Here is a 545904-nt window from a genome sequence, read left to right as displayed (position 1 = left end):
TATCTCTGTAAAGATTTTCTTACATAGACAGATATTTCCAGGAAATTGGTATTTTTCCTTTCAATTTCTGTTTTCAGATTTTTGTATCTGTAAAGGGAAAGCTATAGGCAAATACAAGGTAGAAAATTGGGAAATGGCTGGGTTTCAAAATAAATGCCAAGGTAATGTCAGCTTTTATACTGACATTTGTCAGGATATAAAAAGGTGGTGAAGAGACAGTTCTGCCTGGGATATGAAGAACCACTTGGCAGGGGATGGAGATTGGAGGTTTTGTGGTTTTGATCTTTCTTTTTTGGGTTTGGGGTTTTTTTGGTTGTGTTTGTTTGGTTGTTTTATGTTTACCTAGGAAAACACATAGGGCCTTCACATTATCATTGAACAAGGTCATCCTTTCTGAAGCTTTGATCCTGCTTTAGCTTGCACACATAAAATGTTGTAAAATGGAGCCAAAAGTCAAAAGCAGGCTTTGCAATTAAATCCAAATAACATTTTCCAGACAGTGGTCAAGAGTAGGGAAAAAAAAGCAAGAACAATCCCAGAGGTCTTCATTGAGGCTCAAAGGGTGGATGGCTTTCTGCTCCTAGAGTATAGTATTTAAGAACTGAATGAGTTCTATTCTTAAAAACACCCAACTTTTCTATGAGCCTTTATGTTGCTGTTTCCAAAAATTAGTTTGCATCCCTTTCTCTACCCAGTCTTCCTGGAATCCAAGTCTGTCAGCTTTTAATGGTCAATTTTTTTATCAATCCTGAGTGTTGGCTACTGCAGTTAAATTCAAAGTTGTGGTCCAGACTGCAAAGCTGCCTCCTGCTGTAACTTGGAAATTAAGTCGATGTACCAAGTGGGTCTTTAAAGGGCAACCTAAATAAGAGCTGTTAATTCCACTGCTGGCACAACCAGTAGCTGTTTGGAAAAGGGTTGGTGGGTGAAAAAAGTGGTAGAAATCAGTTTTATTTTATTCTGCCATGATGGAACCCTTTTAGATGGCTCAGTCCCTGCCAAAGCTCACATCACTCAGTGTATGGGTCACCACACTCTGCTCTGGCCTCAGCTCCTGAGCCAGTGTTTCCATGCCATTTAATGCCACTGTGATGAACATTATAAGGCATAAACCTGGCATTAGGAAAGCAACAGGGACATAGGCTACCCCTTCTGGGGCTTTTGAAGAGCCAGAGCTGGAGGAGCTGCATGCTCTGGGACATGCCAAATGTGGCATAAAAGGGCCATAGCACAGCCACTTTGTCCCTGGGTGTACAGACTTAACTGCAAGACCAAACTGGTTTCTGTGCTCAGTGACAGGACCTGGGAAACCCCTCTAGGGGCTGATGCCACTTAGTTATTATTTTATTTTTAATTCAACACTTGTGCTCTGATCATTGCTGTTGGTCCAAACACAGCATGACAATTGTCCTGCAAAACCAGAGACAGTTAGATGAGAAGTTCCTTCCAAGTCAGCAGAGGGATTCCCAGGGGTGCTAAAGCAGATCAGAAGCAGATCTAGCATAAAGCAGCTGTAAGTAACAGAAGAGGAAAATATTGTAGGAAAAGAGTAAAGGAAACAGAAGGTTACACAGATACCTCAAAATATCCTTTCATTTCTGCCAGGTATTAATCAGTCTTGTCTCCAACCATAACATGTCTTCTCCTAAAGAAGCACCATTCTATATCCTCCTTCTCCAAATGTGATCCAATATCTTCTGCCTTGACACTGGAAGTGGGGAGCAAGCACCAGCTGTCCCATTTGCAGCTGCCAAGATGGAGACAAAATATCCAGGCAATCCTGATGCCCCCATGCCTGCCAGGGCTCAGCTGTCAGCAGTGCCTGGCTGTCCATGTGGTCCTGTCCCATGCATTCTCTGAAACCAGAGAGCTGCATGCACAAACGGACCTGGCCCACACCTTTAACAATTTTTTTTCCTTCTTCCTGCAGCTTCTCTTGTAACAAACCATCTCCCTGGATGGGTCACACGACAGCAATACTCCACTGCAGCAGCTCTTATGCAGGGTAAGAGCATAAGACTTTTGTCTTATGTACAACAAAAGTTTGAGAGATGCTACCACAGGACTGCTTAGAAGAAAAAAACACGTTGTAAACTCCATTCTCAGATGATAAAATGTGTCACATGAATCACCCCCATCCCAGCCCAAGAGCACTATTAGTGTCAAGGGCAACAATAAAGAAGATAAGGAGTGCAGAAGAGCACATGCAGCCCACTCTCATTACTCCCATCACTAACAAGTCAATGAATCAAAGCATGAAAGCGAATGCATGCAAAAATGTGTAGAGCTGAAGAAAGCATCCCTTATTCCCTGACAGGGAGGGAGAACGCCTGTGTCAGCAAAACAAAGCTTCAAAAGTAGTATGGAAAGCCTGAAGCTGTGCTGACAACACTGTGCCCTTGGGTTACTTTGGATAATGTCAGTGGTCATTCTACAAAATATGGATGGTGCCTCCTTTCCTGCACTGGTACTCATCTGGATTTGGTCTTTTTCTAAGTTCCCCTGCTAGGTGACCATTCTCTGCCCAGCACACTCCCACATTTAGGAAGAATCCTCAAAACCTAAGTAAAATCTTTACAAACTGTGCTTGGCTGCATTACACACAGAGGCAGTGAGGCAAGAGGCTCTGTAGGGCGCTGAAGACTGCTAGATGTCCTCTCTGGAATCAGGACAACCCTGTGAGGAGACTGCAAGTGCTCTATTTAGTACCCTTTCTCCAACACAATCGTCATTACTGGTCCAGTATTTATTACTGGTCTTTGTATTCCACTCTCTTTTCTCCACTTCAGAGGGCCTTGTGATATTGCAGCAAATTGGCAGAGAATGAGAGCATTCAGGCAGGTTTTAATCAAACCATGCAATCGTTTTCCTTCTTCTTCTGCCAGACAGGGACCGTCACCATCATGCTCTGTAAATGCCCTCTGCTCTGGAGCACGAGCATCAGCCTAGACCCTGACTCAGGTTCTCCATGTCTGGAAGGAAAGGATTCATTCAGGACCTGATTCAGAGCCTCCTGACACTCAGGAGAAGGGCTCATTGCAGTCCTGATTCACGCTGCTGTGATCTGATTCAAACCCTCCTGGCCCAGCAGCGAAGTGGGACCGTGACTCAGGTTTCCAGGTTCAGAGCAGGGTGACTCAGGACACACATGGACCACAGCTGGGACAACTTCTCCAAAAACACTTCTGCTCCTCTGCTACCTACTGGGGACATGCTGCCACCTGGGCACCTGGGATGAGCTGTTCCAAGACACACTTTGGACCAGGTCAGTACAACGAAGCCATACGTTCAGAGAACGGTGTGGCACCAGGACATTCAGGCTGAAGTTGTCCCCTGGGTAAACAGGTGCTGATCCACCTCTGGCAATGACTGCATTTCCAACCTGTTGCAAGAACCTGCCTGGCAGAGCCCCTCCTCCTGACACAGCACCAGCTCTTGTTCTGCAGGCGCTGTTGGACTGATGCCCTTTGCGTCCTGCCGTGAAGAATGCAAGGAGCTTTTTCAGCTTCAGCAGCTCAGGGCTGCTGGGTTTTGTACCTCGTGCTTACACTTATGGGACCTGACAGTGGCTCTTTAATTCCTAATCCTTCTGAGAAGCAGACTGTGTGTTCTTCCAGCTTGGATCCGTCTGGACCTCATTAGCTCCTCTCACTCGGCTGTGCCCAGAGGAGGTGGCAGATGAACAGACCCAGGAAAATCACAGTCCGTCACTCTGGTGTTGCTGTGATCCAGCCCTGTGAATTTTGTACTAAATTGGAACTGAACTCCTCTATAAAGCCCCTGAGGCTTTCCTGGTATTTCTGATTATCCTTGATATACTTTCCTTTTTTGCCTTCCAGTTTCCACTTGTGTTCAGAACAGGTGTTAGGCTGGACCATGGGATGCAAAGTGCTGATGTGGTCTGTCTGAGGGTCCTTACTCTCAGTAATGGTGGATGTTGGCTGGCCCCACATTTTTGAGGAAAATATGTGGGCATGTGTACATGGGGGAGGCTGGAAGCTTTAGAAAATCTTCCCTGACGTCATTGATGAGCAGTGAGAACAATTAAAGGCTTTAAAGTGTCCAGGGCATGATCCATAATGTTATCTTGTGAGCAGGAAATTCTACTGGTGCTCTTGGTAAGCACCCTCCTTGCATGAGGCCTGAACAGGTCAGCTTTCAGGGGGCTCAAGGCATCAGCACATCCCACTGGATCCCAGTGCTCTCCCCAGGAACAGAGATACAGTGACCATTACTGCATGCTTGGATCAGGTTGGACCAGCCTTCCCTTGGAATCTCAGATGTGCAAACCACACACAAAAAAAAGAGAAAACAAAAAAAAAAGTAAAAAAGAAAGGAGGAGAGGAGACTTGTATCTCTCAGCTGCAGAAAAAATTAGCTGGGAATGGAGGTGGACCATTAACTTTGTCAGCTGATTTGTATCTACAGGGACCAGCCTGGTACCAACAAACACCATGGCTACAGATTGGGCTTGTGGAAGCTGTTAGGTACTCCAAAAGGACCAATACTGATCAAAATCAAACACACATAAAATAACACTAAATTTAGCAACACTTGACCCCTCCCCACAGGCCTGGGAGTCAGGAACCAAAGAAGGAAGCCAGGATGTCTCCAACATCAGCTGCCTCTGGCTGTTAGCAGAGAGCAAGAGTGAGTGACCAAGCTCTCTGGCTCGAAGCCTTTACACTACTGAGGGTCCAACCTCCTGCAAGGAGAATTGAGGTTTCAAAAGCCCAGTTCATAGGAGACCCCAAGATGCAGTGAGACCAGTAAGAACTTTTACCATGGAATTTTATACCAAGAAAGGCAGAGATTCCTTCTGCTCTTTAAGTTTACTTCTGCAGACTAGTGTCTAGTTCAGAAAGGGAAAAAATGCCTGGCAGGCCTGAGTGCTGCTTGAGCACTCAGAATGGAAAGAGGCAGAGCTTCTCCTAGGCACCGCAGCCCTGGAATTGTTTGCCTTACTAAAAAAAAAATAGTGATCCTAACTTGTTTTAACCCTGAGATCCCCATCATTTTCCACAGTGCACATCAGACCAGTCACAGGGAGCTGAGGCTGAGGGCTTGGCATTGCAGATGGAATTGTCTCCAGCTCAAGAAAAGTCCATCTCTATGGGCAACAGAAAACAGGCAGGGCCCTTTGTCTAGGAGGGGCAGGATTATTGGATTGGCTTTGCAAAGAAGAAAGCAAGGACCAGAGCCAGGTACCAGCATCACTTCTGAAAAATCCACTTTTAAGAACTGAGAAAAGTTTCATTTTTATTTGCTGCTTTTGTCTTGGCCCTGTTACGTTAAGTGTGGCAGGGCCAGAGAGGAGGGGCAAAGTTTTGTTAAGGAGTTAAACCTTCACACTGGATCTCAGGGAAACTTTCTTTTCCTTATGTTTCTCGTACTGTGGGACTTCAAAATGCACCAGAGCCTTGACCACTAAGCATTAGCCTCCAACAGTTAATGCAAAACACACTGTAGCAACATTAAGTAATTCCTTCTCACATGATGCAGCTGCAATCTGTCCTTCATTGTCACTAAAACCAAAAAGAGCTGGGAGTAAACTGTTCTAGGGCAGAGCTAAGTGGCCAACAATTCTGCTACTCTGTTGACCCTGAATGTATTTTTTTTTTTTCCAGAGATTGATACAGGCTGAGATATTTGCATTTGCTCGCTCACTCTCACATGACCAGCAGTGTTCCACTCCCCGAATTTTCATCACGAGAGGTTTATTAGCAGATAAGTAATCTGTGCAGCCACGTTACCATTTTGTTCTCTGAAGAGCAGCATGTGCACTGCAACAAGTCACTGGCACAGCCAGAAAGCATCGCTCCAGGCAGCAGGAGCAGCAGAGGTGACAGCCTGGCTTTGCACTATCAGCTCCACTCCGTCACATCCAGCACCTTGGGCGACCCTGCTGACATTTCAAGCAACACAGACCATTTATCTGAGCCCTGTGTGAGCCAAATGTAATCCCACATATGATAAACTGAGCCACAGCTGCCTGAGTGAGAGCTGTGTGGCTGCAGGTTGTCCTTTTTCTAGGAAAATATTTCCTGTCCCCTTTTTCAATAGGGCCAAAACCGGTAAGTTGGGCAGAGCTGAGGTAAGCACAGTCCATCTGAACACATCAAACAAATGATTGGCCATGTGGTTGTGCTAATTAATAACCTGGGCCTCTACTGATTTCATGGTTGTAGCTCCACTGGTTTCACTTGCCTTTTCATGTGAACTTTCTTTTTGGCCCACTCAAGACCCCTTTGTTGAATGGATGCAGCAGCACATCTCTGTCACCACTGCCCCTGCCCCTGCCCTGTTCCCAGCCTCATCCTGAGCACAGGTCTGCTGATGCCAAGCATCTCTGCACACTGCAGAGGCCTGCTGGCATTCAAGTCACTCCCAAGATCTTTCTTTTCAATTAAGAAATCAGGAGGATGTAAAATCATCAGAGAAATTATGCTTTTCTATTATCTGCTGCCCATCTTTGGAAGGTGAAGATACAATAAAAATGCTGTTTGTGGACAAAAATAGCCCTTAGCTGAAAGAGGTTCAGGCTGCTGTTCCTCAGTCAGAGAAATCCCAGCTTAGTTATTAAAGTCACAATCATCTTTCTTTACTTCTGATTTTTTTGTCCAATATATGCACCTGCTCTTATCTGACCTTTACTGAAAGACCTTTCTTAGACCTGGCTGTTCTGTACCATGCTGCCGAACGTCTCCCACCTTCACCAGCTGCATGGGAGCTGATTTAATTGCTCTTTAAAAAACCATCTTCCCCTAGACATTTCTTCTTGTAATTACCCAAGCCTTTGTTTCCCTTTCACTGCCTGATAAGTGCTATTTATATCCACAGCTGCTGAAGTATCTTCTTCCCAATAGCAGGTGAAGACGATTCCTATCACAGCACATGCTCTAAAAATCCTAGTCTGTTTTCTCAAGCCATTTCATGCTACCTGTCTTTTTCCTGCTGGAAACTGCCTCTCTATATTTTGGTGGCACATACGAAATGTGCCAGGACTGTACAAAATGACAGGACTGTTCCTGGGAGGGGGGAAAGCAATAAAAAGTAAAGGAAAGCACCAGAACAATACAACTAAGCTGATTGCAGAGCTGAAAATGGTGGTCCCACCTTCCCTCACCTACAGTGAAGCACTGGGGTTTCTCCAGGTATGTGGAGGAACCAAACAGATATTCTCCTTTTCCTTATGGGATTAGTTTTTCAGGTTGTGCATCTGCTTAAACCTCCTCACTCTACTGGCACAAGAGGAAAAATGGAAGCAGCAAGGAGAGAAGATGATGGAAGAAAACAGTGATCCCATACATCCCTAGAAGTATGCTTGGAGATCTTTATCCTGGGGTAATTATTTTGATAAATAATTAGAGGAGACACGTGGAACCATACAGTAGTGATTAAATTAAAGTCCATCCCAGACAAATAGAAAACAACACTACAGAACTGGCTGAGAAGGGAGCCATGCATGAGGTCAGCTGCTCCTGGCCTTGTGTTGCAAACCTTATGCAATGCTGCAAACCACACTCAGACTATGCTGAAAGCCTCACCCAGGCCCATTCCACACAGCTACACCCAGGCAAACATTCCCAGGGTCAGCAACACCTGTGCTGCAAAGACCAGAGTCAGATTTTCAGCTGTGGTATCAAGAAAATCAAATTTCATTACACCTGGAGATGTTGAGCTCTGCCATTTGTTTGTTTGAATTCACATCTGAATTCAAACGGGCTTGGATCCCTTTTGTGTCTGTCAGTCTTCAAACCAATTGTGGTTAAAATTAAAGCTTGTGTTAAAACTGACCCTCATATTAGTAATTTCACTGTAATTATGGAGAAGCTTTTCCATTTAACCCTACACAACAGTCCCTTCAGGCTCTGCTGTGTGACCAGTGATTAAAATTAAAAAGTCCATCCTAGACAAATGAAGAACAACACTACAGAACTGGCTGAGGAAGGAGCACAAGTAAAACTCTCTGTAGCTTAAGGGCTGGTTTCTGCCACTTGTGAATTTGCAGACCAAAGCACAGAGGCTCTGGTAAGAGCATGGAAATACCCACTGCAGCTGTGTGCCAGGCAGCACAACTGATACAGGTTAGTCCCATCCATACCTCGATACCCACGGGAGCCATTGCAGGATTCATCCTTCAGAATCCATGCAAATTGCCTGGGCATACAAAAGGGTGAACCAGCGATCAGTGCTCAGTCTTTAGAAGTTTTGCAATTGCTCCTTGTACCAAAGGAGGAATGACCACTGTGGGTCCATCTGGAGAGAGATCAATGAGCTGCACCCCAGCAAATTGCTGATGGCGTCTGCTGGCTCCAGCTTTATCAGGTGCACTGCAGGCCCCAATGTGCTACACAAATTAATTCTGATTTAAGTCCCAGCACCTTGTGCTCAAGTTCAGTGTCCTGGCCTCTCATGTGAGACTGACAAGATGTATCACAGTTCTGAGAGCTCTCTTAACTCTCCATTGCCAAATACTTTAAAGGGGTGTTGATGCTAAAGGGATGCTCTGAGTTATTTGCACCAGAGGCAGCTGGATTGAGCCACTGTAATATCCATGGGGACAACTCCCCAAATAAATATAAAAAGTGCAGAACACGTAATGATGTGTCACATGAAAACAAAAAGCAGGCACTGCTGTGATCCCCGAGCTCCATGCCATGAAGAGAGGCAATAATTCCATATTTAAAAAACTACAAGGTTATCCAAGGAGGGGAAAGGGTAGGAAGTCATAACAGAGTCATGAGAAAAAGAGAAGAATCTTCCTGTTAGAAATTAAGAAAAAGCCTTCAGAGTGAGACGAGCCATGGGGAGCAGACCCACCCCTGGAAGGGATCTGAAATGGCACAGCAAGAGCCCTGATAGACCACAGTATAACCACGTGTCTGGACTCTGAAAGCAAAAGTGCCAGTTTTGTGCAAACACCTCTGCCAGGACACATTTATTGTGGTTTCTATCTACAGTGCCAGGCCAGCATGCCAGTCCCTGTGTGTCACTGAGAGCAGAGAGCCACTGTGAAACACTGTGTCCTGGGAAAGCTGTACACATGTGTGCACTGGGATGAGGAAATGTCTGGAGATACACTATGTGTCACTGGAACCTAATGACCTCTACTCACAAAAGTCACTCTGATTTTAGACCTCTCTGCCCTGGAGAGCCAAATCTAGCACACATGAAGATGTCTGGAGAAACTGCCAGGTAAAAAGCACAGTCCTTGGGAACAGAGGGGCCTGGATGCAGCAGCCACATCCCTCAGTAAGCACCATGGAGCCAGCAGGAGGGAGCAAGAAGGGACAGCCCTTCCTGCACCAGGACACAGCAAAGGCCCCTCCATGCCACAGGCTGACAAGGACAAGGTGAGCAAATGCCCTTTGCCTTCCTCAGGCTCTGTTGCCTCCCCTGGTGCACTCCCAGGGCCTTTATCCTTGAATACTTTGTAAACAGAGGTGTGTTGGCTGCAGCGTGTTCCCGACTGGGCCGGTTGGAGCTGCCTTGGCAGGGCAGAGGGTGAAGCATCCGCCCTTCAGGTGCTGCAGGACAGGTGCTGGTGGCACGGTGCCAACACAGCCGTGCCATGGCGTGGGAGGCTCTTTGCTGTTCTCAGAAAAGGTCCACATCCCCCACGGGGGTTGCAAGGCATCCCTGTCTGTCCCTGAAGCCCCATCCACATTTATATGTGGGCACAGAGGGGCTCCCACCACAAGGTGCCTTGAGCTCCCCTGGGCAAGTGCTGACCTTCACCCACCACATGCATCCCCTTCCTCCTCAAAGCACCCCCCCAGCTTTCATCAAAATGACCTGCCCTCATTCCTAGTGGCATCCCCAAAGGTGGCACACTTGGTGAAGACCTCTGGCTGTGCCCAGCCCTTGAGGATTGAGTCCCCCCTGCAGCAGCCCAGCGCTGGGTATGAGAAATCCCGTCTGCCCCATCCCCGCCCAGGACAGATTTGCATATTGGGTCAGGCAAGTGTTTCCAGCCACTTGATTTCCAGGGGATAGTATTATTCATGAAGCTGTTTGCAGTCCCCAAATCCTTGGTTGCTGTTTGTTGCTTTCTTTCTCACTCCCTCTTCCCTGCTTTTTACTCCCCCCTTGGCTGTTGGTCTGTTAAAAAAAAAAGTTTCCCTTGGCTGCACTTTCAGTAGGACATTCCAAAGTCAGGCTGAGATGTGTATTAAATGAGGATAGATGCCAGGCTCCTTTTCACTACATCCCAAACTACTAGAATAGCACTGAAAGCTGTAAATTGGGTCAGCTTTGCACAACAGCTTCCCGAGCCTTTTCTGGGAGCGACGCTGCGCAGCCTGCGGGTGGCTGTCGCTTTAAGCAGATCTGGTGCAGCTTGTCCTGGGGGACTGGTGTGATGCAGTGGCAGCTCTCCCAGGGCTGCCCCCTCCTCTATATAGACACAGTTTGGGACCCAGAACTGCCCCTCTGAGGGTGCACAGTCAAGGGGAGGCTCAGGAACCCCACAGCACCCCAAGGCTGCAGGCTGATGGTGATAATGAATATGGGGCAGGAGCCCAGCCTGCAGAGGGGACAGGGTGGGTGCAGGCAAGATGGGCAGCAGCAGCTCCTGGATGAACAGCAGCAGGCTGAGGAGCAGTGCTGTGGTCTGAGATTGACTGGGGGTGTTTCCCATCAAGTCCTGTGTGGACTTGTCACTGAAAAGCATGTCACATGTCAGCATGTCACTGAAAAGCCTTGTTTTGGATATCAAAAACTTCTGCCATCTGCATGAGCTCTCTTTTGCCAGATAAACCATTGCCACCTTGGTACACCGTTCACAAGGTGAAGCCAGTTCCCTGCTCCCTGTTGTGCATGATTAGCTCCCATATTTTGAAAATCTGGAAGCAAGCAAGTGGGAATATGGCAGGGGATATTTTGAGCAAAATTCCTGTGGAAGAGAATTTATGGTCTCATATGATTTTTCTGATTTTGCAGAGCACTTGCTGGTGCAACACTGAAAAGAGCTACCAACAGAGCAAAAATATGGGCTCCATTCCCAGAACACTCACCTGGCCCTGCAGCCCACAGCTCAGGGACGTTCTCATTTAGGGGTCATGTCTGTGTGTTTAGTAGCCCTGGGCATATTTGCCTTCAGTGAGTTCGTCTAATTGCTTCTTGAGCCTGTGTAACCTTGGGGTGACAAGTCCCACCCTTCACATTTGTGTTTGGGCAATGTGCAGGCTGTCTCCTCTCTGCTCACTTGGATTTCAGAGTCCTGCCCCATCCCATGTGGCCCCTCAGCCCCAGCTCTTTGCTTGGGACAGGACCATCTCTGGGCCAGGGACAGGTATGCTGGGAGGAGAGAAGGAAAGAGGAATGGGTCCAAGTCCTCAGCCATTAATGGAAACACAGGAGCACGAGGAATGTAATTAGCATCTTGGCATAGTGCTTGGGAAAGGCAGAGAGGCACGTCAGAGAGGGGAGGAGAAAGGGATCAGGGGATAAGCCAGGGAGCAGAGATCACAAAAACAAAAAGCAAAGCACAGGGCCAACATTGTGAGGCCCTGGAAGGCTTGGGCAGCTCCACCATGCCTCTCCTGCTGGCTTCAGGGACCTGTGGGACCTCTGGAGAGGAAGGAGACAAAGCCCTTGGTGTGAAAGGATTCTTCAAGGACCTACAATCCTTTCCAAACCCCTTCTACCCTGAATGCCAATTCTGTGGTTTCCACGGAAATGTCAGCAGCAGGAGAGGGAGCACAGGTCCCTGCATCCTGGGTGGGATGGGCAGGACCAGCAAGGGCAGTCTCACTCTCTTGCACATATTACAAGTGTAAGCAAGTACACAGATACAGATTAGATAGGAAAATCTTCTCACTGCCCTGACACTTGCAGGAAGCACTGTGAAGGTTCACACATGGTGTCCCCTGGAGACCTTTGCAAGCCAGAGAATGCCTAGAGGAGATGAAGAGGGGAACAGAGAGCTCCTTGCTACCCTCCAGCTGAGATCCCCATGGCAACATGGTTGAAAACAATGAGAAAACAACCACTTTCTACCCTAAATTGCAGCAGCAGACCTCCAGCAAAGCTTTGAGTTGGTTTAAATTGCAAGAGTGAGCTGCAACTTGGCTCACCAGGGCCACCTGTCCCTGCTCCCTCCTGGACAGTGACCTGTCATCCCACAGCACAGCCACTGCCTCCCGGGACGAGCACAAACGGTGCAAACAGGGAGGAGAAAAGGCTTGGAGTTCACTGCTGAGTGTTTATTTGCAACATGCTGTTGTGTTTGGAGAGAGTTCCAGGCAGGATGTGTCTGCAGTAAACACAGGAAAAGGGCTGACGCTGGAGGCCCGTGGAAAGGCTGGCAGAAGTCTCAAGTTTAATTAAAATGGCCCCTCTTGGGGTAGCATGTGACTCCTGAACAATGGCTGATAAAGCCAGGCCAGCTGCCAAGGGCCCATTTCTCTGGGTGCTCTGGAGGTGCCTTGGCCTCTTGAATTTTCTTTCTAGGAATGGCCCAAAGGGACACCAGCTACAAACACACACATGGATTTAAAAACTGAAACATCTGATAATGTTCTTCAACCTCAAAACCAAGTGTGTGTCTGAGATAGAGACAAAGCCTGAGTTGTGCAGAGAGAGTTGTGCACAAGCCTCTCTGGATTGCAATCATCCTGGACAGGGAGTAAGAGGGATGTTAGAGAAGAACCAGGCTGCTAGGCCAGGCCCTGAGATGTCACGGTTTCCATGCTCAAAATGGCTGAAGGACGGTGGATGGATTTTCCATAGAGCACTGCCCCCTGCTGTGGGCTCACCATTCCCACACGTTTCACTCCTCACAAAACCTCCGGGTAGGAAAAATCTGCAAAATCATGGTGGCCTCACGAAATTCTGGGTCATTCGCTGCCTGTGTGTCAGCTCGATGTCCTGAGTGTCTACCACAGAGCAGAGGCTTCCTCAGAACATGAGGAAGAAGTAATTCCGACAAAATTACTCAAAATGTTCATTAACAACTGGATGCAGGACTGGAAGGAATACTGAATTGGGAATACTAAATTGGGAGGAGCTGTTGACTCCCCCGAGGGCAGGGAGGCCCTGCAGAGAGACCTCGACAAGTTAGAGATGGGCAATCACCAACTGCACGAAGTTTAACAAGGGCAAGTGCTGGATTCTGCACCTGAGACAGAGCAACCCTGGCTGTGTCCAGACTGAGGTATGAGAGGCTGGAGAGCAGTGCCATGGAAAGGGATCTGGGGCTCCTGGTCGATGGCAGATTGGCCTGGCAGCCAAGAGGGCCAGCCCTGTCCTGGGAGGATCAGGGGGGGATCATGGCCAGCCAGGCAAGGGAGGGGATTGTCCCAGCCTCACCTCGAGTGCTGGGGGCAGTTTTGGGTGCCACAATATAAGAAAGACATAAAGCTGTTACAGAGCTTCCAAAGGAGGCCATGAGGATGGTGGAGGGTCTGGAGGGGAATCTTTATGAGGAATAGCTGAAGTCACTTGGTCTGTTCTGCTTGGAGAAGAGCAGAGAGTTCATTGTGGCCTTCAACATCCTCACAAGGGCAGCAAAGGGTCAGGTACCAATCTCTCCAGGACCTGAAGAAACAGCATGAAGCTGAGTTGGGTGGGTTTCCGTTGGGTATCAGGAAAGGGTTGTTCATGCAAAGGGTGGTTGGGCACCGGAATAAACTCCCCAGGGAATTGGTCACAGCACTATCCCTCACAGAGTTCAAGAAGCATCTGGACAATGCTCTCAGGCACATAATGAGATTCTTGGGATGTCCTGCTCAGGGTCAGGAGCTGGACTTGATGATCTTGAATGGTCCCTTCCAGTTCAGCATATTCTGTGCAAACAAAAGGAGGAGCGAGGGGCAAGGAATTCGGTCAATGTATCCCTTTACCTCCACAAAATCCCCAACTGATACCTGAGATTTGGGGGCATCTGGGTGTGCAGCAGCTGCAGCCCAGGCCCTTGACACCAGGACTCCCCTGCAGCGAGGCATGCTGCGTGTCTAACGCAGCTGGTGGTGACAGATGGCACCAGTAGAGCCCAGCTGCAGAAACACTGGGGCAAGCCCACATGCTTGATTTTACTGCTCTGCAGGGATGGAGAAAATACACACCTCTAAAGCATCACTCGCCCTAGTGGCAGTGAGGTGGTGGCACCAAGCTGAACCCTGAGCTGGGGTCCTGGGGAGTTACAGCCCTGCACAGCAGTGGGAGAAGCACCTGGGAATGTTACGACTGCTCACAGGGATCCACGCTGTAGGAGCTGTGTTCAGCAAAATGCTGCTGGCACAGAGCACATCCATTTGGAACAACAACATGATTTTCACTCTCTGATTCTTTTCTCAGCATTTGCCAGGAATAATGTGTAAAGCTCAGGGTAAGTGTGGTAGCTCACAAATGTGATTCCTGGTAACTTGATCTGCTGTTGAGTGAGTGGTCTGCCTGCAGCTGTGCTGCTGGATGGAGGGCTTTTTACGGTGGATAATGTGTTTCGAAGGAGAAAGAGAAGAAGGAGGAAGACCAGCATCACCCTATGGAGGTCTCATTTCTGGTAGATGAGCGTGGTAGCTAAAGACTCAGCCTTTCACCTGCTGAAGTCCATCACAGCTTTGCCCTTGTCTTCAGCAGAAGCTGGAAGCAACTTTCAGTTAAAGAACGAAGAGAACAGATAGAGGAATGAAATAAAATCCTGCTAGAATCCATGCTGCAGGAGGAAAAGCTGGTATTTTTATAAAGAGGATACAGGGAGCACAGGAAATTTTGGAAACTGCATGGATTTTAGATTAAATGAGCTTAGTGTACATTTCCTCTGAATAAACCATGAAATATCTTGTCAAAAGTCTACCCTACAGTAGATTGTAAAGTATTACATGGCAGATTATAAAATGACTAGTGGGAGAATACCTTGATTGGCAGATAAGAAGAGGTGGCTGCTGTAGTGAGATTCACAGAACGAAGCCCCGGGGCACTGCTACCTACAAAGAGCAATTCCACCCACACCACAAAGACAAGGCTGCAAGCAAAGGAAAGGGAGAGGAGAGTTTCTTACCTGGCTGTAATTGGGACCTTGGGGAAGCAGAGATGGAGATGGCTCTGAGAGAGATTTTTAATTTTTAGCCAGGAAGAAGGCTTTTTTGGTTGACATTCATACTTGGAAAACCCGTTGGTGTTGGTGAACTGCCAAATACCCAGAGAACCATTGCATCATTCCATGCTGGTTTGGGAGACACAAGGTTGGATTCTGCAACCAGGTGTCTTATTCCTTACGTCAGCAACTCCCAGCAAAAGGCTGAACATTTATCTTTGTAGTGACATCGGTGGCTGAGCTAGGAACTGAAATAGCAGCTACTGAGTAACTGCTCTGCTGGCCTGGAAAAGTCACCAAGGTAGTGCAGTGTAAGGTGTATTTCTGCATTCTTCATCCACTTTTCAGTCTGAGACAGCCAAAAGAAAAGATTTGGGACTTTTTTTTACCCCTCCCACTTCCGTTTGTTTTTGATGTGGCTCAATGTTGTCATTAAATTAAATGTATCCAGGCTATGGGAGAGTGAATTTATGCAGGGATTAAAATAGGCTAACATTATGCCATTGAAAAATTCCTTAGCTTGCTACTGAATGAAAGCTCAGTGCTGACCTGCACAAGTATTTCTGCCCAGGAACAAAAACAGGTCTAAAAGACAGAACTGAGAAGACAGCTGGCAGGATGAAATGAAGAAAGAGAATGTCAGCTGCCTCTCCAGGGACCAGGCCTCTTTGAAATGAGCCCTGCCAGACAAAATAGAAGTCTTGTTGCTGGGCTCTAGCAAAATGCTAGCAAAGGCCAGATCTGGTAAGCCCCAGGGCTGGGGTATATCAGTGTGTGATTAGTGGTAGGGGTGGAAATGTGAATGCTCCAATTCAGCATTAATGCTCACTGCTCTCTGCTCCTCAGCACACCCAAGAGAAAATAAATGAGTTTGCCCTGGCTCCAGGACTGGGACCCATCAATGCTGAGGGCAATTCCTGGTGTCTCCCTTGTGCCAACCTCCTGCAAAAGTACCAGGGGCAAGGAACTGTGCCCAGTGAGTCAGGAAGATGCACAGGGAGACCCAGCATGGCTGTTCTCCCAGTGCCAGGATCAGGTTTAAATAGGGTTTCACACTAAGAAGCCACTCCATCAGCTGGTCTAGGTGGACTTCACATGAGCTGAGGATCTTCTTGAAATGCCACCAAAGAAGAGAAAGGTTTTTGCTTTCTCATACTGGTATAACTGAAATCTCAAGGCCAGAAGGGTTTTGGACAGAAGGAAGGGCTGTAACCAACCTCTGGCCATAATTAATTCAAGACAGCTGTTCAGACAGGGCATTGGCACTTTTTGTCCTGCCATAATTATTTTTTGCAAGATGTTGTTTTGATGCATCCTGGAAACAAACTGTATAGGAAGTTCACTGTTATAAGATTCATGCTGCTAGCCATAAGGGTCCATACCGTGTCTGCTACACAGGACAGATTAATAATAAACCTGTACTTACTTCTGTATGGACAAGAATAAATATTCATCCCACTAGCTGGTAAATCCCATTTCAACTACTGTATATAGTTATATGACTAATTCCCTTAGTGCATAAATTGTTCTGGTATAACGAGTATATCTATTTTAGACAAGAAGATTCATTTAATTTATCTACATGAGTAGCTATCCCAATACAGATGTATTTATACCAGCACATCTGCAAGAGAGCAGACCTACCCCACTCAAAAGGAGTTTTGCCATGTTAATTGTGTGCACAGCTCAGCCTGAGGCACCTTCCAGTCAGCAGAAGCTGTCAGAGGAAATACAGTCTGCTATAACACGTGCTCCTCTGCAAGACCTGGTGAGTTCCTTTCCTCCAACAATACAGGGAGGCGAACAACAAATAGAGCCAGTGTTGGAAAAAAAGTGAAACAGATGACCTCTGACATCAAGAGAGCTTCAAAGAAATTGTGTCTTTCCTCCTGTGGGGGAAGTAGAGTTGTTGACTCCTCTTTTGGTCCAGCAGCAGTGGGTGTAATTAAAGGCATGGCCCAATTTGTTTGACTCATTGACAGCCTGAAAAGCCACCTCACATTTTGTTTGACCACACCAGAAGCCAGCCTGTTTTGCAGGCTGGGGTTTCATGGGTGAAGAGCCTCCATTCTCAGGAGCCTCTCTTTTCCCCTGAGCCACCAGGTTCTTTCAGCATTTGACACTTCCGTAGAGCTTTCCCCCCCGTGGGCATTCCACACTGCTATTTTTGGGAGATTTCAGACTTGCAGCACAACCTTCGCCTGTTCAGCTTCTCTCTGACTGCAATAAAGCCGCCCTGCACCCCTAATCATCTCAGTGTTTGGTATTAAATTATCCATCAGAGCTTCTTTGGTAGCAGAGGGAGTTGATTGTACTGTTTTTACAGAGGATAAAAATAGCAACCATTGCAGGCAAGGGCAGTGGGGAGGGCTGAGGCAAATGGAGACAGCATTTCTACTGTGACTGAAGTTGGTGTCTTCACCTGCAGATAGCAGGGATTGGTAATAAAGGATCTAATTTCTGAAATAGATTGAAATATAAACGGTGCTGTCTGAATTCATGCTGATAACTTTGATCTGTTAGGTGTGGAACAAGACACTGGATGCTGCATATTGCCCTGCAGTACTCTGAAAACTCCTAGTCACCAGCTCAAAACCTCTTCCTGTTTCTGCATCTGGCTCCCTAAGGCAGCCCTGCTTCCCTTTTCAGTGCCAGCGCTGCCCCAAGCTTGCACACCCCAGCCCTGCAGGAGGCACGACGAGCTCCTGGGCTCTGACAGGGGACAAAACAGCTCCCTGGAATTTCTGCAGCTGTTAAATAAGTGGGGCACCCTCCTGTAATGCTCTGATGAACCCCCAGCCCCTGCCAACGCCCTTCCAGCTGCTCTGCTCCCCATCCAGGCTCTGCCATCCCTTCTCCACACACCCATTGGCACCACCAATGCTCTGAGGCAGCTCTCTCTCCAGAGCTCGCTGACAAACCCACACTGCCTGTAGCCCAGAGGCAGGGCTGACATGCAGAGGCAGGAGTCATCTGCTGATGGCGTGTCCTGAAGCAGGGAGGAGGTGGGATTTGCCTCCTGAAGCAGGGAGGAGGTGGGATTTGCCTCCTTTGGCCCACACACCCGAGAGCCCACAGTCGCCAGAATATCGTGTGCCGCTTTCCTGCTCCCTCAATGGGCTGGCCTAGGAGAGCACAGCCATCTGGCAGCTCCCATGTGTGAATGATGCTGCTAAAAAAACGAGGATTTCACATTCAGATCCTTTTTTTTTTTTTTTTCAGAAGTGCCAATCAAGCATGTGCTACTTGGACTGGGAAAATGGTTTAAGAAGTTTGCCAGGATGAATGGAGCTTAATATCAGTTGAGTGAAAAGAAAATCAATAGGAGCCCATTTCCCTGCAAGGCCAGGTAATTTTGTGTCCATAATTCAGTTATTCTGGGGCTAAAGGCTAAAGAAAGACCCCAATTATCAGGAGTACTTCAGGAGACAGCAGAAGAATATAGTGCACCCAAGCGCAGATCAAAGTACACCTTTGGGTAGTGAGTTTATATCTGGAAAGGGATGTGCTCTGGTAGCAGACAAAAATCAGTTCTTCTTTTCACTAGGATGAGGTACTGGTGGTATAAATTAAAGGGATCTGAACCTACATCCTTTGGTACAATAAGAGCAAAAAAAAAGGTAGTGAATCCTTTACTGTTTCCTGCCACTTTTTAGGCCACTGTCAGAACTTTTGAACCCTCTCAGACACAAACCTGTTCATCAGGACCTCACAAGGGACATACCATTTATTGATCTGTGATCACCTTTTTTGCAGTATTAAGCTTTCATTAACCAATAACTGGATGGCTGTGTCTCAGAAATACTGATGCTGTGCTATTTCAGCACTGCACACACAGGCAAGGGCAATCCTTCCCCAAAAAGCACTGAGCCCTGTCCATCCCCACCCCAGGAGATTTCTGAGAGCACCTGTGCTCTGCTAACCCAAGCAATCTCTGAGAGCACATCTCACACTCACATGCAAAAAGCTGTGGATTCCATTGGAGGTGAGACACGGTACTAAATTCCCAAGAACTTGCTTGGAGTCACAGTGTCAAGCCACCAGTGTCAGTGCCTCAGGCCAGCTCCTGAGGCTGTGACTCATGGGGAGAGAGCTCAGTGGTCCTGCGTGGGTGGAAAGGAACACAACTCAACACGTGCAGACATCTGCAGCTTCAGAGGGGACCCAAACAAGGAAGATCTGCCAAGTCCCCCGTGCTTCCAGCAGCTCAGATGTTTCCAGGACGAGTGCTGAATTCAGGACACCCTGGGGTGGGGGGAGTGGGGGGCCACACTTGGGCTGAATTTGGTGCTCACCGACTGTGAGAATCTGCCTTTATGTGGCTAACCACAAGTTAGGTATCCAGCCTAGCAAAGTTTTTTAACTGATGGAGACACTAAGGCACAAAAGGAAAAACAGTCTGAGATGATCCTGCTTTGCTAAAACTTACATCTGCAACTTATAAAGCAAATTGCCATGGCAAATAGCGATCAGTGAGGCTGAATCATCTCCCCATCCTCTGCACATTTTCACTTTGACATTTGTTGTCCTTCTTCTGTTTAACGAGTGACTGAAAGATATTTGAAACTCGAGTCAGGGCGTCCTAGCAATTGAAAAAGTATTCTAAAGAAAATAAATGCATTTAAAAACAGTTTAAAGCTTCCCAGTGTAAACAGAGTAAATAGAATTATTTACCTGTTCTATTATGAATTTTATTCCAGTCTGCAGCAAGTCAGAAACAATAAATCTGAAAATCTAAAGCAATTAATACACTGCTTTCTCTCTGCCTTTCCTTGCCATCAACTCCATTAAATTTTACTTGGGTAAATTGAGCTTTGATACTTCAGCTTTACATATTATGCATAAGAGATGTGCATTGACATACAAATATATATAATCTAAATATCTTTATATATACATAAAAATTCTGAGATAAATAACGTATAAATAAGTATATAAATAATAATAATTATACTATTAACATATGTAAATTCTGAGATATATAATTTAGGAGAAAACTGAAGTCTCATGGCACCTTTAAAAAAGATGAGCATTTTATACAGATGAGTTTTGTGAAGATAGCAATGTGATGACTGGTCTCTGGGTTACTAACAATCCATTAGCTCTTTTTCCAGCCTATTACTCATGTCAGGAAAAATGTGTCTTTCTGAATAATCTTCATTTGAGTGCCATGTCACACAGAAATTCACGAGGCAAATATCAAATTCAAGGAGCAAGAGCCACTGGATAAGAGACTTTATACTCTCTGCGAATGTCCCAGTAGTGTGCAGACAATACCTTTGCTTTTTTAAATGGGAATAAATTGTTGCAGATTCAGGGCCAAAGTTATTGCTAGTGCAAACTAAGCAACTCTTCACTGACTTGCAATAATAACTTGCAATAAAATATGGCAGGAACAAATCAGACCTAAATCCAGCCTGGAAAATATGGAACAGTCAACACGGTTTTTTGCAAACCTGGTGATTGGGGTGGTTGGAGCAATGGCTTGCTCTGCAGAGAGGAGCTGAGACGTGATGCTTAGAGCTGTAGGCTCAGTTATTTATGAATCCTTAGGAGATTGGTGGGGATCCTTGTCAAAACCTGATAATGCATTGAAAACATGAGAAAGGAGCTCATTATACAAATAAGGAGCTGTGCTTATTCCCCAGTGCCAGCAGGACCTCACCTGTAAAAGCCTCTAAATGCTTTCCCTGCCTCCACGAGGTGATGATCATGGAGCAAGGCACGGATACTGAGCTGGGGACTAATGCCACCTGTGGAATTACCTGTGCCAGTGTGCAGTGCAGGTGCATGGACTGATTCCACGGCTGTGCAGCCCTGCCATGCCTGGCCTGCAAGAGTTAGTGAGACACTGAATGACAGCGAGCACAAGAGGGGCAGGGGACCCTGTGGGACAGAAATGCCATCCCTGTGACAGCTGTCTGTGGCAAGCAAGAGAGCTGCCCAGCCAGGCGTGTCAGCTCGAGGGAAACAAAGGTGAACACAAGCAGGAGGGGAGGAGGGATGTCGAGGCATGGTCTGACTGATCTAGCACTGCTATTAAAGTGCAAATTTAAACAGCAGATGGATATACGCATTTATAGACAGAGTGCATAGCTGGTAACTGCCTGGGTTTGGCTGGTACATCTCTGTGTGAGAAGCAGAAGATGAGCCCAGACAATTATACCTTGAAGAGAGCCCTCCAGGTAAGACTTTCAGTTATGCACTACTCAATTCCAGTCACAACTAGCATCCAGTTGCCTGAAATTCCAGCGGGACATCAAACTCCTCCTGACACATGCTCATCTTGCCCAAAGCTTCAGTGGTTGCCATGTCTTGCACTCCCAGTGACATTTCCTTGCCCAGAAGCACCCGCTGCCCAGTGAGGGACCAGAATTGCCAGCAGCACTACCTGAAGCTACCCGTTTTTCCATGACTGATTTTGTTCCTTATACTCAGAATGCCCTTTTATTTACAAAGGGAAGAAGAAAGAATGTTTGCTCCACAGCCCAGGGAAATGCTGCAGTCAGGTCATACATCACTGCATAAGAAAGTCAAATAATTATTCCCCTGACAGAGGTGTGACACTTTTTGCAGAAGTGTTCTACACTTAGTTATTATGCCCAAGGCATCACACTTTCCCAGGGATAACATATGGCAGCATATTTATCCCAGGGCTTGTAGGGCTCCATGTTATTCTTCATAACTCACAGGTATGAAATTTGTCCTTGTGACCTCGTGACATTTCAAGACAGCACAAAATCAATAAAGCACATTGAATCATCAGCCAGCTTCAAAAACTAACCCAGCTGCAAGCATCTTTGTAACAGCGACAGATGAGCATTGCTATTAAACAGTCAGAAGTGTCATTTGTCCCCAACCTGCTCCACTGCTTTGGTCTTTGGGGTATTTCGGAGCAATTCCTTTCCATCGTGTCATTTAAGCAGTAAAGGGGAATCTTTTATAAGCTGAGAAAGGGCTGCGGCAGCAGCTGACATGATTTATGTTTAATAAAGGCCCTTTTAGCGCCAGGAAAGAGGGGCCCTGCCAAATCTCAGGCGTCTCTCGAGCCGCTGCTATTGTCCCTGGGGCAGGAGCACTTTTGAGGTTCCCTCTCCATCCCTGTGAACAAAGGGACAGCTGTACGCTTGGCTGGCTCGGGACGGGGCGCTTTGTGCGCGATTAGCACCCCGCGCACATCATTCACGGCTCCTGAATAAAGATGACCTCTCGCAGGACGGGACGAGGGCAAAAAAGCCTCTTTATTCAGCAGGGCTTGAATTAGCATAAGGACAAGGAAACCGTTCCTTGGAAGTCACAGGATGAGCTAGATACATAAACAAGCAAACTACAGGTTCCCTGCAAACAGTCGGTGTGCAGGAGCTGGGCCGGGAGCTGTAAATCCATGGGGATTGTCCCCACTGGCTCCCTTCGTGTGCCACCCCTGGCTCACCTGCAGCTGGGGAACAGCTTCGCCACTGTGGCCCTAAGGAGGACAAATGAACGTGAGCTGATTTTCAGCACCTTGACCCCTCCGCGTCCCTCGGGCGGTGCTCCTGGGGCAGCCGCAATATTTGCCTTTATCCCCGCACCGCGCGCGGGCCAGCGGCGAGCACACAATGCCAGCCCGCATTTTTTCACAGGCCGGCTCTCCCGGCTTTTCACCGTGTGTGCCGCCGCAATTAAGAGCCGTGGGAGCAGCGGCACACGAAGCCCTCCTCCCCCAGCCCCTCGGAACGGGCTGCGCTCCCACCCACCGCCGCAGCACAATCGCATCCTTGTGCTCCGGGCTGCGCTCGGTGACCCAGCAGCCGGGCAGGGCCGAGAGCGCCGGGCTGTCCTCCGGACCCAGCCTTCGCCTCGGATTAGTTTTCAGCCGGAGTCCTGCTGTGTCAACTGGAATGGCCCTTGGAAACGCGAATTTCTCTCCTGGAAGTCTTGGCAACAGCAGAGTTAGCTCGGATTAAAAATTGGGTAAAGGCAGAAGACAAGGAGTGAAACAGGGTTTAAAGTGAAATTAAATTCCAAAACTCTTTTTAAAGCAGCATTGCCGCCTCATTTGGTTTTCAATGCTCGCAGTAGTTGCCCTTTTCCTACGTTTCACCTCTTGAAAATTATCCCCTTTTTTTTCCGTTTTAGTTGCACCCTTTTTGCTGAAAAACAATGTGGCACTGGCCATATGTAGTTGGAGGCTCCAAGTAGAGGAGAAAAACATGTGAAAAAATACATGTTGTTTCAGAATTTGTGATTTTCAAGTCAGCCTCATTACTTCTAGCCCTCTGCAGACGACAGCACAATGAACAAACCAGAGTCTTTACTGTCATTCTTGTGTTCTGTAAAAGTTTCATGACTCTCCAAAGAGTCTGTGGAAGAAACATGCTCAAAACCACAAAACAAGGCAAACGAATGAGATTGCATCAGCCTCCTCCAGTGGTCTGGGTTACTTTGGGGTGGAGATTGACACAGGCCAACTCCAGTGTAGGCAACGGAGTGATTTACACAGGTGGGAGTTCTCCTCCTAGCTCAAAAAAGGACCAGAAGCCAAGTGTTTTACCCCTAGGGTTTATCATTGGAAAACTAAGCAGTAGGACATTACCACTCCATGTGAAACATGCACATACATGGAAGGACATGGCACACTGCAGACTGCTGACAGTGGGTGGTCAAGAAATATTGCTGGAATAAAGACATTTCCTACTGTGCATTAGTCCTTGTGCTTTAAATGAGCATTTGAAAGATATTATGAGCCATTTGAAAGATATTAAACCACTTGCTTGTTTCCTCCCACTCTTTTCTTCTTCCAGCTCCTTACCCTGCACCTCAAATGTGTCTAGTTTGTTTCAGTTCATCTCATGGGGAAAACAACAGCCTGAGTGTGACTGGGGCTAAACTCAACATCTGCAGCACGAGCCACTCATGTGTGTGATGGCAGCACACCTGCACCACTGACAGCCCTGCTGGGGCTGCAGCAAGCAATGAATGAGTCCACAAAGGAGCTGAAAGACATAAACATTTCTGAATGAGGCTGTGAGAAAACTCAAGTGCATCAAGGGGGATGCACTAAACTGAATGAAGGAACTTCTGAGGAGAGTAGCTAGTGAGCAAAGATTATCCAAAGTGCTTGTTATTGAAGGATGTTATTAATACAAGGGAATTGCTGCCATCCTTGGAGGTTCTTTGCCTCTCTGTTTCATTATGGAAATGCTTCCCTCAGGCCCCATCTGCCTGGTTTCCTGCTGCAGATGAAGGTGACCCAGAGGGAATTGGTTACCACACATCTCCTACGGCACAGCCAGGCACAGGCTGCCGAGGGGGCTCTGACAAGCACAGGGCTGACAGGACTCCACTGTCAAAAAGATCCCCATGTGACAGTTTGTGCTTCCTCCTCATGCAGCTGGACGTCTTGGCAGCAGGCAGGAGTTTGGGAGAGCGATATGACTCATGTAGGGCTTCTTCAGGGAACATGCTCCAACAGGACATGAATTATAGCGTGTGCTTGGATCAGGCACTGTCCTGGATGCAGGCAAAGGAGATGTCTTACCAGAGAAATCAGGCAAAATGCTGCAGGTCCCAGTCAGGGAACATTTATATTTATCTCTCATCTTCCATTGCTCTTCTAGAATCATTCACAGATTAACCATGTACAGCTGGGAGTACTAAAGCAAGCTTCACTAGTCAGTGTTAGCAGAAAAAAAATGGGGCATAAAATGTGAAGTATTTTATTAAAGGCCAACAAGAAGTCATAAACAGACCTCCTGCCTGCTTTTCAGTACTCATGACCAAAAAAAAAAAAGAAAAGAAAAACCAAAACCCAAACAAACAGTGGAGTTAGGCTTTGCCAGCTTTAAAGGGAAAAATAAAATACATAGGGACAGACTTGGCACTAATAGAAAATTCCCAGGTGAGGCAGAGGGGTGAGACCCTCAGCTTATAAGTAAAGGCAGGGCCCACATGACAATCAGATTTTTAATAGATGGCACCTTTTACATATGTAAGTAAATAAGACAAAATTAATAATCTCATGGTTTATGTGTGTCATAAATCAGGGAGATGAGGGGTGGGAAGCTGTATCTCCGGCATTGACTTTATCATGGAGGACCAGGATTTTCTGACAACCTCTGTGCCAGGTGCAGTTCAGTTGGGTCAAGCAAGAAGTTGAAGGGAGCTCCTTGCCAAAAGGCTCAGTCTCATAAAAACTGCTGGTGGAGTTACACACCCATGTGACTCAGGCTCTCAGCTTGTTCAGCTTTATTCCACAATAAAAAGAAACACAGATAGACCCTCACAGCTTAAACCAACAGCATTTAGGGTGGCCTGTCACCCTGCAGGCTGTAGTGCCAGCCCAGCAGCTGACTGACATCTTTGCACTGGTTCTTGGAGCCCCAGATGGGATGGCTGGACACACACAAAGGAGATGCTCAGTGCCTCTGGGGGACTTTGCCCTGTGGTTCCTCTGCTGCTGCTGTGAGAGGGTGAGGGCCTGGCAGAGGAGACATGGCATGAGCCTGCAAGTTACCAGGAGTGTTCCCAGCAGAGGATGAGCTCAGCACCTTTTCCAGCAGGATGTGGCACAAACATCAGTTCAGGAGAGGTTTGGGAAGGAGATTCCCTCCTCCCTCAGGCATGCCTGCTCCCAGCTATGGAACACCACACCCTGTGCAAAGGTTACCCAAGGAAGGGCCATTGCCTCCTCCCCAATGTGCAAATAGTTAGACATGGGCAGTAGTTCATTTTTTCACATATCCATGGAGCTGACTCTCTGTCTTTCTGGCAGTTTTCCATCTTTACTAAGCCCCAGCAGCAGCTGAGGGATGCAGCCTTGTGGGGCACATATGGGAGCAGGAAGGGGACCAGCAGCATGTGCTGGAGACTCCACGTCACCAGTGGGACAGGCAGCCTGGAAAAAATGGGATTGCAAGTGTTGTTTTCTGCAGCCTGGCTTAAAAACCTCAAGATGTATAATCTGTTGCAGGAGAAAAAGTGGGGTGCTTTGTGTGTCTCTTGCCAGCTTTGTGTGGACTTTCTCCAGCTTCTTGAATTTCTAACCTAGTTCTTGCTTAAAAGCCTTGATTTCAGTGTGAGGCCATGAACTCAGCCTGGTCTGTGGTGTGAGCCACATGAAGAGCAATGGCAGAAACTTCTGTTTTCTGGTGGAATGGCATTTGTGTGCCCCTGGCTGGAAAGAGACATTCAGGAGGCTGTGCATCTCCCTCACTGCCCTTAGCTGTGGCCTGTTAGGGTGAAAACATGAAAACTCACACACCCAACCATTCTTTTTGGAGTATGAGTGGCCCTTAAATACCTCATTAAAAAGAGACTTATCTCAAGCCTGGCTTTAAAGTGCTGAATCCTAACCTTTGCTGTAGTATGGCAACTTGATGCAGTGTTTACAAACATTTGCAGGCATAGCATGATAAAACAAATTCCACCAGTCCTTCAGCAAAATGCATGACTTATTTCCTGCTTCACACACAAATATTTGTGCTGTTCTGTCTTTGGGAGCTGCTGAGTGAGAGCAGTGAAGCAGCTTCTGCAGCCAGCTGAGCTCAGCCTGCACACAGCTCCTCCAGCCCCACATGGGCACAGAGATAATGTGAGTGCTCAAACTGGGACCCAGCCTGGCTCCCACAGTGGCAAATAATCCTCTAAAAATTCATTTTGTACAGGCTGCTACCTTTCTGAAGGAGGAAAGATTATATTTATACTAAGTAAAACCCTATAGGAACTTTGGAATTTCTTTTTCTTTTTGCTAAGAACTAATAAGATACTGTTTATAGTTCACCCAGGCAGAATTAGTGGCAGATATATGAGGCAAATTTAATGAAAAGTGTGTAAGCTTCTAAGTCTATGTCAGACTATGAAAATTTCCCCAAACTGTCCGATCCATCCCATCCTTCTCCCACCTCCACTGCTGCCCTCAGTGTTGCCCAAAGGGCTGCCCAGGCAGAGGGGCAAAGGGGAGGGTGCCCAGTCCCTCTGTCCCCAGGGGGAAAACCAGCCAAGGAGCATTTTGTTCCTTCTCCCACCCTCCCAGCACTGAAGCAGCTCACAGAGGATTGCTGGGAAAGACAGATCCCACAAACCATCAAAGCACCAGCTGGAAAAAGTGCAGATAAATGCAAACATGGTTTCCTTCCTGTCCACAGCACTGGTAAGGGGTTTTTCACCACAAGCGGGTGGGAGGGGATATAAATACATTTACAGCTCAGGGGAATTTGCTGCATCGCCTCTGCCCCTGCAAGCCTCTCTGCAGGCTCCTGTTTTAGGGAGATTATTTCTCCCAGGTCCCAAAAGGGAGGCTGCCCTTGCCAAGGGAGGATTTATGTGAGGATGTGGCTGCACAGAGAGGTCAGCTTTGGGGCAGCCTGGCATCCTCACCCCAAAAAGGCGTCAGGGGAGAGTGGGCAGCAGGACACCAGTACAGCAGGGTTGAAGCAGGCCAATCCAGCATCCACAGGGAGACATGGCAAGCAGGGAGAGCTCAGCTTTCTCAGTCTGGGGCAGCCCCCAAAGCTTCTTTGGTTTCGTGCAGACGAGAACTTGGCCTCTATTTCTCCCCTAAAGCATGTTTCCACTCGTCATCACTTGTGTGTCCATGCTCCATTTGCTTGGACTGATGACATGAACCCTGTCTGGGCAGTAACCACTCACATTTACTGAGCAGGGCAGGCTCAGATGGGCAGGGGATGAATCCCTGCAGATCTCAGCTGCTCACTACGCACTTTGGTTCCCTTCCCCAGACAGACTGAGGCAGCTCATCCCTCCATCTGGGCATTGCTGGGAGGATTAGTTAGCATACATGACATGGTTACCTGAGATAGCCCAGGGCTGGATTCAGTGGCTGAGGAGCTCCCTCTGTTTCTAATGTTTGCACAGACTTTTAAGCCAGAAGCACTAAGCACTGCACACAAATGTGCAGTAAACTGTGTTTTGAGGGCCAGATGCTCACAGCAAACAGGGATGCAGCTGGGGATTGCTGCCAATGGATACAATGAGCACTTGGGAGGAAGGGGTTGGAGTCTGTCTGTTAGCAGGAATGACATTACACATATATATTTGATTTATTTTCCCTGGAAGAAGGTACACATGGTGGCGTATGTACCCCAGGCTCCCTCTGCAGCTGTGGTGGCAGCACCCTGGGATGCTCCAGCTCCATGCACCAGCACTTGACCTGGTGTTTCCCCTCCAGGGACCTTCCCCAGGCTGTCCACTCCTTGCCACCATTTCCATGACATTGCCATGGGCAATGAGCCACGGGGCCCCTCTGAGGGCAGCCAGGAGAAAAGGGGAGATGGCAGGGACAGTGGCAAGAGAAGGGGGGTGTCTGAGGGCTGTGGCAGCCTTGCACCCCTTTCACCAACTCTGGTCAGGGATTGCTTCCCATAAGGCATGGGTCACATTAGTCAGACTCAGTGGCATTGATTTCTTTTCCTGCCTGAGCTGTGTCTAAGTGCCTGCCCATATGTTGGCTCGCTGGCAGCTCTGGGCACCCGGGGTGTGCTGTGCCTGTGGTCAGATGGAGAGTGGCTTCACCCAGCAGGGAGCTGGCTCTGAGCTGCATCCTCAGGTGCTGGCTCTGCTTTCCCATCTCCCATGTCACCAGCTTTCACCACAAGCCAGCCCTGACTGTGGCATTGTGCCCTACCAAGTGTCACTGGGGGACCCTACTACAGCTTCCAACCCTGGCAGAAATCACATATTGGCCTCTTTGGGATGCTTAAAATGAGCAGAGCAGCCTGGCCTGTTTTACAGAGAGCTGCTGCTCCAAGTCCCAGTCCTGCTCTCACGCTTAACTGGGAATTTGCCTTGCCTATGATTGCTTCGTTTCTATTTCCCTGCTGTGCTCCCAGTATCCCTGCCCATAGATGTAAATATCTGTAAAAAGCAATCCCTGTGCAAGCATCATCTCCACCGTGTCCCACAGCTCTGAATAACCCTGAACATGGGACTGCTTTGTGGTCACTATCCAGCTGCGACTTTAAGGGGCCGAGAGGGACGCCATGCTAAAGGTCTTCCCACTGCTTCCCAGGAAGAAAGGAGAGAGAAAAGAGAACAACTAGTCCTGATTAAAAGCTTTTTTTTTTTTTCCCCCTCTTTTTCCCAAAGCGGTCTCCGCATGCAAAGATTTGGTTCAAGGAGCATTAAAATCACTGCTGTCAGTTGAGAAAGAAGGGCTGAAGGGAATCTGGGCCACTGGCATTGTGCGAGGGTTGCTATGGCAATCCTGCAGAAAGGCAGTTTAATAGGCTTTCTTCCCAGGAAACTCCAAACTGCAGCTCGCAGGCTGCAAAGCGGCGCGTGCAGAAATATTTTCATGAATAGCATCTCTGTGGAAAATTTTGTTGGCTGTTTACACCCTCCCTTTGGAAGCAGGACGGTGAGGAAGGTGGTGGCAGATCACCTAGCGGTGGCTGGTGACATGAGGAGGGGACAGGGACCCTGCCAGGCGAATCTCTGCACAGCACAGGCGCTGTGGGTGACTTAAAACACAGATCCGCCCTGGCACAGCGAGAGATGCTTTGGTAAACAGGCAGGACCAACAAGGGGCTGGTTGCCCTGAATTCTCTGTCTCCATTCACTGGTTTCCCCAAGACAAAGTTTGCTGCCTCTCCATTCTCCCCTGTAATATTTATTGTGTTAAAAAAATAATGGCATCGGCTGAAATATTCATGAGTGCTAGCTGAACACCCTGCTCTTTTCAGAGGAGGCTTCAGAGAATTCCAGTGATTCAGGGCTTACCTGAAAAAACCCTTAAGCATTGTGGATTAGGGAAACATATTTTATCTTAATGGAAGGAAAGAAAGAGTGGGGATTAAAACATGAGACTGCAAGAGAGGATATCTCTGTCTCTGGCAGACCTGCATTTCGTGACGTCTGGCGAGTCACATAAATCCCTCCGAGCTTCTGTCCCTCCCTACCACCTGTAAGCTGCTAATATTACAGGCAGTTATTTACTTTTCTGGGTACTCTAAGGTTTCATTGTTTTGGTGTTCTTGACTGCATGTTATATAATATATAATTTAACATAAAGAAATTACAATCAAATATGTATGTGTCCATCTTGCTGGGGAAAATATAAACGGCTCACCAGCCTGGCATATGGCAAGGAAGATTTTCCCTTTTCTTTGGCAGTAAATGCTCTGCACTTTGGAGCAAAGAGAGCTGAGTATCTTTGCTAAAGCCAGGAAATTCCACGTTATCACAATGTGTAGCACAGAGCTAACCCACAAGTCTTAAAAGGTCATGAGTTAGGTTTAAGCTACTGTACTTTTTGCTGTAGCTCTATTTTCCATTTCATCTGCAATTCCAGTGGATCTCTCTCAGGGCACCAATAATGAGTGCATCAGCTGAATAAAAACCTGCACTTATTATAAAAGACAGACGTGTGGCCAGGAGAAAAAAAAAATTAAATCAGAATTACTTTATATTTGAAAATCAGAAGAAACCATAGAAAAAATTACTTGGGATGAGTCAGGATAGAAAACAATAGATAATGGTCTGAAAGCTTTGCTCCCCACTGAGTTTGCAGCCGTCTGGCAGAATTATGCCATTTCCCCTGTTATGTAAAGGGATTACTGCCCTCACAACATTAAGAGGAGAGTCTGAGCTCCTAATTTTTAGATTCAAAGCCAGGCTCATGTAATAAAACAGAAATCAGAGAAGGGTGAAGACTCTGGCATCTGTGACTTTTTTGTGGGCTCGCCTCAGTTATAGGGAAGTTTAACAACTAATTACAAAGAAGGGGTAGAAATGGTCTGCATGCCTTTTACTTCTTTTTGTTAACAGAGAGAAATCAGATGTAGGAAATCCCAAACAAGCTACAGCAGCCCTTCCTCTGTCACTAGCAGACTGTGATGCCAAATTAATGTAATATACATTAATTTGTAATGGCTGGGGAAAATTATGTCTGGAGGAGCAAAGCAATGCCTCAAGGTCCCACAGCCTGTGAAGATTTCTTGAACTTCTTCTTGAGCTTCAACATTGAACTTCTCTCTTAACTTGATTATGTAACTTAATTAGATTATGTATTACTAAAAATTCAGAACTTGGTCTATTCTTTAACCTATGAGGTAATGAAGAGATGATATGGAGGCAGAGCTGCAGCTGCTTCATTGTACCCAGGTGTGCAGTGGGAAAACTCCTACAACCTTATCTCTGTTCTTTGTCGTGAATGACTACAGGACAGTGCCCTCTGTGTATCTTTCAAGCCCTTTCAGGTAGTTAATGCACAAAAGGTATGGGCTGATAGATTTTTCAGGTGCCAGGCAGCACATTAATAATTTTAGCAAAGTCTTCTTCCTTGGAGCCAAAGCTGGAGGAGAGGATATAGACCTTCAGGGACCTCTAAATTCAAAGCTACAGTGAATCCAAATGAAAAAAAAATGCAATTTACATGTGATTATAACTCATCTGCATAAAATGAAGTTGTTTCACTGCTATTTTTGGCAAGCTTACGCTTCAACAAGTCCTTTTCTTCGCACTTTCAAAATTACTTGCTTGCATTTCTCATTTTGTCACCTTTGTTTCCCTGAAGCCCTGAATGTCAGAGGATCAGAGGATTATCTGGCTGCGGGGGTGCCTGGAGCCAGCACTGGGACCTTGCTTCCCTGAGCCTCCGGGAGGTGCTTGGAGCTGAAACCCCACTGCATTATCTGAATAACCGGGGCTTCCCTGCATTCACAAAACCCATTCTTACAGCAGCTACGAGCACTTAATCCACTCAGTTTTGCTCCCTGAAGATTCAACCAAAGTTTATCCAGTGCTGGCTTGTCTGAAGGCATTCAGAAATTGCCATAAACCCTCCTTTGGAGCAGCAGCTAAAGCGGCCGGGTGATTACAATGGATGAGCTCATGCTTTTCCCTGTAACAAGCAGGGCTTTGTTCACGGCTCCGGGGATGAGAGCCATGAATGGCAGGGAATACACTAAATATCAGGGTCAGATGACTCAGGAGTAAGGAATTAAATTGTTTTCTGTGGTGAGTAGGTCAGAGAAGTTAAAAAATATGTTTTATAAATATGCTGGGCAGAAGGGGAGAATATTGTGCAAAAACCGTTCAGCCCTGCTGTCTTCTGCGTGTGAGTAGTATTTGCCATCTGCTGCAGAGCCTGATCTCTCTCCCATTGATGCCAGTTACAAAATCCTGCCTTCAAGCAGCAGAACAGCGATTTTATAGTCTGCAGTGCTGTTCTGCAGTGCTTACCACGAGTCCTTTCATTTCACCCTTCAATTGCTGTCACTGCAATTTTTTCCTGTAGAAGCACTAATGTAGAACCAGCACACTAATAATAAACTGCTGCTGGTATATCAAAGTTGAAAATGCTCTACTGCTAAAAAATGATCAAGGAACAAACCAGGAAGGCATTTGAAATATTATGTTTTTATCTAGATGTGTAATTCTAGAGAAAAAAAGCTCTCAAGTGAAATTCTTCTCAAGTGAAGCCTCATGCAGAACAATAGCAGAGACTGCAAATACCGTTAAATGGCTGAGAAGGTTAAGAAAGGATTTATGTAAAAAAACCTGGAGATCATTAATTCAGGTTCCTATTTTGAGATCAGCCTGATGATAGGAGATTAAGACAAAGACAGGCACAAACGCAGAACAGATGCCAAGATATGCTAGTTTACTACAGGAGAACAAATAGTGGAATTATTCTACTTTAACAAAAATATTAAGCCACATAGTAAATATTTAGATAAAGAAACATTAGGAAAAGATGTCATTTCTGTACTTCTCTTCTTGGACTCTAGTGCATTAAAACAATGCAGTAGCTACATGATTAATTTTGCAGGAATAAAGAAAGGGAGTTAACCTGAAATGAATCACGGCTCATGAAGCTTATGTCATATTCTTGAATTGAAGGAATTTCCTCCATCCCAGGAACATGGTGAGTGACAGTTCTGCTGAACAGCATGCTCAGAGTGCCACCTGATGGCTAAGCCCTGCTTTTTCCTCATCCAGCTGCCTCCAAAATGGAACAGGGCCATCCCTGGGCTCATCACTGTTTTCCTAAGTAATAAGAAAAGTATTCTGCTTAATTTGCAAATGCTCCTTTGCTCTGGAAGGTGTATCCTCGGTGTTACACTCCCTCCAGTCTGATAAAGCAGACTTTGGTGCACTCTGGATCTTCATTTCAGGGGGTGCATTTGGGGCACACACTGTGGCCATCAGTGGGGCTCAGTGGGCCAGGGATTGAGCTGAGGTGGGGGACACCCCACATCCAGGGAGGATCCTGGAGATCATTCACAGCTCCAGGTCACCTCCAGACTGGAAGGAGGCAGCTCCAAGTTTCAGAGAACCAGGGTCCTGTGGATTTCAAAAGACACCTCAAAATTCACATTTGTGGATTAAATAGAGACATTCTCAGCTAATACTTCATTCTGCCTTCTGAAATGTCCCCAGATTTGCAGTTGAGGACGACTTCTTCTGGAAGCATACACTGGGTGAGCCAGGTCACATCTACTGAGCTGCAGCCTGGATCTGATTCCTTTCTATTGACACTGGAGAGAAAACATGAGATTCTTGCCTGACCTCTGCCAAGTCAGCAGGAGCAGCCTCTTTCTTCCTTCAGCACTCCATACAGAAGTGAGATCTTGTCCTTGAATGCCTGGTGGAAACAGGGCCATGCTCCCACCTGCCCTTGCACTCATCTGCAGGTTTTGACAGAGGGAGGGAGAGCATTTGCTCTTCCCACTGAGGACAGAAGGCATGAACTTGCTTTCTGGGGAGGGGATGTCCACGTCCTCTTCCAGAGTGAGGCACAATCCCACCTGACTTCTATTAAAAAAATTATCTCATTCTGCTTGATATACCCAGTTTTAATGTAGAGAGATTCCACTTTGCCACCTGCATGGGCCAGCACCTGTCAAGTCATAATGCAGCCTGAGGTTTGACTTTGTACCTGAACAGCTGCAGAGGCTGCTGCCAGAATACAAAATAAGAATAATTGAAATATTGCTTTGTGCTCCTACATATCTCTGGTTCTCAGGAGAAACTGCAGGCAAGGCTTATACACAGTAAGCCATGGTTTTATCTTTCCCAGAAGGAAGCAAGAAAGAAGCTCATCATTGTTTTTTAAATAACTATATTTAGTCTTTAAAACAGTGTCTCTCACTCCTCTCCTAGGGCATGATCAGATAAGATTTCAAAATAAGCATTCATTATGCTACTGCTTGCAGGAAACCCACATCAAGGACAATCTTACTTTATTTTAAACCTTGGGGGGTAGAACACAAATCCCTCTAAAATCTCACACTCTACAGAAAAACAGAAGAGGCAGCATTCTTTATAACAGATGAAGATATCGATCCAAGCTGATTTATAACAGAACAATATTCACTACGACAATAGTGGGACACTAGAGCAGAGGAATGGAAACAGGTGGACTCTTCAGTCCTAGAGAAAACTCAATTGGAAATGCCTTGAGCACCTCAGTCTGAGTTCAGTCAGGCCTGTTTTGGGCAGGAGGTTGGGAGAAATGACCTCCAGGGGTCCCTTGCACTTAGATCATTCCCTGTTTCCATGATGCAGACAAGGAGACACCCTCTCCCTCTGACCAGCAGCCCATGAATTTAGCATTGCCTCTCTCTCCATGGGAAGGCTGCAGCCACTGAGTTGCTGATTCACCCAGTAGTCGTGTCACCAAGTCCTGCAGCATCACCCTTTGGGGAGCTCCTCTGGCTGAGGCTGACCAACGTTGTGTGTTTTCCCACATTACAGTAAACTCACAGGGGTCATTACCACTGAGCAAACACAGTGTTTCAAATCCAGCTGACAAAACAAAGTTTGGGCACCATACAGCACACCCTTTCCTTTTGAAAATCCCCATTAAATGTAGGCACACTTCTTACTCATCATGCTAGCTTTCCCACAAAAACCTTCCTCCAGTCCATACATCAGAAATTATCCCATTCTCAGCATCCAAAGGCAAAACTTTTTTATTAACTGCATCTGTCAGCTCATCCAGATGGGCCAAAATGCAGCTCTTCTGTGTGGGCCTTTCTTCTGCTCAGATGACTTTTGGTTTCGACTGCTCCCCTAAAGTCCCTCTGAGATGGACACAATACAAATTTTCAAGATACACCTTCTCTCCATTCTCTTACAGAAAGCACTCCCCAGTTTCTCTTCAGGTCAATTTTACATTTATTATCTAAGCTATTTCTGCTTTGTCATTGCAGCCTGTGAACACGTGGCCCTCTGAAAACAATTACTTTTGCACAGTGGATCTCTGCTGCATATTTTGACCAGTTTGGATTGGAAAATTCCTGACCTAACACCTTTTTCTGCTCAATTTTCACTTTACAGTTGCCTGATTTTACAGCTACCCAGAGTTAACTGCTTGCACTGCAAAGCCCTTCAAGGTCTGAAAACCTCAGAGATGGCCTGTGGAGGGGCACAGGGACATGCCTGAAAACACTCAGTGCTCCTTACAGATGATGGTTGACCCAAAGCAGGGAAGACTGGACCTCTCCCCAGCTCTGCTGCCACTGGGGTCCCCCAGGATCAGAGCAGATCTGGGCTAACAGCATCCACTGTCTGCCCTCATCACCCTATTTAAATTACTCCCGCGATGCCAGATATGATTCAGAGAGTGTGAGAACCAGAGGGAGTGTTGCAGCACTTTATAGTGTGACTCCTGAGTAACCCAAACCAAAGTCTCTGCCTCTCTGCCCCAGCAGCAGAGAATGATTCTTGACTTGTGATGTGGACAGGTATCTGCTGGGACTCAGGCTCATGATGTGCTGCCTCAAGTAGAGTTACCAGTAAGGAAAATAAATGGGCTGTGTGTCATGCCCAGAGCTTCATTAAATGGGTATTGAGTAGCCCAGATTCCTCAGTGAGCAAAAATCTTCAGGAGGTACTGGGTACTCCAGCTGATACCTCATGGTCACCATCCTGCCTCACCAAGGTCACCAAAGCATTTGACAATGCACCAGAGTTCCTACACATCTGAGAAGAGCATACCCAGCAGAGCCACCAGCTGACACCTTGTTTTTCTTCAAAAATCCTGAGATTTTAATAAGGAAAGGAAGGGAAGGGATGAGCCCACATGCCCTGACATCTCTGCTCACATGGACACAGACTGGCTGAGCGCTTGTGTTTGCTCCTCATAAATGCAATGTTGGAAACAAACCTGCCCAAGCTGAAACACCGTGTCCTTCCTGCAACCCAAACCAGTACCAGCCCTGCAAGCTCTGGCTTTATAACACTTCTTCCCATGAGCTCTTTACAACTGACTTGACTTCCTCCCATGGGCTCACACAAACAGCCACAAGCCATCTGCAATCACAGCCCTGATCCCACGGAGGTGAAACAGAAATGAGGGAGAGGCCTTCAGGAGCTGGTGGTGGCAGAGGCCATCCCTGGCTGCAGGAATGTTAATGCACACACAGAACATGCTCATAAACAACTTCAGCAAGCTCCCTGCTAATCCTCAATTCTGAGACATCTGTGGAAGAGCTGATAACCTGTACCAAGTGTACATGGGCTGAGGCATGGACAGTTTGTGCTCCTTCTTTCAAGCATCTCAAGGGCCCCATGGAGCCTCCTGGCCACCACGCCACCAAGGCAGGGTGAGTTCACCCAGTGCCTGGGACTCAGTCCCTCCGTTTGGGGCTGCTGGGGCACAGGTAACACCCCATGTTGCTCAAAAGGACTGTGGGAGGAGGTGGACAGAGGCAGATGGATGAGGGGCCCAGGGTTGCAGTGGGGTTCTGGCTTGCTCGTCTGTGAGTCTAATGGGCCTAAATACCTTGATTAAACACTGCTGAAAAGCATCTGGCATGTCTGCCACTGATTGGGCTGGTTAATTAAAGACTCCTGAACAGTTATAGTGCATTGTCTCAAAACCAGAGGAGATGTTACATTTGTTGCTTGCAGTACTAAGGAATTGCTGCAAAACTTTTCCTTAGGGGCTTCAGAGATAGAAAGTTCTTAGAGTGGAAAACACAGAGGATAAAAAAGTGAACTTAACCTCAAAGACAGAAGTGTGGACTGCCTCATGGGAAGCACAGTGCAGAAAATGCCAGCAGCAGGATTCGGGAAAACAAAAATTTTTTTGGTGCAGCTCAGGGCATGGAGGTAAATTTTACTTTGTACAGAGCTGGTGTTTCTGAGTCCCTTTCTCATTGCAGGGAACAACAGAAAAAGCCATCTGCAGTAGATAGCCCACTCCAGGAGAGATGGGGCTTGGATGTCCCAGGTCACTGGAAGGCCCTGGAACATCCCCCACCCTCTTTGGGCTGAAGGCTCATGGAGCCCCACCATGTCAGTTTGCATCCATCACTTCCTCTCCTTTTATTGTGGTTTCCGTCTTGGAAAAGAGAAGTGATGGCTGTGTCCTGTCTACAAAAATGCTTTGAGACCCTTGAATGCAGAAGTGCCAAGGGGAACAGGCATGTTTGCTGCTGTGGCTGCCACTGCTGCTGTCCTCAGGAAGGCAGGCAGGGCCGCCAGGCTGAGCCTTGGTGGTTTGTTAGCAGCTGAGTGTGCAAAAAATAATTAAATACATGTAAAGCAGAAGACAGGCACCAAATTACTTTAGTTTATTTCTCAGAATCACATAAAAAATGTGAATGCTTTCAGATTTCAGCCATGGGGAAAAAATCCAGGAAGAGCCTGTTTTTGTCTTCCTGGCTTTACCTGGTTGCTCATCCTCATTATTCTCCCCTGACAGATCTCCTCTTCTTCATATCCATCCCAACTACACAAACAATGCTCTGTTCTCTCTCCATTCAGCCAGTCTCCCTTACCTGGCACTCAAAAGCACAAATACTCAGCTGGCTGTGTGACTACAGATGGAGCCACAGCTTGCACAGTGAAAATCACTCAGAGAATTAAAGCCCAGGGCACAAGGACCATGACATCCCAGAAGGCACTCCTGGAAACAAGTGAAGCACTGGTTATCTGCCCTGCCATGCCTGCTCACTTCCAGACTGCTCTGATTATCTCACACCAGAGCTCTCAGAAGCTCCCTGGCTATGCAGGGAATGTGGATTTCCTTCTTGAGCCGAGAGCCACAAGCACGTGGAGCCCGCAGCAGTGCAGCCTCCCTCCTCACAGGTGGAGCTAATGTGTTAAATGACCTTCTACCATCCCATGTTGTTTGCAGACAGGCCTGTCAGGCCTGCCTGTCACTTGTCCTGCCAAGTCCCTGAGGCAGATCAGTGTTGGCAGAGATGCAAAATTGCTGCCTCCCTTCTTAGCTTTTATTCAGGGATGTTAAAAGAATTCTACTGCTTACTGGCAAAATTTGTGGAGTTAACTACAGGAGATCAATAACTACCAGATTTTTTACATTGTTTGAGACTACTCAGCACAAGGATAACAGCTGCTTTTTGCTTCTGAGAAAGGTCTAGAAGGAAACCATCATTCAGCTATTCATCCAGGTGCTTCTCATCGAATGAAAAGTCATTTGCTTCACAAGGCAATGCTTCTAAATTTGGATTCACCTCATCAGGAGGTACCAGGGATGTGCACTCTATGCTGTGAAGAAGGTCAGAAGAAAAATCCATGCTTCAAGCATTAAATACTGGGCTAGAGAGGTTGGACACTGCTGGGGTAAAAAATGAGGGAATGCAATATTAACAAAGGTAAATGAACATTAAGCAGTGCTGTGTGCTGGTACCAGTGTGACAGCAGTACAGCCTCTGTGGTAAGCCCTGTACAAGCCTATTTTTATCCCTTTTCTTTGAGTCAGAAACAGCAAGCACAACACTCTGGCGCCGTCTCCAGACAGTAGGGCTGGTTCTTGACAAAACATTCCTGTTAGAGCATCTGCACCTCTCACACCTACCCACTTAGATTCAGCATCCCCAGAGAAAGTGGGCAGTTTTCCAGCCTCCTGTGGAGGAGCAAGAGGATTTACCTTTCTCAGTGCCCTGGGCATTAGCTGTGTGCTGCCAGGTTGGTTTTGCAGAGGCAAGGCTGGGGCTCCCAGGGCAGTGGGGATGCAGTGGAGGGCAGGAACACCTCTGTGTGAGTGGCACTGTCTGGGTGTACTGTGACACAGCCTGAACTCACACAGATGGACCAGAGATCGCAGCAGGCAAAGTAGCCAGGAATGAATTAGTGCACAGAAAAAACTCTTTCTGGTGAGACATGAGAGACCTTTGGAGAAACAGTGAGAAAGTTGTTTATTGAGGAACGTGCAGGCTGGTGAAATGTGCCCACATGCCTGAAGACAAAGACCCCAAGGAAACCCTACACAGACTGTGCTGGGACAGGCACAAGCTGACCCAGGGAGGTTGTGATTTTGAATCTAAAGGACAAAGCCAGCACAAGGAGAAACTTGGTTGTCAGCAATCTTAGGTGGGACACTGCCACACTGCAGAGGCTTGAGATCAGGGTGATGGGAGTATTTTGGGAGGGGGCTTGATGAGTTAAAGGAGGGGATGTGAGAGAAGTGGTGTTTGCCAGCCAGGGTCAGCAGGCAGCAATCCCCACAGAGCTGTGCAGGTGTGTGAGTGTTGGCTCTGCTCCTTGGAAGGGCACAGCAGTGCCTGGCCAAGGCTGAGCTCTGTGCCTGGGCACCAGCCCGTGCCCCACTCTGGCTGATCTCATGTGGAGGGCTGTGCTCACAGCAAGAGCTCTGGAGCTGTTTGCCTGTGATAGAGCCCAGGAGCTGGAAGGGTGCCCTGGGCGTGTCCCACTGCCTATCACGCCACCAAGGGCCGCCGATTGCCTTCATTTGCTTACCCTGCTATACAAACAAGATGGACAGCAATTCCTGGAACTGCTGCCCTTCTCCATGTGCTAAACCAGCAGGAGTGGAAGAACGAAGCCCTGGGATCAGCACAGTGTGATTCACAAGTACACACCAAGCAGAAACCCAGGATCAAATTTTTGACAAAGACTTCCTATGGCCCATTTATCTTCTGGCCATGTTTATATTTATTTTGTGTTGTTGTTGTAAGGAAGTCTCCTATCATTTTATCACAAATTTTGGGTATTCTTGGTCAGTAAGAGCTGGCTTAGGTTGACCCTAAGGTAAAAGCTCATAGTCCCAGGCAGTGTTTGTTCTGCTGAGCAGGCCATAATGCTGTTACCATCTGGCCTTTCGTGCCATCTCCTGTGCATGGGTTTGCAGGTTCAAATGACTTTGCTGGCTGAAGTAACAGAGTTTGCATTTATAAGCCAGAAACAACAGAAATAAAAGCTAGCTAAGCACTAGTGTCATGATATTTCCTGAAAGGAGCTCTATTAACCTAAACCTCCTTCGGCTCACTGAGTTATTTAGTGCCTCTCCTAATACTTACATTTGTGAAGGGCTTTTAAAAAAATCCTTCATGACAGCATTTATGTTGTTGAGTTGTATTTTAGAAATATACTCAGTCTGAAAAATGCAGACACATGCATCTTCTTTCACTTTAATGTTTCAATTTTGGAAAATCACAATCTTTTCATGACTGGGCACATGATGAGACCAGCTGCAGTGCCCTGTCTGAGCCCTGTCAGACCCCTCACAGCCTCACCCCTTCAGGAATTTAACACCAGTGGCTGAAGACATATCTGCACCCTCTAAACATCTGCCAGTGCTTTCTTGGCACTGTGAGCAGACAGGTTCTCCTCTTCCTCTGCACAGGCCAGGCCACTTGAAGTTAGGAGAGGCTGAGGATTTTGCAAGATAACTTTGGAGAACCATGTGTTTAGAGATGAAAGTCAGGGTTCTTTAGACAAGTGAAGGAGTTGAATCTTGTTCCCTACAAATCCACATGCAATAATCCCTTTGACATCCTGTGCTGCCAAAATGCCATATTTGTTTTATTTCTTCTACGAGTTGTTTTGCAAAAAGGTGAAGCCAACAAAGAAATAAAAGCCCTGCTGCTTTCAGTTAGAAAAGTGACAAGTCAGGTTGGCAATAAAAGCCCTGATGGAAGCTGAGGAACTGCTTTTCCTGTTCTGCACCCTGTGACAGTGCAGGAGCCAGTAAGTACTGCAGCTTATTTTGAGAAGTGCGTCATGCACTCCAGTTATAGACAGAAAGCAGCAGGTTAGGTTGTGCCCTGTTTCTTTGAAGACTCTCGTGAAATTTAGGGGACCAGGCACAGGTTTAGTGCCCAAGCACAGGACCATGTCAGACAAAATGGGTAAGCAGAGAAGAAATGGAATTTGTCACACCCTGCAAGGCAGCAGCCACGCACAGCAGAGAGCAAGGATCTGGAGCGATGTACAGAAATAGAAAACTGGTGCTGTGCCTCCCCCTTCCTTCCCATACAAAACCTATTTCCACCAAACTGCAGTGACACCTCGACCGAGGGACCATGTGGCTTCAAAGTGGAGCCACCCTGGTGAGATTAAAAGGTCACAGCAAATACCAAATCAGGAGGAAAATCAAGGAACAGCACAAGACACTGCAAGGCGTTGTCAGGGTGGGTTTTCCACCTACAGGGAGGAGGAGAGATGAGATATCCTACAGCAGAGTGATGTGCTGCCTTGAAGAAAAGAACAATGGTCCAGGCAGACAAGAGACACTCCCAACACACCCAGGAGCTCATACAATGCCTGGAAGCATCCAAGTGCCTGTTGCAAAGAAGTGAAGTGTTTTAACTCTTTGATGTGAGGGAAGAGGTTGCTTTCATCCATAGTCAGAGGCTTTTGCCTGCACAAAGTCTCCTCAGTTTGAGTCTCAAAAAGAGCTGGGGGTCCTTTTTAGTCCTGTGTTTCTCCAGGTGGGCTGATGCCCTCTGCATCCACAGTGGGAGGAGGGAAGGAGCTTCTTCCTACGAGATGACTTCATGTGAGGGAGAGTCTGGGGTTAAGCTAAGGCTGGCAACCACAAGTGGGAATTGCAGTGCAAGTGTTTGAGCAGGAAGGTGAGAATCCCATGGAAAGGCCTTGCAGGGACCAAAGCTGACATCCCAATATTTACATTCAAAAACCATATTGGAAACAGGTTCAGTGGTCTGTGAACTGCTTGACCTGTGGGAAGAGGCTGCTCTGCTGTCAGTTGTGGTGGCTTATCTCTGCAATGGTGGCTTGTCCTTGCAGTGCCTCTATGCAGATGCAGCCAGGGTTGGAGCTGCAGCAGGACACTGAAGTCAGGCTGGAAACTCCAGGTCAGCCCATGGCTGAAGGTACTGAAGTCATGCACAGACATCTACCCTTCTCCCCAGGGTCACCAGTCTAACTCCTCACTGTGCTGGGTATTGAACAAATACAAAGATCTCATCACTAACTCAGGAATCAGCAACTCAGGGCCAAATATCAACAGATTATCCCATGCCTGTAATAATGATTGCCACCTACATTTATCGTCTTCCTTTTAAATATTGTTCCCTTCCAAGCTAGAGCACAGATCTGAAAAACAGAGTACACAGAGAAAGCTTCTCCTTAAAACACAGCCTGGCAATCACTAGTGCAAGTGATACAATACCCTGTCTGCCATAATCCAGACTATGTGGAACAGAATGTGTCCATTGCCAAAGAGCTGCACAAGCCTATAAAACCTCTGGATTGCAGGAGCAGAAGAGCATGCCAGAAAGAAGAAGGCACTCCTATTTTCAGCAGCTGAACATGAAACACTAAGGAAGGGTGTGGGAATAAGGAGAAGGCTTAGCAAAATGAAGATTCTAGTGACTATGGACATCAAATCTTTAAGTTCCCTGTTAGAGCTCTCTGAGCAGTTCTTTTTCTTCAAAAGATGTTTGGGAACTATCTCTGAATGAGACCTCATTTGGAGGTTTCAGATCAAAAGCTGAAATGTGCCCTTGCTGTGGGCAGGCCAGGGGCAGGAACCAGTGCCAGGAGTCCTGCACAGGATGGGTGAGATCAGACAGGTCCGGGCTTAGGCAGGATCCTGTGCTGAATGTGAGTCAACTCTGTGATGCAAGGAAGGGGTTCTTGGCTGTATTTATAGGTCTGTAATAGCTAAAATATGAAAGGCAATTATGCCATGCTACTAATTGTCAATGACTCCCAGCTGTAGTCCTGTGTCCATTTTTGGAAATAGTGCTTCAAGAAATAGTGAGCATATATGGGAGAGACACCTCAGCAATAGAAATGTAAATAATGTGGGGTTATTCTGTGATGGAATACTGAAGCTGTTTGGGTGCTTAGTCTATAAAAGTAATTGCTAAAAGGAGAGCTGAGGAAACAGCTATTTTCTGTGAATAATAAAGGATTAGTTATTTATTACTAACCATTACTTACTCTCCAGACTCACGAAGATAGAGTAAGAAGAAAAAAAACCAGCACTATTTAAATCTTTAGATGAAAAGAGTCAAGCTGTTAAGAAAAAACTTGCTAATTATAGAAGTAAAGAGCTAGAACAGGCTGCCAGCAGAGTATGTGGATTCTCTGAGAAGGTTACACAGATATTGGTCACTCATGAGCTGTTGATATAAGTCCTCTCTTAATGCAAATGTTTCCATTAAATGCTCTCCTTACATCCCTCCCAGGTTGCTAATTTTTTTTTGGTCTAAGTCACTAATTCCGTGATTTAATGTCTGCCAGACTTCTGCTTCCCAGCTTCCTATGAAAAAATGCCTTCATTTGGTGGCTGTGGGCTCCTGAAAAGTGCACTCCCACACAGACAGTGAAGGCATGTTAGAGATGATCATCTAAATTTTAACACCCTGCATACTGGGTATGGTGCAGCTTCTCCCACCAACTGTCTCCAAAGCCAATTAGGAACAAGGAATAATAACAACCTGAGCTCCCTGGGGGTGTTCTGAAATCAAACTCACCAAAGTCAGTGAAATCTGCTGAGACTGTGATGAAACTAGTCATGGTATACTCAGAGTAGGATTTACATTATTTGCAGGAAATTATATAAATGTGGAGCCAGATACTGAATAAGGACTTTCAAAAGAAATACTGAATAACTTTTTAAGCGTTGTTACTTAACCACATTACCATCATAGGATGGCTTCTTGTCTGTAAGAATTTAACAGAACCTTACAGCTACTCTGAAATGCACATTATTTCCAAAGCAAGGTAAGATAAATAGAAATATGTGGCATATACTAGCACATCCACAGAAGATTTAAGAAGGCAGATACTCGAGGACTCAAAGGTATCTTTGGGGTAATCAAGTCAATGCAACATCTCATACAGTGCAACATCTCATATAGCTTCCTTCAGAAACTGTCTTTTTTTCCCATTTTCAGCCAGGCTCATTTCCATCTATTTGTATTTTTGCCCACACCATCCATTAGCTTAAGTAATTGTTCTTTCATCTTTGATACTTGACCTAGTTAGAGAGAGCAATCTTACTTTTTTTTTTTCCCTTAGTTTTCATTTTCCTGGGCTACAAAACCCAGCTCTTTCACTGCCTTCCACTAAAGCAAGCCCTTCACTCTTCTGGTCTGTGTTGCATCTCTTGTGGTCGTTAATCTTCCCTGAGTGGGAATGACCAAGAGTATGATATCTCAAAGGATGTTCCTTACCTCCCTGTGCAATGACAGTAATGTTTCTGTAATGGAGATATTGTCTCTGGTGCATTCTAGGAACATCACCATCTTTATATCCATATCACAGGGATAGCTAGAAATACCTCAGAAAGCTCTCTGTGAGGTAGTGTCAAAACTGAAATGGGTACTAGAAGTGACCACTCAGATTTCCACATGAAGCTCAGCTTCAGTGAGTCAAGATGAACTGGCCTTGCATTAAATACAAATATTGCATGTGCTAGTCCTCAGTCATACAGCATCATCCTATAAATCATCATCCCAAGTAGCATCATCCCACAGTGAGGAAGTCAGAATGCAATTGCATCATGAGCTTTGGATGTACAGGTGTGTGGCTAAATTTGTATCATGTGATCAGGAATTGCACACTTGCTGAAGGTCCAGACCTTTTCCACACTCAGGTCCTTGAGGTATTCAGCAGCTGACTTTGCTCTCTGGATTTATAGGAATGCATCCTTATGACCTGAGACCAACACCAAATTTCCTGTGGTTTAACCTTATCCTGTGGTCCCCTAACTGCTTAGCAGAGTCTGTCCAAAACATTGGCACCTTTGACTGTTATCCTTCATTATTTGGAGCTGGGGCCCTGACCCCAACCCTCTGCCTGTGCTCCTGGCCTGCCTCAGACCTGTTTCAGCACCAGCCTTGCCTGGCGATCTGGGCTCCTGGCAGAGCCTGGATTTTGCCTCAGGACCTGCCCTGCTGCCTCCTGGAGCCCCATGCCATTCTCCATTTTGTCTCCTACCTTCCATCAGCTGAGTATATCAGCAATATTAGTATTTTCAGTCACCTTGTTGGCTGTTCTCCCTCCTCATGGTTTCTCATTTGTTGCTGCAACCTCCTAACATTCTCTTCTTCTGTACAAGGAATGAAGCTCATTAAAATCCTCCCAGCTGCCTTGTATCTCAAACAGCTTCTTCTCAACTACCAGGACCTGGGTCCCAGAGATCCATAACACAGTAACTCACGTGGAGAACGTGTATTTTTTCAGTGTCTCCAGGTCTGACCAAGTGGGGAAAATTTATCTTTTCCAAAGAAAAGCACCCTAAATGTCAGCTGTGAGGTTTGCACCAGGACAGAGAAAACTCAGCCATCAGTGAAGTGTTGGAAACAATGCCCACAAAATAATTAATAACTTGGGAGGAAACTCGTGCTTGGGAAGAACAAGATGGACCAGATATGATGAAATTTGCCACAAAACTGAATTAATGGTTATAAATGAAAAGACAGAGACAAATACAGCAGAAACACAATAGCTCTGTAGAAAAAAAGGAGACAATAAATTGGCTTCTGCTTTGAAAACAGGGATGCTGAGAAATGTTCCAAAGCACTGAGTTGAAATGAGGCTATTCTGAGGCTTTCTGAAACAGCCACTGGCTTTATTGCAAGACAGTAATCTTTCCAGCTAGTATTCTACAGTCTCTTAATGATCCCTAGCACTTTTAGAAGCTCCCAAAAGGCAACCGTGATTTTAATTAACCACATGTGTTTTTGGAGTTTATAACTTGAAGAAGGTTGAAAACCACAGTGCACAACTCATATGAATGTCCACTTGTGTATATATGCACAGTAAGATGTTTTTGAGTTTATTAGATATTTTTTCTTAAGACTCTAGTACTCTTAATAATGAAAATTTGAACATATCTATACATGAGAGCAATGTAAATCATTCTTCTACACTATGGTCACACTTAGTAAGCAGTCTCATGTTTTCACTGATGATTTCAAAGACCTTGCCCATGAATTGGAGTGGACTCTCCCCGAAGAACCTTTTAATCTATTTAATCTACTGCACTTGCCTAAGTAAACTCATAATTCCAGTCGTGTGAAATGGTCACAACACAGTGAGAGGTTCTGATATAAAAACCACTCACACATAGCTCCTTCAAACAACAACACACCTGCTATTGCAAAGCCACTCCAATACAGCAGAGGTTGAAAATGTTTCTAATCCTCTTTGGCACTCAAAACTATCAATTGCTAGAATATTCAATTGGCAAGGCAAGCTGGGCATGAAGATAATGCCATGAAGAAAGTGCTGAAAATAGGTAATTCACAATTGCAGGGCTACAGAGCTAATATTAAAATTTATTTTCTTTTTCCTCTGAAACAATACATCCAACAGTGTACATGTATGGACTCCAAATTGGAAGTTTTTGTCAGAACTGGAAAAACTCCTGAAAAAATTGCAAAGTGCTACTTATAATTTGTTTTGGATTCAGAGAATAGAGATTTTCAAAGGAGCTCAGCCTGTTTGGGTGTATTTGCTTGGTAGCCAAGCAAATCCAGAGCTGAGAGGCAATTCAGCTGTGGCCTATAAATATATTGCAGACTACACGCTAGGGGAGATGAAAAGCTTCTCATGAATATGTTTATGCTGGAAATTAGAAGGTTACTCAGTCCTCACAGCAATGATGCTTTGGAACAACCTTTCACTGGAGAAATGAGGCAAAGCCATTTTAAGTGGCTTCTTGATTAGCTGCAGGGATGATCCTGCGGTTGTCTGTGACAAGAAATGACAGTGTTTGGGTCTGTGGATGGGCTCCTTTTCAAAACATGCCCTTACTTGTCACGGTGGGAACTTTGGATGCTGAGTGTTTTGGAAAATCTGGGTTTTGCTGCATGTCTGAAAGTGAGCAGAGGCCATTCATAAATATCCATTGACGATGGAGCTCTTGAAACCTCCTTTTCATGTGGTACTAACATGGGGCATCTGGAAGGTAAGCAAGAGACACTTGATCACAGGCTCCAGGTTGATTTGAATAAAACGTTATGAAGAATTTTCTTTAAAAACCTAATAAATTCAGCATAAACATACAAAAGATATCTTACTCAGACTTGCTAGCAGTTATTACACAACCCCTTCCAATTACTAGTTTATTATAACCTTCATGTTGCACGCTGCCTTATGCAAGCCACGCTGATATTGTATGGGCCGGGAGTTGCCACGACCACACATTTCAGAGAGAATAAAGGTAATTATGGTATCCCTGGAGATGGGTGGCACCCTCTTGCCAGAGGGCACTCCAAGGCTAACCCCCATCAGCTACATCGTGCCCCGGAGGAGCACTTAGGGTGACATAGGCTGGAAAACAATGTGGAACTGCAGGGTGTAGACAAGGTACAACTGCACCAAGCCAAAAGGCAGCTTTGCTTTGCTTGCTTTTCTTGTCATAAAGCTAAATTAAGTTGGCCAAACCTGACAACTGCACTAGTTCTTCGTTTTGTTTTCCTCCAGCCTTTCTTGTCTCTCTGCTTTTTTGGTTTGGACTCTCAGTGGCCGATCACAGATTGGTTTGGGATACGTGTTCTGGACCTTGCTAAGGACGTTGCACTGCATCATGGTGTTTCCTCCCTCATGAGATGCTTTTGATTAGCTGCCTGAAATACAGGTTTCACAAGGAACTCCTGTGGCACAGAAGTTTGTCTGGCAAAACTAATTGAGGAGAAATGGCCCAATTAAGAAACTCATTGTAGTTTTCCATTTCTAATGGCAAACTCTGCAACAATTTATGTCCTGTAGGAAGAGTTTGCAGACTTAGAAAATATCCTCATTATTTTTGGAGCTGTCAAGCAGTGGAACTCATGCAATCATCTCTCTTTGGCAGTCCTCAGAACAAAACTGCTGTGTAGAGAATGGGTAAGTGTTGTGCAAAGCCTTCAACAAAAGCACAGCTCGTTCTCAGCTTCTTCAGTTAATGAACAGCTTTTAGCTGACTTGTACAGGCCCACCATATAACTGAAAGCATTGTGGGCATCATTGTTCCATGCAGCAAATCAGAATGATACCCAGGTCAGCCCCACCACAGCTCAGCAAATCTTTAAACATAATTTCTCAGTTTAATCTAAAACAGATAGCCCGAGAGTGTTTCAGGGAATATTCCCCTAAGAATCCTCCTTCTCAATGAAAGCTCAGCAGCAGCAGAGGAACAGACACACAGCTCTGAAAAACAATTGGTCATGTCTCTGCTAGCAGTTTCCTCTAGCAGGAATGTTTTGCTGGATCCTGCCATTTAAATGTCTCCTGCTGGCAGCCAGCTTGAACCCCCAGGCCTTCAATCCATGAGCTCAGTACTAATGTCCTTCCACTCCTTAAATTCTCAGCTGAGAATTCTCCAAAGGAGAGGATACACCTAAAATAAATATAATAATATAATAAAATATGGTGTTTTTCCAGTTGAACCATTTCAGGCACCAAAACACACACAAAAAATATTCTTACAAGGTGAATTCTCTTTGACAAGTACACAGGCAATCAAGACAAACTGGTCAGCAGCTGGCTGAGCAACATCTAGAGCCATGGCCCAGAGGATTTACTGGTCTTTGAAGAAGATATTTCCTTCAAATAAGCTCTGTTGTTAAAAGGGAAAGAAGATACAGTGAAGTTGTTACCCATGGGAACATTCAACCTTTATAAACCCTGTTCTTATCCAGTATTTTCTGGGTAAGGCTTTTCCAGAGCCAGTGTAGTACTTTGACATGATTGTACAAAGATACAAAACCAGACCTTGGCAGTCTTTTCCAACCTTACTGATTCTATAAGGATTCTGTGATCACTTGTGACATGCTCATGAAAGAGCAGTTGAAAGCTACTGGTTTATTTTCCATACATGATTCATTTGTATTGCCTTCATCATATCCCATTAGTGAAGCAGAAAATTCCTACTTCTTTGTAGGAGTCGATAGTTGACACCTTTCCTTCTTCCTCCTTCAGTTATTTAACGATGCAAGTTGATCTAATGACTTGCTGCTACCGAAATTCTTACAATTTGCTCCCTAGCCCTTGGCTGCACCACCCACCCCTTCATTTCGCAGCAGCTCTGGCCCCCATGCATTTCTAAAAGCCAGTTTGGCTCATTAAAGCCCCTCCTCCATTTTTGTTGTTTGTTTTCTCCCATTTTATTGGATTAAATCAGCTCACTGGAGTTGGCCAAGCAGCAGAAACTGCACAAAGCTTTCTGGGCAGAAAGAGAATTCCCAGTTTCCATCAGCAGCGAGCCGGTACCGTGGCTCACTGCATCTCCAAAAAGCACAGGGAGCCAACAGGGCAATCAGGGAACCTGCCTCATGTGCACAGCCCAAAACCAGCTCAGCTGAGCTCCTGCTAAAGGCTCTGGGATCCACACTGACTTTGCAGGAAGAGAATCACGCCATCAGTTTCGCCAGCTCATCTGCTCAGGCAGCATCCTCCAACAGCAAAGCGGCAAGATCTGCACGCTGCCACGAGCACTGCTGCAGTCATCAGCCAAGTGCAACCCCGGAGGGTGCAAAGCTGCTGCTGAGGAATGCAGAGAAAACCAACAGGCACCAGATTTAGCAAGTAGGAGTGGTATCCACACAAAGAACTTTATTTTAATCAATACAGCAGTGAAAAAGCAAACTTTTAAAGAAGAAGGGGGGGGAAAAAAAGAGCTTTATGTCTGTATGTTTAACAAAAACACTTGCTCTAAGACAAAAATAATTTACATTCTGATAACTCACATTCAAAAATAAATAGAGAAAGGCATCAGGGCGTAACATTCAAATGAATACCTAGTAAAAGCGGTAATGTATTTGTATTAATAATCAAGAATTTAACACTGCAATGTTTAATCTTGGATCTGTGAACACAAATGTCAACTCCTACACAGCAATAACTGAAGACAGGTACACCATTAGGAGCACAGACACTGACTTCTGTTAAGTTTAAAAGGTAAGAATTGTACTTAACAAAAATCTTCTACAAAGATTTGGATTTCTGTGATATAGAAATCCAGAAAGATCACAGAAAAACCACTCTGAGTTGCAAACAGCAAAAAATAAATACTGAAGTAACTAAAGAAAGCCAGTTTAAAAGGAAATTTGGTTAACAAATAGGAAACACGATGCAGGATTACCTCTCCCCCAGAATATCCACTCGATTATTTTGCTCTAAGGTACATAACGCAGCACACAGAAAAGTTATTCTATTTTAATATAGTACTAAAATGCAGGCTTTTGCCATTTGGTCCATTTACATTTTGTTGATTATTTTAGCCTGCTGTATTGGAAAGAAAAGTTGTGTCCCTCTCAATCTTTGGATATGAAAAACAGAGAAATTACATTCAGCATAAAAGCAAATTTTTGAGAAACCTGTGCATTTCTTTTTTTGGTTTTTTGGGATTTGTTTTGCCTTTTTTTTTTGTTAAGCACATATATTTTATTACTTTCATTCATGCAAAAACTGTGAATTAAACCCATTCCAGATGAGGATTTTACCACAAAATTTAAACAGTCAATTTATCAGAGTACAGAACAAAGGAAAAAAGCTTAATCCACATAATATCTTGCTACTGGACTCTATTCAGTCAAATTACACTATCCTTACACATTTGCATTCTTAGAGGTGCAGGCATAACAATCCATTCAGGAAAACTAAAAGACACATTTAAAATAGAACAGATCTGATAACTATACTTACTCATTTTTACATAAGAGGCTCAAACGCTTATAAAACTACACGTATCTGCCAGGGAACACAGACACTAAACTGTTTAAACAAACTACAAGTAACCACTGCAGACCTGACGGTAATACTAAAGAAAAATTGTTAATATCATTACAATATCAAATCCTTATCTCTCCTAAAAATGTAAGTGCAAATCACAAGTTGCAATTCAAACATGTAGAGAACTTGAAATGAGTAAAATAATTCAGGTGTATAACACTATTAATATTCTGCGTTAGCCACATAATATTCAAACAGAGACTGGAATTTTAATTAGGGGATTTTTTTTTTTAAGTGAAGGAGAGTTAAATTCCATGGGGTTGTGTCTCTGAAGGAGCAGGAAGAATCCTCCAACAAACATTCTGTCATTGCCAAATTGTGCCTTAGGCACTCTACTCAATTACGTCGGTTTTGGCAAGTACATTTGCAAAGCAATCACCTGCACAATCACAAACAAAATCTATTCACACTCTGAAGGTATGCAGCCTTCAATCAACATCTCATAGTACCTTATGAACAAACATATTATTCTTGTAGCAATAGGCACAGAAGACCTGCCCAAAGTCCCCCACCTCCACACCAATGCTTTAGTTTTTAAGCAGAATACGAATTTCCCAAGTTTGATACTCATTCTCAGGACTCTATAGGGCAACTGTCACCTATTGTATTATGTTAGCTTGACATATACTACAGTAGAATTAGATATATACCTGAAAAATCCAGTTTGCAAAGATTACAAATGTATCAAGCTGCCAGTAAAGAGTTCCTATATCTACATATGACGGTGCAAGTCAGCAGTGTCATAAAGGCACTTGTCTCTCACAGACAGTACTGTCTTCTCTAATCAGTCAAAAATAGATCTTAAAAATATTTATTGTAACATCTGAAACGGTTTTTACTCCTTAAAGTGGTGCAAATCATCGTCTATAGAACACTAATTCCTTAGTTCATCCTGAAAGAGCTGAGTGCAAATTATCCACAATTATATAGATCTGTATTCTTTTTATATATCTATATATACTCAAATCATTTTAATGCCATGCTCTCAAAAAAATGCCAAAAAAACATGCTATAGTAGAAATGTGATTGGCACTAGCAGCCACAAATAAAAAGGTAGGTGCATACAACAGTACGAGCAAGCTTGTTTACGAAGTTCCAAGTGAAAAACAAGTGAATGAGTTGCAAAGAGAGACGTTTGCCACAAGTCCTTCCAAGACGTGCTTGAAGCCACACCTGACCATGTAGCACACACTTACATCATTAGGGACATCTTTATAGCTGGCTACCTAATTTTACAAAAATAATTCCAAAATGCACATTTCACTTCGAAGTGAAGTCTGTTTATGTTTTCGCCAAATGTGAAAACCAGATGCAACAGCAGAGTTTAAAAAGACACCTAAGCAGACACTAAATAAAGTTCAGTGCAGTTTTCAAGGGTTTATGGATGGCAGTTTGAAATCCCCAAAATCCCCTTTATCTGTTTGGTATAAACATACAGATTTTCCTCTCCAAGTCTCAGTACCTTAAAGCAATAACTTGCAAGAATTTCCACCAACAAAAGACCTGGTTATGCAAATCAAAGGGCTCAGGTATTACAAAAATTGACATAATTGGCTTTGCCTATGTAAATGCTGATTTGCAGCTGGCATTATAGCTCCATTAACTGAGATATCTAGACAGTATGATGGATGGAATAAATCAAGTACAATCCAAAAGCCAGCAGGCTTTTTGTCCTTAGTACTTTATGTCATGACAGCACACTAACAGTACATCCAGACTGCTGTGAAGTCGCTGGATGGAGCCTCATGCCTGAATACTAATTTTCATGTTCATTCTCCTTAAATAGTTTTGCCAGTATTGTACCATAAGGAAGTTTCTGTGTCTTTGAAAAACCTGCATTTACTGAACACTGCACAAGGCTATTGAAATAAAAACAAGAAAGAAAAAAGAGAAGAAAAAAAAGAAGCTATTTGATCAAGTATTAAGCTATTCCTTCAGAGAATTGCACTTCTTTGCCTATATCAGTGACCAGAATTGCTGATGGTGTACTGACAGTTGCCATGGCAAGTGGGTGACTGCGTGGGATAGCAGACATATAGCCAAGTCAACTGCTTATGCAATTTCCATGATTTCAGCAGGCACAGAATACTTTATTATGTGCTGCCAATGATCTTCATAAAGTGCCAAAGGGAAAAATGTCCTTCTGTGTCAGGCCATGGCTGTTTCAGTATTCCCATTCATCTGTTTTCATGTCCAGATAGTAAAGAATATTCTGTGCAAGCTTTACTGCCTGCTTCCTGGCAGCCTTACACCGCTGGTCACCTTGTGGATCAACAGCATCCAGGGCTAGAAGCTGTTTTGTAAGGAGTTCTTCCAGTCTCATGTAATTTTTATCTGTTCTGTTTCCATCAAATGAAATCACCTCTTTCTGAATTTGAGACAAGTTTCCAAGTATAGTCCAAACTGCTTTATGGGACTGATGTTCAACAGCAGTTTGCTCTGGATACATTTGCCTTTTTTCCAGCGCTTCCTTCAAATCAATATATGTTATAAGAGTCTGAACTTCAATTACTGCTCTTCTCCTGGCCTCTCTAATACAGGGATTTTTTCCTGGACTCACTTCATCTAGGTGGGCAATTAGTCCCTGCAACTCTGCTTTGGATCCCAGATACAAATCAGATTCATTCTCTGCTTTTAGAAGTAAGGAACGAACCTCCTTCATCTTCTTACGGATCTCTTCTATTTTTAGAATAGACTGATTTTTTGCCAAATCATAAGCATGAGTAGAATTTGCTTCTTCATCCAAGTCCAGGTATTTCTGCAATTTATTGATCTCTTCTACTACTTCCTTTCTGTAGTTTCTTATTTCTGTGCGACCACAGACATCTAAAGCATCCAAATCAGCAATGAAGCCTGTGAGCACACAGGACAGATGCCTGCAGGTATCATTACTACTCACTCCCATTAGAAGGGCAATGAGAGTTCCTCTGGCTTTGTTCACCTCACACATTACAGAGTTAATTTTGGAGACAGAAGGATGAACATCATTAGAGAGTGGCAGGGACAGCTGTTTCTTTGCACCACTCTCTATAATCTCCTGGACAGCACATATCCTTGTCAGAGCGCGGTATCTTGCCTTGCGTAGAGAAACTTTCCCTCCAGTTTTCACCTGGGTAAGCCTCAGCACAATGTCCTGAATTCCTTCTTCAAATTCATCACTTATACAGTTTCCTCCTTCGTAAAAAGGTGTGATCTTGCGTTCCACAAGTGACTGTGCCTCCTTGAATAAAGCCTCTATTTCCAGTCTGCACGGATGGTTTGCATTTTGTTCCAGTTCCTTCAGCAGCCTCTCAGTTTCCTGGGCAGCTCGCTTTCTGGCTTGCTGAATATCCCCCTTCCCTTCGGTGTCTACAGAATCTATCTCAAAAAGCTGTTTTGTAAGGTTTCTTTCCAATTTCTTGTAATCTCGGTCGGTAGACAAGCCGCTGAAGACAGCCACTTGCTGTTCAATCTCTTTGACTTCTTTCTGTATTTCATGTAACCGTTTTACGGATGGGTGTTGGTTACCCATATCCATTCCTCTTCCCTGTTCCAGCTGCAGAAGAACTACAAGGAAAACGACAACAAGACTTGCTTAAGTGCTTCGCGAGCACACATTGCAACTTTCACATTCTGAGGCACTTCAGCATTACAGCTATTTTAAGTGTCCTCACCAACACGAATAAACCGCTTGGCTGATATTTCACAACCCTTTTATTTTTTTACACCTTTCTCCCGGTCGGGCCGCAGGGGCGACGCTTTAGCTGCCACACGCCCAGCCCTAGGCTGCTCACCCCCAGCCTTCCGCCCTGCCTTGCCCACCTGAAGCCGCCTCAGAGCAAACAGGGCGCAGGGGAGAACGGGGAGCGAGGGGCGAACAGCGGCCGAACCCGACGGCCCTCGGGCGCCACAGCCGCGGGGCAGCGCTCCGTCCCCGCACATACCTTGCTGCCTCTTAGGACGCGTCGCCCTCTCCATGGCCGCAACCTCCCGCCTCCCCCGCGGCGGGGCCCGGCGCAGCGCGAAGAGGAAATGACACCGGGCCACGGCCGAGGCACCTGCGGGAGGCCCGTCCCCACCGGCCCCGCAGCGGACCCGCGCGGCGCCCGCGACCCGCCGCAGTCACTCACTCACTCACCCGCCGCACGGCGAGGACCCGCTGCCCGGCCCGGCGCTGCGCTGCGCCACGGGCCGAGCGCCGCGAACCGCCCGAGCCCCGCCCGGCCCGGCCCGGCCGCGCACAGGGAGGCGGAGGCCGAGGCGGGCCCGGGCCCGGCCCCGACCTGGCCCCGCCCCGCCCGCAGCCCCGGCGCAGCAGCGCCGTAAAGCGCCGGGCCATGGCGGCCGCCCGGGTGCTGCGGGCCGGTGGCTGTTGCCGCCGCCGCCTCTCCTCCGCTTCCTCCTCCGGCAGCGGCCGCGCGGCTGAGCGCGGGGAGCGGCCGGACAGCGTGGTAAACCCGGCGGGGGGCGGCGCAGCTCCTGCGGGGGCCGCGGGGGAGCCCTGAGCGGGGAGCGCTCCGGCTGCCTCCCGGTAACGCCGGCGGGGCGGGGGCGGCCGGCAGCACACCGCGGTCCCCGCGGCCGCCGGTTCTTGATGTGTTTGTCGAGGCCCCCGGTGCTGGTTGTTGGAGGGGCGCTGAGGTCCGGGCTGCTGGTAACGCAGGTGTTCCGAACCCGGCTGGGGCAGGCACACGCCTCTGTGTGGGCACAGGGGTGCGGGAAGAACGCCGGGCTGAGGAAAACTTAGAATCACAGAATTATAAAATACGCTGAGTTTCAAGGCCCCTACAAGGATCACGGAAATCCAATTCCTGGCCCTGCACAGAGCAGCTCTAAGAATCACACCACGGAGAGAGTTGTCCAAAAGCTCCTTGAGCTTGTCGCGCCTGGGGCCGTGACCCCATCCTTGGGGAATCTGTTCCAGTGACCGTCACCTCAGGGTGAAGAGCCTTTAATATCCAGCCTAAACTTCCCCCGACACAGCTCCGTGCTGTTCCCTCGGCTGCTGTCACTGGTCACCAGAGGGCAGAGATCAGCGCCGCAAAAAACTTGGATACTTGCTGGTTCTCTAGAGTATCAGTGGTAGAAAAATGAAAGCAACAACAAAAAAATGGTTAAAAAAATACCTCATGATTCATGCCCATGGTAAAAGAGTTAAAGGTATCTTCTCTGTAGTGCATTTGTAAGTAAAAGTGAATTGTAAGTGTAGGCCATTGGTTTTGGTCATGTGCTTTATTTCTGAACTTGCTGTGCTTTCGTGCTTTAAGGTTCTGTAGTGTTTGGGAATGTATTCCAAATTGAGAGGTTCTTCAGAATTGTGTCTGTGTTTGGCAGGGCCCGGGTTTCCGCCCCCCCGCGCACTCGCACAGCGACTGGATCGGGCCCCCGGACAAGCACTCCAACCTGCGCCCCGTCATCTTCTACGTGCCCCCCGAGGAGTCGGCGCTGGAGCGGCGGCTGCGGGAGGCGCGCCAGGAGGCCCAGGCCAGCAACCAGCGCTTCTGGGCACGGCACAACCGCGCCTTCCGCCAGGTGAGCGCGGCCTTGTGCCCACTGCTGCTGCTCCACCTGCCTGCCCGGAACCGGGGGGCTCGGCCTCCCTGAGCTTCTGGGCATGGCTCCCCCAAAACCGGGGGGATCAGCCTCCCTGAGCTGGGGCTCAGTTCTGCCCAAAACCGGGGGGCTCGGCCTCCCTGAGCTTCTGGGCATGGCTCCCCCCAAAACCGGGGGGCTCGGCCTCCCTGAGCTGGGGCTCAGGGTCACAGAGGAAATGACGGTTTTGTTGTTCATTTATTTAAATGATGCACAAAACTAGAAATCCCACGTGTTTTTTTGCTGCCTGGTGGCATAGAGTATTTGCCTTTTTCCTGTCTTGCACTGAAAGGATAAAGGTGTAGCTGCTCTACATGCAGGACCTCTCTGTGATTAGAGCAGCTGTTGAAAATTATTTCATGGCTGGTTTTTCTCTTGTCATAAGTGAGAGAAATTTGGTGTAATTACCAAGACTAAATGAGGGTCAATGATATGTCCCATTTCACTGGCAGTGTATCCCAGCAAGGCTAAAGTGAGTCTCTTTCCTGATTTTAGCATCTCCCAACCGATGTGGCATTTTTTGGAAGAACAGTAGCAGTTCAGTAATTCACCATTGTTTTATGATGTTGAACATCATATCCTCTCAAAACTTGAAAAGATCCCAGAAAAAAATTAAGCTTGTTTTTTTTTAATTCAACAGAACTGTTGTTAAGTCTGTAAAACTCTCACACAGATGATTATTGTGCTTCCATCTAAATAAATTTAATTTTTTAGGCTGCATGTTTTCCTCTATGCTCAAAATCTCAGTCATACAGTAAGGCACATTTCCATAGTTTGTTTTATAAACTGAAAATTTGACTTCTGTCAAACAACACTGAAGTTTGGCTGTAGCTTTACTCCACAAATCAGTTTTATAAGTATCAGTAGGACACTTGCATTAATTAATTGATGCATGCAGGTAGCAGGATCTAGGTGACCAGTTTAACTAACTCACTGGCCTATGTAAAGTGTTTAGTTGACACTTCCAAGTATAACGAGTATTGCTAGTTGTTTCAAAGGGTGTTGAACACTGCATTGGTATGTAATTAAAAACAATGGTTAACTTCAAGGACTGACTACATCCCATTCTAATGTGGAAAAACATGTTTTAGGAAAAAGAAGAATTTATTTATTCAAGACTGAAAGCCAAGGGTCTGGAAGTGAGAGATGAATCAGGTTAGTGAGATCTTTGTTAATAGTTTAGGATGCATTCTTAATTCTGCTTAACTTTCAGTTTTGTTAGTTTATGCTCTTTGTGTTCTGTAAATCTTAGGGGTGGGATTTAGAAGTGTTTTCAGGAGTGTGATAATAAAAGAGGCAAGGAGCTTTCCAGAGATGTGTATGTGGGGGTCAGATCATCTGTTGTACTGTTCTCCCCTTAATTCCTTCCCCTCGGCCAGAGGGAATGTGCTGAAATCCTAGCCCAGTAATATAATAATTGTGTAGCCTGAGGAGGAAAGGACTTTTACTTTCACACCTCCTAAGCCAGTGAGCTGGCTGAGATAAACATGCAGAGCATTTGCCTCAAGTGCCTGCTATGGTTGGGTGGATAAATTCACAGTCTTTGGCTTCAGGTCTGTGGTGTGTCCAATGAATACAATATTTTTCCTTGAGGGAGAGTAAGGCAGCTGCTATCTGCCTGTCTCTGCCTGGGCACAGTTGCTGTAAAATAGTTGTCCCTCTAATTCATTGTGTGAAAATGAAAACAAAATGCCTTCATAATAATAGTGAATTGGGCATTGTAGTATGAGGTTGAACACTTTGTTCACAGAATAATGATCTGCTTCAGTTCAGTGAAGCATCTGCTCTGACGTTCTGTATGTCACAGACCATTATTTTTCTTTTCTGTTTGTATTCTGGTGATCAGTGTGTGCTTGAGAAGTAATTTTAATTAAGCTCTATGTTGTTTCAAAACCACTTATTTTATATTGCTGGTTTTTTTGGGTTTTTTGTTTTGCTTTTATACTCTAGAAGTAAAAGAGAGTGACCACATACTTCCATTAAAAATAAATCTATATCAACTGGATGCCTTTGGTCAGCTCTTCTGTAATACAGCTGTGAATGCTTGTAAAAATAAAAATATACATGAACAGTTGGAAGGAAACTTACTTTCCTATGTAATGAAAGTTTTGCTGAATCCAGTATGAAGAAACAAATTAACTAGAAGTATTAAGCTGGCAGCCTTCAAATGGTTTTATAGTTAATTTATTCCATAGTATGTTAATACATTGTGGTATATTAGTTTTTTCAATAATGGCAAATAGAACCAATCAATAATTTGCATTTCTGTGGTCAATCTCAAGAGCCTTAAAATGCATTTTGGAACAGTAACAAGTTGAATATTGCAATTCCATTTCCCTCATCATATCCATGTTCCCCGGGGCATTGAAATTTGACTGTCATTTTAGGGGCATTTTGTGCCAGAGGGTTTGTGTAGGAATTGTCTGGTAGAGTTGAGAATATTTGCTGGTTTTCAGGATTAGACATCTTGTGCTGTAGCCACAGGTCTTCCTGGACCTTTTATATTCTGGTTATGGGTGACATATTCAAAACAATCTTTTGTATTTGCTTCTTCTCAGAATAATTGCCTACTAGACTGTTTGGAAGTCTGACATCTCAGAACATAAACTTTTTGCCTGAAGTTACTTGAAATTTATTAACTGTAATAGAAGAAAAAGAATTACATCTGAAAATGCCATGTTGATTGTGGATAGTGTTCTTTTGAGATTTATGGACTTGCTTTAAGGGGGGGAAATTAAGTTATTAAATGCTCTTGTTGGTACTCTTTAGGCTTCAGCCCTGTGAGAAATTATTTTATTCAAAGGATAGATAGTCCTAGACCTATGAACATTTTCATAGGGGCTCATTGGTTCCCTAAATAGTCTAAGAGCTGATTAACTTTATTACTTACACAAGTAATAGGAGTTTAAGAACTATGCCAGCTTCAAGATGATCAGTATTTTTAATCTGCTGTGCTCTCTAGATAAGTTTTAAAAGGTTGAAAGATAAAGGCATAGTAACTTGGTCAGGTTTACACAGAAAGCTTGTAGGAGCAAGGAGTTAGACCTAGCATATGAACCCAGTGTTTTGATCCAAAGAATTGCCTTGACTTTGTTACACCAAACCTATTTTCAGGTCAGAAAGCAACGCTGAGTGCAGAAGAAATGGCTGACTTTTACAAGGACTTTCTAAGTAAAAATTTAAAAAAGCATTTGCAGTATAACAGGTATGTAAAAGATATTTATGTCTTTTTATATTAGAGTTTAAGTGAAAGGTATAAGGTCAAGTTTAAAATTTAAACTTTTTTTTCTCTAATTGGTAAAACGGCACAAACTCCTGTAATTTTGGAAAAAAAATTAATGCTGTTATTAGCATTTGACAGATCTGCATTATCATTTGAGTTCTGCTGCTGCTTATTGTTGTTTTAGTGGAAAGATAAGCTCAAGTCTGAGATTTAAAGAGACAAGATCAGGCACATTTTATTATCTTAGGGCATGGGTCTTTTCATGCTGCTAATTGAAACTGCTAAATATGCAAATAGACCACTTGAAAGTTCTGTATAACAGATTCTAGCTGACTGTTAAATAGGGACAAGTAAATGTGAATTATCTCAAAGGAAAATAATTTCATGGGAGTAATATTTAATAATCCTGTGTCTGTTATTTTGTAACTATCTAGTAAAAAAAGTGATCAGTTTTTGAGTTTGATGAGGCATAAATTGATCACCTGTCCTGGGTAGAACCTCAGCTACAGCTTGGTAAACCCACATCCAACTCTTCAGAGCATCTCCTGCCTTGCTTCAGTGTTACTGTGTGTACAACTCAATAAACTGGATTGGGGATCTGAAAGGGGTGAAAAATGACTTGCAAACACACATACCCCTGCAAGCAGCTGTGCACACTTGAAAAAGGGCTAGAAATGAGAGAGGAATGGGAAAGTGAAGGAAGACAGCACTGAATCCAGGAATGCTGACCACTGAATGTGAAAGCACAACTGCAGTTTCCTCTCTGTACTGGATTGGGAGATTATTGGGCTCAAAAGTGTCAGGTGTGACTGGGTTCCTCATGGTGTCATTCCAGTGAGAGTTCTGCCATCACTGCAACTGATCTGTAACCAATGGTAGCTTAAGTTTCCTTGTATATTGTGCATAAATCATAAAATACTGTCCTGTAAGAACAATTTAACTAACAAATATTTAAATGTATACATCTTATCTTGCCCATGGAGAGGCAGGGGGTGACCTCACCATAATCCAAAGCAACAGAATGAAAAGATGCAAAGTAAGAAATTGTTTTTAGTGAAAGGATTGTCAGAATATTGACTATAATTGATAAGTGACAATGCAAATAGTTTATCTTAGAACTGGTTACCAGTTGCCATTGTTGCAGTGACCTTAGGATAGCATCCCATCTTCAGGGGAAGATAATTCAGGCTTTGTGCTTAAACATGACCTTCCTTGCTGCTGACTTGTAAAATCAGGTTGTGTTTCCTGCGTTCTTGTAGTTTCAAAGAGGAACTGCACAGCCCTGAAAACAGCAGAGCTTTTTACAGGCAGTCTGATTTTGAGGGGTCATATTTATAAAAATCTGTTTATGCATTTAGCTGTGTGTTCTTTTGCAGTATTGCCAGCTGGCCTGAAAACTGGCAGCTGAAGTGTTGCAACTTCTAAAATGTAGTTAAAATTGAAGCAATGACTGTGCATAGATGCTTTGAATATTTGGTTCGGGGTACTTAGAATGGAAATACAATTTAGTTTTGGAAAAAAATTCTAGAAGGATATAGGAAATTAAATGTGAAAGGGAAAAAGAAACATTTGCACTGTTAGCATGATACTTTTATTGAACATGACAATTGAAGGGGTAGCTCAGTGCTGCCTGTCAGTGTGAATTTGGCTGCTGTCCTCACTGAGGGGTTGGTATCTCAGGCTTATGTTAGATCTGTGCATGCAAGGTTTGCCCCCGACATCTCAGGAGAAGACCTAAATCCCAGTGTTCTAGTCTAGAATTCTATGTATCCTATTGCTTCTTGTGGGCATTTTACAACATGGGAGTGAGATCCTTATTAGAAACTAGAAAAAATTTTGATACTATTTTAATTTGTAACAGGGGCAAAGAACTTGAAGCAAGTTTGCAGAGGTTAGAAAGGGCTGATGCAGACTATACTGTGAATAATTTTAATTGGTTCCAGAAGTCATGCATGATTCATAAAAATTAAATTAGTATATATCTTTATAAAGATATAAAGACTAACTTTGACAATATTAAAGGCATTATCTTTAAAAGATACTGCAGTAGAAGGGTGATGTTGGGTTATACAATTAGCCTTTGAAGTGTGATTTGATTTTATTTTTGCCACCCTTCTATGAGACCAACTCTGCCCTTTTTAACAGAGGCATCTTCATCCCCACAGAAACAAATCTTACCTGAAGCACAGCACTGGTGGGTAGTCCAGATAGCTTGGTGATCTGCTTTACTTCTGAAACATGAGACATGGTTTTAACTATTTTATCTCACCTGATTTCAAATGCAGTTGCAACCCTGTAATCCATGTGTAATCTGTTCCTGAATGTGGATATACACATAGACTTTTTCATAGATTTTTTAACTCTTATTAGGCTGGAAAAGGGTTGCCATGAAGAACAGAAAATGCAGGTCATCAATGAAATAGCATTTGTCAATGCCAAAGGATATTTTAATATAATTGTGTATGTTTTTCCTGTTCTTGCTCTGTGTGCTGATGATTTTCTTGGCTTTGGAATCCTAGAGATTGGTATAAACGTAACTTTAGGATCACATTCCTCATGGGACAAGTAGCACTGGTGAGAGCTCTGAGGTGGCTTCGTGGGAGAAAGAAAAATGTAGAACAATAATCACAGCTCCATGAAGAATGCAACACTGTATGCTATAAACTTGTAGTTTTTAGTAATGTTCAAAATCTGAATGATTGATACAACAATTACTTTAATTTGTTTGTTAAACTATGTAAATAAAAGTCAACACTGGTCTTAATTTATAATCACTATGTAGATTTTCTTTACCCTTTATTCCAAGAATATCTAAAATGTTTCTGCACTGAAACACAACAAAGAAAACTTTTAAAAGCTGTTCCTTGTTCATGTCAGATGGAATGAGTAATGAGTGTCCTGTTTTTACTATAGAGTTATGGCTGCTAAATAATATGAGATTCAGTGTGCTGCACCTGAACTCTGGTCTCAGAATGATGTCTCCACCAGCTATATTGGTACATAAAGACAATAATTCCTCATTTTGCAGCAGTTGCCTGGCTGGGGCAGTAGCTATCCATAAGTAATGCAATATAGGTGAAGGAACAAGTTTGATTTGAGAGTATCTATACAATCAGTTTAGAATAATCCTCTCTTCAGTGTGATTATCTGCTATTTTTGATAAATATGTAAGTTATTATTTTGTATAAACCACTAATACAACAGCATCTTCTTAGATTTTCTTTTTTTTAATTAAGACGAATGCGCCTCTCTTGGACAAGAGCTCCTCTGATCCATAATTGGTAAATGTTTTAGTTGCTGAGCAATTAACAAATGTGCTGCCTGTCATTTAATCTTGGTAGAAGACAAAACTGGTAACTCCTGTATGAAGAATGACATTACTACAAGCATGCACTGCTTTCTCCTGGTTCTTTTTCTTCCAAAAAAATGTGCTCTTCTCACCAGCTTCACCAAAGCACTGAAAATAACTTGCCTGAGGGTTGATTTTGTGGCCTCCAGGTAGGTAACAGCAATTGGAAGGAGCTTGGTTCAAGTGAAGTCTAAAATGCTATGCCATTTTTAAATTAAAAGAAGTCTCATTCCTCACTATCTTCTCTCTGTCCATTTATACAGTTAAATTACTTTTTTTATCCAGTACCTACTAAGAGGATTCTGTTAAAAAGAATGTATGCTGTCAGAGGAAGTGTTTTCCTAAAGCTGTGCTGTAGGGAAGGTTCTGCTTTTGGAAGCATCATCTCAGTAGCCATTGACCTATTTTTTGTATCTAAACATGACATGGTTTATTCATAGCCTTTTTCAACTGGAGCAAAAAGAGCTTTGTCCACATCAGCTATAATAATTTGTCTGCAAAATGAAATAAATGTTACTGATACAGTAGCAGATCAGTGTTTCATACAACTGTGATATTATCAGGCTGAAGTGGCCACTGAATTGTGATTTTTACATATTATTAGTAAATGAAAACAGTCATTAATGGTGTTTGCTGACATAATAGCCAACACTTTGAAAATATTTGTGAATGTTACACTGCATCAGTACTGTAAAGGGAATATATTAAAAATTTACAAAATGCCATGTTTAGGAAAATAAATTTTTGAAATAGATTACTGTGGATATGTCATAATTCTTCAGGGCTTTACAGTAAATCCTATCTTACAGTATGTAAGCTTTGACCACAATGTGAATGCACACTTTAATAGGTAGTTCTGATGTAAAACAATAATTGGATAATACAAGAAAATATCCCAGAAAGGGAGAGACCAGAGCCCCAGTGGACTGGTGGTTAATGGCCATGTGTTCTGACAGCCTGTGTATAACATCCCTGAGGTAGTTTCACATATGCTTTAAATGGATAGAGGTCAATCAAAAGCATTTTCATTTTCTGAGCTGCTCACTTCCATTAACACAGATGTTTTTGTGTCTGTGTGCTGAACCAGATCAGGATATTGATTTGCTACTCAAACTAATCCAAGGAAAAAACTGTTCGATGTCAGATGAGTTAATGTGCCTCATCATGCAGATATGTATTATTTGGCATGGGGGAGCTGTGGGAATTCAAATGGAAGGTTTCGATTGTGCTTCTGTAAATTCACAGTTAAAGCTGTTTTCTGAACATGTAATTTTAGTATTCATGCCCCAAAAACAATATCAGCATACACTGGACCGTGCTGGGATTAAGCTGTGAGCTGCTTTGTCTTTTAAAGACCTCCAGGGACAGTGACTCAACCACTTCCCTGAGCAGCCTGTTCAGCTGCCTGACAACCCTTCTGGTGAAGAAATTTTTCCTAATGTCTCAACTTCCCCTGGCACAACTTGCAGCCATTTCCTCTCCTGTTCCTTGTGACTTGGGAGAGCGACTCTCACCTCTCCAGAAGCCCCTCTGGGGTAGCTGCAGAGAGCAGTAACACTCCACAGCACCCTCCCTGTCCTTCCTGAATGGAGGGCCCAGAACTGGACACGGCAGCTGAGCTGTGGCCTCACCAGTGCTGAGTTCAGGGGAAGGGTCACTGACCCAGCTGACCACACTGCTGCTGACACAGGCCAGGCTGCCACTGGCCTTGGCCACCTGGGCACACACTTGCCTCATGGTCAGACACTACTGAGGGGACTTCTGCTTGTCCTTGTTGACCCTCACACCATTGGCCTTGGCCCATCCATCCAGCCTGTTCAGAGCCCTCCTGCCCTCCAGCAGATCACGCTCCTGCTCAGCTTGGTGTCTTCTGCAGACTGAGGGTGTCCTTGATCCCCTCATCCTGGTCATTGATAAAGAACTGCCCCGACACTGCTCCCTAGGGAACACTGCTTGGAACTGGGTGCTAAATGGATGCAGCACCATCCACCAGCACTCTGGGCTCAGCCATCCAGACAGTTTTTAACAGTGAAGAGTGCACCCATCCAAGCCATGAGCAGCCAGTTTCTGCAGGAGAATAGTGTGGAAAATACTGGAAAAGCTTTACTGAGTCTAGAAGGCAACATCCACAGCCTTCCCCTCGTCCTCTCTGCAGGTTGTCTTGTCACAGAAGGACATTGGGTCAGTCAAGCAGGACCTTCCATGTGATCATTCTCAGGCACTTCTGGGGTTTCCAGCTCATCAATATCCCTCGTGTCACTGCTGCCACATGGAAATCTATCCCCAGTCTCCATGAGACAACAGATGAAAGGACCTCCCCAGCACACCCTCCCTCAGACACTGGCGTGTTGCCCCCAGGCTATCTCCAGACCTGGTTTTATCCTTTTCCCCCTTCAAATTCATTAGGAGTCTGTGTGGAGTGCTGAGTCCCTTCATCTAAAACCTATTGAGGGAGTGAGGTATTTATCTATTAGATAAGTGTTGAGGTCTGATTTAAATAGATTTCAAATATCTAATAGAACCACTGTGAAAATATGTTATTAAAATTAATCTGTCTGAAATGTTGAATCTCATTACTAAAAACCACATACATTTACTGAGATAATTACATTTTCTGAACAGCCAAAAGCTGTATCATTTTCACCAGTGTTGCATTACTTTTGTTGGGTTTTATCCTTGACTCAGAACAATTGCAATAACACCAGCTGCTTTTAGATATTATTGATCATAAAACCTTTATACATCAAAGGAAAGCTAAGGAGATGCCAAAGACTACTAAAAATAAAATTTTTATATATACAAAAGCCTGCTACAGTAACTGAAGCTAGTGAAATAGATCAAAGAATGACTTTTCTGTGCACATTTTCTGAATATAGGAAAAATACAGGGGAGTGTTCTTATCATTTAAGTATTTAGCTAATCCTTTCAGAAGGAACAGCAGTAGTTCATATTCAGTAGTGTCAGCATATGCCTTTTTAGTCTCTCTCATGTGCTCAGTAAGTCCACAATAAAGGAACAGTATTTTGGTAATATTCAAAAAGCTTTAGTTTGTATTGACTTGAGGTGGTTTTGTTTTGATAGCCTGTGTGGTGTTTTGCTCTTCACTGAATTTCTCTATTGGACCATTAATTTTGATAGAATATAAGAGGAGAAAGAGGAAGGGTCAAATGGGAATTAAGCTTCAGACTGACTAAAAGCTGGGTTAAAGTGATTGCAGCATCTTTACATATGATTAATAAAGACTTAAAAAAGAAGAGCTTTTCTCAATTTCATTATGATATTTAAAAGCAATGATAGCAGCTATGGAGGAGACAGCTTCTGTGTTTAACTGAACATTCTTAGGCATACTATTAAACTGTAGTTCAAACCTCGGACTTGCTGTTTAGAAATTGACCCTTCCTGGCCCCCTTTCAAGTGGACTGTCCTGCTTGCAATTTTTAGCTTCCACTGTCACTAAGCAAGATTGGTACCCTACAGGGTAATGAGATTTAACCAAACAAGAACTTAATTTACATCCTGTGCAGAGCCCACGGGCCAATCTTTTGCATAAAGACCTGAAGATTGAAATGTTTTCATGAAAGGATAATATGTGCCTGGAACTGTAATATGCACGAATAACATTTTCATACTAAAAATTATATCCACTGATCACTGTAAACTGATTCACAGAATAATAAACCCATAATTGAATATTCAAGTTCATTTCTCAAAAAAAAATTAGTAAGGGAAACAAAGCTCATTTTATTTCTTAACAGTTTATGTCTTCAGAAGAGTTTATAAGTGCATGGAATGTAATCATCTTGAAGCACATACTCATTAGTATTCACAATTATATAAATCACTTCTTTGTGCCTTGGCTTTGCATTCATTAATGGATTAAGATTTACCCAAGTATTGTGAGATTTACTTGACTGATACATTCAAACAGCAGATGCTGTGGAAGTGCATGAGTAGTACATTGGGCTAGAAATAGTAAAGGCAAAAAAATACATAATCCCTTTTCAAGTCTGATCTTACTCAGTAGAAGTATTACTATGTAGTGACTTATCTACAGTCAAAATCAGTTTTAGAAGCCTTGTAAATGCTCTGAAGACATGGTCCATTTCACACTTGTGTTTGTGGCTTGTGGTTCAAACCAAATACCCACTCAATTGAGTTTCTTATATTTTGCAGGGAAAGGCACAGTGATTTTGGTGCTGGTGAATTCAGGTTCTCATCCTTAGGGTGGTCCCAGGTGTGTTGTGACTACTTGAGACAGCAGGAGGCAGCAAAAATGTCTGTATGGATCTCCTGAGGCTGCCAGGAGGCAATGAGGACCGGCCTGAGCCAGAGCAGCCCTGAAGCTGCTGTGATGGACCATGTGTGGCATGAGTTTCCAGCAGCCCCCTGCCAGCCAAGGCTTTCTGGCATTCAGCAGTGCTCTGCTCACACCGCTGCCTCCACTGATATGATTCAGCTGCAGACTTGGCTGTGATACTTCCATCAGCTGAGCCAAAACACATTAACAGGCAAAGCACAAGTTTCAGAATCATAAGAAATTCAGGTCACTATTCATATCTCATTGTAAAAGAACTTCCTGTTGACAAATTATAAGAAATCCTTGCCATGGAAAAATTCTCATATGATCGGGGTTTAGCATACATTGGCTGTTTTTAAAGTGTTCCAGAAAAGCTACAGACTTTAATTCCTGGAATGACTCAAATAATTAAAAGTCTAAGTTCTTGGGAGAGAGGAGAGGGGGTATATGTTGTTTTGCAAAACAGACTTTGTAGTTAAGGCTATTTAAGAAGACAAAATCCATGAATTTCAAATTTCCAAAGAGACTGCCTTGATTGCTTTCCAAGTGATTGCATTATCCTGGAGTGTCATATAGAAAATAGCTGGTATGACACAGCATAAATATCCTGCAACAAACCAAGTCAAGCCAGTTCTGACCTTAGTAGCTCTGCAATAAATACTTAGGAGAAAACACTTATTTGTTCAAAATTTTATAAGAATAGAAGACAAAATGGAAACTGAGCTCCAATGGGTATGTAAGAAAATGTCTTCTGAATTTATCAATCTTTTTCATGTTTACTGAAATAGCATTTCACTTTTACTGTCATGTCTGGAAAACCTCCAGTTTCCTCAGGCCTCATGAAAAATTCCATCATGGAAAACAGAACAAAATACTAAGCTGACATATGAGTAAATAGCCACAGGTGCCAATTTGTGCCAAGGAAGAAATCCAGCTCACTTCAAAGAAAAAAAAAATCAGTTCTGCAATAGGGTATTGCAGAGCAACTTGAATTGACAAGAGATGCTCAAAATTAATTTTGTTTGCTGCCTCTCCCCTGGTGCAGTTTCTGCTGCTGGGCAAAAAGGGGTCTATTCAGTGGGACACCTGAGGGCTTGCTGGGCTTGTCTAAGTTACCACAGTATCTCAGCCCTAAATCTGAGCACCACAGGACTGAGTAGAACAGGCTGCTGCTGGGACAATGTGGCTGAAGAGCTGCAATGTGCAGAGCACTTTTCCATCTCAGGAAGATTTTTCTCAGGCTTGTAAATTATGAGGTTCACAGTTTCTCTAAAAGGAACAAAGCAGCTTATTACTTACTGACTTGAGTCTACAATTATCAAACAGCCACCTAGCACTCAATGCTCAGTTTGGTATGTAATTAACAATGTCATTTCAGTATTTATAGCTACTATATGTTTACATGTTAATTAGAAAAACAATCTCACTTGTTTACAATATGGACTTTGGTTTTGGGCACTACCCAACAGAATTCATGACCAAAAATTCATAACCAAATTCATATGAGTGTTCATATGAATATTCATTCAGAATTCATAACTAAAAAGAGATAGAAAAGACGTGAAATTAATGAAAAAGATGGTTAACACAGCATTCCAGCCTCTTTTGGCTGCAAAATGAGTGGGATGGGAAATGACAAATGTGTGAACCATCCTTTAAAGAAATTTAGAGTGCTTTCTGCATTGGTGCACAATAAACCTGGCAGCACCATTTTACAGTTATGTAGTTAATTACAAGGATGTGGGGCACGTTCAGCTGCTGCCCACAATGGAACCATTTACAGGGTAGATTTCTGGTCAGTGTTATACACTGGGGAGGGAAGATACTGTCACTCATCAGCCTCTTCTGTGTGAGTCATGGCAGCTTTCAAACATATGGTGATGGTGTACTTTGTGGCCCTCCAGCATGTAAGATGAAGTGTAGCACTGTGTAGGCAGTACATTTCACTTTCATGGCTAATTTATATTTATCAGTTGTTCCCAGCTTTGTCTTAGTTTTAAGTGAGGCATGTGTCAGTTCCTGTTTGCAGCTACATTATCTTCAATAGGTAGACTTTGATAAAAAACTGCACTACATATGTCTTCAAAACAATTTCAATATATTCAACAATTTCAATATATTTCAATTTGAGCTTTCATTAAAATAATTATTTTAGATACTAAGGAATAATCTTATGTTAAAATACATGGATTCAAAATCTAAATGCCATGCATATGGCATGGTTCAGCAATTTCCCAGGACTTTCCCAGGAGGCTGTAGTTCATTGGTGTGGCAGAGTGAAATGCTCTCTGTAATCAAAACACCTCCAACAGTCCAGGTGTTTTAGGTGACAATGGTGTCACAGATAACCATGGCAGCATGGATTTTTTTCTTCAAAGAAATTACTACAAGCTCTACTCTGTGAATTTTCCTATGCCCAGCTGGCCACCAAAGTTGAAGGCCAAGGAGTCCTGCTTTAAATTCTTTTTGATAATTGTCCTCTCAAGTAAAACTGTAGTCTCAGAATATCTGTAGTGACCTACATACCAATGAGGTAACTGCCTTCTTAGCCAGTTGCTGCATAAATTACCTAAATTGAATCTAATCTTTGGCAGAAGGAAAACCTTCAGAACATGATGTGATGCAGCAGTGTCTGCCCAATTTGTCAAACTAATAGCATCCCCTCACTTGTTTTTTTAATACCTATACTGGTCAATAAGAAACCTCTACACATATGTAGGAGGAATTGCTTTCTTCAGAAATAGACACCTACAAGGCTATTAAGGCCTCCTTTCACATCCCCTAAATACAGGGGGCACTCTGAGTGGGTAGGCTGGGTTAGAGATGGGCCCCATGGAGGGAGATCATCTGTCCTTATCCTGCATCTGCTCTGTTTCCCAGGAGACAGGATGAGGAACAAAATATCTAGCACAGACTGTTTGCTATTGATTTTTAGAGTGACTCTGCCCTTCTCAGCCCCATGTCCTGCCTACCATCCATCTTGCCACAGGCACATTCAGAGAAGCCATTTTCTGTACATACATAATTGGTCATTGGCACAGAAACGACAGAAACTATTGTCACACAGCAGAAGCATTTCCATTTCCCTTTCCCCTGGGGCAAACTGTATTACCATGAAGTCCCCAGTCCAGAGCAGCTGGTAGTGCCCCTGAAATACCCTCTTAACACTAACTTAAGACAAACTCCAACAATGAAAGTGAATGTACAATGGCCTCCCATAAAAAATGAGAAATTCCAATCAACCTTGAATTCCGGGTGAATTTGGTATAATTCCATATACAGCATTAGCTAAGGAAGAGAGAAAAGCATTTAACAGAAGAAAGGGGTACAAAATATTGGCAATTACTGTGCCATGTGCAGAAAAGGAATACATCCACTGTAAGGGAGATCTACTGATAAATCTAACTTGGGAACAAGCATTTCAGATAGTGACCATGGCACAAACAATTGTAGCTCTTCAGGCTCAAAAAAGATGAAGCAAATAGGAGCAGAGAAGGGCAAATTGAATAATCAGGGAGATGTAGAATCTCTTTTAAAGAGATTAAGGGTTCGGTTTGTGTAGCCAAGCAAATTGATGGTCACGAGGGGAGGAAAATGTGCAGAATCTGCTACACAGGTGAGTGGAGGAAGAACCAGCTAAGAGAGTTAAGCAGAAAATAATCTTCTTTTTCTACAATAGTTTAATTAAACATATAAAAAATAAGTGCTACCTATGAGGACTTCCTTAGAAATGCAAGCGCATAGAGAAATGGGGCCAATGACTAGCCAGGGAAAGGAGCCAGGAAAAAATAACAACATTTGGCACAAAATCTGTATGTATATATTACCCTTGAGAATGCACAGTGAAGGAGTGATGTTCTTGGGCAGGAAGGGCAAGATGTCTGCTTGGTTTTCAATGGACTTTGATAATTACATTTAGAAAAAGACCAGATTAGATGGTTATCTGTAATGGCTTTTACACTTCGGAGATTTAGTTGTCTTTCATCAGTAGGTGCAAATTTCTACTTGGAAAAGGTCACATACAGCCATACACTGGCATTACCATTTCTTGTCATTAGCTTATGCATAAGCTTTAATAAAAGGCAGCACCTGAAAAATCACACCTTCCTTCTTCTCCAAATGTATGTAGGAACCTCAGTGAGAATAAAGAGAATAGATCTCCTATATCTGTGTAAGGAAGCACCAGTTTTCCTGGGGCTGAGGCAAGTTTATATTCTAGTCTGTGCCTCTGCTTGATGTTGATTAGAAAAAAATTAGTGCTTTTCCTACATTTTCAGAGTCACTTCTCAAAATAAGAGAAATCTCATAATGCCTAATGAAATAATCCCAGATTTACACTAGTGTGTCACTGAAATTACAGCCCTCACAGCGCTCACATATTGGTTGTTTTGTTTTGGGATTTTTTTTTTTAGGAAAAAGCATTTTTCATAATGAAACTCTGGAGGATTTAATGAAAAAAAAAGGTTATCTATAAGTCTTCTTTGCTAAGGATCCTAAAATGACTACTGAAATTAGCAAAGAAAGAGCCTCACCTAAACCAATTGCAAGTAATCTGGCAGCCAAACTGGATGAATTAGCAGATCTCTAAAGGAATGCTGACAAACCATACAGGCAATTAAGAGCTGGTGTTCTAAGAAAGGGAAGGGGATAATGGAAGCAGTAAGAAAGCAGACTCTTAGAAATCAGTAAAGGTGATCCTTTTTTCCCCTGCTTTTACCTGCATGTTCCTGGGTTTCAACAAAGACACCAGATATTGTGTTTGGAAAAGTCTGTTTGTTGTGTTTGTGGAATAAACTTTTTTTCCATCAATACTTTTCCCTTGTCCCAGTATAAAGGTAAAAAAGGGACCTGAGTCATAGTTGGGAAGTAAGGATATAGGAGGGTGAACAGGAAGTACTGTACCACAGACTGAATATTGTTATTCCAGTAGTGGCCAAGTGTGATATTCCATCAACAGCATGGTTTTTATTTCCTCTGGAGGATCTAATACACTTCTGCAATGGTTCAGTGGCTGAGGTAGGTGAATACAGAAATAAATGTAACTTCCTGTGACTCATATGCAGAGATTAATAATCCTCATAACCTTGAATGAGCAACTGAAACCCCAGGGGAGAATAAACTCACTGAAAAGTGAAAGTATGGAGGAAGGAAAGGAGGAACCCAAATGGAATGTTATCTTTCTTCATGCAGAAGCACCAAAAGTCATGCAGAGTGAATATGGAGAAGAGAATATTTCCAAGCTAGAAAGGTGCTGGTAGTCAACCATCAGCTGACTATGGAACATGGAGGCAAGTGAGGAAGAAAGTTGCTTCATCTTTCAATGAAATGAGAGGTAGGACAGAAGGCAGAACAGAAATTGCTGGTGGTGCATAGTGAGTGTAGTGGTGTAAACATTCCCTGGTAGAGGTGGCAACTTATTCCTTGAATGCAAGGAGTAAAAATACAAGCACTCCTCTGTGAATCCTTAACCTGTTCAGAATTTTGATGTTTGAAGTAGGATCTTGGAGAATACTGACAGTGTCTGTAAACTCAAATAGCACAGAGTATTAGAACTTGTCAAAGGGTGGAATCCTTAGCTCCTTGATCACTTACTACTTTGAAGATAACAGTGAAAGTTAGGATATATAAATATAGCTGTGTTGCTGAAATTGTCTAGTATTTTCCTCTATGTTCACATTAATATTGGCATGCAAATTCTCTAGCTTTACAGTGGTTATTTTAACTCTACTACCTGAGGTTTAGAAGTCTGTTTTTCATAACAGAACTGTTTTAAAGCTAAGTGAATGTGCTGCTTAAACCTTTCATTCAGTTTATGTTCTTTAGCAGCAGCACAGCTCTGTAACAGCTGAGTTAAAAAATATATTGTTAACAAAATGTCCAGTGCAAGTATCCTGCTCTGTTTTAAAAAATATAACAGAAATTAACTGTTAAGACTTGAATTAACACTGCACGCTTTATTTCCTTGTTATTTCTCTGTGGAGAGAAAACAGCAGGGAAAAGCAAACTGGCTTCCATTTGTTACAGCTTCCTAGAAATCCCTGTGACTCTGAAAAAGGATAATTCACTTGCATGTAAATAAAGCTTATTGACTTGGGAAGCAGGATCATGATCAGTGTTTATTTTACTTAGAATTAATGCCTGGCCTGACAGTGGGTTCCCAATGGTAAGTTCAGGCATTTGACAATGAGTCAAGCAAAGCAAAACACAAAACACTTTTACCCCAAAGTGCCTGAATTCTCTGACTAAAAGGTAGCTCTGCATGCAGTAATTGCACATATGAACAAAAGAGTTGGGCTAAAATTGTGCCTAGGACTGGGTACTTGACACTTCTGAGTCTGGTTTTTATGTTTCCTCTTTTCCATAAAGGAAGTTCTTGTAGGAAATACAAACTAAAACATATGCAACCATCAAGTGGTTGGGATGAAAAGCCAGACAGGTTGCTGAATCTGCCCTTTCAATATTTATTATTGCCAGGATACTTTTAAACAGCACTTTAGCAGCAGCTGAAATTACTCCAACGTAGTGTTTTATCGTGGCCATATTTCTAAAATGAAGTAATAGATTTTATAGACTATAAGATTAGATTGAAAAAAAAATTTCTCTTTTGGTGGGAAGATCCTCTAAGACAAAAGGATGTATTTTTTTAGTATGATGGTGTGGTGGTGGTGTTTGGCCAGTGTCAACCCATCACAAATAGTAAAATAAAATGACCCACACTTCTTAAATGAAGTGAACCTGAATTTCTTTAGAGGCTTGCCTCATTTGTGGCTGTCAGTTAAGCTGACCTCAGTTCGCTGTGTGTATTTCTCACACTGTTGCACTTCAAAAACCACAGAGCTTTGTGCTGCATTAGTTGAACTGTTTGCTTTTTGCTCTCCCACTGTGAATCACAAACCTCCCTCTCTCTTCCAGGGGAAGAGGAAAATTGGTATATTGAGACTAAAGAATCCAGCATTGTAAATATGTGTTATGGGGTTTTGTTTTGGTATGCACTCAGAAGTCTGCAGAAAACCATGGTGACCTTGCTGGTGATAGGCAAAGGATCACAGGAGTCACCACCCTTGGAGATGTTTAAGCAAGACTGGACATGGCACTTAGTGCCATGGTCTAGTTGACAGGGTGGTGTTAGGTCATAGGTTGGACTTGATCTCAGAGGTCTGTTCCAACAGATTCTGTGATTCTGTAATATACTAGAGACAGCATGTCTCGATAATTTAATCAAAAAATCAGGGCATGCAGCATAACTAGTTCCTTAAGAGAAAATGGAAATGTGGGCAGTGAATAGTTTTTACTGCTAGATGAACCTGGATAATTCTCTTTAGATGAGACAGGAAAAACAAGATCCAAATGAAGAGGAACTCTTTGGATATTTCAGGTCAGGCAGTAGCTTGAGGAAAAATCATCTTCACTAAGTCTCTCCTGTGTCTAACTTCTGCTGCATGCCATAAACAGAGAGGAGTAACACTGCACTATAGCTCCATTGAGCTCATCAACCTTCCTGCAGGAGGGAGCTTAGAGTGTGTGCTGTTTATGTGGGAAATTGCCAGGATGCAAATACTTGATTAGCCAGCATATTATGAATCAGGGTCATAGCTGGAGTAGTTGCTTTGTTCAGAGATGCTCACATCCCTGGGGTAAGCAGCTAATTGCAGGAAATCTTTTAAAGCAAATGTGCGATAGGAAGAAAGCAATGAATATTGTTTATTCAAAAGGCAGGAGTGGTTCCTTTGAATCAGTTCTCTTGCATAATTATGTAATTAGGGCATGTTCTATTTTTAATTAAATCTCTTGCATATTCATGAGAATACTCTGAACCTGTGAACCAATTGGCATAACTCTTTAATATGTAGTTTGTGTAAAGGAATGCCCTTCAATCTTTTTTCCCCTTTCATATTACTGTGCAAAGAGATATTTCACATTGTTATAATTAGGTTGTATTGCCTGTCAAAACTAGAATGTGGTTAATTAAACCATTAATATAAAATTGCCAGAGAAATGTCTTAAAGGAGATGAAGAATGCAAGAAACTGCTGCTTGTAAATAGTTGTATTAAAATTGGGTTTTGCTGGACAGCTTGATCTTTGTAAGATATCAACCAGAGAGTGGAATTCAGTAAGTATAATTTATTTCCTTCGGCTTTTCAAATCCAGCAATGATTTTCTGTATTTACAGTCTGAAGACAATCCATGGTCCCCTAACTTTGCTTTGTTTCTTGTGGGCTTCTGTGACTCTTCCTGTTCTTCAGCCTCTTTGACAAAAATATTAGCTTTGATTCCTCTTCCAGCTTCCTGCTTATTCTTAGGAGCCTTGCTTTCTCACCCAGCTCTTGTTCTCACATCTGCTGTTCTGTAGACTTGCTCAGCATTGTGCATCAGGGCAAACATACATAAGCTCTGCTTTCCTTGAATATTTTAAATATTACCACTTAGGTGAGGCTGCATATTTTGATTTACCACTATACTTCTATGTTCTTCTGTTAGGTTATGATTCATACCCTGTACATACTGCAGGATCATTGTAGGTCCCCTCCAACTGAACAATGCTGTTCTATTCTATGTGGAGCCCAGGTGATAATGAATATAACAATCACAATATAACTTTTTCATGAAGTTGTCATTAATCCCTGATGGTTTATAATGTACATTTTACTGCTTTGCAATATATAATGTTTTGGGTGTTTGGTTTTGGGGGTTTTTGCTGTGTTTTTTGGTTTTTGTTTGTTGGTTTTTTAAAAAAAAATGTTCTTTTTCATACTTCTTTTCCTATCTTATACCTCAATTCCTTCCATCTTTCCATTCTGGGCTTAACTTCTACCTAGTAGAACATGACTCAAAGAAAATACTGTGGCTGTTCCTTCCTCTCTAGCAAGAGTGGGAATGAAATTGGAAGCTGCAAAGAAATAGTTCTAGTGACAAATGTCACTGAGTTCTCAAGGAAGTCTTACTTTTCATGTGTAAACCTGTGTAAGAGCAGGGATCTTTCACTTACTTCCATGCAGAACAAAGACAAGAGCATTGAAATATATTAGCAACACACACTGAGCTCTATGTGGGGGCCCAGCCTTCAACACAGAACTCATCCTTCAGCCTCTGACTTGCTCCATGAGCTGCTGCACACTGTGAAGATTTCCAAGCACATTTCATGAAGTCATGGTTGAAAGAGACCTTCAAGATTATCCAGTCCAACCAAGCACCCAGCACTGTCCCTGTAACCCCATGACCACTAAACCACGTTGCCCAGTGCCACATCCAGGTGCCTCTTGAGCACCTCCGGGGTGGCTCCACCACCTCCCTGGGCAGCCTGTTCCAGAGAGTGATGAGGTTCTTCCTGAGCCTCCTTGTCTTGAAACTAAACCAACTCAGGCCACTCAGCCATTCCTCATAAGCCACGTTTTGTAGACCTTTCATGAGCCTTGCTGCCCTTGGCTGGACACACTCCAGCACCTCAATGTCCTTTTTAAAGGAAGATTTTCGCAGAGGCATCCAACTGAGTTGGGGTCCTACAGTCACCATAACGCTGAACTTCTTTCCACTACAGCAGGTCAAACCAGCGCCAAGAGCATCAGCCGTGGTGCCCCCTTGGAGCGAACCCGTCCCAGTGTCACCGAGGGCGCCCTGAGGAGCCGCCGGGATCTGCTCTCCACTGCCATCCCCTTGAGGCGGGCGAGGCAAATCTTAGCAAGGCTTAGCGTGGCCCGCACTGGCAGCCTCGGGGATGCACCTGAAGCCCTGAGCTCCCTCAGAGCATCCAGCCGGCGCTGCCCCGCTCCCGGGGAGGGATGACGCCATGAGGGGGGAGAAGGGCGCGCGGGCGCTTGTGGGAGAAGGGGGGCGCCGCCATGTCAGGCGGGGCGGGAGGGAAGGAGGGAGGGGAGCGCGGGGCGGGACAGGGGCGGCGGCCGCAGCCGCAGCAGCAGCAGCCGGGGTGGTGGCGGCGGCTGCCGGCAGCTGTCAGCGCCCGCTCCGCCGGCGCCGACCACCGCGGCCCTGCCAGCGCCTAGCGGGAAGCGCTGGGTGCGCCGTGGTGCTGACTCGCTTCTTTCTCGCTTTCCCTCCCTCTCTCCGGTCCTCTCTCCCCCCCAAAAACCCTTTTCCTTCCTCCCTTTCGCCCGCCCATCGCTGACATCCTCCTCCGGCCGCCTCCCCGCCCCGGGCTGCGCGGCCCCCGCCGCCTCAGCGAGCGCTGCGCACATCGCCCGAGCTGCAGCACCGAGCGGTGAGCGGGGGGCGCCGGCCGGGCCGGGGCCGGCGGGCCGGGACCGGGGTGTGTGCGTTTGGGTGTGGGTGCGTGGGGTGTTCAGTTCCTCTCCCTTTGCATCCGCCGCTGCGCAAACAACAAAAGGCTGCGCGGGCCGCCCGGTCCCCCCGCAGCGCCGCCGCTGACAGCCGGCCCCGTCCTTTCCGCGCCCAGGGCGGGGTGGCTGTTCGGGCAGGCTGTTGTTGGGCGTTTTGTCAGTTGCGCTCGGCTGCGGGCAGGGGTACGTGCCTCGGGATGGGCATCGGCTCGGCTTTGTCGCCGTTTCCTCCGCCGGCTCCCCTCGGTGCTGCGGCGGGCGCCGCCCTGGGAGGGAGCGGGCAGAGAGGGCTGGGGAGGCTTCGGCCTGCGGCTCCGGGCGTGCGGCGCTTTGTCTGCGCTCCCCGGCCTGGGGCTGCGCCGCTGCCAGGGCGGAACTGGCGGAAGGCGAGGCTGGGACAGGTCTTCTTTGGGCTTTGTACATAGTGACCGCGTTTATACATTGTAGGTCACCTGCCGTGCTGTAGTCGGAGGCGATTCATAGACTCAGGTCTTGTCCGGATTTCTGCACCTCCAAAATAAGGAAAGCGTTGGTTAGAAACACGTTCTTCTAGCAAAAATATAGAATTGATTTAATTGATAACTGTGTCTTTAGAGCAGAGATTGATTAGAAGGACACTTTAAAGCCTTACTCATTTTCCTTCCGTCTTTTGGATATTTCTGAGTAACGAGATGCCAGATTTGTAGATCTGCACAGCAGTTGTATGTAATCAGAATAAGGAAACTTCTTGACACTTTATTGAATTCTGTGTTCTAGGCATATTGAAGCACATTTTAATGGCCAAGGTGGTGTCACCTATTGTAATACTCTTGTGTGGCTTTTGAAGGTGACTAAATCAATGATGGTGCTCTTAATACCTTTTTTTTTTTTTTTGGTGATAGTCATTTCCATTAGTGGATATGATGTAAAAGTAGTATCAGTACTCAAGATACTGGTCATGAAGTCAGACTATAGACTCAGAAAACAAAACTGGCTAGGAAAAAGCAAAAGTCAGTTTTTACAGTTTGCTTTGAACAGCAAAATTATGAGCCAGTGTCATTCATTTTGAGCTGTGTTGTGCTTGACAGAAGGTTTAAAAACAATTGCGAAGTAATTGTCTCTTTCACTTCCACTTTTGCATTTGCTCATCACTTAAAAAGGAAACTTATGCACAAAGGGTGTCCATTGGAAGCTGAAGGAACTGTTGAGATTTTAGACAGCTTAGCATTTTGATGAAAAAAAGAAAAACCCAACAAAACTGAAGGCAACACCTTTTAGAATGCACAGTTGATTTGAAACTCTTTTGGAAAATAGCTTTATTTTAATTGAATATGAATTCCAAAGCTTCAGTGAAACACGATAGAGGATGTTATAACCCTAGGATTACAGATACAATTGGAAGTTACACATTCAGCATTTACTGGCAGCAGAGAGAAAGCTGATCCATCTGGTGAGGCTGAGCAGAAGACCTTAAAAGTCACTTGCGCAATTATTTTTGTGACCACATGGTTTAGGAGGACCTTTTCCATGAAATTAGAACAGCTATGGAGAACTCTAACAGTTCCATTTAGGTAGACTTTTCACATAATGGAGAAGCATGTGGGTAAATGCAGGGAATTTAAATTGTCCATTCCTGAAGCTCACTCACCGATGCAGTATCACTTCTGCATCATGTTGCAGTTAAAGTTTGGCAGCCTTCATATTTCTGAAGGATGATGATGGAGCTGGACAATTCCAGTAATCAGAAATTCTAACAGCAATTTGAGCATAGATTCTCTTTACTTGCTACCATATATAACTAAAAAAAAAAAAAATAAAGTTACCCCCCAAAGGTCCTGTGAAGTAGCCTCATGAATTGTTTGTCAAATTCCTATGATACGGTTAGTAATGCCTTATAAATGGAAATGGATTCTTTTAAAAGGTCTGTGTTTGACAATAGAGAACTCACATACATAATTTGTAATTAAATATGCAGGAGTCAATCTGAATGTTTTTGACATAGAACAAAATACACTGTACAGGTGTTTAAGGCATATAAGGACAATTGCTGCTTCCTGTGTTTACGGAGAACTTGCCATGCTAATATCAGAAACCTCTCACTCTTGTGCTGCTCATACAGTACACATATCTCTCTCTCTGTATCTTTTTGTGTATATACACATACCTACAGATGTCTCTTATTTAATTGTGAGTTTGGGGAAATACTGTAGCCTTATATTCAGTTCTGAGTCCATTTAATGCAGCTTCTGTTTCTCTTGAAATGTGGGCTTGTGCAGTTACTCTTTCATCTCTTCTGTTTGACTTCTCTGGCAGACGTGCAATTGAATTTACTCTGGGATTAATAGCATCTCTCCAGTTGCATAGCTCATGATTATTTTAAAATTCAATTCAGTATACAAACACTTGTAAAATAAAGTTTTTATAAGAGGAGTAAAAAATACAGAAATTTGGGTAAATTCGTAAATAAGCAAAGTGTACTCAGTGTACAAAGCAAAGTGTGTTCAGTGTTGAAGAGCAGAGTCACAGACAGTGATGGAGACAAGCGTGCTAGGTCTAGTTAAATAAACATTTTTTGTAGTCAGTATGCCTCCAGGGTGTTGCTCAGTATGACACAACTGTTGTAAAAATGGACCAATTCCATCATCATTGTAATAAAGTGGGTAGCCACAGGCTTTCTCTTAATTCAGCCTTCATAATATTTCATGTTTCCAAAGTATTTCTAATTGTTTTACAAGAACACAGTATTTACCTTGACCAAAGTTTAGAAAAACATTTCTTTTCAATGTTAACTCTGATTTTCCTTCCAGCAAAAGCATGACAAACATAATGTCTAAGATGTATTTGTTGTACCCAAGTACCAGTCAGAGACACCTTGTTCTCTCTAAAAAGAATCCTGTTTGACTTCAAAATGGAACTGGTTGTAGCTGTTACCCTGAGTCAGTGTCAGCTTCAGGTGTTTTTGAGGTAATAAAGCCTTCCCAGTGTTTTATTTAATGAAACATTTTCCTTTCTGAAAGTAAGATGTAGAAGGAAGTGTGGTTCCTTTGAAAAGTTACTGAATAAATGCCTGACCAGAGAAAGGTGCCCTTTTTCTGACTTGGATTTGCTGAGATATTTGTTGTCGTCATCTTCCGGGATTTAAATTGGGCACTTCGTTATGAGGATTAGAGCCAGAATTGCAGATGCTTTCAGTGATACAGGAATTACTTCCAGAGGATTCTGTGTGAGGTGTTTTGTATCATCAGACATGAGATGACTCTATACATGGGGCTTTTTTGTGCTAGACAATTAACATACTTAATAATAAGAGGCCATACTGAAAGGGCAAGCACACGGACTGAAGGTTGTATGTATGCTTCTAGTATCTATAATATATTTGGGGATGTGAACAAAGGATGAACACTAAAGCACAGTTAACATTACAGATGCCAATTTCTTTAAATATATAAAGACAGTCTCTGACAGTTTCTTCAGATTCAGTCAGCTAAGAAAACAGATGCAAGTAATAGTATCTGTCTATTGATTTAATCACTGTTTGTTTCTTTGAATCCAGCTTATCTCCCAGGAATGCTGCTATTTAACTGCAGTAAGAAATCTTTAATCTGGAAGTTGTATATTGGCATTTGGCATGTATGTAGAATTAAAATGAATTTCGTTTATCAAATAATTATTGTTGGTCGTGTTTCTTGCTGAAAATGAGGAAACGTGAGATCATGCCATCTTATATTTCCAATATGGATATATTTTGTACATGATTTCTCAATATCAAGTCTTCCTTACAAGTGAAAGCAGTAGAATATCTTTTGTGGGTAGATTTAAAAATGAGCAGTTTCATATTTTGATTATTTTGTAAATACCCACCATAAACCTGATTTATCATGTTTAGATTTTCCTTTCTGGGATTATGTTGGAAACCTAGATGATTTTATTAAATTTTAGAGTGACTAGAACAAAGGATGTCACTAATCTAGTGGGTAGTACTGGCTTCCTTACATATCTGTAGGGTTGGGGTGGTGGCTAATTATATTATATTTACTATGGAATGTACCCCAGCAAACAATTAGAAAAGTTAACACTGCACTTAGTAATTTTCAGAAGTTCAAGAAATGTCTGACATAATCCAACTTCTTGATACTGCTTAAAATGTTATATCTACAAGTTAGTCTTTTTAAAGGTCAATACATACATTTTTCAGGATTACCAGATAAATTATTATCATCATTCTTATCTGAGTTTGTATGTAGTAGTTAAGTAGTTAATGTTAACAAAAAAATAAGATTACTGGCAGTGTGCTATGGTTCAAACTTGAGAGCCATTCCTCAGTGCAGAGGGTGGTGGTTTTAAGCTTTGTAAAGGATTGCAGTAATTGCATTGCTGCACTGTATTTGAGTTTGCTCCTTCCAGCTGACAGTAGCTGAATGATTTGCAAACCATGTCCTACAGATTAGGGACTGGCAAGGGAGGAGCAGGGTGTGTGTTGGTGTGGTTCTGCTGCCTTAATTTTGTTTTTCTAAATAGAATATTGTTTTGGGATTAAGTGTTTTTATGGGTGTTCCTTTATCAAACAGTGTCAGTCTGAATAGTGTGGCAAAGCCGTAGTTTCATCTTCTGGCTTGAGCAGCTTCCATTTCAGAGGCTGCTGTTACTCTGTCATCCCTCCTGTCTTTGCCCTGAGTGGATTTTAGTATATCCCCACCTTTAATGTTTCATTTGTTCGTGTGCTTAAACTGGATGTTCCACCCTGCTCTCCCCCAGCTCCCTGTTGCATTTAGTGTGTATTTAAAGGGAGGGTTGATGAAAGAAGTGGATTCATCTCTCCCTCACAGTGGCAGAGTGTAGTCAGGTTAATCCAACTAGTGGGATGGTAATATGTGAGGACATAGGGGAGGTTATAATTTTGAGCTAGGACGGGGACTACAACTTCCTATATTGTTTCTGTTGATGGAATAGGAACATATAATTGATCTCTAAGGATGTAGATGAAATGTTCTTCAATCTCAGTGCTGGTTTACGTAGTTCCACAGCCCTGCTGCTTGTTCCCTTGTCCTCGTTTTATCAACACAGCTTGCTGCATGGCAGCCTGGGGAAATAAATGTATTTTGGTTGGCCTGAACCTTTTTTCTTTTCTGTCCACTCACTTCTGACAGTAAAATAATCCAGTAAAAGGCACATACCTTTATTTTGATTTATTATGGACAGGGATGTGAATGAAATGTGTGGCTGGGTGAGGAGCATTGCCAGGTTACGATGCTAGCCATAGCCTTGGTGAGTAAAAGAGTGCTCATGGTCTGGTGTTTGCAGGAAGCCAGACCAGATGATTCAGTTTCTAAATTCCTCTGGACATAGAAGGCAATAAAGTGTGGAAAATAAAAGAATGTGCTATCGTTTATATTTACCATTTCCTTAGATGTAGTGGCCCAATTCAGTATAGTAGCATTCAGTGTAATGAATATTACTGTATTGAAATGTGGAGGGGTGCAGAAGTCATGATGATAATTGGAAGTGTGTTATCTTACATGATAGTGACCTAGGAGTCTTACTAGAGGTATCGGGGAATGAATCCCCAGAAAGACATGTTAATTTTGAGGAATGTTGTATTTTGGCAAGATCAGATGTGTGAACCTGAGGACTATGGCTGTGGTAAGGTGGAATTGTGTTTAACAGAGATGATGTAATAAAACTGCTTAATAAGATGCTGGTCTGGGAGCATTCTGGAACACATGATACTGGTCCTTGGTAGACACTCCCAAGGGCTTAAGAAATCATACAGAGATTATATGTAATGTTTTCTTGTGGTACTTACAGGTGTCATAGCCAGATGTCCTAATTTTTAAAGAATTGTTATCCATTCTATATTTTGAAAAAGACAAGAGGCACCACAGGGTGACTTTGTCTCAAGAGTCTCAGTAATTTGCTGTTACTTAAATAAATCTCCTTTCCATTGTTCAGAAAACAGATAAAGGCAGATTAATGAATCAATTACTTTGCTTTTAAGTACTTTTTATTCATTTAGTATAAATTTCTCTCCCTGGAGTTTTAAGAAAAAAAAATCATATTCTGCATATTGATTTTAGCCCATACTTTAGAAGATTGCTCTTGGAATACATTGTTTAACCAAACAAAAATATCTTAGGTTTGGAATTTGTGCTGAATGCAGGTGGAGAGCGAAGATGCAGAGCCCATTTTTGAAGGCAGCGGTTGGTGGGGTTTGAATTACAGTGACTGTTTGTACTTTGTGTGGCCATTGAATCCACACCCATTTGTTAGGATAACAAATAGCTTAAAAATATGTTTGCTGACTTCTGTTTTTTCTTTTCCTTTTTTGCATTGCAGCCTGTAGTGTGGCTGCACATGGAGCAGTGCTTGCAAGCGCATGATACGGTGCTTCTAATGGGGTGGTTGTTTTAGGAGGCCACTGTTCTGCCATCCTCGGGAGGGGGATGCTTTCAAAACAGATTATCCAAGTGAGATGGTTTAAAAAACAATATTCAAATGAAACTCCTAGCTTCTGTGTTTGTTTTCCAGTTAGTGTGCTCTTGTTCTGTGTCAGTCCACCAGAAGAGCAGTGTCCTGCAGCAGGTGGGGGGAGCTGTCACACGAGTGGTGTGACCACAGCGAGGATTTCAGTGTCCCAAAGGGACACTCTGTGCCCAGCACTGGTTAAGGTAAATTAGGAATGTGAAAGATCACTAGAGAAGGGTTGGAACTATGGTTTGGTCCTCAGGTGTGAGTGCACAGAATGTTAAGGTGCCTTTGTGAAGTGTTGGGTTAGAGCCTGCTTTATTGCACAGTACGTCCTGACCCAGGAGAGTTCAGAACATCAGAATAAAGCCTCCAGATTATGGAGTACTTGACAAGGAAATTATTTCCAGCCTTACAGCTAAATCAGCTTTCTACAGTTGCAGGTAAGAATCTGTGAGTGATATGCAGTTGTTTTTCTAGATGGTTGTATCATTTGCTCTGCTTTCTATGAGCTCAAATATGTAAGCTATAAAACAAATTATTCTCATAACTGGTAGTTGCCATTGAAAGTATTGATTTTAATCTAATATCAAATGGGTTAGCATTAATTCTTTTTCAATATTAAGGATTATGACTGAACAGTTTAATTGTGAAACTTTTTCTGTGGTCTTCTTAGTGGTTTTGCATTTCTTTTTTTAATTATTGAAGGATAAGCTGGAGGAAGATACTTTCCCTAAAGCTTGAAGAGACACTGCACCGTTTGTGCATCTTAATGTAAACTATTAAACAGCTTCAAAATCCAGTGTAAGGATTTGTTGAACCTAAAGGCTGCTGTGTGCTGAAACAATGTTAGTGGATGTTCCTTTTATGTCTGCAGAAGAAACTGCTTTTTTTTCTTGTTTCAGTCTAAGTAACCCTTTTCTTCAATGTCATCAAGCATGTCAGAGAATTGTAGTCAGTACTCACAGCAAATTGTCAGCAGAGCTTCCCACATGGATCCAGTGATATGAGGCAAGCTGTGGCCTTCTCTGTCCTTCCTGGATGCATTTTCTAGATCTTTATGGGTATGCTATAAAAAGTAGATTTGGTTAAGATAATAGAATTGATGTTAGTAAGTGGAAGCTGATAGCAGTTCTAATGTATTCTGGAAGACTGATTTGATGGGAACATTCTTGTGCTTCTACTTAAGTGCTGTTTAGAGATTAGATAAATAGATAACATAAATGGATGCTTACTTTGATTAGTCAATAAAGCAGTTCTTGTCCAAAAATAACAATGCAAAATGAAAGAACTGGAGTTAAGCTGAAAAAATATTTTCTCTATACTATTGACAGCTTCGAATTGCAAGGCAGGTAGCTTCTGATTTTGCTGCATTTCCTCTTATGCTATATGCCCTAACCCTATTCCAGTGTCAAAGGCTCTCACACCAACAAGAACCAGCCTTATCGAAACATTTACCAAAATTCACTGGAGACCTGTTTTCGCAAGTTGGCCAGTCCATGAAGAGCCAAGTGCTATTTTCACACAAAAATCAATGCAGGTTCTTGGGATATTGAGGGGAAAAACTGTGTAATTTGATAGTGATGATGGATCTGTTACTCAGACTTTCTTGACAGTGTTTATTTTAAAATGCAGTCAAAATTTCCTTTCAATCCACATAAAGTAGATAATTTATGAAGCATGTCCTTGTAACTATAAAATACTAAACTACAATACAATTCTTGAACAATTAGCCTAGATTTCTCCTGATGTATCTTTGATTCTTGTGACAAGACTTTGTAGTAATTAAAGGTAATTATAACTACTTTTTAAGTTGTTACACCTCTGCCTTCTGATTCATTTAAGTAAGTTTATTCTGTCTTTATGTAACTGCTCTTAATACAGTCATGATCTTTTTGTTAAAGTGATCCACTGAGGTGGGTTTTGTTGTCGTATCTCACAGGAGAAGGCAAATCACCTGTGGCCTAAACTGGTATATTGTGTCAGTGTTTTAGGGAGGGAAGAAGCCTTCCTTTCTCCACATCCATTGGTGGCTGCTTGGAAGTGTTTATTAGTGCTCACAGAAGCTAAGAAGTGCTGGCTTTGCAGGAGACCAACAGACGCTGCTGCTGTTGACACAACAGTGGTGCAGAAGGGAGACAACTCCCTTGCTCCAAGGGGTAGGAGACTTGGAGATTTGAAGCCTGCCTGCCCTCAGAGGTTCCGTGGGCATACCTAAAATTAAAAAGAAAATCAGCATTAGATTTCACCCAGCGCTACCAAACAGCAGAAGAGGGTTGTGTTCAGTTTCATTATTCTGGATAATAATGGGGTTTGGATCTTGCCACAGGGCGGTTTCAGATTTTGAGTAAGGAAGTTTTGTACCACCAGCATGTAACAGATGATAGCAGCCTTGATTAACAAAGAGTTTATAAGCTGTACCTTCTTGAAAGTCTGGCTTTTAGTGTAGCTCCTCTGGACTCCTGACTGGGTCTGTGGGACTGCCTTAGACACACAGGCCTGTCAGATTTTTTTGCACTTGATTCAGCTTTGGCAAAGAGTAATCTTTGATGTGATACCAAATGTATAGAAGGGTCTTAACATCCATCCAGTTTCATTTGAAATCTGATATTAGAAGGGCTTGGGAATGTGTACAGAGAATGAATTTTTCTCTTACATGCTTATAATACATCCAGACCAATTGTAGTGTCTAACACTTCTCAGAGAATCTACAGTGATTTTAGAATATGTCTGTATTTCAATCACTATGTTTTTAGGCCTTTGGAAAGGTAAAATGCAGTTGATGAGATATGCAAAAAAAGGGGATACTTTCCCTTGATTCCTTTCACACAAATAATTGTAATAGGTATAATAATGTGTAAGGTGTAGTCACATCATCTGAGGGTCTCAGTCTGCTGCAGTATCTGAACAGGAAAAGCAGGATGGGATTTGGCCTGCAGCATTATGGAATTCCAGATATGTTTGAGTCTAAAAGAGATTTAGGAATTAGATGGGCAGGTCATCTGGATTGTCTGCAGTTAAAAGGATACAGATTTGCTGTATCATGATAATTGAAATGCTAGCTAGTAGCCAGTGTTTATTCAGTGCAGCACAGTCAAGGGATTGACACCATAATCTTTTCTTTAAGAGGAAGAATAATCCGTGTAGTTAAAAAAAGCTTTATGTCACTGAATACTTGTATACGGTATACAGGTTTTTAACTCAACTATTTCAGCAGGAAGTAATAAATTTAATGAAATCAGTTTGCTTGCTACAGGGGAAAAAGACTGAGGGCTGAAATAACTCTCAAGGTATTTTGCCAGCTGTCTTTAAATGTGCAAAAGTATTTTTTTCAAAATAATATTAAATTTATTACCTTTAAGAATCCAGGTATGATTGCTAAGAAAGTGTTCATTAGTGTTGACGTAGCATACTACAGAAATCTAAATCAAAGGACTCTGCAGCAGAGCAAATCTTCCTAGCTTGTACTTTCTCAGCAGTGCAAATCATCTTAGCTTGTGCTTTCTCAAAGAGAATTGTCAGCATCACCCTTGCTAAGGGTTTTATAGAAGCTATTTTTGCTATCATCTCTTTTTTTTAGCAAATATGGTTTGTTAGTCTGTGTTTCTTCATAATAATTTTTTCAAAGAATTGAAAATTTTCCAAAGAATCTGAAGATTTCCCTGGAAAGGTATGATTTTAATTTTTTTTAATAGCAGGTCCCAACATGAAAACATTCCAAGATTTATCAAGGTAGATGTACAGTGGCTAAACAAGTACATAATCCTCTTCACTTAAACATAGTTTAATACACTGCATGGTCTTATTGGTAGCCACTGGGGTTTTCTAGAGGCTGGCAGTGTTTTTCAGAGGTGGATGCTGCTGTGGTGCAGGGGTGGAACGTGAGGCCACACAGCCTCCTCCCACTGCTGCCATGTGGAGAGTAGGCTGCTCCTGGCAGTCATGAGAGAAAAGCAACAGCCTTGTTGGAGATGTGGAAATTTCTGCCAGTATTGAAGAGGTTTTTTGTTTTACTCCTTTTAGTCAATCTGTCCTTTATTTATTATTAATGTCCCATGCATTTCTTCAGAAACCTCTGGGCTTGCCTTTAGAAGTGCCAAAATTGCAAGGGTTGAGTGTTTGTCCAGTTTACTTACCAACACAGACATTTTGTGATGTTAAGGCTGTAGTTAAATTCCAGATGTGATTCTGAGCTTTTCTTGGGATATGTGCCTTTGACATTGAAGAACTACAAATGTCCTTTTTACAGTATTTACCTAGCATACCTTCACTTTAAACCAAGTGGTAGGGCAGACTTCTGCATTCAGGGCTAGCTCTGAATTGAAGGAGGAGCACAGAAAGATGTTTTAAAATTCAGATGCTTACTAGCTGGAAATCGGTAGAAAAAAGTGACTCCTCTTGGAGAGGGCGAGTTTCTCTGTAGCTTAATACTGGTTGCTAGGTCATGTGCAGCTCCATCCTCTTACCTGCTTCTGGTCAGTGATTTACAGCCTCCAGAATGTGCTGCTGATTGTCCTCACCGAGTTATTTTTAAGGTAGCTCTGTACCTGTGTGTTAAATGCTGAAGGTGCTTTCTGAGCTCACGCATTTGGAAACCCGAGGCAGTGCAGAAGTGCAGCAGTGTTCTGTTTATAGAACTGGGTCAGCCAGCGTGCCTTAAGTCTGACCTCCACCAGGACACTGTTTGCAGGTGCAGTTCCAGATTTTCTATTTTATGCAGATTCAAATATAGATGATGGGAAGAGTGATGATTAGTACTGGCAGGAAAGCTGCAGTCCTGAATATGTCAAGAGGGAAAAGTTACTTTCCTCTGGGAGTTTAGAGATCATGTAATGGAACAAAATTCCTAACTATAGGGGATCATTTTAAGTAAAAGGAAGGCAAATCAGACAAAAAGGGAAAGATCATAAATATTCCTTATGGGAATATGACTTGTGACAGCAGAAGTAGTCTCACAGGTAAAGAAAAATTTAACATCTTAAATTTGAAAAAAACAACCACAGGTAATCATTGTTCTTTCAGGCTTGGAGACTCTGACTGAAAACCATAACAGCAATGTAGTCTAAATTGGATGTTTATTATCCTAGTGCTTTTACAAATACCTTTCTCAGCTTATGAAAGGCATCCATGAGTGATTCATCCTTGTCATTTCTGCTGTTACTGAGCTGCTTGCAGGAGAGGTGTGGCTAATGCAGTGTTTGACACACTACTAAGTCCTTCCCAAACTGTTTTTCATCTCTTGCCTTTGTTGTTCGGGTTTGTTTTTTTTTGTTTTGGTGTTTTTTTTCTTTTTTTGTTTTGTTTTGGTTTTTTTGGGTTTTTTTTGTGCTTGGAACACCCTGTAATGTTTTGATGGTTGCTTGAGAAGGCAGTTTTCCACATTATGAAGATTAGCAGTTAAAGCAGCTGGTAGTATTTGAAGATGGTGTCTTCCGTGATGTAATGAGACATTTCTTGCTCTTAGCAGGGAATTAATGACTTGGAATTTGCAGCTCATATAAAATTGAAACAAGGACATGGCAGATGTAGGATGCTGAACCTTGCCATTTAATTAGGAGGGACTAAGAGTGAAATTAGGGTTAAAAGCCTTGAATAGACTGATTATTGTTAGGAAACAGTGAACTGTTAGGTCCCTATTACAGATACAAAAAGCTCAAAATTAGTTTAACTTTTCACTGTAACTCTGTGGAATTTGCAGTGCATGTAGGTGACAGAGCCCCTAGGTATGGCTTGAGCCAGTCTTGCAGCAGCTTTTACTGTTGGGAAGATGATTTACTCTTTTATATGCAAACACATTATTGTTCATTTTCAGCTATGTTTCCTATTACCTGTGCATTCAGAGAAAAAATTTAGGGAGAATTTTGCTTGCCAAAGCATTTTAGACTTGGGAGGGTTTATAATTTATTTATTTTAAATTGTATTTTACAACAATTGTGATCAGACACTAAGTACATTAAAAATTTATCTTCCAGGCTTTTAGTACTTGAAACCCATTAAATAATAAAAATATCAATACAGAGAGGGGAAGTCCTTAGGGATTCATAACAAGGAACAAAAATTAGGATGGTTCTGTTTATTTGCTTTTAGGATCCATGCAAATCTTTAGTCAAGGAAAAAAAAATCTTGTGGGTTTTTAGAATGAAATTCTTTCTTGATAAGTTTTCTTATGCAAAGAGGGATTCATACTTGTTTTGGCATAAGAATATTTTGAGATGATCTGCAGGAAAATGACTCTTCTTTAAAAGCAGTTGGGTAGGAAAAGCTCTGTAAGAGATGTTTAAATATGAGCTGGAGACCTTTGGAACTGGCTGTGATATGTGTAAGTCTGTGGAAGAATTTAGGCAGAAATCTGTGATGTCAGCATTTCTAGTGTAGTTGGTTTGAAAGTTTTATGAATAACAAAATACTTAAACTGATTAAAGATAACAGCCACTTAAGTTGTTTGTGTATGATGAGATTATCCCAGTGGTTACACGACTGAAAGGCTTGGCTTTGCTTTCTTTGTGCTTTCTTTGGTTCAGACTCTTGCTATTCTCAGTCCATGTCTTTGTTTTGAGTTTATTTTACAAAATGTTGTGGAAACCTCTTTAGTTGCAGGGCTTTTTATGTTGATCTGTCAAAATTAACTAATTTTTGTGTGTTTTAAGGCAGTGACTTGATTTTTCTAGAAGTTGGAAAGCATTAAGTGACTTTTGGATTTCAGCATAGTCAATATTATCACAAACAAAGAAGGAGGATAATATTCAAGATCTACACAGACACATACTTAATATAATGGTTAAATTTCTTAAGCCAGCTAGTGAGTCTGTAACTCTGGCTGCATTGCATATTTTTTCCTCATCCAAAATTCTGTTTTATAAAGCTTTGTACATCTTAATTCTTTGATTTGTTTTCAGTTGTACACTGAGCTAAAAACTAGTATTTGAATCTAAAATTCCTGCCCAGGTAAAATTTGCAGTGCAGTGGAGTGCAGGACAAAATTTACAGGAGCTTGAGAAGCTTTGCCTACACCATTTTTTTCCCTGTAGGGAAAATGTATAGGAAGAAAGAGTTAACATTTTTTGAGAAGTGGCAGTAGAAAGGCTGGCTAGGTTATGTCTCCTTTCCTCTGTATACATCCTGCATACAAACTTCATTTGTTTGCTTCCTGTGTGGCGTTTGCTGCCTCAGGATATTCAAATCTAATTTACAGAATCACAGAATATGCTGAGTTGGAAGGAACTCACAGGGATCATTGAATCCAAGTCCTTGCCCTTTACAAAACCCTCTGCAGTTATATGATTATGTATTCAAATATGGGCATATTTGGTGAGCAGGCAGTGATCTTTTGTAAAATATATTTTAAAAAAAATCATGATAGCACTACACCTTCACCCTTAAAGGCTATTAGATATTTATTAATAATATTACTCCTACAAACAGTCAGATTTGATAGCAGGACAAATTATATGTTTGTTATCTTCCTGTTTTCTAAATTATTCTCCCAAACACAATCTATAAAACTGAACACCAATAGACATCCCTCAAAACTTACCCCAAAATATTTATTCCTTTCTTGTCAGTGGGAGAGACTGGGATTCTAACAGTTCATAGTCTGTGTCTTGATGCAGCCTTTGGCTTGGCTCCAGCTCCAGTGGATTCCTTGTACTGGTAGTGCAGAGGCAATGGAAGCTTTTAGCTGCATTTGGGTTGGAATGAGGCAGCTAAAAAATCTGGCACACTGGATTGAGACAGGAGGAGTGTATTCGTAAAGCAGGTCTGCTGCTGGGATGGTTTTAGTGTGGTTTTGCCCCATCATGTTTCAACCTGCTTCTCCTCTTTCCAAAAGCTGCTGTGCTGGCTTAGCCATCTTTATTTGCAGCTTCAGTGTATTCAGCCAGTACTATGGACCTTTTAATTTATCTCTTAATTCATGGGTGTTAATTTATCTGTATTCATGACTTATTATTAATTTTATTTCTACTGAGGTGTTTAAAATGTGTAATTTTTTTAAAGGCAGCACCTATGTATGCATTACATATCTGTATGCAAACATCTGCTTTTCATTTTTGCTGTAGAATGACAGAATATTGAGGCATGCAGAAGGAACTGCTGCTATCTCTGTTCATATAAGATACACAAATAATCACTTTATTAGATGTCTCTGCATGTTTTACTTCCTTATAATCCAGGGTTCAGTTCTGTGCATTCAGGACGGAAATTGTTAATTGAGGCTGTGAAAGTGTGCCAAGGCTAATTAGGGTTGAGTTGTGTGCTCAAGTTAGCATAATCTGTAACAATTTCCAATATGACTGTGTGTTAGAAGAATTTATTTGCAAATTTGGTCCACATTAAATTGCACTTCATTTTTCTACAGAACTTCAGAGAGTCTGTACTTTAAAACTGTCTTTTTAAGCATAGTTTTCAAATTAGAAATGGGAAATGTGTAAATATCATTCTCCTCATCATGTCTTCATGGGTTAATTTCTTATGCTGTGCTAGTTTAGTTAATTTATACAGATTTATATGTTTCATATTGATTTATTTGTGAATATGGAGTTACTGTATTAAATCTGGGTAAAACCAAGTTCACGCTTCCCCAAATTCAGTGTTTTCAGACAATAGATTATTTTAAAAAAACACCTATTGTCATCTACAGCTTTTGTTTGGTATCCAGTGACTATGCCTCTTGGGTATTGTATTGCAGGAGATCACCATAGAGAGGGTAATTTCAGCACACAGAAACAGAAAGAGCAGCCTTTTATTTTTAATATAATACAAAAGCATAAGCATCCTTTGGCTGTTGTCATGATGTGCACATATGCATCTTCTTACAGCAGTTTTAATTCAAGACTTAAGTGGTTCTAATTTTTTTTTGCTTTCTCCTAAAATTAGACTAGCTTTTGTAATACAAAGTTTTAATACAGTTTTAATGAATTTTAAACGTTGGTTTGTCAATGCTTACCCAGGTGTCTTCATATAAATGGGATAACTTATTGCTTTTGAAAAATCTTTCCTATTTTATTTTAATTTATACTTTTTGGTTCACTCAAAGATTTAAATAACTGAAATATAGGGGAGTAATTTCTCAAGTCTTTATTTTCATTATAGAACATTTCTCTGGTGACATTTAAAAAGGGTCAAATGGTTTGTGTGTCTTCTCTTTACATTTTTACATTTATAAGCTTGTTTGTCAGTTCAGTAACAGCGTATGTGATAGAGTATGTGAGTTTTTAAACGTTTTTGAGTCTTCATTTGCATTTGGTAGAGGTGTTGACAAACATCCAGAAATTTACTATCTTTAGTGTAATGTATTAGATACTGATAAAATAGCACAGTGGAATGTTTCTTGCTGCAAGGATTGTATTATACAAACTGTTTTTTCTGGCATCAGACAGGTGTTGCATCTTCATCAAAATAGCTGCCTCTAGACCTGTAGGCAATTGAATATCTATCTGTTAAGTGCAGAGTTAAAATAATGAATTAAAGTTGTCCTAGGGGGTACTTTGTGATGTTCCAAATACATGGTGGTAAGAGCTTTTGTAGTCCTTGGGAAAGGATGAGGCTGGTGTTACGTTTTTACAGGAGAAAGATGACTTTTCTCATGACTGACTGATGAACTCTTTCAGAAGGCTGCGTGGTATTTCTTCAAATTCTTCAAGCTCCATTTTGTGGGTTTTTTTTTAAGAGAACTACAGAACAGTGGGATCTGCAAATAGCTATATTTATTGTAGTGTGTATTTTATACACCACCCACTTTGCTTTTTCACAAACCAGAATCCTGGATATGCAGCCCTGTTCTTCAGTAGTTGCTACAAATTCTAATGCCATGTCACATTTGTGTTTCATTATATGTTGTTTTTTGGTTTATCAATGAGTGTTAATATTAAACCTGGAAATAGAAACTGGGGAAGTTGAAACTGTTCAAACTCAGGACATGAAACATTGTAAAAGTTGTGCACAAATATAATTGTATTCTGGATATACCTTTCAGCCTTTATTCACTTATATACATACATGCTTATTTTATTTTTCCTTTTGTATTAACTAGCATACTCTTCCATTTCAGAATGTATGAAAACATGTCCACAATGGTGTATTTAAAGGAAGAGAAGTTGGAGAAGCTTACTCAAGATGAAATCATTGCCAAAACTAAGCAAGTTATAAATGGACTAGAGGCACTGAAGAATGAACACAATTCAATTTTACAGAGCTTACTTGAAACGTTGAAATGTTTGAAGAAAGATGATGAAACTAATCTGGTTGAAGAAAAATCAAACATGATTCGAAAGTCACTGGAGATGCTGGAGCTTGGCCTTAGTGAAGCACAGGTAAAGTTGTGGTAGAAATGAAGCATTTCAGACATTTCTCCCCAGATATTAGTAAAATGCTGGGACATTTGCATTATTCTTGGATATAATGGACAAAAGCTGCTGTAATTAATAGAGGTAGTTGCTGTGCACCTTGCTGTGTTACAGAACTAATTATGTGGTTAGTGTTAAAGCACTGAAACTCATGACTGAGCTCCACTTGACGTCAGGGAGACAGTAACATTTTCTGTTTAGACTTTCCACATCAGGCATTAGGCAGGTAATGTTCAAGCAGCTCAAGAACTGAGCAGTGGCATTTTAACTCTAAAAGATGGCATAGAAAGGTCTCAGACAAGCACACATATAATAAATATATTTGCTTCAGCCTTTGAACTTTGGTGTAGCCTTAAATTCATGTTTATATTCCCTTGACTCAGATTTTTTTTTATAGTAGCACATAATGCTTTTAGAACTTAAGAATCTCTAATTTTTATTGAACATTTTACTAAACCAAAATTGAAACTAAAAGCATTTTAAACTTTAAGACCTGAGTACAGTATCTGAACATCTTTGACTAATGCATTAAGGAGAGGAGTCTGAGCTATGGACTCAGTCAATGAAGATACCATGTGCAGAAGATAAGTGAAAAGTTGTGTGTTTATTGGATTGTCAGGACTTATATTTACAGTACAACTTTATGATATTTGGTACTAAGTCAAAAACCTGAAATGATGTGATACGACTGTCATTAGTGTAAAATGGAGGGGTGTTTGCAGATGAGTTGAAATGCCAATGAGTTAGTTCTACATTAACAGGCTTTCTGTTGGTCTGTAACTGTGCTCAGACTTCTCTTCTGCACTGAGCTATTATTGTGTGGTGATCTGGAAGTTGTGTGCATTGGATCATGGTGAATTGAGACTGAGAGAATGAAATGTGGGTTATCAGACAGGAGAATGCAGAAGCTCTGGACAAACTGTCAGGCTTTAGTGTATATATTGTACACTCTTTGATGGCAGGAAAATGCTGGAAGATACATGGAGTAAAATTGCAATAGTTGAATTACCTTTAATGGTTGTTTGTGCAAGTGAATGAGTAACTTCTGTTAGTATAGTTAGTAGTATTAGGACTCTGAGAAGCCAGTTCTGATTCTTGACTCTCTCAGGAGCCTCAGCTGCAGATGTTCCTGCCTTGTTTGCCTCCCATGGTACTTTGTGAACTGCAATGGTGAGGAGCCAAGAAGTCTGCACTTGCTTCCTTTGTTAGGAAGCCAATTACACTTCAAACTGCTGCTCTCAGACCTGATAAGGTTACTCTTCCTGAATGCTTCAAGTTGTAACAATGTAGTATTTTTTTTTAATTTTTAAATATAAGATACGGAAATAGAAGTTTTTTGTGGCATGCATGCAGGTCTGGTGATGTGTTATTTCCATGGAAATGAAACTAACTTTGCTAAAGAAGTAATCGGACTTTTCTTTCAGTTAATTTTTGTGAGTAAGACTACAAAATATTTCAGTTTGCCATTGTAGCTTCTTCAGTGTTTGAATGCGTTGACCCTATTATCACAACTTTCTAAATATGCTTTCTCATTTTATAAATGCCACCATTTGAATTGACCAACTAATTAAAAATATTAGAACAATTTTTAATATGTAAATAGGTAGGTGCTGGAGTCTGGAGTTTTGGACTGGTATTAGGAAATTAGGAAATTATAGCTGGAGTTTTCCTTACCTTCATAGGAAAAATTAGTTTCTAAAGGCTTAGTGAGTATTTTGACACCTGAAATTTCAGCCAAGGACACCATCTGTTTCACATGAAATACTTAGTTTAAAACCACTTAAAGATAACTTTGTTTTTAAAAAACCCATGAACTTGAGGAGATGAAATACTGGTAACTTGGATGTCTACCAGATCTGAAAGATTTGTACTCTCACCAGTGGTCCATTCTTGCAAGGTGTGCATCCTGGGACTGCTGCCAGCTGTTCTACATGTGTCAGTGGGAGATTGCATAAACAGTGAAGGCAGAATATCTTCTGCTGGTAGTGTTTGGCTTTCACTTAATAAGCTCCTTTTTCATTTAACTTTGCTCAGCAAAAAACACCCAGTCCAAGTAAGCTGCTTTTATGGGTGTTCTATTTTTGCCCTTATTGTGACTGTGTTTGAAAGTCTGCACACTCAAGCTTATAAAAGTGTATAAAGTGCATCTATAAATTGTGTGTTAAGTTGCACATGCAGATCTCAAATAAATATCCCTTTCAAGTGTTACCATTATGCTGAGGTGTTCATCTTTAGGAGCTATAAGCATGTGTACAAATCCCTTTTTTGTCTGGAAGGTGCTAAATTAGAACTCTCTGTTAGTTCTTAGGTTATTTTTGTGATCCTGCAAGTTGAAAGTATTACTGCTCCATTTTATGTTAGTGGAACAAAGATTTCCAGTTCAGTAATCTAGTTCAAATTTTTCATGTATTTTATGATTATATTTCATGTTCAGGGAATTCTGAAATAATTTTAACTTCTGATAGTGTCATGGAAAACAGTTATTTAGTAAAGAGTTCCTCTAGGTTGGGACCCAGCAAGGGAAGGACATGGACCTGTTGGAGCAAGTGCAGAGGAGGCACATGGTGACAATGGGGGCTGGAGCACTCTGCTCTGGAGACAGGCTGAGAGAGGTGGAGAAGAGAAGAAGGGGTTACTCTTGTAACTCTCTTGAGCTGGAGAGGGACTTTCAAAGGTCATGTAGTGGTAGGACAAGGCAGAATGGCTTCAAACTGATAGAAAGTAGGTTTAGATTGGATTTAGGAAGAAGTTCTTCCCTGTCAGGGTGGTGAGGTAGGGGAATGTGCCCTGTCCCTGGAAGTGTTCAGGGCCTGGTTGAGTGGGGCTTTGAGCAGCCTGGTCTAGTGGAAAGGTGTCCCTGCACATGGCAGGGGGCTGGAAAGAGGTGATCTTAGAGGCCCCTTCCAACCCAAAGCATTCTAAGTGGTAAAAAGGTTTAGTGGACAAGTAAGAACTGTATGTAAAATGAAGAGAAATAGGAATGTTTACCAGATTTCACAGCTGACATAGGTTTAAATAACAAAAGCCTTGTATATTATGAAGAGGAGTGCATTCCAGGGGAAGTATGCCATGTGACACATTCTGCTTTTCAGGTAATGATGGCTTTGTCAAATCACTTAAATGCAGTGGAATCAGAGAAGCAGAAATTGCGGGCTCAGGTTCGCCGGCTGTGCCAGGAGAATCAGTGGCTACGGGATGAGCTCGCCAATACACAGCAGAAACTACAGAAGAGTGAGCAGTCTGTGGCTCAGCTGGAGGAGGAGAAGAAACATCTAGAATTCATGAATCAATTAAAAAAATATGACGATGATATTTCACCATCAGTAAGTACCTCCATGATAAAACAGTAAAAGCACCTTACATTTACATGTGTTGTAATCTTAGCCTGTTTAACAAGAAATAACAGATAGGTTTTATTTGTCCCTTAGATATATTTGTCATTAAAATACTACCTTGTACTATTGTCACATAGTTTGCAGAATGATTCTGAGAGCTCATTCTTGTTTTAAGAGAATTATTATTCTCTTAAAATATTTTAAGAGAGTATATATTTTACTGTCTGCAGATAATAAAATACATGAGGAACAAAATTGATAAATGCTCATTTAGTAGATTAAAAATGTGAAGAACTGGACCAAAGCAAAAATCTCACTTCTATAAACTGAGCAGTAAAAATAAGTGAGAAATCTAAGCTGTGAGGCATTTTACATACCTAGAGGACTTGGCTGTTTTTGGCTGCAGGAAAAATACTTAATTTTTGTCTTGTGAAATCACTGTATACCTTTTGTATCTGTTGAGAATTTAAACAAGGATAAGATGTTATTGAATCCCCTTTCAGGATCATCTGCATGTATACAAGCACATTGTGTTACATATTATTAGGTTCAGAGAGAAAATGGACACAACTTTAATTTACAGAAGGAACTTACTACTTAAAAAGATTTCTGATTTATTTGCCATTAATTTTCTAATTTTATTTTACTTCCTTAGGTTAGGTGGCACTCTAGAGAAGGATCTAATTTTCTGTGTTCAGACCTTCTCAGTGGTGTCTTGGAAAATGCAGTTTTTCATAACTAATTATTTCAGCAACTTCAGTGGTTGAAAATGGGTGTGATTTAGTCATGCTTAACTGACTGCTTGACTAAATCATTTTAACATATTGTATGTGGTGAGAGTTGTTCTGGTCAGTTGCCCCTGAAATTTTTCAGTGCTGTTCCATGACTTGGTATTTGTAGATGGATTTGCCAGTGAAGCCGGTTCAGAAAAGGGGCAGAGGAGGGAATATTGGGATTGTGATGTGCTGTATTGTCAGACAGTACTCTGCAAATGAACTAAATAGCTCCATTATTTGAAGTTTAATTAACAAATAGAGTCCAAGTAAGCCAAGCATCTTCATAGTTTTGCTAACCATATGGACAGTCTCTATTTCTAGCCTTTGTAATAGTTGTATAGACCCTGAGGTTGGAATCAACACTTAAAATTATGCACGTATCACCTGAGATGTAGTCCCATCAGTTTGCTGGTTTTACAGTGCCCTTACTCTTCCATCACTGAATTTGAATGCCAGCAGCAGCAGTTGGCTTTTTCTCATCTGTGGAAAAAGTTGTTGAATGGAGAGCCAGAAAAATAAGAATGTGTTCTGCCTCTGGGTTTTCTCCTTACTGAGCCCATGATTTCTGAGAACTTGAACTATTTTATTATTGTGTACACTCAGCATTTAGGAAACAGGACTGAAGGATGGTCTGTGTCTTCGTTTTGCATTTCAAATGATCTTTGGATGCTTAAAATAATTTTAAACTGATGGATTGTGTAGAAATCAATATGGTTCCAGATGGAGACTAATGGAAATGAACTTCATTTCAAGTGTTCTTGTTTTGTTTTATTTTGTTTTTTGATTTTTGAACCATCCAGACTATAATTGCAAAATCTTATTATTTGTACAGAAATTGAGGTCTCCTTATTCCTCTCCCTTGCCCAACTATAACTGTTTATGACTAAGAAAGGTACCATGGACAGTTCTGTACTGAGCAGTGCTTACTCTTCAGTGGGTGCTTTCATAAGACCTAGTGCCTCTGTGAGAATGGCAAATGTGTTCTTGTGTGCTTAAATTGAGACTGAAATCTAGGAGACCTCATTTCTATTTCTGGCCCTTCTGAAGGTGTCCTGTATTGTTTTGGGACAGAGTGTGTAAATACATTAAAATACAAGACCTTTATAAAACTTCAGTGAGAAATGTTATTCTTGTCAATACTGAATGTGGGGTTTTCCTTTAACATTGCTGGTTAACTGGCCTGTGCTCTCATGCCTTAGATTTAATTTGTTGGGTTTGGGATTGTTCTGTAGGAGGATAAAGATACGGATTCCACCAAAGAGCCTTTGGATGATCTATTTCCCAATGATGAAGATGACCAAGGACAAGGAAGTAAGTGTACTTCAGGTTACATTGTTGGTGTGTTTCTGCAGTGCAGATTATAAAGATGCACTTTACAAAAATGTATCCATGCATGAGGATCTCTGCAACACAGCTGGAGTGGTGAATGGCTCTGCTAGAATCAGGAATCCAGTCATTAATATACATCCTGTACATTGGTGTGTACAGAACTGGGGCCTAGGTTTTTTAGAATTTACTAGCTACTGTAAAGTTTACACTGATTTAAATTAAGAATTTCTCCTCTTATCCTTCTTTGGGGCCTCAGCATGGTTAGTTGTAAGTGACTGAGGCAGATTCTGACTAGAGAGTGAATTCTGTGACCTTTTTAATGATCTGATTTTAGATTTTTGTGGCAGGTTTCAGTATCTTTTTCTTATAGTCTTTTGTCCTTCACCAAGATTGTCTGCATTGGTTTTAATACTAATTGTGGAAGCATTGTTTGTCTTCAGGTGAGCAGGACTGAGGGATGTGCTGTGGAACTTGAAGTAGATATTTGGTAGTGTGATTGAAAAAAGCTCTTGGTAGATAAGTAAGCTCTGCTTAGTGGAATATGGTTTTTGTATGTTTGTAAACATAGAACATACTGATGTTGTGGAGTCAGTGCAGTGTGGTGGGAGCAGAATGGTTTTTACCAGACAAATGACCTGAGGGAAAATGAAGGGACTCACCTTTGCTATCAGCAAATTTGAAATTTCCTTTATGAGCATGCGTACAAGGCGCACTGCATTCTTGTCTGCATAGTAAAGCTAACCATAGCCAGCACTGAAGGGAAGGCTTGAAGAGTTTGCAGTAGGTCAGTGTTGATCATGAGCTCCTTCCCAGCTCATCCTTGCTTCCCTCGAATTTTGTAGTTGGAAGGTTGAGAGGCAAAGCTCCCTTACTTCACTTTACAAAAGACAAAGTTGACATGTCAGTGATTTCTCTGACCTTCAAAAAAAAAGCTGGAATTCTTCAGTGCTTTGGCAGGCAGTGATTTTGGATATAGGCTTGGACTTGTGTGATTCCACTGACATAAAAGTGCTTCCACATTCTGTGAGAGTGGTTTTTGCTTAATAGAAAGGAAAAAATAAAAACCAGGCTCAAAGAACGATAAACTCATTCTCTAGAGTTTAATGAAAATTAACAAGACAGAATATTCTGAATCTTGGAAATTGGTCAGGTGAAGAGAAGAGGAGTAGTACATTTTTGGGGGCAGTGGGAGAGTGAGAGTTGCAACAACCAAAGGTTAGGAGCTACTCGAAAATAAGTGGCTAAGCTTGAGGGTTAGTTCGTAAAACTTAAAGGTTGACTTTGACTCAGGGCCTTTGTCTTGCAGCTGTTATTTCTGACATCCAAGGTGTTTCAGTCCTTTGTGTGCTAGCCTTAAGTGATCCTTGGCATAGCAGACAAAGGGAAACAAAAAAAATTGTATGTTTAGAGAAGAAGAATAAAGGAAAAAGCTTTTCTGCAGGTATTTAGCTTATGTATGTTAGTGTTCCTTTCCATATGAAAACAGCAGTAGTTTTATGTGCAAAATTGTGATATAATCTTGAGAATGTTAATGGTTTGCTGAGCTGAAATACTGGTTTCTTCATTTGTTTATTACATTTAGCTCTTTGAGCTACGAGAATTGTAAAAATAATAGTAATACAATACTGGACAGGATATGAAGAATAAAACAGTCATACTTCAGCTGTGTGAAGTATGTTCTAATGCTGTGAAGTATGTTCTAATGCTAATTCTGTGTATTGAAGAAATAAAATTCAGTTAGTCTCATTTTGTGCTACTGAGCACTCATGTGAGATGTTTTATTTAGAGTCATCTTTTATCCATGTTAAAATGTTGTGGATTTCTTTCAGTTCAACAGCAGCACAGCAGTGCAGCAGCTGCTGCCCAACAAGGTGGCTATGAAATTCCAGCAAGATTACGGACCCTACATAATCTTGTTATCCAGTATGCTTCCCAAGGTAGATATGAGGTTGCTGTACCTCTCTGTAAACAAGCTCTTGAAGATCTGGAGAAGACTTCAGGTCATGACCATCCTGATGTTGCCACTATGTTGAACATACTTGCTTTGGTGTACAGGTGGGTATACTGACAATTACCAGTGAAATAAATAATTAGTATTTGACTGCAACATTTTAACATTCAGACTAGAATTTTTTTTCCGTGTTTTTCTTTTAAAATTATTATTAAAACTCCCAAGAAGTTCCTAAAATATTTGTATGTCTCCCTATACTTAAAAGTCAAACAAGTTGCTGTATTTTTGCCTATACCTTTGCTTTGGGAATGAAGCTGTGTTTGATTTTTGGGTTTTTTTGTCTACTGAGGGGGCATGTCTTGCTTACCCATTTCAAGGTAATCTAGAGGTAGAAATTGGGCATCAGTGTAGAAATGGTACATGCTCAGTATAGTCCTCAACTACTGAACTATTTACAGTTACAGGCTTCAGGGTTCTACTTCCTAATTCATGATATATTCTCATTTAGTCTTCTTTTGTAGTAGCATCTTAAGGTCAATAGCGAACCCAGCTTAATTTTTATAATTTTTCATTCCTGAACCCCCAGTGTTAATTACATCTCTTTACAATTCAGAGACCAGAACAAATACAAAGATGCAGCAAACCTCCTGAACGATGCCTTGGCCATCCGTGAAAAGACTTTGGGCAAAGATCATCCAGCGGTTTGTATACATGCAATATCATCATTTTAGTTGGGTTTTCACCCAACTTTTTTTCAACTAATTCTAATGTCAAACTCAACAGGGAAAGGTTTTAAGACCTGGCTTGTCTTTAAACAGTACAGGAAGGAGGCCACATTCTATTCAGTGCTGTTTCACCATAAATAATTTGCCCATACTTGATTTTGGATTGCCTGGATTTTTTGTGGAAAATCAATTTGTGAAGAAAAATTTTTGTTTACTCAAATCTCTTTACTATACTCAGATTGAAGGGGCACTTCTGGTTTCATTTACTGCTGCTTGTAAATGAAATGCAAATCAAGCATTTGGAAAATTCATGTGATACTTTTGTGGCCTGTGGGACGAAGGGCAGCTCAAAGTGTAGATGTGAGAGGTACCTTTGTAAGAAAAAACCATGAAGGTGTGTGCACTAAATGACATTTCCACAAAGGAAGCAAAATTATTTTTTCTTTCCTCTGTTGTGTATGTATGCATTTAATAATAATAATTTCTTCACTATTTCGAGAGGTCTGTCCTGTGCATGGAAAAATTTAATAATATCAATGCCTTGCAGATGTGCTCATTTGTTAAGTATTTGTATCAGCAGATTTCAGTGCACTTAAGGTTTCTCTGCTGTTGACAGGTGGCAGCAACTCTTAACAATCTTGCAGTACTCTATGGTAAACGGGGAAAGTACAAAGAAGCAGAACCGCTGTGTAAGCGAGCTCTGGAAATCAGAGAAAAGGTATGAGTGACAAATACAGAGCCTCTAAAGGGACTTGGTGAAGGGGAAAGCCAAGTTAAATGCTTACTATTTTATGCTTTGGTTGGGTAGATCTATCAGATAAACCCCAGAATTAACAATGCCTAGTAGTTAGGAGTGTCTGAAATTCAAAACAATAGGAAATTCCAGTAGTGCTACGGAATTGCTGGAGCACTCAGGATATGTGCTGAATTCTGTACTTTGTGAGAAACCTTCTTTACCTTTTCCTTCCCCTTTGATAGCTAAATAGTCTTTGATTTGACAAGAGCATTGGAATTAAAAAATGAAACTTAGCTAAAATTTGTAAGTTGATTATTCTCTATGTGGATGTTTATTTTAGTCCATGAGATTGCATCTTCTGGCTTCTATAAATAATAATTACCCTATAATGTTGTTTTAATACTTAATCTTATGGATTGTTATGCATCATTCTCAGTTTGCAATAGAATTGAGTAATTTTCATATTTTTTAAATGCAGCTTTTGCTTTTGTTGAATTGAGGAGGAATAAAACTAACAGGATGTTTCTAAATGATTTATTTTTGGACTGTGATGTGATGATTAGAGAATATTTTAATACAGTGTATTTCATTTCCAGGTCCTGGGGAAAGATCACCCTGATGTTGCCAAGCAGTTAAATAACTTGGCTTTGCTATGCCAGAACCAGGGTAAATATGAGGAGGTTGAATATTACTATCAGAGGGCACTTGAAATCTACCAGACTAAGCTGGGACCAGATGATCCAAATGTTGCAAAAACAAAGAACAATCTGGTAAGCCTTTCCCAAAGTAGACCTAAGACAAAATTTCTCATTAATTGAAATGCACTTCTATCCACAATGTATTGTATTTCTTGTTGATAAAGACAAATAAAGCAATGTGCTGATACCTTTTGGGGGGTATTTTGTTTTTAGGCATCCTGCTATCTAAAACAGGGCAAGTTTAAGCAAGCGGAAACTTTATACAAAGAGATTCTTACTCGTGCTCATGAACGGGAGTTTGGCTCTGTAGATGGTAAGAAACTGACTCCCTAGATTTCAATTTATGTTTTACTTTTGTAATTATGGAATAAAATTTTTCAAGAAGTCAATAGTGTCCTGATTAAAATTGTTGTCTGCTTTAGGTGGACTTAAAAGATAAGCTGATAGATCTGTTGGAGGTAACATTCATCATAAGAAGGCTTTTAGATACAGCAGCAAACATTTGATTCAAAAACATGAGGTGGGCTTAGTGGGTTTATGTTTTATGGATTTTGTTTCTGGCCTAATTTATCTTACCATACTAAAACCAACTTTGGTATTTTTATAGAGGCAGAAAAATGTACATCACTTTCCAGTCACAGGGAAAAGTCCATGCAGGATTTTAGTGACATAAATAAAGACGTTGTTAATGCAAGTTCTCCATTAACATATTTAAAGAATGGGGAAAATACCTTTAAATTAAGAATTACACTGTACAGTGGAGTCATGTGCACTTTGTAAACTAAAAATCCCACTAAAGCATTTTCACTGCATTCCATGACAGTAGCATATGCACCACTTAGTAGATGACAAAGTAGTTGTTAGGATAAAAGACATAAATTCATGTTTTCTAGCACAGAACTAGACACATGACAAATGGGTGGCAGTATATACTGACTTCAAAGCTTCTCAGAAGTAACTGTTTCTAAGTTCAGATAAGAAAAGGAGACAGAATTGTAAAACTGTAAAAAAGCTGTGTGTTTTATTTATCTCCTGCTTGTAGCATGGACACTAAGGCTTTTTTGCAGCAATAGTATGATTCCCTGGTTCTCAGCTTCATTTCAGAGTAGTGAAAATCCAACAATCAATACCTTGTAGTTTTGTTCTTCTATATAATACTTTTCTTGTCTCACCAGATGAAAATAAGCCTATCTGGATGCATGCAGAAGAGAGGGAAGAATGCAAGGTAAGATTGTAAATCTTTTTTGGAGCTTATATTTCTTTAGGTTGCAAATCAGATATTTTTTTCAACTATACCTTTGTTCTAGGGAAAGCAAAAAGATGGCACATCTTTTGGAGAGTATGGAGGCTGGTACAAAGCTTGCAAAGTTGATAGGTGAGTAACTTCTTTACAGGACACACAACTCATTAATACTCAGTGTCTCAGATTGAAGCATTTTTAAAAATGGAACTAAAGCAACTCCTCGGTTAGGACTATAAAAATGAAAGTATTACAAATTTCAGGCTCAAAGTGGTTTTCAGGAATACAGCAGCAGTTTTCGAGTCCTGAGGCTGCTTTTACTCGAGGCTGGTTAGATCCAGTGACATGAAATTGCACCACTTGTGTTCTTGGCAGTCCTTCAGTGGCAGCGTGGGTCACCTTTCCCTCTATTCCACTCCGTGGCACGTCTGCCCTCCCTGCCCCTGCAGGGCCTCTGGAGAGGGCCAGAAATGAGACTGCAAATAACTGCACCTCTAGTTACCTAGCTGGCACAAGAAATCAAAGCTAAACTGCCACAACTAAGCATTACTTGAGTTTCTAAATTTTCAAGATTATAGTTGTGTGAATGACAATGTAATTCTTTGAAGTGAAAGGAGAGAAACGAGGATTTCAACTTGGATTATAGTTGGTGAATTTTTTTTGTTGTTTCCTTGAATTTTGTTCCACTGCAGCTTTTTTAACATGTAGGTGGTGCAATGTATGAAAAAATCTGCAACTAGTACTGATAGTCAGTGAGAATTTTTTGTTTATTGAGTATTCAAATGCTCATGTTTCACAAGAATCAGCAAGCTTGCACTGTTGAAATCTCTTTTTTTCCTCTGTCCTGAGTTCTGTGTACAATATATTTTATTGGTTTTTCATTGGTACTTGTTCATTCTAATGCATAAGATCTTTTCTCTGTTGTTAGTGGAGCAAAACTTCACTCAAAAATACTATGATTGAGCTAATTTTGTGCCATTGAAACAAAAATGTCTCTTTTGTGAGACTTGTTAATGAAATGGGCAATTTTTTTGCTTTTGTTCAAGCACATTAGAATGCATAGAAACTTCAAATAGGTGTTAAGTAAAAGCTGATGAAAGAAGCTGTTAATTACTTTTGTGACTAACACATGCTACATGTGGTCTCTCTAATGGTCTCTCTATGCATGAATAAGCATTTTTTTGGAAGCTGCACAATTATTCAGTTGGATACACTCATCTAGAGCTAAATTTTCACCTTGAGGAGCACAAGGTTTTGGCATTCCAGTTTCAGGGGTGTTGGCTAGGCACAGAGACATTGATGGACTTTGAGAGGGGTCAGCAGGTTATTCTGTGTACATGAAGTACAGTATCGTGCATTTCAAGTGAGAATAAATTACTACAAAAATATGATAAACACTGTCTTAATTTAAGCTTTTATTAGTGAATTGAGAGGAGTTTACTGTATGAGTATATACTTTACATCAAGTTATTTTTCTTTTCTTTCAATAGTCCAACAGTAACAACTACTTTAAAGAACCTTGGGGCACTTTACAGACGACAGGGCAAATTTGAAGCTGCTGAAACATTAGAAGAGGCAGCAATGAGATCTCGTAAACAGGCAAGTATTCAAATTCACCTGAATGATGTTTCTGCATCGTGGTCATGCAGATTTTCAACTTCTGTATGCAGAATATAGAAGCTTTCAGTGCCTGGTCACCCTCTAATTTCAGACTGAACTGGTGATAAACTGATACATCTTAACACTTGCAGTTTGGTTAATTGTTAGGGCAGTGGCACCATGTACTGGGGACATGATTCTAACTGGGGGTGAAATTATGTGGAAAATGAAAGAGCAGAAAACATTGTGTTGGCCAGCAGTCCTCAATTAATTGGCTGCTTGTCCTGGGAAACAGACTGTAGCTGGGGGAAAATGGGGAGGTTCTGCTGGAGATCTCCTTTGCCAGTCATGCTGTTCTATTTTTAATAAGGAGCTGTCAGAATTAAAAATGTTCAGTTGCTTTATACAACTGACTAACAGAAACCTTTTGTTATTCTGTAAACTAATGGGATAGATATTACAGTTTCAGTGGGGACTTTCTTGTGATGTACTCTCTTTGTGCTCTCAGATCTACTGTTCAAGTAATCTTTCTTCTCTTAAAAGGTAGAAGAGAGGTGGGGTTTGTTGTGGGTTGATTGGCTTTTTTTTCTATTTTGGATAGTTTGATAAGTGACATTTATAAGACACTTTTAAGTCTAAGACTGGGCAAAAAAACATGGGTTGTCAGTTGGTGTTAAAATGGAAAGAAAAGTAGGAAAATACAAGTAAACAAGCATCATGAATGTTCAATTTTAATTTCATTTTTTAAATATGAGAATAAATAAGACTTGTATTTTTTCTAGAAGCTTGCTGCTGACTCTTTATTTTTAAGGATGCTTCAGAATTTCACTGTGCATCATCTACCACCTATTCCATTAATCCACAATATATGGCAGTATATATACTCCTAGATTTAGATGTGTAGGAGACAATGCTGTGTTGCAGAGGCATTTAACACTACCTTTTTATTCTGGGTCATTCAAGTAATGCTCTTCACTTAGGGAGAAACAGCTACATGGGAACAAGAACCTGACATGTCCATGCCACTAAAACATCTTTCATGCTTATTCATGCACTTTTAAGAACTTGGGCATCCTTTTCACTTTCTGTATTGTGGTTGGCTTTATGGATTTGCCACACATATCCCTGCTGCATTTGCTGCTAGTGCTGTAGTGTAGAAGATGCTGAATATTTTGTAAAGTATAAGGCATTCATCTGGGATCTCTTCCTGTCAGCAAATACCGGTTATGATGTGGAGTAGATTTATTATAAAGAAGACAAAACTGAAAATAAAGATTATTTGAGTTTTGATATTATCTAGTTTCTGTGTTAAAGATCTTGCCTTTAGTGCTGTGTTTTTGTAGAAGATACTTTAGCACTTCTAAGATACTTAAAAGATCATTTTATAATTAATAGGCATACTTTAACACAAATTAAATATATTGAGCATATATTTAGTATATTCATCACAAGTTTCTAGTCTATGTCATTTCTTTCTGAAGGAAAATTACATTAATGCCAGGTGTTCTATGTCAGTATTTTTAAATAACACAACCTGTTTCTGAAGTATTAGATATCCAGACACCTCTCCAAAGGCAGGTGAAAACTGCACCATTTGATGGGTGGAAAACTTTAGAATTATATTGATGGTTGATGATCTGCAAATTGCTTAAATATTTAGCTGATTGACAGATTGCTTCGGGTAAGTGACATGAACACCACAAGGCCTGGACAAGTGATAGGAAAGGCAAGTCAGTGAATTCTCAAACTGCTAAACTGTTCACTGCATGCTGTGTTGGTCCTTGCAACTTAGGGAAACTCAGCTGCTCTCTGAAAGCAGAACTGGGCTGATGGAACTGTGGGTTGGTTTTACTCCTTGCTCAGCGCCTTTGTCGTGTGTAAGCTGTAGCTTAGCAGAGCTTGTAACAAGGTAAAGCCTCCTCCCATTCTGTCCAATTCTCAGGGTCTTGACAATGCTCACAAACAGAGGGTGGCCGAGGTGCTGAATGACCCTGAGAGCATGGAGAAGCGGCGGAGCAGGGAGAGCCTCAACGTGGATGTGGTAAAGTACGAGAGTGGCCCTGATGGCGGCGAGGAAGTGAGTATGAGCGTAGAGTGGAACGGGGTAAGTACAGTACACAGTTGCACAGAATAGCCTAGGAGCTCATCACCTAACAGCTCACCAGCCTGCTGTGCTCCCAGGAGTCTCCTGCTTCATCCACCTTGTATTTTTTAATTTTGCAGAATCAATTAAGAAACGAAGAGTAACATTTTGTCTATCATAATGCTAAAAAACTCATAGTATTTTAAAACAATATTTTAAGACATCCTTTGTGTTGCAGTCCTGAATGGTGACATTTCTGCAAGAATCCCAAGCAGTTGTATCTAAGGCCAAGTTGTGTAATGCTGATTGAGTGTCCTGGTTGTGGTCTGGTGTACAATTGCTTGTCAGTGGTTTGTTTTTACTGGTAGAAATATTCTTGCAATTAACTCACTTTTGCTTTTCCTTTTGGTGCCGTATTTGCTTGTAATTTAAGTGTTTATTTTAAAAATACTCCATCAGTTGGAATCGCAAAAAACATTTGCTGTGGAAATATACTGAGTGTTAGCAGTTTCAGAGTTAATTAAAATGACCAGTCCAACACCAAAATAATTTAAATTTCCTCCTTACCCTGCTTGCTGGAGGATGGAACACAGCTTTCCAAACTGCTGTAAAGTCCATTTTAAGAGGCAGTGCCATCACATAACAATGTGATGGTGACTTCATGACTTTCCCATATTAAAATTTGCCTGGAGCCAGGGCTTGTTCCTATTTGTTTCCCATATATTGGCTTCCCTGTGTTACACTGATTGTCATAAAGTAAAAACATAACATATATTATATATATATATATATATAATGTGATTACATGTACATTTTTCTAACCATTGTTTTCCTTTAATTTGAAGGACAGTGCAAGCTTTCAGTCATTACCTGGCTAATGTAGTTTGCTTCTGTCACCAGCTTTCCCATGCTTTATCCCATTGCTGGCAATGGGATACATTGTGCACTCTTAACTAACTCCCAGCTGCAGTTCTGCTGAAAATACTCTCTTAGATGATAAAAGTGGTGTTGCTTTTGCTGTATGGGAGGGGAAGTAGCCTACTTTGCAATATTGAGTGTTCTGGAGCTTCAGTTCTCTTACAATAGCAATCTTTTTCTCCCCATCTTTTTGTAAGCCACATCAGACAAAGCTTAGCATTCCTAAGCAACCTTGAGAAAACATGTAGTGCTTTAGTCTTAAAGGAGAATGTTCTTTCCATCTTTGCTTTTGTCTCTTTATTACTGTTTTCTTGGCATTGGTGTTCTCAGTGCCAAGACAATCAATCAGCATCTATTGTGAATTAATACTGCATCATTAATAAAGCCATAGTCAGGTTGAATAACTCTCTTTTTAATTCTCATTTTGCCCATTCAGCATTAGAACTGTGTACTGTACTCCTCCCTTAATTTTCACTATACTTTGCATGACTGTATATTCTAAATGAATTAAACTTTTTTCTGTTGTAGACATTAATGCATGCAGGGTTTGGATGGAAAGGGACTCCTGGGGAAAAGCAATAGACAGTATTTCTAGGTCAATATTTGAATCAAACTCAGTGGTAAAATTTGCTGGTCTGAAAACCTAAATTTTGACATCTGAGGGTAAGCAAACTTCATATTTAGTGTGCTGAAGTGGCATTGCTTCATTCTCATCTTCGTTATTTCCTTTTTTGCCCCTCTTAAGAGAAGGTATTTTGCATTACATGTTCTACGTGAAGTGGGCCACTCTCTCTCCCTCCCCCTGCAAGTGTTTCTATCTCAGTGATGTTCTTTCCTCTTCTTTATATTGTGTAGTTTTTTTACCCTTGTGTGTTCCCTCCAGACAAAATACTCTGATTCATAGTGGTGTAGGAGCTTTTATTTGTGTCTGCAGAACCTGAAGAGAGGCCTTTTCCATTTAAATTCTTTTGAAGTGGTCAAGCTGACTCTGAGAGAATAGGTGGAGTATGCAGAGGGACAAACTCAAACAAAATTCTCTCAGAAAATGTAATTAAGGGCCTTCCATATATAATGTAATCCATAATAAGCATTGCAGGCTTTGATGTAATATCTTACACTCTTACAAAAGAACAGAAATATCTATTGAAGTAAATCAGCTAGTAACTATTAAAACAGACACATTTAAGTGAGGTGTTAATAGTGCACCTTTACATGTCAGTTTTCAAGTTCATGATTAAAGTGAACAGAATGTACTTGAAAATGCAAGGAAGTACTTGTTCTTAAAAATGTAAGGTGGGAAGGCCAAGATTTGGATCTCTGTACTACACTTTTATATAAAAAATAACAGTGAGTACCTGTAACTGGCATTTTTTTAACTGATCTGGCAGCCTGCTGTGGGACAGATGAAAATCCTTGTGCTACTTATTATAATGTTTGTAGTGTGAGGAATTATCTTTTCCTAACTCCAAGCCATATGCTTCAGAGAGACAGGCTTTTGGGCATGTAATGCACTTCCAGGTGTGAAGGGAGAACTATGGATTTCACTGCCACAGAGGAGAGTTACTCCTGTTCAAATAAGTGCCAGACAGAGGGGTGTTGTGGCAGACAAAGTACAGGAGATGGTGGGGAGGTGTAAGCAGCAGTAATAAGGTGATTCTCATTCTGAATGACATAAAAATTGGCAATTAAACTTGGCCATAAAAACAGCATGTGAGTTTGGTTTTTGTTTCCTCTGTAATCAGGAATGTGTTTTTTTTTTTTAATCCTTTAACACTTTTTTAGAAGTGTTTTGTTAATCAAGCAGTCAGTGTTTAACTTAGGAGTTTGATATTTTTGTTTTAGATTTGAAGTACCCAAAAGCTTGTCTGCTTATTCCTACTTTTCTAGTTAGGTTTACTATATAGAGTTACACTCCATACTTACTAAATTTGCTTTGCCTTTGGATCATTTTGACTGCTCCAGTATTGCTGACTGCAAACCACAGGAATAATTAGCCTTTTCACTGATCTAATACTCCTAGCTGGAATTTAGACTTCAGTTTATTCAATCTTGCAAAGCTGAAGTCTGTCTTTAAGTGTGAACAACATATGCAATTAATTTGAAACATAAATTTATGTTTCAGAACATTAGAAGATTTAGATCTTCTAATCCCTTGGTAGCAGGGCATTTTGCCATTTCCAAGGATAATTTTAATTACTGTTCATTCCAGTTGTTATAAGTAAAGGCTCTCATGAACCTGTCAGTAATGGTCTCTGTACTTGCACAAAGAATGAAAAGTGTGCAAGTTGAACCACAGTTTATTTTAAAGGTGCATTGTTTCAGCTGCCCCTCACTACATTAGGGACAGTAGAGAAAATTCCACTCAGATTATATATATAGACACAAACACAGGTATGTTCTAAAAATACTTGTGAAAGTGAACTGACCCAAGCCAGTTGGATTCTAGTTCCTTAAGGGAATGATGAGAATTTTGTCTGGAGGTTAGGTGAAGACCTCTTTCTTCTTGCACTTTTGTTTCAAGGCAAATTCCTGACAGAAGTTAAAGCTGAAATGAATGCACTTTGCTCTTATTATTTTTTCTTTTTTATTTTTTTTCCTTTTTTTGTTGTGTTAATGTCAGCTGAAAAAAAATCTCTTTTTTTTTTTTGTTTATGAAATGTAATAGCGAAGTTATTTCTTGTTAAAGGTGTTTTGTATTTGATACAAATTCTAACTTGAATGCACAGCATCAGTCATGCTCATTTGTCAGTCCCATCTCAGTGATGTAGGTGAAACTGCAACAAGATGTAGGTTCTGGTAATTGCAAGGGCCTGCACTTCATACTTAAGGGCTGTCCAAATAGTTACTGTAAAAAAAAAAGTTTTGAACATGACCTAGAAATACTGTAAACTAACTGTTCAAAATTGAAAACTGTTGAATTTTTCCCAACAGTTTCATTCAGTTTTTCTCTCTCCGTTTCTGACAGGCCTAGATGCCTTTTGTGATTCTTATACTGTCTCCTGCATGACGGGCGTGCACCATCTTCAAGCTTTAACTTCTCTCTTCAGTACTGACTGCTGTGTTTTAGCAAACCCCTTAAGATTCTTGTCAGAGCTACACTTCCCTGTAAACTGGCCATTCCTTCAGTGCTGGTGTCGTTTTTGGTTTTCTATTTCTGTACCTGTGTAGCTTTGCCAGATATGTATCTAGTCATACCAAATGTTATTACAACCATTTGCTGTGTAATACATTAGTAAAAAAACCAAACAAGTAACAATGACCTTTATAAGTAGCTGTTCACTATGGAATAAAGGTAGTTAAAAGTATCACACAAGGCATTATTGAAATGGCATGATGGTGATCTTTACAGGAGAAAAACCAAACCCGTAAAAGTAAAGCATGTTCTCCAAGTGCTTTAAAATGTATTTAGAGACCTATTATATGGTTAACATCAATATGGAACTCTGGATGTCTTCACTTACAATTATTCTAAAGTAGCATTGCTGTTTAGTCTTTGTGTGAGATTTTGGCAATTATGCTTTTCTCTACTAATCTTGGTGTTCAGTGATCTGTGTATTTGTCTTTCTAACTTCTAATAAACTCACTCCAACTCAGGTGTCTGTCTTTGCTTAGTAGTGCTTTTTTCTTTTTCAACTCTTCTTTCATAATCACATAGGTTTTCTGTGGAATAGGAAGTGGTCACTTCTAATATTACTAAACTGTTGGGGTTTTTTAAGAGCAAAAACATTTAAAAATAGAATTGTGGTCACTCTTGCGAGTTCCTCTGGGTCAGCACAGCAGTGTAAAACATGAATGCAATATATGAAAAATTAATTTCATTGTAGTGTACTTTTTTTTGGTAAAAATTAAAAACGAAACACAGGAACTTGGCTATAAGTATTTCTGATCAGAAATATTTTTGTTTAGGAATTTCAGGCTTAATTAAACATGTTTGCAAGTAATGCAGATATTTAGAAAGAACAAAACATGGTTTTTTTCTTAGACTGATGGAATGCTTTTGCTTGGGGTTTATACTCTGTTAACCATGGTGTGCTCATATGAAGTGGTGGTGGTGAATTGTTGGGCTACTGTGGTGGGGCTTTATTAATGAAGAATTGTGGCTTGGGCATGTCTTCATCTTTGTTACACTTTGGAAGGATCCTTTGCTTTGATAAAGTTGTAGCTATACGGTATTACATGTATAAATGTATATAGTATAAGCATATATTAATAGCAATTAAAAAGTAATAATTCATCACTGCAATGCTTTCAAGCCAGGCTTGGGGAGGGCAGCAGCTCCTGCAGTTTCACATGTGTTCGATTTCTTGCAGGATGGCACTGGATCGCTAAAGCGCAGTGGGTCCTTTAGCAAGCTCCGCGCCTCCCTGCGGCGCAGCAGTGAGAAGCTGGTTAGGAAGCTGAAGGGAGGCAATGCCCGGGACAGTGAACCAAAGAACCCAGGGTAATTCATTGTCTGCTCTTGGCTGTGCTGCTGTCCTTGCTCTGTGCCCCTCTGGAGCCTGGGGTAGCTCCCAGGGCACTGTCCCTTCCCTGCTTAGCTGACTGCATATCACACACAGCTATAGCTTGAAGAAAAATAAAATAGGAAATAACTTCTTAAACTTCCATTGTAAGTTCTGTGACATCTGAGGATTTATATTTGCTTATAATAATTAACTCTATTAATTTTTTTTTCTTTTTGCTGCTTTACCTACTTGAAGATTAGAAAAGCTTCTTAGAACTACTGATAAATGTTAGTTACCTGCAAAACTATTCTTTTCACATAGCAGTGGAGAACAATAAATATTACTGGTTTCTACAGTAAAAGCCTGAATACACTAAACCTGCAACTAACATTCTTGATATTGCTTAGTATCTTGATATATTCTTGATATAACTTTATATGTCACTGTGAGCATAGAGAATTACCAACTGAAGCCCCCCTTAGTTTGTGTTTTTGGAAGACTCAGATGTCAGAGAGCAGAGGAGAGTGTTGAAAAACTTGAGCCTAGTTGTGCATCTGACATTTTGGCTCCAATGAAATCTGGTGAAAATCCACATTTACTGAGTCTGACTGCTCACTCTTCCCAGCTTACCCATATGATGAGGGATTTGAATATAATATTTCTAATAAATCCATAAAATCATTCATCACTTCTTGGCTGCTGCAGAGAAGTTGAAATGTTAAAATGCACCTACTACTTTTCATAGTGGCACTTCTGGGTGTTCCCCTCACCCCCAACACAATTGCAGTCAGTTTTACAGGGCTTTTTGCCCTTGTTGTGAAAAACTAGAATTCATTTAGTTGTCAGAAAACTGGCAGTGTGAACTTGTGCTTTAAAACAGTCATTTTGGAGAACTTGGGGTAGCTTCTGGTGGAGCAGCTGAATCTGAGTAATGTAGTAGATGATGATGATGATGATGGTATTACTTAAGACAGTGACCTGGAGGCAGGGTCTCACTGTGTTTCTGGAAGTGCTCCAGTGAAGTTTTGTCTTACTGTTTTCATGGCTGTAAAACATTAACTACAGCAGCACTACATGTAGAATTAGCTTCCTTGCATATCTATTGAGATTCAGCCTCATCTGAATTTAAGAGTTGGTACTTAAAATTTCACTGCTAAACACTTGATGTTCAAGGCATTGAATAGAATTGAAAGTCAAAATTCCTTCGCGTTTATTGATGCATCATTAAGAACTACCTCTGAGATAAGAGATTGGGAGAGCACATGATTAGAAGAAGGAAATGAGTAAATGTAAAATGCTTTAGGGAAAACAAAGGCAAGCTGAAATAGAATAAAAGGGAGATTTCCTTATTTTTGTTCAGTATTAGCATTTTTATACATCACTTTTCTCTTTCTATTAAATTCTGTCCAGAGTTCATACATCGTAGTTCAGGTGTATTGTTGTATGGATAGATACATTGCTGCATAGCTAAACTTGCATTTTCTCCTCATTTTTGTGAGATGTGGAAAGGCTTTCAGTTTCACAGGAGCCAGGAGGCTTATTCCTTATTCTCGGTAGTATTTATAGCTAGTTCTTTCTGCAGGTAAAGTAACTCCATGCTTATAGGTGAAGAAAATGATGCTTACATAACTAAAGATATTTGGCTTTGCAGTGCCTGTGAGAGCTCAGCTGCCTTGTTACTGTCTGCACCTGAGTTGTGTTCCCTGACCAGAGTCCTCTGCCCTGCTAACATGAGTTACACTCTGGGGTCTGTAGCACCAGATGAGGTTTCCTCAGGTGAAGGCATTAATGTGAAACAAAGCTGAAAGCAAAGCAGCATCTTCTTTGCTTTCCCTTTCTGACAAAATCATCTTGTTTTTACATGTCACCACAGTTCTCAAGGAATAATTTATTCTTGGAACTTGCAGTAAGTGTATTGCATTGACAGGCTGTTCTGTAGATAGGCACTTTCAGTGTATAGAACAATAAGTACTATAATTTCTGTTCTTGTAATAAATAAGAGTTTTAAAATCCTGATTTATATTAGCTGGTTTTAATAACAAATGCAGAAGTTTCTGGTATTAAACACCAGCTTTGTAGGTCATAAAGCATAGCTTACATATTGATATTCCAAGAAATCATTTTGATTTCATTTTATGAAGAAACTTTAGTGAATAGAATTTTTTTTTCTTCCTCTAGGTGTAGCAGAAGGCATGTTCAGTTGTTACCATGCAGACCTTTGGGTTTTATTGTGTTTGACAGCTGAATATTTCAATACAGACATTGCACACATATAAATCATCTTGCTGTGAAGGCAGCCACTTTAGCTAGGACACTTCTGTGCCTCCCTCCTTAGCAGTGCATTCCCTGCCTGTGTCTTGAGGAAGGCTTTAATTTGAACTTGATTTACACCTCTTGTTTATACTCTGCTCCTCTAAATAGGAATTGACAGTGCTGGTGTGAGCACTGACTGAGAAATACTTGAGTATACTTGAGAAGTACTTGACTCACAGGATGAAAAAAGGACTTAGAGTCCATGTTGTTACTTGATACACAAGGTTGAAGAGAATGAAATGGAAAACTCATCAGGGAAATTGTTTCTTTACAATCCTGCAAATGCCTTTCTGACAAATAAGTATTTTAAAACTGGTCTTTGAAACATGAAATACCTGAAGCAAGGTATCAGTTCTTTATCAGATTTCAGAATTCAATTCTGTAATAATTTAACTTTGATTAATTAGTGTTCTTTATTTTTTCACTTCAAAAATATTGACCACACAGCGGAAGGGTTAAGATTTCTAATCTAAAAGGGAAAAAACAAGCTTTCATTATTGCTGTTATTTATGCACCAAAAAAATTCCTGCATACTCTTTGTGGAGTCATCTTTGTAACATGGAGGGAACTAAAAGTGCAGTTGCCAGACTTAAAAGTTCTTAAAAGTGTTGATTTAAACAAACCCAAACAAATAATAGACCAACCCACAAACAAAGTAGTATCTCAGGTGTTAATATTTTTTTTTTTAAATTGGCAAATTCTTCAACAAGAACCTAAAATATCCATGTGAACTTTTACTGGTGGATTTTCTGTTTCCCTGGAAAGGTTTTCCATGAACCTTTGTGTTCTTTTGGAGAGTTTTCTGTAACATTTTGTTTGTTTTACAGATTAACTTTGACTTCCATACATAACCCCTGTTGTACCTGTTTCCTTGAATAAATGAGAGGTGTACACCATGCATGAGTCCTTGCTTTGTTGTTGCTAACACTCATGTCAAATATTTGAAATTGTGCTTCTGGCTTTGGAAACACCCAGATTCAGTGCTGGGGGAACCAGCCAGGCTGTGTTGTGTGGCAGCTGCTGCCTCCTGTTTTGGTTCATTGTCCTGCTAAGCTTTTGCTTTACCAAAGCATTTAAAACTTGTGCTTTGACTGTTAGCAGTGTTGCTTCAGTAGAAAGAAAATCTGGTTAATGTCTAAGTGATCTGCATGGATAAACCTTTCCATGTTACTGGAAGGCATTGGAAAGTTTGCTTGTCCCAAGCTGCAGGCAGCACTGCAGGGTTAGGGCTCATTGTCTTGTGACCCGTTCATCAAATATGTATTCAGAGCCCTCATTTAGTTCTGAAAGAGTTAAAGAGCTCATGAAATATTAGAGCAAATGCAGAATATTCTGAGGAATGGACAGGCACTGGTGTAAAGGGCATCAGACATTCCATGACAGGAATCTTTGGGCTGATCAGGAATTTCATGGTGCACACTTCAAAATATTTTTTGTTAAGTTTTGTGTATATTTGAGAAATGTAGGTAAATTATTAATCCTCATTTGAAACTGCAGCAGAGATTGCAGTAAATGCTGTGATATTTTGACTGTCAGTAGCTCCTGGGCAGGTGATGAATTTTTCCCCCTCTTCCATTGCTTTCCATACTGTATTCCAGAGTGCTTGCTACCACTGTTTGGAGTGTTGTAAAGCCAAAAGCACAACCAAAGTTAACAGCAGCAACCATCTTATTTCCTTTCACTTTGAAGTAATTAAAATAAAACATTTTAAAATGCTTTTAAAAATTTATTCTGAAGACTTAGCTAAATGAGGCAGAAAGTACCAAACTAACTTGTGTTGTAGCTTTTTCAAGGTAAATGCTGCCTACACAACAAACTCGTGTTTCAGATGTTTTTTCCTAAACTGTTTGAATGTTTTGATGCTTTTATAAGAAGCCACACAAAATTGAAACTGATAATTAATTAATTAAAACTCAGTGTATGTTAATTTGATGCACTTTAAAAATTGAGATTTTGAGTTAAATCAGTTGCCTGAAATGTTTAAGCTCCGAGGAGCTTGTAATTTTGGGGGGGTTCATATGTAACTAGAAGTGAGTGCAAATATATTTGAACTTGTGTAGTTGTTACCTTAAAGGGTTGTGCCTCGGGTCAGTGTTGAGGCATTGTTCCCACTCCCTTCTCTGTGCATTGCTTGTTGTTGTACTTGTGTTTTAGAGCTGTAGTTTTCAGCCATTCTGATCAGTTTATCCTTGCATGTTCACTGTCCTGGTTGCAGCATGAAGCGTGCCAGTTCTCTGAATGTTCTTAACATGGGTGGCAAGGCTACTGAAGATCATTTTCAAGTAAGAAGCCCTACAATACTCTTACAAAAATAAATACTGTTAGTAGGGTTTGGGATAAAAAGAGTGTGATAAATAATAAACCAACAACCTCACAGTGATTGTAAGATCCTACTTCAGTAAGGTGTTGGAAGGCTGTGCTTAAGGCATCATTCTGTGACACTTTTGTGAATTATGATTCATTTTAAGAAAGGGTTCAAGTCTAGCCAGAAAAGAGCATTGGCTTTTAATGATACCAAGCAGTCTCTGACTTTGGACTTCTATTGCAGTGGATATAAAACTTATGGAATATTACATTCTTGTAAAAGCAACTTAAAAATGCAAGAACTGTTAAAGCCCAATATTTTTTACTTCAGCCTGTTTATTGCATAGAGCCCTGTCATTGTAATTGCTGTATGTTACCAGGTGCCCTTAAACACTTCAGCTGTTTCTGAGGTAGCACAGGAGCAGTCTCAAAAGTTTGTCTGATCTGTGTTGTGCTTCTGCTAATATAAAACCTTATTTTGCTTAACTGTTCATGGTGTGCCCAAGTGCTACTCCTCATTGCCTGTTTTTACCTAACAAATCACTGTTTAAATTGTCAAATGAGTGAGCAATGTTCTTCTAAACACTGCTGTGTGTTTTACTAACACAGTAACTACTACTAATTTTAGGAAGATAAAATTGCTTCCCTACTAACAAGACTGTAGGTGAGGATCTTGATCACCATGTGTCCTAAAGTAGCAGCAGGAAAGCCTCAGCTGTGGCTCTTGTTGCACTCCCCAGTGGTGTAAAGGTGTTGGAGCTGTGTGATCCCTGATGAATGTGCTGCAGAGTTCTCTGTCATTGGAAGTGTGAGCAAAACTTTGCTCAGGGTGAAGTTCAGCCAAAACAAGTCCAGGGTTAAGCACAATTCTCTGCAGCAACAGTGCCAAGGGTGTCAGAGCCGTGTCCCAGGTGCCCCTGACTGGATGGATCCCCAGGGTGTGTTTAATTGTTTAATTGGTGTGACTTCCAGAGGAGGGGCTCTTTGTTGGTGTGTACAACCCAGTAGTAAAATCAGTTTTTTCTTGTGAACTTCTGTAGTCCCTTCACTATTGATACCCATGGCAATTCCCATAAATGGGCTCTTGCATTTCTGGGAAGGCTTAGGCTGGACTGTAAGGGTGTGTATACTTCATACTATTGCTAGTTAAAAACTGGGGGAGAAGGTGTTTATTGGACTCTGGAAAGCATCCCCCTATCCAGCATGAATGGTTCTCAGTAGTTCCCTATGTTTGTTCCCATGTGTTAAAACTGCTACTTTGTTTGTTTGCTTGAACTATCTGGACATCTGCTTAATTTCTTTGTTTGTTTTTTCCCCCTTCACACAGGAACGAAATAATTGTCTGACAGACTCGCGAGCTCTGAGTGTCAGTCACTCTGATCTGGCGCATTGAGATCTGGGACAGAAGCTAGCTAATGTTCCTGTGTGAATAAAGAAGCACTGAGACCTTCAAAGCTTTGGTTCCTCATCCTTGTCTATAAGAACACCTAGTTTGTAGATGTTGGTTTTTTTCCAATGGACTGCTGTTTTTACTTTTTAAATAGGGACAATTTTAAACACAGCATTAGTGAGTGTTTTCTTCTAAGGGAAAACTACAGATACATACTGCTCATTGCACTGCCCCTGGTTCATGCTACTTACATACATTTCTTTAATAGATCTGACTGTTACAGCAGCCAAAAAAAAAAAAAAAGAGTAAAACAACAAACACATTCAATGCATACCAGAACATTGCATGGTGTTGGAAAATATAAACCAACTGTGTGGCAGTAAATCCATACAGTGCTGGAATGAGAAATGGATACATTTATGTGCATTACTGTAGAAATTCCAGTTCAGCATTCTGTATGGTGCGGTTTGCCCTTGCACTGCTGATTCTTGTAATGGTAGAAGCCCTGGCTAGCAAAACAGCACTTAGACATGACTGACTTAACCACTAGGCTGAGCTATTAAATCTTACAAAGTGATGGCTGGGGTGAGTTAATTTAGATAGAATGAATAGCAACACCCGTGACTGTAACTTCTGATATTGTAAATCTTAGGGCACAATAGTCAACGGATATAGGATGGTTTGTGTACATCAGGAGAAATGGACAAAAACCTTTACTTTGTGTGATTGAAGAATACTCAAGTTTTGGACTGCAACTGTCCCAGAGCAGCTGCTGCTGCTTTCAGGGGAACATCGAGCCTCAGGTTCCTTCTCGCTTGTCCACTGGAATTCACAATCCCACTGTTTGCTGAAAGTGCCCAACATTTCCTTATGCTGATCCCAAATCCTGCCTTTTCCCACACCAGCTGGTGACAGCAGGAGCAGGCACTGCACGCCGGGATGTCACAGTGTGGAGTGGCTGCTCTGCAGGGACCACTCCGGGCTGAGGGCCCTCGTGGCAGCACCCGATGGCCGTAAGTGACCTGTGTGATCACATATCCATGTCATAGGATAATTTATATATATGCTGTCTGTATACAGGACTGCTGCTGGAACAAAGTATGTACGTATGTTTTAAGGATTTATAGACATTAGGATTTCCTTTTGCTTTTTTGTAAAGCTTGTAATTTTGTTCATCTTTTGTAAAAATTCTTATTCGTGTGAAGTTGGATGAGAAAGTAAAAAAAAACAAACAAGCAGTGTGTGTAAAAATGTATTTGTGGTCGTAGTTGTGAGTTGGAAAATGTCAAACAAAATTGACTTTGGGAAAAGCTGGAAAATTCATTCAAAATCAGCACCAACTGAAAAAGGTGAAATATAGGAACATAGGAAAGTTTTAGTATTTGAACAGGCTGTGAAAAGTAATCAGAATTAGTACTTAGTAGTTTTTGACTGGGTTTGCACCTGGTTTTAAGTTGGTTACAGTAACTGATGCAGAAGTTGTCTGTGTAATGCACTTAACAATGTTTACCAGGAGGTACCGTCTGAGCATCTCTGCAAAGGAAGCTGTGCATGGTGCACCTGCTTTAGAGACAGTGTAGGAATGGTGAGAGACAATGCTGCTAATAATTTTGTAGAAGTTCTAGCACATAGTGCAATTCATTAATGAACTCGAGCAGGAACAGGTTGTTGCTCGATTATCTTAACAATAGATACTCATATAATGTTGACTCTTGAGGTTTAATCTTTTTATTAAGAGCTTTTTATATTAAAAAAATATGTAATATATATACTTATTTTTTTTCCCCTAAAGTAAAAAGTGCTCTGTGCCCCTGCTGGCTAACTGGGCTCTCTGCACAAAGGCAGGCTGAGCTGGCTTTGCTGAAAGAACAGTGTCAGGCTGCCAGGCCAGGGGAGCCCATGTCCAGCCGCACCCCACTGGAGTGTGGCTTCCAAAAAAACCCCACAGAACTATTCAGGCACAAAACTGTTTTTGAAGGATGCGATTCCCACATTCATCTTTGAAGCAGAATGATTTTTTGCAACCTCTCAAACCCCCCACCCTGTGTAAATAAGCAATAAATTATGCAACCATGCCAAATGACAATGTACAGTAAGTTTCAGAGTGTACGACTGTGGTGTGTAGAGGGTGATCGTGAGGGAAGTTGCCTGGTCAAGATCTTGCTGGTGGTGGCATTACTAATACTGTGCTTCTAAATGTTTTAATCCTTTATATAGTATTTTAAAGTGTGATGGAAGTTGTTGAGCTAATGCATATTAAATAACTTTTACATTTAAGAGGTTCATATTGTTTTCTGAGAAGAAGCAAATTTCAAGACTTCTTTAATCCATAATCCCTGAGAATAGTAGCCAAGTCCTTACTGCTAGGAGCCAGTTACCTGTTAGCAGTTTGAGAACATCTAAAAATCACAAACCAAATCAAAGTCAGCATTCCCTGTGTTTGAAGCATGGATGGGTTACTGTCAGGACATGGTTTATGTACATTTATATTTCAGATGGGCTTCTCAGTTCACTTTTATGCAAGATTTTCTTTCTGGATTTCCTTTTGTGAGGTTGTAGTTATAGCTAAGAGGTAAAAAACATATCCAGAATATCCAGTTGTGTAATTCTGGGATGTCTTCAGCACCAAACTAAATCAACAGCTCTTGATGAAACAAAAAACAGGAAAAGACCTTAAAAATTAACAGGCACCTTGTTAGGAAAACTGCAACCTTGGTAGTGCAGTTGTGTTTTTAATCTGGCATTTTTGGCCTTGACTAACATTTTAAGGGCGAAGTTGAATAAAAATGTAACGAGGAGTCCACATTAAGGCTCAGATTCTCCCACAAACAGTGGTGAGCCTGGGTGTACAGCAGGATGTGGGATGAATTGTACACGGAATTGTTCCTGATGGAAAGGTGCCTATTGCCCTTCTGTCTTTGGCTGTGTGCTATATTGGCAATGTTTGGTTTTGAGTTTAGATCTTAGTAAATAGTCTTGTAAAATGTAATTGTTTCATGATTTGCTCCTCTTCTGGAGGAGTAAGTGACCTGTTGCTGTGGTGTGTCTGCACTTACACAATGCAGAAAGAGTCAGTTATCTACACTTTGTACTTAGAGTAAATGACACCTTTATCCCCCAAGCACTCCTGAATCGTAAATTAAAATGGTTTTGAGTTTGAGAAGCATTTGTACTTAAATTGTATCATTTGAATCCAGAGATTTTACAAATGGTATGGTTCTGTTGTAAATATCTAATAAAAAGTGTGTGCAGTGCTGCATTGACAGTTGTGTTTACAGTAATTGATGATAGTTGGTTTTTGTTATGTAGGTCACATGCTGTGTCTGAAGGCTGCTAAGAGAGTGGCATTTTTGGTCATGTTAGTCTGTACTGAGAGAATAAATGTTAACAGATGTGATGCTGACAAGTTTAGTTTCATTGTCATCGACTTACAGAAGTTCACGGGGGGGGGTGTGTGTGTGTAAATGTTTAGAAGTGAGGAGTATCTCAAACATCTGCTTTGGATTATTTTTCCCCCCAAAACCATTCACAATTGTGCCAGTACACTGAATAGTTAAGGTCACTTGTTAAAAAACCTGAAACAACAAAGCAAGAAGCCAAACAGAGTGTGGGGGCCTGGTAGAAGTCCAAAGGCCCATGCTGGGAGGGTGCTTGTGTTCACAGTGAAGTTGCAACACTTCCTTGGTTACATCTGCTTGTAAATGAGAAATATTTAGGCAACCATAGTTTCTCAAGTGTCATTTAACATTTCTTTTCAAAGTGTAGAAGAATATTTAAGTAGTCTTGCAGGGTAAAGACTTAATACATTCTAGACTGTAAATCTTCTTTGTAAAAATTACTTAAATTTTTTCTTGTATAAAATACAAATCTCAGTTGTGAAACCCAAAGATGAATAAAGTTCTATAAAGGGAAGGTTCTTAACTTGCATTTATTAAAACTTAAGCACATTTCAACACTTCTGACACAAGGCTTCAATAGACAGGTGCTGTGTTGGGTTCCTGTGAGGGTTTGCAGCCCCAAAGGGGCCCTTGGGTCAATGGGCAGCCTGGGCTGTGCTGGGGCTGGGGGTGGGGCAGGAGCTGCAGTGATTGAGTGTTGGCTGTGGGCCTCAGTGGGGCTCAGCTGCATTTGAGATTTCAGGGTTTGTGTGTGTTCCTGAGCCAGGTGACAAACTGAAATGTACCCTGACTCAGCTGGAGAGAAATAACCAACAAACCAACGGGGTAATGACAGAACACTTGAGCAGGCAAAATGTTACTTCTGTTTGTTGGTAAAAGTGTTTTTCACCAGGTAAACCAGAACTTTGATTACAGACCCATCTGCGACTTTTCACACTTCAGGGCTGTTCAGCAAGCAGCTGCAAGTTGCAAAAAAGTGATTAAAATATGACAGACTGAGCTTTTGGAGGTTTCACCCTGTTCTGGACGTGGCTCACAGCAAAGCAAACTCCTGGGATTGGAGCCCAGCATTTGATGAGGCTCTTCTGTAAATGAATATTTAGGTAGGGTTTGGTGACTCCATTAATCAGCTGCAGCTCTCTGTGGCTGCTTTTCCCAGTCAGCACAAGAGGATGAACATTACCTTGGCTGCAGTTGCAGCCCAGATGCACAGGCAGGAGCAGAGCTGGAGTGTTACCTGTGCTGCATTAGTTGATCTTCATTGAAGTTGTTAGGCAGGAGGCATGGAAGGTAAGGGTTCAGAGGAGGAGGTGGCCCTGCCTCTGAGCTGTGGCATTCTCACTTTTTCCTTAAAAGACACAAAGGCTTCTAAGCTTCATGGTTGGCTTTTATTAAAAGAAGCTGTGTGGTCATTTCCAAATACAGAGAATGAAGACATTTTAGGAAAATGATTGAGACACAACTTGTGCTATTTGCACAAGGGCCCCTGAGACATCTGAAGGGGTTGCAGAAGGCACTGAAAGCAGCTCATCCTTTCTGCTTGCTTATGGTCTCCTTCCTTCAGCTTCAAGCTGTGCCTGTTCTCCTCTGGAACTTCCCCAGGCAGTCACACAGGCTCTCTTTTCCTTCAGTCATATACTCATCTGTCCCTTGAGAAATCTTCTGCCATAGTTCCAGCTGAGGCAGTTCACAGCCAGACAAAACTTTCCCTTTCAGCTATCCAGCTGCTTGCTTCCACATGGAAAGAGGATGAATGTCCTGAAGGAGTGTGACGGGGGAAAGGCAGAGGAGGGAGGCAGCTTTACACAAACACAGGGTTCCTGGCCAAGAGACCTGAGCAATGTCACCCCACAGAAACACGTGGAGTTCTTGTCTGGGCCAGCAGCAGAAGGAGGAGAAATGTGAGAGCTTGGTGAGTGTGTGAGCATCACTCACTGCTGAGAGCAGGCACGCACAGAACAGAGGCCTCTGGACAGTGTAACTTCAGCTGGATTGCTTTCACATGGACAGAGCAAAGGAAAAATTCAGCCATAAGGAAGAGTGGATGTCATGGCAGTGGTCTGAGGACAGCAGAAAAATGTGACAAATAGCAAAAAGGCAGGAAGAAAACCCATGTGAAGCTGTAACTGAACAACAAAAATCACCTCAGAAGAGCAATAGAATCTGACTGGATGAAAAGAGCTGAAGGTGCCCTTCAGGATCATGGCTGAGCTGAGAGCCCAGCAGCAGGGACAGGACATGAGAGGCAGCAATCCAAAAGCCCATGAGGAATGCTGATCCAGCAAAGCACAGAGCAGGGCAGAGCATCAGGGAGAACAGAGACCTTGCCCTGAGGCTACAAAGCTTCAGCAATGGGCAAAGAGAACAAGAGGATGGGGGATGTGATTTGCTGTCCTTCAAATAAAATAGACTAAAGAGGCTTTTGCTATGAAGGGAAGGGACTGGAAAGCAGGAAAAAAGTGGAAATGAACCATTAAAAATCTTTAAAGAGTGCTATGAAGCTAGATACACTCATCTAGTACAAAGGCAGTGCAATTTTTATTCTTACAGTAAGATGGTAAAATAAAGTAACTTTATGGGATTGTTTTCTTTAAAATCTTGGTAGCAAATTGTTTTAAAATAGGACAGCTGCTTTGTGACAAAGAATGGCTATCCTTAATTGGCAGCATGAGACCCAGAACGACCAGCAGGCAACATAAACTGGTTGAATTTCAAGTCCTGTTGGGTCTGGAAACAGGGTACAAAACTGCAGTAAATGCTGTTTCTAGACAAGCATGCTATTAAAATAAAATTAGACATCACATCTCCCCCCTCATGGGGATTGCTAAAGCCCACTCCACTGTGCAGCCTCCACCTACCCACAGCTTCCCTTTCCTTCAGAACCTCCAGGACACTCATCTCACAAGGAAAAGCTGAACATCCAGGTGTAAAAAGATAATCTTGCACAATGCAGACAAGGCTAAATGTAGCCATACCATTGTTCATATACTTCACCATCAATTTCTCTCATCTAGCAAGAATTGCATTTCACCGGTAATTCTTCCTAAAGCAAAGTCCTGGAACATTTTTGGAGCAGGAGGCTTTACCATACAAAAGCATTACTTTATTCCTTTTACACCTTCCAACTGTACTGTATAGTAGCAGAAGGATGGAGGGAGATGAGGAGCAAAAACAACACTCAGAGTCCTGGTGCTGGCAGCACAGCGCGGCGCTGCGGGCGCGGGGCCGGGCTCCCGCCTGGCCATCAGCCTCATCAGCAGCTGGTTGGACCAGGTTATCCCCAGGGCTGGAGTGACTCTGCTACCCACTGCCCTGTAAGGGAAGTGTGACACGTTTCTGCATGCATGGATTTCATCTGAGATACCTCCTGTTGTAACAAAACTGCACTAAAAGGCATCATTTACTGTTTCTCTAACATACATTGAAAACTGTGGGTCTATGAAGACAGAGGTGACAGGGTTTACTCACAAAACACAAAACAGCTTCTCCCTGTGGCAAGGAAACAGCTGGAGGAGAAGTGCTTCTGTACAGAACAGCTGTCATTCTTTCAACTACAGCTAGGGGGAATACCTACCTCCCTCTGGAGAGGCCTCCCTTGCAACAGGAAAACCACAAGAGAAAAATGGTTGAACTTTTAATATTTGAAGTGTGTAACTGTTGGCCTTGAGTTCCATTTGCAGGTATATTTAGAAATGTTGAGTAAACAGAACACTGCATATGTGTGACTTTCAACTCAAGGTTTAAAACAATTTTTTTTCCTGGAAAAAGTGCAATTTCTCCAGTAAAAGAAATACAAGATAACCAGGCAAAAATAGTAATTGAACCTTATCCTTGTTCTGTGTCAGTTCCAGAATCTGAAGGACAACACATATATACATTCAAATCCTCTTGTATCTTGGTGTCAGAAGATACTATTTTGGGTTTTTTCCCAGCTCACTAACAAAGCCAGCTGCTAGGGTTTGGCTGCTATATTTTTTAAGCAGACAGAAGGTGCATGCAGTTCCATCAGACACAAGACAAGATGCAGAAATAGTCTGGTGTCAGTAGGTACTGAAGCCATTAAGTCCAGGAAATTTTTCCTGCTAACGTGTGATTAGGATTAGGATGTAAATGTATATGACAGTTTCTTCCTCTTCACAGCACGAGCTAGTGCTGATCTCCAGCAAATCCAGCATTGCTGGGTAAATGCCCCAGTGCTCCTCACATGATCTTGTAGCCTACCCTGGAGTGACAAAGAGCAGAATGGCTCAGAGCTGTGTGTTTGACACTGTCACTCTGTGTGGGTGACTCACCTGCAACTGCACTGAGCAGCCTCCGACTCACTCACTGCATCCGTCACCTGCAGCACAAGAACAGGTTTGCAGCTGACCTGGGGTTCTGGGTGTGTATTCAGCAAGCAGGAGGGCAGGGAAGGGAACCAAGGCAAGAAAGTCCAAGTTATCAGAGCATATATTAAGCCAAGTTAGGAAACACTCATACTTTCAAGGCAAACTAAAAGGGATTTGGAAATTACAAGCTGAGTTCACAGTGTTAGAACTACTTAGCAAGCTACAGCTTACATAAAACTACTACTAGATGCCTTATTTGTTAAAAAATAAACCCAAACCACAAACAAACCCCCAGAGTGACAAAACTGTTTGAGTGCTGTAGCTGGAGATAAAAAGTACAAAAGCCCAGATCTCCCAAAAGTGCCCTGTTCTCAATGATTTCACTACCTTTGAAGTTTCTCAGTGGCCTGCCTGCACATTCCCTTCCCAAGGCCACACTGGAGTGTGAGTGCTTCACCTCTGGCATTCAGATGCTCCTTCAGTTTGTGAGCAGACTAAGAGCAGTGTCTTGCCTTGTTTTCTCAAAAGAATACTCTTTGTGACCAGTATCATTGTGGGCTTGTTTTGGTCCAGCACAAGTCAGTGCATGCACTTTAGTGCCTCAGTAATCTCAGCAGTCACACAAAAGTGCTGAGCTCCACAGAAAGGCAGCAAAGTCCCTGTCTCCTGGAATATAACTGCCTGCAGTGCTCCCAGAGCAATCCTCCTGACAATGGCATTTGAAGCCAGTGATAAGAAAGAACTCTGTTATTTTGCTTTGATGCTCTGTGTAGTTGCTATACATACCTATTTCTGTTAGCTTTAGTGGACAACTTTTGAGAACATTAACAGTCTACAAAAGCTTAAATAATAAACTTTGAGTAGGTAACATTTACTAAAGCACATCAGTTTAAGGAAGCTTCAGTTTCCATCAGTCATTAATAGTCAGCTGATGGTGGTAAATACACCACCATGAAATCTGCATTTCCACAGATTGCTCCATCACCCTCCAGCCATTTATTAAACAGAGTAAGAAGCAATTTGATATCCCACCTGGTTGATGCACATGATGGGAGTCCTGAACCTCGTGCTCAAGCTGTGCAGCTGTGCCCCAAAGCTCTGCAGGTAGCGAGCCTTGAGAGGCGCCTCGGCGGCGCCGAACTCGCAGCGGAACAGGGCGGCCATGGAGTCGATGACCACGAGGCGCGCCATGCCCCGCGCCAGCAGCAGGGACAGCCTCCTCGTGATGCACTGCTGGAACGTGTCCTGCCACACACACAGTGACAAAGGGCAGAGAACCCTGCTGCGACATCAAGGCACTGAACGGCAGCAGTCGCCGCTGCAGCACGAGCTCAGGGAGTTTTGAATCATGTGGGATCATGGTGGATCTCTGAGTCCCACCAGTAACCACATTTGGTGGTTTTACTGAGGAGAAAATGGGAGAGACAAAACTGCAACCTGCATTTACCTGCAGCTCTGACTTCACTGATACTTTCAAATCTCAAGGGTGTAGTACTACACTCCTAAACTGTTCTGTTTTCATAGAGGTATATAATATTAAGGGGTTGGGATGGACCTTCAACATCATGAAGTCCCAGCCCCCTGCCATGGGCAGGGACACCTCCCACCAGACCAGGTTGCTCAGAGCCACATCCAGCCTGGCCCTAAACACTGTCAGGGATGGGGCATCCACAGTTTCTCTGAGCAACCTCTTCCAGTATCTCAGCACCCTCACAGTAAAGAATTTTTTCCTAATATCTAAATTTCCCCTCTTTCAATTTGTACCCTTGCTCTGTCAACATGTTCTGACAGAAAGTCCCTCTCCAGTTTCCCTGCAGCTCCTTCAGACCCTGGAAGGCTCCTATGAGGTCCCCACACAACCTTTTCTTCTCCAGGCTGAACAGCCCCAACTTTCTCAGCCTGCCTGGGGAAGGAGTGGTTCTCACTGGAACACTCAGGACGTGAGACTATCGCTAAGTGTTCCAAACCACTTACAAACTGTGCTGCTTTTCCACTAATGACCCCTCAACAGTATAATACTGCCTCAAATCCACATTGATCAAGAGTCTTAGAAACATTCTTTGTGCTACTACTTACCAGGTCTGCTGCCTGCTCAACAAAAATACTGTTTCCAAATCTGATCTTCTGTATGATTTCAGCTGGAACATCTGCACGCAGCTTATGCTGTTGGTCTATGAGCTGCTGCAAGCGTTTGCTTGGGAACACATCTTCTGTACAAATGTAGACAGCTCCTGTAGCCAAGGAAACCACAGGGCTCTTACACAGTTTTCTTAACAGCACACAAATTACATCAGACATTCTGCATTTAAAAGTTACACATACAGACCTGGAAGTTCATATTTGTTTGGTTTTTGTGCAGCCACGTTGAATGAGTGATGAACAAAAACCCCACTTCTGTGACTTTCCTCCAGCTGCCTGGTCCTTTCTTCAGCACCAGCTGGGACAACTGGATTTTGTACTCTCCACTGGGTGACACTCACTGTGCACAACTGTGGAGCACCTGATCACCTGCCCTTCGGGATCAGGAGTATCCCAATTTATCCAACCCACAGAGTGACACTGCACAGTCTGCCTGCTTCGGTCAGAAATCCAAACCACAGCACCATGAATTTCATGCTAAAAAACCTGTGCTAACTTGTGTTGAGACCACACTCCTAAGTAAAACATTCGGTCCTTCTCAGCTACCATGCTTATTTAAGCTGACTGCCTTTGCACAATGTTGCTTTAATGCTGAAAGACAGGGATTTCCCTACCATGAATTCTGGGCTCACAGAGAATTATCTGCTTTCTGAAAACCAGACCTGCCTTAAGCAGGAGGTCCCTTGTTCTCTCCTTTTACTTAAAAGGGTGGAATGGGCATTTCTTCAGATTTCAGAGTCACTGGGGTTCTTCCAGATGCACATTTGCCTTTCTAGATAGATTGATGCTCCATTGATTAAATAATTGTATTTTGATCCACAGTTATTGCAACATTCAGAACACTGAAAACACAGTCACAAGTCCAACAAAACCCAAACAGAAATCAGCAATTTCATCAAATCTGTTATTCAGACCAATAAATGTGTTATTCTGGTTGTTGACAAAAAATACCACCAAAAAATCAACCACAGGAGTAAAACCCACTAAAACCCATCAACCTCAGAAAGAACAAATTTTGATTCCTATGATCATAATCTGTCAGGCACCAAACCAGTTTGTTACCAAGAATCAGTTGCAAACATTATTTTCTAATCCAGAATTCTAATGTGGATATTAATTTGTTCCATTATATTCACATATTACTTATGAGTATGGGCATATAAAATAAAATAAAATGTCAGCCAACACAGCTGACATTCCTGGAACAGCAGAAAGATATCCTGGAGGCAAAGGAGGCCTTTGTTTGCTTTCAGCATTTCTTTGCTGCCAACCTCCTTGAACTGAGAATTACAAACAAGAGTAGCACTAAATTTAATGAAGTAACTGTTTAAAGAAATGTATTTCAACATCACCACTTATGAGAAGGGAAGTTTCTAATCAGTAAAAAAATACAATGCATTATGTATTTTTAAATAATTTTAAATCAGTAGCAAAATCTTCCACTGGTAGTGCAGAGTCCTGTGAGAGTTTCTGAGCACTGCTGTTCTCCTCAAGTTTGCTAAAGGATAAAACTCCTCACATTTAACCTAAGCTTTAATTGCTGTATTTCTCATGGGAGGCTCCACATGAGAGTGCCAAGAGAGTGTTGGGCACCTTCCTCTGTTCCTTGATTTCAACACAAACAGGGAGAAGTGCTGGAATAGGGATAAAAATGTATTTAAACTATGTGCAGCAGTTAGCAGCAGCACACAAAGGAACAGAACAAATATAATTGCTTCTGCTCTGATTAATGACATCATGTAATGTAAGCCACGGGCTACTCACAGCCCTTTAAGCAAGATCTCAATTTGTACAGTCCATGATTTTTCCACGTGGGTGGACAGAGTTCAAGAAATGAGTGAGTTTCCCCACGAGGAGCCACTGAGCTGCCAGATAAAGCCAGTGCTGTGTGGAAGGAGCAGCAAGGTCACAGGCAAAACACACCTAAGGCAGAATTCTCAGAAGTGACACAGGCTTCCTCCCTTTCTACAGCAGCAATAGTAAAAAAAAAAAAAAAAAAAATTTGCCAACAGCAGTTTTGAATTAAGTTATGTTGTGCTGCAGGATGTGCACAGCAAGCTTTTCTCTCTGTAAACACACATCAGTCACTAACTGGCTTCCTACTGAAGTTAGACATGCACTGAACAAGCACCTGCTTTAATGAGGTTCCTAAGGCAGTGTATTCCCCCAAATGGGACATGAATCCAAGTTTACAGTTCAGCACTTACCAGACTCCAAGCCCCCATACTTGTAAGGATACTGCACACACAGGCACAGCTGTAAACTGATCTGAGTCTTCCCAGCAGAGCTCTCCCCAGCAAGCTCCGTGATTCCCACTACAGGAATGCCTCCTTTTAGCAAGTTGTCCAGCACTGGACAGCCCAGGCTCAGCCTCTGGTGCTGGGAGGTGAAATGATCTTTATCTTGGTAGAGCTGAAGTGCTGCAGGGTTTGGGAGTGTTTTTTAATGATTAAAAAGAAAAAAAAAAAAGGTAGTTTCATTTATTATTTTTCCAACACACAATGATACAGAATAGATGCTGTATACAAGGTTTATCCCTACAAAAGATGCTTTCTTTGTTGATGGAGAATTTACCTAATTCAGCCTGGTCTTCCCCACCTCTCTCTCCCCATTAAACCTCTGCTGAATATCTGTACAAAGATTGATAATTTATGCTGAGTTCCTTCCCCCTCTCAAACTCTTTTAGGTGTCCCTGAGGAAAGTTACATTTGGAGAGGATTTTGACAGGAAAGTTCAAGTACAACCATTATGGAAATAGAAAGCTATAGCAGAGTACAAAGCAGCACAGCAGGCATCTGGTCAGCCTGAAGACACATGCAATCACAAGAAAATATGTTTTAAATACAGAGTTGTCATTAAGAATTTGTACAGGAGGAGCTATGAGGTCCTGCTTGTTTTGGAATGAGGTGTTTATGACAAATCAGTTTATGAAACTTTTAATATATGATATACATTTTTCAACTAGTCTTAGTCCAAAAGGAGAACAGTGAGAGGGAGGAAGAGAGTGTGAAAGAAAAAGGAAATATTTTGTTCCTGTATTTAAGTGTTTCAGACTGGAGAAGCATTTTGTCCTGTTTCAATCAGGCTGGATCCTGAAAAACGACACCCATTCACTTCCATTTACCCCCAGGGGGGCTGTCCTTAGGATAGCTTTTTTTTTTTTTAAACACTTCCATTCTCATTTTAAACCCACATTTCTGTGCCATTGAGGAGCCAGAACTGTATTTTCTCCCAGTGACAGTTATTCTGAGTTCCAGATAGAAGCCCTTCCATGCCCTGAGTGCCTTACCTGTGAGCATGCTGTTCCTCCTCAGGGCGTGGGAGACTGTTCTCAGCAGGCACTGGATGTCTGCACTGGAGAGCTTCATCAGCCTCTGCAAGTCTGCTCCAGACAGGTTTAAAATCTCTTTTACTGATTTTATGTCAGCTGAAACAAGAGGAATTTTTAGAAATACTTTTGGCTGTCTGACACAGCAAAGTTTTTCCCAATTTGTAATTCTCATTTACTTGAGGTTTATCTATGCTGCATTCTTGTGTGGTGGGCAGGCAACACTCACGTGGACTGTACCACCACAAGCTGTAAAATTGTTTGGAAATGTATAATTGAACCATGGGCAAAACCCAACACTTTTAATTACTCAGAAAACTTCTTTATGAAATACTTAATTACAGTTCTAAAATGTTAGTGTCCATCTGCCTGCTTATACCCACAAGCACACAATTATGTCAAGGATGTCCCTGTGGTGACAGGTCTGTTAGTGAGACAGTGGCAGATTAAATTACCTTTTTTCAGGGCAGCAATTGTTTTAGGGTTCAAGTCAAACTGGTCCCAGTCCATCTCCTGACACAGCAGAGCAATGAGCAGCACATCCCATAATTATCTGTGATTAAAGAGACTTTTATCACAAACACAGGCATGAAAAAATAGGCATCAATCAGTGTCAAAAGGATCCAGATCTTTATCCTATTAAAGAATTCAACCAATAATCCTGCAGTTCAGAGCTCCTGGTAGTTTTAATTGTCTGTAATTCTGCATAGTGCTTTTGCTGTGGAGTGCAGCTCACAAGCAAGCTGGACAGGGATTTATTCCCACCCTGCCAGTCTTCACACGGGGCTTTCAGTTTCAAACAGAAAAAAAATCTCACACATGACCAGTTTAGGATGACCCAGGATTATTCATGCACTGGACAGTCATTTATTTAGCATATACATTTATTATCTAAAAGCAAATTTAATATTAAATCGTTAAAATCTGTTTGTTTCTTGTAACATTAAACAGCTCTTTTAATACTTTGGTCGGAAACACAAGAGTTTAGCCCCATGGCTGCCTAGAAGAGGTTCTTAGCATTATTCTGATGAATTTATGAAGGATTGCAGCAGACAGCCGGGAGTTATATGAGCACACACGACTTTATGAACAATCCTTTTTCAACATGGGGGGAGAGGTTGCGATGGCTGCTAAAAACAGAATAAATCTAAGAGAGGCGACTTACTTTAAAGTAACACCCATTTAAATCAACATTCTGAGAAGGTTTAGAAGCCGCAACTTACTGAAATCAGTCACGATCACGCCGGCCCTTGACCGACGGGCTCCGAACCATTGCGCGCTCCGCTCACGGGAAGCCGCTCCGCGGGTGAGGCCCGGGGCACAGCGAAACTCCGGGAGCGGTCACGCTGCAGCCAGGGGGTCCCACGGACCGGCAGCGGCCGGGGGCACCGAGGAGCGGACACACGGACGGACACAGGGACGGACACAGGCACACACGGACGGACAGCGCGCGGCGCCGCCACAGCGCCCTCACGAATCCCGCGCCGCCCGCGCAGCCAATCAGCGAGCAGCCTGCCCGCCGCTGGCCAATCAAAGCTCCCGTCAGTGACTGCCCCGCGGGACAGCCAATGGCAGGGCGGGTCCTTCCCCTCCCGCTGGGCCGGCCGGGAGCGGCGGGGCCGGGCTGGGTCAGGGCTCCGGGGCGGGGCTGGGTCGGAGCCTCGGGCGGGCGCTACGGCAGCGACCGCGGGTTCTCTGCGGAGCCGCCCCTCGCGGCCGCCCGCGGCTCGGTGCGCCGCTTCCTGCAACTCAGCGACGCGGCCGTGGCGCCCTTCACTTCCGGGTTGCGGGGCACGAAGGAGGCGGGATTAGCACGCCAAGCGGCACGGGATTGGCTGGCACGCCCTGAGGGCGTGGGCGGGGCCGGAGAGCCGCTGCTTCCCATTGGTTGGGCGCCGTGTCCGTCGCGCAGCGCGGCGCGGCCATTGGGCGGCGGCGCGGCCGTCCCGCGGCGGCGGCGGCGCGCGGGGGAAGATGTCGGGCGGCGACGCGAAGAAGCTGGTGCGCTCGCCCAGCGGGCTGCGCATGGTGCCCGAGCACCGCGCCGCCCGCAGCCCCTTCGGCCTGGACGAGCCGCCCTGGGTGCCCGACAAGGAGGTACCGCCGCGGCAGGGCACCGCCCTTTGCCCGCTTCCTTTCCCTCCGCCTTTCCCCGTTCCCTTCGCTGTCTCCCTTCCCGTGGGTCAAAGGACGCGGGCACGGGGCTGTCACTCGTTCTTCTGCGGCCCCGCCGCGAAGATTGCGAGCGATTGGCGATTAGAAGTGTAGCGAGCTGTGCGGTTTTGCTTTCAGTGCTTCTAGAGGTGGTTCTGGAGGCCCTGTAGGTGTGAAACTAATTGCATAAATACTGAAGCAATGAGGCTGGGGTGGGACAGCCCTTCTGGCTCCTGGTGTGAGTGTTAAACCGAACAGCTCCGGCTGTTTCAGCCAGCTTTGCTTTTAAATACTCGCCGAGCGAACAGCGTCGTGGTGATAATTTTGATTTCACGTAACCAGAGTTAATTGCACGTACAACACAGAACCCGTTGTTTGTTCCTTTATTTATTTGTCGCCGCGGCGTTCTGTGGCGCGGAGCCGCGCCAGTGCATGTGGATGTGCCCGAGTGGAGATGCACTGCGGAGGAGGAATTCCAGCCGGGATGATCCTTGGCACACCGGGGCTGCTCTGTGCGGAGCACCGGCTCCTCCTCCGCACTGAAAAGTTTCCTTTCTGTGAAAAGGAAAGCTTCTCCCTCTGCCTGGGGTCTCTTGAGGCAGAAAGTTCTGTGAAATTCAGCTAAAGATTGTCTGGGGATTGTGGTGGGATCTGTTTAGACTTGTTAGATACACAGGGAGAATTAAGTCTGTGTGTTTTAGATGCATCAGTCTGATGTGTGCTGTTAGTTTGAATTTTATATTACAGTTCTGTTGTAGCTATTCGTTCTCCTTAAAATTCCACTTTTCCCCTGCAGTCTGCTGAGCTGTAGGCTGAGGGTGTTGAATTGTGACTGAATGTGCTCAGTGATATTTGCTGTTGAGAGGAAGTGTGATAGAGATAAATATTTCAAATGCATTTATTAACACAAGATTAAGAGTATGAATTCTTATTTTGTGGTTAGTTATTTTACTCGATCTCTGGAAGTATGTTAGAGTTCTGACATCCCTTTGGTTAACAATTGCCAAATATGTTACAAACTTTTTCCTTAAATGAAGCAGGTATGTGATACACAGGGAAGCTTATAAATTCCATGTTTTTGTTAAGAACAATTAAATTAAAGACACAGGGTTACCTAGGCAATGAATTAGTTGAGAATGCTTGCTCTTGTTACCATGTCAGACAAAATTAAAAATGAAGTGTCTATGTCCAAGACAACACCTTGAGTGGTATTAGCAAATTCTGATCTGGCTTTTCAAATCTACTGGCTTTTGCTGGGCAGCCAGTAACACTCACAAATCCAGTAGTTTTATTTTTCTTATGCAAGAGAGTCAACTGGCTTATTTTTTAAAATTAAGGCCACCTAAGAATTATGGCAGTTAGTACTTTTGTGCAGCTTATACAGCATTGAAATATAATAAAGTTTTAAATTTTTTTTAATCACAAGATTATACAGTCTTAAAATCAGTAACTATGAGGAATTTGAAATGTAAGCCTGGAGCAGGACTACTGAAAACTTTACTTTTTGAAGCAATCTTATTTGTAATGTAGGTAGTGAGTGGAGGGGGATTTATGAAAGTCTGTGCAGAGCATCATTAAACTCAGGACAGAGCTTAGAATGTTGGTCTCTGCATGTGCCTTGTGTGAATCAGAATTTCTTTGTTAATCACCAGCAGAGCTTAATTGATGACATTTCTGTTAAGGAAAGCTTGGAGTAGAAGCTGAGTGAAATGTGTCAGTTTGCCTTGCGGTACCCAGCTGTGCACCAGATGTTTCCTGGCTGAGGACACCCTGTGCTGCAGGGGAGCTGCCAGCTGTGGTGGAGGCGTTCCCTGGGCTCCTCCCTGGCTGCAGGAGGGAGCTGAGCTCTCCTGGCCCCGGCTCTGGGAGGGACACTGGCTGTGTGGCAGGGCTCCCTTGGACCCCTGGCAAGTCCAGGCTCGGGCAGTGGCAGAGAGCTGAGCTCTGTCTGCCCTGGGCTTGCATCCTGCCCTTCCCCCTTTGTCCAGGGGCGCTCCAGCTGGGATTCCCTGAGCTTCTCTTTGCAAAGGTTCACGGTGTTGAGGAGCCCAGCCAGGGGTTCCCATGCAGCACTTCTTGAACCACTCTGTTATTATTTATGCAAATAAAGCACGTGAAGTGTAACTACAGATTCCTGGCCATCGATGGGATTCTCACCTCTGGCTGGATCAGTGGGATTATGGAAATATTCTCTCACTTGAGCAAACCACAAGAAGTTTGCAATGAACCAGCTCTTGGTATTTTTAAATTAATGCCCAGATCTGTTCTTCCATTTTCCTCTTTCTAGGTGATACTGGTATTGACTGCATATGAAATTAATTTACTTCTGACATGAATTCTTATTTAATTTCTTGCTTCACATCTTTTTGTTTGAAGACACGAGAAGTAACTTGGGCATGGTGCTTCCTTCTCTGTTAATGTGATAAAACCCCTCCAAGCAATTAAACTTAATTCAAATCTAGTCGCTCTCTAATTATGTCGGTGTATGGATGAATAGGAAGAATTCACCTTTCAAGATGTTCTCCATAAATGTCTTGTCCCAGGCAAAGCAGAAGTTGACATTATGCAAATGGTTCACTCCGTTCTGGTTACTTAAAGCAGAAATACCTCGAAGGAACAGTATCTTGAGCTTGCTTGTGTCAGAACATTTTCCTAGGAAAATCCCATTTTGCAATGCCAGCTACCATGTGCTGCTTGACTTGTGATTTATTTAGGACTGCTGTTTGTATCAGGCAGGGCAGTCATCATGGGTCTGGAATTCAGAAACGTTTTTCTATAGTTTGTGTTAAATAAGGGGATGGATAATTTTGTTCCTTCCTAAAAACCACTTCTGTGTTTAGTATAGATTCTGTATGAAATCTATGTAGAACAGTATTTAGAAGAGTTTGGATTTGATTTTTTTTCCCCCTCTAGCTCATGACTTGTGCTTTCTGAATTTTAGCAAAAAACAAATAAACAAAAAACCTCAAACTTCAACCCCCCCTAAAACCCCAATTCAGGCAAACTGAAAAAACTCCACTGCCACCAAAACACAACCAAAAAACTCCCAAATATTTTCATTAAGAAAATTAATTAGAACTCAGGTAAATTGAAGGCATACCAAAATTATTGTGAGGTCCAGCTCCCAGGCAAGCTATTAAACGACATGTCAAAAATTAAAACAAGGTAGAGCAGAACATGGCATTAGCTGTGGAGTTCTGCTTGTTACAGAGGTGAAACCTGGTGCATGCTGAAATTGCTTCATGCTGAGTTATTTATCAGTGAGTGTTGAAATATCCTTTTCTGCAGCCATTGTGAAAAGATGTGTTTGGATGCCTGAGTTCAGTGTTAGTTAAAACAATTCAGGAACACTTCCAGTGCTCTTCTGTGTGGGATTTAGGAACAGCTTGTTGTAACAAATTCTGCAAGTAGGTGTTTATGTTCCACTGCAGTGACTGCCATTACCTTCTAATGTGTTAAACGTCTGTTCAGACAGCAGAGCCTTTCATATAAACTGTCACCAATTATTAACAAGCTTGCACTTCAAAAGGACATGAAAAATTCCTGGAGAATTTTTAATTCAGCTGCTGTAATATTGTCTTGGCTGCAGCTGTTGAACTTGTGGCAGTGATTGAGTATCTGCTGGAGCAAAAGTCCCTGAATAGAAGTTGTTATAACCTGAGGGGATTTATAGAAGAAAAAGGGTTCAGCATTGAAATATGTTAATTAAAGGCAAAGGGTGATTACTGTGTGCTTAGCAAATAGCACCTGCTCAGCTTAGGGCATGTGGTTGAGAGGACATTCTGCTGTAGGCTGAGATGGTCTGGTGTGAGGACTTTGGGTTTCTAGAGTTATAAAACCTAGTACAGGATCTAACCGTGTTCTCCTGAGTAAGATGTCAGGCATAATTTTGCATTCCTATTTGCAAGTAAGTATAGCAAAAATTGCATTATAAGGCTCAGACCTTGGGGTTTGATATGGTAGATAAAAATATGTAAAGTTTAGTTGAAAATCCAGTGACCTAAGGGTATCAACCCTTCAGTAGGTGACTTTCTATACTGAAAATTTTGATTGTCCAACAGTCACTGATCACTTGTGGTTGTTAACACAGAGTCAAAACTGTCATTGCTTAAACTCTACTTAGTTGGTAGGGAGAAACTCCTTCAATTTTTTTCTGTCATTTTTTTGAAAGGAGTGTGGGTGTAAGTTTGTTTTAGGAAAGAGATATTTCAGGAAGTGACTTTTTGTAGCTGGAATAAGCATTAGGTCTTGGTGGCTTGGAAGAAAACCAAGTATCTCTTAGCATGTTTCAAAAATGTGTGAGTATTGAGAGCATTAAATTGTGTAAACAATGTTTCAGCGAGTCAGCAGAGCACCATAGTGGAGTAAAGTGAGGACAACTTACAGAAAACCAGTTGACTCTGGAATATTGGGACTGTCTGGATAGCCAAACATTATCAAGAATGGTAAATAATTCTGAGATGTAGTTTTGCCTGCTGGCAGGATGCACTGTTCATTAGGGGAAGTTTGGCGGCTTTTTTTTTTTTTGTCTTGCAAATGGAGATGACATTATTTTGCTACATCAATATTAAATGAAAGCTATTCATGGTGAAAAGATGAGGGATAGAAATTTGTTGGAGGTGCTTTTTTATGGGGCATAATATAAAGCTCATTTTTTGTATATTAAAGGTTTAAAAAGATTGTAGACTAATCTTAATTTGTACTGTTTTCTAGTGCCCAAGATGTATGCAGTGTGATACAAAATTTGACTTCATAACTAGAAAGGTAAGATAAATTAATGAAATATGAAGCAGTAAATGTTGCAAAATACTAAAATTGACATATTTTGAAAAGTAAACCAGGATTTGTCTTTAGTTTGGAAGAGAGAAATTCCAATTAAAGTAGGAAGTGTAAACTACATAATTAGGCTCACTGGATGAAGATAAAACACTAACATTAAATTCTGTTTAATAATGGTAAGAGGTCACTGTGGAATGCAGACTGGTGTGCAGAGTATGACATGGAGAATTCTGCAAAGCACCCTCCCAAAGAAGGCCAGCAGTGATTTTTAGGAGGGAACATCATTCCTTTGTATAATTACATTGACACTTTGTTAGCACAGGCTAACAAAAGTGAAGAAGGATGTGAAAGTGTGACTTGTAGTGCAGTGACACAGTTCATGTTTTTTTTATTTAATTGTTTGGAAGGAGAGGGAGGCAGAAATTTTAAATGAGACACACTCATATGTTATACCAGATGACAAGCTGCTGTGTTTCCCTTGTGTTAGCTGTGGGAAGCAATTGGAGGTAGCCCTGGGAAATAGATGCTCCAGAGAATTTTGCAGAACATTTGGAAGGAAAGCCTAACACTGACCAAAAGTGCAGTGTTATCCGTTCCTTGTATCAAACTTTCAGGCTTGCTTTGAGCCACATATGAGTTCCTGCTTGCCTGGGAGTACTTGTTGTGTCATGAGAGCTTGCATCAGGAAGATCTGCTGGCACTGTCACACCCCTGATCTGGAGCACAGGCCACTGGTTGCAGATTTAGGGGCTGTGAAACACACTGCAATACTCGTTCTGGTTTCACAACTTCACTGGATTTGTGCTGTGTTGCCTGATACTTCTGATAAAAGGAATAGCTTTAGGTTCTAAGTATGAAGATTCTTATATTCTTCCCATGGGAGAAAGTTGAGAATAAGTTTTAAAAGAGAAGAATAGTATTTTCAGTTGAAGAAGAATAGAAACTTCAGTTGAAGTTCTCCAAGATCTTTTCTCAGAAGTAGGAAGGGATCTGGAAACCACTCTTGTCACGGGTTTTTATTGACAGGGAGGCGAAGGATTTACTGGAAACCAGAGAAGCCCTTTCCTGTCTTTCTGCTCCAGAAGCATCTTTACAGAGTGCCAGCAAAGGCTTAGAGTGCTGCTGATCATATTATACTCAGTTCTTTGTGTCCAGCCTTCAGAGATTCCTGTCTGCCACTGTGGCAGTTAATTTCTTCTACCTGTCCCTCAGCTTGCACGTTTCACACCTGAGAAAATTGTTAAAAAAAGCTGTTAGTTTCCTTGGTAAATAAATAAAGGAAGTGTTCTCTCGTGCTTAGCATCACTGCCGAAGGTGTGGGAAGTGTTTCTGTGACAAGTGCTGCAGTAAAAAAGTGCCTCTGCCTCGCATGTGCTTCGTGGACCCGGTGCGGCAGTGCGCGGAGTGCGCCCTGGTCTCGCAGAAGGAGACCGAGTTCTACGACAAACAGCTCAAAGTGCTCATGAATGGTAAGCACCCAGGGCTCCTCTTTCTGCTTATTCCAATTCCAGTGAACAGCAAGAGCAGTGCTTCTTGTCCAGCAGGCTGTGGTTTTTGTCTGCTCTTTGTCACGCCTCTTGTTTTGCAGTTAATGGTTTTGTGTTACTGGTTTATTTAGAGGGAGGTTTACACTTTGTAGTCAATGCTTGCACCTCTCAGTTTGTACTTCTTGGTCTTGACAAAGAGTGAGTTAATTAAAGACAAATTTTTAATACCTGTGAGAACAGATGAGTGTGCAATTGGCATTTTCCTTGAAATAATGCATCTTTTAGCCATATTCCTGTTACATTAAATAAGGTTGAAAATATTTTAGAGAATATTTTAACATTTTCAAACAAGATACAGTGCTTGTTTCAAGCTTCATCTGAGAGCTTTGATCTTGTCCATGGCCTACAGCTGTGGTTGATGGCAGATCATCATGAGTACTCAATTTTCCATGGTTTAAACCTTCACGCAATACAGTAATTCATGTTCAATTACATTAAGAAAGCTGAAACTTCAGTTTTTAAATTAGTCTGTGATCCTTCAGTGCCTGTTGATGATCTCTCAGCATGATGCCAGTGTGCATAATGGGTAAGCTAAGCCCCACGTGTGATGGACACGGATGTTCCTGGGGAGGTCCTGGCCTCAGAAGGGAGTGTGCTCATCCTGGAGCATGTAAATCATTCTTCACTCTGCTTTGCCATGAGGGCGTAGACGCGTTTTTAAATCACACCTTTTAAACTGAAGACTTTTTTTTAAAGCTTGTCTTGTTTGCTTTCATGTTCTGAAGTTGTTCCTGACTTGCTGTAGAGCCACAGATCGTGGTCAGAGAGGTGGTGATGGTGGCTGTAATGTCCCTCTCCAGCCTTGGTGCTGCTGTCTGTGTCTCCCTTCAGCAGCACGGGGTCAGCGCTGGGGTCAGTGAGTCTGGGTGAGCTGGGAAGTGAGGAGGTGAAACTCCAGGGCTGCATGGTTCAGATTATGGGCATGGATTGCAGACCATTGGGCAGGGCTGGATGTTATTTCCTTTGTTTCCCAGGCCAGCAGTATTGGGATTAGGTAATAGAGGGAGCATGAGGCATGGAGGAAGCAAAGGGGTCGGGCGTGTAGGGCTCCTTGGAGTTCTGAGTCACTTCTCCCATGCAGCAACAGTGACTTTCCCCTTGCCAAAGCAGTTTTGAGGGGGAAGAATCAACACGAAGGCTGAAGTTCATTGACCTCACAATAAGACTGAGCCAGCCTTCAGTAATGAAAAAGAGATGTCTTTACAGTTTCTTAAGCATAGAACTGAAGGTCACATCCTGCTATTAATTTTTTTTTTTTTTAAATACAGAAACAATAATTTGTGTTACAGTGATGATAGAGGGTCTTTAATTGCCTGTCTTTGCCACCTCCAAATCTCTTCTCATTTTTAAAAGATTCCTCTTGGATATCATCTGCATTTCTATACATAGGAGAAATTGCATAGCATGTGTGAAAGGTCCTGTAAGTCAGAACATGATAATTAAAGATCAGCTTTTTATACTTGAGTGTTTTGCTGATGTTAATCAGTTTAATATTTCAGTTATTCCTCATTTCACTCAATTCAGTGTATTAGTAAGTAAAAATTAGCTGTACTTTCTGATACTTGAATGTTGCTTCTTGAATTCTGTATTAGAATACTAAACCATTTCTTTCCAGGTGCTACATTCTTTGTAACTCTGGGAACATCTGATAAATCTGAGCTCATGGTTTGTCGACTTTCCAACAACCAGAGGTGAGAAAGATTGATAGAAACTGCACTTGTAAACTATAGTATTGTTGTACTTACAGCTCTATTCTTACATAACGTAAAAAAATATGAGAGTAACATGCCCTGAGGATATTGGAGAGTAATCAGACTGAAAGGGTAGATCCAACAATACTGGAATGTTTGCCTGAGTGTGGATCAGAATGTCTTGGAAGGGTGAAATTTCAATAAAAAGTAGTATTTTCTTCTTGATTTCTATCCCTCCTCACCCCAAAGAACACATAAACAGTGTTACTGAGAGATTGTTTTATTTTTCTCCTTTGATTTGAACTTGATATTGTAGGAAAAAAAGTGAAAAAACCCTTTTTCTTCTATTATGTAGATACCTGGTTTTGGATGGAGACAGCCATTATGAAATTGAAATTATACAGATTTCAACTGTTCAGATACTTACAGAGGGATTTACTCCTGGAGGTAAATTTTTCTTTTAATATAAATGAACTATTAAAAAAAAAGAAGGAAGGTGCAGTTATTGAGCTAGACAGTGCATTCAGTGTGTAACTGTGTTGGCTACAACTGCTCAGAGTAGAGCACAGTCTGTGAGACCCCGTCTCATGTGGCTGCTGGGACTTGGGGGAACACCTAAAGATGGAGAAGTTCCCCTACAGCCTTAATGTGGCACAGCCTGTTGATGAACCTGAGTTAGGGTGGTTGTCACCTGTGTGCTTGGGTGTGTACAAATATTTACTGACTTAAAGAGCTCAACGGAGGGAACTGTTAGTCTTTGGTAGCTTCCATTTCAGAATCCAGCTGGGATTTTGCCTTGACTGGTTCAAACATTGTTAAAAGAATGAAATGGGGGAGGGGGAGTAAATAATTCAACGATTCTTTCTTAATTTCATTCAAGACAAAGGGGTGGCCAAATGAAACTGGTAATATCTAAATTGGAGTGCAGCAACTTACTGCCCCATCTCTTACCAGATTTTAGAGTATTTCAGGATGAAACTGAATATGAATTGACTGAAATGAGAACAAACAAGGTCAGGAATTTCAATAATTGTTCTTTATCAACACTTCTGTCACTGCTGGGTTTTTCTAATTGCACAGCCCATCTGTGCATTATTCAGTCAGTACAGCATGTTAACTTGAATAAACTTACCTTGGTATTTAAATCAACCAGGTGTATTGCTGAGTCACTTAATGCTCCTGTAATTCCTTGTTCACTACTCTTCTGACTGCTTTATCTCTTTTCTGCCTGCCTTCCTTCTTGATGGTAGAAAAAGATATTCACACTTACACCAGCCTTCTGGAGAGCCAGCCTGTTACTGAAGGTATCTGCAGTGCCTTTCAGCATGACTCACCCAAGCATGTCATGACCCCTTCACTTTTCTTCTCTGCAGTGCTGATTATTTGCTTGATCCATAATTGCTGTTCAACTTGAGTTATGTTCAAGTCTGACATGTATCTGTTCCTTCCCATATGTCTGTTTAATAAACCAAGAGTGAATGTTTTGTAACACTCTGGAGGAGAACTAAGGTACTCAAGGCCTTCTTTAGACCAAAGTGCTGTTGTCTGTGCTGGGAGAAGGGAAGATGAGAAATGGTATCTGCAGCAGTACACAGTGTTACAGATCACAGCTTAGCTGTTTGCTGAATTGGGCATACTAGAAATGAATATACTCCCTGTGTGCTGTCTGGAAAGGCTTTGCACTGGAACTGTTAATTAATGGTTTGCTTTTACACAACTTTAAAAGAAAGGCCTCTTTATTATGCAAGGTGTGTTCTGTCTTATTAATGCCAGACATGGGCAAACTGGTCAAGGTTGTAGGTGTGTGATTTCCACTGGTTTATCTTTCAGTAGACCCTTAATCTATTGTTCTGACCAGAAGGTGCAGAGAAGCAATTGATGAAGTTGAATTTCCATTTATCCTAGGAGAGTAGAAAATAGCTCTTTTATAAACCCTGCTGAGGGCTCCTGATTGGGCTAGGTGCATTAACAGCACTAACTAGATTGAGTTTGGCTTAGATTGTGATTTGTTTAGGCTCCTCAGATATTGCAGTAATAGCCTCCAGGAGCCCTCTCATGCAGACACTTCTAAAAAGAGCTTTGTAAGAAGTGTCCTGTGTATGCTAGTGCTGTTCCTAGGGCTTAGTTTATACTCCACTGCTGCAGGAAGTAATGACAGCAATGTCTCATTCTAAAAGTTCTTGTTAAATATCTGTATTTTTGCTTTGGTTTATCTTCATCTCTGCAGCCTCAGTAAGAGAGATGCAAACACCTTGCTTTACTGCACTGTTGGCAGAGCAGAGTCTTTGGCAGCAATTTCCTTCAGGAAGTAAGTGATGCTGCCAGCTGTTCTCTAGCCTTATGTAAGCCTCATTCCAACCTGTGCCAGGTTTGGAGGGACTGCTGCCTGCTGTGCCAGACTGCATCCAGCAGGACCCTGCTTTGCCATCAGTTTGATTGGACCCTAAGCCTACAGACTGCAGGCCCATGTGAAACTGTGGTATCAATGTTTGAACATGGTGACAGTAAATCATGAGGGTGTTCCAGGTGTGTGGCTTTACCTGAAGGCTGATGCAGGTTCTGCCTTGGTGCTTGGCAGAGAGAATGAAACAACATGAGGCTGCAGGTTCCACTGCCTGGCATTACGAGCCATGGTCGTGAGCTCCTCAGATCCAGCAGCTGCTTGGATGAGCAATGAGCACATTTCTCCAAACATACTCATGAGCAGGAAAATGTGTTACTTAGTTGGTAAAACCTGCTGCTGTTCCAGATGTTATTTCTCTTTTCAGGAGGCAACACTCGTGCCATAGGAATGATCCTGCAGTACAAGGTACCGGGGTCGGAGGAGGTGACACAGATGAAGTTTACTGCTGGTGAAGACTTCAGCTGTAACAAGAAGCTGTCAGCAGCGTGGCTGGCAGCTATGCATAAGGTAAGCAAAGCAGCCAAAACTTAGACAAGGCTGAAGAAACTCTTTACATAGGGTGTTCAGCAGCACCAGAGAGAACATTCAGCCTCAGGAGTATTTCTATTATTTTTTTATTAAGGATTTCAGGGTGATGTTGCTTAGAAAACAGAAGGTATGGCCGGGTGTAATGAACATGACTTTAGCTTTCTGCTCAGAGACCTGACGAATTTATGCACTCTGAAGGGTTTGCCAAGATCTTACATATGTTATTAGATAAAAAGAACTAAGAATTTGTCTTTAAACTTCCTTGGATTTTGTTACGGGCTGAAGAGTGTGCACTATGAAATACTCATTTGACCCTAAGTTCAGCTAATTGTTTTTACTGCTTCATGAAGGTTCAAAGAAGCTGTTGATTTTTGGAAATGGAAGACTTTAATTTCTTTGGTGCTAGGCCCTGCATGGGTAATGAACTGAAGGTTCATATTTCCTAAATTCAAGTTATGGTGGGAAAAAACCAAAGCCACACTCCAATCAGTCACCTGAGCGATTGCTGATCAGAACTGTCATTTGTAATGTGTATGGGCTCTTTGTGGCTCTTTGCTGCTTTATTGCCATTTTAGAACTCCCCAGGTGCCCCTACCCCAGCCTCTACTCTGCTCAGCACAGTGTGCTCAAACTTCCTGTCACCATGCACTTCCCAAATGCTAGTACAGGCCTCAGATGGAGAAAAGCAGAGAAAGAATTTAAAGCCAGCCCTGGATTTAAAGGAGGTTTTTGGAGGGGTACAAAGCAGATAAGGTGGCTGCAAGTGAAACTTCAGTTCACACTGACATTTTCCCTTTCTGTTAGGCAACAAAACTTCTCTATGAGTCTCGGGACCAGTGAGAACTGCAGCTGTGGCCTCCTGAGGGCACACACAGACACCAGCCTCCACAGACCTGCCTCTCACTTTGTGCTGATTTGACAGCTGGAAATATTTGCTGTTCTTGACTCTCTCTCTCATTCCAGCGTGGTTCATTATGTAAGAACTGGCAAATGCAATGTGAGTATTTTTTTGAACCATGAGTATTCACGGTAGTGTGCAATATGTATACAGTTAATGCTTTAAACAGCCTCACCTTTTAAGACTTTGTATATTTTGTTAAGCCTTTACTGGCACTTAATATGAAAGTGACCTGCACTACAGCTAATGTACAGCACAACTTTTATAGTAACCATTATATATACTGTTTGCTACAGGAAGCAAACAAATGTATATGTCTCTTCTGCAGAGAATAGCTTTTGGGTATAGATCTCAGGTTTTTCCCTCTATCCAAATGTTTAAAATCAATGTACAAAAAATCTGCCTTAGATATGATTTTATAGAGAGCACGTGGGTTTTTTTAAACATTTAATTTTAAGTATCTAAATTTTTCACCAAATACCACCAAATTTGACTTACATGAACTTGACCTTGAAACTTCATTTCTGTAATAAGCTTCCAGAATAATTTTTAGTTTTGTATTTTCTTTTTTGGTAACGAGCTTTTGTTAATCTAACTGTAATGCTATCTGAAATTGTATACAATTTAATGTACAAATATGAATAAATTAATTCACTTATTTAAAAAAGAGGTGCTGTTTAATTTTTTAATATACAGCTTCTATAGTAATGGCTACCATGGTCTCTGAACTCTGAAAATTTTCACTTTTTCTAAAGAAAACACTAATTTTAGTTCTAAGTTAACTTTTCCCCGTTGGAATACTGGGCTACTAGTGTGTAAGCACATCTCCAGTGAAGCTGATAAAACAAAGAGGAAAGGTGGATTGACAGCTGTAACCTTGGCAAGCTATAATGAATGTTTTCATGCAGACTCTGACCAAAGACACATCTGCTGTCGAGACCTCTATAAAGAGAGTGGAGAATGCAGCCATGCCTTAGCAGTACTTTATTGTGCACATTTACATGTTCTCTGAATTAGTGTATCATAGGCTCTTGAAATCATCACATTCATGTAGCAAATTCTTCAACAATAATACCCTTTCACTTTTCACCACAATATATACAGTTAATGCTGACCTGTGGTAAAAGCAAGTTACAGCACTGCAGAAATGGATATATAAATTATACACAGAACTTGTACATGAAGAGTTAATCAAATTGCATACTGTTAAATGGGAGAGAATTACAAGAAATATGGCTAAAACTTATAATGGGAAGTTCAAAATATACTTCTGGTATATAAAATCATGTACATTTAAAATTCCAGTGAAGTGCCTGTTTGTGGGGTTTTTCTTTTTTGCTTGAAACTACAATGTAGTGGAACAGGTTATTGCATAACTTGCCTTGGCAGCAGTTGTAGGCTGCCAAGAACCACAGAAACTGTCCTCAAATAAGCTATTGCCTTTCTTAAATCCTTCTCTAAACCTTGTTTCTTTCTTCTCCTCCACTTGGCATCTACACGACCGTCGTTCTCTACTTCTATCCAGTCCTTCATATTTTCTTCTAGACTGATTCAGGCAGACTTCAGGTGACACAATATAACTCTTACCAGACTCTTACCCTTTTCAACTATTGCACTTTCATCCCTGCAGACATACAAATCCCTTAAGCTGCTGCAACTTCTGTACTAACTGTTGTGTCCAGGCTGGATGAGCTCAGGGGGTTAGTAGGGGAACCTTTACATTCGTAGAGGTAACACCGGTGCTGTAGGCTGAATAATAAGAAAATAAAACACCAAGTGAAATATTGTGTAGGGACTTTGAGAAGTGTACAAATACTGTTGGTTTTTGTTAGTTCTCTAGCTTGATTCTAAATGCAAATACTGCAAGATGCTAGACTAGGTAAAGCTTTCGTTGGGGTTGTCCAGACTAGGATTTAAGTGTTTACCGTGTTGCCACCTAAAATCCTAGCCTTCACCAAGCTTTGGTAACTACTTAATTATGCATGTAACAAGTGAAGATCTTGTGTCCTAGAACCCAAAGAGTTGATGGGTAATGAGAACTCAACATTCACTGGTATGGAACAGGAATACCCAAAACTGACATGGGACAGTTGCTGTGGGGGGTTGGAGCAAACTGGACAGTGCATCTGCACTCTGCAAATGACACCTCTGAACACGGAACACAAGGAAGCTCCTACCACGGAACTCTGACTGAAAACACCGCGTTAGACGAGAGCTGGCGCAGCACTGGCTACGGCGGCGGAGGCATCGCTCTCCTCGTCAGTGCTGGTCACACAAACAATCCTCATTTACAAACCGCAGATCTTGGAAATCCTGGATGCTGTCCATTTAACAAGAGAAAGCACCATTAAAACTAAATATCATAGTTTTATTTCTCTGTGTGAAATGACCAAAAATGATGGCTCCAGTGTATGTTCTAAGTTTCCAGTTACCAGCATGGTGCTGCACTGTCGTACAACTGAATTCAAGCAAGGGTTCGCTGTCGAGGTTTTATTCGTGGATATAACTAAAAAAACAGAATAACAGTATTAGGCTTTGCATGGTTAACACCAGCTTAAATACTTTATAAGTAAGGGGTACTTATTAGGCAGAACTGGGTGATGAAGTGTTTTGGGGGGGGTGGGGTTTTGTAAGTTTGGGGGTGTTCTTAGGACACTCCTGAAAAACAAGAAGCAGGAGGAAAAGAGCTGATTTACTCCTGCCAATGGCAGCAACATGGCTGCTCTGAAAATGACATGGTGCATTTAGTTCAAGTTGCAGAACAGAAAAAGAATGCTTTTACATAAGTACAAAAATTCCCTGTTGAGCACTCCAGAGAGCTTATTTCCTGCTCTGCAAGGTTCTCTTATGCATTTTGTCCTCAGTAGCTCTCTACTTAGTCACCTTACATTCCTGGCCTCTCCTGACAGTGTTCCATCTGTCTGAGCAGAATAAACAATGTGCCCACAGTTGTCATCTTCAAGGCTCTTTCCTGTTTTAAACTCACACACACCTATGTTCTTATCTTGCACCAGGTATTAAAAACCTTCCCCAAGAACTTTTTGAACCAAGGCTTCAAGCTGCCTAATAAAGCCACCATACTTTCCTTAAGGGCTCTATATTTTAGCCAAGGAGGAGAAAAAAGTCTCATTAAAGCATAAACTATATTCAATATACTAACTTGCTCAATGACAACCAGCATCAAACAGTAGCCCCTCCTGTTTGTTTACAATGGCAGAGAGGCTAGAGAGAATAATCTGCTTTACACCACTTCATAGTGCTGTGCATGGTGCACAGAGGAATTCTGACTAAAGATCAATCTTTTGTTTCTACTTCAGGTGCATTTGAAATAGGAGGGAGAGGGTGAAAGAACTTACCCCGAGGAGGTTTTTAGGCACATAGCCTTCCTTGTCATTGAGGCGGGCCCACCACCACTCCGTTTCATTGTCATCCTTGCGCCTCAGGATAGTGATGGCATCGCCCTCGTGGAATGACAGCTCGTCATTGTTCTGGGCTTCATAATCCCACAGAGCATACACCACCCCTTTATTCATCACTCCCAGCTTCTCCTGCACTCCTGTTAACAACACCAGATGGTAAAATAGCCTCTTTTTTCCCTCTGAGATTTTTACTATTGACACGATGGCCTAAATATTAGTCTCCTGTTAATAACATTTCATGAACAGTTTTTAACACTTCCATGATGAAATGCTGTCAGAAATTTAACTGCATGATAAAAATCTTACAGAATGATTTAGAGAATGAGGTTTTTCTCTTTTATTGTACATGCAGTGGAAACTGCTTCCTACAGCAGGCCTTGTACAGGGACGCTTGCGGCTTTCAGAACTCACAATGCCAGATCTGACAGAGCCTTATTGAAGCTTAAATTCTCTGATGGAAATGAAAAATTTGTCTGCTCCATTGAAATACTTTTCTTGCAAAATATATTTTAGTAACTAAGCACTCCTGTGAATTAATTATTCATAAAGTGTATTTCTTTCTTTGTGTGATCTGATAGAAATGTGGGTATAGATCTCAGATGCCCAGATAATACAATAGCTGCCCAGGTAACAGAATAGGTCTGAATTTCAGCATAGAGATGAAAATACACTACACAGAACATGCTGCCTTGTCAAAATGCCTTGGAAACACCAACTCTTAATATCATTTTATGGGAAACAAAAGGCTGTTCCTGCTATTAGAATTCAGTCGACAGCCTGTGCATCTGGAAGTTAGGAGTCTCTCTGTCAAAATACTTGACAACTCACTGTTATGGTCAAAACCTCCCTGTAGAAACATTTCCTTGAAATGAAGCCAAATTAAAACTTTAAAAATCTTAATATTTGAAGTAGCCTGTGAAGTAATTCAAAACCCAGAAGGACTAAGACAAACATCACAGTGAAAACATGATGATGGTTTGAGCACTTAGAAAGCACAGGGACGTGATGGGCCATATCATCCAGTCTGGGGCCTAAGCAGATGTTTCACACAGATCAGAGGGACAAATCATGATGAATCTTAGAAAAGGGTTGGTGTCACAGCTTACCATACAAAAACTGGGAACACTGAATATAACCTTCTTCCATCTCCTCACACTTGTCTGCAGCAGTTTCTATATCACTTATAGTTGAAGCAAAAATAGCTGCCCCAGATTCAACCAGTAGTTTACAGAGATGAACACTATTGCAAGAAGCTGCACAATGCAAGGGTGTCCTAAAATAAATAAAAAAAATGTACATGTGAAAAAAGAAGCTTCCATGAATCTTAAGTCTCATCTTGCCATTTACAGCCTGTCTGTTTTAAAAGGAAATTTTTATTTATGTTTATAGTATGTGTATGCATTGTCTAAAACCTGTCAAGCAGCTAGGGTGGATTTCAGGATTTACCTGACTCCAGTAAAGCCAAACATTATGAAACAGATGATAGCAAAACTAATAATTTTCACAGTTTACAAAGCTGTTGGGCGTGAGAGGGCATTTTACAATACAAGGAATCCTGAAAGGTAAAACAAAGTTGAGGATTCACATTCCCTCCCACCCTGAAATACTTCAGGAATGCTACAGCTACCCGAAAGGTGAGATTCTCCAAGAACACCAACATCTGTAGTGGCATCTATGATGAAGAAACTTAAGCAAAATGACTTTCGTAATTTGTTATTTATAGTTTAATTATTTCAGCATCTGAACAAGAAATGCAACTCTACCACTAATTATCACAAACTGTAATCTAATTTATGGTTTAAGTGTGCTTGCTTGGGGGCTGAACACGCTGTTACCTTGCATTTGAGTTCATCTCCATCTACAGCTTAGAGAGTACTCATTTGATGGGGATAAAGAGGAAGGAAATTGTTCCCAGAACAGGTTTGAATTAAATTTTGAATGTGCATCTAAATGGTGCTTCTCCCAGATACTAGGTTAAAAATCTTGACACTTACCAGCCATCACTATCTGCTGCATTTACATTTACACCAAAATCGAGCAGGAACTTCACAATGTGGTGGTGACCAGCACAGACTGCATTATGCAAAGGTGTAATGCCTTCATCATTTGGTTTACTGGGATCATCAACCTGTTGAAAACATAAAATAGTTTAGCACTTTCTTTTTCCTGAATACTGCATGGGGTTGCCATTGTTTAAAAGCTTACCTCATATATGATTCGTTGTACCAGATCAAATTCACCCTCCAAAGAAGCATCTAGGAGGAGAGCCAAGGGGTTGAACTTCACTCTCAAACCATGGCCTGTTCTTTCTGAGTTGGGTTTCTTCAAGTTGGTACGTTTTGTCTGAGTAAAGATGAAGGGTGGAAGGCATCATTTCAGGTTGCACAAGTAGAAAAAATGATTCATTTATGAATCTTGTCTTCCTTAAATTATATTTAGAGCAATGAAATCATTTTTATTTAAGTCTCTAAATAAAAGGCTTGATACGTTACTACATTTTATGCAGTTAAAAAATGAAAAAGCAAGCCAATATAGTTTCAAAGCTTCTAATTAAAGATAGTACAAGGCATGAAGTACTTAAGTCAGTGTTTTAAGCATCATCATCTTAATTGTATCTAATATAAGCTGTGCATATTACTGGTGGATTATCTAAGACACTGAAAACTTTTGCTTAGTCTGGAAAGCACCACACAATTAAGCCAGAGTCTGTACTTAGAGGAATCAATGCCTTGAATTAGCAGGAATCTCTGTTGTAGGTCAGACTTGGGAGTTTTGTTGAAGGAACAAAAAGTACAGAACATGAAGCTATTTTATGTGGCATTCTAGAAGGTGTTATCAGATGCAGCATTTTCAAGATCTGAAGCACATTTAAATGTGTATTGAGAATATTCTGAATCCCTTACATGCATCTTTGTCACTTGCTGTGGAAAAAATACTCTATTATTAACTACAGCTTTTACAGAATGCTTTTCGTCTCTAGCTCTGTAGGATCTGTTTTCACTTAGGGTCCTATATAGGATGGCTATTTCAGTTTGGAAAATAAACCCTTGACATTATGAATAATATTAGTTGCTGGCATATCCCATTCTCCCAGAAGTCTCCTGGCCCTTATGCTCATGGAAAACCATACAAAGCCTTGTGCAGACTGCAGTTGAATTCTCAGAAGAGTGCAAGGTTCCCACCTGAATTTAAAAGTGAGGATAAACCTTGGTTTCAAAGAGTGAGTGATATCACAACAACAAAGAATGAAATCAATTTTTTTTCTGTATTTTTCAATTCTCCAAATGTGGTAGATTTTGGTAATGGCAAGTATTTAAAAGATTTTAGTGCAGCTGGAGGATGGACTTTGAAAGCAATTTGAAGTATGTGACAAGCCCATTAGAAGAACATTTCTGCTATCACAAGCCAGCTGTGCTGCTGCTGAAGTTAGTCGTGTTCCATCTCCTTTGAGAGGGGAAAAGGAGTGCAGTTTCCCCAGAAGAGCAATTTCAGCTTGCCTGCAAATTAAAAGGCTTCCCACTGACATAGCTTACTCTTACTTTCATACAAACAGTTATCTTTGAAGGCCTGAACAAATTAAAAAAAAATAAAAATTGGAATCTCCCAGAATAAGTTCTACAACAAGAACCTCCAAAAAGTTGAAAAACACATACACAACGTCCTATTACCTGTTTGCATGTTTTCCTTTTAAGCAGCTAGAGTAGTAAAGAAACTAATCCATCAGAATCCTCCCTGAAACTCCCCTCGTTTTCTTTCCTTTTAATATCACGAGACTTCAAGTGCAAAGATACCACTGAGCAGAAGCTTACCATGTTCCAGTTATGCTTAAGCACAAAGGTTATTCTGTAGTTCACAAAGTTGGTTTTTTGCTTTGTTACTTACTGGAGGAAGTGGAGGAGGAAGAGCAGGTGGCAAAGGAGCTTCATCTTCTACTGGAGAACTGACCTCTGGCGTGGGACTGGGTGACTGCTCAGTAGAAGGAACTATAGAAATGTTGTTGTTGTTGTCTTCATTTGTTTCAGGTGTTTGATTTGTGGTTTCAGTGCTTATCAACTCCTCAGTAGCAGGAGAAGGTAACTCATTGTCATTGGCATCTGATGAAGGGGGTGGCTCATCAGGGACAGGAACTGTAGGTTGCACAGGGATTGGTTCTTCAATATTGCCATTGGTGCTGGCGTTCCCGTTATCAACGTCAGCTAAGTTGCCTATGAAGTCCTGTGGATTGCTTGGCTGATAAAAAGGAGCACTTTCTATCCCTCCAGCCAGGGTATTAAAGCGCTGGTACAATAACTTTTGTATATTTGGTCCACTCGGGCCCTCTGGCTCGGTGATGGAGCTGCGTTTCTTTAACGGCCTCGGAGCGTTGGCCAATTTTCTCCTCAGAGCCTCCAGGTCAGCATCACTCTGATACCGTAGGGGCGAGTGCACAATGGGGGTGAGCTTAGTAGGACTGAGAGGACGGGGAATGTTTTCCACATTGCTGTTTTCACTGGGTGGTGGAGCATTTTCCAGCTCTTGCTCTTTTTCAATGACCTCAGTCTGAGGCTGAGATTGTGGCTGTGAGGGAGACTGGGCAGGCAAAGAGCCATGAAGGAATGGCAAGGGTGAGGGAGAGGTTGAACCAGACTGTAATACAGGCTTTCCATAAACTGCAGGAAAGAAAGATGGAAAACAGTGTTCTTAAATTACATAATAAAATTATGTTCTTAAATTACATAATAAAATATATTTAAATAAACTATTGCTACTTGTTTGACACCAATACAGAAAGAAAAAAAAATTGTTCTGGGGACTGTCAAAATAGAAATAAATACTTACCTGTTGGTGATGTTGATGCTTACAGTTATAAGCTACAAGTAGCATCTGGAATGTTTTTCCTCTTTCACAAGGAAACAGTAAGAGGAGCAAAACTCTCTTATCTAGACACTGTTTTTTCAACTAATTTATCAAAGTATTGATAAAGTATCCAAGCTATATTGTTCCAATTGCATATTGTTTTAAAATAAAAGGTAAATCAATACATACTTATTGATAATAAAATATAAAATATAATATATATAATATATAAAATACAATATAAATATAATAAAATATATAAAATATAAAAATATAAAGAATTTTTTTTTCTATGCTGCATACACAAAAATTACTTTCCTCACAGACTTAGACAAGTTTTCCAAACCAGTATGGAAAGTCAACTAAGCCAAACAAGCAAACAAGTAGATCTTAATGTATTTCAAATAATAAAAAAAGCAAAATATATTCTACCTGCTTTTACTGACTTATTTAAAGTATTGTACACAGCTTGTTGGTAATTCTTTGGTGGTGTTGCTTGCTGCAGATACACTGAGTAGATGGAACTGGAGTTCACTGTCTGTGGCCCTTTCCTGGGAGACTGAGGTCTGGATCCTTTATCAGCGAGAAAAGGTCTGATTGCCACAGTCAAAGGCAGTTCTGGCCTGCCCTCTCCTCCTGGGAACAAGGGGGGACCAGAGGGTTGATACGTGGGGCTGGGAGGGACAGAAATTCTCTGCTGGATCTGCTGAGAAGAGCTGGGCTGGTGCACGTTGCTGGGTGGCGGGAGCGGAACCGGCCTCTGCCGGTTTGCTATACTGGTGCCAGGTCTGGGCAGGCTGCCATCCTTCCTTCTTTCTAGAGAGTTTGTAGAACCTGTTCCTAAGGGAACTGGGCTTGGATAGGTCCCATAGTTCTGAGGCAACTGCTTGCTTACACCAGGAACTGTTGGTGGCACCTTCCCCAGGTCAAGACCCTGTGTAAGAACAATAAATAATATATACCATTTAATGAAATAAAGTACTTCTGAGCAAGAACATTCCTTTTTCAACATACCATACTAGCAATCTTGTGGGACAGAAAAGGAGCCAACATAAACAATTTCTGTTCCTTTATCACTAGATATGATTCTGCCTGAGTTTATCTGAGGATCTCATCATAACTCAGACAAAGGCCACTGTTGAAAGGTACTTTCAGCTGTAACACATTCATATAAATTTAAAACTATTTACATACATGTAAAGCCTGATGAACTTGTTCTAGGTTCCAGATCTCAATGTCTAGTTGATCTTGACAACACACACTGTCAGAGTTTACCAGAACAACTTAAAGATCAAGTCTTTGTTCTTGAAATATTATAGTCTTAAAGAATTCATAAAGTACTATCACAGTGAAGACAGATACCACTAGTAGTCTCACTTAAGGATGGATTTAATGACTTCTTTTGTGAGATTTTTGAGAAAAAGAGTACACTGAAAAAGTAATAATCTATACAAAGAAAAAAGACTAAAAAAGATATGAACTAGAAAAACATGAAGGGGGGGAAGAGGATTAGGAGAAGCAAAGAGGGAAATGGGGAGACTAGATATATGAAAGAACAGGAAGGAATACAAAGTACTGAAGTTAAAACAAACCCACACATTTTAATGTGATAAGAACGGAAAGGAACAGAAAAATATAATTTTCTTTTTAAATAAACAGCAGCAGGGAAATGGAATGTGTATCTAATTGAAGTGAGTTCAGCTATGAGAGCCGAAGGTTCATAATTTCAGCAAAGCAGATCTATAAATATATCACAGATGAAACCCACCAGCTTATCAGTACTTCCTAATACTGAAGTTGGCAAAGGTTGGCTGGATATAGTTCCTTGTTTTAAAGCAGTATCCATGCTTGATTCTTTCCAGTCTGTGTTGGAGATCTGAGGAGGTTTTACCACGGGGGCTGAGCTCTGTTTAAGTATCGGCCAATTTCCATCATTAGCTTGAAAACAGACAAAAATACTAGATTTAAGATAATCCATACTAGCATTGCAAACAAGCAAAACAACATGTGAAATAAAATATCTTAATTACAGTGGGATTAGTTTTATTCTAGAAGTGAGACAAATCATTAATATTTGATTCAGAAATCAATACTGAAAGCCAAATCACCGCATAGAATGTGTGTTCACTACCCTTTAACATTCAAATTGCACTGAAAATTTCTATAGAAAAATGTGATTGAAATTTTGGCTTGAGTGTTGCATATTCTGCTATTAGAAGGTAAACAAATTCAGAGTAACAATCCGTACAGAAACACTTCATCAACACAATCCTTTGGGTACTATCCAGAGACAAAGTCAAACTACAGTAAATGTTAAGTCTATGTAAGCCCTGAGTGGACTTACTCCAAATTTAAACTATGGTTACCAGATTCATTCACCCATAACAGGATGTAAAAACTCCCTTCGACAGCAGGGTGGAACAAAAGCACACATTCCTTTGCTGGAAGCGGTGGTTAACTCACCTTTTGTTTTTCCTCAACATACTCACCCATTTAGAATTGCCCCAGAGATTTAATATTAAATAAATTCATAAAATCAGCTGACAACTTTAACTCACAGCATCAAGATGCAAGTCATGGGCTTTTATCTTCATCATATGCAAAAAAAGCATGCATAGCTGCACATAAACTGAAGCAACAAATCCTTAATGAAGTCCTAGATGCATGGATGTTACTTCATTAACTGTACGAGACTATTTAGTTTCAATTCTCTAAGTAAGCAAAAGAGTTTAAGTAGCCTAATAATTAAATATGGTTTACAGTAACTAAATAAATCCTATGTTAGATCCTAAGGATTTGATTTGCCTTTAAAAGATTAAACTTCAGGCATGTGTTCCTCTAAGGAGACTGGAGATCATTCCTCCACCCCTATGGCTTGTAATTGTTGTAGTGGAGCACTTCAATGTAAAGGTGACTTGTAACATGTAATTGACTGTACTATGTGATAGGAGCTAAAATGGAGGGGGATTGTGCATTTGTGGAGATTCAATGGGATTTCTGGACCCCACAGTAATATAATATCACATGAAAATCAGGTATTTAGAGGCCAAGTTTCCTATTTCAGTTTTAAGCCTCTAGAAAACAGAATCAGCAGGACTATTTCTAGAATTCTCTGTCTGGTATAATAGACAGTGTCAAAATAAGCTGCATAGGAACATTCTGATGAGAGCGAATTTTCCATCCCCACTCTACTTTCTATCCATGAGCCTTATCCTCTTTTTTGAGTATCTCTAAAAGAGGATTAACACTTGTATATTTTTACACTGAGAATACAGTAGATATATTCCAGAAATCACTTTTCACACTTGCAAACTGCCAGGAAGTAAAATAATGAAGCCCAGCTTTCATATTGGCACTGCCAGTTGTAATACTGGCATTATCCAAGAGCTGAAAATGTTGTGGGTTTTATTTGTTATTGTTTCTGATCATCTGCTTATCAAGAGCGACACCAAAAAGGTGTCTAAACACTTAGGCCCTAAATAATGGAAAATTTTCCAACTATGCACTGAATTAATGCTTACTGTACAAAATACACAAGACATTCTATACCTCCAGTAAGGTTACAATTCAGTAAAACCTTTGTTTTGAAGGTCAGTGAAAGGTGTTATAATTGATTCATGCTAAACATGAAAGCATCTGGATCTGTAAGTTTAGTTATGAAGAAAGCACTTGCAGAAACAACAGCAAAAGACATGACACATTTAAACATCTTACCTGCAAATTAAACACTTTTCTATTTGAAAGACAGATACGCAAAAACTTATTGTAAGCAGCATGTTTATCCCCAGATTCTGAGGTAACAGACTAGAAGTAAATTCAGACTCTCTCTTCTCTCTCTGACCTACACTGAGGATGGGGAGTCAGTGGCACAAGTTGTCCAGAGAAGTTGTGGATGTCCCATCCCTGGAGGTGGTGTTCAAGGCCAAGCTGGATGAGGCTTTGAGCAACCTGGTCTCGGGGGGATCTGCTGCCAACACTGTCCTGCTCTCAGCCACCCCACAGCAACTGGCTCCATCTACCCCTCCAAATGCACCCTCTTGCCTGTGCCTGTAAACGTAACACCCAGTGCATTTTAGCTCTCACCAGGCCATTGTGCATTTACAGAAATAAGACAGTGACACACAGACACAAAAGGTTTTGTGCATTTTCTCTGACTTTCCCTAAAATTTTTGTAGGTCTGGATCCAGGTTACTTACTACAGCAATTGAAGTATGCTCCAAGTCAAATGGAAGGCAGCAAGACTCCAGGTATTGACTTGGGCAGAGTGAGCTTTTATCCCAACTCTGGGGTCAGTGCAACACGGAAACTTGAGGTTTCCCACAAAGTAACTCAAACTAAGCCTCAAATTAAGTAACTCAATTAAGATGTATTTTATACATCTATCCAATCCAAAATATACTAAAATGCTTTAGCGATTGCCAGAAATTTCTAACACTGAGAAAATGTTGAGGTTTTTCAGAGAAGAAAACTCATCCCTGGTACACTACTCCAGTACTCCTGGGATGAATTTGCTGCAAATCTATTTCCTTCAGAGATGAAAAGCAACTTGTCAACCAATTTACATTTCAACAGCATCATCTACACGCCAGACCACAACACAGGTTCTAAAGATGCTGTTTAATATGCATCTGTGTGCAAGAGCTCAGATGACCATATTAAAAACTGAGTTCTTAGCTAGCCAGAGATCTTCTACGGACTCACAGTGCTGGGTGTCAAACAGAGTAGGTGCCAGGCGGATGACATTGTGAACAGCAGACTGAAGAGAAGTGGGAGGTGACAGAATAGGATCCACTATTATGTCTAAATCAGAAACCTTCCAGGTGTCTGGAGATTTTTTCACACACCCACAGTCTGTCTCTACCGGACGCACCAAGGCAGATCCAGTTACACAGAAAAAGAAAGAAAAAAAGTGGTGGACAAATTATAACAATGACAATGGAGAACATTAGAACAGGAACACTCAGAGAATGAGAAATAAAAGCATGACTGTTGAAATAAATTCTCAATTTCCTTTCTTCCTGGGAGCATGTACGCTTCTCCTTACAGAAATCTATTTTACAGAACTTCATTCAAGTCTCTTAAAAATAATAAATACAAAGCCAGTCCTAAGGCAGAATAATTACTTTTACAATATTAAAAATCCTGAGGTAGGTCTAGAAGTGGGTATATATATTTTGGGAGGTTGATATTACAGAATTGTGGTTTTTAGTTGGTAAACTTAAAAGTTGTAACTGTCCTTTTCCATACGTGGAAGGAGGACCCACAAATTGAAAAACAAAACTGTTGCAAATCCGTACCTTCACCCCCACAATTAAGTCATTCCATCTTCTTGAGAGTTTTCCATAAAACCACAGTGACGGGGTTTGCACAGATTTTCAATACTTTTAGCTGACAAAGGTATTGCTAAATCAGTAATATCAATGGGAAATACTGGAGTCTTTTTTTTAAGTTTTGTTTGGCCAGTTTTACTTTCTGACTTGGGGCTTTTTGGGGGATGTGGCAGGGTGGGGGGGCATTTCTGACATTCTTTCCTGCAGAGAGGTTCAGATTGTCTTCTCCCATCTCCTCCTCCCCATCTGGAAATCATGATGTGAATTTTGCTGGAATATTCAGTTTTAAGTCCTTGAATGTATGTAAATATTGCAACAGCTTTTGTCTCCTAGTTGATCCTTATGTCCTTTCTGATCTTTCCAAGGAGACCAGGTAAAATAAGTCTTATGGTTAGACCAATGGGATCATGCATTTTTATTTGTATTATGTATATTTTCCTAGCTTATAATTTCTTAAAAATTCTGATTTTTCTAAGGCATGAGCAGACAGGTGAAATTTGCTGGAATTGAGAAGTTAAGGCACAAATATGACCTGCTTCCTTCAGCCTCCAACACAAATTAAATAATAATTCTATTTGAAAATTTTAGATGGAATTATTAATGATGGGAGACATGGGAGGCAATTTCAAACCAAAGTTCTGGGGAGTTCTGGAGGGGCAGCTTCTTCACTAAATAGGGCAGAAACAAGTAAACAGCATCAATGTTATAGTTAGTCCATTTCAGAAATGCTTCAAAGACCATAAATTCCCACATCCCAGATGGAGCAAAAACCTCTCGTAGTTTTATTCTATTTTCCTATTTAGTCTCCTTCTGAAAAGTATTATTCTTATTATTTACTCATTAGCTTTGTTTTACTTGATAAAAAGCAACATACTGTAAATAGTTATTTATAATACAGTTTTTCACAGAGTTCACTATCATATTCAAACACACAAACTAATTGAAAAAGCTATTAAAGACACAATATAGAATCTGTGAAGAAAACATGCCCCTTTTAGGGATGTATCAGCCAGTAAAATTTCAAAGAAAACGCTCAATTTCCTAAGAAAAATTAATGGAAAGAAGCAAAAATGCCACAGATCAAATGACCGATGTCCAATTCATGGAACAGTATTAACACATCTGAAACTTGCCTCCTCCCTTACTCCAATTATGCCAACACTGGGTTCTCTTAAAATTACTCCTTTTCTTTATTGCCCCTTTTCAAACCATATGTATTGATAAACATCACACAAGCACTTACCAGATTTTGATCTTCCATGTGTTGAGTTGGGAGCAATGGTGAGAGACTGTGGCTTAACTGGATCTACTGGTACAGCATAAGTGCCAGCACTTGGAACTTGGATGTAAGGTCCTACTGCTGCCACCCTTCCTGAAGCACTCAGGGATGACTGGGGTGATGAAGTTCCATTAATACGATTCAACTGAAAACGATTAGACAAATTAACACGTGAATGTCCATTTAATCCACACCTTTCTGCATGAACAGGGAGGTCTAAACTTAATGATCTAGAACCATGCACTGTAGCTAGGACACCTTACAATTAAGTTATCATATGCTATGCTTCTACAATAATCTGTATAATAATATGTCATACATATGGAAATCCAGAATTCAACTTTTCAGATATTTCTGAAGTTTCAGACAACTGTTAAGCCTAACTTTATCAAACTGTTTATATTTTTATTCATTTTTCATACTGGAAAGTAAGTATTTTATAAAACCCAGTTTTTTAATACACTCATACTTTTAAACATGTAGCACATAGTCATACTTTCCTTCCTAATAGAAACTTTTCTAATTTCTAATATAGTATTGTCTGTGCCATAAAGAAAAATAAAAGGAAACATTCTGTCTTACAGTTTTTGGATATCTATGAGAAACCTTAGAATAGTTTTAAGAGACCTGCTACTTTTATCATAGGTAACTGTATTACTTGAGTGGGAAAAAAGGAGATTCTATGTAGTTTTTATAGGCCCTTGATAAACTGAAGTGTGGCCCTTTTAACAGTTTATCTTACAGGAATGTTTTCTTTTTGACGTGCCTCAACTTTTTTCTTGTACAGTCGTTCGCGCAGCTCGTTGATTCTCTTGTCCATCATGGCCACCTCCATATTGCGTTTGTTCAGGAGTTCTTTCTGCTGCTGGAGCTTGGAGTTCTGCTCCTGGTTAAGCCTGTTACGGATCTTCAAAACCAAAAAACAAACAACCCCATTTGTTAGAACAGTTCTCGTTCTGTCTCTTACCAAGATGGTTTGTAATGCAGTGTTAAAAAAACCCAAAGGAATTTGGATCAACAACTTGTTCTGCTGTCTCTACGGTTCCACACATCCTGTCAAGTTAGCATTTGCAATCATGAACAACTCTGAGAAGAAAACAGTGAAAAAGTATCCTAAAAAACCTAGTGGATGCCTATTAAATACATACAGACTGCATCCCATTTATAGAAAATGGATTGAGGAACTAGGCAGAAAGACATTTCAGAAAATTCTACTGTGAAGAATTAAATCACAGAAAATGTTTGTTTTAAGTTATCCTTACCCAAGACAGTTTGTCTATCACAAAAACTAAGTGATACAAAACTTGTAACAGAATTTATGCTATTGATTTTGTTTCCAGATCCACATGAGACTTTGTGTTGTCTGGAGGGGGTGTTAACTGAACTGCTAGGGCAGGGGCTCGGCAAAGATTTTCCTCTCTGCATGGGGATTAAACTGAAACCTTCACAGCAGTTTTCCACTACGTTATGAGGTGGATTACTTTTATGGTTTAAATCAACCATGACACTCTTTATAATTATTTCTCCTGCTTTGCTGTTGGCATTTTTTCACACCTTTAATAACTCAGACATTGTCTCAGTGTTCCGATTTTCATGGTAATGTTACAAGCAAAAAACACCTGAGGCAAATTTAAGTCTTGATAAACACATATGGGATCACTGCAAAGCACAAGAGAGAAATCTTCATCTATTGAGCATCTTTGCACTTAGAAATACTTAAAGGCAGATATGCCTTGTAGAAATGGGGAAGGGGTAAAAAGAGAAAAAATGGACACTTACTCCTAATGCATGAAAATGGGATTGATTAAATTCTGCTGTACGAGTTTGCTCATCAAAATAAATGAGCCTAATTTTGAAATTTAAATTAATTTTAAAATATTGAATATTTTACCTGTTACCAAGCTGTTACTTTGATCACAATAAAGCACATGAGTAAATAAAAGAAGCCTTCAAATTCCTGATACATAAGCACACAATTTGACAAAATTTCAATGTAAACTGGACACTTAACTGCTCATGTGAGAACTACACTCAAGTTATAACAATCTTCTTGCAGGGGATATACAATATTGATGCAGGGAATACTGTGTGGATATACTACAACTATGTTGCACTATCCAGTGCAGGGAATATAGTGCAGCTTGCATTTTTGATTACTCTATTAAAATGTGCTATTTAATTCCTATGTGTTTTGTTTATTCACACCAGACAATACAGGTCTATCTTTACAATACACTTTTAAAATTACAGTCATGTCTCCAAGTTAAGATGACATATAAGTGAGCTTGCTATACCCAGATCAGTGCAAAATAGAAAAGTATCAAAATTAGTTTCACAAACATTTTTTGAGCGAGATTAAAATAAATAAATTATTTGGACTTTCAGTATTTCAGTATTAGAGCCTGAAATACTCCCTTCAAAACACCTGCAGACGTTGTATCATTACATGTATAAGAAACAAAATAGTTTTCAAAGCTAATGAAGTTCTTTCTGAAAAAAGGTTGTATGCCAACTACAACCTCACACATTAACAACATTCCAACACACTTCTTTTATAAGGCGTAACAGAACCAAACTGCTACACATAAGAGCAGAAATAAAACTTCTAAAATCTACAGTTATAATTCAAATAGCATCTTTTTGTTACTTACCTGTAGCTCTTGATACAACTTTTTTAATTCTATTGCTGCAGGCCCCGTCATTTGTCCATTGTAAGACTGAAACCCATTCAGTTTTCCTTTCCTTAAATCCTCCAGTTGCTGAGTGAGTTGATCCACTTTTAACACTGCAGCCTGCAGCTCCTGCTGCTTTTCCTGGAACATGGCACTTATATGCTCAATTTCAGTTGCTAAAATTAACAAGATAAAAATAACAAAAACCAATTAAATAAAGCAGAAGTTGTTAATTTTTAATTCTACAAGTACTAATAAATACACCAACAAGACCTACATCTAAAATACATATAAAATATTTGTATTGCAAATTTGCTAACAGTCATAAGATTTCCTAATGGTTAGAGAATAGACTTAACTCTGACTTTATGTTTGACTATATAAAACTAGCAAAAAGTTCTGTTGCATACAAATGTCCTCGAAACACAGAACCTCCATAAAACAAAAAACATTGTACCTGAAAACCTGTTCCAATGCTGTAGTGACTTAAAATATAGCATTATTTGTTAGTCATGCAGTGAACAGTAAATAAATTAAGAATTCCACATACACAAATTGCCATTCATCATCTTGCTGTAGTCCACTTGTCCTCTCATGGCACGGATTTTTTTCAGCTTTGTCTCTTGGGTTTCAACACGTTCTTTAAGTTTTTGGAGCTTTTCACTCTCAGAAACAGACTGCTGCTGGCGACGTTCTTGCTGCTTCAGGTAACGCAAACGTTGCTCCTGACAAAAGGAGGTTTGAAACAAGAGACATCTGTTACCCATTTATTAAAAAAAACCCCCAACACATTAACTTAGAAAACCCGATCGTTTTGATCAGGTTTTCTACTTCCACAAATCAGAAAATTTCATAGAAATATGTACCAGCCCTAGAAAAAACTCTTTACCATCAATTAACAAATCTTGTTTAGAGTAGAGATTCAAGATTTTTTTTAGAGAAAAAATAACATATTTACATAGATATGTGAATACAGCTCTAGTCTGAATGCTCATTTAAATACATCTGTTATGCTTCCTCTGGCATTTGTTTTCTGCCACTATTAACAGTTTTCTTGCTGTTGGCAAAATAAATTTCCAGTGCTGTTACCCAGCTTCCCAAAGATGACAAAGTATGTCCAACAGACCATTTTAAGCAAGATGACCTGCTGTAAGAAAATGTTCCAGTTCTAAATAATAATTCTTCTGCTGAGTGCACACGGAAAAATATTTTTTTAGTATTATTTCCATCAAGAAAGAACAACGGAATCAGTAGGTTGACTCTTAGGTATTTCAAGCATCAAAGGCATGCTGAGTAATACTCAAACAACATCAACAACGATGTCAAAACCATTAAATCCCTTCCCCACTCTGCAAACATACTTAGGTTCTTCTGTCTCTGAGACCTGAAAATGCAATACATGAATTTTTATGCATTTGGCATATTCTCACCCCACCCCACTATTACTCTACTGAATAAGCCACTAAAGATGAGCATGGAGTCAAGCCTGTTCTGCCACAGATCATGAAGGGGGCCACACAAGAGAGATAAACAAACCCTAGCAATATTTTTATAATGACACATCACATAGGTTGTTCTAGCAGTATTTATGCCAAAAGACTGTGCACTGCCTAGGCTAAGATTATTCTGGTAAAATGATGGATTGATTTCTCAAGCTATTTCTCTAGCTTAGCTGAAATGACTTAGCATGTTTTTCTCTATCTACAAAACTTATGCTTGCATATACTGAAAAAAATTGGTCTGTATATAATTATTACCTTAGCAACCAACATTTGCTGTTGATTTTCAATCTGTTGCTGTTGTCGGGCAGCCATATCTTGCAGTTCAGAAAGAGTGAGCTCAACACGTGGATTCCCAACCTGCAGAACAGAAAATGATCCATGAATGTGTCGATGTGTATCAGGGCATTCTGACCAGACAACCTAAACCCCCACTCATCAGAGGAAGGTTAAAGGCTCCTCCCAGGTCCTCAGAGAAAGAGGCATGATGGGCACCTGTGAAGAGTGAGGAACATCAGAGCAGAAGGCAGGGACACAGACCATGCAGAGGGGCAGAAAAAGCGAAAAGTGGAAGGACATGAGGACACTAAGAGACAAACAAAGAAGAGGAGAACAAAAGAGCATTTATCCTACATTTAACTCCTCTCTGTTCGGATGTTTGGTAGCACTGGCATGTGCCAGTCCTGGTAAGGCACACATGCTAACACACATGCAAACAGGATTTCTAGGCAGTAGGAGAATATGAAGCTGCTTTCCTTTCCTAATATTTTATAACTGCCTTGGCAGCTTAAAATGCTGGTTCTCGTTACTGACCTAGCACAGGACAAGACCACATGAGAACCCTTAGAGAAAGGGTCACTAAGATGACATTCAAAGATGGTGAAAATTCTGATATATTGGGCTCATTCGCAGTAAGGATCTGTGAAAAGCAGTCTGTACAAATTAAGAAAAGTAAAGGTGATCCCCTTCAGATAAGTAAGTGGCTTTTATTTTGAATGAAATGTGAAGTATTAGCAAGGCTGTCTTACCCCTTTTGCCTTTCAAAACTAACAGAAGCTACAAAATTAGGACAGAGACACAAATGATGAAAATTCTTTAAAATTCATACCATGTATGTGACCAAATTTCATGTTTTAAAACATGAACACATTGTTTCAATATATCCATAATTCTATCAAGAAATACGATTTACATTTATAGACCAAATTACTTCAACCACACTTTTTGTATACAATCTCAAGAAAGAGAGTGCAATGTATCACGAAAAATTCCAGAAGCTGACGTTTGGTATTCAGAAAACCAAAACTCATAACCTTAGAATTGCAGGGTTTAACCACAACTTCAGAATTTCCACAGAAAGAAAATACCAGTCTTTGAAAAATCATGCTGCAAAGTTCAGAATAGCCCAACATCTGTTTCAAAGTATTTACACATAATTCAGTTAATTTATTGGATCAATGTAAAAACTGGACTACTCTTAATAATGCAGTAAACAATGTAATTTTGTCACAAAATTACATGACTACACTATTAGTAAACCAAACAAAAACTACATTACTTGTTACCCACAATACAGTCAACACTGCAGAAAAAGAAAAGATAACTAAATATTTTGGATATATTGATTAATAATAGTTTCAAATGCTTATAAAATGGAATGAGGTTTGAACATTTTACAGACACACAGAAAAAAAATCCCAATCCAAAACAACCCCCTAGTGCCCAAAATAGATCACACGTCAGATAATTGATCTGATCACACCTGATCACATAGGAAAACTGACTCAACTGCTCTGCTTTTCTGGCCCACCCTACTGATACCCAGCATGTATAGCCTGCTGTACTTGTATTTTGCTCTCAGAAACTTCTTTTTGAGACCACATTATCTCAGTCACTTTGAATGGCTTTTTCGTATTTCTACATCAAACTCCAACGTAAGTATCAATTCTCCAACCAATGCACAATACAGAAGTGTTTCTTTAAGCTTCATTTAGGAAATTAAAATGCCGTTTGTTATAAAGAATCTGAATTATTTCTTGCTACCTGAATTAGTATTTCATGTTGCTGCATATAACTCTTCAAATAAGACAAACACCAATCATTAAAATAAGCGAGATTTGGTTCACTAACTTTTAAAGTTAGGGAACTTTTGCTCCATCTTGGACACATGATACAGACATGTCAGCTAAAATGTTTAGATAAAATTATTGTCCCTGTTTGAACACAAACGAGTAAGTTAGGAAGCGAAATTATAATGCTTACTGGAAATGACAACTGAAATTCCTCTTACTAGTCAACACTGATGAAAAAGTTTTAGAGTAGAGCAGTAATTAAGAGAGATGAAGTCCACTCAAGATAATAATTTTCTATTTCAACACAAGGAAAAATTAGAACTTACTAGTGAGTACTTTTTTTATTAGCATGACTTATGCACAGAAGAGCCCTTCCCAATATTCTTTCAGGGCAAGTAACTTGTACTCTCTTGTGGCCACAGAGATATTTTATTATTAATTACTGACTGAAAGGCACTAATTGGCTAAGAAAGTAAGGAAACTTCTCCAAGTGCCATTCACAAACATGCTTAACTTGAGAAAAGGAAACAAAACAGAAAACCAGATGCTGCTCCCAAAACACTTTCAGGCTCTGCTGACTTCAGTTGGCATGACTGACTGCCAGAAAACCACAAACTTCTACATCTGCTTCTGCTGGGCTCTGCAGGCAATTCAAGGGTCTCAGAATGGCATGATGGCTTCTCAGGATCACTGATTTTAAAAGTTAAAAGGAATGTGTGTGTGAATTAATAGTATTTTCTCAATACACATAGGTGCTTCTTCAGAAATATGCAACTTGCATCCGACTATGCATAGTTTTCCCAATGCTTCCTTTCTGCTTTAAGTACCAGTTGAAGTTAAAAATATTGATAGCTCATTGTATTTCCTGTAGAAATTTTGAGTATAATATTGTCCAAGAAACACAGAGATGTTTTATTCCACTAAGTAATCTTGTTAAAAATATATCCAGACTCAGAAAGTGGTATCTGTATAGAGACTGTGAGCATTTCAAAGTAAAAAAGGCATTTCACCACATGAAAATTAAATATTTTCTAAATGGATCATGTAACGTGGAAAGCACAGTGACAATAAGAAACTGCTTGGTAAAAGCATCAGAAACTAAAAAAAAAAAAAAATCCCAACCCAGTTTAATCCAAGAGCTCAGAATTTTTACTGCTCTAAACAGGCATATTTGGAAGTCTCCCTAATAATGCCTGGCAAAAGTACTGTATTACTTTGTATCAAGTAAAATACAGAAGATTAATTATAAAATTAATGCAGATATTAGCATCTCCTTAAAGAAGCTATTAACTACTGTAAAGTGCTCCATTTAGAAAGTCTAATGTCTAAAAACCTTTTATAAATGGCAAAGCACAAGAACATGGGAAACAGTGATAATTAACCATTTAAATATAAACACCCTATGAGAAATCTTTTAATGTTCACCTCACTGAATACCAATAGGTATCCCTTTCACTTCAAGAGCTACACTACACTTAGGGAAAAAAATAGACAGATGAGGAAACACAGCCTTGAACCTGTAACTTCACTCGCAGTTTTCTCCTTTTCATCCACATGGCAAAAGCAGCAAAAAGTGTGAGCAGAAGTCCTCTTCAACATCAAATCAGTTCTTTTCAGATAGACTGTTGCTGGTTTCAGGTCTCCAAATCAGCACAGCTTCATTTTTGAAACAGCATGAAAAACACTGAATCCTTCTCTTGTTGGGATCTAGTTAAATTGATTACTTCAGACCACTTCATATTAGTTGAGTCTGCTTGTAATAATGTGTATGCAAACACCACCACAGAAAAAATCCTGTCTCAGTCCTTCTCCAGAACCTCAGGCTACGCCAGGCAAAGACAGCGCTGCGCTGTCAGTTCTTTAATGAGGCTGCTGGCTTCTCAGATTTTTGTGCTGTTCCTAGCAGTTATTAACAGTTCCATCCACGAAGTCAAGACACTCACCTCTCATAACAAACATGAGCCTGTCACATTTAAGGTCCAGACCTCCTCCTTCCTCCTGCAGCAAGGGAACCAGACCTCCTACAGAACCGAATTCTAAAGGAGGTACTAAAAAGCCACTACAAATACCTACTCCTCCAGATTCCACAGATTCATTTGCTACATGGTGATACATCAAAGCAAGACAGTTTTGCTGAATTGTACATTTCTTTTCATTGATTCACAGCAGCATTTACACAGGGATGAGCTCCTAAATGAAATGCCATAGAGCAAACACTGCATTATTAGGCACAGAGGAAGTATTGTGTATGTCTCACATAGGCAAGAATAATTTACACCTATATTCACCAATTTCTTAATATTGACAGGGATCTTAAAGAAATGATACTTATGTTATTTAACATGCACTTTAAGAGGGCATGATGAAAGATAGCATTTGCAATGAACTCGAGTTTCAGCTTCTGACATCACCCTCCTACTACAAGCTAATATTTTACCATTTGATGATTAATATTTTTGAGACAGGTGAGATGAATATACAGTAGTAATTAAACAGTTTGGGAACCAGTTTACAAGCAGCCTCAAAACAAATCATACCTTAGGCTTTAATTAAGGAAACAAAACTCCTTCAACATTTATTTCTACATATTAGTCTTGTCACTCTGAAAATTTATTTTCTTATTCCTCCTTCCTTTCTATGCTGTTTAATATCACAAAAGCCTCAGTCTACATACCTGGGCTATTATGAATTGCTTACTCATTGGCAACTCACAATGGTAAATGAAAAATTGCACCTGAATTTAAAATATTTCTTTGACAAGCAGGATGGACTGTAGTCAAGGGATGGAAGCAATAAGGCAGATTCCAGTGGTTTTTTGGCTTTACTCCCAACAGAAAACTCTCTTTTAAGAGGAATCTAATTATGTCAGTATTAAAATAAAAACCCCATGAGACCAACCTTTTGAATAGATTATTTTTCAAAAGATGACAACTGGGATGCGGTCTGATTTTATGCATCTTTTTGCCTCCATGCTTAACCCATGAAGATACTTATTTCTGATAATTTCTAGATTTGCACTAGTAAGAACAGTTACTTAGAAAAAGCAAATATTCAAAAGCTTTACAGGCCACCATAAGGAATGGTGGTCTCATGCTTTGGTTCAGCAACACCCAGCCACTCAAGCATAATGTAACCAACTAATTGAAAAAGAAAAGCAGAGTAATACAAGAACTTACTAATCATTTCCTGCATAGTATCTCTTCAGATCTTTTTTGAGTTTGCAAGAACCACCATGTCATTAACGTCCCTTATCTATTTCTTCCTTCTTTTTAGTTCACACCCATCTCCCACACAAATCTTCTGAAGTTCCCTTCCCAAAACCCTGCATGAGGAACCACAGATTCAAGTAACTGAAGCTTCCTGAAACTGGCCAAGCTCCACCTTCTCCTGTGCATATTCCTGTACTCTCAGTCATGTCCTATTAACTCTCACATATTTTCTAGTCTCCTTCCTATCATTCTCCCCCACCACCTCTATCCTTTCTCCCTCATTTAGAGTACTCCTCTTCTTGTACTTCGTTCCCTCACTCTGTTCCTCTCTTGTCGCAGTCAGAAATTAATCTGAGGTTAAACCACCAATTGCCAAGGTCAATGTCACTTAAAATGTGAACAACCAGCACACAGTTTAAAAAGTCTGTGCCTTAGCTTCTACTGTGGAGCCTAGAAGAGCTGGTTCTGGCTTTGGCCATCAAAATGGCGACCCAGAAAGTCTTTGCTTGTGTTGTACTACTTTCAACCATCTTTATTAAGCCAATATTGTCATTCTGTCAGTATTCAACCCCTTTATTAAAGAGTCAATACAGAGCAGCTACTGAAGCTAAAGCAGCAGATACCCCATCTTCAGCCCAGTTCCACTGTTTATTCTTTACATAGGCTGCCACTCTAGAACTGTTGTACAGTTTTGGCCAAATGACCTTTATAGCAAAAAACAAAAAAAACCCCAAAAACTGAACCGAAAAAGCCCCAACAAAACCAATCCAAAAGGGCAATCCTTCTCTGAAGTCCTCCATGCCTTCCTTCTTGACCTAGTAAAGGTAACCATATCCTCAAGGAGAAAAAATGTGAAAGAAATACTCTTTACCCAAATGAGGACCACACTAGCATATCAAAGACTGAGGGGGTGGGGACACACACCCATCCCCAAACCAAAACCACAGTACTATAATAGAGGCAGAAACTGCAAGAGAGAGAAATTCCAAGAAGCAACAACTTTGAGCTCGTGAAAGAATTTACATCCCCCATGTGGGCTTCATTGAGGAGACATAAAATTCTGCCATGACAAAAAGAAAACGCCTCATCACCCTAACAAAAGAGCACAGCACAGGCAAGAAAGATGCTGCGAGCTGCTCCTGAGAAGGCTTAAAATGGCTACATGGAAATGCACAGTAAATAGTTGGGTTTTACTGCATTCAGTGAAAGACCCAGCTTTCCATAATCCACAGCAGTTTCAAGTTGCACTTCCTTCCTAGGGCACAGGAGGGAATACAAAATTTATCTCCAGACTAGGGATTTACCTTTGCAGAGCTGTCACATCTGGAACTAGGTATGTGGGCAAAAAGGGAGTGAAGTGTACTACATAAATTAGCATTTTCCCAGAATGAAGCAGAATGACACCTATAAAATGAAAAGGGGTAGGTTGGAGTGCTCTCCAGCCACTGAATTCCAGATAGGGATCAGTGCTCTGACAATTCTCAGCCTCTCCAAACCAGGGAGCTGTCACCCCTGTGGGCCATCCCTGCATTTCCTCCCCTGTGTGGCATTTACAGCCAAGGAATAGCAGCTCTGGCTGAAGAACTCCAAACTGCCAGAGTAGGAGAGAAAGGAACAACTTGCTTTGCCTGCTGAATCTACCAAAAGACTTCCTAATTCTCCAATGCTAACTTGGACCTGAGCAGCAGAAGCCCAGACATGTTCCATCTTTGCCTTAAGCTGCACTCAAAATAACAAAGTTTGGGGGATGCTCTAAAAAGCCCACTTGGCAACAAAGCTTTAAGGGTTGCTGGTGAGAATATCCAACACATGCCTTGGGTAGCTGTACTTGGGACAACAGTAGTGATGAGGAAAACAGATGGAAGATATCAGAGTTTATTAAATCACTCCAGCATCAGATAGGTCTTATATGAAAAGTAGGTGGCCTCCTTTTGCTCTCTGGAGCTCTATAGGAGGAGATGGAGCAGAGTAATAGAGAGTAATAATCTACTGAAGATTAGTGATTCAGACCTCTGTAAATTTCTGAAATAGGACCCTATATATCACCAAATTCAAGGATTTTAATAGATTTTTGACCACATTTTCCATAAAACCTGATCTTAGTGACACACACAACAAATTTGAAAATCCTTTGTCTAAACTCATGTGTAATGCTATAAAAAGACAAAAGAAAGTATTTGTTTCTATTTAAATTGAGTTCCTGCTGATCTCGACATGGATGATGTTTTTTCCAGTTTAGTGGCTTTATCCACAGTTCAGCCTTGCATTTTTTTTAATTGGGTCAGAAACATGCCGATAGCAGAAATCCATTTTAAAGAATCCAATGACAATAGCACGTGCCTTTTTTTAGCTTAATGGAAATGAACAAGCTAATTAAACCCAGAAAAAATACTCAGAATATTGGGAATTAAAGAAAACCTACCTCATGATAATAAAATAATCTTGCAATTAACATCACAAACAGAATTGGGTAATTTTACCCCAAAATCCTATTATAAAATATCATTGCATCATGCAAATAAATACACTAAAAGTTTCTTAAAATAAAGTTGCTTCACCTGCATCACAGTTTGCTGAAAAATGTCACATTATCTATAGTTGATAAAAATCTTAACCTCTCTCAGTCTACACTGTCTTGTTAGTAATTCCTCCAATTTGCTGATGCTTGTGAGTCATTCCATAAGAAAATGTTAAAAGTCTATTCAGTATAAGCTACAGACTCCAGATTTCCTGTTTTCCCATATTACTTTCTTAGCGAGGCTGCTATTTTAAGCAGAATAGCTATGAAAAGACAGAACTTAACAAAAATGAAAACAATGTTAGAATAGATTTTCAAAATTAGAAATGGATTTAAGCGTATATTGAACATCTGCTACATCTGAAATAGACTGCTTATAAATTACTTCTAGGAAAGCAGCATCTGAAACTTGTTTATTTAAAGCACTACTTTCTTCCTTGTCCTTGCAGCCACTTTTAAACAGCCACAGAAATCTTAAGTATGTTTATATTAATTTTAGTCTTGGCTAGAACACCCAGTAGCTGATTTTTAATTAAACAACAACCTCATACTCCTAAAAAAAAGCATCTTAAAAGAGATTATGCATTCTTGTTGAAATATCAGTTGTGCATAAAATCTCAGACCTTTTTACAACACCAATCCTTTTACTCATAGTGATTTTGAGTCATAGACAAGTTACAATACACATTGAAAATACACTGTCTAGATCCTTTAGAAATGGTCTTGGAGCTATATTTTTCTGGGTCTTTTCTAAAAGCAACAGTTTATTCTGATATGATTGCCAAGGCTGCTCAAGATGCAGTTATTAGTCTGAATAACATGTTTAACACCAATTCTGTGTTTACTCTGCCCTTAATTGTTTCAATACAAAGTTCTTCTGTGATGTAATACTGTTCATATGAGAATAGTATAATAAAACCTTTAAAAAACATAAAAGCACTGAAAATAAGTATCCTGTAACTGAAAGATGTGTTGTGACCATAGCGTACAACTTCCACTTCCCACAAAACCAAACTGTCGAAAGCAAAAGTTGACCATTTGAAGTAATGAGCTTTTGATAAAGTAAGAAAGATAGTAAATGCATGTTAGAAAATCTGATAAAGAATTTCAATTCAGAGATAAAATGTTACAAAACCCAAGCTGGTCTGCCTTCTGGTCATGTGACAACTAAACCCACAATCATTTAAATTGAAGTGCAAAAGCTACACATCACTTAAATAATATACCCACCAAAGTGCAAAACAAACAAATTTTGAAAAGTAATTAATTACCTGTTCACTGTTTTCCCATCTAACTGCAAGAGAGCACATCTTTATTTCGCAGCACTGCCCGTCAGCTGTAAACATTTCCGATGCTTCAACACGCTTCAGCTCCATCTTTCTGCTCTTTTCTGTCTACACTACTGGTTTAACAGTTTGTTGTGAACAAGCCAAAACAACAACCCTGCACATCTTACGAGTTCCTGCATGGCTTTTTTGCTCAGTTCAATCAATAGTAGGTAGGATGCCTTTTAATCTTATTCCATATGGGATGCAGGTTTCCCCAAACTCTTTATCGATATGAAAAGCTGTCTCTCTGCATTCATCAGCAATCAGCTAACGGAAAAGGCTAGTGGATTTTGCCAGCAGTAAAAGACCTAATCACGGCAAGATCAAGCCAGCTGTCAACTATAATCAGCTTGATTCATTGCACTTTTCATATTCAATGGAAAATGTTGAGCAATATACAGTTCCTTCACAGTTATCAGGTTAAACTGAAAGTGTAAGACTATAGACAATTTAGCTTTAAAACACATGGATTATTTGCTCCTTTGTATTTTTGTAGTATTATCAATGCTGGGCCAAAACTGAATACCAAAGAAATCACAAAAATCATTGCTTTTTGTATGCAATTTTAGTGTTTAAAGTGACTGCAAACCCTACTACCCGAAACTTAACAAAGAGTTTCTTTATTAACAGAGACTGCCTAAGATAAAATGCAAACAGTAGAGTCGGAATAGATACCACAATCTTATGCAAATAACCTTTCCAGTGTTTGTTATTTGCTTTTCCCTACATAATTCAGCTTTTTCTTAAATCTTGCATGCAACAAGATGAATATATGAGCCAGCAATAAAGCTAAAGCATGTGTGCAATAGCATAAATCAAGAATCTGCAAGCCAGAAAAGACTGAAACAAGGCAAAAGAATTTTTAAATATTAAACATCACAGAAAATACTAAACCTCATTAACAATTTCTTATGTATTACAAATCAGGACACTGTAGAAGATAAAGCCCCAAAACATTAAAAGCTGTAATTTACCTTGTCAAACTCACGAATGCCATGCAAGTTCACCCTCTCTTCCTTTTTTCAAGATAGTAATTCAAGCATGATTCACTGCACTTATACAAGAGATCCAGTCAAATGGGTCTCCATAAGAACAGTGAAGAACTCTATGTCCAAGCACAATACAGTGACTATTCCAGCTGAATAAAGAACAGGCTTATTTTTAGCAAGCAAGTAAAGGTATGAGATGTAGAGTACGATCATCCACTAGGAATACGAGAAGAAGAACAAGTTTAACTCCCTTGCTCCTAAATTAGCCAGAGGGACTTTCATTTTTCTCGGCTTTGATCTGAGGAAGACTGCAGGGGGAACAAACTTAGCAACCATTAGATCTGGAGGCAGCTGAAGAAACAACAGAGAAATAGAAAGGTTCACTCCCCTGGGAAAAACATGCAGGTGGGAAATAGGTATGCCTGGTGTCCAGAGGCAAGATGGACAGGAAACTAAATGAGCAAGTCAGTGAATATGGAAAGGTGTGTCAGAGAAAGGAGGCCAGAGCAGCACTGCATGAGAAACACCACAGAGACCATGGAAAAGATGAGAGAAAACACTGATCTGCAAATGACACAGCTACATAAAAGATAGAACTTTAAATCTGGGCTGAAAATGAATAGCTGGCCTTGCATGGACCAGTAGAGTCTCCTTTTCTGAGCTGAAAGCTGTTCAGAGTCAGAGCAACAGTCCAAACTCTCAAACTTTCATATTTAAGCTCCCAGAGCCATGCAGTGAATTTCATAACCAGTCTTCTACAGAAATAAAGGAAAGGACAAGTCCCAACTTCCTTAAAATAACTTGATAATAAAATATTTGGTTTAACTAAAAAATTATACTAATGTGACTGCAAAAGGATACAGCTGTAACAAAGGGCACTGAAGGGTACAGCATAGGTGTAAGGGCTGCACAGCAACACTTCAGAAAAATAAGAAGTCTTTAAGCAACATTTACTTTGAGTTAATGCGTATAACGTTATACATCAGCTGAAACACTCATTCTCAATTGTTCTAACTTTATATAAAGAGCCAAGCAGCTCATGATCTCTAGTGCAGTGACAACTGGAAGCAATTCTTCACATGCTTCATTTATTTAGAAATCCAGGGAAAAGAGTGAATTGTATTGCTCCACATCCACAACACAAACATAGGAAAATAAATACCATAGTTAGAGATTAAACAAACATGCAGACTTCTCCTCCCCCTCCCATGCATATCTGCAGCTAAGTATTGCTGTAAAACTGCAAAGCCATGAGTGAAGAAAAGAAAAGCTAAATCTGCAAAAACAGGAACTAGAGGTAGAGATTCAATAAGTGGTGCAATTTAGGTATTTTCTCCTCTGTAAAATGGGAACACATCTGTTGGTTGTTCTGAACTAGAAAACCACATATTCAGTTCCTGTAACTCGTTGAACTGAACTCTCTTTGACGCCCAGAGGAGCAGCAGAACTACAGAATCTGTACACTGCAAATAAGTGTGTGCAAATGTCTGGATGATGCAGGTCTATATACTGTGACTCTCATATTCACAGCTATCTAGATAGATATCTGGTATCTGGAGTGACAGAGATCAAAAATTACGTAACTACATGGAGAAGACATGGAGGAAAACAGTCCTTTCACAATGTTCCAAGTGGATTCCAAGAATGATCCCTAGTCCCAAGTAGTCAAATAACCCTTAGATTCCTCAAACCAACTAAGTCACTTGTTAAAAGTAAGTATTAGTAATAAACTAATCCTAACATAATGAAAATTCTAACAGGAAAATAATCACAAAGTAAGTGCAATGAAACAAATGAAATTATTCTCATAAAATCTAAATATACAGTAACTTTGTCCATTATGGACTGACTGCAATATATTTGAGACTGCACAGGACAAGTCAAAACACTGTTATGACATTCCAAATCCAAGAAAGATGTGATACTGCCCAAAAGGTTTAAAAAAGGCCTCAGAGAGAGGTATCAGGTCAAGAGCATTTGAATTCCCTACAGCTTCACAGAAATACTTTCTACAGGATCACACAATTATTAGTCTTTTAGAGATGCTCTGTACATAACTATCCTTTACTGAGGTGTGAAAAGACTCAGCTTTCTACTCTATAAAGAATTTAAAAGCTATTTGTATGCATTAAAATTAGCTTTAGACTTTAATTTTTTTTTCTGCTTCCTAATTTAATTTTTTCCCTTAAATCCTTTAGTTGGATTAGTTTTTCTATTTTTTTTTTTTTTGAAGAGCAACATACTGCCAGCTGTCTGGAAAATGCTTCAGACAGACTTAAAGAACACTATCAGTTTGTGGAGAATCCAAACTCTATTAACTCTGAGCTAGGAACTGAACTAGGAATTTGATGGTGCAAAGAGTTGCTGTAGGGGCAGCAATGCTTCCCTCTCTAACAGATAAACAATTTTCAGAATTCATACCTTATAAAAGGGAACATCTCTGACAGCCGAAGACCAGTTTTTGTCTCTTTTACAAAAGCAACAGAGGAATTTGCAGCAGAAAACTGGGAAAACTTGAATCTGATTTAGTTACCCTTTTATTAGAAGGTCAAAAGGTTCCAAGAAGCTTACATCAATATTTCTTCAGATAACAATACATTCCTGCAAACTGTTAGGATTGTTTGTGCCTAAATTGTTAAAAATCATCTTTTAATGCAATTATTTGCTTTGACTTTGCTATGAGACCCCTGAATCTAAATTTTAAGCATGACATAGTTTTCTGTTTGTTCTAAACAAATTTGATTAAAACCTGTCTTATGTGAATGGCAGCCCCTTCCAAGCACACTGTTAAATGTTATAAACAGAGTGCTTAATACTTACAAGCTTATATTAAATTGAATTTGCAGCTCAGCTTTGAAGAACAACTTCTATCCAGACTAAGCTCTTTATCCTTCCATAGTTCAAATGAGAAACTTCAAGCAAATACATATAATGTATTTCTCATCTGAGTTTATTACTGCTATTAAAAATGTGGCTTGTTTGCCTTTTTCCTCAATTACATTTGTTATATCTTCACCTGACAGGTTAAGGAAATTTTTCTTATTTTCTATGTGCAAGAATACTTGTAAATGCCTCCCCACCAACAAAATGTACATTAGATGTTTAATGCCTTTTTATCTGCTCACACTCATATGGATGAAATGGTTAAAACTAATGAACAACATATAATTCTATTCAGGGATTTTGGCCCCACTTGTAAATCTGTCTAATCTCTAAGCATAGAATGGGTCAAGTCACACCACAGACACTCAAAAGCAGTGTACCTTTCCTGCTGTCATAGTGGAGTGGAATACACAGACTGCATTAGAGGGTATCCACCCTCCATCAGCAACCATACACTCTCTGAAATTAAATCAATGCCTTGTGGATGGATACATGATGTTTTAACACATCTGTTAATGGAATTTCCTTAACAATTCCCTCAGTATAAGAATCTCCTGTTACTAAAACACCCGAACTACCTGTTGTAATTTTTGCTAAAAGCTTGATTTGAGACACTTTAACAGAAAGAGAGAGCATGAGTTCTGTTATCTAATCAGCACAAAACTTTTAACACTCAACTTCATCTACTGGTCACAGCTTCAATACTAAGAACATTTACAGGAGTGTGTCTCTGGTTTGGGATCATGGTCAAGTTTTCTTTCTCTACACAAATTTCCTCTATACTAATGCTAACACACAATGAGATAAAATGAGGTTCCACTTTGGTTTTTTTTTGCAAAAACTTCAGTCAACGTCCATTAAGAAAAAGGCTTACTGATATCATTCTCTCTAAATCAGGGGAGCAATTTTAGACACAGCAAAAATAAGCTTTAAAAATTGGCACCAGAGACCACAAACTGAGATTTTATGCTCCCCAAGTAAATTACAATGTCTAAAATAGTTTAAATTTAAAATATATTATTATTTGTATATAAGCAACTACAACAAATTAGTATTTCTTCATATACAGACTATTTTCATTACATTACTCTACATTTATTCAGTCCAATACATTTGACTTCTGTCATGTAGTTCTGAAAAAAAGAATGTGGTACAGGAACATCTGTTTTCTCATCTCCAAGAAATTTCGGGGTTATCTGATTAGCTTTTCACCTGGACAACTGTCCTCATCCAGTCAGTGCTCTTTGTGGGAGAGCAGCATCTGATCCACACCTCCCGCTGAGGGCCGGCAGCTCAGCCAGGATGGGGCTCCCCAGTCCCTCTCCTGTCTGCCACTGACCCCCAGTGGTTTCACCTATATTTGCTCTGCCTCACTGTTCACAGACTGCTGCTGCTACTATGGAATGATGCTTGGATCATGCTAGCACATCTGAAAGCAAACAAGACCCAGCATTTGGATGACCACTGTTTCACCGCCACCAATCACAGAATCAAAGAATGATTTAGGTAGAAAGGAGCCTCTGGAAGTCATCTGCTTCAATAAGCCCTGATTGGAGCAATTCAGACTGCTCAGGACTTTATTCAGCTAGATCAAAATTCCACAGACTGAACAGTCTGTTCCAATGTCTGTTACTCTCAATGATAAAACGTTTTTTTCCCTTATTTGTTTAGAATTCCCCTTGTTACAACTTGTGTTCAGCTCCAATTGGCTCAGTTACACAAGCTAAAGAAAGGAAGCAGAGGAAGAGGCAGCTGTTCCCAGAGAAGAGAATCCCTCCTGAGACACTGTCCAACCTCCCTGGCAAAAGGAAATGTTTAGTTATGTAAGTCTGATCTTCACTCATCTGTACCTTTGAGTACTGGCAGAAAGATCAGGTCCCAACTACAGCATAATTCTACTTCTAAGAAAGAAAGTTGTAAACAAAAAAAGCAAACCCCAAAAGGTCACCTCTGGAATAAGAGCACTTGTCAGTTCACAAAACCCCACTGAGTTTTCCTTTAGACTTTGTTATACAGAATGCAAAATTCCCAGATGAATACTTACAGGTAAGTATTCTTTTACAACAAATGTTTCACAGCTGGAAGAGACTTAGCCTATTCTATTTTTAACTTGAAAAATAATCTAATGAAATTTAAGCATTTACATAATGTGATTTTAAGATAACCATTATTTAAGTAATTGCTGATCATGCACAAATAGTTTTAAAGAACAACAACAAAAAAATCTTACTGCATATAAGAAAATGCCCATTAATAGAATCATCTAAATTTAACTGGATAGATTGTCCATAATTTTTTCCAAGACTACTGGCTCAATCAATGAAACTAACATTCATCTTAAAGTTTTCCATACATATCATACTTGCAGCTCTACCCAATATTAAGCAAGAAATCAACAATTTCATCCTTAAAGCAAGTACATGTAATAAAAATATACCTGAATGCAGAGTATTTGGTAAAATCTGAGCTGTCTTCAATGTTCCATTGGTTTGTGTTGATTTTAGGGCCAGTCTAACATTCAGCATGCCAACAACAATGAATAAGCCTAATGCATTACGTAAGTGTAAGCTGATTAAATCCTTGATCCTGAAGCCACCTCTTTTCCCCCTCCCCCTCTGATTTAAAACTTAGCACAATTGAAAATCTTAGTTTTAAACATTTCCAAAACCCAATTTGTACCATTTTTAGCATAAAACCCATTACAATTTTACATTACTATAACACCCCCAGGTTTTAGTTTTTCTTCTATTTTCATAAACCTGGTATTTAATACACTTTATTTCCTAAACCTGATAAAAGCCCTTTTTAAAGTGATCAGTTCCCCAACAAATTTTAATTTTGTGGTCAACTTTTGGGATTTAAAAAAAAAAAAAAAAAAAAAGAAAAATAAGTGTCCTGAATGGAATGAAGATAGAAGGGTTATTTAAGTTATCAGGTCTGAGCTTTACCCACAAAACTCACAGCAAATTCAAATCAATAGAGAGCCATAAAGCTTAGCCCTGGCAAGAAGTGAGACTGTAAGGCATTCTGCACATGCCAGTCCTAATTTCCAAATATACTATATCCCAAATGTAGTATCTGAGCTACAACCCACACAGAGGAGTAGATCAGGGGAGGTCATGAAAGAGTTATGTTCCCCCAGCACTTTAGAGCACCATGATCTCACTACATTGTCAATATGACAATGGCAGCAGGATAAACGGATCCATGCAACAGAGGGTATCAGCCAGTGTTCTCTACAGAAAAGGAACGTAGAAAGCAATACATGATTAACTGCTGTGAATAGGGAAAAAATTCTTTCCCCTAGGTCCACAAAACAAGCTGCAAAGAGCTGCAAACTGACTGAACAACTCTATTGCTACATGGGAGAGTGTGTGATTTTTAAATGTTAATTATCAGGCAATATACAAGCATAGAACTGTTGAATCTGCACAGCTGGTTTTAAGATTCTCAGCTTGAAAAAACTGATTTGTCTGCTTTTAAACTTGAAGTATTATTTTACTCTGAGAAAGACCCATACGCACATTTGTAAAGTGACAGTGCTTTATTGAGATAATATAACTATGTATTGGTGAGTTCAAAAGTATTTACTGAAACTTTAAGCTGACTATAGCTGGAGTGTCTTGGTAAAGGCAGCAGAATGGCCCTGAACAAACAAGACCAGACTATGCTTTGCAGAATCTTCATTAGTCTTGAAGATAAGACAAGAGAGAAGAAAGTAAGAAGAGTTTCAGCTCAGAAGTAGAAGGATTTTAAGCCATGTTAATTTTGAAAGAGATATACTATGTTTTATGTATTAAAAAAAAATGTTGAAGCCAGGAATCACAGGTTGCCTCTGGTATGTAAGCTGTATTTTAAATTAGAAACCTAGTCATATATTAGTCAAAAAACCTCCATGTGTAGAAATGAATCAAGCGCATAAAAACAGTATAAAGTGATGGCTCTGAGGGGTATGCAAGCTCTTCTACCAGCATCTGAAAAATCCCAATTCATAGATACATCCTCATATTTCAACATATAACAGTATGTCATGAATCAGTACCAGTGAGATAAATCAAGGAAAAGATATGTGGACAGGCAATATAAGTGTGAAAGAATAATGTAGCTTGTTTTTACTTCACACAGAATGAATACAACAGATTAGAACATGAATTAATAAGACTCCAGAGCTTCTCACATCACACAAGTTCTTTCTAGACAGAAAGTTCAGAGTAGCTGATGAAAAAGACACATTGTCCCATTCACTTTCTAACAAAATCAAAGCTAAGATCAATATATTTTTCCCCAGTTTCCATCATTACACACCTTGAAAAGTAGTAATTTTTAAAACACAAAATATTTATCCAAACCTTTAAGATTGATTACATACCCCGTTCTCTGTTCGTTTCTCCACAGGTATATTTATACCATTTCTTTGATTTTGGACTTGACGTACACCTAAAAGTAAATCATCACTCTTAGTGCAAAGTTCAGTTTTCAACACAAATACATTTTACTCTCCAGTCTGTTCTCATATGTTCTGAGAATTCTGTTCAAGAATTTGTATCAAACTTTACCTGTGAATTTTCATTCTGCCAGTTCCAACTCTTTCTTAGTAAAGTTACTTTTTGTAAGCAGTGAATCAGCAGAAATAAAGCCTTCACTTCACAGAATTCATCAGATAAAAGTACAGATATGCAGCTCTATTTTCCTGGCTTCTCTTTAGGCAAAATGTCATGAAGGGCAATGTACTCAAGTTTTGTATTTTGTGTCCATAAGAAGCAGTAGCTTCAACTGAAAACATCATAAATTAATATAGTAGAGGAAGTTTTTCTAATGTCTAACTATTAAACAACTTTAATCTAGAAATCTATCCATAGCTCAATGATGAATTCAAAAGCCTTGCAAGCATGGTTCAGGAGCAATGCTTTCCTTGTACATTGAAATTCTTTGGCTTTAAGTGTATTTTAAATTTCTTAACTTAATACTTTATATGTGTATTGCCCAAAGGATAACAGACTATTGTACAAAGTACCTAATTAATACAAAATTCCCTCACACATTTTTGGGTCTGCTATTTCTGCATTCAAAACAAGCACAAACCACTTAAAAATAAAAAGCCTCAGCTGAAAGCAATAAGGACTCAGCAAAGACTTGAAATCCTGTTGTTAAAAGTAGTCAGATTAGTTGAATGAGTCAGGATAATCTGGGCATGCAAACACACCTCACTGAGACACCTTTCCTGTCCTTCAAACAGTCTGACAGCCAGTAAGTCTACAATGCACAGCCTCAAAACTCTTCTCATAGATTAAGCACAGTCTACACCAGTAAGTTCAGAATGCTCAAACACTTGCATTTTTTTTATTCTAGTCTTTTAAGAAACCCCACTTCATAGTGGGGTACTGTTCCATATAGACACTTATCCTATAGAACCAAGCAGACCAGCAATTTTTCAAGATACAAATTTTCACGACTATTAAATATACCTCCATGAAAAACTGAGAAAGCAAAGGTACTGAAACCTCTGCCAGTGATGTTTGTAAAATAGATCTGAGTTTTTAAAGGAGGCAAAGAAGAAAAAGGAACCATTCTACCCTCTCAAAATGTAGGGACTTTCAACAAGAAAAAAACTACATCAAGTCTCTAAATATCCACTAACTTTTTTAGATCCAAATTAAGCAGAATACAAACAGATCTTGCTGTTACTCAACAGACTGGTAAAAATTATTTTAAAGAAGAGAACTGGTGCACAAGAACAAGAAAAAGTGCCCCTGGGAAGGTTCAAAACAGCTTTGGTACAAGAAAGTTTTATTACATATAACCACTGAGGTTCACTGAACGAACTGAAAACCAAACTCCCTTCAGAAATCTTTTAAAATCTGTCTCAGTGACAACACTACAGGATAAATGCACTTACTCTGTTCATTGCTTTCAGCTGGTGACTCTTCATGACGAAGAAAAAATTTCACCTCTTCCCTGCGGGGCCCCCACTTCTGCAGGTGGTCATACATCATGTGATCAAAGGGTATGGGGCGCTCTGCAAGCACACGACCAAAAAAACCTCATCACAACTCCTTAAAACCAAGCAGGATTATACAGAACTCTTATTAATAGTCAGAATGTCCTTTTTGGTAGCAATTCAATCCATCTGATGTATTTTGTCTTACATGAAGTCTAAGCAACAGGCACCCACTGAACGTATGGTATTAAAAGCTGGCCTGTTCCTGTAACACAGCTCACTGCTCCACAGGACTACAGAACCAGCTTGCAAACCCATACCAGCGTTTAGGAACCCTAATTTAGGAAATAGCAACTTTGCTCCCCATCAACACCAAATGGGCCATTTGTTCTATTATTAAAATGATTCATTCGATTTGAACCTCTGGGTTTCCACACAGACACAAACCCTTAACATTATATTGACATTTCATCTCCTAAGAACTTGAGCAGGTATTCCCTCTCTAACACACTTTGCTACACATTAACTTCCAGTATATGTGAATTACAGGCAACTCTTTGAACAAATAAAGACCAAGTTCTTTGCAACAGTCAGTCTCTGTGCTTCTCCCCAAGAAAACATTTGCATATAGTAATTATTTCTTCTAAATTGATCATATATATTGTTATTAAGAGACTGCACACGATGTATTTAGTATTTCAAAATGAAGATACATTTAAGACAAGTTTTTCACTGCTTCCATAATTACACTTGCATTTTTTACCAGGTGTTTTTATTAAGATAATAAAATACCCATTTTAAGATCTAATACTAGCTAAGGTACCAAAATATATCTTCTAACCAGAATAAAATTTTATTATACTATATACTCTACTTTGTTGTTAAAAGCAAAGTACTTTTGGCTTCCAAAATCCAAACCACACTATCTCCTACCAGGAAAAGTACCTCTAAAATATGTTATCCATTTCATACTTCACTCATTTGACATGAGAAGACAAAACTATTCAAATATATAAGAGAAATTTTGGGAAAAGCTTGGGAAAACCAATTCACAAATATACCCTTATGTAATGAAATTTACTTAAATTTATATTCATGACGAACTACATAGATGTACATGTCTTGATACTCCTAGGATACTTAATTGTTAAAAACCAATGCATTTTAATCAATTGTTTTACAATGAATTTAGTACAATAAACTTTTGTCGAATATGTCATGTCAAGTAGATGTGTGATTAACAAAATTTAGCCACAGTTAAATCTAGCTGCCTGCAGTGAGGAAGGGTCATTCAAACCACAAGCTAATCACATTCATCAGGTGACTGGTTATTTATCTTTCTTTAAAAAAAAACCTGCCCCCCCAAAAAACTCAACCCCCCCAAACCAAACCAACAACTAAATTTAAAAAATTGATTATTTGTTTCACTTCTTCCTGTTCCTCACTCAAGTGGTGTTGTAGAAACATTGTCAATAATGTTTAAGCACATGAGAATAAGGTCAGTGGCTTATTACTACTCAGTTCTTGAAAAGGAATTTTAAAAGCATGATTTTCAGGTTTTTCAACTCCTAAAGTAAAGTAAGGTTTCAAGTGCTTTGAAGCATATCCACTAAAATTGCAGCATGAGTCTTCTAAAGATCACTGAATGTAAAAATATTTAAGTGGTTTAGTTCAGAGACTTCAGAACACAAGATATGAATCTTTAAGAATTTCTCCCAAACAGAAAAATTGCTAGGCAAACCCAACTGCAACAGGGCTGGACTAATTATGGAATGGTGAGGAGTAGCTGCAGCTTCACTCCTGGTTGAGCTGGTCTCCCAAAGAAAGTAAGGCCTGATCCCAGGAGCTAGTCAAAGAAAGGGGTGTCATTTACATAATGCACCTTCGATAATTAAGACTAATATCTTTCAAAGAGAGACAGTGGAAAGAAATGGCAAAGATGTTTTCTACTAGTTTAGCAGTTCATTCACAAAACCAGTTTGGGGTGTTATCCTAAGGTAGAGAGAAAACAGGTTAAAGTAGTAACAGCATCATCAACATCAGTGAAAGAATGAAAAGAAAGATGGACCAGCACCAATCATTCTGTGCAACCTAGCTACACTAAACAAATTCAGGAAACAAAGAGGAAGAAGAAATGGACATTAACACTTAACACAAGACATGGTAAGAATTGAAATCCCCATTCCTTCCTACAGTTTGAATCCCTTAAATCTATAAGAAGTGTGAGAAGAAAGCATGATTTTATATTTGTAGTATAATAGTACAAGAGATATTTTCTGAAAACCCCTGTTAAGAACCAAAATCAAATCAAAACAAAGATAAACACTACAGTTAAATTTTTCCTGGTTGTTATAGCTTCAGAAATATTTGTCAGTAACTGTTTTTTCAAAACTATTTTAAACTTTAATTTTAATTAAAGAAAAAAAAAAGTAGAGAGCATTCTGAGAGTGTGAAGAAAACATTAAATAGGAAAATGTGTGTAATAAGCTGGATTCCTATACTTTAGCAACACATCAAAAATTATTTAGAGAACATTTGTTTTCATGCACAACAAAGCAGAAAACCATGCTAAATGCATACATCCATACTTACCTGAAAAAACTGCATTAGATTTTAAATTGGATGAAGATTCTACAATATTTTTGAGAAATGAGCTGTACTACTTTCCTTTTAGCAAAAGTTTTGAGGATGGGCTAGTTTTAAGTATTCCAAAACAAAACACCCTGTAAATCTGACACACAGACACTGCACCAATGTTTCAGAAAAGAGTTGCAAAATTCTTCCAGTGGAGCTACAAATCCACCACTTAAAAGTAAGTTTCAGTCTTCAAAATCTGTTTCCATCCTGATTTCAAGGATCCTGCTATGTGAAATAAACATGTTTATGCCTCCTCGACTTGAAACCAGAATAAAATATAATGGATTTGCTCCATAGGGGAGTTTGCTGCGATATCTGAAATTAGTTTTTCCCTGCTCAGGTTTGCAGAAGTACACTCAGAGTAAAAAACTATTTCTTTCACACTCTCTTGCCTCCTATGTTACCACGACACTGAGGAATCCCTGTTATGACCAGTTGCTGAAGGGCACTCCAGGTGTAAACGAACTGAAAAATTCAGTACTGGGTGGATTTAAAGGTTGTAATCAATTCTCTTGTAACATACATAATTCCAAGTTCCTGGCCTCACACCTGTCTTTGACCCTCCTTACCAATTACTATTTGCAATAACAGGGGAATGAGGAAGAACATTCTGGTTTAGTCTCCTGTTACAGCATCAGAAATCCTTGCAAAAAGAGTAAGCTCCAAACTGACAAAACCTGATATATGAGGCACAAACGCTACTGACTTTTTCAACTACTGCTCATCTCAAGAAACTGGAAAGGAGAGGGAACAGAGAATGAAACACCAAAATTAAATGGGAATAAATTAAATGCTTAGTCCATGCAGGTCTGAGAATAATCAGTTTCTTGACTCTAATGCAAACAACACCTAAATTATTTTACAACTCTTGTGAAGCCCTCAACCATTTCTTTGCCACACAAAAGCAAAGAAATGAAAGCTACAATAATAACTAAACCAATGTTTTCCAACAGCTAAACTACTGTAATCTTCCTCTGCACTGTAGAAATCTTACATAATTTTTGGATTTAGTAACATTTTTCGGGAAGAAAATTAGTCTCTCATCCTCTAAAAATAAAATCAAGTGTTTATCATCTACATGTACATACACATTCAAAACAGGAGGACTATTAAAATAGACAGTATATTGTTAGAGCAATACAGTTGAGAAAGGCTTTTGGGCATGCAAACTCTTATTTGTACCTGATGATAAGATTACAGTCCGCAAGCCCCAGTGCTTTGAATTTGAATAGAGATGCATTATTCAGCTGGGCTACCTAAAAGAAGCTGTGGCTACCTGTAGAGCAGAGGAGTTAAGCACAGACTCTCTCTTATGGAGGGAGTTGTCATTTGTCATTTGTGCCACAGGGAGAGACTGCCAGGAAAACAGACCACTTACAGTGTGTGACTAAATCTATAGTGTTTTTTTCAGCCCATGATTTGCTGTATTAACTTCTGTTTTGAATTTTAGTTTTCAAAATGTCCTCTGAAAGAACACTTGCAGATCTCTTGAGGATAAGGGTGAGGGATCAGAGACAGTGTAATAAAAGAGATAAAATATGCTTTTCCACTGGCACAACATGCAGCAGTTTTACTGCAAATTGCCTCACACTTCCCACTCAGAACCATAGTTTAAAGTTGGTTGTTGTAACTGTCACATTTAACTGTTCAGATTCTTGTTTTCTACATCAGATCTCCGCTCCAGGCAAAATTATTTTTACAAATTTCTGTTGAAAGACTTCAATTTAGCTCTCAGAAGAAGCAGACAGAAAAATTATCATATATATACGCCCAGGTCATCCCACTGAGAAATCTATGTACCCTAGACTTTGGGTCAAGAAGCTGAGGTCACAGATTATCTAACAGCATCCTACATTTAAGAACAATGAAATAAACATTTGTGCTGAAAGTTCCATCAGAGAGCCTTAAAACAAATGTGTAGGATATCATTTTTGCTGACACTACAGGTCAAAGACCCAGAAACATAAGTGAGTGTTTCATTTTTTTCTTTCATTCTCTCCAGTATTTTCTACTCTACACTTCAAGTGAAATAGATCTATACAGTTATCACCTTGGGGATTTAGCAAGTAAAGCTACCTTTGTGAAAGCACCTTCATGTCAGTTTTACCAGAAGCTCAGGTAGAAGCTCTGGGCAGGCCTCTGCTCCCTCACCTAAGTGTCTGTATGTAGATATCCCCTTCAGAAAACTGGGTGAGATTAAAAGGAATTAAACAGAATTAACAGAAAACAACCAGCTAAAACAGACATCTCCTTATTCTATTCACAGTAATATCCAGATCTCCACTGACTTTAATGGGATCAAAGACAGATAATTCTCAGAGCAGATACACAAAATTTAGTTTTAGTCTCTCCATTGCAATTTCATGGATAAACTCTATTTCCCACTTTATAGAAGTTTGTAGCTTTTGATATCTAACACTGAGAAATAAAATATTACATCCACAGATGAAATATTTTCTCAATCTTAAAAGTTATCATAGAAAACCCGTGCTTCTAAGGTCCAAGGTTTGCAAGGTTTAAGTGTTCCAGGAAGATGCTCTCGATCACTTTTCTAGTTTCCAGTCACTCTTTAAAGCTAGTTGACAACATTCTTCCCTACATTTTTAAAGAAGTATACCTTCAAAGTATTGTGAAAGCAAAAAAATAAATAATACCACATATGACACTCACTGACAAGAGACTGGAAAATATTAGGAATATCTGAGTGCAGTTGAAGTCTGCAGATCCATTTTAGAAATCTGTGATGCACTTGGTATCATAGACTCCATAACCTAAATTTCCAATTTGAAGAAGTCTTAACCATTTTTCAAGTTTTATGCTTAAACATAAGTCTTCTAACTCAGTGTGTACTGAGTTTGTATTCCTAGAATTACAGGCACACAATTCTTAACCCTTCTCTGGTTCACTCTTGCCTAAACTCCATGTTTCCACTCAGGTAGGAAATGACATGTTCAGGTACCTTTTCCTTTTACAAAGTCTTAGAACAGTTTAGAAAAAGAAGAGGAGGAAAATATTCTGGACTGCCATTATGTAAAAGCTCCAAAGGCATCAGAATAATGCCTGTTGTGTTTGTCTGGCCAAACAGGCCCCAATCAAAATAAAACACCTTTATACAAAATTTAGGAATTCAGTATCAAGTTATGACCTCATCAGCCCTTATACAAAACAAATTACATTAAATAGAGGTCATTTAAAAACTAAGATATAAGAATGGGGGATTGGAACTAGATTAACTGTAAGGTCCCTCCCTATCCCAACCCTTCCATGCTCCTATTCTATGATTCTATGAACATGTTTTGTTATCCCATCCACCAACTCTGCTTCCATCCATACATTGATAAACAATAACCTGGAGGTTTGTACTACATGCAACTACAAGAATCCATTTAAAAACAGAATCTGCTGTGCATGGATTTTGACACATTCCTGAAAATAACTGCCTGCCTCATGATTCTGTGAAATAATAATTGCAACACAAATAGGATAGGGACACTACTGCTCCTAGAGAGGCTGGCAGATCTTTGAGAGCAAATATTCACAAATAAGTGAGAGATACTAACTATGTCCCATTCTGCCATGGCTCTGTCCGTAGAGCATTTGCTATTCATGATACAGAAGGAAAAAATAATCTATACCCTTTCTTAAATTTCAGCTAGTGCTCACATGCTAGAAGTGAGGAAATAGGACTGGAAAGAATGCAGGTGGTGATCTGCACCCACTGACTGAAAAAATATCATCATGAGATTCCCTACTGTCATTTAAATACCCTCCATCCTATTAGAAAAACAAATACAGAACACTAACAGGCCTTACACATGCATTTCATCAAATACTTCATGCTGAGGAAGAAAAACAGAGCAGAGTCAAGAATTACATTAATCTCTACAATTATTTGAATTACCATCCTTTGCATAAAGGCTAATAGACTGGAAGAAAAAAGATTACAATACGTAATTGAAATAATTAGTATTATGAAGTCACTCCTTTTTTATAATTGGTGCACATATTAAAATCCATTTCCAGTGAACATTTCACTTACCATTTCCACGCCATACTTCAGCCAGATGGCAGCTTCCCTCTCCAGGCTCTTTGCAGAACTCCACTACATCGCGACAGGTTGTTTCTGGTGTAATTGGAACTTCTGTCAGAATCTGTTCATTGTTGCTCAGAAACACAGTTAATATCATCTGAAAGAAATAAAAAGAAGAGTGGCAGAATATTAAAAAAAGACAAGAGAGACATAAACAAGCTTATGGGTAATTTTTTCCCCCTCTGTAAATGGAAATGTATGCCTAGGATTAGCTACCACATTCCAAAATTGTTTCAAGTTTCCTGTAACTTTGACAAAGATTTAGTCCTTTGTGTTCATTTTTTTTTGACAGTACATTGAATTGACCCTTTTTTTTAATAAAAGTTGAGTTGAAATCCTTTAGTGCTGTCTGAAAATAAGGTTGGGAAGAAAGGAACAAGTTTCAGTTGTGTTAGTTGCTTGAAATCATAGCATTTAAATATTGAAAATAAATTCACACTTTGGCAAAGTAATCAGAAGCTTCAGGATGTACTCAAAGACAAGTATTCCTAAAATGCATTAAATACTTTGAAAGACACCGTACCCTAAGATCCTACTTAAAATTAAATGAATAATTTTATACATTCTCTCTGTACCTTAATTCCCATCTGTAGTGACAACACTGTTCTGTAAACAGTAGATGGAAAAGAGAGAAGAACATCATGTTTTAGAAGGCAAAAAATACTGTAATAGTAAGTGTCCCTAAAGAACACGACATAGTTAGTAACTTTACCTGCGATGGAAGTTCTGCCAGACCTTTCCCATAAATAAAATGTGGCGTCACATATAGAACCTAATAACAGCTCTTCATTAAATGAGCACTCTCCAGGTAAATAAAAGTTGTGCTCCAATTTGCATAGGCAACTCCTAAAAACATTCATAATACTTTTATCTGTGGGACACATACATCAGCCAGACTGGAGACTGACATTAATAACAGCTAGATACTGAGTAAGAGCAGTCTGTCTACTTTAGAAATAGACACAGGACAGATTCCAAGAAAGCCCAGGCTTCAAGCTCTCAGTCTCGTCAGTCCTCCAGGCTATTTCAGTCCAGGTTTCTACTCTCCCTCAGCCTGCCAAGTTTGCATGCTGTGTCCTGAAGTTTTCAAGTACCTACACTTCAACACAAGAAGCAGTCAACCAGAACTGAAAATACACCAGAATTCAGCCCCGAGTTTTTCCAATAGCAGCATAGAGGAAGCCATGGTAAAAGCTACAATACGAGCCAGAGGAAGCTACAGGATGCAGCCAACAGATAATACTGGAAGTGTCTGTAACCACCTACTGTAAACAGCTCAAAACATTATTGTTCCCCCAAAAGAAGATTCAGACAGTCTCAATATTCAGTGACTGTGGTTATGTAACAAGTGACTGATGGTGAATCTATTAGTGGAATTTGACCTCGTATTTAAGAAGAAAGAGTCACACACATGAACATAAACCAACAGGCTTAGAAGAAACCTTAAGAGGTCATCTAACGCAGTCTCTTGGCCTCAGGCAGGAAAAACTATACCTGCATTATTCTGCAGAGATGCTTGTCTAACCTGTTCTGAAAAGCCTTTCATGATGAAAATTCCACCACTTCCCTAAGCCATCCACCCCAGAAATCCAGGATTCCTGTTGCAAGAGGAAGTTTCTTAAAGCCTAGTTAAAGTTTTCCTTAGCACCATTTAAACCCCATAGTTCTTTTAGCCACAGGGGAAATAGAAAACACATTTTTCCTCCACAGTTAAATTTAAAGAACATGTAATATGTAAGTAAATTAAGTAACTTAAATAATACCAGTTCAACAAAGTTATTACTGCCAGTATTTCAAACATTTTCCCCATAGCTCTTGATAGCAGTTTCAGAACAAAATCCAAACTTCTGAAACTTTTTGAGAATATCAGGTGACCCTGGCTTTACTGCCTCATAATCATGTGTGGAAGACCTGTTTTCCTGGTTTGAAAAGATATACAGAATGTCTTAACATCACATGACTTTACATGGCATCCAGGTTTTGATTTCCTTATTGCTGTAAGAGTAACACCAGCCCAGAAAACTTGTTTTATATCTTCAAGATTATCTATCTGCTTCTGTAGACAAACTGAAAGAGGAGCCCTGTAGATGTGAGTTATCCTATTAATCTCAGTCACTTCTCCATAAATTCCAATCTCAAGCACTACATGAACTCACAGTCCCCTTGGCAACACCAGGACAAAGTTTGCTGTACCTCAGTCACACCACTTGACTCCCTCAGCTCACAGGGCATCAGTATTGTCCTCTGCAAAGCTGGGTGGCACAGTTTCATTCCAGGGAAAGGTATCTCACTAATGAGGAAGCGAGGTGCTGCAGCCAACAACTGTCATAACACTTCTCAAAGAAACTTGATTAAGTAAGGATTTGTTTTTAACAGGTTGAGTAATACTAAAGGAACTGCAACACTGTGCTGCAAAACAAATATCCTGAAACATACACAGCAAGACTCGAAATATTAAACATTATTACAATGCTAATTATATATATATATTGCAATATTAATTACAATTTCAAGTCAATGTTATACCTGTGCCTGTTTGTGGTGGGAAAGGGTAAGAATCAGAGGTACTACATGGTGATAAAATAGAAATAAGCATTGATGGAGCCTGAAAATTTGCTGCTGAGGAACAAAAGTGAAGCATACACATGAAATACCCAAGTATACCCACTGAAGTAAACCAGTTACATGAAAAAAACATTCTTCACCAAAGATTAGGACACAAAACAACTAATAAAGTCTTTGATTTCTCATTTTAAATTGTTTTCTAAACAGGAGCAGCTGAATAAAACCTCTCTTGTAAAATTGTGACCACAACCATTGTAGCATTTCTTTGATCATCTCTCAAGTCACAGTTTTTAATACATGAACACAATGTCACACAACAGGATCAACCTAACACTCATAAGAAAATCATCTCAGGGATTCTAAATCATTACTTTTTTCCACAATAAACATCAAGCTCCAAACTTGACACTTCTTCCTTCTTACCACACACATGGGTATTGCCTGTTACTCCCCTCTATGGTTCCTGCTACCCAACCAATGGTTTGATTCCAAATTTCACAAATTCTCATTTATTTTCACTCAGTTTTTCTTTTTTTTAACCTTCATGCAAACTCCAGTGTATGCCATCACATTACAGGTCTTTTTCATACCAAAGAAGCTACAGCAAACCTCCCAAGCTGGCTTCTAAACTACTGTCATCTCACTTCCCAGGTGACAGATGACCTCCTCCTAGGACTTGGAATCAGTCCTCCACCCGAATCTTCTCTGTCCAACAGATCCCTGTCTAATACTTGCACGCATTGCTCTTAGCATGGTCTCTCCCCTTCATCCATTCCCTCTTCAAACCTTACTTCATGTATTATTTAAAGGATACATTTCATCATTCCTGCAGTTTCTCTAGGAGATAGAGACAGGGATAAACCTACAAGAACATTTTCCTTGCTTATTATCTCACCTCTTTCTACAGTTGAATAATGTCACCTACAAAACTTTCAATAGGCATCACTCACACTGACGACAGTTTTATCTACCTAGACCTGATCTCTTGCTAAGGAAACTGAAATGTTAGCAATCTTCAATTGACTCTTATGAATGCCTAGCTGTCAATTCAAGTTCTACAAGGCTCTAACACAGTCCTTAGCCATGTTTCTCCAATGATTCCCTAGATTTCATTCATCATAACACGCAGGTACCTAATCACCCTGAGCTGCAGTGTAGACATCTCTGACATAAACCATTTTCTCAGTCTTCTGTCTCAGATCTAGCTCTACTTTTCCTGTACCATATGTAAAACAGAGAAAGGTGTTTTTTTCCATAAAGTGGTCCAGCTAATGCTCTCAGTTTGCAAACTTGTAAAAAACATTTTCCAACATTTTGCTGGTGTGCCTTTTTCACTCATGATAACTGTCAAAATAAAAATCACTGTTCATGCCTATAGCCTTTACCCAGCTGCCTTTCTGTGTCAGTCTTGATAAGCATAATTTGTTTTCACTTTCAATCTTCTTTCTTATCCCTTTTCACTTTCTATCAAGAAATTTATGTCAAATTGGCCCTTTACACCTGTTTCTACTCTCCATGTGTTTTTAACATTAACAGGTGTTTTTATGGTTTTTTTCAGTGCTGTCCACCATGCCTTATGTGCACCTGCAAAGCAACCTCATTATTTTCCTTGGAGATCCTCCTTTGCTGTTCTGGCTAAAAGAACACATCAGACACAAGTCTAAGTCACTAATATGCTGCACAGTGCTGCCAACGAGGTGATAAATATTGTTTTGTCTCCTTAGACTTCTGTAAACATCCAGTTCATCGCTTTCTTCATCACTAACCAAGATTCCAAGAGCTGTGCCAAGGAGATACATGCAATTTATCTACCACAGCAGAGATCCCACTAGTGACAACTAAATGCCTTACACACAACTATACAAAAACAAATCATCTTTCAAATGGGTCTAATGGCCTTTCTTCTAAATGAGCTTGGTCTGGCTGTCCTAGAATCCACCTTGACCCCACTACTTGTGTTTTGCTATTTAAGTTACACTCCCTTAGTACAGTGTGCAATTATTTATGACTGCAATAAAACTAAACTGCCACCCCAAAGACAGCCAATGTAGCATGTTGATTCTTAGCTATGGTCTAGAAAGCCAAAATTCCAACTGCTGAACAAAGTCTTTGCCTCTGCCATTTTTCTACGTTTTTCTTACTGAAAAACCCAACCTTTTCTTTATCTTCAGCTAGTGAATTAAAAAAGTATACAGTTAACTAAATCCTCTTTAACAATTTTTATGGAGACAAGAACTACATCTCTCTCAGCTATTACCTCATGCTACCAAGACCCAAAACACGGCAGCTTGAGAAGAAAAGTTGTACACCCACACCTTCATTGCTTTATGCCCAAGCCAATTTACTAAGTCAGGCAGCTGATAATATTTATTGTAAAAACAACAAAGTCCATGGAAGTAGGCATTTCCTGATATCCTACTCACACCAAAATGAGGTATTTAAGCTATCAGAAAGGAACCAGACAAGTATTATTTCAGAACATGCTGAAACATTAGAAGTAAAAACAGGTTTAAGATTATGTTCTTACAGTAATATTGGCATATTCTACTACAAAAAAAGGAAGTGAGTTCTGTGGTTAAAGATGGCGAATATTCAGTTGGGCTTTTATTTTCCATCTAACCATTTTTTAACTTAAACCCACATTTCCAAACAAAACCAGAGTTCCTGGCAAAATCTGATGTGAAGATCATTACTTTTTCTACATGTAATTTTATGTCCATAATTTAAAAAAGAAAGACATATAGCAAAGTTTAAAAGCAAGATCACTCCAGCAAAACCCAAATTTAAAAAAAAACTCGCCTACATCCCAAGAAAATGAAAAACATGAATTTTTCTCTTTGTGCTATTATTCTTATGACTCAAATTTAGAATGCTTATATGATATTAAAGGTAGAGTGGATAAGAGAGAATTTTTTGAAAAACTTTTGTCAATTCAAGAATTATCCAACATATGACTGCAATTTAAAAATATACCAGATATTTAATATGGCTAAAGTCACTTGCTACTGTTTAGTCATATTAGACTCTCTCTTTACCTTTTTTTTTCATCTTTAAACCACCTAGAAATTTCACTGTGTAAATGAACAAGAAAAAAAACAAACAAAACCCCTTCTCTCCTAGCAGATCACTGAACAGACATTTCAAATACAAGGCTGACACACAATGAACTTAAAGTACAAAACAATTTCTGATAGAAATGCCAACTTCAATCCTTCTGTTGCACAGGAACTGGAAGGCATTATCTTCTCACCATGCATTTTCCCCTAACAAAGAGTTCCAAAACATTCATTCATGATCTTGCACTGCTTTGCCATGTCAGAGCTTTTAGCGGTGCCTAAAACTCCGAGATGAGAACAATCAGTGAAGACAAAACTTGTTCAAAGTGAATCTCTCTAGAATTGCTGAGACCTCAGCATGCCCCAAGAATTTTAACAACTTTTGTCCTGGATTTTGCTAACTCAGGAGTCCCAGGAGTTTGCTACTACAATAGAGTTTTAAGTGGAAATTCCAAACCCATATCTTACTGAAATGTCCTAGTCCTACCAACCAAATAAGAACTTTGAGTAAGACTAAGGATTTCTGCTACTAGAAAAATTATAGAATGAGAGGCAAGCAAAATGTGAATACTTACAAAAATCATCCCTTTGGTGATGAGATATATTAATATACACAACTTTGTATGCAGAATGGTCAGAAAAAAAGTTACAAGTTATCAATTACCTCATGCAAGTTTGCTTGCCTGGGATTCATGCTATTATATAAAACTTCCATCAGCTACACTTGTAGAAATTGTACATTTAAGCATTAAAGCAGTTTTCATTTTTGCTGCAGCAGGAACACAGCCCTTTTTATGATTATAGACTTAATTAGGTAAAACTTGAAGCAATTACATTAAAAAACCCACAGACTATGAAATTATAACCACAGAGCTGTTTGAATTAAAGCCATCTGAAGATCCTGTCTTGACTCAAGTCACGAGTATTTCTTTATACTACTGGGACTTCAGAAGAAATAAATCCAAGTTATTCACCAGCATGTTTTTCTCCAACAATGATTTATCTTCAGAATGAAGCTGTTACTTTAAAAAATAAATCTCTTGAAGAATTTCTTGCAGTATGTTTATGAGACTTAATTCAAATTAAAACATCAGGACATACAGCAAATGTATTATCAATTACTGTGGTTTTTACCAGAAGATTTCTTTACTCTAACATCTTCTTGTATCATTCCCCATATATGGTGTGAGAAATTACTGCAATCAATTTTCATATTTCTGAACAGCTTTCCTCACATCCTACTTATATTCAAGCTGTGTAAACTTAGAGTTCAGGACAAAATTTAAAGCCCAGTGATGTTTTTGACTGTATTAGTAAAATTCACGAAGGCAGTGCAACCAACAGACTTCAGCTTGCACAGAATAAAAAAATGAGCAAAATTTTCTGCCAAAATGTAGGCTTGTGAAACCAATAGTTCCTTAATACACTTTAAAATTTGAAGCCAACTGCCTCCATATGGCCTGCAAAAGAATCCACTAAACTGGGAGTGAATCTCAGACACAAAAATGTATTCAGCTATGGGCTACTAACAAACATTAAAACCTTAAATTTTACTATTGGTAAACTCAAGCATTCATGCAGTTACTCAAAAATATGAACAAGGTCATATTATTTATGGTCAACACTTTTGATTTTGATCAAATCTGAAAAGTTCATGCTGCCTAAATGTACTTCAATACACGTATCTCACAAAAGTTTTTTTTGCATCAGTTCATATGCTAGTTACATTAACTTGCTATTTTGCTATCACTGGGGAAAAAAAAAGGGATCCATGTTGAGATCCACCTTCACCATGCTCTGCAATAGACAACCTGCCCACAGAAAGCACAGCCAGGAACTTGTCAGACAATAGTTGTGCATAAAATTACTTCTCTTGCTGAAGCGCAGGAATAATTTAATTAAATATTTAACTCCTCTTACAGAGGAGTTTAACTCCTCTTTTAGAAATGCAGAAGTACAGATTTAAAACAAAATCTTATAAAAATGTAGGAAAATTTTGTTTAAGGCCTACATGTTGTGAAGGCTTAAAGAACTGACAGAACCAGAGATTTCCTCTCAGGATTTCCAGGATTGTTGCCTCTGCCCCTTTCATGAGCTGTCATGTGCAATAGCAGGTGTTCAACAGGACTCAGGCTGTTTCAAATACCTACACCTACCTGGTACTTATTTGCTGAGGGGATAGTTAGGACACTTTCTTTTCTTTGACAGAAAGAGAGCTACAGCATCATTGTAGATCTGCAATCTGAAGCCCCTTACACCTGCAGGGAAATCAGCCAGCATTTTTGCCAAAGGAAGGAGACAGCAACTATCATCAGCAAGACAGATCCACAAACTGTTAAATGAAAGGTTCACTGCAGTTCACTGAAAGACTTCAGAGCTCCAGGAAAACAACACCTACTGAAAATAATAGCAACTAAGAGTCCACTTGTGTAAACAACAAAAACAACCCACAAACTACAGGCTGTGAGAAGCAAGATATCAACAGGACTAAAAAAACAACTGACCTAACAAATGTTAAGTTTCTAGCATCTGCCTAGGACACAAGAGTGACATCACTTAGGCATTATAATCCTACATCAGATTTTAGACTACATTTTGCTATATAAGAAGTCAGAGTCAATCCACGGGAGTGAACCACTGCCAGATCTCCAGACATTATCTTTAGGGAAGCTGTTTGTTATTTATTAAAACATTTAAATGTCTTGTTTTAGATTCAGATAGTTCTGCTAAAATCAAGCAGGAGCTGAGATTTACATAAAATTTAAAAGGCGGGCAGTAAACTTATGGCTACAGCAGGGGAAAATGAGTATAGTTTAAAAGGGACAAGCGAAAAAAACAAAGATTGCATTACATATAAAACTGCTATTTTAGAAGAATATCTGTCCAAGTGCAATATTTATCATCATCAGCTAAAGCAACACAGCCTGAAGTTAGAGAAATCTATAAAAGATGCCTCTTGTGATGTTTTCTAGTGGAAAATATAATTTGGCACTTGCTACAGAATGAGTTCAACATCCCTGCATCATATTATCTTTTGGCTTGATTCCTAAATTGCTACATCTGGAGGAACAGCAAGAGATCTTGTTGTTGCTCCTTGACGCAAATAATTCTACCAAAGGACTGTCAAGACACCGGTTACCATGTAAGAGACTTTGGAACACAGGGATAATTCTAGGTACACTAACAAGTTCTGGCTGATAATATTTCTTCATCAGACAACACAGACTAAAAATGGACTTTTATTCTCCCCAAAACAAGGCTCTGAAATTTTGCTTTCTTTCACTGTTTAAAAGCCAGTGGGCCATATGCTATCTTTTCAAAATATACACAATTATCATTAAAAGGTGGAAACTGGAGATTCTTCCTGAAAGATTTTCTGCTCTGATCAGCTGATGCTTACAATGTTCATGACGATTCAATACTTAAGTTCTCACCTTGCAAATCAGCATTATATGATTTCTTATGGGATCATTGCAAATTATCTACCAAGAACAGAAGACTGATCTTCAAATCAATCAGCTCTGAAGAAGTTCCAGAGGGTTTTTTTGATACTTGCTGTCTTCATTAAGGATACCCTTTCTTATATTCTGGAATATTTTTTTTCTGTTAATTTTCAAATTACAAACCTCATCTAGTACTACCTGCCTAATTTCAATAAGATTTATCTAAAGCAGCTTGAAACAAACCAATAAAATCAGCTATCAAAATTTTATACTGGTTAATTATAAAGTAAAAAAAATTTCTAATTTATTTAAGAAACTAGCAAATAGCCCAGCTGTAACAAAGGATTTTGGAAGTTGATAAGGCCTAGAAATATGAGGATTCCTTAAACAATGGATTCCTACTAAACTCTCAGAAACCTGCAGCAGTTGCTGCAAAGGCACAAAATATTACTAATACACAGGAAAGGTCAGAAGGTTGGAGGACAGCAAGACTCCAGATCAAAACAAGGCTGCACTGGTGCAGTCATCTTTCCAATTGTCCATAAACTCCACCAGCTCTCTTTGATAAAATATGAACATGATGCTCATAGTTCACTATTCTTCACATCTTCAGGTCAGGGTCCTCCAAATGAAATGGTTCAGTGTTTTGTGGGGACCCCCAGTACAAGGTGAGGTGTGGCCTCACAGCACCTCGGGAAAGGGAGGGAGGAACCACTGTGGCACTACAACTGCATCTCATTGTACAACATCCCACACATCACTTAGTTCTAATGTTCAGAGATCAGAATGTTTCATATCTGACAGGGTAACCAGTATGCTCCACCTCAAATGCATCACACTGTTTTAGTAACCAGTCCTGAAGTATAAGCTGCCCATTCCATTTCATCAACTGATGAGATATGAATAACGTGTTAAAAATACTCTTAAATATTTTATTCTCCAAATCATTAAGGAAGGTGTGATTGAAGAACAACATAACTGTAGTGCTGTAAAATTCGCAGTACACACGGGTGAACTGGTAATAAATTAAAACCAAAACTAAATGAATTCAAGATGACTCAGCTTCAGAGATCCTTTTATTACATAATAATCTCAGCTGGAAAATCAGGGGGAAAAAAAAAAAAAGTTGTGTTCACTAAAATGAAAGGTTTAAAAAAAAAAACTCACCCAAACCAAAGAACCACACACAAACAAACAAAAAAAACCCCACTTGCAAACCCAAACCAGAAAAAACCACACACAAAAAACCCCCTGAACCTCAAACTCTACACAAAAGGACACCCTCCACCAAGATTCCAGAACCAGATGATAGATAAGAACAACAAAAAAATTTCATATTTTATTTTTATTAGGTGGGGATATGAAGCAAAATCCCATTCAAGTTTTTTTGTATACTGGAATTGGCAACACTGCAATTTACTTGGAAACAAAGCTCAGTCTGACAACACCAGGCAAAGGGGAAGAGCAGAGCTCAGTGTGAGGGTTTGAGTCAATTTTCCTGAAAGAAAACAATTTAAAATCTGCACGTAACAGAAGTGTCCCACTGAATTTGTACCATAGAACCAAATGTTCTCAAATTATTAAAAATATTTTGGCCAAGGTTAAGGACAGGGAGGTGCTGATGTTTCTACAGTCTTGTGTTCGACCTTGTCAACAGCTACAGCAAAGTCATCCAAAATCCACTGAATTCCAGAAAAGCCTGACCTATCTACTGCATTGAAAAATCACCCCATGGAAAAAGCACAGGATACAAAGACAGGCATTTGTATCTTTTCTTTTACAAACATTTCAACAAAATATGAAAAAGACACTCCATCAAACAAAAAAATCGAAACCACAAACCCAAACAAAACAAATCAACATGGTATTTTTACTAAAGATCATGCTTTTTGTCAAATAATAAAGGTGATTTGCATCACTGATCATAGCTTTATCATTTTACAAACAAGGAACAATTTCTACAAATTCTATAGACACACAACCGTATGTAGTGTTGTAAATGGAACAAGCACTATTCTTTCTTCTTTAGTTTCAATAGTGTGAATGCAGAAAGTACTACCATAGCTTTCTTCCACTAAGCAGGAAGTATTAACAAAATACTGATTGTTTAGTGCATTTCTTTCAGGGAATACCAGCAATTCAATCTTAGATGTAAAGATGTTATCTGGCTTGGTAAAAAAATAGTAAATGAAAATTGAATACATCCTTGGGGATTCAACAGACAAACCAGCAGAATTTTCCTTCCATCAGGGTGGAATAACTCTTTTCAAAACATTTCTTTAGTTTTAAGGTGGCAGATTTAAAAATTGAAAGCTACTGTTTTATACTCAGAAGTCCACTTTGGTTGAATCAGAAACTAATAATAATGAATCAAGATATGCAAGGTAAAACTAAAAATTTCAGGCATTTTATATACAGAAGAAACTCATAAGGCAAAAAACCCTGCTGTTCAAGTAAAAATCTCACACACACACACACACACACACACACTCTAATCCATTATAAAGAGTCACTGTTTGGTTTTACTAAAAGAAATCCAAAACTGCTTAAGATTACAGCAAATAAACAAAAACCAGTGTTGTCCCACCTTCTTTTTTATAATTCTGTCCTTGGTCCATTGTTTAGATTTAAGTCCAGTCTTTTTTGGTAGCCAAGATTTCCCTTTTGATGCTTTTACAATATTCTGAAGAACCATCCTTAAAATATTCTTCATGTGGACAGTTGTAAATAGCAGTGAATATAAAAACGTTGTGTAAAGCTAAAACCTAATAACAGTGCAACAACTACAGTGAAAAACTACTTAAATGGAGTATTTTTGGTCCACTGGCACATGAATTCAGGCAGTAATGACGAGCAGTGATAAGATGTTCTAAAGAAACAAGACAGGCCACAGTTGTGACAGGAACAAGATAGGCTAGATCAAGTTTCACCTAATTAGGCAAGGTTGCAGTACAGGAGTTCTGCTATCCTCTCCTTGTGCAATAGTAGTCTTTGTTGCTATTATAATAATGACAAGCAGTAAGTATTTATCTTAAATAAATTCACATGTAAGTCTCTGACTGACTCAAAAAGACACTGAAGTGATTTTCCTGTTGAAGGGGCAATGACAGGACCAGAAGTCCTAAGAGCAAAGGATCCTAACAATTGTCAAAAGACATTTCCATGACAAAATTTTTTTCATTTAAGAAAATTTAAGTGGAACAACCAGCTAAAAAGCACCACCACCATATATTTATACCTAGAAATTCTGTAGTTCAGGCACTACTCCGTTCTTGTCAAAGTCTGTCTTCTTGTTTAACATAATTCAAGGGAATATAAACTGTAAACTATGTTTCTGACTGTCTCATCATGTCAAGGGACAGCAAATGTTTATCATCTTTCCTGTCAGCACTACACAGGACTCGGGTGTGGGGAACAGGCAGTGCCACAGCACCAACAGGGCATTTAGCCTTTACTCTACAACTGCAGGAGCAAAGCATAATTCTGCAGCCTGATCCATTCCCTTCCCAGAGCAAAAGGGAGAGAGGAGGGTAAGGGTAAAAACAAAACAAAAAAAAACCCAAACGAACTGATCCACACTATGAAATATCAGCAGAATCAGACAACTCACCTCTCTCAGAGCTATGAGCCACATTTTGTGTAGCACATTGCGCATTAACAGCAAGAACGGAAAAGTATGGAGCTCTCAACTTTGCCTGTGAGCCACAGCATTTTTACTTTACCCTTCCCTACCAGCAGCAGCAGAGCAGACAAAGCTAACGAGATACTTTATGTGCTTTGACATTCAGAATCAGAACTGTCCCTCCATAACACATTGTGTCACTAACAAAAACATTCTGATCCCATGCAGTATTCTTCCTTCCTGCACAGCAAACATGTACCATGTTGAGAGATTTATTGAGAATATCATTGGTAGAATAGTGTCAGATGTTTAAAATACTGCAACTTTAAAAAAATTAACCTGTTAGCACTAAGAACATTTTAAAGAAATGAGAAACTCAAGGTTATTTCTTAAAAGGGAAGGGTTGTTTTGCTTTAGGAAGGATGGAAAAAATCTAATCTGGTTGTTCTCCAAAACCAGATTGTATCTTGATCTGCCAGAAAAACAAACTATCACATGAATAAATATTTGAGAGGAAAAGCTGGGCCTGTTTTAACACACACTGTGCCACTTTCAACCACAGCTATGGTCTGAATTCCTCTAAACTGTCCCCCAAAATTAAAAGCCTTCCTTAGGAAGGCAAGGCCGACATGCACGCCAGCAGTATATGGGAGGATCAAACACTAAAGCCTGTCCTATCTATTGGATAACTGGGTTCTTTCAAAAGAAGAATAGGAACTAAAATAAACATGTGTCACTGAATTTCCCTTTCATCCTGTCATTCCCTCCTGAAATAATTGAAAACATCTGTGTGTAATTTGTTAAATCAGATAAATAATAAAACCAATACAAACACAGAGTAGCCCCTTATGTTCTATGAAAGAATCATCTCCACACTGAGTACCTGATCCACTGCAGGCATTTGGCTGCTTTAGAACTGTTACTGTCAGATAGGTAAATACAAATCTAGGCTATACGTAGAGAGATAATACCAGTCTCTCTGGTTGCTTAATGTATCAGCCTCAAAATCCTAAATTAAAGAAAGAAGGGGATTTTTCTCACTAAAATGTCAGGAAGTTTTGAATGTTCTAAATGAAGGAGGTAAGATACATGCACTATTTCACTGACATAAGCTGTTTTCCTACATTAAATGCAAAAAAAAAAAAATCCCAACAATCTTGCTCTGTATGACAAGGCTCATATGTAGCAAATCTATACACCTGCAGACTATGTAAATCACTCAGCAGGAAAGTAATTGCAGCCTGTGATCCCACTAAAGTACTTCAATATTAATACACTCATGATCTCTGAAAACTACATGGAATGATGTAGGAAAAAAGAATATAAAGGAAAATTCAAAAGTCTAATTCTCTAAAATGTATACAACTTTGCATCAAATGCCTATACAAAATGGAAAACTACTGAATATAATAAAGCTAGAGATCAAAACTAGTAGGTGTGAGCAGCTAAGAACACTTAGAGAAGTAATGAACAAGAAAAAAAGCAAGAGTTCAGAAGGAATGTAACACCATACTGCATGCAGAGTAGCAATAACTTCAAATTAATTGTTTGCTTATTTGTTTTAATAACTTTTGTGTCACTTTGCCACCCTATTTTACTCTTTCACTATTGTCACTTCTCTGCTCTTGCTATATAAGCCATATTATAAATGCTGAATGTGCAAATGTACAATTTATTTAAACATGCTTAACTACAAATATGCATGATTGCACAGAGGCTCTCTAAGCTAAGCTTCTCCATATTTGTGGAAAATGAATCTAAACAGACACCTTAATATTATGACCAGATGAAAATTAACTTCTTATAACTTGCATCCAAGACTTTTAAAAATGTAAACACCTTGGAGTTTTTTGTATGTATTGTCTTTCTGTTTCTACAGTAGGATCAAGCAAAAATCCATGCATCATACTGGGAAAACAAACATAAAAACAAAACCCTATCAACAATAACAACAAAATCAATATTTTCACAGATCATTATAAATTAATAACACTTAATGAGACAGGTACCTTACATATCCCTTCCACTTCAGTACACTGACAAGCAAGATTTATGCATTTTTAAGCCTACTGCATGAGGTAAAAACATGATGTTCCATTACACTAACAACTGTACATGCAATAACCTACACAGAAAATGAGTTTTGGGGTTTTTCCTTTTTCCCATATGAGGCTGGAATGAATGGAAGGGATTTTACAGTCTGCTCTCCCAATGATGTTAGAAACACAGTGGCACCCCAAAGCCCACGGGAAACCAGACTGTTTTCATGTAGATTTGTATGGTTTTATATATCAGTATCTGTAGTCATAATGGAATAAACATTCTTATTTTTGCTTTCTTTCACATATTTGAACACATCTCGTCTCACAAGAAAAGTGCACTACTTAACAAGAAGAATCACTGAAAGACTTTGGTCCCCATTCAGGTGTGGTGGGGGAGGAAGACAAATTCAGACACATCAGAACACTCACCCCTGAGCACTGGAATAAAAGAGGCTGTTGAAACCTCAGTGCTTGAAAAATTTCTAAATCATTAGAGAGATAATAAGAAAAAGCTGACCAAAAGCTTTTTCCTGCTCAGAAAAGATAAGGGCAACTACATGCACGCTCTAGATCAAGCTTCCTTGTAATTTTGTGTCAAAGCTTCTCAGTTCTTCAGAACTGAGCAGTATTTGGTAATTTCAGATGGCTGGGGGAAGGGAGCAGCAGCAAATGGGGGTAATCCAGTAACGCCTTGAAGACTCAAATCACAAAGATTTTTCTGGTTGAATGTTACAAAACATCTAGAAACACAAAAATACCATATTAGAAACACTGTACAGTAAATCCTCTGATGTCGTGTGTCCTTTATGTCCCTTAAAGTGCTTTTTCAGTTTATAATTTTGAGCCATAAACACAAAAATTCCTCTATCAAAATATCCTAGAGGTTGGTACTCAGAAAAGTGGATCCAATTCAAAAGTATTTTATGTTTAGCTAAAAATAAGCAAAACTAAAATACCTGATATATAAATAAAATTATTCCAATGTAAGTATTGAACTGGATTTCAAAATCACACTGAAGTAAACAGAACAGTTTATCAGAATTTAAACGGATTTAACCTCCTTCACAACTTTACCTGCTATCACTTTGACAAAAACAAATACTATTGCTCTCCACCATCTAGGGGTGAGGGGAAAAGGTAAAAATAAAGTACTGCAGCCAGGAGTTTGGCAGGAAGAGAGCACTGCAAACAAGACTTGAAATTTATTTGTTTGAGTGTAAAGCCTGGCTATGTATAGCACCTTCCCATATCTAACAAGCCCTTGCTGAAGTGTTAATAAATAACAATAAAATGACAGCTACACTGTACTATTAGTAGACCAAAAAAACTATTCAGAAGAAGCACTGAAAAGATTTCCAAGTGGCATGGGCTAGAATAGACTCAAATCCATGTGATACAGTTTTAAAATGATTGCATTGAACCTGACAAGATTTAGAAGTGTAAAGGAGGTCAACCATTACAGATCTTTTTTCCACAATCAGAAGTATGTGATTCAGACTTGCAGCTAAAATGGACTGAAACTTAGATGACTTGGGACAATAAAACAGTACATTAGGAAATTAAGCATCAGGCATGCTGAGACATTCAGGGCTGCATGCAGAGATGAGGCTGCACACAGAGAACAGTTTCATAGTTTATTTTTACAAGACACTGTTTCAAGAACTCAGCCATCTCCCAAAACATACCTACAGTCCAACTGTTTGGTTCCTGAATAGTAATTAACCCGTTCACTAGCCTGAAAAATCATTCAAAATTTCAATTCCAAGAACTTGCATTTTAAATACACAGCAGTAAAATCTAACCACTCCTCTGTGGACAGATCTGAATAGCAACTTTAACACTAAGAACTAGGTTTGACTACTTTGACAATATATATTTGAGTAAATTAGGTATCTAACATACCCATGTAGTATAAAAATTATCTTGTAGGATTTGTAAGCAATGGCTTCACAGATGCTTTCTCAGATGCCCAAACAAGTTAGTTAAGCTGTCAGCGTGTTACAGTTTCTGTCAAATAACCACTGGTTGAACTGTTTAAACTTGTTAGGGATACTAGTTTCCTATGCTGTCCACACCATGACATGGTTTATGCTCTGGCTATCACATTGTTCTCTCTATGAAACACTAACAGCCTACCAACCATTTTACAGATATCCATTATACCACAACAATGTGAAAATATCCTCTCCTTACATTTATCTTTCCAAAGGAAGTGACTGAGATATCAGTAACATTTATTAAAGACATATTATGACAATGTTTGGGATTTAAGTCATTTGAAAAACCCTCTGCCTAGATAGAATAAATTCAGGATAGATTTTGACCACCACCTTGGTTAAGATTTCAGAAAATAGTCAGATATGCTTTCTAAAGTGTGTTTATTTATGAAGTAGTAAGCATGGGGGAAGGAGGAGGAGGTAAGAAAATAAAAAGTTGAATTATGTTGAAAGTACCATTAGTATGTTGAAAGTATCATCTGCAGAGCAGCAGTAAGAATACCAACAGGTGCAGCACTGTCTTGAAATATAAATTAGACAAATTGCATTAGGAAACAGGATTAGAAAAGGATTTTCTCATGCAAAAATGCATTCAAAATATGTCTTCTCAACTTAAACTGTACCTGTTACTATAAACTAAGACTTTGTCCAGCTTCTTAGAGAAACTCAAAAAAAAAAATCAAGCAGGTAAGCCTGTACTTAACGGCTGTGGTAAACTTTGCCAGTCTCAAACCATTCTGTTTCCTTTCCTTTAAACACCAGAGAGCAACGCAGGCAAGACTTTTGTCCACATATTAATGTAGCTCTGTCTACTTTTTCATCTAATACAGGAACTCTGAATAATTCTTAGCTATTCACCTTAGTGGGTCTGGACTAACACATTGTGGATTTAAGGACAACAAGGCTTACTGGTCTCCCAGTGTCCAACTGGCTCCCATGAGATTAGAACACAGAATTAATTCAGATGCTAGTCAATGCACTGTGCTTATGAGCATGGGATTTGGGACTGGAGAGACTCTAGATTAGCCTGGCAGAGACCTTAGAAACTCATTGTTTACTTGTTCTGACTTCAGAGAGCAGGGAAGTTAGGTTCTTTGCCATTTTGGACATAGATCTAGATGCTTTTGGTATGAATCCATCTCCCCATCCATATTCATTCACCACCATGGAATCGTTTCAGGCTACAAGATCCAAACTTAAACTGATAAAACTGATTACATCCTTCCTGCAATCTACACACTTCTGCCCTTTCTTGGGCTGGTTCCAGTGCTTATCTGACCCTGCACTGAGTCATTTTCAGTGTGCTCAGATGGCAGAGAAGTATCCTGGCAGGGAAAAAAAAAAAACAACAAAAGGAACAAAGGAATAAAAAAAAGTAAAGGCAAACAACTTCCTGCTGAGTTTGCAAACAGCTCAGCACAGAACAGATAAATACCAGAGAGACCCAATACAAGAGAGGGGGCAGCAGGGATGCAGGACACCAGCCACCCCTGCAGTTACACCCATTTCATCTACGCAAAATTGAAGCCTCCATTTCTTCCCCCATTCTCAATTTATAAACAAAAGTTTAATCGTGCGAACACTGAAATCCTTTTGTCAAACAGACATAAGGACACATGGGTTAAATACAGTGTCTGCAACATATGCAAGTTTAGATGAAATTGCTTCCTGCTGGAGTTGAAATTCCTTAAATAAAGTATTTTATAGCTACACTCTTCACACATAAATAGAATTCTGCTGCTAAGCAAAGCAGTGAACTGGAAACTAAAAAATCTTAATTGTACTTCCACTAGCAAAGAACTAAGCTAGAATACACTATGAATCTAGAGAATAAGGAAATATTGGGCAGAAATCAGAAGGAATGCACTACTGCAAAGTGAGGGATGGGAAATGATGATAGACTAGCAAATGCCAGTTAAATTTTATTGGTTTATCCATTTTTTTTGTGTCCCAATTTTATATTTGTTTCTCAAGATTTCCTCAAAGACCACATATTTTACCAAAAAACCAATATCCCTTACTTTTTCCCATTTCAGAGAAAATGTGCAGTGTTACTGGGGACGCGATAAAGATGTGGAAACTGGAGAAGCCATAACTTATCTCTGAAGTAACAACGTTACCGCACTGCAGAGACTTTAGTTTCACCTCACTGCTCCACTCACCTGTCCAAAATACATTGCCTGGGGCAGAGCTCCACAATAACCTAAACTGAATAAACAAAAATACTTGAAGAAAGAGATTCCACTTGCCCATCCCTTCTCTGTTATCAATCTTAGCCAAGCAGTCTGCTCCCTCCTGTACCAACATGGACAAGACAACAGTCCATGCAATACACACACACGTACATGTATACACACACATAGACACACGTGTACATCAAACTCTGCAAATCTCTTTGCATACAGCTACTGTTACATGTTTAGTGAGCTGGATGGGTTTGCTGAGACAAGCAGTGCAGTCCATTCACAGCCAGTGGTGGGAGTGGGCAGCAAGGAAGAGGAAGCAGCCCTCTTGCAGAGCTGCAGGAAATGGTTAACCCAGCTCATCCCTATTGTGAAACCTCAGCCCAGAAAGGAATTCAGCCGCTCCAACATCCTACTGCACCACAGTGATAAACCTGCTCTCCAGTACAGCACATGTACTTGTTCCAAGCATGATCTAAGAAAAATAACAGGGTGACCTAAAATCCAAGTAAAGTGACTGAAATTTGAAGTTCAAAACATTTTTTGTTCCTCCACTAGGCAGTTCATATTCTTGCTGGTCCTTTGAGTTATTACAGAATTTATGCTTTGTCCTCCAGGTCCCATTGTTGCTTTTGACACACAAATCTGCTTCTGAAGGATGGTGTCTATTATTGCACAATATAATTCTATTATTGTCTGTCATAAAAAAATTGCTTCCAGAACCTCAAAACATTGAGCACACTCCACTGATAAATTGCCTCACACAGTCAAGATTATTACATGCTTTCAAGTTTAATAGATGATAATGGCAGATTTCCCAACTCCCAGAAAAATGTACCAGCCTGAAGTGTTAAAATTCCTATCTTAGAATATTTGTTTACTTAAAAATCTTACCACAATTTAAGAACAAATGAGACACCACATTCAAGGCTGACAGAAAAACTGTTCATAAATGCAGAAAGATTTCAAAGATGTTTTGGATCATATAATGATATCATTTTTCAATTTAAGAAAAAAAAAATTAAAATCTCCTTTTGTTGGGGTCTTATACAAACCCAGAAATGAACCTCCTGTATCCCAGGCTGACATATTCATTTAAGAGGTTAAGTATTTTGAGCTATCTTGTACTAGTAATTAATGTATGGTAATACTAAGCTTTTAATTTAGACAAACACATAAGACTTGTAAATTCCAGCAGTGAGTCATGAGGGAAAGGGAGCAAGACGCCTTCCCCCACTCCTCGAATCAGGCAATAATTTATTTCCTTCTTCAAATTTCTATCCTCAGTAAAGATTTTTTTCTTTTTAAAGATGCCTATAGTTTACAAAGACAAAAAAAAAAATTGAACCCCCTGGACACTTAAAAAGATAATAAACATGAGCACTGATTTTAATACCAAGCATTAGACTTCAAATTCTTTACAAAAAAACACTGCCTTTTTTCTGTCCATGGGCAACTCTTGGCATTATGGGGGCTGCTCCACAGCTGTATGCATCTGAATATAAATATGTGAGTAAGCAAGGGTTTTTTAAAACAATGTATTTCATATGAAACTTGGCTTTGAAAAATCAGTCTGGTGGAATGGAATTTTGTTGTCAAACAAACAATTATTTTCTCTGAAATATGAGAGAGCATCCTTTCCCTCAACTTCTCATACATTTCACAGACCCACACATATCTAATAAATATATTCAAATATTCTATTATCAGACTAGCATGTGTATAGTACATTTGTTGACATGGTGAAGCTGATGAACTTATTTTTACCACAGAATAGGCCATATTCTGTCAACCTAAAAAAATAGTGACATGATCCAAAAAAACATGAAATGGCCTTTAAGCTTTGTTGCAATAAATAACTCCATTAATAATGGCTGATAAACATGCAAATTATTCTCTGCAGTCAGTTCAGATTTATTCAGCAAACAAGGATATCAGTATTGCTGAGAACTATACAGTTCTGAATTAATCACAATATATTTTATCTCCTTATCACTGAAAATTGCTCATATTAATATAATGAAAATTCATAATATTAAGTGTATTAAAGCGACACATCTTCCTTTACAATGTTTAATTATATCAGTAGCAACCCTCTTATAGAAAGAGAACAGGGAACACTGATTTAAGAATATTTTGGTTTTAAATTATAAGCAATATAATAAACAATGCCCACTTTGGACTTTTTGGGAAATGTTTTAGACCGAACACAGGACAAATGTATACTCATTTTAAAACAAACCAAAAACCCAACCAAACAACAAAAAGTTCAGCAAACCCCCCACTTTTTCTTAATTCACCAGCTTAATTGAAAAATAACTCCTGCAGATATTCATCTTTGCTTTGTATTTTATCAGTCACATTATTCATCTTCATAGGTCGGGAGCTTCTGTATAAATTCTCTAGTCTAACATAAAATATATTTTAGTCATGGACATCTTCAGAGAAGACTTACAGTGTCCCACAAAATTAATTAGGAAAAAAACCCCACCAAACACTCCAAACTTTTCACTCTCCCTTCTGTGAAAACAACCATCACAGCTACCTGGTCCTACACACAGACGTGTCCAGCACCTCTCACCTCACACAAAGATCATAAGGTTCCTCAGATGCTGTCAGAAATGTGAATGATGGCTGCAACCTCACTGATATTCACATGTAAAAGGTAAAACCAGAAAAGCTTTGCTAGGAGAACATGAAATACCAACTTTTCCTCCTAAAAGATTCAATGCATCACAATTTCTTACACAGTACCCACCCATCACCTCTGTTACCACGTTATTGATATTACACAAACTACACACAGGTCTTTAGTGTGGTGTTACCTCACATACTGGGAAAGAATTAGATCCAAAATTAAGGCAAAAAAAAGGAAAGTGTTACACGCTTTTCCAACATATCAGTTCCTTATTGCATTGTATTTCTTTATAAGTGGGAAAACTGTGCTCCTCATAAGTGAGTTTTTTCTTGTGCGCAAGTATGATAATACTTGACAAAAGAGGTAATTCTGAAACTACCATCCAAGAAAAAAAGCATTATTTGCATTATTTAAGGAGAATTTTCCAATACTCTTTCAAACACAAACTCTACAGTACCACAAAAAAAGTCTCTCTACTGGGGCAAATAGACAAAAATATACACAACTAGGTTCCTCCAATCATGCTCTAGATTTTGTGGCTGAAAAAGGAACTTTATCCACAATAATGTTGCAAACAAATATAACTCTGGTTGTTTTAACCCAAAAGATTTCCTCTTTGAAGGAATACCACATAGATATTTGCACACTTTATTCCAAGAATGCAAGAAAGACTAACCTTTACTTTTCAGTGAAAAAAAAGAAATAAAAAAAAATCAAGGCATACTTATAGGAACAGTTAGCAGAGGTGATATTCAGTGTAGCATCATGAGCTCATCATACACACAGTCCTTATCTCTGTAGTCTAAATCATTAATTCTTCTTCAAGCCCAACTGCATTCAGGACCAAGAAGAGTTAGTTATTCTGTATTTTTTAGAACAAGAATATGCAATATGAAAAAAGATAATGAATAAAATCCTTCTAAGAAAAGGATGCTGAAGAACAGAGTGGGAAGTATCCCACTCACAAAAGAAACTGTAATTGATAAAAGCCTCTGAGAAGTAACACTGTTCCCCATGTGAGGGGAGGAAAAAGAAAATCACAACAAACACCAAAGGAAAAAAACAGGGACTTCAGATACCTCTTCACTCTTAAAAATGTTTGTACAAATGCCAAAAAAAAACTACCAATGCAAAAGTGGCCCCAATCAATTACTACAAGTCTAATAAATGTGAATCTTAAGAAACTACAAAAGTTTAACACTTAGTTTTAACTATGGTGATGAACTGTTGTAACAAGTAGGTAAGTCTAGCAGGTATTAAAATCTCTCCTCTTGCTAGTTTATGCTTTTGCTAATTACACAAAAAACACCCAAAGCCCAAAATACCCACAAACAAAAATCCAACAAGTTTAGGGGGGAAAAAAAAGCTTCCATGAATATAAAGTCAAGGAATTCTCTAAGGTAAAAAGTTAGATCACTAACTTTTCCATTCTCAAAATACAAAAAAATTAGTAAAAACCTAAAACACTTGGTCCAGTTCTACAGCCATATGTTCACATTATTTGGATATTATATATTGATGAGTCCAGTAAATGGAGTTCGGTTTTTTCACCCTTGTTGTCTAGCTGGGAAGAAAAGCTGGAAGACTGAAGGCACTGTCATGAGTCCATTTAAATATACATATTTATTTAAATATACATATTCCTGACTGATAGACGGTCCATAACAGCATCTAAAATGGCTTTAGAAAAATGAAATATTTATTATTTTAGGACTTGGACTCAGTAAGCTCTAATCTGCAACACTACTACTCCTGTAGCAAGGTAATTTGTTTTTATTAAAATTCACCCGTCAGTTAAAAATGCTTTGAAGTGCATTTCAAAAACACAGCAAAAAGTCTGAATCTTCAACCACCTTCCAACAAATATAAACAACCACCACATTTGAACAAGCAAGAAGGTAACACAAGACACTGGCAGAAACACTCAAATAGGTAAAAAGAAACTTTCTAAGAAGTCAATCACTGTACTACCCAAGTTCTGACGTTAACCTGAAACCCACACAGGGGTTAGTAATGGGAAGCAAATACATTTGTCCTGACTTAGCATGTCATTGGCATGCTGGTTTTTCAAGAGGAATTTCATGAATGTAAAGCATAACCCAAGCTGAGATGGAAGATGAAGCTGTCACCTTGTTTTTGTTTCTACACGCTAACATCCATAAGGTCATGGCACAAGTCTAACTCCATGAACTTTGCTGCTGGTTTCTAACACGCCCAGTGCACTGCAATTCTCATCCGTATCAATAGAGTATTTTGGCACCCAGCAGCTGGAAGTTGAAGTGCACATGATGTTATACCTGGCTTTTAAACACTACCTGCACTCTTCAATCTGAAATTTTACACCCAGTTTGAGCTATTTATTTTCTCCTCTCAGTCATGAAACAAATTCAGAGCAATAAAATCTTGTAAAAGATGTCTTTAATGTTCTCACACAGAAACATTCTGCTGCAGTGCTTCAGCTGCAAACACTGCAGAGGAACTGTAAATAAAACGCTAATTTCTACTAGAATTAGAGAAAACATGGCAAATGGCCCCTTATATTGGAGTATCTCATAAAGGCACATTTGAGATCAAATAGAGTTTGAAAGAAATCAACAAAAGGAATGTGATTGTTTATTACTCCGTCCCAGAGGATCCTGTCATAAAACGAACAGTCATCAGGAACAACTCTCTTCTGACCACTGCATCAGCCCACAGCGGCAAGGGAGGGAAGCGGGGGGCAGGAAACGGACAGGGATTCTGCCACAGAAGACAATCAAGGTTGTTTGCAGGAAAATGAAAGGGTTTGTCTTCGATAAATAAGCGACGACTTCAAAAAAGCGGTGACAGGAACCGAGGAAGGAGCCAGGCTGACACGGTGCCGCTGCCTGCGCTCGCTTGACCCCGGCAGGAGGGCCGGAGCCGCCTGCCGCGGGACGGTTCAGCCCTTCCCCGCACCGGGGCGGCGAGGGATCGAGATTTGGGTGGAAAACCCCGAAACAAGCAGACACACCGCCCGCACACCCACTCACCCAAACACAACGCACCCCCCACGCCTCACGGCGGGCCTCGGCGGCCGGCAGCGACCCGGAGGCGACCCCCGCGCTCCCCGCCGGGCTGCGTGAGGCGCCGCTCCGCCACAGCCCAGGGGGACGCGGCCCCCGACCTGTCACGGCCGGTGCAGCCCCCGCGGCTGGAGGGGCGGGGGCAGGTCGTGCTCCCCCACAGCCGGGGACGCCGGTGACCCGCGGCCCCACCCCCGGTACGGAGCCCGCCGATGTCTCCGCAGCCCCGCAGCCCTCCGTCCCGGCTGGCCCGGGGATGACGGCGGCGCCGCGCACTCAATCCGCCGCCGGCAGCCCCGCAGGAAACGGCGAGGCGTCCCAGCGCCCGGCAGCGCGGCGCCAGGCCGGGGAGCGACGACGCGAACTCTCCCCGTTCTCACTCACCGGCATCATCTCCGCAGCCTTCTCCGCGCCGGGCCCGCTGAGCTGTGCCGGGCCTCTCCTGCTGCTGCCGCCGCCTCTCACCGCGGAGGACGCCGCGCTCGCCCTGGCGGCTGTGACAGGTGCCTCCCGCGCGCCTCGCTCCGCGCAGCGGGCGGAAGGAAGAGGCGAAGGCGGCGACGGCGGCCGGGCTCCCGGGCTCCCAACCCCCTTCCTCCTCCTCGGAGCGCGGCCGCCTCTCCCGCCTCCCTCCCCGGGCGCTTCCTGCTCTGCTGCGCTCGGCTCCGCTCCGCCCGCGCCGCCCCGCCACGGGTTAACCCCCGCCGCCGCCTCCTGCCGGGGCGGGGCCGCGCGGCGAGGCGCTGCGGGGCCGCACGTGACCGCGGGACCGGCACCCGCGCCCGCCTCCCGTTCCCGCCGGGACACCCTCGCTCCCGCAGCGCCGTGCCGAGCGTGAGCCTTGCCACGCCGGTTCTCCCCCGCCCGGCCTCCTCCTCCTCCTGCCGCCGCCCTGCCCCCGGGCCGGGCCCCGGCGGGCGCCGCCTCCTCTGGGCGGGCTGCCCGCGGCCCATTGCTGCCGGGCCCGGGCGGTGGAGGAAGGGGCAGCGGCCGCGGGCGCTCTGTGCCCCCGGAATGCGGGGAATGCGGGGCGGCCCCGCCGCTGTAGCTCGCCGGGCGGGAGGGCGGGGGGAGCTGGGCGGTAACACGGGGGTCTGCCCTGCCTCTGAGCTGAGGTGGCTTCCCCACAGCGTGTCCTGGTCCGAAACACACCTTGGATAGCGTCATGCCTTCCTTCCCCCGTCCCTTCCTTGTTTGATGTACAAAACTGCGCTCAGCAGCAGGAGGGAAAGGTGTTTTTGTCCTGATGTCAGACTCATGAGATCTGGTCTCGTGTTTGAAAGTAAGGTTCAGGTTCCTTCATTTTATAGTCTCTCATTCTGTAGAGTTACAACAGCAAAATGAAAGTTAACAGCTTGGAAGAAGCCAAGCTCATCTAGAAGTCAAAACATCACCATATGTTAGTACTGCAACACATGCGATGTAGACAAATTTCATATTGCTGTGAGTCTTAAATCCTAATCTCCAGCATACATGGACCTACCCAGCACTCCAACTGCTTCTGAAAAATGGCTGGTTTCCAGTCTTTGTTACTTTATTTGCAGAACACCGTGACAGATCTCAGCTAGGAGTGGAAAAAAAATGTTAACTTGGCAAGTTTTTGAGGAGCTTAGATAACGTTTGTGTAAGTCTTTGAAGGTAAGTGGTAATAGCATAATAATCTCACATTAATGTATGAGCCTGTATGGTAAGCATAACCCATTCATGTAAGATTCTGTAACAGATAATAGTGTAAATTATCTTAATATATACATGCTTAAGATTTCACTGTGTATCCTTCTCAGTGCATTTGCAGGCTCTGGTGTCAGCTTTTTGACAGGTCAAAGCCTCTGCCACTTTTACTAAAATAGTCCTACAAGGAAAAATCTATTCACATCACAAGAATAGTTCTTTGCCAGTTTAATGTTATTTTGCAAGTACCAGTTGGAGTGCTACTTGCTGGCAATCACACCAATATCAAACTCAGGTTCCTGTAGACTGTGATTCCACCTCACACACGGAGCTTTGGAAATAGGTTACTCAAACCCCATACAGAACTCCCAAGATGTACTCAGATGAGTATTAACCCTGCAACTAGGCTGGCTTGAATAAAACAGGCTCTAAAATGCTATAGTAATCTATCTTAAAAAAAGGAGGGGAGTGATTTGTCTTCATCAAATTCATATTGAACTTTAATCAACAAAATAATAGGAGTGAATAGAAGTTTATTTGTCCTCTTACTACTTACAGTAATTCTAATTTTAAAATTAGAAATTCTAAAATTCTCACACCAAGGGATTTGTACATTTCTATCACACTTGTTCTATAAAAATTAGTCTTTCTCACTGACTAGGTTAATTTCTATTGCCAGCAATTCTCAAACAATAGTCTACAATTTTTTTCCAGGTATGCTTGATAGCTGACATTTCCCTGCATTCAATGAATAATAATAAAAAATTTAATACTGTAAATACTATCCCACTATTACTTTTCCCACTATTACTGTAACAGCAGGAATACCTACAAAATGAAAAGTGGGATGTAGACACTCCCCCACGCAATTCCTCTGTTGGAATAATGACCTGTAGTATAAAAGTTTGTCATTGTGTTGCTTTTGGCAGATGAAGGTTCAGCCAGTGCAGCAACCAGACAGACTGGATACTGAGGGCGAGGAGGAAATGTCTTCAAAAGGTAGAGTATGTACTTTATATGCAAGTCTGCTCCTACTCCTACTTCTACTTCCCTTGAAAACATCACTTGTCTCAATTCTTCCCATGTCAATTTTTCTAGAGAAATGCAGAAAGAAAAAAAAAATTAACCAATATTTACCAAGTATAATACTTAAAATTCTACCTGCAGCATGGGAAGTTATTTAACACTTCTCCCACATAAAAATCTTTTTGGGAACCACTCTCTTAGCAGTCAAGAGACAAAACAGCCTTTATAAAATTTTCTGATTCCAACTTATAACTAGAAATCTGTTTACTGTGAGCAGGAAAATGATCACTTATAATAATGTAGAATTTTTTTCCCCATTTCCCATGCATTTTCAATCCAAATGATCCAGTTTTGTAGAAATTATGGTGCTTGGCCCAAAGGGCCAGTGATATCTACAACTCAGTTGCCTTTCTGGGATAACTGAGGTTGCATGAAAGCGGTCAGGATTTGGGGAATGCTTAAGAAGATAAGGGAAGAGAATTTGGTTATGGAAGCAGATAAAGCCAGAGGTACTAAACCCAAATTCCTTGCTTCAAAATCTGCTTCTTTTGTGAAAGGTGTTCTAGTTTTGTCAATGTCTTTCTAAAGGAAAGGGTTTGTGCTTATTTTTTGGTGTAAACACTAAAACATGCTATACAAATATCTTTTATTCTCCTCTTGGTTCTTAAAAAACCTCAGCCATTCTATTTAACTTTACAAATTGAAACCACTGTAGCTTAACACACATTTCTTTTTTACTCATAATACATTAAAAAAAAGAAGAATTACTGCTTATTGGTTATGGTATGGTGAGTTTTTCAGATGTGCAGAAGTCGTATTTACCTAGAAACTGAAATTTGATTGAAATGCATAAACTGTCATTTAGTGTTTTGCTAAACATTGGCATTTATGGGTACATATAAAAAAAATGATCAAAACATGGTGTGTATTTAAGCTAGGTTTATTGAAAAAAGGGGTTTTAACTTCTGTTAATAAATTGCCAGGCCTCTTATTTGATCATTATTTTTCTTAGGACAAGCAGAGAGTCCCAAAGATAAAGGTGGCAGACTAATAAAATTTTCAGGAGCACTCCTGCAGAAATTCTGAATGCTACTTGTGTTTTCTAAGTATCTTCTAGCAAGATTTTCAGATGTACATGTTTTTAAAAATTTAAAAACTAACATGTCTGAATCTCTCCTACTTGTTTTCTATGCATAGACAAAAGGAGGAAAATGAGCTTTCCTACCTTTTGAGATCCAAGTGTTCTCCAGTTTTGCATTCACTTGTTAAGATGCTTTTCCAGAGCATAGGAAAATATTTTCACGCTTTGGAGGTGTCACAGGAAAATAATTTTGAATTAATGTAACACTTTTTTCTTTTCATGTGGTATTATTTTAAATAACAGATACTGCTATTTATAGCCAGCAACGGTGTCAGAGGTCAAACACTCAGGGTGGGATCCAGCTTTACTAAGGTAGGAGTTAGGTGTGTCATTTCAATCACTCATTGAGGCTGCTTCTACAGATAAATCAGGATGGGGAGGGGAGAGAGGCAGTTCTGCAGGTAATTCATTCACCTCGAGATACTCATCCCACTATCTAAATCTCTTGGTCTTTGAAGGTGCCTATCTCTGTATTGATTTAGGATGGAGCCTGGATGACTAGCTCTGATTGAGGAGCAGACTTTTGGATGGCTACAGTTCAGATGGGTTCCCTCATAAATGGCACATTAAAATCTCTAAAAGTGAGTATGGGTAGAAGCACTGTGGTTTTTTGCATGTATTTAAAGAAAATGATGTTTCTTTGCTAAATGATTAAGTAGACTATTACAGAATACAACTCTCTCTTCAAAAATTGCATTTTCCATTTGCTGTAATGCAGGAGGAACTCACTCTGAGTAGGTAAGCAATTTAAGAAGCTGAATGACAGAAGTACTTCTAACTTGCCAGGCAGTTCATGGGGTGGCTACAGTGCAGTGCTGTGTAACAGATGATACAAACAAAAAGACTGAATGTTTCACGGGGAGTTTCACAGCAGGAGCCTAAAATCTTTACTGAATTACAGTGGAAAGGAGTGTATATGTAAAGGTAAGGTATATTAATTTGTTACTGTGGCCTTAAGTAGCCTTTCATTCCAGAATCACATTGACTTGCTAAGGCTGCAGCCATAAAGTGTTCCTAGTGAACAATAGTCATATGCTGCCATGCTTGAATTCACATACAGCCAAGGCAGTTCAAACCCCACCAAACCTGTTCAGAGATAAATAAACTACAAATAATAACCTAAAGGAAACACTTTGATGTCTGTTTGGTATACAGTATTTAAGACACGTGAACAGGAGAAAGATGCTTTTTCATCACTGCCTTGTAATATTCTAAAGTAATGTATGCTGGACTAGGTGACTCATGATCTGAAGTCTCCATAGCCCAGCACTCAGTGCATCAGTCTGAGAAGTGTACCAATTAAAGCAGGAGTGAAGCATTATGTGTGTGTAGCATAGCTGTGTGCGCTTCCTGGGATTTGGGTGTCTGGTATGTCATGAGTTTCAGCCCTGCATTTGGTGGATTAGAGGTAATTTCTTTAAACAATAACAGAAATTGTATACTTAATCCAATACACATGATGCAAAAGCACGTACTTAAGTGGAAAATGCTGTGGTCTCATTAGGACTGTGTGCTGTCAACTCTCATAAAATGATTGCACTAAAAGGTATTGGTTTATATTGTAGCTACAGAAGACACAGTCCTGTAAGATGACATGCCACCAACTTTATAGATGGAAAATCTCGTTCTGCTCCTCTGTAATTTATAACAAGGAAGCCATTAACATATGCAAAGAGGTGAAGAAAACAAAAACTTCCATGTCCTGGGAGATTTCTCTCTGCTTGTACTTTAGGCTTTATAGCCATTTGAGCTGTGAGGATGTTTCTTTATAAAAATCCTTTTTCTTGAAATTTTCAATATGCCTATGATGAGTGCAAGTATCTGAGATGAGCCAGATGATGGGTCATTAGTTGAAACATTAATTATGGACAGTCAATCCTTCACTCTTTAGTCCTCTTTTATTTATGTGCTACTGTGTTTTGGGTGTAGCACTTGGTTAATGTGAGGAGAAAATGACAGGCCATGTTTTAAGATTGAGCCCAGCTTTTTAGTTTGTTACTGGAAGACTAAAATTGTTGTCACGTATCTCTTCTATGGCTTAGTTAAATGGTTTTATATTTTAAAAAACACTTAAGTGTTTTTTACAGTTTCTGTGTGAAGGGATTTCAAATACTTTCTCTTTCAGCTAAAAGGCTAATACAGAATTCTGTGATACATGATTAGTTTTTCCCTCATGCTGCAAAAGTTTTAGGTTTTTAGTCTTCAACTTCTTTATGAACCACATCATTCTTTTGTTTTAAATGGCCAACTACTTATTTAATATAATTGAAAACAATCTTCTTTCTTATGTTTACTGCTGTATCAAATGCAGGTTTGTTTTCATATTAGATTTGTATTACTGCAATATTCAAACCCAGTAATTGCTAGTTTGAAATGTGCATCTCCTACTAGAATTTGTCCTTTTCTTAGTCACCTTTCTTGAGGTAAACAGATCTAGTAAGAGCAAACATGAAGAGGGTATCATGTAATGAATCTCCTGCTTCCTGTTGTTGAACCTGGACATGGGTGAACTTGAAGGACTGAAGCTTAGAAGGGCAGATTGGCAAAGTCCTCTGCTCAGTTCTGAAGTCTGGGATGTACTGAAAGGTATTTTCTAGCAATTACTGACAAAGTGATGTGCAAAAGAGGCTTAAAGAGGAAAACATGCTTCTGAGCAGAAGAATGTTCATACAGGAGAAAAAAATTATAAATCAAATTAAATGTGTATTTAAAAAAACCAAAACCTTATCTGTTTCTACTTAGTATTTAAACAACTACATTATTAAGACTACACTACTGGAAATAACATTCTTTACCTTTTTTTTGTATGTACTTATCACAGATTTTACAGATTAGAATATACAAGATAAATCTCCCCTTAGGAGACTAAGAATATTAAATCTGTTAAATAAAACACCATTGCAGATGTGAAACAGGTTCTGATTTAACATGCATCTCTATGGAAAACATTTAAACATTTCTGTACTCTCTCTCTCTCATATATATCTATATAGATAGAGATACACATATAGATATGTGTTTATATATATAAACACCACCTTAAATCACCACTTTTGGGCTTTCTGATTACCAAAAATTCTCAAAGCATGGCTGTATATACAGGTATATACAATTTATTGTGAATCTGAGTTTTTCAGTCACAAACACTATTTTAGTAGTGCATTTTAATAGAAGAACATCTGCACTCAGGTAATCTGACCAGCAGATGTAATCTAACATTTGCAATTATGATTTTTGCATGTTATGAAAATAATGGGTTTATGCCTTATTAATGCTTAAGGTTCATCCCTTCTGTTTCTGTAAATATTCCTTTTCCACATAAAGCAACAATATTCTAGTCCAGGGAACATTATTGAGACAAGTTGATTCTGTTTCCAAGTGCCCTGATTTGTAATCTTGCAGAAATACATTTCTGAATATATATATATATATATATTTTTTTTTTTTTTTACTACTGTGATCCTACAACAAGGTTTACTACAGTTCTTAGCGGCATAAACAGAAGAACATCAACAGCAGAAGCAGATGAATTGTGTAGGGCATTGATGGAACCTTATTGAAAATATTCAGTGAAAAAGCTCTAGAAATAGTGACAGTAGAAAATGTATCACTGGTACGTGTTTAGAATCTATTTTAGGCTGGCTTATTCAAAGAAGATACCATAATATGCAGCTGAACCTGAGAATATTTAGAAGGCTGGAAAGGAGTGTGTTCATCACGGAGGAGTACACCCAATAATAACCTACTTGCTGGGGGATGATTAGATACTACTTTAAAGTTTGTCTACTGTTTATGTCTCAAATTCAAAACCAGTATTTCTGTTCTGTAAATAGACAAGCTACAGCACAAGGTACTGTAATAATTTTTCTATTTCTCCCAGTTCCTATGGGAATAATTTTTTTCTTGCCTTCTGCCTTTCTTCCTTCTAGAAAGGTCTGAGTACATGTTTAATGCACTAGCCTTAATTTAAAAAGAGATGTGATAGTTAGCATTAATAAGAATACATAATTTGAAAGCAAAGTAAAAACATTTTTTGCAAGATTCCTTTTCTAGTTGCATTACTCCAAAAGAATTACTTAAATCAAAGAACGTATTATGTCTTGGTGTTTACTTAAACCAAGAGTCAGGTCCTTTGTTAAAATTGGTATGACTCAAATTCTTAACTTGCTGAAAGAAATGCAGAATTTAAATTTTAGCTAATTATTTTAAGGAAGTGCCTAGACATCCTAAATGAGACCAGAAGAATTTTCTTTTCAAGCTGTATGTGATACGTGGAATACGACATCAGGGGTATAAGGACAGAATTGTAAAGTCAGGTTTAAGAGAATTTAAACAAAGCTATTTCTCTGTACAACTGCACTAAATTAAAATGTGTATCTGAAGCATCATGAGTAAGGAGACAATAATAGTGCTGAAAAAAGCATTGCTTGAGACATATATATGTACAAAATAAAAAATAAGAATTAATTATAAAAGTGGAAATGCTTTTGGTTAGACTTCCCCCAAAAGGGTATCACTCCATGTATTCTTGGTCCTCTATCAAATGCCTGTTCACATTCTAGTCCACTTTATTAATCCTTCCTTTTTCCTCCCATAATACTCTGCTTCTTTTCTGTTTAGTTGTTGCCAGTTTGCTTGTTTACATAGCATTCCATACGAAATACCTCACAACATTTTGTACTTCATGCCTAAAGAATTCCCCCTTAAATGGAGCAATTCTTTAATATTATCAAAAGCATGCTAAACACAACAGGTTAAGACAAGAAATGAAGACTACAACTAATACTGCAGAAAAAAAATCTGTGTAGGCAGCAGTCACCACAGATGGGATTCATTCAGTATACAGCTCTTAGTTCTACCACCCACATAATCCCCATTATCATTTCCTACCAAACACACTTCATTAGCTCTGAAGAAATCTCTATTGTCTCTCCCAGCAGATCACTGAAGGTACTGTCATGATATGGATATAAAAGTTAAAGGTCATATCAATTAAAAAGCATTCCTTTATAATCCTTTAGAAGGTCATAATAATTAAACATATTTTCATTTGATGACAACCAGTAATATTTGATGAGCCCCAACCAATTTTATCCTTTATAAGTAAAAGTATTCTTCCTGCTAGTACTGAGCATTAGGATATCATCATTGTGGTTCTCCCTGTTCCCTATTTGTTTGTCCATTTGTCCCAATTAATTAAGTGATAGCATAAACTCAAACAAGTGATATGCTGTCCCAGAGGAAGGAAGCAAGGCTCTGCCTTTGCTGGAGCACAAGCTGTCATTCCTGATTTCTGTACAGGGTGGAGTTGTGCATTCTTTTTATTGCTCCAGCTGTTGACACTGATGACAGTTCTTCCAGGAGAGACAGTGCTTTGATCATGTGCAAGGAGGAACCTTGCACTGCCCTGTTATAAGGGACACAACGACTTAGGGAACTTGACTGAGTAAATGGGAGGGTAGAAATTCTGATTCTTCTGCCCTTTTTCTGCAACCCCCCTTCCCTCTCAACTGCTGTGCTATCATCTAGTTATAAAGCAGCTTTGCTGTAAACAGAATCAGATGGGTCCAAATTAAAATGGCAGAAAAATCCAACAAGTGCTTGTTGTGTTATTTTAGAGGGGGGGAAACCCATAAAATTATGCAAAATCACCTGATCTGATTCACAAATAACTGTATCAACACAACTTTGAGGAGCAAGGCACTGCAGTGTAAGGGTGCAAACTCTGCAAGCTGGTGTAGCTGCCAGAATACTCATACTGTTAAACCACAACCAAAGACAGAATTTAATTAAAACATCTAAATCATCCATTCTTGTGGTGGTCAGTTCATTTTGGATTAGGACAGAATAATTGTTTCCAAGTACTTTGCCTGCAGCAGTGGAGTAGACTACATAAGACTGTCTTATTTATGAGATTTTAATAAATTACCAAATCAGCCATGTGGCTTTATGTTCTTAAAAATAGTAGCTGCTAAATGTTAGTTGCTAAAGGTCATGGAATTATAGTTTGAAGAGTTTGCTGTTCAAGCACTATCGTGTCACTTCTTGTTCCTCCATTTAATGAATTGTTAACTAACATATTTAATGCCTCGGGGACTCTCCATCTCACTATTCTTTCCTTCCCAGTAACTTCACAGATTTCTTTGAATGAAACAATGCAAGTTTCACACATTGATTTCCTCTGTTTCAGTTCAGCCAGCTGGTGATGATGTCACACACAAGCACCTGTGTCTAACAAGCACCTGATTCTGTTCCTTCCTTAAGGACTGAAAGCACAAGACACACCAACATACCAGCTCTGAATCTACCAGCTCTTTGTACTACAAACACTGGATTGCTATCATGATTCAGATAAACAGGAGACTTGTTCAGCTGTTTTAGTTACTTTGGATCATTTCCTGCAGCTTTACTCATCCTCCCAATTAACATGAATACACATTTGGGTTTTTTCCAAGTTAGCCATTAAGGAGGTTAAGTAGGTTGGGCCTTGTGACTAATGTTTCCTTGGCTCTGACTTTATTTTGCTGCTCCCCTAGAGTATTCTATCATACTTTATTAGCAGGCAGGAGAAATTCTGAGATTCCTAATTGTAGGACAGAACTTGAAATGTTCTAGAAATTTCCAAGCTCCAAAATGTAATACCAGTTGCAACCAAGACCCAGCATGGAGGGCCAAAACCAGAAGTACTTGTACTATAAAAAGACATGTTGCATTAGCATTGTCATCATGAATAAAGTTATCTACTGCTGAGCTTTCATGTTCTGTATTGATTATAAAAAAAAGTTACAAGTGCCACAACAAAACTTAGTGAAAAGGATGCTGCAGTAATTGGATGAGGTTCTTCAACACCTAAAGATGTTTGTTGTTTCACTAACATAGTAAAGGTAGTGAACAGGTTTTGTCACTGCCTCATCACAGGCAACAAATTAAGAATGCAGTTGCTTAACTATTTTACTCCATAAAGTTTAAATGCAATCCTGTTTTAGAAATGTCAGCAATATAAAGAGGCAGCAGCTGAAGGAAAGCAACATGATCCATCAATGTGCAGTAAGCATATCCCTCACCACAGTTTAGTTGTGAATCACGATGAGTATTACATCCATGGATTAATGTCCTGATCTTACATAGTCATTTGCATAGCAAATGAGTTTGTTCAAGAGCTGAGTATGTCTGTTTAGACACTTACCTGTAACAAGAAAATATTTTTGTTTTAAGTTAGCTTTGGAAATCAACTTAGCAAAATTACTAAAAAAAGAAGAAAGGCACATATTCTAAAATAAAGAGTATTCACTTCAAGGGTGGGTACTCCTTGAAATGTCTGTGTACCTAGGGCTATGCTCCAGGTCTAGTGCTGCAATGAAAATTGATTACTCTTTCCACACCTCATTGTAGATATGAAATGGCTCTTACAATGCCTTAGTTTGCTTTCCTCTATTGTGTTTTACATTACTTCAGCACAGAGAAGCAGGAAGTATAGATAGTACTACAGTTTACATGTTATGGGTGTGTTGATTTCTGCTTTCGAGTCAAGCCACTGACTGAATTTCTTCCTTCTGTATGCTACTCAATTAAAAAACCAAAACAAAACATCTATTCAAACATAAACACCAGTCTTACTTCCTCTTGTCTTTTGCAGATGTTTGTGTTAAGGATCACAAAGGAACTAATATTCTGTAGCTTTCATAGACATTCCTGACAGAGAAGCACCAATGGAAGAACCAGTTGCATGTGGCATTTTTTTCAGTAGAAATTTTAATTTTTGTAACCCAGACACTGCTGCCCATATGTACTTTCTTTCCCTACTAGAAAATAAAGCAATCACATAGAAATGTTAAGACTTGAAGTGAGTGAGGTTTACCTAGAAGTGCAGTGAAGTGTGCTCCAAGGGCAGGTCAGCAGTTCTTCTTGCCTTCCAACCCAGGAGATCAGAAGAGCATGTTGATGTACCTCAGTGACAATGGTCTGGCTAAGGTGAAGCAAATCCTGCAGTGATTAATATGTTTTTCCTGATATGTTTGCCTGAGCTCTGTAATTGAAAATTCCTAAAGCAGGTCATTTGAAGTATGTGTAGTATCTTAGGAACTATAACTTGGTGATCATAAATTTGCATTACAAATGCTCTTATAGCTCCTTACTTGGCATAAATTTTCAATCTGAACTGCTTATTAAGTATACCACAACTCATTCACCCTGTAATTACTACTGGCTTAATATCTGTTCATTTAAGTTCCATTTTCTTCTAGTTTTTATTCTCTATTCCTTTCTGTTGGATATTTTTGATTTTATGTAAAAAAAATAAATCTAGGAGTTCTTTAGATTTCTCATTCATTTTTCTGTGGTGAGGAAACAGAAAAACCCATATAGAAATTATTAAAGAAATCAGCTAAAACAGATCAAGGAAAGGTGTAACAAAGAAAACTGTGGGAGGTGGAATAAATATCAAAAATACATGAAGGACAGCTGTCACTTTTTCAAATCAGTGATGTTAACCTGTCTTTTGTAAAAAAAAGCTTTCAAATAAGACTGCAGATTTGACTCAGTAGGTACAGCTATTAAGCATAAGTATAAATTTTGAAGAAATTAAAGGCAACAGTGTTTGGAATGTTTACTATCAGCAGGTAAGGTTATCAAGTTCCTGAGTGTTTGAATACAAAACATTTAAGCTATGGCCAGATACTGCAGTCAGGAGATTGAAAAGCAAAACTTTAATCAAGCTGAAAGATTTAAGATGTTTCAGTGAAGTAGTTAAAAAGATGTACGTAAGCATTAAGTCATTAAAATGACTTAAGCCTCTTAATCTTCTCAAAGGCAGATTAGGCTAAATTTAAACAAAACATGACATGAAGTCCAGTTTTGGTTTTACACACTATGTACCCTTGGAACAGAGTTCAGTATGCACAGTTCTGAACACTGATTTTCACAGGACAGCATATGTTCCTACAGCCTCCAAAATACACTTGCTATGGAGTTCTAACAGCTATCTGCAAAAAACACTAATATCCATCCTAATAACACAAGTATTACTTCTACCTTTTCAGGAAAAAGGAAAACTCTTTGAAGCCAGTTAAATGTTTGTGCTCACACCAACTGCTGCCAGTGTGTGGTTTCATTATTCCCTTTAAATTCTGAGATTTTCTGAGGTAAGCTCCAATGGCAAATGACATCCATGTAATATCAATTTTCTTATACAATATTGGCATGTTATTACTTATTCCTTTGCAAAATTTGTGACTAAAGGAAAAGCCTTTCAGAATAATTCCTTAGCTCTACTGTATATGAAGGACAAAAAAATAAAGTTGTGAATCATGTACTTTAAAAAAAATCTGTAAACGTTTTGCATGGTGTTTTCATAACAATGCAACTTTTGCTTTTAAACGCTGCAGAACTAAGATCTCTTCAAAAAATGTAAGAGTTAAAATATAATTTTTGGTACCCTTGATTACTGCACCACAAGTTGACAAAAGGCCTCATACTTGGCATCCCATTAAATGACATTTTTAAAGTAAATAGCCAAAAAAGCTATTATTAGTGGGAGAGGGAAAGGAATCTAATTCTATTAAGAAGTTTAGCTATAAAGATTCAGTCTCTCTTAAAGTACTGTTGAAAAAGTTACATGGTACTTAGAATTGTAGACGCTTATTCTAAAAAAATTAGGTTAGCACTGCACTCCAGCATTTATTGTCCAACATCTTTAATTACTTTTTGCTCAATGGATTTATTCTTTTTCCAATTACAGCAGATGGATCAGGTACAGTTCTAGTCCTACAACCATTTCCCTATGGTTGTAACTCCCTTCATTTGCAGCAGAAATGATGAACCACCAAATTCATATTCCAAGAAGAGAAGAGATCTTTAATGATGGCCAGAACCAGAGGACTCTGAAACAAAGACACAATTTAGGCTGTTCAAACAGTAAAGCAAATCAATTCAGGAATGTAGTGCAGGTCCTAGAACTGACAACTGTACTTACATCTGAGCACAAGAATTGGCTATTCAAATGAAACAATACCCTCAGAATATGTACATAAGTAAATTTAGCAAATATTAAAATTTCTCTTTTGCAAGTTTTAAAGCCCTATTACAGTCAAAAACCCATTCTTCCTTGGTTTTATTATGGTTCTTCCAGAACTGAAGTTTATTTACACTATTATTCTAAGTCTAGTACTAGGCAGTATTTTCTCTTATAGCACATTTCAAAATGTAAATAATGTTTGCATGTACAAATTCAACTGTGAGCAAATGGGTTCTCTCTCATGGTGCACAAAGTGAACTGAGATACAGTAGGTCATGAAAAAATAAATTCCAGTGTGATGTCAGAACAAACTGTCCATAAATATCTAAACACTCCTTTATAAAGATACAAATTCAAAACACAAGTTTATACTTTCTAGTTTCTTGGTAGCTAAAATAGCAGGTACTCTTGAAACTGTGCCTATTTAAGTAATTCCATTAAATGGTTGTTGCTATTATTTGAAAAAAATTCTTTGCCCACACAGTCAAGGTACAGAATTTTCATTTTACTCCTAAAAACTACACAGAAGATTATTTATGTGCAGATCCACAGTTGTTTCTAGGTTATAAAATGATCAATACAACCAACATTACTTATTTTGAAGTAGTCTTTAAACATTTGCTAAATCTATAACTTAAGCCCCGCACTTATCTAATGTAAAATATTCTGAACTAATTTTTACTGTACTTATTTAAAAATTTTATCAAGGTATTAGATATCTAATACTTACTACTTCCTGATGACTTTTTGCCTGGGGAAAAAAAGGAGAAAAAAAAATAAGCTGAACAATGACAGTTAAAAATGTATTTCCTAATTACTTTTTACATATAAATTTTAATTAGCTTATTATTAGCTTAAACAAAAATTGAAGGTGTACAACGTGTACTTTCCATGGTATGTTACTACAAACTTTATATTGATTTTTAAAAGTTGTTTGTTTTTAATTAACCAACACTCCATGCATTTAGAAATTATAGTCATCAAGATTTATATTATAATTCAAAAGAAACTTTCATGGAATGTTACTATTTTACATAATATATGAGTATATTGTAATTGTTCTCCTAAACACTGGGTCACAATGATGAAAAAAAATTCTTCATATGGAAGACTTTTATAAAAGAATGTACACTCTGCATCCTTGGAAATACTCACTTAAATTATGAATAAGGTAATAAGCAACCTGATCTAACTGGGATCTAAGTGCTTCAAGCACTGGATTGATCCCTTCCAATCTGATGTCTCCTACAACATTCTCTTCTGCAATTCCATATAGTATTTGCAAAATTATCCCCCAAAGTGCAGAAAGGGCTACAGCTATTAAAAACTATTTTCCCTTTCAAATAAAGCTTAGCATACAGTTGCCATTTTTCCAGGTTTTTTGGCCCTTGAAAATCTACACCAGGTCATGAATTAATATAGCATAACATGAAGACAAGTTTAAAACAGTCTGCCCATTTTGTACACTTCTTGAAATAAAAGGTTAAATTAAAAGTAAAAATTTATTTTTTTCTTCCTATCTCAACTACTCATATTTACTTAACAGTCATTAAATACCCATTAAGATCAACTACTTCTATTTACTTAAACTTTTAAGTGCAGTGTATCAGCTTTGGAATGCTACACATGATTTGGACAAAGCTAGAGAAATACTGAGGTAGTATCTCCCAGCTGCTCCCACAGGGGTTCCTTTATCTGACTTGCAACACTTCACTCACAACACCCAGTAAAGGGTTTGACTTGGGATTTATTGAGCAAACTGACAAAAAGGACCTTTAAAACCCTATAATCTCTTGTACCCTTCTGCTTTAAGGAACCTGGCCCATTCAAATCTATTATTTTTACTTTAGATATGCTGTTTCTTTCTCTGAGAAAGTTATCAGTGTCACCAAGTAACACACAGTCTCATGTTCAGTGATGTTGCTCTCATTTTGAGAAGCCATCAGCCCAAAACACACTTCCACATGTTCATGTGAGAAAACCTTTTTTAAACAACTTTTTTTTTCAAAATCTCGAGCAAGTAAGTTGGATCTGCATTTTAAAAACCAACACTACATTACCTAATCTTCATAATGTAAGCACAGTTACATTGACATTTGAGTATTTTTGTTAGTGGAACCATCTACAATCAGCATTTAAAACACCTAAATTTTTATAGCAAAGACCTAACCCTAAGGAAGAATGTTAATTTCTTACTTGCTGGCTATTTTCAATGACTGATTCCTGTTGTGGGTATTATTTTGTATAAAAAAAGACTATAATGTGTGACTTACCCCCATAGGAAATCTTGTAGTAGGCATAAGCTGTTAATGCTACACCAACCCATATTTCTTGATACACAGTAGAGAAGTAGAATTTCATGGGTTTCAATGCCTTTGGAATCATAGCCTGCACCATCTGAAATTTATAAAAAGTGTTGTCATTTTAACTTTTGCAGCTGTATTCTTACCTGTTGGATTTAACACACATAAAGTCACACATACATATATTCATCTATCTTTATGTATACACACACACTCATAATGCATATTAGCAGCAGTTTACAAGTTAAAAAAAATCCCCAAGCATGCAGATGTATTATTCCAAAGCAAAGAAATGAAAATTCAAAGTTAAGGTGTACAATTTATGGGCTATCACACAAAAAAATTAAAATCACTACTGATGAAAGGGTTAAAAGATGAGCGAACAGAACATTTACAGAGCAGCAACAGATAAACTTCTCTCTGCCTATCAGTAACAGCTTTTTCCTAAAGTTTCCAGATTCCCTCAGGAGGAAGTCTCATTCCAGACAAGCCAGAGAGGCTCCTTCCTTGCACTACCAATTTAGCTTCCCACCCTCGCAGCTGTCTCTTCCAGCATGGTAATTTCTACTCAAAATAGCAACATAAATGATGTTAAGCTAATAAATTCATGTTTTATCATCACTATTTGACTTTCAAAATATGCCCCATGAGCAAGAAGCCTGTCAGTGTTGGCAGTTTTTTCCCCTTCCATGCAGCTTTGTAAGACAAAGAGAAAATTGTAGGAGGTTTTAAAATAAAGCTTAGAATACTAACTCACATAAAGGTTAGATCACATTTGCACCACACTGCACTAAGATACCCCATGTCCTATGCACACTCAATAGTCACTATTGGTGCTTATTACAACCCAATAAAATCAGCTATACACACATACAGACAGCATATGGTAAACCAGAGACCCAGGGAAGAAAAGCGGAGTTAAAGTTCTCCGAGGTAATGCTCACTTATCTTTAAATGTAAAGCATTGTCTGGTAAAGCATCTCCTCTCTTAGAGGAGAGGGTGCAAGAGCAAACACTGTCAAGACAACTGGAAAAATCCAGGCGTTTCTTAAAGAATGAAAGCAACTTTGAGGCAATTCATATATAATTACAGACAAACCCACATTTATTATATTTTTTTTTATGGACAGTCATTTCAATAATTTATTTTTGTGGCAAAAGTTCCTGAAACACCTTTCACCAACATTATTAATGACACTGCATTAAGGACACTGCTCACCTGTACTTCCAGCGTTTGTAGTTTCAGATGAACAGTGGAATACAAACAGTTACTCTGCTACAGCAGAATATCAGGCCATACTAACAAACAAGGAGGCTGAACAGAGCAGGAAGGAAAGGTTTCCCAGCGCTACAGAACACAGGGAACACGCAGGGCTGTTCCACTAACACCGTGCCACAGCCCGGCAGGACCTCTCCCCAGGGCCTGCGCGGGCGCGACGTCGTTCTGAGGTTTTTTTTCCTGATATCTACCCGGAACAACGCTGTGTTTGCTGTCTCCTTGACCTCCCCGCCACAACCCGGGGCACTGCCCGAGCCCGAGCGGCTGCACGGCGGGGCAGGGCAACGGCAGAGCTCCAGCGCCGCGGGCCGCGCTCCCTTTCGCCCTTCTTCCCTTCCCAGCTGAACCAGCGCTGCCCCCACCCGAGACACCCCCGAGCGGTGCCCGCCAGGACCCAGCCGGGGCTCGCCGGGCCCAGACGCACCGTGCCCAGACCCACCGTGCCAGGGGAGCGGCGAAGGTCACACTCGGGAACGGGGACGGCTCCGCTGCCGCCGCGGGGTGCGCCGGGAAAGGACGCGCGGCGGGCGGGGACAGCAGCGCCCCCTGTGGCCCTGGAGGACCGGAGCGCCCTGGCACCGCGGCGGTGCCGGCCCCACTTCCCTGGGAATGACGGAATGGGTCAGGGAAGGAACCGCCGTGAGGCACCTGGAACAACCTCCCTGCTGGAGCAGGGTCACCCCAGAGGACGTGGCACAGGATGGCATCCAGATAGTTCTTTGATATCTCCAGTGAGGGAGACTCCACACCCTCTCCGGGCAGCCAGTGCCCGTGTGTGGTCTGTGCACAGTGAAGTTCTTCCTCATGTTCGGGTGGAACTTCCTGTGCATCAGTTCCTGCCCATTGCCTCTTTTCTATCGCTCAACACCACCGAGAAGAGCCTGGTTCCATCCTCTTGCCACTCTCCCTTCAGATATTTACACACCGATGAGGTCTCCTCTCTTGAAGCTGGACAGGCCCAGTTCTTTCAGACTTTTCTCATAAGGGAGATGCTCCAGGCTCCCAGTCATTATCTGTTGTCCTCCACTGGACCTGCTCCAGGAGCTCCACATTCCTCTTGCACTGAGGAGAACAGAAGGACACAAAACTCCATATTCACCTCCCCTAGGTTGAGCAGAGGGGCAAGACCACCTCCTTTGATTTACTGGCAATGCTCTTCCAGTGTCGATCTTCCCCTCAGTCCTGCTTCCCAAGAACAAGCGCAGCCGGTCCCGGTCCTATGCCAGGACAATGCCGGGAAGGGCCTGTCACAGTCCATGCAGTTCCCTGTGTCCCTTAGGGAACAGCTTGTCCTGCAGGAGAGGGAGGCACCCGCTGGGCCATATTTATGAAGTCTGAAGCACTATGTGCTCTGCAGGCCGTTTCCTCCAGGTGCGGGAGGACAGGGTGGCTGGAATTCCAGAGCTGTGCTCAGGCATTGTTCTGTGGGGTGAGGGGGGAATGACCGCCCAGGCCTCCCGAGGCTGTGGAAGGAAAGCAGAGCTCAGACCTTTATTGTGTGTCAAAATGCTTTAGTGGGATCACAGACTGCATTTACTTTCCCTGTGAGTGATTTACATAATCTGCAGGTGTATAGATTTCCTACATATGAGCTTTGTCACACAGGGCAAAAAAGACTGTTTGGATCTTACATGGGCGTTTTTTGCATTTCATATAGAACCATAACTTATTTCAAAATATTGCATGTACATCGCCTCTTTCATTTAAAACTTAAAAAACCTCTTGAAAATTTAGTGAGGAAAATCCCATTCTTTCTTTAATTTAGGATTTTGAGGCTGATACATTAAGCAACCAGAGGTGGTGTGTACATATAGCCTAGATTTGTATTTACGTGACAGTAACAATTCTAAAGCAGCCAAGTGTCTGCACTGAGTCAGGTAGTCAGTGTGGAGATGATAAATCCTATTAGAGAAAGTAAGGGTCTACCCTGTGTTCATATTGGTTTTCATTATTTATCTGATTTAACAAATTACACGCAGATGTTTGCAGTTATTTCGGAAGAGAGGATGACAGGATGAAAGGGAAGTTTAACAGACTCATTTATCTTCGTTCCTATTCTTTTGAAGTTTACTCAGTAGTGATGACACAAAGCTTGGTGTTAGACCCTCCCGTATACTTCTGGTCTGCGTCTGTATGTCCTGCCTTTCTAAGGAAGGCGTTAATAAATTTTAGGCGTCGGTTTAGAGGAACGGGGCTGGCATCTCCAGGTGACTGGTGTGAAGGGAAGGCCGGCCGCCGCCGGGAGCGCTCCCGCCGGGGCGGGGCGGGAGGGCGTGCCCGTGCCGGGAAGGGCGGCGGCGCCGGACCGCGTGCCGGGCCCGCCATCCGCGCCATGCTGCGGAAACTCACCGAGGGCCAGAGCCGGGACTGGTTCACCGTCGGCGGGGCCGTCACTGCCGTCGAGCTCCTGGGCGAGGAGGCGCGGGTCGGCCGCCCTGGCGCTTCTTCCCGCCCTCCCACGCAGCAGCCGCTGACGGGGTGAGTGCGGGCGCTGGGCCGCTGCTCTTGATGGCCTCCCTCCCTCCCCTCTGCTGTGTGCCCTGGGCATTCCCCAGAGCCAGGGCAGCCTCCTCTGGCTCCCCTGCTCTGGAGAGCCCAGGCTGTGCAGTTGTGGGGTTCCAGCCTAACACCCCCGGTAGCGTTTGTGGCTGATGAGTTTTTGTGCTTTTAATATTTAATGTTTTCTGATTTGCTGCTTAGGTCCGTTGTCTCCATCATCACTAGATGTGTTGCGTGTAGGGTTTGCTTTCTCTCCATTAGCACTGGTGTGCAACTGTACCTAGTCCTGTTGAAAAACTGTAGAACTGTACTAGAAAAGACTCAGTTTTTTCTGATTCAGGTGCATTTACTTCACATTTTATCAGTGGCAAGTGATAAATGAGGTTCATGAGTTCATTGCTGTCGTGACCGAAGGAGGCATTTAAGTTACCAGAATAAAGCGAGTCAGAGGTATATTGACATATTGTTCTTAGGCATTATTCTCAGATGGCAGAGTTTACAGGCAACAAGAAGTGTTTGTGTGTTTGCATAGTAGCCAGGTACATTTGCTTTTCACTGGAGTCTGCAATTTTTGGATTGAAATCCAAAAACTACTTTCCCCTGGATGCTGCCTGGGCTGTGGCAGTGCATACTAATCTTGGTGTTTAGACAGGGTGTGGTGGTGTATCTGTGGTTGCTGTAGAAAAGTATTTTGTATACACTTCTACGTAGTATTTTTCAAGATGAGCTGGGAAACACTACACGCCAGAGTGAGTGTTTCGAGTTTTATTTTTCCCTGTTTGTTGCACAGCAATAGAGGCTGCTGTATTTCAGGGAGGAGTTTTTATCTTAAAAGGTGTACATTGGCACCTGAGAAAGAATGAACTTTTTGTGTAACAGCTTGCTATCAGGTAGTCTGATATTTCAGCAGAGACTGTTCAGGCTATCAGTGTTTCTGTCTTTGCTTCAAATGAAGGACAAAACTGGCACCTCAAAATATCTATTCCTTTTTTATCTTTCAGTGCTCTGAATCGCTGACCAAGAGCTACTGGGCTTTTTGCAAGTGGTTAAAATTTTCCACAAGTGACCAGACAAGATTTTACACTTCTTTTAAGTTATTTCTGTAAATGTGATGCCTCAACCCAGTATGAACAAGATGTTTGTGACTTCTCAGTCTTTATTTAGGTGATAGTAACATATCTATAGTATTTATGAAGTGTTTGACTCTTTAACCCAAGTGAGTACTAAGCCACAAGATCTATTTTGTGTATTCCTGTACACAGGAGAAATGAGCAAGATTGATCAAGCCTTATGTGAGTAGGCAGAAACATGTCTTTATTTTTGGTTGGACGGAAAGCTCTTTGCACTCACAAGTCTTAGCAGATAACCTGATTGTGAGTTTGACAGCTGTGTTAGCAGGGAAAAAGTTATTTTTACAGGTTTGGTTTTATAATTTTTTTTTCCCCCATGTCCGAGGGTGACAGAAGCAATATGCATCTTAAATGACCATTTAAGTAATCGTGGACAGAATTTCTTAACAATAGCTGTAAAACCTTTGAGCATAGATGGTAGGTGCATGTCTGTCCTGCCACAAAATGGAAGGAATCTGTATGAGAAGCTGTGTTTGCTTAGGTGTGTTTTGTTTCCATGCATACTTCTGTTTCACAGCTCTGGGAGTGTGCTTACATTTGGAGTGTTTTTTACAAAACTTAAAGTCTCTATAAGAGGTTTAGATTCAAGCATTTCCAATGAAATGCTTGTATTTTATTCACTGACTTCTTCAGAAAGAGTTTGAGGCGCTGAAAACAAAATAATTTCTCCTCATTTGTTGAGGCTGCTTCTAGCATAATTGTCTTATTTCCTTCAAAATTATTTTTTTGTTTCTTGGGAAAGTCAGAGCCAAAGTTATTCAGATTTCTGAAATGCTTGTTTATGTTTCTTTGAAGGTGGATATACAGTTACTGGTGGGCGCTTGTCTGCCTACCACTTTTGTCTAAATTTATATGTAAGAACATGTGGGTTTGATACCAAATTGGTAATAACAGGTGTGTTATTGCACACAGCTGTGTGTAATAATACTTTACAAAAACGTTAATGGGATCTAAAGGTCTCATGTTTCCCTTGAAAAGAGATAGGGAATGTGTTTGCTTTCTTTACCAGTGCCGCCTCATTTTCCAAGGCTTTTAAGATTCTTTTGCTTCCTGAATTACCTTTAGAATAGCAGGATTAGTAATTGAGGTTGTTGGGGAAAAGTAGTTAGAAGTAGAAACTGCATAAAATCTGGCTGGAATTTCTGTCCTTAAACAGCTCATTGATTAACTTTTTAATTCCTTTAATTATGTTTAACTGAAAGAAAGTAAATTTAGACCTTTAAATCCTTCCTTGGTATAAACAAAATTGTGTTCACATTAAGACAGTTAAAGGCTTAAGTGTGTAAAAGGTGCTTATTATCTCTTTTATTTCCTGCATTTCATAGAAGTGCCTTTCACCAAGTTAGCACCTTTTTGAAGCTGACTTACTGGCTGGAAATATTGCATGTTGTTTGCTTTGCTGGATGCTTGTGCAGGTGGGAGACACTGCTGTCCTTTGGAATTACTGCCACTCACCTTTCTGTCACCAGAGTGGTTTGTGTTGGCTGCCTGCCCGTTGCAGCAATACCTGTCCCTTACCAGTGTAAGGGACAATGTAGTTTTAGAGCACCTCATGTAAACTGTGTAGGGCATAAATATAAAATACTTAAAGAAGCAGTTGCTTGAACAGTGATCTGCCACAGGGTAGTGGTGACTGGTCTTCCAGCAGTCTTACTCCTGTCTGAGGTAGCTGAATTCTAAGCAAACAACTCTGGCAAATGGCTTGTGTCAGCTGGTGAGTTGGAGAACAAATTTTCTTGGCAGCATGTTGCGGTAAATCTAACAAATTTCTTTGAAATATATTTAACATTTTTAGTTTGGCTTCTTGCCCTTACCCCATTGCTTTTCCTATGCTTTTCTCTGCTTTTTAACTAAAGAGAGTATGTAAAAATTTAGTCAGGAGGAAGTGCTTGTACTCCATAAAGTTACCCCACATTTCAGCATTTGAAAAAATGGCCAAAGTGAGTCCTTAGAGGATGGCATTTTCTCAGCCTTTGGATAGTTTTTTATCTCTACCTTCTACAGTTCTTCTTTGCTTTCTCCTTCTCCCTTCCCCCAGATGTGGACAGTAGAACTGGATGCAGCAATCTGATTAAAACATGCATATCAAAGTAGGTGAGCCTTTCTGTGCATTTCCCTGGTACTGTATAGAGATTTAACACTGAGTTGGCTACGATGCCTGCCTATATTTTTAAACTATTGAGCAGCAACTGCCTTTTAGAATATGGCATAGTTGATGGTCTCTCTTTCTAAACTTGGAAAAATGCATTTGCTCATATTAAAATGAAATTGAAGTGAAGTTTGCAAAGCGTGGGAAAGTTGTATCTGGGGTTATCTTGTGTTTGTTTGTTTTCCCTACTCATTTTTGGTGATTGTTAAGGAAGCGGATCTTCCGTGTTACTGGCCTTCCATTTTCCATAAGTGAAAATTTGGAAGCTGCATTTTTAGAGGTTTTTTTACCTGAAATTATTTTTCAGATGGCACGCTGTGAGAATACCATTTTTAGAAATAAAGTTACATGAATTGCCATTGCAGGTATCTTGCACATTGGACCACTTCAAAGCTATCTGAAACCAGCATTATGAATGTTAATTCTCAGACTAATATTAATCCAGCCAATGCCTTTTGAATACTCAGTCCCCTCCTTCCTGTAGGAAAGGTACTTGATATTTAACACTTGTGAGAGTTTTATCACTATGGAAAAATCTTTCTTTGAATCTCGTGCTGCCCTCATGTAGGGATTAGATTAGAACTGCAGAAGAATCTCCAACTCCATGTGCTGCATCAGTAGGGCAGTGTAAGTTCAGAACATTAATCCACAAACTGACAAGAAGAGGGCAAAGAGTTTATAGCAGCTCTGAGTGCAGATATAAGAAGCTTGCATGTCCTTGGAAGCATTGTGTATTTAGTTTATGGGAGGTGGAGGGACTACTTACTTTTGGTATTGAGCTACAGCTTTTATTACTTTAAACCTGTTGGAAATTTTTTGCTGTAGTCCTCCAGTGCTTTGTCCTTTGTGTGGATATAGGAGTTCTCATTGATTTGTCTTCTGTGACTATTATGCTTTATTTTTTCTACGTGAAATGTTCTCTATATCATAAGCTTTTCAAAGACTTTAAAAAGCCATTTTTAGAAAGACTTAAAAGTGTTTAGTAAATTACTGTGCCATTTGTTCCTCCAATTTGTGTTGCATTATTAGTAAATTTTTTCTGGAATGGGGGATACAGCTATGGAGCATAAGATGCCTTAAAGCTGTGTTACCAACTTGATGAAATCTCATTGGCTTCTTCACTATGTTTGAAGAAAATACCAGAGGAAGCAGTTTTGTTTATGAAGTAGTGTATTCTGTGAATTGGGCCATATGAGTCTTGCCTATTTTTTTCCTGATCCAGCAGACAGATAAAAGCAAACACAGAGATGACATGTTATATGAAATGTTATATGTTATATGAAACATGTAAAAACTTGTTACAGTGATGGGAGCACAATTGGAAATGTAGCCAACTGAGTTCTGGCATATGTTTTCATTGATTTTCTGCTCTAATTGCCTGCTGTGACCGTGACTGCTATGCATGTGATTAATCTTGTAAAACTTTGTGAACCCACAGTGATAGATCATGGTGGCTGAGAAACATTAGATTTTGTTGTGTGTAAATTTAGAATGAACACCTTGTGTGTTGGAAATGATCTGTTGACTCCTTGGCTATTCTAGAGAGGTACCATCTGATTTGATCAAAATGATAAAGGTTTAATGCAGAATTTGGGTTTCAGAGCAAGTAAGTCAAATGAAAAACAGCTATTTAAAATTAAACAATTCAATATTTTTTAAAGAATAGAAAGCTAGTGTTAAATGCCGTTAAATATCTAGTGGTTTTGCTTAGCTGTCCACTTTCACATACTTCAGCATGTGCAGAGTATAGTTCAGAGAAAAACAAAAATAGTACGTGCAGCTAGGTCCTGTCAGTATTTTCATGCAATTGTTCTTGAAGTTAAGAAATAATTATTGAGCTCCAAAAGTATTTACCAGTTTATTTAGCTGCTGTTATATTAAACCATTTATTTTACACAGTATAAAGTTCCCATAGAGCCTAAAAGCTATGTGATAAACACAGAAGTTTTTGTCTAACACTCTGGATTGATGCTGTTTCAAAATAAGCAAAGCAATCTTTTTTTTGTTTAAATACTTATAGCTCTATATGGCTGAAAATTAAACTGCCTCAGAGTTTTTTTCAAAAACATCTACATTTTTGAATAAAAGATGGCTTCAAACACAACAGTTCTAAGAAACTATAAAGATAAAAGGTGAGTTGATACCTAAGTTACTGCATACTAGCTATTACAAAGGATTTTAATTTCTAATCTTGGAATAAAAAGGGGAGCATGTCACATTTCTTACTCCTGTGTGTCTGGATGGCAATTACAAGAAAGGAATGCAGATGGCTACATAACTTTTTGAAAGTAACACAAACCAATTTAACTTGATGGGTAGTAATAGGGTAGATTCCAGATTCTGTGAGAGAAGGTGGGAAACATGCTTTGTGTGTTTTTGTCGACATAACTTGAAACCGTGGGGATTTCATCTTTGTCCAGCTTGTTGGAGCTGTCACCACGCAGACTAAAATGTTCAGGGCAATTTGTATTCCATGCATCTACCAGCTGCTCTGCTTGGTTTTCTCTCTCAATGGTGGTAAGAAAATCTTTTAAAACTTGCTTGAATATGTAGACTATTTCCCACGGTAAAACATCATTTTCTGCCAAAACTTCCCGAAATCTAGAAAAAAAACAAAAATCGAAATCTAATCATTGGCGGAGAAAACTTTTCTCTTTCCTCTGTGGTCATTTGGGGCTGGGGGAGGAGGAAATTACTTGAGTTCTAGTGTCATTTTTTCCTTGTTGCCGCATTTCCCCACTCACCTCCCCCAGAAGATTGTAAGAGGAAAAGAGCTCTAACAATGCACTGGATGTGCTCCAGCTATTGTGGATTGAAAGCAGTTGTAATTGGGTAGGCTTTTTTTTTTTCTTTTTTTTTTTTTTTTTTTTTTTATTTGGCCCATCTGGGTAACTTGATTTAAACTGACTTTGCCCTTAGGTGTATTCTGGGCTTTAAAAGGCAAATGGGCTTGTTCTGTCGTTTCTGAGTCCCTAGAAAATGTACTTAAAATGCAGGCATAGGAGAATTTTTCTTCATAAAATGCACGGAGGGATTTTTAAAATTTTTTTTTTTAATTTACACTGATTTTCAAGTTTTTAGGAGCTTTCTGGTATTGTAGACAGTAAGGCTGGATTTCTGCATAATAGTGCATTACATTAGTCCTTTTATTTGATTTTTAGTTACTGGGTTGCTATTTAATAAATAGTAGGGATAAATAACAGGAAAAATGGGAAGTATTGAAAGGTCATCTGAGATTTCCTTTGTTTGGATTAGACCAGGAAAATCCTGATTCAAAACTTCCTTCAAGTGCAGCATATTAAAGTGAAGATGTAATTTCTAAAACAACTGTAAAAATGCTCTCCAGTTGGTGGTCATTGCTACTTTGGAAGAGCAGAGCCAAATGCAAACTTTGGTTAGGTAGGGAAAATCTTACTTGTGATAGAGAACTCGGAGTCAGGGAAATACAAAACAATTACCTGCTGAGAACAGTTCCTGTTTGGCAAGGCTGGATTTGAGAGCACAGAACTTCAAGCTGCCGTTGCTCGGTAGCTGGAATTGTTGCTTGAGGGTTTTGGTAGTTCTTGAGCCAGTTGTAATCCATGCCAGTTTTCTGGACTTTTTGTTCATTTTCAATCTCTTGCACTAATCTTTCACGCTCTTTCAGGTGCCATTTCAACTCCCTCAGCAGGGTTTTTGTAACTACTTCTGATCCAGGACATCTTGCGGATTTGTAGGAATCAGTTTTTGACCATTTCATCCAGCCAAAAAGTGGCATTTTCAAGCTGGGGAGAGGAAGAATATTAATTATGCTTGTGTCTGTCTAACTAGTTAGTTCTTTTTACCTGTAGACTTCATTCTTATGAACTGAATGTTTGAGTGAAACTTTATTAATGATTAGAATAGTTTGCTGTACAAAATCACCAGGCCATAATGAAATATGATAAGTCTTGCACCTTACAATATTTCCTGTCCCTTTTCTTAGTTAACATCCTCTGTGAAATTTACAGGATTTGAAAGTACATATCTGTCACCTTGGAAATATTTCATATTTTATCCATAGTATACATGATTTAAAAGACAAGGAGGGAGGAAACCCCTAAACCTTATCACGCAAGCTAACAAAAAACCCCTCAAACCCCACAAAAAACCCAACTAAAAAAGAGTACTTCTCCCAACAAAACACAAACCCCCAAACCTCAGAAATTTGAACTTACACATATATTTAAAAATGAAATTAAGTAATTAGTATTAAGTGCTGGAACTTTGCTTGATCTGGTTTTACAACTTATGTATCAATTTTTATTTTAAATACTTTAATTATTATTCACATAATCTAGAGACAGAAATCTGGTAGAATAGACTTCTAATTTGCAGTTTGAAACAAATAATGCACACACAAGCATGCAAATTGGAGTAAAATAACATAAATTACCTTTGCAGTTGTCTGTGAACAGTGTTGTTTCAGGTGAGTTTGCTTGAAGGTCTCTTATTCTAGCATATCCCGTTTGCAGGTTCTTAGTACTGCTGGAAGAAAACAAGGGTTTTTTTTTTCTCTTTATCCTATTTTCTTTTTTTTTTTCATTTACTCAAACTGTGCCCAGAAAAAATGACTTTCTGTACTGAATATGACAGTTTAAGTTTTTCTGCTTTTAAGGTTCTTTTTCATCCTCTGTACTGGAGAGAAGCAGTAATCCATTTAACCTAACATAGTCTCTCAAATACTTTCTACCAAGTCCATTAAGATCTCCTACCTTTGAATTGAGTTCTGCCGATGGCAGCAATTTTGAAAAAAAGATGGTAACAATTTCAAATGCTTGTTGCTAAATCCATCCAAATGTATTGTTGGTAGTGAGATGAATAATGGTAGTCTGAAGCAACTACAGACGTGCTTGTAGCTAAAGTTAAGGCTGTCGTATGATGTGATGCTTGGCTGTGCATAGCTGTAGGTCACAGTTTAGAGCTGTATTTTTATGCCCGTAGAGTGCTAAAAATAACTATGTTGCTTTTATCATCAAACTAAACTTTCAGGCCATTGAGATGCTGGAAGACTTATCTCCCATTAGAGGGGGATCAGGCTGTTCTGCTGTCATTTTTAAACAGCTAAGAATAGTTTTTCTCTAGTAAAGATCATCTAAAGCTTTTGTTAAGTGAGTGTTGACAGAAAAGAGGTATTTGACAGTTGCTCAGGATTTTGTCGCTACATTAAATGTTTCTTCCAGATGAATTTCATCAATCTCATGGTTCTATACGTTTTCATTACTGTGCATAGCTCTTAGCATTTTTAATTAACATTTCAAATGTGTTTAAAGAAGCCAGACTGTAACACCTACAGTGTGCCATGAAAGACACTTTAATCTAATTAAAGGAATAGAATGATAAGGAGATGCAAATTGAGGTCAAACTGATCTAAAAAGCCCAGAATTGTAAGTCTTACCATAGACATTGCTTCTCTCTCAAGTGGCTGTCAGCCGCCTGCTCCCTGTTTCCTTGATGAATATTTTGAGCATATCCATTTTCAAGGTTCATTCTCGGGGATGGCTCTGTGCACACTAAAGGTCGCTGAAGGAGCCATTTTCCGTTCCAGTTATCCGGTCCCTTCTTATTAATCTAAACAGTAGCCATGGTTTAAGAAACGCTGCCTTTCTTCTTGCCCTTGTTCTAACGACTCTCTGTGCTCCTCTTAAGTATTTTGCATCCCTACTTTTCTCCCTCCACGGGTGTGTTGAACAGTTGGGAGAACAAAGGTTCTCTAAATTTGTTCTAGATGTCATACAACATAAAGGATGACGTGTATGGCTGTTATTAAAGCTGATACTACTTATACATTGGAAAAATTCAAATGTCAGTATTAATCCTCTTCAGCTGGAAGGTTTTCACATTGCATTGAATGCAGTACTATGAAAAAGGAGGGGAGCTAGGTTTATGATGACAGAACTGTCCTGACAGATTTTCAGATAAAATTAAAATGCTCCTTGCCACCTCCTTTACAGCACAGTTAACATGTCACCACTTTTTTCCACTGTATCAATCTGCAAGTAAACTGCTGTACAGTGCAAAACCATTATAATGTCTTTGCAAATTAGAGATGCATACTGGAAGGTGTGCAGAGTAATTAAATGAGAAATGTACAACTTTTATTTTTCAACCTAATCTTTGGTTGCATCATTGAAGATTCAAGGCAGGATCCTGAGGATCATGTCTATCTTTCCATTGGTAGGAGAGCATTGAAGCTGAACATTTATATTGCTTCTCCTTTTGTATGCAGCTCAGGTGTGAGAAGAGATAGATGACTGCTTATGTGGGGCTGGCTGTGGAAACTGGACCTCAAAAGTAGAGCAGTAGTTTGTGCAGTTTCTAGCCCGTGGTTAATCCTGGAAACTTTTAAGAGTCAAGATTTTACCCAGCTGTCTCTCTTAAGTGTACTCATGGATCTGAAGTGCTGTGTCAGGGTGGAGATTTTGGCTTGACTTAGGCTGATAGTGGGTCTGTTCCCTGAAGGCACTGTGAAGTTTGTCTTTATTAGTAACTACTTAATTATGTGTCAGTGGTCAACCCTGTGCATCCCCAGTCAGAACAAGGAGCATTCCCTGGTGTGTGTAGCAGAACAGCTCCTGTAGTAAGGTGCTGGCTATATTCTGTTACTTTATTTTACTCTGAATATAAATTATACACAGTTCTATTTACTTCTTGATTTTCAAAGGTGTAGAGTCTGTTATTAGTTCTTATTTGTCTGAGGTGAAAGGATTGTCAGTAGGGTCAGTACCTGTCATGTTAAAAGAATTCCTCCTAAGGTAATGTGTGCACCCATGGTGATGGGTGTGTTCTGGGTATGGTTTGTACTGAAGAGCTGCAACTAAACCCAGCATTCTTGGAAGAATCCTCATTTTCGGAGTGGTTTTGTTCTGCCATGTAGGTGGCTTGGTGTAAAGGAGTGGAAATATGGTTCATAGCTTTAACTATTAACCTGAAAATATCTGGTACTATAAATCTCATATGTTTGGGGAATTTCTCTTTTGTCTCCTCCTGTTTGACATCACAAATGTGAGGGAGAACTTGAAAATTATGATGTAACTTAGAAGTATTGCTTTTAATTTTTTTTATTTTTGAGAAAGCCAGTTTGAGTAGACGTTGGTGCTGAAGAGCAGTTTGTTCAAAACCAGCTCCATTTAACCAAATATTACACTGACGTGGGTGTCATCCAGGCATGATAAATGGTCAGAATGGTTGGAGGAGAAGCTTCTTGTTCTTTTCCTTGGAAAGTTTTATGGCATCTGTACCATGTGAGATGCTGTTGACTATGGTAGTTGAAATAAGTAAGAAGTACAGCTCTCTTTATGAATGAGACTCAGTGTGACACTGAGAAGTTCGTAGTTGGCTGGAAGTGCTGATAGCAGATCATGAGCATTGCTGCCTAGCTAACATTGTGATACCTTGGGGTAGTGTTGCATGTTCCATAATTCTTCCCAGTATCTGTTGATAATAATGATATAGTGTGGTTTGCTGCCATAGATTGTGTGTGAAGGGCTGGTGATTGCTGGGGCTTAAGCCCAGTAGACACCTAAGCACCTCACAGGCCCTTCCTTACCTGCTGTTCCCCCTCAGGGGAATAGGGAATGAGGGGTGGAACAATAAAAAAAAAGGAGAAACTTGGGTTCAAAATAAAAGCTGTTTTAAGAAGTGGAACAAGAGAGAAAGAAACCAAAAAAAGTGATGCAGAGGCAGCCCCACATCACCTGTCATGGGCAGACCAATCCCCAGCCAAGTTCTGAACAACAGATGGCAAACTGAACTGAAACCCCACTCTTCTCCTTTTTTTGTTGCTGAGCATGACACTAAATGGCATCTCTTGTGTTGCCTCCCTGGTTGTGCCCCCTCCCAAACCCTTGTGCACCCGCCAGCCTGTTTATGGGGAGCAGGGGAGGATGTAGTGTGAGAAACAGAAAGGTCCTGGATGCTGTGCAAATGCTGTTCAGGAGTAACTAAAACATTTATTTTCAGAAGTACTGATTTGGTCACAATTTAAAACAGCACGATAGTGCTGCTATGAAGAAAAGAACCCTATCCCAGCCAGGTCCAGAACAGTTAGAAAGAAAGTTTGCCAATGCTCCCATCATCTGAGCAGAGAGAGATTCCATAAAATAATTTATCCACGGTTAACAGGTTGGATGGTTGCCTTTCATTTATAAGTGCAGTGCTACTCTATGGGTTTAATCAACTTTGTAGTGTATTTTCCTTTATATTTGACAGAATAACTCACTCTGGCTGTTTTGGGCAGCAGACAGATGGTCAGTCTACCTTTTCTGATCACGTCAGACAGCATTTGACTACTGCTTTTGGTTTTTTAACAATTACGAGCAAAATTTGCCATGAGCCTGCTCAAGAGGCCTCTTGGTAAGACTCTTTGTTTGGTCTTTTGCTGTGAGAGTGAGTAACAGAATGATTTTCTTTTAGTGTTAACTGACAGAAGTTTGTGTAAGCTATCATTGCATCCTGGTACTGAGATGAATAAAAACAGGACATGTTTGAAGCTGATTTCTTCCACTTGGACTGTCTGTAGCATTAATGTCTCTGGGCTGATGACACAACACTAACAGGCAGGGGAGTTACAGCCATCAATTTGAAATTGAGGCAATCCTGCTTTTAATACTAATCTTCAAGAGCATTCTTCTAAATTCAGAGCAGTCTCTTACTTGCAGTTTATTTTTCTCAGAGATTTGTTTAATCTGGATTTTACCAAGTTGGTAACCAAATGCAGGAAGAGAAGCTCATCAGCAGCTCATCTCCTAGAAGAGTCCAGTTCTTTGAAGCCCAATAGTTCATCCCACTGACATAAAATCCCAGGGCAGAAGACAGTAAATTGAAGGATTTGGGCTGTTTTATCCTGGCATTTATGCTTTTTATGTTTCTTGGATTTTAACTGTGGATAAGGTGCAGAGCTATTAGTTTGACATATATGAAGTGTTTCTGAGTTATTGAGTTTCCATAGTCTATCCAAATACTAGCAGTCGAGTTTTTCGGGATTAAAAAAAGTTGTTTTAGTGCTCTCCCTCCCTCTTTCCCCCCCCTCCCCAGCTAGTTAAGGTTTTAAAACGGGCAATCTGAATTACACCTGAGGAAGAGCAGTACAAGCCTTTTGAAATGCTTAAATATGAAGACTATCACCAAATATAGCAAATTACATTTTAGAACAGCTCTCTTACTGGGGAAAAAAGCATGTACCTAACTGATTCTTAGATTCTTGAAATAGTATGTACTGACTTTGTGATATCTGTATTTTAGTTTTTAATATTTTAATTTTAGTTTTAATATTTATTTACATTTATTCTGAATTCTGTTAGTAGTCTATTTTGCAGCTGAAGTGTAGATTTTGAATGACAGTACGTAATGTCATTGAAGTTAGTGTATTTCTGCAGGTAGAACTAATCTATTGTATAGAAAGCCAGCTTCCAGTTGAAAGAAAAGTAATTTTTAGTATGTCCTTCAGTAAACCCAGTGGAAGGTTATTTACTGTCATGGCAAATGTTCAGTTATGTAAAGTGTCACATTACTTTAGTTTCAGAAGAGAAGCTTTGAAACAGTCTACTGTATATATCTTACTAAAATTGTACAGCAAAATATTGTTCTGTATATTATGAGGCTAAGTGTTTTTTTTCAAGTGGTTTCCTCCTCCCCAAAGATCTGTAAATAGGTGAATAGCTTGTGTGCGTGACAGAAGCCATGACTTGGGGCAGTCCTTCTCTTGTGATCTGTGAAATGGGTGACACTAGCTCTATGTTCAACTTCTAGTCCCATGTGCACAGGATTTTTTGTGTTAAATGAGGCAGAACATAAATAAGCAGAAAGTACATCTAGAAGAATTTTTAAAAACTCAATCGCAGGAGACTTTGATGTTTCATTTTTGTCTCTAAGGTGGACATGTTCTTGGAAGTTACATGGCCTTGAATAGAAGCTTCTACCTCAAAATTAAGTGGTTAATAGAATTTTTTTTTGAAGTTGGATAAGCAAGCATCTTAATCCTTCATTGCATGCTTGGATATTTTCTTTATACAGTCAAATATGCTGCATAAGCAATTTTTAAAACATTTTTCAGGGGATAAGACTGCATGTGTCTGTTAGCTTAATAAAGCCTTTTTTAAGCATTTATTCTAGAAGTGTTAACTGTGTTCAGTGTAGGCACTGGCATCACAGTTAATGTATGTCATTGGAAAAGGCCAAACAAATTACCTGCCACAGTTACGGTGAGATTGGGCAATTCTATTTTTGGCAGCTAAGTGTATGCAAAAATGCTTTAGTTATTATTTCAAGTGCTCAAATACAAATATTTACTTAGTATACTTTGTTATGGTGCCTTGTTGACTTACTAGAGGTCATAGCTTGAAAAAAGACCTTTCTCTAGCTTGATTTTTGTAAATAAATGCACCCTCAGTGTATTTGAAAGCATTTACAATTGAATGTGACAACAATTTTGATGTTTAACTGCCTTTTCCTTCTATTAATTCCCCTGAAGTGGCAGCTGTATTTAATTTTATGTTAAAAGTACCTTGTTTCAATCAATTGCTCAAAATTAGTTTCACTGGGCATATGTACCAAGATCACTCATATTTCAGAAAAGCGTTACAGTAGTTAAACCACATAATAAAGAATGAAGAAAAAATCCTGTTAACTCATAAGGCAGTGTTAATTCTTTTCCAAGAGGAGTCGTGTACCTCTTTGCCTTGATGGAAGGGGTCCTGCTGGCCACTGCTTGTCAGGCTCGAAGTCCTGTCTGCTACTTCTGAGAGTGTTTCTGAAATAGGTGTGTCTTGAAATGTGCACACCTACATGGGTAGATCTGAGGATGTAGCAGGAATTACTTGTTGAGTGAAGTCAGTGATTGATTGTGTTCTCAGTGCTTTATAATTCTGTCTGCATTTTTCCACTGGGGGTGAACAGAATGTCACATATTTGCAGGTTCTGCCATAGAAATCTGGCTGCTTTTGAGGATGAAATATGCCCTTGATATGAGTAAGATCAAGTTCACCTACTTTTTAAAATGAGGGGCAAGGAAGAAAACCCAGAATATTTAAAATCTCCTACATTTCCTTCAGTTGGTGATTTCAAGTTTCAGTGATTGTGTTAGTCACAAAAATGCTTTTACTGCTTCTTAATTTGGTGGAGTTTTGACTGGTTTGGATGTGCAGTTGAAAAGTCTGGACTCTGGAAATCATGAGGAATATGTATTATAACATGACAGGTGTACCAGAGATGGGTTTTGACTGTCAGGAGGAATAGAAATGGGCAAGAAATAACTGGTGTATGGGACAGACAGGTAGAATTCTACTTATGTCTGTATGGGACAGACATAAGTAGAATTCAGAAAAGTCCCTTCATTTGCATTGCTGTTTTCTGGCCTGGAATGGATTTGAATTTCTGAATCTTGTTATTCTTCTGCTGTCAGCAAATTTTGCTGAAAATCATTAGATTTCCACCTAAGGGAAATTTCTTTGTTTATCCAGGTAGTGAGGATGATACCTCCCACTAATGGTGAATTAATGATTGTTTGGAAGGACTGTATCATTCTGGAGATTTTGGAGAGCTCCAGGGGCTTTATAGTAATTTTTTTCCATTTTGCTTAAAACCGCCCATTATTCTGTAAGCTCTTAATTTTATTAATTCAGAAAAATACAGCATTAAAACATCCATAAATGATATAGAGAAACTTATTTGTTCATTTCATATTCCCATATGTAATTTTCCAGTTGCATATGATTTTCCTCAAGACTGGAGCCTGATTTGGTACATCAAGTGCACAATGTTTATTCCTAATGACTGGCTATTAAATATCTTGTTTATTCATTGTGTAGCCTGAGGTTCATTTACTGCGTGCTGTTTTCTGAAGACAGAAACCCTAATTCTTGAAATAAAATATTCAGCTGTCCAAACAAAAAAAAATATTAATCTTTTCTCGCAAATGACTGAGGTCATGCTGTCCTTATTTTCCTCAAGCTGTACGTCAAAGGTTGAAAGCTCACACATACATATGTATCCATAAACATTTCTGGGAGCCTGTTTTGAAATGCTTGACTCTTAAAACTCCAAGTGATATAATTAATAAGTTTATTTGTTTATGTATTGAGGTATTACTGTTCCTTATCTTTTCCTTAACTGATTTCAGCAACTGCTTAGATACTGATGCATCTGCAAGGTTTTAACTGCAAGCAAGGAGCACAGTCCTGCCTTTCCCAGCCTTAGCCCCTCAGTGGGAGTTTGCTGGTGGTGATTTGCTTGCTGTTGCTCCAGGCTCTGACAGTCAAGCAATACCTGCTCCTCTGTGACAGCACTGACTGCTTGCCCTGGATGTCTTTTCTCCTCCTGGAGAACCTAAGAACAAGTTGTATTTACTGCATAATCAGGTTTTCTTTCCAGAATATGTGTGTCCATTGTACTCAGCGAGGCTTTAGGTTTATGGAAGTGAAAAAATAATTGGTTATATCAATAAAAATCTGTGTAGTATGTGCATACAATGCTGCCCAAGTGAGATTGTTCAGCCAAGCTTCATTATGGTATTTTCAGCTACTGAATACTTGACATCATGGAATTTTTGGGTTTTATTTGTGTTTAATATACACTCAGTGGAATAACCTACAAGCAGTCAGACATCCTGTGTATGAATATTTTACATATTTTTACAGATTCAGGCCTTTTGAGGAGCGTTTTAGAAGGGTTTGAGTGATGGAAGTTGGATGTAGGCAGCAGTTGCTCATGTAGCCATTTTGCAGATGGGTGCAGTCCTGCTGAACCTTACATTAAGAAATACTTGAGGTCTGGGGGACATTGCTGTAGCTCTACACTAAAATATTGTTAAAATTGGATCAGAAGCTCTCCTAGTTTGTTGGCAGCAGTAGGTGATAAATACTTGGTGTTCTGTTCTGAACTGGGCTGAGTGAATGGTCTGTAGCAGAATCAAGCTGGCACAGAGTTTGCCTTGGCAGAGAAGGTGCTCAGTGGCATCAGAATCTTGGGAATTTCCCTTTGTTGAGGGTTGTGTGATGTACTGCCATGTTAAAAATCTCATGTAGTTTTCAGTGTCACTGTTTCTGGGGTCAGCGTTGCCTGTTTTTTGGGCCAAGAAATAAGCACTTCCACAGCACTATCCTTTCATAAAACTTAGAAACAGGTTAGCTGTGCCTTCATGAATTGTTGCATAGGTAAGGCTTGCACAGGGCCCAGAGTTGAAGGTAATGTGCAAAATGGTTTTAACCTTTAGTTTCTATTTTATTTTAAAAAAATCACTTTTTATGTTTTAAAAACATTTGTGTTTTAAGTTCACTTATGATTAAATAACCATGCAGTTATTGTTCACATGCTACTTTATTCTCTAGTGAATTTCATGTGAATTTCTTCTCACTGTTTATGTAGAAGAGACTTCTAAAAATCTCATTTCATTACATTTATATCATAATTAACATTTCTTGTGTGTAATAGATTTTCATAAAATTCAATGATCAGGTGATAGTGTTAATTTTTTCTCTGACTACCATAATTTCTTAGTCTACAGTCTTAAAAGCAGTGAGATGTTTGTTTCCTCCTGTCCACTTCCCCTGTCTCCAGGGAATCATGCAAGAATTACGTGCACTTTCCTAATAGTAATGTGTCAAGAATGGAAGAAGCAGAGCTATTTCATCTTTGTTCAGAAGAAATGGTAGTGTTTCATCAGAAGAGAAATTCCTAGATATTGAAGCCTTACAGGATGATATTTTGGGAGCTCAGTCTTCTTGGGTCTAAACAGAAAGATGTAATGTGGCATTTTCCTCTGGCTGGTATCTAAATGCAGAGACTAATTTTTTTTCTGAAGTTTGGTCATGGAAGTAGTAGTGTGATGTGGAGAACTTCCTGTGTAATGCTGTTATTTCCAGAGATGCCAAAGACTTGTATTAGGAAGCATTTATTGATTTATCATTTCTTTCCTCTTCAGACTGCCTACCTCAGAGAACATTGGAATTGAATATGCTAAAAAATACAGACAAACAGAGGACCAAGAGCTGAATGTAGCTGGGAATTATCAGCTTGTCTATAAACCAGGTAAAAAAAGAAATAAAACTATTTAGTTCCTATTATGAACTCGGATATACCTGCCCTGTTTTCTTTACACTATCTCCCTCTCTAAACTGAATGTAGTTGTTTTTTTATTGATGTATGTGCATTAGTTTGTTATAGATAAAGCACGGTATTAAAAAGTCAACTCCTAATTTTCTGGAAACTACAATGTATAATGCTGTTGCATAGGTAAGTGTTCATGCATTTGGCTTTTTGTAGTGATAAATGTAGATATAGGGTTAAAATGAATCTGCAAGGACAAGATAGCATTCATTAGATTCATGCCTTTGTTCTGTTTTCCCATTTTCTATTCATATTTCTCTGTGTACTTGATTGTTGCTTTGAGCTGCCTTTAGAGAGAAATTCGATTGCACTTCTTTCCTAGGAGCTCTGGTAAAAGCACTGTGAGGCTGACTCACTTGTCAGGGCAGCTCAGCTTCAAACTCTTACTGTGCTTCTTAATTTCCAGATTTGTTAATGTAGCTGATTTCCTGAGGAAAGGACATTTGTGTTTTATCTGTTCTGTGTGTCATTCTGTTAATACTTTCTGTATGCCTTTGCTGGCATACCAAAATATGACAAATTTAGTAATTTTGTAGAAATTGGTGTCTTTCAGTGGATCTTCAAATTCTCTGGCCTCTGGAGCTCGGGCTAATGAAGCCACTTGTGGGATTTGTCATCAGCTGAGATGCAGTAGGGGCACTTGGCCAGTTCACCATGTGCAGTGCACCTCCCAACCACAAAATACTGTCTCTTGTTCCCTTGATGTTACATAAAGTTTGTGGGAGAGAAAGTATTAAAAGGTAGAAATGGGAGACTAAAGAGACTGGAAGGAGCTTCCAGTGTTGTCATTCAGGAAAGACATTTCCCTAGTTCTTCATGTGCTTTACTAGCAAAGGAGAGACAGCAACAAGTGAGTAAGATTTAGCTCTGTAGATGTTTCTTTAATAACACAGTGGTGTTGATTAATGCAAGGAAATACCGTAGCTCATTCAGTGTCTTGTACCTACTAAATTGGAATATTGTATAAAACAGATTAGCAACTTCAGCAGCACTGTTGGCCTGCATGACTTTGATTAGGACTGATGCTAGCAGTGTTCTTTCTGCAAAAGAAACAGGATTATAACTTAAGCTTTTTGGAAATATTCTGTGTAGTCATCCTGGTACTTTATTTTATAAATACCTGTTTTCTCTTGGTCTATCCTAAAATATTTGTCCTTGAAAATTTGCCTTCTAATATTTACTCTTGCCTTCCAGCTATCACTTACTGAAACAGCATCTAGTTAGCAAACAACCATAAAACATTACTAAAGCATTCACATATAACATAATCAGTTGTTATTAATGTATTAGATATTTTCCTCAGTTTCTTGCCCTTCTTCATTCCCCCCTGTTCTGTTCTTTGTCTGTCTCATTGTCTGGAGTCTCAGTTGCTTCAGGAGCTGTTCTGTGCAGTGTTGATGCCTGCCTGCTCTCATCAGTGCTCTGCTGCCAGCAGTGTGTGATCCAGTGGCAGACTCCAAGCAAACTGGAGAGTGACAGGACTGGAACATTCCTACGGCATTCTGAGGCTGAGCTGCCAAATCCCACCTAGATGTAGAATAACATGAAAGCTTCAGCAAATCCTGCTTCTTACTGCCCTTAACTTTGACTTACAGACAGACACAGAAGTACTGTGTTAGGATAGTAGAATAAAAAAGCTCAGTAAGTGAGCATAAGAATTGTACTGTTAATTTTATAGCTTATAAATGTTAATGTTCTACATTTCAGACTGCTTTAATGTAGTGTGCTCATCATTCAGAGTTTGAACTTCGAGATGTATTTGTAACTATCAGCTATACTGATCTGAAAGTTTGTTTTCCTCAAGAACATGGGAACTGTCATAAATGATCAAGGACTTACGTAGGCTAGGACCTGTGCATTGAGCTGTGTTGAATACAAATGTAGTCAAGAAATAACCTTCACAACATGGAAATGAGAAACTGATTTTTTTCTGAAAGTTCTGAATTGGTACCCCTTTTGTAGTTTCTTTCTCTCAGAGTTGCTGTTCTGACTATAGGCAATATTTTCTGTGCAAATTGATAGCCTGTTTTAAATCTTGCAGTTACTGAAACTGCTTACTGAAACTGCTTGTGTTTCTACTGCTTATGCCTTGTTATTTGATGAAGTTCTATTGAGTTCAAGTTGTGTGCTTTCCAATTTCTTTGAAAGAGCATATGCTTTCATACTGATATGGCAAACAGAAATGCCTGATCTGCTTCTGTGTTGGGGAAACAGATCATCAGGGAACTGCATTTAGAATTCTGGCTTCTGCAGAGCATTGTAGAAATGACACTGCTGTGCAAAGGAAGTTGAAGTGATTAAATAAAAGCAGAAGAAAATTCTTTTTCATAATTGTTACGAGCGAGTAACAAAGCGAGTAGAGCATTAGCAGTTCTTGCCTGCCCCACCAGACTTGTTTCACATTTGGTGCTGGCTCTTCCAGGCTTCACACACTTTTGATTCAGTGAGGTCGTGGGGTGTTGTGCAGAAGGAAACCTTCCAGAGCTGGGTGTAGGGGACACTTAGCACTTTACTTGTCTTGTAAAAAATATTTTTTTCCAAATTTGGGAATTCTGAACTGTACAGGTTAGAGCTTTGAACTTTAGAAAGCTTCTGAAATGCTTATTTTCATGAAACTTTGTGGATGGCAGCTTTTTTTTTCCCCTCCTTCTTCATGATTTTCGCACCTATAAATTGATATCTTTTGGAGGTCTTCCAGATCCCACCTGATGCAATGTCTTTCAGAGAAGAAGAAATTTAAACATTGTTTCTGATCTATAAGAAGCTAAATTTTAGATACCTTATATATTGTGAATTCAGAATGGATCCATGCCAGGAAAATTAATCATAGCACAGATCCTCACCCCAGAAACTATATATAAGATATATAGTTAGCACGTATATAAGATATGTGCAAATCGAAGAGGATTGCAGTGAAGAAGTCTCCCCAGACAAGTAGTTTCTTAGGAATTCTCTGAATTAAGCTTATCAAGGATCAATCAACAGCACCTTTGTGTATTTGGTGTTTGACTGAGGTAGCACCATGTTTGGGAAGTCCTTTTGCTTTTTGGCTCAGTGTAGGAGCCAGTTGTTACCTGTGGCTTTCCTTTCTTATGAGCTTCCTTGCAAACTGTAATTACTTTATAGCTCAGCAGAAGAATGATCAGTGATTTAATAAGCCTCTCATTTGATTCATCTAACCAGTACTTTCAAGTATGTTTCGTTTTAAGCATCTCATTTTAATTGCTTAGTGGCAGATAGCAAGATACACCTGAACAAACTCTTCTCCCAGAACTGGTGAATATAAAAATCTAATCTTATGTTAAAGGATCTCTTCAAATTCAGTCCAGGAAACAGGTACCAGAGGGAGTACATCTGCTGTATGGGCTGTAATAACTGAGATACTGAAAAATTGCTCTTTCCATGGGCACTGGACTGTTTTAGTCATTGTCATTTTTACAGGACTTGCATAATAATTGAAAGGGAAGTGAGCAGGCAAATTAATCTTTCCCATAACCGAGGGAAAGATTTTTTGCACCAGCTCTGAATAGAGAGATGAATTATTCTGGACTGGCATTAATGCTTCTTATACACTGAAATATTTTGCTTGTCCTAAACCAGCATGGGGGCAATTGTCTGCTTCCTCAATATACTATTTTCAGGTTGGAAGCATCCTGCATTCTATGGCAGAATCCAAGGTGCAGGTTAGAGCATGATGTCTGACACAGGTGTGCACTGGTTGGATCAGTTGTCCCAATCCTAATAATGTTTTTCAGAAAGTAAAAGCAAAAGTTCGTGCCTCTTTTGCTGATAGTTCTGTAGACCTGTAGCTGAATTTTTAGGTGAGTCTGTATTGGCAGGAATGACCAGTTTTTGTGAAAACTTTGTTATCATTGGAGGATTTATTGAATATTATATATGAAAAATAATAAAGAAAAACCCCAAGCAAAATCTTAAAGGTAATTACACTATGTGATATAGAGTCCCTAGCTGGTTATTTAAATTAGTAGAATAGCCTCTCATTGAGGTGTGCACATTGAACTGTTCTCTTCTGCAGCAGGTCTTCATTGTTCAGAACAACTTTCATGTTTAAAAAATAAAGGTCTTTTAAGATGGTTGTTCAATTTCCCCATCTCAATTTTATTTTGTTTTTTACTAAGGATCATAATAGATTTCAGATGGAGTTTATCCTCAGTTTGCTAGGATGGGGTATTTCCATTGCTTCTTGGGTCATGTCAAGTTTCCAGTTTGCTGAGGTCCAAAACTGTTCTCTCTCTGCAGGCAGAAGTCTGAGTTGTTGTGTTATTAGTTCCCCAGGCAAACTCAGTAATGTTTCTTTCAGTTTAAACACAGAAGTCATGTCTTGAAGAGAAAAAAACCCAAACCATACAGTGTTCAGTACTTGCAGCATCTGTTAAATGGTTGTATGACTGTCAGTTCTTAAATTTTGGGCGGTGATTGTGGCTAACATTGGATGGCCATTTTCTTCTGTTATACTTTTTGTCCCAGACAACTGTGCTTAGGAGAGAGTAAGATGTTGCTGTCCTAGAAATGTTACATAAAAAGCAGTATTAAAAAAGTTATGTTTTATTAGTGAAAGAAATGATGCATACAAAATTAATTAAATTGTTTTTCAGCAGGTATGTGAATACTGGTAGCTGTTTCTTTGCTTCTGTTTTGTTTTGGTGGTTTTTGGGTTTTTTTTGTTTTTTTTTTAAATAAAATTTTTTATTGGATTTCAGGTTAATGATTTCTTACTAATACACTGGGGTTTCTACTGCATTATAGATGGTTATGATATGAATTCTACCTTTTGAATTGTTTGTGCCTCCCTCCTTATTTATAAGCACTATTAAAAATTGCTTTTTTCTTCTAACATTTTAACTTTTCAGAATTGCAGTTGTTTCTTTGAAAACTTGATAGAGGTGGGAAGGTGATGTTGCTTTAGCAGGAATCTGCTGCTACTGGGATCTGTTCCCTAGCAGCTTGAGGTACCTTCCAGCATTGGTCAAGTCACACACAGCTATGGATGTCTCAGCTGTGACATGTTTGTGCCAGAGGGAAGCCAGGCAGCCTTTGTGCAGTGCTGCTGTGGCAGAATGCTATATATATGCATTTTCCTGGGGAATATATTTAGAACCTTGACCAAAAGTACTTTTTAAAAAGGACAGTTAATGTTTCAGAGGGGTGCTGCTATCAAGTTCTGCTTTTGTTTGTGTTTAGTGGTGCTAAGTAGATCTTTGTGCAGTGATCACTTTTCATTGTTGCATTACAGAGTCCAGGTAAATGAATTTTTTCTGCTGCAGAATGTGGCTTTAGGAGAACTGTTTTTTAGTGCCTTCTGAAACTGTCATAGTGAGCTGTCCAGCTTTTGGGGCTTTTTTTTTAGTGTTAGAATAACTTAATTTATGTTCTTTGACACTGAGACAATTCAGGGCCATGGAACAAGCTGAGGTATGGCACAGAGCTAAGATGTGTTCTGCCTGCTTCTGCTTCACTGCTGTGTGAGATTGTTACACTTTCCAAAGAAAGGGAGCTGTAACTGCAGTCAAATATTTAGGATGTAGCCTTTATTTTTAAAGTAATTATTGCCTTTGTAGAAAGATGAATAGAATTCTGTCTCACTACTCTATTTCTTAGAGAAAAGATGACATAAAAAGAAGTACAGGGTTTTTATTATCTGTATGTAAGTACCCATTTTGCCATAATACTTGGTGAAACCCATTTGAAATGGAAAGCATTTCTATTTTTGATTTCATTATGCAATGGGTATTTTAGCTGTTTGTTTAATTGTAACTTGCAAAATTACTGTTTACCACAGTCTTGTCCAAGTTTTCCCCTTCTGCACCTCCAGACTTGTTCTTTTGTTTTGCATGGTCAAACTGACTGGAGACCTCTGAGCAGAAACTTAGGCTGGCACTGAAAGATTTTTGTTCTGTATTACCCAGAGCTAATGGAGACTAACTTCTGCCAAGAGACTGCAAAGTGTAGTATCATCATTGAAAGGTCATCATGGTGCTTAGCAGATTTTAATGGCCAAGTGGTAGAAATATAATGGTATTCAAATCAAATACAGGTTATTACAGGTTATTTTGTACTGTGGATCCAGTAGATTTTAAGGGAAGCAACATGGATAAATGAATAAGGCATCGTTTTTTCATTATTGTAAAAAATTCTTGGGTATACAGGTAAAATTGGCAGTTGGAACACAAACTGCAAAAATCCAGTTTCTTAAATTAAGAGATATACAGAGTTGTATACATCCTTTCCACTGATGGTGGTTTAAACATAGAAGCTATGTTTTTCAGAGTTGCTTCCAGTAAAACAGCAATTGCATAAATACAGAAAATCTCTTCAGTCTACTAATACTAAAAAAATATTTATTCTGTTAATACTTACAGTATGTGGTTCACCTTTTAGAGAAGTTAGGCTTCCAAATACTGTCATCGTAATCTCCTGCTGGTCTTTTCCTTTCTCTATTGAAATGTTACTCTAGTTTATTTTTATGCCTAGGTACTTCATTGTCTCAGTGTGAACCAAGTGATTCAATTTCTGTACCAATAAGTAAGTGTAAATATTTGGATATGCCTACAGCCAAACACAGGGAAAAGGTAATGTCAGTTTACTTTCTCTCATGGAATAAAGCTGAAAATAATGTTCTGTTTTGGGTGGTTTTTTTTTTGTTACTTTGTTTCTGTTGTTTTTTGTAAGGTAATTTCTGTTCCTGTTTTAAACACAGTACAAAACTTCTGGGTTTTTTTACAAAACTATTGCATAAAATTTCTTAGAGGAGGAAATGTTGCTGTTACACTTTATAGGTATTTGTGTAAAATATATACATTAATACTCTTTTCTGTGATCTTCTAATGCCCTGTAGGACTCCAGTTATCTCTCATAGAAAAGATGGCACAGTTTTTTAAAGAAACTTGCTCTGTGGCTTGGAAGCTGTTGATATTTCAAATCTGTTTGAAACCTGTTTCGAGTTCTTTTGCGTACTTACAAGTTTTCTTGAAAAATTATTTCAGATAGTGTCTCTCATACAAAACAACTCAGTTGTGGTTGTAGAAGGAGCGACTGGCAGTGGAAAGAGCACCCAGATTCCCCAGTATATTTTGGATTATTGCATGAGCCGCTCTCTGCCCTGCAACATTGCTGTGACCCAGCCTCGGAAGATCAGCGCCAGCAGCCTTGCCAGGTGGATTAGCAAGGAAAGGTCATGGAAGCTTGGTGGAGTTGTAGGATACCAGGTATGGGGAAATCCAAATTGTATTGAGAATTGCATTAAAAAGTACTGTATAATATTCCTTGATTACTTTTAAGCATATCTAGCGTACTGAAGAAATGTTAAAGAGTCTGCATTTAAAGTGAAATTGCTGGTTTTTATCTGTCTCCTGCTAAATGTTTGTAATTAAATCAACTGGTAAATTTGAACAACTGTAAATCCTGGTGGGACTCCAACAGAAAATATGTGTCTGCATCAGACAAGTCTACATTATTAATCACTGAAATTGTTGCAGGAGAACTACATTCTGTCATTTTTCCTTTCAGCTCCTTAAGTAATACACTATCTGTTTGATTTCACTACATTTACTTGTCAACTCTGTAGAACTTTAATGCATGTATGACCAGATTTTTTGTAAACAATCTGTTATTCTTTTGTAACATGCGAAAAACTCAAACTAGCTTTTCCTCTTAAATCTGTCTCCTCCTTTTATTTGGTTCAACTCAGCTTGAAGCTCAGTTCTGTCCCTCTGTTTGAACTTTTTCACATTGCTCTTTTGACACAGGTCCTGGTGCTCTGATCAGCCCCTTGTCAGTACCCCACTAAGCTGCTGTGATGGTGGTTTCATTGTTGGTTGGGCCACAGCTGTCTCTGGATGAGCTGCTCTGGTTCCTCAGGCCAGAGGGTTCACACTGGTGTTGACCCTGGGAGGGATGTTGGAGAATTGTCTGCTGCTGGAGTCCTTTCCTCTGAGCAAAATTTACTGGGCTCTCCTTCCCCTCTGCTTCATTCTATTTCTTGTTTCTTTCTTTCTTCCACTTAGAGTGATATGTATGTGTTTGCTAGCATGCATTTAGAGCTTTCTGTTTCTTCATAGGTCTACAGCTTCACATTGCTTTCTAATATGCTACATATGGTGCCATTTATGTGTGTCAGGTGTTTGTTACCGTTAAATCTAATTTTGTACAGTTGTCAGGTCTGGAGGGTTTTGATTTTTAACTGAGAGTGACAGACATGTTCATAGCATGGACTCTTACATGTCAGGCTTCTGCTTCATCTGTTACCTGTTTTATTCTGTGCCACATCATAAACATGACAGCAATAATCAAAACACAGTGTTATCAGCATTATTCTCATACTAAATCCCAAAAACACAGCAGTGTACCGGCTACTAAGAAGAAATGTCCCAGCCAAAACCAAGACAGTTATGTATGTTGTTTGTTTCAAAGTACTTTATAAGTAAACCTTTGTGATTTTTGATACTTTAAATTATTAGTTATTAAGCTGCTAAATTGATTCTTTGAGTCTCAAAGACTTAGAATGATACTGTGCTTCCAGACTGTCTTCAGGACAGTGTATGTGGATGTGCTGTGCTTGTTTCACCAGCACTTGTGTGAGCTGAGCAAAAACAGAGGGAAATGGTGGAGTGCACATGTGTCTGCTCTGGGCTGATTTAAAGCTGCACATGGTCACAGCTCTGCCTGCCTGGGTAGGCTACACCTGAGATAGCTAAAGGTACACAAGTCTGTTAGAAATCAAAAATCTGTTTCATTCTGGGTTCTAGAACCTTTCTCTCAGGAGTAAGTTGCCTCGTCTTGGTGATAACTTAACTTAAACCTCTTTCATTTCTTGTCCTGCAAACTACATTTTGGCAAAATCTTCTTCTTGCTCTTTATATCAGAGGAAAGCATGGTGTGTACATATACCTTTAGATGTCTTCGAAGAATTCTTAGTCTGAGATCCTCAGCAAGGAATTGTGTTACTTGATAAAACATTGGAGTTTTACAGTTTTTGGGAATTTCTCCCAAAGAAAAAACAGTTAATTGGTTCTGGTAAGAACACTTGTGTATGGAGACTTGTACAAGTTGGAGTAAATAATTTTGGTGGGTTTACACTGTGTTTGATTTTTGGAGTTCTTTCACATGCATGCTTCTCTAACTACAATAAATAAGTTTCCAGCTAGTATGTATTTTTCTTACTGTTGTTAGTTAAGTTTAGAGAACGTTTCAACAAAGGAGACAAGGTTGCTGTATATGACAACTGGAGTTCTTCTTCAGAAAATCGTTTCTGCCAAGAGCCTAACTCCGTTCACGCACATTTTCATTGATGAAGTAAGTTGCTGGATGTAAGTTTAATTTTCATATTAGTGAAACCTTCTCTTTTGTCTCTTGCCATGCAAGAGAAGAGAAATGCAGACATCTACTTTTAAAGATATTTTATATAAGTTGTTCAAGGTAACACGTACTGAAATAGGCTTGTTAACATTCCTTTGAGCAACAAGTTGAGAATTGAGAGTGTGGGGAGAGTTTTTGGGAGTCTTTAATTTTGTTTCCTCAGCCAGGGTTCTGGTGCCTCCTCTTGCCCATATGCCCCCTTTTCCCCCATACCTACTACAGAGATTGTGATCTTGAGTCCACGAGTCACTGTTTTTAACAACTGAATGTTCTCCACAACATTTTTAATTGCAGGTCTCATCCCTCTCAGTGTACTGCACACATTTAGGGCCGTACTTAAACTAGGACCAAAAATCTTGGTTCTCACAGCAAGACCTTACTGTCAGCCTGAAAACTACCTTAGCTAATTTTTATATTTTTTTTGTAATGGGATGGCATTGAATACAAATCTTATCTTTACATTATATTAGAATATGCTAATTAGCTTCCAGGACATTAATATTGACTTGTGAAGGCTGAACTCCAAAAAAAGCTGCTGCAATTGAAATATTAAAAGTGTAATTCAAGAAAGGGATGTGGTCATCATGGATAATGTTGGGAAGAAGTATTTGCTGAACTGTAATGAGCAGGCAGAAGGCTTGGGTGCTGGGATATACAAAGAATTGGGTGTAAATTAATGTTTTAGAAAGCAGTTGTGTATTGGATCGTAGCTGGAAGCCATTGGGAATGAGGCACATGTATTTGATTTGCTTATTTTCAGACAAACCAAAACAGTCCCTGGATCATTTGGGTTCTTACCAGTATAGTTGATTTACCCAGCATCAGTATCACAGACTTCATTTGGTGCTGTCAGCTCTAGTACAACCAGTGGTTAGAGTTCAAGATTGATTTTTCTAGTCATTATTCTAGATTTTCTTAGCTTTAGAGTGACATGATTTTCACAAAGGGTTCTGAAGACTCTTGTTGGGATTTTAAAGTGTTCTTAGCATGCCTAGGCTCAAAAGGTGTGTGCTTTCTTCTATGAGAATGTATTGTTATCTAAGTTACAAAAATAAAGCATAAAATTGAGTAGGAAAGTAAGATTGTCAAAAAGAAGAGGATGAATTAATGAAAATTAAATTGTGGATAATGTCTTCCAGGTGCATGAGCGTACAGAAGAAATTGATTTCTTGCTCTTGGTGACCCGTAAACTGTTGTGTACAAATTCACAGTCTGTAAAGGTGGGTTCAGACTGAATTCTTCTTTTTATTCTTGCCAGAAAATTTTTGCATTACTATGTTGTTACTTTTTACTAAAATATTTTTTAGTTTGCAGCTCCTCATAAGTAAGCAAGCTAAGGGGCATTCTTTTCCTGGCTGCTGTAATGTGTTCTGAGAGACTACTTTTTTTTCCCCCTCATGTTAAAATGCATTAGTTTCTAAAGCCTGCTTAAGGCTAAACAATGCACGATGGATATTTGACTAGAATTACGTATTGGGTATTGAGGGCAGTGCTTATTCTTGGTTAAAATGGTAGCATTAACTCCTGGAAATACTGAGCCTTCTTGTTTAAGTGGGATGACATATTTGAAGAAATAACAAAACACCAGAAATGCTGTACTGTGATTTCTGGGCAGAACTGGTATCAGAATTTGGCTGAGGTTTTTTCTCTGGATGTTGGGCAATTCTGCTTTGTACTAAAGCAGAGTTCACAGACATTTAGCATGACGTGTTTAGTCTTTAGGGTCTCAAAGTATTGAACTCTTGAAGTGTTAGAGATTAAATACAAGTGATGGAGTTAGGCTAACTCAGTATCTTTCTGTGCAGCTATTTGGGACTGCAGATCCTTTGTGGGGCTGCATGTCTCTTAAGTGCTTCAAGGTAATGGTTTAATGTGATTTTTTCCTGATCTAAATAAAGTCTAGGTTGGCTGTTTCTGTTACCCTTGGAAGGAATGATGTGTTCTTATGTGCAGTCCATCACATTGATTCAGGCTTGGTCTTTAGGTCCTCCAAATGTTCTGTCACTGAAAGTGCCCTTTCATTTGGTGTAGGACATGGCTGTGCACTTTACATCTTTCACTTTTCATCCCTTTTCATGCTGATAGAGATTTTAGAGAAAATTCTTGTCTTTAGATTTAGAGACAGTTATGTGAAACTATTCAGCCTTTTTTAGCACTTGGTTCTGCCTACAGAGAAGAGCAATAATTTGATCAAACTGAGTTTGTGAGAAGTTTGTCCTTTATTCTGATTATTGGGTTGGTTTCAGTGGCAGGAATCCCTACAGGCTCTGTCATCTTTTCTGTAAAAACATTTTTCTGTAAGAGGTTCCTGACAAATTTTTCATTTTTCTCTATAATTCCATTTCAGTCTCTTGAAATTGTCACTGAAAAATTTTATCCCCTTTATATCATTCTCTGCAGTTGTTTCTTCAGATGACAGTTTTTTAATATTGTACAAATCTGAGAGAGACCTATATTTGAGAGAGTGGAGGGCTGTCCCTTTGAATTTCTTTATGAAGAAAGGGGAACTCTTGATCTCACTTGCAGGCCTTGAGCAGAGTACAATGGGCTATTCAGTTTGAATTTGTATAGCAAGCCCAGTGTCTCATACTTCATCCTTTTTCAACCCCTTCTGAAAAACTGCAAAGAAAGGCAGCTTTGATGTGGCAAATTCATTTAGAAAATGTAAGGTTCTCCTCCCATCCTCCCTGGATTCATGAAACAAAAGGGTGCAAGGATCCCTATTTAAGAGAGGAAATGAAACATTTTTAACTCAGGGTGGTATGAAATGTGTGTGAGCTGTTCGTTTCCTAGTTTGGAAGTTGCAGATCTCAGAAGCAGCAGGTAATTCAGTATTGCATCAACTAACAGGAGTTAGTTGAGTGATTCTGGAGTACTGAGGACAAGACCTACCTGCTGAACTAACTAATTTAAATTATGCTGGATTTTCTGGCAGATTGCTGCTACAGATTGTTATTTTTATATCAGAAGCAAAGCAGAAGCTGGATTGTTTGGAGATTGATCTTGCTGGGATAGGGCTGTTGAAAGAAAACCTGAGATTAAGAGTGTCTCTGTTGGGTCAAACCAATCAGTGCAGTTTCCATAGTGAGTAGTAACAGTTCTTGGTATCATCTACTGGGTCTTTGGACATATCTGTGTTCTACAAGTGGTTTTGGACTGCTTGATCTTGAACTGCCTTCTTTGATTACCATCTGTTCTGATGTGTTCATCTGCCACATTGGTGATTTGTGCTTGTTGAACTTTTGCTTCAGGAGTGCCTCAAACTCTTGGTTTAGTTATGTGACCCTTCAGGCACTGTGCTAAGAATCTGTCACTTCCTTCCACTTTGGAAGGATTCCCTACAGATTAGAGTCCAGATTACAGAGATTGTCTAGAAGGGATAGTTTAATATTCCTTGCCTGTAACTGCAGGTTTAGATTGGATTTTGTTTTGACAGTCTTCAGAGAAGGCTATATTTAGCCTATTGCCCTGGCATAGGTGAGTCACTATGTGTTGAGCCATGAGGCAATCCACGCTGTAGTGGGACAGATTTCATATATTTGCAGAATTAAGTCCTTTCAAATTTCTCCTTTCAGGATCATGTTGGAAAACTTCATGGTTTAGCCCGCCCTTTCCATGTGTTCCTTATGCCTGAGCACAGTGGTACAGTGCTGTTTTCATTAGTTTGTCTTCCTGTCATTTTGTAAGGGGAATGCTTTTCTGTTCTACAGCATTTCTGTTTTGGGTTGTGGTGAGATCTTTATCAAGAGTATTGTATGTTTTTGGTTGAATTTTCACCATGTTGTCTACCCTAGGCATTCTGGCCTGAGCCATTCTCTTACAGGTGCTTGCCTCTGTCCACATGCTGACTACAGTATCTGAAGCATTTAGTTTGATTGTCTTAAATATACTTAAGTTACATACTTGTAGTAATCAGAATTAGATCATTTAACATGAGGAGGAAATGGAGAGTCCCATGTAACAGGACAATTTGTGTTAAAATTAATGCTTTACATCTGCTGTACATTTTTTTAACAGATAATATTGATGTCTGCTTCCATCAACTCTAAAGAATTAGCTGATTACTTTGCACTTCCAGTTCATAATGGTTTGAATCCAGTCTGCATATTTAAGGTGGAAGGCAGACCTTTTGCAATTGAAGAATACTATCTTGATGATTTGAAGGACATTTTTGATTTACAGGTATTGTAAATATGATTTCATTTATTTTGACATAATAAGAAATTGGAGTAGTCAATTGAAAACTGTGTAATCAAATGACATATAGCCACTTTCATATTGCAATTCTAGCTAAGAATTAATAGATGATGATAAAACAGGAATCTTATGAGCAGACTAGTTTCTTTCATGAAACAGAAACGTTTCAATAGGATGAGGCATTTTGTTTGATAGTTGCATTCAAAATGAACAGTGTAAAAGTGTGTGGAAAGTAACATAAATAGATCTACAGATCTGTTTGAATATAGCTGACAAAATCAGGGAATATTTCCTGGGTTGGTTCACATTGTTGTTATATATCAAAGGCAGAAAGTGCTATGAAATGAAGAGAAAACAATCATTTTTGATTAGAACTTTGATGTTACCAAGTTGGCTTCTCTATCAGCTGAGGCTTTACTATTTTTCTGTCCTGGTTATTTTCTTTTTTTTTTTTTTTAATAGTGCCAGAGATGTTATGCAGTAGTTTTGAGCCTTTTTCTGTTGTAACCACATAAGCCTGGTTAATGGTTACACATGGCAAATGTGTAATTTTGAGTAATGAAAACATATTAAGATAACTGATGCCTCTCAGATCCCTGGAGGGCTGTGCTGGAGAACTGCTTCTCTGCTGCTTAAGGAGAGTAGGTGCTGGCTGAAGATATGTTTGCTTTATCAATCTAGCTCATAAGCTGCACAGAACGTATTTTGTATATTTTGTTGTTTTAGAATTTCTGACATTATAGCAGGTATCTGTGTAAACATCAGATAATGAAGGAATGAATGTAAATATGTGATCTGTTTTCTGTGGTTTTATAATAGGAGTTTGTTTTACATTTGAAAAACAGCTATGTAGGAATTCACTTGAGTGAGCTCTTTCACTGGTATGGTTCAAGGCAAAATAAACAGGTTAAAGCAGAATACAACAAATGCACTCAGGCCTGTATTATGATACCCAGTCTAAAAATAACTGGGATGTGGGTGTAATTATTAGTCAGCTTTGATAAGGCAAAACACTATTAGAATGTTATTACAATGAAGGAGTTGGGACATGCACTTAAAAAGTACCAGTGGGGAGAACACACTGTTACTGTTCAGGTTTCATCCACCACTTGTGCAGAAAATAAAATGGCAAAATAAAATAGGAAGCCCAGAAGAAAATAATTGCTCATGCTGTACCACATAAGCAATATGTGTTCATGTTGGCATTGGTTATGCTTCAGCACAGGCAAGGTAAAATAAAAGGCTGTCAACTGTTGAAGTTCAAATGCAAACAAAGAAACAAACTCACTGCTTGTAGCCATTGGCCCATCAGCATTTTTACATTAGTATCACAGCCAGATAATAGGGAGGAGGTTATGTAATACATGGGGCTTTGTAAAAGATTTTTGATGATGACAACAGAAAGATAACCAGGAAATTGAGTAAGAAGTTTCCTTCAGTCAAATTTGATTTGTCATAGCTGCACTTGGAGCTGAATGTCAGCTTGCACACCTTTCACCTCAGAGATCACAAACAAAGGAACTGCTTTCAGTGCTTAGCCCTTTTTATACTTTTTTTCCCTGTGTTTTTTATTTAAAGTTTTCATCTGATTCTTTATCTTGTGTTGTCCTATGTATAGCCATTCTGTTTTTCAGCAGGATGGGGAGAGTATGTTTGTCCAGGATGTGGACTTAGGGCAACAATAGAAGCACTTAAGTGTTATTGATTCTTTGCTTTTATATCTATATTAAAAAAGGGTGACATTGAATTCTAAAGCACTTGGTTCGGATCTTGTTCCTTATGGTGATGTGTGTGAAGATTTTTCTCCCAGTACTAGTTATAATTAAAAAATTAAAATGTGGAAGGTCTAAGATGGCTTGTGTAATATCCTAATGAAATGAAAGTGGAATGTATTAAGACAGTTAATGAGTTAATGCTGCCATATGGAGGCTGAGGCACATCTTTCATCATGCTAACATATAAATCAGATAACTGCCTGAGGTACAGGCTTCAGGCTTTAATTCTTGATGTTTTATTTTCACCTATAAAAGCCTGTAAAATTTACATAAAGAAACACAGCACTTAAAAGTAAATGCAATCATTGCTCTTTAGATAAACAGAATTTTTCGAAGTTTACTTTTGATTTTAAAATTAATAACTGTAAAACTACATTACATAAATCTTCAATAATTTCTTAAAGCATCTCAGTCAAAATCATTTTAGTTCTTTGTAATTGTCTCTTGGCTGTGAAGTGTGAATCTTCATCCCTTCTCAAAAATCTTAAAATAATTGGATGTTACTGTAGAGATGTAGAATTCTTCCATGAATCCTGCAGGGCTCTTGGCTTTAATACATCACTCATTTCTGCATGTGATTATGTAAAACATAATAAAATTTTTAGAGCTAGTTTTGACTTGAATAATTTGTCAGTTCATAGATGCTGTTGTAATTTGGAAGATGAACAGAAATGCCAGTCATTATTTTTTCTTCTTCTGTATGCATGTTTGTATAAACTCTGCTGTGGCTAGACAGACATCCAGCTGAACCAAAGATAAAGCTTTTTACTTGTATTACTTCATTTGTAGGAAAGAATAAAAATAAGGGAGAAACATCTCTCAGTGTAGCACTGGCTTACTCTTGGGTCATTTATAGGTGTGCTTCTTAATTTGTGAGCATAGGTTCACAAAAAACTAGTTTATTTTTCTTGTGGCATAATGGGCTTGGTAAACAAGTTGTTCTGGATGTTTAACAGAATAATGATTTTGTCATACCAGCAACCACTAAGCCCCAAGGAATCGTTGAAACACAGGTTTAATGCAACATGCATGAAGGTTGTATCTGTAGGTAATTTTAAAGCTAGTTGTGTAAATATTTGCCTTTTGTTCTGTATAGTGTTTGAAATATGAAATGCAAATTTAAGAAATGAAGCAAAATGCATTTTTGGCCTACAAAGGTAAAAACTCCTTCATGTCCATGGCGCTAGAGTCAGAGTCCTGATGGAAGGTAGTGAGCTGCTGTCAAAAGCTCTTCTGATTATGTTGTATTATTTCAGTCAGGGCTGACTGGGTTTGGATTTGCTATTTGTCACGTTGTTACCTTTTATTAGGAGTGATGTGGAAGCCTTGTCGTGTTAGAGAATACTAAAGGTACAATCAGTAGCAAAATTGAAAAGACAAATTTGACAGTTATTTAAGCTGGGATAATATAAACCAAAAAATCATAAATTGCAGCAGCCCAGAAGAGAACTTGCTGAGATTTTTCACATATATTGGAGCAAAAATCACTTTGAAGAAAACAATCAAGTATTTTTAAAGTTTCTGCTGGGTTAATCAACCTGAGGACTGAAGTTGTAGTAGCAAATGCTGATCTAAATCAGTGTTTCCAGATTGGTGATAGGAGCTGGGCTTTTGTGATTGTTATGAGCTCCTTTACAATGGGAAACTGGTAGAAAAATTACTAATTTAATTTGAATAGTTTAGATGGTTAAGTGGTCTGTGATTTTAGCTCTCTGAAACACTTGGTTCAGTAAAGAGTTCACACTAGACTGAGGATAAACTCTGAGAGTGAAAGGTGAGCAATGATCAAAAGCTATTTTCCCTACAAGAGAAAAACCTGTAATGCTATAGACCTTTTTCATAGCAGGTCTAGTTCATTAAGCATAAAACTGAAAAGTGATTAAGTTACTGTCTTTGCTCTGAAGACTTGATGGTTTTTGTTCTTAAATACTAAAGCCTTGAGTTTGTACAGAATGCTGGAAAACAGTGTAGACAGATCACCATGGTTCCATTGAGTTCAGCAGAACAGTAATTCTTTGGCAGGGTGTGACCAAAACCCATTAAATGCAAAATCAATTTAAAGGAGAATGAGGTACATGGTTTATGTGCAGGCAGGTAGAGAGATCTGTGTAATAGCACCTGTGAGAAGCACTCTGCCTTCCCTACACAAATTCATCCTGTTCCCATGAGTTCTGCTCAGTTCCCGTGTGCTTGACACTTCAGGATAAGGAGCATGTTCTGCAAATTAATGGAGGGTGGGCTGGTGCTTAAGTAGGTAAATATCAGAAGTATTTCTTCAGCATTAAAATTGTAGGATGCTTGAAGAAAAATTTCTATTTAGAAATTTTTTCTATTTAGAAGGTAATAAGTTCATCAGATGAAGTTACTTCTTCTGTACTGGATCAGTTTGAATTAAAAACACTTGAGAAATTGAAATACATATGTGAACTACAGTCTTTTAGCCAGTTATGCTGTGTTAACCTCATTGCCTCCTTCTCCAAACAGTTTCATCGTGACAGCCTTGGGGAACCAGTGATAGAACAGAAAATGTACCAAGTGGCAGTGTCTCTGATTCAGTCATTTGATGAGTTGGAAAAGAGGAGCAATGGGTAAGATGCAGTTCAAGATCTGGAATAAGTGTCTCTTGGGGAAATGAGAATCTAATTAGGCAGCAGCAGAGTCCCTAGTTATCAGTGGAAACTTAATTTTTACTTGCATCTCTGCCTTTATTTTACATATTTGTTTGATTTGTACCCAGTGTTCCTAAAGTGCACGTCATGCCCTGAAGCATGAGTGACTATTCGAGGCAGCCATGTCATATGGAAGATGCATTCTTTACTGCAGAACAGAGCTGAGAATTATTTATATCAAGAATTATATAAATATAAATGATACTATTTTATATTCTAGCCTAAAACATAAGTTATCTCATGGGAAAAAAAGGATAAAAGCTAGGCATTAATTTTCACTGGCTGTTTAATGCCTTAATGACATGTGAAATAAGTAAATAATGGATTTTGCTGCTCTGTGTTTTGTAAATTGATGTTTAGTAGCTGAAGATGTAATATTGCATGTGATATTCAGATGTGATATCTGAAAATGTAATAAAGTTACTTCTACCACTTCTGTCTAACACTGTGTGTTATGTAACCTAATTCTGGTTATTTTCATTGTAGAATGAGACTCTTTCTGTTTTGTCATAGTTTTGAAGAAAAACACTAAACCTATTGCTCTGGTTCTAGTGTTTATATCTTGCATTTTTCAGAAAGCAAAGTTGCAAATAATGGTTGAGATTTCATTTCTTCGAGAAGTTTGAATAATACATATTACAAAAAATGTGCACTTCTGCTTGTTCTTCCAGAATAAAATAACTTGGGGTAATGAGGTAGATTGAGACTGTAAAACTAATGAAGCTGTGTTTTCTTGTTAGGGAGAAAAAGAGCTGGAGTGGTACATTGGAACGTGGCAGCGTGCTTGTGTTTTTGCCAGGCGAGTATATGTCTTAACTTTCTTTTTTGTTATTTGTCATCTAATGAGCTTTCTTCTGGCGCTTCTTCCAGGGATTCATTAAACACATACTTAAATGAGGTCTCTTTGGGCATTTTTTCTTGGAAACTGGTTTAATTGTGGCAGTAATTGGAAAAGCTGTGAGTCAAAAATTAAGATGTTATGTATTTTAAAAATAATGAAGTTAATTCTGTAGTTAAACTGCAGAAAAGCAGTTGCTAATTTTTTTGGTGCAATTATTAATGATTGTATGAAGCTCCTAGGATTCTTTTAGACATGTTTCCTTATCTGCATATAGTGTGGTCTTCATTTAAATTGTTGTAAAAGCTCAAATTCATGTTTTTCGTTCCATGTACATTGGTTGGTGTGGTTGGCATGCTCAAAAGTACACATGATGACATTAGAGGTTATTGATCAGAAAACTGCCTGTACCTGTGGTCTTCTTTAAGGAATGAAACCTAAGGTGTTTTGCACAGAAATTACTGTAGGCTTTTGTGTTGACTGCCATTTTTATTTAAACTCGTTAGCTGGATTTTAGAGGCAGTGTAACTAGCCTGCAGAGTAGTTTTCCTGAACATCATAAATCTGTTAACCTGGTGGTTTCAAATATTCTTTTACTTTATGTGCTGAACATTTGTTAATTTAAAACTTGGAAAAGATTTGGTTGTGTTCAAGGGGAGAGTCACCTGCCTGTCCAGGGCAGCTGTCCCTTGGACACAGTGAAGTCTGCCCCTACCAGGACTTCCTAACTCTGTAAAATGTTTATGAATGTCATCTCCCTGCTGTGTTGAGCTTAGGAATAGGCATGCCAGGACTGGGGCTGGAATCCCAGCACACCAGCTGAAAGATACACTGCATGTGCAGAGCAGCTTTCCTTGGAGAGTGCTCCCCACTAGCTAAAAGGCATTAGAGCTGCCTTTCTTGGAAAGACATTCACTATAAAATTAATGGGTAGAAGGAATGACTTCATTGTGTCAATGTAATGCCCATTCCAGTTTGTGATTAATAAGGTTGGGGAGACCATATCTGTTGCCTCTGGCTTCTGATATTGGTGTTTGTCTGGTGAGTTTTCAGATTGTCTCAGCCCCTCTGAGGCTTCATTTCAGTCTGAAATTACTCCTTAGCATTTTCAAATCCTAAATCTTCATCTTTCATCTTGAGTTGGTTTTTTGTTTGTTTTGGTTTTTTAAGTTTGTTTTGGATTTTTTTTTGTTTAAGTACATTTGGTAAATTTGTGGAAACCTGTGTGGTAATAATCTGGTACACTCAGGTTTGTATTTTATTTGTTCAGTGTTTGACCTTGTCTGGTTTTAAACTGGATGCTCATGACTGATCCTGACCACAGAATTAGCAAACACCCCTTGAAATTTCCCTCACAAATGTTTTATACAGAACTGGAGAAGAGGGGAGGCGAGCCCTCCGTTTACACTGAGGCAGAGCTTTGGGTTATTTTTACACATTTAACATCCACATTTAGGAAGTTGATTTGAGATGCTGCTTTTTTGAGGGCTAACGATTACACAGCATTTTGAACATTAAAAATAACTCTCCCACTGGCTTGTCAAGTTGAGTGTGCAGCAGCAGCCAGAAAGAGCAGTGCTGTGCTGAGGATGCTGTTAAGGGATATTTGCCCACTGTCTTTGTGGAATTCAGTGATGGGGTGGAGTCTGATTCCAAAAGGAGCTGCAGCTGTCTCAAGTAGGATGCCTAGGATGCCATGTTTTCCCTTCTAATTGCCTGTCTTGATCACTGCTTAATTTTTTTTTTTTTTTTTTTTTTTTTTTTTTTTTTGGTAATGCTAAGTCTGATTCTTTATAGATAAGTATTCTTCAGTACTCAACTCTCCTTTGGTTCCAGAACTTGCCTCTTTGTAGGTAACGGGTGGTGCAAAGTACTGTGTTAAACCGTAATTTTCTTAATGTACATGCATGAAGATGTTCCAAATGATCTAATTTTATCTGTTCTGCTGGTGTTGGTCTCAGTTTTTGTCTGTTCCATATTTTCTTCTGCACTTCTCTATGCCCTGCTCTCCTTACTGTTGTTGTATGTTTGCCAAATAGGTTATGTTACTAGTTCCCATTTCATTCTGAGACCTTTGTCTCCTGGTGGGATCCTTGTGTTCTGTAGGTGTCATGGTCAGTCAACTCTTGTCACTTCTGAAACTCATCAGCAGATACTGCCTGCTGTGTCTAGTCAGTAATTACAGACTGACTAATTAATTTCTGTTAACAGTGATGATGCAGAGTCTGCTCTGCCAAACATGAATCAAACTTTTTAATTGTAAAAACAGCCTCCATGGAAGGCCGCTGTGGGACAGGCTTTTGAAAATGGGGCATTTGGAATTGAAGTCTCAATAAGAAGCAAACTAAACTTCTCAGAAAGGTTTTATGTCTGTGGAGGTATTTAGGAAAACAGAAAACATCCCTTAGTCATAAGATTTCCCCCGGCAGATGTGAAATGCATGCCCCAGAAAATGGGCACTGGAATGGCCACAGGTGAGATGGCTGAGACAGAAATAGCTGTTTTTTTTCCCTTGGCCCTGTTCATTGAAAGAACTTGTTTTGGCAGAAATACCCAATTTTAGCCTAAACCAGACAGATATTCAGCATGTGTTGTCAGTTATAAGAAACTGAAATGAGGACTAATAATGGAATGTTGTCAAATTGCCTTTATATCTTTATTAAGTGTAAAATTAATGCCAAATGGTTCTTCAAAAATTGACTGACTGGTTTTCAGAGTTTTATTATATTTGCTGTTTAATTCTTCTACCATTTTATTATATGGTAAAAAAGAGGTAATAATGACAGGCAGTTAATAGGTGAAGTAGATGTGTTTGAATTGTTCCTGATGACTAAAATGAAAAATTAAACTCATGATTACTTTTTCCGTAGGTTTAGGTGAAATAAGATACATGCACTCATGCCTCTCAGATAAATACCAAAGGTAAGTTAGACCACATTTGTTTCAATTCAGTTAAACCTGAATATGAGTCTTTCAGCTGCATGAGTTTTAAGTGCGTAATAGGGTTTAGCACAGAAGCGTAATCAACTTTAATATTCTTGCATCAGTAAATATTTCACTAATATATTTTTTTAGGTGGCAAGTGTACCCACTTCATGCATGTGCAACATTGGAGGAACAAAGTAAAGTATTTTCAGCTACGGTTCCTGGCTACAGAAAAGTAAATATTTTTAAATCATGACTTTTTTAAGCATGTGAAATCTTTTGCTAGAGTACTAATAGCAAATAATAATGTATTTAAGTAATATTAGCTGGTCTAACTCAAACCATTTTATGAGGACAAAGAACTTCAGTTTTTCAGTGTGTAAACTGATGGCCTTTCTTACCAAGCTGTTGTTTTAACTGGTGTGCAGACCTCAAGAGAGGTGCATTAGCCTTGGGGAAGTTACCCTCAAACTATTGCCTGTTCTTATCCTTCAGAATGGTTTGTGCATGTTGATTCTTGCACCTCCATGACAGGGGGATGCTGCTGGTGGCACTGAACAGCAAAGTAGAGCCCCAGTGTGGGGGACTGTCCCACTGTGTGCCCCACATTGTCACTGCTGCCTCGGTTTTCTTCATCTGCTGTTACTAAGAGAGTATTGCTGCCAATAGTGTGATGTTTCCTTATGGCAAAGGCACAAGGAAATATTGCCATTCTTCCTGTACACTAATGCTACACTGCATTATTATGCTTTTTTAGCTCAGAACAAGAAAATACAAGGGGTTTTGTATTGTTCTTGCGTGGTATTGCTTTTTTTAGTATGCAGAGCAGAAATGCTGTGTTGCCATTACAATTATATTTCTTCATAGCAAGTTGGATTTTTCATGTAGAAACATTAATGGAAGTAATTTTTTGTTTATGCATTCCTTGTTCTTTTTTTGCTTCAAAACTCAGGTTATTCTAGCTACCAATGTAGCTGAGAGCTCTGTAACAGTTCCTGATGTTAAGTATGGTAAGTTGTCTAAATCTTCTAATTCTCTATACATTGTGTTTGAAATATTTTCCATACTTGTGCTAGGTTTGGTCTCCAGGATATGTCACTGTTCAAAGCACTGCTGTTGGCGTGTTGAATTATTACTTTCACAACAGAGAAATCTGAATATATGAGCAAATAGAGCTACTGAGTGGGAGGTTGGTTTGAGTCTTCACTAAGGGGTAATTTTAAATGCAGTAACAAGCAGAGCCAGACCTCATGTCACAAGTTAAGATTTTTAATCACATTCTGACTATGTTTTGAAATAATCGCATCAGTTTAAGCATATTTTCATCCAGAGTTTCTAAATGCAGAAATGATTGCCTTTTAAGGATTAGCATCTACAGTGATTTATTATTTTTACAGTAAGATCTATTAGGAGTTTGATTAGTATTCAGAATATCTTGGGTCTGATTATTTATAAATCTGATGTTCTTTTTATTGCTATTCAAGTTACTCAGATGTTTCTGATAATACAGATTATTCTCATGTATTTCTTTCCACTGCCATGAGGATTTTTTTTTTCTTACTTGCAGTGATAGATTTCTGCTTAACTAAAATTTTGTTTTGCGATAAGGAAACTAATTACCAAAGTTTGAGGCTTTGTTGGGCATCTAAGACAAACTGTAATCAAAGAAAAGGTAAGATGACAACAGGTAATGCAAAGGAATTTTAGAAGCTGACCTTCATGAGCAATTCTTTGTTGCTTTTTCTTGTATTAATAGTAAAAAAACCAGATTATTTTGGCCATTAATACTTGATAAGTCTTTACCATGTTGGGATATAAAAATGGGAATAAACAACTCTGTGTGAATAATTTTTTTTCTCAAGTATATTTGCAGAGGAGTGTTTTGTATCTTAGCGAAAAGTTTTAAAATTCACAGACCATGGATTCTTTGGTATTGATTAGCAATTTTATCACAGACTATTTTTGAAAAGGGGTGATATGTACTGCTAGGTATTTATGAACTGCTTGTGAGCTGCAGCAGATAAAGGAGCTTTCATGTGTATATGTTACTGTTAATGAGTTGAAATATCCACAGCAGTGTTTCTAGTCTACACCAGTGTTCATAGCACAAGGATAAATAAGATTCCATATTGTCTCTTCTGGTAAGACAGTCCTCTTAAATATCAATCTCTTTTTAATGTCAGTCAAAAATAATACTAAATAAATTAATAGCAGTGATATCTTCAGATCTAAAAAGACTGTAATTTTTAATTATTATGGGGTCTTTACAATTACAGCTGGGTGCCAGATACCCACCAAAGCTGCTCTGTCACTCCCCTCTCCTCATCTGGACAGGAAGGAAAATGGTGATAGAAGGCTCAGGGTTTGAGATGAAGACAGGGAGATCACTCAGCAATTACCATCACAGGCAAAACAGACTCAGCTTGGGGAAATTAATTTAATTTTCTTACCAAACAAATCAGTCCTGAGTGGTGAAAAATAAAGCCAAATCTTAAACAGCTTCCCTCCATTCCTTCCCAGGCTTGGACTCACTCCCAGTTTCTCTGCCTTCTCTGCCCTAGTGGAACACAGGGATGGAAATTGGGGATTGTGGTTAGTTCATCATGCATTCTCTCTGCTGCTGCTGCTTCCTCACACTCTTGCACTGTCAGATATGGGGGAAGTTTCCAGCAGCTTCTCACAGAAGCCACCACAATAGCCACCCCTTTTCAAGACCGCACTGTGAGCCCATGAGCCCCAATATACAGATTTATTTCCATTTGGTTCCTGGTCAGCAGAGGTCTCAACAATCAGCCAATGTACAACCAGCAGAAGTAACATTCTGTGTAGAAGACTTGGGCTTGTGCATGTGGCTTAAAAACGTGGCCTGATTGTCTAGTGGAGTATCCCACAGAGAAGGAGTACCTTTTACTTGGTTAAAGTAAATGGTGTTTGGATTTATAAAGACAGACTTCTGAGTCATTGTGTTTTCTGTAAATAGTAGATCATAAAGATGTTTTGCTGTTTATCATTGTAGCTTAGAAGTTGTTTATATTGAAGATTTATTTTCTAGCTGTAGAGTCAAATAGGAAATGCCTGTTCAACTGAGAAAAATGGCTGTTGATTTGAGGGCAGTTATGTGAAAGAGGTATTTGAGTGAAGTAGTTATGTAATTCTTTTGTTAGTTACTGCTCCTATGAAAGTAAAATTTTTTTGTCCTACCCTTCTGTGTCCTCTGGGCTTGTCTGCTGAGAGAGAGCAGAACACTGCTCAGCCTGCAGCATCAGCTGTCGTGTGCTGCTCAGCTGCCCAGAGGGTTTGTAGATGGATGGGTTTGGAAAAAACTTGTGCAATTTAAAATTGGTGATTTGTTCTTTTATGTGAAGGTCGTGCTGGACGTGTTTCCAAAGGCTATTGTTACAGGCTCATACGCAAGGACTTCTGGGCAGACTGTATTCCAGAGAAGTCAGAACCTGAGATGCTGGTAAGGCTTTTGGGTTTAGGATTAGGTTTCCTTTAATGCCTGTAGTCATAGCAGAGAAGCTTTGCTTTACTTTCTCTGAAGATGATTGGAAGAGTTACTAATAACTAATAGTATTGACTAGAATTCAATTTGATAACTATTTGACAAAGATCATTCCACAAAGTTTCCTTATAGGAGGAGTTACATTATGGCAGTAAAATTGATGTGGATTAGAAATAAGCAATCTACTCAAAAGAAAGTAAACCCTTGTTGTACACAATTAACTTCAGATTTTGCTGAATTGTAAACTTAGTTTTTCATATAAAACACTTTGCCACACTTCCCATGAGGGGAGAGTAACAATAATCTTGTCTTCCCTTCAGCATTGTCCATTAGGATCTGCAGTCTTAAAGTTAAAGAAGCTTGATATGGGGGAACCAAAAGCCTTGCTGGCAACAGCTCTTTCTCCACCCAGTGTAGCTGACATTGAACGTACAATACTTCAGCTGAAAGAGGTAGGCTTCCTTTTACTGTTGTCACAATCAAGGTAATAGGAATGTACTGCAGAAGTGGTTTTGTTTGTATTTAAGGCAGCAGTAGTCTTAACTGGAACCTCAGATATGAACTGTGTCTAGAAAGTCTTTCACACCTTGCTCTGTTGTTGGGTTTCCATCCTTTTGAGCATAATTTCTGTAGTTGCATCTTTAAATCACTATTGTAATTTCATCAGGAAGTAATGATACTCTCTGAGGACTAGAATCTATGGAGAGAAAGAATAGAGAAATAAAAAAGACCTTGGTAAGCGACATTGTTTATGAATAAGTAAAAAATCAGACTCTTAAAATGTATGATTTATAGAGGTCAGCCTGAAGATATCCTTCTCACCTGTACAAGGAGGATAGTGATTTTGATTTTCAATTATAAAGATGGTAAGGGAGAATCTTCATTGCGTTAAACTTTGTTATTTTCCAAAGTGCATAAGAAATTATATTTGCATCATTTGTAGCTTGCTTTTATATCCAGTATATGTAGTAGCTTTGGTTTCAAAAGTACCAGGCTTTAAAATTTGTTTTAGGTTTTCTTAGTCAGCTTTTACAAGTGAATACATTTTAATTTCTCTAGCTTGGAGCACTTACAACCTCTGTGCAAACAGAAGATGATCTGCATGATGGTGAGCTGACTTTCTTAGGAACGGTGTTGACACAGTTGCCAGTGGACCTGCATCTTGGAAAATTGATAGTCCTTGGGCATGTCTTTGGTTGCTTAGAGGAATGCCTCATTATAGGTAACTGAAAGAAGAACATGTGAGAACATTTCTCTAGAACCACATGATTTGCAGGTTTTAATTTTGATTTGTTTTTGTTGTAGCTGCAGCACTGTCTTCACGGAATTTTTTTGCAGTACCTTTCAAAAAGCACGTTGATGCATACAGGTAGTGCCCCAGATGTTTTATAACTTCCTAACTGCATTTGAGAGCAGAAGGCAGAGTTGACTGCTCAATATAATTTTCTGTGTCATGAGTCTTATTTTCTGTTGAAATGCCAAGCAGTGCAAAAAGAAGCTTTTTTGAGTAGCTGATACTGGAATTTATTTATTTGGGAACATAAATCACAGAGCTAACTCATTGTTTCCTGAGCACAAGTCTGGTTCTTCAGCTTTGCCTTCCTCATGTGGCAGTGTGTCTATTAAAATGCTTCTTTAAATAGCAAGGACAATTACTTATTATCCTGCTCATACAGAGCATCTCCTTCAGCAAGGAGACGTGAATTACAATAAGTGTATTGATCATGTTTATTAAAGACATGGAGGGTGTTACTGAGCTGTGTAATACATGCAGTATTTGAAAAACATTGTTGCTAATAGTTTATGTTTGTATTGACAGGAAAAAAATGTTTTTTGCTGGGAATAGTAGGAGTGACTGTATTGCAATTCTGAATGCATTTAGGGTAAGTCTTTTGTTCCAGCTTAGATTACAGTGAAGTCTGATAGACCAGCATGAAGGTTCTCACTTCTGTAGGATCAGTGCAGCATATTTACTTAGCAGTTGTTAAAGACTTCACATTACTGATAGCTGTATATTGATGTTTTTGCAGTCTTGGTTCAGCTGTGTAAAGTTTCAATTGTCTCTACTCTAATAGCCAAAAATGAAATGCCAGAGATGTGGTCATGTTTGTAGATTGTTTTTAACCAAGAGCAGTTTGGACTGGTAAATTCTAGTATAAAATGAGTTTGGTGACCTGTCTCCAAACTTCTTAGCTTTGGCTTTGGGATGGTTTTGTGCAAATGTTATTTTTTTGATACTCTTGGCTGTTTTCTGGCTCAGTACCATGGACAGAGGTCAATTCTTCCAGGCAGAGCCAGAGCTGGTACAGCACAGCAAAGGCTTCTGCTAGAGGAACTTGCTATTCAAATTCCAACATTTTCTATAATCCATGCTCTGGTGTGTTTTGTAATCTTCTGGAGAGTCCAAAATCTTCAGCTACTGATTTAATTTATTCTCTCTTTTTTGAGCATGTTGCCTTCGGTCAAAACGGACTTGTTTTTTTTTCTTTTTTCTACTCTGCTATTAGAATTTTTTGAAGCACACATGGGCATGTATGGCACTTGTATCCACTAATCCCGAGGCTCAAAAATAACGTTTTCGTAATTCCCTATGTCCTGTTACATATTTCCATTTCCCTTGTGTCATCTGGTAATTATCACCTGTTCATCTGAAGATGGTGTTTCTATAGAACCTTATGTTGTCCTGGAAAATAAACACGAACATTCAGACAGAACTTCCAGTGAAGTATCTCTTTGTGTGAGTGATGTGAAAGCTTTGTTTTGAATGGCTGAGTATCAGAAAAGAACAGGTAAGTTCAGGAAAGTTTGTTTCCAAACTCCTTGGTTCAGGTTGGATTCCTTCTTTTCTGTCAAGGTGGGGAAATGCAGTCTGGCTGTTCAACCTTGCATGTAGTCAGTGTCCCCAGTAAACTGGATTCTTGTATTATGAGGTGACTTGCTGTCAAACTAGAAATGGATTCTGCAGGCATCTGTCATAAGCTGCCTAATAATGAAGAAATTTTCATTAATATGCTTGGTCTTTTAATTTCTCTACCAGCCTATTTTCTGGGAGCCATTTGCATCAGAACTTACCTGAATCAGTCATTTCACTGCTTTTGTCCCAAAGCAAGGAGGAAAAAGAGAGTAGTTTTGAAAGTAATCTACTTTATTACAGCGTAAAATTAAGCATCCAAATTGTTCTAATAATTTGTGGATGTTTGCATATGCTTTAAAACTCCCTCCATTTCCTCTCATACAGCCAGGTGGACAGCCTGTTGTTAAAAAACTAACCTTATAATTTTAAATGTCATGTTAATGCTTGTAATGATTATTACTGAAGCATTACATTTTGTATCTGAATACTATCCTATTTTTTCTTAGGCATGGCAGGCCTGCAAGGAAAAAGGCAAACTGAGAAATCCCAAGGTTAGTTAAAATTTTTCTTCTTCTCTTTTCAAGGTTGGTGACTTAAGTGCTGGAGTATTTTATTTTTATAGTAAATATGAAAAGTAAGAAGTTTTTGCTAGCAATGTTTATTTATAATAATTATGACTTTTTGTACTTAAATAGGCTAGGCTTTGAGAGAAAGTGAGCATTTGAATCCAGTGCAAAGTTACTTGAAGATGATCCCCTATGTTAGCTCCTTCCACAGATGAATCAACAGTGGCCAGAGGGTTTGAAATCCAGTCTAAAAAGGGAAATTGAGCTGTAGTTGAAAGAAACACTTTTATTGTGCATAAGTATCTCTTTTTAAATACACAGATTTCTGTGCCCTCAGAAAACCCTGAAAGATGGAAGATGTTTAAGTGCATCAGTCACAAAAACCAGTAGCATGCCCCCAGTCCTTCTTTCATGTGTATGAGATAAAACCTTTTTTATTTCCCTTGTTCTTTCAGAGTGTAGTATCTTTTATGATCACCAATGCATAACATACACTGAGTTACAAGTAGCCAGGGTGGCCAGACTCTCTGATAAAGATGTGCATGCAAAGAAAGATGTTCTGAGTTTTTTGTAAGTGTTCCCAGATTGCCAAGAAGTCCAGTGCCATCCTGGCTTGTATCAGCAGTAATGTGGCCAGCAGGACCAGGGCAATGATTTTTTCCCTCCCCTCCTGTACTTGGCACTGGTGAGGCCACACCTTGAGTCCTGTGTAGAAAATACTGGAGGACACTGAGGTGCTGGAACATGTCCAGAGAAGGGCAGTGGAGCTGTTGAGGGACCTGGGAGCTTTTAGTCTGGAGAAAGAGGGCTCAGGGGAGACTTTATTGCTCTACAACCGCCTGAAAAGAGGTTATGTTGAGCTGGGGGTTGGCCCCTGCTCCCAGGTGATAGAAGCAGAGAAAATGGCCTCAGGTTGCACCAGGAGAGATTTAAATTTGAATTAGGAAATATTTTTTCACTGAAAACGTTTCAGCAGACTGTGTGGAGAAGTGGTGGATTTCTTGAGATGCTGTGTGGGTATGGCACTTCGGGACATGGTTTAGTTCTGGACACAGCAGTGCTGGGTTAGTGGTTGGACTTGAGGATCTTGGAGGTCTTTCCAAACCATAGCATTCCTGTGATTCTCTAGGTGTGAATGTTAAAGTAGGCTTTTTAGTAGCAGCACAGAGCAGTTGGACTTGTGGGTTGATAATGGAAAGGTTAGATGACCCACAGCTGCATTGGTGATAACCAAAGTATGATTTTAGTCAAATACATAACTGTCTTACATGTTCATGCATGTCACAATACTTAGTATGAATGCAAAGCTGTGAAATGTGATTAAATTCTTCTGTTGCTATATGTAACTACTATTTGTGTCCATGCAGAAGAATGTGAGATAAGGTTTACTAGCAGAAGAAAAAACATTGTAACTTTCTTTTCCAGGAAGAGCTTGAGTGGGGTCGATCTAATTGTGTTCATATAAACAAGATCAAAGAGGTAAGATTAGATAGGTAGTAGTTTTTATAAGCAGAAGGATTTAACTTTCCTCATTCTCTGTACATGTTAAAATCTTGGGTAAACCTACTGTGTCACATATCTATCAATATATGTAGATGTTCATTTTCTTAAAATGAACTATGAATTTAGTTGAAAGGAATTTTGTTATGATAAATAGAGTGGTTAAATTATTAACTGCTTAACATATTTTTAATAAACCTGCAGTATTGTTTGCTAATTTTATAGGTTCCTCAGATCACTAGTTGTGATGTGACTGCTATCTGTCGTTAAATGACTTCTGTTGTTAAATAACTTCTGTTCTTTGGTTGGGAAGACTCTAAGCAAATACAGTCATTTAGTGAGGTCTGGACTTGAGAAGCCCTGGGGCTTTGTTGCTAACATAACTGTAGCAGTTAATGAAAACTCAGCATCACAATGGGCTTCCAGCTTAATTTGATATATTGAGGAGAAAATAAGTCAGATTGCTGAGTAACTGATTGGCAGAATGGCCTTGGTCATTATTTCACCAGTTCATACCTTTGGTATGAGCAATGCAGGGCCTGTGTTCAAAAAGCACAGGAAATAAAAACAGAATTTGATAGTGAGCAGCCATCTGGATAAGAAATGACCATAATTTTATGACTTGGAGATGTGATAACAAAAAAAAAGAGAAAAGCAAATTTTGTAAAACTGTACAGTGGAATGATCAGTCTCACATGGCAGCCTCTCTTGGCTCAGTTTCAGATAATGCTGGAAGAGGTTGTGCATGACATAACATGAGTTTAGAATGGTCACCTTCACTTAACACTTAGTGAGATTTGGGGGCTTTGATTTGCTGCACCTAAAGATCCTAATTTCCTAATCCCTTGTGTGGAAGTGAGTTTGCAGAACTGAGTCTGTCACAGGGTTCCTTTCTGGCAGTGGTTGTTCTGGTAGTGTGCTAAAACTGCCAGCAGCTGGAAGGAAAGGAAAATGTAGCTACAGAAAAGTTGTGTGGACAGTGCTTTGTACATCTGCTCCAGAATCGTTTGGGAGAGTGAAAGCATTTACTCTGTCTGGTTGGAGGACCAGTGGGAGTTTCTTGGAAATGCTGAAGATGGAAAGCTGGAATATGTTCTGCTGGAGGGCATAAGTTTGGTCTCTCTCACAGTAACCAGAGTTGTCTGCTAAATTGAGGGTACAGCATGGTCACTGCTGCAGTTGGATGCAGAATTCCAGTTGCTAGCAAGGTTTTTTACCTCCTAAGTTACAAACCTAAAATGATTTAAATAGAGAATATAATCTTGTAAAAGGTTAATTCAGTTCTTTTCCTAATTTTGTCCTGTATCATATTTGCATAATATGCTTTGTGACTACAGAGAAGTTCTTTATAAGGAGATTTTGGGAAAACTGCTTGAGTCACAGTACTGAAATTATTTTCCAACATAAAGGTGCTGAGCAGTATATTGGTGAAATGCTTACCAGTCACCTGAAAAGGGAAGGGAGTTTGCCCAATTTTTTCAGACTTTAACGAACATTTTATTTCAGTTTGTGACTGAGTTTGATTCCTTTAAAATGTAACTTGGAGATCAAATTTCAGGTGGCAGAGTTATTTCACAACTTGAAAAGAAGAGTCAGTGCATTTAACATGCATGTTAAAGCTCAGCCATCTCCTGTGGACCAGGAATATGTGTGCAAACAACGCTTCATCTTGCAGGTAATGCTTTACTGTCATAAAGAGATGCTATTTGCAAAAATTGCAGTTGAATCTTCAGCTCAGTTTTCATAATTTTCAATTCATAATATTGATTAACTACTATTAAACTTGTTTTCCAAAATTCTCTGTGGATGTAGCAAGTTTGGATAGGAAAAAAACCCAACAATTTTTGGCAGTGTATTAGCAATGTAGAAGGACAGCTAATGTTAGTTAATTGAAAATTATATTATCCCTTGTTTGAGGTGTTTTATTTGAACACTGGCTTGGCTAGTTAGTGGGGAGGGGATGCAGAGAATTTCATGTCTAACTATTTCAACTTTGTCTTATTTCCAGTTAAATTACTTGTCTTATTTGGGCTGGTTAGCAGTGCTTTTATTTTTCACAGACCTATTTATCATTTCAGTGGCAGTTGGTTTAACTGTGTAAGCAGTGAGCTTCTTGGAAATGAGTTGTTGAACATTTTAAGATACAGCCTGGAAACAGAACAATTTACCTGTAGCTATTTTGTGTGAATTTGTTTAAATTTAGTGTCTTAAAATCAGAACAATTGCAGTTTTCAACCAATAGAATAGAGCAAATCCACATAAAAAACATTAATGTTGTAGAATTGTTCCAGAAATTGAACTCTTTTCACGAAAATATATTTTTCACAATTTATGTGAATTTGTGTTTAGTCTCCAGTTCTGGTAATTCCTGAACAGAGACAGGAAAAAAATATTCATATGAAGACCTGTTGGTGTCTCTCTATGTTGCCAGTGGTATTTCATTTCTAGAAACTGAAGACAATCTACTGGGTATCACAAAGTATTTTCTTCATTTCAGGTGGTGATAGCTGGTGCTTTCTATCCAAACTACTGTACTTTTGGAAAATATAATGAAGAAATTGCCATGAAAGACCTTGCTGGCAAGGATCCAAAAACCACTGTAATGGTATGTTAAGAAGTTGAATGGCTTTATTAAGAATCAAGTAACAGAAATATGAAGTGTTTGGGTGCTGTTTTCAAGTTCTGTTCTGACTTGGGCAAGGGGAGAAACAATTACCTACTCTGATCCTTGCTTGGTCTGTCCCACCTTCCTTTCTTTCAATACAATAAACATTGTGTAGGTGGGCAATTTTAAAAGAATTCCTGAGAACTGCCTCTGTGCATTTGATTGCTAATCTTGCACAGGCAGACAGCTTTCATCAAACTAAAAAAATATTTGGAAAAATAGAACAGAACTATCAAGGGTACTTTTTACTGAGTGCTTAATATAGTGTTGCAACTTCAGTGTTACTCTTTTGGTAATCTCCTGCTTGTTAGTGCATGGCATAATGTTGCTTTAAGGCTCCTCAGGTGTTCACTGGATTTTGTTATCTTCTAAAATTGCTCTTCAGCTGATTGCATGTGCAAGTTTAAAATGGCTGTGTTGATTTTGCAAAATTGTGCAGTCTAAACTAAGAAAATGTTTGGTGTATCTGAAGTAGGTATTGCACTGTAAAACAGCTATGACCTGTGCTTAAAGAAACCAAATCTACCAACAAGCCTCAAAGAATAGACTTTACTGTCACAAGAGACAGTAGACCAAAAAAAGGAGAGAGAGTCAGAAAATCTTGATGATAAGGGATCCCTTGTTGATAAGGGATTTTTTGTGCTCCATACTATTTAAGGATATTGAAGCAAAATATCACACTAGACTCAGTCTTGTGGAGTAAAGACTAGTCTTGCCAGAGCCTTGATTAATATTAAATTCGTAGATTTAAAGAGCTGCTTACTACTAATGTATTTAACTCTTGATCTGCTCTTACGTGAACTGCTTGTTACCTTGGAAGAAGTAGCTGCTGTGTCTTCATCAGTGTAAATGATTATCTTGGGCACAAATGCTGCAAGTGCCTCAAGCTCTCACTTGGAGACATTCTTACAGCCAGCCATATGCTGCTCCTAATGATGTGCTGAAGATATAAAAGACACTTAAACCTCCTACTCCCTGGTCTCTCTAAATTATCTTCCCTTGAGGCAGTTTCTGCAGTCTGACCTAGACCATGGTATTGACCAGCAGCTGATCTTAGTGCTGCAGCTTCAAGGCATGGGAACATTGTGAAAAAATAATCTGGTTTTCCTGTCTAAAGTTGTAAGAGCCAGAGAAAAGAATAGACATAAGCTCTGAAAAATAGTTCCAAGTCTCAGTGTTTGAACTTGCTGATTAGGAGTTCATGATTCTTTATTAAATCAAGATCTCAGGAGATACTATTAAGAAAAAGTTGGCAAAATGGACAGTGACTGTAGTTGTATCTTAATAGTTGTGAAACCTTACACTGGAGTTACACCTCTGCAAAAGGAAGATGAGGAGATTGCTCTTTGCCATCCCTAAGAGGGGTTATATCCATGTGAGGGAGCTTTCCCACTTGTGCAGGCTGTCCCACCACAGCTCAGTAATTCAGTATGTGATCAGTCTGCCAGGATATGCAGGAGCTGTAGGTCCTTCAGCTTCCCAGACTGTGCATACTCTACAGGATGTAGTTCCCCACTGTGGAAAAAGAATCATAGCAGTCCAGTGTTTTCTATTAAAAGCAAAATCAAGAGACAGCTTTTTGTAACAAATACCAGTTTAATATATATACTTATAAATTATTTTGCTTCATTTATGGTTTATCTATTGGTTTGAAGTAGTAGGGCATTATTAGCAGCAAAATATTGCTTTTTATTGTCTTTTGAGATTCTTGAATGTACTGTAGTGTCTGGAACTTTTGGAATTTGTTGGAGTTTAGATTGCAGATATTTTTTGCAGCTTAGGTGGAGGAGAAAGCTAACTCTTTAGGTGAACTTGAAAATGCATTAAAGCAATTGAAGGTATCCAAATTTAAAATCTTTTTCTTTACAGCTGAAGAACATTCCTCCCTATGGATATATATACCATAAACAGTTGCAGTCAATGCTTAGACAGTGTGGGCAGGTAAAATCTATTTCATACAATGGATCAAGGTGAGTGTAAAATAAACTATCCTGCCTCATGTTCTCAGTTACAAATCCAGAAATCAATTTCTTTTGCAGTGATGTACTGAAAAATTAGTTAATTTCTTATATCTTTGGAATCAGTAACTTACTTTTAATTTATTGCTTAGAGTTAAAAAGGTGGTTTTGAAGTCTGATTTACATTGGTTGGAATAACATTAGGTAAGTTAGCCGAGATAGAGCCTTCTGGTTTGTCTCTTCTGTTCCCTAACAGTGGGCCTTAATTGCAGCTCATCTGTCTGTATTTATTTCTGTCTGTTATGCTGAATTTAGCTCATTTGTACAGTCTGATGGCTTTTTTGAGCTGATAATGTGACTAATTTCAGCCTGTGACAGCCTAAAGTTGAATTCATGTAACCCTTCTTACTCCTTTTCCAACCTTTAATGCCTTCCTTATTCACATGTATTTTCACATCCTATTTGCATTAAATTTGTCATGTGCTGGTGACAATGTTACAAAGTTTTCTTATCACCATCATGAAAATTAAAGTTACATAAAAGCAGTAGGCAGAGCCTGTGAGGAACCTACCTTTTATTGTTTGCTGGCCTGCTAAGATAGACAGGGAGAAAAACAATATTTTCTTTTTAATTTTTTTTTTTTTGTAAACAGGGCTTTTGTGGAGTTCTCCCGTAATCCAAAGGAGGTTTTTAAGGTTCTTCCCGAAGTGTACCTGGCAGTCAAGATGTCACAGCTGAAGATTCCTTTTGAGCTGTGTGTTCATCATCCAGAGGATATCAGAAGACAAGTGCAAGGTGCAGGAGCTGCAGGTTTGGAATTTCTAAGGTAATTGTATTGCATATATAAAATATGTTTCTTTGCAGTAAAATAAGGTTTGCTGAATTCAGTGGGAATTTCCTTGGAAGTATCAACAAGGAAAAAAAGTTAGGTTCAAAAAACAGATGTAAACTGTGTCTAAGCAGAGTGTTTTTGCAGGGCTAGAAATAAGTTGATTGTTTTAAATATTTCTTTAGAGTTGAAGGTATTTTGCTGTTCAAGGGAATTCCAGGTATGCAGTCATCTTTTCCTCCCCACCCCCCAAGGTTCTAGCTCACTTTCCTTTGGCATGTGAAAATATGGATGTACACAGTTATTTCTGTTCCTGACAGAGACAATGTGGGGATAGCAATAACCAAAGTAAATAAGGAGTAGCATTTGGGGACAAAAAAGAAAGGGAGAGAAACAGAGCTTAACAAAAGAAACAGTGGGGGAACATAAGGGCATAAGGTGTTACAACATAATGGGAAATAATGCTGAGATATGCCATGTATTGAGTCTCTTTGGTCCACACCTGCTTTTACTCAAAAAATCTGGTGTGTTTGTTTCAGTGTTATTCTGTGCTGTGCTTCTGAGCTTCAGGTCATACAAATAACCTGATAAAATGGCATTCTGCCTAGCTTCTGATAAGTCTGTAGCCATTTCAGTATTTTAAAATAAGAAATCTAGATTAGGAAGGCAGGAATGAACTGAGAAGGTTAAAGTACAGGTGAGTATTTTACTTCCAGTTGATTGTACTTAGCTTTTAATAAAATATTTTAGCACCTTTACTCTGCCCAAAACAGCACTTAAAATCTTTGTGAAAATGGGCTCTTGAGGAACTGAAGTCTCCTAGGCTGAAAGACTTAGTTCTTATCTTTCATCAAGTAAAAGGAATATTTATATATATATATATATATATAATCTTGATAAAAATTTGCTGAATTTGTTTGTGTTTTTATATATCATGTTTTAAAAAAATAAGCTTAGAAGAAAATGCCATCATGAAAAGCCTCACTCCTTACCCTTGATTTTTTTCAATTTCTAATAAAGTGATGGCAGAGTTGTGCCCTGGTATGTATCTTTCTGTGTTTGGTTATATTGCTGTTGAAACAATGTCTCTGCAGTAATTTGGTTCTGTGTGGTCATTTTGCGTTCTAATTGAATTAATGTATTTCTAAATAAAAGTCATTAAGTACATAAATGTGCCCTAGGGATACCTTGGGAAGCAGATAAAAGCAAAAAAATCATCTTCTTGAGTTTTCCCTTGTGAGTGAAGTATTTAGCATCTTCATTCCATTTTAGAGTAAATGTGGATTGTCAGAAGCAGACAGTGGAGCCTGTGAAAATCTTATTTGGTGATTTACAAATGTCAAAGATGATCCCAAGTCGTTTTCTGTCCATCAGGGTAACAGAGGTAGGAATGTTATGTACAAGTAGGTCATATCTAATAATTAGTACCTAGATAGCTTAGCAGAGATTAGTACCTGACAAGCTTATGTTAAAAAATTGGGTACTGATAATGTTTTTAGTGCAGGGGTGTCTGTAAGAAGCATGGGGAATATTCTTGGTCTTATTTTTAGTAGTTCTTTGTTAAACAGTACTCACATGTTTGCACTTCACAAAATTGTGGGATTTTCTGGCAGTAAATGTTAGCTGGAAGTAGACGTAAAAGTAAAGAGGATTAATGGAAGAGGTTAAATACTTGTGTAAACTATAGAAATGGACCTATAAAACTTTATTTGGACCATTTACCTGGTTATTAACTGGCAGTTTTCTTCAGAAAATGCACGTATGAGAAATGAGATGAATTAATGGTAGTATATACTCATTCAGAAAAAATATTTCATACATACAAGTGTATTAGGGGGAAATTCTATGTATATACAAATATTTCTGAAATCTGAAGCTGACATTTTTAAATATTGTGTTAGCTATCATCTTCATTAGTATTGCTAATCATCTTCATTAGTATTGCTAGACTAATAGCAATATATATGCTGCTGAAATAGAAATAATAAAAACATTCAAACCACTGAGCTAGGGGGAGTGATCAGATAAAGTATTAAACCAGCTCTTGTTAGTAGTGGCATGTTTTGCAAGTGGAGAAAAGCATATTTTCCTCCTGTCAGCTAAATCTCTTGGATGAAAAATGCGAATGAATTTGATCAGACCCATTGCAATCATTTGGCTGTCTGCTACTTCTATTGTTATATATGAGCTTTAAGGATTGTAAGTTAAGTTTGTCTATTCAGACTTTTTTATCACAAGCATTCAATATAAACATTTCAAAAGATGACTTGCTTTATTTAATTAGCTTTAAATATGTGTCTGTTCTCCCCAGTTCTCTAATGTATGGCTCATCATAACAATGACACTGCTGATGTGCTGGCACACGTAGCTGACTGGTATTCTGTCACTAATAAAAATAGCTGCACCAAATCTGTGCACCTGTCTAGTCAACTGTCTTGTGTTTTCTATATGTTAACTTGGTTTAGCAAAATGAAACCAGTCCCTGTGTTTTAGTAATGCTTGTCTCAGAATCTGTTTAGATGAAAAGTGTGTTGCAGCAGTGCAGAAAATAAACGTTTTCCAAGAAAAATGAATTATGAGACAGAAATTCTTCACTACAGTGTTGCAGTGTTTGTGAACTGTTGTGTCAGGAGTGTTTTCATGTATTTTGCACAGATGTGGTTTGTATTTGATGCAGAAGAATAATGTGCAATTTGTTACTATCTAATTTTTATACTTGCAGGTAGTAGAAGTTGGACACTTCTGGGGTTACAGGACAGATGAAAAGAACACAGCTGTACTCCGGGCTCTGAGTGCTGAGATTGACTACCAGAACCTGATGGATTTAGCAGTGCCTCCATGTGTAGATGTGCTTTGTCTGGCACCATTCACTTATCTGGGAAAGAGAGGATACTACAGAGCTCACGTCCTGTATGTTCATGGGGATCTTGCTGAGGTAACGTGCTGTGTCATATTGAATTGGTAGCATGTAATTGGGTTAACAATCTTGGAGCTTTGCTGCCTGGTTTTTTTATTTATTTTTTCTACAAATCACTCTGGAATAGATTAATTTGTTTCTTTTCCAGAACACGGGGATTTTTAGTAATAAATTGAGAAGCTCTTGCAGATTGAAGTAAAATGAAAACTAAAACCTCCCGTGAATCAGAAAACATGGGGTTTTATTGAACGGTGTTTATGCTGCTTGAGCTCTATATCATCAACAAATTAATGTAGATATTTTGGCTCTTTGTGCTGATACGAGTAGTGAAAAGTAGTGTCCCAATTCAAGATTGGTATTGATTTTTCAGGCCAATTTGTTTTGGCGTTTTTAGGACAGATTTAAATTTTTTTTTAAGATTGGCTTTTGAATCCCTTTTATTTTTTAAGCTGTCTGGGAGTCACCACTATGGAGTTAATACTGAATATTGTCATGGTTGAAAGTGATGAAAAATGAGCAAATTGTGGTGCTAATCTCATCACTTTCTCAGTTGAATTTATAAATAGTCACTGAATACATGTTCACATTTGCTTAGCTAAAAGCAGTTGTTGGTAGTATCTCTCACTGAAGAAGTAAGGGTTACACAGATATTAGTGTGGGGAGAGAATTTAGGGTCTTTCAGAGAAACTTGTCTTTTCTAGATTTAGTGGGCTGTTTGCATTACAAGCAGATATTTATGCCAAGGGATCAGATAATAGATGTGATAAAATTTGATGTATTCTTTTTGACATGACTTCATTTGCATGCTTTCTAGACTTTGAATTTACTTCCATGTGACTTGATAAGATTTGTGTTGTACTACAATTTTTAAACTCAAGTCGTGACTTTTCTTGCCACTAAAGGTAGCACTTTTAAGGTTGTGCAGTCATTGCAGATACTCTTGATTCTTTTTCCAGGTTTTTTTTGTGGATTATGGCAATAGATCAGAAGTGCCTTTAAATAAATTAAAAGAGATTCCAAGATGTCTTCAGGGGCTTCCTTTCCAGGTAGGGGTGATGCTGTTGGCTGTGACTTGCTGGATATTTTTGTGTCTGGCCTGGCAAACAGGAGTGAACTTCAAGTCAGGATGCTTTTCAGAATAATACTTAAATAATACATATTTTGATGATGGAAGTACTTTCCAATCACCTTCACTAATAAAATTCCAGAGGTGTGTGTATTTACAGAGCAGAAATTCTTGTGTGTAATTGAACTATGTTGTATTTTGTAGAGAATTGCAGAGAAATTCTAATTTTGCAAAGCTGTGGGGTTTTTTCATGCTGCTTTGCTGTTCTCTGAACTGCTGGCTTTCCTGGGATCTTTTCAGACAGAATTCTCTTGATGATTAACATATGAGCATTATAGATCTAGTGATCTTTTGACACAAACTAGAGGGATTTTATAGCTAGTTTTTCAGATAAATAATTCTCTTGAGCTATATTTACAAATAAAGTACCTATACATTAATTGTAATTCAGTTTTTCAGTGCTCACTCAGGTATTTTTAAGCTAATGGAAGCAATTGTGTCATACTAATTGTATTTTCAGAAGTATTTAATGATGAAAATGAGACATGGACCAGCAGAAATAAGATTAGATCTTGACAGGGCTAATTTTGTTTGGTTTTCTCTAGTAATTGGTGTAAAAAATAATTTTGGCAAGAAGCATCCTTTTTTATATTTTCTGTACACATACTAAATGGAAACGTATTTCTGTTTCAGGCCTGATCTTTTAATGACCAGTTTTAATGACTGGCAAGAAAAAAACCCCAGGGTTTCTGCTGTAAATTCTTTCAAAGACATAATTACAGATAGTGATTGTGTGGACATGGGAACTTAATTATTCTTTCCAGCCAGGGACAGAAGAGCTGTAGTGGTCTTACCAAATTTTCTGTTAGCTTAGTTGAAAACAGTTGTAGACTAAAGTTTTTTCCAGAGAAGACATCTCTGTGCTCCTAAGATTTTATTGTGAATAGTGAACTGCTACCAAATTATCCTTTATGCACTGTTTGCTCTGATTCCTTAGCAACTATGTACTATATTGAAGAGATGTGAGCTGTCGTGTGGTGGAGCAGGAATTATGCCAGTAGCTTTACAGGAGCTGTAGGAGTTAACATAAGTTTTTGAGTGTCACCGTGCTATTTTCTGAGAAATCCTCTTTGCCCAGGATTCTTCTCCTGGGAAGCTGAGAAGCCTCAGAGTGTGTTTTGCTGCTTTGGAATGTGACTGGAGGTTGTTTATCCAATATATGAATTGTTTTTACTTAATGACCAACCACTGTCCAGCTGTGTCAGACTCTGAAGAGGAGTCACAAGTTTTTATTATCATTCTTGTTAAGCCTTCTGTCTCTATCCTTTCTCTATTCTTTAGTATAGTTTAGTATAGCATTCTTTAATATCATAATAGAATAAATTAGCCTTCTAAGAACATGGAGGTGGATTCAATCATTACTCTTTTGTCCTGGGGACCCCAGAAACTGCCACAGTTGAGAGTGTGAAATATTTCCTTGCTGGTTCTCTAGTCAGGCAAGCACTGTTCCAATGCTTCTGCTCTAGGCTTTAGAGTTCAAGATCTGCAAGATGTGTCCCTCTGCCAGATCCCTGGTGTGCGGGGAGCCGTGGAGCTGCAGTGCCAGCCAGAGATTTGCCTCTCTGGTGAGCGGCTGCACTCTGCTGGTGGAGGTTTATTCCCTGGTGCACGGCGTGCTGCACGTGGACGTGTTCCGGCACTCGGGCCGCCGGGGCCTGGTGAACATTCGGGACGTGCTCATCGAGGAGTGCCACGCTGAGCTGGCAGAGGAGTCACACGAGTCACAGGTAGGGCCTGACTGAGCTGCTGCTGCTGCTGGTCTTGCTCTGGTTTATGTCACTCCTGGCTGTCCTGAGAAGCTGAGCTGCAGCTTGACTGGTGGCAAGGTTAATACTTGAATAGGGCAGTGTATTTTTAGATGCGTGCGTAATGCAGATTGAGCTGTTGGCCAAAAGCTTTGCTGCTTTGAGACCCCTTCTGCAAAAGATGTTTTCTCGGAAATTATTTCCTCAATTGAACTGCTCCAGTCTTACTTCAAACTCTGAAAAACTGTAACTGATTCATAGTTTTAACTCTCTTCCTTTTTGGTATGTTATATCATCTGAAAGGTCATCAGAACATTGTTTTTTGTGTTTGTATGTGAGTATTTCTTTGTGTAGGCCTTTCTTGATAAAATTTTGAAGAAATAATTTTTCAAGGCTTTTAACATGTCCATTATTTTGTAGCAAAGCCATGATTTGCTCAAGGAATTATTTTTGGATGGAGCAAAGAAAGAAGAGCAAGTGCCCGTATCTGCAAGACAGGAAGAGAAATGTCTCATTGAAAGATTGTTGAACTGCTTTTCTGAAAAAAAATCTGATGCGCCAACCCATAAGGTAACTTGAGTGGTGGTTTTGGCCTGTCATCACATGAGCTTGCTTCTCCCATTGTTACAATGGAGATGAGGATGAAAGTACCATAAATAACAAAGCTCTATTTGATGCATTTCATTCACTCTTCTTTCTGTTGGTAGAAAGCCATAGTGTCACCACTGTTTCAGACTGGGCTGCTGCAGCTTTGAACAGAGTTCTGAAGTACAGCCTGAGAGCTAAGTGATCCTGCTCTTCTAATAAGGCAGCACCTGGAACTCAGGCAGAACAGAGATAAAACTGAACAGCTGAAGGCAATGTTTCCCTACGTAGTCTTCATTATATAGCAAAAGAGCAAGTTTACAACCCTATCAGTTTTTCAGAAAATCTAAACATGGTTTTTACTGTACACAGTGTTTGATTCTTCATCAGCTGGTGATGGGTGCATCAGTGAACACTCCAGTAACTGATGGTAATGATGCTTTGCCTCTGCCAGTGCCAAACTCAGAAATGTGTTTTGAGCTATCTAGTCATTACTAAATTGGAATATAAAACAGGAAGATGTATGTCCTATTCTGCATTGTGATTACTAGTTAGACCTCATATACATTCTGATTTTTTTTCCATTTCAGTTGTGACAAAATTTCAGGCTTTCAAGCACCTATTCATTCTCCATTTATCCACAGGAGTAATCCTCTTTAACTGCCCACTTCATAAAGTGAGATATTTTCAAGGTTAAAGACCTCATAATGTAAATAAAATTACCTGATTTTCTTCAGTGATCTGTGAAGTCTGAACTTTTGTTTTTAAGCAAGAGGAAAATCATGAATCTGCAGCACCTGTGAAAATAGATAATTTTAGTTAGGTGCCTCAACAAGTGAAGTTTGGTTTAGATGAGTGAAGTGGAAGTGCCATATTACCAATTTAGCAGCTCAGTATGTGCTGAAATGGGTTTGGCTTTAATTTATAAAGCATTTAGATTTGAAGAGATCCAGGTGCTGGCCAACTCTAATGTGTCTCTCTCCCTTTTTTTGAAGGTACCAGTTTTTGGTCCGTTCAGTCCTTACCAGTTGAAATGCTACAGTCTGACCAAAATATCCCAATTCAGGTATGAGAAGACTTTTATTGGGAAGTATAATCATGTTCTTATCTTTTATTTTCAATAAAAACTAGGCAAAGAACACCTAGTTACTCTTACAGATTTTTAAAGAATTTTTATTCATTGAAAAGACTGAAGGAGTGAAGCTTGAATTGCATTAATACACATGCTATTGCTTTTTAAAATCTTAGAGTAGTCTTGAAGTGCTTATTGTCTTACAGAGAGATTATTTATTAACTGTCATTTTAATCTGCTAACAGTAAGCAGCTGTTCTGTTGTTGTGAATTTAAAATATGTTTTTATTGACTTGTTTTTATGAGTTTCGGAGTTTTTTATTGTTGAAATATTTCTTCCCCAGAGATGTTTTCATACATAAGGACAGCATAAACTCCATTGTTGTCCATGATGGTGCAGAAGATCCCTTTCAGCAGCTCTTGGTCGCCACTGATGTATCAGTAAATGCATCTGGTAATGCCTAATAAAAACATTTTGATGGTTTCTCTAGATGGTTGGTTTTATATGAGTAGTTCTAGGAGTAAATGTGTCACTGGAGTTCTGTGTTACATCATTTTGAGGTGTCATTTTCATTAAATGCTCCTTAGAGTTATGTGAATTTTTTTTTTCTTTTCATGCCAGGGTGTGTGATTTTAGGTGAAACATCTTTGATGCCTCCTATTCATGGCCTGCTTGCACTCCTCAGTATGCTGTTTGCTCCTGCAATAGAACTCAGGTATTTGTGCATTTCAAAGTGGTGGTTCTTTTATTATTTTCTTTAGGATCCTCACAGATTTTTGACAGATATTATTTATTTGCTGTTAGCATTTTATGTATTCTCTTCCTGGTATTTTTTAATGAGTTTTAGTATAGTATGTAGGTAAAATAACTTGTTCATGTACTTAGGAATTGGTGCTGCAGTCTCCTCTGAAGATAAGGTGTTACAGCTCCTGACAGTTGTGCTGGGAGCCTGGGAAGATGGAATGGTAAACTGGGAGTGTTAAATCTACATGAGGAGAGGAACTTGCATAATTTCTTGGAAAAGCTGAGCTCTGGCAGTGGCATCACTGTTGTGTTTTCTTGAATTTCTGGTATTTGCAGACTTTCATTTCAAAATAGTGAAGCTTGCTTTCCTTTATTTTGCTTATGTATGATTTTTTGGTAAGTTTTGTGAGTATATGTTTTTATAACCAGAGATTCAGTTTTATATCATCACTGTATATTTTAAAAACCAGTATGACCGAGTGTGGATGCCTCTCAATTGTTTCAGCTTCTTTCAAACACATATCTTGCTTTGTGTGGCTTGGACAAATTCGTTTAAGTCTGTCTTCCTAAGAGTTTTGTTTCTTCATCTCTTGATGAGACTGTTTTCTTTCTTTCTCATGTAGAGTTGATAAAAGTGGGAAGTATTTTACTGGTGTTCTGTGTGGTTTGGGTTGGAGTCAGACATCTGGGACTCCACTGTTTCCAGCAAATGATATGGAGGTGACATTTGGTGTGCATTTTGGACTGGAAGACATAACAGAGGTAAAACTTGAGTAAGAATTTTCACTACAGTAGGAATTCAGTAGAAGTCAGTGCTTCTGAGCTTGTTACTCTTAGTGTTAATAGAAAAGCTGATTTGGACTGTTGGGTTTGGGTTTTTTGTAGTTGTGTTTGTTTGTTGGGCTTTTCTTTGGTTTTGTTTGTTTGGGTTTTTCAGTGTGCTCCCTTTTTATGATCTTGGATTTTTATCAGGAGCAGCAGTTGTCCCCTCCCTACACTTGGAACAAATAAGATACTATAGAATGTTACATACTTTTCAAAATATAATCATCAATTTTGCACTGGAAGTCAATGCTTACTAGTTTTGTTCTTGACTTTTACTGACAGGCAGAGCACTGCTGCTTTGCGGGCTTCAGTTTGATTTTACAGCTCTGGTAATTCATTTGTGTTGAGATGCATCTCAGAGCAGATCAGCCAAACAAACAATAAAGCCCCTGCATTCCTCATTACTGCCTTCTGCAGCTCAGAGAGTGAGGTCTGTCAGGACAGTGGCTGTGTTTGACATGTGCCTGGGACAGTGAAGGACGTGCCCTGGTTAGGTCTGTGTGCAAAGCAGATGCTTGGGGTGGTTCCTGAAGGTTTTCCAAGGACACAGTGGATATGCTGGTGCACACATCTGTGAGCTGTTATTTTCTGAAAGCACTGATTTGGGTGTGCTGGCTGTATTCATGATGCCTTAGCCAGAATGGTACCACCAAGCTGCTGTATATGTGAAAAATTACACAGAGAGACAGAGAGAAAATGCTTAAAACTTTCACAGAAGGAATTCTGCTTTGGAAAAAGTCCAGGCAAGTGGTATGTTTTATGGCATACCTGAATAACCTTAAATATTGTGATACCAGGTGGCTGAAATATTGACATCACTGACCACCAGAGGTCCAGCTGCAGGAAGTAGCATTTCTGAAACTTCAGCTGTTTTTACTTATGGAAATACTATTCCAGTTGAAGTTCAGTGATGTGGATGCCATGGCCACCTTCATGTCAGTGTAATATGATACAGACCTTGTGCTGGTTTATATTTTGTAACTGGTGTTTTACAGATAAACAGTCTGAGGACAGCCATGAATAAGCTGCTCTGTGAGCAAGCATTGCATTCTGGACAAGAGCAAGTGGCACAGCTGCAGGAGGATATTCGTCAGAAGCTTCTATGGTAATCATTTTGTAGAAATAAGATCTTCTGTTTCACAGTCTCAGCAAAATTGAGTGATTGCTTGAAGCATAGCTCAAGTTAGGCTTTGGAAGAATAATATATGCTCTCATTTAATGATGCATTTCATTTATTTTGTTTATTTATAAAGCAGTGTACTAAACAACCTTAGACTTCTTGTGGAAGCACTGGTTCTTCAGGGAAGCTAAATCACTTAAGAGCAGTAAAACCTAGACTGTAAAACCTGTTCTACAGGATATCAGCTCTTATGTATCCCAGAACAAAGCTAATGGAGTCCTATGGCATAACAGTGCAGAAAGAATTCTAAATCTTTCTTCCTCTGCATTGAATTTGAATCATGTATGCTGCTTTTCCTCCCTCAGCAGACCTGTGCAGAATAGGTGTTGGCCAAGTGAATTGGAAGTCCCAGGCAAATTTAGGAACTGAAGTAGGGCCACATGCCTTTTTGCCCTGCCAGCCTCCCTTCTTTTTGGAAGTGAAGCAGGTTGTGAAAGACCATTGTGATTCAGTGCAGCCAGCCTGAAGGATTTTTCAGCTTGTAGTTTGGGAGAAGGAGTGCAGCGATATATCCCAGAACAGCTCATTCTGTCTGGCCCTGCTGAGCATAACGTGAAAAATCTTCCTTTGTTTGTACACTCAGCATGAATTTTAGTGCTGTCTGTATCATCAGGAGAATTTTCTCATCCTGACCTGGCTCTCTACTAAACTATCTTCAAAAGAACTCTGGTCCAGAGGCCGCAACAAAACTTTTACCAGCTTAATCTCTAAGAAATAATACCTTTTTTTGCCAGTAGAGCTTTGCTGAAGTAACTGCATGATGAGTTAGGCAGTTCATTGTGCTGATAAATATCAGAACCCTGCTCTTACCCAGGGTTATCAGAATTATTATCAGAGCAGCTGTTCATGCTGATTTTTCAGGTGTTCCTTGGTTTTGAAAGTACCTGCTCTCTTATCTGTGAAAAAAACATATTAAATTGCCTTAAGTTGAAAGCAAACACCCATACTTCCTATTTCCAAAACTCCAAATAAAATTTGGGTGCATTCCATAGTAAATTAACAAGTCAGCCTTACCTTTTGAGGCACTAGAAATAAAATTAAAAGAGCACAATCAATGGAGAAGTCAAGGATAGGCAGACAGAGGCAAAGCCACGACCCCTGTCTGGAGGTGACTGTGACAGTAACAGCTCACGCTGGGACATCAACACTACACATTAAATTGAAGGCACTAAAATGTCACTGCTATTTGTTCAGACATGTGAATACCCGCTACAGTTTGGGCACCTATTTTGGGCTGATTGTTCAGACATCTCCAGCCAGCTGGGAGGGGAAGGGTCAGAGCTTGGCACAGGTCCTGGGCACTGACACGTTCCCAGCTCAGTCAGTGCTGACTGCCTGACTCGGTCACTCTCATCAGCCCCGGGCTTTTTGTCTGCAGGATTTTCTACCTTTCTGTGGTAGCCTTTTCTCTCCTAGGATTTTTGTACATTTATTGGTTGTCTTCCAAACATTCTACAGATAATTTTATTTAAATTTTTATATTATTTTTGTGTGTTTTTATTTGCAGTAGTAAACGGTCTGATTATTGTAATGATTTCTTCTTTTCCCTTGTGTAAAATCTTTCTTGGTTTTCAGTATTTTTTTTCCAATTGTACTTTCTGTGTTTTGGAAAAAAACATTTATTAATTCAATTACATAGGTAAAAATTTAGCCTGAGCAATATTTCATTACTGTTTTCCATTTTTCAAAAGCTAATTGTATTTACAACATGTCACCACTACTTATGACTAAAATCAGTTTTTGAAAAACACATCTAGACAGAATTAATTAATGTCTACTGCTGTTGTACTTTGCACAGCTTGAGGAAATAACTGGAGCAGACAGACAATCTATAGTAATTGAGTTGTCATGCAAAACAAAATACCCTAAAAATAGCTGTATTATACATTCTAGTGAGTAAGCATACATAAAATGTAAGGAATAAATTACAGTTGCAAATTCTAGTGCTTTGTGAAAAAAGAATCTCATTACGTTCTTTAGAAGAGCATACATTCTGATACCTGATACGTCCCTGTGAAAATTTCTATTTTGACTTATTGCACTGGATAGGCAAAGTACAGAGAAGTGAAAAATCAGACTAGATTAAGAGGGAAATTTAAGATTCCATTTAGCACAGACACCTTGTAAATACCTGGTTGTATCTCATATAAAAAATCCTTTTGTCTTTGTAATGAACCAAATACAATTGTATTTCTCAAGGCTGTATTTATGTAATTTCAGTTTAATCTGCAAATCAAAGCCTCGAGACATAATTGATCCTATCTGGTATGAGAAGCCATATGCATGGAATCAGGTAGGGGTATAAATTTTAAAGTTTTGTGGGGTGGGGTTTTTTTGGGGTTTTTTTTTTTGTTTGGTTTGATTTATTCATTTGTTTGTTTTTGGTTTTGTTTTTGGTGTTTTGTTTTGTTTTTGTGGTTTTTTTGTTGGTTGGTTAGTTTTTGAGTACTCCAGTACAGTTAATTAAGAGTGTTGAAAGGGTTATTAAATTTGAAAATACCGAAAGCACTGTAGGGTTAAATTTAAAGCATAAGAACCTTTATTTATGTAATCACTTATGGCTGTTTATACCTTGTTTTTGTAGAGTCTGTTTAGTTGTTGGGTGGTTTGGTTTTTTTTATTTTTGTGTATGTAAATATTTAGTATTTTTAAACAGAACTCTCCATGGTTTTAAGGTGAGAAGATTGTTTAACTTCACATTTGTGGGAAGCTAAAATTTTCTGGTTTTCCTATTAAGCAGCTGTAGCTACATTTTCCTGAATGCAGTGCATTTTAGTTTTGTTTTGGGTTGCTGTGGTTTGAGGTGGCTTTTCCTTTCTAGGCAGACAGGTGGCTTGTTTTAGAACAAATGTGGTGTGGTCAGGCAGGAGGGCAGTTTTCTCAAGACCCAGGAGGGTTTCATGAGAAAACTCTCCTAGCTTCCTACTCTGTTAGAAATCTCACCTTTCTTTCTGTAAGGGCCTCTGCAGGCCACTGGATTTCCTGGAGAACAAGTAGAGTTTCTTAATTAAAAAGGGGGTGAGGAATTAGTAAGTGCAGGAGTAAAAGTGCTACACACACCCTGCCTGTGCCTCTCCCACCCTGCAGCCCATTAAGGAGGGGTTTAGGTCACCCTTGAAAAGAGGGACAACAGAGAACAAACCAAGGGCACTTATTTCTAAAAGGCATGTTTTTAGAGTGTGTTGTGATATACTGCCTTAGGCCAAAGTGTTTCTAATTTTCATATTTCAAATTCAGTTATCCTTGGATTTATGAAGATAATATACTCATTTCTGCTGGTATTTATCTTTTAAAATAAGCTAATGTGTAGGCCTTGCATCAGGATTTTCTCCACTGCATCTGAAGAATCCCAGGACATCTTAGATCATAAAATACTGCCTGTAATGCATTGGAATTGATTGTGGAATAGTGTTCTAAAATCATGGCAAACCATGAGATGAAGCATTTTGTAGCCTTGGCTCTTCTGTTGCAGTGTGTGCATGGAACTGAAATTCCTGTGTGATTTAAAACTCGGAACTCTTGAAGACTTTTTCTTGTTAATTTTTTTTCTTATTTAATTTCTCAAATTAAATAGAAAAGCATAAAAAAACAGTAGAAAAACATGAAGAATGCTTTCTGACTTTCATCTTGCTTCTTTTGGCTAGGTGGATTCTCAGTGTATTATTGACGAGTCTGAAATGCAGCATGAAAGAGGAAATCTTGTTTACCAGCTCCACAAGCTTGTTTTGTTGAATGATTAAGTATTTCTAGAAGTCTTTCAGAGGATGAGGTATTATTAGTCTCAAAATTAGTTGTCTTGTATGCATGTTTTGCAAGACTGTTCCTTAATGTGAGCACAAGTGTACTTAAATAGAGTTTGGAAAATGTTCCTGTGTTTCTGAAAAAGCTGAGGTTTGCTAGCCTAGAGAAGACAAGTTCAGTCATAAAAGAAACTGATGTAAATCAGGATGCAATTTTCTTTTTAATAGTACTTCCAAACAGGTTTATCAAAAGGTACTCAAAAGATTAAGCAAATCTAGGCTTAGTTGTTCATTTTCTGTCTAAAAACTCATAAATTAAGGGGTGTTACTTTTTTTTTGTCCGTAATTGCAAGTTGCATTTTCCTGTTTTCTTTTTTATTAGTTCTTAAAAAAAAATATGCAACAGAGGAAATTGGGGTTTTCCTTAACCAAGAAATAGAATTCAGAAGAAACTGATGATCTAAATTATGCTCTGATCCAAACTATATCTTCATTTACTGGATACCATTTTTTTGTTAATTTTTTTGTATAGCAAAACATAACATGATTTATTTTCCTGTATGGCAGAAGAATGCTTTTGAATTACTGATTTATGGCACTTTGTTTCATCCTTTCAACTTACTTTTACCTGGGAGATCTTTAGCCCTAAAAATGAGGTCAGTGGTTTCAGAATAAAATGCAGAAATTAAATAAAATGTTTTTGTCTCTTCCTTTGTGTGGTCATGCTTAATAAAAACTAAATTTAATTATTAAAGGTATGTGATTGCAGTAATGAAATACATCAGTACAGAAACAGTATATGGAAGAGTATTCATTTTCACTGTTCACTCAGTGATTTGAAGGTTATGTAACAGCCAGTTATCCTCTGAAGGCTAGAGAATCACTAGTCACCATAAAATGTGGCAGATTTTTGGAAAATAAGGGGATGCTCAGGATAAGAGGTTATTTTAAGCTATAATTAAACAGAGGGGTGACTGTCTAGCAGGCAATTTCAGTGGTTTATTAGAGTATTACTTTCTTAGACCCATTTTAGTGATCCTTGGGAATTAGAATTTTAGTGAAAGAGGTCTCACAGAAAAATTGCATCTCAAGTGGGTTAGACAAGAGTGCTTCTCAGCCAAGTGTTGTACATCAATTAAGTGTTCCTGTTAAACACCTTCAGGGGCAAGTGGAACAGGCAGGATTTCAAATCTTGCTTTTATCTATTAACGATGGGAGTTTCCGTAGGAAAAGGAAACTTGGCAGCACACAAAGGCATGAGAAAAATAAAGGAATTCATTCCACATAAGCAACAGGCAAATTATTTTTTTTTAATTTAAAGCTCTGTTTCTCCCATGTATGGGTCTGTGTGTGTGACTGTGCTGCCACCAGGTGGGGGCTGCTGTGATTCAGGACAGAGCAGCCCTGAAGGAAGCTCAGCATCCTTCAAGTCAGCCTTGCTGGGTGATGTTTATTGGCAGATGGATATATACAGTACTAACATTTAAAAAGGAGCTGCTGTATTTTATTGTTTGATTTAGGCTTCAACAGCATTGCAAAGTCACTTGAACAAGTTTAAGGATTTCCTCTCAAAAGGTAATAGTATGTCATACTGGAGAAAGAAGTATTGTAAAGTAGCAGCATCGTTGTGGCTGTGAACCTGATCCCACTCAGATTTGTGCCTTTTGGGGGCTGCTTCCATAAGAAAAAAGGCCACGACTGCTTGTCAAGATTTGCTTTATCACCAGGTGCTCACCAGCATTGAGCAGAATGAGACTTCAGTTACCATAATTTACTGTATTTCTTCATTGAGCTTAAGGTGGAAATACTTAAACCTATAAATTACCAGATTAATGCTCTTAAATTCCTCCAATAGTAATGATTAAGTGACAAACTCTACTGACAGGTGAATCTGAAACAATGTGCACTGACTATTACTTATAATTCCCTCCACAGGTGCAATGATACCTGATAGCAGTTTTAAATCAAAAGGAGATTTTTTGCCATTTCCATGTAATTAATTTTGGAATTTACTGCCATGGGCTCTGGTGGAAACAAATATTTAAACAAATAAAAGAATTAACTGGAACTGCAAGGAAGGCAGATGCTTTAATAACTGTTAAAATTTAGGAACTTGAACTCCTTATCTTACTGAATTCTAGAACCTCAGAAAATATAATGAAAGAATGTTTATTTTTGTCCTTGCCAAAGTGTTTCCTTATGACAGGTGGAAAATATTGTTACAGAATATTTTTCAGAGAAGGTCACCTGTGGTTCCTTAACTGATTCTTGGTAGTGCTGCAGAGCACTTGCTCTCTTCTTCCAGGAGAATCACCTTGTCAGGATGTGTCAGCAAAAGGGAAAAGGATATAATACAGTTGGGATTTTCACAATTCCTTCCCCAAAAGTGTGTGTGTAGGGATTAGGGTGCTTTCAATGAACCCTGCTGAGCCTCTGGCCACTTGCCCTGTGGTTGCCGTGCTCTCTGCAGGGAGTGCAAGCGGGGAAATCAGGGTGAGAGTGCATGTCAGTGTGAAGTGATCCATTTCCAGAGAAAACACAACTGTCCTCCTTTAGCTGGGTGGAATTTTAGGAGGTACAGATGCGTGCATGTAGATACTGCTTTGACCTTTCCTAGCAGTGTTGTGCTGTTTTTGAGCTACCTGTTCTGGAACCTTACCCCAATGCATTTTACAGTGCAAAGAGAATTGAATTACCAGGAAAAGGAAGGCCAGAGCTGGAATTTGAGTAATGAAGGGATGGTGACGTTATAGGCCACAGTGACTGCAGTCTCAACAGGTTAAATTCAATGCCAGACTACATGGAGGTGTTAGAAAAACAGCCACATGAATCAGGATAAATTATGGATCATGGTTTAAACTGGGATACAGGTGTTGGCATAGACTGTGCAGGAGTTACACTGATCTTGCCAAGTTGTTGGCATTTTTGTCAAGGACAAGAGTAAAACAGAGCAGGGTTTATCTACCTAGAAAGGGATAGAACTGAACAGAAAAATTAAAAACTCACCATCAGTGTATAGTTTGATTTGGAGTTTCTTTCTGTAGAAGAACCTTGAGAAAAGCAGATGAAACTCCAAAGAGGTAAATAAATTAAAGAAGCCTGAGGCAAAGATGAGATATACATTAATCCTCCAAAGGATAGTTGAGAGAAGAGGCAAGCTCTGAGCTGATCTGGTGAGTCTGTAGGAAGATAAATTGCTCTTTTCTTAGTCACTGAGCTACATGGGTAGGTGTATTTGTCATCCCTGTCTGATGCTCCTATATTTAGCTTTCACTCAAGCTCCAGGAGTGTCTGTCTAATCTCCCAGATCTATGACTTAAATGCCTTGGGGAACAGAGGTGACTGTTCCCTCTGCTGAGAGAGCTGCAGGATGAGGACAGGACCTTCCTAGAGATCCCCCTTCAAGGGAGGGGAGTCACCCCCTTAGCATGGCTGTGAGTGATGGGGAAATCCTGGCAGTTGTTTCTTGGCACATGGATGAGTTTGTGGATGTTTCTTGATCCCAAGGCAAGGGGCCAGAGGGCTGAGCTTGGGTGCTGGTGCTCAGTGAGGGGTTACTGATGCTCACTGCTGGCTCTGCCATCAGACTGGTGAGAGGGCAGGGGGTTGAGGTGAGCTGCACACACCATGAGCTGTCCTGAGGGGTCATGGCTTCACTGCTTCACCCCTGCAATTCCCTCCCTCACAGGGAGGCACCCTTGGGAAAGAAGGAAGTGGGGTTGCTCCTTGGTTCAGGGGAAGGAGGGAGGTGAAGTGTGTGGTTGAAATGCTGGCATTCGTTTCATTCTGTGCTCCAAAAAGTGCAGAGGCTGCTTTTTCCTCTGAAAAACTGTAATCAAAATTTCTTCACTCATGGTGAGATGAGTTCATGACTTTGTCACATCATGCTTATGAAACTTGTTTTCTCTCTGGGCCACTCAGGGTGGTGGTTTTTTCTTTGCCCCTCCTGTATTTGTTCTTCATGCCATGTGGAGAACCATGGAGGAGTTTTAAGTATTTCTCTTTTCTCGTTTTGTTTTCTTCCTACACAGAGCATACAGCACCCAGGGGTGCCTTTCTCCATCTGCTTGAAGAAGGAAGGGTACAGCTGTTGGCAGTATTTCAACATTTACAAAGCTAGCTCTTCTCTTTTGGTCTGTTAATAGCAAAAATCTAGGGTGTATAATCAGGACCAGCACAGAGGATACATATGTATCTGGGGTTTTCTTCATCTGTCTTTAATAAGGACAGAAAGGCCACATTAAAAGACAGGAAAGTAGATAAGATTTTATTAAAATTCTTGATACAGACAGTATCTTCCACATATTTCAAGAGATCACAGAACATAGCTGCAGGGAGTTCCTCTCCAGTTGAAGATGTTAGCTCTGTCTTGAACTTTCACTTGGTCTTGACAACGGTTGTGCAAACACCCTCCTCCTGCCCAACTGCCAGGTAAGATGGGAATTGAACAGACACACTTTATATCTGATTATTTTACATGTTCTCTAAGGAATAGATACTGCTTGAATTTTATTTATGAAGGAGAAGGAGGTAGAAAATGCTCTGGGAAAAACACGGGGATTGCTGTTGATGGCAATTCCTAAAATTGGAGTGGTTTCTGAAGCTAATGCATTTGTAGTGATGCTCCATAGGATGTCGGTGCTGCAGGACGAGGAAGGGAAGCACAGTCTGTGGTATCTTGGGAGCTTCCAGAGGGTATGTGAGTGCTTCTGGAAGGAACATTTCATATTTCAAATGGATGCTTTCAGCTGAAGGACAGAGACAACAGCAGAGCAATCCATCTAGATAGAGATGGGTGTGCAGTAACAATGTTGTAAAGCATCATGTCCCAGACTGGAATCAGAAGGGAGAAGACTTCTTTCTTGTATACTTCTGCTGTGCTTATGTGTGAAAAAACATTTCCTCATGTTATTATCTTTATTTTCATATTAAAATGCAAATTGTTGTCTTAATTTTACTGCAGCCAGTTTTCAAGTTACTCTTTTTCAATTTATTTGAACTGAGACAGTTCTTAAATTTTTCCCTCTTTCTCTGCCATAACAATATAGTCTCATGTGATTATTTGACAATTATAAATACAATTACATTTAATTTAGCTCTTCTAGGGCAGTTTCACACAGCTCCTGTATTTATTTCATGCAAGTATTGACCTACAGTCAGCTTGAGTTGGCTCCCTTTTGATGAAAGCTTTCCCAGGTCAGGATTATTTCAATAACTAGTTTTAATATAATCTGAACTAGTTTTTGTCTGAAGTAATTGAAAAAACTACCACAAAGTTTTTTGAAACATGGGAAGATAATGATTTAGGGCCACATTACCTACTCCAAAAAGCAGTTAAATGTCTATAGTTGGCAATAAAATACTTATATAAATTTTTCTTTACAGTCTCTCTAAACACAAGAAGGATTACCTGTGCAATCCCACCATATGCATTACTGTTTGATGCATGTAATGTGATCTGATAGTAGCAGACTTGGTCAGAATGGTCAAGTATTTGAGGTACTGGACATGGTCTTCAGTTATCTTGTTCTTTTTTATTTAGTGATGGAGATTAAAAGGAGATGTTCTACATTTTAGCTTTTTGTGGATTAGTGGTTTATAGGATTGGATAAAAAGGAACCTTTGGGCTGGAGAGGCTTTTGGCACTAGTGGGCATTTACAGAAAAATTACCTTTGGCTTGTTCGGTTTTCTCGTGGATATTCAAAGAATGTTAGAGGCTGAGGGAAATTTGTCTATGACTACACTACAAAGGTGGCTGCCATGTGATTTTCTATCATTTAGTGTCAGGAAAAATTGATGTGAGGTAGGAGAGAACTTGAAATTAGCAATTCTGCTTTTATTGCAGTTCGTAGGAAGGTTCTTATCATTCCCTTGGATATAGCAAAGAAGCCACATTTGACAATGCACACCTTCTGTTTCAGAGAATTTGTGAGATACAAGATGGTTTAAAAATTACTTGCTAAACAAGCGAGGAGATCTCAGAGCAGCAAAACAACTTTCTGGCTCCCTGCTTCTTCATAGTTCTTAACAGCTTGGTGTGATGGCTGTCATATTGTTCTAATAATTGTTATTGTAACTTAAGCTCAGCCAGTACATTGAGTTATTTAGGTTGGTATTTTGACTGAGTTTGAACAGCATGCAGAATTGATGAGCTAAGAAACTCATGAACCAGCATGATGAACACCACACAGGGAAGAATAAAAAGTGTGATTAAGACAGCTATGAATAGAAGAAAAGGAACACTGCCTCCCAGTCTGTTCATTGGGTGTGATTTCCCCAGAGCAGGGAGGAAGAACATCAGCAAGGTGAGATCATTGTGCCCAAGGGCACAGCAGCCAGTTAGTTGTGGAGTTGATGAGTGAATTGTGAGCTAAGCAGGCTGCAGAACCAAGGAAAGAGGCCAGGAGCTACAGCATTCTTATTTTTTGGGGGAGTGGTGTTGAATAAAAGACAATCCCAAAAATCATCCAGGTGGGGTCAGCACCGGTGGGTCAGTGATGTAGACCTGAGTGGATGGAAACTCTTCCCCTGTGGAGAGCAGTGTCTACTCCAAACCACCTCACTGCAGGTAAGTTTGCTAGTGCAGCTTGGCCAACAGACTGCTAGGAAAACTCTAAGAAATATATTTCTGACCTGCTGTTCAAAATCTATTGCAAGTTTCACACATGTGGACCTTCCTCTTGGGCTAGAAGTACTGCAGGTGCACTGTTTTGACTCATCAGTCTGCAGGTTTCTGTCCTCCACCCTTGCTTCCTGTTGATAAGCTGGTGTGTGGCTCACAGCAGTCTTGTTTCCTACTTGTATGCCAGGATGGGTTTTATAAGTTTTGTTTCATTTTCTAAAGCCTTAAACTGTATTCCAAGTTTATCTTGCCTGCAGTCTCCATGTGGCCTGAGGCTCCTGCGCTTTGGTGCTCATGTACACTGCCTTCTTCCAGTGGTGTTTTCCCTTGGTGCCAGATCACTTCTCTTACTTTGCCTGAGGCCATCCTCAGCCTGCCCTTGCCAGTGCCTACAGCCTGGTGTCACACTGTGCTCCTGAGCACCGGGTGCAGGGTCTGTTGCCAGCTCACACCCCAGAGGTGAAGGAGAGGTGACTGGAAATTTCTCCTTGCTGAGTCACTTCACTGCTGCTCTTGGCTTGCCTGGTCTGCAGTGGCATGTTTTGTTTCATCTCAATGGCATGTTTTGTGTCATGGGTGGTTTCTCTAGAGCTACAATTCCAAGGCTGAGATGGGATCATTTTTTGGTCACATGGTCACAAGGCCTCCACAACCAACACAGCCAGCTTTGAGATGTGATTTCCCTGTTCCAGAATGGTCATCAGGGCTGCACAGTGCCCAACCCTCAGTTTCCTGGCAGAACTAGAAAATGGCAAGGATTAACAATCTGAAGCCTGAAGAAAAGCAGGGGTGGCCAGCCTCTCTTGTGAAATGGCCCATCTCCTAATTCTGGTACCACTTCATGTCCTGTTAGCATTTGTCTCAGCATTTGCACTGGTGTTTCAGCAATTGAATGTTTCTGTGAAATTTGACACCTGTGTCAGAAATGCAATTTCAGTGGATTCACTGCCTCCTTTTAACACAGAAATACCTCCATGCCATTGCCATCTCTGAGATGGCTGAGAAACTTTTGGCACAGCATGAACTCTCACCTGTATTCTCTGCCAGCAGATCAAACCAGAAGAACTAGAAAAACCCCTAAAATCAAACAAAAACATAAGTACTTTTTTAGCTCATGGTCAGCTGTTCTGCATGCTGGATGTGCACCATGCCTGTCAGGAAACTCTGATTGTTATTACATTATTATTATTAACCACTAATTACTAAACTAATTTTTTGCAACTAGATATCTGTCTTCTAGGTAACTGAATTCAGTAAAAAGATTAATCTTTCCTCTGAGGCATGTAACTGCCAAAAAAAAAAAATTACAAATTAGCCATTTTAGTTGAGTGTATCAAGTAAAATGTTGCTTGGCTATCTTTCCAGTCCAAAGACCTAATATCTTGATTAGATATTAACACTGCTCTCTCCTCACCACTGAGCCAGTTGCATAGTCAGAGAAGGCTGGCAGGTTGATCAAGTGTGATAAATCAGTGGTGACTATTCCTGACTTCCTGTTTGACCTTCGTATGGAAATAGCTTCCAAATCTATTTGTTCCACTACCTCCAGGGACTGAGGTGAGGCTGACCAGCCTCTAGTTTTCCATCTCCTCATCCTTCTTCCTATTCTTGAAGCTAGAAGTGACATTTGCTTTCTTCCTCTCCTCTGATTGCCATAACCTTTCAAAGGTTATCAAGTGTCCTCAAATTCCACCAACCGCTTCCCTCAGCTCTTGTGAGTGCCACCCATCAGGTTCCAGGGATTTGTCAGGGTCTGGTTTATTTAAATATTCCCTAACCTGATCCTTCTCCAGTGACAGGAAGTCTTCATTGCCTTGCATCCTACCATGGCCTCAAGTGCCTGGGATTCCTAAAGGCAAATACAACCAGTAAAGACTGAGACCAAGGCGGCATTGTCAGCCTTCCCATGTCCTTTGTCACCAAGTGTCCTGCCTTGGCCCCGCCTTTTCCCTAGCCACCCTTTGGCTGCTTATTTACCTTAGAAACCTTTCTTGTTGAACCTTCATATCCCTCTGTAAATTCAATTTCAGGTGGGCCTTGCCTTTCATAACAACATACCTGCATATTCTGACTATCTCTAAATTCCTCCTGGGACACCTGTCCTTTCTTCCACCTCTTGAACACTTTTTATGCTTAATTCTTACCTGGACTTCCTTGTTCATCCATGCAGGCCTCCTACCTCTGCTTGATCTCTTCCTTGTTGGAAGGGACAGTTTTTGAGATCAGAGAAGGTGATCCTCAAAAATGGGTGAAAAAATACATGGAGGTTTCTTAAGAGGTTCATTATTTTTGATGGATGATCTAGCTAGGCAGTCACCTCAGCTGTTGTGAAAAAACGTAAGTAACAGTTCACCAGTTTCCAGAATGCATGCAGGAAGACTGTGTGTTGGACTTGATTTTGAGATAGCAGCTAGTTGTGAGAGATCTCACAATTGGTCACACACAACAGTGTTTTCCTTTCTCAAGATCAAACAAATTCCATAAATCCTGGAGAAGACTTGTTTTAGAGAAACAAGAGGGAAGATTTTGGTTTTAGAGAAGAGGGTCTCACCTCTGGTTAGCAAGCTGCAGCTTTGCTGTAGTTTCTCCAAGACAGTTCTGTTCATTCAGTCAGTTCTGTGTGACTCTTTAAGAGCCCTTTGTCTCACCCAGTCCTCACTCTGGGCATGTCAGAGTTCAGCAGCAGGAGGTGGTCACTGTAAATAAGCCTGGGACACCTGACCAGAGGTCAAGCAAGGCAGAGCCTGCTGGGACTGCTCTCTCTGTGGCCCATCAAGTCACCATCCCTTCATTACTCAAATTCCAGCTCTGGCCTTCCTTTTCCTGGTAATTCTTTGCACTCTAAACAAAAGCTCTTGTAAAATCTACGGGCAAGTTTTGGAATAGATCCAACAGCAACACAACACTGCTAGGAAAGGTCAAAGCAGTATCTACATGCACTCATCTGTACCTCCTGAAATTCCACCCAGCTCAAGGAGGACAGTTGTGTTTTCTCTGGAAATGGATCACTTCACACTGACATGCACTCTCACCCTGATTTCCCCGCTTGCACTCCCTGCAGAGAGCACGGCAGCCATAAGGCAAGTGGCCACAGCTCAGCAGGGTTCGTTGAAAGCACCCTAATCCCTACACACACACTTTTTGGGGAAGGAATTGTGAATTTCCCAACTGTATTATATCCTTTTCCCTTTTGCTGACACATCCTGACAATGTGATTCTCCTGGAAGAAGAGAGCAAGTGCTCTGCAGCACTACCAAGAATCAGTCGAGGAACTGGGGTTGACATTCTCCTCATCTTTTGGCAACCTCTGTGCACAGGGGCTGTCAGCTGGCACAGCTCACAGACACTGGGTGTAGGTTGCTGGCACTCTGAAAAGGAGAGACAGAGGCTGAAGGTCCAAAGGAGTCTGGGCACTCCAGGCACTGTGTGCCTTGGAACAGCCTCCCTCTCCTGAGATGCTCAACAGTTTCATTTCTGTTCCCCAGCTCCTCTCTCAGCCTCATCCATAATGCTTTGTGGGTGGCCCTTAATGATGAAGGCCATAAGCAGAGCCTTGAAGCTTTGCTACATGGTCAGTCTCTGCCCAATCCTGACCTTCCTCTGCCCTTCACCTCTTTCAAGCACCAGCTCAGGAACCAAGTGATACTTTCTTACAGCTTTCTTTGTTTTTCATCATCTTCCCCATCTTCAACACTCCTCTGTATTCAAACATTATCTTCTACCACCATCTACCTACAGCACATCCAAAAACCATTCCAGCTCCCAGATGCTCTCCCAGGTAGATGATATTCCCTCCCATCTTGATGTATGTACATGATTTATCTTGTTTAAAGCAGAATTATTCTACCTGCAGCAGGCAGAGGAAAAGAGGAAACAGGTTTTCTTCTGCCTTGCTCTACTGCTTTCTTGCTGCTCTTTCCACTGGTCTAGAAATTCACACTGAATTCTTTAAAGGAGGCCTAAGCTCATTCAGCAGATGTGGAGAATCCATTGCCTTCATGAACATCAGTTAAATACATCAGAAACATCATGCTGACAGACTGTAGGGCTGGTATCCAGGTGTGAAGACCTGAGCAAACCAGCTGTGAGGGCAGAAACTCTTTCCAATGAGTGCCATCAATGTTCCTTCTCATGTATGGGATGCTGTGAGGTACAGAATGTTGAATACCACCTTGCTCTGTTAAATGCCACTTTGCTATTCTCGTTCCAAAACTTCCTGCTTTAAAATTGCAGCAAGTCCAGAACTCATGTCCATTAAGTCATCCAAGGCCACCATTCTTCTCTGCTTGCAAGGAAATAATTTATTTGGATGTATCTTTGCCAGTTACATTTTCAGAAGTACTTTTGTTGCTTCCCAGCTGATGTTCTGAGATGCACAGCCTGGCTCTGTTGTTGAGCAGTTAGAAACAATTTAATCAGTTCTTCTCTGGAAATGAATTCTAAGCTTGAATTCCCTGCCCTTGGGTGATGTTGCCTGTTGCATCATTCCAGGGAAGTGCATGTGTTGCTCTCTGGGCGTCTCCACTGTTTCTTTTTTTATTGTTAGTATCTCTTATTCAAGTGTTATTCCTATTAATTCTGTTACTGGTTTCTCTGGAAGTGGTACCACTTGGTCTTTTGTTCTTCACCCTTCTGTTTGTGCAATGAGTAATTTCTGGACATCATTGTGTAATTTACTTGGCATCACTTCTCTAATCCAAGGAGGCCATTCAGAATTCTGTATTCTAACATACAATGTGATTATTAGGTGTATGCAGTTAATAGCATACAGTTTTGATTTTTTAAAATGAAAAAATATTTTTTATTGAAAAAAACTAAAATAAATCAACAGTGTGTAATGTTTAAAAGAAAGGAAAATAACTTTTTTTGGTCAGAAACATTTTCAAAAGCTGATTATTCTGTGAAAGAAAGTGTTAAATTTCTGAACAACTCTAGTAATCCTACTCAAATAGAACTTCAGTTTTGTTCTTTCTGGAGGGAGTCCTGCAGAACCTAAAATGACCTTTCTGTAGAGTTTAAAACTCTTCATCACATTCTTTTCATGTGATCTTGATTACTTTTTTTACTCTGAGTAGCACAGGGAAAAGAGTACAATGAATGAAGATCTGAGCTTTGAGATCTGTGCTAGAAATGTATGAAGTGGAATGTCTTTCTTTGATACATAACAGGAATTAGATGTAATTTTTTATTCTTTTGAAAAAAGTGTTTCCCTGCAGCAGATCCACAGTATTTGTTTACTTAGAAAATTTTGTTGTGGATGTGTCAATAACACACAGTGTACTCGAGCTGCTGGAGTTACTGCACAGATTGTTTCTTCCTTCAGACACTGCTGGGTTTTGTTCAATAGCCTACAGTATAGATAAAAAAAATGTAAGTAGCAGCTGTGCAAAAAGGGTTTGGGGGTCCTATGGACAAGTCATGTATGAGGCAGCCAAGGGTCCTTGCAGTGATGGAAGCGAAGGCTGGGCTGCACTAGCAGGACAATTACAGCCAGCAGACAACAGGGGAATGATTACTGCCCTCTACTCGGCACTTGTGGGACCACATCTGGAGTTCTGTGCCACGTTTTGGGCCACTCAGACCAAGAGAGAGATTGACAGTTTGGGGGGAGAACATAAAATTTATTTCTGCTGGAGTCATAGAAATTGAAAATAGAAGAAATTGCTTGGATCATCCCGCAATCCCTATTTTTACCTTGAAAGCGAGTTACATTTCATTTAGAAGGTGCAGTGCAGGGTACAAATTAAGTTCGTATGAGCAGGAGCCAAAACAACTCTAGCACGTTCCCACAGGAAGTATGCTCTTCCTCTGTCGTCCCGAGTAACTCAGTGACACGTTTGGCCTCAAGGTGCTCGTGCAGCAGCTGCTTCTCAGCTCCTGCAGCTTCTGAGCAGGAACTGGCTCATTGCGTTTTAGCCCGTTGCTTTGCTGATTTTACTTTACAGATAGCCAGTAATAACCAATCTTATGACGACAGACCTAAAGATTCATCAGATTTCCTTGAAAACAACTTCAGCCCCCTCACAGCTGATCTCCTGCCCGATCCTCAAAAGAATCCGTCTGGATGGAAGCTGAGGGTGCAGATTAGAACGCTGGAATGGAGGGGGCCGGGGTGCTGCCCGTGCCACGCTGCCTGTTCTGGGAGACGCTGGGTAGGCAGGAGTCGCCTCTGAGGCCAGGCAAGCAGGAGCAGTTCCCACCTTCTTCCCCATGAAGGGAAAAGATGAAATAAAAAGATGTGTTCTCGCCGGGCTGACCCTGAGCCCTGTGTCCCCCCTCTCCTCCCCGGGCCCAGAACGCGCCGCTGCTCTGGGCTTCTCCCTCAAGCATGAAGGGCTTTGGCGTGCGCCCGGGCGGGCGCTGCCCGCAGCGCAAAGTGCAGGGGGCGGTGCCGGGGCTGCCCGGCCGCGGCCCCGCTCCCCTCACGGCCGCTGCCCCTCACGGCGCTCCCCGCGCTCGGGCGGGCAGGCACGGCGGCTCTCCCCGCCCCCGGGGCAGCGGGAAGGGGCGGCCCCGCCGCCGCCCTCCCGCCCCTTAAAACTCCCCGTTGTCCGGGCGGCCAGGAGGTAGCGGATCCTGCGGCGCGGGATGGAGGTGGCGGCGGGACAGCCGCGCTCCCTGCTCAGAGCCCTGGCCGGGGCCCGGCCCCAGGAGCGCCCCGGCTGCCCCCCGGCCTCCTCCGCCAAGGCCGAGGCGCGGGTGCTGGTCATCAACACGGGCGGCACCATCGGCATGGTGCAGGACGTCAAGGGTGAGGGCCGGCGGCGGGGGTGTCGCGGTGGCCGCGGGGAGCGGGGCTGGCCGCGGGTTTCGGCCGGGGCTGCCGCGGCTGGGCGCGACCGCGGGGAGCCGGCGCGGTTTGCGCTGCGGCGTCGCTGCCGTGAGCGGCTCCCTGTAATCCCCGGCTCCCGTCAGCTGGTCCACCCGGTAGCTCAGCTGATGGGCATCCTTGTGAGCGTCACGGCGAGCGGCAGCGGCTTTTGGCAGGGGACAACGTGTTTCCTGCAGCGCCAGTCCTTTCTGCCCTACCTCGCGCACTGAAAACGAAACCAACGTAGCTGCGCTAGTCATGCTGGCTGTTTTTAGCCTAAATGAGCCACTGTCACCGGCTCCCCAGGGAGCGTGTGCCTGGCATTCCTGCTGGGAAGAGCGTGGGCCGCTGGGGCTGGCGGCCGTGACGAGGATTTTCCAGTGGTGACCTGGCAGGCGCCGCGGATGCGAGTGTGGCAGCTGCCAGGTGTCGGGATGAGCGAGATCGGATGCGGTGGCAGTCTTGGGACAGGTTGCTGCTCCTCTCCCACCAGCTCTTGCCTTCTTTCATGAAATCACTGAAGAGTTCTGCCTTGCCTTACCTTACCGAGGGAGACTGGATAGATATCCCAAACTAGATACTAACTAGATATGCCAAACTCTCTCCCTCCCAGCAGTTTACATCCAAAACTGAGCACTGAGGTGTGTTAGTATAAAGTCTGCATTTTATCTGAAGGCTTCTTAGGTACCTACAGGTGTATGTTTTTAGGTGCCCCTAAATGTCAGCAGATGGGTTCCCAAACTCACCTGACACCTCCATAGGCCCCCAGTCCAGCAGTGGGTTGGAGTGGCACCTAAGCACCCCTCGATCATCACTCAGTGGGCACAGATCCCAAGGGATACGAAAAATATCAACCCATTAGTGTGTCTGGGGAAAAAATGGATTTCAGTCAGGTCTGACTTGCTGTAGGGCTGTGTGCTTGCCAGCGTTGGATTAAAGGGAAACAAAAAGGTAACGTAAGGAGTGGGAGTGAGAGGGAAACAGTCCAATTTTGATGAGTACATGTTTAGTTTCTTTCCTCGTTGGAAGGCAGTGGAGCATCCCAGAACTTCCACAGCTTGGAAGTGTCTGTCTAGATTCAAAAGCATGGGTACTTGTGATCCCAACTACAGAATTTTGTGCTGCTGCCTGAAACACTGTCTCAGCTTCTTATGGTAGGATTAAAACACTTGGGGCTTCACCTTGGAGCTTCCTAGACTTGATTTTTTTCAAAGACATGTCCTTTCTCCTCAGGAGACGGTGATGGCTAATCCCTATTATTTAGTAAAGATGCTATAAGGTGTTCTTTGTTTTTTATGGCTGTCATCTTTGTTTTCAATCTGTCAAAGTTGTAAAAAAAGTCCGTATTTCAAAGCCGTGTGCTGACTTGCCTTTCTCAGTTTGCATTGTTTATACTAAAACAATTTCCTACTTTTATTGCCTCAGCTTTCTAAATGCCTCTTTTAATTGAAGAAATTATAAACACGTTCTTTTATGAATGAACTTTATAAACTCTTCTCATCTTGTTTTTTTTTCTTTTGCTTAACAAGTGTCAATCATTACAGCATGTGCAAACAATCTAACAGTTATAATCCAATGATGCTGACTTGCTGCATCCTGTGGGGGGGTTTGACCTGCTTTTCATACCCACATCTAGCTGCAGAGCAGCCAAAGTACCTCTTTCAGAATATTTGGCAGTCTTTAGTGTTCAGACAGAAGCTAGTGAAAGGGCATGGGAAAGGCAGCATGCTTCAAGGGAAGATACAATACATGCTCATTTCTTTTATTTATCAGTGGATGGAAAGTGCCTGTTTACAACCCTTCCTAGAACTACAAGTGTTTTACTTCAAGCATGGTGAAGAGGAGTAGCTAATCTGGCAACTCCAGCATGTCTTGGAAATTTTTGCTGGAGTTTCTGCACACCTACATTACCTGTGCAGGAGTCAGTTTCACAGGAGGAATAGACTGTTTCAGTTTATGTGACTTGGATGACAACCAGACTTAGGTGCAGACTCTGAGTATTCATGTTTCTGCTGTCAAGCCACTTCAGTGCATTTTTAAAGTTTCTTACTCCTACTTATTTCCTCCTACATTAGTTTCTTTTGGCTTATCAGTAGCTCATTTCAGAAAAAGAACCTTACTGCACTCCAGAGTGAGGTGATAATGATCTTTCCATCAAGTTTGTGCTGGTGCCTTCTGGAAGATCTTTTCCTTGGGCACATGGGCTAGGTCTCTTTCCTAACTTTTACCTGTAATAAGAAAAAAAACCCCAAAAAATCCAAGTAGAACTAAGGTAAACACCCTTAGAAAGATTACCCATCTTGGAATAGTCAGGTATCTTAGTTTATTTATGTGCCTTTTTAGACATTCTAGATTGCCAAAGGACTGGCTGCTGTAGTCCAAACCTTTTCCTGTTTGAAATCTTTGTACCTCCCTTCTGAAAGCTCCAGGTAACATAGCTGCTCCAGTTAATATTTTTGCTCCCTGTTCTTTGCAGCAGCACAGGTTGCAGGATATCTTGTTTGGCAGGTAGCTGTAACTGTGTTATCTGTAGCAGCAGAGTGAAAAGCAGAGTCCTGTGTAGGTGAGACAAAACCATGATTGTACTCCCTGGCCACAGGTGCCTGTTTGCCATTCTGCCTTTGTCCACCTGCTCTGTGCTGCCAGGGCTGGCCAGCTGACAAGGGACAGGACAGCAGTTGATGACAGCTATTTGGACAAGTCACACAGCCTGCCTCTTCTCTGCAGGGGTATGTTTCACATACTTGGTCAACAAGCCTGGCTCACAAAAGCTGTTTTCCATGTGTAGTAAAGTAGAAGCGTTCTTAAAACCATTGCAGTTGAGTTCCCCCATTTTGGCCTCTGAAGCTGTAAAGCAGAAATCACTGCTGGATGTGGATGCTGTCTAGGTTGTAAGTGGGTCATCTTGGATACATCTGCAGAATGCCTTAAAAAAAGGCTTACATTCAGTGCAAGCAATTACAGAAAAATCCTGACAGATTTGTGATTAAGAGATGAGGAACTGCTGTTTATAGAGAAAGGATTAAAGAACATTAATGTACATCAGCTCTCCAGTTCCTGTGGCACCTACAAAAAATAAGCAGTCGACTCCACTGTCAATATTCAGAGCAAGATGAGCACTGGACAAGCAGAAGAATAATCAGAAAACACCCAGGAAACACTTGAAACTGGGGCTACATTTCTGAGCCAAAATGACTCAATGCCCAGGCACGGCAGAAGTGGCCATTTGTGACTAAGCTAGGAACATCCTTAATAGGAGAAGCAGGGATTATAGCTGAATGAATGAAACATCCAAGGCTTGAAAGTGTTTTAAGTATATTTTGTAAAACAAAGTATTCTGGCAGTAGTCCAAAGAAATCCACTCAAATGCTGTTGCTGTCCTGTGAGGAAGTTGGCTATGAAGAGGCCTCCCTCTTAATTTAAGGCAAGCCAGGAGGGAGATCAGGGAGTTCTTAAGGATTTTTCCATCAGCTTGGAAAGTAAATGGAAAAAGCTAGGAATACTATTGAAAATATTCTCTGGGTTTTGAGTATTTGAAATAAACCTTGCTGTTTTAAGGTGAACCAAAAATAATTAGAGGTGCTAACTTGGATGAGAATCATGTTTAAATAAACAGAAGTAGGAAATAGAATAGAATTTCCTGGCTTCAAATTAGAAATAACTAGAACTAACAGAAGTAGAATAATGAGGTTTAATGGTTTGTTTGCCATATAAACAGGTGATATGAAACACTGAGATTAAACTGAACTTGACAGTAAAATCTTGAAGTCCAGAAGGAAGTTCCTTGTAAGAAAACTGTCTCAAGAAGTCAGACTTCAGGAAACCAGGGAGGCTTCTGATTCTGGATGGCAGAACTGTCACTATCATTCCTGAAGCAGGGTATTGGGAGATGAGTTGCAGGTTGGGTTCACAGGTGAACTCAGTTCTGTGATGCTGAGGACTGTAACATCACAGCATTGGGTGCCTTTCTGGCTAACAGAGAACAACATGTGGATTCCCTTTGAAATACCTGGTTGCAACCAGGACACCTGCAGGTCCACCAAACACTAAACATGTTCTTAAGCTAGTTTAAACAGCAGCTGTTTTAAGGTCCCTGCCACAGACAGACCCCATCACGGGCAGGGAGAGGGAGAGCAGAATTTGAGATGCATGCATGCTTTCAATGTTTTCTATTCAGAGGTTTAGGCAACTTTTAAGCTTTTGTCAGTTCAGATGTTCAGTCCTAAACCTGCTAGTGGAAAGTACCTAGTATATATCACAACTGGGTGCTTTTTAAGTCTTCTACTACTATTACTAAGTAGTAGTAGTAGTAGTAGTAATAGCTTTGGCAAATGTGAAAGAGAATGGTAGCTTTCTGCTACAGTTACAAATTGGCTTCCTGTCTCTGCTTCTGATAAGTATTTGCAGACAAGCAACAATGAAAAATAGATAAAAGGCACAAATGTTTGATGTGGAGGAGATTTGAAACATTATTTCTCTTAAATAAAAGATTTATTTCAAGTCAAGAAAAGAATAACTGGATGAGTATTTATTAGGTATGTTCATGTTTCATGGTTTTAAACTGGCAATAGACGGTTTAATTTGGAAGGATGGGCAAACTGCTGTGTAACTTGTCTATTTCCCTCCTTACCATGCCACTCCTTTCCATCCCTGCTCCTTTAGTTACTTCCTTCATCCTTTGTTTTTAAGGGCTTGCTCCTGAGGCCAATAAATTAGTAAGCAGTTTGAAAACGATGCCGATGCTGCACGATGAGGCGTATGCCCGGGAAACAAAACTGAACAACTGCCATGAATTCCCAGAGAACACACTGGTGCTCCCGTAAGTACAGAAGGGCTAGGAAGTGTCTTGTTCTTTTTCAGGTAATTACATCTCTAGACATTTGACATGAAGGATCTATAATGAGATTAGCAAAAATGCTTATATTAGTTTAAAAGAAAAAAAGTCCACCATGTTTGATGTGATAGAAAATATGTGTTTGGATATATTTGCAATGAAGTTCCTTAGAACTGCCTGAGAAATAACTTTTAAATTAGGCAAGTAAACATTCTGGGCAGTCTATTCCTGGATTTTTTTTTTTGTATATTAATTTGCTGCTGTGCAAACATACAAGTATTCTACACAAACTTTGAAAACTATATACAGCTCTATGTGAATTTTCTTCAGCGTATGTCTGAAAAAGTAGCATGTAATTAATGCATCTCTGAATAGGCCTTATGTTTTAATTCTGCAGGCCTTCTGTTTTTAAAAGCCCTAAAAGCTGATTGTTTTCCCAAATTTATGCAACATTATGATAATAAGCAATGGGCTTATAATTAATCTGCATTGCTTCTTAACTGCTGGGCAATGGTTAATAAGCTTATAGGTTTTATTTAGAGGGCAGTATGATAATATGAAATATTCCCTAACTGTGATGAATAACTGTACCACTGTAAATGTGCTAACTTTGCACAAAGGATGATTTTACACAGTTGTTCAAAAATAAATGGGACCATAGCTGGTTTTCTATATGAGTGAAAAAGGATATCCAGTAATCCTTAAGGAGAAAACTAGTATATTCAAAGAAAATAAAAGGTTTATGAATTTTTTTCTGCTTTGTATTGAGGTCTCTATAAAACTTTTAAAAGTAACCACTTGAAAGGCAGATAGCAGGAAAAGAAGTAAAGGGCAAAACTAATGGACACCTGGTGCAGTAGTATTTATATGAATATACAGTTTGTGTTAAATATGATGCTTACCCTAAGAAAAATGGAGCTCTATTATGACACAGTGCTTGAATTACTTTTAAATACTTAAGGGATTATAAACATAACAAAACTACACTAATACACCCATATGATTCCTAAATATACTTCTCCTAGCACATTCCCTGAAAACCAGAAAAGCTTAAAACAATCATTCACATCAAAAAAACCTGAGGTTTAAAAACTAAACTTGTCTTGTTTTCTGGCACTGCTGGGTGCTGTTTCTGGAAGTTAGTTGTGGCAATTTGCCATCTTGTCTTTTGTGCTAGCCAAGTGATATTTTAACTAGGTGGTTGAGAAATATTGTGAGTTTCTGAGGGGAGAAAATTATGTGAACTTTGTATATCAGTGTGTAACATCAATGTAAGAGGAATGACATGATCTCTTTTTACAGAGAGGCATCAGAAGTTGAAGACAGGGCTGGTTTCTGGTATCAGGATGTCATGTTTTATTTAAACAGCACATTCTCAGGAGAGCTTTCTTGTCACAGATTTTCAGCTGACTTCCAAAGTTACTCTTAGCATGTGCAAATGTGATATCCAGCAAGGCAGTTTTTCATGTGAAGTCTGACTTCTTATGTACAGGATGTCAGTGTAAACACGTTGTTTAAATGCTCTCTCTGCTGTACCCAGCAGTTTTAGAGGCTTCATAAGGGGAATGAGTCTACAGATTTTGTTAGAAGTCTCAGGTGACTTGAAAAAGGGAAATACTGTACCCAGCTTCAAAAAGGATAGAAAAGAAGATTATGGGATTCATTGATCTGTCAACCTCCCCTCCGTGCCTGGGAAAGTCATGAAACAGATCTTTCTAGAAGCTCTGCTAAGGCACATGGAGGACAGGAAGGTGATTTCAGCTAGCACAGCTTTACTGGGAGTTCTGTGAAACTTTTGACATGGTCCCCTACAACATCCTTCTCTCTAAATTAGAGAGGGATGGATTTGATGGGTGGGACTGTTCAGTGCATGAGGAATTGATTGGATGGTTACAGCCAGAAGGTGGTGGTCAATGATTCAGAATCATGATGGACATCAGGGACAAGTGGTGTTTCTCAGGGGTCTATACTGGGACCAGTGGTATTTAATATCTCCATTAATGACATGGATGGAGGGATTGAGAGCAGCCTCAGCAAATTGTAGATGACATCAAGATAAGTGGTGCTGTTGACACACCTGAAGAGTGGGATGCCATCCAGAGGGACCTGGGCAAGCTCCAGAACTGGACCATGTGAATCTCATGAGGTTTGACAAGACCATGTGCTGGTGCTGCACCTGGGTCAGGGCAACCCTGGCATCCATCCAGGCTGGGGATGAACAGATAGAGAACAGCCCTGCCCAGAAGGACTTGGGGGTGCTGGTGGATGAGAGGCTGCACATGAACCAGCAATGTGCACTCACTGCCCAGAAACCACCCATGTCTGCCTCCCAAGTTGTATTTGTTATTAAATTAAATTTAGGTATTTATGCTTTAAACCACATCAAGTGATGAACTTCTAAACTTGGAATTTAATTTCCAGATTTAAGATATTTTTCACCTAGATTTGGGGGATGGGGAGGAAAAGTGTGAAAACTAATGATTTAAAGAAAAAAATCAGAAGTGATGAGTTGATATTAATGCTAAGATTTTTTTTTTTCCAATTCTCTTTCTTCATAGTCTCTCCAAGCAAAACAAGAGAATTTTTTACACAATCCTTGAGCTCTCGCCACTGCTTGACTCTTCCAACATGACACCAGATGACTGGGCCAAAATTGCAAAGAAACTTGAGGTACAGTGATGTGGGATAAGAATTCATTTTTCACTTAGACAAAACCAGCAGTATATCTGGTATACTTAGGAAGATAAAACAATTCAGTAGCACTATACATATGTATTTGTTTCTTTAAATGTAAAGTACCTTATTTAGTGGCTTGCAAAGTTTGCAGAATTTCTATTTCATTTGAAAATGTTGTAAACTCCTTAAAGTTACATCATTCTTCCAACGATGAGCCATGCCATAATTCCATACAATAAAATAAATTTGCAGCTGTGATTGAATAAGGTATGTTATATGTAGGTTGAAATGTCCTAAAACATTGACTTAAATTCACTGTCCAAAAATGTTGAATAAAATCCTCAGGTGTGGGTAACTTAGCTGAAGGTTGCTTAGTTACACATCATTTGAATGTTCAAATAGCTTAATAGTTGGCTGTTGACATAGAAAATAATTTAATGTCTTTATGCATTTCTTACTCTGAGCATACATGCACTGGACTAGCTTTAGCTTTGCAACCAGTAGAAAAAAATACTGCCATGGTTATGTTTCCCACAGTGGAAAATGTTTAAAGCCCTAGATATTTCTGCATAAATAGATAAACTCATTACATCCTTCTCTAGAATTAAGAAAAAAAATCAGCATTTCTGTGCTCCTGTCCCTTGTCTGAACCTAGCTGTGTGCTTTTTAAAAAACTGCAAAACTGCAAAACACTTCAAATGCTTCACACCAGGAATTCATACATAGCTGACAGAAAAAAATAACTGTGGGGCTAGGAAGATACTGCTCTTCCACTCTGTGATAGTGGGCTTTATAGTGTAAATTCCCTTCTTCCACCACACTCTAGCAATGCAAGTGAACATTTCAATGCAGGGAATGATGCTGAAGGTTCAGCATCCTGAAACCACCAAACTTGGGAGGTTGCTTGTCCTATTAAATGCATCTTGCCCAGGCAAAGAAGAGATGGGGCTGGTGTGTACATGGGAAGTCTCTAGGGTGGAGCAGGGGTGCAGCTGGGAAAAGCCCAGGGCCAAAAGAAGGCAGCAATCCCATGCTGAAAAGGAGAGAATTTACTTTTTCCCCTTTATTAGCATATTAGTTTTTATTACAAAAAAAGGTGGGGTTTTTTCCTTGTACGCAGGTTCTCTGTATGCCCAGTTTGTGTAATCCAAATGAAGATTGCTGAGAAGGCAAAAAAAGGAATGCTTTTCAACTCTTCAGGTTGTGTGCAGACACTGCCACTTTGTGTTCATCTTGGACACTTGACTGCCACAGCTGTTACATGATGATTTTCCAGACTAAAACATTCCAAGATGTTTCTGTGGGATATCTCCTTAATTTGCAACCTGATCTTTTCCATTATGAACCTAAACCAAACTATGTTCTTTTGCATCTGATAAGGTTCATAAGTCTGAAAGTACTTGTGAGTGTACTGATTTAGAGAGGACAAGTGGCTGTTTCTTGGCCATTCTTGTAACCTTGTTGCTGCCTTGGCGAATTGCTGCAGCACAGTTTTTGCATCACATTGTGTTTGGCCTGCAGAAAGACCTTGCAACACTGGCAGTTGTGTTGGCTCACTTGTTAGAGGTAAGCAGAAACCCCCTGAAACTTCCAGTAAGTAGCAACAGGTAGACAGATATGAGTATCAGTGAAGAAATAGCAAAAGGACAAGTAGGAACCTACAAATGAGTTTGGACATGACCTTATTATCAGGAGGTGCCAAGTGTATGTGCCTAGTGTAACATGAGGAGTGTAATGAAAAAGAAATATTGTTTAAACCTCTTTTTTCCTCCCCATGCTGGCACTTCATATATCTGCTTAGAGTTCTGTGTAATCCTTTCTGTGTTACCAAGTTACATCAGAGACATTAGTGTCTCTCCCTGCAGTGTTTGCTATGTCCATCATTCTTAAAGTAGCTAAACCGATTCCTTTTTCTTCCAAAAGCCAGCAGATAACTATTCTCACAGGATAAGGAGTGTGATTCATAGCTTTGCATTAAAAAAAAAACCCCACCTCTTGTGTGGAATTGTATTAAGATTAAGATTTTTATAAAATTCATTTTGATAGTGCATGTGCCTGATAGTGTAAGGGCATTCTCAAAAATCATCAGATGAATGTCCATTAATGAACAAGAAGCCTCTCCCCCAGGTTCTGCTGTGGAAAGGATGCCTTTCCATCAGAAGAGGGCACTCTGACACTGGAAGTTTGCCTGTCTGCCATGGATTAAAGGGATTGTTTTTTCCCCTATATTATGCTAGCCCTGGTTTGCCTAATCTGTTCCTCTAAATGGTGTAATCCCTAAAGTAAAAGCGGCAACAAGACATCAGACTATACGACTAATTTGCATATGTTAACATTCCTGTTTAAAGCCATTGCTAAGCTTTTCTTAATTAGGAGTCTTCTGGTTTAAAAACGCTGCATTAATATGTATACACAGAAGAATCTCTTTGCCTGTTCCATAATCAGAATTACTGGCTCTAGAGCCCAGTGTCCGATTAACCCTTAATTGTATTTAAACTGGAAACAGGGTAAGTTTAGGAGGAGTTGTGTGTGCAGTACCCTACAAGGCATTGTGCTATTGCCTGCATCAGTGAAAGTAATGCCCTGTGTACCTCACCTGCTGGTGCCAGCATTTCCTTAACAGTGTGAAAACTGTCTCTGTACCTGCAGGAGCACTATGAGAAGTACGATGGTTTTGTGATCCTGCACGGTACTGATACTATGGCGTACACAGCTTCAGCCCTGTCCTTCATGTGTGAGAACCTGGGCAAAACTATTGTTCTGACAGGATCTCAGGTAAGGAAATTAATTTGAACTTGAAGCAGGAATCCTCATTTTTGTTTTTTATATGCAGAACGTGGCTGTATCCTGATTATCACTGTACAGCTTAGCAGTGCAGGACAGGCCCCTGGCCAGGATGAATGGTCACAGCACTAACAGAAATGAGTGAGAAATGATGGCTCACTGGCTGAGGATCTGCCCCATAATTTTATCATTAATGACTTCACAACTCTACCAAATCAGACCAGGAGTTCATTATGGCTGGTGCCAGATGCTTCAGAGAAAGACATAAGAGCCTGTCATTGGCCATTGTGTATTAATCGGTTTATATGAGAAGCATTTTTCCAGCCTCAGGTGGCCACTGGTTGTCAGCTGTCTTCTTTTCTTTAAAAGCCCTGAAGCTTAGTATTTTTTAATTCATCAGCTGTTATCTCAACTTACATTACTCATTGTTGCATTCTTTATAATTAAAAAAAGTAAATCATTGGATGCATTTTTGATAATTTCTGTTCCATAAAACATCTAATATGGTCTGGTTTTTTTCCTCTAAAGACTACATTTATTAATTTTCATTCTCTTAGCTGGAGATCAGCCCTTTGCATATTGTCTGAGGGGGAGGGGCTGTCTTACTAGAATAGCTTGCTTGAGTGTAAAATACTGCTCTAATCACAAAGGAAAGATGAAACATCACATTGTAAAATTCCCCTCCCCAATCTCATAACTTCCCTTTCACATGTGGTCTATTTGAAGTCAAAATACAAAAGTCTAGGAAGGAGTAGGCTCCCACTTGCTGTCTTGACATGGAGCAGCCTAGTTGTGATACATCAGTCAAGGTTTTGCTTTCTTTTTGGTTTTATTGCTTGGAGATCTATCTGACATATGATCCAGCAAGGGAGCATGTGATTTTCTTTTTTAATAATTGCTGAAAGAAGCACTCTCTTTTAATAAAGTAGCAGTCTGAAAAGGCATGGAAATGATCACTCAGCAGACTAAATTTCTGTTTTTAATCTTGCCCTTTTCTGTCTGTAATAACCTGCTGGCTCAGTTTTACTATGCTGTGAGGAAAGATGGTGCAAGAGAGCTGTTTTGAAGCCCGTAGTGACAGTTCTGTATGTTCTGGGGGTGTTGCTTTTTCTCTCTATCATCACTTCTCCTATGCTCAGTCACTTTTAACTATGCCTAGTTGCTAGTTTTTATATTTTTGAACCAGTGTTAATATTCTTAATGACATTAGAAAAATCTCTGTATTAGTTTTTAAGCACTTACATTACAAAATTCTGTTAAGCAGAGAGAGAAGTCTTGCCATCTGCTGCAGTCTAAAATAGTTTGGGTGAAGAAGGAAAACTTTTTTGCCATAAATCATTGTTGCATAAATTATTCATGTATTTGTATTGCATAAGCTGGACTCAATTTTTCTGCTGTGTAGGCTCTACATAAGGGCCAGGGTGTAATTCCAGTCTCTGCTCTTCAGGTGCCCATTTATGAGCTGCAGAATGACGGCCGAGATAACCTTCTGGGGGCACTGCTGATGGCTGGGCAGTTCGTGATTCCCGAGGTCTGTTTGCCTGGCAAGACCATCTGAGAAGCTGCATTTCTCCCTCTAGCCAGGACACAAACACTCACTAAATATCCGGTAGGCAGTAAGGAATTGCACTTAATCAGGAAGATGAATGGATTCCGACTGAGGTAACAGTGCTTGCATGGCAAAGCACGTGCTGTTCTCACATTGGTCATCTTCCATTGGCCCGTACACAATCTAGAAAGACTCTCAAGTCTGAAATGTATGCTGCAGCAGACATGAAACTGGAGGTTCTCTTGCAAGTATGTGGGATCTGAAACACTTGTAAGTCTGTTTTTTAACTGAATGTTACTTTGAACTTCTCCAGTCACTATAGAACTGGTAGTAGTGTCTTCTAGCTGTGCTCCTGAAGACTGAAGTGTTGAGAGTGATACACCTAGTGATCATGCAGGTACCTCCATAGTCTCAGTACGCTGCTGTTTGTGCTGTGCAGCTCAAAACTCAGAGAAAAAATGGGTCAGGTTACACCTTATTTTACTTCTGCCATGCTTCCAAAGCCAGTTCTTGTAAGACAACAGCAACAACTGACTGGCCAAGATCTTCATAACTGATAACAGCTTTGAGGTATCTCTTTTCCTTCAAATTGACAAACTTTAATAGATTTGAGAAGGAATATAATTATTTATGTGTGGTAACTCTTGGAAGTTATCCTCATTTTCACCAGGCCTTTTTTTATGTTTTGGACTCTGAATTTATACATAACTGATGAATTTATTAAAAAGTTCAGACTGTTTCTTTCCTCCATCTCTGAAGTGAACTCAGGCAAATTTGCTGTCTCCTAGAGTAAGCCTCATCAGAGGATTATGAAACTAGTTAGGTCTTAACTTGAACTTAATTTTGTTCTTAAATTCTTAAACCAATGTGTGACAGAAATGCCAACACTTTTTGAAAGGGTTAGACTTGTAAACATCTACTAGCCTCTGAGCTGCTTTAAAGATTTAGAAAACACTTTATAAAGGACGGACTACAGTATTTATCTACTGCATCTTTTAATTACTGGCTTATTCATAGACCTGTTTCTTTACTTGTCTTGCAGGTGTGCCTGTATTTTTATAATAAACTGTACAGGGGAAATAGGGTGACTAAGGTGGATGCTGGGAGTTTCAATGCCTTTTCCTCACCTAACCTGCCTCCACTTGCAAATGCTGAGGTTGATATTACAAGTAAGCAACATCATCTCTTAAGCCATGTAATTTATGCTGCCTGTAATAGAACTGTAGCTGAAAAGAATCTGTGCTTGTGTAGTTGAAATGTCGTTTTTAAAGTCAAATATCTTTGAAAGTCCTGTAGCTTGACTTTGCTTCATCTGCTCTGAATCTGTTTAAATATTAGTAAGGATGAGACTTTGTGACTCAACTGCATTTATCTGAATATAGATGTGAGCTAGGCTGACTTTGACTAAAGACCCAGACTAACCAGAGGGAAGGTTGCCCCTGTGTCAGAAAAAAGCTTGCTCCAAAGATAAAATGAGGGAGTTTGTACTGAAAGAACAAAGAGTTTCATCTCATTAATGACCATGCTGGGCTCTGAAATCAGGGAAAAAAGTCGTTGCAGAGTACTTGTAGCTTCAACAGATTCTCTGTTGCATGTCATTGTGTAAGGTGTTTTACTGGATATTTAGGATCTGCCTGAACTGCAAACACACTGATAGCAGCAGACCTCAAAAGTGGTTTTTTCCCCAAACTTACTCAGGCTCCTGTAATTTTTGTGTCTGTTTCTTAAGATGGGGGAAAACTACCTGAGGGTTTCAGTACCCATTTGCAAAGTCTTTAAATGTTCTTGGATAAATGTTCTTGGATAAATGACACCTTTCTGTGGAGAACAGAGACATGTGGAATCTAGCCAAATGAGGAGCTGCCAGAAAACATACTAAAGTACAGTTTTAAAAAACATGTGAGCTGCTTTTGTATAGAATAGGTATTAAAAAGGAGTAGATTTGGTGACAGTCTTCAGTATTAGAAAAAAAATGGGAACAGTTCCTGAATTGTTCAGCCAAGTGCCATTAGTGGCAGTAGGAGACCTAGCCCTGTGCCATGCAATGTGCCATTCTGGATGGATTCTACTTCTAGAGAAAGGCACTCTGCAATCTGGAAAAATAAACTTCTTCCCTTCCACCTAAATGACTGGGAGTCATTTACAAAGTTTCAGGATCAAAGTTTGTAGCAGCCAGATATAAACTGAGGAAGCCTGTGAAATACTGTAGCTGCCTGTAAGACATGTCTCAGGTAGAGAGTCTGCCACTGTTGTGCTGTGGCAAATAGGATGTCTATGAAATCAGCAGAAATGCTGCCCGTTGATTGTTGCAGTAAACTGGGGAGAATCTTCTTTTATGAACTGCATCAAACAGGGTATGAATAAATTCCGTTTACTGACCAATCAATAATGAAATCAAGCTGCAAATCGCATGCTATTCCTCTCTTGATTTGAATGAATTGTTTTGTGATTCCTTGTCTAGAGTAGAAAAATGAGAACGTTATTAAGCACTTCCCTTGGCCCATATTGGGACCCATTATCTTTTCAGTAAATGCCTCATTGGGATCAGTGGGGATTTCTGATTTAAAAACTGATGGTGTGATAGGCTCTGTTTTTATTTGCTTCAGTTGATTACCCAGTTAGGGTAGCATCATTTATCCAAGATGACGGTGTCACTATTGAAGGATTGTTTCATTTTGAAAGAACATAGTTTATAGTAAGGGCAATCTACTGGTGCTGCTTTATTTTGTCCAAAGTAATTGTTTGAAACATCTCTGTCTCCCTTGAGTTTGCTTACACAGTCCTTCTATAAAGCTTTCATGGAGACAAGGAACCACTTGGGCTTTTAGAAACAAACCAAACAAATCTAGCATATTTTAACTTTTTTTTTTTCCAAATGACTTTATATAATGTGTCTTAATCCTCCTGTAGACAGGGCTGACTCTGGCTGATTCAGCATTATAGAGAGCAGCCTGAAGATGCCAGGAGGGGTAGGCTGAAACTCTTCCTCAGGCTCCCTGGTTCTAACAAAGCTGGGAATGAAAATTCCAGGGAAGCAGAAGGGGAGAGGAGGCAGGATGGAGGAAGTGGGGAGCATGGTGGGATTGTGGGTTGGTGCACAGGAATAAGATATGCTGTTCAGGGCTCAGCAAAGCATATAACAGCCTACCTCGGAGCTAGAGAGGAGAGGGAGAAGCTTAGTCCTCTTCCCTCCCTTACCCTTCCAGTTCTCTGCTTCATTCATGATATCCATTTCTTATCCTGTTCCCTTTTTAGATGAGACTCCCAGTGGATTTCTAATTCCGTAACTGGCTGTGTGCTCAGCCACATCCTTAGCTGTGTTAGCTCTGCCTTGGAGTTGTGTTACCCAGTTTTAGATGAGCAAGTGTATCAACTTCCTTAGGCCTTTCAACTTAGCACAAGAAAATCCTATAAGAAATGAAAAAATTCTCGCCCACTCCTCACTAAGAAACCCAGTGCTCATGGGAAATACTTTTGCAGCAGAATCAGAAATCTCTGTATGAAATGGACAGTATGGAAATAATAAGAAATATTCCTAAAATCTCAAAGCTTATCAGGTAAAATACATTACCTGATTTCTCCCATATTTTGAAAACAGAAGAGACAAGGAAGACTATTTCTCTTGAGATCTGTAAAAATTCTCAGTATACTTTGTAATTGATTGCTTCATTCTTGATTGCTCTAATGAAGCACACATGAAACTTGCTTTGTTACTGTGGCTGGAATTTCTGCATCACATGTTGAATGTAACTTCTGGAGTGGTGCACATGTACAGGACCATGCGATGAGAGACAGCCTGTGCAGGGGACAGAGCTTGTGTGATTGTGTGAGCAGATGTGGCACAGCAGCAGGCAGTTAGAAGGCCCTTTTGGGCTCATCTACCCACAAATCTCATTAGAGAGAAGCTATTAGTCACTGGCCAAGTGTGCATCTTGGTTGGTTATTTATATAGAAAGCCCAGGTCATTTCTGTATGAAGGCATATACCAGCTCTCTTCACTGGAGTGCTTTTGGTCCCCATCCCTGCTCCCTTCTAAGCAGGCATCTTGGTTGTTGCAATGACACCAATCAGTTGAAATATTAATTCCCAAAGACTGTTTTATAGCAAACTGCCAAGAAAGGGGGTCTGTGCTTGTTTGCCTCCTGCAGGAGTTGGCAGCCACAGGTTGGCCTGTGCTCCCCACCCCTCAGCTGCTGCTGCCATGAATCACAGTGAACTCTGGGACAGTTTATATAATGGTAGGGCTCACCTGTAGCTCTGCAGAGAGAGATGAGAGCAGAGCACTGCTGTTTGTCTGCAGCTCTGCAATCAAGAAAAGCTGTATTTCTTGTTTGATTTCATAACTCAGAATTCAGCCACCACTCCTAAGGGAGGTGTCGCTCTGAGTTGCTGCTCCCCTGTTATAAGTTGAAACCTGTGCTGTGTTAACACCAGGGGGATCTTCTGCTTTCTGATCTGTGTAGAGTTATTTTTATTTTAAGTCAGGTTGGGTTTTTTTGCACTAACCCAATCACCATATTTTGTGTATGTGTGTGAATAAAGCTACATAAGATAAGGATGTGATTTTTTGTCAGTAATTTGACAGTATGATACAACCATCATAAAGTTACCCCAGGATAAGAGGCTATAGTGTTTGATATGGAGGGGGAAGATTGGAAATACCAGACTATTGTTCATGTGATGGTTTGGTTTGGAAGAGTAAACAAAAGGCCTTAATATCTTGAATGCAGTCTCCCTGAATAGAGCAATCTATCCCAAGCCATTATGAGTACAGAATGTAAATAGCCATTTCTTTTTTATTTTATGTACACTGCTTTAGAAATGTTCTTTCTGCTGTGCCACACCAGTAGGTAGCTTGTGTTTGTTCCTCACTTTTGCATCCACATTTACATGATGCATTGTGCTGTATCAGTTAAACTCTTCACAAGCACAGGCCACCCAAGTCAGAGCAGGTTACTGTTTTCTGTGCTGTGCCAAAACCGAGTATCCCTAATTAATCACTCTTATCCATAAGATAAAAAAAGAGTTGTGAACACCAAGAGATGCAGTTTTTTGCACCCCACTTGCTTGTATATGAGTTTCTTACTTAAGAACTGTTAGTTATTCTTATGTTCTTGGGCTCTTAAAAAAAAAGAAGATTTATGAGTGTGACATGACACAGCAAGACAGCTGGTTTATTCAGTACAGTGAAGATGCTTGACCTTAATAAATACTGTTCCCTTTTGGGGATGTTCCTTTGAGAGGGAGGATGCAAAGGGTGTGTTCTAATTTTTTTTTCCCCTCTGTGGTGTCCTGCCTCACTTTCAGCAGTTCTGAGTAAATCTGAGATGAAGTCGGTCTTCTATGTATATTTGTTTGTCTTTGGCTCTTGCATCACATTTGCCTTTTGTTCTTCCTTTTAGACTTGTTTGGCAAATGGAAAACTGACATCTGTGGAGTCTGCAGCACCAAACACGTTATGTAGGCTGAGGAGGTTCATGACCAAGCGAATGTTAACTCAGGGGCAGGGCAATCTTTATCTTCTTTTTAATATAATTTGGAATTACATCACTATACTATGTCTGCATGCATTAAATTTATCTTGGAGATGTTATTTGGTAGAGCATACTCCAAGAGTGCAGGTATAGGCCTGGTGTAGGTCTGACTTCTGAACCTGTCGTCTGATCTCTTTCCTTGGTCTTCTGTTTTTGGCAGTGTGTTTGTGCTCCATGCCAAGGCAGGTTTCCTCAGTTCATTCTTCAAGTTGGTTGCAGGCATCAGGGATGCTCACAGTTGCCAAACGTAGTAGAATGCATTTGTGAAGTTTTGGCAGGGACTCCTACCTTATGGAGGATAAAAGAAAAGCAAGCTGTGATACAATTTTATTGCCATCCCTTCTTATAGAGGAGGCTGCTTTTAAAGAGTTAACCTAGATTTAGAAGGCTTAGAGGAATGGATTTATTGCTAAACAGTGCTGCTTCTTAAAGCTCAGTGCTTATGTTCAATGTGGTTAGCCAGGCCCACGAACCTCATGCAGAACAAATGCACAGGCTCTGCACTTCCTGGGCTCCTCCTGCGGGTCTCTAAATGGCCCTGGAAAGCTCTTGGAGGTCTTTGAGAGCTACTTGGATAGCTACTAAGATCAGCCAGGTGGTTTCAGAATCATGCTGGACAGCTTATCAGAAAGAAAGAAGGTGCAGAAATGGTTTATATTTCTATTCTCCCACTCCCAGGGCAGTAGGAATCCATGTGCTGAAGTGTAACTGGATGGATAAAAAAATGCCAAGCCAACTGCTTGTGACCTGGTTAATGGTGTATGGCAGTTTTTAAAAAGAAGAGACTCTAGTTGCTGACAGGGAAGAAAAGTTCATAGAGTCTAATAGGAGAATGCTATTTTTTGTCCTGACTTAATGGATTGTGTAGTTTTTACTATCTCTGGTAGTGTGGCAATAGAGCAGGCTTCAATGGAGGCATTTACATTTATTCTTGATTTTATTTCTTTTTTGGAAGTGGCTGTCTGCTGATTGCAAGAAATTGCAACAGTAATTGGTGTGAGTAACTCTCTGCATGGCTGAGAGCAAGTCGGTATTATGCATGCAGATCTTTTATCTGTCTTGCTGCTTGGGAGTTTCTCCAAAATCTCAAAATCTTAACTCATGAAGGGAAAGCAGGCAGCTTTACAGCATGATCTATCTTCATGGAGGCACAATGCTCTGAGCTGTTGGCTGCTGTTTGTTAAACCTCTTCCACTGCCTTGGAGGAGCCGTCAGCGTTACCAATGCTGCACTCCTACACTGAAGTAGTAAAATTTTGAAATCAATAATGCATGACTTGGTTTCTAATAATGCAACACAAACAAACTATTAGTTAAACAGCTGGCTTCTGGCTCTAAATGTATAATCAGAGTTAATTGAATCCTTGCTATTTTATTTAATCGTTAATAACTACCTAATAAACTCTGGAGGTGATTAGCAGCAACAGTAAATGCATTTGTCATCTCTTACATCTGAGAAGATCAAAGTCTGTTTTCCAAACATGAATCCAGGCTCGTATCAGGCCAGCTACATAACAGTGAAGTTCAGGTCAGTGTATGACAAGTAAATACCTCACCTATGCCAGACCAGCTGCTAATTCTTCTGTCTTAAACGGGCCTTCATTTCCTCTTTAAAAAGTGCATTGCCTTTCATGACTTCTCTGCCCAAGAACAACTTTTAAAAACAGAGTTGTAAGAATCAAGTACTACAAGTGTACTTAATGTCATGTCTTAATATTAGATTAAAAAGGCCATTTCTCTTGACAGTAAACTGGGAAACGGTTTGGAGAGCCAATACCAAAAAGAAATTCCGAGTTCACACCAATATGAACAGGAATGTTGGACTGCTGCGGATCTTCCCAGGAATCACTGCTGCTGCTGTGAGTGTCCTCACTTCACTTTGGAAATGGGTGAAGTGCTGCTGAAACACTTGTAGGAAAGCTGCATTGTTTGGAGCAGTGGTTGGGGTTTGGAGGGAAGGGAAAGAATCTGTCTTTGTCTGATAATAATTTTTTGGAAATATCAGGGCATTCAAAGACTATTTTCATATGCCATAAATGATAAAAGCTTTTCAAATGTCTTTTGTATAAACTGCCTGGGCTCTGGAACTTAAAATTAATTTCTTATCAGGACTCATAAATAGGTCAAGTGTGGTTTTCTAGACAGGTGCAAGCTACAATGACTAGGAAAATATTATCCTGGTGCATATTGAGGCCTATTAATAGATATCTTGTCAAAGAATAGACAGTATGGTGGGTGGAGTGTGATTATGTCTACAATTCTTTTTTTTTTCAAGCTTCATTTTGTCTCACACTGATGGTTCACATGACCCTCAGCATTCATACAGAGCTGAAAATGAAAAGGGGGATTTTGCTGCTGACAATGAGAAGTGCAGTTTTTTGCCTTTAGAGATTATTTTGCAGACTGTGATTTTAGGCAAATTAATATTTAAGTTTTTGTCTAATATTATTTCCATTAAATTGACAGGTCTTTTGTGGCTCTTGCCTTCTTAAATTGAATCCAGTAGTTTAAGCAGCACTCCCCAATTATATCACTATTCTTTTTAGGTGAATATGAACAGATGGAAAGACAGAGGGGTGGTATATTTGCAATAAAACACCAACTGCATAGTTAGCCTCATGGGGGTTTACAGTGTATTGCATTTAGCATATGTGATCAGCAAGGAAACGTCTAGGTTGTTGAAAATACATCTTTCTAGGAAGGGACTTTGCTAGGCATTCTCTTGACAGTATTCTCTTACAGTGAGGCACAATATCCAATTCAGTGTCAACTGTCCCAGAATGTATAAGTGTCTCCAATTTGAATCAGTTTGTTTTAGGTTTAAAAACTTCATGCTTCGTTAGAATGCTCTTTCCTGAAAGGTGAAACACTCTGTCTCTTAGGCAGTCATTGGTTAACTAAACTCTTTGCTAAAGCAAAAAAAATCTGGGCAAGGGTGTGGAGTTCTAAACTTAGTTAATAACTCAACATTTATTTCTTAAGTGTAACTGTACCTTTTTGTTGCACCAAACAGTGGTGCAATAGTACAGCCTGTTAATGGCACTTGATCAATAGCATCCTTTCTCACATCAGCTAATGACTGTACAAAACAGTTTATTTTAAATTCTAACCCTCCAGAAATTTTAAAGGAAGCCAGAGAAGAAAAGTCTCATTTTTAAAAGCTTGCTGTACAGTCTCAGTTATTGCAATAGGGAAGCACAGAAGGGTGTATGGCATGAGAGCCTGTAAGACTATAGCAGGGATAGTCCACTTTTAAAAATGGTGTTCCATATGTGAAAATTTTAAGGATGACCTAACCTACCTTTTATTTCTGTTCCCTGTCTTGTTTTTAACCAGGTAAAAGCATTTCTTCAGCCTCCAATTGAGGGCATAGTACTTGAAACGTATGGAAGTGGCAATGCCCCAGACAAGAGAGAAGATTTGCTGGAAGAACTGAGGAAAGCAGCTGAACGCAAAGTGGTGATTCTGAACTGCACACAGTGCCTGCGTGGGTCTGTTAAAACAGTCTATGCAACAGGGCAGGTGAGGGGTGTGCAACCACTTCATTCCCCACTGCTGTGGAAAACAAACATCCCACTGATACTTGCTTTAAACTTCCAGCAGTCCCAGCATATAAAACCACGTTTATTAACTGTAAAGTTGTTGCTCATAAAATAACTACATCTGTAAAAATCTTAAGCTGGAAGCATTGAAACGCATATCTACAAACAATATCCTGTTACTCCTGGTCTGAATAGTCAAAACAGGCAGCTCAAATTCCAGATCAGTGATTGCTCACTCCTGTCATGTGCAGCACTCCAGGATACTTTGCATTAGATCCGTAGTATCTCTCTCAGAGGGATTCCATTCAGCTAAAAGCTAGCTGAGGGGTCAGATGATCAGACAGAGTAGTATTTGATAGGATAACAGTTGCTTAGCTACAGCGTAGGAGCATGAAGAAAGCCAGTAGATGCAAGCAATATTCCAAATCCTAGTTCTTTATTTGACTGGAAGTACAACTGAATTCAGGGTGAGATTGGAGAACAGTATCTAAGGAATTGTCTGTATTGGAGAATGGAAATCAGTTTAGTTTAACCCACAAGGGTTGGCTTCAAGTAGGTTTTGTGTACATACTGTTAATATTCAGGGAACTTTGTAGTGTGTTTCTACCACAAGTTGTGTACCAAAACACGACATCACTGGGACTAATAAGAGCACAAAGCTGTATAAGAATATGTGCTGCATGTATTTGTGTGAGGGAAGCTGGTTTAACTGGCCTTTAGAAAAGGACCAGATATTAAATAGCCAAGAAGCACTACCAGAGGGTGACTCATCCCTCTGCCTTGGACACCTGGTTTTGTTGGGAGCAACCACGCATCTGGCAGAGCCAGCCTCTCCTTTGACTGCATGGCAAACCTAAATAGCCTGGTCTGGTGCTGAAACCTGCCTCTTTTAGCTTTGGTTTTGACTCAGCTTTAGATAATATTTGCACAAGGACTGTTTTGAGGAGAAATAAATGGATATTGTAAGACTTTCTTTATACCTCCTTAGTATCCAAACTTGGTATATTCTGATATGGGCTATTATTTGGATGTTGGTAAAACTTTTGCATAACTTTATGGAGATGTTTTGAGAATTAGGGACTTTTGCAAAGATCCCATGCTTTATAGCAAATACTCTAGTAATATGCAGATTATATAGAACAGCTCACTCGGAAGAGAAAAAGCAGTTAAGTCAATAAAAGACACCAAATTTATATTTGAAAAACAACATAAAAATGAACCCTAGGTTTTATGTGCTCATCTGCTTGAAATGAATTGCTAAAATTTATGGAAAGAAGAAGAAAACCCCTTTCCTATGCTTTGGTTAAAAGATTCTCCAAGTAGACGCCTAAAATGGCTTTCTGCACTCTGATCCAGACCGTTGATATGCTGAATTAAAAGATTCTGCTTAGGTCTTACTGAACCAATTTAAGGCTGTGTAGAAATGTGTTCCCTTTTAGCTTCCATTTTTTATATGGAGTTTGTACTATGTTGCTTCAGCCTCAGTTGGAGGCTGCCCTGTTTTCTTGGCATCTTTTGAGGAGAACACTGACCAAGGCAAGTCCTACAAAATTACTTCACACTTGTTCTTTCACTGCCTTCTCCTTTTCATGAGGAGCTGCTCAGTGGAGGAAGCATCATGAGTGAATGCTGTGAAGTTGCTGTGATGTTAATTTTACTTTGATTTTTCTTTAAATGAAATATTTCAAAGGTCTTTGCACATGGCTGGGCCAGTTTTTACTCATTTGAGTTAGTCAGGTAGGTCAGCTGAGTCCCTGGCTTCCCTTGAAGTGTTTGTTTTAATTAAATGAATGTCTGGCCTCTGATCCATCTACACAGTAGAAACTTGTAACTGTGGGGACTTTAGCTATAGGAAGGAAGCTGGGAAATCCCTTCCTCCTCCTCTCACAAACCCATTGAAAAAGCCCTAACTGTTCTTTGGTTAGCTCTGCAGGACAGGAAGTATTTCTCACCTTCTCTGTATATGGTTTCCCATGGGACTTCAAAAATTGTTACTCTGGGTCTTCTGGAGGTGGTTAATGAGCTAGTTAAGGCTCTGTATCCTGCTGAAAATATTAGTTAAGCCACAAAGTTTTGAAGCTGAAGCTTGTATACAAGGTATTTAAAAGTAAAATTCAGTGCAAAGAACCTAGTTCAAGATGCTTTAATGTGAGGCATCACATTATGGCAAAGAAGGTGGTCTGTGATTTGCCCAGGTACAGTTTAATGACAAAAGGTCTGAAATCTCCTTTGTCTTTGCTGCCTTGTACGCTTACAAGGCTTGCTGATCATAGCAAAGATCCTTCTTCTTTTTGCTTTTGTTCAGACATTTTATTTTTTAACTACCAGAAAGATAAGTTAAAAAGGTCATTTTTTCAGTTGTTCTTGTCAGAACTGTGTAAATTACATATTTTAGTTCTATCTTCTAAATCATACACTGCTAGCACAGCCTGCAAGAATCTGAAAGCACTCCTGCTGTGAGCACGCTGTAGTGCTGGAATTCATCCAAAGTAATGCCCCATAAAAGAATGGTAAATATGTCTGTGTGAGAACAGCCTACTTGGCAGTGTTCAAAATGCCACTGGGTTAAAACAGAATAACTGCAGCTTTTCAATAAAGGGAATCTGACAACTCTGCAGATAGCTGATACAGACCTGTAACCTTTCCCTTTCAGCATAGTAAGCGACCGTGGCAAGCATTTGGTGGAATTCTTCAGTGCTATTGCAGGAAAAGGAATTTAAAGTAAAAGTCATCTTTATTCACATTGCTCTAGTATTTGCTTGGTATTTGATAACTGAAAGTACAAGAATTACAGTGGCAGTAGGAGGAGCAAGAGAGTGGAGGCTTGGCTGCACACTGCATTCTGTGTAGCTACTCATCTTCCAAACACCTTTTCTGTATGTGCAGGTATTTCTGAATGCTATGCTAATTAGAATCATTGTTCCCTTTTATTCAGATTCTCGCTGATGTTGGAGTAATTCCTGGAGGTGATATGACACCAGAGGCAGCCCTAACTAAACTGTCATACACGCTCAGCAAGAGAAACCTTAGCTGGGAGGAGAAGAGGCAGGTAAATATTTCAGTGACCTTGAAAGACTTCAAGTATCACATCTACTATGCTAACTTCTGCTTAGCTTCATGCCTTGAGCTTCTCTTGCATTTAAAAGCAGTTGGTTCCAGAACTGTAATGTGAACAGCCCCATGTTTTTGTTTTTTTTTCTTATGGAAAATACTATTAAGCAAACAAATGTATGAAGACAGGGAGAGAAAAGAATTCTCTGCATAAGTCAGGTGAAGACTATGACTGAGCCATAAAAATGCCATCTTTAAATGTTAGTAGTCTAGCTAGGACACTTCTGCACTGAAAATTCTGTGTGGAAATTCTTATGGGAGACAGAATCCCAACCTTACTGAAGTCAGCAAAGATCTTGTCACTGATCTTAGTGTGGTGAAGATTTCATCCCAGACTCATTCACACAAAGCTTATTCTGAAAATAAATATTGCCTACAGCCTCTTCCTTTACAGCATTACTCATAACAGTGTTAGATTTTATTTCTCTATGAGGATATACACTTTATAACACATAAAAGTAGAGGATTATTCTAGAACCCGTTGTAACTGTTTTTAAAATCAAGAGTCTCTTTAACAATGTTCTTGGTGTTCATTGGTTGCTTAATTAATGCTTTTTTTCCTGCAGGTTACATAGCTGTTTATTATGTTCCTTTTATACAACGAGCATATAGCCATGAATTAGATAAGGGAGCAGCATTCTGCAGGAATGCATGAATTTCTGTGCTTGTGTGTAGTGAAATCTTAATCCTGACACTTTGGGAAATGACATCATGATGAGTCACTCTCCAGACTTAACACTGCAGGCACATGTGTATCTCATGATGGTGCTTTGTTTTTATTAACACCATAACAAACCTGATCATTATTTCATGCTCCCCATCTTCCCACCAGTAGCAGCTCTTGAGACAAACACGTTTGGATACCTGTGATGCTAAGTGTAGTGGCTGAAAGTATCACTTACTGTGCTTAGACACAGTTTCAGCCTCTGAGCTTGCAGTTGTTTGCTAAAGCTGAGAAATGGGAGGAGGGGAGGAACTGTGTGTGTGTTTGGTGAGGATGCCTAGAACATACTCTGTGCAAGGACATGCCTGGCAGGTGACAGAGTGCTGTGAGGAGCAGGGGTATTGGATGTGTTTGTGCATTTGTGATGGAGCTGAGAGGGCCATAACCACAGAGTAACACCATACAATTTCAGAAAGCTTTAAGCAGCCACCCTTCTTGTTCTTTAGCCCAGCCTTTTATCCCCCTCATGTTCATGCATGCACCTGTGTGCCCTCTGTTCCCTTTGGGTCAGTGCCCCTGGGCACTCCATGGCTCATTGCTGTCAGTGCTGCTCACCTGCTTTTCACACCTGTAGCCCACTGGGGATGAGGCTCAGCCCCAGCCCCACTCCCATACACCACAAACTGTGTACCTACACATTTGCACCTCAGAAACCCCAGCTCTTCACTGAGACCCCTTTGGCATACTCACTGACCCTGGAACATACATGCACTAGCCTGGGTTTTTTTTAATGTTCACTTTAATCTTCTTGCACAGTGGATTATTTGACCTGGGACAGGAGAAACCTTCCCAGTCTTGCCTGGGTGTGTGAGTTAAAACTTAATTTGAGATCCAGTTTGCTGAGGTGAGATAGCTGACTTACTTCAGGTGAGGATTTGATGATAAGGTGGTTTAGGTACCGTGCCACAAGATAATTCTGCATTTTCATGTGCTGCCCTTTGGATTGTGCTACATGGTTTTTGTATGGTGGTGTGCTGGACCTCCTTTATATGGTATGAAAAACAAAATAACTTTTGCAATTTCTTTGAGTTATGCAGGATTGGTTTCCTCATTTGACTCATTTTACAGACCCAAAAACAATTGTGCTGGCACAACTAAGAGACCAGCATGCTGCATTGCCTGGGCAGGAATGAGTTATAGAGACCAGGAGAAGAAGAAAGCCTGGAAATATGTTGTCTGTGGCAATATCTTCAGCTAAACATATCACCAAACAATAGTCTCCCAAGAGACAGAAGCTCTCCTGAAGCTGGCGTGGTTATTTTGGGATTCTTTTTCAACATGAAGAGCAAGGAATGTGCCCCCAGACACATACAAATGTCTGAAGAGCTGGTAGGACTGAATGAGGCACACAGGGTTTTGCACTGGTTGCATTTAACACAGGTGCCAATTGCTAAGGTTACCTGTGTAAAGCAATGATCTCAACCTGTCAAATTCTCAAAGTGTGCCAAAGCAGTTGGTATCCTCTGAGTTACATGTACATGGGACTCTTCCAGCAGACAGCTATGGTGTTGTCAGCTCTTGAAGGGTTTTTTTTTTAAATCAAGGGCATGCCTAGACATAAGTAAACCTGGGGCATTCCTCCTGCCAACATCACATCTGTTTCTTGCAAACTTTCACAATCCTGCTTTTTAAAATTCTAATTGAAATAACTATGTGCTTTATAGCTGCATCAGCAACCTTTCCTGAAAGAGTGCCAGTGAGTAAAATTGTCAGAATTGAGGAAACTAGTTGCTTTTTCTTGATGACTGTCTTCTATCTGTGTTCTCCAAGTTTCCCAGAGTTTGTTGTTTAGAGTATTTTAATTTCTTTATTGCCCTATTCAAGTACTTTCTACACATGAATTGGCTGACCTTTTTACATTTTGATTTGGGTTTTTTTTTCCCAGTTATATTGGAGGCACCCATCCTGCAAACTGTTACATGCCTGTTTGGATACTGAATGACTGCTACCACTGTAAATTCTCTGCATTCAAAGCTGGATCTATGTCCAAATTGTAACAAAATCAGGGCTAATGGAGCTGTTTGAAAACCCATGGAAATACATGACTGTCTACAGGCAGCACTGGGCTTTGTTTTGAGGTCTATGTACACAGTCTGTGTAGGAGTCCTGAGGTTTGTGAATGCTGGCAAGAGGCAGCAGCATTTCAGAATATTCTGGTCGTAAGCCTCACTCTGCTCATTACTCATTATCTTTGTGTTGTTAAGTAGGCTGCAGCTTACCCCACTAGGGAACTTTTGTCCGCATATTCTAAAATTTGGAGTATTTTGTTATGTGCTTATTTTGGTTTTCTTTGCTTTGGAAGAAAGTTTTGTTTGCCTGTCTCTCTCCCTCCTTTGTCTTTTTAAACGTGCAGTCTGCATGGGACAGTAACTATTTCTTTAATCTTTTGTCTGCATTCAATTAGTTTCCATAATTCCTCCAAACAGTTTTCTAACTTGATTCTAAGGTTTTTTTTATTAGACTACCACCATTTTTTTCTTCTGCTAACAAAGGGTTTGATTGCTTGCTTTTCAGATGCTGAGTGAGAATCTAAGAGGAGAAATGACTGTTGTACCCACAGGAGCCAAGATCTCTTTGAGAGATAGCAAGTTTATTCAAGTGATTGCCAAATCTCTAAGTATCAGCAGCAAGGAGGTATATACTTAAATATTTAAAATTAGTATCATGTAAAGCTGTAAACTGAGTTAAATAAGCCTAGATTAAAGATGAACAGCAAAGCTGAAAGAAATTTGGAATATGGAGTTAGGGAGAAAGGACATAATGACAATTCTATAACTAAAATGTTTTTAATTAAAAACATATTAATGTTTTCCCACTCCTCCTTTGTAGCCCTCTCTTGGGATTACTTTCTTGGCTGGCTGGTTGCAATAACAAGCCTCAGACAGATGCTGTAATTCAGGGTATCAATGATATGAAGAATTGCTTTATATTTTTGTGGTCAAATGTATTGACAGTTTGGAGCAATCCAAATAATAATGGGTAAAACAGCTTAATTGTACATGCAGTCATAGAAGGCTGATACTAAGGAAGAATTACACAAGTGCAATTTGTGGTGTTTAGTCCCTCCCAATTATAAAATATAAATATAAATCAGATAATATAGTAGTTGTTATACAAATACTCACTTTTCTCTTGACTTGGGTTCAGGGAAGATGGGATTTTTATGAACTGATGAATGCTGAATGTATTCTTTAGTTCTTCTTTAGTAAGCATAAGAAATGGGAGAATATTCAGGGGGCCTAGGAGGCTTGTCAGTGTTGGTTTGAAAGTACAGGTTACACAAATATCTGAGGAATAACATTAATAAAATTGATCCAGTCCTGAGGATATGGTCTTTTCCAACTCCCACCAGCACTGTTTCTCCTACTGTACTGATGTGTAGCTGTGGCAGTACAGAGATGGCAATTAGTGTGTGCACCTTAAATGGTTTATAAAGATATCAGGTACTTGTAGTGTTGCCAGAGAGGAGTCTAAATCTTATGAATGTGAGAGTGACAAAATGTAAAATAAACACAAGACTTCTTTCCTTCCAAGAACTAAATGCTACCATTTCAAAATATACAAATGACTAATTTGGAAACTTTACATGAGAGCTAGGGCAGTGTTTTTACGATTTGGGTGTCAGTTGAATTAGAGGTGAGGCTGATATTAAATGTTTAATTTTATTTGTTTCTCAGGAGTTAGAAGCTGTACGAGATGCATTAATTCCACCTTTGGCTTGTGCTGCTGCTAAACTGGGTGACATAGATGCACTAAGAGCCATAGCAGAAATGGTAATGTAGAATGAACAGTGTGTACAAACCATTAATTTAAAAATAGAACTGTAATTGATGATAGGAAGCCATACTCATGGAAAGTGACAACCTAAGTTTTAGAGCCAAAGTGCTATGACAGTTACAAATGGTTTCTAGACTTCTTGGTCTTTTCCTTTTAGAACTGGTATGTTCTTGTCCCTCTCTTTTTTTCAGCTGTTTACATTTTCTTTTGAACTGTGAAAATACAGGTAGATTAAAATGCAAGTTCTTATCTGCTAACTTTGGAACATTTTGAAATTATTTGTGCAGCTTTCTTTTCACTTAACTTTATGCATATTCATAGTATCCACCTTTTGGATGTAAATCTGTCAGGAATAAAAAAAAGAACTTCAAAATTATATTTAAGCAAAACACAGTGCAATGCTAATTCAGGATTTCTGTCTCTCCAGAGCTCTGATCTGGGTTATACCCAAAGAAGAAACAGGCATTTCCCTGTCATCTCTTTTCTTTTTTCCCCCTCTTTGCCTTGGTTTACCCTACTATTGAGATTTTGGTAATGGGCCTCAAGAAACGATAAATATATCTTGAAAGTAGGAATTAACTAAGACAAGAACAATCAGCAGTCTGTGGGCACAAAGCTGCTGTGTGGTGTGCTGTAATGAGGAATATATTTCAGTGGGAAACATGCAGGAGGTGGAATAAATATCTTTATTGGCACTAAAACAATGCTGCAAGATAAACTTTATGCTTGACAGGCTTAACAATTTGGTGGCAGAATTAAATGCGATGTATACACCCTACTGTGTGACGTTTGCTACAGCTTGATGTGCAGCCATTACCTTTTTGGCATGTGAAGGATGTGTCCTTTTGTAGGGTGGAAACCTGAGCTGTGGCGACTACGACGGCCGAACTCCACTGCACATTGCAGCCTCTGAAGGGCACCTGCCCTTAGTTGAGTATTTGTTGATGTCTGGTGCGACTGTTTATGCCAGAGACAGATATGGATCTACCCCACTGATGAACGCCATCAAGTTCAGGTAACCATTCATGTGCTGCTCTATATAAGGTTTATAAACCTCTTGTCATTTGGGATTTCAACTCCATCCATCCTGTGTTCTTGTCCGGTCTCAGCAGTCATGTGTAATTGACAGCAGTTAAAATAACACATATCAGCTTATTTCAAAGGATGTGACTAGCCTAAATGAAAAGATTTTTTAAAATAACGTGCAGTGAAAGCAAATAACGTGGTATGCATGCAGAATTTTAGCATAAGGTAATTATTGCTGTCCTCCTGCCAAGACTTTGTCCGTAATTTCAGGGCTCCACTCTTTATTCTGAAGCTTCCTTATAAAACAGAGCCAAACTGATCACTCCTTTTGATTGTCAGAAGTGAGAGTGCAGGACCATGGGCTGTCTGCTCTCTTTCTGCCCTTCCCTTTCTCATCAAGACCAGACTGTTTCAGTTGGCACAAAATATACCGGTAGGTTGACATGTTTTAATCTTCTCCTTCCACCAGTGCTTTCCTGAGTCTCTTGCTGGATGACTGGTTTTTTGATTTTTCCCTTCCACCCACTCATAATTATATGGGATGGTTGCATGGCTCTGCCTGCTTTGTGGATTTCCTCTTCCTGCTGTTATGAATGTCAGCAGTTCTTGAATGGCAGTCATGGACTTGCTCTTTACTGGTCTCTTCCATGTTGTATAGTCCTAAGGAATGGCCATATCACAGAGTATAAAAGTTATCAGTAATCGGAATTTAATTTTCTAAGATTTAGTTTGTATAGCCTGGGGATTCATAGAGCCATTGGTCTTCCAGCATGTTAGAAGCTGCACACCATAATCTCTCCTTGTCTTTGATCCACTTTCAGCTCCTTATCTCATATTCAGTCGGTATCATGGCAGGAGAAAAGCCAATTTTTTCTGTAAAAGAGCTCAGATGGATTGAATTTTCATGGTCTTTCTGGGTGAATGTCCCCAGATATTCCTACAGCTTTCTAATGTTGACAGGTTCACCTGGTCTGTCAAGCTGCACTTAGCTCCCTGGGAGGTCTGACAGTCCTGGATTACCATGGGCTGCAGGAATAACTGGAAGGCTTCTTCTGTTTCCAAGAGCAGCTGTGGAAAGCTCACCAGGCTCTCTGACTGTGAGAGCTGGCATGCGGCGTGGCCGCGCTGTGCTATTGCCATTCCTCCTGCATGGTCCCAAACAGCTTGGTGGCTGCTGCTTTACCTCATGAATAAATAAACTCTGCAGTCTTAAAGCAAAAACAAGCCCAACAGCAAATCAAACAAATAACCTTGGAGTTGAATAGAGGTGGCTCTGGTCCAATGTGAGAAAATGCTAAAGCATTAGATACTATTAGATGTTCCTGCAAATCAGGCACCTACTTTTTTTACCGCACCCATCTACCGCCTGAGGAATTTCACATGAGCTTGTTGTTTGGATTCCTTAGAATTGCCACTCCTATATTCGACTCCTACTATGACTCTTAAGCTCTTTCAAACTGCACACCCATTTTGATGCAGGGAATTGTAAAAGGAAACGGCACCCTGACCATTTTCAGTTTCTCTTTTTGTTTCTACTGTTGGAATGAGAGGAAGAGTTGACTTAGAACTAATCTCATAAATGTGTATTTATGATCTGCTGTGTACTCACACTGCATTTCACACTGGTAAGCATATAAAGGAGAATGCTAAAGAGCAGACAGCTGTATATGTGTGTAATTAGATACCCACTAAAAAGATTTCTGCTACAGAAGTATTTAAATTCTATTTATTAAACACTTGCAAGCTGAAAGTGAAGAGATTATCCTGATAGAAAGTGGCAGAGGGAAGGAGTGTGTGTGGGGGGAAACTGATGAAATGAGTAGTCAATGCTTTAAACTGTTTAATATTGTAACTTTCTCAATTTTAGTGAACATTGCATCATCTTAATCCCATTTTCTGAGAATTAATATTTGTTTAATTGGCATTTAACTGCAATACAGTATCCACTCATCTTAAAAACAGCTTTCTTCTAGTCTTTTATGTAACATTTCTCAGTGGCTTGCCTTTTAACCAGCGTGCAAACCTGTATAATGATGACTGATTTCTCTCTTCCATTTATTAATTTGTAAAGATGACCAGGAGTTATGTCTCTTCTTAAAAGCTTCTTAACATAGCACTGTCAGCTGATAGACCAGTGACTTGATTTATGTCAATGACAGTCTCTTAAATTTTTTTACTTTAAGTGACTCTTTCTTTGTTTCTTTTTAAATAAGAAATAAACTACTGCATTTCCGCTTTTTCATTTGTAATTCTGCAATTTGCCTGTAGTCTCTCTCACTTAATGCATGAAGCTAAACAGACCACTGTTAATCTAGGCCAGTTGCTTGACATATCAAAATAAGTAGCATTCCTTTAATTTCTTACAGCACCCTCAAGGGATAATTAATTTTCAAAACAATAGAATAATATTTTTTTAATAACAGAAACTCTCTCAGCAGGAAAATGTCTTGAATAAAAATTGTGTATATTTTAAGTAGTAAAAGTGCTTCCATTTACTTGTAGAGCAGTGGTAAAAGGTTGAAAATGGGGAGTTGCTCATACAGTGCTGTGAGAACATCAGATTAGAGGTAGTAAAATTACCTCCCACGTAAATATGAATTTAAATACTTGATATTTTGAAAGGTTACATTTACATTACTTCAGGTAATCTAAGGCAGAGAAAAAATCTACCTACCATTGACTCCAAGAAGCACATTGAAGCCTGTCCTTACAGTGTTTGAGCACAAAATTCCCACTGATACCATGCAGAAAACCAAATAAGTGAAACTAAGCTGATCCTGCCATAACCATTCTGGTTGCTAGGGGAGCAAGCATGAAAAAGAATGAAGCCAGTCAAGTTTGGATATACATTACACCTGCATTTCTTTAAGGAGAGTTGGTGGAAGGTGTGCAGCCTAAGGCCCCAGTCCTGCAAACTCTTACATGTGTGTTAATTTCACATGTATGATTCATCCCTTTTGAAGTTGATTCACTTTTAATAAGTGTCTGCCAGGTGAGGGCCTGGGATGACAGGTACTGTACAGAACCTGGATTCCTGTGCATCCAGAGCCCTCATGAACTGGTAAGAGTGTGGATGTCTTTACCTAGAACTCAAACTTTGCTCATAGTGCTGAATGTTGAAGACTGCACCAAATCAGATAGTCTGCTATTAATATATTAAAATATTAGTATACACTCGAGTTTTAATGTCCAGTGTTATCCACAATGGAACCTAGCAGGTAGGAAACACTACAAATGTCTTTATTTACTTGTTTTTTTTCCTTCAGAGAGGGATGAATAACTGATACTACTAAAGTAGTTATGCTCAAGTAGCATATGCAGAATAATGTTTCTACAGCCTGTGTCTGACCAAGAGCCTTGGTTTAGTGACAGAACACAGTAAGAAAAGGGAGGGTCAGGAACAGCTCACAGGTGACAATGCCAAGCATTTGTTTTTTGCTAGGCATTATGAGGTGGGGCTAAAATGAGCATGGAGCTGTGCAAGCCACGGCTGACATGGGGAGGTTGCCATCCCTCTGCACCTTGAGCACTGACTGTCCAGCAGTTCTTCTGTTCTTGGTTTTGTGCTGTCACCTTTGAACAGTTCCCAAGAAGTTCATGGCTTATGACATCACCTGAACTTCAGAGCAGCTCAGCTGTGACCCTTGTGAGGGTTTTGTAAAGCCACCAGGAGAGCAGCACTTAAAGAAACAATTTCTAAAGACAAATACCTCTCCTGTGCCTAAGACATAACAGTATCAGAAAATTCACAGGCAGGCTCTTGAGATACGAGGAACGCCCTAGTGGCAGGTACAAGGCAGCAGGAGTGGTGCTCGGAGAGGGCTGAAGTTTGTTCAGAATGTCGATAGCGCTCGGGTGCAAGCAGGAACACGCTGCAGCGCGCCTTGCCTCTAGCATACTTCTCATGTTGAGTGGTGGGAATGTCAGCGGTGGTCTCTTTGCTTTCTTGGACTTCACAGCCACACTACTAAATCTGACACTTCTAAAATTTGCATTACTATTTGTCCCTAGTCTTCCTTTCCCTTATCCTGTCTTTAACAAGTAGTAGTACACAGCGCTTCTTCCCATTTTTCCAAGAAATGTGACTTTGAATGACTCATAGGGACATTGTACTTCTGTTTAGAAATGCTTTATTGTAAGCATTTATTGTAAACACTATCAGTTACAATGCTTACAAACTTAATTTATTTCAAATTACTTTTATTTTTTCCTTGTTTAAATTTGCTGTATTAAATGAGCAGGGTAAATGATCCCAAATCTGTCTGTAGCAGATATTTACAGAGTCCCACTCAGAGCAGTAATGGCTGTATGGTGTGAGTGGGGTGTGAAGGGCTGTCTGGAGAGATTCTTCCTACCAGTAAGGAGTAAATAGTTACAACAGGAAGAGAAAATCTGTCTTTTTGCTGGTATCTAGAGATACAGACCTCATAGGTGGAGCACACTGAGGGAAGATACCACACATTACATGCGTTGCAGCCTTTAATCTTTTAGTGCTGTCCCATAGCAAAGCTTTTGTTTTAAAAAATGCTAATTTCATGCTGAGATTTCCTGTATAAGGTGCGAAATGAAGAACACTGCAGGGCAGTCCTTGGAGAGTAAACAGACACTCCCCATGTTCTGTTCAGTACCCAATGAGAGCCTGAGTGAACAGACATGTTCTACTTTAATCTATTTCAGGTCAAACTTCATTTCAGCTAATTACTGTTTGGATTAAGCCTAAAAACTAAAAAATTCATACATGTAGAATTTATGCCTTACCATGGGTTGAAGAGTAGGAGAGCATGCCATTATTTGCTGGCTCAAGGAGATGCTTGTGGATGACGAGCCATGTCGTAAGGGACCCACCTGAGAAAATATTTTAGATAACTGAAAAAACTTGAGGCATGTGCTGTCCCAGCAATGCTTTGCTATGAAGCAAAGGAAGATTTTTTTTTTTTACTGTCACCTGGAACAAAGTACAATTTAAAAAAAATAATCTATCTCCTAGGGTCATTAACCTGTGTTTGGAAAAGAAAGATGATTCCTATAGCACAGGTACAGTTCTTTGGTTAGTTTAGAAACTAAAGATATTTCATGGAACATAAAAGCTTACATAGGCTTCATATAGATAACTGTAAAGTAACTTCTGACTGAAGATGGAATTTCCTAAAAACAGGCAGAGGGATTAGATAACTAGTTTAGTCCAATTCAAAAATGGAAAGGCCCATTGCTACCACCAAGTGATTTAGCAGAAAGTGTATGTGAGCATACTTCTTTATTTTTAATTACTGCAGATGATCTTTTAGGTAATTGGTTGGAAAAACTCATGTATTTCCTATTAAATGACAAGTCTACCTCTTTATTTGGAAGTGTTATGTTATAGCAATTTACTTAAAATAGGAACTATGAAACCACTCCTGATTTACTGGAGTAGTAGCTCTTTCTGGAGAAATAAACCTGTGTTTTGGTTTGTACACTAGATCAGTTGTTTAACAGAGGACCATTCTGTCATCTCCTTTTCAAACCTAGTTCTAAACCTTCCCCTAGGTTAGTTATGAAAAACGTATTTTGCAGATTTTTTACTTGTCATGTTCTTTTCTACCCACAATAGCACCTTTAGAGAGCAGCCTTTCCACAGAGTTTCTTAAGCATCTGAGTAAGATGTAGGTGTTGATTGGTAGTGCCATTTGTCCCTTTATCTCAAAGGAAAGGACAAGGAAGACCTCCTAAAATCTCCAGGTAGAAATCAATAATAAATGTATTGGGGGGAGTAAGTTAGAAAAAGATGTGCTTTTCACAAAAGAGGTTCAAAAGAATACTTGCCATCATTTTGAAGCCCTAAAAATCTGCTTAGCTTTTCCATTAGCATAAAGATTCATTGCTTATCTGCAAGACACAATGTTTTATTTAAGACTGATATGTATGGGCATTGTATTTTTTAAAACACAGGAATGATGCTATGTAATAAATATTCTCCCTATTTGCATGTATTTCAGTTACTAACATTTCTATTGTTAAATTAAACTAGCACTAAGGTTAAGACACTAAGAGTTCTTGGAAGAGAAGGGTATGCATCCCTTTCCTTTTTAGAGCTGAACTTAACACTTGAGCTTAGTGTGCGAATGAGTTTTTGAGAGGGAGGGAAGCTCTGTCTACTGCATCTGTCACCTTGGAAAAGATTCATTGATTCTGTGATTGTGGAAAAGAGAATGTGAGAACTTTCCCTGACTGTTTGTGTATATGACAATGTTGGATTCAGGGGGAAAAATGTCACTTTCAAGGTCAAGTCACTTATTTTTTTCTATTCCTCTCATAAAGGCACATACCAGTGATTAACTTGTTACGAGAAACAGGAGCACACCTTTCAAGCCATGACTTGGAGGATGTTGGAACAATACTCTGCAGGTAAATGTGATCTATGAGATGGCCCAGAATTGGGTGTGGAGTGGGATGGTTTTTCAGAGGAGACTCAAAAATGGAGCACTTTCAATAAAAAGTTTGTGTCCCTGGCACACGAGGGAGTTCTTTCTGTGGTAGATGAATAATAAGGCAACAATGAAATTGAGAATCAACTCTGTTTCAAAGCACCAATAACTCAAGAGAGTTCCAAGGGAGAGAGGATTGTGGGGATAAGTGAGCTGGAAGCAAATAAATACCCCATTTCCCTGCAAAGACTCTTACTGAGGAATGGTGAAAAGAAGCTGTTAAACGTGTGATTTTTGTAACATCTCTCTTTAAAAATAAAGCTGCACAAATAATCATTTTTATTGTCTTAAAGTCCACTTTTCACTTACTTTAGAATGGCTTCTATTCTAACTAGTACGTAGTATTGTTCTTAAAAATAAATAAATCAAATAGACAAATAGGTTTAACCCCAAAACTTGTAAGCTGCTGCTCACCATCACTATAGTTAATTTTAAGAAGATAAAATTCTCTTAGAGCTGGCTTTCCATACAGTTACTTTCAATATATAACAATGTGGATATGTGTTACAAAAAGAAATAGATGTTAGATTTCATTTTTTCCAGTACTGGTCCTGAATTACAAATTACTCTGAAAATTGTTAGAAGATTCCATGTATTTCCAAAAAATTACTTGTTGTTTCTACTTCATTTCCTCTTCTCTCTTCTTTTGAAAAACAAATGAAAAACCCCTGAGCACTGGCCTTGATATCAGGACTTGGCAGGAAATCATGAGACTTGCAGGGACCAGCCAGTGCTGTGTAATGTCCACCAAACAAGGTCAAGGTGAAGCTTATGTGTGTTCTGTGTAGAGACTGGGCTCTGTCCTTTGAGTAATTCTGCAATTACTGTCTGGAGTGTTTCCATTGCCATAACATGCTCAGAGGAGACTGGGTAATAAGACTTTTACCATGGAGTCAAAATATGCACTTCACACTGCAAGTGATAGGACAGAATTAAGCCCTTGGTTTGTGCAGTTTGCCTCTGCCAAAAAAGGTTTAGGGAATGACATTCTTCTGCAAATAAACTGGCCTCTTTCTAGTGGCACGTGCAGAACCAGTTTGGCTAGCTGACCTGGCAGTAATATGTTCAAAACAACAAATAAAAAAATCAAGAAGAGGAAAAGGGTTTTTCACATAAAATAACAAAATGGGGCTCTCATGCAGTCTGTTACAGCTTTTTAGGGATCATTGTGCACCTGGATCTGTATGGCCTGCACCAGGAGCAGAGCCAGGCAGTGGTCAGGCTTCAGGACAGTGCTGAAGTGGCTGCTCATACTCTGCTCCTGCAGAGCTGAAGCTCTTCATTTGCTCTGCTGTTTTAGAGGGTCTGGCATACTCATTTCTAACAAAGTGGACTTTTTCCACAGTGTTACTCAGCTTCATATAAGTTACTAAATCTGAGGTGCTGGTGCTTGTCTCTGATATTTCCACGGTGTCCTCAGATGATCTTATTGATACACTCATTTTTCCAGCATTCTCTGTCCTCTCTCATTTTAAGTCCCCTCTTTGCAGGCATTGGCACCTTCATGGCACAGCTTGAACATGGCCACATGGTCAAGCTACTTATAGAACCAGCTGTTTATAAGATCTTCCCTCTGTCTAATTTGAACTATTTTCCTACGTTTCTTTTATCTTGTAATGTGCCTTAAGCACAATTTCTACCAGTCTGAATTTGTCACCAAGGCAATATGTCAAGTTCTTGGGGTTTAGAAGGGTAAAGCTGCTTGCTTTCTGATAAGCTCTGTGTTTCTGCACTTAGCTATCTTAACTTTTTCCCCCATGTAGTTCTCTCTGAATTAAACTATAAGCATGTTTTCCCTCTGCTACCTACCAATCCTCAAACAGACTGTTATGAAAGACCATGAATAGTCTCCTCAGCCTCCTTCTGTTTAGACTCATGATTTTAGAATAGAATCGTTCACTTGGAAGATTATGGAGATAAAATAAAAATAAATGTGTTCCTTTGGCATTGGTGATGTTTGAGAGGGAAAGGAGTACCAGCCAGAACTGAGGGTTGGACAGTATCAGTGAGAACTCTTGTGTAGGAAGTGGAGTTGCACATAGTTATTAAATCTTTCATGGTTTCATTTGCTGGTGTCTTTTTTAAAGTGAGAGGTGTTAGTCTGGTTTTAGAATCACTTTGTTGATGTTTGGTATCTGGTTCATGGCTTTGTTTGGAAATTAGATCTCAGTGTTAGTAATCTGTTAAAAATGTCAGAATATCTTCTCATATTGCAGTAGTATTGTCATTAGTCTGAAAAACCAAACCATGATGAGATAAACTAGGACACTCTTATTCTGAAAGCTTCTGGGCTTCTGGAGTTGGTAAACAGTTGCTGTGTGTCTGTTTTTTAAAGGGAAAAAAGCTTGTGTAGAATTGAGTACTTCAAGTACTACAACTTCACAAAATCAAACAGGGGCATAAAGCCAAACCAGCTTTCTCATATTCTTAGATTTCATAAAATTATGTTATAGTATGATATATACAAGGATGCAGCCTTTCAAAACCACCACCTTTCAGAATAAGATGCCTCTTCAGTTTAACATAAAGAGGGGCTAAGGCTGGGGAAGGAAGGGTAAATATGCCTCTGGAGGAATAAGAACCAAGCTTCTACTGCTTGCTGTCTTTCAAAGTCTGTCTGAGCTGAGAGAGATGTGGAGACACAAGCTAAGAATAGCACTCCCAAATCTGCTCAGGACGTAGCAATCCATGCCTTGTGCTGGACTTATTTTTTTCCTTTGGATTTTCATCTTAAAAAAAAAATAAGAAGAAATGGGTTTTTTCTCTTCTGTCAGGGTATTGACACACCTGAAAACAAAGAAAGTCTGTCCTGATTACTTTATATAGACATGGAAAAAGGAAACTTGCTGATAAAGCACAGCTTTGTGTCCCAGGGAAGGATGACATCCTGGTACATGAAGAGGCAGCAAGGAACCCCAAGGTGTCATTTCACTGTACTTTTTACTTCCCAAATCTACAACTGCATTGGCCCTTGTCCTTATAAACCCTCTGAGACCTGACAAGCTTTGCTCCTGGTCCCCTGGCAGCAACAGAGCACCCCTTAAATTGCAGCTTGATGTTGCTGTGAATGTAGGCACAGACAGCACTGTCACTATGCTTGGTATCTTAGCTCTGTCATCATCATGGCTACATTAGCCCTGCTGAAACTGTGAACTGGATACATAATAATTTTTCTGAATGCAAGAGTACTGATGGGCAGGATGCCTGGGATTATCAGCTGTCAAAGGTATCAGAGTTTAGTAAACTGTGGTAGATAGTTCTTTATCAGCAAAGCAGGTTTTAAACATCATGGGAAGTGTATATTGAAGATATCTTTGTTCCATTGCATTATATAACAACGATGGACTTGCTCCTTGGAGGTTGCATTTGTAGTTGGAATTGCTGGCATAAATATCTTTGAGACAAATACAGAGTGAGTGTTACTGCAGTGTAAATTAAGAAGTCCTCTGTACATATTCTAGTATATGAAATGCACTTACTGTGTATAAAGGAAATCCAGATCTGTATGGCTTGACTATGGAAATCTGGATTTGGAGAAAATGTTTTGTGGTGCTCATGATGATCATCAATCAACTAAAGAGTAGGTATCTTCTGTTTAGACTGGTATCTAAATTTTCTCACAAGCTACATCACCTTTTGTTCTCTGGTCACAGTCCCCATAGAATAAGGTTCTCACTTGATCAGTAAATGTCTGCTTCAAAAATGAAGATACTTCTGTGTATTTGGATTGCTCTAATGTCATGAAAGGAGACCACAGTTTTGCCCTCTGCAGCGAGGGTTAAATTGCTCTTTCTGAATCGGTGCTGTTAATAGGCAGTTGATTTTTGAGTTAGTGCAGCTGTCCTTGTTTGTTGCTTACAGAGATGTAGCTCAGGTTCCCTGGCTGTGTGGGTTGGTAATATTTCTGAAAGTCTTTGACCAAAGTGGTTTCCACTTCACACATGGCTGAACGATGTGATTCTGTTTGGCAAATACAATGTGCTCTCCTGTCCAGTGTTGGTGATGCCCATAACTCTCTAGGTAGCCTTTTTGTTTCTTCCTTTAACCTGTGACCTTACAGTGTTAACAGCAAGAGACTGGTCTTTGTAAATAAGATAATTCATGTGTTCCAGAAGTGGCTGCTAAGCGATTTCTTTGCTTTACTAATGCTTACACTTTTTCTTTACTAGTGCTCACCTCTTTCCTGCAGCTTCCTTACCAACCTCCTACTGAGCTTCCTGTTGGACGTCCTTTGCTTTCCTCTATTTCCTTATTGCTTCTGAGGGGCCTTTTCTTTTGTGATGGCAGTTTTCATTAATGATTTATTGATCCTTTCCTTCATGATGCCAGACTGAAGCACTGTGAAACATCTTAGGACCCCACCACTACTTCCCTGTCCCCCAAAGGCCTCAGCTGTGGGTCACCTGGGCTTGCATGGAGGAGCACAGAGGCAATTTGCTTTCCCTTCTCATGCCCAGCCTCTGGGACTGCTGCAATTAGAGGTGTCCACTCCCCTGAAAACATATTTTCAGGTACTTAAGTGATTTAATCAACAGCAGAAGTGATTTCAACCTAGCAGAGAAGTGAATGTTGCAGCCCTGCTTTCATGGTTTCTCCCATGACTGCCCCTTGCATCTTGAGCCTTCTCCACTGTTCACCAGGTCTGCCTGGCTTGGCCATCACCCAGAAGTTCATCCCCATCTCCATCCCTGCTGCTAGCACAGTGCTTGTCACCCACAGCAAGCTCTGCTTAAGGCAGAAAACTCTGAACTTAATAATGTTGGGGAGGTTTCCCCTCTCTTAATGAGATTCAACCTCATTTGATGATTATCAGCAGGGTTCTGCTGAAACAATCTGCAAGCTCATGGCAAGCTCAGGTCTGAAGCCTCAGAGATGCTGGTATCCTGAAAAGACTGAAGGTCATACTCCCAGCCTTCCCTTGAGTTCAGCCTGTCTTCAGGCTTGGTACAGACTGGCATGGTTTTGCATATGCTCTTAGCCCTTTTACCAAAATGAGAGTTAAAAATCAACTTTAGTTATTGTGGATGTGACTACCAGCAGGTGTGCAAAGAAATAACCTGGTGTGCATTCCTCTGAGAACTTTAACTAACTTATTTATATAGGATTCATTCTGATCCTTTCTATTGCTTGTTATATGTGGCAAGCAGAAGTCATCTTTGAAAATATTTTTTTCTTTTTTCTGTTTGGTGCCTATTTAAATCCTATAAATTGTTTTGTGAACCTCAAATATAGCTGTGTTACTGTCCAAATAATATCACATAAATGAACTTAATGTCTAACTACTAATAGCAAGCACAGTTATGCAAACTCGTGAAGGGGGTTTCTTAGGGGTTTTAAATAAGTCCTGTGAATTGCTGGCACATCTGCTTGTGCTCTCACTCAGCTGCATCTTGATTTAGCCATTGCCCTCTCCCCAACTCATTTCATGAGATAAATATTGTGTTGTGAAATATGAAACTGCGTGACTTTTTTTTCCCCTTTGGTCATAGTCACACCCACTATGTGAAACTAGCCTGTTGTAAGTACTTATAGCACAGCCCTAATAATTTAAGGAACTGATTCATCAAGCTGTGTTGCTTGCTCAGCTATTCAAAGCTGTTGTAATAGTGTTCCTTACCTCTCTGCCCTGGCAACTATGCTGAGCCTGGTTCAGCCTTTACCTGCTGCACTCATTGACAGGACCCAGGAGCTCACTGAAATTAACTGAATGATTTAGAACCAATATTAATTATTCTTTTTCCAGCCTTACAGCTAAAGGCGATATGGATGGGCTGTATGCCTGGTACCTGGCTGGTGCAAACCTGGAGCAAACTGGTTATGATGGCAGGAATCCCCTACAAGTAGTAAGTGTCCATACAGCTGTGCTGCCTTGGTGTGCTAGCTGAGTAATAACACATGCTCTTGGATAGTATTTATTTGGGAAAAATATATGTTGGACTACAAAGTGGATTAGAATTTGTTACAAACTCAATTGTGGTGCCATTGTGAAGTAGTAGATAGTTGGAGCAAGAATTTTCTCATCTATGTTGGAGGAATTAAAATTTAAATTGGATTTTAATGATTTTGTGGTAACATAGTCTTAATTCCCACAAGTGAGTATTTGCATGTCCTGGTGCACAGGATGACAGGATTTATTCATGTTTCTGCTTACAGGCAGAGGCTACAGGACAGAAGGAGGTTCTTGACTTCCTTAGACAAAAGCAATAAGAAAGGTAAGATTTTGTTCTCAAGTGCTGGAGTACTGAAATGTATCATGAGCACAAGCATGAAGAAGGATCTTGTCTTTAAGCTCTGGGACATCTGGGTTCATCTGCTGTCCCTGTCTTGGTTCCTGATTTGACTCTGAGTACTTAAACCCTTCTTTGTAGAGTGGGGCTAATGTTTATTATTCTTTCTGCCTGAACCTGGAAATGCTTTTTTGTGCATTCCACAGTGTAGTTCTGAACTTGGTTGGGAATGTAAAAGCTACTAAAATAAAACCACTGAAAGCAACAATGTGATGTTTCATCAGCCTGTTGCAATAAAAGGCTCCTCTGTCTTGTCTGCTTTGGAGAGGAAATGCCTTTTATCAGCCACGTTGGCCAGGCCTGGCTCTCGGGGTGCTGTGCCCCAGCACGGAGCGTTCCCTTCCCCAGGACAGCTGCATGGCCACCACAGCCACTCAGGAGGGGCCACTGTGCCACCTGCAGCATCTCCCCCTGCCCTCTCCTTCTGGCTTCTGATGGAGCACCCTAACCCAGACAATCTCCTGGTGTGACACCGTCAACCACACGGAAGCGCGTGCCAGATTTGTCACAGAGTTAGCTGTACTCCACACGGGGACTGCAGACAGCTCTGTCACAGGGAGCTGTGCCCGGGGCTGCTCCTGCTCTGGGCACAGCACAGGGCAGTGCCACAGCCTCCCTCAGGCCACGGAGGCAGTGCCTGGTTGTGCCTGGCATGAATCCCTTCTGGGCTGCCATCATCCACAGTGTGTTTCCCTGGCCCTGTGTGTGTGCCTCATGTCAGAGCATCAGATCTGGCAAGTCCCTCTAAAGGGAACTTGTTGGGGCATTTGACCTTCTCCAGTGCTGTGCTGTAACTGGAAGCATTTAAAACACTTGCCTTTCATTTCTCAGAGCTCCTTTCTGATGCAATACATTGTTGATTTAGATTTCTCCAATGTATTGGCAAGTCTAATCCAAATTTAAATATTGGGAGGAGATGATCTCCTTTATTTCTTAAAATTAGCACAAAATGTAGTTTAAAGGCTTTGCTGCACCAATGGTTATCTGACCACCTGTGCATCCCATTTGAGAGATGTTAGTGGGGACTGCAGCTGGAATTTTTGTTTTTCTCTATACTGGTTTAAATTAATGAAGGATACAATCAGGCAGATTCTTTGCTTTCCATTGAAGTTTTGGGGTTTTCTTTGGTTTTACCTGATGTAGAAGGATTAGATACAATCACAATCCTGAGCATTTAAATGGAAGTTTTCTAGCAGGCAATGGCCTGCTCCATCCATCCATCAGGAGGAAATGCTAAAATACCTTTAGAATATGAGTTATGCTACAAAGGGATTTCCATTTTCATTGAAATAGGTCTGCAAAAACCACTTTTCTTTTGTAAGTGGGGAGTAAATGCGTTAAATCCTCAACTCCTCCATGGATCAACTCGTAATTCCGTTGGACTGAGCCGCCAGTAGTGTAGGCGGTCTGGAGGAAGTCTTCAGCACTGCATGAGAACTGGCTTGGCAGGCTACAGGGTGAGCTGTTCTCAGGAAGGCTTTGGATACTGCCTGGTTCTAAGCATCCATTCTCTCTTTCTCCAGAGGCTGTAGAAGATGATCACTCCTCATCAGGAATAGCAGCTTGAAGCATTAATCGTGTTAAGCCATTATGGGAGGAAGAGAGGAAAGAAACAATAGCAGTGCTGCTTGGGGCATACAGGAAAGCTACAGCTTAGAAAGATTGTTTATTTAGGATCGCACTGATTGTCCAAAAATCATTTGCTGCGTTTATTTTTAATCACTTTTCTGGAAATAAATGATTTTAAGTGAGTGAGGCTGGAATGCATGGCTGTTCCTGTTACAAGTTCTGATTTTAAAGAGGCCTTTTGAATGTTCTTACATTAAACCACTGAGAACAGTACTGCAGGCATAGCAAATGGAAATGCTGTGGTAAACTCATACCAAGTAAAAACAGTGGATTGTGCATTTCTGGGTTTCAGCTAATAAAATCTCTGAGGAACAATGTTGATTTCACTTGGTCTGTTTTTTTGCAATGACTTTTATCACTCCAGCTGCAATTACAGCAATTGTGAGTGTCAGTGCAAACAATTGAATCAGTCATGGGCATCTGCCTGCAGTTGTGTACTAATCTTCACCAATGTGTCACTATAAACCCTCACTTGAAATGAGTAGGAGGCAGATGCCATAAAGCATGTTTGTGGGACTGCCTGAGTGAATTGATTGTTTTGTTTCTAATAGCATCTTTCCCACATCCTGACCGGAATATAATCAAGATTGCTACATGCTGGACACATAATTCTTTGGACTGTAAATGGGATCTCACTGTTAACAGACCCCAAGTTTAAAGTCCCAACTCTTGCAGACCAAATGAAGAAGGCGATTTGTATGTTTACAGCTGTGCCTGCCCTAGAATATGTAAATGTAGGGAATACTTCAGGCAAATGCATATATTGGAGATGGCAACTTTTAATTTCACCTACAGCTTCTGCAGTAATCTGTGTGGATTTTCTATCTGCTGCATCTGAAGGGAATCTTTGAAGTGCAGATAGTATTTTCTTTTTCCTTTTTATACTGTTCAACCTTCCCACAGCTATTCTTATCATGGAGAAATGACTACTTGCTGAGCCTGCTAGTATTAAAAGATTCCCAAGGTATACTGCATGTCAGATCACACCAAAACAAGGGAACTGTGCATGCAGTCTGAGAAAATGCTGTACACACTACAGTTAAAAACAAAACCATAAAAATACTTTATTAATGTGAAGAGTACTGCACATCTTCACTATGGTCACAAAAATCACAACTAAGCTGTCTCATTATTAAATAATTGATATTACATAGCAATGAACATGCTTTAGATTGAATAAAATTAATACAGAACTAAATGAGATCTGACATCAAAAATCAGGCATCAAATTTGTAATTTTTTGACGTCTTATCTGTAAATACAAAAAGTAGATTATGTATGTAGCAAAGTATTGTTTGTGAAATTTTTTACGATCAGGAGTAAAATCATGCACAGACTCTTCTTCCTATGGTGTTCAGAACTATTATCTTGCCTCTTCAATAGTCTAAGTGTTGATCTACTGAACCAGGAAATCCCTTGGTAAACTTCTCCACAAGTGACTTTCTTGGCATTAGAATATTTTCTATTTTTTAATTATTCTCAGATGCCATCATTTGCTCACAACAGCACCCATTCTTCATTTCTGTACCAAAATGACTGACTGCAGCACAGACAGAGAAGCATCAATATTTTCTTCATATTTTTCAATAAAGGCTCATCTGATCTACAGAAAACTTTCTACACAATAACATCTTATATTTCTAAAATATCCATCTGTGGTACAAAAAATACTTTTGAACAAAAAATTGTATTCTGGTGTCAACTACTGAAATAATAGGTCTCAACAGTAAAACTGAAGAGATGGAGGAAAACAGCCAACCATTTTGGTCTTGTATATAAGCCAGGTAAAGACACAAAGTACAACATTTTGAGATGTGATCCAGTAAGAAGACTTTTAGTTAGAAGGTCATAAAGCTAAAATTAAATGCTTTGGGTCATGTTGAAATTAAGAGTAAAGCAGTATTAGCTACTTTTTGACAAATCTTTCCAGAAATATATATCCTATTAATATATCATCTTATCTAAGAGCATTCCTGCAACTTTCTAGAAAATTTGTGATTTGCCTTATAAATAAACCAGTGTGTTTTAATGGCAGTTATATGAATGCAAATTTAATGTTTATCTGAGAAAGAGCTGGATCTCTTTTATATATATATCAGAATTTCATTCAGGAATTGTTAACAGTATATAAGTGTTAAGAGAAACTTGACATAAGTTAAATGTATAGGGTGCTGTGGCAAGAATCACCCAACCAAGGCCAGAAACTTCAGCTCTTGACTCAATGTTGGAGATGAACTTCAGTAACACTTTGGAGATCCTGTGTTGTCTTGTTCGTCTACTACACCCTTTGCTTCATGCTGGATTTAATAATCATAATTATACTCTCTGTGATAACTCCCAGTCTTATGATGAATCTATTTGTGTGTAGTAACCCTTAGGTTTTGCATAGTTATTGCTCAAAAGTGAAATCTAAATATTAGTAAGGAATAAAATTGATCCTATTTGTTTCAGTTACTGTAAGCAGCAGACAGTGTCTTTCATTAGTTGAAGTATGCTAGACATCCCAGAGGCAGCTTAGTTTTTTTAAACATCCTAATTTTTCTCCTTCAGATCAATCCTGAAAAGATCCAATAAACTCTTTTTTTTATCCAGCTCAGTAAAGGTTTGCAGATTAAGCAGCCATACAGGGCTATGGGTATTGTAAATACACTCATTCCATTGCCAGGACTAATTGTGGGTCCATTTCATAACTGCTCAAGCACACCTTAGCTCCAGACACCCATGATGTCCAGGTACCCTTCTGTAGCTACATCCTGCTGCAGTTTGGGAGATCTGGCACTGTGGGGATCAGCTGCAGACCTGTGCTTGGTATTGTAGACACAGTACACATTGGAATGGCATGGTGGAAGCTGGATAAAGTTACTTTTGGGTTGGGTTTTTAATTTTTTTAAATTTTTTTTTTGGTGCAGAAAAGCTTGTGATATTATTTACTATCAGTTTTTACTGGAATATAAAGTGGCATTTTAGTTTCTGCTAGGAAATGGCAGCGGCTCCCATTCTTTTCCAGCCTCTGTAATAATGCAAGGGGTCAGGCTGTAGTTTTCCTTGCCCTGCAGAATCACCACTGGGTCCAGTGCCACAGCAGGAAAGTGCACAAGCTCCCAGCCTGCACCTGTGTGAGTGTCAGAGAGGCTCCTGAGGGTCTGGACCATCCTGTTGTACAATGTTCCACCGGGAACTATAGAACATCATAAAGGCACAATCAATAATGTGACACTTGTAACTGCTGCACAAATGTTGGATTCATTTCCAGTGTTGAATGTTTTAAGTTGCAGTGACGTTCTGGGAATGAATGCTGGTGCTGGAAGCTCTGCTGCCTCTCCACAGAGGAGACACTATGAATGCCTCCTCTAAAAGTCAAACATTACATCAATTCTACAGCTTTCTTCACTTGAAAGACAACACCCAGCTTCCACTTTGTTTCTTTTTCCTAATGATCCAGCTAAGACTGCCAAGGGATAGGGACTACTTGGCCTATGTCAGCACTTCTCTTAACACTGCAGAAAGCAGAGATTTGCACAACTAACATCTCCAAGTTCCTGTCTGATTTGAGCTACAGCTTTTCTTTCCTGAATGCAATCACTTTCTTTTCTATTGATGGCTGAAAAGATGAAGTTTCTTTTTGGAGAGTCTCTTATAAAACTTTTGTCATGGAAGGGCACTCTTAATTGTTTGAAAAATCAGCATGTGCTTGCTCTCCTACTGAATGTTGACATAGTAAACTGTTGACATCTGACAAGGTTGCCTGACCCCCGGACAGACTGACTGTGTCTGATCAGAACTTGCTGAATTAATCATGTCCAGCAAGGCTTCAGTATCTTTCTACTTAAATAGCCAAATATCTCCAGTTTTGCACACCTTAACTTAGAATTACTATACTATAGCATGTCTCAGTTACCTCCTACAGGGATTTTGCTGTTCAGCAGTGAGTGAAAATAAATCTCTCATCTGGAATTAAAACCCCTCCTTGAATCAGAGTTCCTTTATTTGCAGTCTGCTGAACAGCGTGATCAACTGGAATTCTTCCAAAAGGATTGTGATCTAGTTGGAAGATTCCTCCATTTTTAAGTCTTGTTCAAGTAGTGAGATGAGTAGGGATGGAAATGCATCCCTGGTGCACAGAAGACAAAGTGAGCCCAGCTCCACTTACACAAAGCACTGAGGGACCCAAAGAGTGATCAAATGCATCCACAGGGTAATTCCCTTCTCCAGGCACCACTGCTCATCCCTCCATAGCACCTATTACAGCAGTTAAGAAACAAAATCCTTTTAGTTCCCAGCAATGCAATTTGTTAGATCACTGAGATAAACCTGAAGTAATTGCATGGTGGGTGAAAACAAGAAATTTATAAAGAACTGCTCAAATGTGTGCAGCATGTATTATCAGAAGCACAGCTGATATGTTTGTGTCTCCCAAGTGGACTCTATCAGCAGTATAATCATCTTCTAGACTAGTAAGACTAGTCTTCCCACAGTTCTTTAACAATGTTTTATGACACGGTGGTGTTTGATTGCATGTTTCTAGCAGCACTTTAATTTTAGTGACTCTTTTAGAAAAGCTACTAATGTAGAATGCTTATAAGATATGTAAAGTCCCATACAAATGAATCTGTGGGACTCAAATGTTGCCATCTTAGATAGTCCATGAGTCAGAATAAAATCTCGTACTACCAGATTTATTATTTTGCAAAGTGTCTATCTGAAAATTACTTTAGAGACTTCATTATACATACATTTGTTTACCTGTGATCAGCTGAATGGGAAGAGGCAGAAGCCTGTGTCTCAAAAGTGTAGCTCAGACAAGAATTCTGAATCACAGCAGCAAAATGTCTAGTGTGAACCACACTAAACAGCACTGCTTAACGTGGCTCCATTTGGGAAGGGTTGATTCAAATCTCAGGGTCAAAAGACTTGGTCCTAGATGTCCAAATCTGCCACTGATATACCAGGAGGTTGTCACAAGTGGGGCCCACGCTCCTCACAGGCTGGCAGGGCCAAGGCTGTGCCCCTTTCCCCCTCAGCCTGCCCTGCCAGGGCTCTCCTGTCGGGACACGCTCAGCCGGTGCATATCTCGCGCACTCCCACTGGCGTTTTGAGCTTCACACCAGCACCTCCCTCCCACTCCAGGATGCTGCACATCACAGGGAATCCATGGGAAGGTGCCAACCAACAACATCCTGCAGCCCTGCTCCGCAGCCTCCTCCGTACGCAGGCCCTGCCAGGCCTCGGCGTTGCGCGACCTGATGCGTGGCACGTTGCACAACGAGGCAGGAAAAGGCTGAGATACCATTCCCTGTCTCGCAGCAGCAGTAAATACCAGAGCAATAAACAACCACTCTCTCAAGCCACAGTATTCCTTCACATCTCCTCAGCTTCCACATGGGATCAGAAGAATGGTGGCCAGGGGAGATATTGCCCGGCCAAAGCTGCCTGCTAAGTATCCTCAGCAGCACTTCTGCGTACAGATAAGCCTCATTATTACATGTTTATGTGCATAATTAATGTGCTTCTCCTCTAGTGCCACTGTTGCAGATCCCATTAGGCTCTTGTGCTTGGTGTTCAACAGTCCCAAATCCTGGTTTTAAGGGCTTAAAAGTGAAAGTAGATGAGACTCCACACAATAAAAGGTGCTAAGAAAGGGGCAAGAGAATGATAATTATGTTTGTCTACACCAGCTGATTATTCCTACATGAAATGATTAATTATTAGCACAGAAGGAAAATGACAATCCTGGCAATTCAGCAAAAAGAAAAGAATTTCAAGGTGAGAAAAAAGGAGTCTTAATGGCAATCAATCGCTGAGAGATATGAAGTTATCACAATTAGAACAGACAGCTGTCAATTAATCCTGTCATGCAAGAAGCTGCTGTGCTGGGGAGATTCTCTGATGAGCACTGTCTGTGCATGAATAATTACACTTGCTCTTCCAAGGGGAGTGGCTTCCTTCCTGGGTATGTTTTGCTGTGCATCTTTGTGACCAGGGCCCAGCAAAGTTGGGATTTCAATGCACCCAATGCTTTCTGTGGCCCATCTGAATTTCTTATTCCCACTGAAGGGTCAGATTGGGATGACATGAATCCAGCACCCCTGAGGCATCCAGCAAAGATCTTTGTTGAATCCTGTAGAGCTCCAGGGCTTCAGGGCACAGACAATTGGCCTGTTATCTCTCCGTCTGACAAGAGTGTGATGTGAAATAAGTCAGTTTATTTACTTGGACCACTTTGACCAAGCTCTCTGCCCACAACTATGTCACTATTCACCAATGTTGTTTGGAAAGTTCTATATTCCAAGGACAGAAAACCGGAAATGCGAGATGAAGCTAAAAATTACCAGACTACGTCAGTGCAAAGTCACACTCTGACTCTGCATGTTCAATAGCTTGAACCAGCAAAAGCCCAGGAGATCTTGATAGATGGTCAAATAATTAGTAATTACTTCCTTTCTCATGGTTTTATGGGACAGGACATGTAATCCTGCCAACTCGGAAAAAACAGCTGGTTGGTGAACTTGAAAAATCAAGTTGCTACAAGGTTTGTGATGGCTATCACAATTAAGCATTGCAATCAATTATAAAGTTATTGAAGCAGACTTAATGCATGGCAGCTAATCTTAAATAGGAATTGCTTGGCTGAAATGTTCAGGAAAAGTGAGTGTTTTCAAGTGTTACCTTCCAGGTTTGAGCCTGAAACTTCATGGTAGAGCAAAAGGTGCTGGCATTTAATGAAAGTCAGCTCTTAAGGTTTTTAGAGTCAGGCATCTGGGAAGTGTGGCATTCAAAATTGGTCATGTCAGAATTCTGTTCACTGGCCATTTAATTTGGATCTTTATTTCAAATTTAAAGTAAGAAAAAAAAGAGATAGAGAAAGGAGAATTGATTGTGAGGAGATAGAAAAGTAACCATGAGACCACGCTTTCCTGAAGTTTGAAATACTACAGGGAGAGCTGATTGCAAAAGAGGACTCAGTGGATTCATCTCTCATGCACACATCTTTGTGTCCAGTTCTGGACTCCACAGAACAAGACAGACAAGGAGCTACTGCAGAGGGGCCAGCAGAGGCCCCATCAGAAGACTGGAGCACCTCTTTTATGAGTAGACTGAGGAAGCTGGGTCTGTTTATTTAGAGAAAACTCAGAGGAGATCTCATTAATCCATACCAATGTCTCAAAGCTGGGTGCCAGGGGATGGTGCCACACTCTCTTTCGTGGTACCCAGCAACAGGAGCAAAGGCCTTAACTAAAACACAAAAAGTTTCACCTCAACGTGGGGAAGAACTTCTTTATTTTGAAGGTGGCAGAGCTCTGGAACAGCTGCCCAGCGAGGTCTCCCTGTCTGGAGACATTCAAAACCCACCTGGATTGTTCCTCTGTCACCTGCTCCAGGTGACCTTGCCTTGGCACGGGGGTTGCACTGGATGATCTCCAGATGTCCCTTCCAACCCTGACTATTCTGTGGTTATGTGATCTCCAGCTATCATCTCAACACACTGCTGGGACTCCTGAACTGACAGTGGAAAGTCGTCACAAAGTATAACCCACATCAGAAGATTATACTTTACAGCTGCAGAAGTACCTCCTTGTTGTCTGCAATGTGCTTTTCCTGATGTTTTTTAGGGCCAGAGTTGAAGCTTCTCCTTTCTATCAGGATCTCAATGCAGGGATGGATGGATCTCCCAGGACACATCTGCTTACACACCATCTCTGCAGCACAACCATTGCTCTTCACACATTTTTCTTTTTGCAGCTGATGAAGCACAGGAAATTGTACCCACAGAACCAGCCTGGAAGTGTGGAAAGCCTTCAGGTCTCCTTATTTTAGACTTCTTATTAGAAGAACTGACATGTTTAACAATGAAACTGAAAATTTGAAATAGAAACCAGAAAACTTGTAATCTGCTGCTTGCTATTGTGCCTCTTTACTTGAAAAATTCTCCCAAAAAAGGGAAAAACTGCATTTATTTGTATAATGTAATTTACATGGTTAGCTTCTGGAATGAACAATATGTTAAGTCAGAACAAGGAAAATAGTGAAAAACAATATTACACATTAAATTGGTATGCAACCTCTGTAGTGCTCAGGGACATTGAAATGCATGCTTAGATAAAGCATTTGAGATACAAATCTCTTTCCTGCTAAATTGGTAACTTTGGATTTAATAAAAATTTTGTGCACACAATAGTGGCATTTCCAATAAAATGTGAATTCTTGGCCTTGTAAGAACCTGCTAGCCATATTTTAATTTCTAGCACTTCTTTATTAATCTACCCACTGAATGGCAAACCCACAATCTTTCTACAAGTTCTTGGTTGGAAAAATATCCCACCTCATTCATTTATCTATTAATCACTTGATGTTATTTAGGCAGTAATCTCAAAAGGCTTCCTATTTACATGGGGAAACATTAGGCCATCTCTCAGGGTGTTTATTACTGCAAATCAAGTTAGTATCAAGCTATTATTATGCTCACATGTGACACATAGTGGGCTGCTGTATTGACAAATGAGTTTAAACCAACTAAAGTAAACATGAAGTTGCTCCATCACTGTTTGCTATGAACATATGGAATGCTGATTTTCCAGGGTGGAAGAAAATCCACTTGCAGATTTTTTTTTTCTTCTGTTTACCAGACCCAAAAATATTAAAAGTACTTTCCAGGACATGTCAGATTCTGGGTCTTTCTTTAAGAAACTTCCAGCCTAATTTTAGGTGAGCATTAATGAGTAAGAGTAGGAAATTGGTGGGGAGATAATGAACGTAGAAACAATAAGCAGAGACATGTAAACTCCATGTCCATGCTTAGTTTTAGTGCTGGATTTAAGTCCAGAATTGTCAGATAAAACATGTCATACAAGGAATAGTACTTTGGGTTGTCCTATGCCCTTCCATAATGTTACCTGTGGAATAAGGAACTAACAGGAAAGTACTGGGAGCTTTTGCCAAAGAAGCATGGGGATATTGACTGGCAATAATGATAGCACCTTCCAGTCATTTTTCATAAATTCATTTTTTCAAAGCAGAACCTCCCTGAAATATAATCCTCTCATTACCAAGCATTCATGATCTTCCATATTCTGCCATGCAAACAGCACAGCCTTTTATGTCCTCCCACAAGCTTACCCTTCATCTTCACTTCCTCCCAGACCAGCTCTTTGTCTCCTGCAACCACCCCTGGCGTTATGTCTCCTTTTGTGCTGCCCTCTTTCTCTGACACTGTGAGGTGACTGGCATTTGCCTTCCCCATCCAAGAAAACTCTGCCTGCTGTCCAAGGGACTCAAGCCATCATGTTCCCTGTTACAGTGTGCTGCTCCTCCAGGTTTCAGGAGTGTTGGTGCAGACAGAGAGCTCTCAGCAGCCAGTGTGGGAGGCCATGCTAAGGGTTACCACAGTCCTTTTCATTCAGGTCCCACCGATATAAACAATACTTAGTTTAACCATCAATGGAAACAATGGACTAATTACTATTCCTTCTAATACTCCTCATTTCCCCCCTATCTAATTTCAGAACCGATTCTATTATTTTAATGCTTCAATCACCTTTCATACTTTCACAGAGGAAGAACACATTGCTCATCCCTTGGCTAGTGCCACCTGTCCATTTCCACTTTTGGGCGCCTCTACTCTTCTACCTTTCAAAGCCTTCAGCCTGTTCTCTGAGACTCTACCTAGAGAAGGGAGGAGGCAGGATGTTAACTTTCTTACTTCCATAATTGAGGGTATATGGGTGAGAAATAGAACCTACTAAATGCTTATATAATTAAATGAAAGGTATGTTTACCCATTCACTGTAAAACCACTGCCACTCATTAAAAAGAAGTCGAAAGCAGGAGATGGTTCATGCTGCCTAAAGACCATACAGGTTCTGGTACCTCAGAGAACCCTGTTTGCCTCAGACAGGTCCCCCCTTATTGCTCAGAGTCCCTAAGGGGCCATCTGCCATGTGTGTCTGACCCAGGACCAGAAGAGCCATGAGATCTCTGGGGATTTTATATCTCACCGTGCAGGAGCAGGTCCTGACTGGTTTGGCTGGAAAAGACTCTTGAACCAAGTCAGTATGGACAGTCAGGTTATTATTTAGCTGCGTGGTATTGTGGAGCTGTGGGTGTGGGTGTGAGTTTGTGTTTGTCAGAGGGAGGTGAGAGTTGCCAGTGTAGTCTCTGGAGGATTATATATAAAATACAGCCCATGCAGTCATGCTGCACATGCTGTACACATCACTGGCAGGAGTGGACGACCTAGAACACTGTGTCACAGCACAAATGCCTCTTCTTACAGGGTGTAAATAGCAGTCTTGCTTCCACAGATTTCCATGGATGCCAAGGACAGAGGTGTCCTTTGAGTGAACTCACAAATGGTGCACTCTCCTCTATCCAAGGCAAGAAAATATCCTTTTGGGAGAAAGAGAAGGTCCAGAAACCCCCTATGGCTTGGACTATCTGGAAGAAGGCACAAAATTAAGCTCTGGATTTGAGCGTGAGAGGGCAGAGCAGAAGAGCAGGAGCTGGCTTTACCAAAGCAGACTGAAACGCCTCCAGCCTAGATGCAGGGAGCTTCCTCAGCATGAGGTTTGCATAGGCTCCTAGAGCAACCTGTTCTGGTTCCAGCACTCCAGCTTCTGGTGCAGCACCACGTTCACACAAGCTGTGCACAGCACAAGGCCTTCTCCCTGCTCTGCTGCTCTGGGATGCCTCCTGTAAGGGCATTTCCTCTGGGACCGCTTGAGTCTCCTATGTATTTTTAAAGGACCAAAGATCATAGGATCTGGAGCACCAAAATGCATAAACAGCACTCAGTTCTTTAAACATTCAAAGCACTATATAAACATTAGTGAAGCCTCATAAGATGAGGTAGGTAAGCATTATCTCCCTCTCAAGGTGTGGTAAAGCGACTTGGCTGAGGCCGGAGGCTGAGTCACTGGCAGAGCAAGGTTTACCATCCACATCTCTTTGAAATGGTGTCTCCTGGGCTGGCTGGAGAGAGCAGCATGTGGTCAAGCAGTGCAGGCAGCCTGGCACCACCAGCAACCAGCATCCCCACTGCCACCATGGGGAAGCCAGCTGTGGGGTTACCATAATCCCCACCCTAAGGTTACAGGGCGTGAGGACCTTGCAGCTCACCTCAACAATGGCTCGGAAAACACCGTGAATTCGATTTCATTGCTAGCCTGTCAAAGTTCAGGGTGCCCTCCCTCCCTGTTGGCTGTCCAACACCTCTGAACATCAGAACCTTTTTCATGTTTTTCAGTCTGGCTTCTTAGTCCGTTCTTTCTGAAACCAAGGTCGGGAACATTCAGGAGCAGAAAGTGACCTCCAGACAGGTCTGGTGTTCCCAAATGGTGACTCCCCAAGGCACCTGAAGAAACAGCAGCAGAGCTGGGGGGATATTGGGGGAAGACAGGGCAAACCCAGTCGCTCACACACAGCAGGTGGCTTCGCGTGTCATTTACAAAAAACCCCCTGAAACTACACTGAAAACAGTCAATCCGACAATGAACATTCCAGATTAGAAATGGGTACCTGTGCTACCCCTCAGGAGGGCTGGGCAGCACATGGCAACGCTGCCAGCTCACCCCGGGGATGTCAAAGGGCTTTTATAGATTTCCTTCCCATCTCAGAGAATATCGGCCGGGGGGGAAGAGGAGAAGCCCTCTCAGAACGCCGCGGAGGGCAGGCAGGAGGGCAGCCCTCAGGCCTGCGGGGAGCGGCCACGCTCGCCAGGCGCGACGCCACCAGCACGGATCCCGGGCCAGGCCGGGCGTTCACACTGCGGCGGTGAAATCCCCCCGGAGAACGTGACGTGCCGGTTTAAGGCTTTTTTGTTTTGTTTTGTTGTTTTGTTTTTCAGGGCTGCCAGCCAGGCGAGGGGGGCCGGCAAGGGTGCGAGGGCAGGCGGCCCGTCAGCGGCAGCGCCTGTCGGGAGGGCGCAGGGTGGAGTCTCTTACTCACCCCCGGAGCCACCTCCAGCTTCGGCGAAACCTGTCGAGCAGTTTCCCCCGGTGGCAGGGCGGAGGGCAGGAGGGCGGCGGGAGGAGAGAGGGAGGGAGGAAACGCGCCGCCTCGGAACAGGTTTGTCCTTCTCTACCTGCTGACGTTCGGCCGCCCCAGATGATGGCTGGAAACAAAACCGCCCCGTCAGTGCGAAGGCAGCCTGGAAAAACTGGTCGTGTGAGGGGCGAGGGCAGCATTCCTGGCTGCCGCGCAGGGGACGGCTCATCACCGCGAGGTACCGCGCGGGTATAAAAGGGCCCCGCACGGCCCGGCGCGGCAGAGGGGCGGCCGCGGCACATGGGCGGCGCGGAGCGGCCGCGGGCGCCCGGCCCGGGCTGCCGCCGAGCTGCGGCCCCTCAGGAGAACGGCTGGTTTTGTTTCGTTTGTTCTTTTTAAACTTTTTTTTTTTTCTTGGTTGTTTTGGGTGTTTTTTTGGTGGTTTTTTTTTCTTTTTCTTTTTTTTTTTTTTTCCTTCTTTCCACTTTGTAAAGAGAGCGTGTTGCCGTCCAGCTCTCCCAGCCCCGGTGCGAGGCCGGGGATGCTCGCGGGACGGTGGCCCTCAGTAAGTGGCGGCGCTGAGCGAGGAGTGCGGGCCGGGCCGGGCCGGGCGCTGTCCCCGGGCGCTGTCGCCGCCCGCCCGCCAGTCCCGTGTGTTCTGTCTCGTCCCCAGGTCCGCCGCGGCGAAAGGAAGAGCCAAGCGCGGGGCAGGAGCGGGCGGGGAGCGCGCCCCCGCCCCGCTGCGCTCCCCGCGGACCCTCAGCCTCCTTGGTGCAGTGGTTCTTAACAGTTCAACAGTTCTCTAGCATAATTGTGAAATGTTTAGGACCACTTGACCAGCGAGGCCCGGGCATCGGCCGGCAGCGGCGGAGACCTGCAGCGCCCGCGGCGGAGCGAGCCGGAGCGGGGGAGCCGCCGGGCCGGCCCCGGGAGGAGGAGCCGGGGCCGGAGCCGGGGCCAGAGCCAGAGTCGGGGCCAGAGCCGGAGCCGGGGCCAGAGCCGGGGCCGGGGCCGGAGCCGGGGCCAGAGCCAGAGCCGGGGCCAGAGCCGGAGCCGGCGGGAACGGCCCGGCCCGGCCCAGCCCGGCCCCGCAGCCCCCGGGACGGGCGGCGAGGCGAGGGAGGGCCGGACCCTGCACCCCGCTCCGGAATGAGCAAAGACAGGGCAAGTGCTTAAAAAAAAAGTTATTGCGTGTCCTGTGGGAACTGAGGAGTTTAATAACTTAAAAGGAACAGGTAGGATAAATACTGCTGCTGCAGCTGCTGTCATCTGGCTGTGCCAGAGGCAGGCTGATACACTTACTGCATAACCATCTGTTCTCTCCTTTATCTGCACCATACACTCAGATGCACAGATTTTAAAAAAAAAAAAATCAGATTGGCTCTCTAGGCTGCCTTCTCCAGAGGCTTCCCACCTTTCCACTGGTAATAATATGCAAGATGTATTCAGTGATAGCACTTCTTTGTCTTTGAGTGCACTTTTACTTAGGGCAGTGTAGCCTTTCTCTTGTGCTATTTTATACTTTATTTTTCATATGTACACTTACTGCAAGCAGCTAAAGGGCATCTGGACTTTTCTGTTCTAACTTGGTTGAATTACTTCAAAGGATGTCTGCTTTTAAAACTGTGGTAATGATGGCCTGGCTTGAAGGTCTATGGACTTAATCAAATCAACCTTAGAGAAAATCCTGAATCTTTAAAAATGCAGCTGAAGAATTTTGATTTTTTTAAAAGAGGAGGGGAAGAAAAGTCTGAAAACTGCAATTCTTCCAAGAATTTATTTTTCTTATAGAAGCGTAGCTTTGTGAATAAGAGGTTCTTCTTAGCTTGTGCTCATTCTTCTCACCCATATCCCAAATATCAGTTGAAACTAGAAATGTAATAGGTTTCTTTTTATTTTTCTTAACTTGCATTTAAATAAAAAGGGCAATAGACTAATTCATAAAATGGAATTTTACTGCTTTAAATTTGACCAAGAAAACTTGGTGACCTGTCTATGTGTATGTTTTAAACCTTTAAACCTAACAGTTTATATACGTGTGTTCTTGCCATCGCTTCTGTGGAATTCCCGTGTCCTCCAAAAACGTGCCATCTGGCATGAACAGGAGATGCACGAGTAAATTTGCAGGGGATTCTGCCCTCACTGAAGTCAAGAAGAGTTCTGAATCTGCAGTTGAGCTGTGATCTTCAGGAGAAGAGCTTCCAAGAGTAGCTGGAAATACTTGAAGAGTAGGCAAGTCTGATACATAAAAATGCTTCTTGGGTACAGCCTAGTAAAAGCGTGATTTTTACCTGCTGGTGTAACTCAGAACAAGTTAGGCAAGGTTAATTACAGCATAATAGGTTTTAATTTAGCTGGGAATGAGGGTATGGTGGCTGCTAGCAGTGTTTCTCAAACTGCAAGGCTGGCCTCCTTAGGCAAGCTTACACAAGCCCAAGGCAAATGGAAAAACACACTTTGTCTGGGACTTGGCAAACATAGAACCCCCACATCTATTAATGATGAATCCTCATTTGCCAAGGCAAAAATTGAAATGCTCTCCCAAGGAAAAGATTAATGACCTGTCCCACTTAAGGGTCTGATGATTCAATACCATTCTGTCTGGGTTCTAATATATGGTGCTCATTATCACAGTGTCTGAGCACCTCCCAAATAGTTAAAAAGTAATACTAGGGTTCTGCACACACAGTTCTCATTAATTTCAGTGGGTGTTGTGGATGTTTAAACAGAGCAGAGCCCTGAAGAGTTGAAAATGGACTTGCAAAACACACTGTGAGTTAGATCCGCAGCTGGCGTGAATCGGCACAGCCCTCAACTTCCGTGGAGTTACACTGATTTACCCTAGCTGGGATTTGACCCAGTGTTTTTTCCCTCCTGCCTATCTGCAGTTGATAAGTCTGATCCTCTCAACTGGCTCTGTCCAAGTTGTCCACTGGCTTCAGCAGGAGTACTAGCCATACAAAGTAGAATTTTCTATTTCAAGGGAATCCTCATTGCTCTTAGCACAGCTCAACCATGATTCAAGATTTTTTTCTCCCTGTGTCTGAGTGCAGTGTGCCCTGGAAAAGTTTGGAAGGAACCTGTTTGATTAAAGGAAAGAGTTTTGTTTTTTTAAGGATATTGTTAATCATGCAAACCTGTGGGGGAGGTTTTGCTTGCACAAAGATCTTAATGTCTTGTACTGGGCTGTCCATGTCAAGACAAACCTCTCTTGAATGCTTACACAAACTGATGTTTCATTGTAGCCCATTGCTGAAACTGGGGAGTGTCAGAACATTACTGAAATGTCTCCTTTACGCATGTTTTATTCTGTGACATTTTTAAGGTATGGTTATCAGGTTGACTTCTGACCATTGTTTTTCCTCTCTCAGACTGGGTGAACTCCTGATGACAGGCTTGTAGTTTTCATAAGCTGGCAGTAAGCCATGTGGATGAACAAACAAACAAACAAAAATCCCCAACAAATTCGCAATGAAAACCTCTGGGCAAACAGCCCTTCCTTGTGATATTGTCTAAGCTAAGCAGAAGCCTGAGGGGATGAAGGGAGGAGACTTTTCTGCCAAACTTAGTAAAATGTTGCCCCGCAGTTACAGAGCATGCTCTTAGCTCTTACTATTAAAGTCCCAGACAATATTTCAGTTACTTATCACTGAAATCTTGGCCTTTGGATAATAACATTTAATTTTTTTACTCCCTTTTAAAATGACTAGCAAAGGTATTATGACCAGACTGGAAGGATAGGTGGATTAAACCTTCTGGTTTTGGACTAAGCTCTGGACTAAGGATGTCTTTTTTACTGTCTGCTCTGCCCAAGAAGAGGAAGTAGAAGCACATTCCTCCCTCCCCACCCTTTTCTGTAGGCTGCTTAATGCTTTGGCAGCATCCAGGAGTTTCAGTGCACACACAAATAATTGGGTGGGATGCTGATTGGTCAGAGAGTCAGGTAGCAACACCGAGTGAAGCACACATTCAAATCAAATGCACATTTGAATTAAGAAAGAGCAACCCAGAACACACCTTCCTTGGTAATCTACTGAATAATGCCCTTGTGCACAGAAGCAGTCTAGATGCTGGTGCTGCTAGCTGTTGAGTAATGCAGTAATCAGGGCATCCTGGGCACCATGCTTAGGCATCATACTTACATTCTTGAACAAGAAGAGTTGTAGTAGGTAGAAGAAGGTAGTTGCATTTCTAGAACTCTTTAAAAATAACAGTAAAATAAAATAACAGTAAAATAAAAATAATAGTAAAAGTTTTATGAAAAATTAATACCAAATAAACAGTCTGTATAGATATCAGTAGTAAGCATTCATGGTATGGGGGAGTTTATACTTCTGGGATTGTACTTGCAGTGTTGTTTGCACAGTAATTTTCATGCAGAGAGACCACACATCTACTACTTTTAAGTATCAAAAATTCTTAGGCCTGATCTTACCATTTGCTTTATTATCTGAGGGACACAAAAGACTCACTCACTGCTGGAAGCTTCCAATCCTCTAGACATGAATTAATGACCATTCTTTTAGCCTGTATAAATTGGTGTATGATCTTCTGTTTCTGTTTAGCTGTAACAGCTTACCCCAACTCAGGTGCAGGTCTTGAAATTATTTCTCCCTGTGAGTAATTTGCTACTCAAAACTGATGATGGAAAATGTAGATAATTTTTGAAAAATGTATTTTCCAAATACAGTTAATTGCCCATATCAACACTAATAGCATCCCCATAAGATAAATGGGGTGACAAAGTCTGTGCTTGGTAACAATGAAGGCATGAATTCTTTGCTAACTGGTTTGGTTTTGGTTCTTTAACTAAAAAACTGACAACCTGTGATTTAGAATTCACATGTTGCCCATTTAAAGGCTATTCATGGTATCCAGAAATTTCTGAGTATAAAATTTTTCAGTGGCTACAGTGTTTGTGGGAGTCCAGGTTGAGAGTGGTGGGTGCTGGGTTAACAGTTGACTTAATGGCCTCAAAGTCTTTTCCATCCTAAACAATTCTGTGATGTTGTGATCATCTCAGTGACAGAGACCAGTGATTTACATCTCCCTTTAGCTTACATGGGTTTGTATAATCTCTTTTATGTCTTAGATAGATCCAGCTCCCAGACAATGGTTTTTGGTTGGTTTTTGTTGCCTTTTTTTTTTTTGGTTTTTTTTGGTGTGGGTTTTTTTTGGTTTTTTGGGTTTCTTTTAAAATTATTTTATGGTATTTGGGAATACCAAGGAACCAAGGAAGGGACAGGAAATGGCTTTTGAGAGCACTAATTTCTGCCAAGCATATTGGCAGGGTATAATATCTACTGTTTGAAATTGTTTTCTTCCCCTCTTTTTTTGGTGACATACTTGAGTCCCATGAGGTGGAGGTGTAGATATATTTGTAGCTGGAGTGGTGTTCTTCCAATTTATCTATCATTGGACACTTGAATAATATCTGAAAAAGAAAGTAAATAAAATTTTTCGTTGCCCTAACGAATTACATGGTTGGTGCAGACAAATGGCTGTTCTCAGGTGTGATTCAACCCACCATCTGAAGCTGGGTGGCTGAACTAAGGGAGTCTCATTCTGCCCTAGAAGTACCTGTTTCTCTTAGTTTGCCAGAAAGTGGGGCAGCATCACTAAATCTGTTACAAGATTTGCACATTGGGGGCCGTGGCAGCTTAAACCCTCTGAGAGCCCCTCCTCAGCCTTAGTCCAGTACGAGCCCTGTAGCTGCTCTGCTCCATCAGTTATGCCCATCTAGTTCCTCAGCTGCCTAGGTTTATGTGAATCACCTTTTTTCTTGCTTCTTGGAGTGCAGCAGGAAGCAATTTTTAGAACAACGGGCACTAAAATTAGAAATAATTCAGTGACACTTTTATAGTAGCCACATGCAGGAGTACTTGTTCTGTAGTAGTTTAACCTTCACAGTATCATAAAACAGCTGTAGAGCTGGCTTTGGTGTCAAGATGAAATAAATTTATAATAATGTTTGGTTACCACATTTTGAGAGCCTTACACAGAGCTATTCCTGCCAGTAGCTTTTTTTCTGACTCCATTAGATATCAAGACTGGGAGAGCTGGCATAAAAACAAAGCCCAAACTGGTTTTTTGGGAGTGGGTTTTGTCTGATAATTTTTTTTCTCTGGGAACATTGTCCATAGTTGATCTGGGTTAATATCCAAAATGTAGTTGGCCCTTTTTTCACTTCAGGCATTTTAAATCTGTTCTAGCAAATATCATCTTTTCTGGGTTTTGCAGCACAGCCAACCTTATGAACCTGTTCAGTGTTGATGGTTCATTAATTGCTCTGATATTTTCATCCCAACCACCTTCTTAGCTTATTTTGTTAGTTTTTTTTCCCCAAAGGCTGCAGCTTCATGATTTGTGTGATTTAAAGACAATGAGAATCTTTATTTAAGACAGTTCCTAGCTCCCATTGTGGCAGAAGAGTCTGAAATAGTAATCTGACGACACAGAAATGCTCAGAAACTGGTAAACAAATGGAATTAAAGCCATTTTTACTCTCGTGATTTTTGTTGAAGGGTGGGGATGAATGATTCATGATGTCCTCTTTTTTTCTTTCATTTTCCTAACACTTGGAATCGGCAATATTGCATTGTAACAAGCCTCTAAAGATGTTCTCTATTAATATTATGACATCCAAACAGAAAGCCAAATCTTTTCTCTTTCACATGGGCTTAAACCCAGAAAAACACCAGTTATTTGTGTACACTGATGGAACAGAATAAACAGACAGAAGATGCTAAAAGTGCTACAGTGATCTGTGGATTTGTCCTTTCAGGTAAAACCAGGGATCCCCAATCCCAAATTTTGTCTTGCCCAGTCTGTGTTTTGCTGATCTATTCCCAGGTCAGAAGGCTTGTGAAGCTCAATTGACACATGGAAAAGTTACTTTTGGTGAGCTATTGAGAAAGGCAGTGTAAATTCTGGCAGCAAGAGATGTGAAAAGGGGTTCCCTTGATTACTCTGTTGCCTGGGGACAGAATTCATAAGCACCTGGCTCCAGGAAAAGGTGGATTTGTAGCAGGAATAAGTGGCTCTGTGCGCCACAGCCTTTCTATTTCCAATGTCTAGAGCTTCCTTCTGGATTTTCTTCCCTGAAGATCAGCTTCTTCAGGTGTATGATGACTTTTGTGAATCATGTTCCCTTTAGTCTTCCCAATAGATGGGTAAGATATAAAAGGTGATTTAGAATTAAGAGGAGGTCAGACAGGATTTTTATTTCAGTTTGATCCTTGCCCCCTCACTGCAGCCTGTATGTAAAGCTGCCTCACCAGGCCATACTCTGCTGTGCCACATTCACACACAGGTTTCTTTGGGACCACTTTTGGCTTTGTACCTGAGCAGCACAGTGCCAAGTACTAAAGGTCAAAGTGGTGGCATCCCAGGCTCCCCCTAACCAGATTCAGATGCAGAATTGTAAAAGGCTGTTTTGTGCTCATGTCAAATTAAAGAATAGTGTTTTATTGTTTTCATAGACTCAAAGTTTGTAAGGCCAGAAGAGGATAGTCACATGACACCAATTTTAGATGGCATGTGTGAGAGGCTTATCTTCCCAGACATCTCCAAAGCGAGGACAGAGGGCCTGTAGGAAGGCTCCTGGACAGAATCTCCTTTGCTATGGAGGGAATGTAGAAGATCTGCTTACATCAAATGCATGTCAGGAGGCAGTGGGAATGCTTTCCATTGGGATAATCTAGTTCCTCCTCTTTCATAACACTGCTAATAGGATGCCCTTGGAATATTTATGGTTTAGGGTGGAACACATCTTTAACAAGGACATGTGGTCCAATTGAAAAAATGAGGCAATTTCCAGACTCTCTAAAATAAACAGGAGATTCATCACATATAATAATGTTGTTCACGTCTTCCCTCTCTATTTTTCTTTCCCTAGTAAATACAAACATATTTTTCCTGGCTCTTCTTATGCATTCCATTTGGTAATGAGGGTTTAAAGAAAAAAACAGAGTGACCACACTACTTTGAAGACAAGCACTGGATTTTAATGTTTGTGCAGACTGTGTATTAAGGACCTAATATTCCAAGGAGAGGCCAGCCTCCTGCAAAGTCATGCCTTTCCAGACCCAAAGACTAAACTAAGCTCCAAAATTAATATTTAGACTTAATTTTAAGTGGTCTAGAAAGTCAACATGGAAGATACTGCATCTTTCAGCCTCCAGGAGCTGATGTCAGCATCCAGGAACACAGGCATTTCCAGTATTCATGGGCTGTCCAATACTCATCACATCTGGGCTGAAGTCAGTCTGAACCATGCAACTGTGACTTTAGATGCTGTTTAGTGATGCTATATCACTATATATACTTATATATATATAAAATACATTAAATATATATTAAATATATATTTAGTGATCAGTGAACAGTGTTTCTATCACACTGCCTGTGGACTTGGCTCCATGAAGTTATTTATTATTATTAATTATTTATTAATAAATAGAAACAAATCCAGAATGTGTTTGAATAAAACTGTATTTTTTGACAGAAAGAACTAACTTGGCTTCAGGTGGCTTTCTACTGAGAGCACCTATCTATAGTCTTCCATGTACCATAAGTTCCAGAAAAAGCAAAATTATTATAGTCAGCTTTTTATTTACTGTCTCTTGAGAGACTTTCTGAATATAATGGTATTAAGTTGCTGCCCATCTTCCTTTAAGAGCTGACTTTTCAGCGTGGCTGAGCATTGTGCATACCCTTTGCTGCAGGTAGCAGCTGCTCTGTCCTGGGGCAGAAGTTCACTCAGAAACAAGAGGAGTCACCTGTGGGCCCTGTGTCCCTGTAGCTCCTTGGCCACATTCAGCTGTACCAGCAGTGATATAACTGAGGCACTTAAGGGAAAAAAAAACCCAGACTATGAGCTGAATTGTAATGGCAAACCATCCACTCCTGTGCCTCTCCTTCTCATATGTGGGTTGTTAGTTAAAAAGGGAAGTAGCAAAGGGCTGTTTGGTGGTAGCATGTGCTGGGTCACCCTATTTGCTCAAGCTGGAGAGAAGATGGAACCATTGAAGTCTCAGGGCTGTAGGCTCTAATCTGAATGCCTGAGATCTTTCAGTTGAGTGCTTTCAGTCATGACTTTTGGGTCCCTGATGTTGATAAAATGAAAACTGCCATCATCTTTGCCCAGGTAGATAAGCAGTACAACCAAAGACTTTACTGTTGTCACCATCCCAATAGGTGTGAATGGCTGGGAGTCTGGCAGAATATGTTCAGCCCTGTGTAAACTGGGGTTGTTCCTGACTGTGTACTGGAAATTGAGCAAGATCTATTAAGGAGCTGCAAATAATAGGTTATTGTGGGGCCAGGAGAGCTGCTGTGTTGCCAGAGCAGCTGACAGCTCTTGCTGTTTGTGGCAGTGGGAGGATGGGTATCTCACTGCAGGATTGGTGTGGGGAGGTGCTGGCCTAGGAAAGCAGCCAGGCAATGTGTTTGTTGTGCTGCACTCAGCTCGTGTTTGATAAGAGAGGTTAAAGGAAGGCAAGAAGGGGATGGATGCCCTGGTATGGGATTTAGGATGAATCTGTTAGCAAAGGGGTAGAAAAGAAAGTATTCATTTATTTTGGGGTCTTTTCAACAAAGATTTATCTCTCTTCCCCAGTGGGAATGCTAACTTTTGTGCTTCATCTTTGCTTGCTTTCTGTTTCTTTCTCTTTCCCTCTTGTCTCCTTTCATCTTCATGCCTCTTCCTCCTGTGACTGTATTCCCCAAATCCCATCCCACTCTAACCTCTTCCTCCACTCCTACCTGCCAGAAGGATCACCAGAGGGGAAGGCAACCTTTGTTGCTCAAATTTCTTGCTAGATTTTCCAGGTTAGACACAGTTATGGTTTAGTTAGAAGAATCAGTGAACCAGGGAGATTGCCTCTCCCAGTTATTGTTTTAGTCTTTTGGAGATGTGTCTGAATCCTGTCCTTCCCCACTGGAAACAAACTTTTCCTTTGTTTGAATGATCAATTTGCATCTGTTATGTGATGGACTGTTTTGTTTCAATGTGTTTAGCAGAGCTGTTTATGCAGGAAAAAGAACCAAAATTTGACACATAAAAAAGGGTATTGGCCAGGTGTCTTCTGCAATAGGAAAGAAAAATACTGGAGGGGAGATTCTGGCTTGGTATCCCTATAGTTGTGGTGGAAATGTGCCTGTATGAGGGCCAAAAAGATCTTCCCTTTTTCCACAGCAGTGTCCTTACCTTCTGGCCTGGTTTTGTAGAGCTTTGGCAAAGGGAATAGGGGCTCTGGAGCTCGTGGTCATTTGGTTGCCTGCTGCTTTAGACAACTGCTTGCTTTGTCTGTGGCTGTAGCTGGTCCTGCTCTTCATTTCCCCCTGTATGTTGACTCCTGGCTCAGATGGCCCAGAGGTACATTGGTAAGGTGTAGGAGCCTCTTGTGCCAGTAGAGTATTTCTAGCCTGAAAATGTCTGGGTGAGAATGGGTACAGAGGGAGAGCTTTTCCAGTTTAGGGAACCATTTGTAGTTTGAACTGTCATATTTTGCAAGAACCTGTCATCACTTTTTGTGTCATAGGCTCTCCAGCAATGTTTTCCATGTGCAAGACTGATTCTCTCACACCCCCTTTCTGCCTTGTTTCACAGAAAACTCCATCAATTCTCCTTTTCTTCCTTGGGCTGTCAGCACCCAGACAGTGATTCAGGTCTTCACCCTTTATATCCTAGGACAGAAAAAAGACAATATACAGCCAAAAATTCAGTGCCAAAGATTAATAACTAGGAAAAGAAGTTTTTTTTTTCTGAAGAAGATAATTGATTAATTAATTAATCTAGCCACTTGATTTTAAAACCTCCTTTGTAAAGCACCTTCATGCAGGATGGGGTGGGGTGAGGTGGGGAGGGAAAGAACTATTGATGATCAGCTGTTTATTTATTGTGCCATTGTGGATTGAGAACTGGCTGAATGGCAGGTCTCAGAGGACTGTGATCAGTGGCACAGAATGTGATCAGCAGCACAGAATCTGCTGCTGTGTCCAGCTCTGGGTTCCTCATGGGGGAGCCGTGGAGCTCCTGGATTGAATCCAATGGAGGGCAATGACAATATTTAAAGGACTGGAGCATCTCTCTTATGAGGAAAGCCTGAGGGAGCTGGGCTTGTTCTGCTTCAAAACAGAATGACTGAGAGGACACCTCACCAATGTAAGTATCTGACGGGAGGGTATCAAGAGGATGTAGCCAGGCTGTTCTTGGTATTGCTGAGCCATAGGATGAGGTGCAGTGGGCAGAAACTGGAACACAGGAACTGCCACCTGAACTTGAGGAATAATATCCTTACTGAGCAAGTGACTGACCACTGGAACAGGCTTCTCAGAAAGGCTGTGGAATCCCCCTCACTGGAAATGTTCAAAAGCTGTCTGGACAGAATCTGGAGTAACTTGCTGCAAGGAACCCTGCCTGATCTGGGAGGTTGGATCAGATGGCCTCCAGTGGCCGCTTCCAACCCAGACCGTGCTGTGATTCTGCGAAATGTGCTTTTTGTGAGGACCTTTTCTAACGCGCAGAGCGCAGGGCTGCGTTCCCTCGGTGCCGTGCCGGCATTCCCGGTGTCCCTCGGGCCGTGTCCCGGAGCCGCTCGGCGCCGCCCGGCCGTTCCTGGCGGGGCAGCGCCACCTGCCGGGAGCGCCGCGGGGAGGGATGGGATGGGATGGGATGGAATGGGATGGGATGGATGGATACTCACTGTCTGGTATGTGTCTTTCCCAGGCTTGGGAATCCAGCGCCTCCATGTAGTTCTCAGGATCCCCACTGTCTTTCAATCCAAAAGTTCCTGCCTGTTGCAGCAAGGTGTCTGCTCTGAAGAGCCACTCGGTGAAATGTAATCACCTGCAGTGTTCTGTGCCTCTCACTGGCAAACCAGCCTCTTTTCATCTGAGAGACACAATTTTCTCTTTTCAAATAAATATATTTTAAATTTCTATTTGGGAAATTGAGTCTCTCTGCTTGGTTAAATTAATTAATTAGGTGCTTGGCTTTGGTTGGGGCCGTTAGAAAAATGCACTCAAGACTTGATGGGGTGTAGAAAGTAAAACCAGCAATTTCTCCAGTAAGTAAGCTCCATTAATGTGACCTGAGAAAAGATACAAGATGAGGCCACACCGAGCTCTCTGTAGCACGTTTTTTTTTATTTTGTTGCTTGGGATATAATCTTCATTGTGTAGGAGAGGGTAAGGAAAGGGAGAAGCTTCACTTCCAGGCTATGTATGGCCAGCAAAGCTAAATGTTTCTGCTGTAGCTCCTTGGATATACTCATGTTTGTTGTGATGCTATTTTACCTTTGATGGAAATATGATTGTGCAGATGCTTACTTATAACGGGAGTCTTTTGTCACCAAGCAGACTGTCCCTGGGAATGCCTCTGTGTGCCCTACTGGGGAGATGGGGAACTCTTTGATTAAGGCCAGAAGTCAGCGCTGGTTTGTTCCTTTTTTCTTTGCCCTCCCCCCTGCATGAAGTCTTCCCTGGTTCCCGTTTGCTGCCCGGGATTCTCGCAGCCCCACAGGAGTCTCCCGGCCATGCAGGGTCACTCTGCTAATGTGAGGAGGAGGAAGAGGAGGACACTTGGTCAATGCCAGTTCACACCCCTGCAGCAAAGCCGAGTTAGCCCGTGGCACCCTGGAGCTGGCAGCGCGGGGCTGCTTCCTTGTTTAAGGAACAGGTGATTTCCCTCGCTTCTCTCGCTGTTGGCGTGGCAAACCTGTCACGGGACAGAGCAGAACAATCCTCTGAGCTCCATTTCTGTCCCTCACCACCAATCCCTCGCAGCCCCGCGATCCCTCTGCCAAAGCCACAAGGACACTGAGCCACAGCGCCCAGCTGCTGTCAAAACCTCTTTGCTCTTTGTCATCCGTCCCTCACCGAGGCCGAGCGGTGCGGGCACCTCCCCGGCTCCCCGCAGGGGCAGCGGGGCCGCTCTCCAGGGTGCTGAACCCGCCCGCTCCAGCCCCCGGAGGCGCCGCGGGATTCCCGTCCCTGCCGGCAGCACGGAAAGGGGACCAGCCCTTGTGGTCACCCCCCGTACTGCACAGCCGTGCGGGGACTCCCCTTGAGTGTCCCGCACCGGGGGAAAGGCGGTTCTAAAGTGGCAGGCAGAGCACGGAAAAAGTAATTCTCCCTCCTACCCTCTCTTTTAAAACCCACCCAACCAAACAGTGAAAAGGAGGCAGTTGTGGGCTCTGGGTTTTTTCGTTTTGTTTGTTATTTGTTTCTTTGTTTTCCACTTTTACGAGCTGTGGCATCTGGGAAGAAGTCATTGGAACAGAATTAGAACCCCAAATCTACAGTGCAAGCAGGACACTACTAATGTGCCTGGGCAGGCTGTTTCACAGAGGAGATGGCAGCTAGGGCTGAGCATAACAACCACGTAGGCAAGCAATTGAGGGTTAAACTGGCATGATTAGGGTGACAAGAAATTAAACGTGAGACCATGGACGGCATACTGTCTCTCTTTATGACTTGCAAATTAGAATGGAAATTAAAAAGCTTGAACACAGAGATCCCCACGCCTCCCAGACACGGACAACTGAGCAAAAGATTGTCTGTAACTGTCTTTCATTAAGTGGTGTCAGGCTTTCCTTCCCCTGACCTTCACCAGTTGTTTACAGGAGGGTTTTCCATCTCCTGTTGGAGATGGGTCATGAAGAGGCAAGAGAGCAAGACAGAGCAGACCCGAGATGGGCTCTGAGCTGCCAAGCCCAGGCAGGGACAGGAGAGCCCTTGCACCAAGCTGTTTTACCCAGCCCTCCCTAGGACCCAGGTCATGACCTGGGGCTTACTAAAGCCCCTGCTTTGCTCCGGACTTGTGAGATCCACGTTGTGGCCTGCATTGCCCTAAGCACAGGTGGGACATGGTCTTGGCATGGCAGGGAGCCCCTTACTGTGGTGGGAACTGAGAAGGGGTTCTGTCGGCTGGGCTGGGCCCTGCAGGACAACAGGTGTGGCGAGGAAGCACTGCTGAGCAGTGATGAGCAGATGGGCAGAGCTCCACAAAGAGGCACCAAGCGCAGAGCTGGAAGAAGAGCTACCCAGAGGCAGGATGGAGTTGGCTAGCCCGACTCACCTCGGGGACAGAGAGGAAATCTGCCTCTGGGGGGTGAACTTAGCCGCTCTTCTCCGTGTGTTCCCCCCGCCCCTTCTGGTGCAGGCACATCCCTCCTGTGGAGTCACTGCTGAGCCATTGCAGAGTCACCCGGAGCTGGTACTGGGATGCTCCTCACTGGTGACCGGGAGAGGGCCGGGGGCTTCCCCAAACACCCTCCCGGGCCCCAGGGGTGTCCCAGCCCTGCAGCTTCAGCCGAGCATCCCCAGCTCCTCCGGGCACGAGGTGCGCACACGCTCGGGGGAGGGCGGGGGCTGTGTGTGCCTCTCACGCCGGTTTCACCGATACCATCGGTACTTTCTCCGCAGTCTGCAAGCGCTGAAGTTTCCCTTGATGGTCTCGGCTGCCCGCCCCGCAGATCAATTAAACCCAGAGCCGGCCTGATCAACATAAAGGGGAGGCCACACAGCAAACAAACAAAGCAACCCAAAACAAACGGGCGCCCCCGCGGCTCCCGGGGCCCCCCCGCGCCCCCCGGGCAGCCCGCGGTGCAGAGCGCCCGGGAACGCCCCGAAACCTGCAGCGCCCCGCGGGGAAACAGCTCCCCTGCACCCGCAGTCAGCGGGTCCGGACACCCCGGAACCCCCCGGCTGCCCCAGGGGCCCCGGGATGCCCGAGAGGAACGGGGGAAGCCGCCGAGGGGTCCCCCAGGGGTCCCGCTGCCCCCTCTAAATTCCAGGCTCCGCTTGGTTTGCCTCGGGGCCGGCTTTGAATCGGGCTGTGCCCGCCTCCCCTGGCCACCGTCCCAGCCCGCTTCGCCATGGCTCTCCTTAAAGAACCACTCATTTATCGTGTTTTCCTAATGATGTTTTATTTAGCTATTCATGAGCTATTTGGTGTTACACTGGCTAGGGTTATTCCTGCTCTGCTTTCCTTTCTTTCCCTCCTCCTCTTCCCTCGCTTTGATGTCCTCTTGCATATTATACAAACAAGATCAAAAGCTACTTTTACCACCTCCGCCCACCTCATACAATATTTGTTACGGGAGAAAGTGTGTTTCGGGTCAAAACGCTGGCTTGTTAGAGAGAGGTACTACCCAGCTGAAACCGGGGGAGGGAGGGGAGAACGGGAAGGGGGGGTGCACAACATCAAGTACATGAACTTTAAAGTGAGCCCTATTACCACGTTATTTAAAGGTCTGATCGTGTCAGGCATAATACTGAAGAAAAATGTTATGTTGGACAAAATGCTTATATTTTCCTGCTGTATTAATGAGAAGCTTGCCCTGGGCTATTTCCCCATCTCAGAGGGCAGCAGATGCAGAAAGTCCTTGGGGAGTAGATCTTTGAAATTTCATCAGCATTCATGGGTGACCTAGCCTTTTCAAGCACAATGATAGACATGATAAATCATCTTTGCAAGGAATTCTAATTATCCTTTATATGGCCAGGTTGCCTCTCAAAAAGCAGATATCTAACATTTTTCCATATTGCTTCCAGATTTCAGTGAGGGTGTCAAAAGTCTTCTGCAATCCTTCTTCCCTGCTGCTGACCATGTTTTGTGACATCAGCCCTAAACCCCAGTGTGTGCTGGAGTCAAACTACTCTATTAAGTTACACGCTTGCCTGTATTGAACTAAATTTAATTCCTTTCCTCTCTTACCCAATGAAATTATGTGGTGCAGTGTAAGATAGGATTAGAAGTATATCATTATAGCAATTAATACTATAATGCCTCCATGATTAGTGTGCTACATTGAATTTCATGGATTTTTGCTCACTCTTGCCTAGATTTCCCTTGGGTCCTCTAGCCCAAACCATTGTATTCTTAGTAAATTAAATGTGAAATCACAGCAATATACTTAATAAATCCACTATCACCTGTATGGTGTATTAATAAAGGGGTCCAGTGCAACCTGTACAGCATCACCTTGCAGCCTGGGATGCACACACTGGGAAAGCTGTTTCCCTCGCGGTGGGAGCTGCCTGCCACATCCCTCCTCTCCTGCCCAACTTTCTCTCTGCTTGCAGAGCAGGCCCAGGGGAGCAGAACTGTGGGAGCCCAGCACTGCTCACCCCAAAGCAGGGCACAAGGATTTAGGCTTGTGGCTAGCAGGCAGAATGCCTTTCTCCATGGTTATTTTTGGAAGGGAATGCATTGCAATGCAGTAACCCCACACCGTGCTTGGGGACTTGGATGAAATCCCCCACCCAGGGAGGTTCAAGCCTTTTCCCAGCTCCCCTGGGGGAGGAGGTGGGGGTCTTTAAAGAGAAGCCTGTTTGAAGTGGCCCTGCTGGAAATGGGGTTATTTCAGAGGTACAGTAATGGCTGTCTGGTTATCTGCAGCCAGGGCTCTGTGGCGGGGAGATAAGATATTTATTAAGAGACCCGTTTTAATGCTCAGGGATCGCTTTCAGAGGGCCCAAGAAAAATGGACTTTATCTAGTATATTATTATGTACAGTCACCCTGTTGATGTTTTACTTTAGTTTAGACACCATGAATAAAAGGTAATAACTTTCCCTTCAGCTTGTTTATCGGCAAGACACCTGAGGGCAGTGAGGTGGGGAGAGATTTGCTTTAATAGGGGTGATTAAAGGGAGACTCTCCAGGATTAGGGGAGAGGGTGGGGTTGCACAGGACCCTCAGTTCCTGACATTCAGGGCATATTTTAGACTCAGACCTTCCTAGGAACTTTGCCAAGAGTCAGGGAAGGGGGATAAACTGTGTTGGGGAAGGAAGTCATGGTGGGCTGTAGGTGGCATGAGGACAGGGAGGGCCTGGCCTGTCTTTGAGCATGGTGCAAGTGCTTAAATTTGGTTGGTGTGAAAATGTGGGGGGTGGAGACAGGTGCCTCAGGCCTTCTCCAGAGCAGGCAAAAAGCCTTCCTGACCCGGCTGAGTTTTTCTCTGCTGTTAAATGTTTCCAAGCCAAGGTGGGAAAGACTCCAGTGAAATGACATTTCATGCTTCTGGTTTTCTGGTTCTGGTGATGGACACTGTTCTACCTCATGCTGAACAACTGAACTGAGTGCCTGGGAGGGGACGCTTTTTACCTAGACTCTTGATGTCCATACCACCATTTTGCTTGAATAGTTTTTCCTTCTGCACTCCTCTTCATCCACTTATTCCTACTCCCTTGGTAATGAGAGACCTTCCAAGCATGGGGATCTTCTGTGGCTGGGGAAAATCCCACTTGTGCAGGGGAGGGTGGTGAAAGACTTTGAATGCATAGTGGTGCACAGCAAGACAGGAGGCTGAGACAGGGTTGGTGGGGGGTGAGAGGGTGAGTTTGGGCAAGGTGTCCCAGGGATTGAGTCCCTGCAGACACCATTCCCAGATGGGTTCAGGGACCAGCTAACACACTGGCATGTCTCTGGTTTGATAGCTGGACATCAGAAGGAATGCAGTGAGGAGCCAAACAAATCCCTGCACCTTTGCTGTAAGCATCTCACCACTCCCACCCTCCTCCCTCCCAGCACTGCTTTAGTGCCTGCCTGTTACATCTGTACACCTCCATCCTACAGAGACACCCACTAACCCACTTTCTTCATCTAACACACAGACTCATCATGAGCTGGGAAGCCCAGAACAGACAACTGAGTAAATTCAGAAAAAAGTAAAGTGTTCTTTTATGGCCATAGAGACTTAAGACTTCTTTCTTTTGTCTCTTCCTCTTTTTCCTCTTCCTCCCTTCTCCTCACTTCCCTCAATTCCCCTTCCTCTTAATTTTCATCCCTCCTTTCCTCCTTCCCTCCCTGCTCCCCAGCAGCCGCCACCGTCCCGCAGCTCCCTCCCGACGTGCCGGGCTCGGTCGGGGCCAGGTTTCGGGGCCGGACCTCAGCCCTGCCCCGGCCGCAGCTGCGGTGGGAGCAGCGGGCCCGGCTGCGCCCTGCCCGCAGCACCCGCTGTCCGGGCGGGGCGGACCGGGATAAATGGATTATTCACCTCCCTTTCACTGCGGGCCATATGAAGCGGGATAATGCTTTTGTCAGGGGGAGGATTATTTGTTTAGCGGGAAAGTTCGCGGGAAGGGATTAGCGCTTTGCCCGGAGCCCCCTCCCCGCTTCCATGCATCCCGCCCGCCCGACGGGATGGGCCGCGAGCCCTGCCCGGCCCCGGGCCGGGACACGCGGGAGGCCGGGCCGGAGGGGCGGCCTGCAGGGACGGCTGCCCGGTCCGGGAGCAGCCATCGGGCACCTGTGTCTCGGCCCCTCGGTGAGGAGCAGCTCGCTCCCTCCCGCCGTCCGCACCCACTGCAAATACAATTAAGCAGTGGGGAAAGCTTTTTGGAGGAGTGAAAGACCGCGTCCCTTCCGAAAAGTGCTTTACTCTGCTCCCTTTTTTTTTTTTTTTTACCTCCCCCTATTTTTTCCCCTTTATTTTTGCGCGCGTCTTTCTTCCCTCCTAAACTGACTTCCACTGGCAGCTTTTCCCTCCTTGCGCTCACCCCGGAGGAGGAGGAGGAGGATCAGGAGGAGGGAAAAAAACAACCCACCAACCCAGGCACTCAACCCACCCAGCAGTGGATGGGGGGAGGCAGGAGGCTCGCAGCGCGGGTTCCTGGCCGGCGGGCGGTGGGAGCCCCGTGGCTCGGCGAGCTGATGGCCGGCGGCGGGGGAGCAGGGCGCTGCGGGCCCCGCGCACCCGGCGCAGCGCCGGCCCCGGCCGCGGCCGCGGCGCCTGTGGGGCGCTGAGGGCTCCGCGCCCGCGCTCGCTGCTCAGGCAAGGTGCGCTGAGAGGGGGAGAAAACGGGAGGAGGGAGAGCGGCGGAGAGCGGCAGAGAGGCAGAGACTGGCGGGTCTGCCCCGGCTGCTGGCTACCGGCTACCTCACCCCGGCGGCGCATCCTGGCAGATGACGGAGTAACTCACCCGCGCCTGGCTTTTTTTTTTTTTTTTTTTCTTTTTAATTTTTTTAAGGGGTGGGAGGTGTTTGCTATTTTATCCTATTTTTTTTCCCTCTGTGTGCGTGTGTGTATACAAATACATCGCCTCCGCTCAGGGAGCAGGATATTTCAAACCCCAAACTATGGCTTTTCAAAAATCGCCCGATGCCTCCAACGCCACGAGGAAAAATCCCAGCCTCCTGGAGATAGGAGCCTTGTGCTTGGACTCGGAGATCATCTTCGGCTTCACCAGCCACCTCCTGCGGAGGAAAGCCAGGGTAAGGGGATCTTGCCAGCTGGGGCCCGTGAGGGGGTCGGGGGCCGGCTCCCGGGCAGGGGGTGTCGAACTTGGCGGTGCGAAGTTGCGGGCGGCGGTGTGGGGCAGGTTTCAGCACCACGAACAGTCCTGTTGGCTCCGCGGAGCGGCAGAGCCGCGCTGCCGGAGCGCTGCCGGGGCTTCCCCGCGGGGACCGCGGCTCCCTATGTGACCCCGGCTCCCTATGTGACCCCGGCTTCACATGGCGAGCGGTGGCACCGCGTCCCGCTGTTTCTGGGAGGGCTTTGTACTCACTAAGAACGGGAGGTTGCTCAGCCCCGTAGCCGGGGAGCCCACCCCTTTACCCCCCGCCCCGTCCAACCCGAGCCGCGGAGCCGCGGGAGGGTTTTCCAGGCGTTGTTTGGGCACGGGAAATTTCGGAGCGACTTCCCGGAGAGCAGCATTACCCCGAGCAGGCGGGAGAGGGGAGCCGGGGCGCGGCGCCCTGGTGCCCTGTCCGTGCCAGTCCCGGCTGCCCCAAGAGGGACACACGGGGTACCAGCCCGTGTCCCCGGTGTCTCCGCTTTACTCCCAACTTTTCCGGGCGGTGCGGGCAGGCGGGGGCAGCGATCACAGCGCAGGGGGGCTCTCTGCCCGCGGTGCGGGGCGCGCCTCAGCGCTGGGCTCATCGCCCAGGGCATGCACCCTTAGGGGTGGGGCCGGTGGGGCGCTTCACACACGTGCCGGGAGAGCCGGAAAAGTTTAAGCGGTGGCGGAAAGGTGCCGCATGGGGCGGGATTATTCCCCCCCCCCATATATGTTTTCCCACTCTTTGTGCTGGGCGATGCCCCCTTCACCACAGACGCTGCCCCACGCGCCACCAGCACCCGCTGGCGCGGCGGCGGGGCAGGGGCCCGGCAGCCGCGTTGCCATCGGCGGGGAAGCGGCGGCCGGCACCCGGCGCGGGGCCCCGGCCCGGCCCGGCCGCTCCGGCGCGGGCGGCGCCGGCAGGGGGCGCTCTGGTCACAGGGACGGCGCGCGCGCCGAGCCCGGGCACGTGCCGGCCCCGCCACTGCGCCCGCGCGGGCCCGGCCCGGGGCAGGCAGCGGCGCGCGCCCCGCTCTCTGGGGGGGAGAAAAAAACCCTAAAAACAGGAGAAAAGTGCTAAATGTACGACCCGCGGCGGCAGCCAAGCAGGCAATTAGCTGCGAACGTTAATTTCTCCATCTGTCAGGTCAATTCTCGCGTGTGGGAGCATCCCGTCGCGCCCGCCGAGCGGCGGGAGGGTCGGCCCCGCGGGGCCTGTGTCCCCCGGCACCGCATCCCAGCCCGCGGGGCGGAGCGGGGCAGCGGAGCCCGGCCGGAGCCCTGGCCCCCGCTGGCAGCCGGCCCGCACCCCCAGCGCCGCTCCTGTGGCTGCGCACCCTGCGGCGGGACCGCACCCCGCGCCCGCTTTTTTCCCGACTCCCGAGGAGCCTGGGTGTCAAGAGTGTGAAGGAAGGAACGACTTAAGTCACACTGATTTTGGCACTGCCCCGGAGGGTCACTATGAAATGGCATCTTTCTCCCCCCGCCGCTATCCCAAACCTAAACCCGAACCCCAGCCCGCCCCGCTCACCGCACCCCGCCCAGCCCAGCCCAGCCCAGTCCGGTCCCTCCTCCCCTGCCCTCGGAGCACTTTCCCAGCTTTTTTTGCCGACGTGCTCCGGTGCTCTGGGTCCTTCCCCGTGCCGCCGTGGGGAGCTCACTCCTCCCTCTCCCATCCCAAACTTCGTTCCCGTCTCAATATGGGAGGCAACATCACCTAGAGCGGCAGCCCGGGCGGCGGGGACCCGATCACTGTTGGCAGCCCTGACCCCCGCCCCGCTATGGGCGCCCCGGGCCGGCCGCGCCGCCGGGCTCCGCGCCGCCCGCACTAGCGGGGTGGGCAGCATCCCCCGCTACCATGATCGCGGCCGCCGGCAGGAAGGCTCTGGGACTCGATCCCCGGGCGCCGGGGGTAAGTTCCTACAACACTCATCTCCTCCCCGCGGCTGAGCTTCTCCTTAGTTTTTTCCTTTTTTTTTTTTTTTTTTAAAATCTTCCTCACTTTTTTTTTTTTCCCCTCGCGAGGAGGGTGGGAGCAGCGTTGCCTGCGCGCCCCGCGTTGCTGAGCTGTGCTGTCTCTCCGCAGGTGGCGGAGGGGAGCGGGGTGCGGGAGCTCTCCCCGCGGAAGAGGCCGCCGGCCGCCGCCGAGGAGGAGCGCTGCGCCAGCCGCCCGCCGCCCGAGGGAAAGGGAGCCGCCGCGGGCAGCGAGCCGCGGCCGCTGGAGCGGGCGGCGGCCGGGGGCTGGTGCCGCAGCTGCCAGGCGCAGCTGGCCGAGCTGAGGAGGCAGGCGGCCCGGCTGGCTGCCGGCGGCTGCCCGCCCAACGCCCCGCCGGTAAGTGCAGCGCCCAGCCCCGCCGGGGGATCGCGGGGGAACGGTGGGGGGATGGAGGGCTGGAGCCTGGCCCCGGCCCGCGCGGGGTCACAGGTACGTCCCCAAAGGGTTTGGGAGGGGAGCGTGACGGCAAAGCCGGTGGTTTCCAACCCGGGAGGGTTCTTCAGAAGTTCAAGGATTTCCCGTCCCGGACTTTTATCAAAAAGCGAAACTGAGCGGCTGGACGCTGAGCCGCTGCTGCAGCCACCGGCTGCCAGAAACAGTTAAAAATAAAACGGGGTTTGGGAACAGAGAGAAAGAGCCGAGGCGCGGCTGTGCAGGTGCCCAGAGCCCGGGTGCCGGGGGAGCTCCCCGTGTGCCCCCGCGGGACCCGGGGCTGCCCAGCCCTGCTGACACCGCCCCGGGGATGCTGCTCCGTGTTGCGACTGGGATTTGGCTTCATCCTTACTAAGAGAAGCTGCCGGTGGCAGGCGTTCAGCTCCTCCTTCCGAGAAGCCCATAAAGTGCAGCTGAGAATCAAACAGTTGTGTCTGTGGCGCTGGAGGAAACTTTGAGTGGGATGGATGATTTTTGAGTGGGCTGTGCTTTTGCCCTCTGGGTGCTTGAACGTGCCTGCCTGGCTGATGCGCTTACTCCTGTCCTTAATGTCCCTCGGGCAAGCACTGGCTGTGTCATTTTCCTCCAGTTTGTGCTTGCACGGTGGCACTTAATGCCTGGTAGGGAATGGAAAGTGCATGAGGATGCCAGGAGTTTCCCTCTTACACAGGTGCAGCTTTATTAGCATGTATTGTAATTGTCTGCACACTTTTTCCTTTCCGTGTTTTTTTTTTTTGGTTTTTTTTTTTTTTTTTTAATCAAAGGCTTTTATTATCCTTGTTGCTTTTCCTTTGTCAGAGCAGGTAGAGCAAAGATTTTGAAAGGTGGAAAAAGACAATCTTGATACAGAGTCTTGCCTAGACATCTGAAGAGATCCTGAGAATTAGCTGATAGGGCAAAATGCAACAGAAGGCCCTGAGATTCTGTTTCAGGACACACAAAACCTGTGTTGGGGTTTTGATAACATTTGGAAGTAATGTATTGTTTTCTAAACAATGCTTATCTGGATGTTTGCAAGAATGGGGGGGAGGGTCTGAAGAGGAAGCCAAACCCTACTGACCTTCGTTTTCATTCAAAGAGTTCCTGTATGATCTACAGAATTCCCATTGAATCTAAATATAGTTTTGTTTGGAAGTGCATTGTGGAGCAGTGTCCGAATGCGCAGTGAGGTTTGCATTTTCGGGCCATATCCAAAGGCTTTTGAAATCGACAGCAGTCTCTCTTTTGGCTTGCTGGGCTAGGAGTGGGCTCTCATTTCGGTGGTGTAAAAGGTCACATATCTTATCTCATGGGATTCAGGACCGTTGGACCTTTTGTTTTCTGGATTGCCGCAGATGGTGGAAAGAAGTTCAATTTCCCTTGTGAAGTGCCTGAGATAGACTGCTTCAATGAGGGGCACAGAAAGCCCTGTTCCTGTGTTGGGGTGGGCCTCTGCCATAAAGAATTGGGTCCTATCTGTGAGTGGATCTCTGCCATGGGAAAAAAAATTCCCAGTGTAGGAGAGTCAGGGGCCTCGGCCAGGTGTTCAGGCGAGGAGCCCTGTGAGCAAAGGCCTGTTTGTGTGGTCTCCTTCCCGCAGGTCTCGGGGGACTTCCTTGATAAGCACTCGATGATGGGTAAATGAATCCCCCTTTTCTGCAGGGTTTCAAGGCATGCCCAGGAAGGTAATGAAATAGGAGTTATCACGGTGTCAGACCCTGGGCAGCCCCGAGCACGGAGTGACAGGTACCCGGAGTTCACTGGCTGTGCAGCATGCACTAAGGCTTGCTGGTTGAAATGTCTTGAAACCTGCATTCTGTGACGCTTGTGAGACCCAACTGCAAGCTCGGATTCCCTCTAATCCTGGTGTGGCGGCTCCTCAGGAAGGAAGATGCAGTAAACAGTTGTCCTCACTGCCTTGTGAGTGTGAAGTAGGCTAGCGGGAGATAGCAGGCAGGGGTTCGGCTCCTCAGCTGCTGTGAATTGGCCGTGCAGTGGGAATCTGATGCAATATGCTGGCAGGGTGAGCACTGTGTAATGTTTGTGCCAAAAAGGCAGCTTGCTCGATCCCCCCCCCACCCCCCCCTTCTTGTTTAATTATATAACAAGACATCTGAAAAAGCAGCTCCTCTCTGTTGAGTTTCATGCCCATACAATGCAAGTCCCAAGTTTCCTACAAGCTCTTCTGATGCTCTGTCAAACTAAGCAACTACTGGATGAGTAAACACCAGAAGGCTACTGCTTGGAGCATGCTGCTCTCAAAGGATTTACCTCCTTTGCCATAATAATTAAGAGATCTTTCAGCACAGATTCAGAAAGGCTTCCACACCTGGCTGCAAACCCTTTGGAAAGGTGGGTGGGTGCCTCGGAGATGAAAGAAGGGCTAGTTTCCTGCTGTTGATATCTTTCCTGATGAAAGAGTGGAGGTGTATTCTCATGCGTGGGGCAGCTGACAAGGGGTTGAATTCACATTAGAATAGAAAACCAACGTATGTTTGCAGTCTGCAGGGATAACAAATCTAATTACTTGAGAGGGCTATGATTCATACAGTTTGTGTTGTTATCCTTTCAATTAGATGTATTTAAAATATATAAATAATTTAAAGTTTCAGTGCTCAGATGATGTGCATTGATTACAGAATACTGTTAGTTGTTTGTGTCTCTTCAAAGTCCTCCAAATCTCTGTGGACAGCTGATAAAATGATACACCTCTTTGCTTGTGTTAAAACTCTTTAAACAGTCTCCCAAACACAAGATTTACTGCATCCTACACTCTCAGTTCCCTGCAGTTTACTGCTGCTGCCTTTACAGTTTTCTACCACAGTGAGGCCTGTGTGTGAATCAAAATGTGATTTTCATTAAGTGTGGATGGGGCCAAGTGAAGTTTAATCTGAAATTATCCCAGATTAACATTTAGGTATCGCAATGTTGGCATCAGTTACTGGGTCATGTACTGAACTAATGTAGGAGGGAAAAACAAGGTGTCTTGGTTTATCCCTAATTGAAAGTTTTGCAGGCTGTGTCCTTGGAGAGTTAGTAATGGGATACAGCATCTCCTACTGCCAGAGTTCTGGCTGGAGTGGAGGGCAGGTTGTTGCTGTTGGCAGCTGTGGGACAATCCATGGGAAATGAGTTGGTGGTCTGTGTTTCACTCCCAGTTGGCAAATAGCCTTGTCACAAACCACAATTACCACTAATTGGCATCATTGTTGGCAGTTGCAGGGAGACACTGAGGGCTGAATGGGATGTAAATTAAATTAGTAATAATATTTCTTAGCACCTAAATTCTTCATTGTGTTTCACAAATGCTAATTAATCAATTTGTGTGACTGCCCCTGTTAGGTAAAACCCAAACATGCTGTCATTTCTGCAGAGGTGTATGTCAGACTGAGGTGTGTGTCTGCACAAGGAAGGGGAGAGGCAGGGACTGTTCAATATGAGAGATGTGCTCCTGTAGCTGCATTTCTGGAGGTAAACTCTGTGCTGCCTCTGGCACAGGCAATAGCCTTAAGGATATACAGCTACTATAAAATGGTTTTCGGTAATCCCTTATGAGCAGAGGAAAAAAGCTCTTCTGGTGTTAGGAATACGCATACGGATGCAACTACATCCACAGAAGGAATTTATACTGGTGTAAATATTTTAGTTGTAGAAAAGCAATGCTTGTGCCCAGGTATACTGTATTGGAAGAATTTTTTATTGGTACTGAAAGGAGGCCTAGACCAGCAGAAGTTCACTTTGAAAAGGGTTAGCTTTGATCATCAGCCCAGGGGTTCAGACACCGCATTTCACTTGTCCCCATCCACCTTCTCCCCAGACACCCCCAGTCTGAGCAGTTTATACTGTACCTACTGCCAGTGCAGCCAGGTGCTAGAGGCAATATTAGCAGAAACATTAATTTTGTGTTACAGCTTGAGTTCAGGAAGTTCTTGCTGTCTTAGTTTTTAAGAGCTTCTTTTCTTCCCCGTTCTGTTTTGTTCTAAATGTTTACCCCTGTTGCATTATCTGCACTGTGTGTTACATGGGACACACCACTGAACAGCTTCCAAGGGCCTGAAGGACAAAGAAGAGAGAGCGTGGCTGAATTGCTGGTGTAGATGGCAATTTTTTGTTCCTTAATACCTAAAAAGTCCTGTATTCCCAGCTGCCCAGGAACTGCAGTTGTGTACGAAGTAACACGCTGCCAGCTCTGAGTATGGCAGCTCAGTGACCAGGACAGCTTATGCCTTTGTTGCTGATGAGCCATGAATCATTTGAGGGAGCTAAGCAAGTCCCAGCCTGCTGTATCCATGTCACGGCTCAGTGTTACACCAGCCAGAGTTGGAGGAAGAGCTTTTCCAAGAGCTGCTGCTCTTGGTAAGGGAAGATGACAGTGGCTTTAGATGTGCTGTTTACATGTGCAGATGCCAGGCAGTGCTGGACTGAACTGCCATCACTCCTCCTCCTGCTCAAAGTGATGCTCTGGTGGTGGCACGCCTGTGTGTGCTGCTGATTGCATCACCTGAAGGGGAGATGAAGAACAGTGTTTTGGGATGGGCAGGCTCTTTCCTGTGTACTAAATAACTCCCCCCTGTTCCCACCAGCAGCAGAACGAGAGGAGGAGGGTTTGGTAGGATGGATGTTGACTGCATTTGTTCGCCCCATCCTTCTGCATTAATCCCAGCTGTTCCCTCCTTGTCCCAGATGACTCTGTAAGAGGCAGCATCTTCTCTGTAGCTGCACACACTGTTTGCTTGACAGTAAGCTTGGACATCTGGCTTCTGCCAAGCTACTAATAACATGTGGATGATAGTGCCCAATTTCTCTCATAGTTTGTGGAAGTTGTAGGAACTTGTTCTGAGCCTTCTGCCTCAATTTTAGATCATTTAACAGGTTCAGAAGCTGTTTAGAAGGGCTGTAACTATGAAGACTGGAAAGAAGGACTGTGCAGTAGTTCTTAGTGCTTTGGAAAACCAGGCTGAGAGGAGAGGCGTGGGATTGAGGACTGTAGCCTTGATGTGTGAGAGTCAGGGATGCTTTGTAATTCCCACCATGGCCACTCTGATGGCCTGCTATCAGCAGGGATTGAGGCAAGGAGAGCTCATGTGATCCCTGGCTGCAGTAGCTGTCTCCTCACTGTGCACTGCTGGGTGCTCCAGGAGCCTGTGCTGCATGTGGAATACCCTGGGAGAGGGCTCTGTGTCCTCAGTGTTTGCCTGCAGGGCTGTGCTTTCCCTGAAAGAACAAGGATTCCGAGCATATGGGGGCTTCTTGCAACACTCGAGGTGCATGTGGAATTGGTCTAAGCTTTTAGGAGCAGTCCCTGCTGAGTTTTCCTGCCTGTGTCCATTGTTTCCTGTTAGTGTGGCAACCCTTACTAGTGAGGTAGCCCTTACTGCCTGAAATTTGGGAGTCACAATGGTGACACAGCTGGGTCTTGGCTATGTTTGGGGTCCTCTGTTATTTAGGGGCTCTTTTATTTTCATTGGAGGTCTCTCTCCATCTGGGTTGATATGGATAAGGGGAATTGAGTGGGAGAGTTGTCTTTTAAAGATTGCTCTCTAGAGGAATCCAATTTTCATGGCTCTTCACAAGCACTAAATGCACCTTAAAATGTTCTATATTTAACATTTCAAAAATGTGTAAGTCGAAAAGTAATGTCTTAGTTAATAAATATGAAACTACGGGGCATTTTTTTTAAGATGCACATTTAATATTTAATTTTGAGTGAGAGACTCTTGCAGAGACTTGGCTGTGGAGTGCTGCAGGCAATGAGCTCAGATGTGGATTTCAGGTACGTGTGCAGTCTAATAACAGGGTTAGTGACAGCACTGTGTCAGATGTGTTGACACGAGCAGTTCCTTCTTTGACGTGGCGCAGTCGTTCCCGGTGTGACAGGACAGGCTGCGGAAACTAATTGTAATGAGCTTGCTTTAGACACTTAGGATTTTCAAGCATGCCCTTTTAAAATACAGGTGAGAGGGATTATCTTGCAGTTTGGATGCTGGAGGCAAGAGACCTTCTCTCTGGGGGATCTGGAGTGGGGGAGTGGGGATTGCACAATTAGCTGAAGGTGCTGTGGTCTCCCGGGTAGCGGAGGGTAATTAGTGTTTCTCTGCCTCTTTCTCTGGCTAATTCCTTCAGCACCCTGCCCTATTAGGGGAAAGGGAGGAAACACATAAACCATTTCAAAATCCCAGGGGGTGGAAAAGAGCATCTGCTGCTAACATCTGAGGTTACTTTGAACCTGTTGAAATATGTAGTAGCTGCTTTATTGTTTTTGCCAAGAGTTTCCACCTACAGTGATCCCAACCTCTGACTTGTTAACAGTGAGGTTGTTGGAGGCAGTAGTCATCCTCCTCCTCATCCCTGGCTCACAGCAGCTGATAGTGGCGGCTGCTGTGGACCTGGCACTGCAGGGTATAGGAGTGGGGATGACTGAAACCACTGGGATTTTCCTTCTTTTTTTTTCCCCCCTCCATGACCAGGATTATCCACAATGTTCACAGTTGCTGCATGTATCTCCTGCTGCTCAGGTACCCCAGACTAGCTGCACTCTTTGGGCCTGAGTTGTCCTTGCCACAATGAAGATGCTGATGTAGGGAACAGCCAATTAGTCCCTGGGTTTTCAGCTGGCAGATGGACATTTTGTCATGAAAAGTGAGTAGAGATTTTGCTTCACTCTGCTTAGACAGGGAGAACCTCTCTGAAAGCGTCTGCATGTTTTATGGAATATTTTTCCATGCCAGTGCTGTTTCCTTACTCAGCATTGGATTACCTTCAGGAACTAGATCTGTTTGGATATTGGTCACACTGAGTATGGCAGGCAGCTGTCCAGTTGGAAGTACTGTATCTGTTCTTTATTATTTACTGGAAATCAGTGGAATTTGACTTGTCTGGATTTGTCTCCTTGTCCTCTGACCGCAAACCTGCAGCACTGGAATAGTTATTTTGTATTTACGTGTCCAGTACATCCCCAGGTGGAAGGCATCATTAAGAAGGTGGGAATCTTGTCTGTTGCTGGCTGTGCTTCTGATTGGGACCTGCCTGGCTTCTTTTACAAGTGTCTACTAATTTTGTATAGTGACTCAAGGGAGAAAACTTGGGCCTTTCTTCAAGGAGAATCATACCTCCTGCTGCCTCTGTTAACAGGAATTGTTCCACTGCAGGGATGCAAAATCTGAATTAACCCTTGGATTTGTCACTGAGTTTGTGAATTTGGGCAAGCAGTTTAAAGGGCTTAATTTCTCCTTTGCTCAGCAAAGAGAAAATGCTTCCATCTTTTGTTCATTTGCAGTAAAAACTTTTTTTGTGGTGGGGACTCTCTCTTGCCTGCATGGCATTAAGTATCATCAACTGCTGTTAGTAGAGCTGACTGCTCCTGAAATGTGCATAACAAGAATATATAGCACAGGGATGCAGAAAATAGTGAACTCTGTGACTTCCAACTGAGCTATGAGGTCAGGTGTTGGGGAGGGGTTTCTGGGGCTGGGGTCACTGCAACAGCAGAAAGAGCTAAAAAATCTGGGGTCTTCAGGTTAACTGTAAAGGTAGTAACAGGTAGTCCTGAAAATCTGCTGGTTCACCAGGAGAGGGGTGGTGAGGCTGTGGAAGGACGCTGAAGGTCTGTGGTGTGTGTTCAGTTCAGTGGAGCTTCAGCAAGCAGCAGGTGTCAGATCAGCTCTGGGAGCAGGGGTTAGAGCTGTGCTGACAGTACCCAGAAGGGTTTTATCTGCATACTGCACAATGCCTCCCTGTGATGGAACTGGAAAGCTGCCTTGTGGAAATGTGATGTGGCCTTGTTAACTGGGGGCTCTCAGTGGCTTCAGTCCCTCCTTCTGCTGTTGAAGTTTATGCCAAGGTGTATTAATTATTAGTTTTTCATTAAGCATGTTTTATAGAGGAACTCAAGAGCAAAGCTTCAAATTATTATTGCTATTATTTGAAATATAGTGGGGATATATCACTTAGCAGAAGTAATATATTCTTCTCAAGGATATGCTAAAGGGAATGTAAATCTTTGGCATATAGTTCTTTGGACTGACTTTGCTTTGAAGCTCCTTGAACCTTTAAGACATAGCTGGCAGATGTTCATTCTCATGCTGGACAAAAAAATGTTTGATATAAATATATCCACCTAATTTAGGCAGCATAATGCCATTGTTGGGTGCTTGTTGTATTACCAAGAGTCTGACTGCTGTGTACATTACCCTAATGTACAATGAATCAGAGAAATCTCAGCTCTTGCTCACAAAAAGAGGCTTAGGTGAGTACAACCTCCTTCTTTGAGTCAAGTCTTAAAATTTGTCCTTGATCAGCGTTCCTGGAATTTGCAAGCTGCTCAAGAGTTTTGGCTGGGGCTGGGCTGCTATTACCAAACATCAATACCTGTGCAGGACTGACTGGAACACTGGACAGACAGCTGTGGGAAGATGATAAATTTTCATTTTGCTCTTAGCAAATCTTCCCCTGATGGTGCTGAGGGATTTTACACTGCTGGGTGAATGGGATGGGAGGCCTTCTGTACAAAACTGAAATGTGATACTTCTTGCTAGGCTGGGCATTAACGTGGCTTTCAGCATGAAAGGTGAAAGAGAAGCATTAGTCCTGGTTCTCACAGCATTTAAAATGTTATGTTTAAATGTGTTTCCTGTTTTATTGCAATGTATAATTTGTTACAATACGGTTTGTGTTACTGTCTGTGTGTATAAATTTATCAGTGCTGGTTATGCTGTAAGAGGGGGCAGCATTTGGCTTTGTGTTTGAACTCATTTGGGATGTTAAATGTACTCAGTTTGTATTGTATTCTGGTTTTATTACCTTATGTTGTTCTCACTGTATGGTATGTTGTAGCACATATTTACTCCTTTTGGCATTGCTGCTGTTCTAGATCTCAGACTAGAGCAGTTTCTCACATATGGCTATATCAAGTAAAAATTTCTTTTTAGGAATTACCTGATGCTTTTGCATGGCTGTTACATGGCTCCTGAGGAGTTCAGGGATGGTGTCTCTGCCCAGGGTACATCACATGTCCTTCAGCAGAGTGGTGCTGCTGAGTGGTTTGGAGGAGGTGGGACTGCTGGAGTGGTTGAGATCAGTGGCACTGTGCCAGCCTGGTGGCACGTGTCCAATTCCCACCCTAAAACAGGGCAGCAGGAGCTGTCTCCAGAAACTCTGTGTAATGTGACAGTCTTTACAATTGTCAGAAACTTGAGGACTAACAAGTGGTTTGTGTGATCAGGAAATCTGGCCATCCTTGTTTGAATCCTTCTACTCCTTTTGGGTCACCCGTGGTGTTCCCATAGTACTGCATGGCCCTGGGAAACCTGGTTCCAAGGTAACTCTCGTTAATGATGACAGACAAATTTGCTCTACAAAATTCAGCCTTTGAAGGATGGAGGTGAGGGACAAATGTCTTTGCCACTGTCATTTCTGGGCAATACTTGGTGCCACTTCTCTGGTCAGTGAGCAGAAGATGAAAGGGCTGGTTTGTCCCAAATACCCTTTCTAGAAGCTGTTCCTTAGCTGTAGTATGATCTACAGGTACTGCAGAGCTTTTGTAAGATATTTTGAAAACCATGCTGTGGGCCAAACATGGGGCAGGATTTGGCCTACAACTATTTTGCCTGTAGCTTAAAATTCAAAGTTAAACCCAGAATCTGTAGTTAAAATGTTCAGGTGTTAGTGTAACTTGTGTAACTGTGAACTATTTGTCTTTCTCTGGAGATTTTGTTATGAAGGCAGGCAAATACATTTGACATTCCTCCAACAAGCTCTTACAAGGGTAATTTTGTGTGAATGATTGAGTGGCATGGAAACACGGTGAGATACCGTCCTTTTGTGGGTTTTGTAAAGAGGAGATACAGCTGAAATAATTCATAATATGCACAGAATCTCAGCAGACTGCTGAGATAGCTTCTTTCAGCAATTACCTGTAAGAATAAAGTAAAAAGCATTTATTATTGATACTCACTTTTTACATATTAAGAAATATTTCTTCTGATACTTCTAATTTTTTTATTTGTAGGCTCCAAATGAGTGTAGAGTAAGACAAATGTGTTCAAGAAGAAAAATATATGAGTTAATACATTAAGTTTACATATTTTTCGTTTGATGGATTTATGGTTTTTAATTACATCTTCATGTCTTGCATTGGGACCCCTGGGGGCCCTTTCTGAGTTTCATACTTGTACACATGAGATGCTTTAACCTGCCACCTCGTGCAGTCTTACTGCTGCTTGACTGACCTCTGCTGCAGTTGCTTGTTATTCAAGTTTAAAATCTGAGACATCCACAAAGAGCTAAAGATGAGAAGAATATTTGTGTGGTTGAGAGAGTTTCTCATGGTGACATGTTGTGAAACACAGGCTGTGAATGGGTTTCTCTGATTTTTATGTGGAAGGTGGAGTTTGTGCTCAGCGTTTGCTCAGTTGATCATGAGGAGCAACACCCTGGCTGAGTCTTGCTGGCTCCCTGAGGGCAGTTTGGCAGTGGGAAGTAGTCATGTCTTTGGTAACAACCCTTTGGGGAGCCGTAGCTGGTTTCAGAGAAGAGTATTTTCAGCAATACATCGTCCTGAATGTAAATCTCCCTACTTCTGTCTCCGCTTACATGCGGCACTGGATTTTCATTTCATAGCAGTTTGCATTGTGGTTCTTTTATTGACAGTGGAATCAATAACCTGTGTTAACAGGTGGAAAATGAAGCCTGTTTGCTCTGTGCAGTTCCAGTTGATTTACATGGGTGAATTGCAGAGGAAGCCAGACTGCAGAACTGGTCAATGTCTGTGCTCCAAATCCATCTCTCTGTGTTGGTATCATTACCTCTGTCTGCTTTTCTCCAGCACGTCCTCTTCATTTTTCTGTTCAGTGGGAACATAATTGCCTGTTTATGTGTATGTGTGTGGAAATAGTGCCAGGATCTATTTGTTATAACTATGATATAGCTTACTGAAGAGGCAAAAAACCCTGGCTGACAATATTCAGGCTTTCCAAAAGAAACTTGCTTTTGGGACTGACAGGGAGTGTGAACAACATTCAGGCACAACTTAAGCTCCTGTTCACAGATTTGTGCTGTGTATTCTTTTATTATTCTGGTCATGGTTGCTCATAAGCACATGCAGCTCAAAAGCAAAGTAGCTCTGTGCTGTAAGAATTTAGCTGGGTTTAAGCTTCTTATTGCCAAGTCTTTTGATGACACCAAAGATGTGTTATATGCAGGGTTGGCTTTCCTGACTCACCCCGAGTTCTTCAATGAGTGTTTTATTCCTGTGGGAGGGTTTGGCTCCTGGAGGATTGGGTGCAGTGAGAAGGGGGGAGTAGATAGTTAAAGAACTGAACTGCATAACACTTAACCCTGGGAAGTGAACACAAGTGAGAACACATTGTCCTCTGAGGTGATTCATTGGAAGTCCCTGCTTTTTTGTTTTATTTTTATGATTTTTATTTTAATTTCTTGTGCTAGGATCATAGAATATCCTGAGTTGGAAGGGACCCACAAGTCCAACTCCTGGCCCTGGACAGGACCACTCCAAGAATCATTCCACACTGGTCCAGGCTCAATCTGATTTTACCTTCTTGGGACTGGAGCAACAGTCCTGTTTGGTAGTGTTAGAAAGTTGTCCATGGCATTCTGCTCTTCCAAGAGGCTGTGCTTGTGCTTGCTTTGGGAAAGCTGTGTCACCAAGCATAATGGTAAGAAATGGTCCACCTGCTGCTAAGGAAGTGAGCTGAAAAATGTCTGGTTATTCAACGAGAAAAAAGCAGATTCACTGAGTGAAAAACATACTTATTTCTGTACCTGAACAGGATTTCTGAAGTCTGTGCAACAACGGAGAGTTAAGGTAATCCTGATCTTACAGAGTGACTTAACCCAGGAGTGGTTCTTGGAGTGGTCTGTCCAGTGAGTTAACCCAGGAGTTCTGTAGCTCAGCTGAGGACAGTGCAGCAGTGACATCAGAGAGAGATTAGAATACAGTTTGTTATCTTCAAAGGCTGTTTACTTAGCGGCTGGGGAATCGCTGTGTTTGTAGGCAGAGGTAGGAAATGTCCTGGGGCAGGTAGGAGCTGACAACATTGTAGAGAGCCCGTAGTGTTTCTCTCTTGCATCCCTGCATTGCCTCCCAACCTGCTGGCTGCCACTGCTTTTGTGTACTCCACCCATACAGAGGTCTTTAAGAGATTGCCAAGGTTATTTTGGAAGCTAAACACTGAACCCGAGCAGTATCCTTAATTTCTGCGAATCCTGGAACAGTGTCACTTGCATTTTTCTTACACATACATATCTCTAAATTTTCCTTAAAAGAATGGTTATAGGTACTTGAAAAACCTCAGAGACCTCAGTTGAGTTCTGAGGATAGTTACCTACCCTGGGGTGTTTCAGCTATTGCTTGTTATCACATGGAAGACAATTTGGATTTAGGTTTTTAGAGGATTCTTGGCCATCTCTTGGGTCTTTTCTGCAGAATTCCTTTTGACAGCAGTTAAGTTACATCTGATCTCCAGAAAGAGGACAACCTGATTTGCAGATTTATGTATAAAAACTGCTATAAACTTAATTTGGAGCCCGTTGGGATACATGTCTCACATGCAAGTGTTTTGCAAGTCCTTTTTTTCTCAGGAAACTGTCCCTGTAAAAGTGGTCTTGAAAGCGAATTTTCGCCTCATTGGCATTTTTCAAAAGACAAAACACAGATGTGGTGTTCCAGCAGATATATTTTTGTTCCCAGCTGTTTTGAATGCTCATTTGATGTTAAGTCTTTGTTCAACCAGTGCTATGTCATTAATGACTCCGGAGTAAGTAGGTATGCAGAGCTGGAGGAAATCCTGTTTTATGCGTTCCTATTCTAGGAGAGCCTCACAAAGACTAACAATAATGCAGCTCAGTGGTAATGGGTAAACATAGTGAGAAATAAAACGTGCTTGTTCCTTACTGAAGCAGAAAAATAGCTTATGAAGCATAATGTTGTCTTTGATAAGTGTAGATAATGTGACCTGCTTCAGTCTGCGGATTAAGACATTAACTGGGGAAGGTGAAACGGCTCCTGGTAAAGAACCTGTCCCTCTGGTTGGGAAGGAGGTGTCAGCAAATGCTAAGGAGGAAAAAGGAGGAGCAGGAGCCCAGCCATAACCCAGCAGGGTCACATGAAAGGCTCGCCCTGCCCTCGGTGCTCAGTGAGGGCTGTGCTGTGCATTCAGCCTTACCCTGACTCCCAGCTTCCAGTGCAAAGCTGGGTGATGCAAAGCAGAGTCTGGTGGAGCTTGGGTCTGTAGGTGTGCTCTTTATGGTCCTTCCAAGATGCTGTGGGAAGGAGAAAGCGGGAGCATCCTTCAGCTTTTCCTTCCCTCTGCTGAATGAAGTTTAGAAGTGTTTGTTTCCAAGAGGAACCAGGGTTCTTGTAGGAATTTCTTCATAAAATTCTTGAGGAAGTTAAGACTGAATTTAGAGCTTTTGATCCTGGTCAGTGGATGAATAGCAGGTAAAAAAAAAAACAACCAAAAAACAAAAAAACCAAAAAAACCCAAAAAAACAGGATGAAATTTTGTGGACTGCTTTTTTGAGAAGAAAATGTGAAATTGTGTGGTTTTTCCATCATCCAGCTTCCACAGCAGCATGTGTGAATACGGCAAAACATTTGAGCTCTAGCCCACTCACACTGTGCTGCAGGCCTCCCTAGGGGCCCAGGGCAATTCAGCTAGCAGTACATTTTTAGATAAGCCTACCCCATTTAGCACATGCATTTTGATCAGCCTGTGATTAGACTTGTATGCATGTGTACCAGAGGCCTGGTGTTGGTGTTCCTTAGACATGCACGGGTTTTATGAGCATTAATCTGGTGTGTGCACTTCAAGCCTATTTCGAGTCCCTCTCTACTTTCAATTTTTGGCTGCAAAACAGCAGAGATCCCTTTTCTTTGAGTGAGTAGGCAGAATCATACTTGTGACATATTTTAAGACTGCTCAGAAGATATAAACTTATTTAAGTGCTTGTGATTTATCTGGTTTTGCGTTATTTGATTCCTTAAATGTCAGCCACTCTGAACGGTTCTAGGATTTTCCTCCTTTATTTGGGAAGTGTCAGTTGATGAGAAGGCAGCTGATGTGCTGAAAGCATCACTCCCTTAGGAATTTGGTGTGTGAAGTGTAAGTGACAATTACCCTTTTGTTTTTGTTTTCTTTGCTTCCCCCCCAACCCCCCGAAAAGCTTCGGGTTTTGCCCTGCTGGTTTAATGGTTAAAGAATGCTGCAGCTCAGCTGTGCAGCGCCTTTCAGGTGAGAGGTATCTGAGGAATGAGAGGGATCCCATGGGAATGGCTGGCTGGCACTTGGTTGACCTAATCTGACGGGTCTGTTCATAGTCCCGGTGCCTGCCAAGAGAGCATCTGATGGAGCAGCAGCAGCTGCTGGGGCTGTGACCCCTTCTGGTGGGTGTGTGCCTCCCTACCTGTCTGCTGGGCGAGGCTGCCTCCAGCACTTCTGTGCTCCTGGAGAAGACAGCCCCTTCAGGAGACCTTGGCCTGGGTGGAAGGAGCTGTTGGAGCAGGAGGGAGCTGGGACACCTGAGCCCATCTTCTGTGGAGGAGCAGCTGGTTTGGCTCCCTTAGGCTCACTGCTTCTTGGTGCAGTGTTTAGGGGAAGGGGTGGAAATGCATTTGGCATCACGGGCTTGTGGAAAGTGCAAGGTGGGAGGTGGCTTGAAGCATCTCCCTCTCCTAGACCCCACTGGCTGTGTACTGGCTCCAAGAGGGGCTGCAGGAAGGATGGAAACCATCCAACTGCTGCTGCTTTTCAGAAACACTTGAGATCAGAGTCTTATGAGTATGTATCACCTCTCATGTATCTCGCTTGTTTCAGGTTATGTTGTGATGGCAGTCCTGATCATTATCTCATTTTAATTTTCAAGAGCATGATGTATGTGGATACACCTACTGCGCTCAGAGATTTCACTGCGAGATTAGAGACGTGTTTAGGAAATTAGTAATGAGAGAAAAACACGTAATTAAAAATGATATCAGTTTGGAAGCTCATCCATCTTCAGCCAGCTTGCTGGAAGAGAAAGGAGTCTTACACAATACCTACTGGTGGGAAAATGCATTTGGCTCTCCACATTTTAAACAGGAAGGAACTATTTAAATGACAGACTTACAATAGTAATTGGGGCATTCACTTGTGAACACTGGATAACATATTGTAGCTGAATAATATTGCAGTAATTCTGTACAAAGTTAAGGCAGCTCGTGTTGTATTTGTTTACTTTGACTGATGCCTTCACATAATTTTTTAAAACTTACTTGGAGCCTTTCTGGAACAATTGGGTAATTGTACTGAAAATAGCATTCATATTTTGAGGTAGTCATATTTACATATGCCAAGTATTGTCTGCGACATTATGAGGATGCACACTTGACAATTAATTTGTTTCCTGAGATATGCAATTTTATGTGAAATGTCTTAAATTCAAAATCTGCAACAGAATTCTAGCTCTTCATCCCCGATGAGCATTATAAAGTTGCCATATGTCTTAAAATGTGCTCAGCACAACTGCAATTGTTCAGACTGTGAATTTTGTCTCATTTTATGATGAAATCCTTAGTTTAGAATAATTTTATTCTTTAGTAGGAGAAACACCATTTGGTCATATATGGTTCATTATAAAATGTGTTAACTTTTGAGCATTTCAAACACTACATGTGCTTCATTTGAGGTTTTTATGCCGTTTTTCATGAACAATTAGCAGTACCTTCTTGTCATTTTGGTCATGAAAAGCCCATAAACTCAATTATCTTCCTGTTTGGTCCCACTTACAAACGCACAGAAAACCTAAGCAGATGTCAGAGCAATAACCAGGTGTATGTTGTAGTACTTTGCAAACTTTTAATTGCTGCAGGGATGTTTCCTAGTTAATGGCTGTGTTTATTAAGTGCTCCTATCTGTTGTGCCTTGTTCAGGAGTGTACCTTACATGTGGTATGCTCAGGCTGGTTTATCCAGTGACAGCCTTGGAGTAACCTTGCAGAGGGATGTGCTTTTTCAGTTGTGTTGTTTGAGGTGCAGTTAGCAAACCTGCTGAATTGCTCGTGGTGTAGGGTCCTGTGTAATGAGGTACTCTGATCTTTGGCTGGGTGCTTGTGGTGGCTGTTGACTGTCCACCTCCTTGAGAGATGGTGAGTGTTGTTATCTGGGAGGATGTGCAGTGAGGATGAGGATGGTGTGGCCAAAATGACTCACCAAAGGTCAGCAGTTTCTGATGGTGCTTGGAGCAGGGAGCCCTTAGTTGGTGGCTGAGGGACCCTTTGTGTCTCAGAGCTGGAGGTCAGCAGCTGTGGTGGAGAGACACATTCCCTTGGCATTCCCTGTTGTGCTTACCCTTGGAGAACTGGCCTTGCTGGAGGGGTGTGAGGGGAAGCAGAGTCTTTCTTTCTTTGGGGTCTGTGCTGTTGTGCATGAATGAGGAGATGGAGATATGGACCGAGGATGTGTCCAGTTGCTCTGTGTCCACTGCCCAGAAGCAATGGCAGTGCAGGAAAAGGAGACCCTTGATTCCTGACCCTGTGCAGTCCTGCAGATTTGTACCCAGACCAGGCCAGAGTGCCAGGATTGGTTCTGAGATATATTATGTGTTGATGAAACAACAAGAGAGATCATCTTTTCCCAGGAATTAAATAATTGCTTCCTGGATGAAAGGACACAACATCTGGCTCTTGGGTTTAATGTATTTTATCATGTAGATGTAACTGTTTGCTTTGTTCCTGCAGTAATGTTAACCTCCTAATGTATGAAGCTGTTTCAGGTCAGTGAAAACCTGCATATAAATCTTTATTACATGTACTTGATTGTCTTTAACTCTTTATAAGATATAATTAGCACCCAGTAATCATATTGTGATGCTGTTTCTGTGATTACCCTGGTAGTTAGTGTGCAGTGCAATCCTGCTTTTATAGACTGGAGCTAATGCTAACTTGATTGGAATAAAGGACAAAGAGTGGCCTGTGCTGCTGGCCGGGCAATTCTGTCACCTTTCTGCTGCCCAGTTCCATTGCCTCCTGCAGTTCTGAGATGTGGCTTCTGATCCAAAAGCTGTGATCTTCAGAATGTGCTGCTTCAGGTTGGAGTGGGGCCGCTTCCAGCAATGGTGTCTGTGATGGGAGGGAGGAGGAGGAGGATTGTGGCAGGCCTTCAAGGCTGGTAACTTGGCGAAGCACTAGTGCCTAGAAATGTTTTGATCCTATTGTAATGAATAGCTGCTAGTTCCTGTTGTTGTTTCTGTTTTGATTGAGTGCCCAGCTGGTGTGTGGTGCAGATAGGATGTTGGGGCAGGGAAAGGAAGTAACTGTCGAAAGTGCATCTCCCTCAGGAAAGCAAGAATGTGGAGGCATGGTAGGATTGGGGTTTAAATAGCACTTATTTTTCCTTGGTTTTCATAGTGCACTGACCATATGCAATTTTCCACATGCTGGGTAATGGAAAATTGGCCCCAGAGGAAGTCACTTTGTAAGTCAAGTTTGGGATTATAAAATCAATCACTCTTGGGTCACTAATTGATGTGGAAGATAGGCATTTCCCATACAGTATGATAAGTTCATTGGTTTTCTGGCAGGGTGTGTACGCTGCACTGTTTAGCCAACGATATTCTTTCCTGATTCTGTTGTGAACTCAGGAAAAGCATCGGGTCATTTACAGCTACACCCAAATTGTGGGTGTGTTTCTGAGTAGTAAGGGGAGGGTGGAGGGAGTTGCTCATGTAGGATCTACATGTGCTTTATGAAGTTTGTTTTCATCTCTTTGTGGCATAGTAGCAAAGCTTGGCAGTCGTGTGGGAATCATCAAGATTGATTGCTCTTGGTGTTAAACATCTTGTATCTCTGAGTTTATATCAACACTACCCTTCTTCCAGCAGCAGCATCTGGCTCATTGGCAAGCTCTGTGGACAGTTGTTTTGACCACTCTGGAGATGCCTCTGGCTGTCATGTGGCTGCTGCCTTGGCTGTGCTGCTTTGTTATTCTAGCTGGTTCCATTTCCATTTATTTAGTTTTTGGCTTACCTTTGATTCTGATCAATTGCTCTAGAGACTGTAGTCTTGAATAAATCTTGCCTAACGCTCTCATGCAGGAACTTCTATGAGGTGCTGATGTTAATTTATTTCAGGGACTGTTTGCTGATGGAGCTTGGAGCAGTAACATCCCAGCCTGTGCCTTCTGTGCAGGTTTTCCCTGTGAGTCACAGCATCAGGCATGTGGAGTAAAACACACATCTTTGAGCATATCCTGCATAATGGCTTTCTCTGAGACTGGAGCTGCAAGCGTACATCAAATATTAACAGTGCACAGTCAGTGCCTGGAATGGTGCTGAGTGTCCTGGAATCAGCCACTTGGATTTTTCAAGTTGACCATTGGGAGCAGGGTTTCTGGCCTTGCTGATGGAAACTGTCACAGGAGCAAAGAGTAGTGTGTGTCAGTTCTGGATTTATGTCCTCAATTGCTCTCCCTACCTGCTTGATTGTGTTTTTTATTCATATACTGTGTACTTTAAAAACATTATTTTTTTCAGAAGTACTGTGGGTCTGGAAGACACATGGGCTTAAAATAAAAGTGTTTCTTAAAATATTAAAGCATCTGTTTTCATTAAAGAATCCTGTCAGGTTCACTACTTCTCATGATTGAAATTAGCAGTGCTGTGATGTGCAGGAGGTGGGACAAGGTACTTATCTTCACTGCCCTTTAGCTCTGATGGTCTCTAGAACTGCTTCAGTGCTATCCACAATGGGGGCTATTTGACAAACTAAGATTGTATAAGGATGTTGGCAAGGATTGCACAACTGGTTTTGAATGTATATTTACATCTGTAATGATAATGCTAAGGCAACTTGGGTGTCAGGGTTTTTTTAAATGATTCATTGCAAATTTGCCACATAATGCTGAAAAACCTTGTTTTGAAAAGAATGGGGAAGTTTTCACACCAAGATGTAACTTAAATCATCACCCAACAACTATAAACATGCATTTCATGGGCATTTAATGAAATGGAGAGGTAGGCTGGTGAAAGAGGTCACTGCTAATTTGAAATTAGGAACGGGGATGTTTCAGTTTAGAGGGAGATATAATGACTTTGCATTCAGTGTGAATGTTGCCATGGATTTCTTTAGGGCCCAGGTCTCACTCTGGGGCTATAATTTCTATTCTTAAAAGAACCCTTTCTTCTCTGTACTTGGCCTTTTCCAGCAGGTGATGAGGCAGCTTCTTTTCCAAGGTCCCAGAACACAAATTAAAATAAAAACATCCTTTTATGTAGTACCTTCAATTGAACGGAAACATAAATGTATCCTATGATGTTAGGCATTGTCTACAGTTGTGGAATTTCTATAGAGGTAACGTAAGATACAGTAAATGTTTAAGAGCCTTGTTAAGTGTGACTGGTAGGAGAGCTAGTGCCTTTCATCTCTTAGCTGCAGGTTTTAATAGGATCTGGCTTGAAGGGTTTTGGAAGTTGTTGCCAGGTATTTGATTGCTTTTGTGTCTCAGGAGACAAGGCATGTTTTGTGTGCGTGTGAGGAGCCTGAGAGAGTTTGCAGAGGTATTTTTGCCAATCATCTGTGGGCATGTCTACGTGTGCCTGTGTTATAGGCAGACATAAGCTCACTTTGCCCATGGGTTTAATATGTTTATATCCTGTGCCTTAGCAGAGTTTATAAACCCTATGAACAAGGCTTTTGAGGTGCTTTGAGCATGGGCAGAGTGGGTTTTTGTCTGCCTGCGGGCATGGCCCCATGGATTTATGTTTGTAAAATACAGACCTTGGGCAAAGGGAGCTGCTCCTCTTTGATTACACCAGTCCTTTGCATGGTGAGAGGTTGCACATCTTGCAGTTTTCACAGGACTACTGCAGGGCTTCCTAACAAGAGGGTTACAGGTGGATATTGATCACCAGACTGTTGTCATTCCACTCATGTGAGCATGATTTGTTGGGCTGATAAAGGCAATTCTTACCCAAGCCCTTCTTCTGAGAGCTGCTCTCAGTCTGTTCATCCCCAGCCTGGATTGGTGCTGGGGCTTGTCCTGACCCAGGTGCAGCACCAGCACTTGGTCTTGTTAAATCTCATGAGCTTCCCATCGAATTGTGCAGCTCTCTCTGGATGGCATCCCATCCTTCAGGTGTGTCAGCTGCACCACTCAGCTTCGTGTCATCTGCAAATCTGCTGAGGCTGCCCTCGACCAGCCTCTGTGAAGATGTTAAATTACACCGATCCCAGTACGGACCCTGAAGGACACCACTTGTACCTGATGTCCATTGGGATGGACAGAAGGGAGTAGCTGGACTTGAACCTTCTAATTTAGGCATCTCATTTGGATTCCTAAAGAGCTGGTCACTGAAGTTGTAGGGAACAAAATGTAGCAATATTTTGAAATTGAGTAAGTGTAGTTTCTATACTTAGTATCTGTAAAGGAGGATTGAAAGTGATACATAACGTGTAGCATAATTAATGCTGAAAGATAGTTTGGGTTGTGATGATGATGGGCTGTATTTGACAGAATAATTTTTCAGTGTATAGAGGGTCACAACTAGGACAAGAGGTATGAAATTAATTTAGGAATGATGCAAGTTGGAAAACTTGCTGTGAGTGAGATAGATGACTATTAGTTACTATTAGTAACCTATGCTAAGTAGAGCAGTGTTTTGAAGTCCGTGGCACTTGGACCCAAGCAGCAAGTCTGTGCACAGGTATGTTACCCATCTTTCCAAAACTAGTATCATAGGGCTGAGAATGAACTTCAGATCTTTAAAAAGTAGTCCAGCTTTCTCCACTGGAATGGGCTTATCTGTCTCTTGATCACCTCCTACAGATATTTTTCACCTGCTCTTCAGAAATTCTCAGAAGAAGAAGATTTCTCAACACCATTCTGTAGCAGTTGCCCATGCTCGCTCACCTTTGATAGATTTTCTTGAGTTACCTTTGCTTAAAAGTAGAATGATTTCCTATTTTCCTTACCCAAGTGGATCTAGAAGGCAATTTTTTACCAGTCTCTTTGTACCCACTTTTTGTACTGAAGGACTCTAGTTTATTTAGCTAAGAAGAGTGAAAAGTAATCAAACTCCTTTAACATCCTAAAACATTATTCTTTTTTAACTGCTATTTGTCCTGTAGACACTCCTCAAATGGTCTGTCTCCAGCTGTTTTATCTGGCTGGGGTCATATTTCACCTAATGAGATTCCAGAGAAGGATCACTCAATTCTTTGGGCAATGTCCTTCACCTACAGAAATTGCTTGGGATCTGAATATTTATCTTTTCTTTCTAAGCTGGGGTGAGCAGAATGAGATCAATTACTTCTGTGCCCTGGCATCCTATCTGAAACTGAGGGACACCAATGGACCTTACTTCCGTCCTAATCCAGAGATCCTGAAGACATAGGACCAACGGGTATCTGGCAGCGGATTTGTAAATTTACTTGCTGAAGTTGTGCTGCTGAAGAGCGGTATTTAAAAAAGCCATCCAAGAATCCACTTAAAAAAGCTGCTGGATAAACAGCTTGGAGGGGGAGGTGGTGTCTCATACATGCCACCTAGTAAGCAAAGGAGCTGAAGCAGACTCTTCAGGCAGAGTGTGGCCAGGCCAGCTTGTGGTTGAGGAGTTACAGATCCTCTTCATCATTCCTGGACTATTCATCCTTGTTAGGGTTTTTTTTCCCTTTTTTTTTTTTTTTTTTTCTTGCTGAAGTCCAGGCAAGGAGAAAAAGTTAAAACTCAATTCCACTACAGTACTTCCTAAATTCAGATGTAAACCCAACATTTTTCAGCCAACAAGATATTTTTTTTTTGTGAAGCAGTCAAACTGACGCAGTGGAACCTAATTAAGATGAAGAATAAGTGCAATCCAGTGTTGTAATAATAAAAACTGTGCGGTGTGCTAACTGTGCACTGTATGCAGTAATTTGTAGCTTGCAAGGAGTGCACAATGGACAGCCTTTTGGTTGTGAAGGCTAAATCGTTTCTGTGTGGTTTTCAAGTATTCATTTACCAAATAATTGATAAAATGAGCAAGTGAATGAGACACTAAGAGAGTGTGGTCCAGTGCCAAGTGCTGGTTTCCATAGTTGATTTTAAATCTACATTATGCTAATGATGTTCATTTGGAAAATGTGTCCACTCCCTAACTTCTGCCACTCAGTGTTCTCTTAATTGGATTCAGATGGTCGGAGTGAAGCAGTGGTAGGGTTCATATACAGAGGAGTGTTCCAAGCAATTTTTTTTTCCTATGCAGTCTTTCTAAGTTGGAGTTGCTTTCACTGTGGCTGGTGTCCAGCTGTTCTTAAACTCCCTAGTCAGAGGTCTGTCTGATACAAATGGGCACGGTTCTGCTGGGGCAGATGAAGTTATGATCACTTAAACGTGCTGAAGATCTCATCTGGGGCGTGACTCCTCTCCCAGTCCATTGGGCTGGGTTGCTGGTCAGAGTTCATCAGTGGGGGAGTCCTTTTCACCAGGCTCACAGTGCAATTTGTAATTTTGGAAACACAGGTTGTCAACTGAATTCTAATAGTAGGAACAGCCTTTTGTTTCCTGTAAAATGATATTAAGACTTGGTGTTTCCAAGGCATTTTGACAAGGCAGCATGTTTCTGTGCAGTGGTGCTGTGCTCTGATTTTCATCCCTATGCTGAAATTCAGAGCTATTCTATTATCTGGGCAGCCTCACTGAACTCAGACTGTGTGTGGAGTTGGTGGCATTCAATGCGATAAAATCACACAGCATCATTTTCCCAAGTAGCTGTTCTGACCCATGAGCTCTTGGTTGCTTTGAAGAGAAAAGAGAAGTTGTGACTTTTTATGCAGTTGTGACTGTACTAGGCAGAGTTTTTATAATCTGATTTACTGTGCTCATAGGCTAACCAAAATTTATTCCCTGGTTTCAAAGAAAAAATAATTAGGGATGGAAAGCTCTTTATCTTTTAAACAAAAGTGTCTAATTTCTGTAAGAGGATTTTGTCTGAATTTCTGAAAGTCAGCTTCATCCAAGTGGCTATTTCTGAAAGTAAAATCAAACGAAGGCTTTTCAGACACCAAGTATTGTGTGGTGATAGATATGCAACTATTTTTACACATACTTGCTGCTGTTCCAAGTGATAATATTTTTCTGAAGGTTTATAAAAGAAATAAAAGGGAAATTAAAAAAGACACAACGTGTGCTGGAAGATGGTGTTTTCAAATCAGTACTGAATTTACATTGTGAAGTTATAGTAAGCTTCAGAGCCAAGAGGGAAAATTAAAAGATTACTTAAAACCAACAATAAACATGCAAATTAAAAGTCATAAATTTTAAATGAAGTCATACACTATTAAAAATAAGCATAAAATTGCATACTAGTTTGGATGTGTAGTTTATAGAACACACCAAATGTTAAAATTGGATGAAATTAAGAAAAACATTTTGCAAAGGCAAGTAAAATATCTGTTTAATTAGATTGTAAAGAAAGGAGATTAAAAGTAATATTTTGTGAAACAGTAATTACTGTTTTTCAGAAGTAGTCAGGTTCCTGTGTGTTGATCTAAATTTACCGGTGATAGCAGATCTCTTTGGGGTCTTTTGTTTTGCTTGTGTCTTTTAATTAATTTAAATGGCAACCACTACCTTTATTTTGTTTTCTTTGCACTGAACACACTGCATGGCTGTTTGCTCCAGTACTCTGCCAGCTCATGAAAGCAGATCTGGGAGATCAGCTCATCCCCTCTGGTTCTGAGAGGTTAAAAGCCAACTCATTGCAGGGGACTATACAGCAAGATAACAGGAAAGGCAGCTGAAGCCATTGGGAGGTGGGCTGAGGTGCTGATGGGAGCCTGAGATGTAAATAAACCAGATTGCTCTCATTTCCTCTTTCCACTGTATTATGCATTCCAATAGCACCATTCATCTTTATGACAGACACCTATTGCTTTAACTTTACTGCAGGCCACTGAAGTACATTAAAGTGGGCAGGAAATGGAAATAAATAGAGTTCAGTGGAGCTGCCGAATAACTAAACACGGCGCGTCATTTTTAGTGCGGGGTCACGCGGTTTGGAGCGGATTTATCGTATTGCCTGGCTTTTGTTAGAAAGATGGGCCCTGTTTAAAAGAGATACCGTGTCATTTTTTATAGAAGTAAGAAAATGTGCTTGGATTTTTTTTTTCCAAACTCTTTGGGATGCCAGAGATGAAAAGAAATTGGGTTGAGTCTCACTGGGTAGAGTGAGGGCGATATGTCTGTGTGCACTACATCAGGCTGTGGATGGAAACAGAATAATGGGATTGGAGATGTGAAGAAATCCAGCTAGGAGATAGAATGGCAGGAGGGCCACAGTCCGTTGGCTTAAATTAACCTTCCACCTAAAGGTAGTGAGACATTACTGTAAAGAGGCCGAATGGAATTAGGCCTTAAAAATGTATCTACTTTTTCCCTAATGCCTGCACATATTGCTCACTTTGGAAATGTGGATTGCTTTCCTGCTTGTTTAGAGGAATGTTTTCAAGGGCAGTTCCAGATACCCTTAACAAGCAGGAGATGAGACTTCAGGTGAATTTTGTTTTTGTGAAAGCTTCATGTGTTTGTTTTTCCTTGATTGTTTATATTCTGATAAGATGAGGTCAGTGACTGAATGAATTCACAACATGGGTTACTTGAAGACTTAAAGCTCATATTTTCACTCCCTTGAGATTAGTCAGATAGTTGGAAACTTCTCTTAAAAAAAATCATTAGCATTGTTTTTTTTTTTTTTTTCCCCTTGATTGCATTGAACACTCTCTGGGTTTGCTGAATATAGTGCTTGCTTTTTTTTTGTTTGTTTGTTTTCACAGTGACTGCTATATAGTTGAAAGCAGGCATCAGCCTTCAAGCTATTTGTCAATATAGAAGATACTTGCAAATATTTCACAATGTCTTGTAAGATAAAAACTAATTTGTAAGCAGTGTGGTAGAGATCTGGAAGGACAATTAAGACAAAAAATCATTAATATTGATTCTTGTGCACTGGGATAGTACATTTCTTTCTCCAAAAGCATCTTTTTAAAATGTTGTTCACCATAATCTGTATTTAATTATATATTTCATTGTGACATTCAGTAACTCTTCTTTCTCTTAAATTATATTTATATCAAGAGTTTAATTCAATTCAGAATACTGCTCTGGATACACTCTCACTGCAGAAACCAGTGCCAGGCAAAATTGTGGGTAATTACTGAGGATGGTTGTTGGCAATTTGACTTTTCATCATTTGTTCGTCATCGTTTGTTCACACTCTGTGCACAGTTCCTCGCTGCAAGGATTAGGTTACAGATGGGTGGGTATTACTTCAGGGACTTCTTAAGTGAGAATCCAGATGCTGTGCTGCCTCCTCTTCTCTTGCTTAGTTTGGGAGTAAGAAGTCAGTAGCTGCAGGTAAGATTCAAAGCTTGTATCTTTGCTTCTCTTTTTTCAGTGGAAAAAACCTCTTTATCCTTTCTTGTTAGTTGAACAGAAAATCTAACTGCTAACTGTAAGTACATGGGAAATTACAGATTGAGCTATAATTTCAAAATAATTTAAGTGCAATTATGACTGACAGACTGCTTCAAGTTCTCAGAATAGTTCAGGTCCAGGGAGGTAATTTGGTGTTTCATGCTTTGAAAACCTGGCTGTGGCTTTGGTGTCTAAGTTGTAGCAGGGATTTTTGGTGATAGTGGCCTTTGGCCATGTCCCAGTTGCTTTGAGTTATGTCTGTAGTTTCAAGGGCAGTGGTCTGGGGATGTAGTATTTTACAGCTGTGAAGTGTGGGTTTGGTACGTGTGCCCCACATGCAGCACGTGCTGTTACCCCAAAGCTGAGACCCTCTGGTCCTCACTTGTTTCGTGTGGAGGCGCAGAGCTGAGCTCTTGATCAGAGAGGGAAGCCTCAATTACAGAGACTGTTTCCTTCTCGCTGGTGCAAGAAGCGACTTTTGATGTGCTTTCAACTCTGTGCTCGTTTTCCCTGTTCCTGGTTTCAGAGGTAAAGCCTGAAGGCAGGCTTCAGGCTAAATGCTGCAGTGCTGAAGGGAGTGTGTGTTCTGCCGTGTGTTCTGGCGGGAGCACAGCCCTGCTTTCCCAAGTTTGCCATCCTGCCCAGCCGAACTTGCAGACCATTGCTGTGAGCTCCTCTCATGCAGGCAGTTTGCATGTGAGTGTCTAAGCTCCCAGCAGCAGCTTGTGTCTGTAAGAACTGCTTGCTGAAAAGCAATGGTAAATTCAGGCATTCAGGAAATTTGTCCTCGTATAAGAACATGCAATTATCTCATGCCCTGACCTTGCTGGGGGGTGCCGGGCTCCTCAGTTCCTAGTGGGACCATTTATTTTACAATTCTAACAGTCTGTGACGTTTGACTATCTAAAATTTGTATGCAAAAGTTAAGAACCTGAGTCTGAAATTAGGGTTTTGGTTTCTGCAGTGGGAGGGAGAGCTGTAAATGATGCAGCATCACAGTATTCTGCTTATCCTGCTTGTTCAGGAGGAAAGAAGAGCATTTGGAAAGTAGGTGTGACAAAGACAGCATAGTTTGTTTATGCTAGGAAGGAACAAAAGAGTCATGTTCTTTGTAGCACAGCAGACTAAAGAAATTTTGGAGCAGAGGCTTGTGTTTTGTATGTTTAATTTTTGTGCCATTGTTGCCCTCAGCGATTTGCACACCCCCTTTGTTTGTCTCCCCTGTCTGCTGCTGGAGCTTTAGCAAGGATGGCTCTGGCTGCTTCACCCCTCCCACGTGTGTGACACATTTGGTCACTCAGGTTTTATTTCTTCCCTCTGTTAAACACGAGAGTGTAACTCCCCCCCAGCCTTGTCAGGGTGTGAGCTGCCCAAGCAGGGGCTCCCCAGGACCAGGCATTGTCACCGGGCAGGAAAACCTCTTTAATGGGGCTGGCTAAACTTTTAAGTTATGGTTAATGTTTTTAACAGTAACTTGTGTTTCCTCTGGCCTTCACGCCCAACCATTAGCCAGGTGTTTTTGTCTCTCAGAGTGGAAAAATAAAAGTAATCTAACTGTCCAGCTGGGCTCTAACTGAGGTGCTGGGGAAGGTTGGCCACAATGCCAACTGGGGGTGACAGAGGCTGGATGTGTGGGTTAAGAGGCTCCTTGTAAAGTTTCCAAAACATAAGCATTGGAAATGAGATGCCTTTTACTATAAATAACTTATGAGGTTTAAACTTGGCATGCTATGTGCCTATAAGCTTTGGTCTGTGTAGTTTTCTAAATACATATATTTTTAAAATTTGTTTTTGTTCCCCCCTTTAATATGACATTGACTTGATTTCTTTGTAACTGCGAGACAGGCCTGACTCTGATCTGCCTTATGCTGTAAACTGTGTTTATGGAGCTAGAATTGGGGTCATTAATTTTCTTTACATCAAAAGAAGTAATTTCTTTTAAATGAGAAGCCTGTTTCACCTAGTAATTCGCTTTAATTGCTTATTTGAAACTTTTGACATTTGATAGCAATTTAAACATTGCCAGATGAGGCTCGTGCAGTTGGGACGTGCAGGTGCTTCCTTGTGTGCCCAGCTTGGATCAAAGCAGTGAGCCCAGGGATGTGCCTGGTGCAGAGGGGGTACACGGTGCTGGAAGCTGCTGTGTTTTGGGGCTCTTTGAATAGATTTTGTGTGTCAGCCTCAGCAAGTATTTGCTCAGAGGGGTCTCCCTTGGAGGAGTTTCTGAGGAGCACTGAGCATGGTGCTGTTTGTTTTTCTTGGGAGATATTCTGCATGGCCTTTGTTTTACCCGAGGCTAAATAAAGCTTGCAGCATGGAGTCTCTGTGTTTTTTGTTTTTTTTTTTAAAGTCTAAGCAATACCACTTTCTGCTGAAAGGATAGAAAAAAAGTTTCTAAAATATTAATTACTTTTTTTTTCCCCCTGACTAATACCTCTTAATTTAGCATTGCCATCTTCTGGGAGGTTTGGTGGGAAAGAATTTTCTTCCTCATGAGGGTAAGCAAATGGTGCAACTTCAAAGGCATTTTTAGCAGGATCTGAACCTCAATAAAAAGAAGAGACAAAAATGAAAGTGTCTTTCACTTAACTTTTTATGCTGGTTCACTATTGTGAATCAATTTATTGTTCACCCAGTGGCAGGACAAGCTTTTCTTAGCCTGAGAAGTATTTTTTATTTTAAGTCAATACACAATAATTTAGATTATTGCAGAAAGAGCAACTTTGGTTAATGGCTTTTGGCTGTGGAATAATGTGATGCTAGATATACTTACAGTGGTTTCTATCAACACTCTGCTGTGTCTCGTGAGAGATTAAAACTATTGCAGGAGTAGTCCAACAGCTGAACATGAGATAAATTCTGTGCTGCTGCTGCAGAAGTTAAGCAGTATTTTAGTACTTTCTGAATTCAGAGCAAAGCCAAAGTACCAGTGCCAAGACTTCTTTAAAGAGTTTTATTGATGTGCATTGTAATTAAAACCAGAATGAGTTTTCTAATAGGACATTCATTTCCTAGAGAGCAATTGCAGCTTGGCATAAAGTAATACATTTTTAAAAACAAGTGCCAATCTGGGGATATCCCCAGCATATGTTGGATGGCTGATTTGCCAGTTATGTGTGTCCTAGTTATTAACAAGAAAATTAAATATTTTCATTTAAAATAATTATACAAATAAACCTTTGGCTGTGCTGTGATTTCATTAAAACCTTAATTGTTTAGAGAGCTCTGTGAGGGTGTGTGAAGTTGGGTCAGTTTTACTGCCTGGTGTTAGTCTCGATAGCAGATTTATGACAGGGCTGGATTTAATCTCTTGACTAATCTTTACAGTAGCAGGCCTGGGATGGGAGGGTGTTTGTGTGCTTCAGGAGATAGGTAACTCTATCTCTGAAGTGGAAACACGGTGCTGGGTTTTAAAATGTTAGCAGCCTTAAAATGAACTAGCCAAGGGCTGGTGGGGAATTGCTCTGTGGACACAAAATAGGTGTTGCTTTTAAATCAGTGTCTTAGTGTGCACATTGTCACACCTTCCCGCATGGCTGTAGGCTCAAATCTATTTCTCATTAAAGCAGTTGTAGCAGAAGGGAATATTGCAACCATCTGGGTTGCAGAGATCACAAATAACAGTCCTGTGGGCAGCACCATGTAGACTGGCTTTTATGCCACTTGAGTCATCATTTCTGAGGGTAAGGGCAGCAAGATGTTTACCAGGTCACACACATTAATTTTACAAAATACTTTCAAGTCTAATTTTCCTTGGTTTCTGGTGGTGGTGTGCCTTTGAATCAAGTTATGATATTTGTAGATTCAGCATCTCAGCTAACATTGTTCCTGAGCATGGGAAACACGGGCGCTGTAGATGTCTCCAAAGGAGAGTTAATTAGAAGAATGAGCAGTTATCAAGAACACCACAGCTCCACTGTTTAATTCTGATGGTAATTTTCATGCTGGGTCTAATACAAATGAATTCACTTATGGTTTATTAATCCACTGCGGGCCTGTTAGGGTGTTCAGCAGGAAAAATGCTGAGAGTTACCAGAACAGATTTAAAGTACTTCCGTGAGTGGAGAGCAAATCAGAGAACTTTATTTCTTCCTCTCCTTTTTATCTTTCTGCTTTAACTGACTATGTTTCCCCCCACTTTCTTCACTTCTTTAGGACCCACGATTATCAGCTTTAATTTTTGACAAGCTTCAAGTGCCTGACTATTTGCAGAAAAACAGGAATGAAGGAGAGAGCAGATGTGAGACTTGTGCCACTCACTTGAATCAGCTGAAGCAGGAAGCCATTCAGATGATGCACACCCTCAGCCAGACCAGCTACCCAGAGATGCCCGACCTCCCGCCTGGCGCCGGGGCAGTGACCAGCATGGTACCCAGGATGGTCACTGTCTCTTCCCAGAGGGACCTGCCACTCATTGCTGGGCAGGTGGGCAGGCAGCCTGGAAAGCCTCCCAGTCTCTTCTCTGCAGCAGAGAGGAAGAAAGGACTCGGATGGTCTCAAGGTGTGGGCAGCTTTCCCAACTCCAGCGTTCAAGTGACAGTGGCCCCCAGCGGTCTCAGTGGTGCCCTGAGCTCTGTCACCATCCAAGCTCAGCAGTACCTCGAGGGCATGTGGAGTATCTCCAGAGTGAACAGCTTCCTGCCTCAGGCTTGTCTAGTAAGTAGTGATAATTCAGCTGTTTCAGTTTTGTTTGCATGTGTGTGGACATACAGAGAGATGCAGATAAAATTTGAGATCTGTACATATTTATCTTTGTGGGGATCAGCTAATGGTATTCTAAGCCATGTTTCAAGAGCTGGAGAGTTAAAGAGCTTTGGAAGATGTTCTATCAGATGTCACAAGGGATTTGCTTTCTTATCTCACATGGTGAGATCCTTTCCTCAGATCTTTGCACCTATTTTAACTTCATGTATGCAGGTGATGTTATTTGTCTGTCACATACCTGGTAACTTCTTTAGACGAACACAAAAGGCCAAGTTTGTCACACATGAAGCTCTGGGAGCTTCATGGGATTATATCAAAGGTGAACTTGACCCTCAAGTCTAGTGCTGAGCTTCTAACACTGTGTGCAATTCAGCAGTTGCTGTTGATGGACTGTGATGCACAGCATTAATCTGCAGCTTAGATGTGTTGCAAAACAGTTTGCTGCTGAGGAAGGGGCTCAGGAGGTTGCTTCAGAGCCACATGCCTGTAAATGTCACTGCACTTGGATTTTTAGCCTTGATGTTGTTTTCCTGTATTCTGTGTGCATTGTGAGAACTCTTGTGGGAAATGGAAAAGCTTTGTAGAGGTGCACGTTACCTTTAAAAGCAAATGCATTATGTGGCTATCTGTGGAACTGTGCTAAGAAGAAGGATACAGTATGTGGCTGGTTTTGACTGAGATTCATTCCTGACCAGTTTTCAGGTAGTGAATGGGGGAGTGTATGTGATAATGAAGTGTGTACAATTTGAAGTAATGGTTTTCACTTAAAGATGACATAACAGATCTTGTGGGATCTGGTATTTTGGTGCCAAGCAGCTTTAAATTTAACATGATGCCTTATGTGCTGTTGTATGTAAACACTACCTAATATTGCGTGGTAGCTTCAGCTGGTTGAGCTCCAAGATCATCAAAGATAAATATTTGAGTGCTGCTGTGTAACATTACTTTTTCAGGCTGACTTGTGTTTCCTTCCAGAAAAGGCTTGGAGGCTTGATTGCTCCCTCCCATACTTTTCTCTCTTAAGGAAATTTGTGAATTCACATACCTTCCACCTCTGAGGGATTTAAATCCAGTGAATCTCTGTTGACATCAGGTCACTCACTAAGAAAAGGGAAAATGGCCCATTCAGCTCTTCATAGTTTATAAGGAACTTCTGCTAGAGAGCTTTTCTCTAAAATGTTGCTCCATGAATTAGGGATCAATTTAGGCCTTGTATGGTATATGATGTTACTTTTAAATTGCCTTCTAAGTTCTTTGCATATCACAGACATAGAGAAGGAAAAATGGGAAAGCTGCTGGGCTAAGAAGCCTGCACTCTGAAAGCAGAAGTATTTCCATTTGTCTGCTCATTCTTTGTCTGCCCTTATTCTTGTCCTAAATAATTCAGTAACAGCCAGCTGCAGATTTCTTCCTGCTTAACCATGCTGATTGATACATGTGGCCTTCCCTAACCACTACACTATTCGAAGATAAAACTGTTGCCTCATTTAACCCTTGTGAAGGAAAAATGTGTATAATGCAGCAGAGCTTAAGTGTGATTTAGAAATGTGCAAAGAAACTCAGTAGCCTGGAAAACAGTGACCTTTAACGAAAGGACAAACACTGTGAGTGTTGGAGGCAGCTTGGATGTGATCCAGTCATCTGCAAGGATCGTTTAGATTTATAAGCAGTTTTTGGAGGGAAGCTAGTCTTCAGTTGTTTGATCTCTCCTCTCTCTTTATTTATTTTATTCATCTAAACCCAAATGTAGTTACTGAAGTCTGTGAGTGCATCTCTTTCCAGATGGTGCTTCTTGTGTCTGTCGGAATTCTTCCACTGCCTTTTGTATTGTTAAGAGCCTTGTGTCTGATGAAGTTGTTTGGGTGGGTGAGGCAGAAAGTGCTTCCCCTACGCTCTTCCCCTGAGGAATCACAGGTGTTGAAGGAAATAGGATTGGAGAGATTTCAGGAAACAGCTAGTCTAGCCCTTGTCTAGGACAGTATCCACTGCAGGACATTCTTGTCCAATGCTTATCTTGCATCATTTTAAAACTTTTCAAAGATGGGGATTTTCCAAGTTCTGTTGATTCTCACATCTGAACTTCCTTCCCTATTAGAAAAGTTTATTTGATTTATTTACTTTTTTTTTTATTGGTTAGGGAGATAATTTTGTCTTTGCTGTAGTTAGAGACAGGGTTTAGGTTTCAGATTAACCCAGAAGAGAATTGTTCATATAGGTACTTTTAGTGATGTCTGTCTTTAGTAAGACTTCCTGTCTTGTGGAGCAAAGCTGGTCTGGCTAGAGGAATTCTGGAGCAAGACTACTGCAGTAGAAAGAACAGCATCGAATGTACTACTTATTAAGTGTGACTGGATTTTGAAAACTTCAGCCCTCATTTAGGCAACATACTGCACAAATGCAGAAGTAAAAGATGGCTCTTTTCCCAGGGAGTTTCCACTCTTGGTTGTGACACCAGTTATTTTGATCATCGTGTAAATACTCCTGTTTCACTGGGGATCTGTGCTTAGTTACACCTTTTTTCATTACCAAAGAGTGCTTGAAACAGGTGCTGAACTCCCTGGTGGGAGGCTTCTCCCCAGTGCCTGCCCTCCCAGTGATTTAACTCACTGCTGCATATGGAGTGGGCATGATTAATTTTAGAAATTTGGGAAGACAGAGGTAAAGGCTGGGTTTCATCTCAAGTATTTTTAATTGTCAAAACCCCAGGTATTTATTATAACATAATTACTGAGCTTCCTTTGTGGCTGTGGAAGACCAAGAGGCACATCAAAGAGATGCTTTGTCCTTCTCATTTTGGGTGTCTGTCTTGGCCTGCCTTGTCCACCAAGGGTGCCTATGGCTTCCAGCTGGTGCTGGTAGAGCCCAGGTAGGTCATATGGAGCAAATCCTTTTTTGGATGCAGCCTACTGTGTCCCCAGTGCCTTCTGGGTGTGAAAACACACCCCGGTGTACATGTGACAAACCTCAGGAGACCTTGCAGCCACACACATTTCTCCAGGATCTGTATTTTTTATTCACGGTTAGTTCTAATAGTGGCAGTAGAGGAATTGTCTGTGGAGAGGAAAAAAAAAAGATTTGATTCCTGCTGCTCTCATCTCCCTCCCCAAATTCACATGTATTACCTTGTTATGTCACAGTTGTGAAAACACTTCTGGGCTGAACGTTGGGGGTCAGAAGTGCAGGACGTCATAAATTTTTAATATGTGTTTGGAGTTCAAGTGTGAAAAATCCATTACATAGATTATAAATTTTTTGAACAGGAACGTGTGTTTGAAGCGTAGTGTGGGTGCTGCTCAAATGAAAATAATAACCATGGGCTTTGGGAGCTGTAAAGAGGAACAGTAATTAAGGATCTGGAGGAAGGTTCAGGGAGGGGAAGACTAGGATTGCAACCAAGGTGCAAAAGGTGAAGATGCAATCAGCTGCTTTACCCAAGTGGCCTGGTATGAAAAATTACAAAAAATAATCACCAGTAGCAGTGATGAGTTGTCTGAGCAGACAGTGAACACAGTGGAGGGGAGGGAGCTGGTATAACTCTGGGTAAAGCAGCTGATTTGTGCTGGGCACCTGACAACTGTAATTAATAAATAGTTTTGTATTGATGTTTTCAGTTCTTGACCTGACAAGTGACTATAAGTGAATGAAAAAAACCCCATTAGCAGTGCTCAGCAGTGCCACCGAGTTTAATGCAAAAGGAGAGGACTGAGGGGAATTTGGGCTTCCCAGATGTGTTGGAATCTGGCTGAGAAGTAGAACATTAAAACCACTGAAAATACCTTGTATGCCTATTAGAAATATCTGCATTTATTGTGTACTGTAGAAAGAAAGAGGTCTTACTGTGTATTTGAAATTGACTGTGTTATTATGCAGTGTTATGTACTGCATAAAAGTGCTAAAGTAGCCATGCCATGTGCTATAAAGACATCTCAGTGAAATAGAGCTTATTTGCAAATTGCTTTTCCTTTCATCTTACACAAAATGAAATCCTCGTCACACTGTATTTCTTACTTGAATATATACAGTTGGCACTGGTTATAAGGCAAAGTGTTGTGGCTCCTTGAACACTTACCAGTTTGTAAGTGGGTTTAAAATATTAAAAAACGCACCATTAAGAAATTGAAAAAGTTGGAGAACTGAAAAATTTGAAGTGCCTTAAGTAAATCTTTTAAAGCCTATATATGCAAAATTGTAAAATTATTAAATGTGTGTTCCTGAGAGTATTCACAAATTTAAATTTAGGTATGAGCTTATTGCTTGGGTCTGTGAATTTCAGAGAGGGAGGATTCACTCACAGCACAGCACGTGTAGATGGGTGCATAGACTCTAAAGTTAAAGAAGTTATGTTTATTTGTCTTATGTGAAAAACCTATGAGTTATTTTAGTCACAATTCAAGCTTTCCTGTAGTTTGAGTAAGTCTTCTGCTTACCTTAATCTAAACCAGATGGTTTTGTCTGAGAGTAGTTCAGCCTCTGTTGACTTTCCTTAAAGCCTCTTTGTTTGTTTATAGCAAGGGTGAGTTACATTTTGTTTAAAAGATGCAATAAAAAGCTGACTGTGGAAAACAGAACAATGACAAGATTTACTTTCCAGCATTTACTTTTTTGCTTTGATAAATGTCATGCCAAATGGATTTTTAAATTAATTTTTAAAACCCTACTTGATAGCTTTCTCAGTGACCTTTTATTAATACAATGTGGGAAATATATGTTGTAATGAAACAATTAAAATACAGTGCATTGACCATAAATCTTGTCCGTGAGACATATGGATGTCTCTGAGCTTTGGGACATTTCTCAGACTCCACGTATAACATCTTGATCCTCAAGAAGTCAATGTTAGACAGATGGTGGGGCAGGGACTGCACAGAGGCTCTTCTGTTTTCTCTTCAGCTCCAGTAGTGTTGGTGTCACTGCTTTTTTAGAGGAAGCACATAAAGGAAAAGGGGGTGGCAAAAAATACTAATTTTGAGGTTAGTGTTGGTCACCCTCCATAACAAGTCTCAACAGCAGAAGGAAACCTTTTGGTCCAGGTTACTAAATGCTTTCTCATATTAATGTTCCCATGGGGAAAAGACCTTTGCTGTGGCTGCTGCATGTCGTGCCTTGCTTTGGGCTTTGCTGCCTTGGCACATGCAGAGGGAGGGCTGTGATGTGGGAGGACAACACTGCCACTGTCACTGAGACCCTGCCCCAGGGGACCTGTCACTGAGACCCTGTCCCAGCAGCCAGGGAACAGACTGGCTTGGAAAGAGTGGGTTGGGAATTCAGCCTTAAACGTGCAGCTGGAAGCATAGCCCTCTGCTTTGTGTAGGTAATGGGACCTTTGTGCCCTCCTGTTCTAGATTGTGCCCTGTGCAGGGTGCTGAAGGTGAAAATGAGGTTACTTTTTAACGTGTTTCCAGGTATCAGAGTGATACAGGAAAAATATTAAGAGTTAACAGAAAGGTTATTGGCTACAAGATGGAAATGAGCCTTTTCTTGGGTGAGGGTGTGGATTGCATTTCTTTTTATTGTGTCTGACACTTCCACTACAGTGTTGGTTTTACAGTTGTGGGACAGGGTAACTGTTTGAGGACTCAGACCCTCTTGTGGCTCACATTACCACCTGAAACCAGTTCTTTTGATCTTTCACCCCTCCAGGCTAAGCAGTTGTTATTACAGCTCTCATGAGGAAACAAGTCCATACTTGCCTCTGTTGACAATTGAAGTCAGCAGGCAATAATAAGGAATGTTTGCCCAGACTTCACCTGTAACTCGTCAGAGATACATTTAAGACAAGCAGATTTTAGAGATTATGTGGAAATGATAATCCACTGGATTTACCTTTGGCCCACAGTGCATTCTCTCACCTGGCAAATGTATCATAAGCTACACTAAATACCCCAAATACTTAAATTTTCTACTCTTGCCTTTCAACTTGTTGCTTTGGCCTTTTTGTTCACTTTGCTCTCTTTAGCTTCTCTTGCTTCCTGCTGGTCCATTTATACTCTGAATTTGCTCCACTGTGAGTTCTCTGGTGAGCTGATAATCAGTGCATCTCATGCCACCCCAGCACTAGAAGTCATCATACAAGGAAGGTTCATACTTTTTGGCTGAAGCTCAGAAGTGGTGTCATGCAAGATTTGAGAAAGAACAGCTTTTACAAGGCTACTGTTGCATGGGCTGCATGGGTTACGGGTGGGCTGCAGATGAATAATGCCCTTTGGCCTCAGAAGTTAATGCAGCAGAGAAACCAAATAAATTCAGGCTGAGCTCAGACCTGAGTCGTGTGCAGGCTGGTGGAGGGGAAAGTCTTGCAGTGGTGTCTGTGTAGTACATGAAAGGAACTGATTTGTGCAGCTGTGTGCAGGTAGGATTGCCCAGTTGTCCTGCTTGTGTAGAACAGTATTTGTACATGTTCTGTTCTTTCGGGTTTTTTTTGGAAAGTGCTTTGAATGTGACATATTCTCAACAGGCTGTTTACTGGAATGATGGCATGTCTTCAGATGGTTGAGCTGTGCACAGTACGAGCATTGGTGAAAGCATCTCCTGTTGTTTTGTGGCACCAGTGGCTGAGCATGGGGCAAAAATGGGTGCTCTTTGTTACTTGCAGCTAGAGTCACTGAAGTGCCCTGCCTGGTAGCCTCTGACAGGAGGTTTAAAAAGCACAAATAGAAAATGATGTATCTATTTTTGTGTTTCAGCACTTAGGAGAGAATTTATGATGTATGGATAGAGTTCATAGATATTTCAAGCATTTCATATGTGTGTGTTTAATGGAATGGATTGCCACTTTAGTGAATATAGCATCAAATCAGCTCTGTTAATTGAAAAAGATTTTTCACATTATTGCTAATGATGTGACACAGTTTTGTTAGAGATGGTGCATAAAATAGCACTACTTCAAGTGACATTAATGTATGCATTTAAATTCCTTTTTTCCCATTTACGTGCATTATTGATTTTATTTCATTGTTGAGCAGCTAATGGATTTATAATTTGAATACAGTCACTGTAATCAATGATGGGATTACTAGACTTATAAATAGAACTTTAAAACTATGATGAGATAATTTCACATGACATTATAGAGAGTGGGCTGCCCAACCAGGAAGGCTTGAGTGTATGAGTTCCTCCACAGACAGATAAGAACAACCTCAGGTTTAGAAGTCCTGGTCCTCATGAGGGACAACACAGCAGGGCGTAAGCAATGTAGGAGGTTGCTGGAATGTGTTAATGATAATTTTCTTCTCCAAATGACAGAAGAGCCAGTGAGGAGAGGTGCTATGCTGGACCTTGGTTGTGATCAGTGATGCAGAGTCTACTTGGAGCCCTGCAGCCAGTGGTGTTCCCTGGGGATCTGTGCTGATTCCAGTTTAGTTCATTGCAGTCGTCAATGCCCTGGATGGAGGGACACTGCACAGCCTTGGGAAGTTTGCTGAGGAGGAATGGCTGGTACCACAAAGTGCTGTGCCATCCAGCAAGTCCTGGACAGGCTGGAGATGTGGATAGAGAGGAACATAATGAAACTCAGCCAAAGCAAGTGCAGGGTTCTGCAGCTGGGGAGGTTTAACCCCGTGTACCAGTGCAGACTGGGGGCTGACCTACAGGAAAACAGCTCTGGGAGTCCTGGTACACAACAATTTAACCACGAGCCAGCACTGCCCTTGTGAGCAGGAAGGCCAGGGGTATTGAGGACTGCATCAGGAAGAGCATTGCCAGCAGGTCAAGGGGGGTGATCCTGCACCTCTGCTCAGCCCTGGCTGAGACCACATCTGGAGTGCTGTGTCCACTTCTGAGCTCCTCTGTTCAAGAAAGACACAGAGCTCCTGGAGAGTGTCCCATGGAGGGGCTGTGAAGATGGTGAGGGGACTCTTCTCTTAAAAGAAAAGGCTGAGGGAGCTGGGCCTCTTAGCCTGGAAAAGAGACAATGAGCTAATTCTTCTGAATTTGCATGGCTGCTATGGATTTCACATATTTCAAATCTGGATGAGTTTGTTCTTTTGTGATACCTTATGCGAAGGAAGAATTTGAAAGGTGCTGTAGACATGACTCTGTTGCTGTGTTGTTGGGCAAAGATAATGGATCTGCCATTCAGAACTGCCTCTGTTGTGTGATGAAGTTGTGCAAGGTGATGAAATTGTACAAGGCTGTTTTAGGGTTCAGGTGGCAGTGTAAGGATAAGGAATGGGAGAGTGGCCCTTGTGATGCCTGGCTTGGGAAAGGTCTAGGTTTAGTTTGTTAATGCAAGGTAGCTGTGTGGACATCCCCTTGAGTCCTGTCAGTCTCTCCCTATGACTCTGAAGTACTGATGGGGGATATGGGAATAGCACAACCTCCTGTTGCTAGTTATGCTGAGATTCTCTTGAAAAGATTGAATGGGAATGATAAGAATATTAGTGGTATCCTGCTGAGTCTCAGCTGCAGCCTGTAGCCCAGGGCTGTCTCCAGCAGTGAAGCTGGAAATGGTATTTAGGGAGAGCTGTGGAGCCTGGCTGCTTTCTGTAGTCTGCTCATACTCACCAGCATGCCCAGTTGGAGAATTCACAGGGACACATACCTGTCTGTTCCCTGTAGGATCTGTTTAGGGACCTGCTGTGCAGGAATTTATCCAAACCCTCTCTGACCCTGAAACACTCTCTAACTCCACAGCCTTCTGTATGCCAGCAGGTTCCATGAGTTCACTACCCCAGTGCAAAGAAGCATTCACTTTCATTCCATTTATTCAGTGCCTCCATGACTTTGTAAACCTCAGTCAGGCTGTCCTCAATCTTCCCTTCTCCAAGCAAGAGAAGGCTCTCGGCCTCTTTTATCTCTGCTCCTGGGGCAGCTGCTATGCACAGTCACACTTGGGAATTTCTTCTGGAATTCCTTATTTTTGGCATTTTGTTACTTGAAAGAGCTTTGGGACATCTGCAGGCTTGATTTCACTCTAGTCATGGTGAATCATGTCTGGGTTACATGGCCCCAACACTCGAAGCAAACAGTGGGGTCAGCAGGAGCACCCACAAGAAAACAGTGTCATCTGCACAGCTCTATCCCTAATTTGGGACCTCTGTGTCATTCAGCAATGATCCCAATGATGACAGCTGTCCTTGTCTTAGCAAACTTAATGCCCTTTCATGAGTTTGTCTGTAACTGAACCCTGGTCTCTAAATATGGGTGTAACAAAGAGCCAGTTTCCCCTTCAGATAATGAGGGCTTGTACCTCTTCAAGAGAGCTGCTAGTCAGTGGGTGCCTTCCATGTGGTGGCTGTCAGGCAAATTGATCCCAAGGGATGTTCTCTTTAAAGCAGCTACATCTAATATATAAGCAGTTCAAGTGTGATTGAGATAGAAATTAGGTATGACAATCTCCGTCCACCTTTGCTATATTTGATGACATTGTATGTCAATCATTATAACAATACAGTGATTTTAATGAAATTAGGAATATGCTAATTTCTTTTACTGAATAGAGAGTAATCAAGATATGGTGAGATTTTTGTTGAGCTGCCCAAATCATTGAGAAATGCTGTTGGAGAGTCTGGAAGGTGAAACAAGTTCTCCCATTTCAAAGCTCTGCATGTCTCCTGTGTTTAGTGGCTGTTAGAAACACATCTGGCCCATGGAAGTCAGTCCTAATGGAAAAGCATTTGTCTTGTTGTAGGAAACTCAATCCTAAAATGACAGAAATTTGCATTATTATGAACCTATTAATGAATTCCTTTGCTTGCTCTTATCAGCCTTTGACAAAAAGCAGGGATTTTTACTGTATGTTTGTCCATTTGTAGCAATACCCAGGGAAGTACACAGCTAGATTTTTTGGCTTTGGAGGCTGTAGCTATTGCAACAGAAGTCAACAGGGAGGGCTCTGGGCAACACTTTCTGATGCTTGCCTAGAGGCATTAGAAGAAGCAGTTCCTCTAGCCTGGCTGTTTTAAATGCACTGCACATGAAAAGTCCTGATCTGAGAGTGTTAATGTGCAGCAGGATCTGTGTCCTTGCTGGTAGCTCATTTCATGACCTCCTGACTTTCCCAGTGGTGGGTTTGCATGTGCAGATTGGAGGGTGTTCATGTGACTGCTGGTCAGGTTGCTGTGAATAGTGAAACAAAAATGAGCATTTCTTGCTGTGTCTTTTGGTTTGGGTGTCCTGAATGGCTGAAATGTGAAGGAATTGTTCTGTCACTGCCTGCTGACATCTTTGCACTACCAGAGCCCTGCCTGCAGGGATTGCCCACATTCTCAACCTGAAGGAAGGAAAGAATGATGTTTCCTTTTGTAGATTGAGGCCTGCCCACAACCCTAATAAATTCTTCAAGGCCCAAGTAGCATGGTTTAGGAGAGATCTGGGTCAGACTGAAATCAAAAGCCCTTAGTCAAAAGGGAGGATTCTCCATCCTGGTACTGCCAAGGATGTCCGTGCTGGATGTAGCTGGCTGTGTGCCCTGCCCAAAAAGCTGAGGTCCTTTCTGCATGGAGCACAGACTGCTAAGGATTTTTGGTGGTAAAGATCCAAACCTTAAACCTGCTTTAATTATTTCAAAAATCAAGTGCTCTGAGGTTGCCTTTGGATTGCCTATAATACTTTCCAGTCTGTGACAGCAGATGGGCCTCCTATTTCTATTTAATTCTACTTCTCTATAATTTTCCTCCTTCTGCCTCATCTTCAGAGATTGATCATAAGCCAGGCATTAGCAACTCTTGTAGCTGAAAAACCTTCTTTGAGAGAAGGGACATTATGCTCTGCATTTGATTTACTTTGAACACGAGATGCATATAAAAGTCTGAAACTACAGGTTTAGGCATTCCTGTTACCACATCGCAGCTGCAGGTTATAAATGACAACAGTAGTGTGTTGTAGTTATAAAATGCCCTACTTATTTTATAATGAGCCCTGGCAGAAACAATGCCAAGTGGCAGTAAAAAGTTTATCCAGAACACGTTTCACTTCAGCCTGGCATATGCTGCCCTGTTAACTTTATGTAGTCAGTCAGGAGGAGACGTTTCTCACAGGAGATGCATGCAGGACTTACCCACGCTTATGGGAAAGAAGGGTTTATAGTGTGAGCATTATCCAGCTCGAGATTTACGTCACATTTGTTCCAGTCGGTGGTAGTAGGTCGTAAGAGCCTTTGCATGAATCATTTAGGTGGAAAATTATTGTTTTATCGTATATAAACAGTAGGGTTAATATTTTGCAAAATCATTACATCAAACAGTTTTTACAGTTTAATTGACTGTGACTTTCTAGTCAGAAAGGGGAAAATAGTAAGTTAGAGCAAATTCTCAAAATCCTCTGTCTGGCTGCTAGTCAAAAAGGGATAAAAAAGTTAGAAAAAATTAGTTAGGGGAAAAAAAACCTCCAGTACAGACTCAGGCTGTCCCAGAGCACTTAGTGCTTCACCTGCACTGCCCTGTTAAGTGCTTTCATTATGGGGCCAATTTTTTGAAGTAAAATAAATTACATTGAATTGTGATTGTGATAAACAGATGTGTGTCAGATTTGTAGAGGCTCTTATAATTTTCTTCATTCCCTCATTAGTGATTCTGTTCTCAATACTCTTCTGCAGCTCTATCCAACCTTCTGGTTTTCTTCTGCCATGACAGTGTTATCCTGGGACTGATCTATTTTTATAGGTTTTTATAGTCCTGTGTTTTTCTTTCCTGTTGCCAGATACATATTTTGCATGGATTTCAGAGACCATGTGGCATGACCTCGTTTGGCTTTTTTGGATTCCTGGATATTCTCTGGACAAAGGTCAATGTGCAGAGAATGGAAATACTCAGAAAACTGGAAACACTACGGCTTAGTTTTTGGCTCTGCACTTCAAATGTGTAAAGAGCTTGTTAGAATTGTAATTGTCCTTTGGATGGTAATGGCCAGACAAAGTCCTGTGGATCTGGAAATTTTATCTAGGGCCAACTTCTTTATAGTGTAATTTTGGACTAGTCTGACTTGCTTAAGCCTGGGCAGATGTTTCCTGCCTTCTAGTCATAGCAGTGAGCTCGTGCGCTGGGAATCAGGGACGGGACAGGGGGTGCCCCTGTTCTGCCCAGGCCACTTCCACCTCCATAGCCTGAGGATGTCAGGTCACCTCCATCTCATCCTGCCCTTTCCCCCAGCCTTTGGTCCTCTCAGCTGGGCACAACTCATGCTGTAACTGCTTGTTGTGGCCCTGCCAGCTTCAGCTGGGTGTGTGAACGCTGCCAGCTGGGAATGCAGTGTGGCTGACTTGCCCCCATGTGTGTCCTCAGGATGGGTGCTGGGACCTGGTCCCAAAACTCTCCTGTCCAAGGCACAGGCTCTGACATTGCTCATTCCTGCACGTGCGAAATGCTTGGTGTGACATTTTCAAATGTCATCCTTGCTGTGCTCTTACTGGTGCCAATTTTCATGTGGTTTTGGAGAGAGTAGAGGGAAGGGATCCTATAGAGCAGTTTTGGAAAGTCTTGCTTTGAGGTTTAGCATCTTTCCAAAGGGTTTTTGGTTTTTTCCAATGGCTTTTGTCCAGCAAATATTTTCTGAGAAAATTGAAACAAACATTACTCTCTGGATGTGGAGCCCTATGACATTTTAAATATTCAGTGCAGTCAGTAACACTTTATAGTGACAAGGTTGTACTTTCTGCATTTGATCATTAATGATTTATGAAAATTCATTAAACGGAGAAGCACAGTTCCCTGTCAGCTGCAGTCTGGAGCCTTCTCTCTGTGCAGACTCATACACTCAGAAAAGTCAAAAGTTGTTCAAATTCCTCTAAAGAATTCTGTTTTCCGCACATAGTCCTCAGAAAAATATTTGTTGAGATAAGGGAGGTGTATTTAGTTTAAAAAAAAAAATCCCCTTTCTTTTTCTGTGGTGTGGCAAACTGGAGTGTCCAGGCCCAGGAGGGTCCCATTACTTGCCTTTAGTTTTCTTGCCTCAGGGTAAATGACCTGGACCTGACAAATTTCCTCACAGCTGAGCCTTTCTCATCACCTGAGAGATGTAGCTTCTCAGGGAGAGCTGCATTTGGCTGTGCTGGAAAATCCTCTCACCTTTGGATGGTGCAAACAGTCCTTGAAATTAATCCTAGAATTGGAAGAACTTTTGTTGTTTTTCAGCCTCTCATGCTGCAGCAAAACTGATGTTACTGTGTTTGATATTAATTGGGTAGTTGAAGACAATAAAAATTATATGGCTTGTCTTCTGCCATAGTCTTCTGATGATTTTGTCTTGTATACCTTCACTTTTTGTTCCTGTACAAGAATCAGTGCCTTCTTATTGGCTTCCCCTCATCCTCTTTTTATGTTCACACAAAACTGAGAATAAAACTTACAGAAAAAGAAATTACAGTTTGAGTTTTCAAATGTGTTTAATGTGGGAATAGCCACATTTATCCAAATTAGATACATTGATTTGGAAAGCATATTAACCATCTGCCATCTGAAATATCAGGTTTGATTTGGGTATTTCAAGTTTCATGCCTGATATGTCCACAATCTCCTAGAAATGTAGGATTTTAACTTCTCATAGAAATAAAAAAGTGGTGTAAATGGAATGTGTGTTACACATGGCTTATATTTTTAAGTGTGAATAGCTTTTACAGGAATTAATCTATTAACAGATTCCAGTCAGTTCTAACAAGTTTGTTACAGTTTGCTGTAAAATGCAGTGAAGTTTTGTGCTAAATCTAAAGATTTCATATTTAGCTTTAGATCATGCCGTCATTTAGAGTATGCATTAATTAGTGTGATTGGTTAGAAACATGTTGCTGTTCCTGTCTTTTTTTCAAAATGTTGCTTGAACACAATTCTCTTTGTGTCAAGGTCTCTCATCTAGTATAGCCCCTGTTGAATGTGAGTGAAGAAATATGTCTTAGCAATTTGACTTGAGCCTGTAATTTTGAATCTGAGACAGCAGCCTCTGTGGCAGAGGGTTATGGCTGTCTCCCTGACAGAACATGGGGACTTTTCAGACACAGATGTCATCCTGCCAGGGGTTGCAGGTTGAGTCCTCTTCTTGCTAGCCACCATGCCACTGCTGCTGAGCTTGGTAGTCCCTGCTGTGCCACTCTGTAGGCTCCATGTGCTGGCTCCAGAGGTTGTGGTGTTGATTTTTTTTTTGTTTGTAAGTTGCTGAATCCCTGCAAACTCCACTTGCTGTCAGCGCTTTGTGTCAGTTCATGTAACTCCGAATTTCAGATGTCACACTGGATTTTACCCACCTGCATGTTGTTCCACATGCCATATTCTTTCTGTGACTGGTACAGGTCAAGACCACACATTTGTTGCTTCAGTGCATTAATGATCAAATACCTGCTTTATTGACCCCCTCAAGGTTCATTACTCCATCACTTAGTTATAAGCAATTAACCACGTGAGTGGATCTGATCCTTTTCCAAGCTTCTCTGTTCTGGCTGCCATTGCCAGTAGATCATGGATGAGATGGACAAACTCCCGTTTTAAAGTACTTTTTCCTTCCACACAATTTTTTTGTGCTGTCTTGATCTCTAGTAGTGCTTGGTCATTCTGTTTTCATCACAGAGAAATCTATCTCATGAGATTCCTGCATTACCAAGTGAAGGGTTTTGCAGAGGGTTGTTCAAAGTTTCCAGGTTGGCTTCTAGTGTGAGTAGCTTCAGTAGGATTAAGTTAATCTGCATGAATGAATTTTGTGTCTCAGCCTCAGATCTCTTTGGTCAGCTCTATAAAAGTACTTTTTTTGTGTAGCACTCTATGCTAAAGCGTGACTCAGCCACTTCATAATACTGATAATAGTACTAGTCTTGAAAGAGCAGACCTTCAAAAGAGCTGGGTGCACTTTTTTCTTGTTGACTTTTTTGGGAACTGGGGCTACAGCCCTCAACCTATAGGATTGAGTCCAGATGAAACTCCAGACAGGCTTTCATGCACCAGTTGAGCACTACTTGGTTGGCAAAGTTTTTTTCCTTGGTACCTAATAACTGGGTTGCTCAGTTCTCATGAGAAAATCTCTATTTGTGTTGTCAGTGTATGAGAAAATTGAGGGTGTGGGTGTAACTGGGAGTGCCCTATTGCCATGTCTGCATATCTATAGTTGTAAAACATGATCTATGGCAGCTCAAAATTTAAAATTTGGTGGCATCCTAGGAAGCACCTAATTGTTCTTGCGCTTCATTACGAGGCTGTCTCCTTTCCTGGAATCTATTTTAGCTAATTAGTTGGAAATGTCAAAGTAGTATTTCAGATGACAGAAACATCATATATTATCATACATGAAGCAATTAACTCTTTTGACAAATATTTATTGTGGTGTCATCTTTAATTAAATCTTCAGGACTCCCAGACAGAGAGCAGGTTCTTCCAAAAGAGAAGAGGCTTCCCAGCACTGTCAATGAGCATTTGACTGATGGGGCTTAATTGAGCTCAGTACTTGAAAGAGTTGGTGGCCTAAACATAAAGATATAGACCTGACACAATTTCACAATACAGATGTCTAAAATTTTGGCAAAATCTCAAAACAATTACCCCTTTCCAAACTGTGTCTCAGACACTGCAAATGCTTTATGCTGGAGAAGATGTATCTCCAGTCTCTCCTGTTCTTCCTCTGGAATGGTTTGCAGGAGAAAAGTGTTGTACGCTTGTGCTGCTAAGAAAAATAATACTGAAAAACAGGGCTGTATATATTTTTTCCAAAAAAAATCAATTTTCTTTTATTTAGTTCTTGGGGTTATTCATGTGGAAACGTATTACAAGTGTGACTGTTTGGTTAGTTCCTCTTAAACAGATAGGTCTTGTAGGTGATGTGCCACTGAGAAATAATTCTTGACAGTCATAGCTGAACCAGATAAACAGTTCTGCCAGCTCCCAAATAACACTGTAAAACAAAAGGATTCTGCTTATCGTTTTCCATTTCTTCATGCCTGTCAAACTATTTAACTGTGCATTACTCCTCACAAAGGTTCTCTGTGTTTTTCTGCTCCTCCCTGCCGTCATGGTTTTGACTTTCTCTGTTGCTGAGCCTACTGTGGGACACTTGTCTGCCTGTATCACTCCTCACCCGCCGCTGATCTTCACCTTCACCCTTGCAAAGAGTGGCTTTGGAAGTGCTGTGTGACATTTTTCCCTGTCAGGCCATGTATTAAAGTGTACTAACCTGTACGTATGTTTTTATTTTTAGCAGGGGGAGGCAGCACCCGAAAGCAGCCGAGATGTTGCCAGTGCTCAGATCGGCTCAGGGCAGCCCAGCTCGGACCCCGCGGGCACGGCCGCGCCCCAGAGCGTGGTGGCTCCAGCCGGGGTCTCGGCAGGCACCTCGGCTGCAGCTTCCTTCTTCATAAGGTACCTTCTCTTTTTCTGGTTTCCGTCACTGCTCGTGGGTCTTCAGACAGTTGGGAAATGGTATCAGTCTTTGCCAAAGTGCTGGTTCCTGAGGGGTGGAGGTGGTCGCCTGTGGCTTTCTGCTGCCGCTGGAGAGCAGGGATGGGATGGGGACACCCTGATCCTCTGTCTGGGGACCTGGAACCTCTGTTGACCAAAAACCCAAGGAAACCTGTGTTGGGCTTTGTCTAATCCTTAATGGCCATCTTCACCACAAGTCTGCTATTCTGTAGGTTTCCTTGGAGCAAAAGCTGAAGTAACAAGTCTTTGTCTCTCAGATCTAGATTAAAAAAAAGATTTTTTTATACAGTAGCATGGCCTATGTGTCCAAATAAAAGTTTTTCCATGGCTGGTTGAAACAGTTAAAACAGTTTGACATTCTTCTTTTAGCAATAGCCCACAACAGTCTTTTTTTTCCCCCATTCTGGTGTCTTATAACAAGAATATGTTAGTTTTGTTTGGATGTTTGTTGTAATTAGCAATGTTGATTAAACGTAATACACTGTCAAGCAGATGGTACTTAAAACAACAAAACTCAGGGCTTTGTACTTGCATTCCAACTCCTTTTTTAATTCTGAACTGAACATATTTTGAGACAATATTGAAAAGCGTATGTCTGTGAATGGCACTAAAGTAAAATTTATGCAGAGAATCCCTCGCAGAATGTAATCACAGTGGTAATTGTATTGTTTCCTTTTCATTGGTCTTTAAGATGTTTTGTACCATTAAATAAATGATGTTTACTGCAAGTTACAATCTGACCTCAGAAAGATCTTGACTTTCCAAGTTGGTTTTTTTTTTTAAAGAACATAGTACAATGATTTGGAGTGTCAAATCCCTGTGCGTCACAGTCTGTCTGTACACTGGGGCTGGGAAATAACTGCCCCAAGAGCACTGTATGTAAGTCAGGGGATTGTCTCTGTGCTGTGGGTTTAAATCAACACAGAGAAACCATGGCCTGCAGAGGATGATTTGTTTCATTCAAAGATAGGTATCTGAAATAATCAGTGGGAATGGAAAAGAAAGGTTAAGGGAGAAGCTCAGACATCTCTTTTCTTGTTCAGTTACCTAAGCAAGGACAATGCATCCTTTCAAAAAATATTTAGATAGGACTGCAGCACAGCTTTTGTTACTGTGTTTCATATTGTGGGTATGATTTTAGCTTAATCTACTTTGGATTTATTTCAGTGTTAATTCGTATGTCATAAGAAAATTTTTGGAGGCAAAGATTTTTCCCTTTCACTGGGGAAGTCAGAAAATAAAATACCTTCCTTGAAACTGAGAGAAAGAAATCAGTTCCTAATAGTATAAAACAAGAACCAAAATATTTTCTCTCAGTGATGCTTTTGTCACAGGTCAGCAAAACTCAGTTCTGTTTTTATTGTGAAGTGAGTGTCATTGACTTAATTCAAAGATTCTTGAAGTCAGCAGCAAGACTGCAAATGACATCATTGTATGTTGGATCAGGCCCTAATTGCTTCTCATGAATCTGTCTTTGCCTTGAGTGAATCAGAATTTTATAGCTTTAGCAGCTCTGTGCTGGCTAAAACATTTTAAAACCCCATTAGTACGTTGCTTATTCCCTACCCATGTTCCTATACTCAGAATTGATTCTCTTGAATTTTTTAACTGATGGAAAATGGAAACAGCTGATGGAAATTTTTGTGCACAAAGCACTTTTGTTTCTTATCCTGTTGTTGCTGAAACACAAGAAAAAAATGTCACGAAGATTTTGTGGGGGAGAGATATCCATCATTGATCCCTGGAGCTTGTAAATAAGTTGAGCAGATTCTCAGATGGGTACAAGGGCATGGCCAGGCTGTTCCCCCAGCTTTGGCAATAACCTCAGGAGAGGTTCCCACTGTTCTTCTCTTTTGACTCTTCTGCCATCCATTGGAACCTTAGGATCAACGTTTCCATGCTGAGTCCTCCACCCTCAAGCCATGCAGTCCTCTCAGCAAGAGGGGAAAGGAAGAGGAGGAAATCCTCAAGGATGAGTGAGAGATGACACACATACTGGCAGAAATGGCTTATCCAGGAACCACAGATATTAGGATGTCATCAGTCTCTGGGGGGTTTTGTTTAGTAAATGGGCTCTCAGGCTTCTTTGCTTCAACCCTTCCACTCCTGTCTCCTTCCCTTTGCACCATCCAGCCTTGAACTTGTTGAGGAAGAAGGTCATCCCTGCCTTGACTCTTTTGCAGCAGCATTCACTTGTCTCTCCTGCATCTCTCTGTCAGCTAATCCTCTCTCAAGAAGCACCTGGAGATGAAAGAAGAGTCATGGCTGCAGTGTCATTCTGTAGTCCCCATTCATTGTATTTGCTGGGGTTTTTTTCCATACTGGAACTCCTCAGCCACTTGAAATGTGAACTTCATAGCAAGGCCAGTGTGTTACTCACATTATGCAGAGCCTAGCAGATTTTGTTCTTGTTCTCTACCGGAATAAATGCAGTTAACATATTGACAATCACAGAGACACACATATATTTATTTTTTTGCAAATCATTGGCTTTTCTTTGACCAAGTCTACTGAGGACCTTCAGCTGTTTACATCCTCCTTTTGTAAGAGGAGCAGTGGTTGAAACTTTGGCTTGTTAAAAGGGCTGTTTTGCCTTAGGAATAAAGTTGCTAGGCAAAAATATGCCTATATGTTAATGTACAGAGTATTTGGGTGCAGGGTTAGTTACTTTGGAAGACAAACTTCATAGGGTGCTTATGGAAACCGCATCTGTGATTTCCTGAGCCACAGCAAGACTAGATACATTTTTTTTTTTTCCACATGAATAAAGTATTCCAATCTTATTTTTCATAAAACAGCATTCACTGTGTTTGTACAGGTCCTAGCACAACTAGCTTTTGGGTTGTGACATGGTTTCCACATGGTTGCCACATATAAATGCTATTTTCACATTAAAACTGGAGTTTCTGTTTGCAGAAATAACACCCTTACACTCTTGCTTTTGGACTGTTTTGTGCCTGGGAAGGGAGATCCATGCTGGATTTATTTGGTTAGTTGTTTGTTTGGTTTTTTTTTACTCAAGTTTGCTCCTTGATGAGAATCAGCTTTGTGTTTGTAAGGTTACAAACTCTGAAGACAGGACAGAGAGTTCATGTCGTCACCTGGAAAACAACAGCTAAGAGATGCAACAAAAAGGATACCTGGTCATAAGAGGTCCCCATGGTTAAAATTGGTATCTTTAAGATATTCTTTGCAGGGAATGCACTGATTTTTTTAAGCATACGTGCAGCCCAAATCTGCATATTCATCCAAAGCTCTTTCTCATTTGAATGTCATATTTAATTTCTTCAAGCTTAATTATGTTCTGCTCTAAAAAAAAAGTATTTTATTCATTACCAAGAAATGCAGAGAAGCGCTAAGTATTCGAAATCAAAGCCAAATATTAAAGACGGCAGACAGAAGCGTATTAAGAAATTAAATCAGTTTTAAGCTTTTTTCCTCACTGTGATCTGTCACCGAAGGAGGAAGGCTTTGATTAACATCTGACTGTGTCACGCAAGCAAATTGCCAGACATTACTCAGTGGTTGTGTTACCAGAGGATTTAGCAGAAAATGGAGCTTCTCAGTAGGTCACTAGCAGAATGAGAAAGCCAGGGCACAAAGTAAATCTTAAGTTCATGGATGACTGTGAAGAGACTCCCAGTTCACCCTTACATTTCAAGAGAAGTTTATTCTTGCATTCTTCAGATTTAAGAAGAATGCAGCTGGCTTTGTCCCTTGGTGTGGCATGAGCTGTGCCTTGCCTAGTGCTCCACACTTTACACCTGTTTCCAGGTGGGTTTTTTTGTATAAGGAACCTGAACAAACTTTATATTACTAAGGGGAAATATGTGAGACAGTTGTAGGACCCTTCTGTGGGCTATGCTTGCAGCTAAGTAAATATTGGCATATTTTGTTATAAAGCTGTAATAAGCTTTATAGCCCAGTTGGGTTTTCTTGTCACGCGAACAGCGGGGAAGAGAGGAAATGGTGTGTCCAAGATCAGGCAGGAGAAGGGCAGCAAGGAGGAGAATGGGCATGCACTTGGGAAGAGGTTAATGGGCTCTCTGACAAAAAAGAAAATACCACTCCCCTGGGAGAAGAATCAAGACCCCCAGCAAATGGAAGCTGTCACCATTAAGGTGCCATTTCTGCCGGCTGGTGGCTGGTGACAGTGGTGGCAGCAGTGGCTGTGCAGCTGGGGGTTGTGGTGTTTGGACAGCAGGGCTACCTGCCCTCAGTGCACCAGCTGGAAGGAAGGTTTGAGCAGTGACAGGGCAGCGAGGAGGAATCAAAACTGTTTAGAAGGAAATATGTATCTAAGCAAGCAGCCCTGAGCAGCACTGAGCAGAAGACAAACTGCATTAAGTCCCTCTTCTAAAATTCTCACCTTGTTTGATGTTGATCTTTTCAAACTGGTTTGCTGATAGGGCTGCATTCTCTGCTTTGGGACTGGTGCCTTTGAAGGGGGAAATAACTGTATATTTGCAACTCCTTTCCCTTGTATCCACCTGCTTTTGTTTGAAAAATTAATCTTCCAAACATAGCACTGACTAGTTCTCAGGTTTCTAGTTATTTGTGATGTTGCTGGGCTTTGCTAGATTAAAACTATTTAAGATAATAAATCCAGAGAATCACAGTGGTGAATCACACCCATTATCTTTCCTCTCTCATCATCCTCCTGCATGTTTGGGAAAGCTGTGTCAATTTAGGCATGATATAAAACATTGCACATGATATGCTTTTTGAAAGCAGATTTTCTTAACAAAATATACAATCTCTGAGTAATGTAATTGAACATCTGAAGAGTTAAAATAAGCGTAGTTGTCTTTTACTGGAGTCAGGATATTCCATCATATTTTAATGCCTGTGAATTTGGATTAAAGAATCTAATTATTCACTAATGAGCAGTAATGGTACATATAAACTAAGGGTCACTATCCTATTACAGGCACCTGATGGTTCACTGATAAGCATTTGGTCATTAGATTGACCATAAAATACAGTCAATAATTGAGGTTACTCATAGAGCAGACACCTTATCAGCTTTAGGCATGGTGGGACAGCTTGTCAGTACTCTGTGTCCTGATTGTGCTGTGACTGAGCATATGATTAGGGTATTGAAGCAGTTTGTATCTAATGAAACTGCAGGAAAGGCATAGCAATATTAGCACAACCACTAAATGACTAATGTGTTTTTGTTCCAAGCCTTAGACACTTCAATTAGTTCCAATAAACTCTGATCTAGTGTAGTGGTAGGCAGAGAATTCAGATATTTTATGTACAAGCTTTCATTATACTAGTCAAAATTTGTAACATTTAGGGGACGGATGAAATCTGTGTGGCTTTGAATAAGAAATGGTGGAAATAATAAAGCTTGTCATTACTGGTTTTACTTCATTTTTTCAGTTTTATTTTTGCATCTTTTAAATGTAGTATACTGAGACAATGCCTCAGTGCCTGATTTAAAAGATGAAGCTGCTGGCAGCAAATTAGATGTCCACATTTTCCTTTAAAGTCCATTCATGCAGTTCATGTAGGCTTGTGCATATAGATCTAAACTTAGAATGTGTTCTTTAGCATTTTGTACCATATGGAACATTAGTCAAATAGTCTCCTCTTGAAAGCTTTTGTAGAGATATTGATTTTGCTGTGCTTCAAACTGTTGCAAAGAAAATAACCTCAGAACCTATTCTTTTATGATTTTTTTTTTCCTTGAGGATGTCTTAACTTTCATAAATTATTTAATATGGTGAAAGATGCAAAATGCCTTTTGTCTTTCTGAACTGCTGTTCAGGCTTCTCTGATGCGACCTTGGAAAGTAACCATAGAAACATGTTAAAAGCATCAACTGAAAATCAGTAGTTCAGTTTGACAGTGATGCAAATTCTGTGAAAGAAGATTATGATGTATTAGGAACACTTGAAGCATATATTACTGCTAACCTGTTAAACCTGATTATGCCATGACTATCAGTACTTTCAGAATTTAATGCAGGGAAAAAAAGAAAAAAAAAAAGAACATTTTTTTTTAATAAGTTGCCATGTTTAAGATGTTTCTAGGTAAATCACTTCAACCTGTCATTCTCTGTCCTGTTAAAAGCAAGAATTACATTTCTGCTAAGCTCATAATGTATGCTGTATTTAACAGCTGTAAACTTCTGCTCAGTACCCTGCTGGGGTGCATAGGTATCCTGGCTTTGTGCAGAGCTGGCACAAATTAAATCTCTTTGACAGATAATAACTGGGTTATGAATAAGTAGCAGTTCATCAGAAGGTGAAGAAAATCCGTGATTCATTGGATCCTGAGTTAGAGATTTTTGTGCTGACCTGTGGTAGTTAAGCTAGTCTGTGAGGCTGAACAGAAATCCCCTGCTGTAGTTGCAGGTAACCACAGTAAATTCTTGATGAATCATGGGTCAAGAGAAGAAGCAGAGTCACTTGTTAAAGCTTCCTCAGTAAGCATAACCCCCGCCCTAGAAATCCTGTGTTGATGTCATGTGGGAAAATTTCATTTGAACTAGTTACCTCAGAAAGTGGGGTGTGAGCCCCTCCTGATTGGGGCTGCTTTGCTGGCAGATACACTCACAACACCCCTTGCATGGTTTGTCCCTGTTTCACAGTGCCATAGCGGTATGATGGGAGCTGCAGGGCTCCTCAGGGATGTGATGGCATTAATGCAGCCCAGCAGCCCCTCAGGGCACCATCCCTTCTTGGTTAAATGCCCCAAAAGCTCCCCAAGTGGAGCATCCAGCTGTTTCAGGGGCAGCCAGATACATAATTAATGTTTCCTCCTTAACGAGTCCCTGCTCTGGATTTAGAGTTGAGGACTAGAGCAGCCTGATCCCTGCAGGGGGATGTGTGGGGCTGGAGAGGGGATGCCCTCCTGTCCCCCTTTTCCGCTCTGCATGGAGAGCAAGATGTGCAAATGGAGAGGGAGCAGGTGTCACCAGGGGCTGGCCTTGTCTCTCCATGCCATGCCACGCTGCTGGAATGTGGCTGCTCCCTGTCCCCAGAGAGCAAATGTGACCTGCAGGTCTCACAGTGTGGTGTGGGGACAGGGGATAGGGCAGGGTGTGAGGCTTTGTGCAGTATCTTGTGTCACTTAGGACAGCTTAAGCTTTCCTAGTTGCTGTGGCAGCATAATACTGCCTATAATTAAGGACAAACAAAGCGTGTATGCTTTAGGTATATCCCATTTCATGTTAGCCCGTGAGGAGGATAAATTAGGAGATAAGCCTGAATTTATTAGGCTTTGTTCTTGGAAGCACAAAGGACTCTCAGGACAGCGTGTTTAGCAGCAGAACATCATTACTGGTATCACTGCTAATACAACATCATGCATTTACACACTGCATTACTGGCGTGTGGTGAGCCAGGCTCCCTGCTAGGAACAGCTCATCTGTGACACTGTGAGCTGGCAGGGCAGAGATGAGACCCTGAGCTGTGGTTCAGCAAAGGGAGAGGTGAGGAACCTGGAGGAGCTGAGAGAAGAGGGAAAGTGGAGTTTGGAAATAAATAGTGCTGAGTTAGAACGCTGAAAAAAGCATGAAAAGGTCCCAAAGGGCAGCAGGTCTGGGGTCAGGGTATGCCTGTTGGCTTAGAGGGGTGAGGCACTGAATGATCAACCAAAGTGGAGAGCCCATGGTGAGGGTCTGACAGAGTCTCAGAGGGACCTGGGTGGTGAGCAGGAATGGGCTTCTATGAGTTATTGCCTTGGAAGATGAAGCTCTTATATGGAGTGTTAGGGATCTTGGGAGAGATCATGCAAGACAGCAGTGTCAGGGAGATATTTGGAAGGAGAAACCTCTGTTGGATAGCTCAGGCTCTAGGACTTGTGTGGGAGCAGGTTGGACTGTGCAGGAGGCGGCAGAATAAAGCAAGGAGGGAACCTGGTGCCAACCAGATTGGCAAGAAATATGAAAAGGAAGAGGCAGAAAAGAGAGGGAAAAATGGATCTAGTAATGTGGGGACCACGTGATGAGGTCAGGATTTTGGAGCGGATGTTCTAGGACTTAATTTCATCTTGAGAGTAGAAGCAGAATTGGGGCACAACAAAGCACTTCCAGTGTTTTTTGCTGACCAAATACCTTAAACATCTTCATAATTTGAGGCCACACCTGAGGAAGCCTGATTTTTGTCAGCCCTGAGTGTCTTGATGAATGATAATACAAGAGGTTCTGGAGCAGCAGAGGCAGCCCTCCCAGGAGATGTGGTGACTTTTTGAGCTGCTGTAGGTGGTTCAGTGCAGACAGTGGTTGCAGCAGTTGGGTCTTGGATTATCTCTATATACTGAGGCATTCTTGATGCCCAAGAGGAAGAGAAAAGAAGAATAATTTAAAACAGATGTGCTCACAAGTAGGGGAGAATCTGTGCCTTCAGAGCTACTAAGGTTTGCATTTTTTTATGGGCGTAAATGGTGGTCAGTGGATTTTAAACTAGGAAAAAATCGGAAGTACTTGACTGGAGTCGTGCAGATATTTCTTCTTACTTTGTCCTCTCTTGGATCTTCTGCTCACCTGGACTTAATATTTTCTCCTTTAATTGTAGTGGTTTGTGGGTTTTTTTTTGTTTTTTTTTTTTTTTTTTTCCCTTTCTCTATGACCGTTTATTTTCTCCTTCCTCCCTAGCTGCATGCACTTGATTATTCTGTTTTCCTGAGTGTATGGAATCTCTCTGCTGCCTAGCTACCAGCATCTCTCTTTCCCCTTGGATTTTTCCTTTCTTTCTGCCCTTCCTAGCTTGTCAAGAGGAGCACTTCTCCTGCCTCCCCCTCAGGCCAGCCCTCCCAGTCTGCCTGCTTTTTTGGTTCCTGGACTCCTGAACACCAGCTCTGACTCCGTTATTTGGGGCTCCTCAGCTTGGCAGCAGTGGCAGCTGCACTGGTGGTTTTTCTGCAGTGGGAACGGAGCATTCCATAGGTAAAATGATAATGGTGACTTTCCTGTGGGGATGTAATTTGACAGTTTGCACCTGTTTTTACAACTTTATTAGTGACTTTCAATCTCTTCCAGTAACATATTTAACTATTTTAGTACCATTGTTAAGACAGAGAGACTTAGCAGGTGAAATAGTTTTAAATCTGACTGATTGTTAAATAAGTATTTAGTTTTTGTGGCTAACTTGGAGTCACTTTAACATTCAGTTTATGGTGTGCAGGATGTGGTTTGCAGGGCAGATGGACTTTGAAGTGTCACTGTCTCTTTTCAGAGCTAAACTGCTTTGCTTGCTTGTGCTTGTCGCAAAACAAGACATCCCACGTTATCATTTATTACAAAAACAAAATGTCAAGCCAAAACAATGCACCAGCACTATGGCTGCAGTGCTTGATCAACTGCAAGATTACTCTGATGCTACTTTTTAATTCTCTATGAAATATTGAATTTTGGCTTTCTAAAACTTTCTTTCATCCTTCCTGCTGGAGTATGGAAGCTGTTTCTTTTGGCAGGACATTTCAGAAAGCTTAGCCAGTATCTCGCTCATCATTAGTTAGTGCTGCTGTTGCGTTTGCTTTCTGCTTTGTTTGGCTTTTTGTGTCCTCAGTGTTGCAGCTCACTTATTAAGAAGCACTTGCCCTCTGGAGGAAAGGACTCAATGGATGTTAATCAGCATATAATAAATCTAATCTAAATGTTACTAGTGAAGCTTTCTGGACTTCAGGGCAAGCTTCAGAATATTGTTTGATAATGTGTCTCAAGCAGGTCTTCAGGAGTTGCTCATTTTTACTGAAATTTGAAGTTACCATCTTTGGGTCAGAAATAGTCAGATCCCTCCATCTGCAGTGATGGAAAAACATGCATCTCAAATTTTCCTGCTAAGTGCTATTTTAAAGGGCGCTGCAGTATCAGCCTGTTATACCTCTGAGAAGTATCACTTCAGAACTGATGTCACTTAAATAAATCATAGTAACCCTGGGCTTAGAAGCCCATGTGTCCCTCCTCTGTTTAAAAATACTCATTGTGCAGGCATACCACTTCTGTACTTGGATGATTTCCACTGCATCATTTAGTGCTGTCAGTGACCATTTAACTCACTAACAGTAGGAATAAGTAAATGCCCCCCTGAGAAGTTATTTGCTTGGCAGTATAGGTGTCAAGCCTTTGACTAAGCATCTGAAATAAAACCCAGCTGAAGTGGGAATGGATCCTCTGTGGATTTTTTAGATGTGCAATAAAATATGGAACTGAGGGATCTGGAATTGATGAGAAAGGTATATCTGTGGGGATGGTGTGTTGGGTCAAAGGAAGCTAACAGGAAAATGTAACCCACCTCAGAGCTTTTATTGTAAAGAAGGCATTGTATTCACAGATGGTAACTTGTATTCAGACTGTATATATGCAACCAGGAACATGGAGATACAGAATTTTCCCCTCTTATGGTCCTTCTCTTTCCTGTCAGATATTTGTCTGAATTTGGTGTTTGAGATGAGCCTTCATTAGCCATGTCATGTATTTTGTCTCTCATCTTTTCCACTCGCAAATAAATTTACCTCTTCCCTGGAGCAGCCTGAATGAGCAGAATGATTTTTGTACACCCGGAGCTGATACTGCAATGCAAAATTAAGTAATCAATTTAAGTCTTATTTCAATAGTGAAGGGCTAGTTAGCACCGTTGTTTCAGGTGCATTACTTTGTAGTTTTAAAAATGTCTTTCTTACTTTTTCTTGACAGAATACAAACGAGACTAGAATTCTATTTTGCTCAACCTGACTATTTCATGCATCTGTGTCTTGCTGGCAAATAAGTCCAACTTCTTTTTTTGCCTAAGGAGTGGGCTTAGATTGATGTGGCTCTGGCTGCTTTAGCTCAGTTAGCTCATGAAACAGAGTGGGGAAATATTGCTGACATTCAGGTAGCTGTATTTTCAGTGCACAGCTATCCATGCAGTGTGCAGCCCGGGAACTGACATATTTCTGTATTAAGTGTTGACAGTCTTGCTTACTTAAAGATTAACCTACACAGGTTTTCAGCAGTTTGTCATATGGTAGAGTTGTAAACAGCGAGTGTGGAAGTGCAGCAATATGTTCTCCTGCTCTTGCTTTGTTTAACATCCTTAGTGAGCAGAGCTGGAAATGGTATGTGGCAGGCTGCTGTGACTAGCTGTTATTCTGATATATTTAGATATATATATGTATATATATATAAAAGTCAGTTCCTGAACACTGAGTCTGGCTGCTAAAGCAATGTTCTTTGGCCAGAAAAGTGTCTTAAATCTACAATCTGAAGAGAACATGGAAATGACAATTTTGTAGCAGCAACCTCAGGAGCTGCTGGTTTGGGAGAGCAGGAAAAATGGCTGGAGTGCAATTGTCAGTGCTCGTGACAATTTGCCCTTTGGTGTTTCTTAAGCTGGGGGAAAAATTACAGAGAAACAGGGTGAAAATTTCTTCTTGGATACCTGTATGCAAATTGCTTGAAGGCTTGAAGATGGGCTAGATTGGTTGCTTCTGATAAGTTAATAAACAGCTGAGTGGAGGGACCACCTCTTGGGTCTCCACAGCATGAGGGAGCTCTTCTGGTGTCAGGAGTACCTTGCAGGTTTGTTTTAGCTTCTCATCTTCTGGAGATGGTTTTGAGTTTATCCAAAAGTGGCTTTCCTGGTCTGTACTGTGCCTGAATTCAGGTGAGCCTTGATTATACTGATGCACAAAGCCTTTATTCCATACTTCATGAAGTTGTGAATAGAGTTGGGGACAAGCAACAAGGATGTCAGAAATCAAGGAAAACTGACCTGTTGGAAGGATTGGGACTTCTTAATTTGAAAAGAGAAGACTGACTTCAGTGTGGTAGTGGTTCTCATCCAGGTAACAGCTGCTGCAGGAGATGGAAATAAGCCCCTCTGCATGCCTGGTGAAGTCAGGGGAAAAATAAGGAATGGGAGACACGAGATGTGAATTTTGTAAGAGTAAGAGTAGTTAAAAACTGTCTAGTAAAAAACTGTGAGACATTGATGTTCCTAATATGTCAACGCTGCTGATTTTTATTTCTGCCTTGCTGATTTTAATAAGAGATAGTAAGAGAAAATTACAAGGTCAAAATGAGAGGCTGAAATTCAAGTCTGAATTGCAAGATTATGCTATGTGCACGAGGCAAGGCATGAACTTTGTCTCGAATTAGAGATACTTGCTCTCACACTGTTAGTGAGGTAACATCCTCAAAATATTAAATATGGTTTGACATTTTGGAATGTTTCAGGATAATGGGTTTCTATTGAAACTTTATTACCCTCACCCATTATAAAAATGCCATTGTCTGAGGCTGTGCATTGTGATCCAGATGAACTAATTATTTATTGAGGAAGTCAAAACACAGAAATAAGGAACATTAATTGTTTGTTCTTCCTGGCAGTGCTTCTCAGCAACATTGCTGGGACAGCTAAGCAAACAAAGGTTTGGTGTAGAACTTGTGTAATGATATGAAGTGGGGAAAGTGTTGTGTCCTCCAGAAGTTGTACATCCATCACAGGAACCTAGTAAGCTTGGGAGAGGAAGAGACCCTACCCTCAAAGTTTATCATATGTTTTATAAGTGGCTTCTTGGACAAAATTTACTCTAGAAATACAGATGGTGCCTGTCCTTTCCAAACCTTCATTATGTATTTATACATTCCTGGTTTTCTCTTTAAAATTATATTTTTTAGATCACATTATGTTTTCCAAGGTGAATGCTGTTAGTGAAAACAGATACCTTGTTGGTTTTTAATTTTGCTTGTGGTTTTGGGTAGCAATGACTTTATTTTTTTTAAATTGTGCTACCTTTATAATTTTTGAACTGCAAAGCAAACAGCAATAGCAATAATAAAAATAATAATGCCAACCAATGTCCTGTGAGTTGTGGAAGGCTTGGGAGAGGGTGCGGGAGGATGTATTGTAGGACATCCGTCTATTTGTTGCCTGTTTTGATGAGTGATTAAGGAAACAATAACTGGAACTGCAGATAGGATGACAGGCTGTGACTTTCCCACTGCTTCCTTTGGAACTAGCTGGCAGCAGGAAAAGATTGGGATATTGGTTATGTGAGGGGGTTTATCACTTGTTGAGCTGAGAACTGGGAAAGTTTTGGAAAACTTTGCTAAAGTCAACTGGTTCTCAGTGTAAGCCTGCATCCATAATTTTCCAAACTTAGGAGACAGCTCAGAATCAGGATAAAAATCACTTCCATGATGTCTGTCAAGGTCAAACCAAAAATCTTGAGTAAGCACACTCTTGTGTAAAGTCCAGAGTTCAGGATATTTAAGGCTTGGACTGTACACTTGTTTGGCCTTGACCCTTTCAGTGAAGCCCTTCAGCATTTTCACAATGTGAATAATGATAGTGATCTCTGAAAGATAAGACTGGCCAAGAACACTAAAACTGTTAATATTTAATGAGTCACGTTGAAATGAATGTACAGAAGTTTTCTTTTATTATTCTTGTCAGTGGAGCTTAATAATGGGAAGCAGGAGTTGCAGATCTGTTTCTGACTTGTGGCAGAAAATGTACTTTTGTCCATAAATGTACTGTGTCCATTAAGTTCTCTGACTTTATCTCAGTTGACTCATTTGTAGTACATGTCCCAAAGTATATTTCATAGCTCTCTTCCTTCTGAAGGTAAAGAAAATTCACAAAGTTTTAAGAAAAATTTTTATCACTTTGCATAGTTATGAAAGTTTCAAATCTAATTTTTTTTTTTTTTGTGGAGAAATTATGCTCAGAAGGAGTGCTTTAGGGATTTAAACTGTGCTGTTTACTTTCACAGCTATAATGTGCAGAATGTGTGCAGGGAGTGTAAGCTAGCAGCAGCTTGCTGTACATCAGAATATCTGAAATGTCATGCTAACAACATAGGCAGAATTTAAAATTAAAAATGGCATTTCATCTAGCAGGCTTTGTAGCTGCTGTTGTTGCACAGTCTTGTTCCCTAGGTGTTGAGCATTATGTAATTGATCTGGCTGTGGTTTTCCTCACTGGTCTCATCCATGCATAGCAGAAAACCTAGTAATCTGTAAATCGTGTGGGGGAAAGAGCAGGTTAGAGACTGTCCCTTGTCATTTGATATTTGAGTGCCCCTGCATGTGCCATATATTAGTTTTATTTTCTACCGTGACGCCTTGCTATGAGGAAAGAACTCTCCAGAGCGTCTTTAAAGACGTCTTCTATTAAAGAGGGAAAGAGTTAAGCAAAATGCAGACAGTAGATCTCACAGCTGGAGGTAAAAGCAATATCCATGGATGTCTCTCATGCTTTAATTGGAAGAGAAGCATGAGAGTGTGGGGCTTAGTTTCCCTTGTGAGAGTGTTTTGTAGAAGAGTGGTTGTGAAGGCTGAATGGGGAAGGAGAAGAGAGGTGGAAAGTGTAAAACTCTAACAGAGCTGTGACAAATGTTTGGCACATGCCAAATGACTGTAATGCTTGCATTTTGTGTAGAATTCCCTAAAGGTCATAATTTTCCCTGAGGAAACAGAAGTTGATACTGAACAAGGTCAGGCAGCCCATTGTGGTGCTGAAAGTGTGTGTGAGGGCCTCCTGTGCAAGATCAAATTTGAGAAAAAGAAGCTGGTCAGGCAATGGAAATGGCACCAAATTAGGCTCCCCACAGACAGTGGTCTGGTGTGAGCTCGAGTACTTTCTGGTGCTAGGCAAAAAGGGCCCAGTTCAGGAGAGCTTTGACAACCTCTCCATGGAACAAAATCTCCCTGAGAAAAGGAATTCTGGAGGAAAGACACAACTGAAAACTTAAGTGTAAATTCAGGAATGTGTTGTTGGATAAGGATTGCAGAAGGTCTGGCACTCTGGAGTGTCTCAGGACTGGCTCCATGTAAATGCATCCTCTCATGGATTTTACTGAAGCAAAGAGGTTTCTGAAGTTAGTTTGCTTGGTTTATTTGGGCCCATGTCCAGACCAGCTTGGGCTATATTTTGGCCTAATGAGTAGGTGGCTGGCATGCCACCAAGTGTATTGTTTGTTCTGCAAGAAGTCCATAGGAATTGATGAGTGTTTGTGTTGTGCTCTTTGCCTGGACCTGTCCAGGAGCCCAAGCAGAGCATGTGAAAGAGGCTGCCCAACTGGCTTTCTGTTAAAGAACTGACTGTGCTTTTTATAGGAGCTGAGGATGACTATTACTTGAATTCATACTCATAGTCTACAGTTTGATAGTGATGTGTTGTTTTGCCTAAATTGCTCTATGCTTTCAATTAGATCCTTACCCTTTCCCTTTTAGAAAAGAAACCCAAAACAACAAACAAAATCGAACCCAGCAAGCTGTTTGATACTGCTTTTGCAAGTTGTCCGTGGTGTTCCAACTCCAGAAATAACCTTGTTTTAATGTCAGACAAAGCAATTCTTGCATTCAAGCACAGAGAGGTTGTAATTAAGCTTTGTGCACTTTTACCTGACAAGAGATGCTTTTTAACTGTGAACCACACACATCATTATTAGTGCAGTTGGCTGGTTGCCCATCAAAGCACTGATTATTTTCTACAACAGCTACTCCAGTTCCTCTCCTTTCAGTTTCCTGTTATCTCACATGGACATCAACAGTCCCTTTGCCAAATTTCTTAGTAAAATCATCGCCCTCCAGACTCACAGGAAGAGGATTTATCAGCACTACAGCAGTTAATTGCTTTAGGTAGCATATGCCACTGTCCTTTGAACAGTGGAGGTACAGGAAGGTTACACACACCATCAAAGTGAAACTGGTTTGAAAGTGGTTCTGTCTTGGTGCAGAAGTTAGGCAATTAGTAACAGATTCAGTATCTTGAATCTGCTTATCAAAATGTCCCACAAATGTGCTACTGAGGTGTTTTGAGAAACGCTGTACTTCTAAAAAGTGGCATTTTGTGTTCATTTTTTTATATGCCTTGCTTAGCTTGGCCTTTTTGGGTGCAGTTACTCATTGAGTGTAGTGCTTAGCTGCTTGAACACACAATTCCTGAGTAAATTTGTCCTTTGTATCTCATTCTCTTTCATGTATGTTTCCCAGAGGAGCTCCTTCAGCCAGATCTGTTGCAGGAGTAATTATTTCATCAGGATTTAATGTATATCTTGATTGCACTTTGAAGACATTCTCTTGAGGAGTTTTTATAATTTCAACAAGGGATCATAGCATGTAAACAAGAAAATAAACATTATCTTTCATATTAATCAACAAGACAATTAAATAATAAGCAGGATTGTTAATTGGTACTTGGAGATAGATGCTAATGACTGTCTTGAGTTCCACAATGACAGTACCAACAGGTAGAGACTCTTTTCTGCACAGTAAAGCTGCATATAATTTAGCAGGCATTATGGTTTTAATGTGCAGCTGCAACCACAGTGAAGCTGTGCAACTGTGTTCCTGGTGTCCTATTTCAGCATATGTTTTCCTACTGAATGAAGTATTAGCGAGGGGGTTTGAGATTCAGGCAGTTAAATCAGTTCTCATTGCCACCAGACTCTTGAGGTTCTGTATAAATCCATGCTTGTGGTATTTTGCTTCACTGTGGGTTGTAGTTCCTGCTGGTTTCAGGATGCAGTAGGAGTCAAAAGCTTCTTCTTTCCTCAAAGGCAGAAGTCCAACTTGTTCCTCAAAAGACAGTGCCTTTGGGCTCCCTCTGAGTTTGGAATTAGAGCCTCATTTTTTCATCACATGAATCTTTGTATTCTTCTAAATACTGCAGTGTTTATAGAGGGAGAAGGAAGCATGTAGGGGGTCTGCATCTCTGGAAGTTGAAATAAAAAGGTTCAGGAGTTTAACACACACAAGTTTTGGAATATAGAGAAAAGGACTGGGAATTTTGGAGATCTGTATTGAGAGTCCTGCTGTTGTACTAACTAGCTAATTTTAACTCAAGTGTCCAGTTTTGCTCCTCAGACACAGCCAGTTCTTTGTACTGCTGCTCATTTGAAGTCAATAGTGCAGCTGGGAGAAACTGTGCAGCCCTTCTGCTCTTGGTGCTAATTTTTATTTCTAACTCAGAATGAATATAAGCAAAGGAGCAGTTTCCCTCCCTGATCAGTTTACTAAGCTGATTAAGCGAGGCTGCCTGACAATGCTGACAAGATGCATGGCAAGGTTGGGGTTCTAGATTTACTCTTAATTTGTTATGACAGCAAAACGCTGCCTTGGTTTCTCCATGGGTCTGTTGCTTATAATACTTCACAGATGCTAGTGCCAGTTTGATCTCACTGAAAAGTACTTGGAGATCTTGGGCTGAAAGACATGATGAAAACAAAGTAATTTTACAAAGATACTAATTTGTTCAAAGTGACAAGCCCTTATATTGCAAGCATGGAGCAGAATAGCGGTTTGTCCCCTAAAGACCTGCTGGCATCAGCAGTGTGGTCTCAGCATGTCCCCAGATGCTGGCAGTGGGACACCTTGTGCCTTTGCTGCCCTAACAGTCATTCAAAGGAATGCCAGAAGGTAACAATTTGGATGCTTTTGTGATATTTATCTGTGGATGGACTGTCTACTGACGGTGTCAGGGTCAGAGCACAAGTGTCTTTTTCAGGTGGTAAAGCTCTCGTTGACTTCGAGAGAACTGAGATTTCACCCTCATTGCCATGCCCAGTTGCCCAGCATGTGCTTGCCAACATATATTTTATTCTGCTTAAAATAATCACTCTGCAGGATTAATTTTATTTTCTCCTGTAGGGAAGAGTTTCTGTTTTGGTTTCTTGCTATATTGTTTGGTGCTGTTCATGGGGAATAGCAGAAAAAACAGATTATGTTCCTATTTTTACGCACAAGGAAGAATGTTACAATTTTAATTGTATGTTCTAATTTTTGCTCCTTCTTCATCTTTTATGTTTTGAAATTCTACATTTCAAAAGCAGGATCATTATCATTCAGCAGATTAAAGCATGTCTTTTTAATAGCTTTCCATTTTAATGCAAAAGAATGGAATTGGGGAGGCAAAACCAATTTGTCTTGAAGGAAATTTCCTATTATCCAAGGATTTTCTGTGCAGCCAACAGGAGAGATCTTGAGCTCGGCTGACTTGGAGTGCTGTCGTCTGCCTTGAGTAACTTGTAGAGTACAAAGAACCACTTTCATAATGTTATCACCAGCAAAGTCCATCTGGTTCTGCCAGTGACAAGGGGATTTTTTAGTTTTTTATTACATCTGTGAGATGTTAGTTTTTTAGGATTCAGATGTCAGGCTGTTGGGGGAAAGAAAGACAAGTTAGATTATAATTGAAATTTTGTTGGTGGAGAAATTAACTGAATATTTTGCCAGTAGTTTCTCTACCCATATTTCCTTTATTAGTATCCTGATGGCTTGTCCTTATGAAATCAGATTAGAATGCAATGTCTTGATTTGTTAAGCAGGCAGTGATGACAATGAGCATCTGTTTGTCTGGTTCAGTTTCCTTTTACCACCTAAGTAACATTGTCCTTTCTTGCTATTACTTTTATACAGAGCAGCACAGAAGCTTAACCTGTCTTCGAAGAGAAAGAAATGCCATCCGCCCCTGCCACACACACACGACTTCTCTATTTATGCTACTAACTTCAGTGGCATCCTGCAGCTCTGTCCGCCCCCAGCACCACCATGCCTTCTGAGAGCTGTGTCCAAAATCAAGGACAACCCTGGCATTGGAAAGGTAACTTTGGATTTCAATATTTTAAAATATTTTTCTGGACAATTTTAAACTGGGCTGGAAGCTTCTGTCCTAGAACAGAGCTGGATTGACTCAGGAAAAGTGTCTTGGGATAGAGAAAGAGCCACATCCACTTGAATGTGCCTGAGTGCTGTTACCTCCTGTGGACTTGGCAGAGTAAGAGAAAATTTCCTTTGGCATCCAAACCCAGTGGTCCAAACCCAGTGCCCACACAGGTTTCAGCTGTGGAACAATTAGTCTCTGTGTTGCAAGCAGGACTCAGGCACTGGTGCTGTCTCTCTGCTGAGGTTAAGGAGATATGCTGATGGGCTTTGTTTCCCTCTGCTTCACTTGTCATTGTAAGAGTATGGAAATGGAGTAGCAGTCTCACCAACGCAGGAAATACAGCACCTTTGAAATGAAAAATTTGGGCTAAGTTTATCTAAAATTAATTAAAATACAACCCAGTTACTTGGAATTTTATTCATATTTATAGCTGTTTAATCTCCCACACAACAGAGTCTGAATACTTATTTACATAGGGTACAAGAGATTAGTGTTTGAAGATAGAATTGAAGTATGTAATGTGCACAGGAGAGCTAAAATATGCACCTGGAGTAACTATACAAATCAGCATTAACATAAAGAATTTGTCAGCCTGAATACCTGGAGCTGACACTTGCTCACAGAGAATACTCCGTATTTCCTAACTGAGTTTGTGTTTAATGGAAAATAAAGGGGAAATTTGGGCTGTTTTAAGAAGGTGAAAAGTCACAGAGGAAATGGATTGGTTTTATGTTCGCGCTTTTCCAATATATTAGAAAAGAGGATGTAATGATGGAATACAGTAAACCTGGCACAGTAATTTAGACATGCCCAGGTAGAGTAGGGTTTGCTACAGAATGGCCTTTCTATGTGTGAGTTTTAACAAAACCGTTTTTTTTTGTGCCTGTTTTCTTTTTTTACTGTGTGACTCAGTACATGGCTGTGGCCTCAGGAATAACAGGGAGCATTGGCATTTCTGAGGCACTTTGCCTTGGGAAGACCTTTAAAGTATGACTGTATATCCTTATGCCTACAGCCCAATAAAACTGTCTCTGCCCTTGTGTGCCTGCAGCTGTGTGTAGCCAAGAGACTGCAGCCTTTTCCCTGTGCTTTGAGGGCAGCTGGAACTTCCCAGCATGACTTGTTCCTCATGGAAAGCACTGGTTTATCTGGTGTCTTCAAACAGATTAACTGGATCTGTGATCAAGTGCGTGATTCCAGAGGGCAGGAGATAATATGCCTTGGGTGATGTGCTCTCCCTGCTGTTTTCATTAGTGAGTAGAATGGAGAACTTTCCAAGAGAAAAGCTCCACCAGAATTCCAAGGATATGGCAGGAGCCTGATCAGCTCCAGCACAGGATACGTCTGTCTGTTGACCCTCAAAATGTCTGTTATTTAGCTCTTGGCTGAAAACATGAAAAACATAGAATCACAGAATATCCTGAGTTGGAAGGAACCTACAAGGATCATAGAGCATTGAAGGTTCTGTTTGTTGTGATTCTTGGGCATGGTCCCATGCAGGGCCAGGAGTTAGACTCAATGATCCTTGTGAGTCCCTTCCAACTCAGTCCCTTCATATTCTGTGAATCTGTGAGGGTTCCAGCTGTGTCCTTCTCACCAAGTACTTTTTGACAATTTGGAAGAATCCTGTGCTTTGCTGGAGAGGGTGAGAGCTCTCTGTTAATTGAATCAGCCCTTTAGTTCTTGAGTTGAGATTTAGAGCATCCAAATGATGATGGGGTAGGCTAGTTACCAGTTTTAATGCTCCTCAAAACCCAAAGTTGTCATCTCTGAAACACAACGTAAGATGTACAGTACCTACTAAATGTCTCTTAACACATTCCTCTTTTGCAACTTTATAAATATCAGTGTTTGCCTTAAAAAAACCCTCCAGCAATACAGCTTTTTCTAAAAATTATCAGTCAGCTCAGATGTGTCTAAATTCTTAGAACTTTTGATCCAAGAAGAAGTGTCACTCCTCTATAGGTGTTCTTTAGTACTAAAAATTCATAGTTTCACCTTTTCTGAACAATGCCAAACAGCTTTTGGTGGCATTTAGCTCACTATGCATTAACACTCCATTATTTCCTACTCATTGGCTTCTGCTGATCAAGTTTTACTCAGCTGTCTCATGGTGAGGGTGACAGGAATAAAGTAATTACTTTTCTTCCTCGCTGCTTTAAGTATCGCAGCAGTGGAGAGAACAATCAGTAAACACTGGAAGTTGTGCTGTGGTCCTCTGTTAACATCAGTCTCTCTTCTAACAGCTTTTTACTTTACATTCCTCCTGGTTATCATTTTCCTCACCTTCTTTGTGCAGCCTGTCCAATAATGAATATAAGATACCCATATATGGAACAGAATCAGTGATGAATTCTGTAGTCACTTTTTCCTACCACAGCATCTGTGGCTGTGGTTGGTACTCTGTTGTGGTTTGGGTGATCATTCCCCTGTCATCAGTGTCCCTCACTGTCACTGTGTGGTTGCAGTGGGTTAAACAGCTGGTGGGGCAGCCTTTTGCTCCCTCACCTCTGAGGAGAAGTTGTGCAAGAATGAAAAATAGAGTAACAGACTGGAAACCCTTGCAGTGTCCAGGATGCTTCAATGAGAGGAATGTGCCTCCCTTTATGAAGAAATGAGGAGATGAATGATATGCCAACTGTGCCAAAATACTATTTATTCTACATGAGTAGTGCCTGAATACTACAGTGACTAATTATTGTTTGTACTGACACATTCTGTGCAGTCCCATTTCTTGCAAATACACTGGAAGCTTAGAGTAAAGTACATGTTGAAGCATTTATAATGGCAAATATGACTGGCTTTCTGTATTGTCTCTGCAGTGATAATTCTTAACATTCTTTCCATCCACTGATACTCAAGGTTGGTTCAATACATTGTAAGAGATACAGAAGCAACATGGAAAATGTGATATAGTTTTTGGGGACAACAGAGAAATAGAGAGTTATTCTGAACTGGGTGATGGGACAGTTGAATCTAAGGAACTGATTGAAAGTAGCATCTGGACTATCTTGTGTTCTTCTGGGGTGTCAAGAACTGAACAGGTCCTGCCAACAGTTGTGGGATCTTGTCTTGAACATTTGAGCACACATTTGGGGAAAGGAAGAGGCTTGAGTTCTTGCTTTTCATAAGCTGCATGGCTGCAGCAAGTGTAGTTACTGTGCATTTTGAGCACTGCTGGGCAAGGCAGGAATGTGGAGAGATTGTGATGGCCAGTTCTTGCACTTGCACTCAGTTATTGATTATGTGAGCCCAAGATCTAAATTTATTCTTAATTTCACATCATCATCTCCATGCTTATCATCCAGTTCTTCTGTGGTGAAATTGCTATAGAGCTTTTATGGTTGAATAGATTTGTTATTAGAGACTTACTGCAGCAGAGAGCCCTTAAATACCTTTTGCAATTTATATTTATAATTTCTCACTGTTTCAAGTAGTCTTCTGGAAGGTGAAAAATAAATGTCTTATTAATTTCTTTTACATTTCAGAAATACAAATTTTTTCTGCTTATAATAATTTCAGCAGCAGTGTGTGGACTTGTCCTGTGATACAAATCTTTAATTAAGCCTTTTGCTTAATTTTCTTTAGTAAGATTGCAAAATGTTATACACTCTCACAGGTGCTTGTGGGGTTGTTAACACACGGGAATTCCAAGCAGGGAAAAGTTGAAAAAGGCGCAACAATTTAGAACAGCAGGCCTGCCTTGGACCTGTGTTTCATATAATCAACAGAAATCAAACTCCTGCACAAAGGAAGATCCCTTCAAAAGGGATCAATTCAAACTGGATACTGAAAGGAATTTTGCACACCAGCTGATAAATGTTACATAGCAAAATTCATACCTTTCTCTTGAATGTGCCAAAAGCATCAGAGTCCAAACCATTTAGTTGAATCCTACTTAAAAGGCAATGATCCAGTGCACTATGATTCTTGTAACTGAATCATTTTTGTGGTCTCTCTGGGTGTTATTAAATTTAATGTCAGAATAGTAGGAAAGACGTCTGAAAGCCATTTAATATTGTCACTGGAAAGAAGTTAGATTATACTCAATTTCTGACATTAATGTGCTACTTAAGATAATTTATCATATTGTGGTATTAAGAAAGACATCCTTTTTACAGTGGCTGCTGTATAGCATTCTAATGGGCTATTTTTCTTTAGCATGGTGTGAAGCCTTTTTCATGCAAAATGTTATTTTCTGGGGTTCTATTCAGCTCATTCTTTATAATACTGCATCACTTACAACAGCAACTTTAAGTGCTTGTCTCTTCCAAGGATTCTGTCAATTTTTTTAATGTTAGAATGACAGAATGCTCCTATGTGAGACAATTGAAGTGGAGCATTTAAAGAGAGCCTGAATTGTCAGACATGTTTCTTGGACAGGTATATGCATACTGCTCTCCATTTATGAGTTTTAGACATTTACTTCCATTTATGCTTTACTAAGCCATAGCTAAGGTACTGCTGATATGATTTACTGATCATGGAGGGCTGTCTTAAGTGTGCTGTGTGTCCCATTCACTGATTCTTATGGTGGTTTGATGACGGATAACAAATAGGTACTTAATTTTGTCATCTTTACTGCTCCTCGTTCCCTAATGACTGAAGCGTTATTTCTGATATAAGTCATGTTTCACAGTAAGCACTCTCCTATCAATGTAGGTACCACTGTATCATCCAAGCTACTTGCATCCCTACCAAAACACCTTGAACTGCTTAAACAAAAATGTGAAAAAGTGAGATAAAAATACGTAAGTTCTTGTACTTTGTTTTCACCTTGAAAAAATGAAATTGTTTCCCTTCATGTTTTCTGAGACTACAGAATAAATTCTTTTTTAGCAGAGTACTACATAGAAGTGATTTTTTAAAAAAATTTTGTTTTAGGTTCTCCCAGGGGAGCTAGATGCTCTATGCTAGTGTGGCAATTTTGCATATAAATTTGTCATCCATTGGTAGTGGCAGTATATGAAAGGCTTGTAAGAACCACCCACGGTAAAACAATTTAGCAAGGGTTATATATCTGTCAGTTACAATTAAATCCATGAAAAATATTGGCTCTGAACTAGGACTTTTGTAATTTGATTTACACTGTAGTTGAAAAATAAGTGATTTCACTGGAAAATGGTCTTTATTCAATGGAATCTGAATTCCTTGTAATTTCTTGGTGAGAAATCTTAATTCAGAATGGTGGGTGTCTTAACGTAGTTATTTAATTAACCTGCTGTTATACGCCATTTTGTGAACATTGGACAAAATTAACTTCCTGGCTGCACAATGCCTGTCAAGGATACGTGTTTCTAGGGAATATTTAGTGTCCATTCAAATTTGTTATAATGACATTTATTGCTAAAGACCAAATTGCTTGTTCATTTAGGGATTATGATACCACTGTAATGCAGAATATGACCAGCATTTTTAAAATGGATTCCAGTATAGTGCCAGCACCTTCCAAAAATACAGAGTTAATTTTAGTAAAAACGGCTTGAGCACATGTATTTTAAAATTTTACATGCTTTTTAATCCATTCCTTTTCATTTTTTTCCTTCTCATTATGTCTAATATGAAACTTGACAACTATATAAGCATCAGATGCTAACAAAGCATCACTACAAAAACATAAACACTGCACATCCTTTGATTTCGAAGGAGGTACCATATGTTACAGTTATGCCTGTGCTAACATACTTGGCTGGGTCAGGACCCTAATTTCCTCAACATTCAAAAAGCCATGGAATCTACTCATTACCTAGTGAATTACTGGAGTCTTCTCTGTCTACATGTCTGTCCCTAATTAAACTGTGTAGAGTGTTTGACACCCTCTACTGAAAGATGAATGACCAATTTTCTAAGATATATATACAATTTTTTTTTAATTTGTTGCCTAAAACATGTTGTAGAGGTCCATGATAGTCTTAGGAACAGAATTCAAATAATCTGGTTCTTTAACTGTGAGATGGTCCTTCCCCTTTCTCTGGTCTTAAGAATTTAAAGTCTTTCCATCTCTTTTGCCTATGGGGTAATAATCTATGAGAACCTGATTGTCAATCTCCTGTCTGTTTCTCTCTAGAATTATGTGGGATTATGTCATTCTCTCTGTTGATCACTGGCTCTTTGCAAATTCAGGCTTGGACATGATTTCTTCTGGTACAACACATGCCTCACTGGTTTTGGAGTTTTGTGTTTTTTGATGTGTGGCTTTGCGATAGCTCCATTCAGTTCAGATCCAAAATATATGGGCCTTACTAGATAAAATTGCTAGCTTGCCTTTGACCATCCATCTCACCTTCAACTGTCAGTTGCTTCAAATTTTGGGTTTCACAGGTTTTTGGTCTGTCTCTTCCTTTTTCCAGACCTGCTTTCCAGCACTGACATACTCTTGATGCTCTGCACTTTGACGAGTCCTAAAGCCAGCCCATTATTTTGGTTGGTGTGACTCCCCTGTCTTGTTCTCCTCCACCCAAGCTGGTTCAGTGTGTTGGGGAGATCTGGAAGTTATGAGCCCACACCAATGGGTCACGTGGCAGTGCTGGAAAAGGTCACAGCATGGGAACAGTGACTCCACATGACAGTGGGGCAGAAGGTCCCTCCCTGTGACCTTCTGGTGTGAAATGGAGTAGCCAGTGTCAAAGGAGGAGGAGTGCTGCAAGGGGAGGAAGGGCTGGTGCCAGCCAGGATGTACATCCCTCAGTTTCTGAGATATTGTGGTATTCAGGTGAAAACTGTTAAATATCCATCTAGATTTTACTTTCATAAAGGTTAAATATCTCAAGGTCTGGAGTTTTGTCTCCAGACTCCAACAGGTTACTGACATTTGAGTGGATCTGTGATTCTCTAGTGATCTCATAATCTAAAACTTTATGGGGCTTTGCCCCAGAGTCCTCCACATAGCCTTGTCTTCCACACAGAAGACTTTTCTTTCTTCCCGCCCCCCCCCACTTTTTTTTTATCCACCCTTTTGCTGATTTGTCTCCTTAAAATCCCATATGTTTGCATAAAACTGGTGATTTCTGTTCTTATGCTTCAGCATCCATCCCTTAGGTTTGCCCTTGCATAGCTGGAGCAAATGAATTCTAGTAGCTGTTTTCTTTTGTCACCTTTCTTTGCCATGACTTCCACTGTAGGCTGACAGATAAACTTAAAAAAAAAAATAGTTCTTTGATTGCTTGGAACCTCTCTCTCACCCTTGCCAGTGAAGGTTAAAATGACACCAATTGTTGTGCTGGGTGAGGAGCCTCTGACCTTATGCCACCCATTTCTAGAGCTTTTCCAAATTAGATCCTAGTTTATTTATTTTTTTGAATTCTTTATCTTGTAATGACATATTCAAGATGTAGTTACCATCTTTTTTTCCCAAGTACTTTTGATTTTAATAAGATTTCCTTAAGCAATTCTGCTGACCTCCTGGTTTCTGCATATACAGGAATTTGGAAAAGTTCAGTAATGGAATGTGAACCCCCAGTGTACAAACCCCACCAGATTAGAGCCAGTTAATTAATGAGATACTTCAGTTGTTTCCATGACTTAGGCTGTCTTCAGGCACTGAGAAAAATGTTAATAATGTGTAAATATTGTGATATTTATGTTTCTTTTATTTTTATTTACAGAAATTGAACTCAAATACAAACCGAGCCTCTTTTTCCATCAACATCCTCATTAAAATAGAGCCTTTATCCAGTATTCAGTGCCTGCATGAATGTCTATGTACAAAGTCTTATATACTTCATATTTATAAACTTTCACTTGTAATTCTTTTTTACTTTGTGTCATTCTCTGCATTGAAGAAGAAACAACAAAAGTGAGGGTAAAAGGTAGTAATAATACCAACTTTTAGCAAAAAGGGTCATTCCCATCACAGGATGGATGTCTGTGTTAGCTCTCCTTAAGGAATATAAAAGTTGTGGGGTTTCCTGTGCCTGAGATGACTTTTCTGAAATCACCAAATTTGTATAGTCTTTTCCTTCTTTGTGTTGTCTCTCTCCCCTCACCCCCAATCCTTTTACCTCTCTTTGATTCCCACCCCCCTGACCTGTTCTTTTTCCTTTAGACCTGTCTTGTTCTTCCATTTCTTGAGTCATTCTCCTCTAAATCCCTTTTCTTGTGGTTCTTTGCTTTGTACAAATGTAAGCAGTCGCTGGTACCACTGCAGTTGGAGTTGACCCCAGAAACCTGAACATACTGCCAAATAATTGCCCACAAAAGGTGGGATCTTGAGTGGGCTGGAAATTAATTGCACTCAAGTCCAGTAATTCATTTTCCTAAGCAAATAAAAGCATTAGAGTGCAGTCACTGCTGATTTGCTCCCTAGTTATGGGCCAAAGCTACTTTCAAGTTTATAGGCCCTGTGTTATCCTGAATCCTTCCCTCCCTGCAAGCCCTTGTTTCTGGATGATTTCCTGCACCACGTATTGCTGTCTCTACAGGTGAGCATGCCTTTGTATGAGAAGCAGATAAAGACACCCAGGAGAAGCTGCAGTTAAACTGCTCCTTCAGGCAAGAGCCAAGCTGGCTCTGTAGTACTCACACTGTACTGTTTTCCTGCAGTATTAACTCCAGAAGAATACTGGGATGAACTTCGGAGCTGAGAATATAAACCTGTCACTTAAGATTGGTCCTCAACCACAGGCATGCAGGAAGTGTGAGAAGAATAAACAGTATTACATCAAACCTTTCCTTTCTACACACAGAAGCATGTGCATGGACATGGGATCTGCTTGCTCTCAGTTTTTGCTCTTATGAAGGGATATGTTTGAGTAATCTTTGTGCTTGATGGTACTTCCATGAGCATTTCTGCTTTATTTCTGAGTGAAATCAGCCTGGCTCAGCATCATGAATGAGTGTGGCACATTATAACTCTGCAATTGCTGATAGATATCACTTACAGATATATTTAGTGGGCAGGAAAACTGAATATGAAATCTGTTTTTCTACTCTGAAAACCAGCTTTTAAACACAAAACACTAAAAGGGGAAGTCCCTCAGGCTGCTTTTCTCTCTCCCCTCACATTTGTCTTGAAAGCTCACTTCTATTGTAAACATGGAGATGACCCTTGAGACCTGTTAAGTTTGGGATCTGATCCATTATGGGAAGCTATTTTAGTATCTTTCTGATTCAGAGAGGTGGTCTTAAAAAGCTAATTTGTCACACAAGGATTTTCTGTGGCTGAAGCCATCATTGTGTTTAGGGGGAGCAATGCTCTGATGGAGGTAACTTGCTGTTTAGGTCAGGAGCAAGCCAATTTTCCTCTTATCCAAGCTCTGGCTGCTATAATCTAATAATAGATGGAAGAGAGAACAGAAAGGACTGTTTAGATAAGTGCTTCGAAAACAGCATATATTTTAAAATTCATTTTAATCAAGTGACCCTGAAGTGGGCATTTATACTTACATATATTTATATATTTATGTTTTGTTTCTTTTTTTTTTGCCCTGAGGGAGGTTATTTTTTATGAGCACCTTGGTAGCATGTCAAGGTTGAGCTAGCAGGCTAATACACAAAGCTGGCTTCATGCAGCTTTTATGGGGAAACAGCCTTGAGTGTGTCACCTCTGATGCACTTTGCTTTTGAGGCAGCTGTTTCATTTATTCTAAGGTTTGCTTGTTTTCTGGGACTGTATTTTCATATTTGTATTACTGTGAAAGGTGAAAGAAAAGAAAGTGTTGAATCAGGGGACAGCTTAGTCAATAGGTAGAAGAATTTGCTGCTATGTTTGATGGAGCCTCCTGCAGTGTTTATGGGAAGGGTTGGTTGTTTCTTAACCTCTTTGTTTGGAAGAAATGTTGGAGAAAAGCTCTTAGAGCTGCTTTGTGGAAAATATTTCCTTTGAGGGTGCTTGAGGAATTGTGTAGGGATGCTTGTGTGCAGCTTAGCCCCCATAGAGAGAAGGAGATGGAAGAATGGGACAGTTGAGAACTTAAATATTTGAATTTCCTGCCTCCCCAGCTGGTAAAGGCAGGGACAGTTCAGCATGGTGCTTCCTGCTGCTCCCACATCTGCTGTGGATCATCCTGGCTTGGCCACTGCATTTCACTGCACACACTGGGTGCAGATGTGTCTGCTGTCAGCTTTTCATCTTGTCTGGTACGAGCGTTCCTCAGTGCCTGAGGGTGGCTCAGCCTGCTCTGGTCTCTGCTTGTTGCCTGCATTTCACATGCTGTGCTTTGCTGAAGTAGATTTTCAGCTTTGGTTCTTCCTTTGCCAGTATCTCTGTGGACACAGAAGTGAAGGGGAAGTGCTGACTGTAAAGCCCATTTTTTGATATAAAGAATGTGTTCATGGAGTAAGTGCACACCATTTTAATGGCATAATGTTCTTGGAACGAAGTAGGAGTCGAGTTATTCTGGCATATTTGAGGTTACATTTAGTAAAAACCTTACTGAAATGGAGAATCATTCTTCATGAGAGACAAGTGCTTTTGAACCCATGTAATATCCAGCTGAGCCTGACTCATAGAACCATAGAATTGTCTAGGTTGGAAAGGATCTTCCAGACCAAGTCTAGCTGTTAGCCCGGCACTGCCAGGCCCACCACTAACCCCTGTGCTTTAGCAGGAATGGTGTTTCCTGGCTCAGTAGCCGTGTTGCAGAAGGTGAAGGTGCTGATGGGTGCTGTGGGCAGTGCATATGTAAATTGTTCCAGCTGTGGTACATTGCAGCCATGGAGGCTCTTCAGCCACCTGGTTAACTCTGGTGCTGTGAGAGTTGTCTGGTAGTTGAATAAGGAGATTGTACTGTGGTTCAGCTTGTTACTGGAACATTTCATACACCATGGAAAAAGTAATTCTCACTGAACATTGCTTTTCTCTGAAGTCTGATCTCTGGGGCAGTTCAGAGTTGAGGTTGCACCTGTAATAGTAATTTACTTCAGTGCAAGGTGTATAAAACTTGCTGACATGGGAGCATTTCATAAGGCTAGATGGTTGTAAGTGGGTGTGAGGCAGTATTTCACAGGTTTTTAAAGTAAGAGTATGATATCCAGGAAGCTTAAAAGAAGCAGGTGTGCAGCTGTTGCTGAATTTTCCTGAGACCCAGTCACTTGGCTCCCATAAGGTGCTTTGGAAATCACAGCCAGCATGTTGGAGCTTTCTAAAGATACTGTCTTAAAAACCTCTGTGTAGAATATCATAATTTTTAGTGCTGCAATAGAAGTGTACTTTTGTGAGAGGTTTCTTTTCAAGCTTTTTGACCTTTTAGTGGTATGTGGTTTGATTTCTTTTCCTTTCTTTTTTTCCCCCCATTAAATCTGCAACTAAGCACTGGAGAGCCTAGCAATGACAGCATAAAGGCAACAGCCTGGGACAGTTGTAAGGGAGACACCTTTTTATTAGAATAATATGAATGAGAAATTGAAAGTTTCTAGACTTATTTCAAACGTAGTAGCTGTCTGAGCCTTGTGTTATTCAGACTGGTTTTCAAAGTGTCCCTTCGGTCACATTGGGTACTTGAAAGGCAGGAGAATAGAATTTTCTTTTCTTTGTCATCGTGTTACACCTGCAGTGGATCATACTTGCAGATCAGACATTTATAAATTGAATTGGTAAAACTGGAACAGCGTCAACTGAAGAGACAAAGTGCACCTTTGAAACCTAATTATTTCAGTGAAGACCCCAGGCTGGAAAATCTGGCTCTGTTTTTGTCTCACGGTTGTTCTGACACACCTAAACATGACAAACAAACACATCATGGGAAGGGGAGTGGGTTTGGGAGGAATGCTTTGCATATGTTTAGCTGGGAACTCAAGTTGTTGCTTTCTTCTGAATCCTTGCAGGTGAAAGTGATGGTAAGGATTTGTTCCTCTCAAGGGACACACGAAACGTCTGAATCCATGTCCTTCCTAAAGGTAGACCCACGAAAAAAACAAATCACATTTTATGATCCAGCAGCAACTGGGCCTTCCAATGCAGGTCACAGAAGAGGTGTTGTTGCTGTCCCAAAGATGTTTGCCTTTGATGCAGTTTTCCCCCAGGATGCTTCACAGGTACTGGAGTCACTCGTGTAAACCTCTTGAGTCTTCTCTTGGCCACTGCATTTGATTGCCTGAGGAGTTCCTTCTGTTCCTGGGGAATTTTATTTGAATGAGTTACCTTAATGCCTGAAAAGAACATGGTAATTAATAGACAAGTGGGTAAATTCTTACATCTTCTCTTTAGTTGAGATGTAAAATTAAGGAATAATAGCTGGGGAGATAGATTTGCTGAGAAAATTAACTTCTTGTGTATTCTCTTGTTAGAGAAAGGCACACAGTCAGCTTGAAATCCAGTTTCTATCCAGCTAGGTTTTAACTCATTTGATGGGACTGAAATAAAGTCCTTCCTCACAGCTTTCAATGGGAAATAAACATGTGCTTAATGTTAAACTAAATGCTGTTAGGAGGAAAGATAAAGCTAACCTCTTGGGATTGTTATACTGGAACAGGGAGCTTTTACATTATCTGCACCTTTTCCAGTTTATTTATACTGTGGTTTTGGCTGATTATTTTATGTTGATGGTTGTGCTGATGGTGGTTCATGTCTTTCTTTCGGCCTGCAAAAGGGAGCATTTATTCAGTAGTAGCCCCAGACCTGAAATCTGCTACACAGACAGGATGGCTGGTCTTTGAGAGGATTAGAGTCTGCTGTATATACAGCGAGGCTGCCCTCATGGGCATCTGATAATTCCTTCTGTGAAAAATCTTTGGTTCAGAAAATAAAATCCTAGAACAGCTTTAAAAAGAACTAATTCAACATTTGAAGAACTACACCAAGTCTGGGCTGCTGGAAAAAAAATAGGCTGAAAAATATAGTGAAAGGTGAAAATAATCTATTAATGTTGACAAAATATGACAAGGGAAGAATAATCTCCTCCTCAGATCTTCTCCTAGAGTTTTGTTTAATTTTTTGGGTCCCAGACTAGATAAGAAAAAATCTATTGAGTCTAAATTCTAGACAAGCACTAAAGATGGGGAATAGCTTCTCCCACACATCAGTGCCTAAAGCACAGGTGGCCACAACCCAAAGCTGTTTTTAGACTCTGCATAAGTTCAAGCAGGGTCTTTGTGCAGAAGTATGCAGCAGGGATCCCAACATGAGTCCAGAACTGGAAGTGAGGTTTGCTTACCTGTGCTGCCAGCCCTGCTGCAAGGTGGCTGGTCACAGCCTGTGTGTCTGCTGGTTTTGGCACCAGTCCTTCAGGCTGTTGACCCCTGGTTTGGGATGGCTTTTCAGATCCTTGTGGCAGGCCTGTTGGGTGGTCTGTTGTGATGTTTTTGGGTGATATTGGTGACTACTGGGTGATACAGTGACACAGAAGTACTACCACTCCTTCTGTGGAGGTGTTGTTGCTGGAGGCAAGCTTGCTGCCATGCACCTGCAAACAGAGCCTTATCATTTCACTGTAGTTACATATTTACAGCAGCCCCCTCCCCTGCCCCCCAGTTGCTGTACTTAATAGATCATCTTATTGTGTGTTTGAAACCTTCCCTGACGTGGATAAACTGGTTTTAGCACAATCAAGTATTTTAGCAAGGTTTCTTTATTGATGATGATGTTTCCACTGGAAGAGGAAAATGTGATACTATGAAATCTTATTCAGGGATCTTAATGCATTTTCTCCACTATGGATGTGTTTTTAATTCCTGTGAGCACTCCTGAGTAGCTTAATTTCAGTGGAGTTGCTACTATTACTAAATAGCCTTGGCTAAGCTATTATACCAGCAGGAAGCCTGGTTGGATAGAATTCAGTTTGCTACATTAGTCATAGAATCAATATTCCAAGAGAATAGGTTTAATAGAATTGAAAACTATTTTAGGCTGTAGTAGCATATTTTATTATTTTTTAAGATAGCATAGTTACTAAAATAATAGGACTGATGCCATAAAAATGGGGAGAGTATTGTGCCTCAAAAATATTGAATCATTCATTTCATTACAGAAGAATAGTAAAAACCACAGCAGTATATGCTCTTTCACTTACTTGTCTCCAATTTTTCTTTCAGGCTGAGGTATGCTCTGGAACAGTAGCAGAAGTAATCCAGTCTGTTGTGAATGGTGCAGATGGTTGCATATTTTGCTTTGGTCATGTCAAGCTTGGTGAGCTCCCAAATTCGTTACAGTTAATTACTATGTCAGTCTGGTAATTACATGCTGTCAGCTCCTGGAACAATAAACCTGGAGTATATGAATAGATTAGAATTTCTTTTTAATTAGCTTTGCAAACTTATCACGGTTTATTTCTACACTGTGATTGTAAGTTTTAATTTGAAAAGGTAAAATGTAGCATCAGATTAGCTTATTCAAGAGCAAGTTTATGTAGGTGCATTGTGATGAAAATCAAAAGATCAGAGATGTTTTTAACATTAATTTACTGTGGGTCTGGCTTATGAAACTTGCAAACCTAATTGAATAAATAGTCATGGGTTATTAATTAAATACTTTGAGTTTTTTTATCTGTTCTTTTTTCCCTTATCTGTGCAGCACATGGCATTACATGTAATGCACATGATGATATCAGGTGGCAATATGAAGACACACTGCCTTGTACAAGAAAGGTTAATTGTGTTTACGTTTGTCTTTTCATTCTAGGAAAATCTTTTACCATGATTGGGAAAGATAACTCCACACAAAGCCTTGGTATCATCCCCTGTGCAATTTCTTGGCTCTTCAAATTGATCAATGAACGTAAAGAAAAAACTGGAACTCGTTTCTCTATTAGAGTATCTGCTGTAGAGATCAGTGGCAAAGATGAAAACCTTAAGGATTTGTTAGCTGAAGTAGCCACTGGCAGCCTTCAGGATGGCCAGTCTCCTGGGGTTTATCTGAGAGAAGATCCAATATGTGGAACCCAGGTATAATGAATAGCACAGCATAGATTTTTCTGAGCCTGACTTTCTTCTACTTTTTATTTCCTTTTATCTGACAACAATTATGACAACTTTTAAGCCAGTAAAAAAAATTTATTGCTTTTAATTTTTAAGCCCATCTCCCATGGTGTACATATTTGTTTCTCTTAGTGCCCTGGAGATTTAGCACGTTCAGCAAAAAAATAATAAAAAAATGCCCCTGTGCTAATTAGTCATGTTCTTGTTTATATTCAAGCTTCAAAACCAAAGTGAGCTAAGGGCCCCAACAGCAGAGAAAGCTGCCTTTTTCCTTGATGCTGCAATTGCTGCCAGAAGCACCAGCAAGCCTGAATGTGAGGAGGAAGATAGGAGGAATTCACACATGCTCTTTACTCTTCACATATACCAGTATCGCATGGAGAAGAGTGGCAAAGGAGGAAGTATGAATGTTCTTACCTTATTGTTTATTTTTAAATTATGTGGTCTTGCATTAGTTTTATAAATGATTTGCAATTAACTTAAAAAGAAAAAAATGAACTCTCAAGCCAGTTGAGTCACCTTTAACTTTCGTAGCTGTGACTAATATCTGGTTTCCTTACAATTAAACATTAATTTAGCCATTATCCCATGCTGTATTCATTATTCTCCTCATTTGAATGCATTTTGAATACCGGGTTTGGCTTAAGTCCATGCAAGAACGTGATGTACAACTGTTTTTCCCCTTTTTGTTGTAGTGTCTGGAGGACGCAGTCGCCTGCATCTCATTGATCTGGGGAGCTGTGAAAAAGTGCTGAGCAAGAGCCGAGATGGAGGAGGCTCTCTGTGTCTGTCTCTCTCTGCCCTGGGCAACGTAATTTTGGCCTTAATTAATGGTGCTAAGCATGTGCCATATAAGTAAGTGAATTCTAAGTCTGCATTATCTTAAATTTGTGGTTGGAGTTACCTGAGAAATGGATTGCATCAACAATTTACTGTTCACCTAATATGAAGTTAAAGGAAATGCAGTCAGAGAGGGGTCTGTCTTCTTTTAAGGTCACTCCTACAGATGCACGTATCTTTCATCTAATTGCCCATAATAATATGCACACAGGTTTTTAAATGTTCAGGTAACATGAAATTCTTAGTTAGATTGTTAAAACTGGTATATTGGTATACTGAATTTGGGTGAAGTGTTGGGGAGGGTTTGATTGTTGAAAAAAGTGAGGGGAAAATGGCTGTTTTCTTTCCTTCTCTCTTCTCTTTGTTTCCTGGATTTGAAATTTCTGGCTGATCTCAGCCAGCTGGACATTAGTGAATAATTTAATCCAAATTTCATAGGATTTTCTCTTCTTTTTGAAAATGTAAAAATTGTACTGAAATTTTGGAAAATAATTGAGTATTAATCAAGTGTGGTCATCAAAGGTTGTTATTTCTGTGTGTCTTCTTGGATGATACACCTTTTAAATTAAAAAAAAAAAAAGACCACCTCGTTGCACATTAGTTTAGGAGAAGTGAATGTTTAGGTGTGTTACTTTGTAGAGTGTCTGTGACAACAATTTTGTGTCAAACCCACCTGTGGGGAGCCCAGCTTAAAGACAACAGCCACATTGTAAGCACCCTTACCAAAACTTGGCCTTCAGTCCTTAAATTTAATTGCTACTTGTCTTAACAACAGCACAAAGTTATAATGCATTATCAATCATGTCATTTCACATATTTATCTAGTGATGCATCTCAAACAGGTGGGTTTTTTTCTTTCTGTATTAAGCAGAGAGATATTTTCCTCAGGCTACTTTGCTAGGCTTGTGTATGGAGTAGAGGATGGATGGGTTAGAATAGGGAAGGGCAGATCCTCAACTTGGTCACCTACTGTGGTTTAGTGACCAGACATGACAGGAGTTCCCTCAGGTTTGACCTGCTCAGGGAGCAGGGAGCTTCCTACTCCAAGGAGCCATGGAGAAAGATGTCTTGAGGACCAGTGGAGGACAAAATGTCACTTGTCTTGTCAGCTTTGCTGTCCGCACTGGAGGCTTTACATCACCAGGAAAGCCTTCAGAGATAAGTTCTGCTTCTCTTTTTCTGTGTCAGAGCAGACCACAGGTGGCAGAATGGAAAGTAGATTAGCTGGGGTGACACTTGTATTTCTGGTATCTAACATTGTTATATCTCTTTAGAGATTTCTTACCATTTCTGTTGACTTCTTTTATTTCTTATTGTTAAAAGTGTTTGCATAGAGCTTACAGAGGTACTAAGTCTGTGCAGCTGAAAATACAGCACTCATGAGCTCTTTTGGGTAGTATGGTCTATACGTGACAAAAGTATTTATCAGTCCATTGGTTTACAATTTTCTAAGCAACAAAATTACTTACCATACTGTAAATATACAGGCAGATAAAATGTTGGTGGCTTTGTATGTGTGCATTTAGACACATTTTAAGTGTGGTCAGTAAAGGGTCAATAACAATATTTCTTATCTACATGTACCATGAGTACATGAGACTGAAAGCACAGCTTGTGGTGTAAAATTCTGAAAAAAAAAAGGTGTGGGTTTCTTTAAATAATCCTAGTGTTTTCATTTTTTTTTGCACAGGGACAACAAGTTGACAATGTTGTTGAGGGAATCACTTGGAAACATCAACTGCAGGACTACTATGATTGCACACATTTCTGACTCCCCAGCCAATTATGCAGAGACTCTCACAACTGTTCAGCTCGCATCACGAATACACCGCATGAGAAAGAAGAAATCCAAGGTTGGTTCACAAACAAGCAGAAATTAATTCATTTGAAAATGAGTTTTCCTAACCTCTCAGTAGGGGAACATGGGTTTTCTCGATGGTAGGAAGTAATACAAAATGCATAAAATCTCAGGAGAGGAACTGACAAATGACTTGGCACTGAGCCATCATTCTGCCCCCAGTCCTTATCCTGAAATTCCCTTCTTTTTGTTTCAAACACGTATTCTTTCTTTCCTTACATGTGGAACTATCTCAAAAGCCTCTATCAGTATTAATTAAAAATCAATAGAAGAGGAACGGAAAACTATTGAAGAGAATGATAATGCATAATATTTAATGGAAATTATTTGAAAAGGTGTGATTGTTACATTATTACTAATACAGTAAAATCTATGTAGCATGTTATTTTAATTTACCCTTCCCTCTAATATTTATCCACTAAATGTAGTTATGATACGATACACAAAGCACAGCTTTTATTGCAACCTGACCTTTTAATCACTTTCTGTGCATGTATATACTTATTCATCAATTACTACTAATAAATTTACTGTTACTTGTCATTTGCAGTATGCATCCAGCTCGTCTGGAGGAGAGAGTTCATGTGAGGAAGGACATGTCCGGAGACCGCCCCATTTGCGACCATTCCACCCTCGAACTGTTGCTCTTGACCCTGACCTTCCTGTCCTGAATATATCCAGTGATCCTGATTATTCCTCCAGCAGTGAACAGTCTTGTGATACTGTCATCTATGTTGGTCCCAATGGTGCAGCTTTGTCTGACAGGGAATTGACAGATAATGAAGGTCCACCAGAGTTTGTTCCCATTATCCCATCCCTAAATAAGAAGAGAAATAAAGATAATTCTGCTGTTAGTAGGAGTTCTGACAAGGACCATTTCAAATGCAACACTTTTGCTGAACTGCAGGAAAGGTTAGAGTGCATTGATGGAAGTGAGGAACCCATGAAATTTGCTTGTGGAGAAATCTCTGTAGGGTCCAATTGTAGTCCTGTTCCTGGAAGTACAGAAAATGCACAGTCTAAGTTGATAAAGGAAAAAGTATCCTCTCCTTCTGGAGGACTTAAGAAACCGATTCTGCAAGAAACTGCATCTCCCAAAAAAGGATATAACCTTCCTTTCCAGTCTGTTGCACCAAGGGGTAGCAATGGCAACTGTCAAGAAAATAGCACATCTCACTTGAAAGCAGAGCTTTCCAAGCTGCAGAGCAGAGCTGACAACAAAATAATAGACTCTGTCCTAGAGGGGGAGAGAGAGACAATCACTGATTCCCTGCAGACTCCAAGGTGTAGCCCTTTGAGGAATCCAGAGCAGAATAAGGCCACAGCTGAGTGTGTCACTAAGGAAAAGTCCTTGTACATGAAGAGACCCTTGCCAAGCCCAGCGCCTCCCCCTCCACAGCAGAGAGAACACTCCCCAAGCTCCAAAGCTGAGAATTTGGAGCCTGACAACAGCAATGCAGTTCGGACTCCTCCTGTGGGAATGAGCAAACAGATGGGAAACAAACCTGAGCAAAACCCTTTAGGAGGAAGCACATTCCTTGTTGGTAGCAACACGCAGAGTCAGTCGGGTGCGATAGAGGTACACAGCTTCAGGTCAGCATTCAGAGGGAAGTGTTTTGATCGGGATATACTGACCACTACAGTGACTTTGCAGCAGCCTGTTGAGCTGAATGGAGAGGATGAGCTTGTTTTCACAGTGGTGGAAGAGCTCTCTATTAGTGGAATTATGGATAATGGGAGACCTTCCAGTATCATTAGCTTTAACAGTGACTGCTCCCTTCAGGCCCTTGCATCGGGTTCGAGGCCGGTCAGTATTATCAGCAGCATAAATGATGAGTTTGATGCTTATACCTCACAGGAGACTTCTACTGGTGTAAATATTGATATTGTTGTGCCCTTTGCTAAGGATCCCTTTACCAGCAGCAGACGTTCCTCCATCAGTTCATGGCTTAGTGAAGTCAGCATTTGTACAATTGAAAGTGATGGAGCCCAGTCTAGTGACAGTTTTGTCGCACAGTCATCTTACAACTGTAATAAGTCTGAGGAACCCTTCAACTTGGACTCATCCCATTTATGTGTCCCCCTGAAAAGTGCTCTGAATGACAGTGGATTTTGCTTCTCTGAGCTGGAGAGTGAGAGCTTGAGTTCCAGCAAGCTTTCCTCAGGCATCAGTAAAAGCTCTCAAACCTCTGAAACTACCAAAGCATCTCAGATAAAAAGTGCTTTTTGTGTCACTGATCAGCCAGTAAAAATCAAATTTAGTAATTCTCGTGATGCGCCTGTGATAGAAACAATACATTCTAGTCTTCCTAGGAAAACAAAAACTACCTCTTCTCCAATCCACAATAATACTGTCCTCAGCTATAAAGAGCTGCAGAATCCGCATGGTATATTTGAAGATCCTTGGCTGTTACGCACCGATTATCACTTGGAAGCAAAACCTGCAGAGTCACTTCTGTCTCCAAAATCTCACACGTTTGGTACTGAGAAGCAGCCAGAAAAAGCTGCCCAGGGTTTTGGCACAGAGTCCAGGCCAACAAAGTCACAGACTATGCTTGGCTGTTCACAGAGGGTTGTGGATGGTTGTGAAATGGCCTGCAAATCCTCCAGCGGAGCTGCCAAGAAGTCAGAAATTGCGATGAAGATGCCACAGCTGAAGAGAGGAGCCACCACACTGGGAGTGACGCCAGTGTCACACGCTAACAGTACTTTGCCGGAGTGTGTGATCCGAGGGAATTCGGATGCTCCTCTGGCCACTGGCAGCTTGAAATCATCCCTGGGAAAGAAGAACGCACCACAGAAATCAACCATGTTGCCCAGGCCAGGTGGGCCAACACCTCCAACACCTCCAGTACGTAAATCGAGCCTGGAGCAGAAACCTGTTGGTCTGGGCAATGGTGGGGGGAAAGCCTCTGGCCTGGACTTTGCCAGAGCTGCCACACCAAAGGCTGAAGACGAAGCAGATTTGCGGTTGAAAGCTGGCTCTTACTTTAGTGAAAGTGCCAGCTACAAAATGAACTTGAAGGGTGACCACTCTTTGCCCAAGATGACGTCCAGCTTAAAGGTGAAGGCGTCAAAGAGTGAAAGTGTGCACCGATACGGGAGCCACATGTCTCTGGAGAGGTGTGACAGCCTGACATCAGTTGGATCCAAAGCAAGCATGGTGAGGGACAGCGGGAGCACTGGCAGCAGCCGTGCAGGGCGCTCTGTCCCCAGGCTGGGGGTCCCTCCTGTTGCTTCCAGTATGGGCTTACCGCTGCCCTTCACTGCTCCTGCACCTGGTAAAAACAACCAGGGAAAACCCACAGCTAACCAGAAGGTGCAAGCCAATGGGAATAAAAACCGGGGCCTCTCTGCCAGTGGGTCAAAGTCTCTCAGCTCCTCTGTGAAGTCCCTGGCACAGCCTGCAGGGAAGGGCGCTGGCATGGCCCCTGCTGGGAAGGCAGCCCCCCGTTCTGTGCAGCCTGTCAGCGGCAAACCCGGCCGCGGGACCATCATGGGCACCAAGCAGGCCATGAGGGCGGCCAACAGCCGCGTGAACGAGCTGGTGTCGGGCGGCTCTGCCAAGGCAGGACACTTCCGAGGCTCCACCGACTCTGACAGCGGCAATGACAGCGGCATCAACCTCAGCGACGAGAAGTCACAGATGCCGGTGCTGCCGTCGCCCTACAGCAAGATCACGGCCCCGCGGCGGCCGCAGCGCTACAGCAGCGGGCATGGCAGTGACAACAGCAGCGTCCTGAGCGGGGAGCTGCCGCCAGCCATGGGCAGGACGGCTCTCTTCTACCACAGCGGGGGCAGCAGCGGCTACGAGAGCATGATTCGGGACAGCGAGGCCACCGGCAGTGCCTCCTCGGCACACGACTCCATGAGCGAGAGCGGGATGTCCTCGCCGGGTCGGATGAGGAGCCTTAAATCCCCCAAGAAACGGTCAACAGGTAGGACATGAAGGGGCAGGTGGCCATGTGTTTGCTGGTGCTCCACTGCACCCTGAGGATGGAGGCGTTTTGTGGCATCTCTGACAGTGAGGAGAGGAGGCTTGGAGGGAGCTAAAAGAAGGGAGGTGGACTGACTGCATGCACTTGTGTGTTCATGTGTATTGCTGTGACAGCAGCTACTTGTCATTTATTTTACTTCAAAGCTGCAGGTGTGACACAGGTGCTGTGGTGGAGAGGGCAGGAGAGGTGTGGGTGCCCCGGGGTGCCGGCAGCCTCCCTGTGAGGGAGGAGGCAGCAGGTGGCTGCTGGCAGGTGGGGGACATTCCTTCCTCCCTCAGCAGGGCCAGGGCCACAGTGGCCCACATAGGAGGGTGTTGTGGCTGGGTTGGGTAAGTGAGGTGCTGATGAGTTTTTGTGAGGATTGTGAGTGAGTGAGTGATCCTGGACGACTGGTGAGAGAAGGGCAGTGAGGAGAGGAGGAGCTCTGCTGTTAGGTGTCTGTGAGGGAATGCCAGAGAGGCAGGCCAGGACTCTAGTTAAGAAACAAAGGACTAGGCTGGGAGGGGAGAAGAGAGTTTGTGAATTAATGAGGATTGCTGAATGTGCATTAGATTACCCTAAGGTAAGGCTTAGAGCAGTAGGGCGTGTGTATAAGATGCAGTGACTCTTAGGTTAATGCTACTAGCTAATCACAACATTATTGTATTGCACTCTAATAGTATTTATATTAAGAAATTTTAGGCTCTGTGTGTGTATGCTATATGGAGTAGGAAACTGACTGTGAGAGTTGCTTGGAAGAGGCAACTCTGGCTCACTGTGTCTGACCATGCCAAGAAAAGGTGGGCGTGTGGGGGCCAGGTCCCCTTCCCTCTGGAGCCTTTTCTTATTGCTCTCACTGCTGGTGCTCATGTAAGTGCAGCTGCAGTCCAAGTGTATTTGTAATCAGCTTCAAAATCTGGCTCATATGGTTGGTGTTACAGTGTTCATTTCTCAGATCTAGCTTGAGATCCTGTGGTATTGTAATGAACCGATGGCAACCAGTGCCATGTAGATCATGACCAGCAGCCTCCTTCAGCAACCTGGTGTACTGACTGCTGGAAATACACTAGGAACTAATATCAGCAATGTGCTGGGTCTGAACTTCTGACTGGAAAATGGCAATTACTGCAATCCCTGTAGATGCCCATGATGCTCAGTTCTGGCAGTAAAACCAAATGAATGAAGTTGATCTCATGGGGCTTTCTGGTCAAGGAAACTGAGTTGCTTCAGCAAGTGATAGATCATTTTGGAAACTTAGTATAATATTTGCTGCTCTTCTCTTTCCATAGCATATCTGCCTCTTAAACCTTTCCCACAAATCAATATTAACTGCTGTATAAGTTGCACACACATTGAGAAGGCATTACCCACAGATGGATTTGTATTTGTTTTTGCCCCAGGAAATACTTATAAGGTCTTTAAAAATGACAAACTATTTCTTTTTCCAGTTGTAATTGCTCTATATCAGTAAATTATGTATTACTTTTTTGGAGTGCTGTATACTTTGAGAAAATAATGTGTTTTATGCATGAAATGCGGTTTACCAGGAAGTGCATCAAATATTTCTTACAAGAAATGTTTGGTTCAGACCTATTATTGTTCGAAAATAATTGTAATCTTTGCACATTATTAGATATTCTTGGAGTGATTTGTGTAACACCAGACTATGTTGGAGTCTCTGGATTTAAGGACACATCTTACTCCCATGTATGTCACTGTAAACCTGTCTCCTTATCCTGTAAGGGAGAAATGATGTTGAACATGGCTTGTACAGCGGAAGGAGATGAAGTTTGCCTGCTTATTGCATGTGTTTGACCATATCTGTTTGGTGTCCTCCTCAGAGGGATCTCCTGTCAGCAGTTACAGGGTCAGGGTTACAGTGTGTGGCTGTGTCTGACAGGACAGTAGTGGTAATTCAGGCTGAATGGATTGGGCTTGTGAGAATGATTTTGTAGAAGTAGAATCAAGTCTTCCCCTTTTGAAAACATTCATGTTTTGTTCTTGTTACTTAGAAATCAGCAAGGATGCAATTAAGAATGAGAGATGCTTGTAGATAACTTTTGGGGTATCAGTGGAGGTGTTTTGCTATGAGGGTACCTGCTGGGATTTTATTTATTTATGTTGGAGTTCATGACTTACCTGACAGGCTTGACTTGTGCTTACATCTCCTGTAGAGGTCTTAGCCCCGAAGTTATTTTGGCAGCATTGTCCTTTGAGCAGAGCTGCCTTGTCTGTTTGATGTGGTGCCTTTGGTAAGAGCAGAAGAAACAAGACTCTTCACCTCCGAGTTAGTTGTTAATAAGAAGAGGCAATTAAGTACTAAATTTATTGTCACCGGTCACCTAAAGCCAGCTTACACTTACTGCTACCTTGTGTCATTACAGCTTGTTTCTAGTGGCCTTCAGCCCTCCTTTTCTTACGGATTGGGCTGCAGGCTTGTTAATATTGCCTGACCAGCTCTATGCATGTAGTCAAGCTTGAGACATGTACTGTAAAGGTCCGCTTTTTAGAGAATGCTAAGAAACTTAATAATCACAAAAAACCTGCTGGGAAACAGCGTGCCAGCTCTTGCATTTTTGAAGGATGTAAGTCAGTCTCAGTTTCATGAAGCTTGAACCTTAGCAGGATAATGGAGCAGTATAATTTTCTTGGAAAATCTGGAAGCATTGTGTTGAAGGCTCCCAGAACTGGTGAGTTTTGTCATGCACTGAGCATTCTGGGTGCTGGTGCAAATGTGTGGGATGTCTCAACATTAGAGGTGCTCAAGTTGTAGCTGGGTTGATGCCTTCTGAATGCCTCTCAATCCCACAAAATCACTGAAAACTGATGGTATTTAGCACCGTAAAATAGCAGCAGTAGTTCTGGAGGGAACTGTTTGAGCTTTGCAAAGATGTAGTGCAGTGACAGGGATCTTAGATAGTCTTGCTTGGCTTTAACTGGGAGAGCAGAAGATTTCCAGATAAGTAAGTCATTATCAGTATTAGTTTTAGGTTATTCACTATCACACTGCCTTTGCAAGGTAATGAATACCATTGTAGTCCACCAAAGAAAAATCAATCCAGGCAAAATATTTCTGCAAGGAGAGAATAAAGAACTGATGTACAGACATCTGCTTTGGGAGAGGAACTGCTGTTGCTCCCATCTGGGAACCAAGTGAAGCCTACTTTGTCAAGGCAGTAACTCAATTAGCAGCCTGAGGGTATTTTACTAAAAGGAAAAGATCAAGAAAAACATTTCTTCCTAAGTATATTGAGAACCTAGATCTTTCTTTAATTCACTGCAGTATGTTCTGCAGTGTGTTAGTCTCTTAGAGCCTGAGGAATGTTTGTTTTTGTATTTTAGGTCTCCAGCGGCGCAGACTGATTCCTGCACCATTGCCAGATGCTGCCTCCTTAGGAAGAAAACCCAGTGTCACTGGCCAATGGGTTGATCTACCACCTTTGCCAGGCACTTTGAAAGAGCCATTTGAAATTAAAGTTTATGAGATTGATGATGTGGAACGATTACAGCGACACAGACAAGAGGAAACTGAGGTCAGGACATATTTTACAACTGTAGACAAATTACAATATACACACAAAGTCCTTGCTTGAATACCAGAATGTATGTGTTCAGGAAATTGAGTGCAATTAAAGTACTGTAATTATTAATTTTACAATTCATATGTTGGGGTACCCTTAACACAGAAAATGAAAATGATTACTGTCTAAAATTAATTGTGTCTAACATGACTGATGGTGTAAAAGGAAGTTACCAATGAATACATTATGAGAAGACTTCATAATCCTGGCCTGGCTGGTGGAACCTTACAGCCTCCCTCAACGATAGGGTCATTAACTCTTTATGTAAATGACAGGATTCTATTAAATCAGGGATATACTGAGTTTGACTTACTTGTAATTGGAAAACACTTCAACTAATTCTATTTTAGAGACCAGAATTCTATGTTCTACTGATGCATTTTTCCCCTTTCTTTTGTAATAGCCTTTCCAGGATGTTGAGAAGGTAGGAATGCTTTTTAGAAAATAAGAATTCATGTTTTAGTACTAACTAGAACTCTGACATGATCATTAGGCTGTGTTTATCATTTTCATTACTGGAAAAAAGAATTATTTACAAACAGTAGTAATTTCAGAATGTATTAAGAGATGTTTGCTAATTCAGAGAAGTGCAACAAATGCTCAAGTGATGTAGCTTGCAGTTGCTCTAGATTAGAATCCATTAATGTAAACTTCAAATAAAAAGGCCCCCTGAAAACCCATAAAAACCCCACCAACTCCACAACCAAATAAAACAACCCACCTGTTCATTCTTACAAGTAGTGAGCTGGGAGCAATTTTTGTCAGACTGTTATAGGCTGGCTTGCAGCAGGAAAATTCATGGAATGGTCTTTCTGTGTCTTAAAAGGGTCTGATGTATTTCCATACCAAGCTGAAGATACTAGAGAGGCGCCAGCAGCGAATCAGGGAAATAAAGGCAAAGCACGAATTTCTGAAGGAAGAGTTAGAAGAGACAAAGTGCAGGTTGATGATGGATCCAAACAAGTGGAAGGAAGATTGTAAGTATTTTGCAAAAACAGCAGTATGATTAGCCTCTAACATAATTTCAGCATGTCAGCACTCCCACTGAAAAACTTAATCAATTGCTAAGATATTTTGCTGAATTGAGTCCTAAAATACTCTGTGACTCAGTCTGTGTTTCTGTAATGTGCTATTTAAAAAAAAAAAATCCAAACAAACCAGAAGAGAACATTAAAATGGTGCTGCTAATATTAAATGTGATTTTTATTAGTCTTTTATTATTATTCTTTCCAAAGAAGGAAAAAATTGTTTCCATATATCCATGTTATAGCTGGGAAATTGAGGCATGAGATTTGTTCCCAGACTGAGTGTTGTGCATAACTGGAGCCTCAAGGCAGAGTTTTTTATCTGCTGAACAAAGAAGGAAGAAAGTCTTAGTTCAAGAAAAACTAAATTTTACCATGTTGGCTGCTTTGTGATAGAATAATGTTTTATGATAAGCTGCTTCTCTTACTCAGTACTTTCTTGTCTGACAGTTGAAGTGGATCCTGATCTGGATAAGGAGTCACAGGAGTACCTGGAGGCACTGGAACAAGTGACAGAGGAGCTGGAGCAGTGTGTTAATCTGTGCAAGTCACACATCATGATAGTGACGTGCTTTGATATCGGGATCAGCGATGCGCAGGACGGAGTGCGGGAGGTGGAGGTTTGAGGAGAGGTTTCTCAAGGGACTGGGCAAGTGAGGCTGGGTCGTCCAGCATGAAGAAGTAAACGGATAAAGTAGCTGGGAAGTGAAGGAGGAAAGGTGAAGACTAAAAAGCAACAATGAATGTTGTAAGAGAAAGAAACAGCTGAGGAGTGGGAATGTTCATAAATCATTTGGTGCCTCAACGTGACCTGAGCTGTACAAAGGTAAAAGTAGGAACAAGTGTTGCTTCTACCAGAGGGAAGTGAAGCAATTTAGTACAAACCCTGATGTTAATTAACAAACAAACATGAAATGGAAGTGCCTTTAAAGTTCATTTGATTTTCATTTTTGTATTTGGTGCTAGAATTAAAGCCAGCAAACCTAAGCAGACCACAAAATGTATTCCTACAAAATATTTTATACTGTATAGTGTATTTATGACTATATGTAAAAACAAACAACATTGTAGCAAAAGCAATAAGTAAATTATGTTTTCATACCTGAACTTGCCTTCTTGTTTCATAGAAAAGCTGTTTTATGTAGCAGAATTAAAATTGTATTATAATTGTTTTCTTGTTTAGGGTTCAAAATATTTTTATGAACATTTATCTATTGAGAAGGAGTATTATGGCATTTTGAGATGATTGTTTTACCTTCAGGTTTTGTATTATTGCTTTTTCAGATCAAAATAAATGTTTGTTTTCCATTTTATATATACATATATAGATATATATTAACTGCTTACCTACTTCCTTGGTTACTAACCTCACTTTTCATAGACCTGGTCTTTTTTGGAATCGTAAACTTTATGTGAGGAAGTCTACAAAGGGCACTGTGGTTTGTTTTGGTTTTCTTTTTTCCTCTCTGACTGCAGGAATTGAGAATTATGTTTATTACCAAAACCATAAAACAAGCAAAAAAAAAGGAGCAAAAAGTTTTTGTAAATGTTAAGTTAGGTCCATATTTTTATATAGTTTTGACTATAAATATAGCATTTGCATTTTGAACTTTTAAGACAAATAGTATATCTTTTTACAGTTTTTCTAAGGAAGGCAAACCCTCAGGATCAAGTTTATACATGCTGCATGAGATTTGTGCTTTTTTGAAGGAGGCCACTTAAGTGTGGAAACTATTGATAAATTGTTGCCAAACAAATACTTTTGAAAAGGTTTAATAGTGTATGTAATACCACATTTCATAATGAATCATATTTTCTAATCATCTTCCTTTTTATGGTTTTTTCAAATCCTTTGTATAAATATGTATTATAACAGCTTGCTTCAGTTTTTATCTGTGAATAAAAGATACATCTATTGTTACAAGTGCTTTTTGCTGTGTGATTTTGATATTCAGAAGAGGGAGGATGGTCTCTGGTACACTGTGTTCAATGTCACATTGCATTGTCTTTTTGCCCAAGAGGTGTGTGACTGGCAACAGAGTTCTGACATTCGTCATCTTAAACCAATCAGGAAAGAGAGACAAAACACCAAAGGGAGAAATAAATAGCAGTGATAATACTTATATTCTCTTAGCACTTGATAGTTTACAGAACAAAGACCTGCAGCTCACATACTTGTTTTCCCTGATGAGAAAAAGCAATTAAAAAAGGGTCTGAAACCACAAGAAGACTAGGAAGAGGAATGAAGCCCTGGGCCCCACAGGTCCATCATGGAAACCTGCAACATCCATTTGTCTGTGGCACTTCTGTGTTTGCTCCAGGCTGGACAGCAGCTGTGCCTGGTCCTCAGCTCCTGGTGCTGGCTGGAGTCCCTCAGGCAGGGTTGATGTAAAGCTTGTGCTTCTAGTGACACCATCTCTGTTTTCCAGCCATTTGGCCAAAAGGCAGATCTGTGGGAAGTTTTCCCCTCCCTCTTCTTCTCTCCTTAGGTAGCCCTAACAGCATGGCATCCATACACTGTTTGCTTACCCTCACAAGAAGCCTCTGAGGTGGGGTAAATTCCTTTCTCCTCATTCTGCAGCTGGAGAAGTTGGAGAGTCAGAGCAAGAGTTTATGCTTAAATAGCTTTTTGACTGCATGGATTACAAAGCCTGCCCTTCTCTATCCCTCTGATTTATCCCTGGAAAAGGGTGCATCGTGTTTGTTTACTGATATTTGGCACTGTGTCTGGTTGTATGCAAGGGAATATGGCATCTAGAATTTCTGGAGCATCGCTTTGCTGATACCCTTGAATACCAGCTATATTTACTGACTTGTAAATTCCATCTAAATTTACTTTCTGTGTGCAGAAAGTCACGGTTCTTCAAATATAGAATCAAAACCATGTAGTGATTCAATACACTGTGGGCTTTTCAGAGCAAGGATTAGATAAATAAAACCAACCAAAATAAAGGAGCATCATGCCAAGGAACAAATATTTATTAGCAAAAGGGAAAACCTCCACAAACACGATGGCAAAAAGAGAATGTATTGATGAGGAGCTCTGCACTTGGTGTTTGGTTCTGCACTGGTGCCATTGCCCTGTCCTCTGGAGATGCACATCTCAGGGGTGCTGTGGCAGGATGAGGTGGGACCTCTGAGCCCTGGGCACACACTCTTCTTCAAGGTAGCCTCTAACACCATCTTGAATGGACCCAAGGGGTTTTATTTTTTATTTATTTGCTAGCCACCTCTCCTTGGAGGTCTTCATTGTTTCTCCCCCATCCTGGCAATATTACCATCCTCTGAAATAAAAATCAAGCTGCTAATCATCCATCCCAGTTTTGATAAACCTGATAATTAGTTTAAATAATTCCCTGTATAGTGTTTGCTGATCAGACTTGCATCCTTTGGTATTTTCTCCTTTGTTTCTAACTATGGTTATGTTTACCACAAAGAAAAAATAAGACATTTCAGGGCTACTGAGTTTCACATCAACGTGGCAATAATATGCACATTAAATGCATTTAGCCTCTGGCTTGGTGCCACAAAGAAAGCCTGAGATGCAAAATAAGGTGAGGCACTGATGAACAAAATAGAGAGTTTTCCCTATGCAAATACTGTTCTTTATTGGTAGTTGGGGGTAGTAAATTATCTTTCATATCTCAAGACCCAGGATAATCTTTTAGCTTACTGTTTTAGCTGCTGCAGTTCTGTCCAGCTAAAAATTATACAAATAAATACGTAATTTATTGAGTCTATTTTACAGACTTAATTATATTAGATTAGAGAGAATAATTTCAAAATTAAACTGGATGCATTATTTCATTCCCTGTCTATTTAAAATTTGATGGTTTAAAATAGCCATTAAATTGCACACTTAAACACCTGATTGTACTGAGCTTGTTACAGTATCAAATAAAACTTAAGAAACCCACTGGCTTTGGAGAGCTGCCTGAAAACTTTTGGCAAGGATAGTTCATACTGGAATTCTTTTTCCTTTGCCTGCAGTTCTTCCCATGAGATCCCTCACCTTCTCTTTGCCAGGGCAACACTTTCTAGGTCCCTTCATGGCCCAGTTTATCAAGCTGCTCACATCACACCTATTCCTCAACAACAGGGGAAAAGGAGTATTGACAGCTGCTGGGTTTTTAGGAACTAGTGCAATGGTGATTCAAAGCTTAAAGATTAAATTTCAGGGACACAAATTCCCTTTTCCTCAAACTTCACATCTCACTAGGCTTCACAGGGAGGCCATAGGTGAGCTTGCCTGTGTGTGAGGGACAAGGAGAGGAGAGGTCCCCACATGGTCAGGCCTATTTCAGGAGGAGATGAAGTATGGACTGGAAGAGAAATCAGGTGAGAAGGCAGGACTCTCATCTGGTGGCCAGGGACTGGAGAAAGTAAGGAGGAACTTGCATTCTGACATGGCCTCCAGGCTTACTTTTGCCTTTTTCCGTTCAATGATCATGGTTCAATACATAAAAATGCTCCTGGGAGATGGGATTTCAGCTGGGGACATTGCTTCAAGTGTTCGGAATTGCAGTTAGTACAAACATAGATTCCCTACAGAGAAATAAGAGGCTCTGTAGACAAAAACTTGTTTAATGTATGTGTAAACCCTTTTCCCATGCAGTGCTTCTGGTCTAACCAGTTCTAGCTAAGGCAGTTCTAGGATACTGTAACTGCAAGATTGAAACATCGCTACTAAAAGAGAATGCAGTAGAAATATAAGATTGTGAGTTCTTTTCTCAGCATGCGGAAAATCTTTCATTTATTTCTATTTCAAGGTACCCTTGTATTCTCTTTCTAGTTATAAACCCACGTTTTCCAGTCATTTGCATTTTATTTTTAAAGTTATGTGTGGAACATAACTCCACAGGCAGCTGTTCTATAGTATGGCTATAGGCAGGGTTTAAGACAAAAATGTTAGCTATAAGATGACCTCTGTATCAGATGTCCAAGCTGGCAGAAGTGGACATAAATAAAAAATGCTTTCATATTTGGGACCCAGTTCACTACAGCACTTAGGCACCTGTTTAAGCAAGCAAGTAAATTTGGTCTGTATCCAGCAAAACACTCCAATTTTGGCTTATATCCCATTGACTTGGATATTTTTTTGCTCCAGGGTTTCAGATGGTGTAAATTCCTTATGAGTGGTTCAGCAGGGCTACCCTGACTTTCACCAGATGAAAATCTTTCTAAAAACATTTTATTTATCAGTAGTATTTAGGAGAAAGGAAAGAAATTGATGATGTGCAATGATATCACAAGTGCAAATTAGAAAGCAGAAACTGCCTTCCAGGCTGCTCCTGTACGTAGCATCTCATGGCTTCATGCAGAATTTGACTTGCAGAAATATGCTTGTGGAATACACAGAATGAGACATAACCCTTGACAGTGTAAATGCTCAGAGATTTATTATCAGGCCTGAGGGGAACTGCTGGATGATGGGGTGTGTTTGGCATGACGGTGACCTTAGAGCAGCTTACAGGGAAGCCAATGGCTTCACTCCTTGCTTCCCTTCCCAGGAGCCTCCCCACGAGCAGAGAGTGGGTGGGACAGCTGGAGCATGGAGCCAAGAGGAGGGGAATATTTCAGAGCAACCCACAAAGGGACTCCAGGTGATGCACTCCCTCAGCAGCCTGTCTTTTACCTTGTTTATAGGTCTTTTGCTTCTGAATTTAGATTGAGACAGGTCATTCCTGGTTTTAGGATTTTCCTGGGACCCCCATATGAGACAGAAGAGCAGGTATCACTGGAGTGCATCTCATTGTGGGGTGGAGAGTAAAGGGGTGCTCTTACAGCAGACACAAATAACATTTCTGTCATCTCTCCACTGCATCAACACTTCTTCAGTAGCATAATTCACTTTCTGCACTGTTATGTTAATATTCCCTCTTGAGACTAGGACCTTTCAAATCTTGGTTATAAGGAGGTCTCTCAGACAGGTTTTGTTTGCTTTGTCCTCCAAATGGACAGCCCAGGCCCTGGCATGAACCAGTACGACTTCACTCTGCCAAGGTTTTGCTTCATTTATTTCTTTAATGTTAAAATTTCTTTGGGAGCTTCCTATCAGGTCTGGGAAAGGACAGCAGCAGCTCCTTTCCTGCTTAGGCTTGCAGGGACAGCTAAAAGAGCTTGCCCTGACTTTTGAAAGACTAGGTTTTGGAATTCTGCTGTTGACTTCAGCAGGACAAGAACCAGGTCACTAGTTAACTCCTGGCATCTCTGGTGTTAAAGCAAGATTAGATGACCAGAAGGAGCAAAGCCTTCATTCCCAGGGTAGGGGAAAAGCAGGTCCTGCCTCCTTGTTATCTGGCTTTCCTACCCGAGGTCAGCAGATTGTCTCAGAGTCTGCCCTTCAGTGTCAGGGATCTCATCAGGCTGTGGAGTTCCTGCACATGGCTCACGTGATTCCATTTAAAGCACATTTTAATTGATCTGACCTTGTATAGGAAATACCTTTGGAGTCCTCGTCTGCTGCTCTCTGGGAGGCAGGCACAGTGCTTCAGGGCATAGGCAGTAGAGAAATAAGCAGACATTTTAGTTTGGCCTTTGACTGGAAAAAATGACTTTTAAATATTGTCTCACCGAGACCTTTCCCTTTGCCTGCAACCATGACCCTCCATTTGTCAGCACCTGGCAGAGATACACTTACAAATGCTGCTTGTTTTGAGGAGTGCCACTCATTTTGTTGTATATTACCATTTAAATGAGTTACATTTGTACCTAAAGGCTTCAGTCTCATGGGGCTAAGTGCTGTACAAACACAATTTTTTAGCCTAAATGGACAGGGAACGAGGGGGAAGGACAAAGTGGACTACCGTGTTTGCCTTCAAATTGAGCTCATAAAAGATCTTAAAAATATGTCTCTTCCAATGTCCTTTGCTGAATACAAAGAAAAATATTGAGCTGTGGCAGCTGAAACCCTACAGACAGGCTCCAATGGGCTGCCATTTTCAAACTGCTCAGTTTTCTAAGTGAAGATAATGTTACTTACTTAGGAAATAAGGGAGAGTTTTGATTCGGCTTTTGGGGAGAGAAACAGAAGGAGGAAAATGTAATGATATATACAAATACATCCATAATGGAAGAAAATGCCAGTACATGGGTTGTGCACTTCTTTGCAAAGCTGTTCATTCTGGGCAAGCACAAGGGAGTGGAGTGTGCTGCTCCCCTGTCTATATCCTGGGTCACATTTCTGCTCAGCCTCATACCAACCAAATCATTTGCAAACCCCTTATGTATAGCTTTGATGTAGAAATTTTCTAAAACACTTTTGCAAACACAATGTTTCCCTGTTTTCTCCTTTTCCCGGTTTTTAAGTGTTTGATTGTCAATTCTTTCTGTTTCTTATTTGGATGCCTCATTCGGTCTCTGATCTGCTCTTTAGTATCTAAACTCTCTCTCCCTTTTCTTCCTGCTCTTCTTTGCTAATAATCCTGTTGTAAATGCAGTTTACTTTAGGTGTTGTGCAATGGTATGAAGTCTCTTAATGGGGTTATCCTTGATAGAGGGGTGACCCAACATAAACCAAGATTTGAAATAGCATTAAAGCATTAAACTTCAATGACAATGTCTCACTTATGTTTCCTCCAAAATGAGAACTAGGAAATCTATCCAGGTCTAGGTGAGGAAGGTTTTCCAATATACTGACAACACACTGACTAGCTTACCATAGCAACTAAAAAACCCTTTTCAGGTGTGTAAATTGTAAATATAGGATTGAATTTTTTTTATATTAACCCCTCCACAGTGTGGATGTGCTGTTTGCATCGCTGGTGCTATAAAATCCATTAATGTAGTAAGTAGGTCTGTATATGCTGGGAATCTTGGCTCTGTGTGCACCAGGCATGCAGCTCTACAGTCCTTGCTCTCCAAGGCCTCTCCCCATTAGCAGTGTTAACATCAGGCTGGAAAGGAGCACAGCAGTCTGACAGCTCTGTGTGCAAACTCTGGGACCCTTTGGAAACTCTAGGGCCCTGCCTCCCTTTCCCTAAAGCCTCTCTCTGCTCCTTGCATGGATGCAGCTGCTCAATAGTTTTCCAGCTGATGCTGACTGAGGGGCAAGGCTGCTGGCAGCACTCGAGGACCAGTGCAAGTTGTGGCATGCATTTCAAGTGGCTGCCACTTGTGTTGCTGCCTACACAGAGCCCCCAATGCTTTGCAAGGGGTGATTTAGCTGCAGCCTGCCCCAGAAACACGCTGCAGTGGTTTTGCTGTTTGCAGGTAGGTTTGAAATGTGGCAACACTTCAACACATGGCTCTGTGTTTACAAAGGTGTTGCATCAGCCTTGCCTTTGCTGTGCTATCATCTTATCAGAGTGAATGAGTGATGGGTTTTGCCAGCCTGCAGTGCACTGGCACGAACTCTTCTAAGGAACCTGCTGCTCCTTTTCCTTTCTGAAGTGCACCCACGTAGGCTGGGGAGGGTCAGTGCATGACTGAGCAGCTCCACTGGTTGACAGAAATATCTGTGGCAACCAGACCATAACTCAAGTTCTCCTGCTAGTTCCCAGTCTTTGGGAAGTCCTGGGGATAGTTTAGCAATGACGCAGATGTCCCTGCCAGCATGGCAGAACCCTGTAGGCCCCCTGAAACCTGCCAGTTTTTGTCACTACTGTGCTGCATTTGCCATTTTATAGGTTTTAAACCATTAAATGTCAAGATGGGAATTTTGTTGGCATTTACATGCATCAGATGATGAGCACTCCCATTGCCCAGGGGGATGCGAGACTGATGAAGAAATAACAGATTTCCCTGTGCATTTGGAAAAAGGAGTGAAAAGGCTGTGGTCTTTATTTGCACGCAGAGAGGGGAGTGGTGACCATGTGGAAGGACTCAGCTTTGTACTGCAGCCAGCTAAAGTGACAACTTGACAGCCCTGGCAGTGTGCTGGTGACTCACCACACCTATCAGTCCAAGAGCTGGAGATTTGCTCTGTATAAAAAGAAACTGCTCTTTTTATTTGCTTAATGTTGATTTTTGCCTCCTCTGAGATGCATGATGAACATCTTACAGTGGTAAGATGTTTCATACCTTAGCAAACAGGCACCCATTTTGTCCAAACCTGAACTTGTCCAGCGGCCTTTGAATAGAAACACTGTTTGCTTTTTATATTGGGTGTTTCAGACATGTTCTGACTGCATCATAAAATGACAGTAGGGAAACTGCAGAACACTAGAGCAGAAGAGAACCTGTGCCTGTTAGTAACTCCCTCTGAGCTGATTGTTCTGCACTAGACCAGCACCATTCCCACACACCAGTAAGTCTCAATATTAATATTAAAGCAAGAGAGCTTTGTCCCATGGCTTGCACGTCAGGCTCTGCATGGAATCTGGCAGGAGGAGCAGATGTAGCATGAGTGGCATGGTTTCTTATGGACTTAAAACCCCCTCCTGACATGCTCCCAGTGACAGTCCCAGCAGACAAAAGGTGACGTGTGCCTTGGCTAGTGCAGAGCAAATTGTGTGCTGGCTGCCTGGCCAATTGCTGCCACAGGGACAGTGAGATGCCTGACTTGCCTCCCCTTGGTGGAGTTAATTTCCTCCTCTATCTCACTGCCAGTTTTCATGAAACCCTGTGGGAATGTAATTATCACTGAGATTTCTGTCCTTGATCAGATTTGTTTGATGTTGGCCAACCCTTCTTCCAGTTACTGCAGAAAGGGGGAGAGTGGTGAGATGTACAGTGCTATTGAATAATAGGGCTCAGCAGTTAGATGCATTCCTATGTGCAGTATTTATCTAAATAATTTGCTTTCAGAGCTGAGCATGGTATTAGAACAGAAAAATACACAATGAAGCTACACAGTCCTGAGTGATTCAGTGACTTCTTGTCCTAAACCTGAGGTCATCTGCCTATAATGAGATCTGCCTATAATGAGATACATCTGGAATAGGATTTTGCTATTCTCAGTAAATAACACCTTTCTCTGCTTTATTCCCAGGAATGAATTGTAAGTAGCTGAGAGGAGAGAATATCAGTGCAGCCAGTCATTCTGTGCTCTGTGGGGTTAGAAGAGCTGAAAACAGCACTGTCCTGGCATTTGCTTACAAGGATTTCTGACAGCTCCAGATTCTGGTTACAGATTATGCTGGCACAGGTTTACCTGAGAGTACACTCAGGCAAATGTTTGAATTTACATCAGTATTGATGAAAAGAGGATTTGGTCCTCATTCCTTCATTCAGGAAATCAGCTGTGTTTTAGAAAGGATGCTCACACAGTCTTAGCTCCCTGCCATGCTTCAGGAGGCACTTCTCTAATTTACAGGCTTCGTGCACATTATTGAATGGTACCGAATTAACTGGAGGTGAAAACAATTCTAGCACATTTCTTCAGCTGCTGGCAATACATGTAACTCCATTGTCTTTAATAACAAGTGCTAATTTTACACCTGTTAAGGACTTGATAAAGAGCGGCTTGGCAGTGCTGTGCCTTCTGGGGTAGATAATGAGCCATTTTGTATCTCTCAGTCCTGGCTTTCTCACTTGCTTGTGCTGGCTGGAGTGCTAGGAGGGTGAGATGTGGATTTTATTTGCTGCCAAGGCTCTTATGTTATTATTCTGCCTCTCCCTGGCTGCTAGTAGCCATATGGGTGACTCTTCTGGGAATGTGCAGGCACTGTGTTTTGACTTACAGCCCTGTGTGAATGGTTTTCTTGACCTGCGTGATAAATCCTAACATGAGGAGAACATTTGAAAAAAAAGTCTTGACTTGCACATACCTTTGTCTCAAAAAGTGAAGGGAGCTTTGGAGGAGTTCTAGTGAGAATTTTTTGAAGTCAGTAATTGTATGGGCCATCTGCTGTGAGGGGGAGAGCTGAAAAATGGTAGGTATTGTCTTAAGTGTGCGTAATCCAGTTTTTTTTGTGAATGCAGCCTTTAATCACCACTCTTGCAAAGTGAGGCATCTGCTTCTGAATTTAAGTAGCTGAGACTAATCAGACTAATTCAAGTCTTTCTGCAATAGGCCTAATTGATCAGCCTAATATCTTTGCAAAAAAAAAAAAAAAAAAGAGAGAGAATAATTGTTTATTTATATTACTCTTTACAATAACAAAGATGAATATTTTCATCACTTTTCAGGGTAGTCTTAAAAGTTGATATAGAGATTTGTTTACAAAATACACCTGTTCTTATTTGTTGCTACTTCAAAGCATGCACTACGCTTAAAGAGAGAAGAAAGTGCTGATGTGTGTATTTCCTACTGGAGTCCTCTTATTCTCGTCATAGTGCAAAAAGTTATCTTAGTTTGGAATACAACTTAGCCTGAAGTGTGTGTGAAGTATTCTAATGCAAATTGCTAATTTGAACTGAAGTATTTAGTCTGAGGAGAAGTTTTCAGTTAAGCCTTTTCTCATGTATGTCAAGCCTTCTGACATGCATTCAGTATGTTTTGCAAATATTAAAGCAAGCTATTATTAGAAAAGTGCTATTGAGGGTAAACTGAGGAAAAGCAAAGGCACACGAGTTAGCAAGACAAGCATGTCTTGGCTCCTTGTTCCCCACTCTGGCTGTTGGAAGATACTCCACATCCCACAGCTTCCAGTCTAATATTGCCTGAACCTGCCCAAATGTTTCTGAATCCAATACAGAAATGTTATTTACAGGACAAAAATGTGCTTCTAAGAAAAGGGTGCTTATCACTGCAACACTAACAAATCTGAATTCTCCTCAACTTGCCTCAGGTAGGAATTCGCTGATATTTTTACAATTGGATATTGTCGCATTCCTGAGGAAAGTTGATGTGGATAAAATGATTAATTTTATTATACATATAGACACACATTCAGGCAGAAAATTGTGGTAGCAACAACATTGCATTGCTCTGCTTTGTGATCTTGTGTTTATAGGTGTTTTATTTGCTGGTGTTGAAAGCTAGGACAGACCCCCCCCCCCCCGCCTTATAGCTTCAGATAAATCCTGACATTTCACACAGACCTAAACCCTGGGCAGATTATTAACCCTTGAGTGAAGTCTAATACATAGTGAAAGTTATTCATGTACCTAAGTCTTTATCTTAATTATTGTTTGCCTGTTGTATTAGGGAATGGCTTAATGTGCCAAGTGCAAAAAGCATTTCAATTCAGCAAGTGCCCATGGCACCAGAACTTCTTTTTATATATAGGGAGAATAGCTCTCCTCCCACTGTCCTTGTGATGGTAACATAAAAAGAGAGGAAACCACAGTACTGAACATAGCAATAAAATAATTCCTATTGGTTTGTAAGGCTGTAGTGGAAAATAATCAAGGGAAATGACAAGAATAAGCCAGTGAGAGTTAACTTAGAAAAACCTGGCATTATACAAAGTCAGAAACATATGAAAGCTTCCAGCTTGCTTTATTTCACTTAGTTAATGTTTTGCAGAGTGTTCACATGTGTGGTGCTGATCTGAACTAAGATCTAGTCCATGGAAGCCTTTCATAAGGTAAATAAACCAACATCCTCCAAAGAATATTTAAGAATAGATAATAATCTTGGCTTAATATGCCACGAACGTTTGTTACAAGTGTTCCCATCCTTTCCCCTCCTAGCTTTTACAGAGACAGCCTTATAACATTTGTAGAATGTGTCTGGAGTGTTTCATAACTCCTGGGAGTTGTAGCACAAATATTTTTTTTACTAAATGATGTTACTTGAGCAGTATTTTTGACTACTTCTTTTCTTTGATGTAGCCAGGGAGCACATTGCTGTCCCTGCAGTGGTAGAAAGGGATACCTTGGTCTCACAGGTGTTGCACAGCCCAAGATGTATTTTTATCACTTTGAAAAATTAAGTCCTGGGACAGTCTTGACCATTTTGCTTTCATGTGGTTTGCTATTCTCTTGGTGATGTTGTTGGAATTCTATCACATTGTGATGCTGAAAGGAATTTGTACTCTCAAGTGCCTCATCTATTAATAAGCAGAGATCCAGTTCTGTTTAACATCTTATTGATGCTCAGGGTGAGGGAACTGAGGGCATCCTTAGTCAGTTTGTTGATGCCTCCAAGTTGGGTGGGAGTGTTGATCTGGGAGGCTCTGCAGAGGGTTCTGGACAGGTTGATGGGCCCAAGGCCAGATGTATGAGGTGCCAGCTCCTGTCTTTGGGTCACAACAGCCCCTGCAGTGCTGCAGGCTGGGGTCAGAGTGGCTGGAAAGTGGCACAGTGGCAAAGAATCTGAGTGACACGAGCCAGCAGTGTGTGCAAGTGGCCAATGGCATCCTGGCCTGTATTGGGAAGAGTGTGGCCACAGGACCAGGTCAGTGATTGTCCCCCTGTACTCAGCACTGGTGAGGCCACACACAGGTCTGTGTCCAGTTCTGGGCCCCTTATTTCAGTGAAGACATTGAGGTGCTGGGAAAAGTCCAGAGAAGGGCCGTGGAGCTGGACAAGGGTCTGGAGTACCACTGAGGAGCAGCTGAGGCAGCTGGGGCTGTTTTAGCCTGGAGAAAAGGAGGCTCAGGGAGGACCTTACTGCCCTCTACAACTGCCTGAAAGGAGGGTGTAGCAAAGTGGCCTCTTCTCCCAGCCAACAAGCAATAGGATGAAACTGCCACAATTTATGCCAGGGAAGGTTTAGATTGGATATTAAGAAAAAATTCAGTTTCAAAGGGTTGTCAAGCATTGGAACAGGCTACTGAGGGAAATGGTGGAGTAACCACCCCTGGAGGTATTTAGAGATGTGTGGATGTCGTGCTTAAGGACATGGCTTGGCAGTGCTGGGTAATGGTTGGATTGAATGATCTTAAAGGTCTTTCCCAATCCAAATGATTTTATGATCTAGGGAAATCTGTTAAATGAAATGTCTGTGGTGTTGTTACCAGACACTGCTTGGGCACTGGGCTGGAGGTGGAACCAATGACACTGATGGGTCCCTTCCCACTCAGCACATTCTGTGATTCCAGGGGATGTTTAAACCAGGGAGCTCCTTATGAGCTGAGTGGCTCAGAGGGGCTTTTCTGAAAAACACAGGGCCTGGGCAGCCAGTGAGTTTTTCTTTCTTTTGCATAGGCAGCGGCAGAAAGGCAAGGAAACTGTTTTGAAAGTGAAGGAAATAGGAAAATTTGGAGAGATAAAGTGAGAAAGGTGAAGTAGGCAGAACTGTACCAAAGCTGTTACTGTCAGGTAGTGGGGTTGCATGGATAGCAACTAATGGGAGCACTATCTGTCTTGTTATTTGGTTGCAGTCTCTACCATGATACAATTTTTTTTTTTTTTTTTACTGGAGTGTGGCTACGAACTGGATTTATTAATATGTGAGAAGATTCTTCCCACCTTCAGTCTGATGTTGCCATCCTTTGTGAAGAGGAGATCATTATATTCTATTCATCTCAGCAGTCTGCAACAGCAGGAGGTAAGAAGGTGTTTTCACTCTGAATGAATGGTGACTTGGTTTGAAAGTCAGCTCTGACTTAACTTACAATTTCCTATCTTCTGGTGTGCAGCCACTTCCTGCAAAGAAACAGCATTTGAGAGGCAGAAGCAATGAGACTTCTTAGCAAGAACATGCAATAGACTCCTCTTCTACTTTAATACTTGTTTAATAATCTTTCAAGGCCCAGTTCTGAACTCTGACCCAAACTGCCAAGATTGGAGTAATGCTGGTGTTTTGCGAACAGAAGCAGTTTTATACTTATAATTCTTCTCCTCCAGGCATTTTTACTGTCTCCCTTAAAGTGATTTAAGGTTGCTATGTGTCTCTACAATAAGTGATCTTCAATTTAAAATGAAGTTAAGTTTTGATTTTTGTAGAATAAGTAGGCTTACACAGTTGATTCAGTCTTATTCATCTGCAAACACCTGAAGTGATAGAACTTCACAGGAAAAATGATATATTTACTCTGTAGCCTGTGTTGTGGAGAGATGTGATTAATTTAAGGGTCTTTCTCTCCCTGCTCCACACTTCAAGCTCAGGTCTACCTGAATAAAGCCTAACATATTTGAAAGCAGCCTTTCAAACCCTGCTCTACTAAATTCCTTTTCGAGGAAGCTCTAATCTGAGCATTGCTTCATAAATATGGTACTGTCTGCAAGAGTTCATGAGGTTCTTCTTGCATATAATTTTGCTCATGAATCATAAATTCAAACCCTGGCATTTAGTTAGGGTGTTGCAAACAAAACCTGCACACCTGCATAGTGGTTTAAAAGAAGCTGCATAATCCATTCACTTTTGTCCACATCTTGCAATTTTCCTTGCTGGTTAAATCCATTCTCTGTTCTAGTAGTTCAAGTCTACAAAGGCTAAGGTAGTTCATGTGTGCTTAAAGCCAAGATTTCTTCTTTCTATCCAGGTTAATCCATTTCAGCCAGATTTGTTAGCTGAGACATCTAGAATCCTTCCCTTATAGAGCACCATTTGGTTCTGCAAATGTCTTTGTAGGGATTCTGACAGAGGAGTTTCTGGTTAAGGGATAAAGGGAAATCAAGATGTCCTTAAAACTGTTTTAGGTATTCCTTATGTTGGAATAGTTTTGGTGTTGAAAAGCTTTGAGAGCATTAGACTAAATGGAGAAGAACTGGGATATGAGAACACACAGTTATGGTTGTTTTGTGGGTTTTTTTTGAACACAGACACTTCCTGAGATTTCCCATTATGGCAGAAATGTAGATACTTAGACTGTATCCTTATTGAAGGTAAAGCAGTGTGGTTTTACTGAGGTTAGACTGATACTGCTTCTATATGAGCTGTCTTTTAACTTGAAGTATTTTTCATCAGTTTGCAAAGCAAAACAAATATTCTTTCTTCTAAAAGTCCTTGTGTTCTCTGTGGAGCTTCAGTGCTGAGCAAAGAGAAGTCTTTCAATTTAAATAACGATAATTTATATTGATGATAATATGCTGAATTCTGTAACCCCTTCCATCTCTTGGAAGGATCTTAACACATCCTTGAGTTTTGGAACACATTTATCTGGATGTAGAAGATGGATGCAGATGTCATGGGGTCTTTAATTTTGACTCTTTAGATTCATCCCCCTTCTTTCTGATTAATTTCTCTACGGGGTGTCTGCCTTTTACATCACAGCAAATGGAGTGCCAGAGGAGGGAGATGTAATGTTTCATCAGCAGCCTCTGTTTAATGTAACTGTGCTAGTCCTGTGAACTAAATATGCTATCAAATGTAATTCCCCTGGGATGAACAGACAGTGATACTGGGTGAGCTGCAGGAGAACATATACAGGAAAGCCTGAAAAGCCAAATCTTTCCTGTACCTTTTTTCTAAGCCTGAAGCAGGGGTCTTTTTTGTTAGTCTTAAATTTTTCTTGTAGAGAAGGAAAGGTATTTCAATGTCTGGTATGTATTTGACAGCTGATTGAAAGAAAAGGTTGAAGCTAATGTGTTATATATGCTGCAGCAGCCCTGGGAAGGTGTCAAAGACAGGCTGAAACCAAAACAGTGCATTGGGAACCCACATGCATGAGGTGTGTTCTCTATTTAGCAAGTTTTTTGAATAAGTCTATTGATAGCACAGAACTAAAGGAATTCTGGAGTCAAAGCCAAGATCCCTCTGTTATGTGTCTGCTTTCACATCTTTAATTCAATAAGACTAAATAAGATCCATATTTCTGTTTCTGTAGATTCTTTCCCTCATTAGTGTGAGGTGGGGTGGTGGCCCTGCTGCTGAAGCACCTGGGAATGAGCATTTATCCTAAAGCTTCTCCCTGCTGGCAGAGGTTAGCTGAGTCCCACCAGCATTTTCAAGACTTCCTGCAGAACCTTCTGTGTATTTCCTTGTGTGTCCCAATGGCTCTGCTGCCAAGAAGCAGCTGCACACTCACCGAGGGGTGTAGGACAGTCCACATGGCAATGGGAGGCACAAGCAGCGAGTCATGATGTGAAGTTGCAGTGCACTAGCACAAACTTGCCCACGTTCGTGGGGCTCCCACACTGCCTTGATGTGAAGTCATTTTCTGCTTTGAAAGGATAGGTGGAATAAGCTGCTTTGTGTACCTGCACTGGGGGTGGTGTGTAATCTCCTTGGATTTACCTGTGCTTTAGTTCCTATTGTCTAGGACTAAGCAGTCGGCAATTAAAAGAGGAATTTTTTTCCCTTCTTATATATGAAAAACAACATTACTGCACAAACAGTACTGGCTTGGCTGTGTGTGGCTGGGTCTGCTCGACGCTTTCTATATTTATCTAACTCCTGTTTAATTAGTTTCACCCACTTGTACTAAGGATGAACCTGAAGATATTTGGAAGCATGCCAGACACAAAACAAAAGGTGTATGGGAAAGAAGTGACTTCAGATCTCCCAAGTATCAATCTGGTGCTTAGCTATTAAACTGCCTTCCTTTTCTTTGCTATAAAGAACACTTTGAATCTGCCACAGACTATTTAAAGGATCTGAGGGCAAGATACTTGGTTTCTCAATCTCTGTTTACTTCTGTTACAGTAATAGTAACTGGAATATTATGAAGCTTGTGGTGATTAATAAGCATCATTGAGAAACCCAGTTGCAATATAGCATAGCAATGATGTAATAATGGTATCTCTACTGATCAAAAGGTGATAAATTTTAATGTGTTATAACTAGACTCTATATTTTTGTAGCCAGTACCAGCAAAGTTCATTGCCCAGAAACTTTCCTGCTCCATAAACCAACAGTTTGGATGCTACAGTGACAAGCCAAATTTTTATTAACTAGAAGTATAATCAAGAATTTAATCCCTAGTCATGTGTAAAAAAGTGTTTTCAAAAGAAGATAACATTCTATGAAGAGCTAGGAGTTTTTCTAGTATCTCTTTTCCAGTTAGAAGGGGAAAACCATGCATACAACAGCAACTTCCAATTGAAATTTTGAAATTTAGGTTCTGCATGTGATGTTGGAGCTGAGCAAGTGACCTTCTGATGCATACCAACCTCTCATGACAAATGTTCCAGTAAACACCCTACCCTGCTTCCATCAGTGATTTAACCCCATGGCTTCCACTGATCTCTGCTTTCCTGAGCCACCTGCTGTGATGGTGTTGTGGTCAGTAGGGAAACAATTGACTGATCAGAACAGCTCTGTCACAAAAAGGCCTGATTCTTGAGTGACATGTTGCTGGGATTGTTAGGGCACTCTGCAGAAGAGCTGCTGTCATACAGAGGCATCTGTGGTCCCTGATACTTCCACTCAGTTTTTGCACTGTATCTGGTTTCATTCTTGTAATTTTTGTCTGCACTCATTGTCTCAGCCTCTAAAGCAAAAATCCAGGAAAAACTTGGGGAGAATTGTTCTTTCCTCTCACATGCTGGGATTTCTTTCCCAGTGGGTGGTGTTTCTTAGATCACAGATCCACTCAAGTGCTCACAGAGCCCACTTCTGATGTGTTGTTGATGTTCCTCTTGGAAAGGAAGAAAGGACTTTGGATGTTTGATTTCTAATATCTTTAGAGTTGAAGAAATGAGTGTGCTTTCTCCTGGAGCCAAACTCCTGTTTTGTTGTCTTGGGGGGTAAATCAACTGCTCTTCTCAGTAGCTTTGCCTGTGGCAAAAGTTTGGGCATAAATCTGGAGTAATGTTTAGTAACTGTGCTTAACAATAGCTCCTCCTGACACCATACAGGAGTGCTTGTTTCACATGGGAATGTCCACCCAGTTTGGGGGAATTGGACCCTTAGTTCTTGCACATCCACCCTTAAAGCCACAAAATCATCCACTGCTTTTTCTTCCCCTGTTGTGACAATGTAAGGCACACAAATCAGCAGGTTTAAACAGTGGGGATTTGCAGTGGTGACCTGTTTGAGTGGGTCATGAATTGTCCTGTGATGGTGGCCTCTGTGGCACTCAAAAGCAGCTGACAAAGTGGGCACTCATTATGGGCCAAACCTCAGCCACTTAATATGTGTGGTTTTCCTGCTCAAATGTATTTAAACAAGAAATATTTCTTAATGAAAGACTGATGGTGCCCCCTAGACCTTCTGTGCTACCCATCACCTCACTGGGGTAATTTTGACTGAAAATAAGGCAGGTTGAGACTGGAGAGTGGACAAAACATGTGCTTTATTAAAAAAAAAAATTGTCAAACCACAAAGCAAAAAACCCCACTATGTTGTTTGTGTGTACATGTCCTTTTTCTCGATGCCCAAATTAGTGTTCAGAAATGTGTATCATTTGTAAGAAATGAAATAAAATTCTCCTGACTTGTGAGGGTTTCTGATGACAGACAGAAAGGTTAAAGCTGGTAAACTTGTTTTAAAAGCATGCTCCCAGATCACAAGCCTCTGAAAATGAGTGTTGGGTGCTTAGAGGAGCTTTAGGAGCATGCTTTTGTTAAATAGCTGCTCTGATCTTGCTTATTCAGTCTTTAAATTAATGTGTAAAGGATGCCCATAAGCAACCAGCAGCTGAATTGACTGTGATTAGATGGATTATTACTATTACTCAGCCCAACAAGTTGCTATATGTTTTGTGTACTCAACCAAATTTTGCTGTGCAGGCAAGTGGAATGATATGCACATGGGCTATCATAAAATCCCTCAAAATATCCCAGGATTAGACAAACAGATTTATGGAGCTGAAATAGAAAGGAATTGCTTGTGTATCTAAATTAGGCTTTCTGGCATTTATGAACTCAAATAGCGTCTATCTCAAAATACTTTGTTTCAAGCAAGCATCAAGTCAGTTGCTCCTTTTTTCCCCCTGCTAGGAAATAAGAGTCAATTTAGCAGAGCATCAAACTGATTAAAAAGACATTATCTGCTGTAGGGGCTCATTTAAAGAGGTCTGGAGCTTCCACTGGGTTGCAGTGTTTGGTTGGATTAATTTCACACAATAAAACTCCAATCTCTTGGCTTTAAAATTCTTTAACTCTTTCTTTTGGGGTGAAATAACTAAGAAGTTCTAAAAGTTTAGAAGCATGCAAAATGCAGGATGTTTTGTGGTGATAAAGCAGCCCAGGAGGGTTTGCATTATATGATGAGGAAAAAAACTTGGCATTATGGACTGTGACCAGGTCCCATAACCAGGCACTTCTTCCTGAGGCTGGGTGATCCAGACTCTGATTCCTCTGGCCTGCCTGCTTTAGGCAGCCACTCAAGGGATGGTCATGGGGTTAAGGTGGAAAACCTTTCTTGGTTCTGTAATTCCTGGAGAGCTCTGGAGCTCCAGCCGAGGTAGGAGCTGAGCACTTGGGGAATGGCAGGCAAGCCTGGCTTTGGAAAACAGATGTGTGGGTTTGCCAGTGAGATACTGTGATAGCATTACCAAGCAGGGAATCAGAGCAGTCAGGCCAGGAACACACTGGGAGTGAAGGGAACTGGCAGGCCCTCTGGACTTCATGTCCAGCTCCTTTCCAGACCTTGGAGTTGGAATGAAATGTCTAGATGCAGAATATTCTTATATACAGATTCTCATATACAGAATGTGTTTTTAATGGCTGACTGGATTGTTTAGATACCAATTTATCATGTGTTTTCGAGGAGAAACTTGCCTTGCTGCAAGACTGGAAATGGCCATTAAGACAAATTCTTATTTCCTAATTTCCAGGTGTTCTTTGGGGAAACTCCATCTGGCAGGGAATTCAAGCCATGAGTCAAACAGTTATAACACAAACAGTATTATTCTAACCAAGGAAGCCTCTTCTGAAATAAACTATGAAAACAGAGGAGAATATTTCTTCTTTAAGCTATTGTTCAGGAAAGCATTTAATAATTTTAAGGCTCAGTGACTGCAATGTGTCTTGCACATATGTTAAAGTGTTTTCTTGACCAGAGGCATATTCCCAGTGAGAGGCAAGCACTCATGGACTATGTGCCTTGCTCCATAGGTCTCTTATTTGGTCGGAATTTGTATTTGCTACTGCAGTGCAGTCATTTTTTATACTTTTTTCATTGGTCTGTTGGAGCCTGATAGGCTGCTGTTCTGACTGCTGGGTTTAGGAAGAGTAGGAAATTATTGTAGCCTACACTTTCCCTAATCTCTCTGAGTCTGGGAGAATGTATTTGCTGATGGTAGTTTGGGTAGGTGATAGCTGGGGATCAAGAAGGCATACCTTTTGTGAGAACACAAATGCACTGAAATGCTGTGGGGTTTTTTTTGTACAATTTTATAGCAAGGCTGGATCACATTGTCATTAAAGTAGCATCTGCTGAATCTGGAGGGGAGGGCACCAGTGTAATGGTGATTTTTGTCCTTTGCAGTGATTTCTGACCTACAGCTTACAGAGAAAATACTTTCTATGTATGTTTCTAGTCCTGTAAATCCCCTGCAGAGCTGTTTGTTTTCACATTTTGCTGCCCTTGGGAGCTGAGACCTCCCTGGTCTGTTGTGAGGAGCCCCAAAGAAGTTTTTATAATCAAAATAGCGCAGGCAGAGAAATGGTGGGAGATGAAAGACATGGAACAACAAATTCAGAGAGGCAAATAATCTCTGACTCTTCTTGCAGCACACACCTGAGTGTCTCCTGCACAAGCTCATTCCTGTTTCAAAAGCACATTTCACTTCATGCTGCATAAATGTGAAACCAAATCTAGGCAAAAGCTTCTGACTTTTTGGCCCTGAAGAGAGTGTGGCAAGCTGAAAGTGGGACTTCATTGCTTGACATTTTTATCCTTTAACACCATATTGTGGTTTGCCATGTTGATAAAGGTACTAAGGTGAAAAAAAGTCAAGAAAGGACACTGTGTAGCCTATAGAATATCCACTCAGTTGGTAAAGCCTAGCTAAGTGGGTCCAGTGTCTAAGTGAATCTTCAGTCATCTTTTTAAAGCTTGAAGATCAATGTGTTTTAATCATATTGCATGCTATCAGTCAAATGCAAAAACAAACTTCCTTTCTAAAAGATTAATTTACTTCATTTGCAAAAAACCATACACTTAATATTCAGGAATTTTGATTTTTTTTGAGAGCCCTTTGAATGTTAATTGAAGATTTCTATTTATGTTTTCCATTTATATTTTATTAGAGTTGACAGAGAGGGAAAATGAATAGCCATCTGCTAATCAGTTTATTTCCCATAATGAAAACAAATGTGAGTTTCCCTAATCTGAAGGGCATAGAGCACTAACTTTACAGGGAGCCAGTAACTTGCTGTCCAGGGAGGCTGCTTTCATCTTGCAGGAATAGCTGTTTGTGCAGGACCTTGATTGTGAAATGCTGCTGCTAAAATCACCATGACTCTTGTCTGAAGTCAGAAGAGGCCTTGGTAGATGTTGCAGTGTGCAAGGCCTGTAATACAGATATCAATTACTACTGGCAGAGGCAGAAGGCTCTGGACCCATGTCTGCAGCCTAAAAGTTGTTGCTGAAACTAACCCAGCAAGCCCTGCTGTGAAGTGCACAGCACACCAAGAGATGTGATAATGTGAGTGTGGAGATTTTGAAGCTGTGGGCAGACTCCAGAAGCCTCAGTTTCTGTGACTAAAATGAGAAAAAAATTGAGACTCATAGTTCCCTCTTCCCTGCAGCTTGTCTAATGCTACAGGCAGCATGGACTACAAACTAGAAGCTGTGCCAGGTGATGTCTGAGTAATGAGAGAGTAAGCTCTTGCAAATCCTCCTTTATTTCAAGTACATTGTAAAGTGGAGGTTTCTTTTCTCGTGATCTAGTGGCTTGTAGCCTGTTAGCAACAAAACTCAGAATGTTGTTGCTTCAAAATTGAGTTTGGGATCTGGATTAAGCAGGAAAGTTAATCTGAACAGACAGGATGTCAGTGCCAGACCCTGTACAAAATTAATCTCTCTGCACAAGCACAAAACCAAATCAAACTCTCTCCTAACCTCATGGTAGAACAGCTCGTATACTTAAGAATCTGTCTCTATAAAGGTGATAGTGAGAGAGGTAAAAATTCATGTATTGAAAGTAATTCTTATTGATGTTTAATGCAGTCAATGAAGATGATACTGAAAGATTTCAGTGTTACTGTCAGGCAAATAAAAAAAAGGGCATCTTTAGGATGCTTGTGGCTTATGTTAGTCTGGCCAGCATCCTGTTGTAGGGAGAATTTCCAATATGAAAGTGTTGGCGTGAGAAGGGGAAAAAGAGAAAAAAAATTCCCTGCCAGCATGCTGGTAGAGGGAACAATTTTCCTTGCCAGCATCCTGGAGCAAGGATTTGTTGTTTTCTATCTGTACTCACTCTTGCAAAAACTATTTCAGCATATAAAAAGTGCATGCTGAACAGTGCTAGTTGTACCCTTTTTGGTGCTGCTGTTCTCCTCAAGCAGAATCAAGTGAGGACCTGGCAAGGTATGCTCAGATTAATCAGTCTATGAGTTGTGGCTCAGATGCTGAAAAGCAGCAGTAAAACTTTGTATGGAACTGATGCTTGTGAGAGCTGTGCTGGTCCAGGGTAAACTTCCAGGCTCGAGCAGATGGAAGGGAATGGAGGCCCAGGAGCCCACAGAGAGCTTGGAGAGGGGAGGACTGTGGCAGCTGGGAGGGAGGTAACATGAGACAACTCTTTCCATAAAATTTTGGGTGCAGAAGTTACATGCTGCTGTTGAATTGTGTGTTGTGCTGCTTCTTGCTTTTGAGTCTTCCTGCTATGGGAATAAATCAGCAATCCCAGTTTTCTGTCAATTTAGCATGATGACTGTGATTGTATCAAATGAATGCTTGAGTGATGAATACTGAGGAGTGAAAAATAAAACCTTTCCAAGCAGATTGGAACCCTGTTATTTTTCCCCTGGCTGCTCTGGCAGAAGGGAAGCCTGTGGAACAGGGACAGTAACTCATGTCAGACTTGGTAGCTTTGTGCATCAAGCCTGTGTGAGCTTAGCAGTGCCATTTGGACTGGCCTGCTGAGAGGCTGGATGAGGCTTGTCTTTTGGCACAAACTGAGAAAAGAACCATCAAATTGGAATAGAAATAGGAAAGCTCCTTTCTGTGTTGAAAGCTTTTGGAAGCTGCAGCTTTGTGACATGCCTCCTTCACAGCTTTGTGCTGTGTTGGTGATGTTTCCTACATGGAATCTGCAGTGAGGAGACAAGGAAACAGATTTATCACTATGAGCACAGAGGTGTTCACAGTCGCTTGTTAAGGAAAATTTGTAGCTAAGTGAAAATCTGTGGGCTTGGGAAAATATTTTACAGACTATGGCTTTTGAGTATTGAGCATCAAAGATACTCCTGAGTCCATGGAAGGGTATGGCTTTATCAGAGATCTTTTAGAAAGATAGCAGTAGTATATTTTCATATTTGACCTCTCCATGTTAATGTGGAGGTTACCTGGACTGATCAACAATATGACATTACCTTAAAATCATAGTGTTTGTGTAGCTTTTGAAATGTTTTCTCCCTTTTGAAGTAACTTCTCAGGCTCTTAATTCCTCTAGAAAAAAAAAAAAGTAACTCTTCATTCATGGTTCACATTATAGCAACTTTCATTTGGAAGGGTGTAGATGAATATTTGGAAGTGAACGTAGATCGTCTCAAACATGCCAGGGTTTGTTCAGCCTTTCAAAATGAGTGTACTTTTATATGAACTCTACTTTAAGTGCTACATAAGCAGAAAAATGAGCTTTGTGTCAGTTCACATAGGAAGAACACTGGCCAGGACATTCTGAACTAAAATAATGTGGGGTACCATGGATTCATGCTTTAGCCTGTCTGGACTGGAGTGCTTTCTAGTTTTTCTCCTTTGATACCTAATTTTAAGACTTCTCTGGTGGCTGTCCTGGTGTAACATGAATGCAACCATTCTTGTGATCCCTGTCAGCTCCCCAGGGGCTTCTCTGCCTTTCCTGTATTTTAGCAAAGTGCTGATGAAGGAGCTATCACAGAAAAGAGATTCTCTATTAAGTACTTTTTGGGAGAGACACTAAATCAGATTCTCTACATAACTCTGACTTTTAGAGATAAATCTTCCAGAGAACCTGAAATGCATGGCTGTTTTCCCCTCAGTAAATGAACCAAGTGCTAAATTCATGTGCAGTCTAAATTTGCCTGTGGCTTTTATTTGAACTATTCAGCTGATGCCGTTGCTGACATTTGATTTGCCTCCAGCCTGTAACACACTGATACTCAGGTATCTGTGCTTCACCGTGAAGCTCAAGGGCAAGGACACAGATGGATGCAGTAAACCTTTCCACAGAGGGACAGACCAGCAGTCACTGGCTGAGAAGTGACCCGTGGAGGTTGTATGCATAGGCATGAATTCAAAGTTCTGCATGCAATTCTGGCTCAAGCACATGTTCCTTGTCCATGTGCTTAGTGTGAATATTTTTAAAGCTTGATTTTGGGCCAGGTTTATCAACTCTGTGTAGAACAAGCTGGTAGGTGAAGTTTTGCAGGTCTTTGAAATTGCAGCTCCAAGAGATTTCATTTTTACATCAATTAAGTTCTGGTAATATCTTCAGCTTGTAAAAAGGAACCTCGTAAGGAGAGGAGTGCATCAGTTTAATGTTCATATGGTAATTACCTATTTTGGGGTGACATTTAGTAGACTGAAGTTCACTGCTCTTCATTTTATCCTTTTGTATGAGGATTGCTGGAAAAGAATGTGTTCTTAACATTTTGGGATGTGACAAAGGAGGAGAAAATTATACCCCTTGGCTTTGCTCTTTTGATCTTGCATTTTTGCCAAGGTGAAAATTTAGTGTGAGTCAGATGTTAGCTACAAAGTACATCCAGGATATTTTTGGGTAGGACTTGCAGAGAAACTGGTCATTCAGATAGCAAAAGCATTTCTTTCATGGAGGAGAACGTTTTTCAGCACCTATCAGTCCTTTGAACATTTGTGGTTATTCAGACTATGCAGCTGCTTTGCAGCATCCAGGAACTCAGTTAAGTTTGGTGAAATTGGAAATGGAGTGAAGATATTAAATCTATGTTATGTTTGATTATACCTGAATGTGAATTTCATCTTTTCAGCAAATTAAATCTGTGACTTGTTTTCTTTTACTGTTTCATATGAAAGCCACATCACCACATCTGTGACTTTTAAATGCAAATAATTAACATGTGTCCAAAGAATTATAACAAGGGTACAAACCTCAGTTTCAACCAGTGAAAACTAAAACCAGTAGTATTTACCTCCATTTTTATCCCTCTTCATTTTAGTATTTAAGAATGAGCAATTGGACATTTGAGAATTAGTGATTTTAATAACAACCAAAGTTAGGTTTTCTGGCACCTTGGGAGGATATGGTGTGTTTGAAACAGACTGAATGTCTCTCAAGGCTTCATGGGGAACTACACCAGATGATCATGGCTGTTTCTTTTAAAATAACTATTGCATACTCATCTACGAAATATGTTTCCTGAACTAATCATAAAAGCAAAGTTTACTGCTCAAATGAAGTGCCAGAATCTGTCTAGTGCAAATCTAGCGGCCAGAGAAGTTACTTTAGATTATACCAGCTTGAGGATCTATTTCAATTTTTATTGTTCTGATAGAGGTTTTTTTCTGAAAAGAGGGGCCAGCACAACTGGCTGCTGTTTAAAGGAAAGTCCGCAAACAAATTTTTATGTGAAGTTATATTAGGTGAACTGATTTGCTTTAAAAACCATAAAATTTATTGAAAAGCCAACCAAATTAACCCAAACTGTAAAAAAATTAGATTATAGCTGGTGATTTCATCTAGCTGAGAATTTTTACATTTAGGGATTTTCCCAATTTATCTAAAATTGGTGTTATTGGCTTAAAAATTAACAACAATAACAAAGAGAAGCTTCACAGGTTTACATCCAAATTTAGGTAGAAATGTTCACTTTGAAATTGAACCAGAAGTACTTTTAAAACTTGTACTTCCTCTAATGTTATGGGATAGTTTGTGTTGAGTTAATTTGAGGTTCTACTTTGATTTTTTTTTTCTTTATTAAAGTGAGAATGAATTGTTCACTACATTTAGCATATCTGTCATCATAACTTTCAGATGCAGTTTCTTACAGACTCTGAAACACCCCTATTAACTAAGGAGTGTAATATAATGTAGAGATATTTGCTGAATGGAAATGTACCACAGTCTCATCTCTAAAAAACCTACTGTACCAGAAGGGGAAGATCAGACTCTTTCTTCTTAAGAAGAGGAGTTTTATTATTAAAATATTTCTTCAGAGTGTCTTGCAGAGTCAGAAATCAAAGGTCATGAAGGTAGAAGGCAGGCTTTATTTATTTCTATCCTGCTGCTCTAATTAAAGGGTCAGAAGCAACCAGAGAATCCCAGTTCTTTTTGGTTCTCAGTAAGCCTCTGCAATTTATTCTGGAATGGGTGGAGAGAAGGGAGGATAAAATAGACACATCCTTCCAGCTGCTGATCTTTTAAAGTCTTTGATCACTGTCTGTTTGATTTTTGTCTCCTTTGCAAGAGGAAGGAACAGTAAATTAAATAAATGAATTTAAATAATCATCCATCAGATGTAGAGAGCAGTTCTGGAAGAGGAAGGAAAGAGTGCTGCTGCTATGAGTTACAGAAAGAACCATGTAGCAGTTTCAGTTCTTAATTGTCTGTCTTCTCTTACTTTAATGTTGGTCTTTAACATTATTCAAATGTATGCATGCTTTTAAATTTCTTTGTTCATGTTTTTCTGTCTAAAAGATGTGCTGGAGAAATAAACTCAGCAGGTTGCTAAGGCAGTGAGTGTAACTGCAGCTGCTCTCTGGGCTGTGCATGGAGGCAGGTGAATCTCAGGATCTGAAGGGAGTGTTTATGGACCTGAAGGTGGTGTGTGCTCTGCACCAAGGCATTTGACCCAGGCTGTCATGGTCTTGGGGTGCCCTTACAGGCTGGTGTGCTGCAGGAATCCTGGGGCTGTCCTAATGTGCAGCAGAATCGTGCCCACTCTCCTTTCCTTGCACTGAGTATTTGGAATTTTTTGCTTAGGATGGAGGCTGTGCTGTTGGATTTCTGTGTGTATACATGAACACCTTTATGTACATGTGAGCTTGACTGGCTTTGGTAGATAATTGATTTACCTCACTCATTAATTTGCAGAACCCATTGCTATGAGGGCTGGGGCTGAGAATTAGACATTCCTGAAACCATTACACTGTCATGGCTAAACCTCAGCTGTGTGCAGGCTCAGGTTGGAGAAGAAGCAGGACTTTGCTCAATTAATTGTGCTCTGCTTCCTGGCTGCCACCTGGGGTGTTTGGTTACCCTGTTTTGAGCTTGCCATAAGCACCTGGGTGAATTGCTTGAAATGAAGGGTAGAGAGGCAATTAGCAGTTGAAGATTTGCTTCCTAATCCCATCCTCAGAGCATCAGGTTGCAAACACTGCTTTTTGACTGCAGAACTGGTAACATGAGTTATGTCTCAGTGGAGTCAGCTCTCTTGCTCTTACAAGGAAGTGCTGGTGTTTTCAGTTTTTCAGCTTTCATCGTGCAGCTTAATACCTGATGTTAATCTTAAAGGACTGTCAGCCTTATTTCAAGCTACTATTTGAGATCTATGGTTAAGCTTTTTGGGGCTTTTGAAAAAGTGGTTCAATTACTCTAATAATCTCCAAACACATGTGAACATTTCTAACTGCTCTCTGAGTCTTGGAAATGCAGCTCATTAGGGTCTGGTTTTTTTGAAGGTGAATGACATTAACTGTACCAGCTGTAGAAGACCTGGCATTCAGCCTTTTGTTGATCTGTGAAGATAAATTTATTTTATCTTAAAAAGTATTTAAAATAAGTTTGTGGTCTGGGTCTACTTCTATTATTTATCAAAGTTCCTTTTGGATAGAATAAGCACAAAATTATACATTTAATTAAGATCTTTATAGTTACCAACACTGTCAAACCTCTGAAACCATTATTTGGGGAAGGAGGAAGATGCTATTGATTGGGAAAAATTTTGGGGAAAATATTGATCTGATCTGAGGTAAAGGGAAACTGCAATGGTGGATTGAAGGCCTGAACACGATGAAGATGATTACTGTAGGAAGTGATGATAAATGATGCTACACAATGCACAACAAATATTTATGGCCAGGCTGGTGGCTAATTACAGCCTTCTGCAAGCATTAGAGAATTCATCTTTTAATCTTCTCTAGAGGAACCATTTTAGACAGAACCACTTGGGGACAGTGACTACAGCACCATGGAAGGTGTTGGAGTGCAGTCAGTCCATGCCAGGTAGCTGATGTAGACATTGCATTATATTGCCCACTATTTTAATTTGTGCAGAAATTATATAGAAATGCCATGTCCCTCAACCAGCAGTGCTGAAAAACATGAGCTTTGTGTTTGCTACAGGGCTGTAAGTGGCATATTACAGAAGGGCAAATGGAACTTCTCTCCTAAGCAGTTTTTCTAAACCTTGTTAAATGCTGATGTTCCCTCCTTTTAATTACAACAAGCTGGCATTCATGGTAGTGTGTAATCAAGAAATGGAAGATTTTACAACACCTTTTATCCCCTGACATGTGGTGAGGGAAAACACCAGTCTCTTTTTACCCATGTGCTTCATCTGTCATAGGGCAAGGTTTGTCCAGTTCTCCCATGCACGTAGGTTTTCATTGCTGGTGCAGTTTCTGTGAACATCCACATTGCCCATCTGTTTTTGTTTCTGAAGTGAACCTAATTGTACATTATTAGGTGATGTGTACTAATCTACTGGCCTGTGCATAATAAAACAACTGTGCATGCATTGTAATGGCATATTTAGCTGAGTGGTGTTGCTTGTTTTGTTGTGCTTCTGTTGTTGCCAGTAGTTTTGAGATGCTATTAAAATGTATGTGAATCATGCCTGTTCCCAGGCCCCCATCCCTACTGCCAGGCTTTGTGTGAGGCTGGGGTGACAAGTTGTGGTGCTTTATGCATGATTAGTTACTCTAAATAGTTTTCATTCCTATTTAATGTCTATTCTAGAATGGTTTTTCCTCAGTTTTTTGTGGCCCCTTTGCTGTACATTTTAATCCTCTCCTCTTCCTTTATAATCTTTGTAAATTATCATCTATAGCCCCCCTGAAATGCCCAAGATTCTGTGCTCTTTGTATTCAAGGATTTCCAAGCTGAAAAATCAAATTGTGTTTCTTGGTTTTGGACCAGTGGAGAGTTTAAATGTCATAGAAGTGGTGTGTTCAGACTTTAAGGGTAGAGCTGGTCTACTACTGCTTGTACATATTCAGTGCTGGTTGTGAATGAACTGTAACAGGTCTGCTTTTTGACTAAAACAAGAATGAAAAGTAAAAAAAAAGGAGACCGGTTAAAAGCACAACAGGTAAAATGTGATCTCAGTAACTTGTAGTGTAGGTTTTAACCTGTACTCTTAGATGCAAGAGATTTGTGTTCCTTACAGTTTAAAGATAAAGCTGCCATTGCTGGTATTCAAAGCAGAATTAATTAATTTTTATGAATATATAGAAAAGGTAGATAGTCTAGACATCCAGTCATCTCATTTTTATATTTACCAGATTGGCTGAAGGGCTGTTTGGTTTTGTTTTTAGGCTGGGATGGGCAAATGCAGAGGCCTGCCTGAAATTTCACTGGTTGCTGCTGCCCAAGAACTTCCCACACGTTTTTGTAGTCAGAAGCTGTTAAAAGCATGTAAATCTGCATGAAGGTGCATTTTATTGGGTAAACTCGAATTAAGTTACCAGTAACCCCCCTAAGGGTCCAGTTCCCAAAACTCCTCTCAGACCAAAACCTATGGATCCTCTAGGGATTCATGTCCTAAATGTACAGTAATTCTTCTCAGAGGTGTGTCCATAAAACTTGGGGGTGAGATGGTCTTTAAATGTGGGTCTCTAGACATCTGACCATGTCTTCAGGTGAGATGGACTCTAACAGGCTTAATGTGATGTTTTCCCCTTTGCATGACAGCTGTTTTGATGAACAATGCTACAAGGAGAAGAGTCAGTCCTTGCTGGGGCTGAAAGTCTTGTAGAGGGTGAAGCAATGCAGCACCCTCAGATACTGGGAATGAACCATAACCATCCTGTACATTTCGGCTGCCAAAGGTTTGGTTGCTTGTGGAGGCATCAAGCAAAGGAACCCAAGAGCTGTGGCTGCTGTTTACACAGGGTTGTAAGTGAATGCACCAAGTGAAAACCCTTGATTAGTTTTACATTTGAGTGATCCTACTTGTTGGGCTTTGAACGCCTTCTACTGAGATCTGCACATTCCCACACTGAAGAATATCTTCCCTGTTTTGTCAAGGCTTTTTAAATTAGAGCTTCTGATTTCTGCACACATCCTTCTATTTGGCCTTGAAACTACACAATGCTATTTTGCTTTTTTTGGGCAAGAATTGTTTTCTGTTTATTCTCACACAAAAGAAAGAGAATGTAGTGATAAATCAGTCAGTTCCTCAGCTGGCATAAATCAGCACAGTTCCACTGGTTGCCCTAATTTAAATCCAAATTTTATCAAATAGTTTCAAATAGGCTTGCAGAATGAATTGAATTGAGAGAAAAAAGTGCTTAGGTGCTTAAAACCCAAGTCTAATTTTCCAGTAGAAGGGCATCAGCTGCTGCCTTGTGCATTCACAACCTCGTGTTGGCTGCTTCTGGCTCAGTAACTGATTTTGGCTGTGAAGGAGGCACTTGGCTGCTCCTTTGGCCAGTGGAGAAGAAATGTTGGCTCCTGGCTCTTGTGAAAGAGCAGAGCTATAAAATGAGGAAATAATAAAACATGATGAGTAGGTTAGGGTCACAAAATATTGTAAATAGAAGCATATTGGCCTCTCTGCTCTTTTTAAAGTACTCTGCATGTTGGCCTGGCAGCTTCCTGGATGTCTGCCTCACTTTAACTCTTTGGTTGTCTAAAGGTGACATTGGAAATCGGTGACATACTGGGTGGGGGGAAACTATTGGTGATCTTTTGTGCAAATTAAGGTTGAAACAACTGTTTGCTTGAAATAGTTTCCTTTCAGGCCTTTATTTTACTTTGGCAGTTGTGCCTCCTCTATCCAGCTCTCATGCCCTTGGTAGTGTATAGGCCAGTACTTCTATTAACATGTTTAGACTGGAACTTTCAACCTATCTAATTTTGTGCAATTTCTGGTTTGCCTGAGAATTACAGGAAAGCAAATATGAAAGAATAGTGTAGCTGTCAGAGGCTGCTGTGCCAGGAAATGGGAGCAGTTGCCAGCAGTGATGCACAGCCATGACTTGGTGTTTACATGTGAGCTTTTTGCTTCACAGAGGTAAGCTGGCCTGGCTTTTAGAAAGCCCTGAGCAGTCTGAAGATATGGAGTCAGCAGGAGTTCTGTTACCAATGGCTTTGAATATGAAATTGTGTTTGCACCAAGCAATGCTGGGTGTTCCAGGGTGAGGGAAAAGAAAGAATAAATGTAAACCTGCAAATCAAGTCCATTGCACTGTATCTGTAATGTCTATGTGGATTTGTTGAACAAGAATGTGTAGGGCTTTACTTGGATGACCTTGTACTGTGTGAAGGATTTAATTTCAAGCAAAAGCTTGGAAATGTTATGTATCACTATCCTTTCTGCCCCAAAGCTCAATATTGCCGATTCCAATTGTTTTTTTTTTGTGGATTTTTTTCTGAGCTTTTATGAGCCAGTGTTTTGTAATTTTGGGGGGGGGGGTAAAGATAATTTATTTTTTTCCCACCCCTTTTGCTGCTGCATGCAAATACCAGGGCAGTTATGGGATGGCACAGACAGTTGTGACATGAAGACATACTTGGTACACTTAGCTAGAAAGACTAAGTGGCTTTTGAGCTTGGTGCTCAGCACCAGTCAGTGCCTATCCAGGTGAGTTGGAGAGGTGGGCAAAAGTCCTTCTGTGGACACTGAGAGAATGTTCTGTGTGAAAACTCAGGAGCCTGTTATTAGGGCACAATAGCTTTACCAGCCATGAGAAGCTCTTTTGCCCATTCCCACCCAGGAATGTCCACCTGTGTGCAATTCCACCAGGTCTGTGGCTTAACAGATGGTCCTAACTAATGAAAAGAGTCATTTTAATTAGTCCATCTAAAGACATTTATTCACACTGGTGGGCTCTCCCAATAAAGTTTCAGTGGCTAGGATCTGTGTTGCTGGCTTCCAGCAGTCACCATCTGTTTGGTGGCAGAAACTGGCTGTGGTATCACTGCACGTATTTCCCACTCCACTGGGCTGGAAACAGGTTTAAAGCGTGGGGAAGGAGGGGGAAAGGTCTCCTGGTTGCTGCCTACAGCAGTTTGAAAGATGTGGTATCCCTGCCTCCAGACCTAGGATTATAACAGTTTATCCTGCTATCTCTAGCAGCAGTTTCAGAAAGCAGCTTTGGAAATCATGCTCATTTCCTCTGGCAGCAGTTTTTAAATATTTGAGAATACCTTAGGTGTATTTGCTAAGGCTCTTTCTTAGGCTCTTGGCCTATTTCTTAATTGAATATAGAAAATCCTTCTATTTTTAATGACTGTTAGAAAATAATCTAAAATAATTAGAATTAGAAATGCCATGCAAGTAATGCTTATTCTGGGAGTACAGTGGTTTGCATGTTAAAGGAACCTCACTGGCTGCATATTAAAGTGAACTATTTAATGGCAACCATTCAATTAAAAATTGGAGGGATGGTAGGGAGTTGGAGCAGTACAATAGAAGATTTGCAAGACTTTATTGCCCATGACTAGTTTATTTGTGTCCTCTGCATATTGACAAACTAGTTTAGTTAAAAGGATAATTATGCCAGGGGGAAATTACAAAATTTCTTGGAGAATAAACAGAGGCTATGGATGAGACAGGAATTGTGGGAGTTCAGAATTCTTTAGGATAATTCTGACAGTAAGTGTTGTTTACATATTTGATCTACTTGCAGCCCTTCCCTGGATGACTCCTAGATCCTCCTCATTCCCAAACCCTACATAAACTCTGTTTTATTCAAGGTTTAATTTTCAGGTCTGTTTTAATGAAAGATTTTTACAGGAAAAGGACAGCAATAATATTAGATTTAATAAAGGCTTCTGGATAAGGTTTGATCAGGCTAAGCCAGAAGTTTGAGAGACCTTCCAAATCATTGTGCCTGATGTCTCCAAGTAAATAAAGGTATATTCCATATATTTTCTGATTTATGTGGTTTGATTTTCAGGTCTTTCAGCTTTTGCTGAATTATTTTCTATGTAAAAGCTAAGGCACTGATGCCAATACCATTTCTGTAGGAGGTATTACTTAAATAATCACCCAAATAATGACACATACTAAAATAACAATGTTTGATGTTATTTTTATATTAGTCAAAGGCAAAGATCTGGTAGAAACAGTGATGCCCATTTTGGATTAATACATTTATTTTGATATCCCCTCCCTCCCCTGTGTTAATGTGATCAGATTTTGTTGTTAAATCACCTGCCATTCTCAAAAGGCCTGAAGGGCAGCCTTGAGGTCATATTCACTCCAGCTGCCAGTATTACTTGTGGAACTCCTCCTCCCTCAGACTACATTTACCTGTTGTTGTGTGGAGAGTTACCATTTTGTGGACACTGAGAGACTGACTTTTGGCAGATAAATGCGGCTGACCTTTCCCAGGAAGGACCCAGAGATTTTTTCCTCAGAGACAAATTGGTTTAGAAGGCAGACTCATGCCAGGGTGTGTGCAAATCACTTTACAGATGATGTTTCCCACTCCCAAAACCCTGCAGCTTGGCTACCAAGTTGTAATTTTTTGTTGCTGTACTGTCTAGTCATGGGACAGTTATCCTGCTTGTCAAGCACAGATCCAGGGTGTCCTCACCTGAATGTGCCTCTGTTAAGAACAAGATGCTAATAGATTGGCAAATAACATGATATAGCTCTGGGCAGACCCAGCTGTAGCTGCAGGCTACTGCCAAGCACCACGCACATTCATGGTCACAAAAATGAAAGGATGTGCACATTTGCCATGAGGAGCCTTGTGAGGGAAAACAGAAGGATATATGGGAGAGCTCAATAATGAGTGTTAGATTGGCCTGAGGGCTGATTACAGGAAGAACCCAGGTGAGAAATGACATGTAAGAGCTTCAGAAAAATAGAATTTATATAAATTAGTGGGAGAATATTTCATAGGAACTCTTAAATGAGAAAAGAAACCTCTGGTTCAGGAAGCAGAACAGTAAAACTGGAGAAATTTGACTATAGATTTGCTCAGTTCTAATATGTTTCCTCTGACATGGAGTGCTAGCCATCACCTGAGATAAATTTACTTGGCTTGATTTGTTTCAGAATAATCTTGATTTTATTTTTATATGTAGGTAAGTCTGCTTAAGGTGCTGCACTGGACCAAGGGCTGGTGTCAGATATGCTCTGTTGTTCATGCCCAGAAGACTGGGAGAGTTGAAGGTGACATTTTAATAGCTAAAGGAGAACTCATCAGAAGGTCTCTGTCATGGGCTACCTCCTCTGCCACTCATACAGAGCCCACCAAAGCCAGTCCCATTGCTCCCACACAGTCAAGAAATTCTAATTTCTTAGAAGCTAATGTGGGATATGACTGGAAAGGATAATGTAAGCATAATTTGGACACAGTCAAAGATGCTTTTTGAAGACTAGATAAATGGGAAAAATGTTAGGCTTGATGGTTATCTTCAGGCAAGCTTTAACTAAGAATTACTGGGAGGCCTTTTGGATGGAGAGGAACTGCAGGGGACAACTCAGGTTAAAGCAGATAAATGATTTTTAGACAGGTTTTCTGTTGTAACTCTACCTGTTTGAGGCCATATTCCTCTGAATGAAGCATTTATGGAAGGTTTTTCCCCAGCTCAATATTACTTTTTGGGAGAAAGGAAGTAAAGTGGTGCTGGGTTCCTATTTTAGCCCTGAGCACAATATGAAAATCATTAATCTGGGTGATCCTTTGAAAAATGCTAATTAGGTAGACTGAGATTTTCCCATATGAGTACCTTTGCAAGGCTTATTGTCTAGTCTGAGATAGATATCTCTTTCTCTGGTTTTAATAAAAATATCAAACGATGTCAGTTTTATTTCATTGTGAAACAGCAAAAAAGAAGACAATTAAAGCTCAGGATCTTACATGCCATGGGAAAACTGATTCACATCCAGTTCTACTTCAGGTAGACTAGAGAGTACAGTTCATGTTTTGAGATTAAAAACAATATCATGAAAAGGGGCAGCTGGATAATAAACTGGACTGAAGGGTGGATTTTGTAACAGCTTAAATCTTAAATACTTGTAACCTGGGAAAGAAGATCCTTATAGGGAGAAACATTCATAAGAAGAGGTAAAAAAAGGTGAAAATAGACATGAAGGAGTTGGGACTTTCCTGAGGAAGTAATGGGCTGAAAATTAGGAAGCCAAGAGAGATCTGTGTGATGAGAGAAGTAGTGGAAGGTGAGCTGCAGGTGGGACAGATTTCAACAAAATCCTGTGAGAGAGGATGGCAAGAGGAGGAGAGGCACAGCAGAAGAGAATCCCTGGTTTGAAGACCTGTCAGTCCAAACAATGGATCCAAAGGTCATCATAGTGTGAATTTTCACATCAGCTTTGTCTCAAGCCTCTAGGCTTCTGAGGTTTCATCTAAACCAGACTGATTATTTACTTATTGAAAGGCAATGCAGTTACACCTGTCATCAGTTACTTTTCATGGTATTTAAGTGGTTAATATTCTTGCTGTTGCTGCTATGTTGTCTTTGCATTTCTTGCACCATATGTCCTCATTGGGATGTCCAGCTTGTACGAGCATCCTTGAATTTCTTTAATAACCTGTGTTGCTTCAAGTGCAAAGACTGAGTTCAAGTGAAGCTGTTGCTTTCTCTCCAGATCACATTTATGGTCCAGATTAAGTGAAGGTGAGGTATGGCTTGGATTGGTCTCTCAGGCTTGAAGCTTCCTTCACAAATTCCCTGCTGAGGAGAGTTTAAGTCTTTTACAAGGCAAATCCTGTGTCGTTAAAGGAGAATTTCATTTTAATCCTTATAGTAACTGACAACTGTGAGGATTCTGTTTTTCCAAAGGACAGGTGTAGCATTAACCCTGACCTTCACCTATGTTCCCTCTGATATTCTGGAATAAGTTTGTAGCATTTTCTCCTACAGTAAATTTCTTTCAGTGCCTTTAGCCACGGAGCTTCTTTCTACAGAAAGGAAGCCTGGAAAACCTGACTGGGTTAATGCTCTTGTTGCATATGTTTGGGTTTTCTCTATCACTATTTGAGCTCTGAAGATTACAGCAATTTGGGGAGGTTTTAGTTGAAAAAGCCTAAAATTGAGGATGATCTGAAGACATGAGGATCAGAAAATCTTCTCAATAGATCTTTATGAGAGATGCAGCAATGCACATTTATTCAAGTTCTATCAATATCAGACAAGGGTTCAACTCTGTTCCTTTAACTGCTTCAAATAATACAAGATGTAATCTCTGATGCTTTTAGCTCAAGTTGTAGGCATTTGTGTTAGTGATATCTGAGCAATTTGTCAAAGTAATAAAGGTTTCTGAATTTTCTTCTGCATTTCACTGAATTCCTGTCATGCTCAAGTACCCAAGTGTCTGCATTTCAAAAAGCTGATTCTTGGTCAGATAGAGACTGGTCTTGGTCAGAGAACACATTCTGATGTTTTAAAGTTTATTTTACTTTATATCAGAGCAAAATTTATCTTTTTCTTGTGTGTATTGAAGCTGGATTGAAACGTTATTTTCCAGAAAAAGCCCTACTTTCGCTCTGAGACTCTGAAAATGAGAGAAAATTTCATCATGGACAGGCCTTGCCAATACTATGATCAAAAATGTCATTAAACTCAGCAACATTCTATGCAACATCTTTTCACAGAAATTGCATGGTCAGGGCTTCTTTGAGCAGAGCTATTTGTTATTATTCCAGCCTGTGTACTTAATTTTTCAGAGTTTTTGTGATTTGAAGTTTTCAGTGATTTTGTCTGTGAGGAAGCATAAATCAGCAACATGTAGAACAAGAAGAGGAGGGAAAGAGAATGTGCAAATGGGTTGCTGAGAGAAACGAAAAAAAACCCCAAACCATCATAATTACAATGCAAATTGAAAACCAATGCAAGGATATATTTTTCTCTTTTTTTAAGCTGTCTTCATCTGGGTTACCCTTCCCTTTTCTTTCATGCACATTGTCTAAGCTTTAGTTATAAAGCATGAACGAGAGAAGTTAATTTTAGCTTTTCTGAGGTTTTTTCCTGCAGGTGTTCTGCACAGCAAGACAGGCTTGTTTGGTCTGTTGCACACTGCCCACAGAACATTACTAACATGCAGCTGTGCAGAAACATCTGGACAGCTTGACTTGAAAGCACTCTCAATGTGTGCATGTGAATTTTTCCTCTAGACATGTAGGAATGATATGTAGTGTGTTCCATGGGCCATTGCTTCTTTGGCCTCAGCAGTGGAGGACTTTGATGTCTTCTTGTTTCTGGTTTGTTATTTTTGTCTCTTGCAAATTTTTTTTTAAATACTTCTTGCCTCTTCCAGTAAGGCTGGAGCACACATGAGCTTTGTATCTGGGATGGAGAAATGAGAAGCTGCTTGTTCCCAGCTGTCTTGTAAGCTTTTCTGTAATTGAAAACTTTTTTAGAATTCAGCAGTTCCTGAAGCTGCTCTAGGTAATATCAAAATTAAATTTATAGTTTTTTTTAATTGGCTTTCCTGCTTGGATCTACAACCAGACTCCAAATACCTGTGTTTTAGACCCAGAGGTTTGAATAACCCTCAATCCTCTTGTCCAATATCTTGGAGGAGACTGTTTGAAGTTATAGTTCATTACTAATATATTGCTTATTGTTCTTTGAGAGTAAGCTATCAGTTACAATGAACGTTTATGTACATGGACAAGCCTTGGAGAGGCAGTTCTGCAAGGTTTTGCAAATGTAAGATATGTAAGATAGGCTTTTGATGGTCTGCAAGCAATTTGATGGTTGGCAGTGCAATGTACATAGATTATTTCTGTGAGCTCCTGTTGCAGGACAAAGCATTGTTATCCACTCTGGATTCCTGTGCCGTTTGAGGCAAAGACACTTTTAAAAGCCCAAGAATGGTGTCCTTCTGTCTTGTTAATGGAGTGGAGTTTAAATCCTGCTTGACCTGTGAAAATCTGAAGACAGTCTTAGTGACTGTGTTAGTGACATCCAGATTGGATTAGTGTAAGTCTTTGTTTGTAGTTCTGCCAGCATCATCATTCAGAAATTACCGCTTCAAAACACAGTAACGAGAATGATCTCTGGGTCTGCAGAAATAAGCAAGAAAAACAATGCAGACTTCTCTCTTCAGAGGCTCTCAGCTCTGACAAAATTGGCTGGAACATCTGTTTTCTGTCTTAAACTCTTTAATGATTAGGTTCCTAATTGTTTGACTGGGTGTCTGTGTAAGCACAGACCCAGGCATTCTTGAGTTAAAGCTGGACTTCTGGCACTAAAAAGCAATACTGAATAGATAAAATACAATCAATTCATATGAAACACTTATAAAATGATGCCTGTTTTGCTGTGGATTTTCTGTGAGAGTTTTTGTTAAATTGGTTTCTTGTTAGTTGCAGCTGGTATGGTTACTCAGCTATGCTGCAGATTTAGGATTAGTATTTTAAAGGGTTGCAGCCCTGCTTTGGGATACCTCCTAGAGTTATTTGATATACAGAGTCAGTTGTCATAGATGGAATAGTTTGCTGTTCCTTACTTAGAACACGTGAAGACAGAAGAGTGTCTATTCATTGCTTTGTAGTTTGGGAAAGAACAAAAGCAAATGCTTAACTTCAACCACATGTTCTGCTAGAACATGAGAAAGTGTTCAAATGCTTTCCTGTGCACTTCTGCATTTAGGTTGTGTTGAAGGTATGCTTTGCCAATCTAAATGGGATTTCTGCATATTGCTTTGTGCAGTCCCCTCCTAATGAGAGCTTGGTCCAAAGGAATGTTTCCTGCTCTTTCTCTCAGCCATTGCATCTTTGCAGGTGAAGACTAATCTATAAATTTCCTTTTCTGAACTGAAATGTGGAAAAATCACACACCAAGGAGAATATATAGCATGTGTTTCTGGTTTGTGTAGGCTCCACCCACAAAAAACCCTAACATTTTCTGTGACTCTTTTTTAAAAACAACTGATACCAGAGGGTAGATCAAGAGTAAGTTCAGGGAAAACCTCATTTAGTTTTGATAGTTTCATTTCTGGATTTGTTATCGATATAATTCTGATTAGAAGTGTCATACAGTGAAATTGGTCAGCAGAAGTTTTTTAACCTTCCTGGATTTAAAGTTATGGATATTCTGTAGATAGTCTGAGCAGGGATAACATGCCCTGTTTAATCTCAGTAAAAAGGCAACAGAGACATGGGAAGCTTCCAATGGGTTATTTTTCCCCTGATTTCAGGTGTATGAGGCTGCCAGTATGGTGGCAGTTACTAGTGTAAATATACTCCTACTGTCCTATTTCCAAAATATTCCCACAGCAGTGAAACTGGAGGATTTTAAGGCTGCCTGTGTGCTGTAACTTTTAGTGTTGCTTCTGTAATATCCATTTTCTTGAAGATTCTACCAAAAACTCTTTGTACATCAATCTTCTACTGCCCCGTTTCATCTCCTTAATAGATTAGTACTTAAGTTTTTTCTGTAGCTTTTCTGTGTGGGTCCAATATGCATTTTTTGTCAAATGTCTTTTTTAAATTAATTCTGATATTCTAATAATGCATAAGTGCTTTGCACAGAAAGAAAGATTGGAAATCTGAGTAGAGAGAACAAAAGAATATTTCCTCTAAAAAATATGCCTTACTTATGTAGTTTTTTCAGTATCATCATGCTTTTAATTCAGTGTGCTACACTGCTAAATAGAAAAACTAAGTGTTACTGTAAAATGTTTATCCCTAATTTGTAGTTACAGAAGAAACTTTTTAAAGTGTCTGAAACATTTTGCCTTCAAGTGTGTTTAGAAATTTTAGGTAAAGTGTTCTGTTTCAAAAGTGTGAATCCATCAGAATAATTTGTGTATAAGTTCATAGAGCAGACCAGCTTCAGGGAAACTTTACTTTGTTTGGTTTTTGAGACAACTGGAAAGAGTGTGAGCCACCCCAAAATATCCTGACATCCAGCAGAGTCAAGTTCATCATTATCATAAATTGTGACTAAGTTAGAGCAGTCTGTTTGCTGGATACAGCAATCTGAGAAAATTTGAATATAGCGTTGAAACCACAGATATTTCTATCAATGTGAAAGTTGGCTGTTTAGGTGGTTTGGGGAAGACTGAGGGCAGAGACAAAAGCAGGTTACTTGGCATGCACCAGGCCATGTTAACTTCTTTTAACATATCACAGGACTCAGGACTTGTTTTGAATGAATTCATGTTTCATTCAAAACAAATGCTGCTGGACCAAATTCTGCTTTCCACAAGAGGTTCCTCCAAAGCATTATTTCCAGGAGGGAATTCTGAGCTTGACATCTGATCTTGTACCCAGTGCAGGTGCCTGCTGGTCGCTGACTTTTCCACATCTCTTTTGCCAATGTGAAACAAGCTGAGTGGATGAGACACAAAAAATCAAGATTTATGACAATGTTATGAGATCCTGTCTGGGGGGGGGACCTTGCTGCGAAGGCTGACCTAGAACAGAGGCTGGACAGAGCTAAAGAATAAAGTGGGGATTTATTAGGAGGCCTCAGTGGATCCACCTTGGACAGCACAGGAGCCCAGCCTGGGCTACACCTCTGGTGAACCCAAAATGGTCACCAAATGGACAACTGCTCACAGGGTCTCTCACTTTTATAAGTTCTGGTCCATTTGGATATTGGAGTTAATTGTCCAATTCCAGCTTTAGCCCGTGAAGTCCTTTTTTTTAATATCTTCAGTCCATGTTGTTTATGCTCTTGGGCCTGAGATTTGGATCATTTGTTCTTGGTCCCCAGCTAGAGAAGGAATTATTTTGTCTCCTACTCTTTGAAGAGAGCTTACTATACCCTCATATGAAGCCTTGACCCACACACTAAAGCACGACAGAATCTGAAAAATATAAAGGCTAAAACCTGAGGCATCAGCTGAATCACAAACCTGAGATTTCTCGTGGTGGTACAATATTATTCTGTCTCCCAGTACAGTGAAATACTGTGAATAAACTACCATAATGGTCAGAAAAGAGTGCTTAGGAAAAAGATGAGTGGCTGTGTGTGGATGTGGCTTCCTCAGACATTTTAAGCTCTTCATTTTGTCTCTGATTTCCTTTAAACATGTGATACACATTGACAGCCTTTACTTAAAATTCTATTCCCCCAAATGATGTTAATACGTTGCAAACTATTCAGCTGGGAAATGTGCAGCACAATTTCATTCCTTTTAAGGGTTGAGAGGTCCTTACCTAATGTTTCCAACAGTTCATCTGTGAGGTTCTCACTACCTCAGACTGTGCCTTTTATTTCAAAAGAAATTGCAGCAGATTTAATGAAGGGAACATTTTGAAGCCAATTTCCAGTATTCTTTTCCTAAAGGGATTAAACTACTAATGTAAATGTTCACAATAAAGCAATACTCAGACATATGATGAAATCTGAGCTCCAATCATTCTCTGGCATTCACACACTTGGAAAGACTTGATTGAAATTAGTGCACCCTTCATGTGCCCCTGCCTTTTCCCTTGATTTGTCACACTATTGAGTGCATCAAATAGAAATTCCACTGGATTTTAACTTATTTAACCCCTGCAGCAGACAGGTTAAAATTAACCTCAGTTTGGAGGATGTGGTGGAGATCATGCTGTAGACCAACATCAAGGTACAGAATTGAATGACAAGATGTGTTTTTATGGTATGGTGTTCTAGAAACACATACTAAAAACAGAAATTGTCCAAGCAAGGAGATGGAATTTTTCTCCTAAATTAGTGGTTTAGAGACTAGAGATTTTCTTCCTGTTAGAATCCTGAATTTATCGAAGGAAATTAAATGCCAGACTCCTGATTAGAATCAGACTTACACATGGTAAGTTTTTTGGTGGGAAAAAGGCATTTTATTTCCAGAATTAAAAAGGTTCTGAAATATTTAATACAGCCCTGAATTTTTTTAAATTGCTTTTGATGTTTAAAAGGAACTTGTCTCCCACACGGTTTTGAACAAACTATCATTTTCAAGGGTGTGATATCAAACCAAACATCCAGGAAACCTCTAGAGCTTTGAGATTTAGAAAACAAAACTGACTCTAGCAAGAATTAATACTGAAAGATGGCAAAGAATTTCCCAAGAGATGTGTGATATCTCCCATAAACCAGAAGTAGTATGGAAAGAAATTGATGAAAAGGCAGGTTGTTGCTATAGACCCTGAGGGTGGTTCAAAAAATATTGGTGTAATGTTTGTACGTATAAGAAAAGTACCTTAAAGAAGCTTTGGGGATTGATCATGAGGGATTTGAATTGCTCCAATATTGATTGCAATAATAACCATGCAAAATCCAAGGAAAGCATGCTTTTAGAGCTACTCTGGCACAGTGCTGCTTTCATAATGCAATTTGTTGAATGGTCAATATAGCCAGAGGATATTTTGGACCTAATCCCTGGAAATGAATCAAGTGCTTTATGATTTAATAAGGCTGGAAAATGGGTACTACTTGTGTCTGAGTAAAACCTTCTAGAGCTATCATCCAATTTGAAATACTTGTTAAGAGAGGGCAGTAGATGAAGCAACACGAAAGTGACTTTGAGAGACTGTAAAATGCCCTGAGATATCTTGATTAGAATTCATCAGTTTACAGCACGAGAGTGGAGGGGTGGTCAGAGGGATGCAGCTGATGTTGATCCCAGTTGCAGGGAATAAGTGTGTGGGCAAAGGGGCAGCAGAAACCTTTGTGGGAAAACCAGCTCAAGGCAGGATGCAAGCAGCAACTGTGCAGCTTCCAACACACAGCTGGCTGTATAAACAAATCTGTTTTAAAGACAATTGAGAGTAAATACGAATACTGAGCATGGAGGGCCGTGCAGTACATTCCAACCTGAGGTCAAGGGTTTTCCAAATATACTGACAGTGGTGTGTAGGTATGCAGGGGGCTGGTTCCCTGCTGAGCTGGGACAGAGCTGGAGACGGAGAATGAGGAAACAGCTGATACTTGTTTTATTTGAAAAAGCAAAATAAAGCTTGCTTATTTATTGTTGGATTTTTTTGGTCTTTAGAGAGACAGAAGAGGTGAAATGTGGCTCTGTCAAAAAAAGGGGTAAAATTTGCTAAAATTTGAGGCACCAAACCAAGAATGAGTAGCAGGGACAGGGACATGCTTATCAAAAATTAGATGCAATTAAGAGGGAGAGAAGAACTCTCCAGTATTAAAGAAAGAAAAGGTTTCACATAAAGAATAATATGTTTCTACTTTCTGAAATTAGAGAAGCAACAAAACCCCAGTGAATTTAAATGTCACACAGAAATGTATTTTTTTTTTCCCAAGTGAGGAGCAGAGCATATTACACACCTTTTTGAGGAAAGAATTTCACATCTTTCTCTTGGAAATTTCCTGACACTTTGTGCATATTGGCAAAAGAATTTATGTTTATTTCTCTTTATTTTAGGGATAAAGATTTGTCCAGTCTTTTTGCTGTTCTCTCATGTGATTAAGGAAATAATACAGTGTGTTTATTCTTGTATGTGTAAATCCTGTGGCACAAGCAGCCTGATTTTGGTCTAAGAGTATTTGTAATCTTTTGTGTGAATGCACAGAACCAGCAACCATCAGAGATTGTTTAACATATGTTTTGCAGTAAGTGAAAGAAATACCATGTGCTGTGGTGAGAGGGAAGAAAAGGAACCTGTAATACTGGGTCATGGATAGCCTGAATTGAGTTCAGGTGTATCCATCTTTTGTTTAAACGTTAATAAACCAGAAGTTTCATGGTTTTTTATGTCTTACTCTACGAAAATGGATCTGATTGTAACATCTTTGAAGAAAATTTGTTTTCTTCTTAATGCCTGTCATGCTTGCCTAAGTCTTTTTGCATGATTAAAATTGGCAGGATTTTAGTTAAGTGAAATTCTGCTCATATGAGCTGTCAATAGAGGGAAACAAAACAAGCCCAGAAGAGTTGTGTGACATGCTCAGTACCAAACCATGTTCCAGTAGTGATTACAGATAAAGATTGGCTACTTGAAAATAAGTTTGCCTGATGGCCCTGCTACCCGTGTCTGTTGGCAGACATTATTCAGAGGAGAAAAAAAAAAGAAGCAAACACTTTGTAACTTCAAACTTGAAATGCTTTTATTTCAGATGGGAAATTGTGCTCCTGGTACTCACCCTGCAGACTCTGAAATGCTTGAAAGTTTTTCCATTTTAGTGTCTCTTGGAAACACTTTGTCTGTCCTGGCCCTTTATGTTTTGTGTACACAATAAAGAAGCAATATCTTTTATTTCTTGAGCATAAAAGACTGGTTATGTAAAATATATTTTTCCATCAGATCTCATGACTGCTACCTGATTTTTATCTCAGGCTAGTGGAAAAATGTGATTTCTTGGGTAATGGAGCAAACTAGGGAGTATGTATTGAAGGGAACAGTCATGCTGTACTGACCAGGAATGGTATTAGGTGGGCCAGCTATAGAGATCTGCCTGAGGGCATCAGTCTAGTTTATTAATGTAGTTAAAAATAAAATAACAGGCAAACTGGATACTCACATCAGTGAGTATTTGTGGAGGCCTAAAATATGGCTAAAAATGTGAACACTTCTGTTCCAAGTATGGATTTCCTATGTTTTTGTGTGTCTCCAGATTGGGTCATGTTAGCTATGGAAAGATTTTTGATTTGAGAGAGGATGAAAAAGTAGTAACCAGCATGATACTTAGTTTTGACCATTTGAAGGTAGATTGCACTATATCTGTTGTTTTGTTCTTTTTAATCTCTCACAATATTTTCTGTAATTTGCTGTTTAAATTACAGCTACCACAAGTACCTAAGTTTTCCTTGTTTTAGTAAAATAAATAACTTCTTTTACACCCCTCTTCTTATGCAGCTGTGCTCAGCAGGAATGAAAACTGCATTTCAAATTATCAGGAAGGTCATTTCTGCAGCAAAAAAAGCCAAGCAGCACTGACCAGTTAATAAAAACTCAGGAAACTGAAGTGTGTAGAGACTTCATCCATGTCTCAATAATGAAAAACCATGGAGTGTTAAAGAAAAGCTCTGGTTCAGCATGTATTAGTATTTTGACAGCCCCCTACTCTTGTGCTGAGCCCTGTCAGCTTCATCTGCACGAGCGCAGCAGCCCAGGAATGTCCTTATAGAGCCAGGGTGCACATAAGCAGGGAATAATGGAAATGTCAGGCTGGAAAGGACTCTGAGAAATCCACTGCTCTGCACTGACACAATGTGGGTCTCTTCTGGAGCTGTCAGAAATCTTCAGGCATGTGTAAGGGCAGTGCAGGAGATTATATGACCTCTCTTGGCAACCTTACTCTAGTGTGTCATGAGCTTTAGTGGTGGAAAGTTTTCCTAGCCCTCATTCCAAATTTTTTTAGATGCAATTAAGCTGATTCTTTGTGTTTACCCTATAAACACAGGAAGATGTTTGTATAATTGACCCTTTCTTATTTTTTTTTTTAAATTAGGTTTTTTTCCCGTTATATTTGGGAAAAAATGACTTCAGTTAAAGGGCACAGATGACATATGTCAGAGATAAGCAGTGAAAACAGCTTAGTGACTGGAATTATTCTTCATTCTGTAGTTGAAAGTGGATGTTTTGTTGTGGTATTTTTAATGCTAGTGGTCCATTTCCTTAATAGAGCAAAGTAAAGTGGTCAGCTTGCACACAATTTTCTAATTACATATGGGAATATTATGTTGACAAACAAGAACTTATTACTCCACCAGCATTTTGAAGTACCATCTACTCTTCACAATGAAGCATTTATAAAGCAGGCCTTATTTCCAGAGCATTTCATTTTTGCATGACTAATTGCATGTTATAAGTTACAATGGCAATTTGTTTCTCTTGAAAGATGCTGCCCACATCTCTTTCACAATATATTGATTTGTCTGGAGAGAGTTAATGAAAGGAGACTGTTTGAGACATAGTTTTATTTCAAAGATCTTCTGCAGGCGTGGCAACAAGAATATAAATAATTGTAAGACAGTGGGGAAAAAAAAAGACAATTTGATAAACACACTTCCAACTCTGACTTCTTCCTGGGCAGCTCTCAGCTGGTGATGCCCAAACTTTTCCAACTACCAGATATTCACTTAAATGGGTTTCAAGGGTATCAAGAGCCATGTAGTTTTCTTACTATTGGATGGCTGGAAAACATTGAACTGAACTCAAAATGGATAGTATATAATAAAATAGTATATTTCTGAAGTTTTCAGAGAAATAATCTACCTACTAAAATTATTCAGCTCTTCAACGTTTCAAGATTCTTTTTCTTAAGAGTAATGGGCCACTTGAACCTTCACAAATGACTTGGTAACACAAGCTCACAGAAAGATAAGAGCTGTTTTATAACTGCACACTCATTTCTGAGTGATTCCTCTATCTCTCAGTGTTTTCCCCTTCTGTTTGGTTTTGACCTTTTTTCTGTTTTAAGCAAGAAGCCATTTTTTATTTGATTTACAGCAGCAATGTGTGATTGACTGATTACTGCAGAGATGAGTAGCCCTCTCACAAACATATAAAAGGGCATACAAACCAAGAAGCAATACCTTTATGCAAATAAAAGAAACTAAAATGTCTGATTTAAGTTTCATTCCTGCAACAGTGCCCTGTGGTATAGTGTTAGATTTATGGTCCCTTTAATCACAATTGAAGACATATTTGCAAATCTAATTTCTCAAGAATGCCATCTGACAACTCCATGTTTAATATATTTTCCTTGAGCAGAAATCTGAGTCATCAACTGAAGGAGCATGTACTGTGTTATGATGTGATGTAGCAGAGAGTGTGGAATATTCCTTTTGCGGCTGTTTTTTAAGAAAGAGATGACAAAACAGGAGGTGAGAAGAGTTCATGGGAATCAACATAAAGAGCAAGAAAGCACAGCTAATGAAGGAAGGCTGAATAATTTTATTTCATTTCTCTAAGGATGGGACTGAGATGAACTTTAGGATACCATTGTGCACTATTTTAGGACCTCTAGCTGGGGCAAATTATGTAGCTGTCTGAGGTGAATTCATGTAAGAAATAGTGAGAGTCAAGAATTGCATATATTATGCTTCCCGCCTTTAAGAAAAAATAGCTGGCCTCTTTCCTGGTCTGAATTAGCATAATCCATAAAAATAATTAGTTTTTACTTTGGGCTGAGAATTCGTTTCTGAGTTTGAGCTGGAAAATGCCCTTTACCTCTTCAGTGTTTTGTCCTGAAACTTCATAACAAAAGGAGATCACCACGGGGATAAAGCCATTGTGCTGGTTGTACCTCTATGAGGAAACACATGTTCCAGAGGTGATTCCAAAAACATAAGAAAGAAACTGAGGGCACACAAGACAACTGAGTGTTGTACTGGGTCAATGAGAAGGGAGCTAAATTTGGGGTTCCTCATTTTAGCCTTTTGGAAATCATAGCAACTTTGAAAATGAAGGTTAATTTGTCACCAAAATGTTGTGTGTATTGTAAATTGGGGGATTAAAAAAAAGGCTGCCACATGCTGCCACCTTGGGTGTGTGCTCACTGTGACCATGACAGTGAAGCACAAGGGAGCTCTTGGCAGTGCTCATGTAGGCATCAGTCATAAGTGAGGTAATCCCTTTTAAGAATTGACTTTAAATAATTCTTTCTGAATTTACCTTGGCAGGGTACAGTGTTAATTTATTTATTTATTTAGCTTGCTGCATAATTTTTATAAACTGCAGAACAATGTGAAAGTCACAAGATGAGAGCTGGACTAATGCACTGAAATGTGAACTCTTGCTTTTAGTCATTAATGGAAGTGTTAAATGTGAGAGGAAAATGAGGTGATGTTTAAAAATGACTTTGTTGGAATAGAATGGAAAAAGCAGGCATTTGAAGAGCTTTCCCTGAGCATCAGGGAATATGGTGATTCTCACAGGAGCTGATAGTAAGAAAGAACCAAAGGTATGCCTGGAGCCATATTATGGTTATCCAGCCTTGTAAGGATTTGCATTTATTTTGTGAGCAGACGATGGGGCTTTTCTATTGAGTTCCAACAGAAGTCTCAGAAGAGATTCAGTGTTAAATATTTTAGGATGATTGTCAGAATTTAGAGCTTTGTTTTCAGAGCTACCGTGTGCTGTTCCGTTGAAGATTAATTGCTTTACTACTTGAACTCTGAGTTATGTGTCTTGCTCTTGAAATCAGGATATTTTACCGTCCTATTTCAATAGTTTTATCTATTGAAAAGACCAATTTAACCTCATAGTCATGAGTATTTAATTCTTTTCTAAGTAACGAGCTATCTAGAAGCTTAGTTATTAAATAGAAATTAATTATGGGGAAACAAAGCACACTGTTGTGTGGATTGGAGAGGGAGGGAGTACTGTGTGCGGTTCAGTGACCTTCAGTACATGAGATTCAAATGTTTAGAACACTGTTTATATTTCCATATTTGTGTGTGTTTAGAGGGACAGAAACGTTTAGGAATTGCTGTACTGGATTAGATTAATTGCCCATTTAGCCCAATATTCTGGGCAGTACCAGATGGGTTGAAAATACACGAGAAATCTCACAATACAACATGCCCAGCTTCTGTCAGTTGATAGGTTAAGCCTTGGAATGTGAAGCTTTCTGTTTATTATCAGTCTTGAAAAAAATCATGCTTAATGTGAGTGTTTTCTCCAGACTCTTGTCTTGAAGATGGAAGCAGACAGCAGTAATAGATTTATTCCCTGTAGACCAGGAGGCTGTTTTTTTTTCTGAGACAGAGTGGCTTTCAGCTGCCCCATGGGAAGCCAGAACTCTATCCCCCTTTCTTGCTGCACCATCACAGCAGAGTGGAGAGCTGCTACTGCTGACTGTCTCAGCTTTATAGTCAGTATTTAGATGAAGCTCCTTAATGGATGTCATAAAAATCCCATCTAAATAGATAATGTTATTTGTAATATCCTCGTATTGGCTGAAACCTAGAATTTTGAGAAACTTGTTTTATGAGTAGCAATTCTAGAGTTTCTGATAAAAAGCAAAATAAAACTTCTAAAACGTGTTGTATTTACCTATGTATTGAACAGAGGAAGACAGCTGAGACTTGTATTGTGCCAAGTATCTAAAATTGGAACAAATATCGAGGACTGAAGAATCTTGAATGAGTGGTCTCAGGAGTTTTTTCCATGTACCTTAGATAACAGCTGAGCTCTGCTTCTCACCTGCTTTGGTTAAACTGGGCATGTTGGCTCCCTGTCACATCCATCCTTGGTGTAGAGAGGACACTTCCACACTGACCTCAGTAATGTGTTTTTTTGTTTTTCCCCAATACCAATATTACTGCAATGCACATTTAAGGGATGCTTGCAAATTTTTCAGTGGAGACAAAAAGCAAATTCTAAGTCTCAGAGAAAAACTTTTCCTATTATAGAGAAGCTGTGGAGGGAAAAAAGTAACTTTCATTACCTTTTTACAAGGTAAAATTACTTTAGGTAATTTTTTAATCCTTCTGCAATCAGCCCATTCAGGTGAGGACTTCAGGCAGAATTTCATCACTCTTTATGGGAGATCCTTAGAGGAACACCCTGTTTTCTGTGATCTAGATTAGAGTAGAATTACTCAGGGAGAACTTCGCATGAGTAAACTTGGGAAGAGCTGGTTCATACTGAGGTGCTAAATAAGTGGCAGTAATTCCAAAAGGTAAGAATTATGTATCATCATCCAAAGTAGAAAACAGTAGCTACAAACTAGTTATAAAAAACAAATAATCATTGAGTTAAATGAATGTTAATAATTTATTATTATTATACTAACAAAGGCAACACAAAAGCACAAAGTATAAACAAAAGAAAAAAGAGCAGATGAGTTAGAGTACAAAAAGATTAAAAGAATCAAATTGCTCCATAGGATTAACTATATGTGCTCAAGAATGTGTATGTTTTAAGATGGGATTTGATTGCATAACAGCAATTTTGTTCTGTAAAGTATCCAGAACATGCCTAGAGTGTGGTGCTAGAAAGCTGTTTTGGATAGGCTGAGACTACAGGGGGCTGTGATTCAGTGCTGAAAAGTTAAATGTTCTTCCTACAGAGTTAAAGATGGTGATCCCCACATTCAAGTTTCCCTGAGACATGCCATAGGGAATGACTTCTGCTCCCTTTTTCTTTTTGACAAGTGTTCACAACTTTGAAATGCAGCAGAAGAAAAGCCTTTTAGCTGTGGAAGTCGCTTGCCCTTATTGCAGGAACCATTGTTGAGGTTTGATTAGAAATTGTGTGGTTTCGTTAGCTGTGCTGGTGTAACTTTGTTCAGCCTGTTAGGTGGCAGCCAGGTCACTTTCCCAAAGAAATTGCATCTTATCCCAGCAATTGTTGGGACCTGAACAGTGAATCAAGCAAAGGAAGTTTCTGCTGGAATATTGATGGACAAATGCCTTCAGCTGAAGAAGTGTCATTATAATAGTTTTTTTAAGAAAGTAGCTTAAAAAGTAAGTAATAATTTGATTTTATGTGCTGTTTCAGGCCATGTAGACACTTGCTAAATATAATAACCCGAATTTGTAAAACAATTAATAATAACCATAATTCTCTTGTGCTTGCTGATGTGTTCTAAAGATTCTCTGCCTTGTGCTGATAGAGGCCAGAGCCTCACAGCCTTCACAGCCTGTCCTTGTGTTCTCACAATGTTTGCATTGTCTGTGGCTGTTTCTGGCATGGAAACATCACCAGGTTATGAGTTTAGCTAGTTGGTACATACTGCTATGTGAGAAAAAATGAGCAACAACTGAAGAGAAAATATCACAGAAATTTTAAAATGTTGTTTTGTGTAAAGCTTAGTCTGAAAGGGAGTGTTCTTGTGGCTTTGCTCAAGGTTTGTGAGATGATATTTATCTGTCTGGTCATGTAGTACAAATATAGTCTTTGGAAGGTCTGCCAAGAAGGATTTACAGTAATTGGTGGCATGACACAAGGATATGGAGCAATACCTCTGAAGGCTCCTCCAGAATGATAGGCTGTTTGCAGAGCAGTTTTAATTATTGCTTTTGTGTGTTCTTATTCTGAAGCTGAGTATGGATTCAGGTATTTATTGTAGTGTACTCCAATTCCTGATTTTACTTCTCTGCTGTCCCACACAATGCTAATGAAACCTCCTAGTTATAGGGGTAACTGAGTAATATCTAAAAATTACACCACAAGCCTTTAATTAAACCTAATCTTGCAGAACCCTGAAGACTATTCCAAATGTTGGCTCAAAGTACATGAGCCAGAGACCAGAGGCATTAAGCCAGGTTAGGCTCTGATGTCCAGGTAAATTCAAGTGATGTCTAGCAGTTAAAAATGAAACTTCTGAAAAGATATTCCTATGTTATGTTCTGTACTGAACAATGAACCCAACAAAATTATTCAAAATTTATGGTTGCTAGCCCCTTATTCTCCTCTCTGTAAGGAGTTGCATGTTAACTGATTGAACTCTTTTTCTTTTCCAGACGCAAGTGCCACAGGAGCCATAATTATTCAAGTATGATTTGACAGTATGTTTGTCTAAAACTGTTGCCTTTTTCTTTTTTTCCCCTTCCTGAAGTGTACTGCATTATTCCTTCTTTGGGTAGCAGAAAATGGATTCTTTTGATTAGGCAGATCAAATGTCTGCTGAGACTAAATGAGCATAATGCTGACTGCAGGCAGGATTTACCTTGGGAGCAAATTGGATGAAACACCCCTACTACTGCTAATTGGCAGACCCTGCCCACTCTGGGCTATATAAAGTGATTTTCACCTCATGGCCCTGGAGTCTTGCCCTTCAGACTGGGGCTGTTCCCAGCCTGGAATACGGGAGGCTCCTGGGGTAAAATGTTTGCATTTATAATTCTTGTTCCATGTTCCTGCTCTGTAACAGCCTGTGTTTTGGAGAACAATTTTGTCAGTGAGGGTTGAGCAGCCAGAACACTTTAGGAACATAGGCAAAGAAGGGCTGTGGGCAAGGTTAGAGCAAAATTAACTGAGAAAAATTAAAATCTCATAAAAAATATTAGAGTTTGAATGGCAGTGTGGAATACACATGGAAAGCACCCCTCTGAATGCTGTTTTTTTGTATCTTTAGTCTGTTGTCTCAACATCAGGATACCTACTGCTGGGGGGCTTTCATGTCAATCAACACAGCTCTCTTGCAGTGGGGATAGCATGTGGCACTGTAGCTATAAGGAATTATTTCTACCAGGACACAGCTAATTGTTTACAATATATGAACTTAGTTTCAGGAACACACAAGACATAATTTACATGAGCTGTCCTGACAAATAGAAAATTAACTGTAGGTGCTGTTCTACTTACAGAAGCTGAGACTAAAGTGGAATATCTTTTTAGTGTGAAAAGGCTCTGTTAAAGTTTCTGTGATTTGTAGGCTTTCTTTGCAGCTTTGAGTTGGCATTATTTGCTTTAAATGCCAACTAACCGGATCGTTTGATTAATATGAAAAGGTGTCTCAGTCCTATAAAAATTTAATTTGTGCTAACTCCAAGGGCAGTTAGAGTACATAGCAAGTTAGAAAGGTCTCAGCAGAACCTCAGCTACCATGAACAGAGATGTGATGGAATTAGATGCTTGTAGAAGTGTGAGCTGACTTTTTATTTCTGTCTGTTTCAGAAAACACCATGGATCCAGTTCAGAGTTTGCAGCAAGGCTCAGTCACAGGCTAATGTCAGTTCTTGACTGAAAATTATTACAAACTAACATAGTCATGAAAGGAGATGTCAGTGAATGACAAGTTTTTAATGAAAAAATTATTTGAAATGGTCCACATGTTCCAGGGTTACATGTGTTCAAAACCACTGGATCATGGAGATGGAAATGGTGCTTGCACACCAAGAGCTCTAATGGAAGCCTGATGCAGTTTTTTCGTTTTGCTTTTTTTAATTTCAGTTGGTTTTGTTTAGGGTTGTAAAGACAAGGGAAACTTCACTTTTGGTGCTTCTTTCTGAATCTTGGTGTAGAAAATACAGGTTCAAAGAGGATGCAAACAAAGATTCTGGGTTAATCACTTTAGGAGAGGTTTAAAGATCCAGTCTGCTGATGTCTGATTAGGGGCGTCGATAAAAGCTGTGAAGATGCTGTGGAAAATCATACACCTGTTTATGGACACTCCTTGTATGGAGTGTTTTCAGGAGGAAAAACAACTCTTCACAGCAGCATGAAGAGGTTTTCTGTAACTTGGAGTAATGGTAGAAAAAACCCAACAAACAAAACTGGAACAGCTAGCAAGAAAAAGACTTTGAAGTGAGAGAGATCAGAAACCATCCCACAGTGTTTCAGGAGAAATACCAGTATCCTCATCCTACATGATATTTAAAACCCAAAAGCTTTTGGAATCCAGAGTGGAGAAGTTGTGGCTCTGATGCAGAGCTGAATGAATCCCTTTTGTTTACTCTGTTTGGAAAAAACAAACCATTTCTGCATCCCAAGCTGATAGCACAGAGCCAGCAGACCCAGTAAAAATAGTCAGTGACTTTGTGTGATTTGTTCAGTGATATCCCATTTTTAAAGGAGGTACTATAGGAAGAAACTGTTTCCATAGACAATCTCTGTAAATAAGTATATGGATCTGCTTCATTTCTGAAGAATGTTTTAGAGACTGACAACTTGGGAAGGTGTTGTGGTTCTGACTGCTGGAAATTTTATCTACTGTTGGAGTAATGTGGTGCTGGACACAAGGTCATCAGTCTTAGCACTGTCACTTGTAAACCTCAGCAGCAGATGAGATTCAAATGTGATGTCAGTGAACCTCCAGCTATGGTTTCCAATAAACTTATAATTTGAAGGCTATTAGCAGTTTAATGAGAGTGTAGCACAAAATGTAATATTGGAAAACTTTATTAGAGAATGAGTTTTGTAATTCATAGTGAGAAATGAATTTGCTTGAGCAGCGATGAACAATTTTTAGCATCTGCATGAAATTCAAAAGGAAAAGAGGATTGATACAGCATGTGCAATTAAAGTCACATCTAGTGTTTAATTAAATTGTTCAGTTATAAGGTGCCGCACTTCCTAAAATCTCAGAAATAATTATTGATCATCAAATGTTCTGCCACTTCTGTGTTTGTCACCAGCTGAAACTGGTGAATTATTCATGGGTTTCAATTTAATTCAGTAAATGCTCTTTCTGGTGATCAGTATCTGTGTCAAATGTCTAAATGTAAGTTGTTTTATTTCTTACTGTCTCAGTACAAGCCTTGACTTGCTCACAGGGTATACTTGTTACTCCTTGTCACTCTCGAGTAGGACAAATCCTGCATTTTTTTTCCCCAGAGAAAATACACAATAGCTTTTCTGGAAGATGTTGCATGAGAAAAGATGATTTTGGGGTATAGAAATTATGGGATAAGTTTGTTTTTTTTCCTTTTTTTTTTTTTGTTTTGCTTCGTTGTGGTGGTGATGGTTTGGTTTTGGTTTTTTTTTGGGTTTTTTTTTTTTTTTTAGTTTAGTTTAATAAGCTAAGCAGGAGAATGGAAAAAACCTTCAGTCCAGCTTTCCTGGAAGAGAAAAGCTAACAACTGCTCTAATTTACCACAGTATTTGCATATTTTACATTATAGTTGTGCAAACAGGAGAGATTTAATCCTGCCTGTAAGCATATCTTCATAAATGCATTATAAAGCCTTCCAGAAAGAATAAAATTGGCTGGAAATATATAGCCCTTTTAAGGCATATAAAATTTATTTTAGTCCGTTCAGTGAATATTTATAATCAGCACACATTTGTACTTCTCACTAAGAGCATTTTAGCAAACTTTACATTTAAAGATTTTTTTTCCTTTTGTCAATTGGCATTTTTATGTCTGAGACAACATATGATTATATTTGTGTCTCCACATGAATAAATAATGAAACAAAAAAGAGCAAGTTATTTGCTAATGAATTAACTTTATCAATTATTTTCAAACTCACTTGAGGAAGCTTCTCTCAGAGTTTTGTGTCAATGTTAAGTTGTAAACAATAGTTTCTGTGGTGGTGTAAAGAATGGTTTATTTTAATGTTATGACATTACTCCTTAAATTAAAGCGGCAAAGCAACTATGCTGAGACAGAGAAAGGGCCTCTTTTTCTTTTTCCCCTCTTCACTGTTTCCTCCAGTGCTGCAATACCTCTGTGAATGATGTAACTCCTATAAAACTAAACTTCAGGGATAATATTTTTCCTGTTAAGCAAGCCCTTTGATTTTTGGCAAGACAGATGAGGGTTTTGGCACATCCATGCAGCCTGCAGACACTTTACATGGATATTGAGCTTGTGAAATTTCCTCCACCTAGGGACTGAAATTATGTTCTTGTAATAAACTGTCTCTCCTCTACCTGTGAAGGGTTGAGATGCAGGTGAGATATGTGAACAACTCTAAAACTATTCATTTCGAAGTGTAAGAGGGCTGTCAGGAAAGCATGAGAGATGTTGCTCTCTCCCCTGGGTGCTCTGAGTCAATGTGGACTCTTACAGTGCTGAAGGACTGAGATGAAATGTGGACATGAGCACACAGGGAGAGTCAGAATATCCTGAGCTGAAAAGGACCCACAGGGATTATTGAGTCCACTCCTGGCCCTGCACTGGACAACCCCAAGAACCACATCATGTGCCTTAGAGCATTGTCCAAACTCCTCTGGAGTTCTGGCAGACTTTGTGCTGTGACCACTTCCCTGGGGAGACCATTCCAGTGCTGATCCAAAAAGGAATTAGGGCCCGGTCAGGGTTAGAGGTTGTTGCTTTATTTCTGCCATGGAGATTTATGAGAAGGTGTCTTTCTGCTTTGGTTGCAGAGTTGGTTTTTGTAGTTGTTGCCCACTGGCTTTCTGGATATTTGCCTGCCTCTTTTGTGCCCAAATAATGTATCTGTGGTGACTCAAAAGGCTGGACAGAAAGAAGAGTGAGGGATCAGTTTAAAAACACTTAATTTTTGTCCAAATCTGTGAATGTCAATATTGCCCTTTGCACAATAGAGGCACTCCAGCACTCCTGTCACAGAACCCCTGCAGCTGCTGGGATGGGGTACAGATGCCTTTCTTCACTGTAATCTCCACAGGAATTTCACTTTTATGCACTTTGCAGATCTGCCATGTCTGTGAGGGCTGAGGGGATGAGCAGCTCACATGCTGTTTGTGAGGAAGGCAGGGCAGAAGGTAACAAAGCCAGCTGCTATACCATTAACATAGAGCAGAAAATACAGCTTTGGGAGACGTGCCTGTCATTTTTGCTATGCACTGACGAAGTAAGGTTTCTATTGATTTAACCTTCCTGCTGTTCTAACCTGTAATTGTTATGAAGTTCTCCTGCAATTTGGAATTGTGAGTGATAGAGCTTAACTATTCTCAAAACAGAAAAATGTATCTTAAAAAAAAACCAAACAAAAAAACACATCCAGATGCTTTTTCGCTTTGTTTTATTTCTGCAAGTGGGAAGTGTGTTCATCATGAGAGAGTGTGTCTAGGCCAAGTTACAGCATTTGACTTCAAGTTGTCATTCCAAAAGCGACAGCCACTTCTATGTTTTCTGTAAACAAATAGGCAGAAAACCAAGATTTTTCTAAGAAAGTCATCACAAAGGAGAAGTGGCTTAGACATTGCAGTAATCCAGGGTGGTATGTCTGCTCTTCCTGTGGAGAACTTTATAGCTTGTTTACTGAACTGAAATCTGTCTCTCACTTTACCAAATGCTTCCCAAGATGCTGACTTTGTCTAACCATGTCCCCTTCATTCTTCACTGTTTATTTCTCCTCCTGCCAGGATTCTAGAGCTGTTTGCATGTTTGCAATATGACTCTGCAGTTTATTTCCAGAAGAGTTTTCTATCTCTGTCTTCTAGGCTAAGTGTTCACTGTCAAGGAGGGCAGATTGTACAAAACTTCTGCCTCACTTCCATAAACATGGAGAATGTAATTGCACCCAGATACTGGATCAGTGCAGAGTGATGGTGCAGACATTTAAGGCCCAACAGGTGACTCAGGGTCAATGGATTGACAGCAGTGATGAGTATTGTGACCAGCAGAGTGGTGAGATAGACAAATAAACTTGCCCTACCTGAAAGCCACAAAATAACATAAATTAGGGTGATGAGATGGAAACAAACCTCTGGAAAGGTGAGCGATGGCATGTGCTGTCTCCCAGTCACTGTTCTGCAACTTTTTGTGTGGTTGGCCTGGAGCGTGTAGAGAAAAAATGCTATTCTGATCTTAAATGTATGGCTAATGAATAGCTTAATGAGAAAACAGATTTTGAGCAGATCTGTGTTGTTTCTAAACCCATCTGCCCTGTGTTGTTGAAAGCTGTAGAGAGAATGAAGCTTCATTGGTTTGCAAGGGAACTCCAGATTATTTTATAAGCTGCAGACTTATGTTCACTATGATACTCACAAAAATTAAGGAAATCCTCTTATTCTTTTATGCCAAGGCCAATAAGTTCTTGTGAATATTAAACACTAGATTGATTTAATTCCAGAAGTTATTATTTGCACAATGATTAAAGTGAATGTTGCTAATTTATTTAAGAACGGATTCCATCTGAGGCCTCAGTGTGTCTGGCTCACCTTTGCTTACAAGCCTGGAGTGCAAAGTGACTGATGTACTAATTGCTGCTTTCTGGAAATGCAGCCATGCTTCAATGTGATGGCTGTTGTGCAGGTGATTAAGGAGTGAAGACTGCTGATGACCCCAGAAACTACTGATAACACACTTGTAAGATAAAAAAGACCTGTGGTTCCATGTACTAATGTATATCCTGTCTCTTGTGCATGTAGTCAGGATTGCCTTACTTCAGGGGAATCCAGATTTGAAAAGTGCATGACCTTGTTGCTCACAGCAGAACAAGCAAAATACAAGGGAGCAGCTGAAATAAAATTCACACCACTGCAAACTGCAGACCTGTGAGGTCAGTAAGAGGTTTTGTTTCTAAAACCTGTTCTTAGAGCAAATGTAAACTATAAAATTAAAAAATGGGCTTTTTTTTTCTGCAGGAAATCCAAATTCCTTAATATTTTTTTAATGCAATCCTTCCAAGGTATTCCAGCAAATTTGCTAGCATAAAAAATTAGTCAAGAGGTATGAAACTATCCAAACCAAAATGACTCAAAAGCTCTAAATTCAATTACAGGTTATCACAATCTTGTGCCTGTCCTATCAAGGTAGCAAGGCCAAGACATGTGGAAGCTGCTGAGCCCACATATGCCTTCTCTTCTCCAACCTGACAATGCAGGGTCTCCTTAACAACTTTCTGACTTTTCAGTGAGACACCTCAAATCTTCTGGCCCTGGAATTCAAAAAGGTCTATTTCTACTTTAGCTGAATGATGGCTTCAGCTTGCCATTCTTTGTGTGTCTGGGCTTGGAAATCAGCTGCTGCCACTTCCTGTCCACACCTCCGCCTCCCTAAGTACCCAGAATAATAAAGTTATGTTTGGGGTGTTCCTCTCCAAGTCTAGTGAGTGAGGGAATGATGGGACACTGCCCATGACCTGACCCTGGGCATGGGAGTAGAGCTGGTGAAACCTCCAGCAGTTCATGCTGTTTTATTAATGACAGAACCTGCTTCCTTTCCTGAGAAAATGGATGTACTGCCTTCAGTGCCCTGTTTTCTCAGTTTTCTTCCTAGCACAGCACAGTGAGTGCTGAGGCAGGGATGTAAGCAGTGCTCAGTCCTTAGCATTAGTCTTAAAAAGCAGTGGTGCCAACCACTCTTTTAATTTCTTTCTTCTGAATTCTTTTACTCATTTACTGCCAAGTATAAGTGGTAGTGTGTTTTTTTTCCTTTGCTTCTGAAACATTGAATCAAAGCAAAACCAAAATACTTTTCAGCAGGAAAAGTAAAAGATTGAAAGCAGAAAAAAAATTGAAAGAAAAAAGAAGTAAAATTGGAGAATAAAATCTATTTCATGTTGATTTTAATAGAGTTAAGATATTTTGCTGTAGCTGGCCCCATCTGGATGTGGCAGGTCAGTTCAAAGCACGTTTGCATCTGTTCAGCTCCTATGGTCCCATGCAGGAGTTGAGTTTGTGCATCTCATTTTGCTGTTCTTTCCCTAGGTCTTTTCCTTAGCTGGATTATATCTCCTGTGAGATATAATCATGATATATAGAACAAAGAGCATTTGCCAGCTGTGATTTCATAGGAATTCCGTGATTACTATAAAAGGTGGGGGTTAGAGATGGGCAGGGCACCCTCTTGTCAGGG

General features: G+C 40.8%; 11 protein-coding genes and 5 long non-coding RNA genes across 64 annotated transcripts; 10 read left to right on the top strand and 6 right to left on the bottom strand.

Moving 5' to 3' along the window:
- The first annotated feature begins 11758 nt into the window (after window positions 1–11758).
- LOC135302589 (uncharacterized) lies at window positions 11759–22546 on the top strand. Of its 3 annotated transcripts, XR_010364180.1 has the most exons (4): window positions 11759–13159; window positions 14302–16808; window positions 18263–18389; window positions 20143–22546. It is a non-coding gene; the product is annotated as an uncharacterized LOC135302589 (long non-coding RNA). The 3 variants fall into 3 exon arrangements; XR_010364178.1 differs by lacking the exon at window positions 14302–16808 and having other exon boundaries at window positions 12079–13159; XR_010364179.1 differs by lacking the exon at window positions 14302–16808 and having other exon boundaries at window positions 12081–13159; window positions 20155–22546.
- Window positions 22547–49739: 27193 nt separating this feature from the next.
- Window positions 49740–55207, bottom strand: BAG5 (BAG cochaperone 5). 2 transcript variants are annotated; one of them, XM_064423215.1, is made up of 2 exons: window positions 55071–55207; window positions 49740–54499 (listed from the first exon to the last, which is right to left on the bottom strand). In XM_064423215.1, exon 2 carries the CDS (start codon window positions 54468–54470, stop codon window positions 53118–53120), a length of 1353 nt encoding a protein of 450 aa, XP_064279285.1. In that variant the 5' UTR covers window positions 54471–54499; window positions 55071–55207; the 3' UTR covers window positions 49740–53117. The 2 variants fall into 2 exon arrangements, with proteins under 2 accessions (XP_064279285.1, XP_064279284.1); XM_064423214.1 differs by lacking the exon at window positions 55071–55207 and adding an exon at window positions 54877–55042.
- Window positions 55099–75942, top strand: LOC135302586 (cytochrome c oxidase assembly factor 8). Of its 3 annotated transcripts, XM_064423226.1 has the most exons (6): window positions 55253–55383; window positions 56267–56464; window positions 57616–57679; window positions 59639–59729; window positions 67270–67330; window positions 72584–75942. In XM_064423226.1, the coding sequence occupies exons 1-6, from the start codon at window positions 55270–55272 to the stop codon at window positions 72635–72637; spliced, it is 582 nt and encodes a 193-aa protein (XP_064279296.1). In that variant the 5' UTR covers window positions 55253–55269; the 3' UTR covers window positions 72638–75942. The 3 variants fall into 3 exon arrangements, with proteins under 3 accessions (XP_064279297.1, XP_064279296.1, XP_064279298.1); XM_064423227.1 differs by lacking the exons at window positions 67270–67330; window positions 72584–75942 and adding an exon at window positions 62267–63850 and having other exon boundaries at window positions 55099–55383; XM_064423228.1 differs by lacking the exons at window positions 67270–67330; window positions 72584–75942 and adding an exon at window positions 61895–62259.
- Window positions 75943–76935: 993 nt separating this feature from the next.
- KLC1 (kinesin light chain 1) lies at window positions 76936–120376 on the top strand. 8 transcript variants are annotated; one of them, XM_064423206.1, is made up of 16 exons: window positions 76936–77607; window positions 94176–94437; window positions 97563–97793; window positions 99814–99892; window positions 101740–101965; window positions 102475–102562; window positions 103203–103304; window positions 103919–104092; window positions 104234–104333; window positions 105196–105245; window positions 105328–105395; window positions 106751–106859; window positions 108802–108963; window positions 114171–114301; window positions 118834–118900; window positions 120250–120376. In XM_064423206.1, exons 2-16 carry the CDS (start codon window positions 94177–94179, stop codon window positions 120313–120315), a joined length of 1914 nt encoding a protein of 637 aa, XP_064279276.1. In that variant the 5' UTR covers window positions 76936–77607; window position 94176; the 3' UTR covers window positions 120316–120376. The 8 variants fall into 8 exon arrangements, with proteins under 8 accessions (XP_064279276.1, XP_064279277.1, XP_064279275.1 ...); XM_064423207.1 differs by lacking the exon at window positions 76936–77607 and adding an exon at window positions 77749–77869; XM_064423205.1 differs by lacking the exon at window positions 76936–77607 and adding an exon at window positions 85037–85191.
- Window positions 120377–122295: 1919 nt separating this feature from the next.
- XRCC3 (X-ray repair cross complementing 3) lies at window positions 122296–134923 on the bottom strand. 2 transcript variants are annotated; one of them, XM_064423216.1, is made up of 8 exons: window positions 134729–134923; window positions 133961–134058; window positions 133467–133604; window positions 132385–132597; window positions 130116–130269; window positions 129071–129287; window positions 128003–128049; window positions 122296–127022 (listed from the first exon to the last, which is right to left on the bottom strand). In XM_064423216.1, the coding sequence occupies exons 2-8, from the start codon at window positions 134013–134015 to the stop codon at window positions 126809–126811; spliced, it is 1038 nt and encodes a 345-aa protein (XP_064279286.1). In that variant the 5' UTR covers window positions 134016–134058; window positions 134729–134923; the 3' UTR covers window positions 122296–126808. The 2 variants fall into 2 exon arrangements, with proteins under 2 accessions (XP_064279286.1, XP_064279287.1); XM_064423217.1 differs by having other exon boundaries at window positions 129071–129283; window positions 130115–130269; window positions 134729–134918.
- Window positions 134924–135345: 422 nt separating this feature from the next.
- Window positions 135346–148173, top strand: ZFYVE21 (zinc finger FYVE-type containing 21). 2 transcript variants are annotated; one of them, XM_064423218.1, is made up of 8 exons: window positions 135346–135602; window positions 140373–140423; window positions 141739–141907; window positions 143601–143676; window positions 144032–144123; window positions 144927–144980; window positions 146445–146587; window positions 147413–148173. In XM_064423218.1, the coding sequence occupies exons 1-8, from the start codon at window positions 135480–135482 to the stop codon at window positions 147446–147448; spliced, it is 744 nt and encodes a 247-aa protein (XP_064279288.1). In that variant the 5' UTR covers window positions 135346–135479; the 3' UTR covers window positions 147449–148173. The 2 variants fall into 2 exon arrangements, with proteins under 2 accessions (XP_064279288.1, XP_064279289.1); XM_064423219.1 differs by lacking the exon at window positions 144927–144980 and having other exon boundaries at window positions 135418–135602.
- Window positions 148174–148475: 302 nt separating this feature from the next.
- PPP1R13B (protein phosphatase 1 regulatory subunit 13B) lies at window positions 148476–217977 on the bottom strand. Of its 6 annotated transcripts, none has more exons than XM_064423195.1 (18): window positions 217180–217977; window positions 192155–192302; window positions 185437–185556; window positions 183910–183977; window positions 166800–166901; window positions 165593–165767; window positions 165022–165218; window positions 163113–163277; window positions 162335–162515; window positions 160463–160618; window positions 157530–157699; window positions 156194–156695; window positions 154808–155574; window positions 153131–153268; window positions 152920–153053; window positions 152032–152198; window positions 150863–151062; window positions 148476–150012 (listed from the first exon to the last, which is right to left on the bottom strand). In XM_064423195.1, the coding sequence occupies exons 1-18, from the start codon at window positions 217960–217962 to the stop codon at window positions 149971–149973; spliced, it is 4215 nt and encodes a 1404-aa protein (XP_064279265.1). In that variant the 5' UTR covers window positions 217963–217977; the 3' UTR covers window positions 148476–149970. The 6 variants fall into 6 exon arrangements, with proteins under 6 accessions (XP_064279265.1, XP_064279266.1, XP_064279270.1 ...); XM_064423196.1 differs by having other exon boundaries at window positions 163137–163277; XM_064423200.1 differs by lacking the exon at window positions 217180–217977 and adding an exon at window positions 204880–204939.
- LOC135302588 (uncharacterized) lies at window positions 217881–228980 on the top strand. Of its 3 annotated transcripts, none has more exons than XR_010364177.1 (4): window positions 217881–218433; window positions 219396–219465; window positions 221116–221214; window positions 222199–228980. It is a non-coding gene; the product is annotated as an uncharacterized LOC135302588 (long non-coding RNA). The 3 variants fall into 3 exon arrangements; XR_010364175.1 differs by having other exon boundaries at window positions 221420–228980; XR_010364176.1 differs by having other exon boundaries at window positions 221116–221557.
- A 1327-nt stretch (window positions 228981–230307) lies between these two features.
- ATP5MJ (ATP synthase membrane subunit j) lies at window positions 230308–234822 on the bottom strand. 3 transcript variants are annotated; one of them, XM_064423229.1, is made up of 4 exons: window positions 234667–234822; window positions 232919–233042; window positions 231376–231396; window positions 230308–230511 (listed from the first exon to the last, which is right to left on the bottom strand). In XM_064423229.1, exons 2-4 carry the CDS (start codon window positions 233040–233042, stop codon window positions 230486–230488), a joined length of 171 nt encoding a protein of 56 aa, XP_064279299.1. In that variant the 5' UTR covers window positions 234667–234822; the 3' UTR covers window positions 230308–230485. The 3 variants fall into 3 exon arrangements, with proteins under 3 accessions (XP_064279299.1, XP_064279300.1, XP_064279301.1); XM_064423230.1 differs by having other exon boundaries at window positions 234652–234726; XM_064423231.1 differs by lacking the exon at window positions 234667–234822 and adding an exon at window positions 234168–234577.
- Window positions 234823–235451: 629 nt separating this feature from the next.
- Window positions 235452–304426, top strand: TDRD9 (tudor domain containing 9). 3 transcript variants are annotated; one of them, XM_064423202.1, is made up of 36 exons: window positions 235452–235598; window positions 253942–254048; window positions 260619–260716; window positions 261131–261352; window positions 263316–263438; window positions 264641–264721; window positions 267519–267683; window positions 271958–272061; window positions 272883–272941; window positions 275851–275902; window positions 276056–276140; window positions 276858–276915; window positions 277473–277577; window positions 279271–279368; window positions 279731–279862; window positions 280470–280632; window positions 280716–280779; window positions 281230–281293; window positions 282771–282815; window positions 284256–284309; window positions 285889–286005; window positions 286828–286935; window positions 288865–288965; window positions 289606–289779; window positions 291055–291166; window positions 292505–292717; window positions 293656–293745; window positions 295292–295552; window positions 295991–296140; window positions 297151–297221; window positions 297571–297680; window positions 297849–297942; window positions 298595–298733; window positions 299792–299901; window positions 302197–302269; window positions 303621–304426. In XM_064423202.1, the coding sequence occupies exons 1-36, from the start codon at window positions 235555–235557 to the stop codon at window positions 303714–303716; spliced, it is 3942 nt and encodes a 1313-aa protein (XP_064279272.1). In that variant the 5' UTR covers window positions 235452–235554; the 3' UTR covers window positions 303717–304426. The 3 variants fall into 3 exon arrangements, with proteins under 3 accessions (XP_064279272.1, XP_064279274.1, XP_064279271.1); XM_064423204.1 differs by lacking the exon at window positions 235452–235598 and adding an exon at window positions 235753–235771; XM_064423201.1 differs by lacking the exon at window positions 235452–235598 and adding an exon at window positions 236560–236705.
- On the bottom strand, window positions 241851–245689 carry RD3L (RD3 like). Of its 5 annotated transcripts, none has more exons than XM_064423221.1 (4): window positions 245422–245689; window positions 244420–244511; window positions 243464–243769; window positions 241851–242606 (listed from the first exon to the last, which is right to left on the bottom strand). In XM_064423221.1, exons 3-4 carry the CDS (start codon window positions 243760–243762, stop codon window positions 242309–242311), a joined length of 597 nt encoding a protein of 198 aa, XP_064279291.1. In that variant the 5' UTR covers window positions 243763–243769; window positions 244420–244511; window positions 245422–245689; the 3' UTR covers window positions 241851–242308. The 5 variants fall into 5 exon arrangements, with proteins under 5 accessions (XP_064279291.1, XP_064279295.1, XP_064279293.1 ...); XM_064423225.1 differs by having other exon boundaries at window positions 244420–244508; XM_064423223.1 differs by lacking the exon at window positions 245422–245689 and adding an exon at window positions 244739–245026.
- A 12340-nt stretch (window positions 304427–316766) lies between the features above and the next one.
- ASPG (asparaginase) lies at window positions 316767–361401 on the top strand. 6 transcript variants are annotated; one of them, XM_064423191.1, is made up of 16 exons: window positions 316773–317090; window positions 321840–321969; window positions 324543–324654; window positions 327310–327435; window positions 328892–328975; window positions 330036–330162; window positions 336273–336385; window positions 337863–338048; window positions 341004–341117; window positions 344418–344537; window positions 345581–345676; window positions 346532–346695; window positions 353004–353090; window positions 358914–359013; window positions 359324–359382; window positions 359724–360956. In XM_064423191.1, exons 1-15 carry the CDS (start codon window positions 316928–316930, stop codon window positions 359375–359377), a joined length of 1776 nt encoding a protein of 591 aa, XP_064279261.1. In that variant the 5' UTR covers window positions 316773–316927; the 3' UTR covers window positions 359378–359382; window positions 359724–360956. The 6 variants fall into 6 exon arrangements, 4 of the variants coding, with proteins under 4 accessions (XP_064279262.1, XP_064279263.1, XP_064279261.1 ...); XM_064423190.1 differs by lacking the exon at window positions 359724–360956 and adding an exon at window positions 360981–361401 and having other exon boundaries at window positions 316775–317090; XR_010364172.1 differs by lacking the exons at window positions 353004–353090; window positions 358914–359013; window positions 359324–359382; window positions 359724–360956 and adding exons at window positions 347046–347139; window positions 347667–350495; window positions 351694–352656 and having other exon boundaries at window positions 316767–317090.
- A 427-nt stretch (window positions 361402–361828) lies between these two features.
- Window positions 361829–372708, bottom strand: LOC135302578 (uncharacterized). Its single transcript, XR_010364174.1, has 3 exons — window positions 372199–372708; window positions 370619–372051; window positions 361829–368939 (listed from the first exon to the last, which is right to left on the bottom strand). It is a non-coding gene; the product is annotated as an uncharacterized LOC135302578 (long non-coding RNA).
- Window positions 372709–391690: 18982 nt separating this feature from the next.
- Window positions 391691–487895, top strand: KIF26A (kinesin family member 26A). Of its 8 annotated transcripts, none has more exons than XM_064423182.1 (17): window positions 391691–392290; window positions 394442–394687; window positions 424359–424859; window positions 441015–441172; window positions 449952–450131; window positions 459594–459777; window positions 471604–471813; window positions 473809–473902; window positions 474395–474657; window positions 474908–475091; window positions 475386–475545; window positions 477221–477383; window positions 477939–481326; window positions 484708–484898; window positions 485350–485370; window positions 485773–485923; window positions 486422–487895. In XM_064423182.1, the coding sequence occupies exons 1-17, from the start codon at window positions 392156–392158 to the stop codon at window positions 486595–486597; spliced, it is 6405 nt and encodes a 2134-aa protein (XP_064279252.1). In that variant the 5' UTR covers window positions 391691–392155; the 3' UTR covers window positions 486598–487895. The 8 variants fall into 8 exon arrangements, with proteins under 8 accessions (XP_064279252.1, XP_064279251.1, XP_064279256.1 ...); XM_064423181.1 differs by having other exon boundaries at window positions 441012–441172; XM_064423185.1 differs by lacking the exon at window positions 391691–392290 and adding an exon at window positions 393953–394267 and having other exon boundaries at window positions 441012–441172.
- Window positions 487896–496370: 8475 nt separating this feature from the next.
- On the top strand, window positions 496371–544567 carry LOC135302574 (uncharacterized). 8 transcript variants are annotated; one of them, XR_010364170.1, is made up of 7 exons: window positions 496371–496473; window positions 496596–496785; window positions 498324–498384; window positions 500166–500291; window positions 538193–538224; window positions 539349–539402; window positions 544476–544567. It is a non-coding gene; the product is annotated as an uncharacterized LOC135302574 (long non-coding RNA). The 8 variants fall into 8 exon arrangements; XR_010364167.1 differs by lacking the exon at window positions 544476–544567 and having other exon boundaries at window positions 538193–538237; window positions 539349–540682; XR_010364165.1 differs by lacking the exons at window positions 538193–538224; window positions 539349–539402; window positions 544476–544567 and adding exons at window positions 497566–497643; window positions 500383–501109.
- LOC135302575 (uncharacterized) lies at window positions 509852–518233 on the top strand. The gene is made up of 3 exons (XR_010364171.1): window positions 509852–510002; window positions 516613–516816; window positions 517935–518233. It is a non-coding gene; the product is annotated as an uncharacterized LOC135302575 (long non-coding RNA).
- Window positions 544568–545904: the final 1337 nt, after the last annotated feature.

Source organism: Passer domesticus, chromosome 6 (genome assembly GCF_036417665.1).
Source record: "Passer domesticus isolate bPasDom1 chromosome 6, bPasDom1.hap1, whole genome shotgun sequence".
NCBI classification, from domain to species: Eukaryota; Metazoa; Chordata; class Aves; order Passeriformes; family Passeridae; genus Passer; species Passer domesticus.
This window is presented reverse-complemented; position numbering and strand designations above follow the sequence as displayed.

Coding starts and splice junctions, on each gene's coding strand:
- BAG5 (XM_064423214.1), bottom strand. CDS start 54,910: ATGGAGAGGGCGACGCGTCCTAAGAGGCAGCAAG. Junction 54,500..54,876: donor GCGTCCTAAGAGGCAGCAAG/GTATGTGCGGGG, acceptor TTTTCCTTGTAG/TTCTTCTGCAGCTGGAACAG.
- LOC135302586 (XM_064423226.1), top strand. CDS start 55,270: ATGGCGGCCGCCCGGGTGCTGCGGGCCGGTGGCTGTTGCCGCCGCCGC. Junction 55,384..56,266: donor GGGAGCGGCCGGACAGCGTG/GTAAACCCGGCG, acceptor TGTGTTTGGCAG/GGCCCGGGTTTCCGCCCCCC. Junction 56,465..57,615: donor ACAACCGCGCCTTCCGCCAG/GTGAGCGCGGCC, acceptor AACATGTTTTAG/GAAAAAGAAGAATTTATTTA.
- KLC1 (XM_064423205.1), top strand. CDS start 85,169: ATGCATTTTCTAGATCTTTATGG. Junction 104,093..104,233: donor CAAAAACAAAGAACAATCTG/GTAAGCCTTTCC, acceptor TTTTGTTTTTAG/GCATCCTGCTATCTAAAACA. Junction 114,302..118,833: donor AGTGAACCAAAGAACCCAGG/GTAATTCATTGT, acceptor TCCTGGTTGCAG/CATGAAGCGTGCCAGTTCTC.
- XRCC3 (XM_064423216.1), bottom strand. CDS start 134,015: ATGGACTGGGACCAGTTTGACTTGAACCCTAAAACAATTGCTGCCCTG. Junction 130,270..132,384: donor GTATGGGGGCTTGGAGTCTG/GTAAGTGCTGAA, acceptor CCTTGGCTACAG/GAGCTGTCTACATTTGTACA. Junction 129,288..130,115: donor GTTGAGCAGGCAGCAGACCT/GGTAAGTAGTAG, acceptor ACTGTGTGTGTG/GCAGGACACGTTCCAGCAGT.
- ZFYVE21 (XM_064423218.1), top strand. CDS start 135,480: ATGTCGGGCGGCGACGCGAAGAAGCTGGTGCGCTCGCCCAGCGGGCTG. Junction 135,603..140,372: donor CCTGGGTGCCCGACAAGGAG/GTACCGCCGCGG, acceptor ACTGTTTTCTAG/TGCCCAAGATGTATGCAGTG. Junction 140,424..141,738: donor TTGACTTCATAACTAGAAAG/GTAAGATAAATT, acceptor TCTCGTGCTTAG/CATCACTGCCGAAGGTGTGG.
- PPP1R13B (XM_064423195.1), bottom strand. CDS start 217,962: ATGACGCTATCCAAGGTGTGTTTCGGACCAGGACACGCTGTGGGGAAG. Junction 155,575..156,193: donor AAATAAGTCAGTAAAAGCAG/GTAGAATATATT, acceptor TCTTTCCTGCAG/TTTATGGAAAGCCTGTATTA. Junction 153,054..153,130: donor TACAACGAATCATATATGAG/GTAAGCTTTTAA, acceptor TGTTTTCAACAG/GTTGATGATCCCAGTAAACC.
- ATP5MJ (XM_064423229.1), bottom strand. CDS start 233,042: ATGGTGCAGGCTATGATTCCAAAGGCATTGAAACCCATGAAATTCTAC. Junction 231,397..232,918: donor CTACAAGATTTCCTATGGGG/GTAAGTCACACA, acceptor TTTTTTCCCCAG/GCAAAAAGTCATCAGGAAGT. Junction 230,512..231,375: donor CAAAAAGTCATCAGGAAGTA/GTAAGTATTAGA, acceptor TCTTTGTTTCAG/AGTCCTCTGGTTCTGGCCAT.
- TDRD9 (XM_064423201.1), top strand. CDS start 236,560: ATGCTGCGGAAACTCACCGAGGGCCAGAGCCGGGACTGGTTCACCGTC. Junction 281,294..282,770: donor CAATTCTGAATGCATTTAGG/GTAAGTCTTTTG, acceptor ATTTTTTCTTAG/GCATGGCAGGCCTGCAAGGA. Junction 286,006..286,827: donor AACAACGCTTCATCTTGCAG/GTAATGCTTTAC, acceptor TCTTCATTTCAG/GTGGTGATAGCTGGTGCTTT.
- RD3L (XM_064423221.1), bottom strand. CDS start 243,762: ATGCCACTTTTTGGCTGGATGAAATGGTCAAAAACTGATTCCTACAAA. Junction 242,607..243,463: donor ACAGGAACTGTTCTCAGCAG/GTAATTGTTTTG, acceptor TTTTTTTTCTAG/ATTTCGGGAAGTTTTGGCAG.
- ASPG (XM_064423190.1), top strand. CDS start 316,928: ATGGAGGTGGCGGCGGGACAGCCGCGCTCCCTGCTCAGAGCCCTGGCC. Junction 324,655..327,309: donor AAATTGCAAAGAAACTTGAG/GTACAGTGATGT, acceptor CTGTACCTGCAG/GAGCACTATGAGAAGTACGA. Junction 345,677..346,531: donor TAAGAGCCATAGCAGAAATG/GTAATGTAGAAT, acceptor GTCCTTTTGTAG/GGTGGAAACCTGAGCTGTGG.
- KIF26A (XM_064423181.1), top strand. CDS start 392,156: ATGGCTTTTCAAAAATCGCCCGATGCCTCCAACGCCACGAGGAAAAAT. Junction 424,860..441,011: donor TCCTGCCTCAGGCTTGTCTA/GTAAGTAGTGAT, acceptor TTTTATTTTTAG/CAGGGGGAGGCAGCACCCGA. Junction 485,924..486,421: donor AAACAAGTGGAAGGAAGATT/GTAAGTATTTTG, acceptor CTTGTCTGACAG/TTGAAGTGGATCCTGATCTG.